This window comes from Cydia splendana, chromosome 17, assembly GCF_910591565.1.
Source record: "Cydia splendana chromosome 17, ilCydSple1.2, whole genome shotgun sequence".
NCBI classification, from domain to species: Eukaryota; Metazoa; Arthropoda; class Insecta; order Lepidoptera; family Tortricidae; genus Cydia; species Cydia splendana.
Window position 1 is genome coordinate 8,948,223 of NC_085976.1, and position 556,973 is coordinate 9,505,195.

General features: G+C 37.5%; 5 protein-coding genes and 1 long non-coding RNA gene across 16 annotated transcripts; 4 read left to right on the top strand and 2 right to left on the bottom strand.

Moving 5' to 3' along the window:
• Positions 1 to 2,196: 2,196 nt before the first annotated feature.
• On the top strand, positions 2,197 to 372,240 carry LOC134798687 (furin-like protease 1). 2 transcript variants are annotated; one of them, XM_063771058.1, is made up of 17 exons: positions 2,197 to 2,410; positions 15,634 to 15,838; positions 311,176 to 311,350; positions 312,261 to 312,409; positions 318,182 to 318,310; positions 322,303 to 322,468; positions 328,752 to 328,924; positions 338,036 to 338,245; positions 341,416 to 341,554; positions 345,517 to 345,632; positions 345,891 to 345,998; positions 346,349 to 346,488; positions 350,844 to 350,962; positions 351,568 to 352,020; positions 354,564 to 354,742; positions 364,168 to 364,267; positions 369,684 to 372,240. In XM_063771058.1, exons 2-17 carry the CDS (start codon positions 15,698 to 15,700, stop codon positions 370,331 to 370,333), a joined length of 3,147 nt encoding a protein of 1,048 aa, XP_063627128.1. In that variant the 5' UTR covers positions 2,197 to 2,410; positions 15,634 to 15,697; the 3' UTR covers positions 370,334 to 372,240. The 2 variants fall into 2 exon arrangements, with proteins under 2 accessions (XP_063627128.1, XP_063627129.1); XM_063771059.1 differs by lacking the exon at positions 351,568 to 352,020 and having other exon boundaries at positions 2,208 to 2,410.
• A 51,785-nt stretch (positions 372,241 to 424,025) lies between these two features.
• LOC134798731 (uncharacterized) lies at positions 424,026 to 460,586 on the top strand. Its single transcript, XM_063771118.1, has 9 exons — positions 424,026 to 424,511; positions 426,592 to 426,776; positions 441,265 to 441,479; positions 446,218 to 446,372; positions 446,722 to 447,010; positions 450,464 to 450,722; positions 456,394 to 456,493; positions 457,815 to 458,016; positions 459,588 to 460,586. Exons 1-9 carry the CDS (start codon positions 424,476 to 424,478, stop codon positions 460,061 to 460,063), a joined length of 1,917 nt encoding a protein of 638 aa, XP_063627188.1. The 5' UTR covers positions 424,026 to 424,475; the 3' UTR covers positions 460,064 to 460,586.
• Positions 460,587 to 464,607: 4,021 nt separating this feature from the next.
• LOC134798749 (uncharacterized) lies at positions 464,608 to 465,709 on the top strand. Its single transcript, XR_010145268.1, has 2 exons — positions 464,608 to 465,214; positions 465,366 to 465,709. It is a non-coding gene; the product is annotated as an uncharacterized LOC134798749 (long non-coding RNA).
• Positions 465,710 to 466,198: 489 nt separating this feature from the next.
• Positions 466,199 to 515,910, bottom strand: LOC134798691 (casein kinase I). 9 transcript variants are annotated; one of them, XM_063771066.1, is made up of 17 exons: positions 515,823 to 515,910; positions 514,844 to 515,142; positions 510,855 to 510,911; positions 509,470 to 509,624; positions 488,353 to 488,463; positions 485,957 to 486,120; positions 484,266 to 484,380; positions 482,099 to 482,218; positions 481,617 to 481,765; positions 479,929 to 480,099; positions 477,588 to 477,662; positions 476,557 to 476,634; positions 475,763 to 475,822; positions 473,931 to 474,056; positions 472,402 to 472,455; positions 468,988 to 469,097; positions 466,303 to 466,443 (listed from the first exon to the last, which is right to left on the bottom strand). In XM_063771066.1, the coding sequence occupies exons 2-17, from the start codon at positions 514,903 to 514,905 to the stop codon at positions 466,386 to 466,388; spliced, it is 1,665 nt and encodes a 554-aa protein (XP_063627136.1). In that variant the 5' UTR covers positions 514,906 to 515,142; positions 515,823 to 515,910; the 3' UTR covers positions 466,303 to 466,385. The 9 variants fall into 9 exon arrangements, with proteins under 9 accessions (XP_063627131.1, XP_063627132.1, XP_063627135.1 ...); XM_063771061.1 differs by lacking the exon at positions 510,855 to 510,911 and having other exon boundaries at positions 466,199 to 466,461; positions 468,973 to 469,097; positions 472,433 to 472,455; XM_063771062.1 differs by lacking the exon at positions 477,588 to 477,662 and having other exon boundaries at positions 466,199 to 466,461; positions 468,973 to 469,097; positions 472,433 to 472,455.
• A 13,909-nt stretch (positions 515,911 to 529,819) lies between these two features.
• On the top strand, positions 529,820 to 539,420 carry LOC134798717 (alpha-tocopherol transfer protein-like). Its single transcript, XM_063771101.1, has 7 exons — positions 529,820 to 529,909; positions 531,198 to 531,357; positions 533,612 to 533,730; positions 534,398 to 534,528; positions 535,370 to 535,480; positions 535,958 to 536,094; positions 539,262 to 539,420. The coding sequence occupies exons 1-7, from the start codon at positions 529,825 to 529,827 to the stop codon at positions 539,389 to 539,391; spliced, it is 873 nt and encodes a 290-aa protein (XP_063627171.1). The 5' UTR covers positions 529,820 to 529,824; the 3' UTR covers positions 539,392 to 539,420.
• Positions 539,421 to 548,475: 9,055 nt separating this feature from the next.
• Positions 548,476 to 552,572, bottom strand: LOC134798679 (myb-like protein U). Of its 2 annotated transcripts, none has more exons than XM_063771049.1 (2): positions 552,469 to 552,572; positions 548,476 to 551,793 (listed from the first exon to the last, which is right to left on the bottom strand). In XM_063771049.1, exons 1-2 carry the CDS (start codon positions 552,560 to 552,562, stop codon positions 548,534 to 548,536), a joined length of 3,354 nt encoding a protein of 1,117 aa, XP_063627119.1. In that variant the 5' UTR covers positions 552,563 to 552,572; the 3' UTR covers positions 548,476 to 548,533. The 2 variants fall into 2 exon arrangements, with proteins under 2 accessions (XP_063627119.1, XP_063627118.1); XM_063771048.1 differs by having other exon boundaries at positions 552,463 to 552,572.
• Between the last annotated feature and the right edge of the window lie 4,401 nt (positions 552,573 to 556,973).

The window sequence follows — 556,973 nt, forward strand, 5'->3', positions numbered from 1 at the left end:
GGTGGCGGCTTGTTCAGAAGATCTCTTTTTCCGAAAGCCATATTGTGTTCTGATTCAAGGAAGTTGATTGTTAGAGTTGAGTATTAATAATCTTTTCCAGCATTTTAGACAGACTGCTGAGAAGAGAAATAGGGCGACAATTCCCGGGGAGGCTCTTGTCACCTCCTTTATGAACGGGAACTACTGCAGCAACTTTCCAGCACTCCGGAAAAGAACCCGATGAAATGCTGAGGTTAAAAATATGTACAAGTGGTTTGACGATATAATTTTTTAGGTTTTTTAAAATACGAGTGTTTAGTTTATCAATGCCGGACGCGCAATCAGGGTTTAAGGACATGATTATTTTTTCTACTTCAGTATCGTCGGTAGGATTTAAGAACATTGATCTAAGAGGGGAGTTTGTTAAGGCTACTTCAGTCGCAAGTGTGGCCTCACTCTTGTTTTTTTTAGAGAGTATAACATTTGCTAGGTTTTTGCCCACTGAGGAGAAGAATTCATTGGTGTGATTTAGGGAGTCAGAAAAATTAGGCTTGATGGTGGCTAGTTCATGGGATGTATGCCTATCCCGATTTAGGTGAGATATGTCTCTAATAATTCTCCAAAGTTTCCTCGGGTGTTTTTTATTATCCAAAAGTTGTTTCCGGTCATAATCATCCTTGGTTTTTCGTAAAATGCTTATATAAAAAATTCTATATCTAGTATAAGTTATTTTAGCTATTTCATAATGGGGGTGTTTCCTGTGATTGATATGTAGTTTGTCCTTAACTCTAGAGCATTTAATCAAGCCTGGAGTCATCCAGGGTTTTATAATAAATTTTGAATTACTAACTGATCTGCATGAAGAATGTTTTGAAATTAGGTTAGACAATATGGAGTAAAAGGCATATGACCCTGATCTGTAATAATAATATTTCATGAAAGTAATATTTCATGATCATATCAGTACGGATATGATGGTCGTTCTTATCTACGTGACAGCGTGATAAAACAGTGTCCGTCACTTTCTATCCCACGGTGTTAAAAAGTGACAGTTATTTTATCACGTGGATAAAGATGGATAAAGCCATCCATAATACGCCGGCAGTATCATATTGGAAACAGATCTAATATATAAATTGGCATGTCAGCTTACTTCGGGACTAATTGTAATTTCAACACAATATAGGCTATATGAAAGTCTGAGATTATCTTTTATATCCAGTACGTACGTAATATCAATACATATGTTATCTAAAAGCCAATACATGATTTGACTTTCACATTGAGTTTGCCCTTCTTCGTCCATTGTACCTTTATCCATTTCAGTCGGGGTAGTAGTTATGTAATTATTTCGCAAACATTGCTTTGTTGATTTTTTACGTCAAAGTATCGATATGATATTATTTCGTAGTTATGTAATTAAATACAAGGACGGCTACTGAAATGTTGTAAGTATGTCTAATTATTATCTCTATCACTCTTGAAATAGGTACTCTAAATGACAAGGATGCAATATTAGCCTATAGATATTACCTCCTATAGATTTAACCAGATCTTTTTCAGATCCTGATAAAAAAGGAACCCCTTGTTACTCCCACTACAACTTTTTTGTCCCAGTCTATTTTCTTCATTAACTGGGTTGACCTTTACGGATAGTCGTTGTTTTTTGTAGCCAGGTAACTAAGTTCCCTGATTGTGATTACTTGATTAGGCTAATTTTAGTAATTTTGGCTCGTTAAGACGTCGGTAGTCGGTACACTCGGTAGTAAATTCTAGAACTGGAGGCTTATTCGAACTTTCAAAATGTTAACTTGATTCCATATGGATTTGCCTTTGATAAATTTGACTCTTAAAACCTGCAGGGGTATTATGGATGGTTTTATTTATGGCGGGATAGTAAGTGACGGACCGGACACCGGTTTATCACGCTGTCACGTAGACGACAAGAACGACCATTATATCCCTACTGACCTGATAAGCAGACCCGATGGCGGGGAAAATTTCGGAACCTGACGAGCAAACAGTTTTGGAACTTCTCTTTCTTGACAAACTTACTTTATCGGTCAAACCTACTAAAATATTGGATTTATTAAACATTTAAACTTAGAACAAGAGGATCAGTGTAATAATTAAGCTTTGGTGCTATTATACAATGTTTTCTCATTGTTACAAAGATTTTTTCTATCCCACAAAAAATAAAAAGTAAACTAGAAAAATATCGGAAATCGCGACTTTTCGAGGTAAATGGCAACACCGCGCCGTCTCGCCGAACCAATCGCGGTGAGCGACCGAGATCACAAGCCAGTCAGCATCACGTGTCGTGCGCGGCGGTCGTGTCGCTCCTGCTCGCAGCCCAATTCACGCGTCGCTTGACAGTTGTGCAAAATAATAAACCACAGTGACAGTGTATAGTGGAAAGCTCTATTTTAACGTGAGGATTTACCCATTTTTAAGGAGGAGGAGTGCGATTTTAGCGAGAGATGCGAGAGGTTAACGCTCTGCGCTCTCACCGACTATTGTCTAAGTGCCACGGAATCTTGGTCCTTCCCATCGAATTCCATAGCCCATCCGCTAGCGAAATCGTAACAAACATTATGTTTACATAGCTACGAAACACAGATAAGATTGGCTTTTAAAAACGTAAACGTCATTTCGGTAAGTGTTGTTTTTACGAGCAGAATTGCACTAAACATAACCGTAAACGCAAAACGTTTGTCTGATCTGATCTACTTTGGGGTTATTTTAAAAGACTGCAATTTTTAACTGGGTTACGAGGGCGTGTTCCGACCACCATTTAATATAATAAATGGTTTATTAAATGAACACTTAAGACACGCGACCTTATCAGGCTGTTATCAATCGTTTATAAATAAACAAGTTTTCTTAATAGTATATTATCTCTAGTTAATTGTATTCTGTGATTTGTTTTACATAATTCTGTTTCACTCACTGTGTTTACTAATAAATGACAGTAAATTTTATAAAATATCGTAATTTAGGTTAGTCTGCAAAATGCATGCATTGTTATTTTATTAGTATTTAGTATTTTTATTAAGAATGCAAAGTTGATGTAAACATGCATGTATCATGAAACCTATCTACTATAATCTTGAGATATAGGTACCTATAGATATAGATATAGTACCTAGGTATACAGTTAGATAGATAATAATTAAGTTCAATGTACCTTCACGGACGTGTTATTGACACTATTGATATTGACGGTTGTATCATAAGAAACCTTGATTTATTTATGAAACAATTACAAAAAAAGTACCTACACAAAGTTGCCATTATTGATAAAAAAAATATTTAAAAAATTACTTTTTTCTTAATATCCGAGTGGACTCGGCAAAATTTAGACCTACATATGTGACGTTCCACGGAAAAAGGTACCTTATGAGGGTTTCTAGTTTCGGAGATATGAAATGTTTTGTAAAGAGGTGAAAAAATGCTCAATTTTTTTTTATTGTGTGATCTGAAACCTTAATGCGTAACGTTTGTTTACCTGTTTTTATTTTTGTTATAAGTTAGTTATAAGCCTAGTAATGTCGTCTCAGAGTTTAGTAGAAAAGGTACCTTATGGAAAAAATATTGAAAATTCCCAAAAAAACTAGTCAATACGGGAAAAGAAGTTTGGTAGAGAACTGTATTAGCATTCTGCAAAACTAATTTGATAATTTCAGTTCTTGTCGGGGGGCCTCGCAAATATTATAACCGTACATCGACCGACATCACAAATCCAAGTAGCCTGCTATTATACCAAAGTTACTCTCGTCAAGTGTTTATTAACTAGAATAATCTTCATTTGGTTTGGTCGCATGCAGTAAATCAGCCATTGGTTTGCTGAAAAATGCCAATACCCGACGCATTACCTTATGGAATATCTGAGGTCATTGAACCTCAATGCCGCTTATCTTCAATAGTAACCGAAATATATTATTGATAAGAAATAGACGATTTATACCATCTTAACCCCAAAATATTATTAGTTTATCCTAACTGTTCCATCATCATCATGCCTCATCATGTAACTTAATCACAAGGTACCTTTTCATTACATACAAATTATTGGTCTTTTTTAAGATTATTATGACGAAGAACTAATTAAATTTGGGGCAGTTTAATGTAAATTAATATTTTCTATTCATAAAAGATAAACTGTAATATGATTGATATTTTGTAGTGATGTATTATTAGATTTATTTCCATAAGGTACCTTTTCGTAAATGTATGGAGCAAATACTGTTATTGTTATGTAAGTTTAAAGTGGCATAAGGGGTTAAATATAGTATTTAGTTGGGGTTTTAGGATTTATTTCATTTGAATGACAGAATTTCTTTCATATGTGCTCAGAAAAATTGATTGTGTGTCACATTAAAAGTAAAAATATTCAATTTTGTGATTTTATATGAAAAAGTCAGAAAATTCATTTTCACCTCTAAATCGGTATTGTTTTTTGCTTAAACTGTCTGTCAGTGTCGTTTTCTAATAGATAAAATTTAAATCTTGAGAGCTCATTGCAATCAATCGTGAAAATGAAATAAAACTTTATTTTCAAGAGATTGGCTAGTATACACATAAATCAGTCGATATCAAAACTTTCTATTTGCATTACAGAACAAGTCGCAATATTTTTTTAATCTCACATATATAAGGTATTATTATTTGTAGTCAACTATGTAACTTACTTCAGGAACATAGTTTTTTAGGCGGCTAAACTTAAAACTTCTCTATCGTAAAGTTGCTAATTTCACAACATTATTTTCAAAAAATCATATCTCTGTAACTACGCAACCTAGAAGGTTGATCTTTTGTGTTATCGATAGCTTATTTATTGTAGATTACTGGGGTATGCATAACTCCATACCCGCCATAAGGTACCTTTGACCGTGGGACGTCACATATTTGTAATGTAAGTGTAAGTAGGTAATCAATTAATTACTTATAATATAATAATTGTCAGCAAAAAAATTAATTTCGTAGGGAGATAAGTAGATAACGTTATATTTTATGGACTGACGATAAATGATTTTTACGTGACATTTCCAACAATAGGCCTGATGACAAATTTTGAAAACCCTTTTAATATCGTCGGTACACTTGTATTAGTTCCGAAAAACACTATATTTCAGTTATACTCATAAGATTTAACATAGATAATTGCATTTTATTATAGCTAGTTTAAACTTCGCGCGAAAACGCCTCGCATGCCATTTGTGACGTCATTATTTAGTTGGTGGTAGGGTGGTAGATATTGTTTACATACTTACAGTTACGAATTTCCCTTGAATCCGAATGATATTGTTAATTCAGCACCATATATTACGATTAGGGATGATAAATACATTACAAAAATTTATCACAATAACTCATTTTACACAAAAACTCTCACACGGTTGCAGTTTAAGATGAATTATTTAGATACATGTACATTTTGAGTGAAAATCACCGAACGCCGGTTTTACTTTTTAATTTTTCATTTTTTCTAGTTACGACAGCCAACATGGCAATGATAGTTCCATTCAGCCAAATAATTAAAAATGTTTGTTGTTGAAATATCGTATTATTTAGCATTTTATTTAAGTAATAACAAATAGATATCTACTTTATATCGTGTAATAATATTTTTTGGACGTAATAAATGTTTAGTGGCGAAATAACATTTTTTTTGCACCTTTCGAACTCTTTGGTGCCCACGTATAGATTTCGGTCAATGAGGTTGTCTATGTTGCTCTAAGAAATATGTTATGGATTGATGACGTCACTGTTTGGAACGTTTCTGATTGGCGTTTCAGTAAAAATGGCCGATTGGAGAATTTTGCACTTTTATTTTATTGAATATATTAATAATCCTTCAGTTTATACTGAGATTGGGCCATTTTTTAGAATCATATTAACATATATGTTTCGTTGAAACCATTATTTCCATGATTCTTTGTTACTTGCAACAGGCCTATTACACCTACCTACTTAGATAAGTACAAAAACTTTTTTTTTTAACGATCGAGCTTCACATATCCTTAAAAATGATTAATAACGAATACTTAGGTGAGTACCTGTGTCAAATAAGGACAATGACATTTCGATGTTAATTACTTACATACTTTTAGGTCCCACCAACCTTCCTATCGCCGCGTGTATTGACAACATAGGTATTAGGTCCCAAAAGAAAACTAAGGTCATAAGCTCAGTCATCTAATCCTATAGCATAGCATAATCTAGCTATAAGGTTCGCGTCGAATGACCATCATTCGATGAATTCGGTCCCTAGGACTATGACAGCTCCTTCAAGTCTCTTTTGGAATTGAAGGAATATTTTTTTCTCAAACATGCAATGAAATATTGATGTTATGTTCCTTATAATAGGCTGCGAAGTATGACGTTTCAGGTGCGGCTAGGACAAAAGGTCGTTAATGGAATTTCATACACATCTTGCAGGCCTAGGCCGGCAAAGTCCTCTTTTTTAATTTTCATTTCACAGATATTTGTGACACAGCATCGTGGCATTCATCCATTAAAAAAAATTCGAGGCAGTATTTGCTTTATGGTTCGTAATGACACTCTGCCACTACGCCTATAAAAAAAAAAACAAAAAACAATGTTTGCTATAATTTGCAGTTTTATTTGTATAAAATCAACATGAACTTAATAAATAATACATTCTATAATTTTAAATTATAAATTTAACTACACAAATAAAAACATTTAAAATATTTGATCTAAACGTTAGCGGTAAAAAGGTCTACTCAAACACGCGTAGTTATATTTTTTAAATTGTTATGGAGGTAAAGTTGAAAAATATTCATTCTGTTTTATGGGATTTATGGTGCGTTGTTGATTTTTTGACTTTAATATGAGTTCCGACGAAATAATGAAATTAATATTAATTGTAATCGTAGGCGTTGGAATTGGCAGCGTAAGCAGAATTGATTTTAATAACTTGCTGCCTCTGCCGCCAAGTCAAAGACGAAGTATGTATATGGTTGCTTATGGCAATTTTATTATTTGAGAAACTAAGAAAAATGGCTTACAGTTTATTAGAAACAGTTTTGTGGCATATTTTAAATGGATGTAACTACAAATTCGTCAACACTGTGGAAATTATACTTATTTACTCCGTGCATAAAGCAACGATGTATGTGAAACATGATATCAACATGAAAGACTATGTAAACTTATGTGACGAAAACGACAGTCAGACGGATACAAGGCGAAAAAATCAAAGATACATGAAAATATACGGGTAGTAAAAATACACGACTCGTGTAAAACATACGCGTGATAATGATATAGGTACGTGTTGGTTATATTTTGGGTGTACTTTACTTTTAGTTTTTTCTATAAATAAAACTTGGGTTTCGTGGATTTTTTATTTTATTTATTTCATTGCATGTTTGAGAAAAGCACTATACATACCTCGGCGGGAAATGGGTTTGCCCGCGCTCAGACCTATTAAATGATACATTTCTATATAAGTCAATGTGCAATACTTCCAAAACTGTCTACAAACATTTTATGTGACAGCTACTTCACATAACCTACTATAAACGCGCAATATTCGTAAATGCATTCTTACAAAAAGATACTGAGAAGGTCGATGAAATTCTTAAAGAGAAAATTATACGAGTGAAAATTTTCATTTTTGTGTTTTTATTCTTACCTTTTACGCAAAGGCGTCTGTAATTTATCCACCTATAAGTATTTACAATTTGATACTTAGAGTATGATCACCCTTCCTGTGGGATGATAATTATAAAATAGTTTAACAAAATATTGAATTTAACTACACTGTACCTACAGGTTTATAACGAGAAAACATCATTAGCTACGTATTTCAATGATACAATTAATTAAATAGGTATAGGTGTTTAAGACTCAAAGCTGGCTACCAGAATTCCAAATAATGCCAGCGGTTTCAAATGTTTCGGTGGCCAGATGTTAATTAACGTTGCGATGTATATTGCTCGCAAATAGTTTGTTTGTGTCTGCGTGTTGGTTATTGTGTAGGCACAAAATACAAACTATGACATCAAGTCGCCGACAAATTGACTTGCTGTTCACTTTGTAACTGTTACCAAGTCATTAGGAAACTAGGCTATTACCTACCAGCGGGCGTTGGTAAACAAATAATCGATAGCGCAGCACTTATTCATTTTATCGCCACATTTACACTAGTTTAGTAATTGTCATTGGAACTAATTTTAAAGCAATTGCCTGCACACTTACAAGTGAAAAGTACTTAGTTGTGTACATTATTGGATATTTGTGATAATAAAGATGATTAGTTAGAAATGATGAGGTCCGTTGTCATATCACTTCACTGACTGTTGACGCCACTTGACAAGCGACAAGATAGTTATTAACGTAAGTCGATAACAGAGGGCCTACCGCCAGCATCGATAAATCGAAAAACGTTATCTGCCTCTTCGTCACTCGAATATGCTAGAGCGATAGAGAGGCAGATAACGATTTTAGATTTTAGGTGGTAGGCTCACTTTTATTATTATAAGCTTTATTTAACTTGCAATGTACCTATGTATGTGTGTAACTATGTTTGTACGGGTCAAATCTTGCAAGTTAAATTTGACCCACTTCCCGGTTTCCGATGAAGCTGAAAATTTGCATGCATATGTAAGTCGGATGACAATGTAATATAGTAGTATACCCTATAATGGACACGGAACCAGTAATGGGACAAAAAAACACAATTCCTCTAAAATAAGTATATAAAAGTAGTTTATAAACACTGGATATATTTTTATCATAAATAAGAGTCCTAGAGCTGATTATGTTTGAATTTTTATAAAATTCGGTTGTTTTTTAAGAAATGTGCGTCAACCCAAAAGTTGTCGTGCCACTGAAAAAAAATATCACTAAAAATTCTTAACAACTTCGCTAAGAGAGGTGAGTTAATTTATTAAATTTTAATTAATTAATACTTGATGAAAACTAGAATGTGTTTTGTTAATTGCATTTACCATGAGATAAGGTATACAACACACTATGTTGTGACTCCACAGATGTAAAAAAATAGTGGTATTTGGCCCAATCCCATTATAGGAGCTGTAAAACTGCATACCTCCTATGATGGGACAATTGACATAATTATGCTTGACATGCCATAATTTCATGTTTTAAACAATACAGAAGTAAAATGTAGTTACGAAATATGTCAACCAGGAAGTATTCTCGGACTTAGGATAAATTAATATCGTTTTTCCAAACTTTTATTTAACTTGCCTTGTTAGTTAGTGTGGGTCAAATCTTGGTAGCTGAATTTGACCCACTTTTCGATTTCCGATTCAGTTGAAATTTTGTGTAAGTACGTAATTAAGTATGCAATTCGGATGATAATGCAATATTATGATAACATGGACTTGATCTGATGATGGAGACAGGAGGTGGCCATGGGAACTTTATCGCAATAAACCCTAACTAATTGTGTTTGGGTATATTCGAATTGTCTCGATGAATCTAATACAATAATAATTGGCTGTGGAAAGAAAAATACATTCAGCGATAAATGCTTATACCAAAAATTTATTTTTTTGCCATAACTTATTCCCCATTTCAATATTTTATACTGATAGAGCAATGTCCATTATAGGGGGCCCATTACTGGATCCACGTCCATTACCGGGGGCCCATTACTGGAGCTTTGGTGTCCATGACTGGAGAAAAAAAGCATAGTTTTAATTTGTTAATTATGTGGAAACTCATTGCAGTATCTTTGATACAACACGCCTAAAGCATGAAAGGCGGATAGGACTTTCATCTTTTAACACGCTAAGCGGAATACCATTTACATGTACAAGGGACATATCATAAATACTCCAAATTTCCTCTTAAATGTCCCATGACTGGTGCTGTTACTATATGATGGTACTGTTGGTGTTGAAGAAAAGTACAGTGAGCGATAGAAACTTGTACCAAAAATGATTTTTTTGCCACATACTTATATGTAGATGCTTATACATACTTCTATTAGTCACTTGCGCTAACAGTTCCATTCATACGAAGCACAAACATCTAAGTTTACGTATTTGCTAGACAGAAAGTAAGTATGTAGGTACATAACATTAGTCACTAAGCTTATGTAAACCCAGCATTAGTAAACATACAATTTGAAATATAAATTTAAGCGACGCGAATAAACTTTTCCTGGGGACTTCCCAACGATATTAACGTTACCTACCTAATGTAAATATGCGATTTGCATTTATTGAAGTCATATAAAAATGTAAAATTTGTAAATATAGGTGAGTACCGATATCTTTCTGTACCACAATGGAAGGGAAAGTAGAAGGAAGCAAGAAAGATGGAGGCTAGGAATTGGCCAAGTAAATGTCCATCGAATCAGAAAACCCACGAAAGAGATAAGAGGAGATAACCTACAGAAGCCAAGGTAAAGGTTTCTTAAAAAGATAACGGTTTTTTCCTTTACGTATAAATAAGATGTCTACATACCTAAACGTATGAGTATGACAGTCTTTTCCGCTCGGCGAGACTAATTGAAATAAAAATAATTATATGATGCAAAAAATGCCGCGCAAAAAGTAGTCCTAACAACTCTTTAGCTGACCAATTGTAGACCTTCTGTCGTTGCAGTAAAGCTTATGACTGTTCAATTAACAGTGTCGTCGATGGTGTCCGTAAAACATTAATAGAAAACACAGTTTATTACCTCTTGGATCCAATGAATCACTATCCACTGTAAAATCTTACTCTTCTAAAAAATATCGATAAATTTAATATTCTGAGGTAATCCCTAGTTAAATCCCTAAAAAATATGTCAATAAATAATCGCTAACGTTTAGTAAGTAATCTCTTTATTTTACTGTGTTGTAGAAACGTACTTTTTAATTACATTGCATTTCACTTGGCGTTGTTTTCTACTGTCACAGTCATGTGACTTGCATGAGCTACATAGTCATTTAAATTATTCACATTATCACCTTACTCCGACGGCGTAAGGTGAAAACGAGTGTACATATTTTATGATTTCTCGACTGAACTTAACTGCACGCGGTACCAGAACTTATCGCAACTTCTTTGCATATATCTAAACGCAAAGTGCAAACTATCTGTGGGGCTCTTTCGAGCCAACATTTTATGTACAAAGTACGAGTATTTAGTTACTTACCCATAAATACTAGTTATAGATAAATTTTGTAGTAGGTAAACCGTTCTTTAAGAGCGAGAAATACAACTAAGTACTAATTTTAGGTATAGGTATGAATTGTAAACCATATTGACGTATTTCTTGGTAATTACCTAGGTATAAAACGAGTCGATGATTTTCCTGTTAACTTGATAAAATTATCGATATCGTTTTTGGAATGCAACAACAACCATTTAGTTGGCAGAGGAGTTGGAACACTTCACTCTAACTCAAAATTTGCACTTTAAAACTTGATGTTTAACACAAAGCCAGTAGGTACTTATGTAATAAAATAACTGGAACGCGCCATCCTCCGCTAATCTTGGCACACAGAAGGCATACAAACTGCTAAACTTCAAGACGAATCGCGCAAAATGATTTGCATATTATTTAGCCAGAAAAAGGCCTTCACAATAGATGCCTTTGAAAACATCTTCACTGTAAAGACTCGAGTCCTTCGAGTCCTCAGCTTTAAGACTTGGTTGTGTAAACTGTGTTTTTCAGACTCATATAGGTAATTAAGTCGAAACTCAAAGTTTGTTTCAACTTGTTAGAGACCCAAGTTTTTTTGTAGAGTCAATTTTAAGAGAACTCTCTTTAAAAAAAATCTAAATGATTTATGTAAAATTCATGGGATAGGTACGTACACCATACAATAATGATTCTTTTCTTTACTGCTACTAGTATTTAGGATAGAACCTAAAAAAAATGTTGACGGGGCCTTATATTCCTAGGCTCGAGACTCTGAGTTTCGCTTAAAAAGACTCAATAGACGACTTGATTCGGGACTTTAATGATTTGGAAATTCTTTTAGCGCAGTTTCGTGAAAACGAGTCGGTTTCTTCAAATTTAGACTCATAAGACTCGAGTTCCTACCAACACTCGTTGTGAGACTTGTGAGTCACCGATGCCTTTGAAAGCACCATCTTCACTGTTAGCTGACGTTTGTTGAACCTTATTCGTATAGATATAAGGCCCACCGGTGGTCAGTTAAGAGTAAGGTTGTGAGTGGCGCATCGATGGATGTGATTAATAGTACTGGAGTTGCCAAGTGGTGTTCGCAGCCCTCTGTGAATACTTGACCCAATTATTTAGACTGTTGTCGATATTGGCAAGCTCGCGAAATATTTGCTGATTTTTCTAGGTCACAGTCGATCGATGGGGAACTTAGATGCATTTTGCATTGGAATTAGGTCAATTAGCGGGACGGGGTCGATAAAAAAATGTGTCGTTTTTTGGAGAACGGAAGTCACTAGTGACGTTTGTTGTACGACGTAATGCCTAATCACAATTGCAATGTTGTTTATAACTACTTTAATCACGGCTTAGTAATGTAATGTTATTATAACCAAATGGTAATAAATCAGCGAAATTATTGACGTTATCGGGATTTAAAGCATCATTTCGTTATTTGACATTTATTGCCACGATATTTAAGAGGTAATATTATGTACATACATTACATGTAAGGGGTCATCCATTAATTACGTCACACGAATTTCTAGGTTTTTTTACCCCTCCCCCCTCCTTGTCACACTTGGTCACATTTGGCAAACCCCTCCCCCCTGGTGTGACGTCACATTTCTTCAACGAAATCGGCAACCATTTATTTAATATTTTATCAAAATATTTTTGACAAAATAAATATTAGTAATTTTATAACCCAAAACTGATTAAGAAATAAAATTAAACGAATAAAAAGGATTATCGTTTGAAAACCTTGTTATTTAAATGATAATTAGCGTATAAAATAATTTAAATACATTTTCGGTTACTGATGAAGTTAAAGTGACGTCACAAAGTTTATGACTCCCCCCTCCCCCTTGTCACAACATGTCACATTTTCTTGACCCCTCCCTCCCCCTAAACGTGTGATGTAATTAATGGATGGCCCCTAATAGTGTTCCGTAGTTTTCATATTAAACACATAAGCATTTGTCAAAATAGGTATGGAGGAGTGCATTATAACACGTCAACATCAATAGTGATAATATAAAAAAGTATGAAGCTAAAAAAGTTTAATTAAAATAATTTGAAACGTTTTGTCAAAACCAGTAGCAAATATTGCCGCTGGTTTCCAAGCTTTTTCGTGGAGGAAAAATACGTTTAATTATCTTAATCTTTAAGACGTGAAATGAAAACGTAGCTTTCCATTATTCAAGTACAAGGCATTTTAAATATAAAAGCTACTCTTGGCAGTAGACATTTTGCCGAGTCGACAAATTAGAGTGTCCAAATTAGGGTATCGCGCGATTTTAAGACATGTTCAGGGGAATCCATCATTATAAAGTTAATAAAATAAATTAAGGATTTTCTTTGAGATGTGAAAACGAGGTAACCTAAACAAGTTATCGTTAAGAAGGCATATCAGATGTTGGGTTTTGTGGTACGGACAACCAAGCCCTTCAACAAAAGCTTAGCTTAATGTTCCTCTTTAACTCCCTAGTGCGGTCCGTTCTCGAGTATGCCTCAGTAGCTTGGAATCCGTTTTACAAAACCTATTCAGATAAAATTGAGATGGTACAAAAAAAGTTCCTACGCTACTTAAACTACAAGATGAGGTCACCCCGTTGTTCTTACGATCAGCTTTTAAGCAGGTACAGCCAGCTGTCTTTGCAGGATAGACGCTCAATAACTGACGCCGTTATGCTTCGTAATATCTGTTCCAACCAAATCAACTGCCCACAACTTTTAGCGAGTATACAGTTCCGTGCCCCCCGTCAACCAACCAGAAGCAAAAACCTTTTTGCTCTTCCCAAAATAAGGACCAATGCTGGAAAGCGAGCTCCGTTATACAGACTATGTAGCCACCACAATACATTTCTAAATGAAATTGATATATTCTCGTACTCCCGCTCACAGTTCAAGTCTGTTGTTACTAAAATTTATCTCTAAATATTTATTATCATTCTTCTGTCATCCTAGTAATGTAAGCTTTACCTTTTAATTCCCTAACTAAGCATATGTGAGTTCAAAACGATGTACTTTTAACGCACTGTCTTTTGTTTTGTTACCAACAGCAAAGAATTATCGCTTTGCGCATCTGAATATATGTACTATGTGTTCTTAGTGAGATATATCCAAGGAAGCATCTGTATCTATGCATGTGTGTTCAATGACTGTTTCTTGTATGATTGTTTCTGTGTTATCTCCGAAATATATAAATATAAAGTCGATTTTACTGGTATCTAGTGTATCTACAAACGGAAGGCATATATTTTAGATGAAGAAAACTTGCATCTTTGCGCTGATTTTGTAATAGCGCCCTTAACAAAGGAATGCCTTTGAATCGTGGAAAGCCGTAAATCTTATTTGTGTTTCCACAGCGCATTAAAACCCGCAGAATTCACATCAATAATGATCGTAAAATCTTAATTGATGGTTTAAAATGCCCTTATTTCTTCGCGTATTGGCACGGATACGCGCAACGCAACCTTAATCGCATGTTAAGCAAGTCGCCACTGTCACCAGAAGTGCTAAGATGGCCGGCTCTTTATCATTTGTCACCATGCCTGACACGTTCTAACTCGTATGTGAGTGCGAAAGTGACGCATGACATGACAGGTGATAACAGCGCGATCATGATACCGTTGCAGGACTTTTAGGGAGTTGTTAGGGAAGGACCAAGATTTTAGTTTCCTTTCACGCTGACGTTTTTGACCGTTCGTTCTTCATCGTTTTGTACGAGCTCTCATCACGTGATAAACGATAAATAATGCAATCGTCATGTTCTTTTAATAGCGTCAGACGCGACGACAGCTTATCTTGCCGTTATCATGCGATAAGCGCGACTGTGTTGTCTGTCACTTACCGAGCATAGGTGAGCATTAGCCTCACGCAAACTAATATTAAGTGGTATCTTGAATTACGCAAATGTATTACCGCTGAAGATATAACTCGTTAATTAGTTCCCTTGTGGCAAACTTTCGTCAATATTCTTAAAGCGATAGAAATGACCCAGCAAACAACAAAGTTTTATACAATTCTCTGATTTGGAGGTCAAAAACGCGAGTGTGAAAAACCACACGTTTGATTCTCAAGTAATAAATAGGTTCCTGTCGATTGTCAATACGCCTGTCAATTAGTACGTCTACCATCAGTTTTGACATTGACATATACGCTCACGTCTACGTAACTTACTTTCTATGCATCTCGCTCGTACTCGCATATTAGTGCAAGCGAGATGTACAGAAAGTAAATTACGTAGACGTGAACGTTATGTCATTGTCAAAACTGGTGGTAGACGTATAGGAGCGGGTAATTCTCACAGCGTTAAAATAGATGTTCGTAACCTATTCTTTCTTCGTTGAAATTTGTTTTAATGAAAAAAAATTAGCGATAAAGGTATACATAAACTTCAGCAAAAACTGCCTAGTTTAACGGAAAGCAGTTTTAATGCTGTGCGTTTTTTCCCGTCGTTTTTGTGAACCGGCGTTTGACCTTTGACCTGAGATTATCGCACATGTTTGATCTCCCCCCTTTCTTTACAGCTTCAAAACCTTCTATAAACTTAAACTCTGTGTGTGCCATGCTGATAAGTACTAGATAAGTGCTATGTGGTGCGTGCTGGTGCTATCTCTGTGGGTGGTGGGCGCGGCGGCGCACTACACCCCGACCTGGGCGGTGCACGTGCCCGGGGGGGTCACCGCCGCCGACGACGTGGCCAGGGACCATGGCTTCGTCAATCTTGGAGAGGTAAGTGCTTTAACAATAACTTTAATAATTTGACCACCAAAGACGTCAACTGACGCGCGCGGCCACGGTCCAATATCAACCTTCGTGCAATACGACGATGACGCGCCGTACAAGATAGACGTGGCGTTCAAAGGATTTAGTTTGTTTTTGTAATTCTGGCTAGATGACTTAAAAAGTCAACTGACTCAAGGATTCTCATGACGATCTTAAGTGGAGGCCTTACCTAGTTATTTTTGAAGTCGAAATACTTTGAGAGCGTTAAAATATTACCCCATAAAATAAGACCGTATGTAAGATTCGACACCACGCAGCCTTAGTAAGCCAGTTATTTAGGTTCTGTGTGATGGCTTTGATTATGACCCTTACAGTATTTTGCCATTTTGGCTACGGAAGTCTAGAAATGTAAATAAGACAATCGACTCAAGAATTTTTGTGATCTAATTTAGGTTTGCGCTGTAGAGCATACGTACGTAGAGGACGCTTAAACTTTTACCAAAAAATAAGGCCATATGTGAGAATCAACACCACGTAGCCATAATAAACCAGGATGGTTGTTCTTTAGTAAGTGTTGGCTTTAAGCCGCTTGAGAGTAAGAAGATCTGAGAAGATTGTCAGAATAAAAACGATGTGCCTAATTACTAATTACGTTCGCTAAACTTTTATTGTATGGGATGTTATATTTTATCTGCTGAAACTCGTTAGTCAGTATAATTCATCATGCGAGAAGATAGTTTGCGTGTGATGTTTCTAAATAAATTACTCAAATGACAAGAGGCCAGGAAACACCGACAGCGGAAGTGAGTTCCACGATCTAGCCGTGCGGCGCCATCATTGACTGACCATATATAAACCTTAATGCTAAGACATAAGGTTCAGTTATGGTCACTGTCAGTGCGTGTACCTTGATGACTCAGAAGTTGGCAACGTGCTTATAGATAGACAATACAGACATTCGATATGTGAGTTACGAGTCATTCATAGCAAGATGGTGGGTGTAGGACTGTAGGTAGAAATCGGTCAAGCGCGAGTTGGATTGCGTAAATGGGTCAAGATCCTGGTCAACTTTTATTATAATGCTGAAGACAGCGGGAAAAACAACAAATAGAAGGAAACGTCAGACTACTTAGGATTGAAAGCTGCTTGCATTATCAGCAACACTGTTAATAATCTCTTAAATTTATGATGTTTTATAATGATATAATATGAGGCAATTACGTCATGTGTTACGACATTGGTGAGGCTTTAGATATGCAAACTCTATCTTTAATTTGTTTCGCTTTAGAATCGGACCTAATCAGCATAGTATTTGCGATATGGAAAAGTGTGGCAATGTCATCATTAATGTCAATTTTCTATGAGAATATGACGCTTATAATGACAGTCTCTCACTTTGTTATGTTCAAGTCGGTGCAAAGTTACCTTAGATGGACTCCACTTGCAAATTTAATGATGAAAAGGTTTAGAATGTACTTAGTGACAATAAATTGTTAAGCTGCTAAATGCACAGGAAGTGTCGCATGTGCAGTGCAGTGAGGTATTTTAACTGATAACATTTATTTTGTGAATTCCTCTATGCTAGGTGCTTGTACATTTGAGGCTTAACCTTTTGTCCTAACTGATGCCACAATGATACCATAAATAACTCCTATCCTTTCTCGTTCATGTCGCGTTAATATAATGTAAGAATATCCAATTTGCCGATGGTCCCGTAAGTTAGGACAATGGCTAAGTCAAGTGGCGCCTCAAAATATTACCTGCGCATAACTGTTACACTTACAGCGTCATGTCATGGATCAGGCCTTACTGCAAATTATAGAATGGAAAGCTTTGTATGATCTGAGTACCTTGTATTAACTGAACTGTAAGTTCGTCTATATCTAGCGAAGACCTACGACACCTACGTTTGCTTCAGAATTGTGCGCTTAATTAGCGCAAATCATTTAGGGCTCACATAAAGCGTGCAGTCTACAGAAAACATGCGTACCCATTCGCGGCGCATTTGCTAGATCTGGGATATTTAAACGAACATGCGGATACCGCACAATGACAAAATGTCATTACCAAAAGAGAGCTGTCCCTCGTCATAATTTGTCACGTACGGGTCGGGTCGCTATCCTCACTAATTCTCCGATCAGTCTTCATGCAATAAAGTAAGACCCACTTTTTAAAACTTGGTCATTGTCACAACCGTGACCTTGACATCGCCAATCAATCGAAGGAAGTTCAATTTGTTTACTTGAAAAGAATATTTCGCCATTTAAAATGAGGAAGGCTTCTGATGGCGGATGCAAACGTTTGGCTGAATTGCCTCAAATTGTTTCCTTTGGTCGTTGCTCAATCGAAGCTAGTCCGTATTGGCTTGGATACTATTTTTTATGCGTTGATGGTGGCAAATAAGTGTACGTTTCTGATGGTAAGCATTTACCGTAGTTTCAAAAGAACGCAAAGTATCCAAGTATTTCCAAGCGTTTTCGAACCTGGAAAAACGCTATACTTGCCGCAAAACTAAGTGGCGAGTCAGATCATAATGCCATCTATTTCACTCTCGGCTGGTCTTAACAAGGGTAAAGGAGATAGCATTATGATCTCAGTCGCCAGTTGGTATTGCGGCAAGTATAGTCGGAGTGTTAATTATGTATGAATATAGTCACATGACTTTTCAAAGCATCCCAAAACATGTTTGTTTTCGTTTGGCGCCATCTTGGCTAGGCCTCTTGTACACTTTGGAGGACTCTGCTTTATCGAGAAAACTTCAATGAATAACTGAGTTTCTAATTCTGTCAAACTGCGTGACAGAATTAGAAATTCCATGTTGCGCTAAAAAACCAAAGTAGCCGACGAAGCCCTGGCAGCTGCTAAGCTTAAATGGGACTGGGCCGGACACATCAGAAAACTACCCAGTGGACACCAAATAGGTTTAGAGCGGCATCACAGCTGACCTCGAAGGAGATGGCGGCATGACCTTGACATTTTTCGGAAAGATTGGTCTAATAGACAAATCGAAACGCGTATGGAAGAGAGGGAGGCCTTTGCCCAGCAGTGGGACACAATAGGCTAACAAATAAATAAATAATATAAATAATGAATAATTCTGGGTGATGATATAGGTACATACTTTAGAAAACATACGTAATAACAATACGTAATACATAGGTACTTACATATATAATAACCATAACTCGGGCACAAATATTAGCCCCGTTATTCAAATATTGGTATAACCCGGGACCTCCTGCTTCGTAGGCACAGGGTCCAACCGGGCTAGGAGGTCGTTAATCACGTCTGTAATTAATGCTCCTGATAAATAACTATAATTCCTGAAATATTTCTTTATTATATAAAATCAAGCTTGACGACCCCTTGTTTGTCTGAGAAGTGACAAGGTATTTCTCAGAATTTGATTGTAAGAAATATAATATGATATATTATTAGTATTACCCAGTATTGTCGAGTAAACAATGATTACCAACACTATTCGCAATTAGGTATATATTATTTGTATTTACTTCAGTAACTTCGGCCACGTATGCCATTACTTATCGGTTTAATTCCCCTGAGTTGTAAACATGGCATTTTATGTGTCAACACGACATTACAGTACATTCGTTTTATGTGTAAGCGCTTCATATAAGTAACCTCCTAATGACTTGCACACACGGGTAAATTTAAACGAGGCAAATCGCCGTTATATTCATGTATACAACATTGCACTCTACTCCGTTGTAATACGGCGAAAAATGCGTACATATTTTTGATTCCATCGGTTTCCTTCGGTAATTCCTACAGCAATTCGTCTGAGGAAAGTTACGATTTGAATTTGTAATGCGGTTTCCAAGGCGAGGTGAGTGAAGTGGCAGAAAATTTAAGGCAAGAATGGGATAGAAAGTCAAAATGGAGAGAATGAGAGAGAGAGGGATGTACACTTGTTGTTCCAAATCTGTCTTTTCAAACCTAAGTATGTATACTTTTTCGATTGGAAATAAGGAAGGGCTAGAAAATATTATTCGTTATGATGAAAGCTCGTCAAAAATTGTTTGGGAAAGTATGTCCTTAATCTATGCCACAGCGCAGCGGCGGCGTAAGCGGGGCTCCCCAAGGATTATTCGGACCATGTGCGCAAACTGCAAATATAATAATTATTGGTGACATTGACCGCTGGGTTTGATATTGTCGCGTTGCGTTGTGGTGTGTGTTAGAACAAATACTATGTTGGTCTGCCGGGTTTAATCTTGGTACTCTCGTAATGTAACGTGAACGTACTTCAATCTAGCCCCACACGGACTGTATAGTCCAAGTCAAAAATAAATAGGGTTTAATTCAAGTTGGAGAAAATACGTGTACGTGTGATGAAAGACAACGCTCGTACCGTACTACAATGGTCTTTGTTGTCGGCTACGGTTGGCTAGCCAAGCGCAGTTCGTTTGCTCTTACGAGTAAAGTATGTCGTCTGAACGTGCGAGTTTTTCTTAGGGACCTAGGGAGTTTTGCTAAAATTATGTACCTTAATACAATTAAAGTACATACAATTGCCATATCAGATTGATCGAATTTACTATAAGAACAAACAGATTATGTCAAGGCTTAAGAGTGCATGTTCAGATATTTTTAAGTGCCATATTGAAGCGGCCAACCGCTAAGGTGCTCGTATACTCGTATGTTATTTAACATACCGGGTTTGTCAAGGCTTTATTGAGTGTTCAGATATTTTTGAGCACCGTGATATTTACTAAACTCGTCCAAAACTCACGTCGCTATTAGGTATATTAATTTAACCAAATGAAGCAAATAAACTGAAATTGCACCGTAAAACTCACCGTAAGCATGTTTCGTTAAAATTTTACAGTAGGTACAATTTTACAACCAAGCCACTAAACTAAACGTACTAAATATACTAAACTAAATTAATATCAGCCGGTGCCAGCAAACGAGGGGACACCAAAATAGTTGTCCATAAGGAGACGACTTTAAATAAATTAATGTAACTGAAATTTCATGCGTATTTCTGTTCCCCTGGTGCCGTGAGGCTAAAAGTGGATGTGTTGTTACTGTTAGGAATAAGGATTAGCATTTTTAAACTATTTAAGACTACAAATAGAAGGAAATCTTGCAAGGCGCGTTGGGGAAAATCGGATAATATGGAACTTGATGGGATTTTGGTTATAAATTCTCTAAGTACCTAAGTTAATTACTAAGACTTACTAGAGATTATTCTTAAGTACGCAGAACCTATATAATAAGCGTAGTGATAGCTGGTAACAATGGTTTAATTTCATGGCAGTGTGGTCGACTTAAAGTAAAGGAAAGTAACAATTTTGAAGGAGACGGTTAATTAAAGTTCATATGAAGGTTATTAATCTTAATTAATAATTTTAGCTGAATTTTACTTTACACATTGCTTTAACTCTACAACACTGCCATAAAATTAAACCAACCGATAACATGGTTCTGCGAATACAGACATTTAAACTGTTTTAGCTTTGGAATGGTTGTATTGATCTGAAATTAGAGTAAGCGTAATTGAAATACTGAAGACAATTCAAAATTTCAAAGCAGATGTTTGGATTTATACCTTTACGGAATCGACCTGAAGCACCTTAGTCACGCTAAAACTCTTATAGGCCTTAAAGCTTATATATTTAACGTGTTAATAAGTCAAATTCGCGTATCATTACATTGAATAGATGTTCATAATTATGGTCCGGAGTGGCTGAATGCCTCATTTTACTTCGTATTCACTGTGCAATGCCGTATTTAAATGCATGTTTTAAATCCCGCTGGCCTAATTAGCAGAAAATCCGCATGTTTATTAACAGCAGCACTCTTTGACCCTTTATGGACCTTATGTCTTGGAAATAGGGTTCACAATTTGTCAGTTAACAGTATGGACGATGGTACGAAACACTCGCTGTAATGAAGATGTCGAGGCTCAGTTGATTAAAAAAAATGTTTGAAGCTTTGCACCTTATGTCGTTGTCATAAGGAGTTGTTTACATGTTTCTGGGATCCATAGCAAACTAGTTAAGAAGGCCAGCGCTGAATGAATCTTTTCCTCAATCTATTTACGGTTGAACCGCGAATTAGTTTACTCAATTGTGCGTAAGATGTCGCTGTTCCGTGCCGAGCTATCTCTACATCGCGTAAGCATTTGTTTTCCGGAGATTGTACGTAAGGATTTGTTTTTTTTTCATGAGCTTTGTCTGGAGAATTTAGAACAAAACCCGTAATTTCTTACTTCTGTTAGACTGAGACACGATTTGTATTTATAACTAGGTAAGTACCTACTGCCGTGATTATCTGCATTTTTAACCGACTTCAATTTCATAGAAGGAGGAGGTTCTGCATTCGGTTGTGGCTATTCTTTTTTTTTTTTTTTTTCTATGTACGTTCACCGATTACTCCGACATCCGTAGTCCGATTTGAGTAATTCTTTTTTTGTTTGAAAGGAGCTACCTCCGAGTTGGTCCCATTTTAATTTGGTTCTGTTCTGATGATGGGATCCATAAGGAATTGAGGGAACTCCTCAATTTTTAAAGGCACATGCATGGTGTTTCGGGCGTTTTCTTAAGCAACTCGAGCATTTTCTCCCGAAAACCACCAATTTGATGAAGTAGACCTGATGATGATGATTATTTTGATGATAATGATGATGATTTCTTTAAATGTAAGCATGTTCAGCGATTACTCCGGCACCTGTGATCCGATTTGAGTAATTATTTTTTTGTTTGGAAGAAGTTACCTCCAAGGTGTTTCCGTATTATTTTTGGTTCTGGTCTGATGATGGAATCCATGAGGAATTGAGGGAACTCCTCAATTTTTAAAGGCACGTGTTAAGTGATTTCGGGGTTTTCTAAAGTAACTCGAGCATTTGCTTCCGAAAACCACCAATTTGATGTACTGCAACTGTAGCCTTACCACGAGTTTGACATTGACATATTCGCTAACGTCTTATGCATCTAACTGTAACTTTTTATGCATCTCGCTCACACTAAGGTTAGTACGAGCGAGATGCATAGGAAGTAAGTTACACACATGCTAGCGAATATATGAATGTCAAACTCGTGGTAAGCTGGTAAGGCTACTGATCGGGAGTTAGGGTTAGGAGTTAAGGGGTCAGGGATTAAGGGGTCGGGGAATGGCGGTTGAAGGGTTGCTGGTTCAGGATCGAGGGGTTCCTGGATCGGGGGTTGATGTGCTGTGAGGTTGAGTGATCGGGGGGCTGAGGGATTGGGTCAGTGGCGGGGCGGGCGGATGGATTTAGTTGACAGGAATTATAATTTCCCAGACGGACTCGAGAAAATTCCTGGTTCTGGGTCGAGGGGTTCCTGGATCAGGGGTTGATGCGCTGTGAGGTTGAGTGATCGGGGCGTTGAGGGATTGGGTCAGTGGAGGGCAGAGGACGGATTTAGTGTAGTAGTGACAGGAATTATAATTTCCCAGACGGACTCGAGAAAATTCCTGATTACATATTTATTAAAGTAATAGGTACACGAATTTAGTGTTAAACATGATCTTGTTTTTCATTCATGCGTCGCGCTCTTAACAATGCGTTAAAACTAAAAATGGAAAAATAAAAACTTTTTACAAAAAAAAGCAAACCGACTTCAAAAAGGATGAAATAAAATATTATCCTTTTTGAAGTCTATGCGTTACCAACTGATATGTTTGAAGTCGGTGCCAAGCCAAGTAGTAACAATACCAGTCAAAAATAATCAGCTTTATTGCTATAAATCCCATTAGAACTGTACTAATAACTATTACAAATGTGTAAGTAATTCTGTCTGCCTCTTTGTCGCCTTTTCATGGCTAAACAACTGAACCGCTTTTGGTGAAATTTGGCAAGAAGGTAAATTTCTTGAATTGTTTTATATTTTGAAATGTAGTCCTCTGGATAAGGGACGGGAAATTACTCAGTCCCAATCTCACACTTGCGTGCTATAGACTGTTCGAGCATTAGTAAGAAATGCTCTTTAAAATATACGACGGAAAAAAAATGCATTGTGCCGACAAACATGGTACAGACTACGCCAAGAAGGTTTGATCGTGTGTTCTGAGGTGTATTCTTAGATACAATCGACGTCAAAGATATGTTTACACTTTTGCACCTTACTCCTTTGTAATAAGGCGAAAAGTGTAAACATATTTTTAACGTCGACTGTACCTACAGAAAGTACGTTCATTGTCGTCGTGTAAGGCAATCCAACGTAGGTATGTACATCCTTATCGAATCGCACCGAAATCATGGTATCAGTTCTGACTTTAAACATATCAGTTGGTAACGCATAGACATCAAAAAGGATAATATTTTATTTCATCCTTTTTGAAGTCGGTTTGCTTTTTTTTGTAAAAAGTTTTTATAGCAATATATAGTGAATAAAAAATCATGATTGTTTTTCAAAATCGTATCGAAGGATCTTAAATAAGAGCTCCGCGAACAGTTTGTGCAGAGCTCTAAAAATAAAATAAGTAGTATTGAATGAATGGAATGTTGACTTGACATGTCTACATTGTCTACTATACGTATGTATGTATGTATGTATGTTTAAATCCAGCTAACCTCATTAGCAGTAAATCCGCGTGTGTACAAAACACTCGCAGTAATGAAGATGTGAGCCAGCCGAGTCGGCGGACGCTAAATGGATATTTCCTCAAATCTGTTACAACGCGGTTTTGCACCATCGTTGATAGATTTAACAAACCGATCTTAAGCCTTACTGCGACGAGTTAAAGACTATCATTGGTCAGTTGAATGTGTTGCTGTTTGTACACTGTCGTAAGGACTTATCTACGATTCAGTGGTTTTGTGTGAACGTGATTATGTTTTGTATGTAAGGATTTAAATACACTATGTCCGGGTCTGTGGATTAAACTAGATCCCGTCAAAGAAAAAAGTTATATTTGCGAATAGTTTTTTGGGTGATTTTGGGCATAAAAATGAAGGGCTGCTATTTAACTGATCACCAGATTTAGTAAAATTTAATACCAAAAAAATCAATTTTACCACCCTAAAATCATGAATGATCACCAAAATTATAACACCATTTTAATGTGAAATGATTACCAATTTTATTACATTTTACTATCCTTTTAAAGGAAATGACACCAAACTAATAATTATTAACCCAAAAATAGTCAATGATTACCAAATTTCAAACCCCATTTTAATGTGAAATGATAACCAAATTTTTACATCTTGCTATCCTATTAAAGAAAATGACACCAAAATAATCATTGTAAACCCAAAAATAGTAAATAACCACCAAATTTTTAAATCTTGCCATCCTATTAAAGCAAATGGCTCCAAAATAATAATTGTAAACGCAAAAATAGTAAATGTTCACAAAAATTGTAACCACATTTTAATTAAAAATGTGCAAACATTTAATATATCGTTATCCTATTAAATTAATTAATCCACTTCGTCACCTTTTTCTAGTAGCATTTCTTTTCTGCAAGGGTCGCAGTTCAAACCTAACCCAACCCACTTTTCTAGTAGCATTTCGTTTCTGTATGGGTCGCAGTTCAAACCTAACCTAACCCACTTTTCTACATAGTAGCATTTCTTTTCTGTAAGGGTCGCAGTTCAAACCTAACCTAACCCACTTTTCTAGTAGCGTTTCGTATCTGTATGGGTAGCAGTTGAAACTTAACCTAACCTACTTTTCTAGTACCATTTCGTTTCTGTAAGGGTCGCAGTGCTAACCTAACCTAACCCACTTAACTGATAGCAGTTTAACTTACTTTTCTAGTAGCATAACGAAATGCTACTAGAAAAGTAGATTAGGTTAGGTAGGTATGCGGTGCGGGCTACGGGGGGTTGAGCGGGAGGGGCTAGTAATTTTGGCATCAGTTTACTTTATTTGGTAATATGTATAAATTTTTTGGTAATCATAGTGGTTTATTTAGGTGAAAATATCGCATTAATTTGGTCTTCAAGATTTGGTGATCATTAATGATTTTTGGTGATCATTCAATATATTTGGTATTTGAATACAATTTGAAGTGCAGTCGTAATTAAAGTGGTGGTACTTTTGTATTTTAGGCCTTATTTTTTTGGTGTTCCGTAATTTTTTTTGGTAAGCATGATTTTTTTATTTAGGGTAAGTACCAAAGTATTTTTTGGTGGTCATTATATTTGTAGCCAAAATGAAGTATGTAGGTACATATTATTTGTAACATATACAGTAAAGCATCACCTTAGCTTTAAGCAGTGGGGAGACACTCATCCTTTCGGGCAAACTCGGCTCCGTTCGGCTCAGCATTGCTCCGAGCAATTATTAGGGTTGGCACCACTTGACGTCCTTTTGCGTGCACGACCACAGATAAGATAATGGCTTGAATTTTGACAATCCTAAATAGTCGAAAGGGATAGTGCCATACATTAGAAAGGGATAGCATGATTCGTCCCTGAATCGCTGTCAAACTTCGGTTTTGTAGGAAGTGTCCTTTCTGTACGGTAGTACTATTATTTATTCTGTGTTATAAGTCATCGGAATCATCGGATCGCATTTAAGTCAATAGTTTCGGAGCAAAGGTTGTGACAGACGGAAGAGGGCGACCGTTGCGAGGAGAATTGGTGCCTTTTTAAGGCTGCCAGAAATAAATGCAACCAGATGGTAAGAGCAGCTAAACGTAAATTCATTCACCACAACATCGCCATGTCTTCACCAGCTGAGACGTGGAAATTTCTCAAATCGATTGGCGTAGTTAAATCTGCTAACAAGTTAACTTCTTCTCTTTTTTCGGCAAACGATCTAAATTCCCACTTTGCAAAACCTTCTTCCTTAGACCCTGTTACGAAAGTTCTTAGTATTGCTGAAATCAGTGCCCTGCCTTGTTTTACTACAAACGCTTTCTCTCTTACCCCAGCCACAGATGAGGAGATTAGAAAAACAATAATGTCTGTGAAATCGAATGCTGTTGGCCATGACGAGTTAAGTAGAACTATGATTACTTCCATTTTAGAATGTATTCTCCCTGTTATTACGCATGTTATTAATTTCTCTATGTCTTCTGGGGTTTTTCCTTCGTTATGGCGCCACGCCTATGTCATTCCTCTGCCTAAAGTTTCCAACCCTAGTGCACTTAAAGATTTTAGACCCATTTCTATTCTCCCCTTTCTTTCAAAAATTTTAGAAGCTATTGTCCATAAACAACTGTCCACTTACATTTATTCCAATCAATTACTTTCTTCATTTCAGTCTGGTTTTCGTCGTGGCCACAGTACTTCCACCGCTTTGCTCAAAGTGGTCGATGACGTGAGGCTCGGCATGGACTCCTCATTGTTGACAGTGTTGGTCCTTATCGATTTCTCTAATGCTTTTAACGCTGTTAACCATGATCTGTTACTGGCCACTCTTAGGCATCTGAATATATCTTCATCTGCGGCTGGTTGGTTCTCTTCGTATCTTCAGGACCGTCGTCAGGCGGTTCGTTCTGATCGTACGTTTTCTGACTGGTGCACTCTCACTTCTGGAGTTCCACAAGGCGGAATTCTCTCACCTCTTCTTTTCTCGATTTTTATTAACCTTATTACTTCTAAAATTAAATGCTCTTACCATCTGTATGCTGATGACTTGCAGCTTTATACCCAAGCGAGTGCTAAGGATCTGGACCAGGCAATCGCTGAAATAAACTTAGACCTTAACCATATCTCCACTTGGTCACATTGCTTTGGTATCACAGTCAACCCAGCTAAATGCCAGGCCATATTACTTGGCAGCACCCGCTTACTCTCTTTGGTAAACACTGTGGAATTGGAGCCAGTTCTCTTTGAAACTGAAGTTATTCCGCTTTCATCGCAAGTGAAGAACCTGGGGCTAACAATTGACAGTGGGCTCACATGGGAACCACAGGTGTCCGACGTTAGTCGTAGAGTAATTAATACGTTAAGAGCACTCTATCGCCATAAACATTTTCTGCCGGTCAGCACAAAAACTCTCCTTGTCCAAGCTCTTGTTCTGCCTGTCCTTGATTATGCTGATGTTTGTTACACTAATCTCACTCAAGATTCTTTAAATAAATTTGACCGGCTACTTAATAGCTGCATTCGGTTCGTGTTTGGACTTCGTAAGTATGACCATATCTCTGCTTTTCGTAGAAAACTTAATTGGCTCCCTATACGAGATCGTAGGTCCCTTCATATTCTGTGTACTCTCTACTCAATCTTGTTTGATCCGTCCGCCCCAGAGTATCTCCGCTCGAAATTTAAATTTGTTACCCCACGTCCAGGCACAGATCTCCGCTCTTCCCGTAGCCTTAAGCTCATTGTCCCCCAACATCGAACGGGTTTCATGTCCAATTCTTTCACTGTCCAGGCTATCAGGCTTTGGAACGGTCTCCCACTCTCTATCAGACAAGCGCAGACCAAATTCACATTCAAGCGCATGCTGCGCAAACATTTCCTTGACAAACTTTCTTCTTCGTCAACTTAATTATTCACACAAGGTATATAATTATGTATATTATGTATGTAAGTCTATTTGTATTAAGTATATGTGTAAGTTTATCAACATAGTTTATATTCATATAGAGTCTTGTTTACAAATTCATTTACTTTAAAGACACTGCACCTACTTAATCTTTCTGGTTTGACCCATTGGTTGACTGGTAGAGAATGCCTTAAGGCATTAAGTCCGCCATTTGTACCTTCATGTATTGTGCAATAAAGATTAAAATAAATAAATAAATAAATAAGGGTAGATAGACATATAAGTGGCAATAATGATCCTAAAAGTGTTATCTTTTTCTCCTTTTAAGGTACGGGACCCTAAAAATAACCTAAACTTGTCAAACAAAATGAATACCTAAATATAAAAAAAAAAAAAATTCTCTATTTTTGAACAAACGCCCTTTTAGCTCGACTAAGCAGTAAGTACTGTGTTCTCAAAATAAACACCAGTATGAACACGTGCAATACGGTCATTATGATGCAGTTCGCTAAAATAACTGAGCTCGAATCTGTAGTTAACCGGTAATATGGATGTTTCTACAGATGTTCAAATTGTGTTCTTTGTTTTTCTATATTAGTGTTAACATGCGTAATCACAATGATGGCAGAATAAAAGATTATGTATGATGCACAGTATTCATATTCACACCAACTGACTGGAGCTACTTATTCTAATTTTAAAGCTTTTATGATTTAGAATACTTATTTAGATATTTATAAAAAGTCGATCGATCTGGCATGTCTCATCGTGTTAAGTTCTAAATGCGACTGCATTGCCACGCTCAATTTTATTGCTGCCTGCTAAAGGTACCGCGATTGTTTGTAAGCTATAAACGCAAATGCATAAATATGTATTCCGCAGTAATGCGGTTGAAATTAGAATTTAATCTTTGGTATCATACTTCTTCTTATTCTTTATCTTACTCGCGAGAATATTAAATATGACTTTAATTTACCTTTTAGTTTTGTAAGATAATTAAAAATAATTTCTCGTACACATTTGAATACTTAGACAATTGATGTGAACCATGCGAATGTGAAGCATTGTGTGGGACAGGACTGCAACTTTCGTCCAACTATGAGGACTATTCCCTTGACAACACCCGCCTAGATAGATTTCTATATTACTGTCTCTGCCTACAACTTTCTGTATGTTCATATTGTCACATTGCCATCTTGAGTGCTATCTATCTATCTGTGCCACAGTTCCCATATTTAGTGCAGAAAGAACTCTCACTTTGCGAAGTAGTTCAATGTTATTGTTATACACATAACAACCTTGAAGCCGGTATGTAACATGTTTTTTTATAATCATGTACGTAATTATGATATACATTGACGTCAAAGTTCATCAAACATCGTAACAGACGCAGAGTTATGACATTGCCAGTCATTACAAATGGCATGCAGAGTTAGTTAGATTGGTCCGGCTGTAAACTTGTAAAAAAGTTATTTAATCACTTAATTGGATAGTCTAGACTCTAGACTGCAGAACCAGATGCACTTACTATTATCAAAACATTCCCCGCTACCTCACGGAAACCATCTGGCGAGTTATTCGCGATTTGGTCGCGTGCGGGTTGTTTGTAAACGACGTGCCTTCACCACCAGGCATGATAGACGTAAAAGCCATTGGAGACTCATTCAAATTTATACTTTATTCTCGCTCAGTAAGGTCCAAATTCAAAGTGATATTCAATTGCTGTTACGCGTGTTAACGACCTGCCTTCTTACCAGGGCATGATTGACGTAACAGTCATTGGAAACCCATTCAAATGTATACTTTATTTCAGCGCTATAAGCTCCAAATTCAAACTGATTATCAATAGGTGTTAGGTTAGGTTAGCGTTGTGGACAACGTCGGTGATGACGTCATATGGTGTTCTTAGCTAGGTATAACCGTCAGTCGTGCCTGGCGGGCAAAACTGTCAATGCTTAGCTTGATTTGCCTGCCAGTAGTGCCAGTTGCGTTGCCTGCCGGATTCTCGCCATATATAATTTTGCCCTCCCGGCACAACTGTCAGGCTAATCTGATGATTATATTATGCGTGTATAACTAGATACCGTAATACGTTAAATATCACAAAATTATGCTAATTAGAGGTCGTCTAGACTAAGCTAACGCTCTACAAACTTTACAATGACAAAAAGTGGAAAGTTCATGATACATTTTTACGTCAAAGTCGGTGTGGTAGCTTATGGCTTCTCTACACGATGGGCCAACGCTGGCCACTCCAAGGGACGCATTTATGCGTTAGAGGGAGCAAGTGATATTGCTATCTCATTCTACCGCATGGCTGCGTTCCTTGGAGTGGCCGGCGTTAGCCCATCGTGTAGAGGAGCCTTTAGATGGACTCTAGAACGAATAACATTACAAGTTAACTACCTACTCAGATATGCTTGTATAGGGAATGGAACCTGCGGGCTCAGCACGGTTCCATTTTTATCGACTATCACTATGCGCGTCCCTTTCGCACTTACATACTTGTTAGAACGTGACAGGCATGGTGACAAGGGATAAAAACGCGACCGTGCTAAGCCGCCTGCAGTGGTAATCTGAGGCTACCTTTCCATTGAGGCGCAGATGAGTGATGTGCGCGAATCAACCAATAGCATTCGTTGTTATCCAGCGAAGCGGAGAAGAGAACCAATGTTATTGGTTGATTCCAGTACGTTTTCTCTCATTACCGCCTCGGTGAAAAGGCAGCCTAATAAGTTTTGCAGGTAAAATTATATCCCATTGTAGTCGAGAGGCCGAAATCGGTCTGGAGAGTATTTATACAGGGTGGCTAAAAAATAACTGCATTCCCGTTGCCAGGGAGGTTTTGGGATTATACTGAGCAACTTTTACTATGGGACGGGACCAACCCCAAAATCGTGAAAAAAAAATGGGTGTTTCATACATTTTGGCTGGTCCATTTTCTATGGGTGGGTCAATTTTTTTTTGCGTTTTCGGAGCTGGACGCTTAGTAAAAGTTGCTCAGTATAATCCCAAAACCTCTCTGGCAACGGGAATGCAGTTATTTTTTAGCCACCATGTATATATTATATGCTAACTACTCAATAAAGTAATAAATCCCATAAACTATGAAACTTTGAAGTTGCATTGCAACCTTAAAACTTGAATCCCGGTGATATTGCACATCGTATGTGCATAGAGAAAGCTACACACTAAGTGCAACATGGCAAGTAATATTCCAGGCTTAAGTTTCGGGCCCGAGGTCCCGACTTCTCACTAACTCATAGAGTTAAGCACTTTATTGTACATAAAATACCTGTAAATGAGGAGACAAAAACTTAATTATCCCTATTAGGAATCTCATCAAGCTCCAATTCGGTTAAACCACGAAAAAGTAATGTAAGGCTATGTGTTTTCGATTTTTTATTATTGGTGCAAATTGATATAAATCGCAATACACCGGGGGATAAAAACCGGCCAAGTGCGAGTCAGACTCGCGCACAAAGGGTTCCGTATCATTACGCAATAAACGGCAAAAAAAAAACACTTTTGTGGAGCCCCACTTAAATATTTATTATATTCTGTTTTTAGTATTTGTTGTTATAGCGGCAACAGAAATACATCATCTGTAAAAAAATCAACAGCCTTAGCTATTACGGTTCATGAGATACAGCCTGGTGACAGACAGACGGACAGCGGAGTCTTAGTAATAGGGTCCCGTTTTTAACCTTTGGATACGGAACCCTAAAACCTAACACTTATCTAGACATAAATTAACACTTAAATTAGCATCAATGGTGAGTCTTGATGTTGGTTAGTAAGAATGGCACAATTATTCGTAATTGCTAGGTTTACAATGATTCATATTGTTCGAATATTGTGACCCTTACTCGGTAACTCGGTTTTTGGCATGCCATAGAGTATTAGCAATTAATGGATTAAAATATTAACAATACGAAATGTGTTCTTACTCATCTATTGAGGTCATAAAGTGGATAGAACAAAACATAATGGGAGTGAGTCAAGCTCATAAGCCATAATTTCGTACCTACCATAGATAACGAATAATGAATAGAATCAGGCCTTACTTTGCGGAAATCCATATCAATTAAAACCAAAATACTACTTTGCTAATCCGCGAAAATATAACGTGCTATAGTCAATCCAAGTAGTAAAAAAATACGCAAGTAAGTATAATGGGTTAGCACTGATTGACTAGCACGTTAAATTTTCGCGGATTAGCAAAGTAGGTAGTATTTTGGTTTTAATAGATAACGAAACAACCACAGGTTGAGGGCCTCAGGTCGGTCATTCAAGTACCTACTCGTTGAATCTTCGATGTATAGTCATTTGATTTGATTACTTATGTCTTTACTCATTTCATGGCCAAAGGTAGATTTCGTAAAGCAAGAACGCTAAGCACGAAAAATTTGGTACATTGACCTACCTTTTTTATCTCTATCGCACACGCATAATTCTTCGTGTTTTTACTGTCCTTACTTTAGCCATAGAGAAATATAGTAAGAATAAAGTGTATGGAGTACATCAGTTTTGGTACCATAAAGACTATTCTTTTCGTAGTCGATATCTAATATCGAGTAGCGGAATTATCAGTAGGAACCGCTACTTGATAGTACTAGATGTCTCGTGAATCGCGACTCACGAAAATTGTATTGAACAACAATTTACAACTAATATTAAAGCAGAAGGAGTTGAAAATAGAGTTCCGGTTAATCCGGTTATAATATAAGCTGAAAATTGTCGTCGGAACATCTATTGTCAAGTATAGCAGTACTGATAATTCCGCTACTCGATGCTAGGTGTCGACTATGAAAATAATAGTCTTTTTGGTACCAAAACTGAGGTATGGAGTGAGCACTCTATGTATTTTTTTTCTCTATGCTTTAGCTGATTGACAAGCTGACGAAAATGTATGTCAAATCACTAATACGCAAAGTTAGTCGTATAATAACATTTGTGTTTAGGATTGTAATTATTTGCACACAAAAGCCGCTTGAACTAAAAATAGTTGTAGGTAGACGCCCGATATTGAAAAAGCAATTGTTCGAGCTTCACAAACAATGAGGTTCGGAATGAAATCCCGTTTTCTTTCGAATTCGCTCGCCAGTCGATCGGAGGGGGCTACAAGTGTTACTATTGGTTGAAAGAGTGCAGCTGAGGTTAGTTCTCGATCGCCAGTGTAACGTGATCTCTAGAACTTTAACAACTATGCGTGGGATAATGTTTTTATGCTGGTTAATCTGAGACTTTGGCTTGTATGTGTTTAGTGAGCGTTAGGAATGACGCCATTGTCGTTGCCGAAAAAAAAGTTTGCCAAAAGTAGGAGAACTGTTCATTCGTTGAAATTTCGATTCGCACGGTAGGTTCTCTGGTTCGCCTCAGTCGATATACGATTGGAATATAGTATCAGTTGTCCACAGGCTTTTGTAGGGGCAGTCGTCTTTGGCTTAAACGTTCCCCCCTCGTTACAGGGAGGGGGTCTGCTTTTGTGAGCTCCGTGGCTTTATCTCCCGAGCACAAACACGAGCCTCAACTAGCCGCGATTGCATTAACAGAGACATGGTGATGGAGACTGCCAATCTCCTTTCAATGGGGTTTTGTAGATGGCGCCGCACAATCAACGATGAGATTAAAGCGCGCTTGATTTAACGCATGCGTCAACGGAATGTAGGAAAAATGACAATGCGCTTACCGCTGCGTTTACCGCGTAAAGTTTACTTTTATTTAAATACCTTAAGGTACAGACTATAGTACAAGAACCACTTTGATACCTGTACCTATGTATTAACTCGTTAAGTTGATATGTTTTATTGTGTCTCCTTTTGTAATCCAATCTTTATTAATTACCTGTCTCCGACATTCCTAAAGGAAACGACAACACAATGAATAATCACTAAAACGCGAAGCTCGGGTAACGATTAAAATTTTCAATTCAATTCATTGTTGAGCGAGTTTCGGTATTTATTATTGAATTTGCTTGTAATATTTGCCGTTCCATAATTGCTTGGGATTGGTTGCTTAAGGAATATTAATGCTTTTAGCGAGCTTTAATCTTAAAATTACGAGAAGAGGGTGACAATCGATCGGCTAAAGACAACCGGGACAAGGGCGCCCATAGATGCAATTGGGTCTAGGCCTAATGGTAAATAATTAATGATTTAATTAAATTATAATTATTGGATGTGGGCATTTACACTTTAAAGAGTTTAAAGTGTACCATTTAGGTACTTTTTCAAAAAACCATCTTCAATTTTTGGGTTATGTCTACTCAGCAATCACGCGGACTATCGATTTAAAAAGGAAAAAAGTGTCCCAAAACAAAACACAGTTTTGTGACGATTTTCACATAGATTTCTTGATCACAAAACTGACACAAAAAAAAATTATGTGCACGATAAATAATATTTAATATTGTCTTCGGTTACCGTGATAGTTACTTATGAAATAAAACTATTGAAACGGATTATATCGCGTATATTGAATACGTACTACATCTCGACGTTTCGAACCCTTTACAGCGTTCGTGGTCAACGGGTGACCGAGGAAAAACTACACAGTGAAAAAACTACCCACTTACAAAATAATGAACCACCATAAACATTAAATTTAAAGGCCAGTTATACATGCAAAATTGGTTCATAAGGCTAGTTCTACATTACTAATACTATTTTCAAGTAAAGATAAAGATACGCGATAAAGCTATGCCGGCTCTAATCCTACACCTCTGACCCTCGGGATGTAGTATGAATTCAATATACGCGATATAATCCGTTTCAATAGTTTTATTTCCAAAGAATATTTACTTACTTACTTTACTTACTCACTTCTACGTATTGCTGCATCCCTGTCGTCAGTCACTGAATTCCGGAAGTTGTGTAAAGCGTTTTTTAACACAAGCCTACTGTGTGACTTAAGTCATAAGAATGTCTCACCAATATTAATGTCTTCCAACTCAATAGAATTTCATAAATTTCATAATCATCCAAACAGGATGTAAACTTTTGGCACCGGGATCAAAAAATATCTTTCCAAGTTCTGAAATTTATGTCAGTAGCAAAAGTGGGGCAAGGTGGTAATAAATATACCTGAGGCGCTGGAGCAGTCGCAAATGATACTTCCCGAGTTACATAGGCATCCTTAAGAGCGTTGCCACACTGTCCAATTCGATATCGGATGCCGGATACGGCCACAAAAATGTAAAATCCTAAAAATGCGTTTTTGCATTTATTTATTCATTGATGAAATCATAATGTTCAAAAGATAACTTTAAACCAAGATAGGATTTGATGGCATAACAGCTTTGCTTTTCTCCAATGATCATCTGACATATATCCGACATATACCGGATCGGACAATGTGAACTGAAAACGCTCAGAAGTATCCATCCATGGCCCTTGTAGCCCTGAGGCCTTTTAAAAGCCGCCCATTTCATTGTGATTCCGAAGATTTTTTCTGACAAATGAAATTTTTGTGATCTGGTTTGTGGTTTGTGGTCGTCTAAAAGATACCTTCAGGAATCATAAATCAACACATTGTTTATTTAACTTGGTCATCGAAATAATACGAGTATTTTTGTCGGCTGAATACTCTTTGCTGGGCTGAAGTAAAGTCATTATCCTGATCTCTAAATGTATTCCCCAGATAAAGTTTTTAAGTCACGCGGCCAAATTGCGAGTTGCAGACCCTCAAAAACGACTGACGGCTGCATACGCCGTAACTTTATCCGTACCAACTTCCGAACCTTCAAATTTGGCAGTCTCGCTTTAAATTGGCAGGACTTTGCATTTTATTGATTAAGTATTGTTTGGAACTCCTCCATTTTGGCACGGCACCAACGCAACGTAAGTGGATTTAAGATATTATGTGGCCTGCATTATCTTAACGTACAAATAGAATAAAGCGCCGAGTGTGAGGTGAAAAGCCGAGTTAATGCAGCGCTCCCGAGCAAATGGAAAGCGTTTACATTTGGGAAATCATTATCGACTGGATGATCGAAAACATTCATTTATTATTGAGTGACATGAAAGAATAAAGCCCAAGATTGTGTATTCGGAAGGGTCTGCTCTCAAATTTATCTCGGGTCTGGTGACCCGGCAAATTGTCGTCTTAACTTGAGGGAACCATTTATTTGCGTTTAGTCCCGATACTAGGCTTGTCTTATATTATGCAAACGAGTTTTCATTCGGGATTTGCGCTGAAATGGAGAGCTTCGGGGGAAAATACTGCGTATAAAGATTTAAATGATGGTGGCCGTGTGTATTTAGGCTTACAGATTAAACTTTACGATTAAAACGAAAAAACCAGATAAATCTGATTCCCATTTATCTGATATCCTCATCTGGATCTGGGCCCCTGGTACATCGTTACTTTTGTGGTAAATGCGAGTTCATAGGCAAAATAAGAAATGCTAAAAGATGATACTTTACAATACGGAATACTTTATAATTCGGCCGTGACAGAAAATTGCCACTTGTCATCAACCTCTTGTCTGTGTACATATTTACATTACGATAAGGATTCGTATCCGAGTTTTTTGTCATCGTTCTGCATTTTTTTCGAGATCGTTTTTTCTGCTCTATACAGCACAAGCACAACCGAGTTTTGTACAAAATGTTTGACCATCACCACATGTAAAAGGTTAAAGTACCAGTATTATATAACAATACGTAGATACTTTACTTTCTACCGTTTCTAGTCAAGTCCAGTTCCAACATCTTGTAAAAATACTTGAGCGTTGATTAATTTTACCCCGCCTTTAATTTACGTGGGGCACTTGAGAATGAAACTGAGTGAAAATGAAATGAGTAAGTATTAAATCAAGCAGGGTGGGTACTTAATAAAAAAAGTTACTTTATCAATATGATCGGGTTCAAATAAATTCTCGCACTTTTCTTAAAATGTCTAGATTATTTGCAAAGGGAATTCGAAATCTACACTGAAGTGTAATAAAAACGTGTACCTACCTATATTGGATTGAACCTATACTAATCCCATTAAGAGGTAAAAAATCGGCTATGGCCTATGAGTTCCAAGGTTACAGCAATCGATTTTGTTAAATATAAGGTAAACGTACTGGTGCTCGACGCGGTCCCAGTACATGTCATCTTGAAACTTAAATCATTGTCAATAGAGGTGACAGCGAGGTGTCATCTATTGGGCATTAGCACGTCGAGCACTAGTACGTTTACCTTAGTGCCTGCGCCAGCGGAGTGGAAACACGAAATGCCATCGCAACGCTATCAAAAAAGAGTCAAGAGAATCAAAACATCATTGTACACTCAAGAATCCTTTTAATAAAAATTAACAACGGCAATTTAAAGAGTCCTTGCAACGAAATAAAAACTCAATTTATAAATTTCCACAAACTCGAAGTTTGTTTGAACAAGTTCAGTAGCTTAATTACATGCTAACCGAGTTTAAGAACAATCGTAGGGACGTAACAAGGGATTTCAATCATGGAACAATGTTATCGTTTCAACAAAGTTGAGGACTCGAAGTGAAAAGATTATCCTGAAACAAAGAGCTGTTAGATATTTACACATTCCTATGATTGTCCCGTTTTCTCTCGCGGTGCCTCTGTTTCGTACTCTGATTTAAGTTAGTTAACTATACGAGCACGCGATATAAAAATGTTTCGAATGACGCTTGAGGGTTTTAAAATACACCTTGATAAAATTGATTATGAGATTATCGGCCTTTTTAGGGTTCCGTATATACCCAAAGGGTGGACGGGAATCCGCTGTCCGTCTGTCCGTCCGTCTGTCTGTCACCAGGCTGTATCTCACGAACCGTGATAGCTAGACAGTTGAAATTTTCACAGATGATGTATTTCTGTTGCCGCTGTAACAACAAATACTAAAAACAAAATATAATAAATATTGAAGTGGGGCTCCCATACAACAAACGTGATTTTTTTGCCGTTTTTTGCGTAATGGTACGGAATCCTTCGCACGCGAGTTCGACTCGCACTTAATCACAGACTACAAATGAGGAAAAATAGTCAGTTTTCCCGACAAGTCGGTACATCTCTGCCACAAATAATTGTTAACTAAGGGTTTAAAGTGAACTCTCTTCGTCCGAGCACCAAAATATCTCGAGTGGAATGGGTGCATCCACCCGGGTTAAACGCTAAAAATGCGTCAAAAATATTTGTGGATGCTAAACTGGGAATCTTCAATTGTGAAAATTAGGCATTGTTCAATATATGCCTCACTGCTACGAGCTACGACGAATATCTAAATTGGAAATATTGGAATTACATAATTTAACCAACAGCGTCAATAAGGTAAATAAGTATGGGGGCGGATTAATATCCACCCCCACACTTTGACCTTATTGACCCTACACCTACGCTGTCTGGATGAGTACAGAAATTGACTGGAAAAGCCTGTGGAACACGAAAAGAAAACATTATTTACTTCATCTGTACATTTCCTTTACCGCAATTTCCACCATATTGTGTCCCATAACTATTCTCCAAGCGAATGCTTGAGAAAATAATTGCTCCGAGCGTGTCTCCGGGCAAACCGACAACTATACAACGCAACTGACCATTCGACGACCTTATTGCTACGCTATTAAGGTCTACGATTGGTTAGTTGTGTGGTATTGTACACACAACTGGGAAGCCGAGTACTTCAGTCAACGCAACTGACCGTTCGTCAACCTTAGACCAACGACTTTAAGGTTTAAAATTAGTCAGTCGTGTCCTGTTAGTACACATGACCGGGAAGTCAAGAACATTGACCACTTGTGAATCTTATGCCCTCCACATAAGGTCTACAATTAATTAGTTACGTACACACGAGTCCCTCAGCTCTAGGCATTCCCAGTTGTCCTATTTCGAAGAGGCAATCTCCGTCGCCGTAGTGTTATTGAGTTTGCGTAGCTCTTTATCGAAAAGGTTAAAGTGTGAACATTCGCTGGGATGGTTGTAGATCTAGATATCTGTGTTAATGTATGGCAGGGCGGGCCTAAAAGGTCTGCGGATAAATGGTTCAAAAACGATCGGAAAAGTCGGCGTCTTACCTGTTGGACATTACAAAAGTTAAAGATTTTGATACATTTTTCATAGAATTTCATCTTAAAACTTGTAAGAAGGGTTTATCATGCTTATGAGCATAAAGTAAGAAAACTAGACTAAAAGTCCATTTATTTTATGATGTCTGCAGAGAAAACTCGTAACCTTAACTCATACCTTACTAAAATGTTTCTGACGCAAAAATAAAGTAACTTTCCTCCGAAATCAAAAGGCGGTTTAGTTTCGAATTGACCCGATTCTATGTACGTATACCAAATCTCGAATGGCGGACCCGTTAGCTCTGCATTGTCATAGTATAAGGTAACATAATGTTTCAAATGATATGTTTATACTTACCCATTATATTACAAATTATTCGATAAAACAAGGGTTTTGTGAAATTCCGTTCAAAAAAAGGAAATGAAACTAGAAATCAAGGTTTACATTGGTTTTTCGCAACATATATTGATAATTAACTAGGTGTTTATTTGTTACCTGCTCTACTCGTGATAGGCGTTGAAACTACCTCTAAATATGTAGATAATGTTATTAGAACTTTAAAAAATTGAATAAAAGTCATCAAAACTTTTGTCATCAAAAAATTTGGCCAAAAGGCTCTCAGATATTTTAATTTATTTTATCGCATTTTAAAATATCTACTTACTTCAAACTCGGAGTAATTAACAATGGAGCCGCCATTAACAGGCGTTCCCCTCTGTCGAAAATAGGCGGCCAATGGTCAACCACATGTCAACCATATGTATGGACTGACGTTTATCTGACATGACGTACCTATACATTTGATGTGCCCCTCCCCCGCAAAAAACGGCAGACTATTTTGTACCGAAAATATTAGACATCTCTCCGTTGGTTATATCCTCTAAGACTTCAAAGTAATAAAAAGTGACTTTGTAAATCTCGTTAAGTAAATTCGCTTTATAGTATTTCTATATAAATTTAAATTAAACTTGTCACTGCGATAAAACAACCAGATTCATTTAAAAATCGTATCTCGAGATAGTGCGTTATCCTTTTATCTGTTTAGTTTTATTATTAACTAGCGACCCGCCCCGGCTTCGCACGGGTTAACACGCAAACCTTCCTCAAGAATCACTCTATCGATAGGTGAAAACCGCATGAAAATCCGTTCAGTAGTTTTTGAGTTTATCGTGAACGCACAAACACACAAACATAGAGACGGGGGCTTTGTTTTATAAGGTAGTGATTCGGTCGATGAAACTAAAGCTTAAACATTTGTCATAAAAACATACCTGGTTATTATTTTCTAAACATAATTAGTATGGATGAAGAGGTAAAGTGGGCAATAAAAAGTTGTTGTTAGGGAGCGCTTAAGGTAGATAATAATGGCGGGCGCGGACATTGGAGTCAAAAAACTTGTACCTGCCGAGTCCTACCGAAGGCCGACAGCCTAATCTATTTTTACTGAGCCGAAATTAGGGTTACCAGACAGAAATTTTAGAAGTCCTTATAATATTTTTATTATATGACGGTAATGATTTAAGAAGTCTCAAAAATAAGCCTGATAAACTAAGTTGGTCATTTGATATATCAAGTATTACACAAACAAAAATCTTTAGGAAGTATTTTTGACAAACAAACCAACGTTCTAGAAACAGTTATAAAAAATCCTGAAGTTTGCTAATCCTAGTACATAGTAGTAGTAATTTTTTTACGTTTCTTACATTCGCCAAACATCGATTATTTGGCCAACATTCACGATGGCGCAAAACAATCTGATTCCGAAATTCTCAGCGTAGAAAAAAAAACGCGTAAGAATAGGTTAAATATGGTTACCGAAGCCTGATGAAAACCTGACATGAACATGACTGAGTTTTGGTAATTTTGTCACTACCGTGGCCGGAATATGCGATAGCACTTTTGAAACCCGTATCTGATAACCCTAGTTCCGGTTTTAATTGTTTGGGCGTCCGTCTGTATTAATGGAATTGCGACCGTAGAGACATGCATGAACATATGGTGATGAATCAATGTGTATTTATGATGCAAATTATTCGGCTTGCTCCCAGTAAATAACTGGTGCACTTTAAACTCAAATATAGTGTCAATGTGATACCGTAAATGAATTCAGCACCTCAGATTTATACGAAAATGATACCAAACACGGCCTAGCTGCTTCACTGATGTAGATATCAAGATAAAATTGAGAGAGAGAAAGTTTATTTAGACTTTCAAGAGCGGATATCTCAAAAACTATTCAAGATATCGAACAACTTGACTAAATAAAACTAGACTGACAAAAAAATATAAGTGGAAAACCGAAAAATTAAACTTTCTTACCCCCTCTACCCCCCAGCACCGGGGCTACGGCCGGACTTTTGATATGTTCACCTCCTAACTAGTCCAAACAAAGTTACGGAGTCAAAAATTGTGTTCCTGGCATTTCCCTCTATACCTTCTTATTGCTTGGCCTAATATGTTTTTAGTATTTGTTGTTATAGCGGCAACATCAGAAATATATCATCTGTGAAAATGTCAACTGTCCAGCCATCACGGTTCTTGAGCTACAGCCTGGTGACGAATAGACAGACAGACGGACGGACGGACGGACAGCAGAGTCTTAGTAATAGTGTCCCGTTTTTACCCTGCGGAACCCTTAAAAGTATAGTGTATATAAATACAGTGTAAACTCTATATAACGACACTGAAGGGACTGCGCATTTTTTGACGTATAAATATTCTAATGTATCTGTTTATAATATACTTAGGACACATTTTGCACAAGAAGAACATTCATTTCATACAAATAACAACGCCTATTAATTTATAACATCTTGTCAAAAGTCTAGTGACCGAGGTAAACTTGTGCAAGTTGATCATACAAAAACAAAAGACAAATTTTCTGAGAATCTCCGGTACGTCAGCCGAAGTAAACACGTGCTAGATAATAAAACAACAAAACAGCAAACAAAAAAACGTACACAGCTGCAGTTTTAATCAATTTCGGCAACTTAGAAAGTACTTCTTAATGATGTATTATGCCATTTATGCCGTATTGTTGTCGTTAAATAGAGTGAGCGTGACGCTATATGGAGTGTATTACTGTATAGAAAACGAGGTAAACCAACCAAAGTCAAGCAATTTCGAAGTTTTAAGGAATTTGTCGTTAACTCGAGTGACATTATAAAGAGGCTACACTGTATTAAGGATAGTCGGTAGTGATGTCGTAGTTTTGTCTAATTAGCTATTTTACACTCTTTAGAAACTTCTTGCGGGGAGTTCCCGCGCAATTTTCTCAGCGAGTAAATATGAAGTTAATTAAGTTTATGAAACGGAAGAGCGTTGGTTCCCTTGCGATGAAACCGGCCAAGAAACGCGAGGGAAACAAGTATCGGCTGGCTACGTAATAAGGTCGGCGAAAATGTTTTTCCTGGTTTGGTCTTCTGAAGTATTCATTTAGTTAAGTATATTGGTTGTTGACTAGGGCATTCACATTATAGAATGTTGCTATATGGTTGTCAATTTTATTTTTAATGTAAATATTTGAAATAAAAAAGAAATAAGATATTATTGACGAGTCATATGTGACTGGAGATATGGTCAAAATCGTAGGGAACTGTTTTATGAGGACAGCAGTACAGTCGCCATCATACACATCGGAGCGGCCAAGGCGCTCACAAACATCTGAACATGCCTCTATTGTCATGGCGCTAGGTGCGTGTTCAGATATTTTTGAGCATCTCGGCCGCTTCGATATATCTGATGGCGACTGTTCAGCACACAACCAGTCGTTTTGTATTATGTGGACATCCATGGGCCATGGCGGCCATAGGAAAGGCCAAGTGTCCAGCAGGCTATGTCAATCGGCTCAAATGATGATGAACTAAAAGTCAGAAACAGAACAATATGTACAGATGTAGTGCATAATTATTTTCCATCGTATTTTCACGGAAACGTACGAACGTGTCTTGCTATTTTAGTCAGTCTCGGTACAAAAAGTACTGAGGTTGACTGAAGTAGCATGACAAATACGAAAGTTTCCGATAAAGCGAGAAGCTTACAATTTTCACTACGCAGATATGAGTAAATAGTTATTTAAAAAGGTAAATTATTTATTTTAAGTTTAGTTTTATTTATTTTTAGATTTAGTTTTTAAGTTTTGTAGGTTAGTTATTTAATTATGTTTTTTTTTTCCTAGTTATGTATATTAAGTTTGTATGCACTAATAAATTATGTTTTATAACACTAATTGAGATCAAAAAAAGGTAAATTACTAAAACATAAAACAGATACTGAAACAATATTTGGTAACGTGTTTTACTTTATTACAGGTACGTTTATTGAATGCTGAATGGATGGATATTCGCTTTCAACTGACGTGGTGAGTTATGGAAATATTAACCAACAATAAGTGTATATACTTGCCATCAATGTTTTAGGTACAAATATAATTTTGAAGTAAATTAATATTTTACGTTATGTATGTAGAACAAATCCGTTGATATTAAATAATCAGCAGCACAAAACACCCGCGTGTATTCATGTCGAAAATTAAATTTGAAATCTCAATTTGACTAGCCAGAATAAAGATTCAATTCTATTCTGTTTCGGAACCAATGAACCAAAAATTAAGTAAAAAATGTTTTTTCGAAACTATAAAGCATGCAGGAAAAAAACCGAAAGCAAAGAGCATTATTTTTACCGTCGCGTCACGCCCGTGACCAGTTTCGCGGTTCTTTCGCATCCAATTTGTTAATCAGATTCAGGCGATACAGGGTTTGAGAAGTTAAAAGTTACCTATATTAATATGGTAATGAATGACAAAATTAATTTGATTATCGTCTGTATTCCTTACTAGCTTTAAGTTAATTATAAGTGAGGTCCCCACATAAATCAGCGTTGCGGCTTACCGTAACATTACACTGAGTCCTTTTTAACGTCCATCTGATCTGTCTTGTTTTTTATTAGGGTTCCGTACCCAAAGGGTAAAACGGGACCCTATTACTAAGACTCCGCTGTCCGTCCGTCCGCCCGTCTGTCCGTCTGTCACCAGGCTGTATCTCGTGATCTGTGATAGCTAGACAGCTGAAATTTTCACAGATGATGTATTTCTGTTGCCGCTATAACCCGGTCCCGTTTTACCCTTTGGGTACGGAACCCTAAAAACAGAATAAAATAAAGACTATTACTAAGACTCCGCTGTCCGTCCGTCCGTCCGTCCGTCTGTCACCAGGCTGTATCTCACGAACCGTGATAGCTAGACAGTTGAAATTTTCACAGATGATGTATTTCTGTTGCCGCTATAACAACAAATACTAAAAACAGAAGAAAATAAAGATTTAAGTGGGGCTCCCATACAACAAACGTGATTTTTGACCGAAGTTAAGCAACGTCGGGCGGGGTCAGTACTTGGATGGGTGACCGTTTTTATAGATAATGGCACGGAACCCTTCATGTGCGAGTCCGACTCGCACTTGGCCGGTTTTTTTACTGGTTTTGTTTGTATTTTCTTTCTTTCTTTCTTTCTTTCGAAATGATTACAAATTCCGCCTGGCTGGTAAAATGCACAGGTAGATAAAAGCCAGTTTATCACAACCATATTATGTTCAGCTGCAGTGCAGTAAAGTTCCAATAATCTACAGTGGCGGCGGGCCCTTAGTAAGTATTTATACGCTCACCGATCGTGAGAGCGCGGTAGGTCCACTTTTATAATAAGTCCATTTCAAACAATCTTCCCTCTCCTTCTAACCTGAAGCCGCGCTACCTGTCTCACTCGTCCTTTTTTGTTTTTTATTTTCATTTGTCTGCTAGCTACGAGTCCGTTCATTGTTGTTTTGAGTAATGAAAATATAATCCGATAATGTTCAAATTTAGTGAATGGGATGAATAGTCGCTGTCGAGTCTAATTGGAATTGCAGGTATTAGTTATAAATGGTTTCTAGCTTTCGATTTTAATCTGGAAATAGATTTTACATCAGATTTCGTGTTCAGTCAATGGAAGCTGATAGCTTTTGAGCAAATCACTTCAATCATGGTTTGTAAAATGTAGAGTTGAATGCATTTTTACTCGTGTTTATTATTTATTTTGAAATAAGTAATTTAGTTTAAAAGTCTGTTTTTAGAATGGAATCAGTCAAACGCTCTTGATTTTTCGCACTCAGACCAACTCCTTTGTTAATTCAAAATACTGTCTGAATTGGTCTCGAATTGGTTCTTGGACACAATTTTGGTAAATTTTATTGTGAGTTTCGGTCTAATATTCTTGATTGGAAAGGAATAAATATTATTTCTATAATTTTAAGTTGGCTGTATTATCTACACTCTCACTCGACCAAACTACAAACGTTCCATATTACTTCCATAGTTGGGAATGATCTCTCCAAATATTCACGTAATTACATACTTACCTACAGTTTTGACACTTTCGATACCAAAAAACTCTTGTAAAAACAAGTAGGTAAGTATATACTTTTTTGATATTAATTACACCAGGAAATATTAATGTAGGTATTCCGCGTTTCGACGATAACTTAATATTTAAGGGGTTAAAACACTTACACCCTAAATTCAAGAAACCACAATGTTGAACGTGAAACTGGTGTTGTAAAAATGACAGCTCATATAAATTCACACACAATAACTTGCCAACTAAGAACCATTATTAAACCACGCTCGGATTAAGCACGGTTGTGACGGATCCCAAGGTCACGATACACTGGCTCCTGTCACGTCCGTGTACTATACTCGCTCGCGCTGCCTCGGAACACGCTTGCAGTTCAAAAGCTTTAATCCAGGAAGTTGGTTACGTTTGTCAGTTACGAAGTTGCGAGACAGCTTGATACAGCATTTCCACTTTTGTCTCAAAAACCTCTCTTAATTACATCACTTTAAAGTTTACTTCACGCTAGCATGGCGGGAAGATACGAGATTTATAAAACAGTGAGAAGTTTGTTCAGGCCCTAACTTCGAAGCCTAAATTATTCACAGCTCGGATTGAAAACGTACGTTTAACTCGGGTTAAAAGTTTTGACGGACTTATGGCTGTATTGGATTGGTATGCAGTTGTTTTGAATAGCAACATGAAGTTTGAATAGAATGCTATTTTAGCTATCTATGCAGTCCGCCCATCATATGGGTAGATTCTGACCACGCTTACTTTGCATAAAATTGTCAGATAGATTGCATACATATCCCTATATATAAGCTCCATACTTGACGTAGAACTTGGCATTAAAACTTTGCGTGGTTCGATTCGGGAAATTCGATTGAATGGGAAAAATTTAATGATCTTTGAAATCCATTTTCTCAAGACTTTTATCGACCGGGATATGGACCGTGATTACCTTTTGTTTTCGAGCTACCGATATTTACTCGTAGACGCAGTAACGCAGTTACATGCATCTTGTTCACGGTTAACTGAAGATAACGGGTGGGTGTCAAAACAATACAAAAGTTACAAAACGTAATAACGGTCCATAATTATCCCGGTCGATATAAGTCTAGTGAAACTAACCGTGAATCCACTTTCTCAGTTTTATCTCTGTATCGCTTGATCGTTTATTAATAGTTACTACATAACGCAGTCCAACTAATATTATTAATAAAAGTTTCTAGATTATATTTATTAGTGCATACAAACTTAATATAATACATTGTACCTAGAAACAAAACATGACTAACCTACAAAACTTAAAAACTAAATCTAAAAATAATAAAACTAATCTTAAAATAAATAATTACAAACTATCCCCCTGCGGAATGGTGCCGTAGATGCTGGCAGCATTTCCTCGCTGTATCGCAATACTTATAGTTCCTAGATTACCTACAACTACATCGAGCATGACAGAAAATCAAATGAAAGTTACCGCAAATTCGCCGGCACACGCCTCGCCTTAAACGAGTAATCCATTATGCTCCCAATGACACGCCGCTTGTCATACACCGGGTATTAAGGCATGTTCATAACGGCGGCATGCGACATTGTCTACCACCTAATGGGTAGTTCAGAAACGTGGAATATTATACCAAATAACAAGCTTATTACTTGGCCAATGTCGCAAGTTCTGTGCAACTGGGGCCGCCGGTACAGACGCTACAGACGGACTGCAACCCGACTGCAACTTGTATGGGAATTGCACGCCGACGTTACGACTGCAATTTGCAGTTCCCATACAAATTGCAGTCAGGTTGCAGTCCGTCTGTATCGGCCCTTATATGTGCGGAGTAGACATGTGCGCCGCGCCGCCGCGCCGCCGCCGCCGACGATTTTTCCACGCCGCCGCCGCCGATAAATTTGACCGGCGTATAATCGGCGTGGGAAATTTTGATACCTAACGTATCTTATTGCATTTTGCGTAGTGAGTAGATTCGCTTATTATTTGCCAGTGAACCAAATTAGCATCATTTTTGTCGTTGCGGTGTTAGCTGTGATAACGATTTAGCGTTAATTTAAACAAGATCTAGTTTCTGGATCACAGGTTATTATTTAATATTTTATCGCACAGCTTTTTTGTAAAACGCATTTTGTTTTAGTCTCTTGATTGTCAATTTAATCAGTGAACTAAAGTCAAGAAAATTGCAAGTATGCATATCCTAGGACATAAAAATGCTATTTTCTTCTTAGAATCTCCAGCCAGCATTCACTACGATTATAATTGCGTATTTTATGATATCTCGTGTGATGCTGGTGACGCGCATAAGGGTCATCATATGATAGATATGGTTTGATTTATTTATCATATAATATAGGTAGTCATTTTATCGTGATTATCGGCTTCTTTACTTAACAATATATATTTCAATCAAAGTTATAAAAGTCAGGTTAAGCAATTACACTTATAGGAACTTAAATCACCAAGGGTCATCATAAGCTACCAGTAAAGAAAACAAAGTAGACCTTAATATTCCATAAAACTCTTTTATGAAAAAAATCTCATAAAAAGTTTTTCAAGCGATTTTACGTTAGAGGGCTCGTCTTTCAAATCTTTGAGTAGTCGCTCGCAGTATGTAGGTCCGAAGACACGCGGGTTTTCCCCTGCAAGTGCCATGCGACACGGGACACTTCAAAGACATTCTGTTGAGCGAATCAACCTGGCGTTTACTTTCGAAAACGATGACATCTTTATTCTAACATACATTTCTGATAATTCAGTTCAGACAAATGTAAAGTAGTTCATCATTCTCTCTCTCTCTCTCTCTTCCTAGCTATCCATCCCACATGGTGGCGGGGTCAGCTTTCCCGCTTAACCTTCTCCACTTCGCCCTGTCCACGATATCGTCCTCGGATAACTTGCACTCACTCATGTCCTTTAGCACTACATCCTTCCATCTTGTTCTGGGTCTGGCCCTAGATCTTCGACCTGGGATGGAAAGTTGTAGCGCCAAATTTCCTAAGTAGTCAGAAGGCCTTCATTTTACGTGATCATACCATCGCAGCCTGCTCTCCTGCATTTTATCGGCAATGTCGCGCACGCCCAGGCTTCCTCGTACGTATCGTTACGGATTATGTCGAGCCTGGTAACGCCGCACATCCACCTCAGCATCTTCATCTCGGCAACTTGGATGGTATGCACGTGTCTTTGAGTCGTTGCCCACGTCTCGCTGCCATACATAAGAACCGGCCTTATTATACTTTTGTATACCAGACCCTTGAGTTTGACCGGCATTCTCCTGTCACACGTAACACCAGTCACTTCTCGCCATTTTAGCCAAGCAGCGGCTATTCGGTGTTGAATGTTGCATTCCACATTCCCAGAATGGTGCATCATACTACCCAGATACTTGTACTGATTGCACATGGTGACTAGTTGCCCATCGATGGAAATTGGGCTATTGTCGCTTGGATCTGGCTCGTTCAGGGACATGAATTGGGTCTTTGCAACACTCAACACTAAAAAAATACTAAAGTAGTTCATCATTATTTCGTAAAAAATATTTTATAATGATTTATGTGTTTTATTTGTATTCCGCTTACAAAGTCATTATAGGTATTGCATAGAATGTAGCGTTTTAAAGTACCTATATATGTATATTATTTTTATGTTAATATTTAAACATACCGTTGGTAACCGTCAGGTTAGTAAGAAATGGTTGCTAAATGCCAAGTGACGTGATGGGATATAATTTTCGACAATAATTTAGAAAACACTCATAATATGTTTTAGATAGCCTAGTAAATACTCAGAAAGCTTTAATGTAGAGTTTCTACGGCCACGTTCTCATGCAGTATCAAAAATTATGCCACGCCGATTTCACGCCGATCACGCCGCCGCCGCCGGTCAAAAAATCATCGGACGCCGCCGCCGATGATTTTGCCATCGGCGCACATCTCTAGTGCGGAGATCGCGAAAGAACGAATTCAAGATACAAAAATACCACACTCCTAATAGCTTCTCAAACATCTTTACAAGCCAACGTTCGAAAATATTTTTCCATTATACGACTTTATTGTCAGTGTCATTACGGCCTGATTCGAACTTTAATATACTTACGTCAAAAATTGCTAAAGATACGATACGGATCGGATTTGTCAGTGTCAAAAGTGACGTTTCTTCAACCAAAAACTTCACTTGACACTGACAGAACAGTATCGTATTGCTGTGACATCTTATTAGCATTGTTCGAAGGCCGTTTAACTCTACTGATTTTGTATAAATATGAATAAGTGCATATTACTGCAATGTGCTGCCGCCAGAGTGCAGCACTACCGACTCAGTAAATTCATAGACTAACTTATACATACTGTGCCTTAAACTGTTTTTTGACAAGTTTTCACAGACAATAAAATATGACATTGATGCATCAAAGCGGTTTGTTAACAAGGGCCTACCGGTAAACGCGAAAATCGAAATTTAGTTATCTGCCTCTTTATCGCTCGAATATGCAAGAGTGATAGAGAGATTAGATAACGAAATTTCGCTTTTCTTGTTTCGCGGTAGGCCATGTGATTGACGTGACGTGTGATGTGTCAATGTGGTTTGTTTACTGTATGTGCCACAAAGGTGCCACCTACGCAGAGCTTTGCCTAATATTCCCTATTGGTACATGTACCTACAATACGTATAACTTCTAATAACTAGTTAGTGCGCCTGCGATACACTGATTAGAATAAAATAAAATTAGTATCATATTTAAAGTTTTCGAATACGCGCCAGGAAGCATAGATACAGTAGCACCGGAGTCTATGAAATATGAGGTAAAGTAATTTACTCCACTCGCTACGACTTCTAACTTAGAATTAATTATGTATGAAACTTAGACTATTTGTTCTTATAAATTTACTGTAGAGTGCAGAAATATTTGAAATGGTGTGTGGGTTAATGTCATCTTTATAATAAAATATAAAAGACTACATTGAGAAGACCTTATTGTTAATCTTACATTGTGCCTTACACGTCTACCTAATTATTACGACATTCTTATAGAAACTGTCACTGTATAGGTAGAAAGGTGTGAAAACAAAAGTAAATACATGTTATTGGCAATGACAGATGGCGATCGAACTTCCGAGTTAGTAGGGGTAAATTCTATACATCCAAGAAAAGGGAATATCGTTTGAGGGTTATCGATGGAGGTTACGTATTTTGCAGTACAAAGGATAAGTAATTACTTGGAACTTGCAATTGTGGTTAATATGCGTCATACATAGGTACTTATTACTTAACGATTTCGATGTCGCAAGTTTTTCAATTAACGAAAGAGAAGGAAAAAATTAAAAATATTAGGTCAACTAAACCCCTCTATTTAAAAAAAAACTAGAGGGGTTTTGTTGACCTTGTCTATATCTTGACCCGGGGGTCTGGCAACTGTACATGAGTGGAGGTTAGAGTAAAAATAAGTACCGTAGAATTTGATTCGTGGAATTTAATTGGTGGATATAGGATCAACGATTTTTAAACTGTAGGTTGGTAAGAAGCTTTAGAAGTATTTGAACGCGGCGAGCTTAAGAATTTAATTAGTTTCATTTATTTGCTTACTTTCCTTTCAAGCGATGCGATTACTCGCGGCTGGGAAAGTGTATCTTTACCTCGTAAACTGGTAAGTTATATTATACATGCTGAAATACATTAGGTTAATTTAATAGATTATCTGCTCCAGGAAGCGCGGTTTAATTTACCGCTCTGGCTCGTAATCTTAGCATGCAGCTGATTTGCATGAAAATTATTCAGCGACTCGCGTTATACGTCGTCAAAAGACTGCAGTTGCAGTCTACCGGTATGACGACGTAATGGAGATATATTTTGCCGTGGCTACAGTGTGCTAGCTAGGCTTCAGGGAGTTGTTTGTTGTCTTAGGCGACGAAAAGTGACAGGCCGTAACGACATTATGTGAAACAACGCTTATAAATCGTATAATTGTAGACTAGGTACCAACCGACTGAAAGTAACATTTGGATTCAAACTGCACCAGATTTACTGCTGCAGTAGGTTCCTTTGTTGAATTATAATTTTGAATTAACCTTAATGCCAGGAATTTAGACATTTGCTGCAGTAATGTTGCACCGCAAACTCCGCAAAGTATTGTAGGTAGGTGGGAACTAAATGTTTTGCAGTAGCATTAACAATGCCATGCAGGGTCGCCATGTACGGCGTACGGCGTACATTAATAAATAAAATAGAATACTGATTAGGGGCTGTCCATAAATTACGTCATCGATTTTTGACCCCCCCCCACCCTAAAATCATCCAAAAATCATGCTTCGAACGTAGCAACAGTAACTCTGCTACAGTCCTCATCTGAATGTTACCTTTATATCACAATAGGCCGAACGATAGTGAAGTGACTTCATGGTTGATAAAACACGAATAGTTGTCTACTTTCACGATCGCTCAGACAACGTCCGTCTCTCTTTGACAAGAAAAAAAACCTTAAATCGAAACACAGACACAGTTTAAATTGGACACAGATTTTTAAAAAGTCGCCCTGCTATACAGGTTAAAAGAAAAAGAGTACCCCTTTATACGGATAAGGGATCAATCAGAAAATAAAGCGTTGTAGCCCTTAACTTTGGGACCTTTGTGTATGTTTACCTACAGGCGAAACGTGAACCTAATTGCTGTGTTTGACCCAAATCTTCCCGGACGGAGTTTGACCTAACGACCTAACTAAGTTGTGGGCAGGTATTTAATGCCACTACTATTTATAAAGAATCTAGATGCGTCAGATTTTCGGTTGAACTTCAAAATGGCGAAATTGGGGTAATTGTTTTTTGTTTGCTAATTAATAGTGTTTAAAGTGAAATATTGATAGGTAGCTTTACTTATTATAATCGAGTCGTTAAGTATGATAACTTAAGTTTAAATTCAGGTTTAGCCTTATGATTAATTTAGTTATATTCGGATTTAGTTGTTAGGTATTGTCATGGTCTAATAAAACATGGTCTTCCATTCCCAGAGTGACACACGATTACGTCACAATAACATTGCCACTTTATTTCAACATAACATGTTACATGGGTACATTATACCTATGGTTAATAAGTTAAAATATTTCTTTATAATTAAAACCAAAATATTACTTTGCTTTTTTAGCAAAGTAATATTTTGGTTTTAATTAGTATGGATTTCCGCAAAGTAACGCCTGATTCTATTCACTATTTCTTTATAATTTTATAATTTTCATTTATATGTATTTTAGCTTAAATTTTACAATAACACGTCATTTTTAATTACTCGTTAGCAATATCTTCCGATTCACGAAAGAAATTTCAGACTTTCGGGTAATTCTGTTTATACTACTGGCAACACAGGATAGCGCTGTGCACATTTGACAATTCGGATCTAGATAACTTCATGCCCTGACCGTCATCCTTGTCGAACGCGTGTTAATTGTTATTTCCTTCTCGCTCAGTGTCAGCAGTCGCAGTGTTTTCCAAACTTTTCACGTCGTAAGCTTGGTAATTAATGTGTAACTGTGAATTAGTTTTTTAAACGTTTGTCTTGTATAGATAAATAAAGTTTAATTTAATACATTAGATTTATTTTATTTTACTATGTTTCTACATAAATAACTTAAAATTAATGCCGTTAAAATAATTTTCACCGTTGGTTAAAATTCTCCCACATTTCAAAGTTTGAGAACCTGTAAACAGCATGATGACGTAGGCGCGTGTCAGTTAGGTCATACGCGAATCTCGGAATGGAGTACCAGGCGGAGTATATTATTATACCATGGGTATTGTTTACTTTTTTATCTGTATGTGTTTGTACCTTACATTAAATAGATATAGTTTTATTGAATAATCTAATATACTTGCCTATATACCTAATCAATTGTCCATTCAGCACATTTCTTCATTGAAAATGATATTGAGCAGAACAAATATATTTTAAAAAACAACGGGAGATAAGCAAGTGTCAATTGCATTCCTAACAATTTTCCGCCTTTTGCAAATAATAAAAATTCAACCTGCAGGTTTATTATTAACAACGTACTGGTTGTTTTTGAGCTGGGATTAAATAAACCGGTGTTTTTTTTAAATTACTTTATCAGTTTCAATCCGAGGTTTCAATGGATATCGGAAAATCGAACGCCTGTTTTAACCTAACTGACTGACCTAGAGTGAAAGAGAAACTAATATCAGCCTGGTGAGGCTGATATTAGTTTCAATCATTTAAGTATTCAAAAGGTTCAAAATTCTTAAAGTAGTCTTGTTTTTGACCATTCTGTCTGCCTTTTATTTGTGTTTTCTATCAAAGAAATAAAAGAACTCAAGTGTCATTGTATGTTTTTCTAACTGTAGATTTTTTAATATTTTACACGGCCGAAATTATAAACTAAATATTCATCTCATACAAAAAGCTCCACTACGTCACATTTGGGGGCAACAAACAAGACGATTGCACACGGATTGCAGAGGTCGCGGTTTCAAGCCCTGCCGGAAGCGTAATTTTTAACATTTTTCCTTTAATATAAAATTTGTTATAAACAAGATAACCATTGGCGTAGCGTGAACTATTCTAGCCGTGAGCGAATTAAGTCGCATCTACGAGGCCCTTTTCTTTCACTTTGCCCGAAGGGGCCTCGCGCGAGGCCCCCCTTGGGGCGCGAGGCCGTGGCGACGGCCCACTTCGCTCACGCCTAGCTACGCCACTGAAGATAACGATTACAATAGGAATGAGAAGTTTTACGACTGTTCGTTTGCTTAGCGGATAGTATAGCAGTTGTATTGTATATTGCAGCATCGGCGATTAATCTCCAGAGACCTGACGCAGCGTCCTAACAACGCTGAATAGATTCACCCAGTTTACGACATTTATTGCCCTATTATCGGCGAACAAAAATGAATACGAACTGTAGGTACACTGAATGTGAATGTAGGTAATAAAATGGCTATTAATGTGAGGGGGCAGCTGATGGAGCCTCACCGGGATGGTAGGAATTAAAAGGCAGGATCCAGGACGAGTGGGTATTTATTAATTTAAATATAAAGGCACCTGTAACAATACAGGTTACGTGTTAACTATGTAATATTTATTTATTTATTATGATGATGTAGTGATCTAGAAACAGCGCAGGGCCACTAAAGGAGCACTATAGTTCTGCACAGCACTTATATAAACGTTTCACTTAGTAAAATAATATTATATTAGGCTTTAAGCCGTATTTTACGAACTTATGAAGTACAGTCGGTTGGAATAAAATGTGATGTTTATTGATCGACGTATTGGATCGAACTGAAAATAAAATCGTCGAATGGAATTTGGAGTAGGATTTGAATTTGAAAAGGGAATTTAGAATTTGTATGGTGCCAGAAATAGTATGAAGGTTGATAGTGTAACGTTTCGTTACACGCACCGTTACAATTAATATATAATTTCTGCCCTCATTTATGTAATAGTATGTCCGCATTTCTAAGATCAAGTGCGCCATAGTCAATCTATGGTGAACTTGATGTTAGAAATCAGACAGGCTATACCTATTTAATTTTAATATTTTATGGGTATTGTTTTAACGCAAATCGATCTTAATGCCGCTTTTCTTTTCGCACGACACATATGTTAGTATATTTTTAATATCTTACTCAAAATTGTATAACCCAATTAGAATATTATACCTTCTCTCAGATTCCATGTTTTTTATAATTTCTTGGTTATTTTATTCATTCAAACTTTATGCTCAACAAGCGTTTGCATCTTGATGTGGCCTCATACAACTCGGGACAGCAACTATGTGTGGCCGAAAACTAGGATACACAATACACACAATGGTATGTACAATGAGAACACAATATACAAAGAAGTTCTGCTGCGGGCTAGTAAGTGCGCTTATAACCAACTATAAATATTACACACTCTTGAGCAATGAAAAAGGGTCACTGAAAAGGTCTTATGCTCGACTAACGACATTCATTGTACTACGTTCTTAATTTATATCTATATTTGTGTTTTCCCTTCGAGCTGTAAGTACCTATCTACATAGTAAGGTATACTTTTTAAATTTGTGTATAAATTTAAATTTACATTTGTACACATCCTTTTACATTTAACTGGTGTTTTTTTACAATAAGACTAGAAACTACTACCTACTAAACAATTCATAAATAGTTTAAAATCAACTTTGGAGAATGTACCAAATTTAGTACACAGGACGTAACAAGGTTAAAGCTGATTTGTTGTATTCTAATTCTAACCCCGATTACACTTGATTTAACACTGTCGCGTAACTAGCAGGTAAGTCAAATATTTGATTCGACTGTCAACATTCCACATTTACATACGCGTTAACATATTAAATAGAGATGCTCCGAATAGTGAATTTGGCTGAATACCGAATATTCGGCCCCTCTCTCGGCCAAATACCGAATATTCGGCGACCAAATATTCGGCATGACATGCGAACATTTTGAATCACAATTATTTTGAAAACTGCTTGCCAACAAAGCACAACGTTTGCTAAGATATATTTTTATGTTGAACAGAATTAATTAATGTAGTTAGAGTCAATCAAATCAGACCCATGATAAAAATAAAATATATTTTATGTATATTGTATGTAAATAAATATATTGTAATCAACAAATGCTCAAAAATGTATCTTCGTATTTAACCACTTTCCAAGAATACATTTTAAATATTAAATATACCTAGTTTTTGGTTATTTTTTTGTGTATTTTTTTTTAGGTAGGTGCAACGGATATTCCGTATTCGGCCGAATAGTAGGCAACATTCGTCCAAATACCAAATATTCGGCAAAGTGGCCGAATAGGCCGAATACCGAATAGTTGTCGAATATTCGTGGCATCTCTAATATTAAACATAGTGTACGTGTAACTACTATAAATGTAACTCTTGATACTGCTACATTGGCAGAAACATAGCGAATCAATGTAGGCAAACTTGGAGGATATTACCAAATAGAGACGCCTTGTCTATAATTTTCTGTACAAAACAGTCTGCCAATGTTTGCGGGGGAGAGGCACGTCAAATGTATACCTACGTAACGTAAAAATAGCCATGTAGATAAACGTCAGTCCTTACAATGTGTATGACCATTGGTCATAGAGTTTCGAGAGAGGGGAACGCCTGTTAATGGCTACTCCGAGGAGCCAAATTCAGATGTAACAACTTTTTACAGTTTGGAACTGGTTTAATTACGACCTTGACGATCGTCTTGATGATTCGCGCGCATCTCAGGGTGGTATTCCAACTGTGCAATGTGCATTGCGTCTCACTCTCTCATTAAGCAAAATGTGAGACGCAAATAGACATTGGACAGATGGAATAGATAGTCTCACGCACATATACCTACAATATTACTTCGTAAGGCCCGTCCTTACGAGCACAAAAAATGGTACTAGTTCAGCGGTGTCACTCACGAATTCGACCCAATCGTGCAGTCAATCGCAACTAGTTGCGACCAATCGCGCGCGTGATGTGAACTCTGCCCAATCGCGTTGTAGCGGTGTCACACCGCTGTACTGGCCCCATTCATGCCCCATTCTTATTGCCCGTAAGGCCAGTCCAGTAGGGCTACCGCCAATACCGAAAATCGTCAATTGCGGGCATTTTTCTCTGTCACTCTAATTACGCCTTCATTGGAGTAAAAGAGTAAGATCCCCGCAATTTACGAATTTCGGTTTTCGCGGTAGCCCCTCTGAGATATACGTCAATGCTCACGCACGACTTTCACTTCGTTTCACATGCACCAATCAGCGTAAACGACCTTCAAGGTCGTATCAAAAAATTTGATCAAAACCGGTTACGGTAATTTGTTAAAATTGTCAGATCAGGGGGCCTACCGCGAACCACCGTTCGATGTGTGGCCTCTTTGTCACACATACGTACGAATTTACAAGTGCGACAGAGAGGCAACACGTCCAACGTGGTTCGCGGTAGGCCCTCAGAATCGGGCTCCTGTTGATGTAAAATACGCGATATTCCCATATTTGAAAATAAAATACTTATTTTCGTGTAGGTATGGTAAAGTGGAAGAGGTTCTTTCCACATGACAGAGTTTCGCGACCTTATGAGGTCGTTGCTTTGTTCACGAAGGCTCTTCATTCTGCACGAGTTTCCGCCATCCTGATGAGCATTTACCTATTCTTCATAGGTAAGTAAGTAAGTTTATTTCAATTTTCTCTATTTTTTTGAGATTCCTTTTTGACTTATTACCGAAGTCTGTCCAGAAAAAATCGCTACTTAGCGGTAAAAACGCCTGTCATCCATCTTCCACACTAAGTTTTGTTGTTAATTTCTGGGTTGGGTTAGTATAATGGATCCTCTACACGATGGGCCAGCGCCAGCCACTCCAAGGGACGCAGCCATGCGGTAGAATGAGATAGCAATATCACTTGCTCCCTCTAACGCATAAATGCGTCCCTTGGAGTAGCCGGCGCTGGCCCATCGTGTAGAGGAGCCATAAAGAATCCAGGCCTATAAAATAGTTTCCTATTGTATTCAGAATATTAATTTTGACAAATCTAAATTACACTCGTCTTGGCAGGTTGTATACTTTGTGGGCGGCTATAGGTTATGCACTAATTCTGACTCACCTCTCCATCTGTCCATCTATCCTGACATCTGATTGGATTAGTCGCTTATCACATCGATATCCATTAGCGATAAGTGACGGGTATCGTTCTGCATCCCAAACTGATTGGGTCCTCTTCAATTAGGAGCTAATGAGAACTGGGCCGAGGCCGGACTGATTAGACTGAACATAGGCTAATATTGAGACCACCTGAATAGTGGGACCAAACTATTGGTACCGTAAAATGGGGTGAGTAGGGTTAAAACTGAAATTCAAACCTCGATAACATTTTATTTTTACATATGAAAACTGAATGGTGTATATAATAAGTGTTCCGGACGTTTGTATTTTAGTTTTTATTTTATTTTGGGTAGTTCCATTTCATAACTTTGACGATAAAGAGGAAACCCACCTCACCCCGTAGTGCCTCGTATTTGGGGTGAGAGGGGTTTTCATACAAAGGTGATTTTGGAAGATTGTTGGATCGATTTTTTTTTATTATGCGTAAAACTATAGCTCCATTTTAAATTGGAATACATTATTTTTGTAGCAGTAGCCTTAAAATCCCTTCTCACCCCCCTCTCAAACCTTCTCTCCCCATTCATAACCCACCTCTCCCCGCGAAACCTACTCACCCTGTTTTACGGTAAATAGGTATCACCATATTGAAGTGCGACGACATCTGTGTCAGCATTCACTGAGCAGTTTAACAAAAAAATATTACTAAAAGCAGATACTAATTAATGTCATTTTAGGGTTCCGTACCCAAAGGGTAAAATCGGGACCCTATTTCTAAGACTCCACTGTCTGTCTGTCTGTCCGTCTGTCTGTCTGTCTGTTTGTCTGTCTGTTTGTTTGTCTGTCTATCACCAGGCTGTATCTCATGAAACGTGATAGCTTACACAGTTGAAGTTTTCAGATGTATTTCTGTTGCCGCTATAACAACAAATACTTAAAACAGAATAAAATAAATATTTAAATGTCAAAAAGTAGCCAAAAACATCTCGCGTGATTTGTGCACAACCCCAAAGCACAAATTGTATGCGCTAAAAACAAACATTACCGCCCCGACTACTTAATTAGCCAATTTTTACTCATTTAAAAGTTCGCTGAAATATCGTCATCGTGTGTGTACTAATTAAACAAATGGAGTAAAAGTTCATACTGAAAGCGTAAAATAAATTAGATTTAGCGAGGAGATTTTTTTATTACGAAATTTAAATTATGTGACGTATGTGGCTTACAAAAAACTTTGGCGAGGGATTTAATTTAACGCGAAGCTTCGTATTTACCTATTTTATTATAAAGCGCCGAATGCCCTTATGTTTTTTGGAGTTTACTCTTTAAGAATCGATTTTCATATACTTATTATAAGCCCGAGATGAAAATTTATGTGGAGTAAAATCAAACGTCTCGTTACGTGACGCGTTATGTTATAACACCAGAGACGTTGTAAGTGCGTTGCCGGCATTTAACATGGGAGTACGCTTCTTTTCTTAAAGCTTTGAAAAGGCAATAATCACTTTTGGTATACAATGTATACAGTTTAAAATGTTGCTGTTTCCAGCAAGTGAAGCTGTATAGATAAATACATAGCGTTTTAACGTTAGGTTAGGTTAGTTTAATTCAACGTTGGGCAACTGTTATAAATTTATAATTATTTAATAAATGCCTTTTCACTTCTCATGCTCAAAAAGTTCACCTTTATGTCGTGCGTAGACGACATAAAATCGCATTTTATGCTCTAGAGCATAAAAGTAAAATTTTCTTCCAAGACTAAGGTAATCGGTCTCAACAGCCAAACAGTTAAAACATATTGCACAATTTTACTGAGCAATAAAATTGTGTAGATGACAAAACTTGTTATATAATTTTATTTTTGCTACAATTTATTAGAAATCCGTATTTTCTGTCATTAAATTTAGTAAATCACATAAAATAGGAGTCGATTATCGTTCAAAAATGCTCCGAAATTTTTGACTTGGAAGAAAATCAAGCGTCTGAAACTCTGATCACATGTTAAAAATAAAAAAAAAAACGAAAAAGTTAGTTGGCGGGAATTGGTTACGTATTATGTTCTTTCGCTTTACGACAATCTCGTGGTGTAAATTGCCGTGAAAAATATAATTTTATTTTCCTCGCAATCGAAGTGAAAAGCAGAGTGTACAACAAGGGCATAAATGTCCATTTTTACCCTCGTCTACTATTTTGGTCTTCGCTTCGCTCAGACCAAAAAATTGCCTCGATTGAAAATGGGTCACTTTATGCCCTTGTTACACAATCTACTATTGTTACCTTGCGTATAAACCTTTTCTAGCGTTTTCCTTGAAAAGGTTTACCGACTTTCATAAAGACGTGCATAATAAATGGATGTGAATTTTGTAACCGTATCAAAATGGGCGCAACTATACCAGTGTGTTTTATTGTAGATTAAGCTGGATTTTAAGCCGTCTGAAGACTCTGAACAAACTTTCAATAGCAGGGAACTTCCACAAAGAGCTGAAAGAATTTGCTTTGCAAACCTGCCGGCGTATTATGGATAGCTTTATCCATCTTTATCCACGTGATAACTGCCACTGTTTAACACCTGTGTGGTTACCATCAGTTTGTCACTGACATAAACGCCGTCGAGAACGTAATTTACTTTCTATACATCTCGCTCGCACTCGCATATTAGTGCAAACGGGATGTATAGAAAGTAAATTACGTTCTCGACGGCGTTTATGTCAGTGACAAACTGATGGTAACCGTACTGGGATAGAAAGTAACGGACACCGTTTTATCACGATGTCACGTAGACAAGAACGACCATCATATCCGTACTGTACAGAATAGAGTCCATAGTATTAGTAGTCGTTGTCGAATAATTAATTCTGTGCATGGCATTATTGGCATTGCATGTCTGCGCTGCGGGGCGTTGAGGCAACAACAAGTACGCAATATTTTAATTATTCTGCCGATATTTTGTTTTGTTGGTACCTATAATTATAAACTTTTCAGCTGAACCAGGCGTGGCTCACTCTGCGATTTCGTCGCGTCGCTACAAGTATATGCGGCCACACCAGTTTTGGTGTCTAGCAGTAGTAGTTGCCGCGCGCCGCTAGGGAACGGACGCCTGCTCGCGCTTGCGCTTATATCTCTCGCAAATCTCGTAATAGACGCGTTTTGTTAGAGAGTGAACCTTCTGTACCTAGCAGACCTTCCGTACTATTATTTATTCTGTGGCTGAACTGTAGTCGTGCATAATAATGTGGTGTATGCATGGTTATACACAATTCTCAGTTTCTGATAAAGACTTGGCACCCGAAAGTTTATATATTATATATTTAACGCGGCCTAGTATTTTGACCCAATGTTAAATGCGATCTCTTTTAAAGGAAGTCAGTTTGTAGCTAGGTACTAAGCAAAGACGTCTGCAAGCGACATTACATTTTTTTTTCTATTTCATTTTACATGCATGTCGTGGAGACAGTACGTCTACCATCAGTTTTGACATTGACATATACGCTCACGTCTACGTAACTTACTTTCTATGCATCTCGCTCGTACTCGCATATTAGTGCAAGCGAGATGTACAGAAACGAGTACGTAATTTACACGTAGAAGTGAGCGTTATGTCAATGTCAAAACTGGTGGTAGACGTACAGGTGACAAGTTATTACTTATGTGAATTTACATATCTGTATGTTTTTGTTCCCAGGTAATCGTCCTTGATTGCACTTCATGTTGACAATGCATGGTAGAAACATTGGTATCCATTAATTATAAAGGATTGAACGTGAGTTATAAAAAAAAACGCCACGTATTTTAAAGAATAAAATGTAAAACATAATTATTATACGTTGCCTTGGAAATCTTGGAATACACAAGCATCTATGTGGCGTACCGTACCTACCTAAACAAAACGTTCCAATCTTGTCCGCAAGGTACAAAAAAACATTACTATTTTTCTTGGTGGTCCGCGGTTATCTAAATGGATCCAGTTGTTATGACTCATTCTGCAAAACAAACATCCATCGTCCGTACTGTTAACTGATAATAACGTATACCTTATTACAAAGACATAAGGCCTATCTATAGTCAGTTGAGAATGTTGCTTTCAATTCGTCCCTCTTTGGTCCAACGCTCAGAATAGCCTGTTTTCTTTAGCCTTTACATTATGGCAGCGTGACATTATTATTAATGTAGAGTGATAAAAAATGTATTTAGTCTTAACCACTTTTTAAAAGCTTCTAATTTCGTCTCTGTTTTGCTGTACCTATAGGGATCGGCCACACCGCTGCTTAATAAAGGTTAACGCAATGTTTTGGCAGTAAAATTTAACTGACAAAAACAACAGACAGACAAGTTACTGCCTAAAAGTAACGCTTCGTTAAGTTCCGGTGTGGTTGATCCTTAAGTCCACCTCTCATACATTATTACAGTGGTTACTCCCATACTTATAGAGAAATAAAAAAAAATCGCAATTTCGGGGTTGGTCCCATAGTAAAAGTTGCTCAGTATGTTTTTTTTTTCATGAACAAACTTATACAAATTGAATTTATAAAAATAAATCAGAAGCGCTGTTTCCTAAGTAGGCTACCCTGTATAATCGTGGTATAATCCCAAAACCTCTCTGGCAACGGGAATGCAGTTATTTTTTAGCCACCCTGTATTTTTTTACGTTTCGCCATACTGCGTTAGGGCTGTCCATAAATTACGTCATATATTTTTGACGATTTTTGACCCCCCCCCCCCCCCTAAAATCATCCAAAAATCATGCTTCGAATGTCCCCGTTTCCTCCTACGTCACGCTACCATCATCCGATGTCCAGACCCCCCCAAATTTGAAACGTCATTTCAAATTTGGGGGGGTCTGGATCTAATTTATGAATAGCCCCTTAAGTCAATAAGTATTTAGGTAAGATTACTTGTGGGATTAATTCCAAAATACGACAAGAAGTTGCGATTTCTTGCATTGATTGATTAAAATTATTTCAAAAGATACGAAACTCCAACCAAGTTGATTGGAGTTTCTACTTAAAGGATGAGGATTTTACTCCACGCAAAGAAATCCCAAGAGCCATTACTTAAAGTAGACGACGTTTGCTTCAATAATTAAAGTGTGGATTTTAACCATTTGAGATTTTAACGAGTAACCGCTAAGAGATCTACTTAACAAATGATGGAAGTTTTAACTTGTTTAATTTCCCTTGTATTTAGGTACAAGTTAGGGAGGCCTTTGCCCAGCAGTGGACACTAAACAAGGCAAACAAAAAAAAATCCCTTGTGTGCCCAAATTAAAAACTAGATAATTATTATTTTGTAAAATATTATGTCTAAAAAATGAGTTTTGGGCTTATTCTACTTATATACTTCTTATAATTTAATAGAGAAGACTTACTCGGGTACTTTCTTAACCTAATTGTAAAAAAAAACTTTAATAAAAAGGAAAAATGTCTATTCAATTTTATAAAAAAGTAAAAATACTTTCCTGTTTGGCTATTTCTCTCGGACTTCCCTACTTATATACCTATACTTAAGTGTAGTATTATTTTGTCGGATAAAATCGCAAACCTCGTAATTTCATTTTGACGACATTAGGGATTTACAACTTAAGCCGACAATACCTAAAGTTGCAAACGTCTTAACCCCGTTAGGAGGAGATACGAGGTTTGCGACTTTAATTTTATAGTAGTTTAAGACAGAGTGCGTGCCTCTTCGCCGTGTTTCCCATCAACCTGGCAATATTTCATCTAGTAGCTCTAGTAACTATTAGTCCAAACAACCCCAAGAAGGTTAAACGAACTAAAATACAACCGCGTTACTGACTTAACCCAATTCGATTCCTTATAAGAAATCTGTAAAGTCTTCAAAGACTCAATTCAAAGGGCGCCTTTGAGGAGTCGAGGGCACTTCGTTAGTGCGCAATACGATCCTTTCCGAGGGTATATTCCATGCACTTGACTATTTAATGCGAAATATGCGCGGCTTTACGGAGTTGATAAATATAGTAATATAAAAAAAAATATAGAACAGTAAGTGTGGATAAACGTGTAAATCGCTTAATGTCTACTACTTGGTCTACTTGTATTACGTGTAGATATGTGCATTTGCATTTTGCAATATCGTATGTTGAACCGAGAGAAGCTAATATGCTAACGTCTATCTTTCAATTGCACATGTGAATACAGATGTGCAAGTTACGGAAAGTTTCCAAAAAGTTCGAAAAGTTCTCGAAAATGTGAAACGAGAATCAGCAAAAGTGCCATGGTCCCATCTCAGCGTGTTGCTCCCATTAGCCAGCGCTGATCTTCTGATAAGACTGTCAGGTAAAAATACACATCTAGTTGTAATGGCTTACCTCGGTTACACTTACAACGCTCGACTGATTTGGGAATACAAAATCTCCCTTCGAGACCCCTTAAAATGCTAAAACCGACTTCGAAGCTATATTTAGAAACTTTTAGCAAATATGAATCGAGTCTCCCATACGCTCAAGAGCAAATAGTGCATTTTGTTTAGAAAATATTTACACACTGTTCAATTGGTCATATAATTCAGATAAATTAAAAAGGATACATATCTATTTAATTGCAGAAATCTTTTGTTTTAATGTTGGGGCCCAACGAACTTAACCTAAACTTAACTTACCTGCATAAATTGTAGACGAAATTTCCTTGGTATCGTTATATATTTATTGACTGGTCTAGATACTATTACAAACAGTCAATTCATTTAGGTGAAAACTTGCTCCATAAAGTGGAAACTTTGAATATTCCCGATCGGACGCATGCGGGGCTTCCTCGGAATATAACTTTCATAGTGGTTTTCATGAAATTCGATATTTCAGAACGTTCATTTTACGATCAATTTTTATGCATGTTTTTCCCTCCTTTGAGGGGAATATCAAGTTTTTTGTTGGACGGAATGTTTTAATTTTGTAAAAGATTTTCTTTTCCAAGTTTTTTATGGCTTAGTTAAGGATGGATTATAATGACGCTATTAAGGATGACTCACGCTAGACCGGGCCGGGGCCGGGGCCGCTTCGTTTTCTATGGAAAGTACTACGTGATCACCGATCGGCCGTCATAGAAAATGACATGTCGGACGCCTCGTCCGGGCACGTCCCGGTCTAGCGCGAGTCATCCTTTACTGAAAGGCCTATTTTTTATTACCTATTTTTTGACCGTATACCTACTTTATGGTGACGACAGAGCTTTTAAGATGAAGCATTAACATCTTACCCGTATTCATAAAACTTTACGGGCCTGATTTACTTAAATTATGTTTTATCCCTTTCTTACAAATACAAGTCAAAATGACAGATAAAGACAAACGCTTATTAGCTAATTGAGGTTTGTAGCGCGTTTATGAATAAGGGTGTTAATGGCTATATTCATAAACGTCTGTCCGTTGATAATCGTTGGTCCCTATCTTTCATATTGACTAAACAACCCTAAAAAGTAGGTACTAAAAACAAACTTTGTGTTGGTTACAAAGAAACCAAATTTAACAAAGTTTTGTTAAGTTTTATGTATAAGCATCTCTCTTGCTTTTAACTGTAAAGGTAAATATTTATTATATTTCGTTTGACTTGTCAAACTGGCCTTAGTCACCTTAGTGTAATTTTGAATACCTAAGCCAAAGTCAAATATGCCGTAAAAAACGTATTGTAGTCTATATACTCTGTATCCTTAGGTCTTTAAATAAAAGCAAATAAAATCTACCCTCAAATGGCTCCTTAAGCCAGTTGAGGGTAGATGAAAACATTACACGATCAAATAATGTAGGTTAAAGTCAGATCGTTCAGTGACTGATCCAGGCGGTTTTGCAATTGATCGGTTAACCAATAAATGTTACAACTACCCGAAAATGTACAAATTGTTTGTTTACTTTTATTTAAATACCTAAAGATACAGACTATAGTTTCCGTGTGAATTTCTTCATGGCATTTGCCCTTGATTAAAACGTAAACTAAAATAATGCGTTAGCCCCCACCTAACGGCGCATCTATGAAATTGTACAAGAAAAATCTTGCGACACAACCACAACTTAAACTGGTATAAGTTTCATAACAGTCTCCGATATTGTTAAAGTTTCAAGTCCTCCAATCACGGATGGAGAACAGTCTAAGTCTAGTTAAACTGCAAGGAGATCGGATAGTATAGTTTACCAATACTTTACCGACAATTGGGCGGGCAAACGAGTTGTGAAATTTTGTTTTTAGTACCTACTTTTTAGGGTTGTTTAGTCAACTAATCAGAAGTTACGTTGGAATAAAGAAACTCACATACATATATACATACAAACATGACCGCTGAAAACAATACACTCTTTTTTTGTGGGCAGTCGTGTAATAAGTTGTTATTTGATTAAGTATCTATAATCTAGATAACAACACTCTGTATTTTGCTTGACGTCATACGTCTGTCATCGGCACAAATGTTTCGCTCTCTGCTTATAACTTATGGATGGCTGTTTCTATATATTTGACAGTTCCTTCAAGTCTCTTTTGTTTGGGCTTGATTATAAAAATAATTGAAGAAATATGTTTTTACCGTATTTTTATTATTGAATGTCACATTTGTAGTCAGGTCAATAAATTAATGTGCTAAGCTTGTGACAACATTTCACAAGAACATTTCATGTGACAATTACTCCATAACTCCATATAACTATGAACTGTCACTATGGATCATCATTTGACGCCAAAGCTATAGATAGTATAGGAACACAAAACATTATACACCTCAAATCCCAAGTTATGCTGCTCCATTACAGCAAAATTCAATTCGGTTCCGCCTCTATCGAGGCCTAAAACAGTAAACACATAATGCTCCCCCATTCCTGTTGTATTTATCGAACTCGTCCCAGTTTCCGAGCGAAAGTGTCACAAAGACAAAACCACACTTACTAAGCCCTCCATTAGCAAATGCGTTTAATTTTTCACGCGAATGACGCGGTAAACAAGGGTTTCGTTCCGAATTCCGGTTGCTTGCCGAGAACAGAACATCTGAGTACTAAGGTAGTAGAAAAAGCGTACTAAATATACATGTAGACCGTGACAGCTAAAGTGACCATACATATCACATCGCTACTCCTTTAATAATAAATACAGGTGTTCCGATTTTGGCTACTTTTACCGCTGACACTATTTGAACACTATTTGAATAGAATAGAATAGACTACTATTCTATTCTATTCAAATAGTAGAATAGTATGTGGTACCAGCTTGGCTTGATATATTTGGTGGTTTGGTATTTGGCTGGTATTTGGGTTTGGTTATTGTACAAATAAAACTGTAAATACTTAATACCAAAGTCATATTAGGTTTCGTTCGACTATCGCTTTTAGGCAAGGATTTTCATCAGCTAGAATTGGATCAAGCTAACACTGCATAGATTTTGCAATGAGAATGTATGGCAGTGCCAGTTTAAACAACACGTTTCTATGAAACTGTGGAATGAACTGTCGCCCGTGGTATTCCCGGACCGTTACGACCTGAAACCTTCAAGAAACGAGCATATTCTAGCTTCCATCTTAACCGGCCGGCAACTTACTTCCACCCCCACGCTAGCTAGTCCCTAGCTCCCTCAAAACATCTCCATCATGCCCGAAGTTACATATATGTATGTCAGTTGCCAGTGTTTCTTTCACAGCATTTGTGCACCATTCCGCCGGGGAAATCCGACACGACAGTGGGACATTCAATAACATGTGTATTAAGGCGTACTTTGAATAGAGCCTTTGACTTGAGCTTGGTTGACTTCAAATATACATCCACATGCTTCGCCTTATTGCGATCGAATAAGGTGCAAAACTACTACTTATACATATATCTGACTTTAACTGTATACAGCTCGCTATTGTAAGTACGATGGTCATACGTCAACTATGGGTAGTGGGTAGTCATCGATTCATCGTAGTCTCCAGTTTATGTACGTCCCACTCCTCTCGCTAGCGAGTATGGATACTCATACAAGTATGGATGGATATTCATTCCCACGCAAGCCCGATACGGATTAGGGACTTTTTTACACATCTTTGATTTTCTTCGCAGGTACAAAATAACAACAAAATAAAAGCTTTAATATTCACTATACTCAGGTATATCGACCGGGATATGAACCGTGATTACCTTTTGTATTGTTGTCTAGTGAAACTAACCGTGAATCATTCAAAACTGTTAGCTTTAATATTGTTGTTTTTAGCATGCCTACATGAAATTTATATACAGTCATATTGATTATAATTTATGTAATTTATATATATCCACGTAAGCAGCTTTCCTGGAAAATACGTTGTGAGCGTCATACATTAAATTCCAATAAGTAGGTATTATTTGCTTATATTTTGATTGAAGGGTCAAGAACGTTCCGGAAAACCGGAGTCTTTTCTGTGGTTATTTTAACACTTTTAATTCGTTGTATCAATTAATCTTAGTTATTAGCCAATCCCCAAGCCAATCACCAAGACGATCGTCAAAGTCGAGAAAATCATAACAATTTTTTGAGTTAGAATCTACCTCCGTGTTTTTTCTAGATATCAGGATACAAAAACTTAAATGTCATGATTGTTGAACATTATCGAATTAAATACAGGAAATATAGGTTCAAATAAACTGTCCCACACACAGACACAGAGTAAACCTACCTACCTAGCGTCTGCAACTATATTGTGTAACTTGAGTTGAGTCATCCTTTACTTTGTCGTTACCTGAAAACTAAACCTAAATAAATAAATAAGGCATAACCGTTATAGTATCGGAGATATCGGTTTATTGCCTTTTACAGTTATATCGATAAAAGTTCAAAAGAGCAGTACGATTCCATTCGCTTACCATGCTCGGTGTGAGTCGCATTTGCACACAAACCAGTATAAAAACACTTGGTAAGTTTTGACGGATCAAAAGTTCACGCTACACTGGCGACGAAGAACGCGACTCATTTACAGGCAATGGGAACAGACGGAGAGTAACAATGTGTGGTATTACTGTGTAAATTGTATCACATTCTTGCTTTAGCCAATAAGATAAAGACATTAAAACTCAGACGAAGTTAACTATGTAGTGGCAAAGTAAATTATTTACTGCCGATTGTAAAATTTTAGGACAAGCTGATATTGTACTTGCACAGTGAATACATATTAAGAATAAGACGTATAACCTATATATTTACTGTATTATTCTAAGTATTTATTTATTATCTGATATTACGTATACTTTCCTACATGAATGTTCGCCACGGTTCTATAATTTTAATTAGGTATTAATCTCATCAATGCCTATTGTTTTATTATTATTATATTCGATATACGTAGCGCAGAATTTAATCATCACCCTACATTATTATTTGTTCTGTGAATCATCTGATTGATTTTGTAACGAATGCTGTTAAATGTTCTAGTAAATAAATAAATCTAGATTTAAGTCTCCAACTATTTATATGAGCGTGTTCCAGCTTACTGTACCTAACTAATAAAATATTAATACATATGTACCATAGCAGAGCTATTGTAAATCAAAACAATTAAAGTAAGGTTGGATACCCATCTAGGTCGCGTGAGAGTATTTTACTCCTTTTATTCAATTTGCATATTAATACATTTGTAAATGAAATTTTACTTCCATCCACTCTCATTGGAATTATTCTTGTTTTTCCGTACTTTTGTTCCAGCGTCGACAGGCTTTAAAATAATTAAGGAGGCTGTTGATGTTTTAGGTTGTACGTAATTGTAGTCCTTAACAAATAAACGACATTTTCGGGTTTTCTTTGGGTATTGCTAGGTTTACATGAATTTAGTGATGAATGTTTATCAGTAGCTACGGTTTAGGCCCAGTTCTACAGATTTCTATCTCTACAGATTTTCAATTTTACAGATTCCCAATTCTACATAATTTGAATTTTACAGAATCTTAATTCTACATATTCACAATTCTACAGATTCCCAATTCTACATATTCGCAATTATACAGACTCCCATTTCCACAAACTCCCAATTCTACAGATTCCCAATCAAACAGATTTCTAGTCCTACACATTCCCAAATCTACAGATGTTTGGTTTAATTAATGGTTTTTATTAAGAGTAGGTAGGTCTTGCTTGTTGAGTGATTAAATAATAGGTAAGTTTTTAAATTTAATTCGCACTCGTTTTATTTGCCGTTATCTACAATTGTCCACAGGCAGAACCGGTTATTAGAATTTCAATATGAAGCTCTTTGCTGTAGCAGAAAAGTAAGCATATGGTCATTTTTAAAGGATGCTAATCTGTAGAGTTTACGAATTTAAGCAAATTTTTGCATCTGACTGCGAAGAAAGCGGCTCTGGTTTATAACAGATAATAAATAAAGAATCTGTGGAATTAGGATACTGTAGAGATGAAAAACTGTGGAATTAAGAATATGTAGATTTGGGAACCTGTATAATTGGTTATCTGTTAAATTGGGAATCTGTAGATTAGAGAATCTGTAGAATTGTGAATCTGTAGACATGGCCCTAAACGTTAGTCACTTTAATTACAGCCGTGTGTGTTTATTTGTTGTAACTTCCTCATCACATCATACCCTGTAGGCACTAATGACGTTATCTAATTATAACTTGGTTATTGCCACTCGCAACTTTGCGGGCAAGTAACTTAATCATTAGAACTAATGACCCGACTAAGCTCGTGTAAACCTGTGGCATTATGTCTAATGCCCAAGGAATCATTACAATAAGCAAAGCAAACAAAAACACAGTTATTTAGGTTACCATTTCCTTTTTAAATTGAAATTCACACCGTAATAAAACAAATCCTGTACGGATATGATGGTCGTTTTTGTCTACGTGACAGCGTGATAAAACGGTGTCCGTCACTTTCTATCCAACGGTGTTAAAAAGTGACAGTTATTTTATTACGTGGATAAAGATGGATAAAGCTATCCATAATACGCCGGATGAATCAAAATTAGAATGTCGTTTTTATCGCGTATTTCGATGATGGATGACGTCATTACGGGATGTTTCCTTTTGCCCCGCGTTTTTACTCTTTGTATCGTAAGCCCCTGACACAGACCTCTATACACTAGATAGAGTATCTGTGGCGGTACGTCGAAGATATCACTTGGGCAATCTGTTGCATTGTCAGCTGCTCAAACCTATTCGGCGTTGTTAAGTGCGCAAAAAAAAGCAAAAAACTGAGTAAGGCCATGCCAAACTGTCAACAAAAAAAACTTAGAAGAATATAATTAGATGCGAAACCATAAAAGTTGTTTAAACATTGTTATTTTAAACCGTTCAAGTAAAACAAGGTCAAATGTGTCCCATGAACAATAACTCTGACAACACTGAAACCCTGAAGAAATAACAATAATTTAGACATTAAATTAAAACATTGCAAGAAATCTTCAATTCAAGTCTCATTTCCACCTAATAGTCAAGGTTATCTGGAAGAGATCGCTCTTTAGCGATAAGACGATGCCTGTTATCTGCCTCTACATTTAATCAATTGTTTTTTCTTTTGTATCTTTTTACTGACGTGTGCCAATAAATAACGAACTACTTGTTCGTCCCCTTGGCTGTGGAGACTTCTGGGTGTTGGTGCGCGGAGGCGAAAACTTTTCTCGGGGAGCTGGGGCGTCGCCTGCAGCAGAGGGGTCTCGACCCCCGCTCCGGATCGTTCCTAGCGCAGAGGTTGTCCATCGCGGTTCAACGCGGTAACGCAGCAAGTGTGATGGGCACCTTTGCGCCGGGGGCGATACGGGGTGGGTTATTTGATTAGTTTTTATAGGTTAGTTTGGGTTTAGTTGTAATTTATAGTTTTAGAGTTTACTGATAGTTTATTTCTTAGTTCTTAAGTGACTATAAAGAGTATTATATCTATCTATAGTCCTAAAAATCCTGCTTAAGGAAAAGACAAAAAGATTACATTTAGGGTGGTATTTTTTCCTAATAATATTTTACTGTGCATGAAGGGTTTACAATCTGGAATTGGTGTCTAGCGTGCGGTGATCTACGTCGCCGAGCCACCTTAGCCGTTTGATCGTCCTTTTTACGATCCAGTAATTTTATGATTGCTGTTCCCATTGTCGGGATAAGTGCTTGTCAGCGACCGCCGTCAAAGTCGCTGCCATTATATCCTTTGTGGCGGATAGAGGTGTCAATATTTTGTTTCTTCAGCGACGAAATCCGGATTTAGAGGTGTCAGTTTCGGTCACACCTTGTTATATTTATCTAAAATTGAAAGATTAGTGACAAATAACACCCCTTATAATCGAGTTGTTGTAGTTGATAGATAAAAGGTAAAAAAACTTTGAGGAACTCGAAACTTCAACACTTTTTTTGATAATCGCGTGCAAGTTTTTGTGTGTGATGTGATTTCATGTGATGGATGGTAGTGACAGAGGTGTAGTTTTTTTAAACACATTTTACAGTAATACAAAAAACATTCAATTTGGGCGTGGATAGCTCTCTCGTCATGCACTATGTCATATATATTATAGGTCTAAGCAATCTTTATTTTGTAATTTATAGTACTTGACGATCATAATATAAATTCGTATAGATTAGTGTAAAATAATTTATATTGTAATTTTGTATTGTTAATAAATAAATCTAAATCTATAGATCCGTAGATCCGTACCTACAATACATTATTTTTTCAAACCTAACGCAGAAACGTGACAAACATCAGTTCACACCATTACATTTTATTCAACAAATCTAGGTCAAAATCCGCCAGGTGCTTTCCCTTTCCATTCCAGTCTGAAAGAGACATCTCCTATTTATGCGGCATTGCGAATATCGTGCCTACGCATATTAATGAGGGACTCTTAATAATATGGTATTATTTTGTTTTCGTACAGACTTCATTGTACAATTATTTAACTACGAAAATACTTAATATTCTGCGGACTCTATTTTTGCCTTAAAGAGAATTTGCCCATCGAGAAATAACTAACATACGAATTCTAGGTTTGATTATTGTTACATACCTATCAGTGGCGGCGCGTCAAACATATCCATAGGCAAGTCGGGGCCACTCGGGGGTAATTTGGCTTACATATTTCCTTTACAACTCTGCTCAAACGTCCAAAAACAGGCAAGCCGCTGGGAATCGGCTTTTATGGACGCGCCGCCACTGATACCTAATACAACACTCACACATAGGTACGCGTTTCCATTTTGGTTTCATCTTAGATGTAGGTATCAAGCGTCAGCGATATGTAGTATGTAGCTAAATTGGACGATGAATAAAAAAATATATAAAATAACCTTATACCTTACATTAAGGTCGTGGTGGTTATCGATATTTTTACCCTTTTTACAATATATAACACACCAAGGTCGGATTCTTACCCGATATCAACTTTCTTTCTAGTCCATAAATCAATGTCCAGAAATATATTTATAAACGGCGAGGCGTGACAAAGCCGAAGCGTGTCAGTTTCATGTGCTATACGTATTAATACTATTAAATTAATTGACTTAAACCTGGCTCAAATGGTAAATATATTATAATGGTAAGTAGGTAATAATCCATGGCTTAAATATATAGATAAATTACTTGTATTAAGGGATGTAATTGGCCTCATGGTCACCACACATTGACATTTCCATACTAATGTAGGATGAATCACTCATTTCCAACCCCGTTATCAATGTTGCAATGAATTGAAAATCTGCCAGCTTATTATGTATGGTTTTATCCACGTGATAAAATAACTGTCACTTTTTAACACTGCGGGATAGAAAGTGACGTACACCGTTTTATCACGCTGTCACGTAGACAAGAACGACCATCATTTCCGTATGGGGTTGGCAACAGTATCTACCGCAGCGCAGGGAATCCTAGCTCCGTCGTCGCTCGTCGGTGTCCAACTTCGCCCAAGTAAAATATTATCAAGTTGTTGAAGGGGTCAAAAGCAGCTCGAAATGGTTCGTGTAATATTAATATTACACACGATTGCTGCGTCGCCAGTTCCTTTTTCTTTGAACTTGGCTACTACCGCGTGTCTAGATTTTAAATAATACTAGTACATATTTTTCCTTGATGGAGGAAGGGGGTGAGGGGTAAAACGGCAAGAAGTGTAAGAAGGAAATTAAACACCGAAGTAAGCAGCGCACGTAGCGTGCTACGTTTTTTTTTGAATTGCGACATTTGTTAGCCCAAGCAAAATGAAGTTTTTAATTTAGGCAGGTACTCCGATATTATTTTAAACAAGCCAATGTATCTATTAATAATAAAATTAATAATACATAGTTTGAAACTCTAAAACAATACCGTGATCTATTATACATACATACTTCTCTCCATTGATATAACTACATTAATATTAATATTTGGTATAATGCTCTATTGTTATGTAGGTTATAGGTATAATGTATAGTTCTTGTGATCCTGTAATATAGGTACTTATGTAAATTTACACAATAAAATGAAATCCAAACCTCATCTAAAATAATCGTAAGCTAAAATTTACAATTTCCAATATCCGCATAAATCATCTCGAATCCAATTCGAAACGTGCAAAATTCATAGCACTCGATAAATTAAGCGCTGTAAAAAATTTGCGAAACTCAAAACGAGCTCCGAAAAGCCGATAGGGAAAACTAGCGCTCCTAACTCACATATCGGAGCAATAACTCACACGAACACCTGTTCTTCGTAACTTCACGTTTGTTCCATTTGCCCCGGTGGTTCCATTCGACCCAAATTGGAAACCCACAAGTGACAACATATTGATGAGTTTTCAAATTGCGGCTTCCGTCTCTTTGTCTCGAAAGCAAAACAAAAAAACCCTTGCAAATTGGATGCGCGCAAAATAGGTCGCTCTACGATCCTATAACGGTTAAATACGTTAAAAGGGTAGGGCAAACCCCTACGGCTGCGAAATAAGCTAAGTAGGCAAAACTTTTCTTATGATGCTGTGGTTTTATGAATCTGTAGCGATCCCTCATCTGTATTTACATAAAGCTAGTCCATTAGGTATTACCGCAACAATGGTCCGTAATGTAATCAGGTCGAATGTATCTAAATATGTAGATTAGACGGCCGAATGGTGCCGTCGGTCGGAAAGGACGAGATTGCTCGTTCACACTCCGTATAAGTCTAGATGAAAGGGCATAATATTGCTCTAGAACTGGCTACAATGGAAGGTAACAAGCTAGTATATTTAATACATTGCTTACATTCGGTTTTGTTTATAGTGCTTATACAAAGGATCATAAAGGGTTGGACGATTACCGGCCTTCACGTTGCGATCGTAAGTGTAGTTTTCAAAATAATATAGGTATTATCTCTCGTGTTACGATAATCGTGTGTTCGTAGGTTAAACCAAATGACGTTTCTTGGTTAGAGTCTGTTCGGAAAGAGAAGAGTCGTGGATATTGGGCCTCATACATTCCACGACTCTTCTCTTTCCGAACAGACTCCATAAGCATTCTATAACTAAGTACGCACGTCATACGTGAGTCTCTAATCTAATATAACTTAAAGCGGAAAAGAACTGCAACTATAACTAATCAGTAATCATCCATTAAAATATTGTTCAGTCATAAGACGATATTGATTCGCTAGTAGAAAATTCATGAGCTAAACTAAACAAATGACATGTTCCATGTACAGTCAGCATCCAATTAACTGATCAGACAACGCGTCAAAAGTATCCGCCGTTCTCTAATTACTTAACAAGAAGAGATAAGTGCGTCTCTATATGTAGAATAATTAGACTGTTTCCAGATACTGTTGAACAAGAAATGAAGAGATATTTATTGGAAAAACTATTCAAGGACCGCTGGTACTTTTGCCGCGTAGTTTCATTCGCTATTATCGATGTTGACTGTACTCGCTATGCTGTTAGGTCGTCTACAACAACAGATGAATTTTCTGAACTTAAAAGTTTGGTCACGTACAAAGAAAATAACTTGGTAATACATAAAGCGAGATGTAAATTAAAAACAAACCACGTATTTCAAATAAGTTTCTCGCAACTTATGTACGGAATATCTTTGGTTATTTGTCGCTAGTTTTTCGGTGAAGAACTTTGTATTATTTCGAAGATATATTTGTTAAAATAAAGATTCGTTGGAATAAAGTAACGGTCACAGCTAGGGCGTCGCCATTTCTCGCGTTGGCGCCTCAGAACAATAGGTAATAGACAGGTAAAATCACCTTCTTCGAAGGCTTGGCAAATTCTAAATGGCACCTATGTTACTCACCAGTTTAGTGTTAAACTTCCAGCCTTCGTAATGTCATTACGGTTGAGATTACCCTGGCAAAGTACCGTTTTACAGCCGCCTAGAATAGACGGTGCGTTAAATTTACTCATTTATGAGCGTCGTAAACAATTCGAAAGAGTTTAAACAACGATTTGTTGCAACCACAAACAGGGACGTTGTTCCAAACGCATACCGAGTCAAGACTGATTAATGATTCAGACGTTTGTCTAGGTATCATCAGACGGCATCAGAAGTCTCTAACTCTCCACCAACAATAATAAAATAAGCAATAAGGTTTGTAGAGCGTTCGGAAACCGTGTGAATGTCCATTAGTCTTGCTACTGTTAGAATAATCTCTGTTCTCAATCAGGAAAGTCTCTAACCTTTATATCGTAGGTAATTGCACTAATCTTACCCCAATATAGTTTCCATGGCTGGCTGGAGAACCCAACCCTCCCTCGCTCTGTACCCAATGCAATAAAATAAACAGGACGGTTTATAGCCCGTGTTCGGAAACCGTGTGCATGTCCATTAGTCTTGCTTCTGTTAGAGAAACGTTTGTGCCCTGTATTTACCTCTGTGAGATATATTGGGAAAATCGGTTTTCAAATGACCAATGCTTATTTCTATAGGTTCTGAATTTGCGGAATATCGGTCAATTTGTACTTAGTTAAGATTGGTGAATCTGAAAATTAATTAATTTCGGAACCAATACTTTGTGTGATTTGTATTTCTTCTTCGTCGAATCCCTGGGGCTGAGAGTCGTTACCATCAGGAGACCTGGCCTTCTTTTCTTTCGGCCCTTTGGGCTAATAGGTAATGTGTATTAGGTTGGTAATACAACTAAGAATGCCTATATAACCTATATATAGGTACCTATACGACATATATTCTACTGTCCATTCATGGACGGTACTGGACAAGATAAATATTAGCTTGCTGCTATATTGCTTCTATATGTAGATAGCTACGTACCTACCTATGGACTAGGTTTGTTATGTTAAATTGTGTAGGGTATTTCAGACATGTATTTTGTACGGTCGAAAGAATTAATTTATGACCCATTTCGTACCTTGTCACAGTGACAATCAATATGAAAGTCGCTAGAGACCTCATACTATTGTCACTGTGACAAGGTACAAAATGGGTCATAAATTAAAACTTTCGACTGTACTACGTTGTTTATACCTATACAGGATGTTGAATCCAACTTTACCAGTAAAGTAATACCAGAAGTTACAACAGATAGCTTTTGTTGTTAGGAACCACAAGGCCTAGGCTAACCCCTTATTCATAAAACTTTTCGGGCCTGATTTAGTTAAGTAAATTATGTTTTGCCCCTTTCTTACAAATACATGAGTCAAAGTGACAGATAAAGACAAACAATTTATAGCTAATTCAGGCCAGTAACGCGTTTATGAATAACGCCATAGGAAACCATAATAAAATAGATAATAATATGTTATGGAAACATATTAGTCGTATGTCTCCAAACTATACATAGAACATAGAGAAACTAATTAGTTTAGTGCATCTCGGTAGCCTATGAACGGTTGACATGCGTCTCATCACGGCCCTGCCTTTTGTCACGCAATAAAAGTGTTGATGGTCGGTTTTCTATGCTAGTACATACATGAAGTCCGTACTACAGCGTGCTACAAGTGCCAATTGCAGCTGCCTTAAGGTGACAGTCCATTTCCAACGACAGCAGCACTACCATTCATTTTACTATGGAAATTGACAATAACACCGACGCGTTCGTAATACTAGTAGTGCAGCTGCGGTCAGAAATGGAATGATACCCTTACTGTTATGGCATTACTGCTACGAGACGCAGGCACTGTATCTGTCAATTTGCTTGATAAAATCAGAGATATATATAACTCCGTATAAGATAAATAAAGTCTAAGAAAAAAACGTGCCTCGGAAATCAAGAAAAAATCACCTTTAAGGTGACAGTCCATTTCCAACGACAACAGCACTACCATTAATTTTACTATGGAAATTGACAATAACACCGACGCGTTCGTACTAGTAGTGCAGCTGCGGTCAGAAATGGAATGTTACCCTAAGGCATCATCTTGTGACCTTTGTTATCAGGCAGCCTACCTAATATTTAATAGGATGTTACAACCTCGCTACGTAAAAAGTCCTTGTATCAGCGAAACTTGAAACGTGCCAATTAAAACTGCTCTGTCGGGTTGCGAACCGTATAAAATGACACCGGGATTATTAATGATGAAGGGCATTCGTGAAGTACCTTGATCTCTGACATTTTGTTTTAACGATTACGTAAAAGTACTTGGGATTATATGCCGTTGATTGGGACTAAATGCGGGCCAAATATAGTCCCAAATCTCTATGTGTGCTGCTAATTATTGCCTGGCTGACGGGATAGAATAACAACAAAAAAGTTGATCCGCCCATGTCCATAAGTCATATATAGATAGGTACTACTATAAAACATTGACGAAAGATATATTAGATTCATATAATGCCAAGCGCACATGCGCACCAACGAATATGTCGATACCCTAGTTCACACTCATACGAGTACTTATTACGCGGAAAATTTGGTTGTAAGACCTTATCTATGTATTTGTGCACTATGGTACTAATTATAACTTAATTTTTGCCGTTATTAGTATGGGTGTGAACGACGGTATCGTACACAAACGCGATTTGCGCACGAACGAACAGGCCCAACTTCTAGTGTCCGTAAGGTCTTTACAAAGTAATATGTCAGTCAATGACAAAAATCAACTCTTGGAGAGCTACCATTGTTGTTGTTGGCTGATATAGAATAGTGTATACTTTATATTATGCGATTATTCTCTCTTCTATTCACTCTTTGTGCGATATATTGTATATTTGATAATAACGAACTAATACATAGATAAAAAACATCATTGCCGCTCCGTTGAGCGCAGCCACAAACAGGATGCGGTTTGTTCGCAAGAACTGACTGCAAATTGAACAAGCGCAGTCTATTGTACCTGTGTTTATTTTATTGGATTAGATTAGCTCGTGACACCACAGGATTGATGATACTTACCTACAGATAATGCAATCGCGGACAATGGGATGTACATTTATCTTCTTCTTCAACACATTTTGTTTAATTATTATCAGAAATTTAACAGCTGCGCTCCTGTCGGTGAAGCAATTTCCAGGTATTTCTTGCCTTGGCAGCCTGATACGACACGACGTTCATTTTCGCCTTTATTTGTCCGTGTATTATGCCCTTCTTGGCTTTCCTCTCTTCCTCTTGTCTCCGAATTTCCCTTCTATGATGGTCTTGATGAATTTCTCGTGTCCGAACATGTTCCCTCTTCTACTTTCATTGGTTCTCAATAACCAACGCTTTTCCTGAACTCTATTTATGACCTCCTGGTTAGTTACTTTTTCCATCCAGTTTATTTTCTCCATACGCCGCCAGCACGACATTTCAAATGCTTCAAGACGTTTCCTATCTCGTTGAAGCATCGTCCACGTTTCGCTTTTTGTTTCGCTATTGGGTTATTGTAGGTCTCCTCATCAGCACGCCATTTTCCTCGGTCTTTCTCTTTAAGTTTCAAGAACTTTGGCTATGTCATCGGCCCATCTCAACGTGATTTGTTGTTATTAGGCATACGACCTTAACACTATCCTATCACTATTTTGCATCAATAAGTGCCAGAGAAATGCCTTATGGCGGTCTTCGCATTGGATCCATATTCACACGCAGCGACGCAGCTCATACAACGGAGCGACGACGTACGAATTCGCATCACTGTGTTATCAGCGGTTATCCGCTTATGACACAAATCACAGTACGTTTCGCGCGCACCCAAAAGCTCAAGCGATCGTATCAATATCAATACCATAACAGATTTTAAAATTTGAATATCTACCGCTCTTGGTTTATCAAGTTTCGTTACGCTAAGGCCTGAAATCTACTTGTGGAACGTGCAGGTACTTGAGTTTAAAAATAAACCTAATCATGTAACTCAAGAGCAAGCCCACGGGAGGAATATCAAATTTAATTTATTTACAACAAAAATAAACCTCGTTTTATTAGGGACGAGATTAACGGACAGGAAAATCTCAAAAAGCTTATATTACAAAAATAGGAGGAGTTATTGGTACTCCCACATGGGCTGTTTAAAATGTCATATAATATCGTACGGCAGGGACAACAAATAATAAAACACTAACTACTAATATCATGCTGTCCTTGTCACACGATCTTATAACATAACATTTTAAAACAGCCAATGTGGCAGCACCATAAATGAGGTCTGTTTTGTGCATTGGGTATAGTCTGTCGATTTGTAATAGGCCCCGATGGCTAATCCTTTTTTATTGTTAAGTAAACCCGCTCGTGCTACCATCTGCATAAAAAATCGTTCGTTCACTTTAACCGGTTATTGAATTACAACTCCTATGGAAATTGCAATAAGATTCAAAATGAACTAATGCTAAATATATTTCTAGGCTGTGTGGTCCCTTCGACTCGCCGGCACTCAGTACTACGGTTACTGAGTGCCGGCGAGTCGAACGCTACAGGACCAGTCTAAAATGTGTCATCGAGATGCGTAACAAAGGCGCGTTATCGGAGAGCGCACCTAAGTACACTGGTTTTTTGAGCGTTGGACTATTTCGCGCTCAGGTGCCAATTAGAATAATTAAGACCCCTTTTTTTAAAAAGGTTATTCATTAACGCGCTCCAAGCCTCAGAATTTGCAATGCAATTATTCGCTTGTTTTAATCTCTCATTTTGACATTGGTATGTATATGCTTGCATTAAAAGGGATACAACATAAAATATCTAATTGAGGCTTGTAAAGTTTCATGAATAATGTATGTGAGCTATGTGTCGTCATTATTACAACAAGTCGAATTTGTCATGTCAAAAGTATCGTTCAGCTGTCATTAACGAGACTAATTACACCGTTCTTTATTACACTTTAATTTGCTGTTAATGGAAACACGCCATCGTCGTAATTGCTGGAATTGTTTTCCCGCTTTTTTGTTCAGCTGGCACCGAAGAGTATTTAATTATCCAACAGGCGAAGTGAGGTTAATGTACGAGTCATTTTAAATATATGTATATAAATAGACGCGATAGGTATGTATATGCAGGTATATTATACAGGCGGCCTAGCCGGTGACGATCGCTTGCGCTTCGCCATCAAATCGCTTTGTGTCTCTCTATCACCCTGCCATATTAGTGTGACAGTGACAGTTGCGTTTCGTTCGCTACGGAGCGTCAGTGATTGGCATGTTGTCTAGCTACGGGGCCCAGGCATACAATGCACCGCCGCCATCCAGGGGCGTATTTACCCTAGGGCCATCCGGGCCATGGCCCGGGGCGCCAACCCCCGGCGGCGGCATGTGCCGCCCCTGGCGGATTGCATTTTTGTTTCTGTTCCTTGACTTCTGGGGCGCGGGCGGCGCAACTGTTAAATGTCATTCTAATTTCGAATATCGCGCCTTATTTGAATCCGTCTCGCACTTGACGATTCTTATGTCAATGTCACTTCATATTCTTGTACTCCGTGACCCATGTATTTTACGAGTCCTTTTTATAGAAAATTAAAGCAATCTTTACTAGATTCCCGTTAATTTTCGTTTAATTTATCAGGTTAAGTGCCCAGTAAAGCCTAGAAAAGAAGGCAGTGCGAAACTCTCAGTGCAAAAAGTGTAAAAATGTGTACATTGATTTGACAGGAAAAAAAACGTGATTTGCAATTGTTTCTTCGTAAAAAGATTGTAAAAAGTGTTTGAAAAATGGCATCAAATAATCAAATGGCATTAATTGAAAAACTAACCGGCCGTGATAATTATGCTACATGGCAATTTGCGGTAAAAACTTACCTTCAACACGAAGAGTTGTGGGATTGTGTTGAACCGGCTGCAGACGCTAAAACAGATACAAAACGAGACACAAAAGCAAAATCAAAGATAATTCTTTTAGTCGATCCTACAAACTACGTACATATTCAAGAGGCCGGCACCGCCAAAGAAGTTTGGGAGAACTTGTCAAAAGTTTTCGACGACTCTGGGCTGACACGCAAAGTTGGCTTACTGCGTGATCTCTGTAATACCGCGTTAACTGAATGTCAAAATGTAGAAGAATATGTGAGCAAAATAATGAATACTGCCCATAAGCTCCGGAACATAGGCTTCAAGGTGGACGATGAATGGCTCGGAACATTGCTACTCTCTGGTCTACCTGAGTCATACCAGCCTATGATCATAGCTATTGAAAGCTCTGGCGTGAAAATAACCTCAGATTCTGTAAAAGCAAAATTATTGCAAGATGTCAGATGTATCGAGACTGATTCTTCACCTTCAGTATTTGTCGCTAGCAAGAAGTTGCACAGAAGCCACAAGAAGCAGTCTAAAGGGCCAAGATGCTATTCCTGTAACAAATATGGCCATAAAAGCCCAGAATGCAAGGAAAAGCCAAAGGATACACAGCGTCATAAGCCAAGTAGTGCATCATATGCTGCAGTGTTTATAGCTACATCAAGTCAAGATGATGTGTGGTATGTAGACTCAGGAGCAGCCTATCATCTTACGAAGCACAGAAATTTGCTACAGAATGTAGTAGCCCCTCCGATAAACAATATTAAGGTTGCTAACAAAGAAGTGTTATCCGTGCATGGTGCAGGGCAAGTAAGTTTAGACACATGTGATGATAAAGGTAAAGAAAACAAGGTGCTCTTTACCAATGTGCTGTATTCTCCTGATCTTGCTAACAATCTCCTGTCAGTAAGTGAGATCGCAAAAACTGGTGGAAAAGTAAGTTTTGATAATGATGGGTGCGCTATTATAAACAATAGAGGTCAGATAGTAGCAACAGGCACTCATGTCAACAACATGTACCGGCTAGATATACCTGGTAAAGGCTATGCATGCATGTCTGATGTTGAAGAACAAGAAGATACTTACTTGTGGCACCAGAGAATGGGACATCTCAACTTTCCGAGTCTAAAGAAGATGACAGAAAATACTGATCATGTAATTTTCTCAGCAAAAACAGAAAATCTGACATGCATAACATGCCAAGAAGGTAAACAGACCCGACTACCTTTTAAAAGTGAAGGCCCCAAAGCTAAAAGTTTACTTGAAGTCGTTCACTCGGACCTATGTGGACCTATGGAAACTCAGTCGCTTGGCGGAGCAAAGTATTTCATTACATTTATTGATGACTTCTCAAAGAAAGTGTATGTGTACTTTCTCAGGAACAAGTCAGATGCACTAGAAAAATTTAAAGAATATAGAAACGAAGTTGAGAACCAGCTCAATGCCAGGATCAAGGTTATTCGTACCGATGGTGGAACCGAATATGTTAACAAGAAATTCTCTGACTACTTAAAAGGTGCAGGTATCATACACCAGACAACCACACCTTATAGCCCCGAAAGCAACGGCTTATCAGAGAGGATGAATAGAAGCCTTGTGGAACGAGCAAGATGTATGCTTCAGAATGCCAAGCTACCAAAGAAATATTGGGCTGATGCAGTACACACTGCTGCTTATGTGATCAACCGCTCTCCAACTAAGTCTCTATCATTCAAAACTCCTCAAGAAATGTGGTCTGGACAAAAGCCGAATGTGAAACACATGCGCATATTTGGCTGTGAAGCTATGGTCCACCTGCCCAAGGAGAAACGTAAGAAATGGGACCCCAAGGCACACAAGATGATCTTCATTGGATATTGTGATCATATTAAGGGCTACCGATTTATAGTACCTGAGACCACTACAGTAATAAAGAGCAGAGATGCTGTATTTCTAGAATCTACTGTGAAAAGAGATTATGTTCCTGTAGAACTATCTTCAAGTGACCCGGCAGAAAATGATAATACCCAGGAGGAAGCAAATGAAAGTGTCAGTGACACAGATGTCACAAGTCTAGACAGCTCATATGATACAGTATGTGAAAACAGGTCTACCTCAGACAGTGATTATGTACCTGACACAACTCTGGATACAACTGCAGTCAATAAGATGGAGCTGAGACCTAGAAAGAATATGGGTACTAAAAAGTCAGAAGAAAATACTTACCTGTGCTATGACGAAGAACCTATGGAAAATGTTCCTGAAACATATAAACAAGCAATTAAATCAACTGCTGCTGAAAAGTGGAGAAAATCTATAAAAGAAGAATTAGATGCTCATGATGAACACAATACCTGGACATTGGTAGAAAAACCCCCAAATGCCAAAGTAATAGGATGCAAATGGGTGTTCCGCATCAAAGAAGAATCAACTGGTCAGCGCTACAAATCACGCCTGTGCGCTAAAGGATTTACACAGACAGCAGGTATTGATTACCAAGAAACCTTCGCACCAACTGTAAGGTATGATTCAATTCGGTTATTACTCTCTCTGGCCGTTCAACAAAATCTCAAGATGGTCCAACTAGATGTCAAGACAGCTTTTCTCTATGGCGAGCTTGAAGAGACCATATACATGGCTCCACCAGAAGGACTTCCTCATGGAGAAAATATGGTATGTAAACTTAACAAATCATTATATGGTTTAAAGCAAGCGCCACGATGTTGGAACAGCAAATTTGATTCGGTGTTGAAAAAGTTTGGCTTTATCAGTAGTAAAGCTGATCAATGTGTTTATATTGGTCAAGTCCATAACAAGAAATGTTACTTATGTCTATATGTTGATGATGGACTATTATTCTCAACTGATGAATTAGCTTTAAAAACAGTAACTGAGGAACTGAATAAAGTATTTCAAATTAAAGTTATGGATAAGCCTAGCAATTTTGTTGGGATGCAAATTGAAAGGTCTAGTGACTATATATTTATTCACCAAACAAAATACATAGAGCAAATGTTGAATAAATTTAATATGCATGATGCTAATCCCAACAGTGTTCCTGTCGATCCTCACATGAAGTTGCAGAGGGGAGAAGAAGAGCCTGAGAGGAATCTGCCATACAGAGAAGCAGTGGGATCTCTCATACACCTGGCAACTGTGAGTCGACCCGATATAACGTTTGCTGTCAACCTGGTGAGTCGATTTCTTAATTGTTACAACCAAACACATTGGAATGCAGTGAAAAGAATTTTTAAATATTTAAAAGAAACAAAAGACTATGGTTTATATTACAAAAACACTAATCAGTCTTCAGAAGTGACTGGTTACAGTGATGCTGACTATGCCAATGACCCAGACTCACGTCGTTCTGTGACCGGTTATGTTTTCCTAAAGAGTGGAGCAGCAATAACTTGGTCTAGTCAAAGACAGCAAACCGTGGCACTATCGACAACCGAGGCCGAATTTATGGCTGCATGCGCAGCTACTAAGGAAGCAATGTGGATCAAACAATTTCTCACCGACATTGGTGAATATCAACAAGACACTTTGTGCCTTCACTTAGATAATCAAAGTGCCATAAGTGTGATTAAAAATGTGAACTTTCATAAAAGATGTAAACATATTGAGGTGAAATACTTCTTTATTAAGGAAAAGTATCAGCAAAAAATCATCTCTTTAGAATTTGTTACAAGTGAAAATCAATATGCTGATATTCTTACCAAAGCTTTGTCAAAAGATAAATTCAATTCTCTTAAATTCAAACTTGGAATGTGTTCACTTGGATCTATATGATTGTTATTTCTTTGAAATTGTTCTTATGTTGTACTTTTGTCAAGCAGCTACATGCTATTGTTATGTTATTTTAAGAGGCTCGAATTCAAAGGGAGTGTTAAATGTCATTCTAATTTCGAATATCGCGCCTTATTTGAATCCGTCTCGCACTTGACGATTCTTATGTCAATGTCACTTCATATTCTTGTACTCCGTGACCCATGTATTTTACGAGTCCTTTTTATAGAAAATTAAAGCAATCTTTACTAGATTCCCGTTAATTTTCGTTTAATTTATCAGCAACGTATTGGCCCGGGGCGCCAAATTTCAAAATACGCCCCTGCCGCCATCGCCATACAATGAACTGAATGAACCGTCCGAAGGTAGCGAAATTTGATATCAACGTACTTGAATATGTACCTATATCTATATCTAGTACTAGTATTCGTTTTTGTTACTAGAAATTGTAATACAAGGTAGGTACTCTAATTTACTCTAATATATAGCAGCTTTACATACAAAACTTCTACTCCCTCTATTATCACTATTAATTACGTAATTGTGTACATATACATGTCATTAACATTATCTGATCAATAATTGCGTGTTTATTATTATTTAACATTACGCCTATTCATGTCAGGGCCACGCTCTAATACAATACATATGTGCCGGTAGCAAAAATAAAATATTATGTCTCATCACTCCATTATTTTCACAGGTGTGAACGCACGAGATCACTGATCTTTAACGCTTAACAATAGTTATCTCAAGCCGAGAGACCAATTCTGTTTCAACAAGTTAATATGGTTTTCAATTTCATTTTGATACCTTTGAGTTCTGTCAAAAGGCATCTCACGCTCATCAATAACTGCGAACGAAATTCATCATGAGACGGCTCCTGAATCTCCGGACTGCATCAATTGCATTTTGTCAGCACCAATCAGTGTGAGTCGCTAACGCTGGTTGGTGCTGACGGTTAAAATCGTATCAAAACATGATGAAAACCGTATCACAACTCTAAAGAAGAATTGGCCTCCGAGTAGAGTATGGATAGATAAATATTGAAATAATATTTAAAAAATGTATATTTTTTCCAGGTAAGCATTGCAACTGACGGACCTCCAGAACTACACGGGTTTTGCCTTCTAGTAAAACCGACACGTGAGTACAATATATGATATTTTTATCTCGTGGATTTTATATTGAAAATAGAATTGATTGGAGTGCTGGGTATGACAGGTTTTTGAATAAAATAATGTATTTTATCAAAGGCTTTACATGAGTTTTTTAGTCTCGCAAGCCAAAATCGGCATAACGGGTTACTATAACTACGAGTAGTGGCTCTGTGAGTTGTAGACCTCGCGTTAAGGGGCCCACAAATTACCAGTTCGCCGGACGATATCAGCCTGTCAGCTAAACGCAAGAGGTGACAGTTCCGAACAACTGACAGGCCGATATCATCCGGCGAACTGGTAATCTGTGGGCTCCTTTAAATTAATAATTAAATTCGATTTTTTGGAATGCGTATATAGTAGACCATTTATTCTCTACATTGATACCTAAAGAAATTAATTTAACTGCCTAGAAGTTAGATTTTATTGACTCTAAAGTAAGGTCTCGCCGAGGTAAGAAATGAAGCCTATCTGAACTTTGTTCTAGCGGTAAATGTTTTCACATTAACTAAGTAAAAGTTAGCTAACCTGGTAATATAGTATCTGTAGTACCTAAATAATAAATAATTTCACAAATTTTCTGTATAATGAAGCATTTTTTTTTGCAAAAAACTAATAACAAGCAATTTTACGTGATAAAGGGGTCAGTGGACACGCATATGGGGTGAGTAGTTACGTCATAGGGGGTGATTAGATACCGCAAAGGAGTGTAAAGACATAGATAATTTTGTGTCAAATAGCTATTTAACAGATATAATACATACCATTTTCCAATAGAGTATCAACACAATAATGACTAAATTTGATGCCTATGACAACTAAAACTTAATATTTCTATTCACCCCTATTCTTGTGTCTATCGACCCCGTTTTAAGGATATGGAGAAAACAGGAAGTTTTTTGTTATTTTTTCTGAATTGGGTAAGTAAAAATTTATATCACAAATGCAAAATTGAAGAACTAACCAAGACTCAAAAAATTATATCAAAATTTAGCTTAGAAAATGTAAAAGTGAAAAAATACTTGGTTCGTTGAGACCATAGACGGAAGGACTTAAGCGACTGGCGCTTAACTCGCTTAAGTCCTTTATGCCAATTTCTGCATTTTGAAAAGACTCCCAAAAACAGGACCGACAAAAACAAAGTTTCTTTTTTGAGCTGTGAGGCGAAGCTGAAGCAAATACGCCGTCAGTAACTTGTAGTGGCAGGAATTTGCGCAGGATGGGTATAGGTGGCACGCTTTCGTTTCAGAGGCCAAGATTCTCTTTGGATCGCTGAGCCAAAATAGTTCAGTTAGATTTTCTAGTTCGTTCCTTATACAATAAAATACCTTGACGTAGTTTCAATAACAAATCGGTTGAAATAAATGGGATACCTAATCAACTTTAACATTAGCTTGAAACTGACGCGGAATCAAAGCGAAATCAAAGGAAAGGTGGAAACAATACCAATCCGATCCACATCGCATTGTCCTCATTCTTTAGAAGCCGGAATGAATAAAAACTCCTTACAAATCTTTCGAGTGAACTTTAACAAACAACATATTAGCTTACTAAAACTCCTATTTGAATGACTGTGTCATTATAAAATCAACCTTATCTAACACCAAATTTGGCTCCCTTTTAAATACAATGGCTAAGTGAGATGTGAGGTTTTCAAAGTAAATGGTGGAAATATAAGAGGATATTTCTAGTGGCAAAGTCTGACGCCGAACTTTTATTGAGATGGAATTTCTTTTCCGATAATATTGGTCGGAGCCTGGGTTTTCCACGGATGTTGGTAAATATTTGTATATATTAAGCCATACTTGGGATACCCTTATATCGACACAGACCATAATGGCCATAGTTAATTATTAAATTCAGTTTAAATTTAATGATAAATAAATAAATAAAATAAAAAGTTATTTATTCAGTTGTAGGATTCAGATATCACAGTCAGTTGTTGGGAATAAAAAAGCTTAATTAGAATTCGGAAGAAATTATAGATAGGTATTTATAAATACAGTTTATTTCACGATAATGATTATGATAGTCACGATGAAAATAAGAATAATACTGAACCTATCTTCCCAGAATTATGTATCGTCATTACATCATTTAAATAAAACAATAGTTGAAAATAAAACAAGACAGTATGTATGTAAATAGCTAAGTAGGTACTTTGCAAATTCGTCTGCGTGGGATATTGATGATGATGATGATTGATTACAAACTATTCGATGACCTTCCTCGAGCCTCCAACTATCTCTATAGTCTCCATACCAATCAGTTTAAGCGAGAAAAGGTAACAGACAGACAGTTACTTTCGCATTTATTTATTACTTAATGCCTTGTGGCATTCTCTACCAGTCAACCATAGGGCGAAACAGAAAAATGTCAAGGTGGGTGCAGTGAGAACCGTTTAGAAGGAAACAAGTATTACAGAATACATAGCTATTCCTTAATTATATCTTTATTTATAATATTAGTGGGGATTAAAGGTCAAAAATAAAGTTCAGAATAATATTTCACCTTCCTTTTACTTTATCATTAAACCTTATTTAAATGTTTATATCAAATATATTTGCATTTACATGAATCTGATAAACATAATAATATTGATAAGAATTTACATCTGAATGACGGTCTTGATTTGCACTACTTAATTATAATTGTTATGATTAACACTTGTTACCCATTAACCTACTTATTCGTGTCGGCTAGGTTATGTACGTGATGTATGTTACGTTCACTGATAAGTAATAATACTTACATCTGTTGGCCCTATGCAGTTTAAAGTGCATAATAAGAACCATTTTTCCCATAATATCCTTAGTAATTTTTTATTTCATTTGCGTTGCATTGTTTTGTGTAAGTACTAATGAATGTGCCTTTTATTAATTATTTAAAATTCACTTGAAACTAATCCCGTAAATAAATAAGCTGAAATTGAACAACAAACGTAATCACTGTTATTTTTCATAAAAGTTTGGCGTTTATGGTGACATTGCCGTACTTTGACCTTGCAAAGTCTGTGCAGAGTTATAGGCCTTGAAAAACATTAAATGCGAGATAGGCTCAGGACCGGGATAAGTGGCGTACTCGAAGCGCGCCTATGCTCAGCACTTCAGCACGGTAGTACTATGTATTAGTTATTCTGTGACCTCAGCCAGTGGGCGATAAAAGGCTGATATGATGATGACTATAATATCAGAAGTAAAACTACGGTCTAATAATTGTGCGTACGACACAGTTCTAGACTCTACAATCCCGTAATTAAGATAAATATACCTACAGTATGTACTACATATAAAGCAGCGAATATTATGATTAGACACCGCAATGCAATTTCATGGAACCCGCGCTGCACGCGCTTTGGTTAAGTATCACATTTTCCGAAGCCCAAATAACGTCACGGTTTTAGGGTTGGCAATGTTGGATAACTAGTTTTATTTTAATTGAATTGGAATAATTATCCACTCTTACATATTAGTGCGATAGAGAGATAGATAGGTAGCTTTTCGTCCTCGTAGTGCAAATGATTGGCAAATAGTTGGAGGCTCGAGGAAGGTCATTGAATGTTTGTATCAATCATCATCATCCCACGCAGACGAATTCGCAGAGTAAGTACCTATTTACATACTGTCTTGTTTTATTTTCAACTATTGTTTTAAATGATGTAATGACGATACATAATTCTTGGAAGATAGGTTCAATATTATTCTTATTTTCATCGTGACGATCATAATCATTTTAGTGAAATAAAAAGTATAAATATCTATACCTATCTAAATTTTCTTCAGAATTCTAATCTAAGCTTTTTTATTCCCAACATACTGCCTGTGATATCTGAATCCTACAACTGAATAAATAACATGTTTATTATAATTATTAAACGATTGGCTTGTCTAGGCACCCAGGGCAAGGTATAGTTCTTAGACTTAAACACTACATAAAACTTCACTAAACCCGTTAGTCCGGTCCTATCAGATACCGGAACTCCAATAAATCCTTTACACGTTCCGCATTCGTACAGCTTCCCTCACAGTCGTTAATACCAAATCGCTTGTGAAAAACATATGGTCGGATTTTATTCAGCATTTGTTTTTACGAAGTACAATCGGTTATAGCAGGCATTATTTTCTTCAGCCAAATATATCGTAATACACCTTTGTTAACCATACCTAAATAAAAATAAGAATGTGTTCCGATATATTTTGTCTATTTGGTCATCACTATCTATTTGATGCTGACTGTTGCTTTGACATAATGACTGAATTTTATTTATGAATAAGGGGTACCTTATTCATAAAACTTTACGTTATAGTATGTTTTATCCCTTTCTTAGAAATACACAAGTCAAAATGACAGAAAAAGAAAAACCATTCATAGCTAAGTCAGGCCTACTGGCCTTTATGAATAACGCCATATGACGTTCTTTTCATAGGAAAAATTGCTGCACTTTGTGTATTTCTCATACTTACTAAAAATTTTAAAGGTTCATAAAGAGTTTGATAATATTCACAATCTTCACCCCAATGCGTAATATTGATATACTTACCAAATTTTATGATACTTGGCACATACATACTTACGTTTGGTTAAAGAACTTGTTGCAACAAGTTTCTTGATAATGCGTGTGACTAACCTACCACAGATATTCCCTGTCAAGCTGACCTCTGGATTATCGTCGTTGTGTTTTATGGATCGATTTAAGTGGATATATATAGGTACATAGCTACTAAACTAAAACACAAAATAAAAATGTTATCATCACTACACCTTATAAATAAAACAAAGTCCCCCGCCGCGTCTGTCTGTTTGTGTGTTTCACTCAAAAATTACGATAAACTCATAAATTACTGAACGGATTTTCATGCGGTTTTCACCTATCAATAGAGTGATTCCTGACGAAGGTTTAGGTGTATAATTTTTTAACCCGTGCGAAGCCGGGACGGGTCGCTAGTTCGTAATAAAAGTGTTGTGTGTAAATCGTTCTCGAATAACATTTATAAAGATGACTAAAAATTCGGTCAGGATCCTTAGAGCGTTTTCACATTGTCCGGTCCGATATCGGATGTAGGATCCTACATGAATGCCCTACATTCATGTAGGATCCTACATCAATGTGAAAACACTCTTATCATATCAAACACAGACAAGAAGTTGAAGCAATTGTGACGTCAAACCCAGGTCTGGCTTCAATTCCAGAGTTTCATAACTTAAATTCTGTCGATCTGTCGCTAGGTATTAATAAAGTCAACTTTGAACTCTAACCCGATCCGAAACAGCCGACTGAACTTACTAGCACTTTGTGAAGTTCCGAATGTGTTTATACTGTTTATTGTTATTGCTGATGCTAACTTAGGCTTGAAATTGACTGAAATCCGACTTTCTGTTTAGAAGCGTTATATAGTTATAAATGTTATATATTATAACTTATAATGCTTCTAAAATTCTAAATAATAGTTAGTTATTCGTTTCGACCCTTATTGCTATATGGGTCGAAAACGTTCGGGGAAATTGGTGCTCCAAGTAATAATTGAGCTATAGACAAATTTTTAGAGTTGTGGCAACCCTATCGCTTGTCCACATGCCATTGTGCGAGGGCGTCAGATCGCAGCGTGTGGTTTGCATCCGGCTGATCACAATGGCCAAAGCGCGATTAGAATCACGATGCGATCTGCCTTTATGACCGGCATTCGTGCTTTAAAAATTTAAACTTGATTCGGTGTTACTAGCAGTGCAACGCGCGCACCAATAAGTTCGAGCAAGATGGTGCGAGTAATGTCAAATCAAGATGTGATTTTCAAATTTCTAATGCATATCCTGGTCGGTTGCCATTGGTCACGCTTATAGACCAGTGTAAATTGATCCCACACAATTGAAATAACACCACTGCAAGTGCTGCAACACATCCGGGACACTGTTCTTTTTGTTATCAATCAAATATAGAAAACATTTTAAAAAATCGGGTCGGAGACAGATTTGATCTTAACCCTTTGAACGCCACCCCTATCGTGCGCGGCGCGTCATCTAACCTTGAAAGGTTAGCAGGAAGGTTGATATGGGGCCAACCAGTTTAACCACTCGCATCAGTTGACGTATTTGGCAAACGGAGTGGTCATTAACAGGCGTTAATGACCACTCCGTTTGCTTCCCCTCTGTCGGAAATAGGCGGCCAATGGTCAACCACATGTCAGCAACATGTATGGACTGAAGTTTATCTGACATGGCTATGTTTACGTTACGTATACATTTGATGTGCCCCTCCCCCGCAAAAAACGGCAGACTATTTTGTACCGAAAATTATAGACATGGCGTCTCCGTTGGTTATATCCTCTAAGTATTTGGCGGTTAATAAACTATAAAATTGTGCAGTATTGCAAACTTTTAAAACAAGAATCGACTTTACAGCAACAATTTTCTGATGGTACCTATAGGTACTTTCGTAAATCGTATTATTTAGGCATTTTAGGCAAAATAATTCAGAATAGGATGTATATGGCTTCTAACGGTTTTTTTTTCAAGGTTTGCACCAACCATTACTGATAAACTGATTGATGAACTAACCATGAAACTTCCCACAGCTAGGTACCTACTTTAAAATCTTAGCGCACTTAATCACGAACAAACGCTTTCAAAGATAGACGAATATGCTAACGTAACGAATAAGATAGAAGATAGAGCTTAGAAAGATAGATATTTTTCAAGCTCTATATATTGATTGAATACCAGGTACTGGGCCGAAATATATGTATTACTTACATTGTTACGAACATAAATCACTAGGTACATCGATTATTTTGGCCAGTAACATTCTGTGAACGCTAAAAAGTTCCAAGAATAAATATTGAACGGACAGGATGCGGCCGATGATGTCTGACACAAATAACGTTCAGAGAATTCGTCAATTTAGCGTAGCCTATTGTAGTATATCAATAACATGAAACGTAATTCACAATCTCACATAATAGACAAGTAGTTATTACCTACAGTACCCTTACCACGAGTCACTGACAGTATCAACACTGAAATTACGCTTACGTCTACGTAACTTACTTTTTAATACAGTTGCTCAAAAAGTGCTACTTTACGTAGCTGTTTAGCGTGCGGAAAGTTGGTTATCTCGAACTAGTGCTTTTTACTTTTCCAATTTTTTTAAATTTATACTTGTTCCAATTCACGACTACTTATTGATGAGTGTTAATATTAGTTTCCTTTAAACGTCGTAATCAGCAGAAAACCCTACTGTTAATGTAAGAATGTGAAAAATATACATATTTCATATTTTAATACTTACCTCTTCATCATTATAACACGTTTATTTTTTAATATTGAATATTGAAAATTCCGTTCTTAATAAGTTGTCTGAATGGAACGGAATAGCTGCCAAACGCCCATAGATATAATATACTTAAAGACGACGTCTAAGCGAGCTGTCACTGTTACCACTTTGGTTTAGTGTACGATTAACAATATTTTACTTATTTTTTCGCAACTGTATTAAAAAATGTCGTTCGATACACGTGCGGAAATGTCATTCTTCACTCGTCCCGAGTCTTGCCACTCGCCTGCGGCTCGTGCCAAGATATCTCGGTACTCGTGAAGTAATGACATACCTTCCGCACTAGCATCGAAATGTACTATTCTATGCATCTCGCTCGTACTGTCATTTTTAGTGCGAGGCGTTTATAAACACCTTTTAAGTTTACGTGTAATAATCCATTAGAGGGAAAATCATTTCTTTACATATAAGATACAAGATACATATACCGGGTGTGGCCTGTAACACGAGCAAATAATTAAAACATAGATTGTACTCCTCAAACGGGGACACTTTTGTTCAACAACTTTTAAAAATTATGAAGTATTTAGACTCGCTATTTTTCATACAAAATAAATATTATCTTCAATGGACGCCATCGCCACGCCATATCATTGTGATTGACGTTGCTTGTCACGCCTTAAACATAACAAAATTCGCAATACATTGCGTCTTAGAATAAACTTTAAAGTGTATAATAATCAAACCACAAGTTATTTTTAAAAGTCGCTGAACAAATGTTGGTCAGTATGAGGAGTACAGCCTACAGTTTAATTTTTTGCTCATATTACAGGCCACACCCGGTATACAGTGGTACTACTAAACGAAATAAAAAACTAGCTTAAGTCTAAAATATTTAGGCTCTTGAGGCATTGTACCAAGGATGCTGGCGGCATTTTCTCGCTGTATCGCAATGCTGATACGTTGTGAGAGGTAGCCGCCAGCTGATCGGTCACCAGTTACGTCCACCAGACGCTGCGCGATTTTTGCGAACAACTTGTGCGCGCTGGGACCCCATGGACCTAGATTTTCAACTCCAAAAGGTACAAAATGGTACTCTCTACCGAGACTCTTATATTTATTATGTTTTAAAATTTCGGCGCTTTCCGCCGCTCCGCCCGTTTTTACATTTGTCCGTTGGAGGTGGGACGGTGCCAGTGTGTCTACGCAGGTAGCATCCCACACATCCCAGCCATTAGAGTATTTAGAGTGATCAAAATAAATGGATGTGTCGCGAAGTCTTAGTTTGAGGTAAACTACTAGTAAAATAAGTGTATAAATATCTGTATATATATTCGCATTAAATGGGAGTACGGGGTAATTGAACGCAGCCACTCGTTTAATTAAGCCAATAGGTTCGCTGAGTCAATAGCTAAAAGTTCAGAGCTGTTTATTCAATTTAACAACCACCTGTAGAATGAATTAAAATACTCGTACTTATTTTATTTGCTGTCTACATACAAACGTAGTTACGCTCTCATTTTAAAACGACTAGCTAGATTGCTCTGAAACTTTGTACTTACAATAGGATAAGGTATATCTAGTCCTGTAATTCATTTATGTAGTTTCAGATACCATAGTTAAAAAAATACAGCGAATTTAAGTTTTTCAGAAAAACTTGTTTTTGCTCTATTTCGTTTGTTTTATAAACTGGAGCTATATAAACTAATTACAGGACTAGATATACCTCATGTCATTGTATGTGCAAAGTTTCATTACAATCCAACACGTAGTTTTAAAATGAGAACGAAACTCCGTTTGTATGGGAAGGTGAAATTCGGCCGAGCTTGCTGGGGACTCTTAAGACTTCAATACAATAGGCTTAAGAGGAACTGGGAATTCAATAAAATACTTGTTTTATTTGCAGTTCATAAAACTTGTTCGTAACTTACAGTATCGGGACTTAAGACTTCAATACAATAGGCTTAAGGGAAACTGACGAAGTGCGTGTACAAATGGCGAGTTCCATGCCTTCATACGCTACGAAAAAAAACAAAACTAGTAACGACTTATAAAAGACTAATAATAATAGCCTATATTACGTCCCACTGCTGGGCACAGGTTTCCTTCGCGAGAGGGTTAGGGCCATAGTCCCCACGCTGGACCAATGTGGGTTGAGGACTAAACATAGGTAGGTACACCTTTGAATTTCTTCGCAGATGTATATGTATGCAGGTTTTCTAACGATGTTTTCCTTCATCGAAAAGCGAGTGGTATTAGTATATCAAGTTTTAAGCTTGCTTAAAATTATTAATAATTAGTTTTACCATAGCTTCCTTTTACAACTTATTTATTATAAAATAAGGATAGCCATGTATGGAGTGAGCCCTCTAAGGTACTTACGGTAACTTACGGTTACTTAAGGTAGGTACTTGTTTCTCTATGATTTTAGCTATAGTTCTAATGATGATGATAACTGCTTCCATATTTTAATACTTAACATTGTCAGTATCATTTAATTTTCAGCGATAAATAAGCGCTACAAAAACAATAAAGAGTTAATCGCTGCTAAAATAATTAATTGGTTTGCACATTTGTGTGGCATTTCGCCAATTTGTTCCATTTATCTTTAATGCCATCGACCCCGGCGGTCCAATTCACGCAAATTAATCATAGCCGATTATGCTATGCGATCGTTTGAAGCACTTGCGTTTGTACCATTTAATGCGGTTGGCAACTCACTAGATAATGCCTCTATTTCAAATTACCTACGAGATTTAAAACATATTAGTCAAAACCTTTGAAAGTATGGAGCGAATGACTAAAAGTATAATTAGTAACTTGGATTAAAACTTCGACTCGATTATCGACCTCGCCATACTCGTACATTGAACTGAACACGTCACCTCATTCTATCTGTACGTCAAATCTACACAGTCACCTGCAATAATATCTTGCACTACGATGCGCGGAAAATATCCGACACAATCTTATTTGTAGACCCAGATGAGCGTGTCATATATTTTTGCTTCGTGGCAGCTAGGAGATATTTTTGCAGCTGCACATTATGTACCTACATAACATATGACCTACAGATATTTTTAACAATCATAGAGAAGTGTGGGCGGGGATAGCGAGACGACTTTGACACCTTCCTTTATCCTCGTAAGACCCATCATATAAAGATTCCAAATTTTTAATTTGAACCTTATTCGATAAGTAAATTAGAACGAATTTTGTTTGTTGTAAAAACCAATGAAACAAAAGAAATGTTACTTTATTTGTGTTCACGAAAGGTTCAAATTAGATTGCATGAATATTGAATATGTACATTGTAATGTACATTTAGTCTCAGGAGGTTAAAACTGGCCGGTAGAAGACCAAATCGGGAGTTATGGGGACCACTGAGATATTCAAATAGGCTGATAGAAAAAGTTTTTGACTGCAGGTATATTTTGATGCGAACTTCTCTTCAGCCGTCAAAATACTCCAAAATCGAACATTCCACAAAACCAATCGCCTTAATACCCGTTAACTTATCGGAACCATAAATTGCGCGCCCAATAATGCCTGAAATGAAAACGATCCTTATTACCATTAGTCCCCCAGTGCAGTCAATACTGACATTACTGGCATAGATTAGGATTTGCATAATGTAGGCTAGAATCCCACATTTGTCATGTCATCGAGCTGAATTGAGCCGTTTAGGTGACTGTTCCTATCGCTTACCGATCATTCGCTTATGGGTGCATTCTCCTCGGATCCTCTATCCCGCAGTTTTGTGGAGCAACACTGTGGGACAAAAGATATGGCGCGCCGCGCGAAACTTGCAATGGAAGACCAACCGCGAGTTTTTACTTTTTGTCTCTATTACTTACTCCGAAAATATAAAAAAATTAAAAATAAAAATTTAAAATTTTAGACTAGAGCTTAAAACGATTTTTCATTGCTGACCGTATGTAATGTTTTTTCTGGTTAATTAATATGTACCTTATGAATTAACCGATCGCGGGATTTTTTAAATTAACGCCTATCAAATGTTTCCTTTGCTTAATTTTCACTCAATATGCTAATCGATCTTTTTGGCGCGTTCCTCATTGTACCAGGCCTGACATTAAAATAATACCTTTGATACGAGTTGAAGGGAGAAATTGCCAATTTTCTATCTGGCTTTTTTTGCGATACCAGCTTGGTTCGTTAATTTCTTTGTATCATACGTTCGCCAAAATGAGGTGTATTAGGGCGCCTAATATCGAGATGCTAACTAGTAAGAAATGGAATTTCATTCAATATTTCTTGCCGCTATTAACACTTAATAGTACATTGTAGGAGAGGACGGAAAACCGCTAAAAGATGGACGAGTCGTTTGAGGGCCGACACGTTAGTGGAGGCCCTCAAATAATACGAGTCCATCTTTAGCGTTTACGGCCGAGGCATTAGGTACATAGTGCTTTTCACGATTACTGCGAGGAAATAAGAAAACATTTGCATAACTATAACTAGCCCGCGATTTCTCTGGTAGCAAATTACTAGCCACTGCCTCTTGAATTTCGGTAGGCGTCAGCGTAAGAATATAATTTTCTTCACTAGAAGAACTCATTTTTATAGCGAGCGTAGATACGTGTTTCTTGTATTTTTTAGTCAAACACAATTTACACTATCTAATTCAGTAAGTATTTTCAGATCCCGCCTTTTTTACTTTTTTTATCACTTTTAAGAGGCGTTTTTCTGTTATTTCTTCAAACCGACTCTAAACTTAGAAGCGATTTGCTAAAAAAAAACACAAACAGCTACAAAAGTGAAAAACGCCTTAAGCGTGAATTGAATGGATAATTGTAAAAAAAAAGAACTGAATGGTTTTGACATTTCTTTTTTTTTTTAACAAGAAATTGGTCCTATAAATAACCTAATTTTATTTTTGAAGGAAAAAGTTGCGCCAAAAAATACCTTTTATTGATTTTTATGTTTTAAATTATCTCATTGCTGTAGCGAACTGTCACCAATGACAGATGATGATAACAATGAAACATTGTTAGTGGTGGTTCAGGTGCTACAGCTATTGCCTACTTTCCAGCTTGGTTTTTGACCATCTATTGCCACATTTCCGAACAGTGGCGTGAAAAGGTCATTAATTGTCTGTTTGATGTTTATTGCTCAGTAACACGAAAATTAGGTACCTATTCGTCTTATTTTAGAAAAATACAAACAAGACATTTAGTTGCCTAATTATGTACAATCAGCATCAAATATATTATAGCTGCAAAAAAGGTCAAATAGTTCGTTACACCATACCTACATATTTGTATGGCTTGACGAACTGTTTGGCCACTTTGGCTGCTACAATATATTGTATAGGTACTGTACCTTGACTATGGGTATATTTCACCTAATTTGCTTTACATACGTTACATGTTACGTTTATGTCACGTTACAGTTCATCTGAGCAGTTATAATCTGCACACGGTTACGGCGCAAAGTCAACTGTTATCAAAACATCTCATCTTCCCGTACACCCGATATTTTGTATCCAGAATATTAAACTTAAACCGAAATATCTGTGTAATGGCACACGAGTCCAGAGGCGAGGGCTACTGTGAACATCGCAATCCAATAATCGTCTATCTCCATCTTTATCGATTGAATGAAGCAAGAGCGAAAGCAATGCAGATAAACGATGCTATCATACTGACCGTGGCATTGACCCATTAGTTTCAATAGAATTCAACTCGGTCGACGTTGTCCATTGAAATAAATTTGGGCTTATTGAAAGAAATATTGCCGCCATATGGTTGCCTGTCAACCCGTTAGTCGATAGATTAGCGCATTTATCTATGTTTATAACCATACATCGGGGTTTTCGGGCCGGGAATGATTTCGTGTATTTATAACTTTGTTTATTGTAAAATCATTACCAAACTATGAATTAAACGTAGGTAGTAAGGTCCAAATGTGCTTAGAAATGTTAAATTAGTATCGTTTTTTACAGTTTTTACCTGTTATTTGGCTAGTGTAAAACATTCTCGGCCCGAAAACCCCGATGTATGTTTATAACAGTTCAGTTTACATTTTGGGATACTGTGTACTTAGGTAAGGTTCTTTGGAAGCAATCAATAATATATTTGACCGATTTGATCATATAAAATACCAATATCTAAAGCTTAGACGCCCTAAAAACGAACATTATATGCGCGCAAATGCCTTATAAAGTGGCGAGACTTGTTTTCTTCCCTCCGAAAAGGACTTATTATGATATTTATGACACATCAATGGACTCGAGATCCCATAAAAAAGTATATATCCCCAGTACGCGCCCTTAAGCCCCCACAAGATTTTGTCACACGTATCAGAAAGTATATGTTATATATATCTTTGCACGTATAATGCCAAATTGAAATGTGCATCGAGTCATGAATAACATATTGGTTGATATTGAATACGTCTCAGTCTATAGAAGGGCTGGCAATAGCAATAAATGTAGCTCTTTATGAAAGACCTGAGCCGTTACGAGATATCGGGAAATGAATCGTATTCGTAACCGTTTCGCAATGTCAAAGAATAGTTTCTTAAGTAAATAAGCTTCTTCGACAAAATGAAATGTCGAGAAAACAATGTAATGTTTGGCCTAGCGAATTGCACATACACATCGAAACAAAGAAAATGGAGACAACCTCTATAGATACCTTAGTTTTGTCATGGTAAATGGTTGATTAGGTAATCTTTGTCTCAGAGAGATCGCCCGAAAATACTTTCACTCAAATTAAGCACTGAATGTCAACTTCTGAAAAATACTTAGGAAAACCAGCCTGCCTGAAATATCACCGAAATAGCCAAAAACGCAAAACCGTTTCTCCGTTACTGGAAAAACAGTTATTTGAAACGGTTAAGTAACAGATATTATGCCATTCCTACTGCAAATGGCGAAACGGTTGGTGTATTGTGTGTGAATGGCGGAGTGAGAGCACCGATAAATCCAGCTCGCTTCACAAAACGCCTTTTATTACCAATTTGTATACTGTACTAGTAGGGTAAGCTCGGGTAGATTGGTGACTCCTGTATTATTTTTACACCAATGTCGTTGCAACATACAACCGAACAAACTGATTTAATAAAACGTTTTCACAGTGGGTCAGAAATCAAGTTGTTCGATAGTACATCTACGGCCAAAATTGTAGTTTTAACGATACCAAAGGTCTTATACTTGCAACCTCAACGTCCGCGAGCGATCTATTACGAACATAGCGTTTATGTGAAAAGGATATTATTTGTTTTATGTTATGACGTAATTCACCAAGTTCACTCTATTGAAACACGAATACCGACTGGAACTGGACTGGAAGTACTACATGTCCTAGCACTGGAGCGATACGACTCCACTGACGCGTTCTTGTGAAAAATATTTCATAGAATTTCGGCGTTAATAATTCCTTTCAAACGAGTACCGACCAACACCGGCCACTTCAGTTATGTTAACAATTTTTACGTAAGGTAAACGTACTATTAGTGCTCGACATGCTAATGCCCTATAGATGACACCTTGCTGTCACCTCTATTGACACTGACTTAAGTTTCAAGATGACATGTACTGGGACCGCGTCGGGCACCAGTACGTTTACCTTATTCGATGATAATTTATTCTTGTAGATATATGTAGACTTTACCCAGCTTGACACAAATAGGTATACATTGCTCATTGCCGTATCTACAGACGATCTCTAGATTAACAAGTTTTATTAGGCATTCGTCATGATATCACGGTCTTCGTAAACGCTTTACGCTTTAACCTAGCCAAGACACAGACAAGACATCCTCCAGACAGTCCAGACTGAGCATAGTAGTTCTACCCCCTCTGCCACAAATACGGTAGTTTTACTCCATTTTCGAGTCGAAAGTGTCTTTGTGTGACGTCCGTGTCTTTGAACGGACCAATCACGGCACGGGACCTCGCTCACCTCGCCCCCCGCACCCCCGTATTTTTGGCAGCATCGGTTTCATGAAATATTTTTTTATTTTTATTTTATAATTGCTCTAAACTCCGTCTAGAGGATTCCTAGTGTATGAGCCAAGATGACAATCGTACGTCGACAACGCCAGACGTATAGAAAAATATATCGGTATGACAGATGCTACGAAAAGTCACCAACAATTTTAGCACTGACATAAACGCTATCGAGAACGTAACTTACTTTCTATGCATCTCGCTCGTACTCGCATATTAGTGCGAGCGAGATGTATAGACGTTAGCGTACATGTCAATTTTGACACAGTCAGTGACGCATGGTACGGGTACTGATACTTCTGGGTATCGTTTATAGCGTGCACACCATCATCATTGGCCTTTGCGTCTATTCCAGACGATTTATGGTGTACTTAGTACCGGAGAGAACGTTTTTGGTGGCTGAATAGACCGGTGCGAGACAGACATGGTCTACCACAGGCTTGACAAGAGAGATTTGCGGAAAACGGTACCTTGTCGTCGTTTTTGCCTCTTGTCAGCGAGTGCGGCGAACGGTCTCATCACAAAACTTACGACCAACCGTCCAAGAATTTTAAAATCTACACTGTCAGATTTAACAAGTCTCCCCAATTCATTATGCTTTTCATTTCAACTTTTCCGTATAAGCTTAATTACGTTCATGATTAAAATGACATGGTCCGCTTAATACTGTCTGCTTAACTAAGCTGAAACGTCACATTGACTGAAGTCCTTTGTGATTAAATTAACTGACTAATTAATAAGAAATGTGAGCCAGCTCCAGTTCCGCTTAATGCAAAAATGACGATTTCGACGTTTCGCTCTTCGCTGTTTCCTCCCTCAATAAACCTTCATGAGACTTTGTGTATCCTTATCCGATTTTATATTTCAGATAAAAGGCAATCCTATTTAAAGTTGTACCCTCAAATAGCATTTTAGATTTAGGATTTTTTATATTTTTTCTACTCAGAATAACGAGCTCTCTCGGTCTTAATACGAGAAAAAGTCCTCCCCAAACATACATTTTCTGTTGTATTGAAAACGTAACGAAATGGACCAAAAAACTTGCGATTTTTTTTTTCCCAATTTACTACCCAATCATCTAGTTTTTGTGCTAATAATACGGACGGGGGAGGGAGAAGTAGAACCGGGAGTTGGAAGGGGTAGACCTCGGGACATTCTCCGAGCAGATCGTTTACTGTCCCAGTAAATGTCATCTTTTAACTTACGTCATCAGCAATAGATGTGACGACAGGGTCTGTCAACACTGTCAACTATTGCGCATTAGCGTGTCGAGCACCGGGACGTTTACCTTTGTTTTACCGTCTTTGAACATTTAATGGTGGTTAGTGTTATTGTTGTACCTATTGCCGTTGTTTCATCTTTGTGATCTAAGAAGATTATCATCACAAATACTGCGGCTGCGGCGGCTTTGATCTCGTGTTCGTTGGGAATATTTAATGGACGTTGAGTTGCCGTTTCCAAAACGACTTGTAAACGGGAAAAGATTTTTATTGGATTTTAGAGATACATATTGTGATCTTTAGAAATTCAATAACTACAAATATTTGATAGGTACAATCTTATTTGTCAAAACGCCTTCAGATTGTCTTTAACGTTGGGAAAATACGCGGCTTAAAGGATGACTCACGTTAGACCGGGCCGTGTCCAAGCCGGAACTTCCGGCGCTGACTTTTCTATGACATGACAGACGATCACGTGATGTTTTTCATAGAAAACGATGCGCCGAAAGCTCCGTCCCGGACACGGACCGATCTAACGTGAGTCATCCTTAATGTTATCATGGAAAAATATTTTGAAATTCCCCATTAAACACAACCCGTGGAATCTTTGTAATCCCAAATAAAATCGTCCACAAGGCTACGATTTACGACTAATGTCCTTTTTGATAAAACTAAAGATTCACTGAAGCAAACTTTCCTATCCCAATCTTCTTATCTTTAGAATTCACAAACAGAGGTCGAATTTAGAAACTTCAAATGCAATACCAATTCAGAGAGGTAACGCAGCCAGCGTTATGGGCTCAATGCCGCAGGCGGAGGTTCTAGAAGGGGTATTCTCTTTATAAATTCTTTTTATTTTCATATATTTTATTAGTATAATTTAGTTTTTATATAATATTATAAGTATTAGTTAAATTTTTAAGTAGGTTTATTTTAATTTTAGTTTAGTTTTTAAATCTTTAATTTATAGTTAGTTTTAATGTTTTTTTTTTATTTATTATTATGCTGTACTTATTTTTTCTTTTTAAAAATAAAATAATAATATGTTTCCTGTAAGTAAAATGAAATGAGGTAGCTTAAGGTTTTAAGGCACTTTCCATACCAATTTGATTTCTATATGTTGCGTCACACTAAGTTAGTATAATGTTATGCGTGTGTGAGCGAGATGCACTAATATTGAAATACTCTTGGTATATTTTAAGTCCCTGAATACATTTTAGTTCTCTATTTAGCAAGATGTCGCATTTATTTTTATCGGTCCATATATAGCTCTACAGACTTAAAAGGAAACTGTTTTCAGAGAAGCAGTCGGGTCAGTACGTGGATTTGAGGGTGTTGTGTAAGTTATTTAGAAAGAAAATAAATACATAGTAAATAATTAGCAAATCGTCTGACCAGAACTGACCAGAGCTCTTCCAAATAATATACATTCTATTGTTTACCCTTCCCAATTTAGGAATTAGGCGTGTTAAACTGAGTTATGAATTATTAGTGGGTAATTATCTTATTTAAAAATTTTACGTATGTACTTACTTACCAATATTCTATACCTTCTTGTATAATGCCATCGGGCTGAGCTATGTTGATATTGGCATAACAAGTCAAGTGGTGGTATAGTAAAAGCATAATTTTAATTTCTTCCAAATATATCAAATCTATTCACCATTTTACGTAGTTTTAAAAATCTATACATCTATAATTTTCATAGAAACAAAAGGTACTCGTAAAGAAGAAATTTATTGGTCGAATTGAAACATGAAATTCTAAGGATTTATGATAGAAAATGAGAATCGATTGTATTCCATCAAGTTCTGGCAAGGACCATCCAAAAATACTCGTTCGAAAACTTGTGATTCACAAAACACTCCCATTGTTCGTTACTCAGAAAGTTTCATAATCATTATCATAGTCTACACTACACGAACTTGATCCTTATTTCGATGACATAAGATCCATCGTAGGTCACAAGGGATTGTTGTTGTTGCTGTTATACTTACTAAATCAATTAGTATTGGAGCAAATTGTGTTTGGAGTTTCCTTGTGATAAAATTAGAAATAAGGAGATCTGCAGGAGAAACATGATCGTTACGTGGACACGTGTCGGAAAAAAATAAATCTAATACGCCACAAAAATAAATTTAACTTTGGGCGATCGACGCAAAAAAGATTGGGAAAATCTGACTAAATAACAAGTAAATCGAGTTACTGTTTATAGACATTTTCATGTATTCTATGGAAATCTTCCGCCATCAATTTCCATCGGATACATGAGGAAAGTAAGGTATCTTAATTCCAAATACACCTCGACTCATTGTGTATTTGGGTAATTAATATCCGTCGGACCAATCTCAGGAGTATCTCCGCTTACCTCACTTTGTTACTGATATTGAGGTCAAGTTACATATTTTCAAAGAATATAAAAAGAAAAAAGATTTTTTAATACCCAACGCATCTGGATTTGGTAGTGAAAAATGGATTATTTTATCCACATACATAAAAAGCAATATTTTCTACTGAAAGATTTATTTTAATGTGAGTAAGCACGATCAAACCGATGTCCTAAAAGTTGCAAGGTCTTATTTAAGCCAGCCAGATAGATGGGAAGACGAGCTGAAAAAAACAGCCGGCCCCAACTGGATTCAAGTAGCCCAATCTAGAGAGGACTGGCTATCTTTGGAGGAGGCCTTCACCTGCAGAGGGGTTCTTGCAGATTAAAATTGTATTAAAATTGTATCAAATAATACCAACATTTAAATAAAAACTAAATTTTAAATCACTAATAACTCTATTACTAACAAAATGAATTACTAACTTATTAGATTTAACTTTTTTTGTTTTTAAATTTTTGTAATCTGCAACGAAATAAAAGGCTTTTTATTTTTTATTTATTTATTTAAGCCAGAGGAAATCCGTTTATGGGTAAATCTTCGTGCGCGTTTTAGCGAGATCCTTTCCATTATGATTATTACTTCAATTTATGGTTTGAACATGGAGTTTATTGCTCGAGAATACGGTATACAATTGAATGTGTATTCGTATTTCGTTTATGATTTTGTATGGTGGAACAGAATGCGAAACGACTCTTGTTTTCTGTTTTGCTGTTGGGTCTATGATGGATACGTTAATGACGGATAATCCATTTCACCCACTGGAGACGTTTTAAAGGAGGACATACTTATATTCCGTATCAGACTATTTTTTTCTAGTGTATGTTCTCGATTCGGTTAGCAAAAAACCATATTAAATATCTTAACAGCAGACGGGTCATTAACAAAGACCTTGAAGGCCTTTACTAAGTAGCATTTACTGGTATTTGGAACAAAAATGCAATGACGCATTATCGCACGCTAACGTCCTCAGATGACTCACGGAAGACCATAGACTACCACTTACAGACTTAACAAAGACCGCAGTCACCACACACTGAAAAAAATATGATCTAACGAGCACACATTAAAGTGATTTCATTAAGATTAACTGCTATTACAATATCAACTAATGTACGTTCAAACGTACGTAAACGTACGTAACTAACGTACGAACAGTAAACTTTACTGCTTGGTTCGATAGGCTCATATGGAAATGTTTAAAGTTTAAAGCATTAAACACGTTAATGCAATTTCAATTGTTTTAAACGATTTGCATTACATTTCTTAGTGCATTTAGGCGCAAGAAGTCACCGCACTGAGTTGGATCCTATTTGCAACGTACTCGTAAACTACAACAAACTATGTTTAACACAAGTACTGATTCTTTTTCATTATTTGTTATTTACCTACTTTTTAAAAATCTTATTATGATTTGTTCATGATATGATAGGAACGTGGCAACACACACAGATCTCACAGTGCATCTCGCGCGCACTAATTAGAATCGTTTCAAGTCGCATAGTAGCAATAACGAATCAAATTAATATTTTGAAACTTCCAATAGGTTGCCAGGTAGTTAATTTAATATACATAGATGACACTATTATGATATGAGCGCTCGCTTTCCCGTAGTAATGTAATATCGGGGCGCTGATGACCGGTGACCGCAAGCTATCGTATACTGGGTGATTTTCGGGTCGTGGCCCTGAATATCAGAAACTAACTACAAAATCGCGAAAAACGTCTAATGGACCGAAGTAGACGTAACGTCCCATACGTTCTAATGGTTTTTTTTTTCATATCGTTCCCACGGGAAACCATGTTCAGTATGACCATCTTAATACATTTTTGATATTCTCACGGCCTCAAAATCTTCCAGTATATGCGCCGTCTAGAGTGTTAGTGGTCTGTACGGAAGACGACTGAGCAAAAACTTCGAGCGCAATCTCTCGTCAGGCCCGAATGGGTAAGTCGTTAACTTATCTGAGATGAGCTGAGACGGTATCTTAAACCCACGGTCCGTTGGTCGAAGATTGTCCATCTCTGTCTGTGTAACTCTTGCTGTACTGTAGTGACAAAGATGGATAGACGAATTTCAAAAAACAAAGATGGATAGACGAATTTCAAAAACTGGACTTCTTAGTAAATCAACTTGACTAAAACCAAATTTGGCTTATTTTTCGTCCATATTCATTTGTTCCCCTTACGCGGTCCGGTGAATGGCTTCCGCGTCAGCACGATTTATTATTTACATTGGCATATTGAGATTTTAATTAAGCCTTTCTTGAGTAATTTGGTTACCCTCATCAAAAGCTGCTCGTGATGGGAGTCGTAAAGAAATTTAGACAATCAATCCGTGTTCATGGAAACACTTCATCATGGATACAAGAGACCAATCAGCGAACGGAAAAGTTTTTAAAGAAAGGTTTTCTTTTTGAGTGACTTTCTAACTCAACAGTGATAAAGTTAAGTCCGAAGAAAGAAGATTGATTAAAGCTGATTTCATCTACTTGTACAACAAAAGTTTTGTATCACAAAAGTTGTTAGCTGAACGTGGTTAAACATTAAACGTAAAAAAATCATTTTTGATACAATTTTTTATCGCTGACTGTACTTTTCTTTCAACCGTTAACTAATACTCATCGAGACACTGTACCTTAACCTTCTACTAACTAATCTACTTTAATCAAACTCAACCAGAATTGATTATAAATTAAGAAAAATAGGTTAATTTGGCCATGTGATCGTCTAGTGAAATTAATACGTTGTGAACCTTAGTACCCATCGTCTTTTATGTGCAGACTGATTAGATTTGGATTTAATATATGTAATTGTAAATATTGCTACTATATTTCCATATTATAACACTATCGTATGAAAAATAAATAATAAATTATATTTTTTAGAATTTATCTCCTACCGACCCCTACCGTGACCAGTTACCGTGAACAGTAGTGTAAGCCCTTGTTGTTTGTAATTATATTTTCCTTTTATATCCATTCGCTAACCTAGCTAGCTAAAGGAAAATATTTATATGTAAATGATGCAAATATTAATACGTACAAACATACTTTATCTACTGTCACGCCTCGGATGAAGACGGGTCTCTAAACTAAATAATACCTATTTTATTTTGTTTTGTTTTTAATAGGTATTCCTAAGCACTATGTAATATTTACTTTTATCTGCGTTTCGGAACCTATTTTCAGACAAGAAGAAACGCCAAGAAACTCATCTGAATATTCTTACTATAAATGTATGGAATACTGAAGCAATCGTCTATAAAACATGATTTAATACCCTTAGTTACCCCGATATAGAAAAGCTCAAATTGTCACTAGTGAACTGCTTCGCCTGTCACTAGCTCCCTATAACAAAATTATTTAGTATGCCCTCAAATAACTTTGTTCCCCTATCTCACCCAATATAATAATGTATTACCTTTAAATCATATCTAATGTACGAGCCTCAGTAACCCATCCATATGCTACTGAAACTAGACTTTAATTTTATTCTGTATTTTAAAACAGTTAAAACACTCTAATGATTTTAACACTGTGTGTAACCAAAATATATGTGAGAGAATAAATAATAATAAAGAAAGAAATAATAAATATCCCTAACACCCAAATAATGACTCTACCCTAACTCTACCCCAATGTCCCTATTCTAATGTGTAAATCTAGAGGCGAACCTCTATCTTTACAGGGAGGAGTGTGTGTGAGAGGGACCCTAATTTAAGCTGTAAACGTTCGGCCGACAAAACCGAGGCATTGCAAACCCTAGTGTCTGTGTGATTGCCTCCCTCCGCAGTGTAGGCCGTAGCCAAGGGTACTGACGAATAAGGCGCCCTATTCCAAATATAAAATGTGAATATATAAATATATATAACAAGACCACGCTTCTTCAATTACCAACAGATTTCAGTGAGTAAAGATTACTCTTAATGATCTACACGTGAGATCCTCACATCCCTCTGTCAGACCTTGAAGAGAACGTAAGAGGTATAATCGTCACCTGTGTAGGTAAAAAGGTTGACGCCAGGCCCCTCTCGCGACCTGGACCTAACACTCTACTGGATTCCCGGAAAAGCCTGCTTATCACCGCTAGGTTAGGCGTTTCCGGTTGATTGACCGTGCAATCAGACACTAATCTGGCTCTAAAACACAAAAAACACCAAAACACACGTAAGTATTTACACTGAACTAACAATTGAACAGTCTGACAAAAAGCAGCATAGTAGCTACGTAAAGTCAAACATCCAATCGTCAAAATAACACCTTTGTTTTCAACCGACGAAAAAAAAAACGGAGGAGGTTCTTAACGTCTACGGGCGAGCCAGAGATCGTGACAATCCGACGGACAAAAATAGATTAACCAGTTCCCAGCTTGGCGTGGGGGTATTTATAACAATAAAAGACATTAACGAAACGCATTTCGACGACCGGTCTGGCCTAGTGGATAGTGACCCTGCCTGCGAAGCCGATGGTCCTGGGTTCGAATCCCAGTAAGGGCATTTATTTGTGTGATGAACACTAATATTTGTTCCTGAGTCATGGGTGTTTTCTATGTATATAAGTATGTATTTATCTATATAAGTATGTATATCGTCGCCTAGCACCCATAGAACAAGCTTTGCTTAGTTTGGGGCTAGGTTGATCTGTGTAAGATGTCCCATAATATTTTTTTTTTTTTTGTTTGACGCATTAGACGCACTTCGATATAAGATCTTTGTTATTTATTTCCTTTAAACTCGAGTACCAATCTTGAGTAGTTTTAGCAAAGAGATGTGATTTCCATAAGACAAGCAAAGTCAAAAGAAACCCCGTGCCCCGGAAACCAAGACAAAGTTACTCTCTAATAGTGGCGCCACTCCCTTGATATTTAACAATTCTAACGCACATCAATGTAAAAAATCATGGATCAAAGCACATGGCGATCCAAAATTATTAAAAATTATTTATGTCTATATGTAAATATATATGTTTTATTGATATTTTTATACATTTTCATCTTTAGTTTCAATACTGCGTCAACAGATGGCAGCATAACCTTCGCGACTACAAAATTCACCGACAGTAATTCTCTATACACATTCCATTCTCTTTGGTTTCAGCGAATCACTTTTTCTGATTAATGGCCCACTACGAAACTTGACTCTGTTAAGTTTTTTGTTTGTTGTTTCGGATTTCTCGTGAGAATGTTTTGTTTTTATTTAAAATTAATTTACTGAATGCATACATTATAGTTACTTACATGTATTTATTTTAATTAACATTTGTACATAATAATTGAGGTTTTAAAGTTTATGAAAAAATTATCGATTGATCAGCTGGGTCAATCATTATTTATGTTAACTAGATCAGCTAGTGCGTCTAGTTACAACACCAACAACCAAACTGATAAAACAATGATGTTGAGTTGTTTTATCAGTTATCACAGAGTTTATATGGCCACCTCCGGTCTCCCTTATCAGATCAGCTCGATGGTGGATGGAGATGGTAGATGTAGAAGATTGCAGTCACCCAATTTACATATACGTATGTGAATTTGCAGCTCAATTTAATATTTTTTGCAAGATTTGATTACAAACATAGGTGCAGACAACGGAATAGGTGGGTTGAAAGTTAAATATACCAAATCTGTTCAGAAATGACGGAGTACTGCGATAACATTACATATACAAATACAAGGACGAATTGATAAGCAAGTCCTTTTTTTGAAGTTGGTTTAAAAATACAACTTGTTGGAACCTGTACCCAGATTGATCTTGTTAGGACTTTACTTGAAAATAAAAGGAGGTATATAATGTATTCGGGTCCTCAGATTCCATTAAAAACTGCTAATCTTACCATTTATTATACCTACGCAAAAGTTGTATAGTTACTTATACGAGTATTTGAAACCTAATCCAAAGTATTTCTTGATTAACAAAGTTATTTCTTAGACCTTAGCCAACTGTTCCTTTAAATAAACATTCTATGGACGCGGAACTTTCTCAAAGGCGTTCCATACAAAAGAAATGGCAATAGAAAGCCCGCAGTTATAGTTCGACCTTTTCACGTTCTTCGTAAAAATAACATTGAAGTTTACCAAAGGGTAATAAATATTCGGTCTTTTTGACCTGGATTCTTTGTCGTCGGTCAAGTGTTTTTGCAAGTTTTATTTAAATTTTATACATGTTCATTTCAGGTTAACAAAGGAATAGAATAAGTAGATGTTCGAAGCAGGGAAACTTTCTTTTCTCTTTCAAAGTAAAGTCCGTAAAGATTGGTGGTTGTAAATGAGGTTACGATCTGAGGTACGAAACGAAACCGGCGGAGCGCAGCGCAGATCACTTTAAGTTTATTAATGTATATTCTCTCTTATTTCAATTACATTCAGGTATAAATTTGAATGCTCTGAGACCGACCTCGCGGCATCGAGGAGCATATTAGAGGATACCGCGGCGGTAGGCGCCGGCATGCCACGGCTTCCCCCGGTATGCGCCGAGGCCTCCCGAGTGCGCCGTGGTAGCGCCGGAACGACGGGGAAAAACTCATGCACACTTAGGGTTACCAGATACAAATTTAGAATTTCCTGACAAATTTTCCTAACATTCATATTTTTGACGACGGGGAGGGGGGGCTAGCCCCCGGGGGCCACCCGATTGAGCCGATAGCCGCGTCAACGCGGCCCATTGTATTAATTTGGTGAGTTAGTAGTTAAGTAATTTAAGTAAATAAAAAGGTACTTTATAAAAAAGTCTATCAATTCAAAAAAATCCTGACGTTTTCCGTCCCCATTCCTGACAAAAGGCCAAAATTCCTGACATGTCAGGAAAATTCCTGTCATCTGGTAACCCTAGGCACACTAGTCACTAATCCCTTTTGATAGAGTACACGCTGCGGTAGGCGGCGGCATGCCGCGGCATCGCCAGGCCTGCGCCGAAGTGCTCCCTGGTGCACCGTGTGTTAATTTAATATTATAATTATATATATGTACATTGTACATATGTCGCAGCGATCAGCGGGCGCAGCACGGTTCCATTTTTATCGCCTGTCACTATGCGCGTCCCTTTCGCACTTACATACTTGTTAGAACGTGATAGGCATGGTGACAAGCGATAAAAACGCGACCGTGCTACGCCGCGTTTAGTTAGCCAACTAATTTAGTCGCCTAGGTCGATAGAAAATCTCTCAACGTTAATAACTTGGCGTATTGACTTGAAAGTCAGCTCTTTGAAAACGACTGGTTCACTCAGCTTAGTGATTTAGGTTTTAAAGATCTTTATTTCTCATAAGAATACATAATATTCACTTACACGAGAATTTCTTATTATTTTTTTTCATGCAAAATACATATTTTTCGGTGAGCGCACACTTAACTTATAACCACTTAATACTGTAGGTAATTACATATTATGACTTAAACAAAAATTTACAATTTAATTAATTGTAAAAACGTTAGAGAAATGAAATAAAATAATAAATTGGTTAAACGTTGCAATATAACCAATTGGCTGCGGCATATACCTATACTACTTTGGTGCGGCCCGTCCTAAAGGCCCCTGTACACAATGGGCCAGCGCCGGCCAGTCCAAGGGACGCAGCCATGCGGTAGAATGAGATAGCAATATCACTTGCTCCCTCTAACGCATAAATGCGTCCCCCAGACTGGCCTACGCTGGCCCATTGTGTACAGGGGCCTTTACACATGTCCGGTGTGGAGTAGTGCTTGTGATATACAAAATAGCTATTTTATACTAATCTGGGTAATATTCATGTTGCAATAAAACTTTTATTCTTAAATAATTTATTGCTAAATTAACAAAAACATTTTACTTTTCTAAGAATCCTCAACATAAAAACAAACGTGCGAATAACTAAAAGATAACATAGATAAAAGTCGTTTACGTGAATGGGGTTGGCAACTGTCAAAGGTTTTCATAGATGCATTTTATACTTTTATAGTATTTAATCAATATCTTAAGTTTTAATCTTGCCAACTCCAACTCGTGTCTTATGCATATTTCACTTCCACCCCTGGAGCTTATAGCTCTAACGACTCCACTATGGCCGGCCGGCTACGGCAAGCCAGAGGCAGAGAATCCTGTCCCACCCACCCTCCTTGCGGGTAACAGAACTCCCCAGGAGCACTCGGGTACGTGAGGTCGCTAATCCATAACAGCTCGCCACAAGCTGCCCTACGTTGACTGATTGCACTGGGAAAACCAGCGGGCGATGGGGTCCTCACATCCCTACGCCACATTATTTAGTTTATTATTGAATATAGGATAGAATATATATTTTTTCTTATATTTTTATTTTGTATTCAAAATATTTATTCATCAAATACAAATACAAAGTCAATCTTAAAATCTACTTAAATAATTTACATGCAATTTCCTAACTTAAAATCTAAACATATTACTAATATACTACACTGTTAAAAATTATGTAATTTTAAATTAAATTATGTAATTTTACATGCAAAAAAATTACATAATCCTGTAAAATTCCCGAAAAATCTGGGAAATTTACGGAAAAATATGACATTTTACGTAATTCTCGTAAATTTTTACGAGAATTACGTAAAATGTCATATTTTTCCGTAAATTTCCCAGATTTTTCGGGAATTTTACAGGATTATGTAATTTTTTTGCATGTAAAATTACATAATTTTTAACAGTGTATCCTACTTACACTATCAGCCCCATTCCGACCCCCACCCAGCCCAAAAGTGCCAAAGATGCTAGCGGCATTACCGCGCTGGATGGCAAGCGATATCTGTTGGACTAGATAGGAGCCTGAACGGGGATCGCCTCCTCTGTCACGTAGACGCCGCCCCAAGTCTCTAATCAACCTCTTGGCCTCCGAACACCACGGCCCCGCAGTTTCCACCGCGACCGGAACAAAATCGTACGCTGGTTCCAGGTTGGCGTATTTTAATCGCTTGAGCCTCGCGGCATTTGCCGCGGCTGCGCCTGCCAGCCGGCTACCGGGAGCAACATGAGTAGGCGCAAAAGTACTCACGCAGGTTGCATCCCAGAGCAAGCAGCGGCCTTTGGCCCACGGAACCAGCGTTAAGCCGTCCGGTTTTGTATTGTATATTTTATTTATATTCATTTTATAATTGTAACTATTTTACTTTTTTTATTGTTACTATCGTATTTTGATAATGTAATTGCTTAAGTCGGCTTCGAACATATGCGTTGTGTAAGTACCTACCTAATATAAGTACTAAGGGCATTTTGCGAGTCAAGAAATTTACATGTTTGTGTCAAATTTAGGTGTACTTGTGACTTTCGTTTGACATATTAGGGTGATCCGATATTGTAACTGTTATTGCTGCACCAGGTGCACCATTGAAATGAAATAGTACATTTGACATATTAGGGCAATTGCTTATTGTAGTTGTTGTTGTTCCACCAAGTGTAGAGAAAGTAAATGCAACGTTTGACATATGAGCGCAATCGGATAGTGTAGCTGTTATTGTTTTACCAAGTCCAGAATCGACAATAAATCTAACGTTTGACATATCAGCGCAATCGGATAGTGTAACTGTTATTGTTATACCAACTACAGATTTGAAAATAAATGTAACGTTTGTCATATTAGGGCAATTGGAAATTGTAATTGTTATTGTTCCACCAGATTGACCATTGTCTTCAAGTTTAACATTTGACATATTAGGACAATTGGATATTGTAAATGTTCTACCTGGTCCATCAGGAAAATTAACATTTGTCATATTAGGGCTATTGGATATTGTAACAGTTCTTAATCCAGGAGGCCCACGAATATTAGTTTGCTGTATATTTGAAATTGACCCTGGCTGTGATGATGCAGTGTTACTGGTTGACTGTTCCCTTGCCCCTCCAATCAATCCAATTCTTCTCCAATGAGAAGGCAATAGAGGCTGAGAATTTGCTCCACCAAGTGCATGCTGTGGCCAATCTCCAATCTGGCTGCAGTCTACAATGGTGGTTGATAATGATAATATAATGATAATATAATAAAGATAATGAGCAGATGGCAGTGTTCTGGAAGATTTTGTCTGGGTATCGATTTTCATTTTCTCAGGACTGCAACGCTCAATGTTAACTGGAGGGTCACGGGAGCCTGGCTGAGGATCTATGTAAAGTGTTTGATGTTGCTGGTGTGAGGCTGACGAGGCGTGGACATCCTCGTGAGACTTGGCTGTTGTGATAGTTCTGGTGTCTCGCATTTTGAATGTCACTATGTCTCTGTTGATAGTGCTGTTAGTCAAATCGATTCCTCTACATGCACCATTGATGCCCAAGCTCTGCGCATCCTGCAAAAAGGTTGAAAAGTGAACACACTAGTATATATAATATAAATAGGTAGTAAATATTTTGTAGAAACACCAATGAATAGTTATTTAAGCTGCTGGTTCAGTAATTATTATGTTGTGAATCTAAAATTTTAATGAGATTTATTTGTAGGTAAGGCAAGTAGTGTCATTAATAATCCTATAAATAAGATAGTGAGTAGTCATACAAATAAAATTTTAAAGTATCTAAGTGTAACTCTTGTTTTATGCAGCGAGAAGTTCACGTTCGACGTTTTATTAATTAAATTCCTACATTTCTAAATAAATTAATGTGCTAAACCTTCAAAAAGTTACTACACTTATTTTTACAATAACAACTGCTATAAAATTGAACTCTCATAGGGACCATTATTCGACGCGAGAGGTACCGTAACTTACAGTAAAGGGCCATAAAGTTTGCACATCGGTATTTAGAAAGAGAATATTGGAGGCAACGAGAATGAAAGAGACAACGCTCTACGAAGCCGAAATTCCGATGTGCAAACTTTATGGCCCTTTACTGTATAAATACTTAATTGTGATTTTCAGATAAAACCTTCTTGATCATGACTGCAAAGTATCATGCAAAGCTATTAGTTTGGCACTCTTGCAGACTACATGGAAGTATGTACCTAGTAGTGTATTCAAAACGTTCGAACTGCGTTTTCGCCATCTTGACATATAATTATAAATAGTAATCGTTTAGGCATTTACTATATCTAGACTGCAATCAGGCAACAAGAGTTAATCTATTAATCATCGTTATTCAGTTACCCTTGAAAATGTCACTATCTATAATCTGCAATCTGCTTATCAGTGGTTAATAGTAGATTGTTAACCAAGGGTTGAAAGGCACCCATTTCTGTCGAGGTAGTTTGGCGCTCGAACGCAGTGAGAGCGCCAATAGTCCGAGACGGAAATGGTGCCTTTCACCCGAGTTAAACACTCTACTTTTCATATCGAATGCGAGGAAACCAAACAAGACAAGGCAATTTCGCAAAATCAGTAATTGAAGTACCCAATATACCTACGGCCATGATTTTTTTCCTTAGGACTTACTTGCAATCGGAGACTTTACATGTGTGAAGATTAATAAACCCTAGCGAAAATCATTCAGATTGCATATTTATGAAAACACACATTTTTTAACTAACTGCAGTAATTTTAAAATGATTTGTTCATTATAGTGTGAAAATCAGCGGGATTGCCTCATACTTTTTAATTTTATACTTTTTCGTTCTAAAAGCCGCCACAGACTACCGGACCGCACCGCGACCTTGGTACGCCGCACCACGCAATAACATAATAAAAGTATTATAAATATTAAATAACAATGTAATTAATAATATAAGAAATTTTTATCTTGTATTTTATTTTATTTTTATGAATATAGTGCTAAATAACTTTAAAAACCAATTTAATATCGTACAAACGTTTAACTGTGGCTGTATAAGATTCTGCCTTTGCTCATTTACGCAAGTGTAAGGTTTAAAAAAATATTTTTGGTGTATTCCTTTTGGTTCGAGTCTTATGAAATCGAGTAAATAGAATTCAACGAAAGAAATTAAGAATAATTTGTTTTTAACAATTTACTTTCATCGTTTTTTATAAAAAAAAAGGATCAACGTGGGATTAGTCAAATTAAACAATTACCAATTGTTACAGGCGAGGAAATAAAGACACTATTTTTCCATTTTGTTTCCACCCAGTTGTTCGTGGGACGGGTACGCAGAGGAGTACACCACTTTTCTGCGCTAGAGCATAAACGTATCACTTTCTGCGCACCTTTTAGAACAACAACGACCCACTTTCAGAGCATGAGATATGAAAAGGATATTTCCGTGATTTGTTTTTGTGTTATTCTCGTACAATTGCATCTTTGTCACCTAATAATGCATTGGATAGGTATTCAAGATAAAGGTATATGTTTAATTATTTGATATATTTATATTTTCATACCACGTAATCCAGTAATTTTGTCGAATTTAGTAACCGGGCTCTTTTGCGTCAAATCCGGTAGTTCTGATTTTTTGCAGACTTATTTATGATGTTGGCCCAATGAATAATCCAAGTTTGTGACCTCGAGCGACGAACGCAACTTAGTCAAAAATCGAAAAAACCGCGAAAATTTGGGTTTTTTTTTAGATTTGGGCGAATATAACCCTAAAGGACTAGTTTTTGATAGTCCGTTCTCCAGACGTTTTTAAAGTAGGTAGACTAAATTTGCTACAATACGAGACTAGAATTGTCTCTGTAGATCTAGTAGTTTAACACTTTAAACTCTCGCGTTTTGTACACATATTTAATTACACAAACGGGTCTACCGCGATATAATTTCATTGTTTTTACCTTTAATTCCGACGGAAGTCTTTCCGTGACCACAGCTGGTGCAACTCAGCTGAAACGTCGGAATTAAAGGTAAAAACAATGAAATTATATCGCGGTAGACCCGTTTGTGAAATTAGATCTAGTAGTTTCCGAGATAAAACCTTTCAAAATTTATAATTTTTTATAATTGTATTCATAAGCTAAGTGCAGTGAGTATGCACTTTTGTCTCAGGCGATGCCGCTTGGCACAATTGTTTCTAAGGTCGAACAAAGCTGATTTGCCCCGGTAGCCAAGAGATCGTACCGTACCTACCCCCCAAAAAAAAGGGGGGAAAGGGTCGGCTCCCTAGGTCCAATCTATGCTATATTTCTTCCTGCTCTTAGCAACTAGGCCAAATTATATATCATTTTCATTTTAGATTTTTCGATTTGATTCGTGGTTTTTTTTTTTGACGAAGTTGCGTTCGTCGCTCAAGGTCCCAAACTTGGATTATTCATTGGGCCAACATCATAAATAAGTCTGCAAACAATCAGAACTGCACACTTACACGTGATGTGTGGACAATCAATTTTCTCGTCAGGCCAGTGGTTGCTAAGCCAGAAAATGTCGTAGACTGACAAAAATGGGTCGTTCTTTGTCCACACCACTAACTAAATATAGTTGGTCAAGCAAAACTTGTCAGTAGAAAAAGGCGGCAAATTTAAAAAATGTAGGCGCGCGAAGGGTTATCGTCCCATAGAAAATTTGATTTTCGCGCCTTTTTCTACTGACAAGATTTGCTTGACCAAGTATATTAGTTAATTAGGCAATTTAAATGAGCAAGTCTTGTTTATTTATATATTTCGGGGATCTCGGAAACGGCTTTATCGATTTCGATGAAATTTGCTATATGGGGGTTTTCGGGGGCGATAAATCGATTTAGCTAGATTTAGATCTTATCTCTGGAAAAACGCGCATTTTTCAGTTTTTATATGTTTTCCGAGCAAAGCTCGGTCTCCCAGATATTACTGAACTAATAGCCAATACACCTATATCGCCATGCGCACTTAGCTCTCCGTCGAAGTAGCCCCTCATATAAACATAAACCTTAAGCAAAATAAATGAACAGCAGTGGACAGTCTTACGCATAAAAACTTAATGGTACACAAAAAACAGGAATTTGTCAATAAAATTAAAACATTTAATGACCCAACTTCCTCTATAAAGTTTAGTAGGTACTAGGTACCTGTAATCGTTATTTGTATTACAAGGGGGCAAAGTTGTTGTTTAACCGCTCGTGCTAATATTGATACCCGAGCAAGGGAAAGTTTTCGAAAAATGGAATCTTGAGCGTTGCGAGGGTTTCAAAACACGAGGGTTAAAAAAAATTCCCCCGAGTGAAACACAATTCATCATTTAAAAGTCAATTCTACCAGAAAATAAGAAAACAACTCAAAATTTGCATTAGATTACTTTGCCTCACATGTGAATTACTGATAGCAAAGTGCAACTTTGCTATCCGTTTTTGAAGTGCAAAGTAAGCCTTTCCGAGCTGGTGTGGTGAAAAGGAAATTAAGACAAATAATGTCTGCATTGCATAAAGAATTGAATATGAATATGAATTGCGGTACTTACTAGGGCTACTTTATCTCCACCCTTCTTCAGCTGGTCAAATAAAAACTGTGGGTACGACGACAAGTGGTCTGGAATCTGGCGTTCCTCCGGCCCGTAAACTATATTATTGTGTATACACACAGCCATTTTCCTTTATTTTCTGTTTTAATTACTTCGGCCAGTGGACAGACGTGAACTAACGTAACCGAGTAAATTCAACTAACTTTCTTTCTTTTCACTTTAAACTTGCTTTTATAGACTGATTTCGATAAAAATATCGATATAGCGGATTAAAGCCGGATAAGTAAGATAGCAACTGTTAACACATATCATACCTGATATTTTATTATGTAAATAAAGGGTGGCCCAGACCAGGCGGCTTAGCACGGTCGCGTTTTTATCCCTTGTCACCATGCCTGTCACGTTCTAACAAGTATGTAAGTGCGAAAGGGACGCGCATAGTGATAGTCGATAAAAATGGAACCGTGCTGAGCCCGCAGGGATGTAACGGATGTGGTATGTATTTTGGACTAATCCATTCAGCCATTTTCAATTTATAGCAGTTCGAATTCAACTGTGGATTGTGAAATGTTTGAACGTTTTCTAATAATTTGTTAGATCACGTATTGAAAATGTTACAGTATGTTATATATTTGTAATCTACTCACAAAGCCCTTTCATTTGGTACCCCACATGGCATGTTTAAAAGAAAATATAAAAACAAGTTTGTACTGGCGAATTTATGACGTCACACCACTTTCGCGCTTGTCATCTCATATATTTGTGTTCAGGGCATTACGCTGAATGCATCGATACCATATTCACCCATATCCGAGACGACATGAATGAGAACTAACCTAAAGCCTGTGTTAACGCTCTACTAATTAATTTCTGATATTTAATTTATACGGTTTCATATAAATAATTTGTATAAAATAAAAAATAAATGTTTTGACATATTTTTTTTAATAAATGCCTAAATTTTTCTTATTTTAATATATACACAAAAAACAAAAAAAAAATCATGAAAAATCCCCTACTATTCCTCGTTACAAAAAGTATGCATATTTATTGAAAAAATATGTACACCTACTTTCGACCACAAGCTCACTGAATAGTATACAACGATGTGAGTTACAGCTAAGAGAATTACGGCATTTGATGATGATGAGATACCCTTTAGCATAGTGAGTCCTTAGAATCCTTATATCATTTTAGGAACGGGAGCCACCTTGATTTTTGGAGCGGTGTGGATGTAAGGGTGGGAGGTGATTTGTCCCATACAATCATAATTTTATGAGAGCACCTGTTTAGGTTTCTGCGATAAGTTTACCAGTCGAAATTGCCCCTGCACCTTATACGATTCTACAACTTTAAGTACCGTGGTACGGCCGATAGTCACCGTTATTTGGCAAAGGTAAATACCATCGAAAGAATGACTGACTATAGAAGAATTCCATTAATAGATACTACAGATAGGTAGCAGCTTTCATGTTTGGCTAATAATAAGGCGTAGTTTCCAAGCTGGGTCAGGTCGGATCCGTCGGATTGGAGACATATTCGTAAATAAATAACCCTACTACTTTTTTGGAATGAATAACTTCCAAACTACTACCCTACGTCAATTCATAGGATTTGTTGCCAAGCAGACTCCTGGGAATTTTTCTCTCTCACTCTAAACGTCTTAATGAGAGTAAAAGAGAAAGATCCCCGCCGAATTTCGGTTTTCGCGGTCGGCCCCCTGGCGCCCACGAGCCGTAGCAAAAAAGCGGGACTCCCTAAGATGAAGATTAGGCACCCGTTTTCATTGCTCTTGACTATAGTGTATTTTAAGTATAGTTAACTCTAACGTTAACTGACCTTTCATACACCTTACTGCAACGAGATGGTGTTAAAAACTACTGGTCAGCTAAAGTACGTAGGTATTTTTGTTGCCTGCTAATACTTTACCTAAGAACGCAGTAGCACCAAAGTAACCGATGTAGCCTTCCGAATCGCTAAACTTAAGTGGCAGTGGGCGGGGCACATTGCCCGTAGAACCTATGGCCATTGGGGCGGAAAGGTTCTCGAGTGGTGACCACGTACATGGTGCATGGACTGACGACCTGGTAAAGGTCGCGGGAGTCCGCTGGATGCGGGTCGCGCAAGACCGGTCATTGTGGCACTCTTTGGGGGACCTATGTCCAGCAGTGGACGTCCTCTGGCTGATATGATGATGATGATTAATACTTTACCAAAGGCGTTGGTTTATTCGAGAACGACGCCATGTTAATGGATGTTACTTGAGTCATTAATTCATTAAATGATACTGTATATGGAGCTAACATTCTTTATCTTTTTGCTGTTACTATAATAACGTTAATGATGATGACATCAGAAGTTCCAAAAACAATGGAAGATAACAGTAAATTAATTAGTCATTATGCCATTAAGCATTACGGTTGAATTAATACCTAGATATTAAAAAACAATAATGTTGAATAGCGGTAGAGATATAGATAAAATTACATAAATGTTATTTTGTTATACTTCATGGTTTATATCTAAATACTCTTAACTCGCTTTCCTCCGCTTTGCGCAATTCTGGGCGTCGTCTCGTGTGAGCCCGTTCACGCTCATATCTGCTTTCACGACATCGAGCCATCGCTTTTTCGGTCTGCCTTGGAGTTTTTTGGTTCGCGCAAAGTGGAGGAAAGCTAGTAGGAAAGCGGACCCTGGCAAAGGCCGGGATAGCGCTAGGTAGAAGAGGAGACTCTTAACTCGCAGGATAATAGAAACGTATTGGGATTTGGAGGATTGATATAATAGAAACGATAGGATAATACAAAATGTATTGTATTTTATAATTGTTGATGTATTTTTATTGCTTGTACAAATTCTATGTTGACTTGTAAAAATGCCGTTGTGGCTTGTGGCCTCGCTGATAAAAGTGTAGAAGTTGAAACACATATCACAGGTTTTTTTTTAAATAGGATTCGTTTTTTTTGTGTCAATACACAAAAAAATTGACCGATGAACGTTGGCCTACAAAATTAGGAAAACTCAAGTTTGAAGCTGAACCAGGCGTGGCTCACTCCGCGATTTTGTCGCTTTGCAACAGATAGCTAATAGCTACAAGTAGGTACATCCGTTCTACATCAATTTTGATGGCTAGCCATAAGCCGCGCGTGGCGCTGTCGCCACCTAGCGGCCATATCTGTCCCGATCGTAACAGACGCGTTTTGTTAGAGAGTGAATCTAAGTACCTAGTATTATTATTTATTCTGTGGCTGAACTTTTAAACACTGTCAATGCCAAATAGTGCCAACAGCCGTTAATCGGATCGGTGCACAATGAGCCAAACAAACACATTGGATTCCGCTGTTTCATATTCCATTCTCATCGATCCTCAACTTTATAGTCCTAGAAATAAAGTCTAATTTCAATTAACACGCGCTTCCCCAAAATTTCCGTTTGTTGACATGGCTTACTGTGAGTCTTATTACAAAGATATTAAAGTTCAATGTTGAATGAAGTGTAAAATATGCCCTTAGGCTTCAATTTATTCCTGGTTGTATGCACAGTTGGCATAAAGCTTATTAAAATTGTCAGAACGGGATGGGTTTTACAATAAAAAGAGTTTTCAATAAAAATGCAGAACGCAAAGTAATTACGAAAATATATAAAAACGACATTATTAGTCAGAAACCAAGGAAAAAATCGTTTCAATTCATTTTAAATATGATAGTAATATGTATATGAAATAATTACAGGAAGCATTTTAAGAAAAATCAATGAAATTATATCGCGGTAGACCCGTTTGTGTAATTAAATATGAGCATTTTAAGAAGTTCTATAAAGGCATGGTTTTTATCATTTAGGATTTGCTGGTCCTTGGATGGAACTGTGGTCCTTGATTTAAAGTAACATTCGTTTTTCTAAAGATACTTAAGGTACAATTCGGATTTTTACTACACCATCATTTATGAAACAGTTTTGCAACGCGACATTAATACCGACTGCATTGCTGCCGCAAATGTCAAAATCCATGTTGCTGCAAGGAATTTAGACACTATCCCCCTTATTCATAAAACTTTACGGGCCTGATTTGGTTAAATTATGTATTATCCCTCTCTTACAAACACATAAGTCAAAATGACAGATAAGGACAAACGATTATTAGCTAATTGAGGGTTGTAGCGCGTTTATGAATAAGGTACGGCAGCAATGCAGACGGCAGTAATGGCGCGCTTCAATCACAATCCAAACGGTACCTTTATGGCTCCTCTTCACGTTGGGCCAACGCCAACGCCAACGAGGGACGCATTTATGCGTTAGAGGGAGCAAGTGATATTGCTATCTCATTCTACCGCATGGCTGCGTCCCTCGTTGGCGTTGGCGTTGGCCCAACGTGAAGAGGAGCCATTACAAGTTTACAGTAAAGTAAAAGTCTCATAGGTTACACTATACAGTCGCCATCAGATATAACGGAGCGGCCGAGGTTATAAATGTAGTAATTCATTCATGTAGTTTTATATAAGTAAAATTACGTAAATTAAAAACTATATGCCATAAATGCGAGTTCCTCAAAGCAACCATAGTTACAGATGTAGTGCATAATTATTTTCCATCGTGTTTTAAGGAGTGTGTTGCTATTTCAGTCAGTCTCGGTACTAGGGAATGCTCCCGGGAATTCCCGGTATCGAAAGTACCGTGAAATCCCGGGAAATTTCAACTTTCCGGGTACCGGTTCTGGTATTGAAAATCCCGGTTCTTCGGTACTTTTCGGTACTGGAAAGTTAGTATAGAAAACCGCATTAAATCAGTTTAAAATTTAGGGCGTAATCTCCGTAGCACCCGTGTAACAGCAACACTCTTAACTGTCCATCAGTGGACCGTATGTCTTTGTAATAAGGTATACGAACTGTCAGGTGGTTTCATACAAGTATTTCATCATTTAACAAAAAATACAACAGTAAATACTCAGTACCGAAAAGGACCGCAGTACCGGGAAATCCCGGTTCTTTCCCAGTACCGGAAATGTCAGTCCCGGTTCTGAGAACAGTACCGGTACTGCATTCCCTACTCGGTACTCTCGGTACTAAAAGTACTGAGGTTGACTGAAGTAGCATGACAAATACGAACGTTTCCGAGAAAATACGATGGAAAACAATTATGCCCTACATCTGTAATTACTTATGTTGTGATTACCTACATACTGAACATAATGAAAGTTTCATAAAAGTATCACACGAGTGTTTTAATCCCTAATTATGTTACATTATTGTAATTGTTGAATTTCATTTTATTTATTATTTAGTATAGGTAGGTATTTTTTATCATATAATTATTTTTGGGTTTTAATTATTTTTATTTATTCAATAATTATAATTTTTACATTTCTATTATCGTATTTTGTTTAAAGTTAATTTGAGCTATTTTAATAGAAGCTTGACGTATAAAAAAACACTTGCCCTATCAAAATTGCCGATATTTTAATTAATATTGTTTTTTATCTTTGTTAATTTCATTTGTAGGAAAGTTTGTATATATTTACCTTTTATTTTATATCATATGTTGCATTTAATTTTTTAATATTATTAATCTTGTTTTTTTTAATTTTTTTTTTTGTTAATAAAATATTCTATACATTACTTATTGTAATTTATAATAACTATTTAAATTATCTTATTTTGTTATTGTTATTGATACATCTTATTTAGTTGTTTTTCGCATCACGGAACAATGGTGTTCCGGGCCTTTGGGAGGCGTGCGCGGAGCCGAAGCCAACACGTACAGACCCTTTTGACACTTTAATGAAATGTAAAGGGGCCCACTGATTAACAGTCCGCCAGACGGTATCAGCCTGTCAGTTAGAACAAAATTTTTACAGTTCCGAACAACTGACAGGCCGATACCGTCCGGCGGACTGTTAATCAGTGGGCCCCTTTAGGGGTACACCGAGCGGATGCTGCCCTTGCCCGTTTCATCCCCCAGGTGTAAGCACCCGCCAGGGTGTAAGGACTGAGAGTTGATGGGAATGGGATCTAAAAAGAACTAGGACCTAGGTTATTGGGTGAAAGCGATGGACTGAGTACTGAGCTATATATGGGATAAAAAAAACCCGGACCGGAATAAAACGGTATGCAATTTTATTTCCGGCAGACGGTGACCCGCCCTGTTAACAGCCACGGCCAACACGTGTCTTATGCATATTTCACTTCCACCCCTGGAGCTTATAGCTCTAACGACTCCACTATGGCCGGCCGGCTAAGGCAAGCCAGAGGCAGAGAATCGTGTCCCACCCACCCTCCTTGCGGGTAACAGAACTCTCCACCCAAGTAGCACAGATAGCTCTATAACTACTCACTTTTAGTTCTATCTAACGCTCTGTGCGTATTAAGACACTTATAAGAGCACACTCGTGGTCCTACTGCTGTATAATAGATCTCAGTGATATTTATATAGCTTAGGGCTGATTAAAAGCTGCATTACGGCTCTGAAAACTACCATTAATACGCAAAGAGTGATATAAAGGTATATTTGCTACGACCCTATACAGCTTTAAGGGTTATCAAATGCTTTAACCGTTATAAGGTCTGTTTAGTGGATAAAATTACGCCATGTGCTGTATAAGGAGGTAATTGTGAACTTTTATTACGTTGACTTATTAAGGGAGCACAAGTGAACTATTATGAAGCTAATAGACGTATAATGGAACAGATGTGGCACATAATACAGCTTATCGCTTAACATGTTTACCGCTAAGCAGCTTTTATTACACTGACTTTTAAGGGAGCACGAGTGAACTAATATGAAGCCAATAGACGTATAATGGAACACACGTGGCGCATAATACAGCTTATCGCTGAACATGTTTACCGCTAAGCAGCTTTTATTACGCTGACTTTTAAGGGAGCACGAGTGAACTAATATGAAGCCAATAGACGTATAAATGGAACACACGGGGCGCATAATACAGCTTATAGCTGAACATGTTTACCGCTAAGCAGCTTTTATTATTCTGACTTTTTGAGGAAGAACGAATGAACTATTATGAAGCCAATAGACGTATAATGGAACACATGGGGCGCATAATACAGCTTATCGCTGAACATGTTTACCGCTAAAGCAGCTTTTATTTCGCTGACTTATTATAAGGGAGAACGAGTGAACTTTTATGAAACCAATAGACGTATAATCGAACACATGTGGCGCATAATACGGCTTAGCGCTGAACATGTTTACCGCTAAGCAGCCTATTATACTACCATTGGGACTGTCTGCATAGCGGCTGTTAAAACGTTCACAAGATGCCTTATAACTGTTTAGAGGTTCACTAGTGTATCGAAATAACGACTTGGACTTTATAGTGGTTCACTTAAGTATCTTTATCAGATATATAACAGTCCCTATGCTGCATATAAGAATTTTAACGGTTCACGTTGCTTTTTAACATTGACCGCCATTTTATTGTATATAACCTACAAAATTGAAATTTCTTTTCCAACTTTTAAGGGTAACAATAAGGTTTTGTGCCTGAGTTCTTAACCTAAATCATTAGTTTAGTACTTCCTATAACGTATTATTAACTTTTTATCTCATAATTCTGTCCAAACCACTGAAATAGTTTTTACACATAGCCTATTTATATCATTAATTTAAATAAATACTGATTATTTTAGTGGCGCACTGAAATTTTCTTAGATAATATATATATATATAATGTCAATAAACTTGCATTCCCAAACATCTTTCTCGCATTAATATATAAAAGATCATGTACAAACATTTAACTAAACACTTTAACAAAATGACTTATGGTGTCGTTTAACGCTCGCTTAACGTTTTTGCTTCAATATAAATATGTTCACCTCTGCGTTCGTCGTCACTATACAAAATATAATAGCTGATTTTTAAGGCAGAGGTGTAAAAGTATGTTATTAATTATCTTTTATTCAGTCCCACGGCAATCTTTCCCGGTATTAGGGCGCACATGTGACATATTAGCTGAATAAAGGGTAACTGGTGGTCTCTTACCCGGTTAATATACACCTCTTATAACTCCTGTTACCTCTTATAATTCCGTTAAATTGCTGCTACAACGCTCTTAAGTAGCTATGTGAACTTAAGGCTGCCTAATTTGTGCCCATCTAAGAGTTATAAAAGCTGAAAAGACGCTTATACGGGTGCGTATCGATGGTTATAAACATTTTTATTATAATATCAGTTGCAATAACGCTTATTTAGTATAATTATTAAATGGTATAACAACACTTAATATATTTTAATATGATATATATTATCATTTTATATAATGATTAATTGATCTAATAACATGTAGCATAACATTCTTGAAGTATAATGCATATTTCCTATACCGAATTTATGATATAAAGTTATTTCATCTAAAGTAGAATTGTTATAACCTTTGTTGATATAATGTAATAGATATATAATTCCACATTTACTATTACACACTACAAAAAACGATACTCTTTCTACGTATAACGAACTGCTATTTACAACTAGGTAGGTAAGGTTAAGAACTGCGACCCCTACACAAAACCAACCGCTACCAGAATACTAGGTTAGGTTAGGTTAAGAGCTGCGATACTGTCGGGGCATGGCTGCTTCGGCAGCTACCTGCACAAGGTTGCCCAGAGGGAACCGACACCGGAGTGTCACCAATGCGGAGCCGACGTAGACTCGGCCCAACACATACTGGCTGAGTGCCCAGTTTTTGGCGAGGAACGGGAGGAGTTGGTCGCCCAGGTAGGGCAAGACCTTTCGCTGCCAGCCGTAGTTCAGGCCATGCTGGGCAGCGAAAGTGCGTGGGAGACTGTGCTCACGTTCAGAGATGGGAGACAAGGAGGCGGCCGAGCGCGAACGGGAAGTCCGGGCCGAGGCTGACCCAATGCGCCGCCGCCGCATAGGCCGCAGACGTGCCGCTCATGAGCGGAACCTGCCGCCCTGATGAGAGCCAGCGGGCGGCGGACATGGGGGCGTCCCCGCCCATGACGCTGGCTCCCGAGATGGTATGCGCAACCTTGTGTTCCGGAAGCGCTTCCACAGGGAAGATCACTAAAAAATAGGGGTATGGATCCTAGTCAGTATAGCCGCTGCGGGGTCGCGGACGCATTGCGCGAGCTTCCCCGTAACCCTGCATCCATAGCGGCGAGAGGACACCATGGGGTTTAGTGGGTAGTGGGGCCTCTTTACAGCCCTGAGTCCCACATAATCGTCCGGGTTTCTCCCAGGCCCGGCGGTATGCGTAGACGCATTCCCCATGTAAAAAAAAAAAAAAGGTTAAGAGCTGCGACCCCTACACAAAACGAACCGCTACCAGAAAAGTAGGTTAGGTTAGGTTAGAATTGCGTCCATTACACAAACAAACCACTACCAGAATACTAGGTTAGGTTAGGTTGGAATTGTGACCCCTATATAAAATAAAAGGAAAAAAAGTTTAGATTAGGTAAAGAAAACCCAATTTACAAAGAAAAATTGATATATATTATATATATATTTTTAAATTAAACATTGAATGTTTTTTTAGATTCAAATTGGAAGCTTCAAGATACTTGTTAGTTAGTATGTACGTGTTTGCTGTAAAAAAAAAGTATCAGGCGTTAAACATTTACATATGTCATCATAAAAATACCTATATTATACCGAAAAATGCTTATATAATAATACTTGTATAATAAATGAACATTATATCACATGCTCGTTATAATAAATGCGTGTTATATCAAAAGATAATTATATAAAATGATATTAAATATTTTAATAATATACCAAATGTATATTATACAAAATGAGTTATTATATTTTCTGAAATTATACTAAATGTTGTTATATCTACAGAAAATATATTAATTATTTTTATATCGATCATTACACACCCCGCTTATACAGCTCTTATGCAGCTTTTATATTCCAGCTTCAAGCGTATTTGTACTTCATTATGCGGCTGCTATACAGCTAATCTGTGCTACTTGGGCAGGAGCACTCGGGTACGTGAGGTCGCTAATCCCCAACAGCTCGCCACAAGCTGCCCTACGTTGACTGATTGCACTGATTGACTGGTAAAACCAGCGGGCGATGGGGTCCTCACATCCCTACGCCACATTATTTAGTTTATTATTGAATATAGGTATTTTTTCATATATTTTTATTTTGTATTGTATATATATATATTTTTTTTTTTTATGTTTTACTTATAAAATTAAAATAAATAAATAAATTAATAAATATTATAGGACATTATTACACAAATTGACTAAGCCCCACGGTAAGCTCAAGAAGGCTTGTGTTGTGGTACTATTTTGTTTCTAGGTATTAAGTTTGTATGCACTAATATTAAATAAAAGTATATCTTCATTATTATTTCTTAAGTCGGCTTCGAACATATGCGTTGTATAAGTACCTACTAGGGCTCCCGGTATCCGTGTTACACGCCGAAACGAATACCCGTGTTCTTAAGACCGGCGGTGCTAAGAACACGGTTTACACGGAACCGCCGGGATCCGGATACGTATCCAAGAACCGTTCCCAAGAAACGTTTCTCAGATACGTATCTCCGTTTACACGGGTACTTAAGACCGGCCCGAACGGATCCGAAACAGTTTGAGCCAATCAATGCTCTAGGTCTGGGTATGCAAGGTAATTTTGACTTCAGATGAACTCGTTTGGAGTACGAATTTTTTAAAATTATTTATAACAGTTTTAACACATGTGTTAATATAACATAGTTAACCAACTATACAATACAGGGTCATTTTTGGACCGTTAGCCATATTGTGCGAGGTGATTAGGTAGGCCATACTGAACAACTTTTTGTATGGGACCAACTCCGAAATCACAAAAAATTTTTTTGGCCGTTTCATACATTTTGGAAGTAGGTGTCCCTATTCTATATAGTCTACTATTTTTAATTTTGAACTTACTCGTCCCTAGTTTAGAACCTTATTTTTTTACTATTATTGCTTGTAGGGGTCATCCATTAATTACGTCACACGAATTTCTAGGTTTTTTGACCCCTCCCCCCCCCCCTTGTCACATTTGGTCACATTTGGCAAACCCCTCCCCCCTAGTGTGACGTCACATTTTTTCTACGAAATCGCCAAATCGAATTAAGTAAGTACCTAAGTATTATTAATATTTTATCAAAATATTTTTGACGATATAAATATTAGTAATTTTATAACCCAATACTGCTTAGGAAAGAAAATTAAAAGAATAAAAACGATTATCGTTTTAAAAACTTGTTATTTAAATGTACAGCGAATAAAATAATTAAAAAAAAAATTCGGTTACTGATGAATAGTGATGAAGTTAAAGTGACGTCACAAAGTTTGTGTCTCCCCCCTCCCCCATGTCACAATATGTCACATTTTCTTGACCCCCTCCCTCCCCCTAAACGTGTAACGTAATTAATGGATGACCCCTTAAGTTAATTTCATTACATATTACATTTCAATCAAAGAAACACGTTTTATATATAATGGTGTAAGTTATATAGTTTCGCGAAGAATAGGTGTGCAGACAAATACTACCTACTACTACTTTGTGGTTATTTGTTATTTTTATCAATTACCTAACTGTTGCGCGAGAACAACAAATCTACCAACGAAGCAAAAAAAGTACAGCGGCATTTGAAACGCAGGATTTCACGCGAGAACCTTAAAAACCCATGCTACCTTGGTTACCTTGCAATTATATGGCTAAATACATTAAGATAGATCTCAAAATTGGTAATCATTCATGTTGACTGGGGTCACTTTCACACTAGTGCTCAGGTAATAAATGCCGGCCAGTGGCGTTCCATTCATTAGAACGTGTTGTTTTCCAATACCCTTTTGTCTCATATCGCCGAAAACAAGTAGCCTCCCAAACCATTATCAGAACTGCCATAGCTAATTATAAGCTTTATGTCGGTGTAATAAGGAGAACCTGTCTACACATATATGAAATTGTAACAAATGCAGCGGCTAAAATTAAAGAAGCAAATGTATCGAAGCAAATGAACACGAAATAAATATGACTTTTAAAATATTGTGTTTAAGTAGGTATGACTCCAGTTCGCCACTTAGTCGGCCAATTCGTAAAATACAGTCTTTCCAAGTTACTTGAATTTAAAATCGTTTTGTTGTTTTGTTGCTAAAAATTGTAAATAATATTTATTAGTACAGTCTTAAAGTTCATTTTATATGATAATAAGATAATGAATTTAAGAATAGTCTTACTTTTCATAAATTCATACTAAATTATATTAAAAGTTGAAAATACATTACTTATTGGCAGATACACATGATTATTTATTAATTTTTACATGGTTTACTATAATAATACTAAGATGTCTGCCTTACGTAACTTAAAAAATAATTAGATTAAAAAATATCAATTTCTTATTGACAGAATATATTCGTGAAAACTCACACATACAATATACAGATTATTAAAAATATAAGAACTGTTTAAAAATATGCTATTGTTAAGAATATTGTATACCTACCTACCACCACCTATTCCAGATCATGCATGGCCAGATTTTAACGTGTACAGTTTTTATACTCTTTATTGCTTTTTTTTTTAAGCACTTTAAATTTATTGCTATCGAGTTATATTAATAAACCATAAAGTATTAGTATTTGAAGTCTTATATAAAATACTATTTTGATAAGTAACATAGGTATACTGTAATTCTAATTTTCTACTCGTATTGCAACATTGCAAGCAAAAACTACCTGGTCAGAAAAGGGGTCCGTTTATTGAATTTCGACTCTATGAACCACGGAATAAGGTTAAATATGACGGAAACTCGTCATGAATCTTTTGTCTACTTATTTGTAGCGCTTAAGTATGCCGCGCCGGTTCGTTCCTTCGCTACTCGTCAAGGACGTGTCCGGAGCCACGGGTAAATAAGATCCGTTTCTTCGAATACCCGTTTATCCGTGGAGACGGATCTTAATTACACGTTTCTTAATTACACGTGCGGAACGGGCCAGAAAACCGTGTACGTGTTATTCGGAAACGGGTATTCGAAACGTGTAAACGAAACACGGACTCGACCGCGAGCCCTAGTACCTACCTAATATAAGTACTAAGGGCATTTTGCGAGTGAAGAAATTTACATGTTTGCGTCAAATTTAGGTGCAATTGTGAGTTTCGTTTGACATATTAGGGTGATCGGACATTGTAGCTGTTATTATTCCACCAGGTGGACCATAGAAATTTAATTGTACATTTGTCATATTAGGGCAATTGCTTATTGTAAACGTTGTTGTTCCAACATGTGTATAGAAATTAAATGCAACGTTTGACATATGACCGGAATCGGATATTGTAAGTGTTGTTATTGTATTAACTCCATTATAGACATTAAATCCAACGTTTGACATTTTAGGGCAATCGGAAATTGTAAGTGTTAATGTGGATGGAAGAGATGGACCAAAGGATTGAACTCCAACATTTGACATATTAGGAGAATCGGTTATTGTAATTGTTGTACCAAGTTTATCAGGAAAATTAACATTTGACATATTAGGACTATTGGATATTGTAACTGTTCTTAATCCAGGAGGCCCACGAATATTAGCTTGCTCTATATTTGAAATTGACCCTGGCTGTGATGATGCAGTGTCACTGGTTGACTGTTCCCTTGCCCTTCCTTCCTGCTGAGAAGGCAATAGAGGCTGAGAATTTGCTCCACCAAGTGCATACTGTGGCCAATATCCAATCTGGCTGCAGTCTACAATGGTGGTTGATAATGATAATATAATGATAATATAATAAAGATAATGAGCAGATGGCAGTGTTCTGGAAGATTTTGTCTGGGTATCGATTTTCATTTTCTCAGGACTGCAACGCTCAATGTTAACTGGAGGGTCACGGGAGCCTGGCTGTGGATCTGTGTAAAGTGATTGATGTTGCTGGTGTGATGCTGACGAGGCGTGGACATCCTCGTGAGACTTGGCTGTTGTGATAGTTTTGGGGTCTCGCATCTTGTCTCTGTTGATTGTGCTATTAGTCAACTCGATTCCTCTACATGCACCATTGATGCCCAAGATCTGCGCATCCTGCAAAAAGGTTGTTGCACACTAGTATATATAATGTTTTAATGTTTATTTGGGCACAAACGGTACATGTTTCTTATAACTAATGTCTATACATATTTCATAAACCAATACAGATAAAAAAATATGTGATCAATATTTTGTAGAAACACCAATGAATAGTTATTTAAGCTGCTGGCTTAGTAATTATTATGTTATTTATAAAACGGTAGTTATTTATAATTTTTTTATCGTTTTGAATAAAGAAGGTATTTCGAGAAAATTTTGTTCATTAAGAATTTCCTAAGTTGTTGAAAAACTAACTTTAAGATAAATTTCTACAAGTAGTACACTTGTTGACATGTTTTAAATACACTATATTTTTTTATGAATATTTAATACCTTTAAAATTATATTTAATGTTACGTACTCGCTTTTTCACGCCGCGCGCGTTTCCCGAAAATGAGGCGCGCAGGGCTGTGTTCAGCGTTGAATAAAAAGTATAAATAATGAAGATACGGTTCTACAAGTACGGAATGTTTTATTGGAAATATCCCCCTCTTTTATAGTATTAATTTTGGTTTCTTAAATATTTATACTTTTTGAGATATTGGGGAAATAAAAAATATCTGCTTTTCCCCCTTTTTTTTGTTTATAATTTTTGATATTTTTTGTGTGCTAATACACGCTTCGAATACATTTTTCTAGGCATCATGAAGAATCTAATGAGGTATCACACGTATTTTTACGATTAGTATCTCTATTTTTCACCGTTTTCAGTTTCTCGAGTATACTACTCGCGCAACGTGGCGAAAGGAACGTACAGTCGACGACAAAGATGTGTTTACACTTCTGCACCTTACTCCTTTGTAATAAGGCGAAAAGTGTAAACATATCTTTGAAGTCGACAGTACCTACATGTATGTAACGTATGCGTGCGATATTTTCTGAATATATGTATGTTTATTGTATTTCCTCGCATATTAGAGAAAAACACTATGTATAGTAATTAGTATGATATACCTAGGTGGAAATAGGCATTATTGGACTCGGTCCTTTTGTCAGGCCGAGGCTTAACAACAATTTACTATCTTATCAATTTTACGATTTAGAATTACTAGTAAGTAGTCAAATTCATGTTGAATTGTGGAAAATGTTACAACAAAAGAACCACATTGCTCGTACAACGAAACATATTTAAAGTTAACAAAAGAGGGCGTTTTGCAAAGATTTGCTAGTTAATTCAGACTTGTTTATAGTTTCTAACAGATTCTCCATCAAAATTTGATCAATAGCTTATATTTGTCTGCGTGTAAGGATGCATTGTGGCAGCGTTGTCGAGATTTACTATTATTAGTAGAATGGTTAATATCTCTTTATTAGCACACCTCAGTAAAAGATACAGCTTAAATAAAACCATTGATTAAAGGTTGACGTACCTATATCTCAGGACTGGCCTTATACGGCAATAAGAACGGGGTATGAATGGGGCCAGCACAGCGGTGTGACACTGCTACAACGCGATTGGTTGATGAGTTCGCATCACCCGCGCGATTGGTCGCAGCTAGTTGCGTTGCGCACGATTGATTCGGATTTGTGAGTGACACCGCTGAACTAGTACCATTTTTAGTGGCCGTAAGGCCCGTCCTGAGATATACGTCAATGATTTTACGTGTTGCAAATACGTTATAAAGCCCACTTTCACACATTAAATAAACATTCACATATAAGAAAATTAAAATATACATTCATTAAAAAATATATGTAACATACCGAAATATAAAACTAAATATAACAGGAACACGTCAGCCACACAGAAAAAATAACTATGTATATTTGTATGTATACTTATGTATAGTTATTTAGTCTCCCTTAGTTTTTATACCCTAAGGGAGAGATAGATAATTTTCTTTAAGTAGTTGTTTTTAAATACAGCAAGAGATTTAGCGCGTCTAATGTCCAGAGGTAAAGTTCTAGAATCGAGAAGCTTGAAAACTTAATGGTACACAAAAAACAGGAATGTTAGTGTTAAGGGTGTTTAAAATCATGTAATTGCAAAGTTAAGGACAGACAAATTGATTGAACAATATCTACTTTTAATTTGTCAATAAAATTAAAACACTTAATGACCCAACTTCCTCTATAAAGTTTTGTAGGTACCTGTAAAGGAAATTAAGTCAAATAATGTCTGCATTGCGGTACTTACTAGGGCTACTTTATCCCCACCCTTCTTCAGCTGGTCAAATAAAAACTGTGGGTACGACAACAAGTGGGCTGGAATCTGGCGTTCCTCCGGCCCGTAAACTATATTATTGTGTATACACACAGCCATTTTCCTTTATTTTCTATTTTATTTACTTCAGCCAGTGGACAGTCGTGAACTAACGTAACCGAGTAAATGCAACTAACTTTCTTTCTTTTCACTTTAAGCTTTTATAGACTGATTTCGATAAAAATATCGATATAGCGGAGTAAAGCCGTATCAGTAAGATAGCAACTGTTAACACATATTATATCTGATATTTTTTTATGTAAATAAAGGGTGGTCCAGACATAGAGGCCGTTTGTAAATATTTGTAGGTAAATTTCTACGTAACTAAGTGACAAAAATTGAATTACATATTCAGTTTTACTTTTATTTACAGTAAATATGCTAAAAAAAATTACAACCCAACATCACCTTGTTTAGCACATTTCAGTATCTTGGAGGGGAATCAACTGAAAAGTGATTTTCTAGATTTAATTGCGATGTCCTTAGAAATCCGCTGCCAGATTCGCTTCCTCGCTGAGATGCTGTTAGCTGGCTTACTCCCAGTCGAGAGAAAAGTGTCTTCTATACTAATAAACATAAACCTTTATCTTGAATACCTACCTATCCAATGCATCTTCAGGTGACAAAGACGCAATTGTACGAGAATAACACAAAAACAAATCGCGGAAATTTCCTTTAACCATAAGGAGATTGCAGATTACCTATTATAGATACCTAGTTACACTATCAATGTTAACTGAATAACGATGATTAATAGATTAAGTCTTGTTTATGCCTGATTGCAGTCTAGACATAGTAAATGCCTTTGATTAAAAAAAACTGTACCTATAAAGGATGACATGAGAGACGACAGTGACATGGAACGCGAGAGAAGGGCTCTGGCTGTTCGTGGCAACATGATAGCCCGTAGGTTTGCCAGGTGTAGCAGGGGAGTGAAATGTACATTATTTAATGCCTATTGTCTCTCCTTCTACACTTGTCAACTGTGGGGAAATCGTACAGCGCCATCCGTGTGCAGTATAATAACATATTCCGGACACTGATGGGGCTGCCGCGTTCCTGCAGTGCCTCGACCATGTTCGCGGAAGCCAGAATCCCTGACTTCTTCGCAGTGGTACGCGCGCGTATAGCTTCTTTTTGGGAGGGAATGCGCCGCTCGCAAAACACCATTCTCATGTCGGTGTATCGCAACATTAGTTGTAATATGTTTAGGCACTGGCTTTCCGTGCACCAAAACGGTAACAAAAAATAGTGTAATACTATTTTAATTGTTCAACTTTTATTTTATTATTTATTTTTATTTGTTATAACAATTACTAAGATACTAATTCTCTATTTTGTTCACAGCTCAAGTGGCTCCCTAGTCCCTATTCGTTATCGTCGTAACTTTCATATTTTGTCCCTATATTCTATTCCTTCCCGCAACCCCCCGATTCTGTAAGATTGTCTGCTTTCTGTCCCATCCTCTTCCAAATTTTACAACAGTTCTTTTACCTTTCAAGCTTTTCGACTCTAGAACTCTTTACCTCTGGACATTAGACGCGCTAAATCTCTTGCTGTATTTAAAAACAACTACTTAAAGAACATTATCTATCTCTCCCTTAGGGTATAAAATCTAAGGGAGACTCAATAACTATACATAAGTATACATACAAATATACATAGTTATTTTTTCTCTGTGGCTGACGTGTTGCCGTTATATTTAGTTACTTATATTTCGGTATGTTTCGTATATTTTTTTATGTATGTATATTTTAATTTTCTTATATGTAAATGTTTATTTACTGTGTGAAAGTAGGCTTCATAACGTATTTGCAACACCATCCACCAAAATCATTGACGTATATCTCAGGACGGGTTTTACGGCCACTAAAAATGGTACTAACTAGTTCAGCGGTGTCACTCACGAATTCGAGCCAATCGTGCAGTCTAACGCAACTAGCTGCGACCAATCGCGCGCGTGATGCGAACTCATCAACCAATCGCGTTGTAGCAGTGTCACACCGCTGTGCTGGCCCCATGCATGCCCCATTCTTATTGCCGTATAAGGCCAATCCTGAGAATCTCATATATCTGATATACGTCAATTCCTAAAATACTTTTTTGATTAAATTATTTGTTTCCGCTACCCAAAGGTTGTCTGGAAGAAATCGTTCTTCGGCGATAAGACCGCCTGTTGTCTAGCTCTACCTTTAATCAATGGTTTTCTTTAAGCTGTATCTTTTACTGAGGTGTGCTAATAAAGAGTTATTAACTATTCTACTAAGCGCCACTTGCATCATTCCACTAACCCGGGGTTAACCAATTAAACCTGGAGTTACCGTGGCTACCAGTACAATTTGACACTGGGTTAACGGTTTAACCGCTTAACCCCGGGTTAGTGGGATGGTGCAAGTGGCCTTTAGAATAGAAAATCTCGACAACGCTGCCACAATGCATCCTTACACGCAGACAAATCTTAGCTATTGATCAAATTTTGATGGAGAATCTGTTAGAATCTATAAACAAGTCTGAATTAACTAGCAAATCTTTGCAAAACGCCCTCTTTTAGCTATTGTCAAAGTGCTTAAAATACACTTGTACGTCTATTAAATTAAATATAATATTATCTCATCGTCATCATACTCATTAAGATAATTCAATATAAGTAATTATGCTTAATTACGCTACTTAATTAAGTCGCCTTTATAACTCGGAGTTATTTCCGTCTAAATATTATATTTCAAGGAGTACAAACAGCAACTCCTAACCGTACATCGGTGGACCTTATTACAAAATGCATAAGGTCCACCAATGAACAATTAACAGTGTTGGCGATGGTACTGTTGATATTAACAGAAGTTTATTTTGTTCCAGGTAAGTGACATTTAAAGAGCTTCCAGTTGACAATCTTCCGGATCCATTATTTAAAGGTCAACTCGATTTAATATCGGTAAGTGCAATTCAATAAGCGATGCTACCTACTATTATTTACGCTCTAAGACCCGGGGTACTGTAGTTGATTGAAATGGACCTAGTGCTTGTGTGTGTACCTAATACCTATAGTGTGGTACGTTTGTTTACCCTTTGAACGACGTGCTTATGTGTGCAGCGCGTCAACGTGAACCTTGTCGGAATGCACGAAGGTTGATACTGGACTGTACTCGCGCGCGTCAGTTGACGGTTCTGGCGATCATAGAGTTAAATCCTGTAGGTATGTGATGTGATGTTTGATTGAGCAAATGTGGAATGGTGATGAGAAACCTTTTTTATGTTATGATATGAGATCCAGCCTGAAATCGAACCGGGTAAAAATCTGTAAAAAATGGAAGAAATGGTTATGGTTTGAAATTTGACGCCCCGGGCCAATAAGTTTCGCCGCCCCTAAAGTCAAGGAGAAAAACAAAAAGCAAACCGCCAGGGGCGGCATACGCCGCCCTTGGCGGATTGGCGCCCCGGGCCATGCTCGGATGGCCCTAGGGTAAATACGCCCCCCTTACCGTAAACAATTACAATAGTTGTTTTATTAAATGTATCAACGACCAATGTCAAATGGAAAAAAAAATACATTTTGTACATTGGAATGGTGGAAAAAAAAATTTAAGGCGAAAAAGACATCTCCTTTTGGAGAATTTTAAATACTTGACGCGTATTCTGATCCGCTACTCTTTACGCTGACTGTACTTGTCCGTTTAAAAATAATTCGATTTGAATATCGAGAAACCCAGATTTACCGATGATCCGTACGATATGACCGTAAGGATAAAATGGAGTGAAAGTGGTCAGTGCGAAGGCGATCCCGTTGAGACTTGAATGTCAGTTGCACGCCCACGCCGGTTCCGCGTGGCCTTGCAAACGGATTTCTCTTGTTCATTGCACAGTTTTACGCTAATAAACAGTAAGTAGTAAACAAAGGACAGTTACCACTAAGAATTTCGTGCATTGATCAGCCTGTTCCTATCTCTATCGCACGCGCATATTAATCACTACGCCTTTTAAAACGAAGTCCCCCGCGTCTGTCTCTTTGTGTGAATGTTCGCGATAAACTCGAAAGCAATCCGTGCGTTGCTCTTAACCAATTGAGCTACGGAAGCCTACCAGTAGACTTCTATAGCTCAATTGGGTTTTCACCTATCAATAGAGTGAATTCTTAAGGAAGATTTAGATGCATAATTTGTGTAACCCGTGTGAAGCCGAGGTGGGTCGCTAGTTAGGTTTATTACTGTCCCGCTAGGACAATGTCATTGACTGCCTGCATCATGGGACGGTCAGCAACACAATTACGCGCGTGCAATAGAGATAGGAACAAGTGGGTCAATGTAAGGAATTCTTCGTGATACGTGTCCTTTTCTTAGCTATACCTACATATTTGCGGCAACTGAACGTCATAATCGCGATAGTAATGCGACGGCGAACGTCACTTATTTTATCAAGTAAATAGACAGGTACAGCGCTCAAGTAAAGGCCGTAGCGGTAATGTCGCAACATTAATGTATCCGTAGTTATTAGTAGCCATCTGCACAGCACCTTAAAGGGGTCCACAGATTACCAGTTCGCCGGACGATATCAGCCTGTTAGTTGTTCGGAACTGTCACCTTTTGCGATTAACTGATAGGCTGATATCGTCCGGCAAACTGGTAATCTGTGGGCACCTTTAAAAGATCATCAGCCGCGTGGTCTTGCATTGCATAACTTTTTACGATGCAAAAATCCCTTAAGCGATTCGAATATGACTGTTGTGTTTCCCTACTGGAATTCTCTGTGTACTTCACCATCGACGAACGTAATTCATTTGGAATTCTAAAGTGTTTATAAAATTTGCATTTCAAAGACCACAACTGTAAGATTTCACCTTGAACCGAGCGCACCCAGGCCTACTCGTAATTTTAAATGGTGCGCTATCAAGGGAAAACAGCCTTTTATAGCATTATATTTTATTGCGGTTTCGGGTATCCTGGAGGTTGTGTTCTCTTACTACTACTCGTCCCAGGAGATGGCTACAGAGGGCCTACCGCTAAAATCTGGAATCGAAATTTCGTTATCTGCCTCTCGATCACTCTTGCGTATTCGAGCGGTAGAGAGGCAAATAACGAAATTATGATTTTTACGGTAGACCTGAGTATCTAGGTCTATTATAGGCTGAGGCCTACCTAATATCAGCAACAGAAGTATCTAAGCGGGTAACGTGCAATTTTTTTATTTTCTTACCCATCATTTAAGCGATTATTCGAATCGTTTCGGATTAAGGCTCGTTATAGGAATAAAGTTGAGTTATTCTAATTGATTACCGAGCGCAGGCGAGTTGGACCATCCAGTAGAAGTTAAACCGTCATCTCGAATGGCCTTCCTATCCTAGTCGATAGTGATCCTGCCTACAAAGCCAGGAGGTCACGATTAGAATCCTGGTAAGCGCATTTATTTGTGTATCTATCACAAATATTTGTTCCTGAGTTATGAATGTTTTCTATTAATTATTCACAATGACGGGACTCAATCGCGTGAAATTAAGTTTTAAATTTAAGGTGACAGTCCATTTCCAACGACAGCTGCACTACTGTTCATTTTACTATGGAAATTGACAATAACACCGACACGTTCAGTACCAGTAGTGCAGCTGCGGTCAGAAATGGAATGTTACCATTACCTCCGACATTTTGACGACGGCGTTGTCTCCGTGGTCTCGGAGGCTTCTTCGTGGTCTTGAATAAAAATTGTGAAAGTTTAAATCAGTGTTTTCTAATTTTTCTATGTATCTATAGTTATTATAGGTAATCATCGTCGTCTATAGTATCCAGATCCACAACACAAAGCTACTTAGGACAAGTTTACCGTGATACTAGGTCGATCTGTGTGAAATTGTCCTATGATATTTCTTTTTATATTATATACCTTGTTTAATTTGTTGAGGCCATACACTTACCGCTACGTACAATAGCGCAGCTTATCGTCGAAGCGTCGCCAAAGCCTCTCGGGACGATCTTTGAGAGCACTCAAGCCCGTGTTACTTTTTTACGGCGGCCATGCTTTATATTTATTAGTGGATTATTGGTGATGTGCAGACGTCGGAAGATAGAGGGCAAAATGTAATGACAGGTAGATAGGGTGTTGCTATATCGATAAACTTAATTATCAATGCTTCTCTCATACGTATAGGTACAGTCAAGTGTAAAAATATGGGTGCATGTAACTTACTCTAAAATGTATATCCCGTAGTTCTTAATTCGCTGACATAAGAGCTATGGGACATATTTTTGAGTATGACGTGGGCACCCATATTTTTACACTTGACCGAATAGTTGAATTTTTTTAAACTGAGCTCTCACAAACGGTCATCTTAAAAAATTTCAACTATACCTACTAGTATTTAGTTCATTTGAATGGCCTGTGTTGTCTTATTCTTATTTATACATAATGTTGCGTTGTTAGTTTTACATGCAATACTTAGCTAAATTTATTAAAAATATATACAATTTGAAATATATAGAGTAAATGTTCTAGTAATCGTGCTTCGTGACCGAATTAAGCTTTACCTGTAATAGTTGTTTTAATTATTCTATTCACCTCTATTTGTTTAAAACACTATTCACTATTTATGGAGCAAATATTAATCAGCGTTTGTCAATGAATATATAAATTATTTGATGTAATATTTCGCAATATCCTATTGATATTATTGGACTAGTGCCTGGGGTTGCCAACCTACTGGTATATGTAGAGCCATTTTTTTTTAGATTTCAGGTTGGAGAATTGGATGGTTGGGTCGGAGAATTGGATGGTTGGGTCGGAGAATTGGATGGTTGGGTCGGAGAATTGGATGGTTGGTTGGATTGGTTTTTAGCGATAAGATCGTTTTTGTTTGCCTCTGCGTGTGTTGCTGTTTTCTTTTATTGGGTGTACAATAAAGAGTATTTGTATTGTATTGGTCCTATAATAAAATATTCTTCGTTTTTTTAGCGAGTAGAATCGATGTCTTAAGGTACAACTGAAGATGTTTATCCGCCCAAATTCGAAAATTGTTTCAAGTTATTTCATACTTGATGTTAATCATGTTTATTACGATTACCTACCTAAAGGTATGTATCAGTAACCTTTTACGCACACACATGTGGTATTGTTTTTAGAGTTCATAATATATTTTGCTTTTATATTTAAGTTATACCTACAATTTAAAAACTTGTCATTCATAAAACATGGGCACCTATATCCACTTAACGAACGTTCTTAGCGCGGCGGAGTAGCCTTTCTTTGCTCTCGCCTCTTTACTCGCAATCAGCTTGGCCCAATGCCATAACTCTGTGCTATTCGATTTTAAACTTTATTTTGAGGGCATAAGGAAGTTTTTGCTGGAGCATTTCCGCTATATATCGTTGCAGATGCTTAGGTGTACTTGGGTAATCCTTGCGTGAATGTCATATGAATTTTGTAGCTGCATAGTACCTATAATATGTAGATTTCGTTACCTAAGTGTTAAATATCGTAGTTATATATTTCTGTAAAATATTAATAGGTGCTGGTTAAATGTTAAAGAAATGCTTCTTGTTTATGTGTTTACTGTATCTAAAATAGCAAAACTAATGAATTGTAACCTAAAGTTCCATACAAATTCAGAACTTTACTATATATGGAGATGAACTTTATTCTATGATTAAATCTTACTGTTCGAAATGCTATATCATAATTACGTAAAAAAACATGTACCTACTTACTAAAAGTACACTTCACGCCTAATATTCTCGCATATGTACAAAATAAATGATAACTCATAATAAAAGTGTTATAACACGAAACAATTTAATTTCAAGGTTCGTTATCTCTGACGGCTCGCTTTAAATAAGGAACAAAGCAAACACCATAATTCTGCCGCGTTCAGCAATAATACCGTAACTGCCTTTAAAAGTGCAATGAAATGTGGACTTTACAGTATTATAATAAGGTGTAGAATCGAATACGTTCAAGTGTAGTTACTGCATATAGGTATGCTAAATTATGCTTAGTACGGAGGTGATATTCCAATCCCTTATCTAGTCTGGGTAATGATAGTGGTAGTAAAGAGGAGTCCTTAGGAGTCCTCAACTCAAACAGAAGCTAAGTCATTATAAGCTTGTGGGCTTTTGTATTTTAAATCTTATGGAGTAAAATTAGTTCAAACTGCTGCTGCTAGCATCAGTGTTTGACATTATATAAGATTACGTGTGTTTGTGAAAACCAGCGCCATTTCTTCCTCCACCGACTTCGCAGCTTGCCAATAAGATGGGAGCGCCATGTGTGGTGACCTAAAACTACGTCCACACTAACAAGTAAGAATGGTGTTGGTCGGTCGAATTATGTTACAGATTGCGCCAGCATACGTTTTAGCTGTCAGTCCTACGAATAGTGTCAATTTATTGTTTTTTATCATTTATTTTAAAGCCGGGCTAGCACCTTTAAGCCATATTTCATAGAACTAAACTAGAGACAGGTGAAATCTTTGGTATCAAAACAATGACATCCTTATTGCAAAGATACATCTTTGGTATGTTAATATAGTCACACCAAACAAAGTCTGCAGCGGATTTGATAGCCCACGCAGTGTAAGTGTTATGTATACGTCATAATTTCATAGAAGTTTGACGTTTAAAATGACACTTTCACTGCGTGGGCTATCAAAATCGCTGCAGACTTTTTACGGTCTGACTTTAGTATTGATGTTAGTACATGCTCCGTTTACTATGTAATCTATGGTCAGAAACTCACACACCAATGAGAACGCCTGAATTCCCAGTGTGGCATCAACCCACTGGACGCTCCGGTGCACACGTCACATGGTGTTATCGTGAAATTACGAGAGCGTTGCATTTACACATTTTCCGTTCGTTTTAATAAATATTAGTTTCTGTCTTTTACACTGAACGATGCATATCCTTTTACAATAATTTCAGAAAGCTTTTTTTATCCAAAAATATTATCGGATTGCTTCAAAACAATTGGTCCCCTTGAATTACAATAATATTTAGTTCGGAAAAGTCATTTTTCGTAGGCAGAGAGAATCATAACCTACTGTCTGAGTGTGAGTCGTTTTTTTTATTTTATTATTGCTGACAAAACTTGTTTGAAAAAACAGTAATAAGATGACTTGCCAGCTATTTTGTGTGACGCACCGCCTAGTAATTTCTAGTATGTACATTATGTATGTATGTGTAGTATTTATGTACCTACAAGTGATCGATCCTACACGACTGCGCCATTTAGTCACTAGGAAAAGCTATTACGGTTCACTCTTAGGCCCACTTGCACCATCCCACTAACCCGTGGTTAAGCGGTTAAACCTAATAATCTAATGTCAAATTGTAGTGGTAATCATGGTAACTCCAGGTTTAACCGGTTATCCCCGGGTTAGTAGAATGGTGCAAGTGGGCCTTAGTTGACAGTAATAGTATGACAGTTGCAATAATAATCGAATAAGATGACCATGCTCTACTCAGTGAAAAAAGAGCTTTAATATTTACATATCAAAATATTAAAAAAAAATTGACGTCAGATTGCCACAAATTGGACTGATATTTTTCCAAAGTGGCGTAGATACGCAGCAGATGCTTTAAAAGGCTCGTTTTATGTAGATGTTTGTATGTCTCTAAACGTAATAAGAAAACGTATTGTTGGTGTGTATGTGCATAATGAGTTGCATTCGATTTCTTAAAGATTTCTGGGATAAGAACTCAATAAAAAAAAAACGTTTTAAAAGCGTTACATATCCCGACGAAATCACAGATGAAATTGTAGTTTAGGTACAAAACGATATATTAATCCGGAAACACGCCGCAATAAGAGATAATTAACCATTTAAATGAATCAGCAACCACGCTAATAGCGACTGTGATTAATTTATCGGTTTTTACTGTAAGTATTGTGGAATTCACATTACTAGGCTTGGTATTGGTATTTTGAATAATCTGGAAAACGCTTAGAAATGAACGTTATATTTCCACACTCTAATGAAATCTGAGAACATCGTAGTTTTTAATTTTAGTATTTATTAAATCAATAAAAAAATATTCATTCAAAGGTTGGAAACCTCCGCCGCTTTATTAGGAACATACAGTTACAAATAGTGTCTGTAGCAATTCAGTTTTCAAGTTTAGTAAAATATGGACAGGGTTTATTATAGTTATATCATATGTACATAAATAGAATATCATTTAGATGTTGGATGTATGTAAGTTTTCCTGATTTTATCTGTACCATAACGTAAACCTTTCGTTTATATCCAAATCTATCCAGTTTCAATTCCGTACCAAAATCCTATTCCGAAAATATTCCCCACAAAACATAACCTAATTCGGTTTGAGTACCCCATGAGCTACAATTCAGTGAATTCCTGAACAAAAAGTATTCTACCTAGAAAGAACCAATGCTGAAATAAATAGCTTTGTTGTAAGGCAAAATGTTCTACAGGAATTATTTGGAAAATATTTTCTCGCTTTCCGGGAATCCACTGTATTGTGTATTGAATCCTCGGTTTTCAGCGCGAATTTAAATAGAAATCAGAGATTTATATTAAGAATTTTCCAAATGATTTAAGGATAACTCACGTTAGACCGGGCCGTGTCCGACCCGGAGCTTCTGGCGCATCGGAAAGCATCACGCGATCGCCTGTCATGTCATAGAAAACTAAGCGCTGGAAGCTCCGGCCCGGACACGGCCCGGTCTAACGTGAGTCATCCTTTATTCAGTAGTTTATCTCTAAATCGTTATAAATAATGTAATTTTTAAACAGGTAAACCACTTCCGACAGGTTTATCTAAAACATTGATTACACACTTACGAAACTGCCAAAACTTTAGCTCTGAGTTTGACGTGATTCTATCTTCAAACACAGCAACAAACAACGAACTAAAAAAATCTAAATATATAAACGTGAAAGACCTGACTGACTGACTGACTGACTTAAATCAACGCACAGCCCAAACCGCTGGGACTAGAAAGCCCAAATTTGGCAACTAGATTCCTTATAAGGTCTAGGGGTCCACTAAGAAAGGATTTTTCAAAATTCATCCCCTAAAGGAGTGAAATGGGGGTCCAAAGTTTGTATGGGGAAACAAGATTAGTTAGACTATTTTATTCCAAATTTCACAGGAGTATTCCTAAAGATAAATGAGTAAACACGTGTTTCAGGTTTTTTGAAAATTGAACCCTTAAGAGGGGGAAAAGTCCCCAATAGGGTTGATATCTCAAAATATCAATATGAGTATCGTTTTCATAGTATTTTGAGACGCTAATAACAAAAATGGCATCAAAATTAAAATTAACGTAGCCGAAGTGAACAATCATCCCCCTGGTGGGGGTGCAATGGGGTTGAAATTTCAAAATATCAATATGGGTATCATTTCCATGGTTTTGTGGGACGCTAATTACAAAAATGGGATCAAAATTAAAATATAACGTAGCCGACGTGAACTATGGCCCCTGGTGGGGAATGCTAATTACGAAGATAGCATAGATGGTTGTAACATACACGCTGATTTACAGCCACACGTGATCCAGACTTTTGAGAATGCAATGCCTTAAAGTAATTTTTTTTAGCTATTAGCTCAGGGAAAATTTCACTAATACCTACAATGGCTGTTGAATTGTTGGATATTGATGGGACCATGTTGGCTCACACCGTAGTACCTATAATTGGAGATGGAGCCTGTCAGGCCGCGTAGCCAAGATGCCAATCGCTTACGCTCCGTAGCGATCGAAACGCAACTGTCACTGTCGCGCTAATATGGAAGAGTGATAGAGAGACATAATGCTTTTCGTTGTCGAAGCGATAGCGATTGTAACCTTGGCTAGGCCGGCTGTATCGCGCCATCTCCTATCTTCTGTATGATACGCAGGTGATGGCCAGGGAGGTGTGCGAGCAAATCGTTAGTCACGTGGTGGCCAACTGGGAGGAGTTTGTTATTATGTCTCATAACAGTAACGGTGATAATTACTCCAGCTCCGTTGAATACTGCCTTGAAATGTCGCACCCGTTTACTTACGGTAGTCTCTGCGAGTTGGTAGCGGTCTCTCAAGTTGCCGTTTAATGTCGTCCGAAAAACTGTCCTTATATTTTTCCCAGAGACTTAACGGGTCACTCGGGTCAGTAAGTTGACAAAAAACTAACATTATTATGAAAAGTTCACGCAGCTTGAAGGGAGAATCGCACAACGCAGCTTCCTCTAAAGTTGAGTCCCAATGTTTATCGTCCTCTAGCAATCCAAGGGAGAACCACTAATGTAGTGTATAAGAAGGTGCTATAGGTACAAAAGGCTACAACTACATAAATAAAAAATATAAATTAAAAGGTGTTAGGTACAAAACGTACATTAGATTATATTAAATAAGTCGAGCTCGATTAATCGATATAATTACAATTCAGGTGTCTTCAAGTCAAGAGTGAATACTGTGAATAAGCTTTTACTGAAATAGTGAGCTACACCTTCGGCCTTGTCATCACTTTCCAGCAGGTGAGACTAAAGCCGCGTATCCATTAGAGGCAGCCTCGGGTCGAGCAGCCTCAACTTGAAGCAAACAGCCTCAGTTTGAGGCTGCTCGCTCTGAGGCAAAGGCTCGAGGCACGTTGTGATCAGCTCGAGGCGAATCAGCTTGATCCGCAACGCAAGTTTAAAGCCAAAACGCGTCGATCGTCTCCATCAAATGCACGGCTCGGACTGAGGCTCCTTTGAGCACGGTAAAAAAACCGACAAAATATGGCTCGGCTCGCGGCCACGAATTTGCTTCGTGTCGCGGCGAGCCTCAGGTTGAGCAAGCGTCTCCACTTGCGCGGCCTCGGGGCGAGGCAGCCGCTCGACCCGAGGCTGCCTCTAATGGATACGCGGCTTAAGGTCAGTCACTGTTCAGTCCGTAAAAAAAAAAAAATTATAAAAACTCTCCTGCGCGTGCGAAGCCGCGGGCAAAAGCTAGTATATCTATACATATAATAAAGCTGAAGACGGTCGAAAGTCTGTACATGGAAGATATTTGAAAAAAAGTTGGCTGGGGATACTTAGAATCGATAACAGAACACGTTCCAAAAGTTTTTAGAATTTTTGTCTGTTTGTCTGTTTATCTGTTTATCTGTTTGTCTGTTTATTTGAACGCGCATCACGTGAAAACGGCTGAACGGATTTTGATGAAAACTTTACTTATCTGTCGAGAAAATCCCCGGCCAGGTTATAGGCTATAAAAATTCAACATCTAAAAGGGGGGATAGCCACAACAGTCGATTGACTTAAGTTTGCCCCTGAATCTAATGGCGCTACTTAGGAAGGAGGGGCAAACTTTTTTCAAATATGTGCTACCACTATTGAGTACCCTGGTAAACTAACAGATGGCGCTGAATTTAGTACGTTGTGACATGAATAAGCTACCGAGGAAAGATTTTGCCAAATTAACTCTAAGTTTAGAACAGGGGGTACGGATATCAACAAAAATAATTGAATAATTATGTTGATTTAATAAATTAATAATACAACAAAATTAAACGACAGTAAATTAATTGCCCCTCATTGCACAGTCTTTTGGGGAACTGAGTAAACATTAATTAATAAAGAAAACTAAAAATGAGTTTACATAGTTACATAGTGGTAAAACACACATAATTATCCACACGCGTATAATTGCATAATTATTTAAAATTATTAATTTTCTCCATCGTGAATTATACCTAATCGTAATTATATCGCACCCATATCAAATCCATATTCATACAAGGTGGGTACTTTGAAAAAAAAAAACATTGACTGCAGCAGCATTACTCTGTTGCAACGTTACTGCTGCAGCACTGTAAATTTTCGTGATAAAATGATGTAACTGATTTCCATACTAAAAGTAAAAATGTACAACTGTCTATCAAATTGCGTTTTTATATCGAAAAATTTTCGCGCTCGTTTCGCTCGCGGTTTCAATACCTTTCTGAGGTATAGCGACTGCAGCAGCATTACTCTGTTGCAACGTTACTGCTGCAACACTGTCAATTTTCGTGATGAAATGATGTCACTGATTTCCATACTAAAAGTAAAAATGTACAACTGTCTATCAAATTGCGTTTTTATATCGAAAAATTTTCGCGCTCGCTTCGCTCGCGTTTTCTATCACTTTCTAAGGTATGGCGACTGCAACAGCATTACTCGATTGCAACGTTACTGCTGCAACACTGTCAATTACGTGATAAAATGATGTGACTGATTTCCATGCTAAAAGTAGAAATGTACAACTGTCTATCAAATTGCGTTTTTATATCGAAAAATTTTCGCGCTCGCTTTGTTCGCGTTTTCAATAACTTTGTAAGGTATGGCGACTGCAGCAGCATTACTCTGTTGCAACGTTACTGCTGCAGTACTGTCAATTTTCGTGATAAAATGATGTGACTGATTTCCATACTAAAGGTAAAAATTTACAACTGTCTATCAAATTGCGTTTTTATATCGAAAAATTTTCGCGCTCGTTTCGCTCGCGGTTTCAATACCTTTCTGAGGTATAGCGACTGCAGCAGCATTACTCTGTTGCAACGTTACTGCTGCAACACTGTCAATTTTCGTGATGAAATGATGTCACTGATTTCCATACTAAAAGTAAAAATGTACAACTGTCTATCAAATTGCGTTTTTATATCGAAAAATTTTCGCGCTCGCTTCGCTCGCGTTTTCTATCACTTTCTAAGGTATGGCGACTGCAACAGCATTACTCGATTGCAACGTTACTGCTGCAACACTGTCAATTTTCGTGATAAAATGATGTGACTGATTTCCATGCTAAAAGTAGAAATGTACAACTGTCTATCAAATTGCGTTTTTATATCGAAAAATTTTCGCGCTCGCTTTGTTCGCGTTTTCAATTACTTTCTAAGGTATGGCTACTGTAGCAGCATTACTCTGTTGCAACGTTACTGCTGCAGCACTGTAAATTTTCGTAATAAAATTATGTGACTGATTTCCATACTAAAAGTAAAAATGTACAACTGTCTATCAAATTGCGTTTTTATATCGAAAAATTTTCGCGCTAGCTTCGCTCGCGTTTTCAATAACTTTGTAAGGTATGGCGACTGCAGCAGCATTACTCTGTTGCAACGTTACTGCTGCAACACTGCCAATTTTCGTGATAAAATGATGTGACTGATTTCCATACTAAAAGTAAAAATTTACAACTGTCTATCAAATTGCGTTTTTATATCGAAAGATTTTCGCGCTCGCTTCGTTCGCGTTTTCAATCACTTTCTAAGGTATAGCGACTGCAGCAGCATTACTCTGTTGCAACGTTACTGCTGCAGTACTGTCAATTTTCGTGATAAAATGATGTGACTGATTTCCATACTAAAGGTAAAAATTTACAACTGTCTATCAAATTGCGTTTTTATATCGAAAAATTTTCGCGCTCGTTTCGCTCGCGGTTTCAATACCTTTCTGAGGTATAGCGACTGCAGCAGCATTACTCTGTTGCAACGTTACTGCTGCAACACTGTCAATTTTCGTGATGAAATGATGTCACTGATTTCCATACTAAAAGTAAAAATGTACAACTGTCTATCAAATTGCGTTTTTATATCGAAAAATTTTCGCGCTAGCTTCGCTCGCGTTTTCAATAACTTTGTAAGGTATGGCGACTGCAGCAGCATTACTCTGTTGCAACGTTACTGCTGCAACACTGCCAATTTTCGTGATAAAATGATGTGACTGATTTCCATACTAAAAGTAAAAATTTACAACTGTCTATCAAATTGCGTTTTTATATCGAAAGATTTTCGCGCTCGCTTCGTTCGCGTTTTCAATCACTTTCTAAGGTATAGCGACTGCAGCAGCATTACTCTGTTGCAACGTTACTGCTGCAGTACTGTCAATTTTCGTGATAAAATGATGTGACTGATTTCCATACTAAAGGTAAAAATTTACAACTGTCTATCAAATTGCGTTTTTATATCGAAAAATTTTCGCGCTCGTTTCGCTCGCGGTTTCAATACCTTTCTGAGGTATAGCGACTGCAGCAGCATTACTCTGTTGCAACGTTACTGCTGCAACACTGTCAATTTTCGTGATGAAATGATGTCACTGATTTCCATACTAAAAGTAAAAATGTACAACTGTCTATCAAATTGCGTTTTTATATCGAAAAATTTTCGCGCTCGCTTCGCTCGCGTTTTCTATCACTTTCTAAGGTATGGCGACTGCAACAGCATTACTCGATTGCAACGTTACTGCTGCAACACTGTCAATTTTCGTGATAAAATGATGTGACTGATTTCCATGCTAAAAGTAGAAATGTACAACTGTCTATCAAATTGCGTTTTTATATCGAAAAATTTTCGCGCTCGCTTTGTTCGCGTTTTCAATTACTTTCTAAGGTATGGCTACTGTAGCAGCATTACTCTGTTGCAACGTTACTGCTGCAGCACTGTCAATTTTCGTAATAAAATTATGTGACTGATTTCCATACTAAAAGTAAAAATGTACAACTGTCTATCAAATTGAAATCAAATGATGTGTGTTCTTTCATGTTTTATGTTTCTTTTTGTACAATAAAGTATTTTACTACTACTACTACTACTACTACAAATTGCGTTTTTATATCGAAAAATTTTCGCGCTAGCTTCGCTCGCGTTTTCAATAACTTTGTAAGGTATGGCGACTGCAGCAGCATTACTCTGTTGCAACGTTACTGCTGCAACACTGCCAATTTTCGTGATAAAATGATGTGACTGATTTCCATACTAAAAGTAAAAATTTACAACTGTCTATCAAATTGCGTTTTTATATCGAAAGATTTTCGCGCTCGCTTCGTTCGCGTTTTCAATCACTTTCTAAGGTATAGCGACTGCAGCAGCATTACTCTGTTGCAACGTTACTGCTGCAACACTGTCAATTTTCGTGATAAAATGATGTGACTGATTTCCATACTAAAAGTAAAAATTTACAACTGTCTATCAAATTGCGTTTTTATATCGAAAGATTTTCGCGCTCGCTTCGTTCGCGTTTTCAATCACTTTCTAAGGTATAGCGACTGCAGCAGCATTACTCTGTTGCAACGTTACTGCTGCAGCACTGTCAATTTTCGTGATAAAATGATGTGACTGATTTCCATACTAAAAGTAAAAATGTACAACTGTCTATCAAATTGCGTTTTTATATCGAAAAATTTTCGCGCTCGCTTCGCTCGCGTTTTTTAACATTACTCTGTTGCAACGTTACTGCTGCAGCACTGTCAATTTTGGCCCTAGGGAGAGGGGGCACCATGGTCTACAAATGCTTAGGGCATCAAAACGGCACTGGTCGTTTGCGGAGTCAAACGATTTGGGACTCGCATTTAATACGCATTACCATGCTTTCCAGAAAAAAATCCAATCATTCGCGAAAGTCTCGCAACGCATTGAGGTTACAAGGGGCACGTGGTCTTCCTCAGGAGTCTGAAGAAGACCACAGTGAGTAGCGCTCTAGCCAGGCAGGCCGCTTCGCTTTCGCTCGCGCGCGTATACCTTACTGTATCGTCCGATATACATCTACTACTCTGTCGTGCGTTTAAATCACGTGTAAAATTTGAATAAGAGCAAAAAAATCTATTGATTTTGGAGTGTAGTTTTATTTAGTGGTACCTAATTGTAAAATATTTTATCTAGACTGCAGTCCTCTAGCATATCCATCTGTCAACTTTACTTCAAGTTCCGCCTCGGAGAGAAATTAGGATTAGTAATTAGCCGCTTACTGACACAGACCGAATTCCACGCGGGCGGAGCCGCGGGCACAGCTAGTATATTATATATCAGAACACAAAAGCTCCGTTAGGCTGGAAACAATACAAACATTACGAAAGAGTGGCGCTATTGTTAAAAACATGTTATACAAAATGTATATAGTTCAATTTGTACATTTTGTACAATGACTATATTGTGACAGAATACCCGCGAATATTAACAAAATTCCTCGAAAATATAAATTAATTAAACGCCACAATAATTTACTAGTTCGCACGTTCGCACGATCCACTGCATAAATAAACAGGTAATTGAGGTGGATCTCAACCATACTAACATTACAAATTCAAAAATAACTTTTTCTGTCTGCTTGTTACTTCTTTACTAAACTACGACGCCCCTTACTAACTCTCTACGTCTCACTAGTAATCTAGTAGTCATTTACTACACCTATTTATTAAACTAAACTACCTACGATGCCATTTTCTATTTCTAACGTAATTTAACATGTAGAATACTCCTGGGGAAGAATTTAGGCTACTTTATTTTAGACAATCCACCCCCTGGCGGAAGAAAAGTGAAACAGATCGATCCTCACGCGATCGTAACCGCGGGTACAGCTGTTACGAGTAAATATAGCTGCTACGAGTATGTAACCGTAGAATAATTATCAAGGTTATTTTCATATCCCGCGAGTTTTAGCATTAGGACTCATTATGTGTACGTAATGCCTGCGTCCTGTGGTAATACGGCTAAATTGCATATCATTACGTGGTACAAATGATAATTATGCGCGAAACATGATTCGAGGATTGCTCGTTTTGTTGAAATCCGACGCATAGATAAAATAATTTAGTAAAGTCGTGTGAATTTCTAGGAACTTACGTTCGAAATATCATTTGATGAGAGCATCCCGAGGAAACCTGAATACTGTATAATGTATAAAACACAAAGGTGTGTTGTGAAGTCTCCAATCCATAATGACCTAGCTTAGAAATCCATAGTTTCTCATAGTTTCATGTCCATACATACCCTCATGTATTAAGAAGTCTGTGCCTAACAGTGGGTCGTAAAAAGCAATCGAATGCAGTTGAATTTATTATTTTGTCGAAGAATGCAGTCAACAAAAGCCATGATTACCACATCTAGATTTTTCCTCACTGTTTCCCTTTGACTCAGTTAGGTAATTTACTCTAATATAGACTATATTTCAATAATACATTATGCAATACTTTATATCTGTACTAGTGATAAACCTCAAAGGCTGTCAAAACCAGTATTTCACCGTCGAAGTTACTCATCAGTCTAATCTTGGATAATTACTTTTACAAATGAAGCCTATAATCCGTACAGAAGAGATAAAGTCTATTACGGTAACTGGAGTTTGACGTGCTATTAAGACAAATATAAAATAAAGAATGTCAATCTCAATGACAAATGAAAACGCGTTACTCCTTAAGGTGACAGTCCATTTCCAACGACAGCAGCACTACCATTCATTTTACTATGGAAATTGACAATAACACCGACGCGTTCGTAATACCAGAAGTGCAGCTGCGGTCAGAAATGGAATGTTACCCTTAAGGTGACATTCGGGCGGCAACTACAGCTTGATTCTGTTGATGTTGGCTTCTTTACGCCCCCTCAAGGATTGAATAATCCATTCATCCCTACGTACGTGGTTCTTCAAGTAAGAAGTTTAGTGTACACTGTACAAGCTTTTGACAAAAATTCCAATAATCCATACCGCTTATCATTAGACGAACCGTACGCCAGAGAGCTCAGAATTCAAACCGCTGCCAGGTTTAAGGTCGTATCCGACCGAAGAATCGGTTTCGGTTTCAGCCAGTTTCGGCCAAAAAATCATGTTTTGGTCTTAGTTTCGGTTTCTTCCAAAAAACGGCCGAACCTTACGAAATGGTACTTCGTACCTACTATGAAACTAAACTATGTGACGAAGACCAAAAGTTGGGGAACAAGTAGGGCAACTATATTAATATGTATAGGTACTGATTTATGTCTACAGAAATGAATTGGTTTATTAGAAAATACAATTCCCCTAATGAAGGCGCCACTGGACGGTGGTCGCTGTCTCAATATGTGTATAAAAGCGGTTTTATGACATTTTTTCAACTGACGATGAAACTGTTTTAAGGACAAAAGCGGAACTGAGAAGTTGCTAATGTAACACCATCTACATCAACGGGAAATTTGTATGGAGCTTGCAATCTAACGCTTCAAAGAATAAAGACAAAGCCGACGTGGTAATTGCAGTCTTGCGTATACCAAAGGACTTGGGACAGCACAATATAACTTGCGAAGAGACGACGTTTCCGATACTTGCCTGGAACTGGAACTAATAGGCTTGTGTGTCACAATCTATTTCATAGAACACTACCCTTGGCTCCGTCCATTATGGTGACTTGATTGAGTTTGCTTGGGATTCTCTTGTTAGGTTGATAACACACAGCATGCGTTTTAATGAGAATTTAACCGTGCTATTAGCCGTTTTAAATGTTTGACAATGGTTATCGTAATGTTTAGTCCTGCACGGATAAACCCTTGTTGGAAGACTAGTTTACTAAGAGAATTCCGAAAAGATTAAACAACGTTGTAAAATACGAGTATAGTATTTATAAAAAAAAAATCACAGATTTCGTGCCTCACATGACTATCGAATCGAGCACATTGGAAATGAATCTACGGAATCCGAAAAAATATTGTCGCTGAGAAAGTCTGGATAAGGAAAAAGTTACAAAATAAAACTACAACGTTGAATGATAATTATTTTATTCTTAGATTAACACAAGTATCCTGGACATAACGCATGTGAATAAACAAATTGCAAAATTTCCACACGCGTATCGAAGTTTGAATAATTGTCGCCGTGGCGCATAAGTATAGGTACATATTTCATTTTTCGATTAATAAGCAGGATATAGTAATGTTCAAAGTACAAGAAAATTATTACACGGCAAATCCGTAGTCAACTCGAGAAGTGTTACCACATCGCCGTTATCGTCACTCGAGTCTTGATCAGCAGCGGCCCATTTGCTGCAAGATATGAAATTTTCTTGACAGCAGTTTGACGCGACGAGAGATGACCATAACAGCGTTTGTCTATGTTGCACCAAACCTGAGTTCCAATAGGTACTACCAGGGTTCAGCATCAGCTATCTTGGGTAATGCTCTACCATGTGATCATCATGACGAATCTGATGTCCAAAACAGCGCGTGCCTATGTTGCACCAAACCTGAGTTCCGCGAGGTACAACCAGGGTTCAGCATCAGCTCTATCTTGGGTACTACTTTCCTAAGTGCTCATCAAGACGAGTCGGATGACCAAAACAGCGTGTGCTTATGTTGTATTAAACCCGAGCTCCACTAGGTACTGCCAGGGTTCAGCATCAGCTGTCTGCTAGCAGCCGCCAGCAACATGCTGAGGTGAGACCATTTCGTGGCACTTTTTCTTTTTTATGTTTCTCTGTATAAGTATTTATTTTGTGTTTGTGCTCACGAATAAAATTATTTCTATTTCTATCTCTATCTCTACCTCTACCCCTACCTCTACCTCTACCTCTATTTCTACCTCAACCTCTACCTCTACCTCTATCTCTATTTCTATTTCCACCACCACAAGAATGCATAGATTGTCGAATAGTGCGTTCTGACTTTTTGACTATTTTAAGGTTAGGCTACAGGGCAAACCCTTAACCCGATGGTCTTTGTTTTAGGCTCAAATTGTAGCTGACTAAATTGTCCAGAGCCGTTTTTCTCAAATTTTTGATATCATTCTTCGTTTCCAAATTATCGAGCACCAAAATCAAAAATTCGGAAAAAATTGAATTTTATTTTCACTATTTCGACCATAACTTTTTAGGGTTCCGTACCCAAAGGGTAAAACGGGACCCTATTACTAAGACTTCGCTGTCCGTCCGTCCGTCCGTCCGTCCGTCTGTCACCAGGCAGTATCTCACGAACCGTGATAGCTAAACAGTTGAAATTTTCACAGATGATGTATTTCTGTTGCGGCTATAACAACAAATACTAAAAACAGAATAAAATAAAGATTTAAATGGGGTTCCCATACAACAAACGTGATTTTTGACCAAAGTTAAGCAACGTCGGGAGTGGTCAGTATTTGGATGGGTGACCGTTTTTTTTTGCTTTTTTTTTTGTTTTTTTTTTTTTGCATTATGGTACGGAACCCTTCGTGCGCGAGTCCGACTCGCACTTGCCCGGTTTTTTTTTCGTTTTTGACTTTCTCGAATAATTATTTTTGCACCTTACAGCTCTCGTGATTATGCGTCTTTTGAGCCTATTTTTAGGGTTCCGTACCCAAAGGGTAAAACGGGACCCTATTACTAAGACTTCGCTGTCCGTCCGTCCGTCCGTCCGTCTGTCACCAGGCTGTATCTCACGAACCGTGATAGCTAGACAGTTGAAATTTTCACAGATGATGTATTTCTGTTGCCGCTATAACAACAAATACTAAAAACAGAATAAAATAAAGATTTAAATGGGGCTCCCATACAACAAACGTGATTTTTCGTCGGGAGTGGTCAGTATTTGGATGGGTGACCGTTTTTTTTTTTGGTTTTTTTTTTGGTTTTTTTTTTGCATTATGGTACGGAACCCTTCGTGCGCGAGTCCGACTCGCACTTGCCCGGTTTTTACTTTTTAACCGACTTCAATTTCATAGAAGGAGGAGGTTCTGTATTCGGTTGTGGCTATTTTTTTTTTTTTTTTTTTTCTAAGTACGTTCACCGATTACTCCAACATCCGTAGTCCGATTTGAGTAATTCTTTTATTGTTTGAAAGGAGCTACCTCCGAGTTAGTCCCATTTTAATTTGGTTCTGTTCTGATGATGGGATCCTTGAGGAATTGAGGGAACTCCTCAATTTTTAAAGGCACATGCATGGTGTTTTGGGCGTTTTCTTAAGCAACTCGAGCATTTTCTCCCGAAAACCACCAATTTGATGAAGTAGACTTGATGATGATGATTATTTTGATGATGATTTCTTTAGACTAAAAACAGAATAAAATAAAGATTTAAATGGGGCTCCCATACAATAAACGTGATTTTTGACCAAAGTTAAGCAACGTCGGGAGTGGTCAGTATTTGGATGGGTGACCGTTTTTTTTTTTGCTTTTTTTTTGTTTTTTTTTTTTTGCATTATGGTACGGAACCCTTCGTGCGCGAGTCCGACTCGCACTTGCCCGGTTTTTTAATATCATATCTTCACAACTTTCCGAGATATAAGGTGATCGCACTTTTTCGTGAAATCGGACCCTATACTGGAGCGAACGAAAAGACATTTCTAATGTCAAAAAACATATAATATCATAAAACGTACCAATGAGTTTTTCAGAACTTATGTACGATTGTACGAAATATCATTGTATATTTACCAGTTGCTTTACGATAGCTGTATACATGGACAAAATCTCAAATCATAAAAACTTTTTACAAAAAAAAAGCAAACCGACTTCAAAAAGGATGAAATAAAATATTATCCTTTTTGAAGTCTATGCGTTACCAACTGATATGTTTGAAGTCGGTGCCAAATTTTGAAGCATACCATGATTTTGGTGCGATTCGATAAGGATGTACCTACGTTGGATTGCCTTACACGACGACAATGAACGTACATTCTGTAGGTACAGTCGACGTTAAAAATATGTTTACACTTTTCGCCTTATTACAAAGGAGTAAGGTGCAAAAGTGTAAACATATGTTTGACGTCGATAGTATCTAAGAACACACGATCAAACCTTCTTGGCGCAGTCTGTACCATGTTTGTCGGCACATTAGTGGAAATCCAATGCATTTTTTTTCCGTCGTATTTTTTAAAGAGCATTTCTTACTAATGCTCGAACAGTCTATAGCACGCAAGTGTGAGATTGGGACTGAGTAATTTCCCGTTCCTTATCCAGAGGACTACATTTCAAAATATAAAACAATTCAAGAAATTTATCTTCTTGCCAAATTTCACCTAAAGCGGTTCAGTTGTTTAGCCATGAAAAGGCGACAAAGAGGCAGACAGAATTACTTACATATTTGTAGTAGTTATTAGTACAGTTCTAATGGGATTTATAGCCATAAATCTGATTATTTTTGACTGGTATTGTTACTACTTGGCTTGGCACCGACTTCAAACATATCAGTTGGTAACGCATAGACTTCAAAAAGGATAATATTTTATTTCATCCTTTTTGAAGTCGGTTTGCTTTTTTTTTGTAAAAAGTTTTTATTTTTCCATTTTTAGTTTTAACGCATTGTTAAGAGCGCGACGCATGAATGAAAAACAAGATCATGCTTAACACTAAATTCGTGTACCTATTTCTTTAATAAATATGTAATCAGGAATTTTCTCGAGTCCGTCTGGGAAATTATAATTCCTGTCACTACTACACTAAATCCATCCTCCGCCCCGCCACTGACCCAATCCCTCAACGCCCCGATCACTCAACCTCACAGCGCATCAACCCCTGATCCAGGAACCCCTCGACCCTGAACCAGAAATTTTCTCGAGTCCGTCTATGAAATTATAATTCCTGTCAACTAAATCCATCCGCCCGCTCCGCCACTGACCCAATCCCTCAGCCCCCCGATCACTCAACCTCACAGCACATCAACCCCTGATCCAGGAACCCCTCGATCCTGAACCAGCAACCATTCAACCGCCATTCCCCGACCCCTTAATCCCTGACCCCTTAACTCCTAACCCTAATCCCCGATCAGTAGCCTTACCAGCTTACCACGAGTTTGACATTGATATATTCGCTAGCATGTTTGTAACTTACTTCCTATGCATCTCGCTCACACTAAGGTGTTTAAAAGTTACATTTAGATGCATAAGACGTTAGCGAATGTGTCAATGTCAAACTCGTGGTAAGGCTACAGTTGCAGTACATCAAATTGGTGGTTTTCGGAAGCAAATGCTCGAGTTACTTTAGAAAACCCCGAAATCACTTAACACGTGCCTTTAAAAATTGAGGAGTTCCCACAATTCCTCATGGATTCCATCATCAGACCAGAACCAAAAATAATACGGAAACACCTTGGAGGTAACTTCTTCCAAACAAAAAAAGAATTACTCAAATCGGATCACAGGTGCCGGAGTAATCGCTGAACATACTTACATTTAAAGAAATCATCATCAAAATAATCATCATCATCAAGTCTACTTCATCAAATTGGTGGTTTTCGGGAGAAAATGCTCGAGTTGCTTAAGAAAACGCCCAAAACACCATGCATGTGCCTTTAAAAATTGAGGAGTTCCCTCAATTCCTCAAGGATCCCATCATCAGAACAGAACCAAATTAAAATGGGACTAACTCGGAGGTAGCTCCTTTCAAACAAAAAAAGAATTACTCAAATCGGACTACGGATGTTGGAGTAATCGGTGAACGTACATAGAAAAAAAAAAAAAAAAAATAGCCACAACCGAATACAGAACCTCCTCCTTCTATGAAATTGAAGTCGGTTAAAAAGTAAAAACCGGGCAAGTGCGAGTCGGACTCGCGCACGAAGGGTTCCGTACCATAATGCAAAAAAAAAAAACAAAAAAAAAGCAAAAAAAAAAACGGTCACCCATCCAAATACTGACCAATCCCGACGAAAAATCACGTTTGTTGTATGGGAGCCCCATTTAAATCTTTATTTTATTCTGTTTTTAGTATTTGTTGTTATAGCGGCAACAGAAATACATCATCTGTGAAAATTTCAACTGTCTAGCTATCACGGTTCGTGAGATACAGCCTGGTGACAGACGGACGGACGGACGGACGGACGGACAGCGAAGTCTTAGTAATAGGGTCCCGTTTTACCCTTTGGGTACGGAACCCTAAAAATGTATCAAAATGTGTCAATTTCACATTTAGGCCCCCTAAATTTCTCCCCTGTTCTCGTTACATTGTTTATGCACAGTCTATACAGTCGTTCGATGAGGGGTGACGGGGAGATTCGCGCGTACCCGAGCTGCATACATCGCTGTCATCGCATTGTTAGTAGATCGGTATACGTCACAGGCCGTCGGACCACTGTTACTTTTTATACTGTGGTTTAGGTATGTGGTAAGTAGGTAGGTAGGTACGTACGACTTGTATTCGCATCCAATGTGCAACCATCCTTACAAAAGTTTGCCCAAGAGCTCCCTTTGTTACTCTACAATTTCTTCTCGTACCCAGCACTCATTTACCGAAAACTCGATGCATTTCCAATGGCCCCCAAAACTTAAAGAGATTCGCGGTCGTCAAAGCTTTGTGAAAGTTGCTAATGAGAAAATTGAGTTTTGATTCAAAGGACAGATCACAGATTTCAGAAGACTGCTTAAGAGGAAAGTGAATGACCGTTTCTCCCGTTCGTAGTTCCCGTTTTCCTCTCTGGATATTATAGAGAAATTTTGTTCACCAGTTGAATAATATTAACCATAGCTATATATGCCCCTTTGTTTAGAGAGACAGGAACATTTCGAATCGCACCAAAATACATCTCGTCCGCACACTTGTCTTCTCCATATTTCTATATGGGCCGAAACCTGGACGCTGAACGCCGATGACAGGCAGAGGATCGACGCTTTCGAAATGTGGTGCTGGCGCCGTATGCTAAGGTTTCCTTGGACAGCCCACCGCCCAAACGCCTCGGTCCTCAAAAAACGGTCGAGGGTAAAAGACCTAGAGGACGAAGTACACGAAGCGTAGTCGTAGCGTAACGGCGTCGTAACGTAAGAGATGCGTAAGGGTATCGTAACGCGCACGTTGAACGAGAGCGCAACGAGCACGAACAAGTTCAAACAAGTCCGCACACGAAGCGTAGTCGTAACGTAAGAGACGCGTAAGGGTATCGTAACGCGCGCGTTGAACGAGAGCGCAACGAGCACGAACAAGTTCAAGCAAGTCCGCACACGAAGCGTAGTCGTAGCGTATGAGATTTCTGTCGTAATTACGAGTCGTAGCTGGCATTAAAAACAAAGCGTAAACTTCGTAAAAAACACTGCATGTTTCTTCGTAAATAATTAACATGGGTATGAAATGTAAAAGTAAAATCGTCGATACATCCGCCGAAGACATCTGACGCCAGTGCCGTCATAATTTCAACTAATGAGATTTCACTTATAAAACTATGACGCTTACGCCCGCAGAATTCTACGCGCCTCGTGCTCGTAACGTTTTTACGATACGCTTACGCGTCTCTTACGTTACGACGCCGTGTGCTGAGGGCCTTACCCTTATTAAAATTACGTCATACGTTTGTAAGGAGAAGCGGTCCTCCACTTTCCTCTTAAAAGCATTATTAATATAATTAACCGATCAAACCCCGCTCTTGTTTAGCCCTTTGTTTGATCCAACGATGTTTGCTAACTTGTTTTCTGAAAGAAATTTTCAAAGGGCCTAATTAAGTAGGCGGACCACTTTATTAATCAAACTTGTGGCTGATTTAATTCCGTAATTTATAAGATATCCAGGAGGCGTATTTTAATTGCAATAACAGGTTATGAATTTGATCTAGATTTGTTATGGATATGATCAGTGTGAATTGTGACGACTAAATTCTAAATTCTGTCAAGTCAACGCCGTAAGAACGAATACAAATAATTTGAAATAACATTATGTTCAGTCTCCTGCAATAATATGTTACACGCGTAGCGTGAGACATGACACGCTCTAATGAGTCGCGAGTAATTTGTGCTTCCTAATGTACGATATAGGCCCCGTGCATGAACTATAGGGGGCAGCATAGGAGCCGTCAGATTTTTGGCGCGAGGCGTAAATGTGTCGTTTATAAACAAAATTTATAAATGCTTCCGATGTAGCCCACAAGATGGCAGAACCTACTATGCACAAGGAAACGTAACGACGAGAACGGTAGATGGTAGCACTTGCTTTGGCAATGTATAATGTGCATATATTTCCGATTCAGGCCACAAGATGGCAGACCCTCCAACGAGCACGGTCCCTATCTATCGCACGTGACTAAACTGGACAGTCGCAGACTTTAATTGTCAAATTTCGTTAATTAACCTAATATGAAATGTGCATGTAAAATTTTATCAACCCCAGTCCCCAAGTAGCTTAACACTCGAAGTCCTTGTTTGCACCGTAAGAATCTAGAGAAAAAAAAAATAGAAATGCCCTAATGGTTCACACTCACAAGTAATATTACGATACGAGTATTGCACGTGACTACTTACAGGCGGAGCGTCCATAGAACTTGATTCCCACCACAGACCACAGCTCGTCTAATCTTCACACATACTCTTACAAGTCTTACACATACACAGACAGGTGACCTTTCCTGGACAAATGACAAAAAAAGGAATGCCAAATAAGAACTGTATCTGTTTGCTTGAGATTTTTTTGAGGCGCTGCTACAGGTGTACATACAGTGATAACTTGATAAGCTTTATTTACTTACAAAAATGTACACTTGATTGGGAAAATTATCGATTATTTGAGTTTATCGATATATGACCACCTTATTACCTATTATTAAAAACCCCCATAATTCCGATGCTTGGCCATAAAAAAGTTGGGGTTCCTCCTATATAAAGAATATTCATAGAACCTAAATACTCACGTCGGAAAATTTGGCTGTGTTGAATAAAACCCGCATGACATATCTACAGCAATTCGGCAACAAACGGTGTCAGATCAAGTTCTTAAGCGTTATCTCGTCTTACACTCCTACTTCTTACCTCCTATTTCTCTGCTACTTGTTACCAATTCAAGCTTAGCCCTAGAGGGCCCTCCGTCAGAGAGCTGTTTTCCACACCTGAGGCACGAAACATTTTATATTGTTAAGACGTCTACTGTAACTTGACCCCTATAACGTGAGGAAATGTGGAATCTCAGGCCAGACTTATACTGGTTTTAGTACTGCCCTTACTATGGTTTACTAACTCGCAGTGCATTTGGTTAGAATTAGAGCTGATTGCTTGGCGCAAGTGGGATGTAGGATGTAAATAGGTATTGCAAGGTGCGAGTGAGATGTGCTTGCGCAGACGTGGTCATAAGCTCACGAGACGATCAAGTGCGCCTGTCAAGCACGTACAATAGACACTCGCTCCTGATCGTTGACTTACTTGACTAATATGTCCCCCAGGTGGGGCAGAGGGCCTCCACAGTGCGCCACAATCTATTTATCTTTGGCTGCATGCTTCGCCTAGGGCCATGATAGCCCGATTCCCGTCATTGATCGTTATGACCCTTAGAGCATTTAGTAACTGGAGACGCCTTGTCTGTCATTTTCTGTACAAAATAGTCTGCCGATTTTTGCGGGGGGGGGGGGGGGGGGGGGGCACGTCAAGTGTGTGGCTATTTTGTACGTAACGTACAAACAGCCATGTCAGTTAAACATCAGTCCATACAAAAGTGTGCACAATTGTGCAAGGTTTTCGGCAGAGGGGTAAGCTCTTAAAGGACTTAAAGGCGACTCAAGTTATTAAATGCTCTAAGTTATGATTATGACCCCAAATAAAGGCAATTTTCAAGCGCACGTGAAGGCGATTGACGTCATTGATTAATACGAAGCTTTTGCCATATGATTATCGCCAAATTCGCCATTCGCCATACTATGGTAGGGCTAATACAAATAATAAATTAATAAAGTTACTCATGGTATGGGTATTGATCGACTCTGTCCCTTTCTCTCAAGAGCCGCTTACATTTTTGACTATGGCGGGAAACGCTTTATATTATTTATCATCAAATAAACTGTTAAAGCTTCGAGCCGTGGAATAAATCACTACAAAGGTTTGTACATCGTCTTTGTAACATGAAAAAGGAAATATGTATTAGGAACAATATTAAATATTCGTCTCTTACATATTATAAATATAGGTAATATGTATATTGATCCATACCAACAAGATTGACCAAATACATAAATGGTACCTTTTGACTAAGAAGAAATATTTCATCCGTGATTATTTAAATACATTGTAAATAAAGAGGATAATGGAGCTTATTATGTTTTAACTAAGAAACTATTAGGTACTACATTTAATTATATATTGGATAAAGATAATCTTTGGTTTCAATCGGATCGTGAAATCTTCAAGCTATTGAAACCAAACTCTATGCCTCCCATTTTCTTATATGTAATAAACAAGTTAATCAGTCAAAATGTAAACTTCTATTAGTGCTTTTTACATCAAAATCTTTACAGAATATACGCAAATTTTCATCATTACCAAGAATATGAAATGAACAAATATTTTTGGCAAATTGAGACACGTAAAATTTCGTCTTGAAATTATATAGGAGCGTACAAACGAGTCCTTAGCACGTGCTAATAAGTACAACGTTGAGCTGAGGCAATTACAAGACATATTCGCTTTGCTTAGCTAGTCTCGCTCAGGTGAAGCAGATGAAATTCGATTAAGACGAAACAGGAGCTGAGTTTTAAATATTTTAGGTAAATATACCCGTCTCGCTAACGGAAGCGGCACCTAAAAGTAGTGTGATAAGGACAAGGCGAAAAATCCTGCGTAAAAATCTCAAAAATCGAGGTTTCGTAGTCCTCTGTTTCCTCCTCCAAAACTTAACCAATTGTAACCAAATTTGGAAATCTAAATGATTATGAAATTATCTGTGTCGGACCGTTTTGCTTTTTTGGCTAATTGATATCAGTTTTGAATGCCACGCCTCTCATTGCGGCATAGTCAATTAGGCCATTTTGGCCATTTTTGAAGGGCTCTAGCGCCTTAAAAAACAAGAATATCAAAAAAAGCAAAACGGTCCGACACAGATATTGACAATATTAATCTGTGTTGAAAAAATCATTGCTCTAGCTTCAAAAACCACGGAGGAAAACGAGGAGTACGTTTGTATGGAGAAATGACCACTCCCGTTGGCTCTTAATAAAGATAACCGTTGGGATTCGAATGTTACTACCCGGATATTTGTGGCAGCTATGTCGCGCCGCGTTACTGCAGCAGTAATTCTAGTGTAGTCTGAACTCGAACGATGCCTTAATTTTGACATCACCTCCTATGCATCGTGTTCGTTGTCGAGCGAATCCAAAGGAGAGCGTTGTCGAATGTGAATAAATGTCAAGCTCGTAAACGATTTCGCTAATAAAAGTGAGATCTAACTGGAAACCAAGTTATTTCAAAGCCCCTTAAACCTCAGCTCTTGTCATGCATAACGTTCTTCCATTACTTAAAATAATTTGTTATGTTTGTTTGCTCCTCAGTGCAACTAAGACCATTTGTAATGCTAGTCGAGTAAAGTCAACAAATTATTTGTCGCGAACAAGGACCACCGGTTAAGGCTGACGTGTGGAAATTAACTAATAGCATTGATGATGATGATGATGCATTCTTGTTATCCCTCATTAGGGACATAGGGCTCGCAGAAGAATCCTCCATTTGTCACGATCTTGAGCGGCTTCTTCCAACTCTTTCCAGCCGAGTCCAGTTGAGCCAGCCTCTTTCTCAACTGATCGCCTCCATGTAGTACAAGACCTCCCCGACCGTCTACTGCCGGCCCCATGCCAGCGGAGACCCTGCTTGGCCAGATGGCTGTCCGGCCTACGGAGTACGTGTCCGATCCAACGCAATTTCCTTTCAAGGATTTACTTCCTATGGGTTTCTGTTCCGTCATCTGCCATAGTCTGACGTTTGAGATGGTTCGTGGCCAGTAGGGCTTCCAAATACCGTACTTCTTTCAATACCGGTTTTAATACCGAAACTGTCTTCATCAATACCGGGATCCCGGGATCCCGGTATTGACTATAAATGGCTTAAAAAATTTGATTTATTTTAAAAGGCTCACTTTTACACCAGATATGTATGTCCTTAGCTTAGGATATTAAACAATAATCGCCATCTGCAATAATTATGTGAACCCTCCAGGTTGGCAATCATTTTATCCGCCTTGTTGACAAGTATTACAGCTAATTTCTTTCTACTTTTTGATAAAATTTTAAGAACTAATTATATTAAGGGGCTACCCGACATTTTTGACAAGTTTTGAATCGAATCTCCTATTTTTTTCTAAAACGAACACTTTTTTCGTAGGTATCTAGTTTGCAGTGAAGAATCTTACAATTACATGTACGAAATCTAAATATTTGGGTTCGTCTTTGACGTCTCGAGAAACGTGTCCAGGGTTTTCATTTTAAACTAACACAAAAGTTATGGCCAGAAAACCAGTTTTTAACCTAAAATTGTTCAACTTTGATGCCAAATATCTCGAAGGCAATGAACTTTGAAGTAAACATAGGATACTAAACTGCAAAACATAACTCAAGACCAAAAAAAGTAAGACAGTGTTGCCACTGCAATAATTTGTTTGTAAAATAGTAAATTCCTTTTGATAAATAATCACGCTAAGATAATTTATTTATTAGCAATTTTACTCCTGCGATTTAAAAAAGTACTTTTATATACTTATTTTTGCATAAATACAAGACGCGCTAGTAAAAAGTGGCAACATTTTCTTACTTTTTTTGGTCTTGAATTACGTTTTGCAGTATATATTGCTTCAAGCTGTTGTTGTTAATATAATAAGCTACAAAAAACATTAGAAAACTAAGGGATTCAGATCGAAGGTTATTCGCGTGGGGTAGCCCCTTAATATATCCTGAACATCAGAATTCATCACCAAATATTTATCTAACGCATATGCACAGATCTTGTTTCAATTAAATGATCTTCTTTAATTAAATTAGCAAGTTGTCTTCTTGATACAGCCGAATTTGACCATTTTAATAGATTTTAAACTTTATAATAGGCACATTTTCCTTGTTTTTTAAAATACCGGGATCCCGGTATTTCATTAAAAAATACCGGTATTGAAAAATCTGTTTAAACAGACGGGATCCCGGTATTTCGGGATCCCGGTATTGGAAGCCCTACGCTCGGCCAGTCATGCCTAACTCCGGTAACTTAAGAAACGATGGTGATATTTTGGTTGTGTCAGTCATGCAACTCAAGTTAACTGAGTTGTGCCTGACGCCATCGGCAAAAAAATTAAGTTACATGAGTAGTCATATGCTTTTCTCAGTAAATTTTATAATGAAGATTTTCAAAATATTCTTTTAGAAGATATATATCTAATGGTTTTTAAGACGATTTAGACTGGTTATCCGTAACTCATGTGTGCGCTGGATTACAATAAATGCTAATGGTTGATTCCCGCACGTCTTCTCCGATTTTCGCTCGTCTCCGCCTCAGGGGAAAGGCAGCCTAAGAACCACTTGTCCAATGTGTGCAAAAGCACCTGGAATATGTTGATTTAGACTAACACTATTTTCACTCATAATTATAAAATAATACGGGTCTTAATCGCGCACACTTACGAAGAAGTGTACGCGATTAGTTTTTAAATTATGAGCACCTGGAATGGAATATTGTTTCTTCTTCGTTCGACTTACCTCGGCAATTGGTAAGAACAAGAAAAGCCGGGCTGTAAATTTGTCATGTTACCAGAATGTTATCAAGTTTGCCGGATCACGAGTTTGACTTTGATTTCATTACGTGATAACGTCAGACAGCATCACTAAGCGGACTAGTTTACGTTATAAACAAACTTATGTTGGTTAATTTCTAAGTACCTATAGTAATCTTGATTAGTAAATCTTAATCTGGTCAGGCATTCTCCAATGTATCTTATATAATATATTACGATTTATTGATGATATAGTTACAGAATCGTAAACTAGGGAACATTTTATTTCATTAAACATTTAATCAATCAATTAATTTAATTCAGACATAAATATCCATAATATTGTTAGTAATTACACATTTACAAGACTTATCAAACTATGATTTATGATTTATTTTATGATTTTTTGACTTTTTTTATGATTTGGCGCTTCATTCATAGATCCGAGAACCTACTCCGATTTTTAGGGTTCCGTACCCAAAGGGTAAAACGGGACCCTATTACTAAGACTCCGCTGTCCGTCCGTCCGTCCGTCTGTCCGTCCGTCCGTCCGTCTGTCACCAGGCTGTATCTCACGAACCGTGATAGCTAGACAGTTGAAATTTTCACAGATGATGTATTTCTGTTGCCGCTATAACAACAAATACTAAAAACAGAATAAAATAAAGATGTAAGTGGGGCTCCCATACAACAAATGTGATTTTTGACCTAAGTTAAGCAACGTCGGGCGGGGTCAGTACTTGGGTGGGTGACCGTTTTTTTCTTTTGCCGTTTTTTGTATTATGGTACGGAACCCTTCGTGCGCGAGTCCGACTCGCACTTGCCCGGTTTTTTGTATTTATATTTCGATGGCGCAAGTATGTGTTGCTGCTAATTTGTAGTTTGAAATAGTCAGTTCTCACTGAAAACTTTATTTCTTTCTTTTGACACAATTTCATTTTTTTTTTATTTTTTTTATTTATTTAACAATATATTTACACGGCATTACAGACAAGCCAATACACCGAGAAATTAGACATTGCAACAGTTCATGTATGTTCATTCATGTATGTACTTTACATTCTTTAATCTAACTTATCCCGGTCACATCCCTATTTATCAAGTTATCAGTACATATTTCTAAAAAATGTTTTCTTGTTTCAGGTAATTCGTGTGCGGTCAAGTTGCGGAAATTGTTCAAACACTTCAATTATCCGTAATACCATGGAGGGGTGTTCAGAACAAGTAAAATTATGATAACATTTTTATTTCAATATTCATACATTGCGCTGATATTACCTAATAATCTACAGAGGCACAGCGTGCATTACGGCCTCGCCACGACATTGCGCGACTGGCTTCGGCTAAGGCGAAAACCATAGGTTGGGGCGAGACACAGCGATCGGACCTTTCGTTCCCACCTATGGTTTTCCCCTTAGCCGAAGCCAGTCGCGCAATATCTTGGCCAGGCCGCGGCCGTTACAGTACACGCTGATACCTAGGACCTGAGGGCCTACCGCGAACTTCGACGTGTTGGCTCCCTGTCACACTTACGTACCTACTAATACACAAGTGCAACAGACAGGCAACACGTCGAACGTGGTTCGCGGTAGGCCCGCTGATACCGACTGCCGATACATTTGGATAAAACGAATGTATGGCGGTCGGCGTCAGCGTCAAGCGTGTGTTCCGTGCCTCTTGGGTGAGGGTGTCAGCGGTGCCACTGAAACTGTCAAGCTCGAACACTTGACGCTCGTGTTTTACTACATTGTATTGCCACTCGTTGGGCTAACTTTCCGTACTTGTATCACAATAGTTGATGATATAAAAAATGGGAAGTTGTGAAAAGTAAACAATACCCGTCTAGCAGCTATATTATACATCACTAATTATAATATATTAGCATTATTAGCAAACATACCCGTCTGGTTAGATGCTTTAAGGTAAACACAATGGCAATAATAACTGTAATATCACAACAGGATTACAGCGCGCCGGCTTAATACGTGCGGCTCAATCAGAACCGCGAGGTAATCGGCTTAGAGCACATTATTATCTGAATATTTTACGGGATTGCGTACGTTAAAAGCTAACAACGGTTAGTTTCATGTAGATTGTAGAGGATGAAACAACAAATAATACACGCTATCCCAAAAATACGTAGAGTTAGACCAAGAAAAGTCTGTAGCAATTATGATAACCCACACAGTGCAAGTGTTATGTATACGTCATAATTTCATAGAAGTTTGACGTTTAAAATAACAGTTGCACTGCGTGAGCTATCAAAATCGCTGCAGACTTTTCTTGGTCTAACTCTAGACAAAACTTTTTACAGACATATTGTTGTTAATTTTAACAAACGTTTGCGTTTGTTTATCAAAGCTAAAGGAGAATACGTTTTGTTTTAGTTTAATGATTGTAGTTTTAGTTTTTAAGCTTTTTTTTAAGAAAGCTTTTAAGTAAAGAAAAAAACCCTAAATTAAATATTCTTCGTCAACGTGTCTTTGTGCCACCCTCTGTGACCATAATCATAGGAGAGTCAGATATCGATTTGACGCTTTATCTTAGTTATATAATATGATAGTGCTATAATAATATCGGTCAGTTTTATGTGTTAGGTAGGTACCAGTTTTATAAACGAATGAATTCTTGTTAAGTCAATAACAGAGTCTAGATTTAAACATGCTCTAATTAAAAAAAGATCTAACACTAGAATCCAAAGCGACAAAATATTTTCTTCCAACTAAAATGAAATATTTGAAAGAAGTGTAAATTTCTCCTTCAGACAGGGGAACTCAAGTAAATTGTACTTAAAAATAAATGTACACCGATGCTGCCTGCAGACATTCCCTTAAATATAAATAGCTACTTAAAGTCCGTTGCCAGCTTGCATTGCTGCAAGCTGCAAGTTTCTGGTAAATTTGTTATGAAATGAGTCGGCAGCGAATTTCGCAATTATTTTGGATGCACATTTTAAAAATAACATTTTATTTAATGAAGAGAAAAACAAACATGAATTATTATAGTATGAAATCCGTAATCTGCATTGCCCGATTGCTAAATCTTAATTTGATAGGTATCTAATAATCAGTGATCGTTAATTTTCTAGCAATTTTGGTGCCGCATAGTAAAAATAATGGATTTTCTTCATTTTTTCTAGGGAGAGGATTGGTTAAGGTTAATATTGCTGTTATTAACCTTAATTATCTATTCCACCTTCAGTAGGGCATACAGATGCTTTTAACCAACAATGCTGCACCAAAATTGCTGGAAAATTAACGATCACTGCTCATAATATGCCTACAGCTTGGCCAAAGCTTGGCCAAAAAATTAATACGTTGACAAATATTTTTTAAGGATAGTTTTCTTACGTTCTCATCTCTGTAACTATAAATCTGCAGACGTAATATACTTCTAATCTTTGATCAAATAGGAGTCAAAGAGCAAAGGCGATTTTCGTACGCCGGATCTTCTCGAGACAGAGGTTTTTCTTTTCTACAGGTGGTTTTGCTGGCATTTATAAACGCTTTAATTGAAAAATAAATAATCTGTTTCTAAAAGACAAAATAATAACGTTGATTAATATCTACATCGACAAATAAATCTGCTTATTACGACAAGTTTAATGCTTTTACGGCGTCTATAATTTTATAAGTCGCCAATGTTCGTCCATCGCCCACATTTTATTGTTTTCCGATACTGCGAAAACTTCAACTGTCGTTAAAATTTATTATAGGTTATTTATAATTTCAGAGGACGCTTTATCATATTTACTGAGGAAGTAAACAATAATTCAACTATATAGGCTGCCTTGTGGGATAGGAGCGATTTGTTCACTTCGCCTTCTTACCTAAGTGGGCACCACTCTATAAGTAGTTCGTTTTTTTTAGCATTAGAAAGAACTTGAAAGAAGGTAAGCGATCTTGACATGTCTTTTAATTGAAAAACGCTTTTTAAAATCAGTAACTATTACTTATGAAAGCAGAAGAATATAAATGATCGTATTAGATTCATAATTGTTACATATTTGCCGTAACTTATTTTTAAAATGTGTTTTTCCATTAAAGGACACATCAAGATTGTTTACCTTATTTCTAATGCTAAAAAAAACGAACTATTGGGCTGTTATTCATATACAGAGGTCGGAAAGGGTGTGCTATTTCACATTATTAGACTAAATATTACCTTTACTTAGTTCTTGCTACTATTATTGGAATAAAATATTTCATAAAATAACTAATTAAAGTTATTAACTATTTTTCTATTCTTTTAGTATTGTAACGACTGAATTATTTTTACAGTAATATTTAGTGTGATGATTAATAGCGTGTGCTGTTATTACCTAAATAATATTATCTAAAATATTGTTGATAAAAAAACCCCTCAACTATACATAATGTAGTGTGCACCATATATGACACGCACACTCTCTCACATGTACCCTATATATACCCTAGCATAAGTATCATATATGTAACCTCGTATGGATGTCAGGTAGATGGCCAGAGGAGTGGAGGGAGTCGGTGTTCATCCCGCTTCATAAGAAAGGATCGACAAAGGAGTGTGGCAACTACCGGACCATTGCACTGATCCCACATGCAAGCAAAATTCTCCTTCACGTAATTAACCAGCGCCTGAAACACTTTCTTGATAGACAGGTTCCTGAAGAGCAAGCGGGATTCGTGAAGGGGAAGGGCACTCGCGAGCAAATGCTTAACATAAGACAGATTATTGAAAAAAGAGTTCAACAATCCAGTTGTTCTCTGTTTCATTGACTACACAAAGGCATTTGACTGCGTTCAGTGGGGGGAACTATGGTCTGTACTGACAGAGACGGGAGCACCGGAGCATCTCATAGGATTAATTCGTAACTTGTATACTGACAACAGAAGCTACATTAGAATTGGATCAGAATGTTCCAAAATGTTCCAGACCAAAAAAGGAGTCCGACAGGGATGCATACTATCACCAATGTTGTTTAACATTTATGGCGAGTATATTGTCCGTAAATCTCTTGAAGGATGGCACAAAGGGTTTGCTGTTGGTGGAAGAGAATTAATAACCTGAGATATGCTGATGACACTGTACTTTTGGCATCTTCAATATCTGACATGCAAGAACTTGTCAACAGACTGGAGGTCGAGAGCGGGAAGTTAGGTCTTGCAATCAACCGAAGCAAAACCAAGCTGATGATTGTGGATCGCGCCGGCCGCCTGTCTGCAGCTCCTACAATCCAGGGTATAGACACTGTTGATGAGTTCGTATATCTGGGGTCAAAGATATGTAATGATGGCAGCTGTGTTCCGGAGATCAAAAGGCGCATAGGAATGGCTAAAGATGCCATGACGCGGCTTCAGAAAATATGGCGTAATCGGGGAATATCCAGAAACACTAAAATAAGACTTGTACGAGCCCTTGTACTTCCAATATTTATGTATGGAGCCGAAACGTGGACAATCGAAAGCAGAGAGAAACAACGGATCGATGCCTTTGAGATGTGGTGTTGGAGGCGTATGCTGAGAATACCATGGACAGCTAAGCGCACGAATCACTCCATACTGTTGGAACTCGACGTGAAAGTGCGATTGTCCACAATCTGTGAACAACGCTTCCTAAGTTACTTTGGCCATATAATGAGAAGGGGAGACGAAAGTTTGGAAAGGTTAATCGTTGTTGGTAATACTGATGGCAAAAGGTCACGGTGCCGTTCACCAGCACGATGGACTGACCAACTCAAAGGCGAGGAACCATCTCAGAAATTCTATGACGTGGTGAGGAAAGCGATGGACCGGAATCGATGGCGAGAGTGTGTTCGTGCCCGAACAAAACCCACCAACCACGATCATCAGTCATGATGGATGCGACCAAGAAGAAGAAGAAGTATCATATATCAGAATAAACCTATACTCCTGAGATAGTGTTCGTCTTTACGTCCCACCTCACATGGCGATCCTGGCAGGGTCGCCGTGTAAGGTGTGGCGCCAATGATACAACTTGTTGGTTGAAAGTATAATTTAATTTTGATAGATGATCCTTAATCTACGGAATATATAGAGATAAATGTGAAGGTGTGTGTAACGTAGGTACGTGGCGCACACTACAATAATATTAGTTTATCCTGATCTGTCACACTGATAATTGTAGCCACAACACACATTTTTTAGTAATAGAGTTAGACCAAAACAAGTCTGCAACGATTTTGATAGCGATACAAGTGTTATTTTAATCGTCAAACTTCTATGAAATTATGATGTATAAATAACACTTGCACTGCGTATGCTGTCAAAATCATTGCAGACTTGTCTTGATCTGACTCTAAATGCATTTCTAATTTAAAAAAAAATATATAATTAAATGAGATGCTAATAGATGACCAATAAAAATATACGATAATAAAATCATTTCAGTGGCCTACATACAGAAAACAGATTAAGTTCTACAAACTAGCAGCATGACAACGTAGATGAGGATTGAGTAGGGTTTTGGAAATCTGTCACCAAAGGGAGGGAAAATAAAGGATCCTTGTATAACTGAGCGATTAATAAAAATGGGTCTTAAACAACATCCCACGGGGGTAAACAAGGGACGAATACGTGTATAAAAAATATATGATTTTTAGGGTTCCGTACCCAAAGGATTAAAACGGGACCCTATTACTAAGACTCCGCTGTCCGTCTGTCTGTCATCAGGCTGTAACTCATGATCCGTGATAGCTAGACAGTTGAAATTTTCACAGATGATATATTTCTGTTGCCTCTATTACAAAAAAATACTAAAAACAAAACAAAATAAATATTTAAGTTGGGCTCCCATACAACAAACGTGATTTTTTTGCCGTTTTTTGCATTATGGTACGGAACCCTTCGTGCGCGAGTCCGACTCGCACTTGTTTATATACAACCGACACAAAATCCAATATTCATTTTTTTATATTCATCTTTTCCTTGAATCCCAACTGCTATGGGTGATGTCCTAACCTTTGCTAGCATTTTTAAAAGTATGGAAATATTGGAAATTTCTTTCACACCATTAAGTAAGCGAGAATATGGTTGATCCTTTTGGCTAAACGTGTCGCAGGACATTTTGTCCCTTCGTGAATTCGGAGCTTTACGGTCAATTTGACTGTACCGGTACCTTAATAAATAAGGGTTTTGGGTCTCTGATGCGCTTAACTCTAAATAATATATTTTTGAGGCAATCTGAAGCAGCTCGACCTTATTACATAGGAATGTAGACCATCAAAATTGTAAGTCAAAGTCTTTAAAGAACTATCATGCTTTACGTAATAGGTATTTTATTTATTTAATCTTTATTGCACTAGGAATATACAAACGTACAAAAGGCGGACGTAATGCTACAAGGCATTCTCTACCAGTCAACCTTCGGGCAAAGCATAATTATGTATCTAGGTATATTTATTTATCACATGCTCTTTGGAGCATGGCCTTTAATAATACTTACTCATTATTCGGTACAAACATGTCTAATAAAGGCTTATCTTTGCATAATTTGATAGCATCGTAAGCCCTTTCATTAATATAACGCGGGTAGGTACGATAGTAGTATCGATTTTCATCAGTAATTACTGATTTACTTGGAAATGTACATCATCTATTTCTGGAGAGATAATGAGCCTTTTCAATATTGTATATTGTTATTGGAAATACTGAGTGTTATTCAACTTCACTATTTACTTAATACCATACCAAACCTTAGCATACTTCATACTGACAACTTTTACATACTATGGGCCTAGCTACGAAGTCATACATATACAGTTAGTGTTCATCCAGAAATCATGTGTCACTTTGTGGAAAAATATCACATAATATGATCACAATATTCACAATGGGGAATGTACAAAATATTAGAAATTCAGGAAAATTTATAAATAGATACTCGTAACTGATAATAATATGTATTAACATCAATTGTACAGAAGATGAACTAACAAAATTGATAAGTTATTGACAGCTCACCGAATCCACCCTTTCCAATCCTACTGAGGATGCAATTGCTTTCTGCAACTGTAGGGTTAAATCCGCTTTAGTGCTTGGGACTAATCGTCTGTACACTTTGAACCTAGCACAGCTTCGAGATTAGTCTGAGCAACTCAAATGCTAATTGCGACCTAGTAGCTAGTTCGATTTAAGTTAGCGGGTCCCCACGGACCTTACCTACCGTTATTTGGTTATATGTATACCTATAAACCCAACTAGCCCGTAAAAGGCACAAGGTTGGAGTTACTTACAAAACAGCGCATTTTTCAATAACTGAACATCAAAATAGAACTCTAATGTTCATAGCTTAAGACTTGCTTTCATATATCCGAGGAACTTGATGAGTAGTTCTTGAAGTTGTAGGATTTTAGGAGCTGGCGAAAGTGATCAAATGTAGACTTTATTCGAACAGTGATAAGAGTAATTTTCAACTAAACTAAATGAGCACGTGGCGAACGATGTGCGAACTGAAGATAGGAATGTGGTTTTAAAGGGGAATTCGGAATGTAACCCGAGATTTAGTAATATTTTATGAACTAAGGATTAGATGTAGAATTTGGACGTGAAATGTGGTTACAGATGGGTAGAATGTGGACGATCACGCTTGATTGAATTTATACGCAAAGATCCTTCTTGGAAACATGGAATGTGTCATTTTTGATACGTATTCAGGCGACCGTGAAACGGAGACAGATATGAAGAGATTTTGTACAGAAGTAAGTCCTGTGAAAATTCTAAATGGCTCTCGCTCTCATCGAGATAAGAACAGTTTTGAACCCATTTAATATGTCTAACTATCTTAAGTTTGCAGCTCTGTTACAAATACTCTTAACTTTTAGACGCAACGCAATATTTCACAACTAAAAATAGCCATTCCATTATTTACCACACCTCCATTTTGAGGGATCTTACCATCATTTTAATGTCTAAGACTTTGTTGTAGTGATATGTTGATGGAGTAGGTTCGAGTGGGATACCCATATATACGAGCTTTGTAAGAGGTTAGGCAAGGCATGCTTTGCAATTTCGAGACTGACATAAATGCTTGATGAGCAATGTGTCAGAAATGCATACTTTGCTTACTTTCAGTCAATTGTAACGTACGGAATTGATATGTTGGGACAAGCAGCGGACAGACAAAGGGTGTTTATAATGCATAAAAGGGTAATTAGGATTATGGCTGGGGTACCCTGGGACACACCTGCCCGTAGCCTATTTCGGAAGTTAAGGATCATGACTGTTCCAGGTCTGTACATATTTGAAGTGGCTAAGGTAGTTCGAAAAACTCTTAATGAATTTAGAATGCGTGGTCCTAACTTCCGAAATGGAAATAATCTCCTCCCTAACCGGCACAGACTAAAAAAGTCTGAACAATGTGTGTGGTACATAGGTCCTAGAATTTATAATCGTTTGCCAAATAATTTGAAGTCAGCAGAATTATCAGACAATATGTTTATTAGAAAGCTAAAGGAATATTTAATAGATAAGGCGTTCTACGCATTCGATGAATTTATGAATACAAACAATGTTATATGTGATTATTGAAATGAGATACTTATTATTGTTAATATAAAAAAATAGACATAAGATTGTCACGAATTAAATAAACACAGCCATCAGCGTATTGTCTTTTTTATTAAGCACATATTCTTACCGTGCAAAAATAAATTAGCACAGTTTTAATACAAATAAAGGATGTCTGTATGCACGAGGTGAAAATATTCTCACAAAACATACATATAATCAATATTATGATACACGAAAGGAGATGTGTCGCTATATTGGTCAAAAAATTAACCTTAGCAAACTTTTAATAAAAACAAAGGTGACATTCTGATGTGAACAGCACATTACTGGATAGCGATGGCGCTGCCGTTGTATCTGTCAATGTCAATTTCCTTGCTAAAATGAGTGACGTTTGCCGCCGTATTATGATGTTTCTTATTTTAACGCCCATGTCAAGGCCGCAGCAGTAATGTCGCAACAGTAAGGGTAACATTCCATTTCTGACCGCAGCTGCACTACTAGTACGAACGCGTTAGTGTTATTGTCAATTTCCATAGTAAAATGAATGGTAGTGCTGCTGTCGTTGGAAATGGACTGTCACCTTAATTCAGCTGCAGTTACCTTCCGAACGTCAACTTAAGAGGAAAGGGGACGGCCCTTTTTCCATACAAACGTAGTTCCCATTTTCCTCTCTGGATATTGACATTATGGGAAAATATTTTAACATAATTTGATGTCCATATATGAACCATAGCTTTGCCCCTACGTTTTGCTTTGTTCGATTTTTGTACTTAATTATTGTAAAAATTAGGAGCGAAAAATAGATTTCATACAAATTTTTAAATGTTTCTCGCTCTTATAATATGTACTTAATTAAAAATCCGGGAAAAAGCAAACGTAGGGGCTATGGTTGGCATAGCTATGGTTGATATACAGCAAATTGTGTCAAAATATTTTCAACAATGTAAATATCTAATAGAGAGGGAAATGAGGACTACGTTTGTATGAAAAGGCGATTCCGCGCGGGTCCTCCACTTTCGTCTTAAACGATGACTGGTATTTTAGTATGCACGAGGTGAAGATACAAAGTATATATGATACTCAGCTGTTGAAAGGAGACGTCTCGAGTAGGGTTTGCACGACGGATCCGAAATGTATGGGAAGATCCGCGGATCCGGATCCAGATCCGGATAATTTCATACATTTCGGATCCGGATTGCAAACCCTAGTCTCGAGGTTTGACATACGATATGCACGAGGTGCTATATTAAGAGCGAACGTTGACCGCTGCCGTTCCGTATCCGTTTATTCGTAATATGACTACTGGAGACAAATTCGACGAGTCGTAATTGCAAGTTGCAACACGAGACATAGGAAACGTAAATAATTTTTTACTCAGTTTTAAAGAATACAATTTTCCAAATAAAAAATATACAAAACAGTCGAATAACCTCCTCCTATTTTTCATTTAGGTTAATATTCACAAAAATATTTTCATTTTCAATGTATACTCAAGGTAAAAAAATAAATTATAACTTTATCTTATTACATGGTTCAGTAGCATTAAACCACCCTTGCGCGAAAAAGAAGAAATGTCGAGGTGTAAGTTTTATGCCGAGGGGAGAATTTTTCATTACCGTCGTGCCCTCGTATTGTGTCGTGCTTTTCCTTTAAAGTGTTGTCAGGTGTCTCTAAATATCTGAAGTAATCGAAATTGCTGGAAAGTTTTGAGCAAATCGTCCGCGATTAAAAAGGGATATTAATTAATGTTTCAAAGTAATTATTGACAGAGCAAACTTTTTACAATGACGGAGCCCAGCATGCAAGTATTAGTGTGCCTATTATATTTATATTAACATTTTGGATTTCAAGGGGGCCTATAAATCCCGGTCTTTTGATAGGCTTGCGTGGGGGTATAGATCCAACACGTAGAGGCCCTTCGGAGAGCTTTAATGTCATGCCATTAACGGTCTTAATTGAATTTGAAAACAAAGGCTATTAACATTATTCTTAAATCACCTTACTGTTCATTGCAAACATTTTATTTTGTATTGCTTGCATTCATTATTACAGGTACAATTTTGGCAGAATACCCTGTTTTCCACACTCTGCTTCTTAAAATAGTTCCCACTTTTGCAATGTTACAAATGTAGCAATATCGATGTAAATAATATTACATTGCGAAGCGACGTGGCATCGGAAAATATTCCTCTAAATCCACTTTTTTACGACTTTTTAAGGAAAAGCATCTGGCAACACTTGTCTCGCATGGCCGTAATATTGTTTCGGTAGCGCCTCGCCAAAATAAATGTTTGTATGGACCCCGCGTGGGGATGCAATTTCACGTTATTGGTTCTCGGGAGATGTACATGGGGCGCGCTTTATTGTTACTATTAATGGCCTTAAGGAAGACAAATGAAAGCGAGCTTATGAAAAAGGGAGTTTCTAAGTTGTATTTCAAGAAAATGGTAGAAACGACTTTTTAAATGTAAGAAAGTTGAGCTACGTTATTAAAAGGAGCGGTTTGATAATTTATATTCAGGTATTGTATTTTTTAACTTTTCATTTCAGATATCGACCTCGGGTAAAAATAATGACAAAACCAGTATCAGAAAACGCATTTAAAATTTGCCGCCAGTTTAGCCATTTTTATGATCCGTTCAGCCGGAAGCCAGCCTTGTTTTAAATATTTCATCAGCCCTTTCCGGTTGGTTCATTTGGGAGATACCCCTATTACGGGCAAGGCATTAATTTTGCAAGCGATGCTATTCGTAACGCTTGCGGGAACCATTTAAGCTAGATCTCCGCAATAAAATACAAAACATTAAAATCTTATTTGCGACGCCTAACTAATGAGTTAGATAAAACTAATGAAATAGAAATATGACTGATTTTGAGAATATTAATAGTAAAAATCGAAATAGAGTACAAGGATTTCGCTACTGCGACAAATGTTCACATTGTAGCTATGGGTGACTCCAGTTAACTTTTTTTTAATCGTCTACATACGTGTTTCTGGGCCACCATGTACTGGTTGTTTAAGCCTTGTCCGTGTCCGTATTCAGGTGTTTGGAACCAACCAATGTTCTAACCCAACCCATGTATATTAACCAGTCTATGTGACCTTCTACCACAAACAGTTCATATAGACTTCCAGGTCAACTTGTACTGGATACAGTATACTACGTTCTGAATAAGGTAGCGGTGCGCTCGCGGGACTAATCGGCGTTGGCAGAAGCTCCATGACTTTTAATAGACCATTAACGGCCTTAATTGAATTTGAAAACAAAGGCTAAATTAGAATGTACTTTAACTTTCCAATTCTTCGTTTAGCCAGGCGTGGCTCACTCCGCGATTTCATCGCGTCGCTACAAGTACGCGGCCACACCAGTTTTGGTGTCTAGCAGTAGTAGTTGCTGCGCACCGCGATGGAACGGACGCCTGCTCGCACTTGCAATACTGGTCATATGTGTCGTAATAGACGCTTTTTGTTAGAGAGTGAACCTTCTGTACCTAGTACTATTATTTATTCTGTGGTTTAACTAGAAAGTCATTGAGGTCTTATATTATGCTTTTATTACCATGGAAATGTTTGTGTTGATAAAAACCATCACCGGCTTGCCAATACCTGAAGCTATTAAGACCGCCGAGGACAGGAACACTTGGAAAAGCATGGTCCATCGCGCAGGAAACTCTTCAAACTACAAACCACCTTCAGCAATGAAGACGCCGACTAAGAAGTTTGTGTTTAGGTGACGGTTTGCATGGCGACTGCATCAATGTAAGGGTACCGTTTGTATTCAGACTACACCAGGATTACTGCTTCATTACTGCCGCAAATATCACAAAACTGGGCAGCAACATCGTTTTTTTGGGACATTTACTGCCGAAATCGGTGTTTCTGTCCTGGCCGCGTAGCCAACATGCCAATCGCTTACGCTCCGTAGCGATCGAAACGCAACTGTTACTGTCGCACTAATATGGAAGACACAAAGCGTTTCGTTGTCGAAGCGATAGCGATTGTAACCTTGCCTAGGCTTTAGGTACTGCTGTGGCTTTGAGGCGGGCGATGCCACTATCGATTTCGTACGTTTTCTAACCATGTCAACGAAAAAAACACGAAAAATGTATTTATTTTCAGTTGTAGATCATTAAAGTCCCCCCGCCGCGTCTGTCTGTTTGTGTGTTTGTGTATGTTCGCGATAAGGTCAAAAACTACTGAACGGATTTTCATGCGGTTTTCATTTATCAATAGAGTGATTCTTGAGGGAGGTGGGTATATCATTTGTTAAGGTTTTGTGTAACCCGTGCGAAGCCGGGACGGGTCGCTAGTAGCAGTATAAGTTTAGTTTTAGATGATAGCCGAGGGACCTGACGGGCAAAATTTTAAACAATTTTATTTGCAGAGTAAGTAATTGAGAGAAAAGGGAAAAATCTCGCGTCTTCCTTCGCAAGTTTCGCGCGGCACGCCATACCTTTGTTTCCTCCTAATTTCATGGCATTCCCTAAGTGGGGGCGTCCCCACTTTGGTTTCCAATATAGTACGGCTACCATAAGTTTTAACATTGACATATTCGCTCACGTCTATACGTAATTTACTTTCTATACATCTCGCTTGCACTAATATGCGAGTCATCGTCTTCCTCGCGTTATCCCGGCATTTTGCCACGGCTCATGGGAGCCTGGGGTCAGCTTGGCAACTAATCCCGAGAATAGGCATAGGCACTAGTTTTTACGAAAGCGACTGCCATCTGACCTTCCAACCCAGAGGGTAAACTAGGCCTTATTGGAATTAGTCCGGTTTCCTCACGATGTTTCCCTTCACCGAAAAGCGACTAGTAAATATTAAATGATATTTCGTACATAAGTTCCGAAAAACTCATTGGTACGAGCCGGGGTTCGAACCCGCAACCTCCGGATTGAAAGTCGCACTATCCGACCGCTATGCCACCAGCGCTTCACTAATATGCGAGTATGAGCGAGATTCATAGAAATACGTGAGCGAATATGTCAATGTCAAAACTGGTCGTCACTGGTCCAGTTCTTCTAGTGGCCTCAAACGTAACGAATGTACCTAAATTTTGCCTCCCATGATTCCTTTACCATGAAATAATGTTATTTTCAGAAAAGCTTTTTCAATGATTGAATTAAAGGCTGCGCTCACATAGAGTGGAAAGGAAAATGCACTAAAGCAGCACTTTGCCGCTTTACCCCGAGTAGTTGAAAGGGATAAAGTATTGTCAAAAGAAAAAAGACGTAGGGACTTCAAGGATTTGAGAACTGGAAAGATTTCTTAGATTCCGACTAACGGCAAAGGCAAGGATTACATGTCAGTAGGTACATATGTAGGTACATTAGTTCGTTCGTACAGAAGTCACTTACTTGCGATTCTGACCATTTTGAGAAAAAATCTAAACTTACGCCAGACTTTGTAAGACTAGGGAATACATTTTATTAAATATTTTGGTTTGTGTTTTTTTCAGTACCTAGTCACGCTACTAGCTTACTATTTATATATAAATTAGAAACTGAAATAAATGTGATATATATACAAAAAGTGACTAAGCCCTCTAGTATCGGAAACCGAATACTTTATATGTGATATTTTTGGGGAAAGACCGATACCTATGTTAAAGTACTAAAATATTTAATTTGATGATGATGATGCATTCCTGTTATCCCTCATTAGGGACATAGGGCTCGCAGAAGAATCCTCCATTTGTCACGATCTTGAGCGGCTTCTTCCAGCTCTTTCCAGCCGAGTCCAGTTGAGCCAGCCTCTTTCTCAACTGATCGCCTCCATGTAGTACAAGGCCTCCCCGACCGCCTACTGCCGGCCGCATGCCAGCGGAGACCCCGCTTGGCCAGATGGCTGTCCGACCTACGGAGTACGTGTCCGATCCAGCGCCATTTCCTTTCGAGGATTTCCCTTCCTATGGGCTTCTGTTCCGTCATCTGCCATAGTCTGACGTTTGAGATGGTGGTTTGATGGTGGATTTAATTTATATTATCTTATTTATTTTGCAAAGGTAACGGTTTAATGAATAAACATTAACATTACAGTATAGGCTGATTTTGTTATGTTTAAACACAACTGAACAATTATTAATGTGGAGCCAACCCCGAAATCGCAAAAAGAAAGCTGCTGTCTCATAAATCTCGGCGAATCATATCAATCATAATATATGTATGCGAAGTAAATATTTTCTTTGAAACAGCAGATTTTTTCGCGATTTCGGGGTTGGCTCCATATTAAAGTTGTACAGTATCTACATATTATTCACCCCTCAGAGTATGGTCAGATATCAGAAAATCGATGTGTATAAAAGTAAACTACGAACTTACACGGTGGCTAAAAAATAACTGCATTCCCGATGCCAGGGAGGTTTTGGGACTATCTGAGCAACTTTTACTATGGGATCAACCACGAAATCGTATGAAACAGTCAAATGTTTTTTCGCGATTTCGAGGTTGGTCCCGTAGTAAAAGTTGCTCAGTATAATCCCAAAACCTCCCTGGCAACGGGAACGTTATTAGTTATTTTTAGCTAACCTGTAGGTATATGCTGGTGTTCTGTGTTCTCCATCGCTGCATTTAATATTTTAATTAGCGCTCAACTTTACTACAGTTGCAAACTTCAACAGCGATATAAACATTCTTCCTTTATCGGTTTTCGTTAAACTGGGAACTTTCTCAATAGTACCGAGCACCGCTCAATTATTAACTTCGTCGTCGCAAACCTAAGACTGCGCATAAAGTTTCAGCTCCGCGGCCTAAGGGTACGCTTATACTAGCGACCCAATTCGAACATATAATATAAGATGTCACACCGATACGATACCGATATGTCAGTGTCAAAAGTGACGTTTTGGCAGTGGGGGGTTTGGCACTTCTGACTTCGGTCGAACTCGGCTCCGTTCGGCTCAGCATTGCTCCGAGCAATTATTAGGGTTGGCATCACTTGACTTACTTTTGCGTGCACGACCACAGATAAAATCACTTGAATTTTTACAACCCTAAATAGCCGAAAGGGATACTGCCATATATTAGAAAGGGATATCATGATTCGACCCTAGAGATGGGTAGGGGTGAGTAAATACTGAGTATTTACTCGGTATTTACTCAAAGCACCCGATAAATACCCGTATTTACTCATTTAGGTGGGTAAAAACGATTGCTTACAAAATATTCAAAAAGTGAAATTTAAGAACAAAATTGTCTTTTATTGAAGTAATCGGTAACGTGTATTAACAATATCTATAAAATAAAAAGCATATAGGATGCTTAATTTAGGAAAAAAAGGTAATTATTAGTGAGAGGCAAATTGTGATAATGCATAATTAACAATTTTGTTTTAAATAAGAAGGTATTTACTTTTAAAATATGGTACTTAAATTCTATCGATGTTCTAGATAACTGCATGTCGCGCAAAAGTGCGTGTTTACGCGGCACTTACGACCTTTTATTAAGGGTTTTTTTAAAGAAAACTCAAAAATGGTTCAACCGGTGATGTTCAAAATATTGTTTTTTGTACTCTATTATACGGCTAATCACCCGATATGTTTTCATATTTTTTCTGAACTTTGGTTCTAAAGTTATAGAGAGATAAACATTATTTTGGCCTTTCAAAACGGTTTTTTTCCAAAAATGTTCAATTTATCCAAAAATATTCTTAGAAACATTCCAGTTATTTTTAAAGACCCATTTAATGATGAGCAACACGTTGGTGGTTTCTGAAAAAAAATTTTGTGACAATTAGTCACATGTATGGAGTGCCGCTCTTAAAAATACATTTCTTACAATTTTGAGTACTTAATCCAGTAGTAGTTAATCCGGCTTACAAAATACACCTATAGTAACAGCACCAGTCATGGGACATTTAAGAGGAAATTTGGAGTATTTATGATATTTCCCTTGTACATGTAAATGGTCTTCCGCTTAGCGTGTTAAAAGATGAAAGTCCTATCGGCCTTTCATGTTTTAGGCGTGTTGTATCAAAGATACTGCAATGAGTTTCCACATAATTAACAAATTAAAACTATGCTTTTTTTCTCCAGTCATGGACACCAAAGCTCCAGTAATGGGCCCCCGGTAATGGACGTGGATCCAGTAATGGGCCCCCTATAATGGACATTGCTCTATCAGTATAAAATATTGAAATGGGGAATAAGTAATGGCAAAAAAATCTATTTTTGGTATAAGCTTTTATCGCTGAATGTATTTTTCTTTCCACAGCCAATTATTATTGTATTAGATTCATCGAGACAATTCTAATATACCCAAACACAATTAGTTAGGGTTTATTGCGATAAAGTTCCCATGGCCACCTCCTGTCTCCATCATCAGATCAAGTCCATGTTATCATAATATTGCATTATCATCCGATTTGCATTCTTAATTACGTACTTACACAAAATTTCAACTGAATCGGAAATCGAAAAGTGGGTCAAATTCAGCTACCAAGATTTGACCCACACTAACAAGGCAAGTTAAATAAAAGTTTGGAAAAACGATATTAATTTATCCTAAGTCCGAGAATACCTCCTGGTTGACATATTTCGTAACTACATTTTACTTCTGTATTGTTTAAAACATGAAATTATGGCATGGCAAGCATCATTATGTCAATTGTCCCATCATAGGAGGTATGCAGTTTTACAGCTCCTATAATGGGATTGGGCCAAATACCACTATTTTTTTACATCTGTGGAGTCACAACATAGTGTGTTGTATACCTTATCTCATGGTAAATGCAATTAACAAAACACATTCTAGTTTTCATCAAGTATTAATTAATTAAAATTTAATAAATTAACTCACCTCTCTTAGCGAAGTTGTTAAGAGTTTTTAGTGATATTTTTTTTCAGTGGCACGACAACTTTTGGGTTGACGCACATTTCTTAAAAAACAACCGAATTTAATAAAAATTCAAACATAATCAGCTCTAGGACTCTTATTTATGATAAAAATATATCCAGTGTTTATAAACTACTTTTATATACTTATTTTAGAGGAATTGTGTTTTTTTGTCCCATTACTGGTTCCGTGTCCATTATAGGGTATACTACTATATATTTCAAATTGATATGCCCCTTTCAGCACTCTAAATAGTTTATACCCACCAATTTGGGTATAAACGAGTAAATACGGGTAGGTATATTAGTAAATACTGAGTATTTACTCGGTATTTACCCGTGAGTATTTACTCACTAGTCTCACTACCCATCTCTATTCGACCCTGAACCGCTGTCAAAATTCGGGTTTGTAGGAAGTGTCCTTTCTGTAAGGTAGTACTATTATTTCTTCTGTGGTTTTGGGTTGAAGAAATGTCACTTTTGACACTGACATCAGTATCGTATTGGTGTGAATCCTAAAAGCATTGTTCGAATTGGGCCGTTAGTCTTTTGTCGTATTCTACGGTTACGAACATTTCCTATAGACTTATGTTATAAAGCGCTTAAGCCGCGTAAAGTCAGGTAAATAGAAGGAAACAAGATACCTAGGGTAATTCGCCAGTAACTGGCCACCTGTTAGTAACTAGCCACCCTAAACTAATAATGAATTCTATTCACCTTTAAACAGAATTCATTTTAGTAGGTATAAGGTGGCTAGTTATTGAAGGCTGGCCAGTTATTGAAACCTTATACTAAAATGAATTCTGATTTATAGGTGAATAGAATTCATTTTTAGTTTAGGGTGGCCAATTATTGGCCGGTGGCCAGTTACTGGCGAATTGCCCTATGTCGCGAGCGAGAAACTTGCGACGGAAGAAGGTCGACGCGCGGGTTTTCTTTCCACTTACACGCCTGAAAAAGTCACTTTACTCAAGATAGTAACACAATTTAGGAGGGGCGAGGGGCAAACAGGAAAAAATCTTACGTAATAAATGAATGGCGCCTTACCTTGAGTAAACTGACTTTTTCAGGCGAGTATTTTATTTTATTTTATTTTAAATATAATAAAAATAATTGTGCCTTTAAGAAGTACATCATGTTGAGGCATTTTCTTTTTAATAGAGCATGTTGTCTTTGCTAAGCACCTTGCCTTCTATACACATTTATATAGATTATTATGCCTATATTGAAAATTTTTACTAGGCTGTCAATTTATTCTACTTCTGAATACGAGTGTAAAATCTCTAGTAAGTGGTATGCGGTGAGTGGTAATAATTTCTCGGTATCTAAGGCTTGAAGGCATGGAAATGCAACTTTGGGAATATATGATACTTGCGGAAACAAAGTTACGAGTTGATATAAGTTTACAGCGAGTTGGGAAGTCCGGATTCGGTTGAAAATATGAATGATAAGTCGCTGGCCCAATATTACAGGGTTCTATGTTTCACTTTTATCGAACTGAAATTTGAAGATTGCCATAGTGACATTAAGTCGACTTTCAACTATCTTGAAAATGTAACATAGAACCCTGTAATATTGGGCCAGCGAAGTGTTTGTCCGAAATATAATTTGTCAGTTTAGTCGTTTTAACTTCAGTACCCTAAAGCCCTAAATAAACTAAGTTATTTTTAGATTCTAATTTGTACTAAAGTGTAGGCAAAGCGTAGGTAGCACCAGAGAAGATCTGCAATAAAATGTTATATGTTACCCGTTTATAATTGAAATCGGTATGGAAACAACAAGGGTCTCTTGGGACCCCCGGATATAAAGGGCAGAACCAACTACCCTCTGAGATTTATTAAAATCCAAATGAGAAAGAACGATCACCTTCAAAATTGGCACATAATATTATAGATATAAAGCGGGATTTTGCTTGAAGAGTTTATTCAAAACCACAACTTAGGGACCATCAATGAAGGATTATATTAAGATTTAGGATTATTTTGAGCAATTAATTTGCGAAATCGGTCATTTTATTAGTAATAAACGGTTTTCGGAATAGCGGTTAATAAACGGAGTATCTATCTATCTAATCATAGGCAATCGGGGTTCGCTTATAAACACTGATAATGAGCTACCTACGTCTAGTCGTTTATAAAGATATTTTAAGGTTCCTTCAGCTTAAATCTACGTCGGGACCAATTTTGACAATATATGTACATGTCTCAATTAAAGTAAACTTCAGTAGGTAGTTACCTACTCTTAACTCTCACGAAGAGAATCTTTTTTTAACTTTTTTTCTGCACAGCGTTGACTTAACTCACGATCTTACCTCTGCAAAATGGCATGTTTTCATTGCTGTTGAGTGTATTTAATCACTATCAGCTAGGCTAATAGGAGCCTTACTTTACACACCACTAACTCTTCACTCACTTCACTTCACATCCACACTTCACTTTAGTTTACTTGGCTGGTGAACTATTTCACCAAACAAAATGACACCAGATATTGATAATTTCCTGTAATTTCCTGTATTTTTCTGGGTCGGCAAGCAACGTCGGTACATATCGTCAATGTTTACTCCTACTCGTTAGATCAGCAACGGTGAATTGTCAATGTCAGCAGCACAATTTGTCAGCGTAGAGAAACATGGGCCTGTACAGTGAGCATCAAAAATAACCTGTCAAACTATGCCTCAAATGGAAGTGCCATTCTGTAAAAGCTAAACAAAAGAGATCTATATGTCTCTATATGTAGAACAATTACGTAAACTGTAGAGATATTTATATCACTATTTGGAAAAGTATTGAGGGTTGCATATACTTTTGGCGCCTTGTTACATTCGCTACTTTTGATTCTGACTGTACGAAAGATGTAAAAGTTGAATTGTACAATAGCTTATTCCAAAGTATATATAAGGCAATTGGAACAATTTGTTTGATTCAACTTTCGGCCACTCCCACCTTTTATGCTGCCGGAGTGCTCCTTACAATCTGAATCTGATTAATTAAATTAAAATGTCGCTCTTTTGAACAAAAACTTTGGGTTCTAATTTCTAATTGACGCTTCAGATTCAGCAATTATGTTGATCGATGTTGATTCAACTCTGTTTCATGCTGCATTGAAAACAAATCATCTTAACGAATGAATAGATTAAATTAATTACTTAAGTAGGTACATCTATAAATATTAGCCCAAAATAAACGGCCTCCTAGCCTAGTCGGTAGTGACCATGCCTACGAAGCTGGAGGTCCTGGGTTAGACTCCCGGTCAGAACATGCGTTTGTGTGTTTATCCTGAAATATTATGTGAAATACATACCTGTCATTACGAAAATAATTAATTTTATATTAATGAGCTTTTATTTCAAATAAAATACATAATTTGATTTAAGTAGATGAAATTCTGGCAATTGGTTCTTATTCAACTACTTCTTTGGTTAGTTAGGTAGTTATCTTTTTTCGTTAACAAAATGGTTATTCGAGACCCGTTTTCATTGATAAAATGGTTATTATGCTATTGCCTTAAAATACTAACGTGAGATCCTTAATATACTTTCATTAAACATTTCGTGTTTTGAATGAAGATTATTTGCCTTTTAATTATTCAATGAAGGGTGTCTGAAGTTTTTGAGTGCACGTTTTGCTTGAGTTATTTTATTTATGAGAGCACTTGGCCGTTGTTATTTTAATTAAAATGTTTTATAAAAAAGATAAATTTCTATTGCGATGTTTGTTGATTTTTGAATCAAGTCTACCGTATAACACACGTAATATTCGCACGTGTGAATCGGACGTAGTGTTCCGTGCCCCTTAGGGTTCCGCCACATATGTCGACGGCAATCAGATAGGAAAAAGCTTTATGTCTGTGCAATAAGAGCGAAAAAGTCGTCGTTCGGCTACTTCGGCTCAGTTTGCATCAGCCGGCGCCTGCCGACGCGTCGACGGCTTTTTCGCTCTTATTGCGCGGACATAAAGCTTTTTCCTACCGGCTTTTGCCGAATGCGCGTCGATATATCTGGAGAGACCCTTAATTGCCTATCTACAGATTAAAGGTGACATTTTTTACATTTGTTATTCTATCTTAAGCAATCATAATTATGTAGGTACTAAAATAATCTGGGACTGTATCGTGCTCAATTTCATAATGATTTCATTGCACCTGATAGGTCCTCAGAAACGAATATAATAATCGTTTATTAAAATCACCCGGATAGTTATACTAAATATAGCGATACAGTTTATTATTTCAAACGGTTTTCCTGTTAATCAAAGGTCGTACCCCCACATTCTTACATTTACCCTTATAGGTATTGGATTCTATTTAATTATAGATACCGCGTAATACTTTGATGTCCTGGACGTTGACAAGGCCGGTAATAAAGATATTTTAGGAATGTCAAAGGCTCTTTACACACTGCTACTTTTTCAACGTTACAGTCGTGATTCAGTTTTGATGCATTAGCGGTTAGCGGTACAGTAAAGGTGACATTCGGATGTCAGCTGCAGCTGCATTACTGTGACGCCATTATAGCCGCGGCGTAAACGCGGCTGCTGCAACTGTCAATTTCCTTGAGTGACGATCGCAGCAGCATTAATGTCACAATTTGAACGTTCATTGCGTCACTCGTTTTTTCTAGACGGTTGTCTGTGACAGCGCTCACGTGAAGGCCGCACCTGTAATGCCGCCATAGTAATTCCAGCTGCATAATTGCCTTCCGAATGTCATGTTAAAGGTGGTGCACGACTGCAGCAACGGCTGTCAACGCTCGTTTGTATCACTTACACTTCGCAGCATTAACACTTCACACTTTGTCAGGCGTGGCTCACTCCGCGATTTCGTCGCGTCGCTACAAGTACATGCGGCCACACCAGTTTTGGTGTCTATTAGCAGTAGTAGTTGCCGCGCACTGTTATGGAACGGACGCCTGCTCGCGCTTGCTTGCGGTCATATCTATCGTAATAGATGCGTTTTGTTAAAGAGTGAACCTTCTGACCTAGTACTATTTATTCTGTGATTCAGCTCGTTTAAGACACTCGCAAGTAAGCGAGCCAAGCGTCATCAGCCCGACACCTGTTCGCCACGGGCACACTATGCACACATGCCAGGCTTATGGTCGTGTTTGCCGCTCCCGTATTGGTTTACACAGCCATGAAACACGTTGTCGCCCTTCCAGCCACTGCTTGTATAGTATGTAATAGAATCGAAGACCAATGATGAAACCGGAACAGGTGACGCAACAGAGAACTGTGTCGCCAAAATGATTTTAAGCTTTTATGGGGCGTAGTTGCCTGAAAATAAATGATATTACATTTTGATAAACACGCAGTGTGGAAAGGCTCTAACAACCTTCTGCGAATAATTGCAAATATTCCGGGATTAGACTTTGTTGTTGTTGACATTTACTTTGTTGTCTTAAGCGGACATCGAAAAGATCCCTGCTGCCCTGATCCCCTGTCGTTCATTTAGCATCAACTGATAGTGACGGCCAAAGTGGCGAAATATATCGGTAAACATCCTTATTTCTAAAAGATAACAAAGGTGCAGTATTCCTTATTTCTAAGATAACAAAGGTGTGTTATGATTAGACATCGTAAATTTTATAGCATGTTTGGTGCAGCGGAGTGGTGTTAACGGAATTGGTATAGATAATTCCAACTGAAATGGTAAATTAAGATTAATATTAACGTAATTAACGCTAATTAATCATTAGGGTTGAAATTGTTTATACCAAATCTGTTAACACCACTCCGCTGCTCCGAAAATGCTATAAAATTTACGATGTCTAGTTATGATATATTTGACCACTTCGGCCGTCACTATTTGATACTGATGACTGCATCTGCCTACTTAGTAAAGTGGTTAGAAGCTACCTAAATCCCTTTAAAACTTTTCTTGGCATGAAAACATTGGTTTTTTTCGTTCTAAATCAATAATTAACCTTAGCTGACCATATTTTCAATTAGCGTAGAGCCATATTATATTTGCGTAGAGGTTTTCTACGCATTTACTACGACACTGCAGGTAGTGCAGGTGGACACTGCAATATCTAACTATCTAGAATACCTTGGTACCCCTATCTATAGTAATAAAGTTCAGGAGCACCATCCTAACGTTACAAATCAGATTTTGATTTGGCATTCTCAAGCCTCAGCCCAGCTTTTTCGCACTTAATATACACTTGAGCGTCTCTCGTGAAGATAAATATCAAATCAAGAGCAGACTTTAAGTGTTGGAATGCGCTCCAGAGCTCGGATGGCCACAACCATAAATCCTGACGGAGCGAATTGCAGGAGTCTTATTACAATCGCTTGTCGAATACGTCATTCACCCTACCACTACCACTACCTTAAGGTGACAGTCCATTTCCAACGACAGCAGCACTACCATTCATTTTACCTACTATGGAAATAGACACGACGACGCGTTCGTACTAGTAGTGCAGCTGCGGTCAGAAATGGAATGTTACCAGAATGTTACCCTTACGCTCTTTCAATCAATCCAACCGCTTCGAATGCACCAACTGCACCATCAGCATTACTGCTACAGTATTGCGGCGCGACATTGCTGCCGCAAATGTCCGGACAGAAACTTTATTTTAAACATTTGCGGTAGCAATGCAGTTGGCAGTAATGTCGAGCTGCAATACTGCTGCAGTAATGCTGCCGCAAATGTCAAATTTAATATAAATTTCATGTTAAACGAACCTTTTTTACTGCAATACTGCAGCTGTATTGCTGTGCGACATTACTGCCGATTACATTGCTACCGCAAATGTCAAAATCGGTGTCGCCGACTTGTGGTATTTGTGGCAGCAATGCATTTGACAATACTGCAACAGTACTGGTGCGTGGCTAAATAGGGTCTATCAGATACATACCCGGGCGCCCTTCTAGACTCGCCCGTGCTCGCTCAGCCAATGTGAATACCTGGGATACACGGCGATAATGGACTCAGAGATACGACGGTGGGTCGAATCAGCTAACGGTCTTGAGGAAATGGCAGTGGACACTTGGACAGCCAGTGAATGGTGCGCGACGACTGAGATATGTTTTCACTTTTGCATGCACCTTGTCCCTTGCAATATCGCGATTAACAACCCAACTAGCAAAATCACGCTAACAACAGTCTCTAGACTACAATTTTGTCGCTCTTATATTGATTTTATATCATCGTATAAGCCCGGGTTTGGGCACAAAGCATAAGCGTATTTATTTTAATAATAATAAATAAATAAATAAATAAAAATGTTATTTATTTAGGTATGAACCCATTACATTACAATAATAATTACATGCTAAATATTATTTATAAATTAAAGCTATAACTTAAAGCTATAACTTAATATCGTTCTAATATCAGTCTAATTGAATGTTGTTTGCATTCACAGTAATCTTTTTCGAAACTATATTAAGCTGCTTTAGGCTAATATCGCTTTTGCGTAAGTATCTTGTAAGCCTACATAGGCTTATATTGGTCGAACGTAAGTATCTTGTAAGCCTACATAGGCTTATATTGGTCGAACGTTAGAATCTTGTAAGCCTAAATAGGCTTATTTTGGTTTGAAACATTCTATTTGTGAAGTATAAATATACGGGTGAATTTAACTGCAACGTGACAAAAACATATTAGTGTAAGTGTTTATCAAACTTTTTATGAATTATGTTTAAATATAATAACGTGCTGTTTATCATCGTCTGTTTATGTTTCAGGGTAAGTATTCACATGGGAAAATATTATTTATTGTAAAGTAGACCCTGTTTTACACTTCAAACTTCATGCGCCTACTCAAATATGGTGTTTGAATATTTTTATAATAATTTTATTTCTTTATTTTGTATTGATAGTCAGCCATTGATGTAGGTGTATTTTTCAAGCGCACTATTAGAGTATTTTAAGCATTCTGAATACAAATGATGTGGCCATGTTGAATGAATAACGGTTCCTTGCTTTACTTATACTAACAATAGTGTTCCCAAAAACGATTTAAGATCAAACCATCTTATATTGATCTTCTCTTTTGTGATATAAGTGTCTTGATCTTATATCACTCTAATATCTTACTAAAGTGCTGCTGTTGATCTTATTATAGCTTTAGTAAGATCAGAAAAGTACGTACTTACAGTGTTCTTATGCTATGTTGATATTAGTCTTACATTCTTACAATAGCATTTAGAAATCTAATATAAAATCAAATGAACTAAGAAAATGAGGATATAAGACCAGGTACTCTCAAGTTCAATGAGACTTCGTAAATGTTGTTGTAAGAGCAAGAGGCTTATAATAGTATTATGCTATGTTGATATTAGTCTTACATTCTTATAATAGCATTTAGAAAGTCTAATATAAGATCAAATGAACTAAGAGAATGTGGATATAAGACCAGGTACTCTCAAGATCAAAGAGACTTCGTAAATGTTGTTGTAAGAGCAAGAGGCTTATAATAGAATTATGCTATGTTGATATTAGTCTTACATTCTTATAATAGCATTTATAAAGTCTAATATAAGATCAAATGAACTTAGAGAATGTGGATATAAGACCACGTACTCTCAAGTTCAATGAGACTTCGTAAATGTTGTTGTAAGAGCAAGAGGCTTATAATAGTATTATGCTATGTTGATATTAGCCTTACATTCTTATAATAGCATTTAGAAAGTCTAATATAAGATCAAATGAACTTAGAGAATGTGGATATAAGACCGAGTACTCTCAAGTTCAATGAGACTTAGTAAATGTTATTGTAAGAGCGAGAGGCTCATAATAGTATTATGCCATGTTGATATTAGTCTTACATTCTTATTGTAATAATTAAAAGCCGGTTTATAGCTGACTGACGTTTATTGTCAAATCATCTGAAATCTCATGTGCCAGTATAGTAACAACCTTTTTACAATCGTAGCATCTCTCCCTCTTAAGTTAGCTACCCGGGAAAATAAAATAAAGTTTTAACTAAACGTTTAAACGATTTACCATAATAGAACACAACTAGAAACATAAACACAACTAATACTATTTACTGACTAACACTACACTTACTTAGCTAGACTTTTGGGCCCGCATCCAAGTGCGCAACGCACGGGCGGAAGCATCGAGCGGTGACGCGGCCGGAGCAATCCGAGCATCCGCCGGTGGCGTCAGGACACCCGCTAGCGGGAAGGTGCTGCGTCAAAGGCTGCTCCCTGGTGCTGCCTGAACTTCACCGTCCGATGCATCCTCAAACGCTTCGTCAGCACCCACACCTTTAATCTACATGCCTTCGCCATTCGATTCCCTGACCCATATCAATCGTATAAGAAACTGGACCAGTTTGCGACTTAACCCTACCTTCCGACCACTTCTCCCCTCTTATGATCACTGTTACGATAGGTATTGGAAAAGAAACGTATTAAGAGCGGTAGGTACGTCCGCGCCTTCGTGCAGAGCTCTTTTCATAGCTTCTTTAATTGTTTTTACCACATTTTTACCAGCACCGTTGCCTTATGGCCTGTATGGTGCTGACGTAACGCGCTTAATACAATTTTCTACAAATAACTTCTTAAACTCATTAGAATGGCGGACCTTTGTCGGTCACGAGCTGCTCAGGAAAGCCAAACCGCGCAAATACGGATCGAAACGCAAGGAAAGTTGTACGAGCGTCCGTGTTTCTCATCCTCACAGCTCGCGGCAGACGGCCACCCAAACAGAACCTAACCATAAATTCTATTTAACACGGAATCCTTCTGCGTTTCCTCTTTGAAACTAACTGGTAACGAATCTTCAACTTATCGAACATAGCTTACAGTCTCCGAGGCCATAGGCGCTGCTATCAACATAATGCGCGTTTAAGTATCTAACAAAACTTGTTTCGCCTCTAAAAAGGCCTGCTTACAAGCGGAATCCCATTTCCAAACTCTGGTTCTTAACAACGCATGCAACGGATGCAACAAAGGGCTTACATTTGGTATAAACTTTCCGTAATAATTCAACATCCCGAGAAAACTTTTAAGTTGCGATACGTCTTTCGGTTCTGGAGTATTGGAAATGGCCTCTAGCTTAGTCGGATCTGGTCGTAAACCATCTTTGTTAATAATGAAACCTAAATAATTTACTTTATCTTATAAGACCTTACAATTTGCTTAATTTTAAGGTCATTCCCATGGTGCGTAAGCGTTCAAGTACAGCGCGCAAGTTTTGCATGTGCGACTGTTTATTAGGCCCGGTCACGCAAATGTCATCCAGGAAAACAACACAATTAGGAATCCCGCGCAGAGTTTCCCCCATAAGCTTTTGGAACTTCTCCGGAATGCACGAAAGCCCATACGGTGTGCGACGGTACACAAAAGTACCCACATTAGTGATGATTGCAGTGTAGGTACGGCTGCAAGTCCTCCGTCAACATACACTGTTCGTAAGCGTGACGTAAATCCAGTTTAATGTACTGCTCCCCCCCGCTAAGATTAGCAAACAGCTCCTCTATGCGAGGTAAAGGATAATAATCACGCTTAAGCTTAGGATTTACCGTCACCTTGTAATCACCACAAATGCGCAATTCTCCATTCTGTTTCACTACCGGTACTATTGGGGTTCCATAGTCAGAATGATCAACGCGGCACAGGGTTCCGTCGCGCTCCAGACGTTCAAGTTCGCGTTCAAACCGTTCGCGCAACGCGAGCGGTACCGGCCTCGCACGAACATAAACAGGGTCGTGGTCTGTGAGCTGTAATTGAATGCTTTTTTTACAAGTACCTAATTTATCCGTGAACACCTCTGGGAACTCACTACACAGCTGGGTCACCAGACTGTCCTCCTTCACTATCTCATTTATAGTTATCTGGTTGACCTTAAGAGCACGTATCCATTCACGACCCAAAAGGGGTCGCCCTCCGTTTGGAATGACATACAATGACAAGTTAGTTGCTCTGATACCGTTTAGCGCAACGTCAACCGATAAGTATCCAAGGGCTCCGATTGGTGACCCAGAGTAGCCGCGAAAGAAAATATCATTAGGATTAATTATTTTATGAGCAAACTTCTGCTTATATAAGTCCTCATTAATAGCAGAAATACGACTACCCGTATCGATCTCACAAACAACATCTTGTCCGTCCACATTCAATGTAATAAAATAAGGTTTGTTACCTTGCGGTGACACTTGAATGTTAAATAAATCCTCATCAGATTCTTCGTCCATGTAATTTTGCCGTCCGAACTGTCGACGAGCCTCATCGCGTCCTTGACCGCACATCACCTTCAAGTGACCGCGCGTGTTGCATTCATCACAGTTGTAATGCATATATTTACACTTGTCCGGCCGGTGCGCCTTCCCGCACCGCCAGCACTGCGCCTGGTTGCCGCGCGCCGTGCCGCCCCGGGCCGCGGCCGCGCCGCCGCCGGCTCCGGGCCCGCGCCTGTCGCGCCGAGCACTCGCGTGATGCAAACCTTCACCAATATCGCCGCCGCCGCCGTCGCCGCCCGAGGTGCTCGCCGGCGCCACCACTGCGCCGCTCACCTCAGCGTGCTTCTCCGCGGCCTCTAGGGCGAGAGCCAGCTCCACCGCTTCTTTATACTGAATATTTTTTTCAGCGAATATCCGAGATCGCATCGCCTCGTTTGCCAGTCCCGACACGAACTGGTCGCGCAGATTCTCCTCGAGCTTGGTGCCGAAACTGCAAGTGCTCGCTAAATGCTTTAAGTTCTGCAAATATTCTGCGAGCGGCTCGCCGACTCGCTGTCGGCGCAGCCTAAAGACGTGCCGCTCGGCGATCTCTGATCGCTGCGGTTCCAGGTGATCAGTTAATAATTTTACCAGCTCTTCAAATGTTTTGGCCTCAGGAAGTGTCGGTGAACACAAATCGCACATAAGAGCATACGTGGCATGCCCGACAACTGTTATCAGCAGAGGCACCTTCAGTTCGGTCTTCACTTCATTTAATACCATGTACTGTTCCACTCTGCGGATATATGCCGGCCACTGTTTAGATGACAAGTCAAACGGTTCCAACTTCCCGAAAGGCATTTTGAAATACTAAATAGCCCGATAAATTAACTGAAAACACAAATAAAATCCGAAATCCTGTCGCCAATGTAATAATTAAAAGCCGGTTTATAGCTGACTGACGTTTATTGTCAAATCATCTGAAATCTCATGTGCCAGTATAGTAACAACCTTTTTACAATCGTAGCACTTATAATAGCATTTAGAAAGTCTATTATAAGATCAAATGAACTTAGAGAATGTGGATATAAGACCAGGTACTCTCAAGTTCAATGAGACTTAGTAAATGTTATTGTAAGAGCGAGAGGCTTATAATGGTATTATAAAATGCTCTTATATACATATATAAGACTAGGTAATAAGATTAAACTTACTAAAGTGCGTATTAGCTTGTCTAAGACTAATATAAGAGCGATGATAAGTTCAAAACAAAAATAAGAGCGCTATAAGCTCACTACTCTTATAAAGTGCGCAATCTGAGACTTTTTTGCTAGTTGGGAATGAAGCAACTTTTAGAAGTTAAAAACCTTTTGAACGTTATTGCGACGGGATACGCTCTACCCATTGCTACAACAACATTTTCAGTGAAGTGTGTTTATGTAAACCCATAGTCAGTGTCACAGCTTACAAACAATACTAGTTGCAAAACTTGGATGTTGCCTTATAAATAAAAATACTGTATATATAATTTTGCCTATGTGACCATATCGCCATACGATTAAATAAGCACTACTAAGTGAAAGGAACCATAATCAATCCAGTTAATAAACTATTCGTATACTTTATTGCTTCGATATAAGGCCTACCAACGGTGAGTTAAGTGTAATACTGTAGAAGAAGCGTCTGGGTGCTGAGATAAGTCGAGAACCTAGCAGCTGTTCACTGAATCATTACGTATTCGATGTATTCGTATTGCTTACAAAGGCTCAGCGATACAAAATGAGATAGCTTTCTTAAGTACCAATTGTTGACTCTAGAGTTCCTGAAGATCCGCTTTTACTATGCTCTATGTAGATATTTCTAGAGCATATTAAAAGTGTGTCCAACAGGTCTAATGGGTCCGCCGGTGACATTAGGATTGCGACATTTGCGACTGCAGCACTGCTACAGCGCGCAGCGTTGCGGCAGGGAGAAATGGGCGATGACATACTCGAGATTAAACCGTTCAATCCGCCAATTAATTTACTAAGAGAAATGACAGTAATATCATATCGCCCACAATAATGCAAAAAGATAAGAAAACACCTATTTTCTTCTGCGCACCGCATACATATTTTTATTTTATTACATACGTATATAATAATGATGTGTATTTCGGCTCTCGAGATTACTAAACTTACACTGGCTTACCAAGGCGAATGTTGAAGCGATGGGAATAAGTCCAGGATACCAAAATTGGGTCACTACTAGACAAGCTGCACAAAGCTGAATAATTAATAGCCCTTCACCAAGAAACGAGCATCATCGCGCTAAGGATTTTATATAGGTAAATTGTCCATTTCAGAACACAAGATAGTAAAAAATAGAACTCTTGTAATTACTTCATTTATATTACCTTTACCACGCTGGTTGTAATACCGTGTAAATGGTCAAGTATAACCGTACAGATGCGGCTTTTTATAAACCTAAATGCGACTTTTCACGTAAGAATAGGCGCACTACTTTTTAAAGGACTCCATCTAGAAAACTCGTCAGATAGCAACGAAACAAAATTATCCCGTATAAGTAAATATATCCTGTATTTATTTTCCAGGTGTCCCAGGACACCCAAATTAGGTCACGACTCCCAAGCTGAACTAAGCTGAATAATAAATAGCCTTCACCAAGTCTTAAATAAATGTTTTTTATCGTTCCGGAGATTATAGGTTTTGTAATCTATTCATTTCATAACATTTTAGTTTAGGGTTTCGAAAAACGGAACTCTTTATAGTTTCGTCGTTTGTTATTATATCGTGATATAGCTATTCACCTCACGGATGGCGTATGCAGCTCAGGGGGCCAAGTTTTGGATTTCGAGCGCTCGATTTCGTGATTTTCCCTTCAATATATCTCCACTACTAGGCATTTAAATTGTGCTAATAGAATTGAAAACGAGTGGTCAATACCACTAGATGCCCAATATCTATTGCTCGTATTTCAAAAATCAATTCGCCGTTTTCCACAGATTCTCGAGTGACGAAATCGAGCGATCGAAATTCAAAAATCGGCCCCATGGGGGCTTAGTGACAATCTTTTATAGAAATCTCCATGCGAACACAGTTTGTCAAAGTATTTCATAAATTCCATAATCAAATCCATCGATAAAACTTGGCAGAAAGCTCATTCTTCATCATGCCCTTTAGCCGTTTTAATCCTCTGCTTTGTGGACCAAATATTAGTAAGTTTCTTAAACGAAATAAAAACAATAACAGTTTTGAATGATTCACTGTTAGTTTTATCGACCCCGGTCGATATAAGTCTAGTGAAATAAAAACATTGCATATACCTGACCTGAGTAAATATGACAGGGATATACCCAGGACACGCAAATTAGGTCACGAAGCTTGGAAAGCTGAACTAAACTGAATAATAAATGGCCCTCACCGAGTCTTAAATGTCCTCATCGTTCCGGATTATACGTTTTATAATCTGTCGGCGGTTTTCTCCGTTTTAAAAACGTATTTTGAGGAAGGATTTAGAAGGATTATGAAATATATTTTGGAGTTTCGCTTCCTAATTAGGAAAATTAGGAAGAGGAAGAAGAAGGACTTTTGTAGAAAAAATAACATTTAGTAGGTAGGTAGGATCTCTGGAAGAGATCGCTTTTTAGCGGTAAGAGCGCCTGTTGTTACCTGGTAATGTTTTTCCGTTAAAATTTATTTGTAGTTTTACATGTATGTAAAATGTATAATTATTGGTGCAATAAGGAATATTTACTTACTTAAAGTACGTGTAAGGAAATCAAGGAGGCGGCGCTGGATAGAGTCAAATAGAGAGAGCTACACCGACAAGAGTCTAACTCTTAAATTTACGACGGCTTAAAGTACCTGCTGAACCTTAAAAGAGGGTACCTATATGATGAATACGAAATTAGAAAGAAGTATGGGCCGGATACTTCTTATTTCGTGTTTCTTACTCAATTTCCATAGCGGTACCTACCTATAAAAACTCTTAAGTATAACCACGTATAACAATGGCCAGTTTAAAACTTGCACCGGTCTTGTCGCTACGACCGATTAAGATTATGTGCTGAATTGCTGATCACTTTAAGTTTTCTCATCTTGCCGTTAAGAGCAGCACGGCTACCACGAGTTGGTATTTGGCATTTACGAGTTTGCGATCGAGTTTACGCAGTCGATAACGTAAAAGTCAAGTGTCAACTCGTGCTGGTACGGCTACAGAGGTTAGTATAGTATGGTCCAGATCAAGACAGTTAACTTATCAGTTATCATACGTAGACCTTATTGACTAAGCAATAAGATCGACAAATGATTCGTTGTGTTGGTTGGTTGTTCAAAATTGTCACGTTTAAAATTAACGTTTCTGGCGATATAAGTACTTATGTACAAGTATATGTTAGATGGCCTGCAAACAGAGAATAACACTAAAGTTTTGTATGAAAACACAGAAAATAACAAAAAAATGTGACAATACTTAGTGATCTTAAGGAAAAAGGCACTAAGTTTTTCTTATTCTGTATAGTATCGCTTTATTGACGGCCAAATAGTAGTTTGTGTTACAAGGGATCAAAATGATATATTTCCGTCAAGGGCGTACATTGAATCCTGAATGAAGCGATGGATTCTAAAGTAGAATCCTGAGCGTAATGAGGGATTCAAGTGTTAACGCCCAAGACGAAATAATTTTGATACCGTGTGACACATGCTGCTGCTTTTCACATCAACTATGAGAAAATTGTTATGTTCCAAAATATGTATTATTTGACCAAAAAAAAATAGTATGCAAGAAAGAAAAAATCGTGTCCTAGAAAGAACAGAAAAGTACAAACTGCCACTTTGATCCCTCCTAGCGGGGAAGAAAAAGCCCTTTTTCGAATAGGTGATGTGAAAAATAAGTTTACTTATCTTTAAGCTGTTTGCTTGAAAATGGCACAAATGCAGTTTAACAACTCCTTCCAAGTTTGATAATAGTCTCAGTTTGAAACTTGCGCTGGACTTCTCGCTATAATAAACAGATTAAGTAGTTGCTTCTACACACAGGAGCAAAGAAAACAGGTCGTTTTAAAAGGAAATTATAATTAAAGCTGCAAAATTGCACGAACAAATTATGAATGATTTCATTCATAAACTGGCCTTGCTTTTGCGGCTAGGTATACTAATATTTAACCAGTTTCCATTGCAATTAGGTGTATGTGCTGATCAATTTAAGTTTCCCCATCTCGACGCACCCTGGGAGGCCAATTCGATCATATATTATACTTTGACATCAAAATGATGTCGTTTAGTTATCATTCGCGCGTGCATGTCGCTCGTACTTGTCCGTACATGTATTGGCAAGAGCGAGACGTAGGTACGGGCGAATAATAACAAAAATAACATCATTTTGATGACAGAATGTATGTTTGAATTGGCCGCCGGGTTGAGAGTTCGGTTGCACCCTCATTAGGTTTGAACAAGAAACTTTCAACTTGTGGAGTTTGTGCGTCCAAGAAAAGTTCAAGTGACTGACGGCGCGATTCAGGAAATGAATTAGAGATTCACTAGATATGAAATAGTAAAGATATGATCTCACAGGTAAAGGTACCTTATGGCGGTTGGCGCTTATTAACGCCAGCCGCCATAAGGTACCTTTTGCCGGAACGTCACATATCTTTACTAATTCATATCTAGTGAATCTCTAATTCGTTTCCCGAATCGCGCCGTGATACTGTGATAAGCATCTTGTGTTAGTAGGTTAATTGTGTAGCTGCAGTTAGCAATAGGTACAATAACCAACCATTTTGTTCAAAAGACTGCTAGGTACATCTTTCCAATAGTTGGGTAAAGGTGACAGGTTACATTTTAAGTTAACTTTAAGGGCCACCCCACACTAGCGTCTTTTGAGCCTCGTCGTCTAGTCAGCGTATAGTAAATGGCGTCGCTGCGCAGTTGCGCCAACGCTGCAACGTTGCGTCGAGCAGCAGCCATTGAGTTGACTAGACGCAATCGCTCGCGTGGCGCTATAGTGTAGGATGACCCATAGAGTTGACTCGACGCCATCGCTCCCGAGACGCTAGTGTGCGGTGACCCATAGAGTTGACGTGACGTCGACGCTCGGGAGACTAGTGTGGGGTGGCTCTAAGAACTATCCCTCACCTACATATAACAATTATTATGGCCTGTCGAGGATATACTAGGCATTAATAGCATATTAATTAAACCACGAAATCCATTAACTATGTAATCTTTACTCTTAGTACACGTACATCTAACCCACGCTTCGTTAATGTAAGAGCGTGTTCGAATCCCGGCGGAGACACCTGATGTAACTACGAAACCGTGGTGCGGCTATCGTCATGTATAAAATCGATAGACTCTACGTACAGGGAATTAGGGAGCTTGAAATTCAACTTAATAGGTAATTTTAACTGTACATATTGTAATTGATTATGTAAACAATGTTTGCTTTGCAGTTATTGATTGACATTTCGGAATCATAATTAAGTAAATATGTACCTACAATACAGACATAACACACCAACTGTACATAGACATAATGTTTTGATAGATATTCTCAAACGATAAGTGCAAACAGAAATGGAAATACCTACATATTCGAATTTAAACTTGTGTGATACACTAACATTGAATAATTTTACGGTTAAAGAGGCCCACTGATTGTGATTGTGTTAATCAGTGGGAGTGGGCCCCTTTAGACTCACTTGTTTTTAGTCACTCGCGCGACATGTTTCGGAACGGATGTTTCAGGGTGTGTAGTGAGTCTAAACCGTAAAATTATTCAATACCTACATATTAAATTATCTTACATTAGTTTAACTAGATATGTTGTAGAAATTAGTTTGACTTAATCCAAAATGAGATCAGTATTCAGTTCGAAAAAAACATTATTCTTATAAAATCGGGTCGATTGTACCGTTTATTTACCGCTAGCATATAAGTAATACCATCAAATGGCGAGACATGCAGTGTACACAAATATACATAATAATATGTAAATCTGTAAGTCTGTAACAGCTAGTGCCCTTTTTTCTCCTGACACCTGTTGTACCCAATACAACGGCTACAACTAAGACGTAATATGAATAGTACGAGTATATTGACAGACACAATAGACACATGCCAGTCGATCAAACTGAAGCCCCAGGGAACAATAGTGATATGAAGGCGCTCCAAAATTGATGGAATATCAGTCCCCCTAGTCAAAGAAGACCTACTACACAGTACATTTATATATTTAATACCTACCTTTATAGTCACGTTTCAGCTTTTGCACTCCAGCTAGACTAAAGAGTTAAGCGAGACTATAGTTTGTGTATCATTCTAATAAAAACCCTCATTCATAAGCTCTGATGCAACCAGGCCACCGAAAAAAATATGAAAATGTGCGGTGTGAGCGGTTCTTTGATATAAAAATACCTTAGTTTGCCATTGATTAAAATACTATCTAAATAATAATATTTCCCTTGGTTGACTGGACTAAAGGGTCCGAGCATTGTCAGAGGTATTTAGTAAGAGGACATAAATCAAGGCAATTTAATTAAATTGACTAGGACAAGATAAGTGGGGTTATGCATCAAGACCGACCGAGCTTTACGGGAAATTCGGCCATTTTGTGGTAACAGTTACGAAATGGCGTTGCTTTGAGGTGTCTTTCGGGGAACTGCAGGAGCATAAAAGTGATAATCGAATGGCAACTGCAGCTACATTGCTGTCAATTTGCTTGATAAATCGAATGACGTTCGTAGCCGCGTTAAGGTGACAGTCCATTTCCAACGACAGCACTACCATTCATTTTACTATGGAAATTGACAATAACACCGACGCGTTCGTACTAGTAGTGCAGCTGCGGTTAGAAATGGAATGTTACCTTTACTGCCGTCATTAGAACGTTCAATCCGTCACTTATGTTTGCTGCTTCTTTAGAGTGACGTTCGGATGTCAACTGCAGTTGCATAACTGTTGCGACGTCGTTGCCGCCGCTGTAACTGTCAATTTTCGTTATCAAATGAGTGACGGAATTAACGTCATAATCTAGGCAGTAATGCGGTGGCTGACGTCACTCACTTTATTAAAAAGATTGACAAATATAGTGGCGGCAACATTAACACTGTAACAGTAATGTAGCTGCAGTTGACATTCGAACGTCACCTTTATATTTCCTGCTACTGCTCATGGTCTAATAAAACATGGTCTTCTATTCCCAGAGTGACACGGGCCTACGTCACAATAACATTGCCACTTTATTTCAACATAACATGTTACATGGGTACATTATAGCTATGGTTAATAAGTTAAAATATTTCTTTATAATTTTATAATTTTCATTTATAATGTATTTTATCTTAATTTTTACAATAACACGTCATTTTTAATTATTCGTTAGCAATATCTTCCGATTCACGACAGAAATTTCAGACGTTCGGGTAATTCTGTTTACATTACTGGCGACACAGGATAGCGCTGTCACATTTGACAATTCGGATCTAGATAACTTCATGCCCTGACCGTCATCCTTGTCGAACGCGTGTTAATTGTTATTTCCTTCTCGCTCAGTGTCAGCAGTCGCAGTGTTTTCCAAACTTTTCACGTCGTAAGCTTGGTAATTAATGTGTAACTGTGAATTGGTTTTTTAAACGTTTGTCTTGTATAGATAAATAAAGTTTAATTTAATACATTAGATTTGTTTTATTTTACTATGTTTCTACATGAATAACTTAAAATTAATGCCGTTAAAATAATTTTCGACGTTGGTTAAAATTCTCCCACATTTTAAAGTTTGAGAACCTGTAAACAGCATGATGACGTAGGCCCGTGTCAGTTAGGTCATACGCGAATCTCGGAATAGAGTACCAGGCGGAGTATATTATTATACCATGCTACTGCTTTGGCGCGGGTAATGTCACTAGAGATGCCCCGAATAGTGGTTTTTGGCTGAATACCGAATATTCGGTCCCTTTCTCGGCCGATGCGCCGAATATTCGGCATGACATGCCAACATTTTGAGTCTCAATTATTATGAAAACTGTTCGCCAATAAAGCACAAACATTTGCTAAGATATATTTTTTGCTGAAGAGAATTAATGAGAGTCAGAGTAAATATTTTGTAATCAATAAATCCTCAAAAAAGGGTCTTCGTATTTAACAACTTTCCAAGAATACCTACATTTCAAATATTAAATGTACATACTTACCTAGTTTTTGGTTATTTTTATTGTGAAATTTTTCTTTTTAGGTAGGTGCTACAGATATTCGGCATTCGGCCGAATAGTAGGCATTATCGGCCGAATACCGAATATTCGGCAAAGTGGCCGAATATACCGTATACCGAATAGTTGCCGAATAGTCGTGGCATCTCTAGATGTCACTGTCAATTTCAGAGAACACCTATAGTGTTTCGTTTTTTTATGTTCATGAATAGCAGGTAAATTTATTATTTATGGAGAGTTCAGTTTCGTAGAACTTTTCCTTTGTAGACAACATATCTCGCATTTCTCTGAAACATGGCATTGTTATAAAACATAATTTAATATGCTTTTTATTACAAGTCTTTTTTTAACCATGAGCTATTCCATTGTTCAGACACAAATAAATATACGAAATGAAATGTCGCAAAATAGTTATTTTCAATACAAGTGCGGAAAAGAGGAAATTCGAAACGAGTGGCGATAAATTAACACACGACCGAAGGAAGTGTTTTAAATCGACACGAGTTGCGAATTACCTATTCGCACGTGTATCGTATAACGTTTTACAGTACATATGGCCCTTTAAACTTTCGACACTCGTGCGGAAAAGTAGGACTATATGTACTGTAAAAGATCATTCAACGTCACAAAATAAGGTTATTTCTGAATCTAACATACCTAATTATTATTGCCTTAATTTCTGAGGGTACAAATTGATAATAATAGATTATTTTTTGTTTCTGACGACCAAGTCACCTAGCAAACCAAACTATTCATTGGACGTAATCTAGTTTGCTTCTCGTTATTTCTTATTCATCTACTTCTAGATGGATTCTTTTCGTTTTCATGTACTTCTACAACTATAAGGTAAACGTATTAGTGCTCGACAGCAGGGCATTGGGCAGCAGCCCACTAAATGACACCTTGTTGTCACCTCTATTGACAATGACTTAAGCTTCAAGATGACATGTACTGGGACTGGGACCGCGTCGAGCACCAGTACCCAGTACGTTTACCTTACTACTTGTAGAACCTATCGCTATATAATATCAAAAAGAATAGATAGTATAGAGGGGTCCTGTCATTGTAAATTTTGTAGTCACTGTAAATTTACTGCCATCTATCGACACACGACTAAAACTCAAAATGAAAACGTATAAAGTTATCAAAAAATGTATATATATGGATAAATGATTTTATTATTTTTATATCATTTTGATCCATGTTCATTCACTAATATCTATGTGTTAAAATTGTTAAATATGAAACGGTGTCGTCACGCCATCTAGCCGAGGATAGGCTAAAGGTGTGTGCGCCATCTATTCGAGAATGACTTTTGCTTCAATTCCGAGGCACGTTTTTTCCTTAGACTTTATTCGTCTTATACGAAGTTAGATATGTCTTTGATAATATGATGCAGGTTATCTTCTCGTTGCCGGATAGATAAGCCTGCGGTGGCAGCTTGATTCCATTTTTATCGCCATTCACTAGTCACTTTCGCATCAAAATCGAAATACGTACGTATGCTGAGGCGAGCCCTTCTCTTGGTAATCAATAGAGCTAGCAGGCGTCGAATAGCGCTTAGATAATCGCTTTAAGTGCCGAGACTTCCGCAGTTACGAAGTAGTCGAACGTTGTTCTGAATTTAAATTTGCTCATGGTTTTACTGTGTTATTAGTGTCTCTTATTTATCAGTTTTTTTATTATACAGTCAGCATCATGGAATAGTTAAATTAAAAGAAAAAAATGAAGAGTCTCTTGATTTATAATTTGTATTATCGTCTGTATCTGCGTGATATAAATTTGTTACGCACCAAGAAAATAGTGACAAGTAAAGTGGCCAAATATATTGTAACACCTTTTTTATTTAATATGATGACGAACGTGTCTCTAACAGTTTATTTGATGCTGACTGTATATGTCTGTAATCCTTCCAAAAACTATCTAGTTTCTAATTACTATTTGTACGTTTCCAAAACCTTACTTGCATTAAAGTGAAAAACGTTCATAAGAAACTTTCCATCTATTTATAAATGACTACTACCAAAGAGAATAAAGTCTATAGAGACGGATTGTCAAAGTAAATTATGTAGCCACTGTAAATTTACTGCCATCTTTCGACAGAACATAAAACTGTTAGAACGCCATTTGACTTTGATCCTTATCCTTTAAGTGATATGTGTTAACTTATTAAAAATTAATATTCACGCCATCTACTCGACTATAGGCCAAAGGTATGGTTCCATGTTTTCGAGCGATGGCGCCACAACCTTCAGCCTATGCTCGAGTAGATGGCGTGAATATTAATATTTAAAAAGTTAACACATATCAGTTAAAGAATAAGGATCTAAGTCAAATGGCGTTCAAACAGGTTTAATCTTCTGTCGAAAGATGGCAGTAAATGAACTGTAGCTACATAATTTACCATGACAGTAACTCTCTTCTTCAAATCCTCTTTGCTACTACTATGCCATAAATTGACGAAAACGGTTTTTTCAGAAGAATTCTAAAATCATTGAAATATCCTTAGCGCTACTTGCACCATTCCACTAACCCGGGGTTAACCGGTTAAACCTGGAGTTACCATGGTTCTTCTTCTTCGTCGAAACCTCATGACTGAGGGTCGTGACCGCCATAAGTCGCTCTAACTTGGATTGCTCTCCAACCTAGCCGATCTTCTGCCTTCCGCGTAGAGCCCTGGAACTTGACACGTGTGACTACCTCAATGGCATCAAACCAGCGTGTGGGTATTCTGCCTCTGCCTCTTCTGCCCTCAACCCGGCCACCGATCATCAACTTCTCTAGACTGTCGGGTTCCCGCCGGGCCAAGTGCCCAAAGAAGCCGAGGATTCTTCTGAGACAGATAGTAGAGAGACGGGTTTTTATGTTGAGCTCGTTCAGAATGGTAATTACCATGGTTACCAGTACAATTTGACACGGGGTTAACGGCTTAACCCCTTAACCCCGGGTTAGTAGGATGGTGCAAGTGGGCCTAAGTGAATCAGGTAAAATAACTCACAAATGACAATCAAAACAAAAGTATTGTGAGCTAACTTCCGCTTCGAGTCAGCGAGTGTCACCTGTATTTGACCCTTGTCATGTTGTAACTAATCGCAACTTGTCTCGGTCTGTGTCCATGGTGACAGATTGTGAAACATATATATGGAACTTCATGTGACATCGAAAGTGTTTGAGTACGTAAGGTGTCAACTATTTTATTTAATCTTCACATTTATTTATTTTATCCCTAGTTTCTGACTGTGACTTTTGTCAATAAACTGTACCTCCCCTCCTCCTCCTTCCATTCTACCCTCGTACTGAAATAATAAGGGCCCAGGACACTATTCCTAGGCTGTCTAACAATAGAATACTTTGTCCTAAAAATCTAATAATCTTCTACTATGTAATAAGGCATTTTTGATAGGTACCTAAATAAATCATTTCTCATTTTCATGCGTGTTTAGTTCAAAATACATACAACGACAAAGATTATGTCCACCATTGATCAATTTATAATCAATTATGGCGGACAAAAAAGCAGTGATAGATAACCCGTAGTAACCCTTCCCGCAGAGCAAGATGATCCCTCGTAAAAAGAAATCCACTAACTATGGAAGCCATTACTGTGATTAATGATCGAGTACGGTTGTGTCGTTCAAAAGAGGGCCCCCTCTTAGGATGGTACGTTATTTGAAATCACAAAGTTAGTAAATAGTCTTGCGACTTGCACCATGAAGTAAATGAAAGGCATATTCAATAGCAGCTAATTTTATTCAATCTACCGCCAGTACATAATATATCTTTAAGAATGCCCACACAACATGTAGAAAATTAACCACAATTTAAAGATTTTTTTTTAATGCAGCAATACCAGCTGAGCCCTTCTCAGATTTGAGAATTTTAGGTAAATATCTCCGTCGCGCTGACGCGGGCGGCTCATAAAATAAGTGCGATAAGGACAACTGCAGCATAGGCGAAAAATCCTGCGTAAAATCTCAGAAATCGAGGTTTCGTTCTCGACATTTTCCTCGTTCAAAATTTAACCTCGTATTATTTAAACGTGCACACAGTCGTAACGAAATGAGAAATAAATTATTTTAAATTATTTGTGTCTGCCCGTTTTGGACGTCTGTTTACGGCACGTTTATTAGGCCGTTTTTAGCGCTGTTTGAAGTAGGTAATTAGTTTTTATAAAAACAATATTACCTATCAAAAAAGCAAAACCTATAGACAGGTACACGTATACTGGTACCTAATATTAAACTCATGTAAAAATATTCATCTAGGGCCAAAATCCAGACACGACTATGTCGAGAACGTTTGTATGGAAAAATAACCATTTAAATATTTCCTCCTAAATGGAACACTCCCTGGATCGGCATTATTAATACTTACTGATTTCTGTACGCCTATTTATTATCTAAACCCATCTCGTTGTTATGTACTGATCTTTGGTGTTACGTAGGTTTTCATTACAAACTAATTTTAAATATTCGGCGCAAAAGAATCTCTCCTTAATTATTTTGGTTCGTCTGAGGCAATTTGCGAAGCCATTTATCAGCAAATTCCTTCATTTACCGAACTAAGTTTGAAATATTTTCGTCTTTTTACGTTCTTCTTTAACGGTAAAAAGGAATAAGGTTTTTCCTGCCACAGACAATTATTGTATGTGTCACTAGTGTTTGTTCGAAAAGAGAAGAGTCGTCGGCTTCCGTGCAACATGTCGGTCAAGCGATATCTTACCGTACAAATCGTTATGACATTTGCGGGGTGAAAACGTGCACACAGTCGCACTTCTCACTCACTACATAAAAAAACAATCTGTACGACACAAATATGTACATGTACATATGTATTTCTATATGCATATAGAAAATGACACACGACAAAGACAAATCTTGCACATCTCTTTATTGTGTACTTACGGATGAGTCACAAGTGTCACAACACGCTAGTTATGTGTATGGACAGTTGATCTTATACCTCGGCAGAGGAGAATGCCGACTCCCTTCCGTGTTGCTCGAAGATTGGGCCCCATATATTCCACGACTCTTCTCTTTCCGCACAGACTCTATCACAATATATAAACAAATACTAGTATTTATAGCGCGAGTATCATTAATCAAAGTTATTATTAGTATCCGGCTTATTTTTTCATATTATTTTATAATGAGAAAACGCTGTCGGGCTTAACGCAAAAAGATAGTCTTAGATTAGTCTGCACGATCATTGCTCTTATATATGCGAGTCATCATAAATATAAACAAAGCATATTTTTTCAAATTCTGTGTAATTATTTAATTTAATTAACAGACGAGATATTCAGCTTTTTATAATTTTTGTTCATTAATACTGTGCAACTCAAATAAATTGCATTCGCAATCAGCTTAAAATATCTATATTGAGTAAAGAAATTCATACAATTAAATTGCACAGAAATAAAATTACAAATAAGTAGTCAAGTTTATTATGACACAAAATATTTAACAAAATATTCATGTTCAAATCCAAATACTTAAAACTTTCGTGTTCAATGAATACCGAGAGTTCTCTAGGAATTACGTTCACTATATCACATTCACATACTCACTTTGTCATCCTATAAAATACACATAAGCGATTCATAGAATGGACTTATAAAATAAGAATACTGGCATTTTTTTTTTCCAAAGAAGTTAACCTATAAGTCAATCTTAAAATCTACTTAATAATCTACATATATCCTAAAATAAATGATCTAACTTAAAATCTAAACACATTACTAAAATCTATCAGCCCCATCCCGACCCCCACCCAGCCCAAAAGAATTCATAGAATTACGTATTAATATACTTATTCATTTTCAAAATATTCCGCGTTAAAACAATTTATTTGATTGCAGGTATGTTCATTGAAACTGATGGATTCTCTCTTCGAAGCGATTGGTGAAAATGGTGAGAATAGTTTTAAATGGATCAATATTGTCACAGGCCTTTGTGTCCAATTTGTCCAGATTCTTTATTTCTTGGATTCTGACGACATTATTGTTTATTCATTACTAGCTTCTGTGACTTCGTCAATAGTCGCAGTTGTTATAAATTAAATTAAATTTAGGTATTTAAGACCAACAAAGGATCAATTTCGTTAGTGACACATTTTAATCTTACAACTACCTAATGTTAGTAATAATAATAATACCTAAGTAATGTTAGTAGTAATGTAACTTCATTTTAAGCAAGTAATAAAAACTTAATTGCACAAAATAGGTAGATAGGTACCTACATAGCAGAGATATCATAAAAATATGAAAGTACAAAGGCGAATTTATCCCTATGGAGGTATCTATTACGCCTAACCTCATTTTCACTCTATTAGGGATCGAATTTGTATGTTGGTTTTTGACATATCGATAAACTGTCAAATGGTTATGTTATTACCTCAATAAACTTAATATACAACGTATCAGCATTGCGATACAGCGAGGAAATGCCGCCAGCATCCTTGGTACAATGCCTCAAGGGCCTATTTTAGATTTAAGCTAGTTATTAATTTCGTTTATATACAACTATGCTAAGTTCAATTATAATCCGAACTAAGTTCGCCCGCGGCAAACTAATTTGTACAACTAAGTTTACTATGACAAGCTTGTACCTACTTGTAAAATGACGACACACTGCTTTGGACATGTAATTAAGTTGAACTTGATCAAAGTTTAGTTGTGATAGAAAGTTTTGTTCTAAGGTAAACTTACCACTTAATTACTGCTTAACACTTTCATTTACCTATTTATAGATCACCAGTAACAAGATTCTATCAATAATAACATATTGATAATATTTTTTTCTTTAGTCATTTAGCTACTACTCATTCATTATATGGCGATTAAGAATTTTAGACAAGCCCAAACTCAGTTAGGTTGCGTTGCTTTATTTAAAAGTTTCTGCTATCTTTACCTAACCTACTACAAGACAATTTTGATGCTTACTAAATGTAATGTAAGTTAAATGTTAAAGAAATGTTTACACGCCGTTTTTTTTAATTTTTCCGTATATTTCTAGTCTAGCGTCTATTCTATAATAATGGCATGTGTAGTTTAATCGCCAAAGTTTCTAATTAACTTGTAATTTACTACCACGTTGCTGATGCTCAGCTAGAATTCACTCGATTGAAGCTCATGTATTTAGCTTCAAAGTCCGCAACTAAAAGTTAGTTGGCAGCCCTCATTATAGTTGATTACCAAGTTTTGGACACCAAAGTTGGCTCCGGACAACACCCGTGACGCGAGAAACGGGTCCGCGGTTTGTACGGTCACTTTACTGTTAGGGGTTTTGTGAAGGATCCGAGCAGTTTATGTAACAGAGTCTAGTAAATGAAGAAGACTGACAACACATGTCCAGGAATTGTGGATATTGAAACCATTCGATAGCTATGCGGAGAGCGAAACGAAAAAGCCGGCTTCCAGATCAAGAATTTACTGACAACTAAAAACAAGTGTAAAAACAATGTAATAAAGTGACAAATAGACAAAAGGTATAAAAAATATAAATACTATATAAAACCTATTTATTAGTCCTCGTCAACACCCATACCAAGCCACGAGAGTCAACAATGTTATTTTAGTTACATATTAGCATATGAAAACTGCCACCCTACTGCTATTTACAAATTGGGCAGACTGGACGTAGTTATTGTCATAAAAGTACATTTAAAGCATAAATATATAATTTTGAATCATTAGATATGGTTTAACGATGTTAAAACTAGATGGAGTCACGAAAAATAGTAAAAAGGCGCGCGAGGAACGCGGTGTTGTATGGAAGTTGTCCGTCTTGAATATTTACTAGTCTCTGACTGCAGGCACGTATTAGCGCTTCGTACAGAAGTCCCACTGTCTAACAAGACCGATGTTTGACAGCTGAAGGCCATGCATCATGTTCTTTTTAGGTCTCTTAGGGTTGTCAACCAGATAAAAGCGGCAGTAAATGGCTCATCATCACTACATGAATGCACGAGGAAGGCGGCTATGAGAGAAGAGTGGCGACGTGTTGTGAAGCTTGCCACCAACACCTGAAGTGATGACCACGACCACTCTGTCAAGAGTGATACCGACGAAGAAGAAGAAGAAGGGTTGTCAAATTATGCGACATCCTACATATTATGCGACTATTAGGTAGAGTCGGACCAAAAAATGTCTGCAGCGGATTTGATAGCCCACGCAGTGCAAGTGTCATTTATATGTCATAATTTCATAGAAGTTTGACGTTTAAAATAACACTTTCACTGCGTGGGCTATCAAATCCGCAGTGCAGACTATTCTCGGTCTGACTCTACCTACATTCAATTAATATTATGCATTGCCTGCTCGTTTGTTTTGTGAATGTTTTGAATTAGGTACTTTAATGACCTGTTAAATATATTAAGAACGGGTCACTCACGCATTTTTAAGTCGAAAAACGCTCAACATAATAACATGACATGTTTTAATATTGTTTTTCCAGTATGTCTTTTTAAGCAACCTTTTTGCTCCGCCATACGTACTTAGCGATATATATTGAAACCGTTCACCGCGTTGCATTCAGACTTTGTTATATCGGTATTGATTAGTCATTTGGCACAAAGCTCCATGTATAGAAACTGAATGAATAAATTAACCGTTTTGTGCGGCATGAGTGTGAATTTTACAGAACAGTCAACAGCGACATATTTGACCAACCATTGTACAACCTTATCACGTTGGAATAAGGATTAAAAAAGTCAATTTACTATGTTGTCGATGGAACATTGATCCCTTAACCCAGTTAAAGGTAATTCCTTTACAATGGATGCTATATCCGATACCTTTATAATGGAGTGATTAAAACACCCACTGGATCCATAAATATGTTTTTGACATCCCTAACCCTTTTTGATGTCATTGTTTTTAAAGCTTTTATTGGCTTTTATCTGTAGGGTCCGATGTTTGTGTAATAAAACATTTTCAGTAAAATTTTACCCGCTTCTCGGTTTGCGCTGTTCAAACTTTGATGACGATCCAATGTTAATATACTATTAAGCTACTTAGGATCGTGTTCTAATTAAAAAAAATCACAGATTTCGTGCCTCACACGACTATCGAGCACATTGGAAATGAATCTACGGAATTCGAAAAAATATTGTAGCTGAGCGACGAGAAAGTCTGGATAAGGAAAAAGTTACAAAATAAAACTACAACGTTGAATGATAATTATTTTATTCTTAGACTTACACAAGTATCCTGGACATAACGCATGTGAACAAACAAATTGCAAAATTTCCACACGCGTATCCAAGTTTGAATAATTGTCGCCGTGGCGCATAAGTATAGGTACATATTTCATTTTTCGATTAATAAGCAGGATATATTAATGTTCAAAGTACAAGAAAATTATTACACGGCAAATCCGTAGTCAACTCGAGAAGTGGTGATCGGCAGCGGCCCATTTGCTGCAAGATATGAAATTTTCTTGACAGCACTCCCTCTCCCTCTCCCTCTCCCTCTCCCTCTCCCTCTCCCTCTCCCTCTCCCTCTCCCTCTCCCTCTCCCTCTCCCTCTCCCTCTCCCTCTCCCTCTCCCTCTCCCTCTCCCTCTCCCTCTCCCTCTCCCTCTCCCTCTCCCTCTCCCTCTCCCTCTCCCTCTCCCTCTCCCTCTCCCTCTCCCTCTCCCTCTCCCTCTCCCTCTCCCTCTCCCTCTCCCTCTCCCTCTCCCTCTCCCTCTCCCTCTCCCTCTCCCTCTCCCTCTCCCTCTCCCTCTCCCTCTCCCTCTCCCTCTCCCTCTCCCTCTCCCTCTCCCTCTCCCTCTCCCTCTCCCTCTCCCTCTCCCTCTCCCTCTCCCTCTCCCTCTCCCTCTCCCTCTCCCTCTCCCTCTCCCTCTCCCTCTCCCTCTCCCTCTCCCTCTCCCTCTCCCTCTCCCTCTCCCTCTCCCTCTCCCTCTCCCTCTCCCTCTCCCTCTCCCTCTCCCTCTCCCTCTCCCTCTCCCTCTCCCTCTCCCTCTCCCTCTCCCTCTCCCTCTCCCTCTCCCTCTCCCTCTCCCTCTCCCTCTCCCTCTCCCTCTCCCTCTCCCTCTCCCTCTCCCTCTCCCTCTCCCTCTCCCTCTCCCTCTCCCTCTCCCTCTCCCTCTCCCTCTCCCTCTCCCTCTCCCTCTCCCTCTCCCTCTCCCTCTCCCTCTCCCTCTCCCTCTCCCTCTCCCTCTCCCTCTCCCTCTCCCTCTCCCTCTCCCTCTCCCTCTCCCTCTCCCTCTCCCTCTCCCTCTCCCTCTCCTTCTATTTCTATTTCCACCACCACAATAATGCATAGATTGTCGAATAGTGCGTTATCTACGCCCGTCTCAAACAGGATAGATAGAGTTAGACCAAGAAAAATCTGCAGCGATTTTGAAAGCCCACGCAGTGCAAGTGTTATTCTGCCGTCATAATCCCGATAATTCACAACAAACACCGATAACGAACTCTGCGAAACATGAAGTCATAAATGTCCTGTGAAAAATGTCGTTCTGACTTTTTGACTATTTTAAGGTTAGGCTACAGGGCAAACCCTTAACCCGATCGTCTTTGTTTTAGGCTCAAATTGTAGCTGACTAAATTGTCCAGAGCCGTTTTTCTCAAATTTTTGATATCATTCTTCGTTTCCAAATTATCGAGCACCAAAATCAAAAATTCGGAAAAAATTGAATTTTATTTTCACTATTTCGACCATAACTTTTTTGTTTTTGACTTTCTCGAATAATTATTTTTGCACCTTACAGCTCTCGTGATTATGCGTCTTTTGAGCCTATTTTTTAATATCATATCTTCACAACTTTCCGAGATATAAGGGGATCGCACTTTTTCGTGAAATCGGACCGTATACTGGAGCGAACGAAAAGACATTTCCAATGTCAAAATATTACCGTTCGAGCATTTCTGATAAGTAACCCTACCTGGGGTTTCAGGGTTTGTCCAATGGCTATGGTCACCCTGTATAAACAATACACTCCCGTTTTTGAGCAGTCGTGTTTAAAGAGTGTACGTATACCTATAAGAGTGTATTTTATAAATTTTCATAAATTTTTAGTACCGTATAGTCCAATTTATAGGCTTCACTGAAAATGAGCGTTGTGCAGACCCTGAGGCTCATTTCATAACTTTACGCTAAATTAGTTTTTTTTTTCTGTTCTAAAACAGATACTTTTATTGTCTTTATGTTATATTCTTCATATCGACGACGAAGTACCATGAACTCCTAACTAAGTATAAACATACTTAGTATAAACTTACTAAATGAATGAAAATGGGTATTACCTACTAAAAATGTTAGTTAGGAGTTCATGGTACTTCGCCGTCGATATTAAGCTTATACTGGTTCATGATATAAGTGCAAGCGGTAAGTTATAAGAACAGCCAAGGGCGAAAACCGACCCGATTTGCAGATCCTCACAAAATTGCAAAGAAACTTGATATATGGAGCAGCCAACAACTTTACCCAAATCAGTGAGGTTTTTTTGGGTATGGAAGCTTGGTTAGCTCGTTACATGCCGATGCGAGGTGTGTAGCTATTTTCTGGCGGAGTATAAATCTTGCAAATGGAAACCGTATTTTCTACTATCCCAGATACAACAATGCCGGTTAAAATGACGAGTCTATTACCTAAACTGTTTGGTTTTCTACTAAAATCACCAATGAATTGACCGATCAAATAGATTTTCTAAAAAACACAGCATATTTATGAAATTACATTGGGTATTAAATGTTACCACGTCGAAAGCCCCTTCGCCCGGGGTAAAACACGAACATGTGACTTTGGCCCGCTTCCAGCGAGACCAATTGACCGCGGAGATACTGACGGAAATATTATTAAACCTCCATGCCATCCGAATTTATCCCTTACCCTTTGTAATAAGGCTTATAATCGCCTGTAGCTAAAGTATAGGTAAGTGATATATTTCATGTCGATCGTATTTGTGCAAGATATCTTAAAGTAATTAAAGTTGTAAAAGATAGGTACATATTGTTAACGATTCTGATCCTTTTGCTATAAGTCTCATAGTCGCTTAAACCTCGTATGGCTGCCGAAACTAAAGTAGTAACCGGTCCTATTTGTTTAGGATTTCTACAGTTGTAATAAGTAAAAGGTTAATATGTACCCTATATAACATATATAACATAGGTTAGGTTAATGGGTAAAAAGTACGCCACGTGTTGTTTTGCTCCATCTTGTGGAGGTGATCTGTGCCTATGCTACTATGCTGTAATATCCATTTGGCGCCATTTATCAATTAATTAGTTTGTTTTAGAACTACGATGGTCAATATTAATCTTGAATCCTGATGGACGTCCCTGTAATTGGTATAAATGTTGTTTCTACCTGTTCGACGCCTTTGCAAAATGAAATCGGCCGACGTTGGCAACCAATCTCCACTAGAAAAAATAAAAACTTTCATGGAGTGAAACCTGTAAATTGAATGATAAGAAACATATTATTGCCCAAGGAAAACTATTGAAGCCTTTGTATATACGTTTGACAGCCATTTCATAGGAAATAGAGTTAGGTAATTAAAAAGTGGGTCGCTAATTACATGTTCACCTTTTTCTTATTAGTAGAGGGTGGTATTCCATCTGTCCACTATCTTTGTCCGACTGGTTAGATCATTTTCCCAAAATCATAATTTACCTGTAGCATAATTTCTATTCGCATTTTTTCCTATTCTTAATTTACACCAGACGCATTAATTCCTAACATGATTTTTCCATTCGCATATTTTCCCATTAGACAATTTAGCCACTCACAAATATTTCTTACGGCGTTTATTCTATAATAAAAAAATCGATTACCCCACCCCACTTTCTTTTCAAAAAACATTTAGTCCACAACTTAGCTAGACTACCACTATTTCTGGGCGGTTTGCCCTTCGGGCATCTGAAGCTACCTAACGAACCTAACCTACCTAACCTATTAATTTAGTGTGACGTCCATGAAAACATTACACTTTAGGGAAAAAAGTGTACCTAAAACTGTAAAACTGTAGAGATATAAGCGAATGACAAAAAAGGGTACGGGTAGAAATTTGGGTGGGAAAAAATGCGAATGGAAAATTTGCTACGCGGAATGAACGATTTTGGGGAAAAGATCTAACCAGTCCTTTGTCCATTTTGTAGCATCTCACATTTTGCTTATAATGAGAGAGACGCAATGACATTGGACAAAGAAATTGGACAGGTGGAATACCACCCATAGGAATTAGATATTAGACACCAATGCAGTACCTATTCGGTAGAAAAACACTGATTGGAAAAGTTGCGCCTAAAATTTAATGTTGAACAGGTTTACCTACAAAATAATATAGGTACTCTTGTACCTAAGTATAAAAACACTGTCGCCAGTATATGAAGCAGTTAAAACGTTCTTACTGCGAGGTTTTAACTGCTTCATTTACTGGCGACAATGTTTTAAGGCAATTCTCGCACAGTGGTTAGCACTATTAATACCGCTACGTGCACGGCGGTAATGCGCTTTGCTGGAATGGAAGTATTCCGCCGAGACCAGCTATAAAATGGATAGTGGCTTTACATTGCTGGATTCATTTGTTAGGTTATCCGAAACAATTTATATAAAATTATACTAAAGGGCAACACAAACGCGTCATTAATCACGAGCGAAATAAAACAATGAATAAACTAGCCATAATGTAAGAAGACATGAACAACATGGTTTTAATTTTACAATTTCAAATGACAAGATCAAAACCTTAATGCTGGCTGTACACACTCGTCGAGAGACCCCGAGACTGGACGAGAACGAGTATGTACATGCTGGTCCCTACTCGTCAGTTCCTTGTCTCGTCTCGCGCTTCTCCGATTGGATCGAGCGGTGTCAAGATTATCAGGGAGATTCTTTCGCCGAGTGTGTACAGCCACATATCATATTACATATTGTTGAATCGACCTCAGCCTACTTCTCTCCTCTATTCTTCTCTTTCCTTCTCTTCTCACTCCATTCATACTTGGCAATGTCGCGGCCCTTCTGGCCCTTTAGGCTGCAGCGACACTAATCCCACTCACATAAGCTGTAACTGGCCCCAGGTGTGGCCAAACAGTCATGTCAAAAAAATCGACTTAGGCCTTTTGTTGTACCTACAGTCGAAAGTTTTAATTTATGACCCATTTTGTACCTTGTCACAGTGACAATAGTATGAGGTCTCTAGCGACTTTCATATTGATTGTCACTGTGACAAGGTACGAAATGGGTCATAAATTAATACTTTCGACCGTGTGTGCGTCTTTAGATGTGAGCGTAAGTTCCATTAAGAGCCACGCAGTTTTAAAATGGTAAACCCCGTAATAAAACATCTCGCCACACAGAAGTGGATGAAAGCTAGTGTTTTACAAAGAAACATAGCTAGTCTTTTAACTTCACCAGTTATAGAAGCTGTTGGCGACCTTCCAAGCCTCGTTCAGGTTACATTCCCTCCTCCGATCAAACATATCGCCTCGGGTCTTATAATAGACCTATATAAGAAATCCCGTGAACTATTTAAAACTGACCGATAAAATAAATTAAGGTAAATGAAGCGTCATACATTTTGACTATTGATATTCAAATAAATTATTAGTCGTTTGTATTTTCTCCAACACATATAGGTGTACTCTGGCAAGCCAATATTGTCCGTAGAAGATGGCGTGAATCTCTAAATTTGTACCTACAGCCAACGCTGTATTCTTATTGTCATTTATCAGGTAATTATAATTACTCGTAAAATATTTGATAGCCAAGGCGCGCCACATTCATGCACAGAGCGCGTAGATCATCACTATCACTATCAGCCGGCGTATTATGGATGGCTTTATCCAACTTTATCCACGTGATAAAATAACTGTCACTTTTTAACACCGTATAATAGAAAGTGACGGACAACGTTTTATCACGTTGTCGCGTAGACAAGAAAGACCATCATATCCGTACTGTACACCTTATAAAACAAAGTCCCCCCGCCGCGTCTGTCTGTTTCTGTGTTTATTCGCGATAAACTCGAAAACTATTGAACGGATTTCCATGCGGTTTTCACCTGTCAATAGAGTGATTCTTGAGGAAGGTATAGGTGTATAATTTGTTAACACGTGCGAAGCTGGGTTGGGTTGCCAGTATTCGATATTATTGACTTGTGCTGAGATGACCAGCTATATAGACATTGTGAATAGGACCAAGCTCATATCGACCGGCTTACACTTTATAGCCTAACTATGCAATGAATATCTAAGTGAAAACTCATTTAGTGACTGAAAATGATTAATCGTAAAAATGGTTGTCTCATAACATAGGTACTAAAACAATTACTAGCCGAGACAAGACTTGAACCAACCAGCCATGGTAACTAAATAGCGGTTTAAGCGTGAAGAGGTAACAGACAGCCAGAGTTTCGCTAAATATTACCTAAATAGTAGGGATTATTATTATTTAAGTATTTATTTATTATAAACTTTATTGCACAATATAACAAATGGCGGACTTAATGCCTAAAGGCATTTTCTACCAGTGAACCATCAGGCATCAGGTATTATTATTCGTTTTAATTGTTGCCCTTGTCAAAACTCCCACAGTTAACGGATAAAGTCGTAAAACAAGCACACGCTGCGCTCCATAAAATAAACGTCTTATATTGGTAACTAACGAACTTTTTATTATGTTTACCGACCTTGATAATAACTACTTAACCCAAAATTTATAACCGATCGTCACCAGTCTATGTGGGTGGTCTTCCTTAGATTATGGAGCATAAGAGTAAGTATATCTACGATATAGGTAAAAATCTTTTCACCACACCAGCTCGGAAAAGCTTACTTTGCACTTCAAAAACGGATAGCAAAGTTGCACTTTGCTATCAATAATTCACATGTGAGGCAAAGTAATCAAATGCAAATTTTGATTTGTTTTCTTATGTTTGCTGGTAGAATTCACTTTTAAATTATGATTTTGGATGACAAATATTTAATAACATTCATTTGAATTTGATTTGGTTTGATTTTGTTTGATATATTTTTTTTTATATATTTGCTTAAGGTTGGTGTGGTGAAAAAATTTGAGTTTCACTCGGGGGCAAATTTTGTTTAACCCTTGTGCTTTGAAACCCTCGCAACGCTCAAGATTTCATTTTTCGAACCACTCGCTACGCTGGTTCAATTTTGGAATATTTCGCTTGCTCGGGTATCAATATTAGCACAAGCGGTTAAACAACTTTGCCCCCGAGTGAAACAAATAACTATTGTTCCCCTCTTCCATGTGTGAGTGAAGTGTTCGAATATTAATAGACATTCCATTTTTGAATTTTTTAATATGTTACGTATGGTTTACAAACTCATTATTTGTTTACACTTATGATTCTATTTAAGCTAAAGTTCGTGGAATAAAAAATTTATACATATGTTAAAGTCAACTTCACTTACCATCATATATCATCCCGTCCCAAAGGGAAAGCGTAAAATTAAAGCATAATATATTAAAGGTAATACGTTTTCTTTCAGTTATATTAAATGATAGTGATTTTAATTTATAATGACATTAATGACATTTTGTAAAACGTGTAAAGAAAATTATTCCTTTGATAGGCATTTGTGTCAGGGTATTTTTGGGCTACTCTATATTACCTACGTGTTCAACTTACCTGAATCCGATGATAATCTTTATTTCGTAACTGTGGTATTGTTATGTATAGGTACGATAGGTACCAGAGGTAAGATAGGTACCACTACCAGTCCATATCATGGGCGTACCCAGCATTTTTTAATGGGTGGGGCAGAAGTAGGGGAGGCTGGGTACGTTGTAACAGGGTTCGGTTAATCTGCCTAAAAAATTCTTAGCTTCTGCTCAGAGACCAGGGTGGGGCAACTGCCCCACCTTGGCCCACCGTGGGTACGCCTATGGTCCATATCGGGATACCAATACGCGTATCGGGATTTTTAATATTTTCTTTGTAACATTTTGCTTGAATCTTCGTTTCGAGAAACAATAGTAACCTCGTACTTAGTATTTGCAGATAACATCGCCAGTTCCGAGAAATCAGTGTACGATAGCATTATGTCATAAGTTCATCCGTAAATACCCGAGTTAGTGTTGGAAATTTCTGTATTCCAAGAACTATGTTTTCGTTGTGCAGGAAATCCCTTTACGTTTCCCACATATGCGCTTGAGAACATTGGCAACACGTGGACAATCAAACTTAAAGATATTCGAATGAAATAAATACCTATAATAAGTTAAAATGCTTCTCCCACAGAACTTTGAAGGTCGGGATCGTTCGTGCGTGTTCACATGTGTTCACACGAGTGGAAGTTATGCGATGTGTGCAAAGTGCGATTGGTAAACAAGCGGAGAGTGAATTTTTACTTGACTACGGCAAAATAGGGGAACAAAAAATAGTGTAATACTATTTCAATTGTTCAACTTTTATTTTATTTTGTTTCTATTTAAGTATTTCTTTGGCTTTGTAACTTTAAAACTGTATTTTGATATGGGTGTACAACTGTACGTGTTGCCTGAAATAAAACTTTATTTATTTTATTTATTTTATTTTAAAATAATTGTTAGAATTTATTTTAAGGGCCCACTGAAATAACTTTTATATATAAATGTATTTTTAAATCCATGGCGACTAGTAATTACATGTAAGGTGTTTTTGGAGAACTGAAATTATTTCCATACATTTTATCAGGTCTAAGTATCGGCCCTTAAGATTAGAGTAAAATAGATGATAGATTTCAATTTTTACGCCAGCTCGCATTTCCTTTGATGTAAATATATACCTTAGCTGAAGACCGTGATGGATGGCGCAAGCGTGTTGTGGAGGGGACAGGGGAGAAGGCTATGCGACCAAGCCTGGTTTAATGCTTTAAATAGCAGAAGGTGACGCAGGTTCCACTCCCGGTTTCCTTTTTTTTTTTTTTTTTTTTTTTTTTTTTTTTTTTTTTAACTCAGATTTCTATGTTAAAAAAAAAAAAAAAAAAAGGAAACCGGGAGTGGAACCTCAGGTGGCATGAGCTTTCTCTGCCAAAAATGTGGGAGGTCGTGCCGCTCACGCATCGGCCTCCACAGTCACCAAACCCGTTGTCTAAACAGCAATGCATAAATCGTCTGCAATAGACGGTAAGGCCTGTGATGTGATATACCGACTTATTAAATCGAAAACTGATAGTAGGTACCTACCTATAGTCTCGTGCATCAGCGACGACGGTCATTATAACTTGATAACCCGCGGGTCATCGACGCGAACAAAGAATCCAGTCCCCAGCTAACATTTACATTAAGTGCAAAAAGATAAGCAATGACGCGAAAACTATGTCTTAACGTCTAGGTATTTCCTATATTTAATTAGAAATATTCTATTTACCTAGAAATAAAGGATGAGTGGAAAAACTCACTGTCCAGATGCCATTTCTTATTCATTGCATGACATGACATTACTTTTTATTAATTAATTAATTTAATCAACCCTAATCACATTTGCAAACGACAGCAGAAAATTATATGGTCTTATGTAAATTGAATTATTCAAAGTTATTTCTCGTCGCATCTCGATATACTTAATCAAATCACTGCCCCGGAATTTCACATTTAGCATTTTTCAAATACACGTGCACATGATTATGTAGCTTAACTCCTAGGCGCCAGGGTTGAAATTCGAGCAATCAGTTTGCGGAATGACAAGGTAAGCCGGGAGTAAGTGACCTGGAAGCTTTTAAATTACGCCGACTGAATATTTTATTTGGCACAGACCGTTTGGATATTTCCGTAGCCCATGTAAGAGCGTTTTCACACTGTTCGATCCGATATCGGATGTAGGATCATACAGGCCGAAAGGACGCCGTCTATTGTACGCTTCCCGCCGACAGTCTGGAGTCGGGCCTCGCCGGAGCGCATTTTCAATGTGTCTATAGGTACATTATGTATGGCAGAAGCGATGGAGTCCGTCTATCTGGAGGTCCGCGTCCGGCTTGCACAAATGTGAAATGCGCTTCCGACTCCGCCCGTTCTTTCGGTGAGAATCTTTATACTTATATCGGTCACACACACTACAACAAACATTACGCGTACACATACGCACACAAAGAAATATTATCGGTCCGACAGCAGACGGGGTCTCCGACATGGCTGAAATTATCGGAAGCGTCTTTCTGATAACGGATGTCGGAAGGCGCCTATGAGAAAAATAGCTGCAGGAGTGTCATATCATATAGCATCAAGTCCGCCTTTTTTTGCGTCACCTATCGTTCTTTAGTAATAATGATTTATTTAATGAATAAATAAATACAGAAAAACACATGTCTTATATTTTACTTCCATCCGCCATTCGATAACGGATCAGACAATGTGAAAACGCTATAAGGCGGTCCTCACATTAGATGCCGATCCGCGCTGCTCGAGTGTGCGAGCGGGACGTCGCGATATACGTGCATACCGCTGTCTCGGTCACACACTCGGATCCGCATCGGTGTGATAACCACGTAATTTCGAGATTCTTTCTCTGTACATTCGGTGATGGGATTAAATTTATAATTGTTCCATTTGGAGCGTCAATCCCTAAAATCTTTCCGAGCGGTGACAGTGATCGTGCCGTCGGAATTGGAACATTCGGCGGATTCTGATCTTATTACAGCGTTTCTTTGTTTTTTAATTTTTATGAATCAATCCTTTTCTAGTTCCTACATTTTTCTTTCAAATGTTTTTTGATCCCGGCATCCCTTTATATTTTATCTAATTTATTTTTACACCCTTACCTACTGTGGTGTTGTTTATAGTTCAGTCATTATAGATTTTGACCTGCATGTGAATAATCAGTTCTTGGATTTTTTTTTCGTAAGTCCCTCGGGGGGGTCACTGGGAGTATAAATTCAAAAAGTAGACTGAATCAGGCTCCTGTGTATATTCGAAAAACGGTTTTTCTTGAATAACTCGGCCATTTTTGATTTTACAGTAAAACCGTGAGGATATATTTTCATTATCTCGTTTATTTTCAACTTTACGGCATAAATGAACAGGACTAAAGTTGTAGAGAATCAAATTTTGAATTTGTCGCTTTTTTCAAATTTAATTTTCAAAATATCGATCCTAGAAGAAAAATTGTGAGGACCAAACTTGTTTGAGGGACCTACGAAAAAAAAAACCAAGAACTGATTATTCACGGGTAGCGTCGGGTTTTTGGATATAATGACTGGACTTAATAAACCCGTGTCAAAATATCTAAAGTTACTTTTAGTTACTAACATCATCCTTATTTCTAAAATTACTGCGAACACTCTGTCTGGCTGTTTTAAATTTGTCTTTATTTTTAAAAACATATAGGCATATTAAGTAAAGGTAAAGAGAAATATAGTTGGTCAAACCAATTTGTCAGTCAGTAAGAATCAGGAAAACTATACTCATCCTCTTCTTTGGATGCAAGTACTTAGTGTAAGACAAAGATAGTATGTTTCTCTCTTTCTATGAATGAAATGAGACAGTCCTTTGACAAACTATAGCTGTCAAAATGTGCGAATATGGAGTCTTTATTATTTACTAGTCTATCTTATGCATTTGAAATACACGCTGCAAAGTTCTGCAACTTTTATTTACTTCATTTCATATAAGTACCATTGAAATGTTTCGTCTGCGTACATCTTGCATCTCCCACATGGCGAAACGTCGGTTTCAATTTGAAGCAATATTTATTGTTGGTAAACTTATTCCAAGTAGCCTTACCATGAGTTTGACACTGACATATTCCCTAACGTCTACGTAACTTACTTTCTATAAACCTCATGAGATGCATAGAAAGAATGTTAAGTGAACATATATTTTATATGTAGATACTTTCCTCTGGAACATGTAGGATGGTATTGTACAGGTACAGGTACACCCAGCAAAACTATCAGCTTAGCACCCCTGCATATAAAAATGTTTGCAGGGGTGCTCAACTACTGGTTTCGCTGACTGTAACATGCGCGACGGTAATTTTTTTATTGGAAAAGTTAAAATCATTATTTTGAGCAGAGTTCGATTCCGCTACTTACTTTGAGGTTTTCAGTAGATTGATTTGTTTAAAAGTTATTATTATTTATTATTTGGAGCCTGTCGTGTCCCACTGCTGGGCAAAGGCCTCCCCCAATTTCTCCACAAATCTCTGTCCAGTGCTATTTCTGGCCGCTCCTTTAAGAAGGAGCCCATAATAATAAATTAATATACATATAAAGGCACTTAATTTTTGACATTAAAGATATTGAATTGAATTTGCTCGTATAAGCATACGTGTAGCTATTGGCACTAGCACCAGAGAAGAAGACACGCACACAACAACAACTAAATGATAGCGTTATTTTGAAATTAGAGAATTTGACTCTGCAGTATTCTTAAACATATTTGTATTAGTGTATTTGTCTATCTTGTTTTTATTAATTCTCTCAATTGCACAAACATTAACTGGAAAAGATCCCAAGTATAAGTTTGCTTTTAAATTGAATTTATTTTATTACTATTTTAATTTCTTACGTACAAGAAAGTGTTTGTATACATTCGTAACATTAAAATGAAATGTTTCGCGTACATTTTAAGATAATGTCATCTTTAACGCCTATGAGCAAACCGTTAGCAGAACTTTTCCCAGCGCTGATTTTGAGCGCTTTACTCGTCTGCTAACGCTAGCAAGCATTTGCCTCAAACCAGTATTTTGCTGAGGTACAAAGAGACCTGTGTCTTAAATGAATTCAATTTCTTATTTCGAAATACCTAGTTGAAATTCCGATTTTTTGAGGCAGTCAGATTTTTATAGATATGTCTAGTAACGCATAGTCAAACTAAAATGAACTAATTGTGTCACTAACAGTAGAATAAATAACTGATTTGCAAGACCGAAGGCGAAGTGATCCCATAAGTGTTCCGTGAACAAAGTTTTATACGGAACACTAAAAACTTACACAATACCTTTTCATGGGTTTGTAATGTGTAAGAAAAAGGCAGTATGATTCTCTCTGTCTATGCTCAACTGACAAGCGACTTCTGCCAAATTAAATATGCCAAAGACAACCACATGGCTTTTGTTTTGGAAGGTGCACGACATGGAAATAGAATATCAATAGGCCTGGTTAAATTGGTGTCTTTTTAAGAGGTGCTAAGCGTATACAAAGCCGTGTCAAAAAGTTCCCCAATTGTGCCCGTTAGTACGCCTGACTTTTAGAATTAATCTGCACGTTAGACAGCGTTATATTTCAAATTCAAATTCTCGGAATAATGAAACTTTGATTACGGCACGCAGTCTTCCTTACGGCTATTTTGAATTTGTGTGAAATGAGTTTTCTTCGCTGTTGGTAAACTGATTAGCGACTTAACGGCCTGTCTTACGACAGTGACTGCGACGTATCAGAGACAGCTGTCACTGTCACTTGTATCTGTTTGCGAATACACGAGTAGGATTGCAAATTAGCACATTAACTGCCACCATCGCACATATGCGTTCACCATCATACGCGCCTGTGGCAGTGAATGCGGAAGTCGTCGCCTTCTTATGGCGTGTAAAATAAAGAAGGATTATGATGGAATATTTTGCCGCTATTGGGTAGACTTTGGTAGCTCCTTTGGTACAATGGTGGGCCGAGAACTCCAATCTCGCCCGAAATACTTACAAATAATATCCAAGCTAAGAGATAAAAATGAGCGAACGTTTTAAGGTATAAATCGCTACAAAATATTTATTTTCGCATGAATCTCGTTCGAAGCAAAATCTTCACGAATCCATTACCGAAAGTCGGAAGATTCTTAAACCTTAATATTACTTAAACGATGGCTTTTAAATAACGGAAACGATGCCACGACCCGCTGAATCGACATTTAATTGAAATACAGTTTCATTTAAATTTCTACATGAATGCTCAAACTGAACTGTTCTTAAGTTGGATTTAGGAAATTCTAGTGGGAAACTTGAGACTTAACTTTGATAATATAGCTAAACTAACTTTTGCTCTGTGAGATCCTTGGTTTAACACTTATGTTTATTATGTTTGTACACACAAACTTAATAAACTGTTTGAAACATACTTCGATAATACAATTTTTCCACGTATTATTTTGGCTCATATCGTATAAAACTATTATGATTTGCTATTTCTTAATATTACTTATTATAACAAATAAAATCCAATCCAATTCAATTAGATTTGCAGATATAACATGGGGTGACTTTGATGAGACTTTCCCACGTTTTAAGTAAAGCGGCTTCTAAATAATTTCAAGTCTGTTATAATAGCCCTTGTGTGTTATTTAGATTAGTTTGTAATTAATTGTTTACCGGACTGTACAATTTTAATACCAAAGTGTGTCTAAGATGCTTCGTAACCATTTAATACTCTCAAATGAAACCTCAATTCTTAAGTCATCTATTTTTACCTTTCGGTAACATATTTATATCTAGCCTCTCCGTAGTCTATGATGCCCTTAGAGCTAAGCTCTTACATTACTATCAGTAGCCCCGATTCCCAAATAACCCTATTTTACCTCCTTTGACCAGCGCGCCATGTAACATAATAATATTGGTACGGACTGATGGCCAAGCATCTTCGATAGCTGATATCATCTTTATCTTTTAGATACCCTTTGAGCTCTATCAAAGTAGCCTCCATTCTCTAGTAACCCCATTTTATTTCCTTTTGGCCAGTGCGCCATGTAACATAATAATCGACTGAGCACGTTAGATAAAATAGCGTCTCCGGGACGTTGTCTAAGCGGCCTCTAGAGGCATACTTGAGTCCACAAAGGTAGCGCGAGTGAATAATTGTAGCTCTTGACTGGAATATACTCATCCGTCTTTTTCTGCAAACGATGCCGCTTTTTGAATTTCAGATTTATGGAACACTTTGCGATACAGAAATTAGGTAGAATGTACGAATATATTTGAACACATTTAGACATATATTTATGAGAAGGGAATAAATAAGTATTGGCTCGGCCTCGTAGTAGGTAGCAAATTATTCTCAAATTTTAGAGGCATGAAAACAATATTAGAGGTAGCGGACGTAATCAAACTCCGTAGGTATTAAGATTTTACGAAAATTGTTAAGATGTTTCTGAGATTTCAATTTAGCCATCTTTAAAGGTTATTTTAAATTGACAATAATTATCTTTTTAAACGCTTAAATCTCGGCCTGAATTTAAACTGAAGATTATTTTGGATTATTAAAAATTTAGGGCAAGTTATTTCGAGCGATTGATTGGCATAAAATACTCGTAATAGGAAACCTCTCTAAAGTAATTAGACTCTATTTAATCCAAAAATTTGGTTATATAAATAGACACAAAAATATCAGATTCCTAGATAAAATAGAATTGGAGATACTAAAGACTACAGACAAATACGTAGGTTGTTCCATAAGTCTTGCAAAAGTGTAACTTCTTGTTAAGCTTTTTCAAAATAATAACCATCACTGTTAATACACTTATGCACGCGTTCAAACCATGTATCAAACATGATCTTCCACCGCTCCTCTGTGACATTGGCGCAGGCTTCATCCCATGCACTCAATAGCTCGTCATCAATCGCAAACCGTCGTCCTTTTAACTGGCTCTTAATCAGCGGGAAGAGACCAAAATCGCACGGTGCAAGGTCGGGGCTATAAGACGGGTGGTCCAGCACAGTAAGCCCCGATTGCTCCAAAAACTCCTGAGTTCTGATCGCTCGATGAGCAGGAGCGTTATCATGGTGGAAGTGCCAACTGCCCAGATGAGGGACCCAGAGAGAACATAACTTTTTAACTTTTAGGTCTTGGTGTAAAATTGAATTAAGTGTTGAGGCACTAATGTGGAGAATCTCCTCAATCTGTCTGCACATAATTCGCCTATTAATAGTTATCAGTTTTCTAACTGCGTCTATGTTTTTTTGGGTCCTGCTTGTAATAGGTCGGCCCGGTCTTTCGTCGTCGTCTAAATTATGGTTGCCTATTTGAATTTCCTTGTACCGCCTGAATACGGTAGAAAGGGAAGGGCACTCTTTACCAAAGGCACCAAACATTTCCTCGTGGCACTCTTGGTAAGATAATCCACATTTGAATTTATAATAGAAAATCACTCTGTACTCGCGATTACCGAGACTAGCCATTTTCATAATTGTTTCGATCTATTTACCGAATATCACTGCTGGCAGTCTCAACAAACACATCATGTAAGAACTTGTAATTACTGGCAGATAACCATACGCTCAGTCATACATGTCAAAGCTTGTTAGATTCCTTCCATTGCAAGACTTATGGAACAGCCTACGTACTAAAATGATTCCATAGGTAAGCGTGTCGTTTCGCTCAATAAATGTCAAAAGCGCCTTACAAATGGCTAAATAGTGCCATACAAATGTCGATGTTTAAACGTCCATATGCGAGTCGGACTCGCCCATGAAGGGTTCCGTATATAGCAACAAGTAACATAATAAAATTTCGGTTTACGATTTATGACGTATTAAAAAAAAACTACTTTCTAGATCTCGTTCAAACTAATTTTCGGTGGAAGTTTGCATGGTAATTAATGTACATCATATATATTTTTTTTGTTATATCATTCTCTTATTTTTGAAGTTACAGGGGGGCACACACATTTTACCACTTTGGAAGTGTCTCTCGCGCAAACTATTCAGTTTAGAAAAAAATGATAGGTATTAGAAACCTCAATATCATTTTTGAAGACCTATCCATAGATATCCCACACGTATGGGATTGATGAAATATAAAATTTGAGTTCAGTTCTAAGTATGGGGAACCCCCACAATTTTTTTTTTCTATTTTTGTGTGAAAATTTTAATGCTGTTCACAGAATACATCTACTTACCAAGCTTCAACAGTATAATTATATACACTCGGGTGCAAAGAAATCGGACCACCCCAGCATTTTCAACAATTTTTCAATTTGTGTAAAAACTGTAACCTCGATCATGATAATTTAAATACCACGTGGTAGATAATTTTCTGCCCTATCAAATGACATCAATATTCAGGGGTGGGGATGGATATTGTGCCAAATATGGGCCTGGAAATCACCCCCCTCCAACTGCCTCATTAGCGCATGCACTAATTGACCACTTATCATTAGGTATAAAAACAGTCATTATCATTGTTTATGCATCATTCGTGATTGGTACGTCTTCCTGAACACTACTCTCATCGCCTGAACCTGGAAAAACTGGAGAAAAATGGATACTACCTCGACTGAAGCCGGCCAAGCAGTTGCCCTATTGCAGGGAGGGCTTAGTCAACGTGCAGTGGCTCGACAACTCAACCTATCGAAGTCATCGTTTCAACGTGTCTTCCAGAGATTCCGCGTAGATCAGACGTTATCCAGAAGACCCGGAACTGGCAGAACTCGCATCACTTCTGAGAGAGATGACCGTTTCATCGTTCTTACCTCGCTACGAAATCGTCGACTGAATGCCGTTCAGCTTCAGCAGAAGCTCCTAGAGACCAGGAATGTGTCTATCAGCCGATGGACAGTTAGAAGACGACTGAAGGAGAAGGAATTGACAGCTCACAGAGCTGCAAATGGCCCAAAACTCACCCCAATACATCGTGGACAACGACGCGTCTTCGCTCGCGAACATGAAGAATGGACCCTTCAGCAATGGAGTTCCGTACTTTTTTCCGACGAGTGCAGGATAACTTTGTCTGGCAATGACGGACGGGTACGAGTCTACCGAAGACCTGGGGAGCGGTTCTCTCAATGCTGCATCGAGGAACGTGTTGCTTATGGTGGGGGGTCAATCATGGTCTGGGCTGGTATTTCTTTGGAAGCGAAGACGGACATTGTGTTCATCACAGGGCCAGGTACCAGACCGAATTCAGGCGGTTTGACTGCACGTCGGTACGTGGAGGAAATCCTGGCTGATCATGTGGTCCCATTTGCGGGTTATATCGGCGATGAGTTCATCCTCATGCAAGATAACGCTCGGCCGCATACAGCCCGGATCACTAAGGAGTACTTGGAGGAGGTCGGCATCAGAGTCATGGAGTGGCCAGCCCGCAGTCCTGACCTAAACCCGATCGAGCACATTTGGGACGAGCTGAAAAGAAGAATCCGGGCCAGAAATCCCGCCCCTGAATCCTTACTGGAGCTAAAGACTGCGATCGAAGAAGAATGGGCGGGCATCCCTCAAGACACTGTAAAAAAATTCATACGATCAATGAAAAACCGAATGACTGCATGTCGTAGGGCTAGAGGAGGCAATATACGGTATTAAAATGCTGAAAATTGTTTTAATTTTTACTTGATATCTTTAGAATCGCAGTTTTCCCATTATGCATAAGTTTCACTCCAGTATGCATTTTTAGGGTGACAAAGTTCTTAGCCCTGAAAGCCTGAAAATATTGGAAGTAAACCTGTGAAAAGCACATCAATTTATAGAGGAAAAGCCAACCTTTCATTAGGTATATAATATGTCACAGTAGCACATACAGTTTTTACAGAAATTGAAAAAATGATAAAAATGCTGGGGTGGTCCGATTTCTTTGCACCCGAGTGTAGTTCATATAGTTTCGGAAAAAAGTTGCTGTGACATACGGACGGACAGACAGACAGACATGACGAATCCATAAGGGTTGCGTTTTGCCATTTGGCTACGGAACCCTAAAAAGTAGAGTGGTGCCTCGTATAGTATATTTTTTGTTGTTTAGAACCCTTCCTAAAACGATGATTATCGGCGCGATTCGGGAAATGAATTAGAGATTCACTAGATATGAAATAGTAAAGATATGTGACGTTCCACGGCAAAAGGTACCTTATGGCGCCGCAATAATATTATTGCGGCGCTATGCGACGTAAGCGCCAGCCGCCATTATTTCATATCTAGTGAATCTCTAATTCATTTTCTCGAATCGTGCCGTATAAATCATATTTTTCAAAAATTTTACTTTGCCATACAAATGTCGAAAAAACACCCTCTTCGAAAATGTACCCTCATATTCGTAAGAAACACTTGAGTATTAACCTACTACTAAAACTGTTTTTTTTTTTTGGATACGACTGAAAATGGTCTGAAACTGTGATTCATAAGCACACTGCGGGGTTTTTGGTGTCGGAATTTACACTAGTCCAAAAATAGACCAAAACTGTAAAAACTTAATACTGTAACATTTCTAAACGCATTTGAAGGCAGGTACATATAACCATATTTACTTTAGCTTAGCTTAGCTGTCCTTTTTCTCAGCTACAAGTTTTTACCAAAGTTGTCTGTCTTCACCTTGACTTTTAGGGTTCCGTACCTCAAAAGGGAAAAAACGGGGCCCTTATAATAGGATCACTCGTGCGTCTGTCTGTTTGTCCGACCATCCCCCCCTCCCCCCTCTTTATCTTCGAAACTACTGGGTCTAGAATTTGAAACAAGTACACAAAATAGTTCTTTACCTATAGGTGACAGGAAAACCTATTAGAAATGTGCAGTCAAGCGTGAGTCGGCCTTAATTACTTAGTTTTTGATCCGACCCCTACGGGTTTTTAAAGACATTTCATTCACGTTCCACATAAAAAATAAATTGTTAAAAATTGGGTGTACGGAACCCTTGGAACGCGAGTCCGACTCGCACTTGACCGGTTTTTAAAGTACAAGTTAGACGGCGCGAGAACTAGCATGCGATTTTCTTAATTGCGAACTAAATTTAATCGATCAATCAAATACCGCAATGTTACAAAAATTTCATGCAAGTTCAGTAAGTTCACGTTCCATTTAATAAATAGTTTTAACGATTAAAATATTACAAGAGGAATGTAAAACTTGTAATAAATAGCATACATACCTATAAATATAAATAAATCTTGAAACGCAGCGTAACCATTTCATCGAACATCGAAATAAGAGATACATACAAATATAGTAGATTCTCGCAAAAATAATCCATGTAGGTGCGGATCGTCCCGAAGTGAGCAATCGTGCCGCATCGCGTGCAAGTGGCGTGCACTTTTAATGATACACTCGACGTGCCGCCTGTATCGACTCTCTTGGTGAAAGTGTTATGCTAAAAGGAGCCTTGACTTTTAAAGAACAGAGTTTAGTTTTAAAAAACTTGTGATTTACAATTTATAAAATTGTTTGACCGCTCAGCTTCTAAAATTATAAGAACTAAACAAATATGTGACGTTTCATGGTAAGGTACCTATGGCGATGGCGGTTGGCGCTTACGTCACGTAGCACCACATTAGTATCGAAACGTCTTTAATAATAGCGTAGCGTAGCCTAAACGGTGCCTTTACCCGTGGACGTCACATATTACAGACTTAGGACCAGTTGCATCAACCACACTTAACAGACTGATCAACATAACTTAACAGAGTAGGTACTATGAAGATTTCCATACAATAAAATTTACCGAACGCTTTAACGGTGACAGACGGTTCTTTTATATGCCTTCTCGTCGTTGACGAAATATAATTTGCACCTGCAGCTTCTCAAGTTTGTAAAGGGAACCAGTGCAAATTATATTTCCTCAAATTTCCGTTTTACCATCACTTCCACCTTTACTTTTTAGCTACCATTAAATGAACGTAAAGTAAGCTAACGTATACTTCATTGTTACTAGATTTTGTTCAGAAAATAGGTACCAGGATAACATGCACCGTCAAAGGTTACTCGTATATAATTATGCAACTCCGTTACCCGCTCGGATAGGTTTCACGTCTACGTGAAGACGCTCTATCGAGATCTAACGTGATCTTTGAACCCATTATATTCAAGTGTTGGTGCGTTTGATTCGTACCTGTAGGTATTCGTGCAAGGAAATCGTTGAAGTTTGAGCATTCATGTACTACTCAGCATCAAAAGTAGCGTTACTCACTATGCGCCAAAAGTATCTACCATTCTCTGATAGCTTAACAAAAATAGATATGTGTCTATATGTAGAACAATCAAATTGTTGCAGATACTTTTGAAGGAAACGAATCGAGATTTATCGCTATTTGGAAAAGTATTTGAAGGTGGCAGATACTTTGGGTGTGTTGTTTCATACGCTACTTTTGATGCGGACTATATACAGTATAGCACTATTTTATAATAAAACAGATTGAATCTCTAACGTTCGATCGGCTAGGTACTAGGAATACATGCACCGTCAAAGGTTACTCGTATAGTACGTTGCTTCTGGAAAAAAATATATGGAAAACTTGGCATAATTAATAGAAGACTTTTTTCAATTGGGATATGTACGTTATGGACCGAAGTTATTTTTCATCAACCCTCCCCAACCCTCCCCCCTCTGCGTCACCCCCCCACACCCCCGCAAAGGGCCCGAAACGCGGTTTTTCTAAATTTTTAAGAAAACCGTTCAAGATATAGAAAAAGTGTGTAGGAACGAAGTGATCCTTAGTAAATTTGCTATTTATCTCTTATACACACTATAGTGCTATCACTTATAGTTTTTGTGAAATCTGTCACCATGTATGCAATTTTTTTAGAATTTACGTTTTTTTTCTTTTGTAAGATAACTTTTCTCAAAATATACTTACGATATCGCCAAATTTTGTTTAATTTAAATAAATAGTTAATATGTTCTTTAAAATGGTGTATTATTTATTATTAAACTCCTTTATTTGAAGATGCTATGCCATTTTGAACATACATCGTCTTCAAACATTTTTAAGCTCACCGAAGATCGTTACTATTAACCACTTGACTGTGAATCGCAAGTTCGCACGGTCGCGTTTTTATAGCTTGCCTCACATAGAAGGTAGCCTATAGAAGTGGTGTGCGCGTGCCTCCGTGAGGGACAAAATATACGCAATTGACAATTGAGTGACAATATTGAAAACACGTTTTAACATTCCTGACAATATACCATAAACAATAATCTACGTTATTCGGTCGGGTTATTGAAATGAAATGAAATGAAAATTTTTATTTGTTGCCCACCATAACCCATACTAAATTTATGATGGGGAACAAACAAAAAGTGAGACTGTGACAAGGACAAGCAATAGTACCGCTTTCTTGCTACTCCTACTGAAAGTTCTATAAGTGTATCTCGTTCGGTCATTTGGCCCCTCCCCCGTTTCCTCTCTATTATTGTACCTCTATGTTGCCTCACCATGCCAGTCACGCTCTAACAAGTATGTAAGTGCGAAAGGGACGCGCATAGTGATAGGCGATAAAAATGGAACCGTGCTGCGCCCGCTGACCGAATTTTATACAACACAAACGAGGGTGAACCCACGATTTTTGACCACCACACACATGAAAAGTTCATCATCTTCTTCGCGTTGTTCCCGGCATTTTGCCACAGCTCATGGGAGCCTGGGGTCCGCTGGCAACTAATCCCATGATTTGACGTAGACACTAGTTTTTACGAAAGCGACTGCCATCTGACCTTCCAACCCAGAGGGGAAACTAGGCCTTACTGGGATTAGTCCGGTTTCCTCACGATGTTTTCCTTCACCGAAAAGCGACAACTAACGCGAGGAAGAAGATGTGTGTGGTGATCAAAAATCGTGGGTTCACCCTCGGTTACGTACCTATAAATTTCGGTCAGGATCCGTTTCATATACAGACAAGTGGTTAATAACGATATTAGCTGACATTGAAAATATTTGAAGGCGATGTATTTTAAAAATGGCATAGGATCGTCAAATGAAGTAGTTTAATGATAAATAACACATACATACATATAATCACGCCTATTTCCCGGAGGAGTAAGCAGAGACCACGGTTTTCCACTTGCTACGATCCTGACATACCTCTTTCGCTTCCTTCATTTTCATTACATTCCTCATACACGCTCGCCGGTTTAGGGTGCTCTTGACCTGGCCTTTCTTCAGGATTTCCCCGATCTGATCAGAGAAAATCCGCCGAGGTCGACCCCTTCCAACTCCCACTTCCACTTCTCCCTTATACACTCTCTTTGTTAGCCTTCTTTCACTCATTCTTTCCACATGTCCATATCATCTCAAAATACCTTTCTCAATTTTAGTCACTACATCAATATTCAGTCCACACTTTTCCCTTATCACACTGTTCCTAATTCTATCTTGCAATCTCACACCACACACACTTCTCAGCGCTCTCATTTCCACTGCATTCACTTGGCTCTGATGCCTCTTCTGCCATACCCAACTTTCGCTACCATACATAAGTGTAGGCACCAACACCCCTCTATGAACAGCCAACCGTGCTTTTTGCGACACCTTCTGGCTGCTCATAAAAGCGTTAAGTGCCCCATTCACACGTTTTCCAGCATTCACTCTCCTTTCAATGTCTTTATCATGCTTACCGTCCCTAGTGAACAAGGTTCCCAGATACACAAACTCTTTCAATAAATAATACCCATTTTAAATAACATATTAACTATTTACTTAAATAAAAAAAACCGGTCAAGTGCGAGTCGAACTCGCGTTCCAATGGTTCCGTACATAAGTCCGACTCGCGCTTGACTGCACATTTCTAATAGGTTTTCCTATTATCTATAGGTAAAGTACTATTTTGTGTATTTTTTCAAAATTTTAGGCCCAGTAGTTTCAGAGATAAAGGGGGGGGGAGGATGGTCGGACAGACAGACAGACTCACGAGTGATCTTATAAGGGTTCCGGTTTTTCCTTTTGAGGTACGGAACCCTAAAAGCGTGAAAGATATCGTAAGTGTTATTTGAGAAAAGTCATTAGAAGAAAAAAAAACACTGAAAATACTAAAAATAGCATCTTCCGTGACGTATTGCGCAAAAACTATAAGTGATAGCAATATACTGTGTATAAGAGATAAATAGAAAATTTAATAAGGATCACTTCGTTCCTACACCCTTTTTCTATATCTTGAACGGATTTCTTAAAAATTGAGAAAAACTATGTTTTGGACCCTTTGTGGGGGTGTGGGGGGGTGACGCAGAGGGGGGAGGGGAGGGGAGGGATGATGAAAAATAACCTCGGTCGACAACGTACATATCCCAATTAAAAAAAGTCTTCTATTAATTATGCCGTAATTTTAGCTAATTTCACTGAACTAGTATATAATTATGCAACTCCGTTACCCGCTCCGAGTTTATTCGAGTGTTGATATTATGTTTGATACACCATTATTATATTCATGCAAGGAAATCTTTGAAGTTAAAGGATGTATCGATGTATTATACCTACAAACGTATTGTACACAGTGAAGTCTTAAATATAAAACTAAATTCAGTCACTTTAAATTGATTGTATTATATCGGAGCGGCAACGGTGCTAAAAATATCTGAACACGCACTCTAATGCCTTGACAATAGAGGCGTGTTCAGATATTTGTGAGCACCCTGGCCGCTCCGATATATCTGATGGCGATTGTAATACAATAAACAATAATAAATGATAATAATAATCTAATTTTCTAGAGCTAATAAAAGTTACAACGCCCAACAATACTCAAGAAAGAACCGACCGAGTCCCCCAGTGTGGGAGCCCCACTTAAATATTTATTTTATTTTGTTTTTAGTATTTGTTGTTATAGCGGCAACAGAAATACATCATCTGTGAAAATTTCAACTGTCTAGCTATCACGGTTCATGAGTTACAGCCTGGTGACAGACAGTCGGACAGCGGAGTCTTAGTACTAGGGCTTTGGGTACGGAACCCTAAAAATGGGGATAATTATATTTCCGCACGCGTAAAGAATCTTGTGAATAAAGTCAGCAAGCGCTACAGGAACGTGATAAATGGGCGATCCGTGGGATAGGCTCTGCTCTCGAACCAGGCTAAAGAATATGAATTAATATTTCAATAATACAAGTCTGTAATTGATCATGAGAACCGGATGAAGACTGATTTGGTGAAATATGTTTAAAATAAATAATATATATGAATGACATCTGAATTTATTATATCAATATCTGGGAGACCGAGTTTTGCTCGGAAAACATATAAAAAAGCGTTTCCCAGAGATAAGACCTAGCTAGATCGATTTATCACCCCCAAAAACCCCCATATTGCAAATTTCATCGAAATCGTTAGAGCCGTTTCCGAGATCCCCGATGACATTTAAGTCGTGAACCGTAATATGTTTTTTGTAACTCCATAAACAACGAGCAATTTAATGTCCCTACTCTTACTAAAATCAGACAAGATTTTTTTTATTTTTTTGTTTATTTTTTGTCATTTATTTTACTTTTATGTATAAATAAACAAGAATTGCTCGTTTAAAGGTATTAAATAGATAGATATTGTTATCATATATGATCCAAGCTTAAGGAATGTCAAACAAATATCAAATAAAGAATAGAGTTATATCAATTGATTGCGTTCTAGGCAGGCATAAACATGTTTTATTACGACGATACTAAAGAGAAATATCAACAATTTCCATCAATATGATTGGTATTATAAGAAAATATCCAACGTCATAGCGTCGTCAAAGCGACTTACACAAAAACCCTTGTTATATTAGATACTGCAAATACCTACTCGTCATCGAAGAATGTTCGCAAATGTTCGCTCTTAGTCAAGTCTCTCGTGAGTATGGTAATTAAACTCTCCAGTTATCGTTCGGAAGCAGCGAACACATTTTGTTTCCCCGGAAACATTATTGAAGTGTACAATACTTCTTTGTTTTATCTCTGGCTCACGCCATCGCCAATACATGTACGAAAAAATCCAAGGAAATGCACGCGCGAATGATAACAAAATTACATAATTTAGATATCATTTTGACAATAAAATCGGCCTCCTGTGTTTTACAACGACTTTTAACAACGACTTGCTTCTTCTGCGTTACGTGTATTGTAGTCCGCGGCTTATGAGTCAGACAAAAAAGTTACTTTTTCATACAAAATGTATTTATCTGACAGGTGTCGAATTTAGGTAGGTATACCTAAAGACCGCGCAACAATTTCATTGTATTTCTTTATTTGTTTTATTTGTTTGTTAAGTTACCTAACTTAATAATATCTATGTTTAATTGAGAGCCTTTTATAGTCATATCAATAAGATCGCATTAGAGAGTGGATCAACAATAGATATGTAATGTAGGTACAGCAATGGTACGTAATTAACATAATTTATTAGCGTATTGTAATCAGTCAGATAAACACATTTTCTAATCCTGCTAGAGACCTAGAAACCTATCTATCGTGTTTAGAAAACTTACATGTTTAACAAATTTGGTATAAATTATAAACCAGTTTCGCACGCTGGCACGTGCCAGTGCACTTGACCCAGTTTATTTTGAGATGTATCGCTTTCCGAGTCGAGAGTTCTTTTGCCAGCACTGCGACTTGCAATTTGGCAGGGACGGTGGTGCAACATGCAAATATGGAATGCTAGTCGAGTACTTTTGCACCTAACTCACACGAGTGGCTGACGCGGCCGCCCGAAATGCTGGATTTAAAAACCAAATACGGGGTGTTTGAGCCACATATCGTATGACTAATTGACTATGCCACAGAGCTGTCAGGTATAAAAGCCTAACCTACTCAACCTCATTAAACTTTGTTACAAAAATATGTCTATGCCTCGACAGAGATGACGCTATATTGATTTTTTTTGACATGGATTCTACCGAGCTGGGCAGCTGGTGCCCTTTGCTCTTTAGCTTTGCTTTGGCTTGAGCATCAAGTGCGCGAGAGGCACACTGAGCTGTCGCTATATTGATGTTTTCAGATTGATATTATATAGACAAAGGTTCCCAAAAAAACCGGGCAAGTGCGAGTCGGACTCGCGCACGAAGGGTTCCGTACCATAATGCAAAAAAAAAAACAAAAAAAAAGCAAAAAAAAAAACGGTCACCCATCCAAATACTGACCACTCCCGACGTTGCTTAACTTTGGTCAAAAATCACGTTTGTTGTATGGGAGCCCCATTTAAATCTTTATTTTATTCTGTTTTTAGTATTTGTTGTTATAGCGGCAACAGAAATACATCATCTGTGAAAATTTCAACTGTCTAGCTATCACGGTTCGTGAGATACAGCCTGGTGACAGACGGACGAACGGACGGACGGACAGCGAAGTCTTAGTAATAGGGTCCCGTTTTACCCTTTGGGTACGGAACCCTAAAAAAGAAAGAATTTCACCATTACATTACTGCCTAAGTAACCACTCAATAAATAATGTATTAATTTGGAATTGCACAAATGCACATTGCACTGATAGTTGGTCCATCTTCACTGAAAAAGTTTTTTTTTAATTTTGTTTTGTTCCCAAAGTTGTGCCACTAAGGTCCACTTGCACCATCCCACTAAACCGGGGTTAAGCAGTTAAATCGTTAACCCAGTGTCAAATTGTACTGGTAACCATGGTAACTCCAGGTTTAACCGGTTAACCCCGGGTTAGTGGAATGGTGCAAGTGGTGCTAAGTATTACTTTTTAACAATTAGGCTTAAGTGACGTAACCATAATGTATGGAAATATTTTATTCGATTTAAATTATGCGATGCGTTTTTTTTTTTATTTAGCAATAAACTTTAAACAACTAAATATTAGGGTAGGTAATGAAGCGGGCGCCGCAACGCGCCATGCAAAGGAGAATTTCCTATATCGAATCTAGATACCGGTAAATATTAGAGCGGAGGCACATTTTACCGAACACATTTCTTATCTCATTTTACCGGCCCGGTGCTTCGTTTACTTCGTGTTTATTCTGTGATAGTGCTAGTAGATAGTAGTTGGTTCAATCATTTATTTAAACAACCGTTTTCGAGTATCTTGAAAACATTTGACCAGTGTTTAAAGGGGCCCACTGATTAACAGTCCGCCGGACGGTATCGGCCTGTCAGTTAGAACAAAATTTTGACAGTTCCGAACAACTGACAGGCCGATACCGTCCGGCGGACTGTTAATCAGTGGGCCCCTTTATGGGTGCATTAACTTGTTCTTGTCACTTGTTGCCATGATTAAGGTCACCTGGGTCACTTTGAAACCCCTTGTTCTATGGTATTTAAAATAACCAAACATCAATTTTAGTGCAGATTGCAGCCCTTTCCATAATAGGTCATCTACTTAGCATGTTATAGTAGAACGTTTAATAACATTTCTTCTAACAAACTAATGCTACTATTGTCGCCTGGCTGACGTGACACAATAACATAAAAAAATGTGATCCACCCTTATAAAGAAAATTTTAAAGGAAAAGTATTTTGAAATTAAAACAATACGATATTTTGAAATGATTATGTTGGTTGTAATAAGGTTCACTTTAACTATTTTGGATTTTTGTATTTAAATAAATGAGAAAGACGTGTGATCTTGTACGGGTTTATTAAGCGACTAAAGGACAGATATAAATAGAAAGAGAAGGCGGGAATATACTTAAACAGGCATGCATAAGGTTCAAATTTAACACAACATACCGCCCACCAAAAGGACACTTACGTCCTTTTCATAACTTCACAATAGCACAATTTAACTTCAATCAAATTGACATTACAAAGTTTCAGTATCAACGGGCAACGCACATAATTTTGATATAGATCGTTTCACTACAGCACTACCAGATTTAACACTGTACACTCTAGTAAAACCGTCTTCAGCAGGATGTTTGTCCATGATGCGGCCCAGTGACCATTTGCCTGGAGGTAAGTTATCAGTTTTGATAAGTACTATGTCCCCTATTTTAAACTCTTTTTCTTTTTTCAGCCATTTAGGTCTTTGTTGCAGTCTGGATAGGTACTCATCTTGCCATCGACGCCAAAAATCTGCCAACAGTTTCTGCGTGAGTTGCCAGCGTGACAAGGTATGTATTTTACATTCTTTATAATCTGCTGCTGGAACAACGATAGGGGCTTCACCTATTAAGAAATGTCCTGGGGTGAGTATTTCAGCGTTTTCAGGGTCTGAGTTATCGATAGGACATAGGGGCCGGGAATTCAGGCAAGCCTCGGTCTCGGAAAGTACGGTCGTCATCTCTTCGAACGTCAAATTTGTTGTCAGAACTCTCTTTAGATGGTATTTTATGGATTTGACGCCGGCTTCCCAAAGGCCACCAAAGTTAGGGCTGTAAGCTGGAATGAAGTGCCACTGTGTGCCTTCGATAGCAAGTGTCTCTACTATTGGTCCGGTAAATTTCAATTTAGCTTCATTCCAGGCTTCTACAAGTTCTTTGTTAGCGCCTACGAAGTTTCTACCCTGGTCGCTCCACAGGTGAGTACATTTTCCTCTTCTAGCGACAAAGCGTTTGAATGCTGCTATGAAAGCTTCTGAGGTAAGGTCTCCAACCAGTTCAATATGAATTGCTTTGACGGCCATGCAGATGAAAATAGCTATGTACGCCTTCACAGTTTTTCCTCCTCGGCCTTTGGACGTCAATATCTGGTATGGCCCTGCAAAGTCTACTCCACTGTGTAGGAATGGTCTCGAAGGAGTGACTCTCGTCTCCGGTAAATCTCCCATGAATTGCGGTTTCGACGTAGCATTTTGTTTTGCACAAGTAAGGCATTTCTGTATGTGTCTTTTGACTAAGGACTTTGCTCGTAATATCCAGTACTTAGAACGTAAGTAGCATAGCATTTCAGCCAAAGTGCCATGAAGCGTTCTTGTATGTGCATCAGCAATTATAAGTGGCACTAAAGAGTTCTTGTTTCCCAGAATGATTGGATGCTTTCTGTCTTCATCTATATTTGCATATCTGAGGCGACCGCCCACCCTGAGGAATTTGTTTTCATCTACGTATGGGGCTAGGGATCTTAGGGAGCTCTTTCTTTTTACTTGTTTATTTGATGTCAAGCGTTCTATTTCTTCTTGATACTCTTCTTGCTGTACCTTTTTTATGCAAATATTCATGGCGTTTTGTAATTCCATTGTAGTAATATCCTTATCAGTATCATCTGGATATGTCTTGTACTTTATGAATCTGAGGCAATAGACAATACTTTTAAGTAGTTCAGTTAGGTTATCAAAATCTCCAAATTGTGTAGTCAATGCCTTTTTTTGTTTTTCCAGGTCTTCAATATTCAGGTAAGTTTGAATTTTCTGTACTTTTATTTCTTCATCTGTTGTGAAATCTTCTTGTGTACTAATATTTATTTCTTTTTCAGATAACCAGCTCGGGCCGTTCCACCACAGATTGCAGTTCTTAAGTGTGGTCAGCTTCATCCCTCTTGAAGCGATATCTGCAGGATTATCTTTAGATTGCACATGGTACCAGTGTTTGTTGTTCAGGTTCTGGACGATTTCTACGACGCGGTTGGCTACAAACGGTTTCCATCTATTAGGTTCTCCACAAAGCCAAGCGATTACTATCGAAGAGTCGGTCCATGCGAACATGTTTGTTGTTGGTATTCTCATCGCTTGTCCAATCTGTTTCATTAGCTTAGACAGGAGTAAAGCGCCACATAATTCTAAGCGTGGGAGGGAGATAGTTTTCAAAGGCGCTATTCTCGTTCGTGCAGCGATGATTTTGGTTGTTATTTTGTTCGTGCTTTCAACTCTTATATATACGACGGCAGCGTATGCGCGCATAGATGCGTCGCTAAATCCGTGTATCTGTATATTTTCTTCTTCCGAGTCTGTTGTGCCAATCCACCTATCCATCTTTATATCTTTGACATTTTCAAAATCATCTCTTATCTGTTTCCATTCTTCTTCGAGCTCAGGGCTGACGCATTCGTCCCACGACACCTTTTCAAGCCATAACCTTTGCATTAGCATCTTCGCCATGACAGTACTCGGTGCGATCCAGCCTAGTGGATCGAATAGCTTTTGTACATCTGATAATATCCCACGTTTAGTTGTAGTCTTTGGCATTGGTGATAGTGACAAGTTGTATTGAAATTGATCTGCACCAAGGTTCCATACAATTCCAAGCGCCTTTATAGTTCCATCAAGGTTCAGTTCCATCTGTGCATTCGCTGATCTTTTATCTTCATCAATAGATTTCATAAATTCCATGTTATTAGAGGACCATTTCATGAGTTGAAATCCGCCTTGTTTCAGAATGCGTGTTACTTCTTTAGCTATTGCAATAGCTTCCTCAGCGGTTGCTGCCCCTGACAGCATATCGTCCATATAAAAGTCTTCTTTTATTGTTTTGATTGCCACTTCGTTGTGGTTGTTTGTTTGTTTATCGAGTTGTTTCTCTTCTTCATCGATAGCAATCTTCTGAAGTGTCTTGACCGCTAAGTATGGAGCTGGAGCGGTACCGAAAGTGACTCGAAGCATACGGTATTCTTTTAACTCTTCAGACTCGTCTTGTCGCCAAAGAATGCGTTGGTAATTTGCGTCCTCTTTTGTTACCAATATTTGGCGGTACATCTTCTGGACATCTGCCACGAAGCAAACTCGCTTCAGTCTCCATCTCATTAAAAGATTTCTTAAGTCATCTTGTAGTTGTGGGCCTATCATCAGTTCATCATTTAATGAGACGTTGTTTGATCCTTTGCAGGAAGCGTCAAATACGATCCGCGTGCGCGTGGTTTCTTTGTCTTCGCGAATTACAGCGTGGTGTGGTAGGTATACTGATTTATCTTCTTTTTCCCTTTCAGGTACTTCTTCTAGATGTCCTTCTTCAAGGTAATCATTAATACCTTTTATGTGTTCTGTTTTCAGGTTAGGCGAACGCTTAAACCTTCTTTCTAGTTGCATGAATCTCTTTGTAGCTATTTCTTTTGTATTGCCATCAAGTACTTTAGGATTCTCAGTCTTAAATGGCAGCTTCACAATATATCTTCCTTCTTGGTTTCGAGTGACTGTTTTTTCATATATTTCTTCACATAGCTGTTCTTCCTTGGTGTATTTTCTTTTAGTGTCTGGATCTATTTCCCATAGAGACTTCAGTGTATCTTCTATATCGACTTGATGGTGCATGACGAGGTAAGAATCTTCTTGTGATGTGCTATCACTCTCTCCAAAAAGAATCCAGCCCAGGTCAGTTCTTTGTGCGCATGGTGTACCTGGTGGACCTTTGACTAGGTCTGCTTGCAGAATTCTAGCGTATACTCGGACCCCTAGCAAGAGATCTATGGGTCCCGAGTTGTTGTAATTAGGATCCGCTAGCTGTAATCCTTGTAGATGAGGCCATGGTTGTTGAACAATATGCTTTTTGGGTAACTTCTTGGTCAGCTGTTTCGACATTACATAAGCTTTAACCGGTAGGATAAATGTTTTATCCCACTGTGATTTTATTTGTAGCTCACAGACGTGGTTGATTTCTGTTTTCATGGGACCCAAGCCCGTGATGCTTCCTCTTACATGTCGTCGGTCAAGCTTTAGTAGTTGAGCTGCTTTCTCGCTTATAAATGATTCTTCGGAACCCTGGTCTATTAGCGCGCGCAGTGGAATGATGTGACCTTGATTGCTTCTTGCTTCCACCACAGCAGTCGCTAGTAGTGCTGATTTCTGTCTAGTATTGAGATGTAACGCGATCACTGTGTTTGCTTGCACTTCTTCTATGTCTTCTACAACATGTAATGATGAAGCCAGTGGTTGTGAGGGACTCGTAGGGGCCACAGGCTCAGTCTGCTTTAGTTGATGTAAAAGGGAGTGATGACGTCGGTGACATATTCTACAGGACACAGGTACTCGACATTTTGATGCTGAATGCCCTGGTACTAGACAGTTGTAACATAAGTTGTTATTCTTGACATATTCGCTTCTCTCCGTAGGTTCCATCTTGGTAAACTCCTTGCAGTGACATAATGTATGACTTTCTTTACACATTACACAATTCCTGTTCTCAAAGGTAGGTGTGGCAACATGGCATGTACTTCGCTCCTTGTTTGACTTCACTTCCTTTGTATTATTCGTCAGTAGTTCCAGCGTACGAAACTTGGCCTCTAAAAACTCCTTAAAATCGTTCCACTTCGGTAAGGGTTCAGAGTCACTCTTATACGCATGCTCTTCCCAGTCTTTATGCGTCTCTGGGTCCAATTTCTGAACAAGCAAAAATATCACAAGTGGATCCCAAGAGTCAACAGAAACATTCAGGTTTTGAATGTTATGTAGACACTCTGACGTTGTATCTAAGAGTACTTTCAGTTGAGCAGCTGATTGTGTGGTCATTTTACGCTGGTTAACCAGTTTCTTTAAATTATTGTTCAAAATTAATCGTTTGTTGCCATACCTTGTTTTCAGGATCAGCCATGCTTGTGAATAATTATCAGACGTAATTTGAATGTGCCTCAGTAACGACGACGCTTCGGCAGTAACACTTGTCTTCAAATAATGTAGCCTTTGTACGTCACTTAACATCTTGTTGTTATGCACGAGTGAAATGAATAAATCCTTGAACGCGGGCCACTCTTCATAACTTCCACTAAAAGTAGGTAACTCGATCCGCGGTAAACGTACAAAGTTGTTTTGTGTTCCTGCCATAGCATAGCTTGAGTTAGCAACAGAAGTTTCCATCAAAGTCTCTTGCACTAAACTTGAAAGTTTATCCGACAAATCTCCTCTGAGTACGTTGTACAAATCTTCGTAAATAAAAAACTCTTCGTTCAAAAAATATGGCAAAACACCCCTTTGCTCCGTAGGTGTAGCCTTGACTAACTCTTGGTGGCTGTTGTTAAACGTAGCCCAGTATTCGTCAATCATTTTAATCCGAGACTCGATGTAACCCTTGGTTAATCTCTCTTTAGGGCATTTCTTTAGGTTAACTTGTGTTTTCCGAAGCACTGTAGCACTATCTTCAAGCAGGGCGAGTAATTGTTTTTGTTTTTCAGTCATTGTTAACGATAAAACACTGCAATTTCACGTACAAGTCTATAAAACGTCGTTATAACTTTTTGCAATAAAACTTGTTAATAATCAAATAAACTCATTAGGTTTGAGGTGCAATTCGTTAGCATCTGGCGGCTCCTTATCTCTGGAATGCGGCTCGCTATTGTTCTCGTTGCCGGGCGGCCGGTGTCCGATGCACTTATTGATCCGGTTCGATTGCGACCATATGTTGGTTGTAATAAGGTTCACTTTAACTATTTTGGATTTTTGTATTTAAATAAATGAGAAAGACGTGTGATCTTGTACGGGTTTATTAAGCGACTAAAGGACAGATATAAATAGAAAGAGAAGGCGGGAATATACTTAAACAGGCATGCATAAGGTTCAAATTTAACACAACAGATTAAACGCTATTATTTGATAATGATGATAAATCCCACTAACGCATGCTATAAGTTCAATACATATGTAGGTATAGATATACTTTAGACATCTAAAATAAATTAAATAAATAAATAAATATTGGGGACATCTTACACAGATCGACCTACACTGAGAGAAAAATCACCACCAGGAATTAATAAACAGTTCTGTACTGGGGGAAAAAATGAAGTTTTAGTAGTAATCATGGAAGTTTCACTATTTCTGTAAAATTTATTTATTTCTACAAACAGCTCAGTAATACTAAATCTAATTTCAGCAAACAGACTTTAGTAAATGGAGCATTAAACAAAGTTCAGTATTTGTTACAATCCATTTTTATTACTACTAAAATTCTCCGATTTTTACTAGTAAAGTTTGTGATTTTTGGAAAAAAGCATCTGTGATTTCAAGTTATGATTTTAGTAAATGTCTCACTTACATAGTTTTGTAATATCTAAAAAACGAGTTCGCGGGAATAACATTACCCCATTTAAAATAACAATTCAGTTGTTACTATAGCGACATTACAAAGTTTACTGGTATTTAGTAGATAGACTTGTTGTGTTTATGTTCATTGTTGTACCAATCACTAAACGAGTTTTGTAATACCAACACAGCTACTTGCTACGTTCATTTGGTTAGAGTTAGTATTGTGTCGGATGTCGGGCGGGCGTGTCTCGTGTCTTCTTTGTTTAAAACATACTTAAGTTAAATAATAAATTTAGGATATATTGTGGGCCATGGACATATTAACCCGCGACCTACTGTGTAGTTGGTGTCTACAGGAATATATTGTTCTGCAACTTCGAGGTAGCTGTTGTTATTCTAGTGATAATGACATCATAGGTAAATCTAAACTGTTTGCAATTCCAACCTCCCTAGCACAGGTGCGCCGCGAGAGCATGTTGCGCGCGTAATAAATACTAGTCTCTTTCTGACTGTATGAATAAGAAAGGAATGGGTAGAATATCTCGACAGGCTTTTATAGTGCCTCTTTAGTACAGAGATATACTACCAAATGCTTTTTTATTCATACAGACAGAAATAGAGACGGGTAGCTACCACGCGCGCGACATGCTCTCGCGGCGCCCGTTTGCTAGGGGCGGAGGAATTGCAAACAGTTTAGTTTTTGCCTGTGACGTCATTATCTCTAGAATAACAACAGCTAGCTTGGAATCGCAGTACAGTTTAGTAAAACCTATGACGTCATCGTCTCCGATATTGCTAAAGCACGCTTAGAATTACAAAACGGTTAGTTTTCACCCATGACGTCATCGCCTCCGATATTGCTAAAGCACCTCTCGGAATAACAAAACCAAATTTCTGAAATTACTCTAGCATACTTCAAATTACAAATATAGAAGTTGTATTTCCTACTAAATGGAAATTGCAAAAGTCAATTTGTTCCTATTAGTTGACTCTCCTTGTCCCCGGATTAAGTTTTATTTTTGTAATTCTAAGTGTGTTTTTGTTAGTTTTTTCTCTCAGTGTAGACCCAAACTAAGCATAGCTTGTACCATTGTACTATGGGTACTAAGCGACGATATAAACATACTTATATATATAGATAAATACATACTTATATGTCTTATATACATAGAAAACAACCATGAATCACGAACAGAATCTGTGTTCATCACACAAATAAAAGCCCTAACCGGGATTCTACTGACACACCAGACCGGTCGTCCTAATAAATCTAAACGCTTTTATTACAAAGAGGAGTTAATTAGTCTAATTACCTAAAGTTCACTATGAATAAAATAGGCACCTAAGAATATCCTTCTTCTCCGTCGAATTACTCTTGGCAAAACACCCCCCCCTGTCTCCCTGACAGATGCTGCTCTGGCACATGTGTTAAGTGGGGTGTTGGTAAGGGTTTTTATCTGATCCGTCCAACGCATTGGGGAACGTCCTCTTGACCTACAGCCATTGACCCGTCCCTGGACAACAAGTCTCTCCATGGCCTGCTCTCCACGTCGCGTCACATGTCCGAAGTATCTGAGGATACGCGCTCTGACCGTAGCTACGAGAGCCTCTCTTTCACCTTGAGTTCTTCAGCCTCTCTTTCACCGTACAAACGTCTCCATAGACCTCTCCTCCTAAGAATAGACATTTTTAATTTATAAAAATGTACTTATTTAGTAAATAACATACATTATTGCACAATTACGAAATTATCATAAGTCTACTTGATCAATGTAAACGGGTATCCAGGGGTGCTAAACATACGGTGCACATGAACGCGGCATTTTCCGTACCAGCTGATAGCATTGGCTTGAGCGTAAGCCGGTTGGTGATACGAATGGAATCTACCGGGTATTAAGCTTTAATTCGCTTTATGTCGCTTGACAATAAGGAACCCATAGGAGACGTGCATTTAATAAAATAACCATTCAATGTCAAATAAGATTTTCCTGCGTGTGGTTAGATAAAATAAACTAAATAATTTAGCCTTTATACGTCCCACTGTTGGGCACAGGCCTCCTCTCAAGCACGAGAGGGTTTAGGCTATAGTCCCCACGCTGGCCCGATGCGGGTTGGGGACTTCACATACACCGTTGAATTTCTTCGCGGATGTACCTATCTATGCAGGTTTCCTCACGATGTTTTCCTTCACCGAAAAGCTAGTGGTAAATATCAAAAGATATTTCGACACTACTACATACTACACTACTGGCTACTGGTGGTTACTAAGTAAATACGAATTTTAAAATCGCTGGCAATATTTTTGATTTAGAAACAGCAATGTGCAAGTTACATAAGAAACTTTGGAAACTTACATAAGAATTTAAAGCAAGTTTTCATTCAGTAAGATTCTTGTGGGAATATTTCAATAAAAAGTATTATTAAGAATATATTATGTATCACATATTAATTAGACAGGCAGATGAAATCTAATAAAGCATTATCCATTAAGATCTTGGCGTGTTTTCATTGTTTGATAAATATAGATTTCTGAGAAAATTTCCTGTAGAAATTTGGAAAGTTCGGAAACTATGCCTTGGTACCTACAATGCTATTCACAAACCATATTTTTTATAACACTAAGGGCCACTTGCACCGTTCACTAACCCGAGGTTAACCGGTTAAACCTGGAGTTACCATGGTTACCAGTATAATTTGACACTGGGTTTAGCCGGTTAACCTCGGGTAAGCGGGATGGTGCAAGTGGCGCTTAATGTTTGTATTCAAAATTGTATTGCTTTTGAATTGTTGATATTAACTAAATTCTATTTTTGTTTCAGGTAAACAATACTTAAAGAAAGCCTTATCTTCCGGATTCATTACAAAAAGGTCAATTCGATATAAGATTATAAATAACATATGTAAGTGCAATTTGGCTGAACAGAGAATTGAGCGAGAGTCGTGTTTTTGAACGAAGACGAGGGTAGGATGTACCCTGCCGAGGTTTATTTATTTATCGCATGGCTTCGTTTACATGTCACTGGATACAAAACTTTATTACTTTAGGCTATACTTAACTTAAAATAAAATTTTCGCCCTACTCAGGTAAGACCCTGCCGAGGTTTTCCGTAAATACTACAGTATGTTGTTATTCAAAAATGAGAGCAGGTACAGGTTTCTAAAGGCAGACATTAATAGATCTAGAAACGATATGGATTAGATGTGTCAGTGTCAAAAGTGACGTTTTTGTTTGATGAAACGTCACATTTGACACTGACATATCGTTTCTAGATCTCTTAATTGACGTATCTTAAAGTTTGAATCGGGCCTAAACATATTTATAACACAATCATATTAGCTTAAACTGGCCATTACTTAAGTTGAAGTCCCTATCTCAACTACAGCTGCATTATTGTTATAACGCGTCGTTGTTGCCACCGTTGTTTTTGTAAATTTCCTTGATACAATGAGGTTCGCCGCCGCATTACTGCCCCGTTTATTCCGTGACATTAAATGTAATTTTAAATCATACCGAATTTGACGTTAGTCGCTCGTTTCAACCGTTATTTTATTTAATATGATTTTAAGACGAGTAGACACCCGTCTTAAAAGCTACGTAATCACCGTACTTGGCTACGTAATCCCTGCAGGATTAAAATAATATTTATTATGAAAATTGTACAGGTATTTATCATTGAAACCATCATTTATTCCTTTTAACCTTTCATCAATAAAGGAAATGATTTGCATTTTTTATTGTACCTACACTTTGTGAAATTATTCCGGCTCGCCACCGGTAGTTGGTAACGAATACAATTTACATACTTACTTTTTCATTTAAAAGGGTTTTCCAGATGCGAAAGTTTTATAAAATTGTTTCAATTTTCGTGTTTAAGTGATAAGTTTAATTTGAGTAGTCATTTGTTGTTTATTAGAACACAAGAATAAAAACTTAAATAATTGTCTAAAATATCTTAAATTGCATAACTATGGCCTGAAACCAGTCACAATATAAAACCTCGTTTAAAATTGCTTAGTTTTAACCTCTGTAATAAGTAGGTACTTATAGTACTTAGCTTTTTATTTACGGGTAACATCCAGGGGTAACCGGGTTAAGTTCTATAAGCTCCACGGGATAAAGTACGCAGTAAATAAGTAAAAAATAACGTTGAAGTTTGATATTATTCACAGTTTAAAATAAGTTGGCTTTATCCACCCTAATGGGAAAACTCACAAAAGCAAATTATGCGAAACACCAGTAAGCTTTTACATACCTAATCCCAATACGTAATATAAGTATATTGAGTATTATTGGGATTATATTGTAAACATGAAATTTTCACAGGTTAACACACTTTTCAGACTTGCTAAGTGTCAACTCATACTCGTCACATAACCGACGGTATTCTGCATAATAGCCGGTCAATACACTTGTCATACTCGCTAAATGCCAACCCATATACCTCACATAACTCACGACTCACGTCAGGCCCCATCCGTCCATTTGTCGCAATCTACACGTTAGCCGAACATAACTGAATTATCATCTCTTCATGCTAATTCGACATATTTTCGTGACAGGTGACCTGAGACGGCGAATGGCCAACATTTGTCTCCCTTTACCTGAGTTAAATACTTTAGTAATTTTTAATGCAATCAAAGTTCGCGTTCTTTGAAACTATCAAATGAAAAAAGTGGATTCTACTAATAAGAAAACATCTATAAAGTTTATGGGTAATATAGTTAAAGAGAACGTTATGATTATGCTTTAGCATTGGCAGAAAACTTTTGACATAATTATGTAATGGCGAGATGTCACAGAAGGATGTTAATTTTGATTTTCATGTTAATTTGAGTACCTACCTATCTACTACAACACGTTAAATATTTCAGTTCCTATGCTAATTTGTAAATAAATTCAGAGAATTAAGTATTTACTTATTTTGCATGGGAGCTCGCTTAAGTAATAAAATAAATATGCTTTCTATGTAGCTATTTTGAGGATTACTTTCGGCCCATTTCGAACTTTACGATACGTCAATTAATTGACCGAAGCGAAGCGAAGGTCTACGTTTTGACTCGGGCATTTTGCTTTCGTATGTCCGGATGTTCTCCTCTACAGGTCGCAATTCTTAACCGATTCTCGTGAAATTTTGTGACCGAATTTTATGACTAAATAAATTTTTTTTGTCAATCCGGTTTTTGGAAATTTTTAAAAATGGCGGAGTCGTGATACCTGTCGCCTAAACAAATAGTCGTATCGATATCATAAGAGTTTTTTCTTTTTGATATATGTTTATAGATTAAATGGCCAAAAATTCAGAAAATTTGTATCGCTGGTTTCGGCGGTATTTAGATATTTAGTTTTTACTTGAGAATGAGTAGCTAAATTTCGTCAGCTTTAGTAAGAACTATCATGGCGCATTTTGCAAACGTTCGCTTTTTTGTTTGCATAGGGAGGTCCCTGGTTCCATCCCCAGTAATTGTATGCTGCTACATAACTTTTTGTATTTTTTTATAGTTAAATTTCGTATCAATTGTTGTTTTTTATTTTATTTTTTTATTTTGAAAAAATGAAAAAAATCGTATTTTTTATTTATCAAGCGCGGGCTAAGCGCATTCGTTTATTTTTTGCAAGAGATGATGGCTTTTTGAGCTTTAAAGAAAATTTGATTCTTGAATATACGGCGCCATACCTTTGTCCTATGCTCGTCTAGATGGCGACACCATTTAATACTTAACAATTTTTCATCATCTCATATCAGTAAAAGAACATGGGTCAAAATCATATGGCGTTCTAAAAATAAAAAAAATCATTTATCCATACATATATACATTTTTTTTTTTTTTTTTTTCATTTTCATTTTAATCCTGTATCGAAAGATGGCAGTAAATTTACTGTGACTACAAAATTTAGTATGACAATAACCCTCTACTACATATAGGGACCGTGCGCGTTGGAGGGTCTGCCATCTTGTGGCCTGAATCGGAAACATGTACATTGCCAAAACAAGTTCTACCATCTACCGTTCTTGTAGGTACGTTTCCTTATGCATAGTAGGTTCTGTCATCTTGTGGGCTACATCGGAATCATAAACTACATATTTACGCTTCGCGCCAAAGATCTGACGGCTCCTGTGCTGCCCCCTATAGTTCATGCACGTCCCCTATACACTTTATTCTCTTTAGATTAGATATTTAAATTCTTACTCGAGAATAAGTAACGAAATTTCGTCAGCTTATCTAAATGCTATCATAGCGCAGTTGGAAAGACGCTTACAAGCAAGGATATGGGATAGGTACCGGGTTCGATCCCCAGTAAATGCAATTTTTTTTATTTATTTTTTGCACTTAAACATCGTATTGCTGATTGATCAAGCGAGCGCGAAGCGCGAGGTAAGCGTATTGGTTTGAGTTTTTGTATGAACATTTTTTTAGCGGTTTTAGTTCAAGGGCATGGCTGTTCCAGGAGTCAATTTCCACTTACGTTTATAGCATGGGCGGTCACCATCCATAAATCGCAAGGGTTAACATTGCCTAGGGTAGTGGTCGACCTTGGGCTCAGGGAACTAGCTGTAGGTTGCTCGTACGTTGCGCTTTCCCGGGCTCAAAGTCTAACTAACAATAATGTTAGTTAGACTTTGAGCCTTTTAATTTGGATCGCCTCGCTTAAATGGCCCATAATTTCCGCAAATCATTTTTTCTTCGAGGCAATTACTCCGTTCTCATTTTTTCCCAGTGGAATTTCTTCGCTTTATTTAATTTTTCGTGTACATTTTTTCATAAACTAAATTTTCCTTTTCTCAATTTATTCCCTTTTCTTTTTAATCCTAGTAGTTAAAATAACCAGTAGGTTTTTTTTCATTAACTTTATATTCTCTATCTCCATATTTTCTCTTTTTTTTAATGCTAGTGGTAAAAATAACCAGGTTTTTTTCAAATAGGTAGGTTAGGGTTATTTTTTTTGATGACCCTAAAAACGAAACTGCTCCCAGAGATAGGTAGGTTAGGGTTATTTTTTTTTTAATGACCCTAAAAACGAAACTGCTCCCAGAGATAGGTAGGTTAGGGTTATTTTTTTTTGATGACCCTAAAAACGAATCTGCTCCCAGAGATAGGTAGGTTAGAGTTATTGGCTGACAGCGTTTGGTTTTTTACTTGTAGTTTTTTAGATTATGTTTTAATTTTAGTGTTTTTGATATTTGTTGTATGTGAAATACCTACAAGTAACAAATATAATTACTACACTATTAACATACAGTAACAAGAAAATATTATCCTAGATATTTAAAAGAACGAAAACTATAAGGAAAAGATTAATTTAAAAATATTAAAAATAGGCGATTGCGGAAGAAAACCATTGGGAAAATATGGGAACGGAGTAATTGCTACCGAGAATGAATGATTTCGGGAAATTATGGGCAACGCAAAATATGAGAACGGAGTAATTGCCTCGAAGAAAAAATGATTTTCGGAAATTATGGGCCACACTCGCGTACGAAGCTTCTTAGTTGCAGTTTACAGGTTAATTCAAAGGTAATGTTGGTTTCCTAACATAAGTAGAGTTAGACCAAGAAAAGTCTGCAGAGATTTTGACACTGGCACAAATAACATTGGAACTGCGTGTGCTGTCAAAATCTCTGCAGACTTTTCTTGGTCTAACTCTATCCACTTTTCTATACAATTAGTATGGCGACGTGTATACTTAAGGGGCATCGACCGTACACTGACATCGGGATGATATTTTTATCATGTTATTTAGTAGTCATCGTGCGTCTCGCTTGCGCCAATACATGTACGGACAAGAACGAGTGAAATGCACGATAACTAAATGACATCAGTTACTTAGATGTCTTTCTGATATCAGTGTAAGTTTGAATTGGCCTGTTAGCCAAAAATTGTTTCGTATGTCCATATGTTCTACTCTACAGGTCGCATATCTAAACCAATTCCCGAATTTTGTAAGCAATTGATAGTTAAGTTTTTATGGTCAAATTAGATTCTCTAAATTCTTCAAAACAACGGAACCATACATTTATTCAGTTTTAAACTCTGCTCGCGAGGTCTACAGCTCACACACTGAGAAAAAAAACTAACAAAAACACACTTAGAATTACAAAAATAAAACTTAATCCGGGGACAAGGAGAGTCAACTAATAGGAAGAAATTGACTTTTGCAATTTCCATTTAGTAGGAAATACAACTTCTATATTTGTAATTTGAAGTATGCTAGAGTAATTTCAGAAATTTGGTTTTGTTATTCCGAGAGGTGCTTTAGCAATATCGGAGGTGATGACGTCATGGGTGAAAACTAACCGTTTTGTAATTCTAAGCGTGCTTTAGCAATATCGGAGACGATGACGTCATAGGTTTTACTAAACTGTACTGCGATTCCAGGCTAGCTGTTGTTATTCTAGAGATAATGACGTCACAGGCAAAAACTAAACTGTTTGCAATTCCTCCGCCCCTAGCAAACGGGCGCCGCGAGAGCATGTCGCGCGCGTGGTAGCTACCCGTCTCTATTTCTGTCTGTATGAATAAAAAAGCGTTTGGTAGTATATCTCTGTACTAAAGAGGCACTATAAAAGCCTGTCGAGATATTCTACCCATTCCTTTCTTATTCATACAGTCAGAAAGAGACTAGTATTTATTACGCGCGCAACATGCTCTCGCGGCGCACCTGTGCTAGGGAGGTTGGAATTGCAAACAGTTTAGATTTACCTATGATGTCATTATCACTAGAATAACAACAGCTAGCTCGAAGTTGCAGAACAATATATTCCTGTAGACACCAACTACACAGTAGGTCGCGGGTTAATATGTCCATGGCCCACAATATATCCTAAATTTATTATTTAACTTAAGTATGTTTTAAACAAAGAAGACACGAGACACGCCCGCCCGACATCCGACACAATACTAACTCTAACCAAATGAACGTAGCAAGTAGTAAATTTTACTAAAATCACTAACATTCGTTTCGCTGTGTTGGTATTACAAAACTCGTTTAGTGATTGGTACAACAATGAACATAAACACAACAAGTCTATCTACTAAATACCAGTAAACTTTGTAATGTCGCTATAGTAACAACTGAATTGTTATTTTAAATGTGGGGTAATGTTATTCCCGCGAACTCGTTTTTTAGATATTACAAAACTATGTAAGTGAGACATTTACTAAAATCATAACTTGAAATCACAGATGCTTTTTTCCAAAAATCACAAACTTTACTAGTAAAAATCGGAGAATTTTAGTAGTAATAAAAATGGATTGTAACAAATACTGAACTTTGTTTAATGCTCCATTTACTAAAGTCTGTTTGCTGAAATTAGATTTTGTATTACTGAGCTGTTTGTAGAAATAAATAAATTTTACAGAAATAGTGAAACTTCCATGATTACTACTAAAACTTCATTTTTTCCCCCAGTACAGAACTGTTTATTAATTCCTGGTGATGATTTTTCTCTCAGTGCAGAGCCACTAGTATAGAAACGATATGGATTAGATGTGTCAGTGTCAAAAGTGACGTTTTTGTTTGAAGAAACGTCACATTTTACACTGACGTATCTAATCAATATCGTTTCTACATCTATTAATTGACGTATCTTAAAGTTTGAATCTTGCAGATTGTGGCTTTTTCAACTATGTACCTACTCATAAAGACATGACATTATTATTATGTCCAATAGAATGGGCCTCATCAATAAAGTTAGTCCCTAAATAAAACAATTAATAGTTAGCTCCTAGTACCTACTTATCTCATATTTACCTTATATCGGAGGAATGATTGCCTTCTTTTGTTTGATTTCTTATTTTCTAAGTAAGTTTTGGCGGTCAGGTTGTCAGTCCTCTAGTATAGGTAGGTAAGTATTTATATTTATGAATAGGTACTCTAAAGAAAAGTTCAATCGGACCGTATATAATTAATAATTACTGTACACTTTATACTGCCACAAATGTAACAGAGTGTGAATGTGAAACATTAAATGTCCTCATACAATTAGCGACCATTTCAAGCACCCAAGCCGTCGAAATATCTAAATATCCAGACATTTTCAACGCAAAGCAACGTCAAAGACCTAGGTCCGCTGGGCGAGACTGCTGGCTGTACGCTTTTGGCATTATTTACGTTGAAAACTATATTTCAATTCGTCTTTGTCGTAGTTTTGTAAACGGCGGCCTTCTTTGAATCTGCAAAACAATTCTGTTTCAGAGGAAAATTCAAATACCATTTTGCCGTATTGAAAAGAATAGAAATTCCTTGTGTATTTTGGCTTGGAAATGTTCTTATTTATCAATGCGCATTCTTATTTACTTAAATGGTTGCAAATATATTCTGGGTTAAGATTTATTTCTATATATTGAACTAGATTTTGCCCGTGTAAAATGCGTTTTTTTTATATCTTATAAGCTTTTATATTTTATATCTTATATTTTATAGCTTAAGTAAATACCGCAAATATGTACCGCAGAACTTCCAGTGCACAAAGGTTCTTGACCCGAGGAATTATTACATTTAACACCTCGGCTGGACGTGGCCCGCTTGTTAGGAGTAATTCCGTGGAACATGCTAAAATCTAGCGGGAATTTACGGCAGCCATATTTCACGGCTACCTTTATGCCAGGTTTACACGGACTTAGTATTTGTCATTAGCAAAAAGGCTGTATTTTTCCTCATAATTGCAAGTGACAAGTAAGTAGTTGTTAGCACATTGGTATTAATGGGGAACGGTACTAGGTTTATTGTAATGATTGTGTGGTAAAATGTGTCACAATTAGTTCCACGAAGTTTGGATCGTGGCTTCAGGGCTAGAGGAAACCTGGTAAGGGCTCATTTTGCTTTACACATCGAATGTTTCACAACAGTTAGCGTTTGAGATCACTTTGTATGTATGAATATAATATGCCGAACTTATTAATACTGATAAAAGTGACACGGGTGTTTTGCATTTCGGGATGTGCCTCTTCCTTTTTGAAAGTATGTACACACACATATTACACAGCACTTCGAAAGGAGCTTGACCCCTAGGGATTATTACATTTAACACCTCGTGACCTCACTGGACGTAGCTCGCTAATCGTTAGAAGTAATTTCGTAGGACACGCCAGAATATAGCGGGAGTGTACGGGCGCCCATATTTCACTGATTCAGGTTTACAAGAGTTTAGTATTTGCTCTTAGCACAACGGTGGACTTTATCGTGTCTTGTGCAACTTCTTGTAAATGATAGTATATAATTGATAATACCTTTAAACGAGCAATTCTTGTTTATTTATCCTATCCTATTAAGAACCTAAGGGCCCGTACCACTGCAATCCGACTGCAACTTGTATAGGAACTGCACGCCGACGAGTCAGCGTGCAGTTCCCATACAAATTGCAGTCGGGTTGCAGTCCGTCTATATCGGCCCTTAGGTTCTTGTCAAACCAGTTTTAGTAATGCGGACAAGTGCATAGTCACAAGTGACAAGTAGTTTATTGTATTAGTACGAAGTCCGTTGCATGGTAACACTCGACGTAAATGTTCACAGCACTCGAGTGCAACATGTATTTAGTATTTACATGTCTGTTGGGATTTGAGTTTAGTAGCTCAGTAAACAGGACGGCGTTATTCACTTGCACTTGCACTTAGTAACAATGTAGTAGGTTTATACCTAATAGTTATAATTGGAAGAAATCTAATCTAATTGACTTATAAATACGGGAGTCAAATTTTGCTACTTATTAATCTTCACTTTTATTTGAACCATGTAAGTGTACAAAGTTCAGGATTAATTTCTAATAGACACGTCAAACTTGCCTTGTGAGAAAGTTTGATCTTTTTACACAGAAAACTTCTAAAAGTCATCGTATTTTAATAAAATTTATAAAATATTAGCGTGCAAAGAAATTATATTAAGTTTATGTCACTTATTAAATTCTTCTTAGTTTTGGATTTCTTATAAGATACAACATAGTATATACGACATCCTGGAATAACATGAAACTTGGCATGGAAATTGAAGTAACATATTATAATAGGTTTACCTGAAATTGGTTAATCAGTTTTGTTGGTCCTAATACGTCACTGCGTTGGTTTTCTCTTTGGCCTAGTCCAAATAGGACGTCTCGGTCTTCCTCTGCCTCTCTGTTTTTCTATTCTGCCTTCAATTATGGACTTATCAGGTGCCCCAACATGTTTTCCCTTCTGTTTTCAATCGTACAGTGTAGTCTAATTTAAATAATAAACTCACTAAAAATGCGAAAAAAAAACAGGTTTCAAGAAGGAACAACTTTTTGGGCTTAACCATATGTATTTAGATTCTAAATTTTAGAAGCAATTCGTTTTATACCAACCGGTATACCCAATTTAGGCAAATTTTACCTAAAAATAAATCCTTTTACATTTAACGTTTCTCAGCATCAAACAAATCTATTAAGTGCCTAAATAACGTCTTCTTTGATCTTAACACACGACGGGGGTTGGAGTGCTAAATTAACACCTCAAATGTTCACGAGTAAATATAGACGCCCAAGTTTACAAACATTATCGTATGAAATCTAATTTATTTTCCATAAACGTTTGTGGTTTGAGCGTTCAATAAAATAACGTTAGAGGCAGACTGTGACTTGAACGGCAGTGATAGGATTTCAATTATAATTTCAATAATTAATATTAATGAGTTAAGTTCGCGGAATATGAAATATTTTTCGGTATTATTTTTTAACACTCGCATTTTGGTGAAAAAACTAACCAAACAGAATTCATCTCTTTTAGAATGGACGCAATAGGATATTCCTAAAATAAATATTACTGTGGAATATACATATATTCCGTAAAGGAGTGTGTAGAGATAGAAGACACAATAGTAAAAAAAATCACTATACCCAACTCCGTAATCAAAAGTCCGTTTACTACTGCCCTACTAAAGTTAAACCTACCGCATTTGCATGAAAATCCCTCGTTTTATCCACCCCTATGTTAAAAACTACAGAAAATATGGAAACGCGCTGAGAGCACACAGCCTCAAGTGAAATGCGCTTTTACCTTAGAAATATAAGTGCCACTACATAGCCTTACGCAAGAAAGCGCTGCTAGGTTTCTGCTACCCTGTATATTTATAGGATTGTTAGTATGCTAGTTTTCTGTAGACTGTAGTAGTGTAATTAAAGATATATGCTTGAGAAAATACACTAAAAAACTAAATAGGCTCAATCCTTAGAAAATGAATATATACTTAAATACCTACGTATAAATAGTTTTATATCTAATTTAAACTAGCATTAGGCGTTCAATTCAAAAGTTACGCAATACAGGCACTATTTTCTTAATTTACACAAGGAAATTAAGCAAACAGTCCTATAAAACCTTTCGTGAACCTTAATTAAACAATTAAACGCCCCCCGACTCTCTAAAGCGATGTACCTAGAACTTTTAAAAACATTTTTAAAACCCGTAGATAAGAGAATAGAGATGTACGTACTAGTGCAGCTTGCAATTACGTATCTAAGCGGTTTTACCCCCATCCACCGCTTACTCTCACAAACTCGTATCTCGGTCACTTTTATTACAGGAAAAGCAACTTTCGGAGCAAGCTTTAGGGTTGACTTTAAATAAAGTCAGAGAGAGATATGAGGATGGTTTTGTGTTGGAATGCGCTAACGGGCATTTTGCGCAAGTGAGATAATGTTGGCATTAAATTCTGGTACAGAATTGTAGATTACTCAAGCTAATGGTGTTTACCTGACTATAGATAGATTATACTTGTCTGTTGATTTTTTTAAAGCGAATATTTTGACCAAAAAAGCTGTATTACTTTAGTTCTAGTTCATACATTTGTTACTAAACGCAAGTAGCAATTGTATGAACTCGCACTAAACACTCAATATGTAAACAGGACTTAAACATGAGTGTTAGGTTGACTTTCGGATGTCAACTGCAGCTGCATTACTGTTGTGGCGTCGTTACCGCCGCTGTATCTATCACTTCCCATGAGTGACCATAAAATGAGTGACTAACTGAACGTCATAATCGCGGCAGTAATGCGGCGGGGAATGTCACTAGTTTTACCAAGGAAACTAACAGACAGCAGTGGCAATAACGATGCCGCAACAGTACCTACTTAAGGGTAACATTCCATTTCTGACCGCAGCTGATGCACTACTAGTACAAACGCGTCGGTGTTATTGTCAATTTCCATAGTAAAATGAATGGTAGTGCTGCTGTCGTTGGAAATGGACTGTCACCTTAATGCAGCTACAATTGACATCCGAACGTCACGTTTACAAAGAGATCAAAATATTGCTACTAGGTGCTTGGTTTCCATTTTGGCCAGTTACAACTAACACAAAATTATGCAATGGCTATCCATTTCAGTAAGAACGGAACGTAAAGATGATATTTTAATGCCACTTTCAATTTGCCAGCCGAGAGCGTGCCAAACACGGTCTTGCCATAGAGCATCCATTTAGATATTGGATTGCCGGCCCAATCGAATTAAGGGAATGCAAACCGAACTGGGCCAGTGATTCCGGTTGCTTTAAGAACAGAGCCCCATTTAAATATGATTATAATGCCCATAGTTGGCCAAAGTCTCCTGCACGAGAGGGTTCGAGCTTCGAAAATAGGCGATAGTCGTCTGAAGCGATATTCCAAAATTAAATAGTACAGAATGTCAATACCTATAGGATCAATTTGTTAAGTTCGATTACCGCTCCCTGATAATCATAAGTATCATAACCCGGTTTGACGGGTGCAATTTGTTCTAACTGTTTACAGTAGTCCCGATCTAATGTGAGTCATCCTTTAGGACATCCTTTAGGATGACTCACATTAGATCGGGCCGTGTCCGGGCCGGAGCTTCCGGCGCTTACTTTTCTATGAAATGACAGGCGATCACGTGATGCTTTCCATAGAAAACGATACGCCGGAAGCTCCGGCCCGGACACGGCCCCGTCTAACGTGAGTCATCCTTAAGTCAATGTCGATAAAATGATGACGTAAGACAGTTTCGTTTTACAATAAAATGAAGTACTTAATTTATTATTCGGCAGATCGCTTTACCTAAATTACAGATTTCGGCAAAGGGTGTTCGGTTTTCACTATTAGACATTACGACGAAGGCAATCGCAATGAAGGTATCTCGTGCGCATCAATGAGTGCGAGCGATCTTAACTAATCATTATTAAAGCTACAAAAGATTGTAATATCTGAATATATGTGACGTTTTGAACCAAAAGGTACTACATTGACGGTTGTCGATAAGGTTGATTTCAAATTGAAGCCATGTGGACACAGCGCCTTATATACCTACGCCCGACAATAAGTAGGTATATCGCTCAAGTAGGTATTCGTTACACTGGTATGTTCAAGAACGAAAACTTGTAACACTTACTTCTCAATTTCAAATGCGGAAATATTTGAAAGACGGGAGATAATATTTCAGTGTGACAATAACTTAGTTTGGTTCCACTTTGGTTCTTAGCGCGAGGGGATATTCACCTACTTTAAAAACCAGCCAAGTGCGAGTCGGACTCGCGCACGAAGGGTTCCGTACCATCACGCAAAAAACGGCAAATAAATCACGTTTGTTGTATGGAAGCCCCACTTAAATATTTATTTTATTCTGTTTTTAGTATTTGTTGTTATAGCGGCAACAAAAATACACGGTTCATGAGATACAGCCTGGTGACAGACAGACAGACAGACGGACAGAGGAGTCTTAGTTATAGGGTCCCGTTTTTACCCTTCTGGTACGGAACCCTAAAAAGGAAGCACTCAATTCGTCGGTATTTTATTTATGTTACAAAGACACGTGTGAGAGAGCAATACGTAGCAATGCCCTCTAGACGTAAAATGTACCTAGTGCAATGGAAAACATATTCATGCGTTGTCTATTAGCACTATAACTCTAACAAGCAGAAGTAGAACTAGAGTTCTAATTGGCAGTACAACCATATGTGTTGTGGAAGAAATATTATAGCTAGAATTTATTGACCTCCTCGACATAGCAGTTAGTAGCAATTATTTTATTGCCTTTGACTAGACGCAGCCAATGTTTGTACAGTCGCCATCAGATACTTCGGAGCGGCCAACGTATTCACAAATATCTGAACAAAGCCTCTACTATCAAGACGTTAAAGTGCATGTTCAGATATTGTTGAGTATCTTGACCGCTTCGATATATCTGACAGTGACTGTAAGTATCGCGTGGCCGATTCTGTTTCGCCAAATTTTTAAGGTCATCAATTAAAAGATCTTACGAGTGCATGCGAATAAGATTACGGTCTGCTTGGCCACGGGCTACTGCCAAAAGCAATTTGTTATCAAGTAGGTGTAGGTACTTTGGTACTATGTACTATCCCCCTTAATCATAACACTTTACGGGCCTGATTTAGTTACATTATGTTTTATCCCTTTCTTACAAATACATAAGTCAAAATGACTGATAAAGTCAAACGATTATTAGCCTTGATTAGCTAATAATCGTTTGACTTTATCGTGACGTTTGTAGCGCGTTTATAAGGGGGTAAATTTACGCCGAACAACACTCAGTCGCGATTCCTTTCCATGTGTTCTACCCGTGTCAAAAATTTCAAGATTGTCAAACTACACAACGGGACTTAATCGCGTCTTTAAGTTTTAAGATTTACCTCCGACGTTTCGAGGACGGCGTTGTCCCCGTGGTCTCGGAGAAGACTGGCTCAAGTTGACATCAACATCTTCTAGCCGCGCGAGTTTTTCGAACTACCCGCACTTGGTCATGTTTATCAGTTTGAACGTTTTGCGCACTAGGGATGTTACTCTGTCGACACACAACACTAACGATATTCGATTTATCGACTGTCGATATTCGTTGCCGCTTACATTTGCTAATAATCGTGAAAGTTTAAATCAGTGTATTTCAAGATTGATATTACAGTACAAAATGCCTCATCAAATTATTTAATTCACTGGCAGCTCTGTGAGCCAAACCCCATGGCTACGCCATTTGCAAAAAAAATCACAGGACAGTATCTATCTAACATACAAAAGATTTTTTGCCCAAGCTGAAATGGAGACTTTCGCTTTTGCTCGGTCAGTTAAATAAAAATAATATTTTCCTATTCATACCTTGCTATCGTGAATTTATTGTTCGGTATGTAAAAATGGACGGACGAATGGAATTCAATATACCTAATAAATGGTTGTACAAACTTCAAACTTCAACATTTCTTCAGCAAATAGGCCACAAGGGCACTTTTACACGTCAACATTGAATTTACATACAAGCAAAAATAATAACAAGACATCAACAATTTTATAAAATACAACTAACAATTCAAACTAACGTATTACAATTACTTAGAGATGTATATGGTCTCTTAAAGTCGAATTACATAAAAAACCTATAATATTAATACAGTGGAACCTGGATAATTGCAATCTCAAGGGACCGGCCATTTTTTGTCAATTAACCAGGTTTTTCATTTAAGCAGGTCGTGTCAATTAACGAGGTTCAAGAAATCGTTGTGTCAATTATAGAGGTTTTCATTAATAGAGGTTGCGTTCTGACAAATTTCTTTTATGGAGGTGCAAATAACCATTGAAAGTAGATTTACACGCTTAAATTCTGGGTTTCTGTTCTATATATTGCTTCTGTCTATACTTGTACTTTTGCACTACATTAATTACTACTTTATTATCTTATTAATCATTTGGGCTTAAAAATTCCCTTGAATTGTAGAAGAAAGTCTTATTAGAATGTAAAAAGCATACTTTGTTTTTGATTAAATCAAAACTATTTCACCTACTACAGGCTGTGATAGATACCCAATAAATAAATTGAATTCTGGATGAAGATATAAATAAAATGATCATTGCTATTAAAATATTGTTTCTGCTATCTACAACTACATTATTTTAATTACAGAGGTAATAAGTAAGACTCGTTTCAATAATAGAGGTAAAAAGAAAAGCAAAAATAACGGATTTTTTTAGCACAGTGTCAATTATAGAGGTCTTAGTTGCGATGTGGTCAATTACAGAGGCAAAATTACGAAAAGCACTAAAATCTAAATTGCAATTATAGAGGTTCCAAACTTTCAATTATAGAGGCCTTTTGGTCTCAAGGGACCGGGACCGGACTTTTGGTTGCAATTATTGAGGTTTTCCATTTATCCAGGTGCCAATTAACCAGGTTTCACTGTATAAAAAATATACAGATACAAAAACACAAAAAAAATCTATAATATTTATGTTACAAATACAAATCAAAAATTTTCCATCCATCCTTCTAAAACTCAACGTATACCATTTTCTATGATCAGAATGTTACTGACAACATTCCTTAAGAATTCCTTAGATAGGATAAAAAAGAACGAAAAAAATCAGGCTCGTTGGAAATTCGGAAGTCCATAAATACTTTCACTCATACAGAAGCGTACATATCAATGTTCAAAATGAGTCAAACAAAAAAGAAATCGATAAAGTATTTTAGCCATTGCTCGCTATACGAATGAGAGCTTCACACAATACAGTAGGTTCACAGTAAGGTAAGGTTTTCTTTTTTAGGGTTCCGTACCCAAAGAGCTATTACTAAGACTCAGCTGTCCGTCTGTCTGTCACTAGGTTGTATCTCATAAACCGTGATAGCTAGGCAGTTGAAATCTTCACAGATGATGTATTTCTGTTGCCGCTATAACAACAAATACCATAAACAGAATATAATAAATATTAAAGTCGGGCTCCCATACAACAAACGTGTTTTTTTTTTGCCGTTTTTTGCGTAATGGTACGGAACCCTTTGGCAGTGAATGTGTTAATATGGGACAACGCTCTTTTCTTGGAGGTTTGAAGGACGTAACGTAATGCCACTAAAACTACAAAAAAATGTTTTTTTTTCTTTTTGTTCGAAGACATATTCTACAATGACTCAATACATGATTTAATTTATTTACATCTATATCGAATTTTGCATTTTTTCTAATAACCTAAACGAATTCTTTATTACTTAATATTTTATATTTATTTTTGTATTCCTCTTCTTCTGTATTTTATATTTAATGATTGTATATGCTTAACCATTTTTAACACTTTTAAAATTAAAAGAACATATGTATGAATTATTGAATGATTTAAAATTGAAATAATAATAATATTAATTTATTTGAGAAAGCTTTCAAAGATTTCAAAGGCCTCATTGAGTACGAACGTACTTGATGAAGTGCCGCCATTCCGCCCACGCTTCGGCGACATATCGTGAAACTTGGAGCAGTATTCGATTTTTAAAAAGAGCAACGTAATCTGTCTAATACCTATTATTATTTTAATAGCCCGTTATAGTTTGGAACTGCTGGACAAAGGCCTCTTCCTTTTGATTTTCACGACTCCCGTTGTTGAGCATTTCTTCGGCCAGTTAACTTATAAAATAATTAAGTAAAATACGTAAATAAAAAAAATAAACGTTCGGATCAATTTGCGGATAAATCCCCACCAGCCCACCACTCAATACACTTATACTCGTAAAGTCTGAGCGGGTGCCGGCTTAAGAGCAATCCCCCTTGTTTACATTTGGTTACGGTGGGGCTATAATTCGGAAATTGAGCGGTTATTAGATTAAAGAATCGATAACTGTTAAGATAATGTTTACTGAGTTTGGTTTTAATACAATTAAATTTGGAGGATAATTTAGTGAATGGTGTTCACATGGAGTGTTAGTTGAAATGTTAGCATTGAAAAGCTATTAAATAAATGACATGGCTAACAAGCAAAAAACGAAACAAAGATTTGGGTACTAACCAAAGAAAGCTTATGAAAGAGTTAGTCACAAATTTAAACCACCATAAATGTTAATTATTGTCAATGACATGCAAAACTCACTACATCGCTGTAACCTGTGTCTATAACCTGCGATGAAACGTCAAAAATAAAGGTAATAAAATAAATCCGCGATAAACCCTATATAATTATATTTTAATATGTGTTTTTCTCTTCTTCTTCTTCCTCGCGTTATCCCGGCATTTTGCCACGGCTCATGGGATCCGCTTGACAACTAATCCCATGATTTGACGTAAGCACTAGTTTTTACGAAAGCGACTGCCATCTGACCTTCCAACCCAGAGGAGAAACTAAGGCCTTATTGGCATTAGCCCGGTTTCCTCACGATGTTTTCCTTCACCGAAAAGCAACTGGTAAATATCAAATGATATTTCGTACATAAGTTCCGAAAAAACTCATTGGTACGAGCCGGGGTTTGAACCCGCGACCTCCGGATTGAAAGTCGCACGCTCTTACCGCTAGGCCACCAGCGCTTCATGTTTTAATATATGTTCACATCACGAAAGTTTTAAATGTTATATTTATTGTTTCTTGTTTTATGTATTTACTACCAGCGCTTCATGTTTTAATATATGTTCACATCAAGAAAGTTTTAAAAGTTATATTTATTGTTTCTTGTTTTATGTATTTACTACCAGCGCTTCATGTTTTAATATATGTTCACATCACGAAAGTTTTAAATGTTATATTTATTGTTTCTTGTTTTATGTATTTACTACCAGCGCTTCATGTTTTAATATGTGTTCACATCACGAAAGTTATAAATGTTATATTTATTGTTTCTTGTTTTATGTATTTACTACCAGCGCTTCATGTTTTAATATGTGTTCACATCACGAAAGTTATAAATGTTATATTTATTGTTTCTTGTTTTATGTATTTACTAGCTATTGCCCGCGACTTCGTCTGTGTGAAATAAGTAATTTGGGGAGCTTATTTTTGCCAAACTTCTTTTTATTGATTCCCCGTATAAACTTCCACCCCCTTTTTCATCCCCTTAAAGGGTGAGTTCTCAGACTATCTCTATACCAAATTTCAACTAAATCGGTTCAGCGGTTTAAGCATGAACAGGTAACACACTTTCACAGACACACTTTCTCATTTATAAATTTCATAATATTAAGTACTTATGGATGTTTTACGCCAAATAAATATTTTTTTCTGTTCTTTATAATATTGAGAATTTCTATTCAAAAATATAATGTTCTTATCCTACTGCTCTAGATGCAATAAGGCAGCGGTAAAAGCCTCTCGTTCTACAATCGCGCACGTTTTCGCTACGTTGCGTTTGCTCTCAACTTATTTCCAATGAATTTTAGTTCGCGCTCGACTTCAGCGCGCCCAAAAGCATCGATCACTGTTACTAGATGGAACACTTTACTTACTTACTTACTTACTGCTGTGGTGCAACGACCCGAAGTGGATCTTAGCCTCCGACACAAAAGACCGCCATGCTACTCTGTCCAAAGCCGTTTCTGTCCAGTCGCCGGTGCCTAGTTCGCTAAGGTCTAGGTTAGGTAGGTAAGGCTAAGGTGGTAAGGTAAGATAACACTTTACGGAATTTTAATTCTTAACTTGATTTGTTATTGGTACAAATCAAGTTAATATTTGACAAGATATTTAATTTTTAACTGACAACCTTATCCCAAAAATTTACCGCCACTGTTTTTTATGCAAGAAAAGAACGAACGAAAGAACGATATAAGCGAGGCTCCTAACAACGCTAGCACAATTTGGCAAAATTTTCACAATTTCTGCACCGTTACTGCTAAAACCCATCTGGGAATATCGAAAGGCTTACTAAAAACAGATAAAGACCCAAAATGGTGGGACGATAATGTAAGGAAATCACTTATAGAGAAAAAACATGCATTTAAAGTCTGGCAGAACACGGGGTTGGACTGTGACAGAGATACATATAACATCCTTAAGAAAAAGGCGAAGAAAATGGTCGCTACCACAAGAGCCAGTGCCCAAAATAACTTTTACAAAAAACTTGAAGATGCTACAACCGGAACCGAGATATTCAAGCTAGCTAAATGCCGTAACAATGCCACTAAAGATATTAAACACAACAAATATATCAAGGATAACTCTGGAAGGCTCTTGACCTCCGACGGGGATATAAATGGTAGATGGCTCGAGTATTATCACCAATTGCTTAACGAAGAATTTCCACATCACAAGCTTACACCACTTTTACCCATCTTGGGACCTGTCCAAGATATATCAATGACGGAAACTAAGATCGCCTTGTCCAAAATGAAGAACAGGAAAGCTACCGGACCCGACGAAATACCAATCGAAGTGTGGAAAAAGACTGGGTTACCAGGGGTACAGTGGCTCACGAAGCTAGTTAACACAATATTTCTTAGCAAACACATACCAGACATGTGGAGATCTAGCAATCTAATACCATTCTACAAGAATAAGGGAGATGTGGCAAACTGTGGTAATTATCGGGGCATTAAACTCACTTCGCATACCTTGAAACTGTATGAAGGTATACTCGTTGACCGACTTAAGAAACTGATTAATATAACACCGAACCAATGCGGATTCAGTAGCGGAGTGAGCACAATAGACGCAATCCATACGGTCAAGATCTTAATCGAGAAATACAAATCCAAGAAACAGGACCTTCACATGGTATTTGTTGATCTTGAGAAGGCCTTCGACCGTGTACCACGAGAACTCATTTGGCAGGCATTAAGAGCGCAAAACATCCCAGAACATTATATAGAGGCTATACAGGACTTGTACCGGGACATAACGACCCGAGTCGTAAGCCCTGCAGGCGTCACGGGTGACTTCGAAGTTAAGGTTGGTGTGCACCAAGGCTCGGCACTAAGCCCCCTACTCTTCAACATAGTCATGGACTATTTAACTAGAGATTTACAGAAACCCGCACCATGGACACTGTTATACGCGGATGACATAGTCTTGATTGCCGAGTCCCTCCAGGACCTACAAGCTGAATTAAATAGGTGGGTAACAGCCTTAGAAACACAGGGACTTAGAATCAGTCGGGAGAAAACCGAATATATGTTCTGCCACTTAACAAATACAGGGCTAAGTACCACTGCACCGCCGTGTATCGAAGGAGTCCCACTCAAGCAGGTGGAGTCGTTTAAATATCTGGGATCTATAGTGTCACCGCAGACTACCGCAGAGAAGGACATCCAGCACCGAATCTCATCAGCCTGGCTTCAGTGGAGATCACTCTCTGGTGTCTTATGTGATCCCCGAATACCTATAAGAACTAAAGGTCAGATCTATAAACAAGCCGTAAGACCAGCGCTGTTATATGGATCAGAATGCTGGGGTTTAAGGAAAGCTGACGAGCAAAAACTTCACACTACTGAGATGAAGATGCTGCGCTGGGCGGGCGGCATCACCAGACTTGACAAAGTACGAAACACCTACATCAGAGGAACATTTAAGGTCGCTAACGTTAGCGACAAATTGGCGGAAGGCCGCCTACGCTGGTATGGCCACGTCATGAGACGTGATGAAAGCCACATGACAAGAGCTGTACTAAACATAAGGGAGGGTAGCCGAGGCCGAGGACGACCCCTCACAACTTGGAGCAGCACCGTTAAAAGAGACATGGAGGCAGCAGGCATAGATAAAAGTATGACAGCTGACCGCATAAAGTGGCGGAATGGTATAAGGAGGGCCGACCCCAACTAGAGATGGGAATAATAATGGCCAGGAAGAAGAAGAAGAAGAAGACTGTTTTTTATGCAAGGGAGTTGGTATCTTCAGAGAAAATTATATTTTTTGGTGAATCTGAAGTTACACACGGGTTCATATGCTTATACCATCAGGTAAGCCGTATACGTATCTGTCACAGACGCTATTAAAAAGTATTGTCTAGATTCCTTTACGATGTTTTCCTTTAGGCACTCAAAAGTTAATAGGGTCTACAACGGTATCTTTGTAAGCAATGCGAGTGAAAATTCCGCGCCAATGGGTCCCGCGAACGTCAAATAACATTATGATTTTTGAACTGAATGCAACTTACGCGAGATTGATTTTTATTATTGGTTGAATATTTTGATGATTTATTGAATCCTATCTCTGCCAGGGTTGACTGACTGAATGCATTCGATACCTCCCTTAAGGGAGGTATGAGAGGCCGTGTCCGCCTTCCCGCGGCGACGGCTGTGGCGGATCGCTCCCCACCGCGTGGGGAAGTCAATCTTCGTCGTTTTGTGGACGATGGAGTGGCTGGTGCGGTCCAGCTCGTCGCTACCGATCGTTACCCAACCCCACGACCCCTAGCCTGGTGATACCGTTTGAGCGTGGCCGCGTGGAAGGCGACCCGCAGCTTAGCTGGCGTGTGTGGCGTGGTGAATCCGATGTGTGTAGTGCTTGCTGCTCCGCTACCGCTGGTGTAGCAGAGATCGCAGCAACTAACCGATTTTAGAGTTCTCTTGAGCTACCCATTAAACGGCATTTCACTAGTAGTTACTACTAGTAAGAAGTAGGGCATGGTGATCTTTTATTTAATTACACAAAAGGGTCTACCGCGATATAATTTCATTATTTTTACCTTAAATTCCGGCAGTAGACCCGTTTGTGTGTAAATATGTGTACAAAACGCGAGAGTTTAAAGTGTTATATGGTGGTCTTTTGCCTTATGAACAAAAAAAATCGCCCGTGTTGTGAGCAAGAATCTTACCTTTACTTTAAAATACGGGATCTAAGTGAGATAATCTACGACTAAACGTGGTGTCGTATAGATTCCATATTGGAATTCTTTTGCGATTTTCCGCCATCCAATTTTCATCGAATACCTGATTATTGAGGAATGCTGTTATTATCCAAAGATAAAACAATAAAATACGTGCCTTTACAGAAATAGCAATTTCGGGAATAACTTTTACCTGGAAAATGGTATATAACGAACAATAATTACATACTCGTCTATCTAACCTAATACCTTTAAACAAGCAATTTCGGGGATCTCGTAAACGGTTCTAACGATTTCGATGAAATTTGCTATATGGGGGTTTTCGGGGGCGATAAATCGATCTAGCTAGGTCTTATCTCTGGGAAAAAGCACATTTTTGAGTTTTTATATGTTTTTCGAGCAAAGCTCGGTCTCCCGATATTATGATGTAACTATTGAATTCTTCGAGCAACACGTAAGGCAGTCGGCATTCGCACACTCTAAAAAAAATTTGGTTGGCCCTATCAATATTTTGATAGTCGTAATCAAGCATCTTGATTCCATACGAGCCTAACAAGGACTTCGACATTTCAAATAAGGTAATTCTGATTGATTTTACTATTGCTATGTAACTGAGCCAACTAAGATCTTGTTCAATATATACATGAAAAAGAATTATGCTAACTAATTGACCCTGGTAAGATCAACTAAGCTTGATATTTATTGAATCAACTTACGTTACATAATTATGTCAACAAGTTAATAATAGATGCAAGGTATACAATTGTTAGGATTAATCAATACCTACTTTATTAGTTCAATCACAGATACACTTATTGTTTTAAGTAATCAGCTTTCTTTGATATATATAAGATCATAATTGTTGTAATTAACTTAACGTCAACTAAGAAGAAACTGCTCTTAGTTGGTCTTCATTTTTTAGAGTGCACTATTTCCCCTCTGCCGAGGTACAAGATCAACTGTGCATGCACACAACTAGCGCGGTGCGTATTTTGACTCGTCCGTACACAATAGAGGTGTGCAAGATTTGTCTTTGACGTGTGTCATTTTCTATGTATTTGTGTCGTCATTACAGATTGGATTTTGTATGTAGTGTGTGAAAAGTGCGACTGTTTGCACATTTCCCCCCGCAAAAAATGGCAGAACGATTTGTACGGTAAGATACTATAATAAGATATCGTTTGATCTCCTCCCTTCCGAGTCTTCCGACGGAAGCCGGTGTTGCACGAAGATTGAATTACTTTACTTAGGTACTTTACATTTACAAAATATGCTTTACGGTACAAAGTTGGCTTAGATGGACTTTAGAATAGTATTACTTACATTTTAAGTATTAATATGAGGAAATACATTAAACTTAATTATGTACGTAGTGTACAAACAATTCGGATAAACAAAACAAACATTTAACTCGGGACACGTTAGTGTAGGGTGGCTCTAAGAGTTAAAACTATTTTATTTTCGATAACTACATACGGCTCAAGAAAACACCTTAAATGGAGCGTATAATACGTCATCCTACGAGAAATACATTCAGCCGCACAGATTATTCACAAATCCCAAAGTTGTCGAAAAAAGTAGGAACGCCGGAAAGTTCCGGCGAAGTTAGTTCACGTAACGATCTGCACGCGGTCGGTTGCCTAGCAACGCGCGGGCGGGGTCAGTGGGTTGCCAGGTTACAGTTTATAAAAATAATGGAAAATGATCCTTTTGGTTTTTTTTGTATAGGTAATGTAAATAGCAATACTTTTACAGTTCTGATTAATTTGGAATGTTTTCGATTTCACTACACCTTATAAAACAAAGTCCCCCGCCGTGTCTGTCTCGTGTGTGTCGTTTCTTCAAACAAAAACGTCACTTGACACTGACACATCTAATGAGCATTTCTCAAAAAGTTTGTACAGTTCGATCACCACTTAGATTTCTATAAAAATTGGTACCTATGCTGGTAAAGTACATGAAGCTGAACAACTTCCACCATATTTCCCAAAATGTCCCAGAAATGTGTAAGGAAATCTGGTAACAAAAAAGGAATGTTTCATAGAAACTTTCTGGGACATTTTGGGAAAAACCGTGGAAGTTGTTCAGCTTCATTTGGCTTCATGTACTTTACCAGTATAGGTACCAATTTTTATAGAAATCTAAGAGATGATCGAAATGTACAAACTTTTTGAGAAATGCTCTAATCCATATCGTTATTAATTGACGTATCTTAAAGTTCGAATCGGGCAGTAGCTATCACGGTTCATGAGATACAGCCTGGTGACAGACAGACACACATACAAAGGGACAGACGGACAGTGGAGTCTCAGTAATAGGGTCCCGTTTTTACCCTTTGGGTACGGAGCCCTAAAAACTATTAAACAGATTTTCATGCGGTTTTTATCTATCAATAGAGTGATTCTTGAGGAAGGGTTAGATGTGTAATTTGTTAAGGTCTTGTGTAACCCATCCGAAGTCGGGGCGAGTCGCAAGTTGAAATATGTGACTGAAAACGACGCATGCACATTGCACCTGATAACAGTGATAACACAAGCAAGTACCCAAGATTCCAATCCATAGACTTATAATATATAGAGACGGTGTCTCAGCGAGCTGTCACTGTTGCCACTTTTGTTTAGTGTACGATTAACAATGAGGCCCACCTTGCTGTAGCCATGTCGATAAAGTCATATCGATAAACTATCGACATTTCTTGCAATTTTAATTTTACTTCAAAGGTTTAACGGTACCTAAAATGAACAAAAACGCTTTTATTCTTTATTGTGGTTATAAGATCACAATTTTATAGTCACGCCCCAGCAGGGAACCAAGGGAAAGTTCAGATATTTAATTAAAATACATAAATACCTCCTAAAGTAGGTGTTCCGTAATAATTGAATTATATTATTATATTATAATATATTCATTATCCATTAGCATTTCAATTATGTTCATGTTTAAGGAAGATATTGAAGCTTCAATTAATCGCTATTTCGTTCCGCTGTGTAGCGTTTATCGATATATAACATGATTAAAATCGACTTTTCACATCCCTAAAAGAGCACACATATACGCTTTTACGCACACATACACAGCCTGGGCGCATCAAGAAAGGCAACACTTGATTTGAAGTCCATCTTGTCAACAGTATGGTTGTCCTTTTTTGACAAACGGCATTTTTAAAAGAGCGAGGAGAGAGAAATGATACTAGTTGCTGCGCCGTGAAAGAGAACAGAAAACGTTGGGCCCTTGTTCCAATCAAGCAAAAGAATATAAATATACAGATGTATATATAGCATATTTTAATTACCTGCCAGCGAGCGATTGACCGCAGTATAGTTATTAGGTGTTCGCAGTACTGATCGAATTAGAAGCACGGAACTGCGCTCCAGGTGTCAAGACCTTAAGTGGGACTGGGCGGAACATGTCTGCCGCATGCACCCTGAAAGGTGGGCCAAAATGGTTACCGAGTGGGACCCACGGAACACCATCGATGGCGCAGGCAGGCAGATCGAAAAGGAGATGGCGGGACGACTTGGACGCATTTTATCCGGATTGGCGGGAACGTACAAACGACAGGGTTGAGTGGAAGAAAGGAGTGGAGGCCTTTGCCCAGCAGTGGGACACTAAACTATAGGCTAAAAAAAAAGATAATTGCCTTCCAATCACGGGCCGCTGGCATATAGCTGCCTCTCGACCTTCTGTGCGGCGCCCTCATGCTAAAAAAGTCGGGCGGGCGTCCGTCCTTGTATTTCAGACGAGAATATTTTCGTTCATACTTTTTAGAACGCATTTTTTAGTAGTCGGGTTATAATTTTTAATTTTTTTTAATCGCTAGGTCATAATTGCAAGCGCTTAGATCACAGAGCCTCAGTCATAATCATTTCATTTAGGGAAGTAATATCTGGGAGCCCGAGCTTTGCTCGGAAAACATATAAAAACTCAAAAATGGCGCGTTTTCCCATAGATCGATAGATCGATTTATTGCCCCCGAAAACCCTCTTATAGCAAATTTCATCAAAATCGTTAGAGTCGTTTCCGAAATCCATAATATATATAAATAAACAAGAATTGCTCATTTAAAGGTATTAGATATTTTCCCATATAAAAGTTTTCCTTTTCTTAATAAATGGCAACCCATTCCTACCTGCGCTCCGGGATGTATCCTTGCACCATAACAGTAAATATTCACCCCTGTCGATACAACATACCATGTTACCCTGACTCTTAAGCCGTTGCATTACAGCCTAGTTTCCTTAAGCTAAGTGTAACTTTTCCCCTGTCAAGATTTGAATAGGTCCTCCGGAAAATGGAGCATTATACCCTTAGAATGAAGAAAGTAAAGGAAGTTTTTGTTACGGAAAATTCAATCACTGAGCTTAAGACAGTAGGTATGTCGTTCATATAATTTTATTAGAAATACCAAAAATATTGGGATAGGTAACCGATTCGTAAAAAATATGTGTGTAGAATAAAACATTTTTTTTTTCGTAACGATACTACTATAAACATACACAGCCAAATCTGCAGATTTCTCGTAGATTATAATATTTAGACTTGATAAATTTCGGAGACCGGCCCATCTTTAATCCATCTTTGAAAGTCTCATCTCGCCCGCGCAAGTTGCACCTAAATAAAGTTGGCCCTAAATAGGTATTTTTAAAGTTAGAGAAGTTTAGTTCAGACCACGCCTACGGCTATGAGCCTGCTACGCGCCGCTACACTCGTAGCACGTAACTCGTCTACGTAGGCAGATTACGAGGCGATAACCAATGCTACAAAACAACTCTCTTGTGTAACATTCGCGATTTATCTTAATATTTGGCTTGTCTGCGGTTTAGGAGGGGGAAGGAGTGTAATTATGTAATTAAGTTTATCTAAAATCTTGGGATAGCATAAGTACCTGGGCTCTTGTATTTCAAGGGGATAAAGTTGTGTAGATACTAGTAATAGTATAAAGTTTTGTTGATAAAAACCAAATCTGGAATAAAGAAATTGGCATAGGCATTACATCACATTTTTTTAAACGAATCCACTTCAAGTAATTAATTTCATTCTATCTTTCTTTATCTTATAAACTTTTAATTCATTATTACTGTTGCTTTTCTTCAATTCGTCTGAAAGCCTCCAAAGTAAATATACATTTCTTTCAAAATACACTTTGCTTTCAAAAATCCTTTGAAATACATAACGGCTGTGAATAAATAAAGGTTACACTAAAACGTACCGTAATTTCAAAACAAAGTCATAAAAAACGAAAACGGCAATGTTCTCGAAATACGAACGTGCTCTAGAGTAACGACCACAGATATATATCTAACTGGAAATCGCATGTCCCGCGATTCGTATTAACACTAATACGAATCGGGGAGGCGTGTAAAGATTTTATAAACGTATGATTTAACGTATCGTAGTTCTCAATACGCAAATATGTTTAAAAATAAATTTCTTGTCGCTGCAGTCCCTTCAGTATTTAACTTACACGCTTGACAAAATACTTATTATTTCTCGTATTTACACAACCCGCTAGAATCGCTAGATTAACCTGATTCTTGTGTTAAAATATATTTTTCACCTCAGCAGCTCGAACAAGGGTACTTTGCTCACTGGGTGTCTCTCACTCAGTGAGCAAAATGCGATTTTGCTCACTGAGTGAGACAAAATGACATTCAAATGACCTTTATAGTCAAATGTCATTTCAACATGCGGGGTCTAATACAATTTCGATATACTTGGGTTCTATTATCTCTGTCCCTCTAGGTATGTTCTCACTGCTTAGGGTGAAAAATTTTGTGTACTACACGAGATCAAAGTTATTTACATCTCGTGCGCTTTTGAATCCCTTACTACGCTTAAGATTCTAAATTAGATTCACTCGCTACGCTCGTGAATCTATTATAGAATCTTTCGCTTGCACGGGACTCAAAATAAGCACTCGAAGAAATGTCAAACTTTGATCTCTTGTTGTACAAATAACTATTATCTACACACATATCATAATGATGCTTCCAAAAACCGCAAATTACGGCCAGCATAAACTGTTTTGTTTTCGCAATGGCAGTTGCAGTTCCTGAACGCATCATAGAGTGCTTAAATTACATCATCATCATCTCATCATATCATCATCATCTCTTAGTTGTCATAGCGGGCCCCAGACTCCCATGAGCGGCAAAATTCCGGGATAACGCGAGCAAGAAGACCTTATAAAACAAAGACCCCGGCGTCTGGCTGTTTCTGTGTTTTTATGTATGTTCGCGATAAACTCAAAAACTACTTAACGTATTTTCATGCGGGTTTCACCTATCAATAGAGTGATTCTTGAGGAAGGTTTAGATGTACAATTTGTTAACCCGTGCGAAGCCGGAGCGTGTCGCTAGTGTGTAGATAAAGCAGTTTATGTAACAGTCACATAATGACTTCGTTCTAAATTTCAATCGATCAAAAATTAATTTAGGTGTCAAAATGAAATACTCACGTCGTCTATACAATGTTTTACTATAAATATCTCTCTAACTCTAAGATTACAATTTAAAACACATAAATATGTGATGTGCTATGTAAAACATATTTGGCAAGCGTAAGTGAGTTAAGATGACCTATTAAAAGTATATCTGTGGAAACGATCTTCGCATAAAAGCGAATGCTATATCTCGCCGCCAACTGTGGGTGTGTCTTATGTTATTTGCGTAAGGTCTATTATCGATTGACGATGCTATTCGAATTGACGAAGATAGACGTATACTAGACAGATTGACATGGTAAAATTACACCCAAGGTAACCAGTTTTATATGACCCTAATATAAACGGAATAACATGAAATGACTTACTGATTTCGAAACAATGATATTTTGAAGTAGGTACTATGTATTACTCTATGCTCGAGGGATAAAAAAATATTAGGCAAAAACAAAATTACATTTCCTTTTTTTATTTCCTGAATACCCATTATATTATTCAACGAGATTTCATTTCATCCATTACAGTCTAATGGAGGAGATTAGATTACGAAGCCTTTCGAACGAAAAATATGTAATTCTATCAAGTCTATTTGCTACTTAGTGCTTTCGAGAATTTCAAAGCCCTTTTTAGGGTTCCGTACCCAAAGGGTAAAAACGGGACCCTATTACTAAGACTCCGCTGTCCGTCCGTCCGTCCGTCCGTCCGTCCGTCCGTCCGTCTGTCTGTCACCAGGCTATCTCATGAACTGTGATAGCTAGGCAGTTGAAATTTTCACAGATGATGTATTTCTGTTGCCGCTATAACAACAAATACTAAAAAGTACGGAACCCTCGGTGGGCGAGTCCGACTCGCACTTGTCCGGTTTTTTATTATATAGGAGGCAAACGAGCATAGGAAATGCCCGAGTTGTCCATATGAGCGATGGTAAGAGCCACCGCACACTAGCGTCTCCCGAGCGCCGGCGTCTAATCAACCCTATGGCTGCTGCTCGACGCAACGTTGATGCAACTGCGCAGCGACGCCATTTTTATAGCGCTGACTAGACGCCGACGCTCAAAAGACGCTAGTGTTGGGTGGCCCTAAGCCATTACCGTCGCTCGTATGGACAACTACATTAAGAACACTCTTTTCTGGAAGGTCGTACCTATCGGATCCTGGATGTGAACCTCGGTAAGGGCATTTATTTGTGTGAATGTCATTTTTTTTTTCATGTAAGTACATCGTCACACCCAATTCATACCTGCAAAGGCGACTAAAGTCATAACCTTTTTTTTGACCGTAGTCGGGTAAAGATTTCCTCTATTAGCCATAGAACAAACAGGGGTCCAAGTAAGTATGGAGGATTGACCGCCTTAATTATTACTCTCCCCATGTCTAGACTGCTCGCCCTGCGGCTACCTACTCAGTAAACTGCTTTGTGCCCTTAACTTTGGTGTAACTAGGCTTTTATCAGTTTTCACTAAGATATACGTGGATTGATAATACTAATACTAGTTGCTCTGTGAGCTGTAGACCTCTACCTCCCATAGGTCCGCCATTTGGAAAAAATCCATAAAATCAATAGACGAAAATTCTATATAGGGGACCTTCGCTTTCGCTACGTCAAATATTGCACTTATTTACACTTCATTCTCATATTAAAAATTTAATAGGTACTAGGTATACTTACATAGTTTACATTATGTGCTTTACGAACAAAACGTATGAATAACTGTAAAGGGGCCCACTGATTAACAGTCCGCCGGACGGTATCGGCCTGTCAGTTGTTCGGAACTGTCAAAATTTTGTTCTAACTGACAGGCCGATACCGGCGGACTGTTAATCAGTGGGCCCCTTAATTTTTCTACTACAAATATACTAAGTATGCAAATACTGTAAAAATTACATATAACACTTCCCGTTCTCGTTTAAAATCTAACATAATACGCATACTTAAAGTTTACTTTAAGCTCTGTCTAATACGTATGTACCTTTAAATTAAATAGCAAACATAATTAGGTACAAAATATAACTTAAAATTACAACAAATTATGTGTCCCTATTTAAAAAAAACCTACACCCCTAAAAGGGATTTCCAAAACCGTTGCTCTACTATCGGTAAAAGAACCACCCGAAGCAAAATTTCAGACTGTGTCAGTGAAGCGTAAATCTAAAGAATTTTCCAGCATGTCTCCATACGGGTATAGGGTCAAGAGATAGGTTGCACGTGAAAGGCTCGGTTGCAAATCCCTATTTTCGCTCGAGTTTATACAGAGGCAGAGTAGAGAAGACTTGTGTCTTGGTAATCGGCTGTGTCTTAAGACTTTTCGGTTGGGGGTTGATTGCTGGGTCATGCGCCGCGGGCGCAAGGAACCGTGCTCAATGGCAGGGTGTTATTGCTCTGACTTGACTAGCTTTTACCTCGAAAGAAGCAAGTGCGTTCTCGATACAATAGTCGAGATACGAGTATATTATACGACTGTTGGAAACCTCATTGCGGTGATAAGTTAACACATGCATTACAGATGTAGTGCATATTTCCTTCGTATTTTCACGGAAACGTACGAACGTGTCTTGCTATTACAGTCTCGATACAAAAAGTACTGAGCTTGATAGAAGTAGCATGACAAATACGAACGTTTCCGAGATAATACGATGAAAAACAATTATTCACTACATCTGTAACATGTCTCGCTTGTGTATGTGTGTAAACGAGTTACGATTAACATATAAAAGAAATTATGAGTTCTGATTAGTTCCGATTACAATGCTATCTTAAAATTACTGTCGGAACTCCTACTTGGCATTGTCTAGGTATGTAGGCTATATTTATCTTTTGTGATCTTCTCCGTATATGTTATTTGGCCTGTATCAGTTTTTTTTCCTATAAAGATTTTTATACCCCTATTAATTCCTACTTATTAAAAATACTGTTCATTTTCAAAATATTACACACTCGTTCTCTTATGTTCCTGACTTTCTGGCATATATTTAGTATACGGACATAACTCAATAAAATACTTTTTAGACTAGCGAATAATTTTGGTAGGTGAAAGGGACTTACTTAATTTCCGTCGGTAATGGGTTGTACTTTGCCGCAAGATGCTTTCTTTCACTCAAGAGCTACCGTCAAAATATGAAATATAATCCAAACATGAGTTCCGTTGCGATCCGAGGAACTCGTTCCAAAATACCAAACACATCCACTCTAATTACTTTTAGCTTGTTATGAAATTCAAATTACTCGAAATTGCGAAAATAAAGTTATATGAGTCCTTACTTATGCGTCCAAAGTTAAAACGGCCGTTTTTGTTTTGAGTTCCTAGATCGACGAATCCAGCAACATAAATAAAAACTAGTTTGATGTATTCAAAAGGTACTTAAATACTCAATACAGTACGTAGCGGCCCCCTTTTTTAGATACCTGTCGTTAAATTTAAATAATCACGATTATTTAGCAGTGGCGCTAGTGTGCACGTTGATGAGCTCTTAAAAACAATGAAATTATATCGCGGTAGACCCGTTCGTTTGTTTACACATTAAAATACGAGTATGTGTACAAAACGCGAGAGTTCAAAGTGTTATATAATATATTGCAAGTCAAACCAGTTTCTATTTTCCTACTGTCATAGCGATTAGTTACTATGTAATGTATATGTATGAAACACATAGTTTTATCAGAAATTAGGTACCTGTTATTTACAGGTCTTTCCGATTTATGATAAAATATTGTTCAATAATATTAAACATAAGTTCATTTTTAACACACAGTTTGTATAGAAAAGTAGGTCTTAAGCTGGCCACATTATTCATTTAATTTGAATGTGACAACACTTGGAAAACGTCTGTCATCCCATAGCAATTTGACCATCATGTAATTTTAATTTTAGTTGAAACGAACAATATAAGTTTCTTATCTTTTAAAAGCTGTTTTATTATACATACAGCTTTTGTGGTCCTTCGTGATTAAAATGTGAAGGAGTGCGGCCGGTCTGGAGACCGTACAAATGCAAGATGCAATTTGCCCTATAGTGCAGATTGGCATTTGTTTATATGGAGGCCGGTGTAATCCAAATTCTATTTAAAAGCTTTTGTGGTTTAAAAGTGTATCTAAAAGTGCCATCAGATAAACAATATTGTGGTGCAATTGTGAAAAGTGAATCTATTTGTCCATCCGTTCGCTTTGTTAATTGATTACGCTTCGTTGTGGTGAGCTGCGTTTCATCATGCCACCTGAGGACGAGTTAAAAAGGTTGCGGCTTGCCCGCGGCCTGCTGAAAGGTACTGTAACGAGAATGGAGTTATTTACCAATGATAGTGAAAGGCTAACATCCGCGTCTTGGGAAATGCTAGAGACTCGGAAAGAAAAGTTGATAAATACGTTTAGAGAGTATGAAACACTTCAAGTGGATATTCTAGCGATTGACGAGAATGACAATGAAAACGTTGAAGTTGTAGAGTCTCGCTACTATTCGGTATTGTCAAAGTTAACGGCTCAAATCAATAGCTTAAAACCATCTGAGGGTCAGGCTTCAAGCAGCAACGGTGTTTCAAGCACTAACGGTCCTAAAAATAATTCAAAGTTGCCGTGTATTGACATTCCAATTTTCAATGGCAAAGACTTCACAAAATATACTCCATTTATGGATTTGTTCAAAGCCGTTGTTGACAAGAATGCCTCACTCTCAGATGTTCAAAAATTGTTTTATTTAAGGAAATTTTTAGCAGATGAAGCATTGTCAGTTATTGTTAATCTGCCTCTGGTCAATGACTCATACAAAGAGGCACTTGATTTGTTACAAAAGCGTTTTGATAACAAGGCTAGGCTAATATCAAGCCATATAAATGTAATACTAGATATGCCCGCTATGCAAAAGGGCACAGCAGCCTCTATAAGGACATTTATATCAGGTGTGCAACAGCAATTGTATGCCTTAAAGAATTTACAGCAACCAGTTGATCAATGGGATATGCTCTTGTTATCTATATTAACCAAAAAATTAGATGCATATACCAATAGAGCCTATATGCTCGATAGGAATTCAGATGCCTTGCCAACTGTTGCTGTATTAATTGAATTTCTTGAAAAGCGTGCAATTGCATTGGAAGACAGTAGCACTGGCAATGCCCCTGAATTTAAAGAATATAAAAAGTTTACATCAAGCTCACCAAAGGTGACCAATGTTGCCACAATCACAACCAATAGTTGTTTATACTGTGATCAATCAAGTCATGCTATATATGCTTGCCCTAAATTTAAGATGGCTCCTATAGAAGACCGTCTCAGCTTTGTAAGCAGCAAAAAACTATGTACCAATTGTTTGAGAAAGCATGAAGGTAAGTGCAAGTTTAACTTTTCATGCCTGACATGTAAACAGAAGCACAATACTTTGTTACACAAAGATGCAAGTGATGTTATAGTTAACAATCATCTGCAAACATCCGCTGATGATGTTTTGCTCCCCACTGTAAAGGTTAAACTATATAATAAAAGGGGCCAAGAAATAGTTATCAGAGCGCTACTGGATTGTGGGGCAATGGGCTCCCTCATATCTACATCTCTGGCAGAAAGGTTAAATTTGAAACCAATATCTGAAGATTCAAACTTGATAGGAGTTTGTAAAAATAACAAAAAGTTGAATAAATATGTCAATGTTAGCTTATACTCTCTAGTGAACAATGTTGAAGTGCAAGTCAAATGCCATGTTGTCAATACTGTCACACCTGATTTACCTCTTGAACCAATTGATTTAACAAAAATGAAAATACCGGACAATATTGTTTTGGCTGATGATGAGTTCCATATCCCAGGTGAAATATTATTGCTTTTGGGAGCTGAGGTTTTATTCAAAACCATATTAGATGGCAAAATTGAAATTCCATGTGGGCCAGTATTGATAAATACATTATTTGGATATATTGTAGGTGGTGGTATGCCCGATCAATGTAGTCAAGGAAATCAAGGTCAGCACTTAATCAATAATTTTGCTATATGTAGTGACCATAAATTAGAGGATGTAATGCAACAATTCTGGCTTTCAGAAAGTATTCCTGAGCAAAAACACAATTTAAGCAATGAGTCTCAAAAGGCTGAAAAATATTTTCAAGAGACAACCACTTTGGTTGATAGTCAGTTTCAAGTGAACTTGCCCATTGCTGAGGACTTGGATAAGTTACAAATTGGGGATTCTTTCTCAGTGGCTTTGCAAAGATTTCTAACACTAGAGAGAAAATTTAAAAGGTCTCCAGCCTATTATGATAAATATAAAGAATTTATAGAAGAGTATCTTTCTCTGGGGCATGCCAAAATTGTCGATATTGGTGAATATGATATTCAAAATGGCCCTGTGTACTTTTTAAGTCACCATGCCGTTATAAATTTGGAAAGTTTGACAACTAAGCTCCGGGTTGTATTTAATGGAAGTATGAAATCTAAGTCTGGAGTGTCTTTAAATGATGTCCTTTTAAATGGACCTATGGTCCAGAGTGAACTATTTGACATTCTGCTTCTATGGAGAACCTATATATACACACTTAGCTGTGACGTTACAAAAATGTTTAGGGCCATTCGTATGAATCCTGAGCAAGCTTCTCTTCAAAACATATTGTGGCGTGATACTCCTAGCGAACCCATTAAATGTTTGCAGCTTCAGACAGTTACCTATGGTTTGAAGCCCTCAAATTATTTAGCGACTAGGTGCCTTATTGAGTTAGGTCAAAGGTATAAGGAAAAATATCCATTGGCTGCTGAAGCAATGTTCAAAAGCACCTATGTTGATGATGTTATTACAGGTTCTGATGAACAAGGTCAATTGATTGAGCTGAAGGATCAGCTTATAGATATGTTAAAAAAAGGGGGATTTATACTCCACAAATGGTGTTCTAACCTCCCACAAGTTCTTGATGGAATTCCCAGTGAGCATAAATGTTTAGAAAAGCTAGACATAAATCAAAATAATATTGTCAAAACCTTAGGTTTGAAATGCGACGTTCTGAATGATGAGCTTACATTCAAATGTCCTGCATCGGATGAGACTGAGATTAACACTAAAAGAAAGGTGTTGAGTTATATTGGCCAGATGTTTGACCCTTTGGGCTTGATAGGTCCCATAATAGTAGTTGCTAAATTATTGATGCAAAGACTATGGTCAATTAAAAATTTAAATTGGGACACTATATTACCCCAAGAAGAGCTTAGAAAGTGGAATGCCTTTATAGACAATCTGAAGGGCATGGGAACTCTTGCTATACCTAGATGTGTAAACACTTCCAATAAACTTTATGCCCAATTAATTGGATATGCAGATGCATCTATGAAGGCATTTGGCTGCTGTATATATTTAAGAATTATAAATTCAGATGAAACAGTAGACACAAATCTACTCTGTTCGAAATCAAAAATATCACCGTTAAATAAAAGTGTTACTATACCTAAACTAGAATTAAATAGCGCGCTGTTGCTAGCAAAACTAGCACATAGGGTATATAACATCTTAAAATCTAGATTTGACTTGAAAGTATTATTGCACAGTGACTCCCAGATAACCTTAGCATGGATCAAGGGTAGTAGTGGCCCTGCCAAATCAAATACATATGTTGCAAATAGAATTTCACAAATTCAAGCCCTAACCAAGGACTTTCAGTGGCTCTATGTCACTACATCTAACAACCCTGCAGACCTTCTTTCTAGGGGGTGTGATCCACAGAAGCTTATGGTCAACAAGCTTTGGTGGCATGGACCTAGTGATTTGTCCAGGGCTGATTATGAGCATGTGCCTTCAGAAATTAAACTTCCTATTTCTGACATACACAGTGGTGATGTAAGTGTGAACATAATTATCACTCAACCTGCTGATGACCCTCATAACAGCATATTAGATATTATAAATAAGTACTCTGACTTTAACAAACTCCAAAGAGTTGTTGCATATATTTTGAGATTCTGCCATAACTGTAGAATACAGAATAATAATGAAAAAATATTAAGCTCTATTATGCCCAAAGAGCTCAATGATGCTCTAACGGCCATCATATCATGCATTCAAAATAAGTATTTTGCTTCAGAGGTCAATGCACTTAAAAATGGTCTACCCATTAAATCTGGCATAGCCGGTTTGCATCCCTTTCTAGATAAAAATGATGTTATGAGAGTGGGAGGCAGGTTACAAAATGCAGAGGACATTCCATATAGTCAAATTCATCCTGTTATATTACCCAAACACTGTCACTTGACCACTATAGTCATTCAGAATGAGCATTTGCGACTTAAGCATGCAGGGGCAAGGGCAGTGCTAGGCTCACTTTCAGAGAGGTTCTGGATAATTAGTGGCATATGTCAAGTTAAAAATATTGTGACCAAATGCATTACTTGTGCTAAAATGAAATTCAAGGCTGCTCAACAATTGATGGGTTCGTTGCCAAAGGAGAGGTTAGATGCAGTTAGGCCTTTTCATATAGTTGGCGTAGACTTCTGTGGCCCATTTAATGTTAAAGTAGCACGGATTAGGAACCCAATAATTACCAAAGGATACATTGCTGTCTTTGTTTGTTTTGTGACCAAGGCCCTACATTTGGAGTTGGTCAGCGACCTCACCACAGAGGCATTTTTGGCATGCCTCAAAAGATTCATTTCCAGGCGGGGTATGCCTACTAAGATTTTTTGTGACAATGCGAAGACCTTTAAAGGTGCTTCCAACGAATTAAAAAGGCTTCATGAACTATTCACATCCCAGTCTCACATAGATGCTGTGGAGAACTATTGTCTACCAAACTACATTCAATTTAAGTTTATTCCAAGTTATGCTCCAGAGTTTGGTGGTTTATGGGAGGCTGGAGTGAAGAGCTTTAAACACCATTTTAAACGAATTGTTGGTAATATTGCTTTGACATTTGAAGGCTTGTATACAGTGATGACTGAAATTGAGGCGATTTTAAATTCTAGGCCATTATTGCCTTTGAATTCTGACATTTCAAGCTATGAATATTTGACGCCTGGACACTTTATTATAGGTAAATCTATGACAAGCTACCCTGAAATAGATTTGTCGAATAAATGTATTGATCGATTAAGGTTTTGGAATATGTTAACAAAAATAAAACAAGATTTCTGGCGGATCTGGTCAAGGGACTACCTTACACAGCTTCAAAATCGCCCTAAATGGCAGCATGCTCAGCCCAATTTAAAAGTAGGCGACCTTGTAATTGTTAGAACAGATAACAATATTAAACCTTTAAACTGGCCTATGGCGAGAGTCATTAAGATAATCCCTGGACCTGATGGCAGGGTCAGAGTTGTAGAGGTGAAGATGAATAATAAAATATACACTAGATCACTTCAAAAAATCTGTCCATTGCCTATTTAAGCTTGTCTTGTATAAGCTGTTTTTACTTATGTTTATGTGGCTTAATATCCGATCCCAAGACTCAGACTCTGTCGTAGGGCTAGACATAGGTAATTAATTATTTTAAGAGCTAAACGAGCAGTTAGCAATTAATGTTTTATTGTTATAATGTAAAAGAAGGTTTACATTTTTCTGTTATATTCTTATAGTTTAATGTATTTAATTTACGCTTTTACATGCTTGTGAGTGTACTTTGCCCTGGCCAACTATGTTCAATAATATTAAACATAAGTTCATTTTTAACACACAGTTTGTATAGAAAAGTAGGTCTTAAGCTGGCCACATTATTCATTTAATTTGAATGTGACAACACTTGGAAAACGTCTGTCATCCCATAGCAATTTGACCATCATGTAATTTTAATTTTAGTTGAAACGAACAATATAAGTTTCTTATCTTTTAAAAGCTGTTTTATTATACAAATATATTATTTTAAAAACAGTCAACATCCATTTTCGAGTTCACTCGAATGCTGGTTAGCTTGAAGCAAACGCTTGCTAAGCATCTGGAAAACTCCTACTCTTCTGTAACGAAGGAACTGTGCTGTTGCTTTTACAGAGATAGGTCCTTTTTGAATCAGGGGGAAATTCGACCCACGATGCTGCTCGAGTGAATTGGACGATTTCATATTCGTATGTGCGTTTTATAAATTGGTCACGGGTGGTTGAGTAGGGAAGTTAAGAAGGGTCATGTGTTGTTTTTATTTTAATGAGGGGTTTGAAATATTTTCCTCAATATGTCTGAATATTAAATTACAACATAAAATATTATTATTTTTACGGTTTAACTCACGTATTTATAGTCACTCGCGCGACATTAGGGTTGCCAGATGGTCGGGATTTGGCGGGATTCTCCCGATTTTTAGCATGTGTTCCCGATTCCCGACAAAGTGAAAACTGTCCCGAAAAACGACTTCACGTTATAAAACAATAATTTCAAGTTATACGATACGATAAAAACGTCTATGGGCAGAGCAGCTGACGTAGTACCAATAATGTAAAATATCGTTATTTTTAATACAATTACTTTAATTTGAATGTTTTTTTTCCCGACTTAAGTCCCAAAATCCCGAAATTTTTTTATTTTTCCCGATAATAGCTCCTTTCGATCTGGCAACCCTACGCGACATGTTTCGGAGAGCCTAAGAGGTCTCCATTTTTAAGTACTAAGCCCCACTTGCACCATCCCACTAACCCGGGGTTAAGCGGTTAAACCGTTAACCCAGTGTCAAATTGTACTGGTAACCATGGTAACTCCAGGTTTAACCGGTTAATCCCGGGTTAGTGAATGGTGCAAGTTGTTCGGAGCTGTCAAATTTTGCTTTTAACTGACAGGCCGATATCGTCAGGCGGACTGATAATCAGTGGGCCCCTTAAGGATACAACTTTAGAAATCAGAAATCTACCAACGTTGAACTTGTATAATTGAATGCAAAACAATGTAAATTTTTTCAATGGCTTATGGTTTTTGTGGCTTAAACGATTTTTACGAAAACAAAAAAGCGCGATGATGAACGAACCAGAGAGCGGTCATTTTTGACGTGTTCCGAATCGAATTTCTAACTCACGTATGGAAGCTATTCGTGCAGTCAGTCCGGATTGATATATTTTTCTGGGTTTGATCGCTTATAGTTATAGCGGATGCTGAGGTGTAAATAAGTACTTATTATTGTTAGATTTATATAATAGAATGAAACCCAAAAAAAGTACTTAATAGCAATGATAAGCTTAAAAAGGAACTTTGCTCATTAGAAGCTGACTACAATAATGTAAATTCAGAGCGGGCCCGGCTTCAGGAGACGGTTGACAGGTTCACTGAGTGTAGTGCTGCGTATGAGCAGGCCCTGAAGGACATCAACTCATTGGAGAGAGCACTGCACGACGCCCACGAACAAATCTATGAGCTACAGGAGGCCCAACACAATGCAGCAGTGGCACACTCTCAGAGCTTGTTCGAAGAACTGGTCCGGCCCGACTCTCAGTTGGTTGCCGCACCAATTGAAAACCTTGTGGCCCCTACAGATTTAGCCTATGATACTACCACACCAAGGTTAGTAAATTGCAGCGGGAACAAACTAAAGAAATATATTAAATTAAATAGACTAATAAAAAAAAACCAAAACTTGTCAAAAATAAATAAATTGTTTTTTAAAAAATTGAGATTTTGTAAAATTAATGTTAATTTAGTGGATAAGTTAGATTTATATTCTGCCCAGTTAGAAAATAGTCAATTGCAATATGAAACCGACACACAGACTTTAAAATTAAAAATTCAGAGTTTGGAGGATTCCATAGAATCCTTAGAAAAAATAAATGAGAGTTCTAAAAAGGTGATTAATGAATATTCTTTGGCCATGGATGATTTAATATCCCAGATTAAGCTTAATTCAGAACGGTTTGAGTCACTGACCAATGCCCAGTCATGTACTTGTAAGCAAGTGACTGAACATTCGTCAACCAGTTTACTCGACCTAAGCATGTGTGACGGTTTACCACAACAGCATGTAAATGATAATAGCTCCTTCCACACTACACAACAAAGCACACCTAAACCTAATGTTATTATGTATTCTGATGAAATTGGAAGCAATATGAGCTCATTTTTAAGCTTTTACCTAAAGGGACTTAGTACAATCAGCAATTGTCTGCCTCACAGTAGCTTTGAAAATATCTTAAAACAAATTTTAAATGACAGTAATATTAATTCTAAGACAACACTGCTTATTCTTATGGGGAATAGGGGTAATGTGAACAAAAATAATTTAATTAAATACTTTGAACAGTTAAACTCGCTTGCAGTGCATGAAATTATTTTTTTCACATTCCCCTATTGTGAGCAAATGTCAGAGGCAGAAAATACCACTAGACATAAGTTAAATATATCTCTATATAATCTTTGTACATATAGTAGTAAGTTTAGCATAATTGACACTAACAATTTTGTTAGTAAATACCATATGCCTATGGTGTTTTTGACTAAAGGCAAGTGTTGCCTTTCAAATTATTACAAAAGACAAATAGCTTTATCGCTATCATATTTACTTGACATGTCTGCCAAGAATTTGGCAGACAATTCTGCTCCTATTGAGCAGCCCAGTATGAACATGGAATTGGTTCCAGTCATAACCAATGATTTAATAGATTTAAACTAGGTGTTAAGACAAAAGATTCTGTCTCTGGCAATTTAGTTTTAAATAAATATAATGAAAAATACTGCAAACATGGAAAGTATATCCACCTGGTGCATCAAAATATTCAATGTATTAGAGGAAAAAATTTACAGATAGAACTATTTTTGAATGATTTTAATATTGATATTTTATGTGTTACTGAACATTGGTTAAATAATAATGAATTAATGCCCCAATTTAATAATCACCAGGCGGGAAGTTCGTTCACCAGACTTAGTTCCATACATGGTGGGTCATTAATTATATTAAATAGTCAGTTAAAATTTAAGGAACGTAAGGACATTGTATCCATGTCTGTTGAACGGACTATAGAACTAAGTGCAGTAGAATTAGAGCAATTTATTGTTGTCTGTGTGTATAGGCCGCCATTAAGTAATTTTGTATTATTTGAAAACATAATGGAATCTGCCCTACTTAAAATATCATCTTCTAGTAAGAAATTGCTTATATGCGGCGACTTTAATGTAAATATTATGGAAAATTCAACAATGTCTTGTAGATTATTGAATCTTTTTAAATCTTGTAATCTCAACCACATGTTTATGGAGCCCACTAGAGTGACTGCTACTAGTGCAACCTGTATAGATAATATTTTCACAGATATTTTTCCTATTGCTAAAAAAGTTATCAGCAATTTAGAATCAGACCACTTAGGTCAATTAATGGTATTTGAGGCATTAAGGAAAAATACCATGAGAAAACAAATAACTTTTGTACCAGTAACCTCGGACCGCGTGGAAAGAATGAAGCTAAGTTTAGTTCAGGCGCTACCCTTTTTGTCTTCCGATATGAGTTCTAATAGTATGTATAATTCATTCTTTCACACTTTTATGGATCATTATAATGCGATATTCACCTCAAAATCGGTCGTAGTTAGTGGTGCATCAGTTTTTAGTGAGTGGGCTACTGCGGACTTACATCAAAGAAGACGTGAACTGTATGCCTTATATGAGGAACGGCGGTTTAATCAGAGTGATGAATTTAAAGAACATGTGAAGGAGTATTCGAAGAAGTTTAAAGTAGATTGTCATATAGCTAAGCGAAATTATCTAAGTCAGAAAATAAAAAGTAGTTCCGACATTGTTAAAGCAACCTGGAAAGTTATAAATGTGGAGACTGGTCGCTCTAAACACACAATTAAAGAGCTTAAACTAAACATCGATAACAAAATTATAGATTCCAAATAGCTACAGAATTTGAAAAATTTTTCACCGAGGTACCAGTATCCACAACTAAGGATTTAAATTCATCACCCTCATCTGCTGTTACATTATTAAAACATAACGCTCCAGAGTGTTGTGGAGACCTTCATTTTGAACATGTTTGTACCTCAGATGTAATAAAGGCGTTTAAATCAATTAATGTCAAAAAAACTAATGACCTCTGGGGAGTCTCTGTCCATGCTGTCAAATCCTTAGTAGAAATTGTAGCGCCTGACTTGGTAATTATATTTAACAACAGTGTTGATTGCGGCGAGTTTCCAGATCTAATGAAATATAGTAAAGTAATTCCTTTATTTAAATCTGGTAGCAGCTCTGACCCCACTAACTTTAGACCGATATCTGTGCTACCAACATTTAGCAAGATTTTTGAAAAATTAGTTCTTTCTCAATTAGTACGACATTTTAACGTTAATAATTTGATGCATAATAAGCAGTTTGGTTTTACACGGGGTCGCTCAACAACCGATGCCGGTGTTGAGCTAATTAGGCATATTTTCGATGCCTGGGAGGAGTCACGAGATGCTTTAGGTGTCTTCTGTGATTTATCTAAGGCCTTCGACTGTGTTTGTCATGAAACATTAATCAGGAAACTTCATTATTACGGAGTTAGAGGATCGGCACTGAATTTACTTAAGTCCTACTTAAATGGTAGAATACAAAGGGTCGATGTGAATGGACAGCGATCACCTGGGTCATTGGTCTCTATGGGTGTACCACAGGGGTCAATATTGGGGCCTTTCCTGTTCCTTATCTACATAAATGACTTGCCATTCCTTGTTAAGACCCACCATGATATAGTATTGTTTGCAGACGACACCTCACTTATTTTCAAAGTCAAACGACAGCAACAAGCTTACAATGATGTAAACAATGCCATTTCAAAAGTAGTAAATTGGTTCAATGTTAATAATTTATTGTTAAATGAGAAAAAGACTAAATGTATTAAGTTTGTCACTAGTAGTAACGTAAGGCATGTGCAAACAAGTGTCATTGTGAAGGATGAGGAATTGGAATTAGTTGATAGTACAGTTTTTCTTGGTATAACTTTAGATTCTAAACTCCAGTGGGGTCCCCATATTGCTACTCTTTCGAATAGACTGAGCTCTGCAGCTTTTGCAGTGAGCAAAATCCGTCAGTTAACTGACGTGAAAACAGCTCGATTAGTATACTTTAGTTACTTCCATAGCATTATGGCATATGGTATTTTACTGTGGGGCGGTGCTTTAGAGATAAATACCATTTTTGTTCTGCAGAAGAGGGCTATTCGAGCAATATACAAAATGAACCATAGAGACTCACTTAGAGATAAATTTAAGGAAATTGACATAATGACAGTGCACTGTCAATACATTTATGAGAATATTCTGTATGTACATAAAAATATTGTAAATTTTAGGAAAAATTGTGAAATTCATAATATTAATACTAGAAATAAACATAAGCTCGCAGTGCCCTTCACTCGGCTCCATAAAATTAAAAAATCATTCATGGGTAATTGTCTAAGATTTTATAATAAACTTCCAAACCATATTACTGAATTATCTATTAATAAATTTAAGAATTATGTAAAGCGTAAACTTATTTCTAAAGCTTATTATACCACACAAGACTACATGAATGATATTACAACGTGGGATTAATTGTTATTCGAAATGATTATTTATTTATTAGGTATATTTGATTATTGATGAGGAAATGGATATTCCGATGTAATACTATCTACTTCTTTTGTTACTTATGCTTTTTTTTTGACATTTAGATTTTATTCTAGAAATTCTAGACTAGTATTTTTTTATACAATCTTTTTAATGTTTGACGATCCTTTTGTGAAATTCTTAGTGTTAAATTTGATATGTATAATAATCCAATTTTATTATGGAATAATATTAACATCAATAAATTGCTCTGATAATTAGATTAAGATTAATTACGATTCATAAGAGCTTGTTGCTAGGCCTACATGAATAAAGTATATTTTGATTGATTGATTGATTGATTGATTGAATAAACACTATTTGAAGGGCTCTACCGGCTTTATAACCATAAACGGCATAAACGTTTTCTTAATCTCCATTTATTGCCCAAAACTGCCTTGTTGTCGTTACTTTTACGGATTCGTAATTATTGCCGTAAAACGTAAAATATTTAAAGCAATTTTATTTATGCATCTAATATCTAATGCGCCCTTATCAAAATCACAATTTCTTGGCTGTCTTCATTATTTATTGAAATATACGTGTAATTACTACGGAGCTCTCGGAAGACATACTCGTACTTTTATCGTACACATAAACATAAACATCGCCATTGCTTACCGAGTTAATAGCTTAACGGCCCGATTCGAACTTTAAGATACGTCAATTAATAGATCTGGAAACGATATGGATTAGATGTCAGTGTCAAATGTGACCTTTCTTGAAACAGAAACGTCACTTTTGACACTGACACATCTAATCCATATTTATTTTTAAACATTTATTTACATACAATATATATACAGTGGTACTACTAAACGAAATATATATATATAAATATATATATCCATATCGTTTCTAGATCTATTAATTGATGTATCTTAAAGTTCGAATCAGGCAGTAAGTTGCAGTGGGTTCAGGCAGCAGAGTTTTTGAAAAATCGTAGCACTTTTTAGATCATAATTCGGTTGCCAAAAATATTAATCTTGAGGCCTTTCTCTAGTAACTTAATCGATTCAAAACCTGATTAAACAATTTTCTCTCGATGGGAAAAACACCCTCAATAACAATTATATGCGCAATCCCGGGCACGCACAGCCTGCCGCTCAGTGCTCAGCTAGCTGCGTTCGGAGGATCTGTACTCACTGCATATTAAATAAAAGAAAATATCATGAACTGTCCCTCACTGAGAAATTACAAATATGGATGACACTCTCAAGGTCACGTTATACCGATACCCGAGAACTAGACTCTCCTTACCTAATTAATTACACAAAAACGGATCTACAGCGAACGCGATAAAATTTCATAGTTTTTACCTCAAATTTCAATACAATATCGCAACAATACAATGAAATGATATCGCGGTAGACCCGTTTGTGTAATTAAATATGTGTACAAAACGCGAGAGTTTAAATTGTTAGATTCTCCTTTACTCGCGTAACCAGTAAGAACAGAGTCGGTTATGGCAACGTATGGTCGCCGCGCGCCAGTATTAATAAAATCATATCGACATACTTTATTATCACTGTGGGTGTTCTCAGTTATAAACGAGGTTTTTAAATTTAACGCTCACTAAAACACATACCTTTACTTATTCGTTTACGGTATATTGTAGTATGTTATTTAAGTTAGCAATGTATATAATAAGAAATATTAAAATTAAGTTTCTGAAATTAACTTAGGTACTTATTTTAGCTGCCATCTTTGAGGTGATGTTTGCGTTTTTGCATTTGAAGCTTTTTTCTCACAACTCTAATTTTATTTTTACTGAACTATATTAGGTCTATGTATTTGCGTATGCCAGCATAATGATGGATATTGGAATTATACTTTATTTACCCTTTCTATCTCCCTCTTTGTCGGTCTAAACCGCTCGTAATCAATGAATAATCGTTTTTTTTGCTAAATAATAAAAACATAAAAAATGCGTATCATTTTAAATTTTGACACCCTTATCCATACAATTTAATGTACATCTACATACATTAGTCAAAATGTCTTATCATTTTCATAAGACATGACAAATAAACATCTAGGTCTGTTTAAACCACGAGTGAAGAAACAGCATTTGAACCACAGTTACTTACCAACCAACATTATTGTTATACCGGGTGTGGCCTGTACCACGAGCAATTAATTAAACTGTAGGCTGTACCCCTCAAACTGACCAATATTTGTTCAGCAACTTTTTAAAATAACTAGGTAGTGTTTTGATTTTTAGTACACTTAAAATATTATTCTAAGACGCAATATATTGTGAATTTTGTTATGTTTAAAGTGTGACAAGCAACGTCCATTACAATGATGTTAGCGTACATTGAAGGCACTATTTATTTTGTAAGAAAAATAGGAAGTCTGAAGGATTCATAATATTTAAAAATTGTTAGCCAAAAGGTTTATCGTTTGAGGAGTAATATATGTTTTAATTATTTTCTCGTGTTACGGGCCACACCCGGTATAAAATAAGTGAGTTGTAAATAACAATTCTTGATAAGGTTTATGACCAAATAATAACATTTCCAATATAACATTCCCGCACACCAAATTCAAGTTATTAGTAGAAGTTTTAATAGAAACAGATCGCAATATTGCTTTTATGTACAAAAGCCGATGATGAAATTGATGAACTTCATCCATTTCTAGTTTCGATATGCGGTCTTTCCAATTACCACGGGCCGGTGCGTCTCGCGGTCCAATAGTTGGAAGCTCCATTCCCCCATTGCTTACTCGAACACGGCAACTTCGAATTCTTTTACCTACCAATATAGCAAGACCCTAAGTTTCATCACAACTGTACGTGATCATACAAAGCTCTTATACTGGTCATTTCGACCGATCAAATCGCTCGAGCTGTGTAAGCGATTCTAATGACAGCTCTGTTAATTATTTCCTAGTGTTATTGGAAATACATCCGCTAGTCTACATTTGAATATGATAATAGGGTAATAGGTAGGTGAAGCTAATATTCCCTGTACTGATTATTATTAATAAGTACGGATTCCGGATTATAATGTAGGTATGTATGTGAATTTCAGTGTGGCGTACAAACTGTAATAGGTGAATGTTGTCAGAAAGTGACGTATTGACACAATATGACAAAATGACTTCTAAGAAGTCTCACTAGAGCTCAAAAACCGGACAAGTGCGAGTCGGACTCGCCCACCGAGGGTTCCGTACTTTTTAGTATTTGTTGTTATAGCGGCAACAGAAATACATCATCTGTGAAAATTTCAACTGCCTAGCTATCACGGTTCATGAGATACAGCCTGGTGACAGACGGACGGACGGACGGACGGACAGACGGACGGACGGACGGACGGACAGCGGAGTCTTAGTAATAGGGTCCCGTTTTTACCCTTTGGGTACGGAACCCTAAAAATGACCCCACTTCCACCAAAATTGTGCTGTGAGCGACTCAACTGTAGGTAGGTACAGTCACCTGCAATAATATGTTACTTTTCGAAGGCCGCAAAAATATGTGACACGCTCTTATCCACGAATAATATAGCGTCAGATATTTTTGCAGCCTTCGTTGTGTAACATATTATTGCAGGTGATTGTACTACTTATAGCGCACACCTTGACAATACTTACGTATTTCTAAATAACGTTATTTACGTACGTTACGTCTAGACTGCAGTATCAAACCAAACCAAACTAGTGAAAAACTCGATCGTGGAAACCCTCATTCTAATTTGTACTGTATTCAAATAAATTCGTGGAATCACGAGCACATTAATAGGAATAACATCACTAACGTCACGATACAGCGCATGGAAACGCTTCTACGTAGATAATGAAATTCCTTTCCAGGGACCTATTTATTGCCTACACCTTGGTATTGCTTACTTAGCCAGACGTGGCTCACTTCGCAATATAAGTTACATAGTCTAATAAAACATGGTCTTCCATTCCTAGAGTGACACGGGGCTACGTCACAACAACATGGCCGCTATATATAGCGCTATCGCATATTATCATATAGCGCTGTCGCATGATGACGTAAGCCCGTGTCAGTTAGGTGACCTAGAAAAGACGGGAATGGAGTACCAGGCGGAGTATATTATTATACCATGTATAAGTTATATATTAAGCTCTAGACTAGAGGTCCTACTTGTAAAACCTCGCGCACGGTCGCGTTCTAAATTAACAATATTATTATTGAGCGTTTATGACTTAAATAATAAATCTAAACAATTATTATTAGGAAAGTTATGTTTATGAAATATTTTAATTTGTGTTATTTCAAGCCTTTTAGAGATTGCATGTACTTGAAAAATTCAGCCCATACCGCCATGGCCCGGGTAGACGAGGGGTCTAGGCATCTGCCGCGAATGCCGAGGACGCTGGTTCGATTCCAGCCCTAGGCACTGGAGACCTTTGCTCTTTTACTTTTTCGTATCATCTTCCTCGCGTTGTCCTGGCATTTTGCGACGGCTCATGGGAGCCTGGGGTCCGCTTGACAACTAATCCTAAGAATTGGCGTAGTAGTAGTTGGCGTTATTTTTCGTATATGACATGTATTTCAGTTTCTGCCTAATTATCTGTGTATTCATTTCAAACAACTCATAAAAAATAATTAAAAAAAAAAGACGACTAGATATTGCATCGAAAACGCAATAATTGATACTCTGACTCGACACACGTCAATGACCCTTTTCTGCCCGCACTGCGCTCCACTCGTCGCAACATGAATATTCCTTTAATTAACGTACATTTTCAATACCTATACTCCAATATTCACCTTTATATTAACAAGTGCAAGCAATTAAAAGGTAGGCAGTTAATTTATTGCTCTAATTGGAAAGGCATTAAATGGAAATTTTACTCGTTTCGGTAATTATTAACATACATACATACATATAATCACACCTATTTCCCGGAGGGGTAGGGAGAGACCACGGATTTCCACTTGCTACGATCCTGACACCTTCTGATGACCTCATAAATACACGCTCGCCGGTTAAGGGTGCTCTTGACCTGGCCTTTCTTCAGGATTTCCCCGATCTGATCAGAGAAAGTCCCCCGAGGTCTACCCAACTTCCAACTCCAACTCCCACTTCTACTTCTCCCTTATACACTCTCTTTGTTACTTAGCCTTCTTTCACTCATTCTTTCCACGTGTCCAAACCATCTCAACGTACCTTTCTCAATTTATTAAGTACATACTACAATTACGTATATTTGCTTGCTCTAAGAATACTTTATGAGTTATGAGACCGTTCACCTGACATGTCAAAAGAGACATAAATTATTTAACTTGCGACATTTCATTGTGTTAATAATCATTAGTGATTGCAATCCGGATTATTCGAAGTTCAAAAATCCGGATTTCGGAGCGTTTGAAAATCCGTTTTAAAATTCGGATTTTGAAAAGAAAAAACCGGTTTTGCGGATTTTTTCCCACCAGTACTAATTTGCTCAAAATTAATGCTAATGCGAAATAAAAAGCGGTGCACATGAAGCGGCAACGCGGGAGAGTTATTGCCAGCCGGGCATTGCGCGTCGCGCATTCGCTCGCACCTGTATGCTTACCCCGCGTCCGCTTTTTTTATTGGCGTAGCAGCCCAAGTAACAAAATTTGGTACTATAAAAGTCCTGAGAACGTTTTGGAGCGTGCTAATTAGTGTTCATGATTACTATAATGGTGTTGTAAACGTTTACAAAACCCCAGATAGGCCCTAGTTTTATCACTGATTTATTCTATAAACATTACATAAAGGCTCTCACGGTGATAAATCAGCTCTAATTATGGTTGAAATGTAAAAGTGACGAGAAACGCTCTTTAGTACTAAAATAGTGCTGTCTGCAACGTTTATGTCGTAATTTGGAATTATAAAAGTAACCAATGAAACATGTTTATAGTGCTATTTTGCACCGTAAACGATTCCAGTGATCTTTTTTATCATACTTGCGTCGTGGGTGCCTAAAATATTAAATAAGTTCATTCGCCATTGTTTCTTAAAGTGACATTTGTATTTAGGTAATAAAAAGGATGTACTAAAAAGCATTTGTGGACCGTTACTATGCCGGTACATTGTACATGCGAAAATAATTGTATCGATAGAATCATTATGCTGCTTTCAAATTTGACAATGCGCTCTCATAATTTTCATGTTTTAATTAAATTAAAATTAATAAAATAAGGACTTGTTCCAACTGTGGCTGCTATACACATAGGCTTCAGCCGTGCCGCTAATGTGCTATTATGGCAGAAAACAGCAGCCATTTTTTAAGTTACGATTTAAGTTATTTAGCAACGTACCAGGTAACTTTTATGGTACTATATAGCACTATAGAAAAACTTTCATGACTTTTAGAGAACTCTTCTAGCCTTATAGCGATGTTAAGAGAGCTTTTAAAAAGCTAAAACGTTACGTAATGGTCGTGCAAAGTCCTTTTATAGTGCAGATTGATCCTCTAATAGTGTTTACGATACTGCTACAATACTAGTACTATAAAAGTTACTTTGACGCATTATTAGATTTATTAGTGCAAAATAGGTACAAAAAAGCATCAGTAAAGTCGTCTATAGTATTAAATAGTACCATAATCGCTTTTTGCATATCTATTACAGTGCAGCACTTTAAAGATTCTTTTGTATGATCCTATAAGCGTTCTAAGAGCTAAATTATAGTACTTAAAAGGTCTTTAATCTTATAGAAACAAAACGCTTTGTTAAAAACCTTTATAGTACAAGCAGTCACAATGGTTACAATTATAGGCCTTCTATATCACTGTTTGGTGATAAAATGCCTTAGTTTATAGGTTCTATAAACCTTTTGTTACTTGGGAGTGTACGTATGTATTTTGTTTTTATTGTTTTTTAAAGATTTTGTTATTGGCGTAGCAGTGTACGCATTTTGTTTTTTATTTTTAATAAAAACAACTTAATTTGATTGTTTGTTTCACTTTGCCTTTATGCCACATATTCCTTTCTTAAAATCCGGATTGAATCCGAACTTCGGATTTCGGTCAAACCAAAATCCGAAAATCCGGATTTGAAAAATGTTCACGGATTTGCAATCGCTAATAATCATTGTCTTAAAACTCGTAGGGCTATTTCGAGCCATGTTACATTATTAGCTTCTTCACCATGCTCGGAAAAATCCGAAGGGTCTTTTTCTGTGTATTTTAACCATATATAAGTATAAACTCAAATGTTTTATAAAGTTCGCTCCATTTACCCTACAACAGCATTGGGGCAAATGGGGCCTATGGAGCCTAATATGACAATACTAAACCGAATAGTTAGATTTTTTTGACAAGGACACTGCGTTCGTATATAATGCAATGCAGTATACACTATGAGTTATGTCAAAACCAGTTCAGATTAAGATTGATTACAATTCTAATGCCACCTTTAAGTAAGAATTATAGTTCCAATTATACGATTGGAACCATTAAGATCAAAAGCTCTATTACGCCTGATTTACATTAAGATTGCCGAGTCACACCTTCAATCACTAAATTGGCTTGATCTTGATGGCCGAAGCGCGAATTACAGAAATGAAAGACGTTGCCACGCGATGTCACGAACACTGTTAGCGTAAATTACTTTTTCATTTCCCTGTTTCATGACCACTGAGTTTATGTTCCATTTTAGGTTAGTGCTGCGTTTACATGAGATTTAATACTAAAGAAGAGACGCTTTCCAAATAGATTTTCCTATATTCACCCGCCTGTTGCTATCTCTATTGCACGTGCATATTGCTGTCAAGCTCGCACAGTGACATTGACAGGCATCATGGGCGGTAGAGCAATCTATACATATAATAAAGCTGAAGACGGTCGAAAGTCTGTACATGGAAGATATTTGAAAAAAAGTTGGCTGGGGATACTTAGAATCGATAACAGAACACGTTCCAAAAGTTTTTAGAATTTTTGTCTGTTTGTCTGTTTATCTGTTTATCTGTTTGTCTGTTTATTTGAACGCGCATCACGTGAAAACGGCTGAACGGATTTTGATGAAAACTTTACTAATCCGTCGAGAAAATCCCCGGCCAGGTTATAGGCTATAAAAATTCAACCCCTAAAAGGGGGGGTAGCAACAACACTCGATTGACTTAAGTTTGCCCCTGAATCGTATGGCGCTACTTAGGAAGGAGAGGCAAACTTTTTTCAAATATGTGCACCCTGGTAAACTAACAGATGGCGCTGAATTTAAAACGATGTGACATAAATAAGTCACCGAGGAAGGATTTTGCCAAATTAACTCTAAGTTTAGAAGACCCCTTTTCTAAAATTTCAATCAATCGTATGGATATCAAGTCAACAAATTAATTGAATAATTGTGTTGATTTAATAATACAACAAAATTAAACGACAGTAAATTAATTGCCCCTCATTGCACAAATGCACAGTGCCATCTTTTGGGGAGCTGAGTAAACATTAAGTAACCAAGAAAACTAAAAATGGGTTTACACAGTTACGAAGTGGTAAAAAAACACACATATCAAGACGCGTATAATTGCATAAAATTATTTATTTTCTCCGTGGTGAATTATACCTAATCGTAATTATATCGCATCCAGGATATCAAATCCATATTCATACGTATCGCCTCCTTAAGCACTTAATAATGGCCACGAAGGTGGGTACTTTGTAAAAAAAACATTGACCTCTGTCATTTGCAGTGCCGGATTAACCCTTTTAAGCAAAATAAGCACTTGCTTAGGGCACCATATATGTCTAGGGGGCACCAAAAATTATAGAAAAATTTTCGCGCTCGCTTCGCTCGCGTATTCAATAACATTCTAAGATGTTAATGATAAAGGTGACATTCGGGTGGCGCCTGCAGCAGCATTAGGTACTCTGTTGCAACGTTACTGCTGCAGCACTGTCAATTTTCGTGATAAAATTATTTGACTGATTTCTACACTAAAAGTAAAAATATACAACTGTCTATCAAATTGCGTTTTTTTATATCGAAAAATTGTCGCGCTCGCTTCCCTTGCGTTTTCAATAACTTTCTAAGTTATGATAAAGGTGACATTCGGGTGGCGCTGGCAGCAGCATTAGGTACCTACTCTGTTGCAACGTTACTGCTGCGGCACTGTCAATTTTCGTGATAAAATGATGTGACTGATTTGCATACTAAAAGTAAAAATTTACAACTGTCTATCAAAATGCGTTTTTTATATCGAATAATTTTCGCGCTCGCTTCGCTCGCGTTTTCAATAACTTTCTAACATATGATAAAGGTGACATTCAATTTTCGTGATATAATGATGTGACTGATTTCCATACTAAAAGTAAAAATGTACAACTGTCTGTCGAATTGCGTTTTTTTATATCGAAAAATTGTCGCGCTCGCTTCGCTCGCGTTTTCAATAACTTTCTAAGATATGATACAGGTGACATTCGGGTGGCGACGGCAGCAGCATTAGGTACTCTGTTGCAACGTTACTGCTGCAGCACTGTCAATTTTCGTGATAAAATGATGTGACTGATTTCCATACTAAAAGTAAAAATGTACAACTGTCTATCGAATTGCGTTTTTTTATATCGAAAAATTGTCCCGCTCGCTTCGCTCGCGTTTTCAATAACTTTCTAAGATATGATAAAGGTGACATTCGGGTGGGGACTGCAGCAGCATTACTCTGTTGCAACGTTACTGCTGCAGCACTGTCAATTTTCGTGATAAAATGATGTTACTGATTTCCATACTAAAAGTAAAAATGTACAACTGTCTATCAAAATGCGTTTTTTATATCGAAAAATTTTCGCGCTCGCTTCGCTCGCGTTTTCAATTACTTTCTAACATATGATAAAGGTGACATTCAATTTTCGTGATATAATGATGTTACTGATTTCCATACTAAAACTAAAAATGTACAACTGTCTATCGAATTGCGTTTTTTTATATCGAAAAATTGTCGCGCTCGCTTCGCTCGCGTTTTCAATAACTTTCTAAGATATGATAAAGGTGACATTCGGGTGGGGACTGCAGCAGTATTACTCTGTTGCAACGTTACTGCTGCAGCACTGTCAATTTTCGTGATAAAATGATGTTACTGATTTCCATACTAAAAGTAAAAATGTACAACTGTCTATCAAATTGCGTTTTTATATCGAAAAAATTTCGCGCTCGCTTCGCTCGCGTTTAATTAATATTCTAAGATATTATAAAGGTGACATTCGGGTGGCGACTGCAGCACCATTACACTGTTGCAACGTTACTGCTGCAGCACTGTCAATTTTCGTAATAAACTAATTTCCATTCTCAGCTGTAATGCGACAATGAACGTCACTCAACTTACCAAAAAAATTCAATGTAATCTCGACGACCCTAGGGAGAGTGGGCACCATGGTCTAGAAATGCTTAGGGCATCAAAATATCTTAATCCGGCACTGGTCGTTTGCGGAGTCAAACGATTTGGGACTCGCATTTAATATGCATTACCATGCCTTCCAGAAAAAAATCCAATCATTCGCGAAAGTCTCGCAACGCATTGAGGTTACAAGGGGCACGTGGTCTTCCTCAGGAGTGTGAAGAAGATCACGTTGAGTGGCGCTCTAGCCAGGCAGGCCGCTTCGCTTTCGCTCGCGCGCGTATACCTTACTGTATCGTCCGATATACATCTACTACTCTGTCGTTTAAATCACGTGTAAAATTTGAATAAGGGCGAACAAAACTATTGATTTTGGAGTGTAGTTTTATTTAGTGGTACCTAATTGTAAAATATTTTATCTGGACTGCAGTCCTCTAGCATATCCATCTGTCAACTTTATTTCAAGTTCCGCCTCCAGGGGAGAGGGAGAGAAATTAGGATTAGAAATTAGCCGCTTACTGACACAGACCAAATTCCACGCGGGCGGAGCCGCGGGCACAGCTAGTATAATTATACGCGTGCAATAGAGATAGCGCAACAGGCGGGTCAATGTACGAAAATGAACGTGGAAAGCGTCTGTTATTTAGTTAGTTTATTTTGCCGTAACCTGTATGTAAATTAAATATAGCTGGTCAAGCAAATCTTATCAGTAAAAAAACGCGCGAAATTCAAATTTTCTATGGGAAGATATCCCTTCGCGCCTGCATTTTTCAAATTTGCGGCCTTTTTCTACTGACAAGATCTGCTTGACCAAGTATAGATACAGATGTCTGTTATGGCATTTACAATGACAAAGTGTGCAAAAATATGACGTTTATAAGCGTTTCTTTTATGTTTTGCCATTTTTATTTATTGTGACCTTTTTTGCCACTTTTGTGTTATTTCTACTCATGAATCACGAGCTCTTTCGATCCTAATGGGATAAAAAATGTCCCAGGGTTCTTTTCCTATTGTGTTACCATTTCCCCATACACGTAACAAAAAGGAAAGTTTGAAAAATGTATGGAAATTTTAGGACACTTTTTTTCTCCTATAAGGATCAAAAGGGCTCGCGATCCTGACTAGAAATAACACAAAAGTGGCAAAAAAGATCACAATATACGTATAAAATGGCAAAAAATAAAAGAAACGCTCTTAAATATTGAGACTCTCTCACTTTATTTTATCCAATTCGGTGCACAGTTAGCTTAGACGCTATATGCATATATAATGATGCAATAATAGTAAATTGTGCATAAATTTACAACCCAGTGAATTCTAGTAGTATGAACATAGTTAGCTACATCAACTATTAATGTATTCATCGCAAAGATCTGCATACGTCAACCTAATAGTTGCAAAGATCTGCATTAAAAGACGAATAATCTAATGATATCCCGGCATCATAAAGTCATTTAATGTGCCAATTACAATTATAAGCTTACAGTAGTACCAAAGCGCCTCTAATGCTAACAACAGTATTTAACAAATACATTTAATGTGACATATTGATAAATTCTTAGGACATTCTTGATACTTCAATCTAAAAATAATTGCTGGTTGAGAAATACTATCTTTAATCAGTCTTGTAGGTACTTATAAACCAGCTCAAGTTCTAAAGATACACACTAAACTCGTGTAAAGCTAGCATTATGTGCCAGTGTTGTTTTAATTCTGCTCGGATCGACCAAGTTCTACCGTTTTACTCATTGTTCTGCAACACAGCGAAGATTAGCTTGCACCGAAATGTTTTTGTTAGGTACTGTATTTATCTCCGGTTGTTTTTAGGGTTCCGTACCCAAAGGGTAAAAACGGGACCCTATTACTAAGACTGCACTGTCCATCTGTCCGTCTGTCTGTCACCAGGCTGTATCTCATGAACCGTGATAGTGAGATCGTGAAATTTTCACAGATGATATATTTCTGTTGCCGCTATAACAACAAATACTAAAAAGTACGGAACCCTCGGTGGGCGAGTCCGACTTGCACTTGGCCGGTTTTTTTAACTTTAGTTAGAGTTAGACCAAGAAAAGTCTGCAGCGATTTTGATAACCCACGCAGTGCAAGTGTTATTTTAAACGTCAACCTTCTATGAAATTATGACGTATAAATAACACTTGCACTGCGTGGGCTATCAAAATCGCTGCAGACTTTTCTTGGTCTAACTCTACCTATTGTACTGTTTTTTCTATTGCCATAGATCTTACGTGAAACAAATGTACAACATTTTAATTCCGGCCTATTTGGTCAATTTAACCCACAGCCCTAAGGGGGAGGCCTATGTTCAGCAGTGGACGTCTTATGGCTGAGATGATGATGAGATGATGAACCCACAGCCCAAAAATCAGGTTGCATAATCCTAACGGCTCGATTCGGAAAATGAATTAGATTTCTACTAGACTTCAACAAGTTACGATATGGATAATTTAAAGATATTTGTAAGATAGATATGTCAAATTTGACGTTTCCGCAATTCTGGAGGTCCTCTTGAACGATTTCGACAAGTTATGACTTAGATATCCAAGTCACATCTAGTCGATATCTAATGTAGATCTAGTTGATCTCTACATCGTCTCTAGATCTTGTGATTATCTCGAAATCAGAATAGGCCTGTATGTATCCTAAAGAGAAGGGAACTAGAGGGACAGTTTTCGTATTTCGCTGGGTCCGTCTACGCGTAGCCTGTGTTAATCTAAGCCCCTTTTCCTGAGCTACTACGTTTGTACATAACGATCTACTTTTCAAAAACTGTGAATAAAAGTCTTTCATTTTGTTACAGATCTTCGACAACCACTACCACTTCCACCACCACTCGGTGGCCAAACGATCGCCGTCGCCGTCGCACGACCACCACGGCCGCCTCGAAGGAGACACGAGGGTGCGCTGGGCGCGACAGCAGAAAGCATTGTCGCGGAAGAAGCGGGACTTTATAGTCTTCAACACCTCTTCCACAGGTAATTTTTAGGGTTCCGTACCCAAAGGGTAAAACGGGACCCTATTACTAAGACTCCGCTGTCCGTCCGTCCGTCCGTCTGTCACCAGGCTGTATCTCACGAACCGAACCGAACGAGATGATATATTTCTGTTGCCGCTATAACAACAAATACTAAAAAGTACGGAACCCGCGGTGGGCGAGTCCGACTTGCACTTGTCCGGTTTCTTTATCGTAAGACGAAAGAAGATTGCTGCGGAAATGCCTGTTCTAAAGGTACCGTTCACATTTAGACTACAATAAGTGTTCCGTGAACAAAGTTTTGCCCGGAACACTAAAAATCCGGACAGCGGCATCGAATTTGACATTTGCGGCACAATGCAGTCGGAAGTAATGTCGCGCTGCAATAAGGCGGCAGTCATTCTGAATACGAACGATACCTTTAGAATCTCCATCATCGCATTATGACCTTCCTTGCGTTATACTCGCGCGGGGAAAAGCGGCCGCGACCTTGAATCGAGGGAGACGGCCCGATTCCAACTTTAAGATACGTCAAATGTTAGGTCTAGATACGATATGGATTAGATATGTCACTTTCAAAAGTCACGTTTATGTTTGAAGAAACGTCACTTTTGACACTGACGTATCTAATCCATATCGTATCTAGACCTAATATTTGACGTATCTTAATGTTCGAATCGGGCCGAGAGTAATCGTAGCAGTTCTATTTGAAATTGACAGCTTTTTCATTCAGTTCACAAAATTGACTAAATGTTCTAGAGATATGCATTAGCTAAATATCTATTTAAGCAACACTAGTTCAGAACTTTTCAAGTATTTGTTAACTTAACGCCTGTCCCGTCTGATCACCGTCATAAGTTCTGATGTCTATATTATTATTTTATATCCTCTAACAAAATATTTTTTTACAGTCGGGACGTACGTCCCATCGCCGTCAGCGGCGACGAAGAGAGAAGCAGGGAACAAAAGAGAGATACCAGCGAGAGTGAAGGGTCGGCCGAGAGCCGCCGACTCCAAGTTTCAACTCAACGACCCCAAGTGGCCACACATGTGGTATCTAGTAAGTATTGCATTTTATTTTCGATCCAAACGTAGGTACCTGAACCCGTAGACAACATGCCAATCGCTAACGTCACGTAGCGAACGAAACGCAACTGTCACTGTCACACTAATATGGAAGAGTGATAGAGAGACACAAAGCGATTCGATGGCGAAGCGCAAGCCATCGTCACCTTGGTTAGGCCGCTTGTTTATGTCATCGAAATCACCGTGCCCTGACATAAATTAATTCTGTTTCTTTTATTACTAGTCACGATCCGCATAAAATCGATGCGGAGCTTATGCGGATGCGGATGTCGAACAAGTCGGTACAGGAACGTCATAGCGGCGGCGTAAGTGCTAGGTAATTTCGTCATTACCTATAACGAAATCGTCTAGATCCAGAAAAGTCGGCCAAGTTACTGTTCATTAAATATAACGCACCTATATTCTTGCTCAAAAACTAAACGTTTCGTTTTTTTTTAATAAAAATTACTAAAAATGTAATATTTAACGTTTTTTAAGTACCTAATTTTGACATCCGCATCCGCGGATGTCAAAAAATCTGCATCCGCAACATCCCTGGTCACGATTAGCAAAACTGACAACTAATAGTAATATTGGTTGACATCAACAAATGATTCTATGTATGTATACCTATCTTAGTGTCAAAAACAAAAAATACTAGGTAGTATGGATTTTCAACATCGTGTCTATAGACAATTAAATGTAGCATATTTAATAACTTCATAATATATTATTTTATCGCTACCACTAATAATAGAGGCATTCCACTAACATGTAGGTACGTACGTTACAAGCAATACATATCGCCAGCTGGTAGTAATCGCCCCTATTTACGACATAACCTCGTTAACGTTCGTTCGGTACATGCTGTAAAAAGAAAAAAGAAAACCTCAAATTCGAATTCCTGAAATGGCCCTGCTAAAAATATATTTCGCAATTTTGGCAAAACGAAATGATAACCCGTACGGTGCGTTGCGGCGAAAAATCCGCGGGCTGATTGATTGTTTGATATCCACGTTTTGATGTACAATCAGCACAAATGTACCTACATTTTTAACCTTATCCCATTGAAATAAAGTTTAATTTATGTAAAATGTGTGGCGACCAAACATGCCGCAATCAGAATGAAATGTGGTGGTTTGCAGAGTGTGGGGTTGCAGAATTATGTGTTTTAATCCTGAACAACAGTGTTTTTGTGACTTGTGGTTTTGTAAATTTCAAATAGAATAATGTTAATGTGTAATGTAGAAAAACACAAAACACGGTTTATGCAAACATGAATTATTTATTGTGACATATCTTTACACAGTAATTTGTCATATTTACTTTGGCATGTAGTATAAGATGACATAAACGAGGATGACACAAAAAACAGACATCTTCATAAACAATTCATAAGGAATATTTATGTCACTAAGCGCCACTTGCCCCGTTCCACTAACCCGGGGTTAGCGGATTAAACCTGGAGTTGTCATGGTTACCAATACAATTTGACATTGGGTTAACAGTTTTATCACCTAACCCCGGGTTAGTGGAATGGTGCAAGTGGCACTAAATGTCAAGAATATTTTCTTACTACGTGCTAGATATGAGCGCCGCGCCGGCGCGCCGCCGCCGCCGACAAAATTTACGCGCCGCCGCCGCCGACGCTGCGCTATCGGCGTGGCATCGGCGTGACCTTGTTAGATACTACTACTTTCAGAATCAGATAATATCATATTTTATCTAGTATAGATCTTTAACGGCCAGTCTGAATAGCTTATAGCTTGTAGACATTCAAAAGGTATTTTAGGTCCATATAATTATTTTCTGTTTGGTAACCGCGCTAGTGTTAGGGCAACGAAATGACTAATTTTTCCAGCTGGCTAGCTCATCCGTCATTCACCGCGAATTTAACCATTGCAAGTATGGTAGAATGTCTTTAAAAGGTGTAAAAGGGGGTTAATTTCAGATATTAAGCGTTTTCACGCCCAAAGGTCCGGCCGTTGGCTTTGCACGAAAGGCATCGGAAACGGAATCGGGTCTCATTTAAGCTTGGTCATTGTTCAAATTTCAAGCTTTGCTCTCTCGCAGCCCAATCTTTGGCCTCGCATCGCTCGCATAGAAGTAAGCCGCTATCTGAAACTCCAAGTTTTCGGCCCTGTTTGGAGCCTAACTTTCGGCCTCGCCAAGAATGAATGCTTGGTCATTGGTTCTTCTCCGATCTTAGCTCCACTGCAGCACGGCCTTTGGCCTCGCACGAATGCACCTGCAGGAAAGCAGGCTTTAACACTATGGCCTCGGTCTTTATCGGCCTTCGGACTTGCTTACACTGGACCAATTCCAAGCTCTGCTCTCTTGCAGCTTGGCCTTCGGCCTCGCACAGAAGCGCGCCGTAATCGGCACTCCGCGCATTCGGCCGTCAGCCAAGCTCACACTTGGCGTTCGATTCTAAGCTGTATGCTTACCTGCAGCTCAGCCTCTGGCCTCGCATGGGAAGGCGTCGGAATCAGGTATTCGGTATTAGGTGGAGCTCGGCCTTGAGCCTCACTTTTTGACATAAACCGGTTTGTTGGGTCGATATTGGTTAATAACGGAGCTGGATTTTCCTCACTTCGGCTCTTTGGACTGTCGACCAGACGTTTTCCCTGATACAGTAAATCCGCTACTTTTTACTTAGCACAAAAGATAAGAGCCTCGCAAAGATCTTCCGGCCAGGGTCTCGCCAAGATTAAGACCGCCTCTGATGCCGCTCGATACCGTTTATACTATATAAAACTTTTTTCATACCTTTATTCAATAAAGGGTATAGCATTAGCCAATGAAGGAGAAGTGGCCCCTGTGATGAATATCGGATTTTTATAATGTAATTTGTTGGCTATCTTATAATATAGAAACACCTTAACTTTCAACCCCTTATATTGAAGCTAAACGCTTTCGTTGACATTTCATTTTTTTTAAGTATGTTGCACCAATTATATTGAATTCATTTTTCGCATGGTAGTAGCTAATACTATTTGCAGTTTATGTGATTTTTTCCATAGGTGTACCTTTACAAATACTCTTGAAAAGAGCTGTCAAATAAATCTCTGACCTTTTAATCATTATTTTTTCAGGGACTTAAATATTTAAAAAAATCTGAGTTATACTCCTACTCATTCTTTGTAGTTATGATTTGGTTTGATTGCTCTACTTTATATAGTTCAGGAGAAAAACGACTTTGAAAAATGTGTCCATAAAATGACATTTTTGACATTATCTCGGTGACGATTCAAGATAGGGGGCTGAAAATTAAGGTGTTTCTATATTATAAGATAGCCAACAAATGACATTATAAAAATCCGATATTCGTCACAGGGGCCACTTCTCCTTCCTTAGCCTGCTAGACCCTTTTGCTTGAAATTGTAAAATGCACTTATTTTATAACTTTCTTACAGCAAAAACATGTAATTTCGGTAAAATTTTGGTTTGAATTCTTTTTTCATTAATCAAAGGTGTTTCAAGGCCACGCCGCCGATTCGCCGCCGCCGCCGACCGATTTTGACCGGCGCGCCGCCGCCGGCTACATGCCTATCGGCGCTCATATCTACTACGTGCTCCACTTTTATAGACAATCCTTTATGAAATAATGTTTCTTTTTCCAAAAAAAATATTCTGATGACTATACCTATTTTGTTGCCTGTAAGATCGTTAAAGACGTGGAATAAACAATTAGTTATTGAGGATGAAGAAAAAAGTATGAATACTATAAATTCCTACAAACGCAACGTAAGTATATAAAAACACATAAAATTACATAAAAATCGGTATTCTTTGTTAACTCCGAAGTATAATGTCTAACGAACTCAGTTTAAAAACCAGCAATAAGAGCCAAGTTTGCGGCTCCGTCAATATTATGAGAAGAACATAAGAAGAATATTTAACCTCATTCTCAAGTCGTTAAAGAAACACATTGAGTTACTTTCGGCTTCGACTCGTAGTACTTTTAATATTTGTTTTGATTCTCCAGTGAAATCAAAACGAATCCTTAAGTCAATTATGTTGTCCCGTCAACCCATTTGTTCCTTTTCTGTCTGCTTGTAAAGTGCTCGCTGGGTTTAAGGCCTTTGACGTAATTTTTATTTCTAAGAGGCTTTTAAAAGTGAATTTAAATGGTAATGTAGGCTACGAGTCACTGAAAAGTAAGGAAAGTAAAGAATGAATAATAAAATTGTGTAATAAAAAATGTAAAAAAATATCTCAGCGTTTCTTTGAAAGCTACTTTAAAAGAAAAGCTGATGTGTTAAGGCAAAATTAATTAATTTTCCTTGATAGAAAAATCGCAATCATAACAAAAGTGTACAGTGTACCATTTCATTAATATTAGATTAAGAGCCCAGGCTTCATCTCACTGAGATAATTGAATGTTAACAGCCCGTTGGTACTGTACATTAAATATTTTCTAAAAAGTTAGATACGTTCCAAACTCGGCTATTATTTAACTTACTCTCTGTTTAATTTATGTGATATTTGTCACATAAATTAAACGCCGAGTTGTGGAAAATATGTGTGTTAGATATATGTTGTTTGTGTTGTTTAATTATGTACGTGTCATCGCGGCTTGGGTGGCCTGTTATAAATAGTTCCTCTACAGGCCAATATTGTAACTTATACCTACCTACAATAGATTTTTAAATACATATCTATTATTTTATTATTGTAGTAGTATTTTGTGACCTAGAATAATAATATAATACCTACAGAATAATACCTACCTGCTAGGTAAGTACAAAATTGTCACAAACAAAATCAAATGTTTGACAGCGGGAGGTCAAGAATCATACTGATGGGGTGGTTCACGTTTGTATGGGAAAAATTCAAATCAAACTCAAGCTAGAAGAAGCGGCACCTCCTCATTTTGTTACACTTGTTATGTTGACAAAATACCCCAAATTTTGTAATCTTATCTCAACTACAAGGGGGTGCTCAAACACTTTGAAAATTTTCAAAGTTGTATGAAATCCAAACAAATTAATTTGCCAATTTGCCATCCAAAAAAAGTTATTATTTTTTAGATTTTTATGTAAGTAGTAGTTTTCAGATTATTTGAAAGTGTGATTTAAAAGTTATTAAGTAAAAATAAAATTTTATTTCTATTTTTTATGATTTTTTTAGGTGAAATTCAAAAAATCTTACTTTTGAAAAATTATAAAAATTAGCAATAAAAATGTTTTTCTACTTCAAAACTTATAAATCACATGTGAAAATAGTGTGAAACCAGATACTTAAATAAAATTCTGAATAATAAATACTTTTTTTTTTGGATTTCATACAACTTTGAAAAATTTCAAAGTGGTTGAGCACCCCCTTGTAGTTGAGATAAAATTACGAAACTTGGTGTATTTTATCAGCATAATAAGTGTAACAAAATAAGGGGGTGCCCCGTAGGAAAATAAAAAAACTGTTTTTTGAACCACCCTAAATTACTGATTATGGCGGTCAGCAAAATATAATCAGCGCGTGTCGATAACTACCCCTATCGATGTCTATAGCCCTCTCTAGATTAAACCTACGTTGTTTTTCTTGTTCGCTAGACTGTTACTGCTCGGAGCAATCATAAAGCGAGCGTGTGTGAAAACTCAATGATATATACCTACCTTGTACAATACAATACTCTTTATTTCACAGTATTGCACACCTCACATAGTACTGCCCCTGTCGATTGTGTTTTACTACCATTACCTCAAAAACGCGTCCAAGCAAGTTTCTAAAGTCATAAAAATAATAACATTGTAATTTGTGTGTTTAGAACCGAGGCGGCGGTCTCGACATGAACGTGATTCCGGCGTGGCGGGAAGGAATCACGGGCCGTGGCGTCGTGGTCACCATCCTGGACGACGGGCTGGAGACCGACCATCCGGACTTAATCAACAATTATGTAAGTACCCGTACGCTATCCAACTGTCTTCTCAACTACCCCGGTCCATTTTCGTATGTTACGCGTTACGCAACCAAGATTTCCTTTGACCACCACAATACCTTTTTCCAGCAAAATTTCCCTTTAATTACGAGTATCAATTGCAAGAGTGTTTATCATGTCTGAGAACATGTCCTAGTAAAAGACAGCGCCTTTACTTCTCTTAGGGTTCCGTACCCAAAGGGTAAAAACGGGAGCCTATTACTAAAACTCCGCTGTTCGTCTCTCTGTCTGTCTGTCACCAGACTGTATCTCATGAACCGTGATAGCTAGGCAGTTTAATTTTTCACAGATGATGTATTTCTGTTGCCGCTATAACACCAAATACTAAAAACAGAATAAAATTAATAATTAAGTGGCGCTCCTATACAACAAATGTGATTTTTTTTGCCTTTTTTTGCGTAATGGTACGGAACCCTTAGTGCGCGAGTCCGGCACGCACGTACCCGGTTTTCCATTCCAGTAGTACATTTCAAGTACTTTTAAAACCCTGCTGTAATTGGACAGGGTTCGAGTTCTGATCGTTGTTTTCCACAATCAAAATGTCAGAAACGGGGCAAAAAGATTAAGAATGCTGTTGAATGAATGAATGAATGAAATGAATTAAATATATTCCAACCATGTATCGTTAATGAGCCGAGGTTTCATCTGGAGATGTCAAATGTAGTCATTACCATTTTCCATAAATTGTAAGAGTGTTTCGAGCGCGAAATAAGAAATTCATTTCCACATCACACGATCCGCCATTATTATGCATTATGTGTATCCCGCCTTATCCCTTTTCCTAAATGGGTCATTCTACTTTACTTTAGTCCTTTTTCTTTTGCGGAAAATAATGATATGCATTGAACTGGTGACAAAAGTTGTGTTTAGAAATAGAACTTTATCACACAGATTAATAATTACTATCGTTATAATCTGATGATGCAGTGGATGATAATATTTTTACCGGAGCAGTTCCAACAAGCATATTTTGTTACTCGAAAAAAGTAAACAAAATACCTTTTGCTCAATGTGCGATGCGCGCAGTGAGGCAAAATTGTTTATGACTTTTTTTTAAACCTGGGTGCGTAGCCAACATGCCAATCGTTTACGATCCGGTAGCGAACGAAACGTAACTGTCACTGTCGCACTATAATATATGTGGAAGGGTTTCGTTATCGTAGCGTAAACGATTGGCACCTTGGCTAGGCACCCTGGTCTTTTCTGGTGATACAGCGTTTGGTCTACATTTTGAGCACCATTTTACGACAAACGAAAGTGGGACGCATGGTTCTAACCGACATTTGCAGACAAAGCGAGATTCAAATTGCACAATTCATCTCGCTCGCTTTTAATCCCTTCGGAAAAACGTGATATTTGGATTGCGGCGTGTTGGGCGTGTTATTCCCATTCGTTGGCCAAATTATAGCATTTCAGATGCAAGCTTGAAGCTGTTTATTAGTCTTTTATTAACAAAACCGCAAAGCAAAAATTACTAAAAGAGATTTAAGTCCTATTTAGACGAAACGCGAACTCGCATACGATTTTAGTTACATTGTGGACTGTTGGTTACGTCCAATTCAACCGTCCGATCAAAAACCGCAATGTAAAGTTCCCTTTAAAGTTTAAAGAGCTCTTATTTTCTTTTGAGAAATAATGTATTGCATGATAATACCTTCTGATCTCGGTAACTGAGATATGACTAGGAACGCTTATCTCTAAAATGGGATTTTCTGAATAGTGAAAATATCCGGAACAAGCTTAGATTGTTATCAGAAACGTTACAAGCTCAGTAGTCGGATCCCTAGGTCTTTATTTTAAATGGTTTTAAGTCGACTTCGAACTTCACGAGCATGTCGAAAACTTGCTTGCAAACCGGGAAGCGATAGGAATTGTGGCCTGAAACAGCTTTGCGTTGAAAGTGTGGGATTTAAGTGCAGGCCGAGATTTGTCTTTTTGGTCCCCGTGTTAGTTCAATCGAGGAGGATGGAAAACCATCCATTAGAACCGTATGTGAAATAAAAGGACAGCATTTATATCGGTTAGTCTTTTAATAAAAGTAAAAGGACACGTTAACGATTGTGAGCCATCAATTTTTTCTATTTTTAAGATCTGTCAACTTATCAATCTTATACCTTTAAACGAGCAATTCTTGTATATATATTTAATTACAGTGAAACCTGGTTAATTGGCACCTGGATAAATGGAAAACCTCAATAATTGCAACCAAAAGTCCGGTCCCGGTCCCTTGAGACCAAAAGGCCTCTATAATTGAAATTTTGGAACCTCTATAATTGCAATTTATATTTTAGGGCTTTTCGTAATTTTGCCTCTGTAATTGACCACGTCGCAACTAAGACCTCTATAATTTACACTGTGCTAAAAAATCCGTTATTTTTGCTCATCTTTTTACCTCTATTATTGAAACGAGTCTTACTTATTACCTCTGTAATTGAAATAATGTAGTTGTAGACAGCAGAAACAATATTTTAATAGCAATGATCATTTTATTTATATCTTCATCCAGAATTCCATTTATTTATTGGGCATCTATCACAGCCTGTAGTAGTAGGTGAAATAGATTTGATTAAATCAAAAACAAAGTATGCTTTTTACATTCTAATAAAACTTTCTTCTACAATTCAAGGGAATTTTTTAAACCCAAATGATTAATAAGAAAATAAAGTAGTAATTAATGTAGTGGATAAGTGCAAGTATAGACAGAAGCTATATATAGACCAGAAACCCAGAACGTAAGCGTGTAAATCTACTTTCAATGGTTATTTGCACCTCCATAAAAGAAATTTGTCAGAACGCAACCTCTATTAATGAAAACCTCTATAATTGACACAACGATTTTTTGAACCTCGTTAATTGACACAACCTGCTTAAATGAAAAACCTGGTTAATTGACAAAAAATGGCCGGTCCCTTGAGATTGCAATTATCCAGGTTCCACTGTACATATACATTTCGGAAACGGCTCTTAACGATTCCGATGAAATTTGCTATATGGGGGTTTTCGGGGGCGAAAAATGGATCTAGCTAAGTCTTATCTCTGGGAAAACGCGCATTTTTGAGTTTGTATATATATTATGTTTTCCGAGCAAAGTTCGGTCTCCCAGATATTTTATTTTACGTCAAAAGTATCACTTCCTGGCATGAAATATATTTTACTGAGAGGTTTCAAAATGTACTCCTAACGCGGTGTCAGGAATCTGACCGTGGAAGCGCCGGAACTTGACACCCTTCGGCCAAAACTTCTCTTTGGCAATTAAATGGCACTAGATAATATTCTGAGATCCTGTTTAGATAATCCTTTAATAATCCGTAACGTTATTATGGTTTTAATTATGGAATTATTATTTATATGTATAATATTTTTAATGTGTTTTATGAATTATTATTTTAAATACCTTACCTGGATTAAATGATTTTTCTGGTATTTATATCCAACCTAAGATTAATTATGGAATTACCAGAATGTAGTTATTGGAGGTCCTTTGAGGAAAATACCTCACGTTTTATTTGTGAAAAAAGTGCGTGTCAGAAAATCCTAATTGACAATCTACTGGCGCGGATTATACGATTCTCATTTTATTCGGCATTCAGCAGTCTAGACATAGTAAAACATTGGCGCCAACACGTATCAAAACAAAATAAAACATAAAAAAACACGAGAGCATTGACAAGAGGACACTTTGTCGATAATACCCATCCACAGTAACCGTTTTATATTGCTTTCGACTGTATTCAATATAAAATAGTACTTATATGCGTTGTTTTGATTTGAGGTAAACATTTAATCGTATGTAAGCCGTTTACGTTCATAAACATATTGACGTAAATAAAGCTAAAGATCTTAAACAGGTTTATTTAATTCAGGGGTTGTATTTTAACTTTTCAAGGAACAAAGACCCTTTTAGGACGAAGTTGTAATTTCCAATATTTCACGAAATATTTTTTTCCCAGGACCGGATGGCATCATACGACGTGAACTCGCACGACCCGGACCCGCAGCCGCGGTACGACATGATCGACTCAAACCGCCACGGGACGCGGTGCGCGGGCGAGGTGGCCGCCACCGCCAACAATTCGCTCTGCGCGGTTGGCGTCGCGTTTGGCGCTAGCGTTGGAGGTATGAATGTGTGTGTGTTGTCGTCCTATGGTACCCCATTGGTACAGAGGGCCTTCATGAGACGTCGCCATCCGCTCCTGTCCTGTGCCTTCCGCTCCGCGTCCCTTCAACTCAGTCCAGCTGCCCGCAGCTTGGCGTCGACAGTACGCTGCCACGTGTACGCACACACATGTATGTGTGTTCACACTTAATTACCACCCGCAACCGCAATACATAATGAGACCAACCGCCACGGCACGCGGTACGCGGGCGAGGCGAGGTTCGGTGCTAGCGTTGGAAGAATGTGTGCTGACGATTGCCGTACCATCGTCCTCACTGTTAACTGTCATTCGTAAACCTTATTGCAAAGTGGTTTGTCGACGTTATTGCATTTGACAATATTTCTGGTAAAGTGCGCAGAACTCGCTCTACGCGGTTGGTGATACGTGACGTGGTGATAGGTGCTACCGCAGCAACGAAGGCGAACGCCGATAAGGTGGTCGCCACCGCCAATTCGACAAGATAAAAGCATTATTAAACCTCCCTGGCGAACACTTTATATGTAGGTAAACGCGTATACTATATATGTATATCAATTTACCATAAATGATGCCCGGTATTTAATAAATTTCGACACTTAATTTAATATTTTTAACCAAAAATAAATCAATCGCCTGTCATTTTATCGGAGAAAGGTCGTAAATTTACTTTATCAAAGGCAACAATATTAACCCACAAAATTAAGCTTGCATAAATAACGCGTAAACTCGAGAGCAGTATCTCTTTTAATGGGCATTTCCATACAAATTGACCCATTTTGATTGCTATTCAGAGTAACTAGTTGATACTTTGATGTTGGGTTGGTTTTCATCAAAGATATATGTAACTCCGTATAAGATAAATAAAGTCTAAGAAAAAAACGTGCCTCGGAAATCAAGAAAAAGTCATTCTCGAATAGATGGCGCCATACCTTTGCCCTATTCTCGGCTAGATGGCGTTGACGACACCGTTTGATATTTAACAATTTTAACATATATCATCAGTGAACGAATATGGGTAAGTATTGAACAATAAAAATTAAAAATCATTTATCCGTATACATATTTTGATTAATTTATACATTTTCAATTTTATTTTAAGTTTTAATCGTGTGTCGATAGATGGCAGTAAATGTACCGTGACTACAAAATTTACTATGGCAATAGCCCTCTATACTATCTATTCTCTTTGGTTTTCATAATTTTACTTAGCCTACCTACCTACTTAATCTGACTTGAATGTAGGTGTCTATTAGATCCTTACTTTTTAAACCCACCAAACTCAATATCAATGTATGTTTTCGTGTTCCACTAAATTAACATTAATTATTACTACATTACGATAACTTTATTTCCAAAACCCTGACAGTTACGTAATGTAATGTGAGCAGGTAAATATTTAGGACTAATCTAAGTATAGGGAGCGTGCATGAACTATAGGGGGCAGCATAGGAGCTGTCAGATTTTTGGCGCGAGGCGTAAATGTGACGTTTATGCTTCCGATGGAGCCCACAAGATGGCAGAACCTACTATGCACAAGGAAATGACTACGAGAATGGTAGATGGTTGCACTTGTTTTGGCAATGTACATGTGCACATATTTTTCCGATTCAGGCCACAAGATGGCAGACCCTCCAACGCGCACGGTCCCTATAGGTATTGCACCGTTTTTACGCACACGACTACACATCATGAGTCAAAATTAAAGTGTCAGCATCCTTTTAAATTTTTCCACACATTTTTTACTTGTTGGTTTCATTCATCCTATTCCCATCCCACTCGCCCGTCCCATTCGACAACGCCCATTCCAAATTACATTCAATCCGGAACCTCAAAATAAATCCGCTAAAGAAATAGACTGGTTCTTAAAGATAGTAAAGAGGAAAGAGTAGCTTTAGCTACTAGGTAGATAAGTAGAGCGCTCAGCTTAGAGCATTTAATAACCGGAGTCGCCTTTAAGAGCTTACCCCTCTGCCGAAAACCTTGCACAATTGTGCAAACTTTTGTATGGACTGACATGGCTATTTGTACAGTCAACTGTAGCCAATTTATTCAAAAATATGTCCCATAGTTCTTAATTCGCTGACATAAGAGCCATGAGACATATTTTTGAGATGATTTGTGCACCCATATTTTTACATTTGACTGTACGTTACGTAGAAATCATGTAGAAATAGCAATTCATTTGACGTCCCCTCCCCCGCAAAAATCAGCAGACTGTTTTGTGCAGAAAATGACAGGCAAGGCGTCTCCAGTTACTGCTCTAAGGCGCTCAGTCAGAGGAGCGCACGTTTGAAGTACGTGTAGATTTTACTTATGTAGGGAATGATTGATAGAGAGCGCTCAAGTGGAGCTATTGCTATTGGGAGTGAAGGCAATTCACGTAAATAAATGTACATTTTAGGAAGTAGGTCACTAAATATTGTTTGGAAAAAATATTTTGCAGTTAACGCTTCATATTTTTACTATCTGTGAGAATGATGAGTTTTTAAATAATTACAAAAGTAACATAAAATGAATGTCTATAAACGACTTTGGTGAATAATACAGATCTAAAATATATGAATTTTAATTAAAACTATATAGCGACCCGACCCGGCGTCGCACGGGTAAATCTAAACAAATTATACACCTAAACCTTCCTCAAGAATCACTCTATTGATAGGTGAAAACCGGATGAAAATCCGTTCAGTAGTTATTGAGTTTATCGCGAACATACAAACACATAAACAGACTGCCGCGGCGGGAGACTTTGCGTTATAAGATGTAGTGATGATATAAAACCAGTTATTATCATAGGACGTAAGTACAGCGAACCACCTTCCACTCGATCGAACAGGCCTCCAAACCGTACCAAAGTCGCGGTCCGCTATAATCGTCTGTTATTGCTTCGCGACCACCTAATCCCCCTCCTGTGATATGCCGTTGGCAGACTAAAAGGCAGACAAATGTACGACAGCAGAGGCTTACAGGCCAATTCTAACGTGCGCCTGACATCAGACCGATATTTGAATGATATTGGATTCCAATCAGTCTGCAAAGCATATCATTTGCGCGTTCATTTCGCTCTGACTTGTCCCCGCGACGCCCATGCCGCCCACGCGGATGACAGCTAACTGATATGATTCCAATATAATTCAAATATCGGTTTAATATTAGGTGCAAGTTCGAAATGGCCTGTTAGTTATAGGTTTATGTTTGTTATACTTCGGATAGGAAACCAAAAAATGCAGCTCCGTAAAAATACTTGTTTTCTCTTTTTTATTTAACTATAAACATATTTATAACAGCGGAGTTTAAATAGTTGTATGAATATACCTACGAAAGCACCAAATATCCAAATACCGAGAGGTGAGAGAGAAATTTCAAATAAAATTTCGTGAGTAACTTGTTTAATATATAGAGTTTCAGAGTATTTTATTAGTTTCCAAACTAAAAACATTTTCAACGCAAATCAATTTGAAATCCCAAATTGGACTACGGAGCCCAATTCAGATTTTACAACATGTTACGGCCATAGACAAGACATCCTCCAGACTGTGCATAGTAGCTCTACTCCCTCTGCCACGCATACGGTAGTTTTACTCCATTTTCGAGTCGAAAGTGTCTTTGTGTGACGTCCGTGTCTTTGAACGGACCAATCACGGCACGGGACCTCGCTCACCTCGTCCCCCGCACCCCCGTATTTTTGACAGCATCGGTTTCATGAAATAATTGCTCTAAACTCCGTCTAGAGGATTCCTAGTCTATGGTTACGGCTTTGATCTTATTTTGACACGACTTTGAAGCGAAAGTAAGTGAAAGTCATGCGTGAAATGCGCCATTCACCAAGAGTCCAAGACATGGTCAAAGTCGTATTAAAACCAATTCAAAGACATAACAATAACACATTCGGCGCGAAATGAATTAGAGATTCACTAGATATGAAATAGTAACGATATGTGACGTTCCACGGCAAAAGGTACCTTATGGCGCCGCAACAATATTATTGCGGCGCTATGCGACGTAAGCGCCAACCGCCATAAGGTACCTTTTGCCGTGGAACGTCACATATCGTTACTATTTCATATCTAGTGAATCTCTAATTCATTTCCCGAATCGCGCCGATTGTTAAATTAAGCGACCTCACATAAGCAAGTTAATAGAACACTACACCTACAAGTAAAGTTTAATAAAACCATACGAAGCATAAATTGGGGGTGGCTTTCGACCCAGACTGCACCAAGTTGCCAGATGGTCGCGGGTTGCTATTGGTTGCGCGAGCGTGGGCGCGTTAAGCTCCTCAGATGTGACCTTGAGAACCCAATTGGTGATTTTTTTTTTCATTTTCTTCTTAATTAAAAATGTGTATTTAGGTAGTATAATATGCTTGCCAAAAAAATTGGGGCATAGTTACTTGATAATAAATGAAAGATTTGATATTTTTTCTGTACCACTTGGATAGTCGGCGCGATTCGGGAAATGAATTAGAGATTGACTAGATATGAATAGTAACGATATGTGACGTTCCACGGCAAAAGGTACCTTATGGCGGCTGGCGCTTACGTCGCATAGCGCCGCAATAATATTGTTGCGGCGCCATAAGGCACCTTTTGCCGTGGAACGTCACATATCGTTACTATTCATATCTAGTCAATCTCTAATTCATTTCCCGAATCGCGCCGATTGTTAAAATTAAGCGACCTCACATAAGCAAGTTAATAGAACACTACACCTACAAGTAAAGTTTAATAAAACCATACGAAGCATAAATTGGGGGTGGCTTTCGAGCCAGACTGCACCAAGTTGCCAGATGGTCGCGGGTTGCTATTGGTTGCGCGAGCGTGGGCGCGTTAAGCTCCTCAGATGTGACCTTGAGAACCCAATTGGTGATTTTTTTTTTCATTTTCTCCTTAATTAAAAATGTGTATTTAGGTAGTATAATATGCTTGCCAAAAAAATTGGGGCTTAGTTACTTGATAATAAATGAAAGATTTGATATTTTTTCTGTACCACTTGGATAGTTGGTGGCACTTTCCTATATTTCGTGATAAGTTAAATTTCTCCGTTGCTCACAGCCTCCAGGGTAAGAGGGACCGGGGAAAACCTGGTGACCGCTAGGCCTATCTAATACCAAAAAAATGTCACAGTAACTACTAATTCCAAACTGGGTGGGAAGCTATTTATTTACGGTTTATTGGAATTAATTGTTGCGAAAACGTATTAATAAAGAGCAATACATATAATACCTACTTCCACTGGTTCACCGCAGCCATTGACTCGCTTGTGTTAGTTAAACGACTGGAATGGCGCCCTGGTGGCAAACTTTCCCGCCGTCCCGACCGAAACCTAATGCCATCCTTGCGAATGGCTAAAATTTTCAATTCAATTACTAGTTTGAAGGCGATGCAATTTTGTCACATACTGGGTATCGCCGAATTAGACGCGGTATTTGTCCCCAAAAGTTGGTGCTAGATTTATGTTTCAAGTTTGAAACTAGAACAGTTTAAGTTTAAAACTACTGACTTCTTAAGATTTTACTACGTACAGTGTAGCAAAATTGTTTCGACTCTATTTGAAGAGCGTTAAGGTTCAATAACGAAAAGCCTACCTTTCGTAAATGTACAATGGTGCTACGGAGTGCTACAAGTTGCGGCATGCTACGAATTTTTCGCATTTATCGTAGCACGTGCTATCGTAGCAACTAGTCCGCTTTAACGCGTTCGGCAGTGGTCAACGGGAGTGGTCATTTCTCCATACAAACGTACTCCTCGTTTTCCTCCGTGGTTTTTGAAGCTAGAGCAATGATTTTTTTAACACAGATTAATATTGTCAATATCTGTGTCGGACCGTTTTGCTTTTTTTGATATTTTTGTTTTTTAAGGCGCTAGAGCCCTTCAAAAATGGCCAAAATGGCCTAATTTACTATGCCGCAATGAGAGGCGTGGCATTCAAAACTGATATAAATTAGCCAAAAAAGCAAAACGGTCCGACACAGATAATTTCATAATCATTTAGATTTCCAAATTTGGTTACGATTGGTTAAGTTTTGGAGGAGGAAACAGAGGAGTACGAAACCTCGATTTTTGAGATTTTTACGCAGGATTTTTCGCCTTGTCCTTATCGCACTACTTTTAGGTGCCGCTTCCGTTAGCGAGACGGGTATATTTACCTAAAATATTTAAAACTCAGCTCCTGTTTCGTCTTAAATCACAACTGTAGTGACTGTACATAGTCGTTCCTTTACTCTGTACCGAATATTGCATGAGTTCTTGAACTTTTTACAGGTGTGAGGATGCTAGACGGTGACGTGACGGACGCGGTAGAAGCGCGGTCGCTCAGCCTCAACCCACAGCACGTGGACATCTACAGCGCATCATGGGGCCCTGACGACGATGGGAAGACAGTCGACGGGCCTGGAGAACTGGCCCATCGGGCGTTCCTCGAGGGAGTCACTAAGGTGAGACAACATATGTTTACATGTGTATATGTATAGATGTCTACAGAGACATCTTCAGTGCGTCCTGGAGCCCCGACGATGACCGCAAAACAATCGACGAGCCCGGAGGCGAATTTACAAAAGCTATACTATTTCAGTCACGACTCCGATTATAATAGGTGAGCTTTTGTTTATGCATATTACTTGACAATATCTATACCGTTTCGGTAAAAAGTAGTCACTGAAATGGATTAGCTTTTTGCATACATATTTTCAAATATTATTCACGCCAAAACCTAGTCGAGTTTAGTAAGTTCAGTCACATTTGAATGTGATATCTAAATTTTAATAATACTCATTTACTCAAATGGTTTAGATTTTGTCGCGATATATTTAAACATTAATGCTCTCACAATACCTAGTCGAGCGGAGTCTCGCCGTCATTATTCAATATTATTCATCGAGTATTATTTGTACGACACTAAAGTTCACTGAATATTGATTACTACAATTATTTTTTTACTAAATTACCTTTCACCTAGTATTCATGTAAATTGCCAAAAAAGTAGTTTAGGTTAGTTTGATCTGCAACCTCCAAGAAAACGAAATGTTGCTGGAAAAGTGGGTTAGGTTAGGTTAGAACTGCGACCCCCAAGAAAACGAACTGTTACCAACAATTTGGGTTAGGTTAAGTTAGAACTGCGACCCTCGAGAAAATGAACTGTTGCCAGAAAAGTAGCTTAGGTTAGTAGGTTAGAACTGCAACCCCCAGGAAAATGAATTGTTGCCAGAAAAGTCGTTCTATGTAAAAAAAAGTCGGTTCGCTGTTTGGTCGCAGTTCACCTAACACGCTCCTCCTCGCTTCGCTCGTCGTCGCGCCTATCTTGACTCAGTGAACTCTGTCAAATGACTAGACGATATCGTATTAATAAATATGTAGCAAATTGAATGATTTGACCAAAGAAATGTACTCCAAACGTTGTACACCTAATAATAATCTACTTAACAATAATTCTATAAAGTCAAACGTCGTCATGAAGAAAATTTGGCGAATGTTGGTTGCCAAAGTAAATCATTTGCGAAAAGTTGTCTGGCAAGTGAAATTCGAACAATAAAACTTCGGAGAAAAGGCAGAACACCGTAGTAAATCTTGGTCCTTAAATAAATCATCTACTTCGTTATGTGTACCAATGTATTATAAAATACAGTCGACTTATAATTGTATTACGATTTCACACTAAACATGTCCTAATAAGAAATCTCAACTGATATAGTTCTTAAATGAAAAAAAAAATTAGGCATTTTTAAGTAATTAGCACGAACGGTAATTAATACAATACAATCGGAGTCATTACTAAAATATTATTCAAGTTTTAGATCGCAACAAACTAGCATTTGTAGCAACAATATCCATATTAATTTAGCCAACAAAGTCTATACGATTTCAGTAAATTTCTGTACTGTAATGGATTAGGGTTTGGTCAAGTTTTGTCCAAACAAAAGCTAATCCAGTTCAGTTCGCATCTGGACCTTATCAGTATAGGCTTTGTAAATTCGCAGCCCGGAGGGCTGGTGCATCGGGCGATCCTTGAGAGAGTCACTAAGCGCCACTTGCACCATCCCACTAACCCGGGGTTAAGCGGTTAAACCGTTAACCCAGTGTCAAATTGTACTGGTAACCATGGTCACTCCAGGTTTAACCGGTTAACCCCGGGTTAGTGAATGGTGCATGTGGCCCTAAGGGACACAACAACATAATTATAGTTTTTGTTGACAACTGTCACACATTTAAAGTAAAGTGACGCAGATCACCCCTGCCCTGTGTTATATATACCCTTTGTTTAATTAAAAATAATATTAATCAGTGCATCCTAGGACCCTGATGAGGATGTCAAGATGATGGATAATGGACAAACACGAGGTTTGTTTATAATAGCCAAGAGCATAAACATGAACATTATGAACAACATCAATCATATCTGTGTTTCTAAATTACAAAGTCGTGTTGAATGCAACTCAGATGATTAAAATCGATACAGTCCTAAATGTTTGTCAGGTAAAATGATCATTGGAAACGTCATGAAGCTTATTAACGGCAATATATCATTTATGAGCCGTTATACAATCATTGTAACCTACAACATAATTATGTTTTATATAAACAATTGCTACAATCCTAACGTCACTCAACAGTAATTGAATTCCCAAATAAATAATCATTCCGCCTATTGTCCGCAAATTTGAATAAAACCCATTCAGTGCAGTACCAACAAACTGAAAACTGTCATCGTCAGCGACTAGTGTGACAGCGATTTGTACTCAACCAGCACAGAGAATGTTATATCACAGTACTCTGACAACAAATACTACTTATTGCCGCGATCGCACACAGTACAAAGCTTAGCGACTTGCAGCAGATTTAAATCTGTCCTCTGATTACACATGGTTGTCATCCAGTGCTCAAATACGGGGTCACAGACGAAATACAAAACGATTTGTGGGCACATAGGATGCGGCCTCGTGCGACCGCGCCCCACCGCTCTTTGTTTTACTAACAAGCTGCGTTTGCTGTTTTGTTTTTCGTTTGAAATGTTACGCGTTTTTATTGCTTTGGTGCCCCTAAACTGTAAATACCTATACGATGCCTGCAGGATATATATCCTGCTATATAGGGGTGAATCATTTTACGAGAAACTTTGATAAGAATAAGAATAAGAATAAGAATAAGAAATGTTTATTAGCACAAATAATAATTAATAACACAAGATGAAATAACACAAAACTAAGATTCAATTACATAAATATTTGTGCCAAAAGGTCCCCACTCAGCTTTTTGTCACGTTGTGTATCCTAGGACACACAACGTGACGCTGATTTTCAGTGAGGCCTGGTAAAAGACTAAAACGAGGACTGATACGAGTTAGTTAAAATTTTCATGATTAACATTATTAATAATTACACTTTTTATAAATATTTGTATTACGGTTCATTAATTTAATTGTAAATTTTGCATTGAAAGTCAACTCTCGTGCCAAGAAAATTGAAACCAGGACTTATCCCAATGCGACTTTTATGTCACCTGATTAAAGTCCAGCTATAACCTAAAGTATTTCGTGTTGTTTTCATGGCTGAGATGATGATGATGATGATGATGTGTTGTTTTCACTGGAAATTGGTGAACATTTCTAAATAATATAGTTCATAATTTGTGTCTCTCTTCACACTATTAAAGTCCAACTACTGCTGACAGGCAAATTTCGCAATGACAATGAGCTTTTGTTGACCCAGTAATGTATTTAGTCACACGGGCATTGACGGTCGCTCGCAGTCGTCTCGTTCCGCTTTGTTCGGCTAATTCTGTTTACCCGATCATTATCGTCGCTTGATGTTGATTGGCGGGTTAACTTTATCAATCGAGCAAGCGACGAGAATTACAGACATTCTTACATTCAACCTGAAACATAAGTAACATAACATGTTATCTTTTTTTTTGTTATCTGTCGAGCTTTTGTTGACCCAGTAATGTATTGAGTCACACGGGCATTGACGGTCGCTCGCAGTCGTCTCGTTCCGCTTTGTTCGGCTAATTCTGTTTACCCGATCATTATCCTCGCTTGATGTTGATTGGCGGGTTAACTTTATCGAACGAGCGAGCGGCAAGCGAATTGCATTCATTCTTACATTCAGCTTGAAACATACTGCCGTATTCGAACTTCAAGATATTCACAAGAGACGACACGTACTAGATCCATTCTAGATACGTTATAGTTTAGTATCAACTAGTTCTCTTTTGCAGCGCAATTCGGGCAACCAATGTCACTTTTACGTAAAAGATATCTAATAGATGTCTATTTCAAAATCCGAATCGGGCCCATAGCATGTTTTCTGTAGGTACGGTAGAGTTGACAAACATCTTTACAAACAAACCTTCCAAAAATATATTGAATGAAGGCTAAGGTCGTCCTTATTTTCAGTGTCTTACAGGCGTATAAATAATTTATGAAACGTTCGCTTGTCAAGATGTTTGTGACCTCGACTGTACATTTCGAGGTTTAGGTTTTGACAAATAGTTTGTTGATAATAACTTTAGTAGAGTTAGACCAAGAAAAGTCTGCATCAATTTTGATAGCACACGCAGTGTAAGTGTTATTTTAAACGTTCACTCCTATGAAAGTATGACGTGTATAAATAACACTTACACTGCCTATGCTATCAACATCGCTACTTATCTTGGTCTAACTCTACCTACCTTTTTTTCTGATCTTTAAGAAAATCTGTAAGATTATTATAATAAGGCCGAGTCAAATGAACTTAATTTACTCTTTTGTGAAGCGTGCATTTATTTTGCTCTGTCTTGTCCGTACATGTATGAGGATGAGCGCCGAGACGCCCGCGCGATAGACAGCTAACTGATATGATTTCAATATACCATTCCAATATCGGTTTGATGTTAGGTGCACGTTCGAATTGGCCATAGGGCGATCTGTGTAAAATTGTCCTATACAAATACAAATAATTTATTGACAGAAGTATTGTACAGTGGCTGCTCTTAAAGACTAAGAATTGTTAGTAGAGACAAGTGGATTACAAATGCCTGAACTAAGATTCCCTTTTTTAATTAATTACTTCATTACTAACTATAGGTAGGTACCTAATGTATATTTATTTATCTAATAACAAATCAGTCACGTTGTTCACCCGGTTCTCGAGCTAGTTCTAATTGAAATGGTATTTACGTCAGTCCTAACAAATTCCGACGGATCTAAATTATGTTTCCTTATTTAGCGAGTTTCAATTAAAGCTGCGTTACGACGGTGACGTATTCCGAAACGAAAATACAATATTAAGTATACTATAAATACATTTAATTAAAGAAATAAATTTTCTTACTGGATTCTTCTTAAGGGAGGAGGCCTTTGCCCAGCAGTGGCACTCTAGGCTCATATAAATAAAAATTAATATAAATAAACTGTTACCTGTACATTGGTGGACCTTATGCCTTTCGTAATAAGGTCCACCGATGTACAGTTAGGAGTGTTGCTGTTTGTACCTTATCGGATACAGGCCCAGCGTTCTTATCAACTGAGCTACCTGCGGCGACGAATTTTTCAATCACCTTTCATTAGGTAGGTAGAACGTAGAACATCTACCGAAATACTTGTCTGAAAGAAGGACTTTGCCAAAAATGTATTAGAATTATAGTATTAGTCCACGACTTAGTCCGAGATGAAGTTAAACTTTATCCTGTATCCTATTTTTCAAATGTCATCCAAATCCGTCCAGCCATTTTTTTTTTCAATAAAATCAATTTATTTATGATAATTTAGAAGTTATCATAAATAAATTGGTATCCTCTACACGTCGAGTGCAGACATTTAAGTAAGTACCTAATACATTTTTTATCATTTTGATAATCAAATGCGCACGGGGAATAAGACCCAAGAGGCATTATACATTTGTTTATGCGATAGTGTAAGCAAGCGCTTAAATCGCAACTAATGTATCCCAATCCAATACATATTACATACATGTATCACTAACGCATAGAGAATACGCCTACGCGTACGAATACCCACATACGCGTACCCACAACTTCGAAGCAGGCATATTCAAGTAACCCACCGTTAAAATATATCTTCCAAAAAGTTGAACGATAAAAAACTTCATAATTCCCGTTAGCGCACAACTTACCTCAAGTTCCCTTTCATGTTATTAATAAAGAATTAGTCCTTGAAAAGCGAACAAAAGTCCTTTCAGCCAGCCTGGCAAGCGTTTTTATGTTTCGCATTTTTCAGTTCACGCAGCCATAGGTTTTAATGAAAAGTTACAACGGTTCGCTACGGGGTCATATTACGATCGCTTAGAGAGCACAGGACGCCAGTTCACACTTACGTTTTAGATCTAAATACACGCATGCGAAATGCACTCAACGGTTTTCAGTTCCTCGCCTTTTAGAGCGGGGCCACACTGGCGATTTGCGAGCGAGTTGAAAGCGAGGCCAGCGCGCAACGTGTTCGCCTAGGGCGCTCAACGCGTTCGCCGCGAGCGCGCAACGATAGGTATCGCCGCGAGCACGCAACGACTTCGCTCCCATTCCAACATGACAGTACGCAGCGAAATCGCTGCGCGCTAGCGGCGAGATCGTTGCGCGCTCGCGGCGAACTCGTTGCGCGCTCCCCTCGCTTAAGGTCCAATGTGCATTACAATGTTTCAAGAAACTTTGTTTCAATCTACCTAATTAGTAGACCCTTTTATAACCCCAATAAAGTAGCATTCCGTTTGTTTCATTGCTTTCTCGCTAACAAAACTACCAATTAGTAAATTATTATAAAGTCTATAGAAGGATCGAGGTTCAAATTAAGAAAAGGAAAATGCTGTATGTTGGGTGAGCTAGGCTAGACGTAACAAAGTCAAAGTAACACTGGTCACTGTGTGCACGTATATTGGCAGGCTTCGGAACACTGCAACAATTTGTCACCATACCACCCCGATTCCATATTTGTCCTTATTCAACTTAGTTAAAGTGCATTTTCCCGTGGCAGAAGTTGTGTAACTAAGTTAGTTTGAAGGGCGCACAGTCGAGTCGGGAGTGTAATTTCTGTAATGACGCAATTATTTTCTCCTGTTTGCCGCGACACGGTATGGTCAAGTGCTCTTGGATGTAAAATTTACATAGGGTGAAGTCGGGCGAGTATGTTGTTCACTTTACACCTTAATGACACTTCATTTACTGGCTAAATAACTATGTATAATATTTCACCTTTCGCGTTTTGAACACATATTAACTATAGACGGGTCTATCGCGGTCTATTTATTTTATTACCTTTATATACCGGCGTTTCGACACAGGTTTCACTGGTAGTGGTCGCGGCTAACTGATGTCCCAGCAAAATGTCAAAACAGAGATTTGTGTAACTACAGCGAACAGGGTTTTCGTCGGGTAGTTGCACAAATCTCTGCTTTGTCTCTGTTCTTTCGCCTATAAATGTGAGCTAAGCGATATTACAAATCCCCCTGGATACGAAGCAATAAACCCAAAGCTGCGAACTTTTCCATCTTTTTTTAATTTTCAAATTATGTATTTTATTTCTAGATGCTTGTTTGGGGCATGATACGTAAAGACCGAAAAGGGCCATTAATTACGCTAAACAAACCTCTTAACAAACCTGTGATTTTACACAAATACAAATATACTCGTATCCCATTCAGTCGCGTCACTTAGAAAGAAATATAGGTAACTACTTAGCCAAACACACCCGGTACCTATGTGCTTTAGTAACTACATACATATAATAAAATGTGTAATAACACAGTCTTATGAACTGTGTAGCTGTTTTAAACCTTTAGTTAGCAAGATTTAAAACAGTGTGTTTTACTTTAGGTGCAGTTTTATAAATTGCTTACCTATTAATTAATTGCATGTACAGATGTCAATCACAATGAAAAAATCAACGATGATCAACTCTGGTCAACCAGTCTGGTCTGGTGTGGTGGTAGTCTGGTCGCTTACCTATTATTGAACATAAAATTTATAAACGAGACTATTTTCTGGTATTAAACTGGCTTTTTCTTATAAAAGCATATTTTTTTATCACAAACTACCCAAGTTCACCCTAATCTTGTTTCCTTCTTCAACTCTTAAACGTCTCGTTCCTTGTTTACACCGAAACCTCGTTTAAGCTCTCCTCGCCGTACTTTTTCCTGATTATCTTCGCTGGCTCGAGGCCTAGCTTTATTGCAAGGAAACTTAATTTTACTTAACGTCTGATAGCTGCGGGGGACGAATTCTTGCAAGCGTCGCAACTCACTGCCCGATTCGAACTTTAAGATACGTCAATTAATAGATCTAGAAACGATATGGATTAGATGTGTTAGTGTCAAAAGTGACGTTTTTGTTTGAAGAAACGTCACATTTGACACTGCCCGCTATCGCTTTACAAGAGCTAAATCACCGTACAGTGTCTTGTACTAACCGTACAATTTCAATCGTTTTACCCTGCTACTACGACCTTGACACTGGCGAAATAGCCCCAATGGGCTGAAGCCATAATTTTAGAAGAATGAATGAGATCTGTTAACTGACGTATCTTAAAGTTCGAATCGGGCCGTCACTCTTCAAATTATGCGTATAATTTTATATTTGTGTAAATTTGAAAAATGTCGCGTAAGCGTAACTCGCGGGAATATTTAACGTATATTTTCTTTCGTTTATCGCCAGTAATGCTTCGTGTTTTTTTCTTGGTAATCTGTTTTTTGCTGCTGAAGCGAACTCTTATATTTATTACTTAGGTATTATCAATTTTGTTTATGTTCATATTGTAGAAAGAGCAACGGTTTTATTAGAATCAATGCCTCTGTACTCTGTGTGCTTACTGTGATAGTTAATTTATTCTCGGGATCGTTACGAAATGCGGGCCTTGTTTGATCGATTTTTTATTAAAAGGTTAATTACAGCCTTGCTATCGATTGAGCCAATAGCTAGGGACACTGCTTGATTACAAAGCATGAGGTCGCCACGTTTTTATTCTCGAATTAAAGAACACTGTGAAATTGTGCACGTTTCCGTGGAATAATGGTAAAACCATTTTTTTTTAAATATAAAACGCTGTTAAACCAGATTTCAAACCGTTACATGGTTAGTAATCACCTTAGCCTCCGAGTACTTGAAACTACAGAGACTCATGTATTATTTGAATTAACTTAATATGTTTATTCATGTCTAATGGTCCGTACAGTCACCTGCATTAATATGTAGCACATCGAAGGCCTCAATAATATCTGACACGATCTTATTTGTAGAGCCATAAGAGCGTGTCACATATTTTTGCGGCCTTCAAAGAGTAGCATATTATTGCAGGTGACTGTACCTACTATTTATTGCACACCTCAATAAAAGGAAACGGAGAATACAGCAATTAGCCATAATGTACTTTTTATTCAGTGTCTAATACCTATCTCGGCTTTTCTCAGTTAGATAAAAGAGTGCATCCTACAGAGTTCTGAGCTGTAAAGAGAGACTTGAGTCTTCTTTTTTTGAACTTGTTATTTCTTCGACCTGACAAAAGTATTTTGCATTTGATCTTGTTATTTCTTTGACCCGACATTGTATACTAAAGCAATCATGTTCCGCAGGGTCGCAGCGGGAAAGGATCCATCTTCGTGTGGGCCTCCGGCAACGGCGGACGCGAGCATGACAACTGCAACTGCGATGGATACACCAACTCCATTTGGACTCTTTCCATCTCTTCCGCGACAGAGCGAGGGGAGGTGCCGTGGTACTCAGAGATGTGCAGCTCTACGCTTGCTGCCACGTATAGCAGTGGCGCGCTAAATGAGAAACAGGTGAGTAATATTCGACTATTATCAATCTTTCTCCTCAATATCGACATCCTATGCATCCTCTTCTTCAACTGCGATAGCTGGGCCATTTATTTTAAAGTTGTCCCCTACACTTGTTTTTTCAAAATTGGGATTTTTTATGTTATTCCTACTCAGAATCACGAGCTCTTTCTATCCTAATAGAAGAAAAAAAGTTGGGACACTTTTTTTCTCCTATTAGGATCAAAAAGAGCTCATGATTCTGAGTAGAAATAACATCAAAAATCCCAATTTTGAAAAAAAAGCGTAGGGGACAACTTTAAATAAAATGGCCCAGCTACATCTTCTGAAACACACAGCTTCCCCTCTTGAAGTTAAATAAAACTGCTGTTGTCTGATTGTGTAACATAATAGTTGCATTTAACGGTACACTTTGATATACCTCGAATTTACCTACTTCTAGCTTTGAGATCTGTTTGTCTTTTTCTTCACCGTTAGCGTATTTTTTATTTACTTCTTTTTTAGTTCATCTAGATATTAAAACTTTTAGTATCTTGATTATCATCTGCTTAAGTATCGTGGCATTAACCCTTGTTACTCAGTTCCTAATTTTCTAAAAGAATGTTCTCGACATATTTGCAAAACAAAGACACCCAGACACCTAAAGACTAGTTTTGTTGATAGAGCTAATTCAATTACTTAAATGGGATTAAAACTGCAACTTCGTTACGAATATCGTATAACTAGAAGCTCAATGCAAACGAAACGAGAGAAATAACTGTTCCAACCAGCTCAATAAACAACGTCCATTAAAGCAAAAATGTCCGCATAAAAACTATCGCAGCCAAAGATAACAAACGGAACAAAGTAGGTTGCTTTATAAATGAAATTCAGAGTAACACGACACAAAAATGTATCTGCTTGATGAATGGACGGGCGAGGTAATGAAATTGAGTTCGTGTCATTATAATATGACCCGAGCTGTATTCAGAACCAAGAATGTTTGATACCAATTAATTATACACATCAGCGCAGGAATGAAGTGAAAATGTTTACTGAGTGCAATTGGATCAGAAAGGTCTAGGATTGGTTTTGCGCAATAGACTTATATGAATTGCTGTAGAGTGATAATGATAAGGTTGTAATACTTATAGCCTGCCTCTCGAAATTATTTCAAAATACCAAATGCTAAGGAAATATAAGGCCCGGGTGCGTCTGCGAAAACTTTTCGGTGTCACTATATCCGGGTATACTTAGTGTCAATGGGTTTAGACGCAATTAAAGAGAACGGTGATTAGAGTTAGCGAAATAACCATGACTTTAATTCTATTGAGATTCAGTGCCTTTGACTTGATTTGAGCCATAAATTACACGATTTTTAGGGTTCCGTACCCAAAGGGTAAAAACGGGACCCTATTAATAAGACTCCGCTGTCCGTCTGTCTGTCTGTCTGTCCGTCTGTCTGTCACCAGGCTGTATCTTATGAACCGTGATAGCTAGGCAGTTGAAATTTTCACAGATGATGTATTTCTGTTGCCGCTATAACAACAAATACTAAAAACAGAATAAAATAAATATTTAAGGCTCCCATACAACAAACGTGATTTTTTTGCCGTTTTTTGCGTAATGGTACGGAACCCTTCGTGCGCGGCCGGTTTTATTTCTTAATACGCTAGGCGCACCTAAAAGCCGAAAACTCTCATTGCAGTTTTAGTGCACGTGCACCTCGAATACCGGATAGCCGTATACGTGCAGGTTTTTTTCTGTTAGTCCGTCTGTAACAAACGGCCGGGGGATGCAATCAGTGGAGCGCTGCCCGCACAAAAGATACAGGTTTCGTTCCAATTGCTCAGGGAGCGAGTGGCCGACTCGAGCGAAACAGTAGTAATGTATGATTCACATAGACGCCGATGGGTTCTGGGTGCTGAAAGAACTTGAAACTTACAGGCCGTTGTTATTTGCCTGTTAGGTATATACCTATATAGTTGTTAATCGATTTCACTCGACGGCAACACGCAGATGCCAGTGGCTGGCATCGTCAAGTGTCATATCGACTCCGTTAGCGATCCATTAGTAATCGATTGCCGTCCGTCGCGACGGCTCCGAGCGTCGGAGGGCCTACCGCGAACCACGTTCGACGTGTTGCCTCCCTGTCAGACTTACGTACGAATTTATAAGTGTGACAGAGAGGCAACATGTTGAACGTAGTTAGCGAGGCCTTCTGGTCCCGTCGTCGTCGTCTCCGGGGTCGACTCCGGATCCGGTCATTGTGAATCGGACATAACCAACCTAATAGACTTCCCAGGCATTTTAACTATGGGTAGAGGTAGGAAACTAGAGCGTTCGGGTGTTTTCGGCTCCGTTCGGCTCAGCATTGCTCCGACCAATTATTACGGTTGGCACAACTTGACGTCCCTTTGCGTGTACGACCACTAATAAGATAATAACCTGGATTTTGACAACCCTAAATAGTCGAAAGGGATAGTACCATACATAAGAAAGGGACAGTATGATTCTTCCCTGAATCGCTGTCAAACTTCGGTTTTGTAGGAAGTTTCTTTTCTGTACGATAGTACTATAACGAGACAAGTTACTCACCTCTTTTTGACTAGTAAGTAGGCGGAAGTTCTGATCGGAGGCTTCTTCAAACTAGCCGCACTGCCCTCGTCTCGTAAGTCGATAGGCAATGGGAATAGCCGTAGCGAGACTAGCGAGCGACTACTCAACATGTCAATCCAATTACAGGAGTTTAAACTCTATCTCTTTGGAAGTGGGATTTTCAACTCACCTGTTCGGGAAGTTTACGTTTCATGCGTTCATCGCTGGTTGAAAAATTCGTTTTTCTACTCTACATAATAGGGTATTTGACTTCTAGTCAAATCAGTTTCTTTTTTCGAACTGTCAAAACGATTTTGCTACTATGGAATTTATATGAAACTGTGACGTCACGTAATCTTCTGGTGCTTTATTTCTTGCATGGTGTAAAATAATTTATTTTAAATACAGTCAAATACCCTATTAGCCATTTACAATAGTAACTAATTTAAATTGCTCAAAATAGACTAAGTTGCAGTTTCATAATAAGAAAAAACTTCCTCAGGCGAGATTGAAGCGAGTATTCATCTGAGCCACCGAAGCATACCCGAAGCTCATGTAAAATACTACAATAATAATAATGTAATTTTTGTCTAAAGGTGGTGACAACAGACCTGCACCACTCGTGTACCGCCGGCCACACGGGCACGTCCGCGTCCGCGCCGCTCGCGGCCGGCATCTGCGCGCTCGCGCTGCAAGCCAACCGCGAGCTGACGTGGAGGGACATGCAGCATATCGGTAAGATAACAGGATTATAATTCAGCCTATATACGTCCCACTGCTGGGCCTCCTTACATGCGCAAGAGGCTTTGGGTTATAGTCCCCACGCTAGCCCAATGAGGATTGGAGACTTCACACACACGACCTTTTGAATTTCTTCGCGGATGTATGCAGGTTTCCTCAGGATGTTTTCCTTCACTAAAAGCTAGTGGTAAATATCAAATGATATTCCATACATAAGTTCCGAAAAACTCATTGGTACGAGCCAGGATTTGAACCCGCGACCTCCGGATTGAAAGTCGGACGTCATATCCACTCGGCCACCACCGCTCTTGCATAAATAACAGGATTATTTGACGACAAACCTGTATCATGTAATTCATGTACCGCGGGTCACCCTGGCCCCTCACGGCCAGTAGCCCTCCAAACCAACCGCGAGCTGATTTGGAGGGATATCGGTAAGAATCCAGGACAATTTGAAGTAAGCTCTATCACCACTAGCACCACCTAGCTCAATAGACTCATCTATGAAGGGGGTAACAACGCACACACACGCACACGTGATTCAAGTATACTCTTCCGACCAGTTTTGGCTACGGCGACTGCTTCTGCTCTGTTGTTGAAGACGTTTATGTGCTCGCATAGCCGATCTTATTCACTATTAGCGTTATTCATAAACGCCTCGCCTGAATTAGCTATGAATCGTTTGTCTTTATCTGTCATTTTGACTTATGTATTTGTAAGATAGGGATAAAACATAGTTTAACAAAATCAGGCCCGTAAAGTTTTAAGATTAAGGCGGTAAGACCATAAAACATAATAGCACTATTTAAGTAAGCGGGACATGCCAAACGTGGACATGAAATGATATGAAAACAGATTAATGCTTATCACAGGTTGCATAAACACCCTTGAAAAAAGATCTTTTGCCATCCCTCAAGTAGGGCTCGACGTCGACTGTATTCATCACATTTAAATCTGAATCCAGCGGATCCTTAATTACTTTGGACACGTGGCCAGACGGGAGCCGGACAACTTTGAAAAGCGCATTATGGTTGGCATGGTGGATGGAAGACGGGGTAGTGGACATCCACCAACCCGCTGGGTGGACACTGTAAAAAAGGCCTGCCAGGCGCCTATTATTAGGAAAGCGGAAAATCGTGCAGAATGGAGAGCACAAAATAACGACCTCATGTGGTCGCGACCCTCAGTCATGAGGAATCGAGGAATAAGAGAGAAATCTGAATCAGCTGAACTGAGAGACCTTAACCAAGTTCTAGCTACTTAAAAACTGAAATAAATGTCATATATGAGAGAAAAAGTGACCAAGGCCTCCAGTGCCCAAGGCTGGAATATAAATATTTTCATTGAAAATAATTTAATTTGTGCCCTCTAGTGTTGTGTTGTGCATTTACAAAAGGTGTTGCATTTATCACTTGTGCTTTCGCCAAACCTGTACCTAAAGGCAACCGGTGGCTTTTGTAAAATTATAAGTTACCTTTATAGTCATAGATAATATTTAATTACCGAGTTTCAACATTTAATAAAACGCTGCACTCTTAACTCACAAGGAAACTAATTCATTATTTATTTAACCTACACAACGTGTAATCTGGAATCGTGTTTCAAAGTAAACCTACTACAAAGTACGTCTAGCTTCAGCTATCTCAAGTAACGTGTAACGAAAGACGTTTCAAGTGAATTATTAATTTTCCAAGAATTTCATAAACTGCACTAGTTCAAGATTTACATGGTCGCTGATATAGAGGAAAATAAAGTTAGTTTGCACACCTTTCAGCAACTTTCCCCATACGTTTTCTAAGTTTAGAAAAATTGCAAGAATAAGGAGGAAAAACTGGGCCCTATTTAGTCGAGAAGTTTTTTACGTGCACGGTGTGAGTTTAGCCTATAAGTTTTTAATTTATTTACCTAGTTAACTTGTAAAATATGAAGGTACTGAAAGAATGAATACTCAAACTCAAACCCTGCTTAAGGTGACAGGTCTTAGGAGTTGAAAAAAATTAAAAGTTGAATTATTTTTTGTGCCGTCACTTCGTTTCAGTGATCTTGATAGTTCAATTTGATAAAAAAAACGTTTTGTATATTTACTTACTGTAGGTAAACCGTTTAGAATTGAGTCACAGTTTTATTATTACCAAATTATCATTAACCTACCTCGTCTAAAAAGCGAAGAAATACTGACGTAAAGTACATTTAAACGAACACTGTAATTAGTATACAGCCGCACCTGTCAATTCCTAATAACTGCAAGAAGTGCTAAAGTTACCTAAGCAACCTAGTTTAATAACGTTCTGCTAACAACTATAAACTATAAAGCTTATTCAGGTGAATGTAACAACGCGAGGTTCAAAGTTCGACGTGGCTGTTACCGCAAAAAGCGATTAGCTGCCGAAATTGAGACGTGTCTATTGACGTAGATATTAGGTTCCTTACTTATGATAAATCGTACGCTTGTATAGTCTGACCTCATTTTCCAAATCGGGCTGCGATGAAATCTGATGCTTCAGGGTCACGCGCAAACTTTAAAAATCTTGGTGGATACTATAATCAATTCAAATTATATTTAAGGTCGAGACTAAGGGCCATGGATACTATATACCTACACCTAATAAATTAAAATTATATTGACGGTCGAAACTAAGCGCCACTTGCACCATCCCACTAACCCGGAGTTTACCGGTTAAATGGTTAACCCAGTGTCAAATTGTACTGGTAACTATGGTAACTCCAGGTTTAACCGGTTAACCCCGGGTTCGTGGGATGGTGCAAGTGGCCCGAAGTAGATAAGGGCTAGAGCAATAATAAAAGTACAGAAACATATTGGCAGAGTTATCTTTTCCGGAACATTTGTCCGTTAATTCTTGAGACGTTTATAACATATGGCGCTGAAAGCTCGGCTGTCCATGCACGTGTGTAAGTATTTAATTAAAAGTAAGAAATAATTGCTAACGAAATTCAACATACCTAGAGCCGCTTGTTTGCCACCGAAGTAGTATTAAACAAAACCTAACTACATTTTTCCTAAACCTCTGTTTGGTATACCTAAAGTTGCTGAAACTGATCGTCTGACATGTTAGGAATGTTAGGTATTCCTACAACAGTAAAAAAAATTGAAGTATCAATTTTAGTAACATAGAATGTAAAAATATAACCTGAGAGAATTCTGCCGAAATTCATTAATATTGCAGCAGAATATTTCACGTGTATTTTGTAACACCGAGAGAGTAGAAAATATCTAAAAATGGACGATAGTTACCCGAAAAATTTGAATTACGACACTCTGTGGACCAAGTTAGTGCGCTCGGTCGAACCACAGTATAAAAACTAATGGGTCTAATGACAGTATTTTATTTTACACAGCCAATCAATTATTAATAAACCTTTATTTCGGTGCCCTCTGTATATATCTATTATAATATAAATAAATGATTTCATACATATCTACTGTAGTCGTTTGACTACAGTAAAGTTCAGACATTCAATTTAATATGCTAGGTATTTTCATGTGTATTGTAGGTTGTTATCTATTTTAAGTAAATTTTGTAGGTTATTCGGTTCATTCGGGTTGTTTATTTGCTAGGCCGTCTAGACTTTATTATAAATTATAATAATTAATTATATAATATTTTGCATTAATATTAGTACAAACTTTTGTAATCGATTGTGGGATTAAAGTGTTTGTAGGTATTAAGAAAAATAAATGAATATAACATAAAAATAATGATTTAAAGCCTAGTGAAAATGAAATGTTATTTGTTTTTACTTTTAGAAGTAGGTGCAAATGATTTTATGTTAGATTGAATTTTGGGTGTGTTTTAAAAGATTGTTTTAGAAATTCAAACGTAAGAATAGAGACATAGATATATATTCTTTTTTGGGCGGTGGTGTAAACATTTTGAAATCTTATAGTTATATGTATGTGACCTTATTTTATTAAACCTATTAATATTTCCCCCCAGTGGTCCGGACGGCGCGTCCAGAGCGCCTGAGCGCCGGTGGCGAGTGGCGAGTCAACGGAGTTGGTAGAAACGTGTCTCACTCGTTCGGCTACGGGCTGTTGGACGCTGCGGGCATGGTATCTATACTTTTAGTAAAACACTATTTTCGTAGTCTATTATAACATTTATGACTATTAAAAGAAATTTTAGTAAATATTTCAGCGCATTTTGTTGTTATTAAACGTTGCGATATCACACTCGCATTTCAAATAAAATTTATGAAAAATTTTAAACTGGAGGTTAAAGATTTTTGACATTTCGATGTTCTGGAAGATAAGAGATCAACTTACGAACATGTTTAAAGAGTGTTTAACAAAAAAAAACGTTTAATTCAGGTCAGAATGGCGCGAAGCTGGAAAACCGTGCCGCCGCAGCGGACGTGTGAGCTCGTCGCACCAAAACCGCAACGAGCGGTGCCGCCCCGCTCCAGTGTGACGTTACAGGTATGTTCTTAGCATGTTATTCGTAAACGTTTGAAACTATCCGTTTATCCCAGCGGTCGGCAACAGGCGGCCCGCGAACCCTTCACTTACGGCCCGCGAGCCTTCCTGGCTATTATTGACAAACGACAATGTCTCAAAGTGCGACCCGCGTCAACTTCGTTAACTACTATGTGGCCCTTTGGCTGCTAAAAGGTTGCTTACCGCTGGTCTATCCGTTCCGTTAATCTGTCATTTTGATTTATTTTTTAGTAACAAAAGGTTGAATTAACTAATTAAAGTAGTAAAAAAATCAACTGGACTTAGACCCACCTCAAAACCACATTACTTTAATATAAGCCATCATCCCACAGTTGGACGTGAACGCGTGTCCGGGAGTCAACTACTTGGAGCACGTGCAGGCGAAGGTTTCACTCTCCGCGGCCAGGAGGGGGGACCTGAAGATCACTCTTACGTCACCAGCTGGGACTGAGGTCACGTTACTTGCACCGAGGTAAAATATTTTATTTTTATTTTTAGGCAAGCGTCTGCTCCTGACGGCCGTGGCTTTGTCTAAGCAGAATTCGTCAAACTGTTCATTCTCCCCTTTACCTCCCTTTAGCTCTTTCTTACTAACGTTTAAGCTCTGCTGAACTCCTTTGGTGATAACTTCCAGAACAAAAGGTATGGGATATGAAAGACTACAGGATATCAATATGCTACTTTAAGTTGCGAATATTTCTGTTATAGAAGCTTGCTTTTTGTTGAAGGAAAACGTGAGGAAATGTCATTATAGAATTGATCTCTTCATGATATGATTAGATTTGACTTTTTCATGAAGTGGCCAACCGATCATTTTATGAAATGATTGCAACATCATAAAATTATCAAGGCACGACATGTCCAAACATTTTATGCAGTAGTGGGACGTATAGAGTAATATGGAATGAGCATGTGTTAAACCGTCTAAATGTAGGTAGCTACATTTTCTCAATTAAATACTCGCGAATAATACCCAAATGTACAAGGCTAGATGGTTATTTACGATCCAAATCCCTGCATTGCGTCATTCTATTTATCAAGCAAATATCCTCGATCAAACTGTTTATTCAACAGAAATCCAATTAAAACATATCGGCAATTTCTAAATGCTTTTATTTATGCGAACCACTTTTGTCTCAGATCAGATCTTTGTTGTTGTTTACTTAAATACAATCGATGTACTTCGCCCACGCCTAGCTACGCCACTGATGGCTTATAATAAATACATTTCTTCAGAACGCTTGCTCAACTAATTATTTCTCTATTTGCGTCTGAAATTATCCTTATCAAACATAGCTTTGTCCAGACTTCAAAGTCCCCACAACTCGTGAAATGTACAAACTATAATTCCCCTAAGTCCTAAAAGCCTGGAGCCATGCCCAAATGTGTAATTAGTCTTTGAAGATGTGTAACTGTCAGAACGTGAACAAAGGTTTATGTAGTTGTGCGGGAAGTTCGCAAACTAAATGCGCCTAATTAGCCCAAAGTCTCAAACCTATAATTACTGCCATTAAAGACGAGGAAATATTACCGATTTTCAATCTTCGTAAAAAGTGCGGTTCCACGACTATTTTACCTGACTGCCAAAGGATAGTTATGTTTTTGGGCATTTGTATCTTTAGTATCGCCTGTAGCCTTTCCATTAGATTCATCTTAGTAGTGGGAGTCTTTCTTCAAACAAAAACGTCACTTTTGACACTGACAGGTCCGATCCATATCGTATCGAGATGTAATTTTTGTTGTTTATTAAAATTCGAATCAGACCGATAGGCTGTATTAAAATTTATTGCGAAGCCTATACGGATCTTACTCAAATATCTGTCCCTGTAACTAGGGCGCGGGATTCACAAAGCTAATCGTGGACCTTACACAGTTTTATATTTGTTTTTACCTCGATTCTGTTACAAAGAAACTCAATTACCTACAAATGTTGTCTTATATTGAGACGATCCAAACTCTAAGGGCCGAAACGCGAGTTACACAATGCGATGACTTACCGCGAAAATTTAGCGCGCTTAGATTGTGTAATAAATGATATGATCTGTCAGTGTCAAAATTGACGTTTCTGGTTGAAAAAATGTCACTTTTGACACTGACATATCAAATCCATAGAAAATCCAGATCAAATTCATAACCGGTTATTACAATCAGAATACGCCTGTCCTTAATTCTTTTTGTATGATTGAGTATCAAAGTTTTTCCGTCTATTACCGTAACACGTCGCATCGGCCTCGTTACGGCATCGTATCTTGTAATGCGTTCTCAGCCTAATTTGGGGTCAGAAAGAAGCAAAACAAAAGGCAGGCATCGATGTTAACATTGTTTCTGTCTTCGAAACTTTGTCAATGAGGCACGCCCTTGAGTCTTAAACTTGTAGTGAGAGAAAGAGAGGTCGACAGAGAAATCTCTCGCCAAACGGATAACGGCGGATCGAAATTCAATTAGAGTTTACTGGACATTGTATTTAAAGCAACTTTGTTTTAGAAAGATTATTAGAAACTTTGATAGCGCGATATAGAAATTGAATATACATTTCAAAGAGGTAACTAGCGCCATCCCATTTAAAACGATTATCATCTATTGATAAGTACCGTTATTTCTTTCTTTCTATCAGTTTACGCCGTCTTTAATATTCAAAAATTATTTTAGTTCATTTGTCTCGTTCCCTTAGACATTTGTGGTTATTAGAAATAGGTACATAATACCAAAGACATATGTAACTTCGTATAAGACGAATAAAGTCTAAGGAAAAAACGTGCCTCGGAATTCAAGTAAAAGTCATTCTCGAATAGGTGGCGCACACACCTTTAGCCTATCCTCGGCTAGATGGCGTAACGACACCGTTTCATATTTAACACATAGATATCAGTGAATGAACATGGATCAAAATGATATAAAAATTATAAAATCATTTATCCATATATATACATTTTTTGATAACTTTATACGTTTTCATTTTGAGTTTTAGTCGTGTGTTGATAGATGGCAGTAAATTTACAGTGACTACAAAATTTACAATGACAGGACCCCTCTATACTATCTATTCTTTTTGATAATACGAAACTTATTTTAAACTAACAAAGGCAAGCTAAGTTATATTAATAAAGGGTATAAAACTCCAACAGGAATGTTAGTCTAGTACTTATTACCCATATAAATTGCTTAACTTAGCTGCTGCACTACAAGTTTAGAGGAAGTTGAGACAGCCGTATTTATAGGTTATAAAGCTTAGGCAAAGCCCGAAGTTAGTTTTGTAACAGTGGTAATTATATTAAACTACTCGCATCTCCAACGCTCATCCATTAGCTACTTATCCCAAGCCGGTGGAGGGTAGGTATACTAGATATAGTCCATTCTGTTCTTTATTCTTTATTCAGGCAAACACTGAGTATAAGTTTACAGCTATAGCCAAGACACTTATACTGTTAATACATATGACACAGAGGTGAGGTATGATGATACAGTCTAGTCAGTATCATAAAATTACAAATTAGTACACTTGTATTACACACATTATACACCTTTCGAACTATCTCTAGAATTAAACATACATATTATGTATTACTAAGTTACATAGAGATTTAAAAAAAAATTGATAATTATTAAGTAACATAGGTAGAGTTTAAAAAAATCCTGATACTACGTTGTAGGGACGGCCACTTGTCTGCGAATATCAGGCCTATTCGGATTTCGAGATAATCACAAGATCTTGAGACGATTTAGAGATCAACCAGATCTACATTAGATATCGACTAGATGTGACTTGGATATCTAAGTCATAACTTGTCGAAATCGTTCAAGAGGACCTCCAGAATCGCGGAAACGTCAATTTTGACATATCTTTCTTACAAATATCTTTAAATTATCCATGTCGTAACTTGTTGAAGTCTAGTAGAAATCTAATTCATTTTCCGAATCGAGCCGTATGTCTGCGTTTTGGACTGTAGCTATGAATTTATTTAGTAATTCTATTGCTCGGTACGTGGGTGCGTTTGAACCGTTCTGACGCGTGTTTAACCAGTGGGTCTTAACCGGCGATCCGAGGATCATTCGTAGTCCCTAGGAGTACCTGAAGCGTTCGACAACCTTTTGTTGATTTTATTCATAGATAAATGTAAATTTCCAAACTGTTGGTGGTCTCTGGCCAAAAATCTTTTTTGTCGAGTTACTGAAAGACTAAGAACCACTATGTTAGACTATCATTTCCTTGTTATGAAATGAAAACTTGAGAGCTGTGAGCTCCCGCCGGCCATTCGGCTGCTAATTTTCTAGGCCTTGTCATCCTAAACCCGTTAATGTTCATGTTAAATGTGATAGGCACTTACTTTATTCTAATTTAGGACATTATTATTTGTCTGTGTTATCCTTTCATCTTATTGCGAGTTCTTTTACCTCCTGGTACGACGTCTACATTTTCCGTAATTTAATCTACATACATTTTACTTGGCCTTCCTTCCCTTTTCACACCATCCTTCAATTTTTATCGAATTTCAAATTAGATCAAACGCCAATCGAAAAGTAAAAACGTATCTGGATGACAGGTACCTATAGCAAAACTGGATCATATTTAAATATTACGTATTGGAGCAGTCTGTCTGTGCCGAGCGGGCTGTCCCGTACAAACGAATTTTATTTCGTACCTATTGATTATTTTAGCGTATAAGGTCGATTTCTAAGAGTGACTGCGAATGTTCTTGTTTATTTTTCGTTTGGCGTTTTCTACAAATGATTTTCACTTGACTAGGCCTCTAGAAGAAATGGCTTGTTATGCCTCTGTGTGATCTACAATCCAGATTCCATGTACTAATTGTATAATTTTTCCTCCAGGGCTCACGACTCGTCCCGCGCTGGGTTCACATCATGGCCGTTCATGTCGGTTCACATGTGGGGCGAGAACCCCATCGGTGTCTGGCAGCTCGAGGTGTCCAACGAGGGACGATATATGGGTAAGCAGAACTTTTCACTAACAATCCGTTTTGTACTTGGGACACGCAGAATTCTGAAGTAATTTGTCTGAGAGTATATTTTCGAAATTGCAAATATCTTTTTCCGCTAACGAAAGACAAGTTTGGATTAGATTAGGGAAATTAGCAGAAAAAATACCGTCGACATATTGTCCATTGAATATCTGAACGAAATCATCTGTGTGTGTGTGTACACTGTGCACGTCACATCTTGTAATATATATCTCGATATGATAGAGTATCACTCATAAATCATAGGTGTCATTGGTTTAATTTAAATATTTCATTCTCATCAGCTTTAGCGAATCCACAAATCTAGAACGACGCTTAGGTACCGTAGATTTGTAAGCAAATCAATAATTTGGATATTATACTTATTCTGTAAATAATTAAACTGTTTATTGCACACATAATAATATAGTTTACAAACAAAACTCTTAATCTATTATTATGTAAAGTCCCTCAGCGAAATATGGTTTTCTGGATATCGAGATTAGTGATGCTTTCAGACAAATTATTTCTGAATTATGTAGTAGTTTCTTACACACATGTGATTAACGTGGTCATGTAACATTTATGAACCCCAGGCAGAGCGACGTTACAAGACTGGTCATTAATTTTATACGGCACGACTCAGCCCGCAACCAAAAACGACCCCATACCCTTCCGGAACCCTCTAGTGCGCAAAAAGAGCAACGCCACTCGACCCGTCGTGGTCCAAACGAAGAAAAACAGAGGGAAACCTGTCCCTGTACTTCCTACTTATACGGTCGGAGTAGTAAAAGGGAAGAGGAAAAAGAATAAGAACTCAAAGAACTCTAATAGGAACTCGCAGAAGTCTAAACAGATTCGACCAGCGACGCAGTCAACTGACAGTTCCACAGCGCGAGCAGCGACGTCTTCGGCGCCAGATTTGAGTTTAAACCTGCAAGGGGATTTAGGTGATCCGCTGGCGGACGCCAGAGGGCGCAAGATGACGAGTCTGTTCGAGCACAATCCGAAAATCCAGCTGATTTATCCGGCGTCGCTGCAAGCTAACGGTACACAGCATGTCGCGATTCGTTTTGCCGTTTTATTTTCTGACGCTAGTTTGAGCCTGGCAGTGTGTTGTGATTGCGAGAAGAGCGCGGGTGGGTTATATTCTAGCACGAACCAGCGTTCTTCGTACCAGTAGTGTCCATTCCTTATTATCCTATCTGGATATAAACATTATAGAAATTATTTTTACGCAGTTCGATGTATAACCACAGCTATGCCCATCGTTAGATTTTTCCGATTTTTTAATTATTTGGTTTAAGACGTAGGAGCTTTTAAAAAAATTGGAATTCGCTTTTCTTCCTTATAATAATCAAAAAATCTAAACAAAGTCGAGGGGATCCTAAACGAGGGGTAATAGCTATGGTTAATGCACAATAAATTGTGTAAAAATATTTTCCATAATGTAACTATCTTGGCAGGATAATAGGAACTAAGTTTTATTCGTCGTCCACTATCCCCTTACCGTTGGTTTGTCTGCATACACACGCCCGCGCTCGCCTAGTTGTTCAAAAGACCCGCGCCGTGCGCGCCAATCACATTTGTTCCGGCGCTCTTTGCATGTCGGGTTTGTATTGTTTAAACTTTATTTTGTAGCCAATGTTGATTTCCATACTTCGTTTCAGTGATTTTTAGATGTTATTTAAATTATAATGCATTAAGCTACTTTGTTTTAATGTGTCTTATTTGCATAAAAGTCTTGTTTTGCATCGTTTTTTAGTTCGTAGTTCATGTTAATGTATTTAAGTTGTATAGTTGTAGTTGTAGCACTAATTTAGAGCATAGCTGTGTATCTGCAAAGCATTGCTTTTACCATAGCTTCCTTAAATTTGTATTACCTAGGTTACATTTCAAAAACTACCTTTTTTATATTAGAATAATTTACTAAATTCAGAATTATTCAATGTATATGTAACATTTTCTGAAGAAACAAGTTTTCGTCTCTTCTCTAACAACCATATTTGTTACAGAAAGAGGCCAACGGCGAATTTGTATCTTTATAAAACGGCCCTGGAAGCCTTATGTTGCCTTTCGATAATATTTTTGCATGTCGTAAGACATCCTTCGTTCACTTTGTTTCCTACTCAATAGAAAGTAAACATTGCTACGGAAATTGAATTTCCTAAGCAAGCACTCTCACTTGTCTTCACAATGGCCCACAAACATTGTGACTACTGATTGTGGTTGCGCTGGATAAAATATCGAATCCTGTTCTAAAACTCTAGTACATAAAGCTCATGTTTAAATTTGTTATTAGAATGTTGGTCCCACAAAGTATCTGTATGAGTCTGGAATCATTATTTCATTTCTATATTGTGACAGTACGTAAGTATATTAATAAATTATAAATTGAAATAAATGTCATATACTTAAGAGAAGTGGCTAACGTCCTGTCCATTCGACAGATTTTTTTAGTGTATCATCTATTTCAGTTTATAATTGGCATACTTACGTAATGAGAACTGCTTGTGTCCCGAATCCTAAAGAAACTCTTGACAGCGCAATTCAGATTATTTACTACACAGAACAGCTCCATCTATCGCTACACCCAAAAACTTGAATCACTTCCAAATTGAACTGAGTCACTGTCTGAAATCCTAGTGAGAATTGTCTTTGGATGTAGGCTAAATTTATCATTTAGCAATATTATCCTGATAAAGAAAATAAAATAAAGTACAGTGAAACCTGGATAAGTGAGACTTCAAGGGACGAGCAGATCTGTCTCACTTAAAGAGGTATTCCACTTACCCAGGCTCTCAGTTAGCCAGGTACAAATAAATTTCTGTCTCATTTACAGAGGGTTCCATTAATAGAGGTGAGAATACAGTATATTTCAGATATAGAGGTGGTTAATAATGTATTTTGTAATTCTCTTTAAAAATAAATAAGGTAAAATAATCCTTGTCCCTAAATAATTTTTAAGTCTGTTTAAATATTTATTTGAATTTATTTTAAATGATTCTCCAAAGGATAGATATTTTAAAATTAAATACAATTTGATACGGACTTCTGCATTGCGTCTTAGAAATGTAATAAATGAAAATTTGTTTAACTATTCGTGTTACTTATCAAGATTTCAGCTTTCGTTTCGATAATTTTAACTGCAGAAATTAACCAAATCAAACTTGAAGTCATTTAGACACAATTAAGCATATGCGGAATTTGAGGATAGACTGAGAGTTAAAAGAATACGGATATTGATCAATAAAGTCCAAGTTAGAGATGTCATAGATTGACGTTATCTCAGATATAGAGGTCAATTCCTTATAATTCTAAAAAACAATTAGGAAAATGTAATCTTATAAATATAGTCTCAGTAAAAGAGGTAAAATACACTCTCTGTCTCAATTATAGAGGTAAATGTGACTATAAAATCACAACAACGAATCCCAGTTATAGAGGTTCGTTTTATCTCACTAACAGAGGTAATTCAGTGCTAAAGTGTCGGGACCGCACCATGAGTCCCAGCTATAGAGGTTTCTCACTTATCCAGGTCCCACTTAACCAGGTTTCACTGTATTATTCAAATGTATTACCTACTCCACAGCGGGCCCGCTCTCCCAATGGGAGCTGATCTTCTACGGCACAGAGACGCCGGCCCAAGAAGACGATGTGTCCCTGGACGCGCAGAAGGCCGGGACCTGGAACGCAAGGGACCCTGAGCCAGTGGACGAGGTCCGGCAGAACGATATAGAGTTCCCGCCGGCGTGGCATGACTCGCATTCGGTAAGATTTTTCTAACTGTAAGATGAAATAAATGTCATATACGAAAGAAAAAGTAACTAAAGCATCAAGTGCCCAGGGCTGGAATAGAACTACTAAGACTATAAATACAACTACCCACAACACAAGCCTACTTGAGCTTACCGTGGGGCTTAATCAATTTAGTGTAAAAATATCCTATAATATTTATTTATTTTATTTAACTAGCGACCCGCCCCGGTTCCGCACAGGTTACACAAAACCTTAACAAATTATACACCTTCCTCAAAAATTACTCTATTGATAATGATTTAATGAATATCCGTTCAGTAGTTTTTGAGTTTATCGCGAACATAATACATACATACATATAGACAGACGGGGCGGGGGACTTTGTTTTATAAGCTGTAGTGATATACAACCGCTTCCCAGATTCCGATAAATTTAAATAAGTACCTAAGACTACGGAAAATTACGATCAATTGGGAAAAAATTGTCTTCTGTTTACTTTACCCTTATATTAAATGGTTGAAATTACCAAAATGCATACCGTACCGTAATTTTTTTTACAGTTGCTAGTAATGAACTATAGATACAATACACAACCGCTTCCATTCTCCACGTGAAAAATCCATTTTTCTGTACAAACTGTTATTCGGACACCGTTCAATTAATAAAAAACATGGTAATATGTGTAGGTATGTAATCTCAATTAGAGAATGCAGTGCGCACTTCACTTTAAAAATAAAACAGAATTTCGAAATTCCAATATTTCCGACATCACTTTCACGATGCAAGTATTCCGTTCGTCCTTAGTTTAAAATTCCCGGGCAAGAACATATTGGTCCAATCAACGACGTTCCAGCGCTCTAAATTCGAGTTCAAAAAGAACCTTCAATTTCTGCTAGCTTTGTCCTCTATTTGGGGTCCGTAGAGATGTTACGGAATGTGCATGGGAATATTCTAGGCTCAAGGGAATATTTGGGAATGTTTAAGTTCCGCCTCGTGTTGCAATCACCAAAAAGGTTGCCATTGATGGCAAAGTAAATGAACTAAAATGCAATTTTACTGTGACCACTGCTGGAAAATAAAGTAGGTTAATAATCGTACAACAAATGAAAATCACAATTCTAAATTTAGTTATAAAATTATATTAAGAAGACATCTGACATTTTGTCAGTTATGTTATCATAATTTTGGGCGAGGATCTGGCAGGCCCAGTCGGTGATGCGATGGCAAGATGACCTGAAGGGCTAAGATGGTCGGCTCTTTATCATTTGTCACCATGCCTATCACGTTCTAACAAATATGTAAGTGCGAAAGTGACGCATGGCATGACAAGTGATAAAAATGCGACCATGATACCGCTTATGGACGCATATCGCAACTGCTGGCCGGAAATTGCTCAAAACCGAGACGGATGAAAATCGAGGGGGGAGGCCTTTGCCCAGCAGTGGGACGCCATATAGGCTAGTAATAATAATAATAATTTTCCCTAGTTTGTGACATATTCCCGGGAACAGGTAAATATTCCCGGCATAATTCCCGCACAACACGAGATAGGTAAATAATTACAGCCTCTAGTAATTTGTTCCGAAAGGTCAACAATATTTCTTTCAGGCCAATCGGAACTGCTGTAATTTACACGGAATGTGTTTCGACAATTGCTAGCATCGCTGCGAAGGTGTCAGTTCAACGGGGATGCTCGTTTTTTTAGGGTTCCGTACCCAAAGGGTAAAAACGAGACCCTATTACAAAGACTCCGCTGTCCGTCTGTCCGTCCATCTGTTCTGTACCATCTGTAGACAGTTGAAATTTTCACAGATGATGTATTTCTGTTGCCGCTATAACAACAAATACTAAAAACAAAATAAAATAAATATTTAAGTGGGGCTCCCATACAACGAACGTGATTTTTGCCGTTTTTGCGAAATGGTCCGGAACCCATCGTGCGCGAGACCGACTCGCACTTGGCCGACCTTGGCCTTTTTGATACTTGGAGCTGAACAGACTGGAAAACTATAGGTAGGTACTGTAGGGACATACCTACTGAATTCTCACTGTTTGTACCTCTCGCGTTCAATGATGGTTCCTATAACAGTTACTTTAAGAGTTTGGTTGGGCTTCATTTAAAAAAAAAACATATTACCTACATTATAATGTAGTTAACTTAAAAAACTACAAACATTTTACGGCACAGCTGCTCCATATAAAACTGAACTGTCATGGACGCGAGCGGTATAACAAAACCAATATGTATTCAGTCAAACATCGGTATTTTCAGTTATTCTATGTACATAGGTACATGTATTTACCGTTTCTCTTCGTATCTGGCAATTTTCTGGACAGGAAGTGGTATTTTCTCTTGTTATTAAGTAGAACATACACGCTTAAGTACATTAAACTCGTCTGTTTATTACAACAGAGTTGAGTGCAGAGACACAAACCCAAAGACACATTTTTAGGTAGACCGTACAAATGCACTTACTTCGCGCACATTGTGTTGGTTCTCTTTAAACAATTGAGTCAATAAACTCCTTACAGATCATGGATGTAAGTAAAAAGAGGTAGATATGGTACCAGGCGCACGATCGTGAGCCATCAAATATAGGTTCCGGAACCTATATTTAGTTAGTCGTATGGGTGACGCCAACCTGTCAAGTTGTCAAAATCGTTGGATCAAATTTTAGTTTTGTCAGCTATGAACGTCACACGTCTACATAAATAAAAGGTCATTGTTACAGATAAAAATGCCCCTGATGTGACACATCTCCAAAAAATATTTAAATTTCAGCGAATAATTATTACATCATGGTTTTTGGTAAAGGTATTAATAAAATTAACATGAAGCTCTATACAGATGTGATATGTGATAGAGCCGGACCAAGAAAAGTCTGCAGCGGATTTGATAGCCCACGCAGTGCAAGTGTCATTTATACGTCATAATTTCATAGAAGTTTGACGTTTAAAATAACACGTGCACTGCGTGGGCTATCAAATCCGCTGCAGAATTTTCATGGACTGACTCTACATAATTTATGGGAAGACGTTAGTGGTGTCCGACTGTCCGTATCATGCTATTATTTTGACACTTGGCGCTTGACGTTTACTCCTATTTTCAGGGTCCTGATCTTAACATTATGTCATGCGTATGCCACATAGCTTAAGAATTAGAAAAAGAAGATCCTACAATCGTGATAATTACGGTACCATGCTCATGCTGTTCTATTAACATACATGTCTGTGACAGACGCAAACACTCAGCATTAATGCTCTTAGACGTGGGAAAAATATCTTGGATTACTTTCCGTGACACTTATGTATTACAGAGGATCTCGTGATACACATCACTCAAGGACCAAAGGAAGGAGAATTATTGTAGGCGTGTAAATAAAACACACGGCACTTTCTCACTAGATAGAGTATTTTTGAAGCCCCTCGAAAGGTATCTTCTTAATAAAGCTTTCCAAAAAATCGCGGTGTAGTTGCGAGTGTTGCGGCTACGAGCACAGAATAAATAATAGTACTAAACGGATGTACCTGTAGTAAAGCGATGAAATCGCGGATTGAGCCACGCCTGCGTTTAAAATTAGATACAAAAGCTTCTGTATCGTCTTCGTGACATAATTTGTTTGCATATAAGTGCTCGACGCAATTAGCCATCTCTCCTTATAGTACCTTCGCCCACACTGTTAACTGTCCGTTGTAAACCTACCGTTGTAGTTTTACCGATGTAAACCTTATTAGAAAACCGCATAAGGTCCACCGATGGACAGTCCATTTCCAACGACAGCTGCACTACTGTTGCGACGTTACTGTCATTATTCATTGTCTTGTCATTCATTTTATTTTACCATGGAAATTGGCAATAACATCGATGTGTCGGAGCAGTAGTGCAGCTGCGGTGGAGTGGTGGAGTGGAATGGAATGTTACCTTGTGTTGCTGTTTGTACTGAGAAACGAAGTTTTAAGAAATACTGACAGTGAGTGAGTTTTCGTTGTCTTAAGTCTTAGTACTACGGTCGAGTTCACACAATCCAACGTTCCAAAATATATTTACAAACTTCTAAGACACTGACAATAAAGTCGTGTAAAGATGCATATTTTTGGAACGTTGGCGCGTAAAGATGTCTGTAAACTCGACAGCATAAGGAAGTACCATATTCACAATCTACGGGCAGTGGCGGATTTCCCCTAAGGCACAGAGGCCCGGGCCTAGGGCGGCAAGACATTATGGGGCGACAGCAAGGAGGCAGTCTATATGTTGGTGCTGAGACAGGGGCGGCTAGTTTACTACAAGGCCTGGGGCCTAGGGCGGCCAAGACTGCAAATCCGCCACTGTCTACGGGACGTAATCATTGAAAGGAACCCTTGTCACATGAGATGTTTGTTCTATACAATACACGGGTGAAATCACCCTTCATATACAAAATCTTGGTCGAGTGATTCGATTTAAAAACCTCCTTCAAGCATATATCCACGACGATGTTATGAATATACCCTCTGTACATTACGAAGGTCACTTTAATAACGAAAAAGAAAACACAAAACACTTATTTAAATGAAAAGTTGGGATTATTCAGAGAATTGAATATTAAAAAGAGTTTCTTGAGCATCCCCAAGTAATAATTTGTAAATACCTATTAGTACCTAGTAATCACTCACCTAGCAAGTACTCACGTAATAGCAATCACTTAATTGTACGTAATAGGTAGGTACCTAGGTTGAAATGCAATACAGAAATTTAAGTACAAAGACGATCTATTCAACCGATTCAACAATTTATTTTTGCTATCAACTTTTAGGTAAGCTATACTTATAATTATACTCATTATCATTCGAAATATTAATCTAGAGTGGAAAAGAGTGGAAGTGGGCACTATACTTATTTCAACTTGCCGGGTTTTACCTTACCTCATTGTAAAGATGTCAAGTCGCTGTAATATTTTTTCAGTACATATGGTGCTAATTTACCCCCAAGTGCGGTAACTAGCACCATACTGTATAACGTAGTACAATACACGTGCGAATAGGTCGGTCGTGTTGTAATTTATCGCCACTCGTTGCAAATTTCCTACTTTTCGCACTTGCATCGTAATGTACTATTAAAACTGGTTCACTACAGGACGCGGATCTTGGAATTTGGACATAACTTCGATGGAAGCAAACGATATGGTATGGCGATGTCATAACTAAAACGCGTAATAACTATGTAACGATTTTGTTGTAATACGTTAATATGCTGAATATTATGATACTGTTTTGTTAATACCGCAAAATTGGTCTTAATCAGTGTGTTAAAGTTGAGATAATTAGCAAATTAGCGACTCTCATTGTTGTTGTTAATATTTACCTACTTATATCAAGTAAAACTTTCATTATCTGTATTAATATCACTTGTTTGATTTATATCAGACAAGTAAAACTCAATGTTACTAAAGATGTTGGCGCTGGCCACAGAATAAATAATATTTAGTACTAACATACATAAAATTATTATATAAAATATTAATTTAAAAAATAGGCATATATTTATTTATGATACTTAAAACCGAGAAAAACCGAGGAAAAGGTGGATGGACTGTGTGAGAGATGATATGAAACGAACGCAAGTGAATGGTGAGATGAAGGGCGACAGAGAGGTGTGGAAGAGAAAGACATGCTGCGCCGACCCCAAGTGAATGGGAAAAGGGCAAGAGAATGATGATGATATTTATTTATGATACTTACTTACGTTGTACTTATTTCTTAATTTATTTGTATTTTCTGTAGGTACAGCAATACAAATCGAAATCAAAACAATCATAGCCTATCGAACGAAATCGTTTTAATTAAATGGGAGCCAATAATATTTTCGATCGACCTCAATATTTATATTAGCACGAATAGCAGATATTTATTTATTAACAGTTTGACGGTTTATTGCATAAATGAAAACTGTAGAGTTAAGTACCGAAGGCAGGCTTAATGCCAGAAGGTATTCCCTTATAGTCAAAATTAAATACCTACTTATGTACAGAAAGGTCACAATTAATATGTTGTTTTAATCAATAATATGTTAAAGGCTTCGTCACACAGGCGCGTTTTCCGGGCGGGGCGTGAGCGGGGCGCGCCGCTTTTGCATATAAAACGTACACGCCCCGCCCGGAAAACGCGCATGTGAGACGGATCCTAGCTTAAAGCTTAGTCTATCGCGGATCTTACCGCGATCGCGCTTCCACGACTGAATCAGGTTTGGCATTAGAACTAGCAGGCGTATTCGAATTTTAGTTATTCCATCTGTTTCCGATATGATACTGATCTGTCAGTGTCAACAGTGACGCCTTTGGTTGAAGTTTGACATTGTCAGATCAGTATCATATCGGAAACATATCGAATAACTAAAATTAGAATACGCCTGTTGGAGGCCAGTTCAAACTTATATTGTGACATAATAATTATATCTAAATGTGACGTCCTACGGTCAAAGGTACCTTATGGCGGGTATGGAGTTATGCATACCCCAGTAATCTACAATAAATAAGCTATCGATAACATAAAAGATCAACCTTCTAGGTTGCGTAGTTACAGAGATATGATTTTTTGAAAATAATGTTGTGAAATGAGCAACTTTACGATAGAGAAGTTTTAAGTTTAGCCGCCTAAAAAACTATGTTCCTGAAGTAAGTTACATAGTTGACTACAAATAATAATACCTTATATATCTGAGATTAAAAAAATATTGCGACTTGTTCTGTAATGCAAATAGAAACTTTTGATATCGACTGATTTATGTGTATACTAACCAATCTCTTGAAAATAAAGTTTTATTTCATTTTCACGAGTGATTGCAATGAGCTCGCAAGATTTCAATTTTATCTATTAGAAAACGACACTGACAGACAGTTTAAGCAAAAAACAATACCGATTTAGAGGTGAAAATGTATTTTCTGACTTTTTCATATAAAATCACAAAATTGAATATTTTTACTTTTAATGTGACACACAATCAATTTTTCTGAGCACATATGAAAGAAATTCTGTCATTCAAATGAAATAAATCCTAAAACCCCAACTAAATACTATATTTAACCCCTTATGCCACTTTAAACTTACATAACAATAACAGTATTTGCTCCATACATTTACGAAAAGGTACCTTATGGAAATAAATCTAATAATACATCACTACAAAATATCAATCATATTACAGTTTATCTTTTATGAATAGAAAATATTAATTTACATTAAACTGCCCCAAATTTAATTAGTTCTTCGTCATAATAATCTTAAAAAAGACCAATAATTTGTATGTAATGAAAAGGTACCTTGTGGTCAAGTTACATGATGAGGCATGATGATGATGGAACAGTTAGGATAAACTAATAATATTTTGGTAATGGTATAAATCGTCTATTTCTTATCAATAATATATTTCGGTTGCTATTGAAGATGAGCGGCATTGAGGTTCAATGACCTCAGATATTCCATAAGGTAATGCGTCGGGTATTGGCATTTTTCAGCAAACCAATGGCTGATTTACTGCATGCGACCAAACCAAATGAAGATCATTCTAGTTAAGAAAGACTTGACGAGAGTAACTTTGGTATAATAGCAGTCTACTTGGATTTGTGATGTCGGTCAATGTACGGTTATAATATTTGCGAGGCGCCCCAACCAGAACTGAAATTATCAAATTAGTTTTGCAGAATGCTAATACAGTTCTCTACCAAACTTCTTTTCCCGTATTGACTAGTTTTTTTGGGAATTTTCAATCTTTTTTCCATAAGGTACCTTTTCTACTAAACTCTGAGACGACATTACTAGGCTTATAACTAACTTATAACAAAAATAAAAACAGGTAAACAAACGTTACGCATTAAGGTTTCAGATCACACAATAAAAAAAAATTTAGCATTTTTTCACCTCTTTACAAAACATTTAATATCTCCGAAACTAGAAACCCTCATAAGGTACCTTTTCCCGTGGAACGTCACAAATGATGTCAATCGCCCGTGCATCTCGCTCGCACCAATACATGTACGGACAGACGGACAAGACCGAGCTAAATGAACGCGCTACTGACATAATTTAGATATAAATAAAAAAAATAAAAAAAAATATTCTATGCTTAATAGCGTCGTTCACTGACGTTTCTGCTTGTTAAAAATTAAATTATAATTTAGATATCATTTTGATTTCACAATGTAAGTTTGAATTGCACCTAGATTAAAACAACATTAGACTTGCGGCGCGATTCGGGAAATGAATTAGAGATGCATTAGACATAAAATAGTAAAGAAATGTGACGTTCCACGGCAAAAGGTACCACTGCCCCAGCTGAATTTGGAGCGGCGTTAATAATAGCGTAAGCGCCAACCGCCATAAGGTACCTTTTGCCGTGGAACGTCACATATCTTTACTATTTCATGTCTAATGAATCTCTTATTCATTTGCCGAATCGCGCCGTTACTGATAAATTTGTATGTCCAAATGCCACTCCAGCACAACCTATAAGCTGCAATTACGCAGTCGTTACGGATTTCACGGTACAACCATAACGCTCGTCCGTGATGGGCGTGCCTTAGTCAACCAGCTCGTTTCGTGAATAGAAACCTGACTGGAACGCAGGCAATGCAACCGCTGCACTAATGAATCGCACGTTGGGTCGCCTGCGGTCAGACTGCGGTGCGTTCGAAACGAAATTCATTTTAAATATAGCCTAATGAGACGGTGCGGCAAAATCGATAATAAACAGAAATGTTTGTTTGGTGAGATTTAATAAATTTTACGTATGTTAACTGCATAGCTTATTTTAAGGGTTTCCTACCTAAAGGGTAAAAACGGGACCCTATTACTAAGACTCCACTGTCCGTCTGTGTATCACCAGGCTGTATCTCATGAACCGTGATAGACAGTTGAAATTTTCACAGATGATGTATTTCTCTTGCCGCTATAACAACAAATACTAAAAAGTACGGAACCCCCGGTGGGCGAGTCCGACTCGCACTTGTCTGTTTTTTTTTTAATTACAGTTCAATATTATCTAACTAACTTATGATTTTACGTTTTTCAATGATAATATTAATATAGTTACTTACACATAATAGAAAAATAATATCCATATTACGGATGCCTAATGCCTAATGACATTCTCTACCAGTCAACCATGTTATGTACTTACCTACAACATTATGTTAGTTATAGTTTCGTCTTAACTCCGCTAAAAACCAGTGCCTTACTTTGCCGTAGCATAACGCCAATAGGTGCATAATTTACTGTTTACTTATCTTTTTAAATGTATAAACTGTTCGTATATTTTTCCCATCAGTCATCGAAATCGTTCTACATATATTTTTTTCTATAATTAATCAATAAAAGATCAATTTTAATTGACTTTAACGGCTCGCTATCGGCCAAGTGCGGCTACAGAAAATTCAGGGATTAACAGTTACTTGCTGTCTGTGCAGATCCGCGAGGAAGCACCCTCAGACGCGCGCGCCGACGGCGCGGACGCGCTGCGCTCAGGATGCTCTGCGCGAGCGCCGCCCCCCTCGCACCGCTGCCTAGGTTTGTGTCTCCTCCTGTTACTGTTACTGGCCGACGCCTGCTTACTTGCGCCGAGACATCGGCTCGAGCCGACAGGCAGACAGCCTAAACCTAGACTAAGAAGCGACTGTGCACTAACTGCTAGCCTAAGACTAGACCTAGACTTACAATCAAGACCGCCCCGGGCCCCCTGCTTAATACAACACCCGACCCCGGTTATGGTGACTTAGCGTGCTCATGGCTCTTGTGATTTTAGTTAAATTTACTAAGTTAATTTAATTATAGGTCGGGGTTTACAGTTACTTGCTTGGTTCAGAATAGGCTAAGGAAGCACTGCCGTAGCATACGACAATGACAGATCACAAATGCTCGGATCAAGGAAAGCTTTCATGCTCTTATACTCTGTATCTTTAGGTATTTAAATAAAAGTAAACAAAATCTACCCTCAAATGGCTCCGCAAGCCAGTTGAGGGTAGATGAAAACATTACATTATCATATAATGTAGGTTAAAGTCAGGTCGTTCAGTGACTGATCCAAGCGGTTTTTTATTTAGTTGGTTAACCAATAAATGTTGTAACTACCCGAAAATTTACAAATTGTTTGTTTAGTTTTATTTAAATACCTAAAGATACAGACTATATGTAGGTGCCAAACATATGCAGCAAAATTGTTTAGTATCGTGTAAACTAAGAATATTTTCACTAAAAACAGTGGTGACTTTGACATTTGATATTGCACCGTTAAATGGTTTCAGGCACACGATGTGAGATTTTCATTTTTTTATTGTATATAGTTATACCTAATATCTGTGTGCGTAATAGGTAATCCTTTTTTCCGAGCGTTGCAGATCAGTCTTATTGGCTAGTCAATGGGTTATATTATAGATATCAAGCGGGTTAGGAAATTAAATGGTTAAAATCAAGGACTGATCCTTTAGACTTAATTAATTCTTGAATCAAATAAGTAACTGATAATCCTTTTGCACGTCCATTTTAGAATAATTGTGAGCTTACTCTGAGAGACGCGATCAGATTTTAAAAATATGATACTAATTTGATTTCATTTGATATTTCAATTTGATACCAATTTCATTTCAATTTCTATATTCAAATTAGGATCAGATTATTAAAGTCTGGATATGCCTTTGGATTATAAAAAAATGTTTGAGAGAGTTTTCTAAATGGACTTAGCCTCAAAATCCAGGCGATAGTGTGTATTTAAAGATAAGTACAAGCTGTTAAATAATAACTATGATTTACTTAATGTTTTACTGTAAACTTATATAATTTTCATGAAATATTGTAAATATCATCCTATTACCAAGGTGATAAATATCATTAGCTAATTTGTTATAAATATTATCATCGTACTTAATACAACTTTTCTTTATATTAGATAAATTGCAGGTTTACCTTGAGTTACCTGCCAACAGTTTATTATTCTGTTGGCCAAATACAAGTCATTTACACCAAGTTATTAAGCTATCTACGTTATGTTTAATCTGATCTATTTGCTATAAGTATATCGTTGAGGCTTACAAGAAAAAAGTCTATTAATTAGAAAAAAGTCTATTACCTACTCTATATTTATATAGCCTTAAAAATATACTTATAGCAAATATTTGCTTACCTCAAGAGTTACATTCAAGTTTATGTTTTGCGAAACAGTGTAAACATCATTTAGTCATGTTAATGTTTGTATAAAATAAAATTCATCCCAATATTTATAAAGGTTCATACATTAATTGCGTCGATTTGACATTGTCAAGAGTCTTGAACTTAGTAATGAACAAGTGCAATTACGTAAAAGTAATATAATATACGATTGTGTAATACGTCCATGTTAATCGTATCAAACCATCATGAAATCATGTATTATAAAATTGTATCTATATGCGTATCGAATTTGGTCGTTCATGTGAATTTTCATTCAATTGTTGTCTTGCGTTATCAAATAATTTAATGTCTACATGTATTACTTGAAATGAAATGCAAGATGGCCAAGAAAAGACAAGATGTAATCATTATTTGATTAAAATACGTATTTTAAATTCTATCTAAACATTGAAGTGTAAAAATTTAAAAAATAATAAAATGGTCTTGAACCAGACCTAAATAAAATAGTACTTAACTTATTGCAACAATTTTACTAAGTAGTTCTATTTTTTTATTGGTTATCAGTATTTACAAATTTAAGTATCCAATTTGAAGATGTGGACATTATTTTAATTCCTACCACAACTCATACCTCTAGTGCCAATAAAAAAAAAACATTTTAATTACTTCAGATAAATAAATTTATTTAACTTACGAATATTATCTGATTTAGGACATTTAGGCTATAAGTTATTTTGAATTCGGGATGTGTAAAATCCCAATCAATGGTGATACCAAATTGTAGCGCATTTATATTTATGGACGATCTAAATTAAATTTCCGCCACTCAGGCCGTAAAAAAGCATTACCGCTACGCGAAAAAAAATCCAAGCCAGAAAAGACTTAACATATTGAACCTACACATGATGAGCGGCAAGGAAGAACAAATAATTACAAGGAGGGCATTTGTTATTTTACTGACATAAAAGTTTGTAACTTGCAGTCGTTATCGAGAATATCGAAGCGTACAATGTGCTCACAAATATCTGTTTTACAAACAAAACAAAGGGCCGTAGCCACTCGCACCTAAGATGAGTCGTTATCGTCAAAGTCAATCAAAAGTAAACGTTTAATAGGATCTTTGTCATGTGATCATGTCCATGCAGTATTTAAGATTCGATAGGCGTTTTCTACTATTGTCACTTGATTAGGCCCTCTGTTGTCAAGACATAAGAGTGTGTAGGATATTTTTCAGCAACCTGTATGTATATACTTGCCAGTGATTCAATTGCCAAATATGTTTTTGATCTATGCATTTACGGCCTGCACAAACAATTATAAATTCGTCATATTTTGCATCCAGTCCGACGATGCTGATACACGGCTCCAGAATGTCGTTTTTTCAATATTTATGTCCATTGCAGGCGTTGGATTTTTCAATTCGCCAATATTGTAGTTTCATTAGTCGTTCGACATACATACATATCTGTTTACAATAAGTTGATGTTAAATTAAAGTGTTAAATAATAATGCCTTTAAACGTAGAGCCAAGCAATGATATTATAGGTAATAAATACAATAAATAAAGGGCCATAATATGGTCCTTTAAACATTTTACAGTATATACATATTATGTACTGTAAAACGTTGTAAGATACACGTGCGAATAGGTAATTCGCAACTCGTGTCGTTTTAAAACACTCCCTTTGGTCGTGTTTTAATGTATCGCCACTCGTTTCGAATTTCCTCTTTTCCGCACTTGTATCGTAAATAACTATTTTTACACACGGGCCAGAAACAAATCGTATAAAAAACTAACAATCTTCTCAACTTTTTAAGACTTTAATCCGTAGGTTAATTAGAACCAATATTAATAGACCTACATGGGGTAGCGTATTTATTCCCAAACATTCGCGAATAAATATAATCAAAGGCTTTTAGGGAAGCTTTAAGGCAATTTTGTACAAAGAATTTAATTTCCTACCCATTTTGTACATTGTCACAGTGACAATAGTATGAGTTATCTCTCTACTTTCATATTGATTGTCACTGTGACAAGATACCGAAATAGGAATATAGCAGGCCAGCCTTGTGCTTGTGAAAACAGCTGGCAATTTTGTATTTCCTGACCTTTGCAAGTAATGCACTATTACGTATAATATCATTGTTGTTAAGTAGATCCAATCAAGTTAACGTAATTGTAATAAAATATAATTGCATATTGTGGTTGTGATCATAGCGGAGATTGCCAATCCATCTAGGTGTAATCTAATTTTAGCATAACATAATTATGTACAGTACATTATAAGTATGTGTCAAGTTAAACAATTTGGAGACTTGTACAAATTTGCTCACATGTAAATTGAAATAGTTGTTATAAAAATGACTGAAAAGATCATCATTTCTCATCGACTGGTAGTTAAATTAATGTTTAATGTAATTCTGTAAAAGTAATTCTTGTAAACAATAGCTTCAGTAAATTAATTATAGGTTAAAAACTTAAAAGGTACCCTGAGTTTGTGTAGTTTTATACTTACTCGTATTTAAAACCTGGTATTCCATTATGTAATATTTCATTTCACAAAAAATGTGTTTACTATTAAACCGTGGTTATTCATAATTTGTGAAAAAGTCATAGCTTACGGTAGATAAAGGTAATAAAATAACGGAATCATAGATTTTTTTTTATGAAATACATTTTCATAGAATATAAATATTTTGAGAAGCGAAATTCTATAAAACAAATTTTCACATAATCCTTGCGGTATTTGTTAAGTTTTTAAGCTATACAAGTAATGGCCATGTTAAAGAGTGTAGGTAAGTTCGAGTAAGTAGCTAGGCGCGAGCAGATTTCGCTCTTCGAGGATCACTTTTGTAACACTCACTGTATCAAATGTAAAATTGTTCATCTACATCGTTAAGTAGCTACCGTACGATGTATTTAAATGTAAATGTTGATGCATAATATGTATATATTGGTCATATGTGAACGAAAATAATAATAAAAACAATCTTTTATTACAAAACGTAACACAGATTTTCATTTCAGACGAGTCTTGTCTCTGATCGTATTTTTTAAAGCAGTTAGTCGCATTTAGTTCCATGTTAATTTAGTTTGAACATAACACAAGTAGATCGTAAGAAACACTGTTACTATGATTTATTGTAAACACACTTGTATTGTTTATGTTTATGTTGCATGTTTTGCTTCGCTTCTACCGCTTGTTGCAACACGCTTTTTAATTCACTGATAAAATGCACGTAACATACCTACTTGAGTCTCGTAAAACTAACAAGACACTACTCAATAACAATAACCAGTCGTCAAATTATCTGTACTACCGCTCAATTACTTTATAAAAAGTAACTAAATTTAGCCATAAATAAAATGAAGTAAAAAAAATGGCTCAAAATCAATCTTCGGCAAATTTGGGACTAAAAAAAGTATGTGTATTGAACCGTAAATATCTGTGTCCACTTAATTTATCGCTTGATGTTTATTTGTTCTCACTGTCCACCTACACAGCTCACTGAAATTCAAGAGATTACCTCTGATTTCATTTAATTTTGTGCACGTCTTTTCGAGCATGGTCACTATAACAACGTGTTTTGTTTTGAGACAATTTTAATAATTCAATCAAAATTATTTGAGATCAGTGACAAGATTCTATAACCTATCCTAGTTTCCTCGATTCTATCTCCGACTGAAGGATCGCTAGTGTGGAGCATCTGCATCATCATTCGAGCAACATGACTGCATGGAGGCTGGAGGTGCTGGGTGGTGGCGGACTCTGGTTCTTTGACCTATGTAATTAAACGGCTCTGTTCTCTCTTCCACTAGAATGCGCGAAGGGTTTGCACTTGTACGAGGGGCGGTGCTTCGCGCGCTGTCCGCCCGGGACGTACGCCAGCGAGTTACTGCAGGAGCGGAGCTCAAGACGACGTAACCTCACTTATTTCGAGACGCCCCAGCTCAGGAAAAGACAAGGCACTGACGCTCCTAATGCTCTGGAAGCTGCCGATATGGAAGCTCTTGATACAACCGCCAAGTCTCCTTTAGTCTGCCTGCCGTGTCACTACACTTGTGCGACGTGCTCGGGCCCGCACAATAGCCAATGCCTGTCGTGTTTAGATGACGCTCGTCTTTTCAATATGTCGGATGTGGAGCCGCGACTCTATTGTTACCCCAATACTGTCCTACCGCAAATCGATAATGCGAACTGGCACTACAGGCTAAACATAGCACTATCTCTGGCCCTGTTCATTATTTGCTTCATATCGCTATACTTTTTGACTGTCTGTATTATTAAAAAATGCGGCGCATATTGTTGTGGTAGTCACTATTCATCTAACTTGGTTAACTCCAATATTGCTTATAATAAACTCGCCGTGGACGAGACTCAGCAAAATGAAGCTGAGATAGAAGATGAAATTCTACAAGCCATAAAATATACCAGTGACAGTGATTCTGAGGATAATTTGAATTTATAGCGTCTAGCGATATTCCGCTCCGAGTATTATGAATTAGTCGAACAACTGAGTTGTAGCGAGTAGCAAGAAATGAGAGCGCTTTCACAGACTAGCGTGTTTCGAGTAAAAATGCAAATGTGCGCAATTAAGTATATTGGCGTGTGTCTTCATGTGTTGAGTATTATAATAGTCACTTTTTTATTTTCTTTAGATACATGACTATGACCTGAAACACCGCTCGATAACGCATTTGGCCCATTTTAGAGCGATTTTGGTCGGAAGCTTTTTTCCTTGGCTAAGGAATTTTAGTTACCTACGCGCATAAAATACTCTAGTCTGTAAGCGCTCTAAGAGAATAAGAAACGAGTGCAGGGCAAAAATGTGATATTCCCGAAATAAATGTCACAAGTTAAATGTAAGTATACATCGTCGACTGTAAAAATGACAAAAAATTAGACCGTACAAAATGTTAGTGTAATTATTCGTCCAAAGAGATTTTTAAAACTTCTTTCCTTTATTTGGTTCAAATACTACGAAATTCCACTGAGATTTACGAATGAAGCTCGTACGTGACTTGACGCATGGTACGCGGTTTTAGTAAAGCTGCAGGTATAAAGTAGGTACCTATATATATTTATGACTATCCTTTTTCACTGGGATTTTAGACCCCGAGCCAAGTACCTACATACTTATTACGTGAAAGAATAACTCTTTCTGGTAAAGTGGTAATTTGATAAATTGTCAATTGGGGGAAAATGAGTATTGTTTTTCTTTCTCAATCTACCAAAGGAGCGGAAGCTGACATTCACGAGGCATGGTGTATCTCCCTTAACAATTTTACCAGTTATAGACTGACTGGAACTTGGTATTAAAAGTCCGTTGCTGGCTCGCGGTCCATTAGGTCGACTACTTTGGAACCTTTAAGGATTACTCACTACTTTGCTAAGATTATCTGACGTTAACGTTAACTTTTATTTCTAAGTAGCTTTAGAATTCATTTTCTGGACCCTGGTCGAGTTACTAGAAACTTATTCCATCTTAGTGTACTTTACGCAAAGAGTTTTAAATCTTCTTATAGTTAGGGTAAGTAAAAATCAGGGTCGTTTTCTTTTATATTTTCATTCCTTGGTCTTAAGAGGTGATCACAGTTATTTTTGTTGGATGCTGCATATTAATAGTTTTCTTAGTGTATTTGTATTTAGGTAAGTAGGTAATAAATTTAGGTGTAACTTGAAACACTTTTGTAGTGAACAATTTTGCACATGTCAAATGAAACAAAGCTATTGAATGATTACTTTTAAACTACACCGTGGGCAACAATAACACTCAAACTTTATCCACGTACTAGAGTCTGTGCGGATGTATGAGGCCCAATACATTCCACGACTCTTCTCTTTCCGAACAGACTCTATACGATGTTCCAAGTAAGTATGGCATTCATTAATCAGCATAATATGTAGGTGCAATCGTTTTGCTTTTTTTTAATGAACGTCATTTATAAAATCCTACTTCAAACAGTCATACAATTTGGCAACTGGTATTAATTGGTATTCGATGGGTAATGAATATAATGATGATACTGTACCTATAGAAAGTTCATGACATGTAGGTACCTAAACTTTTGTTTAAGGCCTCTCAAGTCACTTACTCTTTTCGCGTATGTTTATTTTTTATCTTAGCGTCTAAAATTTGTCTGTTTATTAGGTCCCACGGTGTAGTTACAGTAGAAAGTAGGTGATTTGAGATTCCGGCTGTGATCCGCTCTTCAATAAATGCGACCAAACGTAGCAATAATTCGTAAAGCATAATACATATTACTTAAACTTAAGGTAAATTTGCTCAAGTTGCCATTTTATGTGTAGCTGTAGAGTAAGCTTGATTGATGTAAATATGTGCTACATATGTAAATAAAGGAGTTCCTATTTTTAGAGCTTGTTATTTATTTAGTTTCGTTTTCCAGTAATTCAGTAAAGAGCTGGTGGTAAGTACTTAGCTTATATTATTTATATAGGGTGCTACTTTATTAGTTGCAGATATTTTAACAGATGAGACTTTACTTTAAAACAATTAACTTTAAAAATAGAAATTTAGATTTTTTTTTTTTTTTTGTTGTATTAATTTACCGAACAAATAATTAAATTTCATTATGGTTCGGCGAGAAAACTGCAAAAGGTTATTAGGATGAAGTGGCCAGACAGTTAGGTGTTAGGTAAACAGTTGGTAAACAAAAGTTCACACAGGGTGTTTTTACGTAAATTTGTTTTTCACTTTTCTTATAATGTTTCATACTTAAATATACTCCAGGAACCGAGTACTATCAGCTGTGTAAATATCTGCAACTAATAAAGTAGCACCTTATAGAATAAGGTGTCGTTTATACTCGTAGGTATCCGGAGTTACATTTATTTACTTAGCACCGTTGTTTTTCAATAATATTTTCACAATGCTAAATCACCAAACGCAACAATTAAACTTTACTTTTTCGAACTAGATCAAATTTCGACAAATCGCTCTTGGATTCACAAGTTTTATTATTTACGTATTTCCTGACCGTTTACCGTATCTTGGCCGTTATCTGGATTAAACACCTTTGTACAGAAAGCTAGCCTTATTTATCGGCCATCTTGTGTCGTGCCACAAAATGGACACGCTCTGAGAGTGTACCGGCGACGGTAACGACCGCCACACATTTTTTGTTTTATTTAATAATGACTCCTCTACACTATCGGCGATGATGCCGATGATAAACGATGACTGGCGGGCACGATAGTGTAGAGGGCATACTCCTCCTCACCTGTGGCCATCACTGTATAATTATACGTCGTCGGAAGAGTGCTGACCTGCAGCGAGTGTGGCAGCACATTTGCTGCAAAGATTGGCTACGTCAGTCACCTGAGAGCGCACCAGCGATGCTCTCAGCGGTAAAAAAGCAATCGCTGTAGCCGAAAACGGCCCGGAGATGATGATGGATCATCGCCTGCGACCAGTGAGTTGTCGGTTTTTTGGGCACCCACTAAAGGGAAACGCCGGGTGGTTGCGTTGTACAGGCGATCGTGTGGATGCTTGCACGATGATCTTGCCAATGATACTATCAACGATCATCGCCGATAGTGTAGAGGAGGCAAACATTCATGGTGGTGGGCCTCAAGTCCTCAACTCAACGCCGAGCGTGCACGCCCGGAGCGTGCATTCCGTGGCCCTGGTAAGGCGAGTATGATTAAACCGGAGCCCTCTATTATTGGGTACCTAAGGTGCGCGAGCGATCGATGAAGCTAATGTATCGGCTGATAGAAGCCGAGAGGATATATGGTTTATGGAAGTGGCTGGCAAGGGAACTTATCTAGTTCGTTGAGCTTATGTTACATAAAAAAATAAGAACTTTTGTTATCATTTTAGAATCAACTATGCTAAGAGTAAAATTATGAAATTATAGTAGTATACCCTATAATGGACACGGAACCAGTAATGGGACAAAAAACCACAATTCCTCTAAAATAAGTATAAGTATAAAAGTAGTTTATAAACACTGGATATATTTTTATCATAAATAAGAGTGCTAGAGCTGATTATGTTTGAATTTTTATTAAATTCGGTTATTTTTTAAGAAATGTGCGTCAACCCAAAAGTTGTCGTGCCACTGAAAAAAAATATCACTAAAAATTCTTAACAACTTCGCTAAGAGAGGTGAGTTAATTAATTAAATTTTAATTAATTAATACTTGATGAAAACTAGAATGTGTTTTGTTAATTGCATTTACCATGAGATAAGGTATACAACACACTATGTTGTGACTCCACAGATGTAAAAAAATAGTGGTATTTGGCCCAATCCCATTATAGGAGCTGTAAAACTGCATACCTCCTATGATGGGACAATTGACATAATGATGCTTGCCATGCCATAATTTCATGTTTTAAACAATACAGAAGTAAAATGTAGTTACGAAATATGTCAACCAGGAGGTATTCTCGGACTTAGGATAAATTAATATCGTTTTTCCAAACTTTTATTTAACTTGCCTTGTTAGTTAGTGTGGGTCAAATCTGGGTAGCTGAATTTGACCCACTTTTCGATTTCCGATTCAGTTGAAATTTTGTGTAAGTACGTAATTAAGTATGCAAATCGGATGATAATGCAATATTATGATAACATGGACTTGATCTGATGATGGAGACAGGAGGTGGCCATGGGAACTTTATCGCAATAAACCCTAACTAATTGTGTTTGGGTATATTAGAATTGTCTCGATAAATCTAATACAATAATAATTGGCTGTGGAAAGAAAAATACATTCAGCGATAAAAGCTTATACCAAAAATTGTTTTTTTTGCCATAACTTATTCCCCATTTCAATATTTTATACTGATAGAGCAATGTCCATTATAGGGGGCCCATTACTGGATCCACGTCCATTACCGGGGGCCCATTACTGGAGCTTTGGTGTCCATGACTGGAGAAAAAAAGCATAGTTTTAATTTGTTAATTATGTGGAAACTCATTGCAGTATCTTTGATACAACACGCCTAAAACATGAAAGGCGGATAGGACTTTCATCTTTTAACACGCTAAGCGGAAGACCATTTACATGTACAAGGGAAATATCATAAATACTCCAAATTTCCTCTTAAATGTCCCATGACTGGTGCTGTTACTATATATCATATATTTCAATAATAATCATAGAATTTTATGATTTCGTTTTAAACATTATTGAAATCTAAGCTAGTACCTAAAACTAGTGATTTAGGTTCGGATTTCATATATACCCATTGGATAAGGAGATCCATTAATTGGCTTTATTTGTAAACAGGTAAAGTTAGGTTAGGGGGTCAAATATAATTGCAGCACATCCTTATTTCCAAGGTAACAAGGGTAATAATAATATTTTTATGTGTTTTTGTATTTTACTTTTATATTCATGTTATAAAGAACCTAACTTATGAAGAAAAATAAATACAGAATATAACCATAGAAATAAGGATGTATTTGTCCCCTTTGGCCGCCAGTATATATTTGATGATGATCATCATCAAATATTATCATAAAATCGGGGCACGAACACTAAAGTCATGGTAAGTATTAGTTTTTTTACCTTAAAAGGCTCGACATTAGACATATATTGAACCTGTTTACAGTGATACAGAATTTCCAACAAGCAAATGCATCAATACGTCAATAAACTTTAATAATAAACATCAATTATTATTCGTGCCCCGAGTTAACACAGGTCATCATTACTACATACTAAAACCACACAAATGTATTAATTCAAACGTTTAAGGTACTAAATATAAATACCTAAATACCTAACTAAATCCAGAATAAGTATAACAATTATGGCGTCACCTTAAGTAAGTATATTTTCTGTTAAAAGTTGTTTAAACGACCCAAATAATTTACAAAAAGTCCGCGGAACTTTTAAAACAAACTCTTCCAGTATCTTTACATCTCACCGCTGCGCCCCCGCGCCCGTGTCACCCCAGAAACTCGAGATTTCGCCAAAAAATCCGAATAATTAGGTACCTACGTGGGGGAGACGAAATTAAGCTCAACAATATATTGTAGGCGCACGGGGGCGGGCGCCGTCATAAAAACGAACGGAAGCGACGACGGTGTTCGACATGGCGCATTATTCAATATTATAGTAAGCTCCGCTTTTTGATTGGCTTCACTTACTTATATTATATGTCTAGCATATTTGGCACATTACTCGCACAGGCTTTGTACAAATGACCCCGCAAGAGCCCATCAGCGTGCTTACTAGCGCCACTGGTAAATAATTGTGATTATTTAAATTTAACGATAGATATTTAAAAAAGGGGGCAGTTAATACAGTACGTATTTTGTATTTAAGTACCTTTTGAATACATTATAATAGTTTTTACGTTGCTGGATTCGATAATCTATGCGTCCAAAGTTAAAACGGCCGTTTTTGTTTTGAGTTTACAGATCGACGAATCCAGCAACATAAAAACTAGTTTGATGTATTCAAAAGGTACTTAAATACAAAATACAGTACATGGTGGCCCTTTTTAGGGTTCCGTACCCAAAGGGTAAAACGGGACCCTATTACTAAGACTTCGCTGTCCGTCCGTCCGTCCGTCCGTCCGTCTGTCACCAGGCTGTATCTCACGAACCGTGATAGCTAGACAGTTGAAATTTTCACAGATGATGTATTTCTGTTGCCGCTATAACAACAAATACTAAAAACAGAATAAAATAAAGATTTAAATGGGGCTCCCATACAACAAACGTGATTTTTGACCAAAGTTAAGCAACGTCGGGAGTGGTCAGTACTTGGATGGGTGACCGTTCTTTTTTTGCTTTTTTTTTGTTTTTTTTGTATGGTACGGAACCCTTCGTGCGCGAGTCCGACTCGCACTTGCCCGATTTTTTAAATATCTATCGTTTTTAAATAATTACATTTATTTAGCAGTGGCGCTATTGAGCACGTTGATGGACTCTTAAGCGAATAGTATTGCTGACTTTCAATCGTATTGAATATCATTTTACCGTTGGAATATACATATAACCTACCCGTCATGCTCACAATACAATCAGGCACTTTATATTTATTCGTTCAAAGATTTGAAATGTAACTAGGTAGTACCTTGTAGGTACTTGCCGCTAGGAAATAAATGTATTTACTAGAGGCATGTATAAGAGTAAAAGTAAAAGTAAAGAGGTATTTCTAGGCAATTTTCCTTGCACACGAAAATAATTTCATTAGTGCCTCCTACCTATAGAATATATTCAGCGGACAAAGCCGCCATAATTGAGTAAACAAGGTCCCAGAAAAAATGACACAAATAAGTTAGGAAAGCACACTATATTTACCTTACGGCGCGGCAAACTTATATTGCGGTCGCAAAAAGATTTCTGTCAAAAGAATGGTGCGAACGTAGTTTGTGTCCATTTCTGTGGCTTTTTCATCGACTGCATAGTTAAGTTGGTGTTATTAATGTGACTAGAATTTTATTCTAGTCATGTCATTGTCAGTGTAATACAACATTTCATCAAGAAATGGAAGAGTGTTCTCGGATACATAACAATATTAGAGTCGATATTTCACTACTTATAAAATACCTATATGTATATAGCCAAATATAGCTAAAGCGCATGTATCAGTCAGAAAGTTCGATAATGGACATTTTCATTAGAATCACACTTTAGGTAAGTATATTTAGGTAAGTACAATTTAGGTAAGTATATGTGACGTCCCACGGTCAAAGGTACCTTATGGCGGGTATGGAGTTATGCATACCCCAGTAATCTACAATAAATAAGCTATCGATAACACAAAAGATCAACCTTCTAGGTTGCGTAGTTACAGAGATATGATTTTTTGAAAATAATGTTGTGAAATTAGCAACTTTACGATAGAGAAGTTTTAAGTTTAGCCGCCTAAAAAACTATGTTCCTGAAGTAAGTTACATAGTTGACTACAAATAATAATACCTTATATATGTGAGATTAAAAAAATATTGCGACTTGTTCTGTAATGCAAATAGAAACTTTTGATATCGACTGATTTATGTGTATACTAGCCAATCTCTTGAAAATAAAGTTTTATTTCATTTTCACGATTGATTGCAATGAGCTCTCAAGATTTAAATTTTATCTATTAGAAAACGACACTGACAGACAGTTTAAGCAAAAAACAATACCGATTTAGAGGTGAAAATGTATTTTCTGACTTTTTCATATAAAATCACAAAATTGAATATTTTTACTTTTAATGTGACACACAATCAATTTTTCTGAGCACATATGAAAGAAATTCTGTCATTCAAATGAAATAAATCCTAAAACCCCAACTAAATACTATATTTAACCCCTTATGCCACTTTAAACTTACATAACAATAACAGTATTTGCTCCATACATTTACGAAAAGGTACCTTATGGAAATAAATCTAATAATACATCACTACAAAATATCAATCATATTACAGTTTATCTTTTATGAATAGAAAATATTAATTTACATTAAACTGCCCCAAATTTAATTAGTTCTTCGTCATAATAATCTTAAAAAAGACCAATAATTTGTATGTAATGAAAAGGTACCTTGTGATTAAGTTACATGATGAGGCATGATGATGATGGAACAGTTAGGATAAACTAATAATATTTTGGGGTTAAGATGGTATAAATCGTCTAATTCTTATCAATAATATATTTCGGTTGCTATTGAAGATAAGCGGCATTGAGGTTCAATGACCTCAGATATTCCATAAGGTAATGCGTCGGGTATTGGCATTTTTCAGCAAACCAATGGCTGATTTACTGCATGCGACCAAACCAAATGAAGATTATTCTAGTTAAGAAAGACTTGACGAGAGTAACTTTGGTATAATAGCAGGCTACTTGGATTTGTGATGTCGGTCTATGTACGGTTATAATATTTGCGAGGCGCCCCAACCAGAACTGAAATTATCAAATTAGTTTTGCAGAATGCTAATACAGTTCTCTACCAAACTTCTTTTCCCGTATTGACTAGTTTTTTTGGGAATTTTCAATCTTTTTTCCATAAGGTACCTTTTCTACTAAACTCTGAGACGACATTACTAGGCTTATAACTAACTTATAACAAAAATAAAAACAGGTAAACAAACGTTACGCATTAAGGTTTCAGATCACACAATAAAAAAAAATTGAGCATTTTTTCACCTCTTTACAAAACATTTCATATCTCCGAAACTAGAAACCCTCATAAGGTACCTTTTCCCGTGGAACGTCACATATTTAGGTAAGTAAGTATATTTTAAAATTTAGGTTCTTATTTTACAAGCAGAAAATACCTATCGTTATAATATAAGTAGGTACTCAATCACTCAATTTCTTCTTCTTTTTCGTCCTGCCCTTAAGTAGGTATCCCACGTTATGTAGGGTCGGCACAACATGTCTCTTCCATTCTCTTCTATCTTTCTATCAAATTTACAATTCAAATATCACAGATATGTCAATCGTCGATGAGTCTCACATGTCGGAAGATACGGAAATAAATATTAGCTCACAGAACCTTCCCAATGCTTCAACCACAAACGATTCAGAGATTTGTGAGTTAAAAGCCCAAGTTAGTGCCTTGACACTGCAATTAGCAAACGCCCATGAAAAAATCGACCGGCTAAATGCAGATATTGCTGGACTTAACAAAAAGCTTTTCGAACATCAGAAAAAAGGGATCATTTACAAAAAACTACTCACCGAAGCGGGGCCTATAAAGAAACTAACCCCCTTAAAAAAAGAGCGACTAGTTATAACGCGAAATAGTGAAGAGGTCATTGACAGTGATGATGACACACCGCAGTATCTTTCACCCGCTCGTTCCTCACTTAAGGAACAAGAAAACCACTATGATCAGCCATACAATGATATTCCCATAGTATTGGAACCGAAATCGTCAAACACTTATAGCGACACAATAATTAGCGATCATACTACAGAAAATGTAACGGATGACAAAGAAATCACATGCAACGCTCCTGAAGTATGTGACAGAAAATTATGTATTATTAGTAGTAACAACACTAACAAGCTACTTCAAACTGCGCTCGCTTTTTTTGAAAGCTATAAAATTTGTCACTACATCAATACAAGCGCTGGGATATACCAGCTACTAAACGACGTTGAATTAAAAGCACAAGACTTTTCAATGGAAGACTACGTAGTAATACTGATTGGTGAAGCTGATTTTCAAAACACTATGGACTACCACAAAATTGTTAGATTTCTAAGATCAAAGCTTGAAAAAATTAATCATACGAATATAATTATATGCTCACCGAATTTCCGACTGCATAACTCGGGAATATTCAACAAACGAATTGAATTATTCAATAATATACTGGGTAGGGATATCTGTAGGTATGGATACGCTTACTTGTTGGATAGCAATAAAAATCTAGATTACACATATAAAATGTTTAATAGGCGATCAGGTATGATAAATAATACTGCCATGAAAGTTATATTTAGGGACTTAAAGGCAAAAATGTTAGCAATAGATTGCTATAATCACAAGGAATATCATAACAGTTCCCATTTAACTGAGGAAGATGAATTACACGGTCAAAAATTAAGGATACCACTTCTGCAATCGAAATATGTATCTAATAGTACTCAAACTGATAACAGTTTTTTTCGAGCCTAAACATTTCGATTCTGAGGAACTCAACTGTAAATTTAACACCCTTGTAATATTACATCAAAACATTGCAGGTCTATTAGCCAAAAAAGATTTGCTTGAATTAACTTTAAAAGATTTGTATGCCTACAACGGTACATATGTAGATGTAATATGCTTGTCTGAGACATTCGTTCGAACAGGAGACGAAGCAAATATTAACATTGAGGGTTTTGAATTAGCAGCTTATTTCTCAAGGTCAAAAAGAAGAGGAGGAACTTGCATCTTGTGTAGAAATCATTTGGAAACGAAGCCTCTTAACTTTCTTAATGAATTAAAAACCGAATTTTGCTTTGAAGTTTGTGGAGTAGAAATTAAACATCTCAATTGTATCGTAATTTGTATTTATAGGATTCCGAATTGTAGTTATATTTTGTTTTTAAGTAGATTGGACGCTCTGTTAAAAATTGTTATAGCAAAAACAAGAAAACAAATAATCATAGCGGGCGATTTTAATATTGATTTTCTGAAGCCGTCTCACCAATTAGATGAATTTAACAACATCATCCAAAATTACAATTTTAAAGCCCATATCAATTTACCTACAAGACAAAATGCCTGCATTGATCAGATATTATCAAATGTTCCGGACGCAGTAGGTGAAGTGCTTCCATTAGATCTGTCTGATCATAACACAGGGCAAATACTTCGAATACTGAAGCCTGGAAAATATATTCCCTCCCCATATGAATATCACTTCAGCACTCATTCCTTTCATCACTCAACTAAAGGGCATATATTAACTTGACCATGGTAAACAAATCAAAAAAGTTGCCTCTAAATACAACAACACATATACATAAGAAAAGACTACTGAATAACAACTGTTGTTATTGTTACATTATAAATGAAAATGATTTAGTAGGTAGGTAACGTGTATTTTTAAATTGGCGTATCTGCGTTACTCTGTATAATCTGCGGTAGTAGCCTAATGGAAATGGCACCATTAATAAAGATTTTTCTATGAAAACTTAACGACTAATGTATTCTTTGCAAGAAAAATAATTATCTGTTGACATTCGTATTTAGCAGTAAAATGTAAGGCTCTTTACCATAAATCCTTTATTCGTCGAAGAGCGGTATGAGAAAATGTGCGATTTAAATTTTCTTTCTTTCATACGGTAAGCGGAAAGGTTTAAGTATTTGAATTTGCATTACAAATAAAGAGAAAATCTCGTGTTTACTTTCCATATGTAGCCCGACGAGCTACCAATGTAAGATCAGAATAAGTTTCATAAAATATAACACTTTAAACTCTCGCGTTTTGTACACATATTTAATTACACAAACGGGTCTACCGCGATATAATTTCATTGTTTTTACCTTTAATTCCGACGTTTCAGCTGAGTTGCACCAGCTGTGGTCACGGAAAGACTGACGTCCCAACAAATGTCAACGGAGATATTAATAAAACACCACTAAACTACCCGAAATTAGTTTATAAAAATGTTCGGGGTAGACAAAGAAATTGCAGCTACCCGTTAAAGTTTAATGTTTATTGTCCACGGCACGACACGCAACACTCACAGTATCCGTACACTGGTCCGGAGATATATCCGCTGGTTTCAACATTTGAATCACTGGTCCCCAAGTAGACGATAATTTGTACCCGTCCTCACGATTGAAATTTTTAGGGTGTTTTTTAATTTCAATCGCCTCTCTCACGATCCGCGGATAATAGTGTCGCTCGTTGGAGAGGACTTTGGGTTTATGTAGCTCAATCCAGTGATTCGTTCCTGTTGTCAGCAAGTGCTCAGCTATTGCGGATTTGTTTACATGGCAATTTTTAACAGCTGCTATGTGTTCCTTCACCCTCTCTTGAACGCTGCGCTTAGTTTGGCCAATGTACGCACTTCCACAACTGCATTCTATCTTGTAGACACCCGGATTCTGGTACGGAATGACATCCTTTGGGCTGCGTAAAAGACTTGCTACTTTAGATAACGGCGTGTATACAGTCTTAATGGAGAATTTCTTCAGTACTGATCCAACTTTGTCCGTTATCCCTTTCACATACGGCAAAAAGGCTGGTTGCCTACTAACCTCCGGATGTCTTTCTTTTTTCCTAGTCGTGCGTGGGATTTTCTGCAAGTACCCATTTTTCTTTAGCACTTCCTGAACATGGTGCAACTCAGCTGAAACGTCGGAATTAAAGGTAAAAACAATGAAATTATATCGCGGTAGACCCGTTTGTGTAATTAAATAAGTTTTATAAAAGTATATATTTGAAATACAAATGCATAATTGCATTTACTGTACTGCACAATATTTTTTGCCCACCTGCCTGGCTCTGTTTCATCACTGACAGTGTTAACCCTTACAACTTCGTATTATTAGATTGTCGTTTTTGTTTTAAGTATGATGATTGTGACGTTTATACAATAAAAGTGCAATGCGAACTACCTGCAAGTCGACATTCTGTTGTCAACTGTCATGGCGTACAGGCGGGTCGCGGAGCACACCTGACTGACCAACTGAGTTTTATTTATCACCTTGTAATACAACAGAACCTAGACGTCACAATGGCGACGAGGATAAAGAACGTAAGAAAAAACAAAAAAAATCGATGTAGTTGCTAAATAACCGACAAAAAGTTATCAGTTTGAAATTATTTTTTCAATATAAGGGAGGGAGAGGAATGACCCAAATAGCACAGGTATGATGGACCCATTGTGGACTTAATATATAGCTCTGAGCACATAAACATCTTTATAAGGTACACTTCTGGTATTTAAACTATATTTTGATCGAGAAAAGAACTATTTTTACGCTAATATTATTACTATAGGGCACATTTCAACGTCTTATTCAGTTTAAATACTATTTAATGCTTTTACCTTTCCAAAAAACGGGTCGGTGAACAGAAATTAAGCCAAATACAGTAAAATAAGTTATTATAAAATAGAAATAAAACTTTTATAGCGACTGTGTATTTAAGGAAGCGTGTAAAACTATAATTAAGTTATACGTATAATAAATAAACTGTCGCGCATATTGCTGTGTAGTGCTGAATATGTCTGTTCACCGGTAATTTACTACAGGTAACTAAGTATACCAACGTGGTGCTGTCTGCGTTAACGGTTGTTGAAACAATATCTGGGTGCGCTGTAGTTTATTATTAGCTCACAAATGTATCAAATTAACGACAAATGCTTAATAATAGTTCACATAATAGGGTTAACACTTTTAACCAGAAGTTATCTACCTAAATAAATAATAAGTGTACGCTTTATTTAGCGTCAGACTCAATAAAAATCAACAGATCATCTGCTATACAATATGGTGCTACTTAGCTTACGTGTGCTAGTTAGATATGCATTTAAATTATTTAACCAAATCAGCATAATATTATCTGGGTCTTGTTTCTATAATGCAAAAGGAAAAATAAGTAAACAAATTGATACTGTCGGTGAAATTTGTCGTAAAGCTTAAGCTTAATACGAATATTCTCCAAAAATGGAAAACTTTTATGGTTGTAAATGTTGTTGTGTTAATATTGCACTCACCCTCCTGGGGCCCAGCTATACAAGGAAAAAGTCTGAAATTTGCTATTGAAATTTGAATCTATAGTGTAGGATTCAGGGTTGATTTTGTTTTGTTTAAAATGGAACGAAGCAAAACAGATGCAACTCTGCTTCAATTAAACATTAGGTTGTGTCACTAAGGAGCAAAATGTCATGGTTACGGCGACGGCGAACATTGAATCCTGAACGAAGCGAGGTATTAAAATGGAATACTGAGCGTAGTGAGGGATTCAAGTGTTAACGCCCAAAGTGAAAATAATTTTGCTACCATGTGACCCATACTGCTTTTCACATCACATAATATATGTATAAGGAAATAAAAAATAAAAATAAGTTAGATTAAAGAACCTAAAGTCTTAAGAGTTTAAACCTAAAGAGTCTTAAGAGTTTAAAGAGTTAAAGAGTGAAAAGAGTCTGAAAAGTCTAAAGAGTTAAAAGAGTAGAGTCTAAAGAGTCTAAAGAGTCTAAAGAGTCTAAAGAGTCTAAAGAGTCTAAAGAGTCTAAATAGTCTAAAGAGTCTAAAGAGTCTAAATAGTCTAAAGAGTCTAAAGAATCTAAATAGTCTAAAGAGTCTAAAGCGTTTAAAGAGTCTAAATAGTCTAAAGAGTCTAAAGAGTCTAAGGAGTAAATAGTCTAAAGAGCCTAAAGAGACTAAATAGTCTAAATAGTCTAGAGTCTAAAGAGTCTAAAGAGTCTAAATAGTCTAAAGAGTCTAAAGAGTCTAAAGAGTCTAAAGAGTCTAAAGAGTCTAAAGAGTCTAAATAGTCTAAAGAGTCTAAAGCGTTTAAAGAGTCTAAATAGTCTAAAAAGTCTAAAGAGTCTAAAGAGTCTCAAGAGATTAAAGAGTAAAGAGTCTAAATAGTCTAAAAAGTAAAGTGTCTAAATAGTCTTAATAGTCTAAATAGTCTAAAGAGTCTTAAGGAGACTACAGAATCTAAGTTAGAGTCTAAAGATTGTAAGAGTTTAAATAGTCTAAAGAAGTCTAAAGGGTCTAAGAGTCTTGAGAGTCTGAAGAATCTAGAGGCGTGCATGTGTGCAGTAAACAGATTTTGTTGAAAATAATTATAATAAAAAAACCATTTTCCGAATAAATGTAAAAAATTCTTCCACCGAACTTAGAAAGTACCTACTACAGCTGGTAGGACCGTGGGCCTTGGGAAGGTATGGCTATGCTTAATAATTCTGCTGCGCCAGCAATGATTGCGCGGTGATCGATTACATTTGGAAACTCATGAAATGCTTACCTTGTCCTCCTTAAATAAGTTCTTTATTTAATTATTTAAACGAGTTTTCAAATGCAAGTACCGCGGTTATGGTGGTGGGGCGGGGTTGCTGATGCCGACTATGGTGTATTTAAAATAACTAACTAGACATTGACACAACCTTGCCTATAAATATGAAAACTAGAAAAGTCGAGTTTCATAGGCTGAAAAGACAATGGTATTAATGTATAGTTTATGCAAGATACGAGTTCCGTATAAATAAATACCTACAATTGGAGTGAAGACTCCGTGAGTGGAACCTAAGTCCGAATAAGGAAATACCATTGGAGTGAAAACTCCGCGAGTGCTGCATGGGATATCGGCCCATGTAGTGCAAATGATAAGTTCTTCAGAATTAAAAATAAATATAGCTCAGGAAAAATTCCATAAAATTGAAATTGTTAGTAATATGTGACTATAATTAACGTTAAGGAGTGAAACTCAGGTTATTGTCACAAAGACTCGTTGAACTTTAATGTATGTCTTGGGGTCCAATCCTATGTATATGTGTCTACCTGTTCTGTTTGTTACACGTTAGGTTACTTCGATAACTCCGTACAGAAACTCGGTAGTTAGAAGGTACTTACCTAACGCACATGTTCCGTGCTTACTTACGGATAGTATTACAATAATGTCTTAATTGTCCGCTTTAGAATGTGCCTGAGTGTCGTGTGCCTGCTATCTGCGAGCACTCTTCCAAGTACGCACGTTTCAGAAGCTAGCGTAATGGGCATTTTTAAAGTTGCTGTCGACAAATTATAAGAATACTTTTCGCAAAAACAGAGTTTGTACGAACGATTCGTGTTTCGACTGATGCAACAAGAATTGTACTTTGGAAATTTCTAATCTAATCTATTCCTAATGATTCTAAATGTGATTTCAATGCGGAAAATTGAGCCTCCGCCGATCTAAAGGAAAATATTGAATCTAGGGGTTTCAGTTACAATAAACAAGTGATTATGGGAACAAATTTGATAAAATGTTAGGAGGCAACTGAAAGAGTTTTTGGGCAAACATAACAAACAGGTAGACAGGATTGCGATAATGGCGCCGCCTTCCCCCTAAAAGATAAAATGTGCCGGCATGTGATAAATGTGCCTACAAAGGCCAATTCAAAATGCAAAGCTGCACTAGGACTAAATGAGTACCGATAAAAGTCGACGGGCCGACTAAATTAAAGTCCAAAAATAAATAAATTACCTAAAGCCAATCAACTAATTTTAGTGCCAAAAGAACACAAGAGTAATTCTATAAATTTACAATCAGGTCAAAGGTCAATTTAAGGTAAATAAATAGACGCTGGGTCCGTCACAATGCCACACATTGTGTAGGTATCTAAAGTAAATGCTGAAAAAAATACAAAGTACCAATCAGTGACGATGCGTGAAACCTTGCACTCCCACTGCGCTACTTTATATATGACTTGTTCCTAATAGTGAAAACATACACATACGAACATAGTAACCAAATCCGTAAAATGGACGGCCAAGCGATGGCGTCAATATCGGACAGTTACCCAGATAGAGATGAGTTTTAATTAAGTGTAATAAAAAGGCACGTTAGTGGGAAATTTATACTGTGTACGTATAAAAACGTAAGGACCAGACGTGATCTTGATTGCACCAAATTGCAGTTTGCCTAGTTGAGGTTGAAACTAACAAAATCAAACAAACCTTGTAAATTGAGGTTGCAGATCGAGCCTCTATATTTGCAAGAGTACATATATAATATATTATCAAAGAGTTATTTACTTAAGTCGTTGTTTAATTATCGTACAGGTACTAAGTACCAAGTATGAACTAAAACCCAAAATGGCGTAGGGTTTTATTAAAGCAACGGAATAATAATAAAGTAAATCTTCGAACAATGTAGTCGGTGAAACCGTGTTCATGGTAATGAAATTCCATTGGTTCCTTGTAAAATATACATAATTAGAGTTAAACAATATATGCCACCATCAAAATGAACATACACAGGTGCTAGTTTTGCTCTATAATAAATCTGTAAGTAATTGAACCTAAGGGAAGCAAAATGTCTATAAAAAAATTTATTAATGTGACTGTAACTGTAAAATTAAGGCTGTGTATATTGTAGTCAAGGGCTATTGTAGACTATAGTCAAGGCTAAAATCAACTTCCAATTGTAAGCAGGGATTAAAGTTGTTTTCATAACATAAATAATATCATTCATTGTATAAGTAACATTAAGTTGCTAGATTAACAGTACAGTCGATATACCATACTTGAATATAATTGAGGTCAATACTGTATTCAGCAAGTATTATAATTAAAAAACGGTAATAAAATAATGTATCTAATGCAATTTATAATAATAACGGTCAAATATGTAGGTACCTACATCATTTTACCCGAGTAATAGAAATCTATTTGTATAGATCATGGTTTGCGTAAATAACATACCAGTACACAAGTAAAACTAAATAGGTTGTGATATCTGGTATGACTTTTTACCTTACTTAACATTGGACCATTTACGTATATTATAAATTGCATTATATCTATATATTATACTATATTACCTATCAAACAGCCAAGTAAAACTGAGGAAATCAGTTGTTGCCAATAAATAATGTACATGTACGAGATGTTATTGGAAAGCGACCTGTATGTTACAATTTTATTGGAAATTAACGAAATAGGTATTAATTGTGTGAAACGTGTATATAGCTTGAACGCTAATGAAAATACCTAGAAAAGTGTAAGCATCCAAAGAAAATATGTATCAATTAAGGTTAAACTGGTAAGATATTTAAACCTCGAGTTATTATCAATTTGAATAAAAGAAAGCAGACTCGAAATTCAGAACTGAAAAAAGAAGAAGGAGAGAGATTGATATTGTAAAAGTAAAACCATAATTGTATTAAAACACTTTATTACGCTAAACAAGTACATAACAATAAGAGAATAGAATAAATGTGTACAAAGGCGAACTCATCCCTTTAAAGGATCTCTTCCAGCTGACCGCTAAGCAACTGAGAGAGATACTAGGAATAGTGTAAATATTCCAAGGTTATATTGTTAAAAAATGTTTATTGTTGAACTGTTGAGAAATGAATATATCCACACCTCGCCGAGTTTCTTCCGCCGGTTCTTCTCGGGTCTGAGGTTAACGCTGTTTTCCGAACCGGTGGTAGTATGTCGGAATTAGAATCTAAACTAACCTAGCAGTTATAAGATAAACAGATGTGAGATGACTGAACTATTGTTGCATGGCTAACGCATAAAATAAAATAAATAAATCATTATAAAAAGGAAGAGATGTGACGTTTATACAATAAAAGTGCAATGCGAACTACCTGCAAGTCGACATTCTGTTGTCAACTGTCATGGCGTACAGGCGGGTCGCGGAGCACACCTGACTGACCAACTGAGTTTTATTTATCACCTTGTAATACAACAGAACCTAGACGTCACAATGATGATGGCAGTTATGTTGCCGCTACGGACTAAAGGGGCCCACTGATTAACAGTCCGCCGGACGGTATCGGCCTGTCAGTTAGAACAAAATTTTGACAGTTCCGAACAACTGACAGGCCGATACCGTCCGGCGGACTGTTAATCAGTGGGCCCCTTAAAGGGTTAATCCGCCGTACACTGCTGGCCCAACAAGTAAATATGTAAGGATGCTATAAAAGTAAGTAGGTACTGTCCTTTCCTTACTTATCGACCCGGAAATGTACGCAAAATTATCAGTGTCAGGCGTCAATTGACAGGTAGGCCTTCTAACCAGTCGACAACAAATAGATGGCAAAAAAGGCAATTACCAATTACATTGCAACTTTGTTTTTATTACTATAGGAATACAATGATTTATAACTCAAGATAGGTTATAGGGGTTCCAAAAGTGAAGCGCTTACCTTGTGACAAATTGTACAATTGCCTGTACTCGCGGCTGAGCAAGCGAGAAATGTGCACGTGCTGATGAGCTCCCGCACATCGAAAGAGAAAGAGACAAGCTTATGTTTAACAACGAGTATGACAAATAGGGACGGAATGCGAAAATTAATCAAAAATTACAGATTTCTTCGTAGGTATAGAAATAAATATGGAAGTATTTTTTGTGCTCCTCAAGTATGAGCATAACTTATCTATAGTTATATAATAGCATTGTAGGACTACGGATGATACTGACTTTCTCAACAGGGACGTTAAACTATGTGTCCTTCTGAATCTGAAACAGAACTTTTTATGCAAAAACCAACCTAAATCACTGGAGATAAAGTAAATACAGCTGTTAGGAGCCAGACATGACTGCGTTAAGAAATAGTTGACTCGCAAGTATCACGTATATATACCAACAGCTCGTAACGCCGACCGTCCACAGAAGGCGTAGCTATAAAAACCTTATCGCTAGCGTTTTATAGGCTGTTCGAGGTTTGTATCTTCATATGGGTCACACATACGCAGAAAAACAAAAGTCTTCCTTTACTGAAAATGGTGGATAATGGAGTCTAATTTTTGGTTGTTATTTATACAGCGTGTATTTTTAATACAATCGCAAAAAGATATAGCCGTAGGTTTTAGTGCTAAGCATAAAAAGCTTTAACTAACAGAGTGCAATTAATTTAAGATTTTTTTTCGAGCGGCAAATATATTGGAGTGCGGAAAAAGAAGAGTCGTGGAATGTATGGGAACTAAATAAATACATTTCACGATTCTTCTCTTTCCGCACAGACTCTACTTTGTCATCACTTGTGTCAATGTGACGTCGCATCAGTAACTGTGTGAGTGTAACATTTTTAATAAAAACAAAACTAGTTTTCACCAACCTGGGACTTTGCGAAAACTAGTTTTGAACGAAAAATCCCAGTTCAAACTAGTTTTTACCGACGCATTACAGAAAACTAGTTTTCACTGAGACGATTTGAAAACTAATTTTAACTAAGGAAGACGCATTTTCCCCAAAAACTGGTTTTACGGTGACATGTCTTTCTTTTACCTTTGCCATCCAATGTTATCACATTATTATCCTCTTTATTTTCCATTAAAGCCCCTAGAAGAAACAAGTAAATTATGTTCCTATTTAAACTATAAAGCTCCATAAATTGAGTACAAGATTTCTCAGAAAGAATACAAGACGAAAGACGAATGCTTGCTCGAAGCGCACGTAATGGAAAACTCATCACTTTATGATGGAAAGCAAATACAATGAGTCTTGAACGCTTTTCATTCTTTACCTTTCATAGGAACGTTCAACAACAATGGATAGAAGAATCGCTTCGCTTGTTCAGGTTGAGAGTACATTATACAGGGTGAAATTTAAATCACTGGCCATATTCATTCCAGGCACCAGGTTACACTTAAGGAATCTATTTAGCGAAAAAAAAAGAGTACATTTTTTTTTAATTTTCATTTTTCAATTTTTAAATACTTTCTACGAGTCGTGGTCACCCTATTACCACAAATGTAAACAAACCTAATAGTAGGTTTTAACAACAACATCAGCAAAACCCTTACTTGACCTTCACTAAACCTTATAATCGTTGCAATAGGGTCCACCCAGTTAGTGTTGGCGATGGTAGGCAGGTTTATCAATTTCGAGGGTAGTCTAAACCATTCCGCGCTAGCGGTAAACATAACGGTTAGCATAAATGATTAGTCACTCGTCACTCGCCAACCTTTAAAATAATAATCGCGCGCGTACTAAGGTTTAAAAAAATGTTTTCGAACCGGGAATATTAGGAAATGGTACGGTGTTATTTATTAAGTGGTGAGTGTTTACGTGGTGCACAAAGATTATACGAAATGGAATCCGTTCCACGCCTTCGCAGACAAGGATTGAATCCAAGAGTACCATCTCGTGGGACTTTCGTTAATTGCGCCGACTTTTAATCAAATGTAAGTACATAAGATGATTCAATTTTTTAAATACGCCTGAATGCAAAGATTCCTGACCTAGTTTTTACTCATTGTTTTTAAGCCACGGGCGTTTTGTTAATAATCATTAGTCAGAAATAATATTTTAGATTAAAAATGGGTTGCCTTTGCATTTTGACGGCTCTAAGCCCGTTAAAGTATGAAGGAAAAATTAGCAACTTATGTAGGTAAGCGTCTTATCTCGCTGCAATAGGGTTCATAATTGGTGACGCGATTGCAAACAGCGGGAGGGGCGGGGTGTCAATGACCTTAACTGATAAGAGAGAAGCGGGTGTAGTGGGTAGTTGTCGGTTCACCATAACGTACGAGGTTTTTAGGACAACTTGATGATGAGTTATTTCGAAAAAAATGTACTGAGCGGTATTAAAAGAAAAAACACGTGTTTAATATTTTTTCGAGTTCTTTCGGGTGTTTCAATTTGGCCAGTGAATTAAATTTCACCCTGTATAGAGTATGGGTATTTCACACTGTTGTTTAACAAAAGGGTAATGTTATTACTGCCCGCCATCTTGGGATAATAGTTTATAGGCACAAACTTGCTTCCCATCCTAAAGATCAAATGGGATCAGACTACGCCTCAAAAGTGTAGATACGTTTTTGTAATACTTAACAATAAGAGATATTTCTCTATATATTATTTAGAACAATTCGACTGAAACAGATACTTCTGAAGGCGTACTGTAGAGATATATCTATATTTAGGAGAATATTCCAGAGTAGCATATCATATAAATACTTCCGGCGCCTTTTTTCATGACTTTCATCCGCTACTATTTATGATTACTGTACTACCAAGCTACGGTTTGCGGTGTAAATTTGGCGCATATTTAATACATTGCTGGTACAGACTTTGTTTAACATTATCACTAGTCAAAAACACCCGCCATCCAAAACACACAAAAAGCACAAAAGCCGCTCACAAAAGAGGCATTTATATTTTTCGTCGTAAAATCGAACTACATATTATATTAACCCTCGATTTCAAAACGCGCGACTCACCGCTCAGCTACCGATGCTTGCTTATTACTATATATAACTATATCCGTAATAGTCTCCTCAGAAGTGTTGAAATGACAATAAAATTCTCCCGAACCCCAATATGAAATAGGGTAAGTATAAGAATGGGTAGCATTTGCGCTGGTGGTCATTGAAGGGGCCATAAGGGTCGGACCCTTACATGGGACCCCAAATAACGTCCGAAACGTGACTGCAGGCCTGTCAATAATAATGATCAATACTCGATATCGAGGGTCATTACAGAACACTATTATAGAGCAGTGCGTTTAATGGGTGATCGTTAATAACCAATCATTTTTGTAGCGGAAAATAATAACGGTTGTCATGTTTCCATTCATCAAAAATATCGCCCGGATTTTCAGGACAAATGGAACGGGAGGCTTATTCGAATATATAGTTATAAAAGCGGGCGAGATACCCACAATATATTAAGATAAGACTGCACTTTCCTTGCCAACTGCCATACGTGATGCTCGGATGGCAACTGGAGCTGCATTGCTGTTACGACATTACCTACTGCTGCGGCTTTGAGGGGGTCGCTGTATCTGTCAATTAGTGACGGACACACCAAGAGATGAATCTTGTCTTTGATCAAATGGCAATTGTAAGACCATATTAAATGCCTTTTTCCCAAACAAGGGCATCATTGTCTACCCGGGGCACTTCTTAAATTAGGACTGTTGACTTCCTTTTACAGGAAAACAGGGGGCCTACCGCGAACCACGTTGGACGTGTTGCTTCTCTCTCTGTCGCACTTGTAAATTTGTACGTAAGTATGACAGGGAGGCAACACGTCGAACGTGGTTCGCGGAATGCCCTCAGGGACGTAATTCCAAACGCTTGTCTACTCGTATCAAGCGGGTAGGGTTAATACAGGTAAGTGTGGCTGCGGGTAAGTGTGGCGGCCTTCACATTGGGGCCTTTTATAGCCCCAATTGTTATAGTTCTTTAAGTGCTTATTGCGAGTTCATACACTTGCCACTAAACGTAAGTAGCAAGTAGCAAATATTATTACCTCGTATTTAAGGTTTTTTTCCATTACAGATTTATTTTTTGAACCGACTCGCTGGCAGGAGTCGGCCATACTGGCTATAGGAATGACAGTCGGTCAAAATGGGCAACTTTACGATGACTGCCGATCGGATCGCACTTTTATCGCACTAGACCCGAATTTACGATCGCTGCGAGTTGCTCTCGCAACCTCGTACCTCTGAAATGAGGACGCTTCAGGGTCGTACTATACAAAATAACACTTTAAACTCTTGCGTTTTGTACACATATTTAAGGATGACTCACGCTAGACCGGGCCGTGCCCGGGTCGGGGCGTCCGACATGTCATTTTCTATGACGGCTGATCGGTGATCACGTGATGTTTTCCATAGAAAACGAAGCGCCGCCGGCCCAGTCTAGCGTGAGTCATCCTTTAATTATTACACAAACGGGTCTACTTTCATTATTTTTACCTTAAATTCCGACGTTTCAGCTGAATTGCACCAGCTGTGGTGTGTGGTAACGAAAACGAATTTAAGGTAAAAATAATAATGAAAGTATATCGCGGTATACCCGTTTGTGTAATTAAATATGCGTGCTATACAAGTTGTGTTCTGTTTTTCCATCATCACCATCTGCCTGAGCCATTTCCCATCATCTGGGGTCGGCTCTCCTTGACCATTTTCTCCATTTCGGGCAATTTTGAGCTATATCTTGGGTTCAGATCTGCTTTTTTCTGGTCTGTGGACCGCCTTCTAGTGGAGAACTTCCCGACGCTTCGTCGTTATTACGTCTACTCGTACTTACCTACCTCCCATGTGGTCTCCTCTCCAGAACGCCTGAGGATGTGTCCTATACCAGAGTAAACGTTTTTCTTGGACTGTTGTGTTCTGTTTCCAAAAATAAATAACAATACCTATAGAGCCTAATTTGTGTCAAAACCCATCTCGACGTACTTAGGAATGTTGTACGAAATTGTGATGGGTGACACAAATTCACCGCGATATGCCGAGGAAAGCCGAATTATATTCTAGTATTATATATATATAGGTACCTAAGCATAAAATAAAATACTATATGTAGATCACTATAGTTAAAACCTACCACCACATCCATTGACCACCGGGTAGGTAGGTATATAAAACATGTTTCATAATTAAACAGCTAGCAGCTTTCTGTAAAATAACATTTTGCTAATTTGGATTACGAGTATGATCCTATTCTTCATCTACTTACTAATCTACATCCCTCCGGTACATCCGATCCTATTTTGCCGCCCACCAGCCAAATAATTACCTACATTAAATCTCTAGGTACTCCGAATCCCTCCTACTATTAGAGATTCCGTAAGTACATATTCAAGTAACAGACATAATTAAGTAGGCAAACCATGCACAAAAGACTTGGAATTAATTGTGCTCTCAGAGTCCTGGCTCAATTTCTACTTATAACCTTAAATTAATTATGCGGAGTACAATGCATAGGTATAATGCTTCAGGTAATTAGGCAACAACATACCGAATTAATTCGAAATAGAGTTTACTAACACAGACGAATCCTACGGAGCGGAGCTAAAGATTTAGCAATGTTTCGTTATTAAACACTCGGGGGCCCATAATGATGATAGGCAGCTCGTACGTAACATATTTTCGGGATGACAGATGCTACGAAATGTCACGAGACTGTTAAGGTGACAGTCCATTTCCAACGACAGCAGCACTACCATTCATTTTACTATGGAAATTGACAATAGAGTCAAACCGTCAAAAGTCTGCAGCGATTTTGATAGCCCACGCAGTGCAAGTGTCATTTTAAACGTCAAACTTCTATGAAATTATGACGTATAAATAACACTTACACTGCGTGGGCTATCAAATCCGCTGCAGACTTTTCTTGGTGCGACTCTAACACCGACGCGTTCGTCTACTTGTTGTAGTGCTACTATGTTGTAGTGCAGCTGCGGTCAGAAATGGAATGTTACCCTAAGTGATAAATATTGTTAGATATTTTAATCAACCGAAAGATTTTCCGAAAAAAGTCCCGAAGGTTCCGAATCCGAATTTTCCGAAAGTTTATAAAATTGGAAAAGCGCTGAAAATGTTTAACGCAAGTTATGCAAGGAGCTAAGATGGGGTGAAAAGGGAATGCATCAGTAAATCCGAGAACTGGGTCGTTGTCGCAAATCGGCTCCCTGTCGATTCGAAGTCTAGTGCCAGCGATCGTATTTTTGTGGATCGTAACGACAGGCAATACGTGAGCGGCGTAGGAGAGTTAGTAGGTGCTGGTGATTTTACAGGCAAATTCCGGTGGACTTTAGACAGGAAACGGGAATTTTAACAGTTGACCCCTTCCTTAGACTGTTTCCAGCAACTTTGATAATAGAGTTTTAGACCAAGATGAGTCTGCAACGATTTTGATAGCACACGCAATGCAATGCAATACGTCATTATTTCATAACATTTATTACAAAAACAAATTACAAATATTAAAGAAGCAGTACTTACAAAAAAATGCTGAAAAAAAATTGACAATGTGTGGCAATATCAAATTAAGAAACTAAATTATATAAAAATTTATAATTTTAATTGGTTTTACCATTAATGTCATAAACACAATTTTGTTACAGTTTGGGAACAAATTTTTAACTAGAGACAGGTAAAACTTACGCTGGCGCCATCTATGAAAACCTTTGTTAGTTGCTTAATAGTTGCCAACACCAACTTCAACGGTTGAAGCTGTTATGTGTGTCTTGTCTGGCAGTGTAGGTACCTATCTATAAAACCAAATAAAACTAATCCTGTATTTCAAAGATTTCGTTGGGAGAATTTCTAAAACGCAAGTTTGCAAACATGTTGAGTTAGGTACTACCACATGAAAACCCAAATAGTTTAAACATTTCTGAGGAAGTGAATTCTTATCGTTTAATATCCGCGTCACTCCTCTACGTGGAATCTTATTTCCTCGGCTTTCTTTACATTTCCTTGCTTCGAGGAAAGCCGCTTTGCTAGGTGATGTTTTAGGGAAAAGATTTTAAGAATATTTTCAGCTGGTGTTTGCTATTAGTTGTACTTAAAGCTGTGAATTCGGAGGATATATATGTCGCGCGTCTCGTGTTGTCACTTCAGATGTACCTTATCGTGTGATTTGTTTTCCATGTTTGAGCGGTTAAGACGTAGGTACACTGTACAAGTCACTGCAATCATATCTTGTACAACGAAGCGTGTCAAAATGTCTGACACAATTATATTCGTAAAGCCATATGAGCTTTTAATATGGTACTTTTGCAAGATTCCTTATTTCAGATAGTAATGCAGGTGACTGTACAGCTCAGACGTCGTATTTCACTTAATTGTTCGGCAGCGCTCGTTCGGCTCACGAGTCTCGCGACTACTCCGAGCAGACATTAAGACAGTCATGGGATTTATGCACTAGAAAAGGACAACAAACATAAAGTTCCCTTTTTTGTTTTTCGTAAATAACTCGTAAACGGTGGTCCATACCAAAAATATTCTTATACAATATGTAATTAACATAAAATTTTCTACAAAAAATATTCTGTATACTTTTTCGCAAGGATCAATATTTAATGAAGGCATACTCCAAACTCAAGTAGCGCTTTAGTGCCAATTTGTTCTGAAGGAAAAATTGTACTTTTCCAGGTTTCCATTACCTATATTTATCAGAGTCTTAAGAAATTCATCCCAACGCTATCTAAGTTTTAAACTGTTTACCGACGCAACTGCAGCGGACTTCTGTTTACATTGCAGTGAAAATACCAGACGTTTAAGTAGACCACGCAAATGCAACTGCGAGTGGGTGCTAAAGAAGCCTGCAGAGCAATTTGGGCACATTTCAATATTTTTTATCGAAATCCACTTCTGTTTTCGTTGGTTGTTTTAGGAATTAATTGAAAATACTTTTTATATTCGTACTTTTATTTTCTTGTGTAAAGTTGTTAATATTCCTGTCTTTAAATTAAATTATCTTAATAAGTACTTACTTTCTAAGCCATCGAAACCATTTTTCTACCTTATGTTAGGTCTATAGTCATTGTCGTCACTAATGAGATGACTATCGAACTTATATTGTTTGTCAAAATTCTTATCTGCGTGACATTGACATATTATGTCATGTAGACTCTTCGTTTTACGACAAATTGCAGCACATGCATCGTCTATTTAAAACATGTCTGTATGTGCAAACTTCGAACGCAGTGATATAACTAGTTCTCTAGCTCATATGTTCAATTCGCGTAGGTAGGATAGGACTTCGTTAGTACAGAACAACTTTTAATCTAGTTAGGAAACAAGGAGGAGTGTCACGACTTTTGAATGCAGTCCTGTTTAATAGTCTCCTGTGACTTAACAAAAGTAAATAAATGGAACCACGAGGACGACCTAGGCATTGTAATAAAATAAAAAAAAAGCCCTTAATAAAGGGCCTTTTTTTTTTGTTTACAAAATAATAATAATAATGTATGAATACATAGTAAATTTTTTGCATAAAAATTTGAAAATAAAACTAAAACTTACAATTCGTGTTTTAATAATGAATCCCTAGTGGGTATATAGGCCTCCTGGCCTTGTAAGGTATAGTAGGTTGAGTAGCATTAAGCATGCACTTTTAGTCTCAGGCGATGCCGCTTGGCATGATTGTTCCTTAGGTCAAACAAAGCTGATTTGCCCCGGTAGCCACGAGATCGTACCGTGAATACCGAAAGAATATGGAAAGGGGGGTGTAAGGGCCGGCTCCCCAGGTCCAACCTATGCTATATTTCTTCCTGTTCTTAGCAACTAGGGCAAGTTATATATCATTTTCGTATAATTTAGAAACGAGGAATTCATTTTTGAAATAATTATTATACCTTTCCATACAAAAAAATGTTTTTTGTACAAAAAATTAAAAAGGTAAGTATTTTTTGTGACAATTTTGGATGTTACAATCACAATGTGGCGATTTACACTAAATAAAAAATTGGACGATGTAGCGCATGTGAAGGGTACACGGAAAGAACATGTCAAGTCCATTTTTTTGAAAAATGAGATTTTAATCTCAAAATGTAGAGCTCTCAATGAACTATTAGTAACAACTTCGGTTACCTGTGTAATCATAAACATAACTCCTTTTTTTCTTACTTTAAAAACACCTATACACGAAATTAATATGGTTAATTATGTACATCGTTCCTTTCAAACTGCGATAACTCAAAATGTTGTCAGAGTGACTAGACATGTTCTTTCCGTGTACCCTTCATGTATTCTTTATTCTGGAAAATATCACTTTAAAGTAGGCATTCATACATTTTTTCGTAATAAAAATATAGTTTATAGCGCGTGGCGGTGACGATTTCCATACAAATGGAACTATGACCAAAGTCAAAGATTTAAAATGTTTACTAAAACACTGAATTTGTCATTTTAAAAGTTTAAATATAATGTACCTAACAGTAAATTGAATCCTTGCGTCAAATATCAACTGAACTGGAACTTAACAGTGATGTGGCGACTAGGTATATTCAAAGAGAAATTGAAATAGAGAGTTACTGTCATGGTAAATTATGTAGCTACAGTACATATTCTGCCATCTTTCGGCAGACGATTAAAACTGTTAGAACGCCATTTAACTTTGATCATTATTCTTTCACTGATATGTGTAAACTTGTTAAATATTAATATTAACGCCATCTAATCGAGAATAGGCTGAAGGTTATGGTGCCATCGCTCGAAAAGATTGCACCATACCTTTGGCCTACAGTCGAGTAGATGGCGTTAATATTAATATTTAATAAGTTAACACATATCAGTGAAAGAATAAGGATCAAAGTCAAATGTGGCGTTCTAACAGTTTTACTTTCTGTCGAAAGATGGCAGTAAATTTACAGTGGCTACATAATTTACTTTGACAATCCGTCTCTATGCACTCTATTCTCTTTGGTATATTCCTACTCAATAAATGGTGTAGAATACAAATTAGTTGCGGTGCTCAAATCGTAGCATTTTACAAGTAAAATTTATACTCATTACTCGTAATAATGCAGTGTCTATGTAGTGTGTGTTAATGTAACGGCGTGTGAAAATATGAAAAACAAAAATATATATACAAAGGAGTAAAACTAGCCCGCTAACAGTCCTTAATTACTATAATAAGATAAAATTTCCACCTAGGTATTTAAATCCCAATTACCGAGGGTACACCGTACATTTTCCAAGTTTACCGACTGACAAATGACGGTAGTCTTGAATTAAGATGTATTTGAAGTACTGAACAAGTGATTCGGAGCTAATAAAGCACTGGCAATTAACCGAAACAAGATAGGGCTACCTATTTAGAGCTTTGGTCGAGTTTACCTAAGCCACGAAAATTGCTGTACGATAAATTAGGCTTAAACAATTTATGATTCAAATAGTGGGCGGTTTGCGTATACTGAAACGCTACTTTAGTAGTACATCCCCGTAATCTAAAACTAAGTTGGTTTTAATTCTAAGCGGTAAAACTGGCATAGCAGTGATGCCAGTTTTACCGCTTAGAATTGATCCTTTGCGTTATTTAATAGGCATATAAATTTGTCTGGATAGTTGTGCCAGCCAGGCGGACAAATCAATGCATTAGGGAATTAGGCATAGTTGCTAAAGAAGAATACATATTATAAACATAATGCTTTTTTTACTTACATGTGCAGTGAAGGCGAAGGAAAACATCGTGAGGAAACCGGACTAATCCCGATAAGGCTTAGTTTCCCCTCTGGGTTGGAAGGTCAGATGGCAGTCGCTTTCGTAAAAACTAATGTCTACGCCAATTCTTGGGATTAGTTGCCAAGCAAACCCCAGGCTCTCACGAGCCTTGGCAAAAATACCGGGATAACGCGAGGAAGAAGTGCAGTGAAAAAGAAGATAATAAACTTAGTACAATAAAGTGACGGCAATAGAGAGGACTTTCTCCAGGCGGGTGTTCTGCTGAGAGTTGGTTAGGACAACTGACATTCGGAACTCCGTAAACGCGATGTAGGGAAAGTGTGAAACTTCATACAACGTTACACTCTTTGTATATAAGTAGCGGCTCGATTCGGGAAATGAATTAGAGCTTCACTAGATATGAAATAGTAAAGTTATATTATCTTTACTACATATATCGTAACTAGTTAATCTCTGATTCATTTCCCGAATCACGCCGTAGCTCTACTTACGCCGTCTGTTAGATCTTGTAGCACTACGTTGACAATGACAGAGGAGACGCCATAAACTAAAAACATATATTTTCCCAGTTTTTTTGCCCGGAGAACAATCGCCGTGCGTGAGATCTTCTCTTTAGGACGTGGTCGCACACTTGCCCGGTACGGTAATGCCCTATAACTAATAACGGGGGATAGAGGGACAAATATTATCCCTAAAAGGCCGCAACACGGATTAAATACTACTATAGCAATACGGCACTTAAAACAGTGTTTTAGGCACCGTAAGAGCGTTTTCACGTTTTACTGAGGGAAGTAGTGTCATAAGGTGCAAATTTTGGTATCGGATTAATTCACTTAGCACAGATGTAATATACGTAAAGCTAAGCTATTTGAGCCCGGTAGACATCCGCCACCCCCTGGCAGGTAGGCAGGGGGGCAGTCAAAGTAATTTGTAATGGATCAACTCCTTTTTAACCACGTTAGAGGATGAATTTTTAAAAACGCTGAAATTACTTTTCTTGTATTCTAGTAATATGCACATATAAAAAGTTTCAAGCCCCACACTCGAAAATTTTTTTGATCTCCATACAATTTTTCAACCCCTATTTCGCCACCTTAGGGGATGAATTTTCAAAAACGCTGAAATTAGTTTTCTTGTATTTTAATAGTATATCTTTTAACGAAGTTTGAAATTCCTAGCTTAAAATAAAACATGAACCCCATACAAACTTTCATCCCCTTTTTAACCCCCTTAGGGGTTGAATTTTTCAAAATCTCTTCTTATCTCTTGTACACATTATAAATGTAACCTGGTGTGCAAATTTCAACTTTCTAGCATTTCTAGTTTCGGCTGATAATAGCAATAGTTGAATAAAAAAATAGCACGCCGGTTTTGATTTATTCGTCAATATTTTTATTTTTTTCTATTTAACTGTACATCAAAGGTCTCAAAAATGAATTCCTCATGCCCGCTTTATCTGGAATTGATACCAAACTCGAGGTGGTAGGTAAATAGAAGCCGATATGCGGCGTGTAACTTTGGATGCCCCCCTGCCTACCCACCAGGGGGTGGCGGATGGCTACCGGGCTGGATTGGTTTAGCTTTACGTATACTACATCTGTGCCAAGTGAATTCATCCGATACCAAAATTTGCACGTCCCATACATTTGGTGACACTACTTCCGTCACTATTTCCGATCAGATGTAGGAGGTATACACAAGGCAACAAGACATTTTCATGGATAAGCAAAGGCCTAGATTGGAACTTTAAAATACGATTTTTTTTAGCTAGTCTATTATGGTGTCCCACTGCTGGGCAAAGGTCTCTCCCCTTGTCTTCCACGACTCTCGACATAGCACTTGCTCTGGCCAGTTGTTGAGAAAGGTGTCTAGGTCGTCCCGCCATCTCCGTCTGGGCCTGCCGCGTCCGCGCCCTTCTTCTGGCATCCACTTGGTAGCTACACTAGCCCATCTGTCTGGATGCATGCGGCAGACGTAACGGGTCGTTCAAAGTCGAATGCAGAAAAAATATCAGGAACAAATGAAGATTACATTTTTATAGTTCAGCAGCAGCGACAGGGAGTTGATTCACAGCCGGAGTTATCGAGACTATCGAGAGTGGTGTATCTGCGATGGCAGAATAATTTAGTCCGTGCCCTCAGTGTGGACAATGCCGTCCCTTTTTCATTAGGCCTCACCTAACGGCCCGGTATTATGACTATGGGTATTTGCACGCTCTTGTTTAAATATTGAGTTAGTTTCGTATCTGTTCTACTGAATATTTTTATACAGTACTTCACTCCGCTTTGTATCAAAAAGTCTAGAGTTTAGACCAAGACAAGTCTGCAACAATTTTGATAGCACACGCAGTGCAAGTGTTATTTATACATAGGTACGTCATAATTTAATGAGACATAACGCACTGACATTGGACAAAGAAATTGGATAGGTGGAATACCACTAGGGAATGCAATCTCGCACCAAGATTGGCGATTCGAGATCTCGCACGAAAAATCTGAATCGAGATTGGGTGTTTCGAGATCTCGACCGTCACACACTTTCGAGATCGAGATTAATCTCGACGAGATCGAGATTTGACACAGTAATTAAAATACTTGTTTAGTTAGAGTACGTCATGATATATTTTGAAGATAAAAACAACAATTATTAATCAACATTTAATAAAAAACAACTTCTATTTAAAAAAAACAAGAAATATATATATGTAGCTCTAATTTGCACGTAAGTATGAAAAAGTGGTAATAATTATTTTTAATTATACTTACATAATTGTAAGCAGAGGCAGTAACATGCTCAGTTGATATTTCTGACAAGCACTCGGCAACTTACAAAAAAATGGGTACGGTCCGCTAAGATCGCCCGATTCTTCCGCACAGAGCGCGCCACAGTGCTTTTATCGTCAGCTAAAGTCCGCAGCAAACAATAGCACTGCCTGAACAACATGAATCTAAGGTCAAAACGATTACTCAAAACAAAGTAATTCACACGGATCAATCTTTCAATCTCGTTCGAGATCTCGAAAACATTAATCGAGATCTCGACCGAGATTGCTAAAATCGAGATTTCCTTTCAACGAGATTGAATCTCGTAAATTCGTGGGATATCTCGCGAGATCTCGAAATTGAGAGATCGAGATTGCATTCCCTAAATACCACTCTAAGTAGCGCCGTAAGATTCAGATGCAAACTTAACTCAATCGAGTGTAGTGGTTTCTCCACAGGTTAGTAAAGATTGTATTAAAATCCGTTCAGCCGTTTTCATGTGATGCGCGGTTAAATAAACAGACAAACCAAAAATTCTAAAAACTGTTCGAACGTGTTCTGTTATCGATTCTAAGTATCACCAGCCAACTTTTTTTCGAATATCTTCCATGTACAGACTTTCGACCCTTTTCAGCTTTATTATAATATATGTATGTATAGATAGATTTATTTAAAAGATATTTGGAGTATTTTTGATATTGCTTTTAAACGCTTCTCACTGCACCCACCATGATATTTTTCTGTTTGTCCCTATGATTGACTGGTGGAGAATGCCATGAGGCAATAAGTCCGCCATTTGTACTTTTTTTATGTGCAATAAAGTTAAAAATAATTAAATATTTCAGTGATACTTAAAAAACTATCAATGTAAACGTAAAGTCTTATTCTAAGAAACCATTTTGAAAAGTGTTTCTGTTACTGCCGCTGTCTGCTCCCTGTCTGCATTCCCCTTTGTTGTCGTCGTGCTCGGTGCCATGAATCTCTGCGGCAGGTTTTAAACGCCGGACACCTAACCCGAGAATATTCATGTTTAAGTTGTAAAAAAAAATTAATATATATTTGGGTACAGCGCTGCGAGGTTTAACAGTCTGAGGGTCTATTCCAAACTTTGAAATCAAAAGTTCGATTGGAAATTAGAATAAAGGGTAGGACGTAGGACAATCCGGGTCCGGGCCGAGTCGTCCGACATTGCGATTTCTATGATTATCTTTTGACGTAGTGAAAATGAGTCGGACGCCTCGGTCTGGACCCGGACCTTGGCAATAGTAGACCTTATATTATATGTATTTGTACGTTAGGTACTTATTTTAGTCCGCAGGGCGCCTGTTCACGAGAAAGTGAAAAAGTTATATTGATATTGTTATACTGCGCGGTTAATTAAAAAAAATTGCAGAAAAGACTCGTCTAATTGCAAAAAATTCAACCCTTTCACGAAACTAGCACAAGAGCTCTAAGCATCGTTTTGGTAGCTCAATTTGATTAGCATATAGATATCAATGTACCTATCTAGGTATACTTAGATGATATTTAATTAGGTGTGCTACGGCAACTACCTAAGCTTCTTCCACCGTGTCGTCTGGACGACAAAGACTGCAAAGTTTCTCGCCATAAAGCTTTGGCATCTGGCCTTGTGTTCCAATCGCTAACAGACATTAAACTGCAGTTTTCTTCATTAATCAGGGGCCTTACTAAAGTGGCGGATTTGGCCTAAGGCCCAGTAGGCCCGAGCCTAGAGCGGCAAGATATTAGGGGCGGCAGCAAGGCGGCAGTCTATAGTTGGGTGCTGAGAAAAACTACAGGGCCTGGGGCCTAGGGCGGCGGCCAACACTGCCTAGCTTAGATGATAACCGTTGATAGAAAAACGCCAATCAAAATTTAAATAATGTATGGAAATAGTAACGTGACTTCGTATCACCTGTCATCCCGATATAATTTTTTTTCGTTTGTCGTTTGTCGATGTAAGATTGTCACGGAAGAAAGAATGAGCGCGCCGCGCTTTGTGAAGATTGTCATCTTGGCTTGGGCCTCTACTATGGAGTGTAGAAGTAAAGTACCTCTACCTTCCATAGCCTCTACTCTACGCTCAATCTGACGAAAAGATGTGTGCGCACCCGTGGCGCATTCACTACATTCGGACGCAACAGCCGGCGTATTATGGATGGTTTTATCCACGTGATAAATTAAAATCGGTTTTCGTAGGATAGCGGTGCCGTCATATAGCGGCCGTCTCCATACTAAATAATACGGCTTAATATGGGGGTCATACAGAAATTTGGTACAAAAAGCGTTCACATCGCATAAAAAAATACTTTGTGTGCCTACCGCTCAATTCATTTTTTGTCAAGTATGTATTTATGCAAACCTATGTTTTTGTCATTGCTGTAGTATTATGTAGTTGATAATAAGATAGAAAAAAATTTTTTTTCTTTCCAAAATCTCCTCCTGTGGTCAGTTATGAGGAACTTTATTTTTCATCGATCAAGCATTAAAAATATTAAAGAATTAGAATTGAGCTTTTTTTCATATTTATGAGCTATAGAAAATAACTAATAATCTAGTATACGTATAATTAAAAAATAAACTGAACTTCTACTATGAAAAAAAGTTAATATATTACTTTACGAGTCTTTTCTGTGGACGTAAGCTCAATTGACCTAGAAGCCAAACGAGTGATCGCATCCTTAACTTTTTTTCACCTGGCAACTCCTGATTCCCTGTCAATAATACCAAACGATTGATGGACGCGTACGCGCAATTTATAATCAAAAATATATATTATTGTTTCATAAACTGTGTATGTAAAAGTTCAGTGCGTCTTTCCTGTTCTGCAATTGAACTGGTAAGTAATGTATTTATTAATTATTGGCTTATTGGCTGCTACATCTAATTGGGAGCAAAAGTCACAGACAGCGTTGGTTTAATAGTGGCGTGATATTTTAGCGGGTAAATTCAAAATTCATACGTGTGCATCTCTTCGGTGGACATATTTTCTGTGGTCAAGGTGTCCACAGGAAAGAAAAATGTCCTCAGAAAAGACTTTCTTTGGTAAATTTTATTTTGTTTTCTGCTGTTTTCATTGTTTGATTCTTGTTTTATGGCATGTAACGCATGTTAATGTATTGTTATAGTGTAAATAACATTATTTGCGGTATTTGACACATTATGACTGACGTATATAGAGATGTAACTAACGCAAATCGATTGTCACAGCAAGCGATTACGATTGGATGGCACGTAGACTGAGGTATCGAATTGTGACGTATAATGAATTTTTATTTGAGATTTGAATAAAGCTAGAATTATATGGTTTTCCCGCAAGCTACCGGTCGGTCGGTGTATTTAATACACCGACCGAGTAGGTCGCACCCATTGTCAAAATTGAAACTAACTGGGGATCTATTTTAAAGTTTATTTATGTTATTTCTGTGTCAAATTTGTTGTCTGTTAAGTGACGATAAATATATCCATATTTACAGTTAATTATCCACCTTTTCCTTATTTTTATTAAAAGAAAAATGAAAAATTCATATCGAGGTTTGATAAAAACAATTAAAGATTTCACGCCTAGGCAACAACGACAGATGCGTAAAGTGTGGAGGGAGAAAGCAGTTAAAGCAAGACAAACAAAAAAGAATATGAAAATCGCTCTTAACTTCATGCAAAACGAAACACCACCAGCGAGTCCTTCGTTCTCGCGTGTTAATGCTGGCAAAATGGTACGCTTACGGAACAAAAGAAAATTAAAACGCGAACGTGACAACCTGAAAGCTGAAGTAAAATCCTTAAGAACTACAATCGCTAAATATCGGATGCGTCTTTGTAGAACATCAAAAAGACTGACTTCAGCATTGTCCAAAGTACCTAAGGATAGACGACCCCGAGAAAAAAGGTTAGTAAATAAGAAAACTGAAAAAGCTATTCATGATTTTCTTTTACAAGACGAACAGAGTAGATCAACCTCTGGAAAAAAAGAAACAATAACTCGAAAAAAAGTAAAAAAGCAGATTCGTTTGCTAAACGATTCCCTTTTGAACCTGCATAAAGCTTTTGTCAACAAAACAGGTATTGATATCGCCTATGAAACCTTCCGCAAGCATAGACCATTTTGGGTTTTGTTTCCCAAATATACTTCTCGAAATACTTGCTTATGCGCCTTACATACCAATAGCGACTTTATGGTAAGAGCGCTTTATAATGCTAAAATAATACCGTTTAAATCTGCCACCGAGCTCGTAAGATCGGTGTGCTGTAATGGGTCATTGAATATTAATTGTTTGCAGGAGAAATGCCCAAATTGTAAGGACAAATCAATCCCCTGTAACGATTTTAACGATAACGATACCATTTTATACGAAAGGTGGGTAACCAAAAACGTCGTAGTAGTTATAAAGGGTCAATCTAAAACATGTAGGAAAACTATGAAAGAAACAGTATCTACTACAAAAAAGGCACTTACTGAGTCTTTGAGTTCAAATTTGCCTACTTTTATGAAGCATGTAGGTAACATGCTCCATCAAATGAAAAGTATTCAAAATTTGAAACAAAAACTATGCCCTGATCATGGACTCCTTCATATAGATTTCTCCGAAAACTATAATTGTAAATATAGTAGTGAGGTACAAGCGGCACATTTCGGAGGATCTAAAGGCCAAATATCGTTACATACGTCTGTATACTATAGTACTAACGAAGATCCACCTATAAATTTCTTAAAAACCACATCATTTTGTACTGCTACAGATAATCTAAACCATGATCCTGTCATGGTATGTGCTCATTTGGAACCGTTACTAAAACGAATCAGAGAGTTTTCTCCTAATTTAAAACACCTTCACATTCTTAGCGACGGTCCTCTGACGCAGTACAGAAACAAAACTATGTTTCACCTTATCGCAGTATTTTTAAGTAAAATCTTTGACATCGAAACACTTACGTGGCACTACAGCGAAAAAGGTCACGGGAAAGGCGCTCCGGACGGTGTCGGCGGCTGTATTAGAAGAATTTGTGACAACTCTGTCGCAAGAGGCAATGATGTAGCAGACTTACAAGCCTTGATGTCATGCTTAGATGAAAATTGCAAAGGAATCGAAACTTTTCCTATCGACGAAGGAATTGTTACTCAAGTAAAACAAATTGCGGATTCTAGCATAACGCGGCCATTTAAAGGTACGCTTGACATTCACCAGCTGACATGGAGTAAGAAAGAGCCCGAAATTCTACATGCAAGACGTCTAAGTTGCTTAGTATGTGCGACTCATAGAATATGTCCCCACTACGAAATAGGACAAGTTCAAATTCAGTCTAAGATGCCTAACTCACCTAAATCGCCTGAATCTCCAGATATTGATATTGAAGCCTTTTTTGAGGTGCCTGACTTTTTGAACATACCTGACGAGTCACCGCGTCGCAGCCATAATACATCATCCGCATCGACGGAACCCAACTCGCCGGGATTTTCTGGACGAATAACACCGGATGTCTTAACCGAAACTAGAAACACGAGGCCAGCAAAACACCCAGGATTATTATTTAACTCTGATACTGATTCTGATATATCACCAGGTCGCTCAATATATACGTTGCGTAATAATAGAAAACGGTCTGCTGCAACTATCAACTCGCACGAGTCAGACTCAATAGTTAATGAAGACTTGTCAAAGAGGGCTCGACGCAAAACATTTTTCTTCGATACTGATACTGACTCCGATAGTTAGTTTTACAATTGAGATAAGTCGAGTTTGCTCCTGTAATGCGTAAAAAACCTATTCCTAGCTTTTCAGTTCCTACTAAGGTAATTAACGTAATTAAATGTCTATTTTGTTTACAAATAATTATTTTGATTTGTTTACTATTGTGTTCTTTTTAATTAAACATTTTTATTAAATGTGTGCAATGTTGATTACGTAAATTTAAGGAAAAATATATTAAATCAATGTTACGTAAGTAATACTTTATTCCGTATTACTTAAATATATTCCATTAGTACTTTAAATGAAAGAACTGTTGATTTGATCTCTTATACTATTAAGTACCTACATGACCACAGAAGGTGATCTGTTTAATTATAAAAAAAAGATTGTTAAGGGTAGGTAAATACTTTAAGCTTTGATCTCACGAATTTACCACACATATTTATATGCTAAATAATCGTGTTTGTTATCTTCTGTGGACAATTTGATCTCATCTGTTAACGTTCACAGAAGTATATGTCACTCATGTGTACATTTTGGAATATTGTTTTTGTTTTTTATACAACGTATTTGTAGTAAGTGTACTATCATAAGCATAATCATGACTATAATAAGCAGTACACTATCATTTATTTCACGAGACGCAACTTACCCAATTATAATTAGTTTACTTTGTGCTATCTTCTGTGGATAAGTAAAACTTTTCTGTGGTATATCCACAGAAGGAGATGTATCTTCTGAGGACAATGTGAAAATTTTTGATTTTTTTATCAAACAAGAATTGTACGATTAAGAAACTTAATTCAATAATCCTGATTACGCTAAAGAGTGTTAAAAACTCAAACCTCGCGAGTTAGAACTTAACCTACCATACATAATGATTGTTTTTGTTATCTTCTGTGTACAATTTGGATATCTTCTGTAGCATCGTCTTCAGAAGAGATGCCATTTCTGTGGACATTTAAAAAAAAAATATTTCGCTTTAATCGGGGGGCACGGCATTGCCCCCGCCAAGTCGAGCGCGAAGCAAACACTGCCGTACCATCCTTTACTGGAACCATTTCGCCGCATTTTCAGGTCCCTATTTGAGAACCTCTGGATAAGACCAGAACGCAGAAATTTTCGTCATCCAGTAAGCTATAATCACATACTTAAAATCCAAAATTTAAAGTCTGTAGGTCATTTAGTTCCGAAGTTAAGCGAAAGCAAAGTTTCGCATTTATGACACACACTCACTCACTTATGATCATCAGAATAGAACTAGTACTTCCCATAAACTCATAGAGCTGAAATTTGGTACAGAGTTAGGGTTTAATGGCCACATAAAGGGAAAACTATAAAAACTAGGATAATCGAAGATCTGGAGTACCTGGTGACCCTGATTAGAAAACACAAGAGCCCAACCAAACTATTGGAGATCGACATACCGCCTTTACAAAAAATATTCAACTTGGTGGGCCGCTTCATTTGATGTCTAAAATCGAAGGTCTGAAGTATCTGATGAAGAACCCTCAGCTGGTCTCAGCTGTATTAAGGCTCCGTCAGACATAGGCGTTTTGCTTGGTGCAACATATTATGTACACACTGTTTTGGTCATCCGACACGCCTTGATGAGCCTTTGGGAGAGTAGTACCCAAGATGGAGCTGATGCTGAACCCTGGCTGTACCTAGTGGAACTCAGGTTTGGTGCAACATACGCCCACGCTATTTTGGTCATCCGTCACATCTTGATGAGCACTTGGGAGAGCAGTACCCAAGATAGAGCGGATGCTGAACCCTGGCTCTACCTAGTGGAACTCAGGTTTGGTGCAACATAGGCCCACGCTATTTTGGTCATCCGTTACATCTTGATGAGCACTTGGGAACGCAGTACCCAAGATAGAGCTGATGCTGAACCCTGGCTGTACCTACTGGAACTCAGGTTTGGTGCAACATAGGCCCACGCTATTTTGTTCATCCGTCACATCTTGATGAGCACTTGGGAGAGCAGTACCTGAAATAGAGCTGATGCTGAACGCTAGCTGTACCTAGTGGAACTCAGGTTTGGTGCAACATAGGCCAACGCTATTTTGGTCATCCGTCACATCTTGATGAGCACTTGGGAGAGCAGTACCCAAGATAGAGCTAATGCTGAACCCTGGCTGTACCTACTGGAACTTAGGTTTGGTGTAACATAGGCCAACGCTAGTTTGGTCATCCATCACATCTTGATGAGCACTTGGGAGAGCAGTACCTGAAATAGAGCTGATGCTGAACCCTGGCTGTACCTAGTGGAACTTAGGTTTGGTGCAACATAGCCCCACGCTATATGACCGCCTAGTGGAACTCTGCAACAGGCACACGACGACAAGTCGGTTAACCAAAACAAAGTGTGCCTATGTTGCACCAAACCTGAGTTCCACTAGGTACAGCCAGGGTTCAGCATCAGCTCTATCTTGGGTACTGCTCTCCCAAGTGCTCATCAAGATGTAACGGATGACCAAAATAGCGTGGGCTTATGTTGTACCAAACCTGAGTTCCACTAGGTACAGCCAGGGTTCAGCATCAGCTCTGTCTAAGGTACTGCTCTCCCAAGTGCTCATTAAGATGTGACGGATGACCAAAATAGCGTGGGCTTATGTTGCACCAAACCTGAGTTTAACTAGGTACAACCAGGGTTCAGCATCAGCTCAGATCTATGTATACTAAAACCTTTACCAGAATGTAACAAACACTTTTCTGAAAACCGCATCAAAATCGGTTCAGCCAAACGCGAGATAATCGGGAACAAACATACATACGGGTCAAACTGAGAACCTTTATTTTAAGGCGGTTAAAAATACATCAACTTTGACATTTTTGGCAGTAATGCAGTGGGCAGCTATACTGCAGCAGGATTGCAGCATGCACTACTGCCGACTGAATTACTGAGGTAAATATCAAAAATTCGGTCAGCATCATCGTATTTGACATTTGCTGCAGTAATGCAGTCGGCAGTATTGTCGCAATATACCGCTGCAGGCTACAAAACGCTCGTGAAACTATTCAACGTCCATGATCATGCTTTCCAACGTCCAACGTTCAGTAATCGAGTGACCGCTCGCTGTACATCATTCGATACCTCCCATTTAGGGAGGTATGAGAGGCCGTGCCCGCCTTTCGGCTGCGACGGCTGTGGCGGGTCGCTCCCCACCGCGTGGGGAGGTCAGTCGTCATCGTTTTGGGGATGACAGTGTTGCTGGTGACCGCTCGCAACACGCGCTGTGTTGTGTGTGACTGCGCGGGCGTGATCAAAGCGGGTCGCGCGCGCAGCGCGCCGGCGGGCCTTTGCGTCCAAGCGCAGATCGCGAGCGCCACGCGCTAGCGTCACGCTCGCATCGTGCCCCGCTCACGCCGCGCTTTGAAAACGCTCATGTGTGACGGAGCCTTTAGAGATATGGTAATAAAAAACTTCTCCTAAAAAGAAAAAAAATGTGTCAAATAAGAAAATCTAATAAAATAAATCAATATGCCCACGTTTCTACAAAAAGAAGTGAAATCCCACCAAAAACATTCTGTAAAAAACTAGCCAAGTCTCGATGGAGCTGCTTGTTTATCTCTAAAAAGTAATGAAATCTAGACAAAGTCGTGCCAAGTCTAAGGTTCCTTACTGCGATTTCTTTATTATTATAGTTAATGTTGTGTGACTTGGCCGTTGAAGGGTACACAAGGGTACAAAACCAGGTGCTCCATGACACCAAACATACAGTATAAAAAATTATTTCCAGTACAGACGGACTTCTAATCATTGATAGAAGTCCGTCTGTACGTCTATTTTATGTTAGATCGATGGTCGATTTGACGCTTCAAAAAGAAGTGTTTGTTTCAGGCTCGCCTATACATAAGTATTATTGAAATACGCAGCTTTATCAAGCCTACAATTGACTGGTTATTGAATCAACGTTTTCCAAGTGGCAATTTCCCATCGTCAATGGGTAGCGGTTCTGGCGACAGATTGGTGCAATGGTGTCATGGAGCACCTGGTTTTGTACCCTTGTGTACCCTTCAACGGCCAAGTCACACAACATTAACTATAATAATAAAGAAATCGCAGTAAGGAACCTTAGACTTGGCACGACTTTGTCTAGATTTCATTACTTTTTAGAGATAAACAAGCAGCTCCATCGAGACTTGGCTAGTTTTTTACAGAATGTTTTTGGTGGGATTACTACTATTATCTGGAACATATTGACATTATATTGTTTGACCCAATACTTAGTAGTATAAGTTGTATAGCTACCGGTGATACGTCGTTCCCTACTAAGTATATGCTTAAAACTGTTATCTCCTGTAGACAAGTTAGTCTCCACTGTGGACGTAGAAAAACATAAAACCACTAGTTTTAACCCTAAATTTAAAGACTGATCTGTGTCTTTATTTTTAAAACGCTGTTTTTGACGTCAGAAAAATATAATATTGATTTGATTTTGATCTGAAGACTTTTTATTTTTTTTATTTTCAAATTCCTTATTTCTGTATGACCCTGGATGTCGTAGTATTTGTATGGAGGCTGCTATATGACGGCACCGCTATCCTAGGAAACCAGAGCATTATTGTTACTTTTTAACACTGCGGGATAGAAAGTGACGGACACCGTTTTATCACGCAGTCATGTAGACAAGAACGACCACCATCATATCATGTCTAGTGATATAACTTAAACGCAACTGGCCATTGTTTTACACGTATTAAGATAGCATTCGGCAAGACGGTGCCGCGAGCCGGCTGCCGCGACCGACCGCCGCCGCCGAACGCGACTGCTGGGCGGCATCGCCGTAAAACAAATACGGTGTGTCATACAAATCCCTATAAAGCAGTGCGGCGACTGCCGGGCAGCGACTGCCAGGTCGCGGCAGCCTCTTGCCGACGCTTACCTTTACAGCAATCCCGTCCGGCAGTCGGCAGTCCGGCAACGTTGCCCCACATCACCCAATGTCGCTGGCTATATACAGTGGCTACACGTGTTGCCAAGCATTTGTTCCCAAAACAATATCTGGTTTAATACGGTCCGGACGAGGCCAAGGCTCGTTAAGCGATGGGACGGCAGCTAGACAATGGGGCAAGTTATGAAAATTAAAATAGTTCGGCATTTGAGGATTCCGCCTCATTTCAACTTTCACGTGCATTCCGAGAATTTTCGGTTTCACGTTGGAATTTCATTTTAGAATGTGAAAGAATTTACGTTGAACACGGCAGACGGCATGTTTAAATTTTGTGCCAAAAAATCTTGTTTTCAGAAGAATATTCTATTTTAGATTTTCCTAAAGAGGTAGAGTCCTCTAATCTGATGGCAGTAAATTGAAGCAACCGAAAATCAGATTAATCAAATTTTATTATAAAATGGAAATAAGAAAATAATATCTAAATTGTAAGATATAGAAAAGGTAAAAACTTGTTAAAATTTTCTATTGTGCCGGAAACCCTGATTATAAATCGGTAAATACTTAAATAAATAAAAGTTTACAAAGTCAAATTCTTGTACTCGTTTAAGTACGTTGTTAAAGAAATGCCCAGTTCAACCAATAACTCTCCAAAGTTCTCAGAATTTCAAGTAATAAGTTCCTATGTAAAGTTGAAAACATGGGAACTTGGAGCCAAGTTACAGATTACATAGGATTATGCAGATATACTGCAGATAACGATCACACAAAACATGATCCCGAGCGCCGAAGGACGGCAAATGTAAAATGTGGATGGCGGGCGCTGGCGGTGCTGCTTCATTATCATATATTTATTATCAGACGAGGGACGACCACTGCTGGACATAGGCCTCCTCCAATAATCTCGACAACGACCGTTAGTACAGTCAGCAGCAGAAGTTGCTAAGCGGGCCAGGTGTTCAAAATGATCTTGACGCGACTTTATTGTTACGAGAATAAGAGCGCGTCAAGGTAATTTTGAACACCTCGCCCGCTTAGCAAGTTCTGCTGCTGACTGTACGCTCCCCTCGTCCTGGATGAACCAGCGCTTCCCTGCGATATTAACTGAGGCGGTAGACATTAAAGTCTAACTCAATCAATTTATCATATTTTGTCCACCTCCTAGTGCCCTCCGGTTTGCTATCGCTACTCGAAACTTTTCTGACGCAACAGCTTCAGAACTAACCATGTTTAACTTGCCTCAGTAATATTTAATCTGTGGTCAGGTGTATGTAGTTCTAGACCAGCCCAATTATTTAACTCTGCAGGTACATGCCGCTGACAAGACTTTGCAAAGAAATAAAACTGCCAGGAGACTTAAGAGAAGTTAGGAGAGAGTACACTGACTGACATATTTTTAGTTCAATAATTTTTTGATGCAGTTGTGTGAGATAATTTGTTCATAACGTGACGTTGCAATAGAAACACTGGACCGGGCGACCGACACAAAAAAACCATAAAGGAAGTGTCAGTTCGACTCTGACTAATAGAGTTAGACCAAGAAAAGTCTGCAGCGGATTTGATAGCCCACGCAGTGCACGTGTTATTTTAAACGTCAAACTTCTATGCAATTATGACGTATAAATTCACACACACAACACACTACACTGCATGGGCTATCAAATCCGCTGCAGACTTTTCTAAGTGTCTCGGACGACCACAGGCCGGGCTCTTTCTTTGCCCAAAGATATACATAAGGTATTTAAGTCTGGCCTGGGCAATGCCGCCAGCATCCTGAGCACCACTCCAGTGTTTGGAGAGGTGTTTTATATTGAGTTATTATAGTGTATTAAGTGTAAATTTAAAATATTTACTAAATTTCATAAATGGCATAAAATAACAGCGTCTCATATTAAACTAGTTCTTCTGTATTTGAACCTGTCTGTGCTCTATGAATTTATCGTCATACTCGTAGCAAAATGTTTATAAGTTTTTTTTTTCAAATGAAATCGACTCTCTCATCGTTTCTCTGAAATATCCTAACTCAATTAAACTTTGCGATATGAGAACCAATATCTACAAGATCTCTTGACGGGGAAAAATCGGGAAATCCAATTAAATATCTGTTGAATGCAGGGCATTTTTACTGGGAGGATTTTTGGGGTTTTAGCTTGATTAGGCCAGTTTTGAGTTTGAAAAGTTTTTAACGAATAACAGTTTAGCTTAGTAAAGTTGAAACACTTTAAACTAAGGGTATTTTTTTTTCGCTCCAACCCTTGTTCACGCAAACTAATTTTCGTGATTTGAATATGTAAAACGGATCTCTCACAAAAACCACTACTTCATCAAAATTCGATAGAAGATTCCCGTAAGACTCAAAAATAATACAGAATTTTTTCCAGTTACTTTTACTAACTTTTAAAATTAACTAGGTATCCACACAAAGTTATCGGCCTTCTTCATGAATTATCATTTCTACAAGAAAAATGTAGCACAACATTTTACAGGGATTGCGGATATAATTATTATTTTTATAAATTTTTAACTAAAAAAGAAATCGATGGGTTCGATTCGATCAAAAAAACATTGTGCATTTTTAGAAGCAATTGTCATTTCAATAACTTTCACTATAGAGCGAAAGTCGTTTAATATTTTTTTTAAACTCTGCTGGCTGAACCCACTGCACTTCAAGGAAACTATTCTGACTGGCTATACTCAGTACGCTGAAATATTTCACCGGTATTGCCATGAATGGCTCATAAATCGCGATATCAGTCCTCGGCTTCCTTAAGTTATGAATATAGAGGCTCGTCCCGCAGTGCAGTGCAATAAAGCGTGCCATACCATATGCATGTTATAGATCTCTCATGAGCTTATGTCTCAGGCATTGTGGTATAGCCAATGCATGTGTAGGGTAGACCGAGGCGATTCGGATCACTGGGGAAATCGGATCAAAATAAGCATTTCTGTAAAATTTGAAAGATCACGGTTAGTTACAGCCAGTCAATCAGCGTCCCGCGTTCGCTCTGTTCCTAACGCATGTCGCCACAGTTACTGCCATTGGAAAAGACTCACGCGTCGGTCACGGTGACACTTCCCGCTGAGTCGCTCGTACAGGTGTATTGTGATTTTACCGCCGATGTAAAAAACGTGCAAATACAGTCCGTGATAAAAGTAAGCGCAAAAGGCTAAAGGTTTGTAATTGATGTTACTTATTGTTAATGGCGCATAGTGTTTCCTGATTTGATTTTGTTTTTATTGTATTTAAAGGTATATTTCCGTTACGCGAAAATAATTCAAACATATGATATGGGGTTATTCGGATCATCTGATTGGGGGCGATTAGGATCACATTATAAAACAAGGTTTTTGGACGTTTTTTTTTGGCTTATTTTATGTTCGCATGTTTTAGATTGTGCGTACGTATAAAAAGAAGAGGTATCAGGGGGAATGGTCGGGAAAAAATATGACTACAGCTGCTAATAAGGTTTTAACGAAACCGCTGTCCCTACGTAGAGTATTTTGTTACCAACAACTAATTTTCTCATATGGGGTGAATCGGATATGTGTGATTTTTCATGTTTTGGTTTGCAAAAGTTTACAGTTTTTGTTTATTTTCATTTAAGTTATTCGATTTTGTTGCTAAATGGCCATTAGCATGTTTTGGATTTATTGTTAAAATATATAGTAGCATATAGGAGTGATATTATGTACGCTTTCTGTAGGTGGCGTGATAAAAAATTGAACTAGAAAGGAGGAATAAAAATAATGCTCAAATGCAACATTAAAGATAGGTACCAATGATAGTTGATCTCAATTATTTGACTTTTGTGATTCTTAACCATATGATTAACATTGTTAACCATTATTAATTAAAATCTTATGACAGATTTTTTTTGATCCGTTTTACCCCTTAAAATGGGGCGAATCGGATTTTTTAAGAGGTTTTGTATTTTATTTTTCATAAATCATATTTAAGTTTGATTTTATGTCTGAACCTTGGATTCTGTTCATTAATAAATAATTTATCCAACTGAATATTAATAAAAACGGTATCACCTTAAAAATTGTATTTATTGACCGTCAAACAAAAAATGACCCGATTCGCCTCGGTCTACCCTATTAGGGTCCCTTACGATGTTACGTCTAGGCGTTATATTATTTTATTTATTATTAAATTGTTGATTTGTATTTTAAACATGACATTTTGTTCATTTGTAATATTTTTATCTTTATTTGACATTTTAATGACAGTTACAAATTATTTACGTTGACATCGACTTTAATGTTAATTTGGTTTATATCCAATTGTTTCACATGTTTTTCATTGTACATGACGATCCTTATTGGGAGAAACAATTAATCATATTATTTTTTATTTTAAATTTATAATGTAATTTTTGACGATCATGATGAGAAGATAAACATAATTTTGACGAATGTAGCAAATTTATAGTGTTATTTTCATCTTGAAATAAAGAAATCTAATCTATGAACAAGCTATTATATACAGAGTGTCTAAAAAATAACTGCATTCCCGTTGCCAGGGAGGTTTTGGGATTATACTGAGCAACTTTTACTATGTGACCAACCCCGAAATCGCGAAAAAATATTTGGCTGTTTCATACATTTTGGCTGGTCCATTTTCTATGGGAGGGTAAATTATTTTTTCGCGATTTCGGGGTTGGTCACATAGTAAAAGTTGCTCAGTATAATCCCAAAACCTCCCTGGCAACAGGAATGTAGTTATTTTTTAGCCACCGTGTATGCCTATTAGAGATCTCTTTCTTGAGCTTATGTGGTATGGCCAAACGAGTCATATTATGTATGTTGGAAATCTGTTAAGTCTAGCAGGCTTTATGGTATGAAAAAGCGATTAAATGGATGCTAAAGATTTCTCAAGTCCTGCAAGCGCTGTGGTATGGACAAACGATATAGAGACATAGATTTCAAAGATAGCTCTCTTGAGTTTACGCTTAGAGCAGCATTTCATCTTCAGCTTCTAAATCATCTAATGAGCATAAACTCGATGCAACTTCACTCTCGTGGCGTTTTTAAGTCAATCATAACATGGCTTAGGTACACACCGAGAAAATAATCTTGGTTGATATTTTGGTACCTACTAAACCTCCGTGTAAAATTCAAAATTATTATCGTTCATAAAAGCTCTATGTTTGCAACCCCTGTGGTGGCGATTCGTAATATACGGAGCAAGCAGTCGCAAACCACAGGTGCCACGTTATTAAATCATTTTACGATTTTTGCTGCGTCTTTATTTACTGAAGGTATCTTAAGCGTGAAATTTCTAAAAATGTTATTTATGACTTAGTGTATATGACAGGGACCGGTTTTGGTTAAGATGAAAATGAATAGTGACAATATTGGATAGTTTGGATACCTACCTAACCTAAAGGTAAACTTATAGCCGGTTGCACCAACCACAATATAGGTAATAAGCGGACTTCATAGCAGTGAACTATGAAACGTACAGTATTAGTATAAAATTTAGCAGACGCTTACAGTGACAGACAAATTAGTGCAACCGATCTTTAAACCGACAAAACACAATATTCGGAAAAGGAGTTGAAACTAACCTGTTTCTTGGACAGGGGGCCGATTTTTTAATTACAATCGCTCGATTTCGTCACTCGAAAATCAGTGGAAAACGTCGAAATGCTAATTTTTGAAATACGAGCGATCGAAATTGGGAATCTAGTGGTATTGACCACTCGATTTCAATTCTATTAGTAGAATTTAAATGCCTAGTAGTGGAGATATCATTTAACGAAATACACGAAATCAAGTGGTCGAATTTCAAAAATCGGCCCCCAGAAACGACAACAATAATACTTAATATAATAAAAACACTTTAAAGACAAGGGAAAAAATAAGGCTGCCATTATTTTGCTTGCCTGATTAGATTGAAAAAAGTTATCGTGATTTCAATGGCAGTTTTTATGGATGCAAAAAAATCAATTAGGTATCTCTTAACGTCAAATAGAATGTCGTCTTTTTTGCCGATATTTCAACTTCTAGGTACATTTTAATTAGGAACCGAATCTAGAGTGTCTACCTATGGATATTTATTGCATCGGTTCAAACAAATTCCCCAACATTCATCTCATTTAGTACGTACTAAATTGATGGTTAGTATTCTTCTTAGGCCCGACAGCTGTTAATCTTCTTAAGTATCCAAATCTTATTCCGTAACTCGATATCAGTTCTTCTATGACCAGGCATGGTGGATATTCCTTTGTTAAGTTGAACTATGTACTCCTAATACAGTTAGAGCCACCCCACACTAGCGTCTTTTGAGCGTTGGCCTCTAGTCAGAGAAAATGGCGTCGCTGCGCAGTTCTTTGCGCCATGTAGCGTTGTGCAGCAGTCATAGAGTTGACTAGACGCCCCAACCCCTTAGAGAAGAAGAGGTCTGTGCGCCGTCGGAGATCGGAGGTGCGGCATCTTCCTGTGGCTGTAAAGTCCAATCGCAGCACGGCAGTTCTATTCCTGCCACAAAGATCGCAGGTGAAACGCGAATCTGTTGATGGTTCCTGTGAAGCCCGAAGTCTTTTCTGCTTTATATATCATCGAGCCAGACTTCGTCATGCTTCGCTATGTCGTCATGTAAAAGGTTACGCCATTCCGCTCTTTTAAGGGCTTCCATTTCCCAGGTGTTCGGGTCGATGCCAAAGAACTGTTGTCCTGTTGCAGTTTTTTGAAGTGAAAACTTCTTTAGCGGCGTTGAGCACTTTTTGTGATGGGGAAAAAATGTTAAACTCGCGAGAGCGTAAGACGTAAGACGTGACGTCACGTGTGACGGACACTTACAGAGCCATTGAGTTTTTCTTTTTTGATTTAAATGCCATCTAGTGAGTTTCCCTCAAACTGGTACTAATATAACTCTAGTACTCACAGTGATGTGCTTAGGGGTTTCAAGTAATGCGACGAAATAACGCTAGATGGCGTTAACCTCAATTATACATAGTATTACTGCAGACATTTTGCACTAGTCATTGAGTTTTCACTTCTACCGGCACTCCCGGAGTGCAACCCGTTGTTTTTTTTTATGTGAACCGCGTTTGCACAGCAATCCGTGACATAGCATTTTTTTTGCGATTTTGCTAAACCGATGCAACATTGCATCGTCTTAGCAAAAATAAACAAAAAATACTTACTAATTTAGCTTGTCTAGAACTTCATACAAATTTAGCTTGTCTAAGGGATCATCTTTGGGGATATACCTAATTTAGACAGTTGCCTTCCCTATTGTATCGTCTGGGGATCTCATCTCATCAAACATACTTATTCGTCCTAATGTAACCTGATTCAGGGGTCGGCAAACCATGCGGCTCTTTCGAGGTTCAATTGCGGGCCTCCTTGTTCACAGAAATAGCCATTTAGACAAACTAAATATTCATGGCTCTTTGATTGTCCAGAAACATGATTTATTTTCTTTTTTTTATTGGGGCTTTACAGCTCTTAGACATAAGTTTGGCCTGACCAGAAAAACCCAGTGACCTGCGTGATCCATTTAGGGTAGGTACCTTATAGAGTCAATTCAAATTGCCCATGCTGCCCATTATACTGGTCACTGAGTGATACGAGTCCTAAATAAAGCTCTAAGACGAGGAATAGCAGCCTCGGCTTAAAATTCAAGCATTCCGCCTCTGAGATACGATCGGCTGATTTACATTAAGAAGCGATATTTTTGTTTCTGCCACTCGTAATCTGGCCGGGCATTATGCAAACTGTTTACCCGTGACTTGGATCTAAACAATGTTTACGGACAAACAGACGAGGAATATTTGTGGACCTTTGTGCATATCGAGTGCATTTTGCGACGATTCAGCGAGGTTTTTGCTCGAGCAAAAAGCTCCTGGGTTATTTTAAAGAGCAATGTTTTATTTAAACATGTAGGTTTGCATGCTAAATCAATTCTGCCCGGAACATGCTGCAAACAAAATAAAACAAAACAATGTTTTTGTCGGCGATTTTTTCGATGTGCCATTCTATCATGTTAAAGGTGAAAGGTGACGTTCGGAGTTCAACTGCAGTTTCACGAAAATGAGTGACGGAATGAACATCATAATCGCGGCATTAATGCGGCGGTGAATGTCACTCACTTTATCAAGGAAATTGAAAGATACAGAGGCGGCAAACACGACGCCGCAACAGTAAGTACCTATACTAATCTGGTAGAGTTAGACCAAGAAAAGTCTGCAGAGATTTTGATAGCCCACGCAGTGCAAGTGTAGTTTTAAATGTCAAACTTCTATGAAATTATGACGTATAAATAACACTTGCTCTGCGTGGGCTATCAAAATCGTTGCAGACTTTTCTTGGTCTAATTCTAGTATCTACCAAGTACATTCGGCATCGGCAATGAATGGGTAAGTGTGTTTTTAAAAGGTTTTTTTTGCCGAAATTTACTTAAGTATTTATCACCGAAAAACTAGTGGTTTCCGTACCTACTATCGTCCTATCCTATTTCAGTTAAAAAAACAACGATACGAGATACGACCCAGAATTTGATCTCTCGATATCATCAATAATCGCACGCGATCCGCGATCTACCCATTTCTTGGTATTTAAAAGATTTGTAACTTTTCACAAACGTTTATTTGAAGGAAAACCAGTATCGGAAACGTAATCTACAGTTGGAGTCCACTGGGATATACGAATTATTTAAGGATTTCCGGATCGGGCTCGCGCCACGGATCACTCTGAATTTAGTTTGTTCGCCCAACCGTATTATTACGTCCCCAATGAGGAATAGCAACAATTTAAATTCAGGGGTATAAACATTTATTATTAAGGTAGGTAGGTATCCGGTTACTCCTTCAATGTATTGGATTATTTAATATAAGTATCTAGATAAAATTAAATATGCTTAAGTTTTTCAGATCTTTGAGTAATATTCAATAAGAGTTTGATTATCTATTGATACTTTTTAGGCAGTTAGATTATGATTATTTTAGATACAACAAAAAAATAATATTTTAAACTTTCGCGTTTTGAACACATATTAACTCACATTTATAGACGGGTCTAACGCGAATTTTATTCAATTACCTTTATTTACCGACGTTTCGACACAGGTTTCACTGGTCGTGGTCGCGGCTGACTGATGTCCCAGCAAAATGTCAAAACAGAGGTTTGTGCAACTACCCGACGAAAAGTGTATGGAAAAGTTTCGGGTAGACATCACTTTTTCAAACCACCTACTACACATAATGTTAATTATTGTCAATAGTCCGACACGCAACACTCACAATATCCACGCACACGTCCGAAGATAGATCTTTTGGCTTTGGCTTTGGCATTTAATTTTGGCTTTGGCTTTAGTTGTGCGAGAAGCAATTGAAATCAAGAAACACCCCAGAAATTTTAATAGGGAGGATGGATTCAACTTATCGCCAACTTGGGAACCAGTGATACAGAAGTTAAAGCCAAAGGATCTATCTTCGGACGAGTGCGTGGATATTGTGAGTGTCGCGTGTCGGACTATTGACAATAATTAACATTATGTGTAGTGGGTGGTTTGAAAAAGTGATGTCTACCCCAAACTTTTCCATACACTTTTCGTCGGGTAGTTGCACAAATCTCTGTTTTGACATTTTGCTGGGACATCAGTCAGCCGCGACCACGACCAGTGAAACCTGTGTCGAAACGTCGGTAAATAAAGGTAATTGAATAAAATTCGCGTTAGACCCATCTATAAATGTGAGTTAATATGTGTTCAAAACGCGAAAGTTTAAAATATTATATTTTTGTTGTATCTAAAATAATCATAATCTAACTGCCTAAAAAGTCAGCCGCGACCACGACCAGTGAAACCTGTGTCGAAACGTCGGTAAATAAAGGTAATTGAATACAACAAAAATAGTTTAACAGACAAGTAGTTATGTTAAGGGCCGGCTCTACCTACATAGGTACATTACTTAATATGTGTGAGCCCGCTCGTCGTGCAAAAATGTGAACTATTATATATCGCCTGGCCCTGGCGAGACTATTACCTACACCAACCAGAGTACATTTCCAAACGTAATGTATCTTTATATATGTAGTGCACTAAATCTGTCTTGTATTGATCTCGCTGCTGTATTTTTTATTAGCTTAAGATTTAATAAACTATCCGGTTTAAATCATAACCAAATCATAACATTCATAACTAAACTGAAGTATGCATAGAATGAAACGCGGCGTGTAATATTCTCATTACTCAACAGATGGCGCGCAAATCAACCCTATTTCATCAGCAATAGACCAATCAGAAACCGTTAAGTGTCCTGTCGCGTGACGTCATTAATTCCACGTTGGAAGTTGTTCCCCCAAATGTCATTCTCAGTTTTGTGTATAAAATAATGTTTGTGATGCAAAATGCAATAATGTTGTCAAATAAAGCTTTACGCCGCGATAATTGCGTTACATGAGTCAAATAACCATGATCTAAACATAAATTCCGTTTAATTATGATGACCTTAAAGTGCGATTACATTGATAAAAATGACTGAAGTTAACGATGATTTCACCGGATTAATGGAATATTTCGCGACAGATGATCAAGAATTGAACAAAGTGGATGTTAAAAGTGTTAATATGGATGACTTTCAGCACAATAATTACATTGTAAGTTATAGGTTAAGCTTATTTTTATCTACGAGACGGCGTATGTTGCAATCTGCGAAGTTGATAACATATCAAGAGTAGGTTGGATACGGCAATGAGACAATTTTAGCGAATGATACGGGCAAGCGCGAGCGATCTAGAGGCGCGGTGAAGTAATAGTGATCGTCTAGCGCACCTCGCTTGACGGCTTTCGTGGCTACACTTTTACCGTTATACTTACATTCATTTCATTCGGGCCTCGGTCGCGACCCGCTCGACTGCTCAAACCCAACTCACCCCAAGTTATCTAATTAGCGTAATTAACAATCATCTAATTACTAATAGGGTTTTCCTCGATTTTGTTATTGTTCATGTTAGTTGCTCAGTGCGTGTGAGTCCACGGCGCGAACCGGCGTTTTTACGTAAACAACTAGTTGCCAGCTAGGCACCATGTGGTTATCACTGCCATATGCCATCTAAATAACCAGCAGCGCACATAATTTTCCTGTTGCTACAACAAATTATGGATACGAGTGAATGTTGTGTGTTCTTATGATAGTCCTTTCACAGTGATAGGACCATTTTTGGGACTTTTTTCTGTTATAAGTGACCGATGTTATAGTTTTGATGTTGTAATATTGTGAAGTGTTCAAAATGGATAAGAAACTGGACCTATTGTCCTTGTTAGAGGTAACATATAGTTTGATATCTTAAACTAATCTCCAGAATCAACTTGTTATCCACTATTTTTACTTTTTGTTTTTGTAGGTAGCTACTTAGGTATAAAAAGGCAAGCTTTAAACTAGATATCTTTTATTATGTTAAGATAAGATATAAACGGGGAAGCCAACAAACACATGTAGATAGCAATTAGTTACATATTTGTAACCTCTCCGCCACATTTACACCTTTCTCTTCAGACTTTCAGAAGTCTAGAAAACGAAAGTGGTCATAAAAACTTGCTACAATCTCTGAAAGGTTTCTGTTTGCAATTACACTCGCACACAATTAAATGTATTTTTATATAAAGAAGAATCATTCTAAAATACTTTTATGGAACTTTTATAAAACCAGTAAAGTTTTTTTTTTTTTCAAATCTTCCATTTAACTGACAGTAAAAATATAGAAAGTTAATATTCAGTTAAGTACTGCCAGTTTTGGGTTAACTTTAACTGCATGCATATAGAATAGGTATGTTTGTTCAATTAAAATAAAGTTTGTTTGATTCTTTTTAAAAGTAAAAAAATGTTTCCTCTAAGTAAAATGAGCTAACATAAGGTTTTAAGTCACTTTCCCTCCAGGGCCCATTTTTTCCACACTAAATTTTAAATTATACCCAACATGCATTTTTGTGACTGACTACTTAGCATGTCAATGGCATGTCTCACAACATTTCTTCTATTAAACTGTTGTCCCCAAGCTGACTTGGCAGAATAACAATCATAAAAAGTTGAATAAACAGGAAAATGTATTCAGTAAACTGGTTTTCCTCGAATTGGTTTAACTCTGATTCCTAGAAAATCCCAGCATTTCGTAACAGCTAAATGTTATCTAAATATAAACATTTAGAGTGGAATACCCGAGGGTCAGATAATTATTATTCATATTTAACACACTTATCTTCCAAGAACTACTTAACAAATGAGCAAAAAACATTCTGCTATCAATATGCTTTGTCCTCATATTTCAAAAAGCCAGAATTGTCCTTATGTAACTATCCTTTCCTTTATGGAAAGGGATAAATGGAAAGAGTTAGGGGAGGCCTTTGCCTACAAAAGGCATACAGATATAAATTTAGATTAGATATATATATATGTTAACAACAAAATGAAATGTACTACAGAATACTTATCTGAAATAAAGGCTATTTCATTTCATTCAACTATCCTTTCTATATACTAACTAGCCTTTCCTGTATTATCCAAACAAAATATACACACTCCATAAATAAATACATTTATTTACCTGTATCCCACGGATTCCCCAGTCCCAGGAAAACATTACCAGCTGGTTCAAAATACCAGCTGATTTCATAACTGACCTAATTGTTATAGTTGATAAACTCTAACCTGGACTGAATTTAAATCCTAAGTCAAGCTATTTAAGGTTCATTTTGCTTAAGCAAACATGTAAAGACTTAGGTCCTTAGTAAATAGAAGTTAAGATGAATCACGCACGCCATTATGTTTTTTGCTACCCATGTTTTTTAAGTTCACTCAACAAGTCTTTGCCCTTTGTTGAGCAAACATACTACCAAGATTCTTAAATGTTTTAAAGTGCCGTTCTGTAAGCAGATTTGGAAACCGTGAGGCTACTATGGGAGTAAAAAGAAATATGAGTATTAGGAATAAAAAGTCCAAAATTATAATGTTTATAATGCAAATACAATGTATTTTGTATTTGCAGGGCCTAATGGGTTATCATTATGGTATGATTATATGAACTTAAAATTAACTATTCTCAAAATACTAACAAGACATAATATACTTCACTGTGCTAGTTTATCAGAATCTGTAACCAAATCTTAACTCTTAACTTTGATTCATCGTAAGATTCCAAGTCAAGTTATAACAACCATAAAGCTAGAGATCCTAATTTTATACTTAAACCATTAGGAAACCCGTGCATTGGTTTTTACAACAAATATTAACATTTATGTGTATAAAATGTTCAGTTAATTCATTTGTGAATGCCCTTTTCAACCAGGATGCTTTTGTAGGTAATAGACGCCTATCACACCAATTTTCTAATTAGAGTATGTACTTTCCAGTCTGACTCGTGGCAGAGTCCGGATGATCTCCTGGAGAACATCTTCTCTCTGGAGCAGGGGTCCCTCAACTTCCTTGAGGAATCCTTGCCGGACTTCAACTTGGACCCTGACAGTGTGCCCCAGTCCTCTGAAGCTGTTAGCAGCTCATGTTCAGATAGTGGGCTTTCCAGTGATCCTGCTGAGTTGTGAGTACTAGTTTATGTTTTATTTTGAAACTTTAATAAACACAAACATCAAAAAGATGTTTATGGGCAAACGGATTATAAATTTGATCCACGTTTATGAATAACGGCTTAAGAATTTTGAATCATCAACTAAATACATTTTTTATTAATTAGGGTAATTCTCCAGTAATTAGCCACCGGCCAATAACTGGCCACCCTAAACTAAAAATGAATTTTATTCACCTATAAACAGAATTCATTTTAGTATAAGGTTTCAATAACTGGCCACAGCCTTCAATAACTAGCCACCTTATGCTAAAATGAATTCTGTTTATAGGTAAATAGAATTCATTTTTAGCTTAGGGTGGCCAGTTACTGGCGAATTATACCCTACTGTGTAGAATAAACCTATTTTTAAAGTCCATGCACAACTACAATTATTTTTAACCCAGATCCAAATCCGAGTCTAGATGCGTAAAAACATTGATGGAGCTATTCGCATTTTAAGATTGGTTTAATAGTTTATTTAAAATATAAATTAAATAGGCTCTTAATTTAAAACTAAAATCACTGCGACCATCAACCGAAAATGTATTACTGATAAGAATGATTTCACCACGAGAAATCTCGACATAACACCATCTTCTAACTAAACTGTTAACTGACCTTTCCTAAACCTTGATGCAACGTTATAAGGTCTACTAGTGATCAGTTACTTGTGTTGTTGTTTGTGACTATGAGAGTAAGGCATCATGAGTCATGGCAAACGGAACACTGTTAGATAGCATTTTAGCATGCGTAATGGGACATTCCTATTGAAATACCGGAACTCGAGATGTTTTGAGCAGGGACCGAATACCGTAATCCACCTATTTCGTACAGTCACCTGCAATAGTACGTTACTCTTCGAAGGCTGCAAAAATATGTGACACGCTTTTATGGCTCTACAAATAAGATCGTATCAGATATTTTTGCGGCCTTTGTTGTGTAACATATTATTGCAGGTGACTGTACAAATGGAACATTATTTACGGCCGCCTTATTCATTTATTTAAACTTAAATGCACTATACAAGTATAAAGTACGGATTTATTTCACAAACATTCGGTAGTTGCTAGTGAAACTGATTATGAAATGAAACGGGTGATCCTGGGTTTAAATCCCAGTAAGGGCATTTTCGTGATAAGAGTGTATAGGTATTTGATATTTTCAATTGTTATTTTCTTTATATTTATCTTTGTCTAGTCAACACATAACACAATAACGTCAATAACAAATCTTATTGAGCTTACTATTACATCTATTATTGATATGTTATTGAGCTTACCTACTGTTACTGTGTGTGTGGCAAACTGGCAAATCGACTCGCAACGAGAACCACTCTTTCATCATCTTTGTCTGTGACGCATGCGGGGCGCCCTTTCTACAGGGCTGGAGGCCAATCCAACTTAATGTTTCATCTTAATCTATTATTGATATGTTATTGAGCCTATACTGTTACTGTGGGTGCTTTATTGATTTTGCCACGTTGAAACTTGCAGCGTGGCAGATCCAACGTGGCAAATCGACCCGCAACGAGAACCACTCTTTCATCATCTTTGTCTGTGACGCGTGCGGGGCGCCCTTTCTACAGGGCTGGAGGCCAATGCAACTTAATCTATTATTGATATGTTATTGAGCCTATACTGTTACTGTGGGTGCTTTATTGATTTTGCCACGTTGAAACTTGCAGCGTGGCAGATCCAACGTGGCAAATCGACCCGCAACGAGAACCACTCTTTCGTCATCTTTGTCCGTGACGCATGCGAGGCGCCCCTTCTACAGGGCTGGAGGCCAATGCAACTTAATGGTTCATCTTAATATATTATTGATATGTTATTGAGCTTACTGTTACTGTGGGTGCTTTATTGATGTTGCCACGTTGAAACTTGCAGCGTGGCAGATCCAACGCGGCAAATCGACTCGCAACAACCACTATTTCGTCATCTTTGTCTGTGACGCATGCGGGGCACCCTTTCTGCAGGGCTGGAGGCCAATGCAACTTAATGTTCATCTTAATCTATCATTAATATGTTATTGAGCTTACTGTTACTGTTGGTGCTTTATTGATTTTGCCACGTTGAAACTTGATTTTGGAGTTGGTCGCTTAGTAATTTTTTGCAGTATCACTTATTCACTGTTAACCGAGCGCCACAAGCGCATTACCTTGATTTAACGAACTAGTTTACACAAAAAAACTGATCTGCGAATGCCTTAAACAGGGTGTGATTGAAATGGCAACGAAAAATATGGTTTACTTGACATTGAAACTTGGTGAATGAAAAATAGTGATTTCATAGATATTTTAAATAAAATATATACTGCTTAAGTGTACAAGTTTTTGATAGGACCATGCTTATGATTATGGACTTAATGAAGTTAAATTGGAACCCCAGTTTACACATTGCTACATCTGTGCAACTTTTTTTTCGAATGACTTGGATTAATAATGTAAAACTTTTTTCTATTTAGTAAGTTGTTAAATGTGAGAGAGTTGTGGATTGTGGACAATGTGGACTTATAGACAGATATGTAAATAGTAAACAACATGTGACAGTAGATCGCAGACATAAAGGATTGTTTGTGCCAATAAAACACTTAATTGGCTTTGTAGCTAAAGCGTTTTATTATTCCAAAGAACAGGAGCAGCAATAGGTATAAGTACACTAGCTGACGAAGACGGGCAGCGGCGAGGGAGGCTATTTATTACATATGAAAAGGTTTAGTAGCTTGGGCAGTTCGCTGTAGTTTTACTTCTTAAGCATACAATCATAAATATACTTACTGTAGTGTTAGTAGTGAAGTTACTACAATTCACCATAACTTTCAATCTTCTTTTTGGTGTTGTCCCAATAGGGGGGTATAATACTGTATTAAAAATAAATTATTTTACACCATGCATGAAATAAAGCACCAGATAATTATTAGAAAAACACAGACAGGAGTTATTTTTAAACACAAGTTCTATTTAATAAATCGGATAGAAATATAAAAAATAGGTGAGTTGACCGTGACGTCACGATGTAATGTTTCATATAAATTCCATATTAGCAAATCGTTTTGACAGTTCTAAAAAAGAAACTGATTTGACTAATAGGAAAATACCCAATTGTTTCTTCCCTTGATTTAAATATTTTGTCTTATAGTACTGGCAAAAAGAATATATAGTATAGAGGGGTCCTGTTATTGTAAATTTTGTAGTCACTGTAAATTTACTGCCATCTATCGGCACACGACTAAAACTCAAAATGAAAACACATAAAGTTACCAAAAAATGTATATATATGGATAAATGATTTTATTATTTTTATTTCAATTTGATCCATCTTCATTCACTGATATCTATGTGTTAAAATTGTTAAATATGACATGGTGTCGTCACGCCATCTAGCCGAGGATAGGCTAAAGGTGTGTGCGCCATCTATCCGAGAATGACTTTTACTTGAATTCCAAGGCACGTTTTTTCCTTAGACTTTATTCGTCTTATACGAAGTTACATATGTCTTTGGTACTGGTAAGCTCAAATAACACACACCTGAACGAAGATATCCGCCTTAGCTTCGGACCATAGTCAGGACTATCCTCGTAAGGCCCGATGTGCATTACAATGTACACTGTCTTTCAATCTAATTCGATTCTTTCAAAAACTGGATAAAGTAGCATTTCGTTTGTTTCACTGTTTTCTAAAACAAACGAAAGTCTGCAGAAAGTAGATATTATCCACTACACAACAAAGTTCACATTAAAATAGAGAAACTTTATATGGTGGGCCTTACGAGGCTATAGTTGGGTGGTTTTACGGTAATTGTCACAGTGATCTAACCGTTAAACGGGCAAATATATACACATATTTCGGGTTCTTTGCATTCACTGGTTCCATCATTCTTCTTTCCTTCTTTCTCGTCAACGTTCTTCTTTCCTTCTTTCACGTCGTTCTTCTTTCCTTCTTTCACGTTGTTCTTCTTTCCTTCTCTCACATCAACGTCCACTTCCACGTTATCCTTCTCGATTATGTCACATATGAGAAGTCGTATCAGTCTATCAATAATTACATCGTTGGTTAGCTTGGGGGTGTTTGGTAGTTGGGTAGGCGCGCAGGGCGTGGTGCAAGGACGTGTCTTGATGATTGCTGGTATGATGAACTGACCTGGGGTGGAGGACTGCAGACGTCCATTTTGCTGGCCGTAGCCGTATCTACCGGGACGTTGGGTGTACACCTGAAAGAATCAGACCAAACACAGACTTAACCTAATAATAACAACACGTACATTGTCCACAGTATGTGACTGTAAACTGATAGTTCGTAAAACCTATTACAAATACGAAATACGCAACTTTTGTACGGTGTGTAATATAGTTTTGTATACGTGACAGCGTCCAATGTCAGTGTCCGTCTCTTTCAATCTAGAATGAACCCGTCCATCATAGCCGAAATTCGCCCACTAGACGAAATTTTCTATCAAATTTTGCCGTCACTTAACGAAACAAAAAACAAACACCGTTTGAACACAATTGTATACCTATAATAAATAAGGTAATTGAAAGTATTATTTTGAAAGCAATACCTCAGATATGAGTAAAAGCGATGCCAATAACTGCACTTTGTGTGACACCATTTTGATATCGGTTTGACCTAATAAAGGCCTTTCACCGCTTTATATACCTACGCGAATGATTTCAAAATGAAAGTCAGATAATACTACGGGTTTTGTAACAAGGTAGGTACCTATAGGTTAGGTAGGTATTGTTTTGAGCACGTAGTGTTTTTTTCTGGGAGAGATAGGAATGTACCAGCAACAGATAATGTTTGAGCAACCCTACGCAAGGCATTCCAATGCCCAGTTCTCTGTCAGTATAACCTAATTGCTATTTAAATAATAAAAATCTACTATGTATTGTTAACATAAAAATCTAATTGTAAAATAAAAGTTGTCTTTGTTGTAAGGTTGTTAGTTGTATGAGCATTATAAGCACCTGACGTAGTTTTAGCCTGCATTAAAATATTGATAATTTAGTGTTTACATCATGCTAAGGCCTGAAGTACATGAAGTCTACAACCTGTATTAGTCAAGCGTGGAAAATATAGCCTTAATCTGGAAGAGGGCTTACACCCGGCAATGAAGATGAATATAAATAATTAAAAGTGTAAAGTATAGGTAAATAGATTGTAAAACCTGTAACTCTTATCGAATATATTAATTACGATTTGTTAATAAGGAAATGACAATAACTCGTTTAGATCGTAATCAGTAATGTAGTGATTTACTTAAATAACTCATTAAATTATTCGTGTCATTACCTAATAACCCCACTACATTGTTAGGTATTCAACATTTAAATTACGGATTCTTACCTTATAACAAACAATTCTGGCATTGAACTCAACTAAGTAACTAATTCTTCCATAAAATAACTAACATACATAACTAACGGTTGAAAGATTTTTTTTATTGTTTGTTTGGTCACATAAAACCCCACCTAATCCTACCTATTCTTATTAGAATTTTCTATTGAAAGCAACAAACACCTGTATTAAATACAACATCATTATTAAATATAATTATAATAGGCACAGTACGAAACTATCCGGATGATAAATATCTAGTGTCGGAGGCCAAGATCCACTTTGGGTCGCTGAGCCAGCGAAGTAAGTAATACGTATGCTAGTTTTAAGGTATTTATGTGTGGGCCATTAGTTGCCTGAAATAAAGATATTCATTAATTATTCATTCATTTAGACAGTGTAGGCTATGCATGCAGCACGGTGCCCGCTTGCTGTGTTGACACGTGCGTGCGCATGCCGGGTTGTAGTAGCGTTTGGAATTTTAATCAGCAACTTATGCCAGTACAAGCAATCGGATATAGTCGGTGCTCTGTGGATTTTTTTTCGTAAATCAACCATTTGCAAATCTGACTGTCTTACTTAGCCCAATTTCCTTGGCTAAAATTCCCGATGGCTTGATCACGTACACTGGAAAACAGAACCGCGTTGTCATAGGTATCTTGTGTGCATGCATTGGCTTAAACCGCAGGTAAAAGTGGCTTTAACTCACCGGGAGTTACAGGGGGTTGGAAACCAACAAGACTTGTTTCGAAATCACCAAATTTTGTTTGTACTATGTGCCTAGTAATCTACATATGTCATTCACCCGTGAAACATGCGGACGTCAACATTCTAATCAGGAGCCTAAACTAGGACATGACCATGCATTACAGCAGCAATGACGTTTGCCGCTTCTAAATACTATCTGTCATACGAGTTTTAAACTTGTTACCATTCTATAAAGTCGCTTTTCATTTGACCTTTTAGCGGATACATAAGAAACGTCAATACATATTAACAATTACGACATATAATTTTAAACCGTGTTAGAATGTAATAAAGTTGGTTTTGATTTGAAAAACTTAAGCTTTTGGTGGATGCAATGTAACCAAAGTACAGTTGTAAAGAATGTGTCAATGAAAATAGTCAGCACGAATCATCTTTTTGTTTGTTTTTATGAAAATTTCATATTACAATTTACATTGCATGTATAGGTTTTCCTTTTATGAACTATAAAGTTTAAGGAAAACATGTAACATATTCCAACTGCCATTGTAGAAATAAATAAAACGAATGTGACCAGCTTTATAACGCGAATGAATAGGGTGCAAAATTTAGGACTGAGAATTTTGAGACGTCTATCATAAATACCATAGTTATGCCCAAAGTCCAACTTGGCAGAAGACATCTTACAGTCCAGTATATGGGGAATTAAAATTGTGCCAATAATCTGTTAATAGTGGTCACAAAAATGTACTTAATGACACAGACTCTTGCGAGCGCTGCCGCGAGTACATTTAGTAGTCTAAAAAGCTAAAGTAGGTCTATTAAAGAGTATGTACTTATTCCCAGATACAATACGATTTTACGATACGATTTTAATACAAAAGCAAGATTGAGTAATAAATTGGCCAATGCAATATTTCAGTATCCGGGATGGGGTCCCTTTGATTCCCATAAAGCTTTAAGTCATAATGTATTGTTTGTCATATTATCGTTAGTCATAAAACTGAAACCGTTAACTTTTCAGGATTTTCATAAGGTTATTCTGTAGATAGGTTAGGTTAGGTTTGTGTTATGGCAATCCTGAAAAGTTACGCGTTTCTGAGAAAAACCAATTATGACTAACGAAAATTCGGACAAACAATACATTATGACTTAAAACTATTTGGGAAACAATAGAGACCCATCTGGGATATACTGGTAAAAACAGCTAGCAGAGTAAGGTTGTACATTGCGTCATTACTTTGTAAACATCTACTGTAGTTACAAAAAAACAGACTATTTGCATGAACAACAATTGTTGTAATTACCTTTTATCTTCAAGTTAGTAACACATGGAAATCGTTTTTCTTTTACCCATAAATAAACAATTTTTTATATCATTCGAATAAATCTAAAATTTCGAATTTAAAAACAATAATTCTTACAAATATCGCGGGCAAGATTAGTTACGTTTGTTAATTATGTAATATAATACACTTAGATATTACTTAGGTATGTACCTTTATTTTTGGGGATATTGTGTCGTTCTTAGAGAAAAAGAAGTAATGTACGGCTAGGTTCTTAACTGACATTGGAAAACATACACATTTTCTTCTACTGTACCACATCTCTTTTTCTTATCCTGTTAAACCGGTTAATGTACATATGTTACGTTTGATAGTTCTTTATAATTTAGATTTAGAATAACTTTTATCTTTCATTCTTGTTCATTGATTGTGATGGATTTCATCATTTTTAAGCGGCCCTATGGTTCCTTTTCCTGACACTTAAGTACATAATGTGTGTCTCGAGTGCATTGAGTGCAAGTTTTCTATGCAGCCACTATCACTATCAGGCCTAGTGATAGCGGGGTCACCACGTGTTCATTTGCGCACGTCTTTCATTTTGTACCTATATAAACATTGGGAAATCAAACAATCTGCTACATAGTATTAACCACGTGTACGATACGCGGCCTTTTCATAAGTATATAATGTAACCGTTTATTAGATATCTACTTATAGATATATACAACCTACGCTCGTAGGTAATATGCTCTTAAACTTCATTGTCGCCATGCCATGACATTCAAATTGTACTTGACGCAGACGAATTGGTAAAAAACGCAAGTGAAAGATTTATTTAAGCGTACTAGTATAAATATTTTTTGTGTATAGGATCTAAAGTCTACATTTAAATAACTCGACTCTCCATTACTACACATTTTTGACGAATGAATTGGTTAATAATACGAAATGTATCAGTATAGTTAATAAAGCTGTGACATTACCCCTGCCTGACTAGTTTGTTTCCGCCGATAATGTTACAAATATGATAATATGTAGTATACATAGGTACTTAAGACTGTATTTGAAAACAATGCCGTCAATCAATAAGTAAAATTTTAAAATGTCATTGAATGTACGTCTTAATTTAGGTCATCTGCATAACAGGTGGTAGGATACAATTATATACATAAGGACTGTATCGTTTATTATGGGTACAACTTTACTTAGCCGTTTTTTCAGGTATTATATTTTTATTGAAAAATTACACATATAGTTTAATTAGTGCGTTAATAATAAGTAACATTTCGTCCTGGGAGATCACGTAAAGCATATGGTTTGGACAATATTTACCTAATCCTCCCGAGTAACTACAACGATTTTGGACAAATACTACAAGAAAATTTGCGGTTTGCGAACAAGACGAGATATTACAGAAAAAAAATCGTACTATGTAAACAGCAATTACATATGATTCGTAAAGCGAAACATCTGGGCATAGTCTAATCATTTCTTTTAGTTGGAAAAAAAGTTTTGGATCTGTGCATGGTTTTTTTTTTTGTAATCTTATTTATTTTATAAGCCATACATCTGTGCATGGTTGCCTTTTAGAGAATATGGCATGTTACATACGACAACCCCGACTTTGGTATACAATATAACCATCATGGAGCGTTTTTATCGACCTGTTCTAGCCATGGTTCAACGCCATGAATGTCCATTAGGCTTTGGATTTCGGTAGATTCTTTTTAGCTGTTTCCCTCATTTCGATTGGGTCAGAAATTGACGGGAATCCAAAATGTTGCATAAAAAGTCGTTTTCAGGTAAAGATAAAAATTCACCACATTTATTCTGTGGATGTTCAATTGAGCAATCTTGAAAAGGACACTTAGATGGCATATTTTGGCAGCATATTAACCTTTTGTTTCTTTAAATCGTACCAAGGAATCGGTGCAATAGTCTCAAATTAAGCTCAATAGGCTTGTCCAAATTATATTTGCTAGACGGTATTAAAATCATCATAAAGTCCCTAAAATAAAATAAATGTAAAACCTTCTTATATTAGATATGGCTAAAAATACCCCCAGATTATACCTTAAGAACATAGTAATACAAAATAATACACACGTCAAGTTAGACCAGGTTTTATCTGTACCCATAATAAACGATACAGTCCTTAATCGTATGATCCTTACATTACTGACTAGCGATAATTCGTCAACTTTTTGTCTGATAATATTTTTGTTGGCCAATTATTTTCTCTGTCGCAAAGTACTTGCTCTTTCCATCTCGTTGTCCTTTGCCTCATGGTTAAAGAAATCCGTGAGGCCGCCATACCTGTTTTATGCTCGTAAAACCGAAACTTATTCCAACTTTTCAAATCTGCTTACTTCCATTTTGGTAACTCCAAGAGACGTTATTTGTGAAGTCGTCGAGTCTCATAACCTTCAAAGGGCTTATTTGGAAAAGTTTTTCTAACTTTTGCTCTGAGTTTTCTTTGATTGGTGACTATCAATATACATATGTATTTACAATAATTCAACAAGTTTTTAAGTTTATGACTATATTATTAACATATTTCAAAGGTTTTGAAGTAGTGGATACTTGTATCTAAGTACTTAATACGTCTAACTTACAGTTTTGTGACGAAACATGTCGTGCGTTGATTGTGAGTCAGGAAGCCGAAAAAAAACTACTAAATTCGTAAGTTTTTTCTTTTGGCTTTGCCGTATGCAGCTAAAAACTAAAGGGGCCCACTGATTAACAGTCCGCCGGACGGTATCGGCTTGTCAGTTAGACCAAAATTTTGACAGTTCCGAACAACTGACAGGCCGATACCGTCCGGCGGACTGTTAATCAGTGGGCCCCTTAAGAGAAAATAGTCCAGTCCATCCCACTAGGATTCTTTTTGACGACAGGAATCTGTAGTACGCCAATTTCTGTTATAATTGTATTTACAAATGAATAATAACTTACTTACTACCCAATGCTTTCTACACCACGGTAATTGCGCAAAGCGATGATAAGCATTATCCAAGGTGAACAATAAATATTAATACCTAATATATTGGCACAGTTAGGTCCAATTGCGGTGAATGATATTCCTATGTAGAATGCCAGATGCAATTGCATTCTCCTGCCCCGAAGTGCGTCCTCCGTGCCGTAATGCACAATAGAATACCGGACCTTGAGTGCCTTACAGATTGTTGGACGCATCCAACTAATACGGGGTCTAGAGAAACGGTAAATCATTAATCAAACCATACTAAGAATTGTAAATGGTGTTTTGATTAATGGGTCATTATACAGATTTAGTTTTCGTATTTTTGTTTTCTGTACCCTATTAAAGTAAAAAAAATTGGAGGAGAAAACAATTTTGATATTCCCTAAAACTACTTTGGGACCGGTTTTGGGCGATGTAAGCCAGACATTAGATTCCAATATTCAGGCACCTACAGGAGGTAGATATTATTTAAATAAGTTTTTGAATAGTTTGAGAATACAAAAATAATTGAACAAAGCTGGAACATTCTTCTAATGACTTGGGAGTTTATACGTTTACGTTGCTTTACAAGTTTACATACAATGTACAATCGTCAGTTGCAGTCCCTTCGGCCACGTACGCAACCGGAGCTTCGTTACCTACGTACCTACTTACAAGACCGAAAAAGTTATCGATCGCAACTGGTTACGAAGCTACTGTTGCGTATGCGGCCGAAGGGGTTGCAGTTTGTTACAGTGAAACCTGGTTAATTGCAATCTCAAGGGACCGGCAATTTTTGTGTTGTTGTGTATTTGTAATCGATATTCTTCCTTTCCTTTCGTAACGTAGGTAAGGATGTTTTAAGTAGTATTTTTAACCCCTCTCGACAAACCTTCTCATGGTTATAGTCCTGTTACAAACATATTTTATTGCGGAGGCTTTCAAAGGTTTTTCCGGCGTTTAAGATGCTTGTCGTCTCTTTAATGTCTTTTGGACTTGATTTAGAGTGCTTTAAAAACATCATTGACCGCCTGAGGTCCGCGAGGTATCGAGAAATGCGGTGTTAGATAATTTATTCCGAGAACCGGCGTAACCACGTGTCTGCGGTGCGTAGTTTTAATGTCAATAGCTCCATCTGGGGGCTCCGCCGTGCCCTCGCCAAGTAGAACTCAAAACAAGTTTAGCTGACGCCACATTCGAACTTTAAAAAGCACATCTTGATTCTCTCTGTCACTCATCCATATGAAAAGATTAGACAATAGCCAAGCCTATAAGCGCTGGATTTCAATGGAGATTTAGAGTGCGCGCAAGACAACTACGAAAAATGTAAAATCAAGTTAAGATTTTTAAGTTCAAACGCGTCTCCCGAACTCCGAGCTTACCACGACTCTCGGCCTGAAGTATGGTTAACAAGATAACGTTTTATCTTTGCCTATTTTAACGAGGTTTCATATCAGTTGCATTGAAATGCAGCTACGCATTGAAAGGAATATTCCAATAACGTAAAACATTTATGATTTTATTCGATTGAGTACTTAAAGACTGTATCGTTAATTCTAGGGACAACTTTACTTAGCCGTTTTTTTTGGTATTATATTTTTATTTCAAAATTACACATGTGCTTAATTAGTGCTTTAATAAGGAACACATTTCGTCCCGGGACCTCGACGTAAAGCATATGGTTTGGACAAAATTTACCCAATCCTCTCGAGTAACAATTACGACTGCGGACAAATACTACAAGAAAATTTGCGGTTTGCGAACAAGACAATATCACACAAAAAAAAACGTACTATATAAACAGCAATTACACATGATTCGTATAGCTAAACATCTGGACATAGTCTCAGCATTTCTTTTCGTAAAAAAAAGTTTAGGATCTGTGCATGGTGGCCTTTTAGAGAATATGGCATGCTACTTACGACAACTATGACTTTGACATCTAATATAACTATCATGGAGTGTTTCTATTGACCTGCTCTAGCGATGGATCAACGCCATGAATGTTCGTTAGGCTTTGGTTTTAAGCTTAGTCTTCTAGCTGTCTCCGTCATTACTCATTACGCTTGCATCAGAAATTGAAGGGATTCCAAAACATGGGGTGAAAAATCGTTTTTATGTAAAAATAAAAATTCACCACATTTATTCCACAGTTGCTTAATTGAACAGTCATAAAGAGGACACTTAGATAACATGTTTTGGCAACCTATTAACCTGTTGTTACTTTAAATCATACCAAAGAGTCAGTGAAATAGTATCAAATTCAGCTCGATAGGCTTGTCCGGATTGTATTTGCTATACAGTATTAAAAGCATCATAAAGTCCCTAAAATAAAAATAAATTCAAACTTTCTTAAGTCAGATATAGCTTAAAAATACCCTCAGATCAAACTCTTAGAACATAGTAATACAAAATAATACACATGCCAACAGTTAGACCAGGTTTAATCTGTCCCTATACTTAACAATACGGTCTTTAATTCGTTCGGGTTATGCTAGATTAACGAGACGATTGCAATGTACCTAGTACCTACCTAACCTACCATGATACGTGACTTCGATAAGTAGGTTATTTAGAACCCTGTTAAAAAGCGTACAAAAAATAATAATATAATACAGAGTTCTCGGCTTAATCCTAAAGCTAACTCTGACCTTAAGCTAAGATTTGGCGCAACTGCCTTGTTAGAAATGTTATTCTATTACATACCTATATTCTAGTTTTTGTGAAAGCGTCTGCTGCCATCTGACCATACGATCCAGAGACACACAGCTTAAACTAAATGAGTTCACCTATTTAACATACATTTAATACCACTCAAGCACAATTACTTTATAGCTTAGTCAAGGACGTCAAGAAACAATTATTTCCGAGAGTTCTCCTTATTTGGCTCAGAGCGGAACCCCATTGAGACGCCCGCGAAGGCAATCCGCTTTTTGTCTTTCAACTTGTCAACTTTCTTTGAATGCTATTGTTGCGCTTTGTGAACCCCCTGTAGACTGTAGATAGGTACTCTAAAGTGAGTTTGACTTTTAAAGCTAAAGCCGCGACGAGTACAATACTTAATTGTGTAACGAAATAAAAGGAAATAATCGCGTATTTAAGTTTTAAGATTTACCTCCGACGTTTCGAGGACGGCGTTGTCCCCGTCCCGTGGTCTCGGAGAAGACTGGCTCAAGTTTAAATCAGTGTATTCGTTATGTATTAGGTACCTACTTATATTGATTGATACTCTAGATTTGTTTACAGAGAGTAATATAATTATTTAATTTAGGACAAGTGTCACAATCACAATTGCTTACTTATCTTAACATCCGAATGTAATACTACTACATAGACATTTGTGGTAATAAAGTAATGCATGTGATAGGACACATGTACCTACTCGTATTACTTACCAAAATTGTGACAACAGTTACTGATTTTGTAAACGAGAATTTAAAATAGACTTACTCAATGTACAAACACTATCAAGTTCGTAGGTCATGCTCATTAGGTGCTCAATTATCTACATTTAACGTTTACGTAATATTTTCTCCTTACGTAAACTTCGCCGATATCTTAGTGTTACTACGCTTTAAACTTGTCTTATCTCGTTAGTATTTTATTGTAACCCCAGCCTTGTTTATACACATATTTTTTTGGTTTTAGACCAATGAAGGTTGTGATTATGTCTAGACGACCCTTTGCCTTATTTATTTATATTCTTTTATCTACCTAATATCTTAGGTAGTTTTCTTACAAATTATGTAGTTATTTTCATAGACTCAAAAGAAATCGTTATTTTTTACACCACTTTATTCCACATTTTGTTATGTTTACTTTTAAGGGAATTGAATAGTATTAAGATACCTCAACTGTACCTACATAGTATCATCACGCTCCGCGATTGTTACGCCATTTAGGGTCCTAGCTAAATTGGTTGTTCCATACTTACGCTATAGAATTTCCAATTTAGCGAGAACCCTAAATGGCATAACAATCCCGTGTGGTGACTGTACATGATATAAGATGGTAACAAGAATAAACAGTATGTGCGGAAAGAGAAGAGTCGTGGAAGATTTTTAAATAGGACTTGTTTAAGTTCTAATCGTCTCACACTGAGCATCTTCCCATGCAATGAACTATAATATAGTCATCCTTTATTCAAGTATTAAAATGACCCTTTCTTTCCAGCGACTTCGAACAGCAGCTTTCCCCGTTCCTGATCCAGAACTCCTGCGACGAGGACCTGACCTGCGCGGGCCTGGAGCCGACCAGCCCCGGCGCTGCCCAGGACGTGGTCATCCAGGACTGCAGCGAAGCCTCCAACTCCAACGATGCCTTCGACGTGCTCAACTTCGAGCAAAACGTCGTGCCCGGCTTCATTAATAAAAATACATTCCAAAATGGTGAGTCCAGAGCTAAATGGTATAGCTGAACGTTTAAACAGGTGGCGGAGATTGTGAAATACTTAAATTTCAATACGTAATTCGGTATAATGTTGCATAAAATTTTAATTTGTGCAATCAACATTAGTTTCATTTGTTATTAATTGTCTTGTTCGTGTTTGATCTCATTCGGTTACAACATAACGAATGAGCGAGAAAAAATTACAATGTGTCACTCCTTAGTTGGTCTTAAATAAATGAAATTTAATTTAATAACACTTAAATCAAGGTACCTAGGTTTGAGTCACTACTTACCTTTTTGTAAAAAAAAGTAGAAGACGTTAAATAACAAATACATATTATACATGAAGAGCATCCAAGGGGAAAATGAGCAGTATTGAGACTGTAAAACCATTACTTCTTCGGTATTTCAATAAGAACTAAATTTAAATAGGTGGCAGGCATTGTGAAATTCTCTAATTTCAAGGCGCAACAGCATATGTTTGCCTGATTCTATTTGATCAGACAGACCTTTAAATGGATAGGTTAATTATTTAATGCATTTAAGGCCTAGGTTTTAGAAGTTTATTGTGATATAGACCATTTATAATCAATTCATTCATGGACCGTCACCATATATGTATAGACTTCTCAATATCGCTAAGGAAATAATTCATTAACCGGAAAATAATACGTCAAGCAGAACGGAGGTCATGCCCAAAGTACTTCTACATTATATATATTGTCTTGACAACAATTATACATATTTTCCTCTTTGAACAAAAATGACACAGCCGTATGCGTATGCGGTACTTTACGTATAAGCTTCATATATGATACTGTGTCGTTTGGAGGTTGCCCATTCCTTTTCTTTATGGTTAATGTGGCTAATTCCGTCATAGGGTCTATTCCGTCCACTAGCGTTTTTCTCGAACAACGAACAAAATTGATAATTTCATCGACAAAGCAGCGATTGCTTTTAGTTTCAGTAATCAAAAGCAAATGGTTTTTTTCCTACGATTGAAAAGCAAAGAAATATTCGCTCGTGGACGGAATAGACCCTATGACGGAATTAGCCACATTGACCTTACCCTTATTTTTACATTTAAGTTTTATTTTGTAAACTCTATATAAAACGTAACAGACTTGATATAATGATATAATAATAAACAAACACCAAGCCAAGATTTACGTTAAATGGTTTCTTAAAAGAGAAAATTAAAATGTAGATCCAGTGACTCTGTGAAAACACTAGTTAGATGATTCAGAGTTGTGCAAATCTAATTAGTTTAGCGTCACTAATCTGATTTGAAGACGACGCTAACCATTGCCACGTCTTTGATAAACCAGCGTTCAGATTTAAATAGTTTACTTTTCGTCTCCTGTTTCTGTTGTTAGCAAAATATTTGATTCGTTTCAGTGCTGTTTTTGAATGCAAATGTTTTACGTATTTATACCGTTTTAGATTACGTAACATTCAATAAATGATATTAAAATAATGAATTACATATATATGTTTATATGTAACTGATCACAAATAATCAATACATATATAATTGATTATTTCTAAAGTTCTAAAGCTAAAGGCATCGGCCGCTATTTTTTTGAAAGAAGAAGAAACTAAACAAGAGTAATTTATTCTACAACAGGTTATACTACTATATGTGATAAGGGGTCATCCATTAATTACGTCACACGTTTAGGGGGAGGGAGGGGGTCAAGAAAATGTGACATATTGTGACATGGGGGAGGGGGGAGACACAAACTTTGTGACGTCACTTTAACTTCATCAGTAACCGAATTTTTTTTTTTAATTATTTCATTCGCTGTACATTTAAATAACAAGTTTTTAAAACGATAATCGTTTTTATTCTTTTAATTTTCTTTCCTAAGCAGTTTTGGGTTATAAAATTACTAATATTTATATCGTCAAAAATATTTTGATAAAATATTAATAATACTTAGGTACTTACTTAATTCGATTTGGCGATTTCGTAGAAAAAATGTGACGTCACACTAGGGGGGAGGGGTTTGCCAAATGTGACCAAATGTGACAAGGGGGGGGAGGGGTCAAAAAACCTAGAAATTCGTGTGACGTAATTAATGGATGACCCCTAACTAGGTATAATAACTTCTGCAGTGGCAGCACGGTCGCATTTTTATCGCCTGTCACCATGCTTGTCACGTTCTAACAAGTATGTAAGTTCGAAAGTGACGGGCATAGTGACAGGCGATAAAAATGGAACCATGCTGCCACCGCTAATGTCGAGACCATTTTCGACGCCGAAAAAAAATTATTTTCAATGAACACTGGATTCAATTCAAATAACTTATAGAAAAACCGTTCCATTCAATTTTTAAAACATTTTTCGTGGAACAGGGTTATATTTGATTTACATCTCAGAAATACGAGTAGATAAAAATTACTTTTAATTAAAGTATTAACATCTATAATTTCTGTACAACATATAACCTTGAATATATGTACAATAGGTATTGAATTTATGATTCATATAAACCACTTGATTAAACATAGTCTCCTATGTTATTCTGTTTGTGTTAATTCGGATGATGATAAGATGATAATGTATTGCGGTATCATGATAACAGTACCTTAACAGACACAAACTATCGTCAAGGAAGCCTAGTTAAGAGTGTTAAAATATTGATAACGATGAAACTACGCCATTAAGGAAATAAATAATAGGATAATTCAATAACACGATCAACACGTGGTTTTTTACCTATCCGATGTATTTGACTAGAGTTGGGTGAGATATTTTCTTTATATGTAATGTATAACGGAAACGTGACCAATATAAAGCAAAAAGAAAAATGTATGGCTAAATAGGCACAATAAAATATTAAGTAAGTGGTATGGTACGTCTTTTTATAAATATGTCAAAGGAAACCATTCTAAGATGATTAATTGCGTTTTATCGTATATTTCCGTTAATTTTTTTGTTGTAAGAATTGTTGAACACTTCTAAAACAAATAAAACAAGCATTTTAATATGTCAATCATTAATCAATATTTGAGCTAATTACAATCCGTCAATCCTTATATTATGTACTAGCTGTGCCCGCGGCTCCGCCCGCGTGGAATTCGGTCTGTGTCAGTAAGCACCTAATTTCTAATCCTAATTTCTCTCCCTCTCCCCTGGAGGCGGAACTTGAAGTAAAGTTGACAGATGGATATGCTAGAGGACTGTAGTCCAGATAAAATATTTTACAATTAGGTACCACTAAATAAAACTACACTCCAAAATCAATAGCTTTTTTCGCCCTTATTCAAATTTTACACGTGATTTAAACGACGGAGTAGTAGATGTATATCGGACGATACAGTAAGGTATACGTGTGCGAGCGAAAACGAAGCTGCCTGCCTGGCTAGAGCGCCACTCACCGTGGTCTTCTTCAGACTCCTGAGGAATATCACGTGCCCCTTGTAACCTCAATGCGTTGCGAGACTTTCGCGAATGATTCGATTTTTTTCGGGAAGGCATGGTAATGCGTATAAAATGCGAGTCCCAAATCGTTTCACTCCGCAAACGACCAGTGCCGGATTACGATATTTTGATGCCCTAAGCATTTCTAGACAATCTAGACCATGGTGCCCCCTCTCCCTAGGGTTATCGGTACTCAATAGTGGTAGCACATATTTGAAAAAAGTTTGCCCCTCCTTCCTAAGTAGCGCCATAAGATTCAGGGGCAAACTTAAGTCAATCGAGTGTTGTGGCTACCCCCCCTTTTAGGGGTTGAATTTTTATAGCCTATAACCTGGCCGGGAATTTTCTCGACAGATTAGTAAAGTTTTCATCAAAATCCGTTCAGCCGTTTTCACGTGATGCGCGTTCAAATAAACAGACAAACAGATAAACAGATAAACAGACAAACAGACAAAAATTCTAAAAACTTTTGGAACGTGTTCTGTTATCGATTCTAAGTATCCCCAGCCAACTTTTTTTCAAATATCTTCCATGTACAGACTTTCGACCGTCTTCAGCTTTATTATATGTATAGATACGTAATATAAGGATTGACGGATTGTAATTACAATCCTTATATTAAGTACCTATACATAATATATTATGTATGTATACATAATATAATGATTGACGGATTTTAATTAGCTCAAATATTGATTAAAGATTGACATTAAAAATTTAAAATGCTTGTTTTATATGTTTGTTTTATTTGTTTTAGAAGTGTTCAACAAAAAACTTAACGGTTATACCTATACGATAAAATCGCAATTAATCATCTTAGAATGGTTTCCTTCACAAAAAAGTTACTGTTATATCTCGAACTGTAGTTAAATACGCCGAGCAACGTTCACCTTTCGCTCACGATTTAACTATAGGGTGGCAAAGCGGGGAATTCGACCGAGAGGCCCCAATGGCCCCAAGGGATGAATTTACCACGGAGTTGGTGTAGCCGTAGCCGGACTAAGATCTAAAATCCAGTTTAACATGGCAACGTGTAGAGTGTCATATTTTCATAGAACGTTGACGATTTTTTTTACTTTTACACTTTGTCATTGTCAAAGTCAGGGCTATCTTTGTCCGTATCTACAGTTAGGGCTCATTAAGACGGCGCGCGAACTCGCATGCGATTTTAGTTACATTGCGGACCATTAAGGTTACATCAATTCAGCCGATCGATCAAATAACGCAATGTAATAAAACTCGTGCGAGTTCTCGCACCGTCTAAATGAGCCATTACGCAAGTACCGTTAAACAAAAAAACCCATGTTCAGAAAAAGGCGGGAGGAAGCGGCGCCTCTCGCAGACGCCCCAGGCCGTGGTGCAGCCCAAGGTGCAGAAGCCTTCAATCAAGATCGCAGCCAATGTGAAGCCACAACTGGTGGTCAAGTCGCAACCGCAGAAGCCTTTAAAAGTTGCCAATATACAGGTAAATTTATATACACGAACAATGAAAATGGGTCTTTTCTATATCCTAGCTAAATCTGCCCTGCATTTTTTTAGCGTAGAACTTGAAATTTGTATTTACTCTATACACATAAAAGATTTAACCTGATATTAGGTTGAGCTGAAATTTAGCACACTTAAGCAAGTGAGGTGGCAAAGAAGGTTTGATAATGATTATAATGAAGACCGAAGGACGCCAAGGAACTCTGTAATAAAACAATGCAGTATCTTCGATCAAACAAAAGTATTGTCGGCGATATATTCACGCAAATGTCAATTAACAATAAAATTAACCATAGACACTCTCACAGACTTTCTCTATTCATCCTTAGGTCATCAACCCGCCACCAAAAGTATACTGCAAACCCGTTGAATCCGTCGCCCCCCAACGTAAAGTCATCCGCGTGGCCCCCATGGCCGGCAACCCCCGCTCCATACTCCTCCCCGTCACCATCAAAGACATGAAGGACCTCAAGTCCATCAAGATCATCAATGCTGCAGATTTGAAGAACGCCTCCAATATCAAGTTGGCAGCGGCAAATCTTCTGTCTCAGAGCAAACGACAGGACTTCAAGGTGGAATCTAGGAATGACTATGAATATGAGAATAATAATAACTGCGGTAAGTGTATTCATAAATATTCCCTTTTATTCATAAATCATTGTTGAAATTAAAATAGGTTTAATAATTAGACGTTTATGAATAGAAAGGCATACTTTTATCAAACTCTTGAGCAGCGTTCCGGTTCCATTTCCAGTCGTTTTTTTTTTCAAACTCAATCTACTAAAGTACACACGGGGTGAGTAAATTTAACGGTTATTAGATAACAGTTTAAAATTTATGTGTTCCTGTTCAGGAACTCATTCGAGCAAAGAAAATCATAATTCAAACCTAAATTTAAAACTTCAAGGTTCTTTTTTAACTGGTAAATTCAGACCCCCTGGGTGTTGACAAAATCAAAGCTACACTTGTTTCATACAGTTACGATAATCTATTTGCAAAAAAAATGGATCATGTTGCGTTCCGGCGCTCAGCTAGGAGTCTACAAAACCGTTATAATTTTAAAGTGAAATTACTGTAACGAAAGTTGTATATGATTATGATAATTCTTATAGCATAGAACCTTGGTTGCGCGGAGTGCACTGACCCCGTTTTCGATTATTGGTGGCAATTGTCTTGACTTAGACGCGCGACATGTTTCAAATCGCTTTGATTTCATTGACTTAACAGTTTAATAGACGTTATGACTTTTAAAGATGATGTTCTTGATTGTAGTCGTTGCTTTTATTAATCAGAAACATCTACAACCACGAGGCGTGTGATTTATAATAAGTAAACCTGAAATTAGTACAAGGTGGAACTGTAACCATTTGTCACCAAAACATTAGGAAATCCTCCTAAATAAAACTTTCACTTTTTGCGCTTTCGGTATTTTTATACAGGTACCTACATTAAATTTATAAATGGAAGCACGACTCTGGAACTTAACTAACGTTATACATAATCAGATTATTCCTTAAACAATGTAACTCAATCAATGAATAAATACTCGTAGCTACCTATTTCAAATAAAATTTTAGATTTGACATGACGAAAAAAACTTACAAATCCTACTGAGTCATGCTAAATCACCTCAATTCTACTGTACACAAAATAAACGAATTAGTACAGTTACAAGATTATTATAAGGCACTTCTCACATAGCACCCGTTAAGTATGAGATCACGAATGTTTGAAGTGATGAACTTGGGAAAAAATGACAGATCGCCGATATTTCCTGCGTAAGGTCAATGCCACCTGCTATACGTGTCTTTGACTGTTTGTGTGTGTGCGTGACAAGAATACGTTTTAGGAAATGCTTGGTTGTGCTAAAGTGGTGTAGATGTTTTTTGGGCGTGGTACCTTAACCCATAGAACAGGTTTGGTTACGAATATTTTGCGTTTGTTATTTTATTTCTGCTTTCGTAAGTTTAAAAAATACTTAGTTTAACGTGCCGGCAACGAAATTTAAATAGAAATCTGATTACGCGGGGGGATTCAAAAAGAAATTAGAAACGCTATGATACCATGGAATTACAGGTATCCTGTTATTTTTTACTTTTAGGCAACCTCTTTATTAGTTTATCTGCATATTCAGTATTAAAAAATCTGGCATCTTCGTCCATAAAAAAAAAAAGTACTAATTTTCCTTTTTTTTTAGTTTATCGCTAGTACAGCCAATTTATAGGAGATTTTTAAGAATCAAAGAATGTGAAGTAATTGCAAAAGACATACTCTTGATTACGCAATACGCAACTCTTTAATTCAAGCACAAGATTCTGCGCAGCATTCTTGGGAAACTGCATGGTCTGAGGCCCAAAATCATCTTAAAATTAGGTATTTTATTTAATTGCGTTTTTCTTAAAAAGATTCTTCTGATTTTTATTGAACAATGTTTGATAGGCCTTATTTTGTATTTTCATATTTATTTTTGTGGTATGTTTCCATTATTTTTTCTGAATTGAACAAATAAATGTGTGAAGACCTAAAATTACTACCTTTAACATTGAAAGGACATCCTAGCCTGAAAATTAAAATTTACAAGCATATTATTAAATACTAATTCATTCTTAAAAACCCAAGTTTTAATTTAAGTACCAATTTTTATGACTTCTTGACCAAAAATTTTGAGAAAATCGTTCCTGAATGATCACAAAAACTTGCCTGAATTTACTGATATTAAGACATCACCTACCCTACTGTCATTGTTTATCGATAACATAAAAAAGTAATTAATTTATTTATGTCTTTACTTATGCAATTTATTGCCAAAAAGTGATAGTATCATGAGTATCATGACCAATAATCAAAACGTATCATTATGTGTTTAGCCGATATCAATTCTAAAGACTTTTTGATGTACCCTCGTAATATATGTAAACCTATGTCTTGCCTGTAAATAACAAAATAACTGTTTGCCCAACAATATTTGAAAAGCCTCGAAGCACAACCATTAAAAAAAATCACTCCCGCTTTAGAATTGAGGCCATTTCTTACTTTCTGGCTTAACTAAGTCGTTTTAAGAAACCTTCATTTTTTTTAACCCTCTGCAACTGTGGTGAATTTTTTAGAGAGATTCTACTGATGTGGTGTCTATCAGACGTCATTTTCGATAATTCATTAAAAATAAACTAATGGCAATATGGTAACGATTGTTTTATATAACAATCAATCCATTTATAATTTATTAAATTCAATTGTAAAATACGTTTAAAATAAAATACATAAGAAATATATAATAAATTTTAATGAGATCACAGTTTCTTACAATTTGTACTTAGGCTAACAAAAAAATTAAAAAAAAACTTAACAATCAACAACTTCAAGTAACTTCATTAATTTTCCTTCTTCTGAACATTATACTTTAAAAAAAAAATAGAGAAAATCTAAAGACAGAATAAGGCACTAATCAGTCCTGAAGTTGGTACTTATTTTAAAGGATTTTCGTCGATCAACCATGTAAAATATAATTATTTATGTGGTAAGATCTCTCTGACACTATGGAAACATTACTATTTTTGTGAGGTGACGTCTGATAGACACCATACTTACTATGAACCATCTATGAAAAAGTACATATTTTTATGAGGTGAGGTCAGTCAGACCCAGGACTTATTGCTGTGCTCACGTCCGTGGGACACCCGCAGCTCATATCTCCCGATGCATGCACCACATTGCCGCTCGGGCATCACTGTCCGATGCCGCGAGTCGTTTGAAGAAGGTAATGAGCGAGACAGAACTATATCGCGCCGCACGCCGACATAGCAACAAAAAAAATATTTGGTGGTGTCTGATAGACGACTGATGTGCGACTTGTGCGAGTCGCAGAGGGTTTTCCAATCTGTCGCTACACCGATATACTTTCCCCCTTATTCATAAACGCGCCACAAACCTCAATTAGCTAATAATCGTTTGTCTTTATCTGTCATTTTGACTTATGTAGGTACTTGTAAGAAAGGGATAAAACATAATTTAACTAAATCAGGCCCCTAAAGTTTTATGAATACGGGGTTAACCTTTATCCTTTTCCCCCAGATGACTCCGGCACCGAGCACAGCGAGGACGACGACGACCACGCCCCCCAGAACAATGGCGGCGGCTACCCGCGCCTGCTCCTCACCCCCGAGGAGCGCCGCCTCCTCGCCAAGGAGGGCATCACCCTCCCCACCAGCTACCCCCTCACCAAACACGAGGAGAGGGAGCTGAAGAGGATCAGGAGGAAGATCAGGAATAAGATCTCCGCACAGGACTCGAGGAAGCGCAAGAAGGAGTACGTCGACGGGCTCGAAGACAGGTTTGTGTTGTTTTATTAACACACTATTTACCCCCGAGGAGCGCCGCCTCCTCGCCAAGGAGGGCATCACCCTCCCCACCAGCTACCCCCTCACCAAACACGAGGAGAGGGAGCTGAAGAGGATCAGGAGGAAGATCAGGAATAAGATCTCCGCACAGGACTCGAGGAAGCGCAAGAAGGAGTACGTCGACGGGCTCGAAAACAGGTTTGTGTTGTTTTATTAACACACTATTTACCCCCGAGGAGCGCCGCCTCCTCGCCAAGGAGGGCATCACCCTCCCCACCAGCTACCCCCTCACCAAACACGAGGAGAGGGAGCTGAAGAGGATCAGGAGGAAGATCAGGAATAAGATCTCCGCACAGGACTCGAGGAAGCGCAAGAAGGAGTACGTCGACGGGCTCGAAGACAGGTTTGTGTTGTTTTATTAACACACTATTTACCCCCGAGGAGCGCCGCCTCCTCGCCAAGGAGGGCATCACCCTCCCAACCAGCTAACCCCTCACCAAACACGAGGAGAGGGAGCTCAAGAGGATCAGGAGGAAGATCAGGAATAAGATCTCCGCACAGGTCTCGAGGAAGCGCAAGAAGGAGTACGTTGACGGGCTCGAAGACAGGTTTGTGTTGTTTTATTAACACACTATTTACCCCCGACGGGCCTGCTCCTCACCCCCGAGGAGCGCCGCCTCCTCGCCAAGGAGGGCATCACCCTCCCCAACAGCTACCCCCTCACCAAACACGAGGAGAGGGAGTACGTTGACGGGCTCGAAGACAGGTTTGTGTTGTTTTATTAACACACTATTTACCCCCGACGGGCCTGCTCCTCACCCCCGAGGAGCGCCGCCTCCTCGCCAAGGAGGGCATCACCCTCCCCACCAGCTACCCCCTCACCAAACACGAGGAGAGGGAGTACGTTGACGGGCTCGAAGACAGGTTTGTGTTGTTTTATTACCCGACTGCGCGACGCAAAGGAGGGTAATGTGTTTATTAACACACTATTTACCCCCGACGGAACGGACGACGTTTAGGACAAGAGGCTGTTTCAATAAAACACTATAATACAGGCAACCACCAGTATAGTATACCAGAAAATTATTAGAGAAGCGTAGAGAACAGTTATTTAATAAATCGGATAGAACTAAAATAAAAAGTGCGAGTCGGACTCGCGCGCGAAGGGTTCCGTACCATTACGCAAAAAACAACAAAACAAAATCACGTTTGTTGTATGGGAGCCCCACTTAAATATATATTTTATTCTGTTTTTAGTATTTGTTGTTATAGCGGCAACAGAAATACATCATGTGTGATGTAAATACATTATACATATACATACATTTCAACTGCTAGACTATCACGGTTCTTGATATACACCCTGGTGACACAGACGGACGGACAGACGGACTGACGGACAGTGGAGTCTTAGTAATAGGGTCCCGTTTTTACCCTTTGGATACGTAACCCTAAAAAGTACGTGACTTGACCGTGACGTGACGTTGTGTTGTTTTCATAATGGCTAATCGTTTTGAAAGTTGGAAAAAGAAACAGTTTTGACTAGCACGAGAATACCATATTTTAGGCGTACTCGTTCTGTACCATCGTAAAATTCCCTACACTCCCTGTCATTCTCCAAATCGACATATTTAACCTAGCGTAGCACCGCTCTCGACTGTACCACTTTAATTTAAGAGCAAACCCAATTCAGTTGGACGAGTGCTCAACAATTAATCCGACTTTCACTACATGACATTTCACGACGTATGTGTAACAAGCCAGTCGTGAAACAAACCTGTATGTGTACTTTGCAGTTGCATAATACAAATACTCTTTTTTGTATGCTGAATATAAATGATCGTTTTAACAGCCCATTGTGAATCATGAATGGAAAGGTTTCACTAAATTTTGGTTAGTCTCGGATAAGTCGTTTCCTTACTGTGCACGTAGTGGCTTTAAATGCGAGTAGCATTCAATATACTCAATATTATACCTACACGATTACCAGCAGTCGTTTTATATCAAGCGTGCCGAGAGATAAGTTTGGGGTTATAAAACATTTTGATGTTATAAGAAATAGTACATTGTAGGAGAGGACGGAAAACCGCTAAAATATGGACGAGTCGTTTGAGGGCCGACACGTTGGTGGAGGCCCTCAAATAATACGAGTCCATCTTTAGCGTTTCCGGTCGAGGCATTACATAGTGCTTTTCACGACTACTGCGAGGAAATAAGAAAACATTTTCATAACTATAAGTACTAGCCCGCGATTTCCCTGGTAGCAAATTACTAGCCCGCGATTTCCCTGGTAGCAAATTACTAGCCACTGCCTGTGCTGTCTCTTGAATTTCGGTAGGCGTCAGCGTAAGAATATAATTTTCTTCACTAGAAGAACTCATTTTTATAGCGAGCGTAGATACGTGTTTCTTGTATTTTTTAGTTAAACACAATTTACACTATCTAATTCAGTAAGTATTTTCAGATCCCGCCTTTTTTACTTTTTTTATCACTTTTAAGAGGCGTTTTTCTGTTATTTGCTTTAAACCGACTCTAAACTTAGAAGCGTTTTTGCTAAAAAAAAAACACAAACAGCTACAAAAGTAAAAAACGCCTTAAGCGTGAACTGAATCGTGTATAATTGGTAAAAAAAAATTAACCGAATGGTTTTGACATATCTTTTTTTTTTAACAAGAAATTGGTCCTATAAATAACCTAATTTTATTTTTGAAGGCAAAAGTTGCGCCAAAAAAGACCTTTTATTGATTTTTATGTTTTAAATGATACTCATTGCTGTAGCGAACCGTCACCAATGACAGATGATGATAACAATGAAACATTGTAGTAGTGGTGATTCAGATGCTACAGCTATTTCCTACTTTCAGCTTGGTTTTAGACCACCTTTTGCCACATTTCCGAACAGTGGCGTGAAAACTTAATTGTTTCACAATTGGTTTGATATGTGTTGTCTTATTTTGCTGTTCTTTATTCGTACTTTTAGCAACACAATAACATTACATTTATGTTTTTCCGTCTTTAAACTCATGGGTAAATCCAACATGTTTAGAAAACATATTCACTCAGATTTATAGACGGGTCTATAGCGAATTTATTTTATTATCACCTTTATTTACCGACGCTTCGACACAGGTTTCACTGGTCGTGGTCGCGGCTAACTGATGTCCCAGCAAAATGACAAATGTTAAATGTATGTGTTCAAAACACGAAAGTTTACGTTTAGAATAGTTTGCAGTTATGTACCTATTACACCTATCTACTAGGTTTATAGATACTTAGATACCCGACGCCTGCTACGTCACGTCACGTCGGGGGCTATCGTAAATAAGGTGGAATTATGTTTTGGATTTCATGGGCCTATAAATCCCGGTCTTTTGATAGGCTGGCGTGGGGATACAGATCCAACACGTAGAGTCCCTTTGGAAAGCTTTAATGTCATGTAGAACGCCTGCTGGAACCCGTTCACAGGCGCAACAATAGACACCCATGAACCGGTCTCAGCAGGCATTGTATGTTAGAAAAAATTTACAGTATACCGGTCTATGGATTGAAGTTTGCGTGGACAATGAGATTGGGTTATTGCAAAGACGTCCGGACACCTGCCATAACAATGTTTTCACAAGTTATCGAGGCAGGCGGTGACTTGCCGCCCACTAGATGTTTTATTATTACCATGTTTATGCTTAGTTTAGAAAAGTTGATCAAATGTAACACCCCCTTTAACCGTTGCTATAGACACTACGAAGTGGCGGTCTTGTGTACGGATCCCGATTCCCGGGATCAAATATCCGGTCACAAATATTTGCGTGTTGATCGTTTCCGGCTCATGGCTGTTCTATTTACCTGAGTACATGTTTATCTACATAAATATATCTAGAGGCTCTACAAGCTGTTATCATGTTTGTAGGATGTAGGCCATATTGAACCACCAACTTAGGCCCACTTGTACCATTCCACTAACCTGGGGTTAAGCGGTTAAACCTGGCGTTACCATGGTTACCAGTACAATTTGACACTAGGTTAACGGTTTAGCCGCTTAATCCCGGGTTAGTGGAATGGTGCAAGTGGGCCTTAGCTGAATAAAGCTCCTTAGATATAGGTTAACTGGAAGAGATCCCTCTTAGGGATAACTTCGCCTTTGTACTACACATTTATGTTTTATCTGATGTAACCATTATTCCTTTCTTTGATTTCGTACAAATAAGTGTTTACTTACTTACTTAAAGTATGTTAGTTTTATATTTTTTAGTAAGTAGGTAATGCATCTATTTATTTACAGGTACTTACATAAAATATACTAAATCACAAAAGCATCAACAATTTTTACATTGTAAACATTTACAATAAAAACTATATAATAACCACGACTTCCCGTTATCTACATAACGGAAAGTCGTGGTTACTGAGCAATAAAAAAATACATAAAAATAGAGATAAATGAATTGATGATTTTGTCGATAAACAACAATTACTTCCAAGAAACCTTTAATACAACCAGATATTGCAACTGAAGTTGACATATTTGAGTAGTTGGTTTGTTCTGATGGGACTTTTTATTGAACAATATCATCTCTACAGAAACAGTACCACACAGCACAGCACAGAATAAATAATAGTACTAGGCAAGTACTAGGTACAGAAGTTTCACTCTCTAACAAAACGCGTCTATTACGGGGGATACAAGCGCAAGCGCGAGCAGGCGTCCGTTCCGTAGCGGTGCGCGGCGACTGCTACTGTTAGACACCAAAATTGGTGTGGGCCGCATATGCCGCATGTACTTGCCTCAAAGGGATAAGTTCGCCTTTGTACTTCTTACTAATTGTATGTTATTTTTGATATGTCTTTTTGTACAATAAAGAGTTTACTACTACTACTACTACTACTTGTAGCGACGCGACGAAATCGAGGAGTGAGCCACGCCTGGTTCTAGTGACACTATAATCTAATCAAATGAGCGACACTGCGTTCCGCGCGCTGACCTTTTTATTTTATCTCATTCAGTGGATGTTACGTAAACTTACGGTGAAGTTAATGCAATATTATTCACTTTTTAAACAAGTTTTAAAATTGAATAATTTTACGGTTTAGACTCACTTGTTTTTACTCGCGCGACATGTTTCGGAGAGCCTAGGTCTCCTTTCTCAAGCACTAACAGTGCGAGCAGCGTTCACGACGGCCGTGTATCGCTTGTAAGGCTCTCCGAAACATGTCGCGCGAGTGCCTAAAAAAACAAGTGAGTGTAAACCGTAAAATTATTCAATGTTAGTATGTCTCACAACAGTTTAAATTCGAAGTTTTAAAATGATATTGTAAAATATTAAGCATACATTGGGCGATCGGATAATTTTGATCAATACAATTCAATTCAAAATATATATTCAAATAGGTCTAGCAACAAGCACTTTTGAATAGCCTTACAAAATACCTATATCATCGGCTCATCGCTAATTATCAAAGCAATTTGTTTTAAATTAGGTACTAATCAAATTATTGATTATAATTAAAATCAATAACATTGTGGCTTTAATTTTAATTTCTTATAATTGAGTTAATATTGTTGCCAATCTTGCCAACGTCATTTATTATAAAGATTCATTGTCTAATTACAAACTCAGGTCTAAACTACTATTCAGGTCGAAATACTATAAATGCATTGTGTTGTTGCAGGGTTAAGCAGTGCACAGCCGAGAACCAAACCCTGATCCGAAGGATAAAAATCCTGCAGTCGCAGAACCAGTCGCTGTCCGCACAGCTGAAGAGGTTACAGGTATGGTATAAATTATATTATCTTTTCGGGTTCCCTATTTAGATGGTTCAATAAAGTTGCTTGCAATATTCGATACATTACTAACTACAGAGTACAATGAATTCAGTCGATCGGCCCCATAGATATCTAATCGGCCCAAAGCCACAATGTAACGAAAATCTCATGCATGTTCTTGAACCATCTCAATGGGGCTTTAAGTATTAAAAAAAATGTCCTTAGGTTAAAACAATGTCTGTTTTTCATTTTCATGTTTCATGCTTTAATTAAACATAGGCCGAGAAGGTTGGCCGTACTAAAAAATGCACATATGTATGTCATGGCAATTATGCTAAGGAAAAACTGTGTTGTTTTTCTGGTATACAAATTGTTTCTGCGTTTTTCTCAGGTTTCCGTCTTCTGCCTTATTATCCAATGTAAAGAACGTCTAAAGACGGCGCGAGTTGTTATCAGTAGTGCCAATAAATATTATTTAAGTTGGAGTTCCCCTTCTTGCAACAAATAGTATGTATTTTTAAGTGTTCAGTAAAAAAAGAAAAATGCGACGTTGTCAGCATGTTGCTCTCATCAGATAGATATGTAAACGCACTGAGGCGAGAAGTGGCATTTGTCCTTGAGATTTAATAAGATTGTTGTCGACGATATTCTAGCATGTTTACTACGCTGTTATGTAATGTATGATGTTAGAGGTCGATGCAGAATCAAGCTATCATTACATTGATTACCTACCAATAATAAAGATAACAAGTTGTGACATTTGGGTGACACTACGCTACATTTTTTTGTGGTAGTGGCAGTTGTAATTTCTTCGCAAATATGCTTATTTGACGTACGTTCGTGAATTTACTTTTTAATGCGGTAGGTGTAATTTTAAAGCACAGATCTCCAAATAATGACCTGCAGGCCGAATCCTACCCGTGCGCTTTTACTTTTGGCTTTTGGTCCTGGTCGCCAAAAAGAAACGGGAAATCGGGAAAAGGAATCTGGTCAAAAAGTTTGGTTGGAGATCTCTGAATTATAAAAAAAACAACGGGTTGCACTCCGGGAGTGCCGGCAGAAGTGAAAATTCAATGACATTGTAACAGTTTTTCGATTAGGCCACGTTCTTACGAATTTTCAATCTGTCGAATGTGTCGGTCGCGTGACCTGTCGCGAGTTTAACATTTTTTCCCCATCACAAAAAGTGCACAGCGCCGCTAAAGAAGTTTTCACTTCAAAAATAAAAACAATGTTTATAAGGGTCCGATATGAGGTTTTATAGGGCGATGTATTGTCAAAAAGATTAGTAGATCGGTCGTTTACTAACATATCGTTTTGGTCGTAGAACGTGCTGACGGGCGCGACGACAGCCGGCGGCAAGGCGCAGCCCGCCACGTGCCTGCTGGTGCTGCTGCTGTCCGTGGCGCTGGTGGCGCTGCCGTCCCTGCGCGACGACGTGCGCGCGCCGCACCACGCGCAGCCACAGCCCGCCGCCGCCGGCCCGCAGGTCCCCGCGCAACGAGCGAGGGCGTTGCTGCAGCACACTAGTGAGTACAACATATATGAGACAACCTATATGAGTCGCGACGATGTGCTTTTCACCACACCGATCGCAGCAGACAGCAGCCGTGCCCACGGTATCCGCGCAACGAGCGGGTGCGCGTTGCTGCAGCATACCAGTGAGTACAACATATATGAGACAACAGTGCTATCCGCAGCACTGGTCGCGACGATGTGCTTGTCACCGCACCAATCGCAGCAGCCCGCGGTACCCGTGCAGCGAGCGAGGGCGTTGCTGCAGCATACTAGTCAGTACACTAAACGATTTCAGTACAACCTGATGCCATAGAGAAATATAGTAAGACAAGAGTGGTCACTCCATACATCAGTTTTGGTACCAAAAATATTAGTATTTTCATAGTCGACATCTAGCATCGAGTAGCGGAATTATCAGTACTTTAAGTAGTAGTAGTAGTACTGTCAAGTGACAATAGATGTAGCACCGACCGGAAAGTCTTATGTTGTTGAGATTAAAGTTTCCAGTCAGTGCTACATCTATTGTCACTTGACAGTACTACTACTGCTACTTAAAGTACTGATAATTCCGCTACTATGCGATACTATATATACGATACTAGATGTCGACTATGAAAATACTAATATTTTTGGTACCAAAACTGATGTATGAAGTGAGCACTCTTGTCTTACTATATTTCTCTATGCTGATGCCCGCTGTACACTCACAGACCTCAAGAACGGGTGTACACATACTGCTCCCTTCTCCGGTTGGTTTGCTTCTTTACCGAAACTCGAGGAGCTCTCTACATGTGTGTACAGCCGGCATGAGAGTTATCAGTTCTGACAGCCCTCGCATTGAACACACACTTCGATAAGAGACGCTTATTGTGCAATTGAAGATGATTGAAAATCGTAACGACACTAACTCTCTTGAATTCTCTGATAATTATGAATAGTCAAAGCCAATCAAAAAGCGAATAAAAAATAATGTGTTAAAATGACCACGTAACTTTTACGATTTTACTAATCTATTGGCTTTTACGATAAACGATTGTCACCTTAACTGCGCTCGGTGTACCTACTATTATGATTGTCGTGATATTTAAAAAGTTAGCAATAAAAATTATGCAACTTTCAGGGATTATTCAATGTTCGAAAGTAGCCGTAACGCTTTACTTCACTTGCATAATATAAACTGAACTTTCTTAATTTCTTTTGGACCAATTGCATTATGCAATTATTACGTAATTGTTAAGATATCCATTAGTGTTTTTATTCAGATAATTCTTGAGAAACTTTGCAATTAAGGACTGGTTTCACGCCAATGCGTAACTTTCATGAAATTAGTTAACTGAAAAACCGAATTTTTTACATTTCTGAACAAATGTCTAAATATATTCAGTCATTTATTGCTTGAAGTTAATGGGAAAATTAAAAGCACTAAAATAGGACTTAAAATTTAAATCATACAAAATTGTTCATTATGCCGCTAAACTATCAGTTTTCTTGTTTATCCATTGGGCTATCAGTAGATATGCTATAGCCCGTTGCCTTCTCAAAATTCCATTGCCAACTGACTTAAAAGTCCATTTATTTCCAGAAATGGTGCTGGACGAAGCCGTGATCGACGACGGCGAGTTCAACATGGAAGAGCTGATCACCTTCAACCGTCACTCCGACCACGACTACCAGATCACCAAGGCCGAGATCCCCATCCTCCCCGGCGGCTACCACGACCTGCCCATCGACGAGGACTGGCCCCCCAACCTCAAGAAACGCATGAAAACCATACACTTCGACTACGACGACGGACATGACTACCTCCCCCCTATCGTCAAGCAGGAAAACTACGAAAACGCATACAAAATAGATGCAAGAATCGACGAAATAGAAGACAACGCGTTCTTCACTAACACCCTCATGTCTACAGGAAGGAAACTAGGCGAGCTGATCGATCTCTTCCCGCCCATACCGGTCAAGAACGAAGACATACTGGTCGAAGAGGTGTCCGATTATGATACGAGAAATATCACAGAGGTCAAAAGCTTCATCGTGAATGGTGTGAACGGTATTTAGTTTAGTATACCATATAAGTTCCTACGCTTTATATTTAAATCTTATATGGTATTTCCGTTGCATAATTATTTCTAACTTTATATTTTGTTACAATATATTTTCTCTATTTTTACTATGATTTTATTTCGATGAAATTATTCCTTGCGTTAGTGAGATCGTATGATTTTATTTAGGCTAAGTATTATCTCCAGATGAAGTATGATATTACGTAGATGAATTGAAAGAGTTATTTATTTAAGACTTCAAATTAATATAATGATTATAATCTTAGATCGTATTAGATATATTTTTACTTTGTTACGCAATTTTAATTTAAGGCATTTTGTGTTAAATTGGTGCAATTATGTGTTAATCGGCGAGTAGTGTTAGCTAGGCTAGAGTAAGTTACAATCTGTTCAGATTCACTTTTAGGTGTAGTTCCGTTATATTATATTATCTACTACTTACACGATTGTTTAAAGTTTATTTGTCTTATTGATTGGAATGTGGAAGTTAGTCGAAATAAACTGTACGAGTAACTTTATTGTACTTTTCATTTAGTGACCCTCGCCCTCAAAACTGCATCAACGCTGTAAAAGTTTGGACACAGTTTTAATGGTATCAGAATATAAATGCACGTATACACTGTATGTGTACCTGCTGTGACTGATGTGAAAGCGGCAGTTATTGATTGTAAAAGAGGTGTAAACGCGTCCTAAGAAAACGAGCTCCAGCTATTCAGGCCTTTATAAACGCGACTCGCGGCCCGATTCGAACTTTAAGATACGTCAATTAATAGATCTAGAAACGATATGGATTTGATGTGAGTGTCAAGTGACGTTTTTGTTTAAGAAACGTCAGTGTCATCATATCTAATCCATATCGTTTCTAGATCTATTAACTGACGCATCTTAAAGTTCGAATCGGGCAGTCAGTTTCCGTATAATGTACGGAGCCGCGTAAATTATGGCTGTACGTACAGCGCCACTTACATTAGCAGACAAATTCCAAGCACGAAATTGTCTAACTAAATTCTCTTGTAATACAATCAACAATCTTTGTTTATTATTATAAGCTTTCTGCACATTTTTTTGCTGAATTTGAAATGTCTGTGGTAATGAAGAGCCTGCAATTAAAACGAATAAAACAAGTATCTTATAATAAGCTTTATTTAATTATGAGTTAACAAATATTTTCGTATTTTTGAACAGGTTGTGACCTTAACTGAATACAAGTCAAATTGCGTATGCAAATTTTTACCATACATCTTACAGAAAAATAAACACTGAGAACTGTTTCTATGAATATTAATATTTATTTTATACTTACAATAAGAATTCAATTCAGTTTCAAAAGCATCATGTATTATAATACATAAAGTTATAACTATAGCTTAAAAATCTTCATCGTGCGTCCGCAGACCGATCGAACATGACTTACTTTAGGTAAGCGAACTTCAAATTATAATTTAAATTAACTACACTCCAGCCTACCAGGCGGGCGCCTTCCGACCACGTACAAATACATTTTTGGTGCAACTTTCACATATCCAATTGTTCGGATTTACATAATGCAACTATGCGATGTGGGAAATAAAAGGTGCTTTATAACATTGTGGTTATTTTGTAAAGTTTTAACGCAAACTGACGATGGCTCAGCGCGTTTGCTCACGTTATTTACACTTGGTCTTTCTCAGCACCCAGTTGACAATGATTGAAGCGGTAAATGACCCGAACACAAAACGCATTGTATAAAATATCATGAGCAGCAAGTAGGTACCAGTAAATTATCCTAACGTATATCGCCATCGACAGCATTCGCGTTACGAACACTCGAATAAATGTATTATTGCGTAGACGCGCAAATTTATTTGTTCGCGGGTTACAAAACACTTTACATTTTAATACCCAATCTAATTTGATTATACTATCTAGCAAATAGAAAGTAACAATTAGGTACAACTATGGTATTTACGATCATGTTTAGACATACATGGTTTAATTTACACTCCATTATAATATTGCCTTGTACAATACGAGTTAACGAACATTTAACGAGGAAAATACTTCATTTTGTTCACAATAATTCATCAAAAAAACATGAATGAAGAACTAAAAAAAATCCCTTTTACATTTATAAATTTCGACAATAATCGCATTAAATATCTACACTTTTTCTAAAAATATGAAATCGACACAACAAGATGTTTTTAATGTTAAATCACTTCAAATATACTTAGCCAAAAATGAATAACTTCTAATGCGGGAATACACATTTGTGATGACTACATCTGTGACTAATCCATTACTCGTACAGACGGCAATGAGGCTGCCCCAGGTTAGTCCAAAGCCGACATATTGCCGTCCACAAACCCTTACTCATACGCTCACGCGTTGCCGATAATACTTGCCGCGCCCTGACCAAGCAAAAATATACAAATGTATTTCCTCCTAAGCTGTACAATTTTTTCACCGACAACGCAGCGGCCGCGGCGAGCATACTATACACCATTAAGTAGAATTTAGCCATAGAATTTTTCACACGCATAGGGAAGACTCGAAAACCATAACGACCAACGAAATGTAACGTATTTTGGAAACTTTAACAATAACATAAAAAGTGATGACCAAATCGAGACCAAATGGTTGGTGTAGCGTCTCGCGCGGCCGCGGCACTCGGCGCCTACTCCCGTTCCCGACTACTCAGTCTATTCGCATCCCGACTCCGCCTCTACGTAAGTAAGTCACCATCCCTGGCGTGCGCCGTGCCTCGCTATGTAAGCAAGAAGTGCTATTGGAATGACCGCGCTCCGAGGAGCGTCGCCGACTATCCTAATCAAAATGATATACAGTCATAAGAACTATTATGAAAAGAAAGCTCGCAAACGTGAATTGACTCTTGCCCGTAGCCGCGTTTGTACACGAAGGTGAAATGTTTGTCAGTCTTGTGGGGATCGGCTCGCTCGGCCCCGGGTCGGGCACGCCCGCGAACAACCTATACACGCTGTAATGAACCTTTACATAAATTATTGCACGTTAAATAGCGATGCCATCGAAAACGACCGATTACTTCCATACTGAATAGCTTTTGACACTTTCTTACTTATTGCATGAAATTACGTCATATATTAAAACTATAATTAAAGAATACGAGCATAAATAATGATAGGAAAGTATGTGGCCTCTATAGGAACGGAGCCGATTTAAATAATATGATAACCATACTTGTTTCGCACGTGAACTTAGTTTACAAAATGACTAAATAAAATTCTAACCTAGAATGCTTCAGTGTATGCGTCGCGCGCTCGCTCGAGCCTCGAGTCACAACCTGTATGGAATAAAGCCACAAGGAACGTTCAACGCACAAACCGAACGACATAACGTAAGTCATATGTTATGGTAATGCTTTACTAAGTAACACAATCCAATACACAGCGTAAGTAATGAAAACGGGACGTCGATTGCGTCAAGCGACACTAGTCTGTTACATCTACGATGATGGAGGCTGGAATGGACCAACGCGGACCTAAGGTATATAAATGAGGTACTTATAGTAAATCTCACGTCTCAAGAGGGGCGGCTGCCCATCACCGATAAGCGAGAAGCGTTTTTTTCTTTCACAGCTCTGAGCTTAGCCACCAAAAACGCTTTATGCTAATTTATTACACTCGAAGCGACTTGGAGCGTTTCATCAGGGCCCTTGTAAACAACGAGCGATTAATGAATAATATCTTCTCTATTCATACAAGATCTACTATTGTACGTTTCTTGGGAGAAAGAATACTGGAGCTAGTCGCTATATCGCCAACGAGTCAGCCGCCAGAAAGGGAAAGATTGAAAATATGAAACATAATTCGCTACGGACGGGAACACAAAACTGAACTGCGACCACACCCCGCCGTCACGGCCCTGCGATGAACTCTTATCAATTATCATCTAATGATGACGGTACGCTACGGTCGCGATCTGAGTATCGATTCGAATAACAATGATTCCACTTTTGTTGACAAACACTATAATATAATAAAGATTTCAATAGTAATGACAACAGAGATTTAAAGTCGCTTCAAAATGAACGGCGATCGTGTATGTGTTTCTGAGCGACGATAACCTTATTAAATTTACATAAAATTCTTTATATAAGTATTTTACATGTGATTTTAATCGTAAAAGTAGAAGCTAGGTTGTGGCGATGAGCACAGTTATGACTATTATTCCCGACGCTTGAAATAGTATCTCAATGATTCCGAAAGGGATTGTGGTCCCAACAACAGAAATACGGCGAGGCCACGACGTCGCGCGTCGGCGGCTACGTTGAGTCAGTTACCAATGTTAAAATCCTTCACACTGACAACCTAAGCCCTATTGCAAACACATAAGGCCCACCTAAAGTCAGTAAGAGTTGTTGCTGTACGTGTAGAAGTGATATGTCACGATCGGACATCACTGTCACTCATGGCGACTCGCTCTTAGCCGCCGCCGCGCGAAATCGTGACCGGTTAATTGTTAATCCAGTATAAATACGGACATGCAAATAATGTTAAACACAATAACGAATTAGATGTAAATTTCACTACATTGGAATACTATTCCAAATTTTGCACTCCATACGTTGAAGTATATTCTTAAACGTATAGAGTTGATCAAAATGTTCTGCTATTAAGCCATTAAACGTTTTACAATACGAGCTACCATCTTGATAAAATTATATATCTAAACTTTCTTATGTATCAGTTTGTATTTCAAGAAACCACCACATTATCAGTCATCACATTTCTCAATACAGGCGCGCACATATACCACGCTTACAAACCAATTTAATATTTGCATATAAATATTTGAAATAGGTCGTAATGCCAATTATGTGTATGTACTCATAAATGTTATTTCAAAGTATCAATGTCTGTTTTTCTCTGTGTTTAATATAAGATAGTTTTGATATCATATTTATCAAGGTAGCCCTGATTGTAAAACGTATGAATCGAGAAGCTCGTCCCTCAACCCTTACAGCATGAAGTTCCCAATTTATTAAGTACAAATTTGACCAAACTTGAAGAGTTTATTCGAAACCAATCATCTTCAAATAAAATCCATATTTTATTTTAACTCAGGTCTCAATCATTCAACCACTGATGTCATAAACTGACACTCGACAGCTTGAAAATATCGTCAGGTGACAAGCAAAACTCACTAATTACTACCACAAGTTAATAGCCATAGTGAACCATACTAATACCTAAGTAATAAGGTTGATTTTTGTTTAATATTTTTTTAGTAATTAGTGAGTTTTGCTTGTCACCTGACGATATAATATTAAATGACAGGGTAAAAAAAATCCCGCGTTCTACATTGACTTTACCTCTCGTATATTCCAGCTTTGGAATAAAATTTCTACCAGGTTTTTTGACCAATAGTAGTATGAGGCTCTTCAAGAAGAAAGACTTACAGATTTTTTAGAACTGGCACAGAAGAATAAATTGGAACACTTGCTGCAGGGCAGAGGGGATACTAGTCTTCGACAGGCCAATCATTAAGGCCTCGATTTATGATTTCTCTATCTCTGAATTTGTTCAATAGTTATTTACTGGTAAAATACGAGTTTATAAAGATGGTGTTCACTGTTCACACATTCTCCGATATATTATGTCTAAAGGATCGACGGGACGTTCTGAGAAGTACTTAGAACCACCACCAAAATACCACTTCACCGTCTGGTGAAAGCGTTATTTTTATTGCTCGGTTTTTCTATTGACTTTGTACAGGGTGCCTGTAGATTTCATGTAAAATCAGCTTGAAATACGCTTTAGTTAATGACGAATAATATAATACAGTAACTTATTTTTTCACGATTTTAGGAACGCGCAATGAATTGATTCTCGCGGTCATTAAATTGTGAAATGAAAGATACTTCAAATTGACAAATCGCTGTAAAACGTTATAATAATATTGTTCATCATTAGCAAAGCCTAAAACACTTCACTAGAGTCCGTCTAAGTTAATTGCACCGATTTGAATATAACAAAGTGAGTGAGTATCATTATAAACATCATATTTTCACAGAAATTTGACAGTAATTATGACATGACCACACTTTTTCATTGCTCATGCCATTGCGAGTTAGCTTGCGAGTTTTTCATCAACCAATAAATACAAAGTTTCAGAGATAGAAAAATCACATGCCGTACACCCTAATCGAGCGGGTTGGGGCGATATCCTCGCTAGAAGCGCGAGAGGCCGGCGAAGGGTTTCGCGAACCCGCGAACGGTTCGCGCATGCGGGCGTGTGTGCGGGCACGTGTGTGGCGTGTGTGTGTGTGTGTGACGGTGCGTGTGTGTGTGCGCGCGTCACTTGCCCGCGCGGGCGGCGCACTTCTTCTTTTTGCGTTTGAAGAAGCAGCAGCACCTGGAATAGACGGATTGCCTGTATGAAGATTTACGGAGTCTGCCGTCAACTAAATTATACATTGGGCGAGTTATACTTTTTAATTAACCTTAAAAGGGTGGTATTCCATCTGTCCAAAGTCATTGCGTCTCACTCTCTCATTAGGCAAAATGCGAGACAAAATACACATTGGACAAGTGGAATACCACCCTATAGCAATTTTTTCCTTTAATACCGTTAGGTAACTAAAAATTGGTAACCAGCTTCGAAACGGGAAAGAAATACCAATTCGTAACTGGCTTCAAATTGGGACTTTTCCATTACCGATTTGTAACCACGCTTGGTAACCGGCTTCGAAACGGGAAAAATAAATCCCAGGTTGTAACTGGTTACAAAATGGGACTTTTGAATTACCGATTCGTAACCACGGTTGGTAACCAGCTTCCAAACGGGAAAAAATATCCCGCGTTGTAACTGGTTACAAAATGGGACTTTTGAAGTGACCATCTAACTTTCTAAGTGGTGACAATTGGCATTCACAGATTTTTGATAAAATGTACAGTCAGCGAGAAATTATCATTAAAACTTAAAATGAACGTATGCAATGACAATGACAATAAGTCTGAAGTGCTTTCGTATGTACACCGTTCTAGCCTCGAATTGGTACAATAAACTCCGATCAGTGAGTGACTCTGTCCCAATACGTAACCGGCTACAAACAGGTAATTTTGGATTCCCATTTTGTAGCCAGTTACAAAACTTATTTACCAAACGGTACCACTCTGGCCCAATTCGTAACTGGCTACATACAGGGAATTTTAGATTCCTGTTTTATAGCTAGTTACCAAATTTAGTTACCAAACGGTAACACGCTGGCCCAATATGTAACCGGCTACAAACTGGGAATCTTGATTCCCATTCTGTAGCTGGTTACGAAATTTTGGTTACCAAACGGTACTAAAGGAATTTTTTTAAGAATTAAGGATTGAAATAACGACACATGACAGTGCCCTAAAAAATAAGACATTTTGAGACTTGCAGTATTTTTGTTTTGTACGAAAAATTTGATCTCTATCAGTCAAAAAAAAACATTATGCCTTACGAGGATAACACACTGAGCACATTACAGTGATCTTATTCTTATGCTAGCAATATCGGATTGCTGTTACACTCACACGAATAAAGATGGGACTTTAAAATTGTGCCGAGGCTTATCAAGTATACTTTGACACGTGATATACATTGGCAATTGAACTTTGAACAAAACTGATATACTACGATTATTTAAGGTGCAAAATTATACGACGATATATGACGATGAAACTATTAAAAGCGAGTTTTGATATCAAAAAGTGATTTATAATAAATAATACATAAGAAATCAGTTATTTGTACATTAAAAGCACTAAGAAACTTTTCTAATATTAAAATATATATATTATAGCTATTTATTTACTTATAAAATAGATAGACTTTTTAAGACAAATAATGATACATTCACGTATTAATGTGCAAAAAAGTAGTTTTGAATCGGTGACTCCATTATAAAAAAATATCTTGAGTGGAAAATAACACAAGCATCATATTAAAAGGGGATTAATAAAAATTGGATGTCATAAATTCAGATCTGCGGTTCTAATAATGCGATAACGTAATGTTTAAATTAAAAATAAAACAAACGTGGCCAAAAATGTAACCCTTCACTTTTTTATGAAAATAGATCATCTAGACTTATATATTTTGATGTTGTGATAAGAATTCAATCAATCAATCAATCAAAAATATACTTTATTCATGTAGGCCTAGCAACAAGCTCTTATGAACACACACACTAATATCGATTTTGCATGCAATCATGATTCAGTAAATAGATTGTGTAACAATATGAATTCGTTACAGGTTTGGCCACAACTAAGGATAAATTAAATCATGCAAAGTACAATAGTCAGTTCCAGGTAGCGTCCTAAGATATTGTTTGCAGAGAACAAAGTTATGCCGACAAGTTGTTTCAAACTTTTAAAGCTATTTCAATGTTAGTTCGTGCTTTACAAATTATTTTAATCCATCAGATTGTCTACCGTAAAACAAATATAAAATAAAGTCAATATTTGAAACATGTCCCCGTATGATGTTTATAATGTTGACTATATGAATATTATTACAAATTAGAAAATCCAATATGTAAGATTGTATTATAGGATTCCAGTAATAGTGAGCAAAGCTCGATAAAATTTGATAATATGAAGTTTATTTTCTACGACTCCATATAGAAAGAATTATCAATCGATATAGTCTGTAATTCCACAGAAAACTGTCGAACTTATATTATCAGTTGCCGGCGTGGTCTTTAAAAATGACTCAAGGCAATCTATTGCCTAGGGTTAAGTATTAGATCTGCCTCTTCCCCGGACACTTACTGCTATCTAACAGCGACAGGGAAATAACCTTTCTGTCCCTCAGCAGAAAGTGTTCGGTGCTAGGATGTAACGCTGCCCGCTCGTCAGTCAGTCAGTCCTTACACAATAAAAAATAAATAAAAAGGTTTCGTACAGTTGGAACACTGACTTGGTGTCGTCCTGGAGGTCTTGGTCGTGCTGGGGCGCCGTGATGGGGGTGTTGGAGTGCCCCGCCGTGGGGTCGTCCGCGCCCAGCTCGCCGTTCGTCGACGACACCACCTGCACACCGACGGGTTAGAGCGACCCGGTACCCACCACACACGGTCGTACCATCACGCTCCGCGATTGTTGCGCCATTTAAGGCTGATTTAGACGGTGCGAGAACTCGCATGCGAGTTTCATTACATTGCTGCGGTATTTGATTGGTCGGCTGACTTGGATGTAACCAATAGTCCTCATGTAACCAAAATCGCATACGAGTTCGCGTGCCGTCTAAATCAGCCCATACTATAGAATTTCCAATGGCATAACAATCCCATGTGGTGACTGTACAAGAAGTGATTATCAACCGATTTCCAAAAGGGATAATTCATAATTTATCCGGGTTCTTGAATCATTATTTAAACGATTATTCCGCATCAATTTTATAGAGACATTTTTGTGGGAGTGGAATTAGGTCTTGGTGAAGTTTTTGGTTATCTTATCTATTAGATGTAGGGGAGGTAAAAGACCATTGGGCACTCGGGAGGCTCGGGCACCCCCTTGTAAATCGCCCCTACACAACCTTTTCGGAAATGTAAAAGTCATCAAAATCTACAAGACCGTCAAAATGTAATCACGAAAGTGGGGATTAAACCGTTCGAATAATGACTCAAAAATTCGAAACTCGTATTCTGTTGAAAAGATGACTATTTTATGATTTTCGATCTGATAAGTACCGTGAAGAATCAATACAAACTCCTCAAACACACTTGCTCCTTTTGGAATTAAGATTGAAATCATGCCGAAAATATTATTGATCGAGATATTGACCAAATTAATTAACTAACGTAATCAGGTGAATATTCGCATTAAAACCATTAATAATTCTCAGAGAACTTCCTAACAAAAGAGATGACAAATCAACCTGTGAAAAAAATATTCAAGCACAGCATTAAACTACGGTACATGCAAATACTAATGAGAGATTTTCACTAGATGGCAGCACCGTGACGAGAGGTCTTTTTGACAGCTGCTGTCAAAATCCACCAATAAAAAAAATTGTTAAACATGATTGGTAGATTATGACAGCTAGACCTCTCGCCACGGTGCTGTCATCTAGTGAAAAACTCGATCGCGGAAACCCTCATTGTCATCACTTAATAAATGTGTCTTGTATATCACAATTCAAGCACCCAAATATTCACCCGATTAGTCGAAGAAAGTGCAGAAACAATCCTTGAGTAAGCCCTATTTGTGCACTTTCCGTGTGGATTATTCTCCTAAGGACTGGGGAACCCGACTCACAGATTGCTATTATTCATTTTATCCACTCTAAAGCGATGTAAACAGGACACATTGAATGTGGCCTGCTTTCATTGTCTTAGAGTTTAACTATATCGTAGAAACCCTTTACCTCCATGAGAGATTTAAAAGCATATAGGTATTAATGTTTTTTGGTAACAGTAGTTTTTTTTTCACAAAGTATTTTTTTATTTATATATCACACACGCTATCAAATTTATAGGACAGTGGCGGTTAAAGGGTTACATAACAATGCTTTCCTTTTATTAATATTAATAATTATTTATAAATAAATATATTTTTTTTTGTAACATTGAGCACCGATAAAAACACGAAACAAATTTGTAACTAATTGCAAATGCATGCGTTTGTATAAGATCTTTATTATCAATTTTGTATAGTTTAATAATAGTAAAGCATTATTAAAATCATTAACGTGATTATTATAGTCCAACTTATAATTATTAGTAAGTTAAGCCATTTGTTTGTCCATATAATGCTAGATGATATAAATGTGTTGGACAAAAAAAAATGTATTTCAATATTAAAAAAAAAACATTAATTGAAGCAGTATTACAAGTAAAGGTGTCATTCGGTATAGTATTTATAGAATATTATTAATATAATAGATTAATATTTAAATAAGATTTTTTAAAAGTCAAAATTTCGATTCGTATAAAAGCATTAAAGAAAAACAACATCTAGAAGCGAACAATGACTAACAACAACATTGCAGCATACAAAGCAGAAAAACAAGACCGACTATAGCCTCTAAACATTCTACGAGTAAGAAGTCCTACGTCATGTATTGCACATCTCTATGACGCAGAAGGCCTTTTAAAAAATAATTTAAAAAAAAAAGATAAAGAAGAAGAAATTTGGTAATTCGCCAGTAACTGGCCACCAAATGAATTCTATTCACCTATAAATAGAATTCATTTTAGTATAAGGTTTCAATAACTGGCCAGCCTTCAATAACTGGCCGCCTTATTCTAAAATGAATTCTGTTTATAGGTGAATAGAATTCATTTTTAGTTTAGGGCGGCCAGTAACTAAAACCGGCCAGTTACTGGCGAATGGTAGTAACCATTAACAATTAGTGGTATAGTGGTAAACTGGAAATCATTCGATTTTTTTTAAATTAGAAATAATCAACTTAGTAGCCTTTTATCATGGCAGATTTTTAAACAACTTTATTTCTGAATTTGGTTGTTTTATTAGACTTCTTATTCAGACATAACATAAATAAAACTTTATGAATGAATATTGGCTGTGCTTCAGGTTTTTGACAATAGCACAATGCACACTCGACTTTATTCACATCGAAGACAAGCATTAAAATGTACAGCCTAATGGCAAATAAAGGATTTGCAACATTTAGGGTTTTTCGGCTTAACGCTACTTATTGAATATGTATTTTTTTAACTTTGCTAACTCTTTTACCACTGTTGGAATAACACAGTTTACGGCTTGGCCACGACATTGCACGACTGGCGACGGCGGCGGCGGCAACCATAGGTTGGAGCGAGACACGGGGATCGGATCATTCGTTCCCATCTATAGTTGCCGCCGCCTTCGCCAGTTGCGCAATGTCGTGGCCGAGCCGTTAAACAGAGGCATTTGAATGGTTTACATTTGATTCTATCAGTGTTTTTCAAATGTATTTTTTTAATTGTTAATGTAAAATATTTAACAATAGCACGGTTAAGTTGTTTCTCTGTGCTATAGTTCGTTTATTTTAGCATTAGAAAGAAGCGATCATGACAAGTCTTTTAATAGAAAAACGCTTTTTAAAAATCTGTAACTATTACTTATGAAAGCAGAAGAATATAAATGATTGTATTAGATTCATAATTCTTACATATTTGCCGTGACTTATTTATAAAACGTGTTTTTCAATAAAAAGACACATCAAGATCGTTTACCTTATTGCTAATGCTAAAATAAACGAACTATATAAGAGAGAGATTAAGATAATTTTGCTACAAGAGTGCGGTTTTACGATGTCTTCGATGCAATAATTCGAATGTAAAGCAACATGCAGACATTCACACGAGGCTTGTCGCAAAATTAAACTAACCGTGGACACGGATCCGGGGAATTTCACATACCGAAAATGCTTATTCTTCAACAGCTAAAAAATAAATACACCAATATACATTCACAATGTACACAACGTTGCTTTCATCACGGGTAAAGCATGCATCAAATAAAAACTATTTAACTACATACATGATAAAATTACAAAGAGGTCTTTATATTTTACTGTTTTATATCTACTCATAAAGAAGCTTATTATTTATAAATAAATTTATTTTGTTCAACCCAATCTTTAAAGTAATACATTGACACAAATCGCTGTTGATTGATACTACCGTCTGTCTACTCATGAAATCAGGGAGCCTATTGCATAATAAAATACAAGCAAATAGTATTGGTGATTTTGTATGTAAAATTATATTAACTTGTATTTTATTATGCAATAGGCCCCTGATCTCATCACTCTTATTATTAGTTTGTATTTTATTATGCAATCATCGGTCCGGGCCGTGTTGCATAATAAACTACAACTAATATTACAAGCGGAACACCTTTTCTAATTTCACTTATTAGTAAAGGAGTTCCGCTTGTAATATTAGTTGTAGTTTATTATGCAACACGGCCCACTAGATCAGAAGAAAATTTTGCGTTTGTTGTATATAATCGTATTTTACGTCGATACATATTTTCATAATCCATCTGGTACTCAATAATTTTGAGAAATAATAATGCACCTTTGGCGCTTTGGCGCTAAAGTGTGTCGCTACTAAGTATTTAGAAAGAACTGGTAATTAAGGGACGGTATTAAAACAATGATTTGTGTCACCTCTATTATTCTTTGGTGGGCTGTGTGTGCAGAGTTCGGCGTAGGCGATGAATCTAATGCTAGGCTCTGATTTAAGTAAAATACATATAAACCTCTAGTCTTCCTCGGACCACGAGAGTATTGTCCCGCTCTTTAATAACGACATGTTTATATTATAAATCTGTGGGGTTCTGTAGACTGCAACGCAACGAAAATAGCAAAATAATATGAAAGTGGGCCTGTAACAGGGGTGAATAACAAAATGGTAGTGAAACTGTTAGGCTAAGTTCATTTTCAACAATATTGAAGTAGGTTTTTTTTCTTCAATTGAGCAGTTTTTGTCCATTTTACGCAGTGATATTAAAACTAGTTTTAAAATTACAAAAATAAAGCCATAGTAAGTAGTTATATTATTAGTTATTTTATAAATAGGGTAATGATTTATCAAGATTTTTATCGATTGCAATACGCACTCATTGAATATTTTTGACTAACATCATTATCACTATTCCTTACTATTTATAACATTTATTTATAACATCATTATCAATATACTTTTTAGCCTTCATCACTGTTACCTAGGCCACACCCGGTTGATCCGGTATTTAAAATATGTATATCAGCAGAATTTTTCTCAAACAAATCTCGTTACCTAATCGTCTCGAAGTGAAAACCAGAAGCTCGTTGCGTTGCGTCAAGTCGTTTTAACTGCATGTGATTCGTAATGTGTCGTGACGTGTATGTGGTGTATTCGTGCCGGTTACCTGCACGGAGCCGTGACGGTCGGCGGGGGTGAGGTGTCCGGCGGTGAGCGGGGTGGCCTTGCCGCTGTGCGGCCAGTTGCCGCCAGAGTTGGTGGCGCCGCCCAAGCCCGCCTCCTTCGCCGTACCCTGCACACACAATTAATGTATATCCCGGAGCGTCTCAGCCACGCAACGCCGCTTGGCGCGGACGCTGACCGCCACACATTTGTAATATTTGTATACACTGTATGGTGGTGGGCGTCAGCAACTCAGCATCCAGTGTACACGCCCGGAGCGTGAGTTTCGTGGCCGAAGCGTAAGGGAAGGCAATTCATAGATTTGACTGAATTTAATCTAGCGATAAGCGGCCTTGACGCCCCGCTGCCCACTTGAGTCCAGTCCACAGCCTCAGGCTTTGGTCTCCAGTGGCATATGTTGCGTACAACTCTACAAAAATGTTGCAACTTACAACTGCGTCATACTATTCATCTCATCACGACACACTAATTGAGTTATTTTCTCAATGGAAGTAACTAATCCTTTTTTTAACCCCATTCCCCCAATAACGATGACACAAAACACTAATAAAAACTTGAAAATGGAAAAAATATCCAAGCTAGGTATATTATTTATATTAAGACAGAAACCGGGGATACTCAAAGACTAGCTAATAATACCATTACACGTACTACTTACAAAATGGTTCAAAAGGATACATAAGTATACGTGATAATTTATATCATGAAACGAAAAATTACTGTCGAATTTGAAAGAATTGTATGTTCCAAATATCAAACATATAACATATATACAAACTGTTGTTCAATACAACATTTTGAAGTCACTACAAGTGGAAATATTTTATAAGAAAAGAAAACAGGGGTGAATGGAAAATTTCCCAAAACGCAGCTAAAACTCAAGCCCAAAACAGGTACCTAAAAGTAGAACGGATACCGTTTTGGCAGAAGCATTATCGAAATCCACACAAGAACACTTTAGGGTTAGGGACTAGCAAACCTAGAAGCACCAAGCACAAACACTAAATTAATCATAATCCTAATGATTGTTTCACCTGAGATGTTTCAAAACACAGTTTACGAGTACAAGCCCAAACAGTATATATTAAATAAATTTGAATTCTTATTTTTTTTTTCGTTTATGTTAGTAACGGTTTTACACACTTTTAAGTTCAAGTTCAATAGTTTAGCACATAGTAGTGCTCTGATGCTTCCAGGTCGTCTGGCCTATACGCCAGTATAGGCCTATAACTATAAGGTCCAAAAGTAGTTGGAAAATATACGAATAACATATTGCTCCTGCATGTGGAAGGTAGATATGATTAAACGACGATTCGAATATCCTGAGTGTTTTTGACTGTAAATCGTGTTTTTTGACTTTAGGTTAACCTTTGATTTTAGCACTCTACTGTACAGTTTTAGTGAACAATCCTTTGCCATTGTATTTTCTAGAAAACTTCCTATTTGTCATGCTATTTCAGTCAACTCAACCCCAGTACTTTTTGTACTGAGACTGACTGAAATACGAGTAGCATGACACGTTCGTACGTTTCCGTGAAAATAAGATTATTCACTACCTACAGATGTAGTGCATAATTATTTCCATCGTATTTTCACGGAAACGTACAAACGTGTCTTGCTATTCCAATCAGTCTCGGTACAAAAATTACTGAGGTTGACTGAAGTAGCATGACAAATACGAACGTTTCCGAGAAAATACTATGGAACAATTATGGTGCACATCTGTACATGTTTAACTCTATTCGTTTCAAATGACATGATAGCAAGATGACGGGAGCACGGCATTGGCAGGGGCGTTAACAACAAGCCGCAAACCTGGATAAGGGCCGCTTCATCGTCCTCCACCAGACCAATCATATAATCACACAAATCATCCTGGGTGACAGAAAACCAGAGTCAGTAACGTCAAAAACCCGACAATCTAACGGCCTAAACTATCAAAGAAACAGGAAGGTTTTGGGGAAAATACGTATTCGGTTCGGTCAAAATAAACATTAGGCCAAATGATTTTCGGCCAACTAAAGGACTATTATTATCTACGCTTATTAAGGTATTGTATGGTGGACCTAGTTAGTATGACTGGGGTACGTAGAAAATTACAAAAATTATGTAAAAACATTAAGAACAAATTTAAGAAGGCCAAGCGGCACTATTCCAGCAGAAAAAAATCGTTCGAGGTTTGGGGGGATAACCAACGCACAGAACCAGTTTAAAAGTTAAATAAAACATGTCATACTGGTTTATTTAAGTTCCGTTCCTGATGTTTTATTGACATGCGCAGATAGGTATATCTTATTCTTATAAGAATAACCGGTTAAAGATACGGTTCAGATACGAACCTGATAAGCAAACTTATTAGAGTAACATATTTCATATTTTTAAAACAATAGATGTTTTTAGGTAGGTACTTAAGCGTATTCGCATGTTGAATATTCGCAATATTCATTTTGTTTCTTTTTATTTTCTTAAAAGTGTTGACCAACTCGTTAAGAATTCCCTTGTAACGTTTCTAAAGGAATAGCTCCGCTTGAAGACCTAATTAGAGTCAGAGTAGTAGGTAGTATATAAAACATGTACCAGAACTAGTAAAGTAAAAAGTGATATCTAACCTTGTGGAAGGGCTGGTGCGCCCGGTTCGGCGACACCACGATCTCGTGCCCGGTCTGGATGGACCCCACGGGCGTCGACTGAAATTGCAATTGGAAAACTTTCTAAATGTCGATCAATATATATATATTTAGAATACTCAATCTTATACATTGTTACAATACAATTTTAGTATACGATATGCTAGTGTTACTTTATGTTATAGTCCAGAAATACGTCTATCACTTATAATTTATAGTACTCTAACAAAAACAGTTGCTAATGTCCAAAAGCTTGTGGCCCGCAGCTATTTACAATACATGTTACAAATTTACAATTAATACTAAATAATTTGCTAATTGTGGAGAAACAATGTACAAGTGCTTGACCTAGTTTTGAGGTGCTTTCAAATCAAGTGCTTACTTTAAAACAAATCGCAATGAATGGTTTTTATTTCAAAAACTTTTGAAGCCAAAATTTGAGCCCCGAATGGGATGGCCCGAAAGATTCCTGACATAGCCAAAGTGGCAAATATCTGTACCGTCTCGTAGAGCTATTTACAGTAATTTAAACCCCACACTTGAATCGACAGCACTATTGGTATGCTACAAAATAAACTAGTAACAAAGCTATTTGAACGTGCTAGACGTGCTAAAACAAGGAAGGAAGCAGATCGTCAAATAACTTAATTCAACCGCGCAATGGAACGACGCCACACTTGTGGTTGGACATGAGATTTTTTATTTGTCTTTGGACGATAACTTTTTATTGTCCTTGAAAATCCTTGAGAGTAAGGATCTTGGAAATTTGTTCAGGATTAACCCTCCATATTTTCTATTTATTATAGAAAAACAGAAAGTTATCATATCCAACCACAGGTGAACAGTAATTAAATTCTCAAACAAGTCATAGTGAACGTTTGTTATACGTTAAATTGTGCTACCAGGGGTTTAGTTACCACCATCAAGAAACTCCTCAGTTTAAAATTCCATTTATTGACAGTTTTATCTTAGCACGTCCAGCTACTAAAGTAAAGAGTGCCTTCACCACTAACCTTGTCCGACTTAGTTCTAACGACATTGGAGGGTGGCGCGTTACGCAATATGCGCATCACGTGAATGTTGGAGGGCTGATGGGGACGGCAAAAGCAAAACATGCGGCATGCAACAGCACAAACATATTGTTATAAGGCTGCGCGCAAGAAAAACCCAGCCTAAGGCTCGAAACCGGTTAAAATACCGGTAAAAGTTGGTTTCACTTCCAATTTAAAACGCGACAAGTTTAAGAACTGTTATTAGCCAAAATCAACCGGTTAATTTGATCCTGAAACGGTTTTCAGGGTCATATTAACCGGTTATTAATACCTAGAAACGGGGCGCAACACGCTCAATATAATTTTTATTGTTTTAACAGATTCCAATCGAATATGTAATTATAGATAACCGTTTTGAATAGACGAAACTTATTTATTTAATCGTATAGCTAAATTATGACGTTATTCGAGTCGCCTAAAATGCTAGTAATAAAGAAACACACAGCCATAACCATTACGGAGTCACTTCAAAACCGCAATGAAAAGATTTGGCCAGAAACGGTTTACGGTTTGAAATGTAACCGGTTCCCGAGTCTTGCTGCTTTTTATTTACAGTCCCCAGAACATTAATTGAACACGCGTAAATGGCGTGGGATTGCCATCACCATTGCAGTGCTAAGCGAAGATAGAGACATGCGCTTGTGTGGCGCTGTCGGCAGTGAGTGCTGACGCCGACATCAAACAAAAATTGCACTAAGGTACACACAAAATAAACTGTAGGTACACCTCAAGTAAAAAAAAAAACAAATGCTACACAGAAACACAGGCAATAAGGATGATATGTTTTATTTTTTTTAACAAAGATAATAAATATGCAATTTTTAACAATAGGAGTTAGCGTAATATTAATTTTAACAATAACGAAATTGGAAACTTTTAGTTTATTTATTCCAAGTGTCATTTTATGTAAACAAATACATATAAGTGGTAGCATTGTCCACGACTAGCATACCATTACTGGTGAGAATAGGATGTCAATGTTACATTAAGGCGGGGAATATTAACATTGTATCGACACATATCAAATTTGTCTAGAATCTCATTTCAAGTTTCTAATTCTGTTACCATTTTTCGTGAATATACAAGTTGGTATGCATCGACACAATTGTTCAGATGTACCAAGCAGATGTGCAAATACACGAAATTCATAGAATTTACCTATTTTAAGTGCATTTAAATAAGGCTCTGAGTCAATTGTAAATCTGGCGTGCAGTACAAAATAAAATAAAATAAAACTACACAAAAATACTGCTTTGTTTTAGCCTCAAAATGCAATCTAAATATTATTTAATCGTTTAGCAACACTATGATATACATATATTTTGGAGAATTCTCTCCAATTATTGACTTAGTCCTGGAATTTTAACTAATACCTAGTTATCACAGTTCAGTGACTCACATAAAATAATGTGACTGTTAGGCGACTTTTAGCAGCATTACATTGATAGTTAGTTCTAGATGGGAATATTTTTATATGGTAGATCTAATTTTCAAGGAAACTGGGATAGCAGTTTTTTCCCCTCTAGACGCTACCATCCATATTTAAGCGACTAAATAAAACTAGCAGCCAAACAAAACATCATTGGGGCACATACGTTATATATAATGCGTTATTTACCAAAATATTAGTTATTCAGAAATATTTTATTTTCTAAATCTGTAAACTTTTATTGATTATATTTTTGGTTTGTTGACAAAAGAACAAACTTTTGGTAAATAACACATAACGAGACAGAGCATCCGCTTATTCCCAAAACACCACATTATGAAACAGGTCAGTATAGTTAATTATAAGTAGGTGCTAAGAGACGGGGCTAATTTTGCAGAGTATTTTAGGAACTGACGGTAAGGGTCTCTTTAGTAAGTTTAGTAGTTTAGTTGGCAGGTTAGGGTCTGTGGCCAAGTTTTGGAACCGCTTACTATTGAATTATGGAAAATAAGGAAAAATCTTCAAGATTTGCTAGCTAAGCAGATTGTTTTCCATGGTGTTTTGGGAAGTATTGGCGAATCTTTGCAAAGTTTGCAGGCTAAGCTCTAGAGCAGTTTACCACGATATATGGGAAGTAGAAGCGTTCTGTATTTTCGGATATGCAGTGAGTGTTTTGGAAATTAGCGTTTACAGGCTAAGCTCCGAAGCAGTATACCGCGATATTCGGTAAGCAGGGTTGTTCAGGGAAGCTAAACAGTGGTGTTTCGGGAAGTAGTAGAGAATCTTTGCAGAAACATTAGCAAGTTTTGAAGCATTTTGTCAGTATGTTTATGTATGTTTCAGGGTTTGGTGTTAAGCGGTGCTGCTGTTTACCATGGTCTTGCCGGTCCAGTCGAACTCGCCGTCGTCCTGGTAGCCGCGCCGCTCGAACAGGTCGCGGAACATGCGGCGCAGCTGGTCGTAGTCCGGCGTCTCGAAGAAGTCCAGCCGCCGCACGTAGCGCAGGTACGTCGCCAGCTCCTCGGGGTGGCCCTCGCATAACACCTGGAAGATACCAACGGTAAACGGTTAGTTTTTACATATCTTTAATTACCATCACTCTGTAACTTGAATTTGAAACCACTTCCCGATGTTAGATTGACTTGAAATTGTTATTTCGATGACAATGCAATAATAATTATGCTAATATGGAGCTGATCTGATGATGCGATCAGAAGGTGGCCAAAGGAAATAATCGATGATTGGGAAACACAAAAACATTGAATTCGGGCTTATTAGAAAGGCCCCGAAAAGTACTTGATAGACATGACATATCAATCGATTACGCTAAATGATATCCAATCCTCGACACGTTTAAGGGCTTTTTTTTAACGTTGGGAAATGCGTTTACGCATGCCACCTGGTCCAAGACGTTCAAGGGCTTGATTTTCGGAAGGAAACGGACACATTGACATCGTTGCATTATCCGTATGTCTGTAGTTGAGCTCAGTGACCGATAGTACAGACAACTGTACTTTGTCTTGAGCAAAGAATATCAATGTATCACGCCAAGGCACAACGGTTAAAATCATGTAATTTATTTTACTGTATATCCCAATATACGGTTCAGGGTTTGATAATCGGGGAACTCTTACTGTTTCGCAGTGTCCGTCTGTAAGTAGCTTAGCTGAGTGACCCTTAGTACTAGAAATCAATATTTTGGCTTGAATAAACCTATCTATCGATCACGCTAAGAGTGATAAAATAGAATCATGACATTTTATTAATTAATTCCACTGCAATAATTTATAGTACAATATCATTCATCGGGTGAAAGAGCCTGTAGCACTAAAATCTGTTGACATTAATTCCATACAAAGTGACCTGTTTAGTTGCTCTATAGTGTAGGTAATATGAGATATAAGTCATATAAGAAATCCAGACATCGTTAATACTATTCCTCGACAACTGATGACGTCAGCATATTTTATCGATATCTAGGATATTTTCGAAGCATCTAAAACTGATAAGCGATCACGTCTTTATAGCACATGATAAAGATAAGTAAAGTGGGTTGACCTTAACGGTGATACTTATCATTGTTGTAACTTGTATAATCGTTAGCTAAGTTAATGATGCGTGAAGATTTATTTAATCTATGGTTTTGTGAGGCTGAAACGGTATTAATTTTACTAAATTTAATTAATCAGAGACCGTGACCGGTTTTGAAAAACCGGTAAACTTTATTAAATTAAAACCGGTAAAGACTGGTACTACTTAACAAAAAATAAACCGGTAATTAAAAGAAAGAAACATAATTAAGCCGGTTAACGATAAAAACATTACCATACTTGATGAAGACTTATTGGAATCATCTGCCACTTACTTTATGAATTTGTATAAATGTTAGTTCTACTAAGTTACGCTCGCAGTGTCAGAAGTCAGTAACATATCTTTCCCGGTATGTAGCAAAAAGGCTTCGTAAGCATGACAATATTAAGTCGTGATTATAGATGAATCGGTTAACAAACAGGGCCATGTCATGTGAATAAGTTACCAAATATTTACAATAAGGTACGTACCTCAATAGGCGTCGCACGCTTGGTGTCACCAATTTTTTGGTATCTTTCTTTGAGTGTATCAGCTTTTAAACCTTGCCAGGGTAAGGAACCACGTAAAAAATACATAAACATATGCCCGAGAGCCTCTAGGTCGTCGCGTCTAGATTGTTCTGAAAAATGCAAACACAATAATTAGTCATATATATAATAAGGTCTGATTTTGAATCAATGAAAGGAAAGTGGACAAATGAAGACATTAACAAGTTAATGAAATCCTTATTTTTCAAACACCTTATTGGCAATAGCAAGTCAACATTGTTTTCGAAATGTACCTACAACAATTCTATTACACCTAGTTCAATTTATATGAGCAAATAAATAGCCGCAAACGTGCAACAGAAATTAAACGACGTTCTCTCACACTTAAATTAGTATGGTAGCGTCAACTTGCGGTGACACTGACAACGAGCAGTCTTCATTTAGTAAGTAATTTGTGGTCTTACCTTTTCCTAAATGTGTATTTATTGACATGTATCTTGCGGTCCCGGTGAGTGACTTATGCTCCCGATATGGGATATGTTTGTTTGTCTCTAAATCTATATACTCTTTGGCCAAACCAAAATCTGAAACAAGGCACATAGTTAGTCATCAAAGTACGTTACCACATAGTCTACGGAACAAGGCATTGCCGGCGTAAACGAAGTCGTTAAAGTACTACAATGCAGGTGTCTTTCAAATGTTATTTGAAAATCTATGACCAAGGTCTCGAATTATATTACAACTTTACGACGTTGCGCGGTCTTTGTTTTTTTTTAATGCTTGGTGTTACACTGTCAAATTATTGAGCAAACCCATGGAATATTATCATACCAAGAATCCTATTATTTTTAGATACATTAACAGTAGTATTTAAGCGACACTGATGGAATTCTCCATAATGGGTCGTATACGAATGCAAATAGGTTGGGGTAATAGATTTCAACCGCAGCCTCGCTGTCAGTCGGCAGATTATGTTTCTGCTCCCAGGAGTTAAGATTCCTATCGCAAGCACGGGCGAGTCTAATGCTAAGCAAAACCAGTATATTGCGCTCTCCAATAGGGAATATTACGCAAAACTCTGCGTAGAGGGTGTCACTAGGTTAATCACATGGCCTACCGTGAAACACGACGATGGAAAGTTCGGTTTCTGCCTCTCTATCACTCTTGCCTATTCGATCGATAGAGAGGCAGATAAAGAAATTTCGATTTTCGCGTTTCGCGATAGGCCACCTGTAAACAAACCGCCTCGCCTTGATGCATCAATGTAATAGTGAAAACTTGTCAAAAAACTGTTTAAGGCCTAGTATGTATAAGTTACTCTATGGTTTACTAAACAAATTAGTCCTGCACTCTGGCGGCAGAACGTTGCAGTAATACTCCCTATTACGTATAACTGTTAAGAATTTTTAGGGTTCCGTTGTCGAAGTCCACAATGAACAGTTTAACAATAAACACTCTTAATAATAGGAAGCTTTTATGCCATATCATGTTTTCCATGCTGACAAAATCGTACAATAAATCCTTGGAAAGGAGAAAAATAGGATACCTAAGAAGGTACACCTAATTATACGTAGCTTATCCACGTTTTTTAACTACATTATAAGGTATGGGATGTCGATGGATAAGACTAAAAAAAAATTAAACAAGTCTTCGTCCAAACTATCCAGAGAGACACAGGCTTTAGATTTTTCCCTCTGCACAATTTTCCCGACTTTATCTAACCATCTAAGTTTCCCTAATAATTCCCTGACTTTGCAAAAAGAGGACACTATTACAGATCTCTAGGTCATGTTATGATGTTCGCCCTAGTTCGCGTCGCACGCGCCCGCATAACCGCTAAGACGGTACGATTGTATGACTTGTATCTCGTTACCTAATGATATGTATGACTCTAATGCGTACGATAAATAAACTAGCGTTTGCAGTTGCGGTCGAGACACCGAAAAGGTATTGATGCGTAAGATAGGGATATCGACGTTATCGTTTTACGTGTTTCAATGACTTCGGTAGTACACTGTCACTGTGTATTCTTGTCTTCCGTTGCTTGGCAATGCATTCGCTGATAATAAGTAGTTCATCTTATTAGCTATACCGGGTGGCTAAAAAATAACTACATTCCCGTTGCCAGGGAGGTTTTGGGATTATACTGAGCAACTTTTACTATGGGACCAACTCCGAAATCGCGAAAAAAAAATTGGCTAAATAGGTACATTCATACATTTTGGCTGGTCCATTTTCTATGGAAGGGTACATTTTTGATCGCGATTTCGGGGTTGGTCCCATAGTAAAAGTTGCTCAGTATAATCCCAAAGCCTCCCTGGCAACAGGAATGCAGGTATTTTTTAGCCACCATATTATTTACTGATGACGAAAACATGGTTAAAAAAATGAGCAACCAATTGTATTTTTTTATCATTTCGGTATAAGTATTTATAAATATTTGCTTTATCCTTAGATTAACTTTATAAAATTAATCACGATTAATCACCTAAATTGTTCTAGCTAGAAAATATAGATAAAAACTATGAGATATCGATAATCTTACTATTTTTATCTCGATTTACTAAGTGTAACCGGATAAACAGGATATACACCTCAAGGAAATGTATAAAACAATTTTTAAAGACTTACCAATGATGTGGATGATTTTTTCTCTTTTAGTTGCTGTTCTACCTATTAAAAAATTCTCCGGCTTCACGTCTCGGTATATTAGATGTCTCGTGTGAACATACTCGATACGATGTAGCTGAAAACCATACATGTCATATTTAAGAAACAGAAACTGCTGGTGATAATAACATGAAGTGAACAATTAAAAAAAATTGCTTCGAGTAGTTGAAACACCGATAAGGGCCTGTTTACATATTGAGTGGTGTTTAGTGCGTGTTAGTACAGTCGAAAGTTTTCATTTATGACCAATTTACGTACCTTGTCTCAGTGACAATCAATATGAAAGTCGCTAGAGACCTCCTACTATTGTCACTGTGACAAGGTACAAAATGGGTGGATCGCGGGGGGGCGTCGTGGTAGAATGTTTGTGATCCCAGGACGCCTCCCCAAACGGCATATTGGAAGGTGAGAGTCCCCGTAATGGGCCCACCTCAGGGCCAGGGGAACGATGCGTAACAGCATTCCCACATCGACAATAAAAAGGTACAAAATGGGACACAAATTAAAAAAATTCGACCCTGCACTTAACACTGATTAATGTGGTACAGGTTCTAAAGCTCCAAATGTTAGGTCAACCTCAGCAAGTCTATGAGACGCAGTTATGCGTTAGCCAGCAAGCGAACGATCGATCTTGTTCCACCGCATAGCTGCATCCTATAGACTCGCTGAGTGTGGTCCAACATGAATTCAGGGAAAATTTAACTGGCGTCTTTCAACGGCTTTTGACAAATGAACTATTATAATATGAACATCCAAAGTGGAATCATATTTGGTGGACAATTAAACAATTAAAATATGTGCCAGACGATTTGGGATTTCGACTTTCAAATGTAAACAAATCAGACTATATGAACGCTTTTCAAGACCATTTTGCACAAACACTGTAACTCCGTACGTTTATTCCGGTTCATTTGTCTTTGGCCCAACGAGCCACATTAAGTGATTAGTGAGTAACGTATCCAATTAGTCAGTAGTGTGCAAGTTAACTGCAAGATCAGTATTTGCATAATTGTACGTTGTAACACATTGCGCTGACTGCGATGAACCGTCTCGTAGTGCGCTAGAGAAAGTGTTCTAGACTGCACTATCTAGAGTAAGTATGCTTTTTCGCGCACAATTGCTTTCACAGCAGTGATTTTTAATATTGTAAAAGCTCTGAATTATAGTGCAAAGTCGGTCATAGAGCCCAATTATATGAAAATTAGTTTTTTTCTGCGTCAAATTAGTAAAAAAGACTAAAGTTAGGATGTATCTAAATCCTCAAAGAAAATAAAGAAAATAGTACACAACTAACAATACAATACAATTGAAAGGAATAACTATTACTCGCTTGACAATGAGAAAGTATCATACACTAACCGTGAGTTGAAAAAACATCCTTTGGGACCATCGTCTATGTCTTTAAGGGCCTCCGTGTAGTACAAGTACTGCGGTTCATATAAAGCCGAAGCAAGGCCCAAACGTAGATCATAAGTTAGGTATCAAACTGACCTGCTGCATCGCAATCAATAACATCAACAAAGTCTAGTGTTTTTGCCCCACAGACCGAAGTAGAATTGGGAATTTGTGGGATGAATTGGGGCGTAGAATTGGGGGGATGCCTTCTGCTGTTGAAGCTATAGGTGGCAAAGATAGGGGTATTCACAACTCACCAGCTGCATAGCGATCATTAACACAGTCTTTAGAGAGAACCGCCGGCCGCACAGATCGAAGAGATCCTCCAGCGACGGCCCGAGGAGCTCCATCACCAGCGCGTTGTATTTGCCGCACGGCCCGAAGTAGTACACCTCCGGGATGCCTTCCGCTGTCGAGGGGGCTTGAGGGGCCAAGGAATAGGAGGGGAGGGGAGGAAAATAAACCATCAGTACAGTACCTTACATATGAGCAATTCTCTCGCTTACACCGCTTTGACATGAGAATACTGTTGTTGACACAACACCGCCGGTGAATTTAAATTTGCAGGTCTGCGAGAGCATTGCTTCAATGGATACACAATATAAATAAAAGTAATGGCGTGCCTTGAATTGCGTCTACAATAAGTCTTTCAGTTTTATAGCGAGTTTTTCCTTTCATTATTTGTAAGATCTCTTTTGTTGGATAGGGCTTTTAAAGAATAATGAAAGGAATGGCTCGTTTGTACAGAAAGACTACATTTGCAAGTCAGCATGCCAGTTGAAAAAATGGCGGCACGTTACAACAGCCTTGTGCACGGTTAGATGCCCTCGCGACCAAGTGCCCAAAAGTCGTCCGGTGTTGTGTCAGATAACGACTTCTATCACAGACAACTAAACTAATAGAGCGATGGATATTTTGAGCTGTTGAAATTACAGTATCAGACAAAAAAGCAACCAGTCACAATCATAACATTGTTCTGAAAAGAAAAAAGCTCCATTACAAATGAAATAGCTGCAAACGCATAGACAGAAGACAAAGAAGTCATCATCTGCCAACTTCCCGCCAGATCGCGATTCGCGAGCGATTATTATCTATTGACGTTATTTCCACTATGTCGGTCGGTGGGGTGGCGTCGGTATGTCGTTACCGTGTTCTGTATATTTGCTGCTGCTTAAATGTGACCAGTTGCCTCGTAACACCAGTAGCGTTGTTAGATCATTCCGCCAATGTCGCTAATGGCTCTTTTACTGCTTGCGAAAATGCAAGTAACCAGATTTTTTAGCCTGATCTAATCATATACCAAGATTGCCAAGCGCCGAAAGAAAATTGACGCCACTTATGAACTAACAGTAACACTGGCATTAAGACGGTTTGAATTATTGTTTAAGGTTCGCTCATTTATTAATTACATTGTCTGTGTCTATCTACGAGTCTCGCTCGCACTTACTAGCTGCATAGCGATCATTAACACGGTCTTGAGCCTGAACCGCCGGCCGCAGTGCACGAACAGGTCCTCTAGCGAGGGCCCTAACAACTCCAGCACCATGGCGTTGTAGCGGCCGCCGCATGTGCCCAGGTAATACACTTTTGGTATACCCTCTGGTCAAATGGTAACGTTATGCGTCGTATAAAAAAGGACGTTAGGATGATTGATGTCCGCATATCATGCGGATCCGCACGCCGCTCCGGTGTGTGAGCGAGTTATATACAAGTTAATAGCAATGTCCCACTCGCACATCGGAACGCACCCAATGTGAAACCGCCTAACGCCATTAAAGATATATTCCGAATAACACAAACCTCTTTAGTCAATTTGAATTAGATAAGAGATTTGTAACCTTATCCGAAAATACCTGAAGTTTCAAACCCCTTAAGCTCTCTTTGAGGTAGGTAGATAAGAGATTTGTGACTTAGCTCATGGCATTAGAAACATAATTAATAGGCCAGTTTTCTAAAGATTAAAATATTCACCTCATCTTAGTGCTTTCTTGTTTGCAAATTTAATAACTTTAATAAGTCTGGATCCCCTCAGCTACATCATTCAATTAAATCTAATACATAAAGTAGCATAAGTATTTCATTTCAATCATCTAGATACCCTACATCTGCAATATCATTGGTCAAACAAGATAAATTATGAAGATTGAATAACTTTTTGATGAATTTGACATGTCATGAGTGTCATGACAAACAATTTTATCGTTTACCACAATTGAGTCACAACTCGAAGCCCAATAATGTTAAAAAAAAGTTCAGTTTCCCTAATTTTTAACTGTGGGTCATTTGAGGCATGTTATCATAAATTTATATTTTTCTACCAATCGTAAATTCCTTCAGAAGTGAGTTTGTAACTAGTTTATACGTGTTGTTTTTAGACAAAAGCTACCAATTTGTCGGTTACGCGTGTTACCATAGCACGACCGTCTTTTAAAAATACTCATCGACCACAGACAAAGCGGTGTCTTTTGCGTAAAAGCGAAACTAAAGGGCCAACAAAGCTTCCGACCAAGGTGTGTCCTATCCGGTTCCCAATTGTGTTTTGCCATCAAATTTTACATTTTAACCTTGGACCGTCGCCGTCGAAAGCTTGGTTGGTCACCATCTGGCAACCCCAATATTCATAAATTTTATATCAGTATGTATGTGAACTCACCATGTGTACCGAGTAGCTTGTAAAATCGGTACTCTAGATGGAGTTGCGGAGCCTTGGATTTCATAGGCTCCATCTTAATCGCTACATGTTCATTGTTGTACAGATTTTTCCCTGTAACAAATAATTGCAACGTGAAACAAAGACAACAATTAAGAAAAATTACCTCTAAGACACACAATACTCGAGCAATATTCTTAATAATAGCTTTTTTTAAGTAAATTACCAGTCAGCTCTAAAAATAATACAGTTTAGGAAGTTTAACCGTTCCCTAAAATATAGTTGATGCAATGAAACCGTCAATTGCGTTTGATACATCCACATTTTTTTAATAATTTATTTTGATATTGCCTACCAAGTACGTACACGCAACATTCGATATTGGGGTCGGATTGTCAGAAAAGTACTTGCTGATATCTGACCTGACATATCGGGTAAGGTCAAACCTTCATGAAGAAATACGCTGTTTAGCTCTTGCTAATTGCTCATACTTCAAATAATCCGGAAATATGTAACGCGGCGCCAGTGTCGACATCAAAATGTTACTTGCAGGTTTACAATGCAAAAGATCAAGAATCGAGAGTTCAAGATCAACAGAAATGCGACCGTTGAGGCTAGTGATCCAAAGGACTCGGGCCCTGTTAGCTCTTTTTTTAGGGCTCGCCTCATTTCTTGACGCCTAAAAGGCTAAAAGACTATCTTACTAATGAAATAAAAATGGCTTTTAGCCTTTTAGGCGTCAAGAAATGAGGCGAGCCCTAAAAAAAGGCTCACAGGGCTTGAGTCTTTTGGATCACTAGTTGAGGCCGCATAGGTCGTGAGGAAACATTAACAATATTTGTGGAACGTAGCTAACTTTTACGCATATATTCTAATATTACTTTTTAATATTTGCCCTTGAAGAGTTCATAAACAATAAACTTGGTAATTAAATTACAATAACGATCTTAATCAACTTCAAACTTTTCGCAGACATTAATTCATAATAAAACCATCAAACTGTGACTGACATGGAAAACAATTGATAAGTCTGCCCATTATTGTCATGAATATGATTCGGTTCAAACTTGACAAAGTCAACATTCAATCAATCATAGTGAAACCCCATAAAGGTAAGTCCACACCAAGGGTGGCATTCCAATCTGTTGTCGTGTGTAGACGTAGAAGAGTTGCTATTGCTTGTTCGGGCAAACCAGTAGAGTATTACTCTTGTTATTGTTACGGATTTCAAGGTCACGTGACACAGATTCATTTGAGAACACGACCACACTGCACTCACGCGACTTAATGGCCTCTACAAACGTCACCGATAATCGCATGCGATTTGCAATACATTGCGGCATTTGATTGATCGATCGAGTTGCTCCTACTTAGCCAGCAATCATTTAAAATCGCAGGCTATTTGTTGTAGACGCAATAAGAGAAATATCTGATGAGAATAATGTGTTCTCATGTTCCTCCCAAGCCTTTAACAAGGCAAACACCTTGGAACTTGACTGCACGCAGCTTTAAAAGGCATTTTGCCCCGAACGATCCGACTGTTTTATCCCATCCAAAAGCTTCAAGGGTCTATGATCGTGACATACTGTCAAAACCCTAACATTTCTGACTTCTGGCAACACTACATAAAATCACTCCAGTGTAGACGTATCCTATCATAATTGATGGGAACTTTAAACACTTTCATTCCACAAACGAACTAGTTATTTACGTCGCCGTGCCGTCTTGAATGCAATCAATATTAACCTGTAATTGCCTGTTATGCTACTATTCAGACTTCTATTGTTTCTAGACTAGGTCGACTATACGTAAACAGAAGCCGCAAAGGCTAACCGAGTACCTATAGAAATAAGGTTAAATAATTTCTGAGAATTTGAACATGCAATCGGTTTCTGTAGTCAACAATAACTATAAGTCCGTATAGTTTAGACATGTCCTGACTGGGTGCCCCTAATACGCCTAACATTAATTGCCATAATATGAATTCGCATAACAGATTTGGCATAACATAATTGTGCATAACATTGAACAGGTATAATAATTAAAAAGCATAATATTTATTGTGCATAACAATGAATTCGCATAATTGAAATATGCATAACATTATTAACTATAACTTTAATTGTAAGAATTAGATGGATCAGGGCAAAGCCAACTCGGTTAGGTTAGGTCCAGTTCGATGTTAGGTATTTTTTTCTAACAGCCCAATAAATTTTCACATTCTATGCCTGCAGCGAAACCATAAAATCGAAATTTCGTTATCTGCCACTCTATCGCTCGAAAATGCAAGAGTAAGATAACGAAATTCCGATTACCTCCTCAGATCTAATTATAAAAATAAAACAATATACACAATCAAAATTACATTTATTTGTCAGTACCTGAATTGGTAAATAGAACTGCTTTTTGGGTACGTAACATTTCTTTTCTTCCTTTTATTTATATACCATTGAATAATTATGCAAAGTACCATTATGCTTGTTACATTTATCCCAAGTAATTGTTATGATAATTTACGTTATGCGCATTGACATTATACGTACTTAGTTATGCGGAATAATGTTATGCGATTTCAAAGTTATGCGTAATATACGTTATGCCAATTTGAATTAGGAGTATTAAGTTATGCGAATTAATGTATACCCGTCCTGACTACTGTCCGTCCATCCGCGGCTAGATTTACTCGTACAAGTGTTTTGAAAATTTATTCAGCTGTTTGCTGTAGATGGCATGGGTCGTGTTTTCGCTGACAGACTAATTAATGATTGGATCTACTGGAAAGATGTCACGTTTTTAATAGCGAAATGTCAGTTTTGTATGATTCAACAGACCACAAATACAAATATAGGTCAGTGGGGACAAATCAGAAACTATACCTTAACAGGATATAAATAGATAGTTTCTTCCCCATAGTATGGGGCCCATACTTTACATACTAGAACCAGAGAAGGTCGTTTTAAATATTTAAAATGGTGGACTACAGCATTGCGCTTCAGGGTTCGCATAGAATAACTTATTTTTTACAACCTACACACTATACATTTTCGATTTCTGGTCGCGGTCTTTCAAAAATCTTTGTCCCAAAAAGCAACACTGTTGAGTACAAATCAGGACTTAATATCTCTATACATATAGTTTCTAATCGATTTTGGATGGTTCAACCTGTATAACCGGTAAGCAGAGCAGTACAGGCCATTAGAACAGTGATTCGAGTAAATGACTTAGTTCTGCGACCGTCCTAAGTAGGTAATACGCCGACGTAAGCCATGATACTTAGTTTTGTATTGCAACTGCTACGCGAGTCGCACGCTTATTAAAACTAGGAGCAGCATTGAACAAAAAAACTGATTATGTTTTTGATATGTATGCAATGAATCTCGCACGTAAGCGAGAGACAATGAAACTGTATGTAGTGTGAAATAAATTTCATTTTAAGATCTGTTTTTTAGAGTTTGAATACCGCTCAAGTGTTCGAGAGACCCCGAGATTCGTAACAACTGCACTTATGTGACGACACGACCACACCACAAATCACCTACACTACCTACTTGACGAAGCATTCTATTCGTGGTCACCATTCATTGGCGCGCGTTTTAGGAGTGAATTTGGACTGTTTTAGTAGGTACTAGAGACCGGCCCCGGTTTCGCACGGGTTAACAAATTATACATCTAAACCTTCCTCAACAATCACTCCATTGATAGGTGAAAACCGCATGAAAATCCGTTCAGTAGTTTATGACTTTATCGCGAACATACAAACAGACAGACGCGGCGGGAGACTTTGTTTTATAAGATGTAGTGATTTTCGAGAAAGAAACAATCGAAAACGGGACCTCAATATCGCAGTAATTGGTTTCACATTCAGAATCAAAGACTCGCCGGCTTCCATTTGCCCTTAGCGATAGTAATTACACCCTAGCACGGTAGCACGTGCGTAACTTAATGTTATTTTCAGTGACGCGCACTCTGATCCAATTCAGCGCACGCAGCCCCGTAATCCGCGGCACCTGCCAAACGAAACCTTACTGCTTTGCAACTAGGCACATGTTCAGGTCACATTGAATTATTGACATCCTACTAATATTGTAAATGTGAAAGTTTGAGAGGATGTTTTAGTCTTTCACTTAACAAGTGAACAGATTTAGAAGCAGGGTTTATAAAGGATTATGATACATAAATGTTTAAAGGGAATTCCCCGTTATAGATAAATGTTTTAATTTAAATATGTACTAACAAAATAAATTTGTTTGACGACCGGTCTGGCCTAGTGGATAGTGATCCTGCCTGCGAAGCCGATGGTCCTGGGTTCGAATCCCAGTAAGGGCATTTATTTGTGTGATGAACACAAATATTTGTTCCTGAGTCATGGGTGTTTTCTATGTATATACGTATGTATTTATCGTCGCCTAGCACCCATAGTACGAGCTTTGCTTAGTTTGGGGCTAGGTTGATCTGTGTAAGATGTCCCCTAATATGTATTTAAATATAGAAAATGTCAATATACTATAGTGATAACTTTACGATAATTATCACGATAATCAACAAGGAGTACAATTATCTTGAAAATCATGATACTCATGACATGATAATTTTGAATCCTGTTTAGAAGCATTCCACAAACAGTATCGCTTTCGATAGTAGTTATTTTACTTTTTTACTTCAAATGCTAGGAATCCATTGGTTGCAATGGTTAAGATTCAAAACTCGGTTTTCTGGCATACTGAGAAAAATCAAAACAGCATCATTTTGCTTTCAGATTATCTCCAGAATTTTAGAGATATTTCCGTAACTCCCTGAGGGATTTAAATTGGGGGTGACTGTATGGTAGTACGATTAACGAGTACTACGCGGAAAAAAGATTTTTGAGTAATAAAATGGCAGACACATTGACATAGTTTTATATTAATAATGCTAATTCACGGTTTATAGTCTTCCAGAGCAGACGAAAGATTTAATTGGGTTAATATTCGTTCAGATTGCTCTGTTACCCATCTGGCATCGTTAAAAGCAGCCGATTTACTTTTCTGATATTTACTGGCAAAATTAGGTAACGAAAAGTATTGAGGTGTCTTAATGTAGTAAATAAAGGTAGTGGACCCCGCAGTAATTCCTCAGCCAGAAAAAACTTTACAGTACGATAAAGTATCAATAAATAAAAAGTATTGTATAAATTTCCAAAGAATAATAATAATAAAATTAAAGTAAATACCTAAAGTCTTAAATCGTTAATATCTTTTTACGGGAAAATGCTCCGTTCAAACTTTCTTCACCAGACATATCCATGTAACGTATTGCAACAATATATTAAATATCAAAAAAATATCCCAGCAGAAATACCAGTATTAATAAAATAAAATTTTTTGGCGTGTCTTGGACCGGAAAATTGCTCAGTCTAATTTTTTCACTGGAATGCCATTTTATTGCCGTTTTATACCTACAAAATGAAAATCTAAAAATTTTCCACTCTCAGTTTTTAATAGTTCTATAATACATTACATTTCAATACGCATTTTTTTGGATTTTTTTACCCACTGCGCCAAATTATATTCTAAGATCATATAAGAAGAAAAAAATGACAGAGCAATTTTCCGATGAAAATGAGCGTCAAAAAAAGGAAGTATCATAAAAAAATATTCTCATGTTTGACAAAACTTTTAGATTTTTTTCTAGTATCACATACTGATACAAATAACTTATTTTGTAAAATAATTTTGGACTGAGGAATTACTCGGTTCAATATATAATCAGATTTGTGTTTTTACCTAACTTAGGAGTGTTTTTTTTTTGGATATTTATAATGTTAGTCTCGGCTCATACTATACAATAACCAAGCAAAATTTCATCGACTGAGGAATTAATGCATGGGTCTCCATACAACATCTTGCTTCGTTTACTCCACTATCTATAGACTTTGCTACACGGTGCTAAATTTGTCACTTTCTTCTATGCTCTTGAAGGGACAGTCATATAAATTAAAAATATTTACCCCCTACCCAAAGAAACGGATAAACCGACCAAACCATGAAACCAGCGCTAATAAAAGCGCAAATAAAAAAAAACGCATCCTAATCGATTTACGAGGGCTACGGTACCGCAGACAGACACACACACACACAGCGATCAAACTTAAAACACCCCTCTTTTCGCGTTGGGGGTTAAAAAGAACTCTAAGTGCAATGATAGGTCAAATCAAAATGGGCCCCAAAAGGAAGCATCATGATTTGGATTTTGAAATGGTAACGCACGGGACCAACACTCAGATGTGGTGATTTTGATAAAATGATGATTTGTAAATATTGAAACCGAGATAAACATGGTTTTTAAGTTCAGTTAATATTGTGATTAAATTTGTTAGTTTAACTCAATTTATCTTTACCTAAGAATCAATCTTGGAATTCGATCTTGGCCCAATTTCACATCAGACTTGAAATTTGGCACGTTGTGCACACTTCCGGTTAGAAACGATGACAAAGCAACATTGTGGCACAGTTAGCAAACTTTGTTTTAACTCTTTAAGAGGATAGCGGACGACCGCTTCTACATCAAACGTAGTCCCGATTTTCCTCCCATGATACTAATATTATGGAAATTATGTTTACACAACTTATTATACACGATGATTTTTAATCGGTGATCAGGAGTAGAAAAATATTAATATCTAGCCCAAATTAAACTTATTAGGCTAGGTCTCACGCAATTATCTCATTGTTTAATTAATTAAAAGTTAAAACATAATTAAAACTAATAACCACTAAATACATGGTTATCCTACATGATGTAACTACGATACGTCAAGTGCCATCGATATGGCGGGAAATTTGACGGATCTATGACTTTGTTTAATGCATATGACAATGACAAGTTGTTACTCATAAATTATCAATTGCCATTAAGTTTGTAAAGAGGTTATAACTCATAGATACCGATTAGTAGAGTGACAAGGATTTTAGGATAAAATTGATCTCAAAATTAAAATTATGAAAAAAAAAACAAGTTTGTTTCCATGTAATTACGACTTCACCGTGGTCTACATCAATTACTTACTGAGTTAGAAAAAAATGTTCCTGATCACCGATTAAAAATCATCGTGTATATTAATCATAGAAGGATGTTTTTATTTTAGGAGCAAAAAACTGATTACATTTATACAAATTTTTGAAATCTCGCAACACTTAGATACGGTAATAATAAATTATAAACGAAAAAAATCAAACGATGGGGCATAGCTGTGGTTAATATACAATGTACATCATTGTGATTGTATTACGTATTATATGAATTTAGATACATCCTTACGTTTTTGCCATACAATTTAAAAAATCAAATAAAAGTCACACCAGAACGAAGATATTAGAGTTAAATTTGGACCATAGTTGGGAGCTTTATACTAGTGTCCGACCGAAGGTTCGGTTTCGGTTTCGGTTTCGGCCAGTTTCGGCCAAAAAATCATGTTTCGGCCGTAGTTTCGGTTTCGGCCAAAAAACGGCCGAACCTTTCGGCCGGGCCGAAACTTACGAAATCGTACTTCGTACTATGTAACTAAACATGTGACAAAGATCTAAAGTTGGGGAACAAGTAGGATAACAATATTAATATACTGATTTATGTATACATAAATTAATTGGTTTATTAGAAAACACAATTCAAGGCCCTAATCAAGGCGCCCGCCACTGGACGGTCGACGCAGTCTTAATGTGTATAAATAGTGGAGTGGCCAAGTTGAAGAAAAGCAACTTTCGTAGGACTAAAAAGGTTTATACCGACAAGTGGTATTGTTGGAATCAGCATGGTCTACTGATTATCAAAATGCATGAGGCTTTGTGAGTAGATTACAAATATATAAGTTATATAATATAACATAGTCTAACAGGTTCACCACCTGGTCTAACAAATTATTAGAAAACTTAAAAAAAATTGTCAATCCAGAGTTGAATTTGAACTGCTCTAAATTGAAAATAGCTGATCCATTCAGTAGTCCAAATTGTATACAAAATGACTGTGAATATTTTCTATAGGTACTATTTCTAAAAATAATTAACCAAATATATCCAAAAATAAGAAAAGTACTTCAAATTGAATAACAATATAAATGTCTGTTACAGTACTACTAAATACTATTTTTTTTACTGAAAACATACCATGTGGGGTCTGAAAAGAAAGGGCTTTGTCAGTAGATTACTGTTTATGTTAGTAAATATATTTAAACGCCCAAATAGTGAAAATAATATAGTATGTTATATATTTTGTAATTTACTCATAAATCGGTTTCATTTAATACATCACATGGTATATTTTCAGTGAAAGAAATAGTATTTTAGAAGTTTCCCATAACAGAAAATGATACTGTTATTCAAATTGATGTACCTACTTCTCTTATTTTTTAATATTTCTGGCTAATTATTTTTGAACATTATATAGAGGATATTCACAAACACTTGGTATGTATTTTAGAATAATCCATTCAGTAGTTTTCAATGTAGAGCAGTTCAAAATCAACTCTGCATTGTGTAATTTTAGGACGTTTTCTTCTAATTTGTTAGACCAAATAGTGAAAATGTTACATATTTGTAATCTATTCACAAAGCTTGGTATGTTTAAAAGAAAAAAGTTAAAAACTTAGTACTGCCGACTTTATAACGTCATAAAAACTCATTCTACCACTTTAAGAAGCGACAACATGCATTTTGATAATCAGTAGACCATGCTGATTCCAACAAAACCGCTTGTCGGTATAAACCTTTTCGGTCCTACAAAAATCGTATTATGGTAGTTTCTACGAATTGGCCTCACCTCTAAAAAGCGGTTTTATGACATATTTTCAACGATTTTAACAATCTACAAAAGGGTCGGTTTCGGTTTCGGCCGAAACTGGGGCCAATGCCGAACCTTCAGTTTCGGTTTCGGTTTCGGCAAAAAAACATGTTTCGGTCGGACACTACTTTATACCCCTTATTTATAAACACACTACAAACCTCAATTAGCTAATACTCGTTTGTCCTTATCTGTCATTTTGACTTATGTATTTGTAAGAAAGGGATAAAACATAATTTAATTAAATCAGTGCCGTAAAGTTTTATGAATAAGGGGGTTAAGACTATATTGGGGAGGTTTTACGGTGAGCGACGTAGGTGTGTATGACGGTCTTCTCTGTAATAAATTTTATATGCCGGTCTTCCTCATTGTCCTTACACTACTTAAAATTCGGATCCACAAGGGTATAAAATGTAACGTGACGTAGAAAATCGCGTGACTTAGCTCAACATGTCTGGCAACATCACACTACATGTTCTATGGCTTCGCAATGCGTGGCCTTAAACCTAGTGCACACTACCTTCACCTAGGCACAGTCAGCATTCCTAACAGCTTAATAAAAAAAGTTACGTCTAGTTAAGTTAGGACAATTAAATTTCAATTTTTCCGTAATTTTTTTTTGTAGTTTTACATGTATGTAAAATGTATAATTATTGGTGCAATAAAGAATATTTACTTACTTACTTACAATTATGACTGTGTAATACATTTATGATAGCGAACTGTAGAGATTTATCCCTATTTGGAATAGTATTCCAGGGTGATAGATACTTTTGGCGCGTCGTTTCATTCCCTACTACCTATATTGGTGCTGTCTGTATAATCTACTGCAGCATTTCCCAAACTATGGGTCGCGACCCATTGGTGGGTCGCGAGCGAATATTGAGTGGGCCCTGAAAATACTAGGAAATCTGCGGGTTACCAAGTGTTGGGCCACAAAAATGGCAGTTTTTGTTAGGTGGGTCCGAGCCCAGTCAACTTTGGGAAACCCTGATCTAGTATCTGACTGAGATCTAATGGAGTAAGAAAGTAATATACCCAGGTCGGGATGAATTTCTCAATCTAGTAAAAATCTCATTCTTGCATCAATTGAATGACTACAAGCGAGCCGTGAGTAGGTTTTATTATATAAACAAAACAATAGCGCGAGTTTGTCTGGATGCTTTTTATAGTCGAGTCGAGTGCTGTGATGGGCATTATTCGAATACACGTTTATCAACTAAATGTACAATTGATTTATTCGATATTTCGTTTATAAAAATGACAGTTTATAAAAAATGTAAATGCTTGATTTATTGATGAAAATACTAAAATCACTATATGTATGCCTTTAACATTTGAGGAGATCCCTCGATTCCTCATGGATCCCATCATCCGAACTGTGTTTTGAAAAAAACGGAACCAATCTGTATGTATACTTACAATAAAAAAAGGGGTTTTCAAAATCGGTCCCGAAATGACGACGATATGGCGTAACAAACATACAACCGAATTGAGAACCTCCTCCTTTTGAGATTTTGACGATTTTCCTCCTTTTGTCGGTTAATTATAAGACACCCCTTGCTGATTATAACAACCCAAGATGTTTTCTTTCTCCTACCGCGCTTGGCACATCAAACGGCTGTTCGTTTCGACTTTCAGATGCCTGCAGTTTTGCGTGTATGTTTATTCCCAAAAGTAAGCTATTATTGTATAGACAGTTTAGACTTTTCCAGTGAATTTGGCGCTTGTAAATATTAACTTTCAGACAAGTTTCACAGAAACTATTTTGGACAAGTCAATATTATAGTATCATTAGGGCTAGCGAAGGCCACGTAAATTAATTCCCGATTAACAAAGCTCCATCAAGGTATCCGCTACAGAGAGCCTATTGCGAAAATCGAAACTTCTTTACATGCCTCTCTATCGCTCTTCAATATTCAAACGATAGAGGGAAGTAGACAAATGAACGAAGACAATAAAATAGTTTGCGGCAGGCCCTCAGAATAACGTGATCTAAGGTCAGAACATTAACGATTTTTCACGGTTATTGGGAAATTAGGCGCCGCGGAGTGATAAAGGTCAAGAACGATTGTCTTGCCTTTTCTTTGATTAACTACACTGCTAATGCTTTTTGTTGAATCGATAATAGGGTATTATATTGTATTTAAAATAAATTATTTTACACCTTGCATGAAATAACGCACCAGATAATAAAACTCTATTTAATAAATCGGATAGAAACATAAAAAGTAGGTGATTTGACCGTGACGTCCGTGACGTCACGATGTAATGTTTCATATAAATTCCATATTAGCAAATCGTTTTACAGTTCTAAAACAGTAACTGATTTGACTAGTAGGAAAATACCCTATTGTCTATCTTCGTCTTACAGGTATTGCTAAAAAGAGACTTATTGGAAAATCGTCTCAGCAGGTACGGTAGAAATTATTAATTCATGACCAATGACCTTTTATTTATGTAGACGTGTGACGTTCATAGTTGACAAAACTAAAATTTGATCCAACGATTTTGACAACTTGACAGGTTGGCGTCACCCATACGACTAACTAAATATAGGTTCCGGAACCTATATTTAATGGCTCACAATCGTGCGCCTGGTACCATATCTACCTCAATTTACTTACATCTATGTTCATGACCCATTTCGTACTTTGTCACAGTGACAATCAATATGAAAGTCGCTAGAGACCTCATACTATTGTTACTGTGACAAGGTACAAAATGGGTCATAAATTAAAACTTTCGACTAATGAACTTTCATTAAAACATTGCTTAAAATCAAAACTTAGAACGTAATCTCACATTTCTTCCTTATTTTAGAACCATCGCTGTTGTATCACGAATATTTTAGTAAAGAGCTGATCCTCAATCCAAAATAGGTAACAGTCGAAAGTTTTAATTTATGACCCATTTTGTACCTTGTCACAGTGACAATAGTATGAGGTCTCTAGCGACTTTCATATTGATTGTCACTGTGACAAGGTACGAAATGGGTCATAAATTAATACTTTCGACCGTATCTACTGAGACGATTTTCCAATAAGTATATTAGTAGACACAGCTCTCAATCAATCTCCTGAAACAAACAACCTAAAACAAAATCATAAAAGGCAAGGACATAAATCAAAAAGGCGTCGCGGGATAAGCAAAGTTGTTTTTTTTTTTGCCACGAAAAAGAACTTTTTAACCAAGCTCAAGCTTTGACTCGACGCAAAAAAGTCGAAAAACTCGGAAACAGCTAAGCTAAAAGTTAATTTCTATTAAAACTTGTTGACAAATCAAAATATCGACACCTGTTTGTGCCTGCTTGTTCGCCGAACGGAACCTAGTTCTGCTAATGTCGACAAATTATAAAAATCCAGTTAGCAATTTCCGATAGACGGAAACGTGATAGGTAATTAAAAGTTGGCGACATTGGCAGCGGAATATTTTGCCTGTTGAAAACAAGCGACGAATAATAATAAGGACTGATCAATTTCTGATTTTGACAAACTTGCGTTTCTCTGGAATGAAGGTCTATTTTGTATGGCGCTTTAACCTCTGCTTATGCTATAACGCCGCCCATGAACAAGGTGAAAAAGTTTCGATAGGTGGCGTTTTCAAAGCTACCTAAAAATATATCTGGGACTCGTTCAGAAGAGACCTTTGTTCGAAACAATATTTGTCGTAAAGTAAAAGAAACGTTACCCCGTGTAGCGATTAGCAGTGTTTATTATTTCCTCATCTCTACTGAAAACTAAACGATGAAGCCTAAGTTAGGAACCAATCTGTTCAATGACCGAAGCAAATTTCCATTCACGATAGTTCATAACGCGTGATGAATTAATATGCACTCGATGAGTGTACTTCCTGGGTGATAAGCTGCATATGTAAAGTAGGTGTATTTTGTAGCATGCAGGTGAAAATGCATTACGTTGAGAATGCGTTACATACTTAAATACCGACCAATATTATGTCGGGCTAGGCCGTCTATTTAGGGTTATACACAACCTTTCAAATAACTATATAACGAAACGAATCAACGATGAACTATATATGTAGGTACCTTGAGTACCCCGACTTCCGTAAGTAGGTGAGGATTTTTAAGGTATAAGCACGTTAATCGGTTGTACTTTTTCGTGCGTGATTAATATTTAATGCCAAATACAACTTGAAAGACACCAACAAACTCGGTCCTTATTGTCTACGGAACGCTAAAAACGAGTCGGAATCCCAAATCCCAGTGCTGAGTACGGGATGAACGAATGCGATCCATCAGACGTGTTAGGGAATGCACGAAAACGTATGCACTCCCATGGTATGGTTATCATCAATTCAGTTACGAAGTGGCGCAAAAATAAATCGAAACTTTTACTGCACATTCCGCATTAATACGAAATCTACTTGGCTTAAAAGTGCCCAGCTAGTGAGCTTAACACTTTTCGAAGCAGACAAGCATTCACAAATCATTTATGGTGTGCTTTGTATAATTTGGCCTCGAAGATTATGCCTAGTCGAAGGTCAGACGTGTATTGGTCTGCGTCTGCCGTAAAGCTGCGTACGGATTGCGCGTACATTGGCACGCGTAGTCGGTTACGCGTGTCCTGGAACACCATGTCCGTACTTGCAGCTACGCGTACACTCTAGCGAGCCGCCATAGTTGGTTTTTGGTAACGCGTAGTCGGGATACGCGTGGACTGCGTATCCCGACTACGCGTAACCACAGGAACGCACTGTCCGTACGCAGCTTAACGAAGTGGATGGCAAGCGATGTGAATATAAACCCTTGCCCGAGCGTATCAGCTGCAGCTGAAACCATAGGAGCACCCGCTCTTAGGAAATCATTAGGAGCTTGGGACGGGACAAGATTATGTCGCCGGCGAAGCTTGTATTTTCACTTTTCAAGCTCGAAAAGTTTGTCTTTATGCTCAAGTCTAGCTCCTAAAAAAATCTGATCGGTCCAGATCTTCCTCCTCAGATAAAAACACCTCATTGCTTTTAGATTGAATCCGAAAATATTATACCATTAATATACGAATACTGTGTCGGTAGCAACCGTCTGCAATCGTAGCAGTATTATTGTTATCATTTACTTGTATGTAAATTATTTTACAGTATTTTATGGGATGACAGCTGCTGGCGTCATATTTAACGTTAATTATATCGTAGAATTTGCGTGCTGCAAACAACTCTCGGTCAAGCGTTATATTTAAGGGAACATTTTAATTATTGCCTAGCTGCACAGAGCCAGCCACGTGCATCCCTGACAGTGACATAACGGCCATGAGATGAACCAGGCTGCAGGGACCGATTGATATGAATGGACGAAAAATACACTAATGCCTTATTGATTAGACTGGGAAAAGATTCAAAATACCCCTATTCAACAAAGCTTATTGGCGACTAAGAATTATTATTTCATCTTCAGGACAGAAGAGCATATAAGATTATTCACGAAGAAACGAAAGATTGAAATAACCTTCAGCTTTTAATCGTGGGAAAAATAAGTAATGTTTCTAATAAAATGTAGCGAATTCACAAATTACGGGGAAAGGGGACGACCGGTTCTAAATACAAACGTAGGCCCCGTAAACGTAGAAAATATTTTTAATTTTTTATGCAATTTGTATACCTATATTAATCATAGCTATGCTCCGACGATAACATAGTCCTGGCAATGGCCTTTTGGAAATTCCCTTTTATTTCCGTCTCTTATATTTTTATATAGAGAGGTGAATGGGTAGTAGGTACCCATCGGGATTAGCTCCCACTGAGCTTGCAGCGTGTTTAGTTAAATATCGTAGAATGTTTAGTGGAATCTAAAAGTAGACATCAAAATGTTACGTCACTTTTATGCGGCAAACAGCATTAGGTCGGTGTAAAGTTACCATCTACTCGACGCGGCACGGGTTAGGCGGTTATCACACTGATGCGCCAATATGACGGTCTAGCATGAGTTGAGTTTTCTCGCGCGACTCCATACAGTCCATACATCTAGCGCGACTTCAAATATGGACCCGAGCGCGAGAACGCAACTTATGATAGATAGACCGCATGATAACCGCCTAATTGGGGCTCGGCTCTATCTATACAAGAGCAAAGTGACTACCTAATACTTTTAATTAGATAGCTAAAGTATATTGGTCATTGGTTTACCGTTATAGTATAGATGACAGATGACTTCCTAAGCTTTCATTTTCCTAGAGAAAACAAAGCACTATTATTTTAATTAAGAAGCTAGACGTAAAAAATGTTAGATCTTTGAAAACCCATCACTAGCTCGACCGCTCGGTAAGAAATAATATATTCTGCACACATATATCAGCGCCTTTAGATAAGTAGATACAGGTACTTCCCAACACGCAAAGGGAGCAATAATCTTTACGTTCCTGGGCTGACTCCAACAATTCGGCGGGCATAATTAAACGAAATAAACACCAAATTACTCAGTTGTAAGCATTGTTTGTTTATTTTAGAGTTATGACTAGTAACTAGCTAACAAGTTTTATTTCAAGCCGTATTTCCGTGTGTTCATATAAAATTGAGACAGCTTCATTGTTTTACTGAACACACGCCTCGGGCATGAACCAATATGAAAGAAATCTCAGATAACGCATAATTTGATCCTTTAAATGTTGTTTTACATTTTTGTAATCGATATCTGCCCCAACAGCTTAATTGAACAATTTAAATTTAAGCGTCAAAATGGTAGCCGCCATGTTGATGACGTCACCCGATAAACACATCATTGGTTGTGGATTGTGGTTGTGTTGAATTCATGAGTTCAACGTATCGTTGTAGCTTTAGGTAAAAAACAACATAGTCAATATTAGTCATAGTATAAAAATAAAAACAATTTAAAAGTTTAATGATTACTTATGTAATGTAATGTTAGTCAACTTTGTCGTACACTATCCATTTTATTACACACAAAGTAAAATAACCTATTATAATTGTTGTGGTTCTTCATACCAAGTACAATGTATGTTTTATATGTCAACCTAATGCGTTTATATCGTAATAAAGACCAAATACACCGTGTTTTTATTGAATTCCGTTAACTTCGGGGTATGGTTAAGTACGTTTAAGAAAACTAAATGGCATAGCTAATTTCGAAAAAAAAATTTTTTTTTGCTTTTTTTTTCAGAAAAATTAATATTAAAAAGTAATTAAATGTAGCATATAGCGTTGTTGTAACACGGGCATTACATTTAACTAAACCAAACAATTGAAATCTGTGACATATCAATGTCAATTCGAACATCGATCGACCGAGATTTTACTTAAGTTTAGTAGCAAATGTATGAACTCATTCTAAACACTAATCAATATGTAAACCGGCCTTAAGGCAAGTGTACAAGCTTGTAGAGGCCTTATAGGAAAAAAATAAAATATTGATTATCTTCGAAATGGAGTTAATTAGAATATCGGTGTCTTTGGGAAAGTTACTTGATTTAAGCTCAAATATGCACCCTTGAAATTAACGGAAATCAAAAAAAACACGGTGTATAATACAATCGAACCAAATAAATATGACCAAATATAATCATTAACTAGAGGTATAAAATAAAATATAAGTAAGTATTAAAACAGACTGCGTTACGAAATGTAAACAAACATAATTGTTTGTCATATCACACGTCACATTTCAATTAGAAAGTAGGAGCGTGTGAAGAAGGCAGAAAAATTAATGCAACAAATTGTATTCAAACGAGGTTTTTAAAGAATAAACCGGTCAAGTGCGAACCAATTTTGTGATATTATTTTTATTCTATAAAATACAATGTTACAATAACTAGCGACCCACCCCGGCTTCGCACGGGTTAACAAACTATACGCCTAAACCTTCCTCGAGAATCACTCTATTGATAGGTGAAAAACGCATGAAAATCCATTCAGTAGTTTTTGAGTTTATCGTGAACATACAAACACACAAACAGACAGACGCGGCGGGGGACTTTGTTTTATAAACTGTAGTGATTGTAGTTACTGGTTAAAACATTATTTGGCATTGATGTGACCTAGGTCTTAACATGGCTTCCGAATATTGTAAGGAATCTTTCTAGTTGATTTTAGCTATAGTAGAAGAGCCGGCCGCAAATTTTCTAACCGACTTGATACCACGATGAAATGCACAATGGTTTCCCATAAAAGTGATGCTAAGACCGAATTCGATAGTCTGCCACGGCGGAACTTGCCGAAAGTACGAAAAAGAAGGCCACTTCCGGTGCGAAAAAAGGGGGCTGATTTAACCCATCTGATACCGAAATAATAGTTATGGCAGCAGTTAGAAATTTACATGTAGAGACAGAAAAGCGAAGTCTGCCAGTATTTTTTTTGCCGGAAGTGCTTGGCAGACGCTCTCAAAGGTGGCCACCAGGACCCCTAATTTAACCCATCTGATACCACCATGAAACCAATTCCAGTCGGTAGGCATGAACCCTCATGTCAGGAATATATAAGTCTGCCAAGGCTTTTCCTGCCGAAACACCTTGGCAGACGAGATTATGTGAGCAAGGTAACCATCGGTTACCCTACACTAACCCATCTGATACCACCATGAAACCAATTCCAGTCGGTAGGTATGAACCCCCATTTTAGGAATATATAAGTCTGCCAAGGTTTTTCCTGCCGAAACACCTTGGCAGACGAGATTATAAGCAAGATGACCATCGGTTACCGTACACTAACCCATCTGATACCACGATGAAACCAATTCCAGTCGGTAGGTATGAACTCTCAGTTCAGGAATATATAAGTCTGCCAGGGCTTTTCTTGCCGAAACACCTTGGCAGACGAGATTATGTTAGCAAGGTGTACATCAGGTACCCTACATCAACCCATCTGACACCAATTCCAGTCAGTAGGTATGAACCCGCATTTCAGGAATATATAAGTCTGCCAAGGCTAGGTCTTACCCATCTGATACCTTGTTTGACAAGTCCAGTCTGCCAAGTCAAGTCTGCCAAGGCCTTGGCAGACTTATATATTCCTGAAATGCGTGTTCATACCTACTGACTGGAATTGGTTTCATGTAACTGATGTACATCTTGCTAACATAATCTCGTCTGCCAAGGTGTTTCGGCAGGAAAGGCCTTGGCAGCCTTATATATTCCTGAAATGAGGGTTCATACCTACCGACTGGAATTGGTTTCATGGTGGTATCAGATGGGTTGATGTAGGGTAACTGATGTACACCTTGCTAACATAATCTCGTCTGCCAAGGTGTTTCGGCAGGAAAAGCCCTGGCAGACTTATATATTCCTGAAATGAGGGTTCACCTACCGACTGGAATTGGTTTCATCGTGGTGTCAGATGGGTTGATGTAGGGTAACTGATGTACACCTTGCTAACATAATCTCGTCTGCCAAGGTGTTTCGGCAGGAAAAGCCCTGGCAGACTTATATATTCCTGAACTGAGGGTTCATACCTACCGAGTGCAATTGGTTTCATCGTGGTATCAGATGGGTTAGTGTACGGTAACCGATGGTCATCTTGCTTATAATCTCGTCTGCCAAGGTGTTTCGGCAGGAAAAACCTTGGCAGACTTATATATTCCTAAAATGGGGGTTCATACCTACCGACTGGAATTGGTTTCATGGTGGTATCAGATGGGTTAGTGTAGGGTAACCGATGGTTACCTTGCTCACATAATCTCGTCTGCCAAGGTGTTTCGGCAGGAAAAGCCTTGGCAGACTTATATATTCCTGACATGAGGGTTCATACCTACCGACTGGAATTGGTTTCATGGTGGTATCAGATGGGTTAAATTAGGGGTCCTGGTGGCCACCTTTGAGAGCGTCTGCCAAGCACTTCCGGCAAAAAAAATACTGGCAGACTTCGCTTTTCTGTCTCTACATGTAAATTTCTAACTGCTGCCATAACTATTATTTCGGTATCAGATGGGTTAAATCAGCCCCCTTTTTTCGCACCGGAAGTGGCCTTCTTTTTCGTACTTTCGGCAAGTTCCGCCGTGGCAGACTATCGAATTCGGTCTTAGCATCACTTTTATGGGAAACCATTGTGCATTTCATCGTGGTATCAAGTCGGTTAGAAAATTTGCGGCCGGCTCTTCTACTACTAGATTCAGGGCACGCTTAAGGAGCTTAACTAAACAATTGACAGATTAGGTATGACATTTTAATGTCAATGGAGGGCACATTTTATTAGATTAATATGTCACCTTTAAATGTGTTGATTATATTAAAGAATTTTAAGACATGAGGGGCTTTTTTGTTGTTATTTTGTCCCGTTAGGGGGGAGGACTGTGAATTTATAGAATGTTTCATAGTAGATCTTCCTATTCATCAACGTCAGGGGTCGACAAACCGCGGCTCGCGAGCCGCATGTGGCTCTTTAGGGGTACGATTGCGGCTCTTCACGCGACTAAAATAATAACATCTTCTGTTCTTTTAAAACACTAAAACACCCTTTGCGACTCTTGGACATTCCTAAAACTGGCGATTTCAAGGTGATACTTTACCAAGGAGCCCTGAAGTCAAAGAATGGCTTTCGTTGTTTTATCAGTTTCTGTCGCTACATACTCTTCATCATAGGACCAGTGGTATCACAGCATTCAATTATCGCCGAAGTGGGCCAACTTTAACTTCCAACAGTTCCAAGATGCGTTTATAGGCAGAAAAACACAGAGACAAGTTAAATTAATACATATAAAATCTTGTATAAATAAGATGCCAAAACTTCCGTGAGACACGGACATATTAAATATATTAAGAACAGCGTTTATGTCGAGCGTTTTTCGACTTAAAATACGTGAGTGATCCGTTCTTAATATATTTAATAAAAATAAGATGCGTTATTATTTGTATCGTAAAATCATTCAGGCCTTTTCTTACGTTATTTAAGTAAGCCGCTGAACGCAGGTAGGCATTTAAATTAGAATCGTCTGACGAAGATGACTCACCGGCGGTCCGACCGGCATTTACATCGATAACGTATACCGACGACGGTTAGCTGTTGATATTCTATACGTGTGATCGAAGGCGCTCATAATACTAGGAAGGTGTCTGGACCATTCTGGTCATCAGGGTATTAGTATTAGCGCGCGAAAAAATTGTAACTAATTTAAGTATCAAAAAAATGTAAGATCTTATTTTTACCAACGTCATATAGGTTGACATAAAAGCTCTTTTTATGATTCGTTTTCTTTTGTACAAAAGATTTATTTATAGTTTTATTTATAATGGTGTCTACTACCACTGTAGTGTGTATGTGAGTCTTCACATAAACGAAATAAACCTATTAATCTCTATTCAAAATTATTCACAAATATTCAGTTATTTGTCGCCGATGCCAATGTGCATGGGATCAAATTGGTATGATAATGAAGTATAAAACAGCGTAATGAGGAACGGACTGGCATTCAATCACTAAAAATATCGTTAATTTGTTGTATCATTAATGCACAGTTGCCACCTGCGCGCGAACAGTTTGCGGTTAAGTGGCCAATGCACTTATGTTATGACTCATTTTAACCGAAACCTAGATCTCATTTCGCCTTTTTGCAGGGAAACTATGTATTGTGCGAATAAGGAAACCAACTCGCAGGGGTATCTAGCCACTGATAACTCGGTCATCGTGTCACCCCTATGTGATGCATTGGACCTGAAAGTAGCTTACTCGAGGATTTTGCGACATAACCTGTAGCAGTAAGCAAGAGTTCCACCAATATAATCCAAGTGCGCCCACCGCCACAATAGCTTAGATCCTGGACCCCTTATAGGTTTGCAAGCTGAGACTGGATTAGGTGAACGAAGTAGTATCAAGGGCAACTGCCGCATTGTTACCAGAAACCACACAAAACATGGAGTTCGCCCGATGAGCTCCAGTAAGCTAATACACTTTTGCCTCGTCTCTCGGAACGTCTTCTGAACTCATGAGGCGTATCTAAGCCTCAGGGTTAAGATCACACTCACCCTGTCGAACCTATCCGAAGTTCCCGCAGCCGATCTATTTGCCGACGCGAAGTTGGGCCCGACTATCAACACGCTCGACAATGAGGTGACGGAGTGCCGCGACGGATGCACGGCGTTGCACCTACGCTAACCTTGGCTTACCACGTAACAGGCGGAAGTCACCCGATGAGCTCCAGTGAGCTACATCTTTTGCCTCGTCACCTAAACCTGGATAAGAGCACACTCACCCAGTGAACCTATCTGGAGTTCCCGCAGCTGATCTTCTTGCCGACACGGAAGTTGGGCCCAACCATCAAAACGCCAGATAACAATCGCCTGGTGAGCTCCAGTGAGCTAAATCTTTTGCTTCGCCTGCCCATCAAGCGTATCAAAGCCTCAAGAGGACACTCACCCAGTCGGAGCTCCCCGAAGTTCCCGCAGCCGATCTTCTTCCCGACGCGGAAGTTGGGCCCGACCATCAACACGCCCGACGACGAGGTGACGGAGTGCCGCGACGGATGCATCGCGCTGCTGCCCACGCCGCGCCCGCCCACCGCGCCGGTAGCGCTGCAACGTGAAAAATGCTTTAACACTATGAGTTAAGATGCTGTGCATGGCAACTCTAATGCAAGGACTGGTTTCCTTGATTCAAGATTCCGGCTGTACACACTCGTCGAGAGACCCCAAGACAGGCCGAGTCGTTCTGTGTACATACTGCTCCCTTTTCGTCTCCCTCTTACTCGTCTCGTCTCGCCCTTCTCCGATTGGGTCGGAGCGTTGCCGACACTCTCGGCGAGAGGCTCTCGACGAGTGTGTACAGACAGCCGACATGGCCTGAGTGGACGCTCGAAGCGGAGCGTTCGGCGGGGCGTGCAGCGTGGCGTCGGGCTCAAGTGATTTGAGCAGCGTGCACTAAGGCCGCTCGTATATGTTTGTAACATACACGCCGCACGCCGCCCCGCTGCACGCCCAACTCGAGCGTCCACTCAGGCCTTACGCTAAGAGAAGGACGGCATATTTCATGAGGTTTAGCTGTCAAACATTATGACATGTATTGATAACAGTAGGACTTCTGTACAAAGTAGTTACTGTTGTCTTTTTCTAACGACCAATCCAGCACATATATTATAATGCATGCAGATACACACAATTAAAACACAACATATAAAAGTTTTCAAAAATATAAAACTCAAAATTAGTGATAAGTAAATCAAAATCAAATACTTAGAACAAAGCTCAAACATTATAAATCATATCTATGCGAAATCACAACATGCAAAATATCAATAAAGAATAAACAGCAACCCGATCTTTAGTAGAACTTATCCTGTTGCGATAAGGTTTATTTTACAAATAAATAATTAACTATTAATGCCAACTAATTTTAATAAATAATGAACAATTTGTTAGATAACATGCTCAGGATTCATAGTTGTCAAAGTGCCGGATTAACCAATAAGCAAACTAAGCACTCGGGGAACCATGTCGAGGGGGTACCAAGATATAAAGAATCAACCAAATTTGATGGGTGAGTTGGGGGGAGAAGGGTACAGAAATGCCCCCTTATTCCTAAATCTTACCAACCTCTTACAACCCTCTGTTAAACTTTGTCTCTTTCTAACAAATAGATAAGTCAAAATGAAAGGGACAAACGGTGATCAATGTTTTGTAAGAATTAACAAATATTTATGAATAATGTCATTAATATTACTGGAAGTAGAGGCTTATCTGTCACCTCAGAGTTTGTTTTTAATATGTATGGCCATGAAATGGGCTCCAAGGGTGGCACACGCTTACCCAAAAGAAGATTGTTCACTATTTACTGTTGAAGAGTCACAACTAGTCTCGCAGTTCCTAATAGAGATAGAATATAGTATAGTATAAGCATATATTAAATACATATAATATATTTGTCATAATAAAAAACAAGTTGGTTTTAAGATACATTACAAGGAAAATCTAAAAATGGCTGACAGCAGAAATAAAATTGTTGAAAGGTATTTATAGAAAAATTAAACTTATAAATATTAAATTCTGTAAATAAATATATAAACAAGGTAAGGCACTAGTGGTAAGCCTTTTGTTTCTCTTAATTTAGGCTGTAAATAAAATAATTAGTAAACTCTTACATAGCTGCTGTTTTTGGAATTTTTGATCAAGAAATAATGTTACATAGAAGATTGTGTGACTGACTGATTAATTGATTAGTATGAATAATTTTGAAGTAATCATTAGTAGCCAAAAATATTCATGCCACAAGTGGTAAGGATAATAGCACCAATAATAAGTATGGACCAAATGATAAACATCAATTATTATTATTTCAAAGAAACTGAAGATTAAATAAGCCCTCTCGCGCATGAGAGGAGGCCTGGCCCAGCAGTGGGACGTATATAGGCAGAACTATAAGTAACATTGATTAGGTAAAGACTTACCTGGAACATTTCTGAATAGAATAGTAAACATTTCTTTGTATGGGAACCACAGACTGGCACAGACAATGCATCTAATTTTGGACACTCACTTGTTATTTTTAGGTTAGTTTTAAATGAACCTGGCTGTGTTGACATTCCATGTTGTGTAAAATAACGACCTATATTCAATTCTAAATATGTAGCTGCTTGCAGTAATGCCTTTTAACTTTACTCTCTCAATTGATAATAAAATAGTGAAAGATATCACAGTACACACACACACACGCAGTGGTAGGTAGGTGCCTAATATACCTACTAACCATGTTTAGTTTTATTATAATCCTATCAAAACGTACAAGTAACTTTGATTTCTTATTAAAATATTATTTTAATACACACTTCTTGTCAAGGATAGCCTAAAGTTAATCTATTTTATAGATCATTCTGAACTATCTTTATCTCTCTACTCTGCTTAATTTGTTGCTGACTGTACTATGACTGAAATATCCAATTAATATGCATTTATATGGTATTTAAAAAGTAATTAGCCACATAGTAGGGGAAGAGACCTATGTAATTAACATAGTTAACAGCACAGAGTTTCTAACCTATTTGAATCTACTTTTTCACCAATAATCTGATTTGAGTAAGCTTAATATCTGATATTTATGATATTCAACATTTATCTACTAAGTACATACATTTACTTGTGATAACAAAACAACCTAAAATACTTTGATAACACACTCACCTGTTTAAAGCAATCCAAAACATAACCATATTGCCTAATTTATGCAAATAACACTAATGAGGTTTAAGTGACTGAGTTTAAACCACAGCAGCCTATGTCATACACAAGCAACAGGAATAATACTTTTTTAATATTTATTGCAACCATATTGTGAACATATTACTCACTGTAAATCTACAAACTATGGTCAGTGTTGCCATAGCCAGGCTCAATGTTATTGTATAAAAAAATAAAAATAAGTATTTTATTAGGGGGCAATATTTCTTAAAATATAATGCATGCTGTGCCATGACTGTTATCCACTAGTAGTGAATCATACTAGGCAACCGTTATTGGCATTGAGACAAAAAGTGAAAGTAATGCACTACAAACTACCAAAAGCATGGAGCGAAACTATCTAGCCTTGCAGGGTGATACAAGATGCACATTATTTTAGTTTAAAGTTATTATAAAGCATTTTTTGTAGTCTGTTATTGGTATTGCCAGCAAACTGAATTGGTCACACATAGTAGGATGATTAATTACACTGGTCAGCGGTGTCATAATTTATGTTCATTAGGTTTTTATTTGAATCTATGGGTTTTAAATGTTTTTTACAACTGAAGCAGTTCACATCAGTTGAAATATATTTGTTATGAAAAAGTATTGTTTGAGTCATGCTAGAAAAGAAAATCAATAAGTGTAAGAACTATAAACTTACTATTTTCTATTCATTCTTGTATTTTAAACACATCCTCAAGAATGTTTTTAAATACATTATTGATAGTAAAGCATTTATCACTGCATGATAACTTGTCAATTTGGCATACAATAACAGACTAGATTTCACACTTTTTTTATTAAAAATTTAAGTGTTGAGGTAAAAAATTTCAGACAATATTTAAAAAAGTATGTACTCTAAAAGAACCTAAAATCATCATGATGTACTTAAAGGCAGATTTGTCTATAAATAGTGTATGAATGAGTAGAAACATGAATAAATGTATTGGATATGAATTGTAAGTATAACATGATAACCAGTGTTTTTATTAACTTAGCCTTATCAAGTTGGTATGATATAAGATGTTTACCGTCTTTAGAAACAATAATAATGCACAGACTATATTTATTTACTTTCAATCATTATATTTCAAGTACATACTATTATCACTATTGGTATAGATTTAAGTATGGGAAGTGGTCAATTTTAGACTTTTTTAATATAATTTTATTGATTAAGGATTTAATTTTAGTCACTTAAACACAATAATATTTTGAAGATTTTCTACTGAGCTTCAGCTGAAAAATAATATTAACTAAACCAGCTCAAAAGATTCATGTGTGATTTAACATTGAGAATAAGTTTGAGGCTATTGTCCTAAGAGTAATCATTATCTAATGTAGGTGAAAGTTCCCAAACAATACACTCACACTGTAACTAACAGAACAGAGTGTTTTGAACATTGAAGCCAGTTTCGGTAACCCAATTAAGGAGACACAACACACCTGTCTAGACCAGTAATTAATCATAACCTCAAGAACTTGTTTGTGCTACTAGTTTTTCCTTTGTCATTTCAGATGAGTTCTTGGTTGGTTACAAATAGGAATTTTCTAATGAAATAGAGTTGCAGTATTGACTTGTTAACTCATAGACAATATATACTTTAGGTGATTCAGAGTGAGTAAATAAGTGAGTTATTAAACTCTATTAATACACTTCAATAAATAAATATGATAAAGATAGCAGGCCATGAAGTAATGCAATTGCTTGATATGTGAGAGGAGATATCAACTTACGACCAGGATCAGTACCTTAGTAACTATAAATATTTTTTGAATAATTTTCATGTATAAAACAAGTACTCTCTCTCTTACTGCAAGTCTCTTACTTAACAAGTCTATCACTACCTATACCTGTACCATGAGTCACTGACACTGTCAACACTGACATATATGCTAACATCTAAGTAATTTACTTTCTATACATCTCACTCACACTAATATGCCAGTAGGAGCAAGATGCATAGAAAGTAAATTACTAGTTCACACTAGCGTTTATGTCAGTGGCCAAACTGGTGATAGATGTTTTTACCATAGTATCTATAATATCTATATCACATGTCATCTTGGTACTTGTATGTTCATGTTATAGATTGTGTTGAAACAACAGCTAACATAAGACCAAACCACGGTACAGAAATAATGGAACATGCCAAAATTGTGACTGATGTTACATGCAGCATTGGGGCTATTCATAAATTACGTCATTTCAAATTAGGGGGGGGGGGTCTGGACATCGGATGACGGTAGCATGAAGTAGGAGGAAATGGGGTCATTTGAAGCATGATTTTTGGATGATTATAGGGGGGGGGGGGGTCCAAAATCGTCAAAAATCGATGACGTAATTTATGGACAGCCCCATTACAGAGGAGCAAGTTAGTCCATAATGATGAATAATTCTACTAGTATATGATATATGAGAAGCCAGACCACACAACCAATGTCTGTTTACGAAGGAATGTATGCATGCCAGGCCTATCCTCAGTACTATCCTACTTGAGCCCGGGGTTTGTTCAACTACCTAATGTTGAACCATGTATTCAGTGTTATAAGCAGGTAATAATCAAAAGAAGGGTCCTTACGTGGAAGTTCTTTTATCGTCACTCTGACGTTCCTTCTCCTTGTTGCCTTCGCGTTTGTTCATAATACTAGATGTGTGCCAGCCCGGCCCCACACTGCTCACTCCCGGTGCACGGCTTCAGAAGCCGAGCAGCCCATGTCACCACACCCGTAGGGGCGTGCAGTCTCTCCCCATGCCACACTCAAACACCAACAACACTTCTATTATCAAAACTTTTCAACAATATTTCCGTTTTTAGCAGTTCTACACTTCGACTAATAACACTTTTATACAATTTATCTCAAAATCATTGTTGTTACACTGCAATCACCAATTTTCTTTTGATGTTTCGGCGACCGTTTATAGCAACGCGTGGAACCTAAACAAAATTCATAACGAGTTAGCACTTTGAAGAGTTATTAGTTAAAGCTAATCTTTATACCATTAGGGAACTAGAGAATAGACGACGAGGCGTGCCAATGTTATGCTCAATCAAGAGTAACAACAAGCTATGTGGGTGGTTGTTCGCACTTTTACCAACACCTCGACCTGCTTCTCTGGAATATCCGCTATTTACGATCTATACACCACACCACAAAACTGTTAGTCGATAATGAAGATAAAATAAATGAATGGAAAATGTAACAATTGACAGTTCCTATTATGTGGGAACTCAACCTTAGTAATAAATCGTCGGTCGGCTTGAAAGCAGTTTCGAATATACTGCAAGGTTTCTCGGTTATGGAAGTCACGGCACTCGCACAATAAGAGCTACAAAAGACTGAATCACAGGACTCGTGTTTTTAGTTTGCTTTTCGAAAGATTAGTCACAACGTCGCCGAAACATCAAGTGGACATTTGTCCTGATAAAAAAGTTTAGGTTTTGTAATGGCCACCAATGTTACACTAAATATTTTAATAATATAAATTACACAGGTCGTGTTACTAAAAGTTTTATCTAAAGAGTGGAATGATTTTTTACGTTTTATTAGATGAATTACCTAACTATGATAAAATTTCTTATTTTAGAAAATATGAAAACTCAAAGAATTATCACTGTAAAATCGCCATTCGGCGCATGCGCAAACTTGAACAGGATAATGTTGCCGGCTAAAAAAATATTTTGTTAATAACTAATTTTCTTTTACCCATATATACATAAGTAATTACTAATTGTTTAATTACGTCTTGGTTTTGATATCTTTCAATATAATCATTCAATCTAAAATGATATAACCTTGTATTGAAAAACGAGAACTAGTTTGGATTTTTGTGTACTGGTCACACTAAATGCTTTAACGATGCGTTCTATGCATATGCGTTCACAAAATTAAGAAAAAGTCTATATTGTTTGTGATTATAAAATGTTATATAATATTTTATTTATTATTTTATTTTTCACTATGAGATTTCATAATATAATAATATGTTTTAAATTTTGAACGTATTAAAATTTTACATATTTCTGTATTTACAATTTTAACAAGAAGTAGGAATGTTCAATGTTAACATACCTTTAAAAACAAATGAGCACCTCGCGTGTTATTAACTAATTCTGCTATTTAATTCCGTCAGGCACCTTTCAAAGTTATAGGAATTGTATTGTACGCACATCGATCAGAAATAGTGATTATCATTTAAGCATGGAAGATCTCTATTATAGATATTTACTTTCAATTCACAATCACGGGTATAAGTCCTTGCGAACCGCCATCTCGCACAAATATGGACCCTAAAACTGGGGAAGTACGTTCAATTTACATCATAGAAGGTATAGTAATGTAGGACCTCCCGAGGAGGCACGGTGTTGGCTATGAGGCACCTGCGTACCTTAACCTGCCTGCTTAGTGAATACATAATTTCCTTCCTTTCCATCCTTGCATACATCATTATAAAAAGTCAGCAACAGTCTCATGACACAAATGTAGTTACAAGCGTCCATAGGCGGCGGAGTCTGCTTACCATCAGACGGGCCGTAGGCATATGAAACAAAACAGGACAATGCGTCGTGGGTAGTGGGTGTTACTTGCTTTATTTAAGATAAGTATCGTCAACCAACTAACAAAATATAGGTCAGAAGGGGGACACCGTTGAGCGCATACCCATAGCACCCTATAGTTTTCGCATGAGAACATTCGAATGGCGGGCACAAGGGTTGCATACAGCTATTGTGCATAAGTTAGCACATGTCGTGCAAATAGCCTCGGTATTCGTCCCGGCTCTTAAACTTGTTATTTTTAGGGGTGTTGCAATTGTTTAATTTCATCATACCTACTGTATGCCTACTGTGATCTTAAAAAATCATATATTTAGCATAGGTACCTACTTATGCTGGTTATTCGATGCGTGGTAAAACAATAAATCCCTACTCAAAACGCAATGAAATCCTTAGGTTTAAAAAGTTAAAAATGGTCTAATTATGTTTCGCTAGGTATATTGTACCTAGTACCTTGCAGATCGCATAGGGTCATTGCATCAGTTTACCGTCCAGTGCCTGTTTTCGTCCACTTAGTTGCTACAGAATTGCGTATAATTTGAATATATGCCTATACATATATTCAAGAAATCCGTATAGTTTGAATATATACCTGTATATTCAAATGATACGCAATTCTTTGTAGCAAAAACTACGCCAAGTGGACGGAAACAAGCACTGGACAGCAAACTGACGCAATGACCCTAATTGATTAATGATTATATTATAATTAATGATGCATTATAAAGATTTCATTACCTTTAAACGATTAGGTAATATAGGTAGGTACTTTAGTAAATGAGTTAGTAATAGTAAGGATGCATGCATTCTTGAAACTTGTTGGATGACGCCGGCAATGTGGTGGTAATTTTATTCTCAAACTTATACCTACTCGACTCTTTGTCATCTCGGCTTTCACTTCCTTCTTTTGCGGTTATAGTTGTTTTTGAGGCTTAGTACAGATCTTGCAGCAAATGGATGGCATGAGATTTAAGTAGTATCCTAACCTAACCGCCTTAACTATGACACGGTCCGTGAGTGTGAATTGCGGTGAGATCTCATATTTGGCTGTGCTACTATAGTTTGCTATTCGGTTTTGTTAACATAGTTAGGTACTAAAACGTATTTTTTCGCCTTCGAGGTAGTATATACAGCTTTAGATTATGTATCAACAAACAGGATCAACAATCAAAATCACTTTACCCATTATGCCAGTTTATTATTTCGGTTCTCATTGACCTAGAAAAAACTACGTACAGTTGTATGCGATAGTACCGTTAAAATACGAGTATGACCATGTTTAAATGTTTGAGACTGCATGGAATACCGGTTTGGCATTTGAAAATTTGAAATGTAAAATTTCAATACTTCATTTTATATTGCTCCCAGTGCATCGTTCTGGGATATCGTGGCATGTATAGGTGGAAATGGAATAGGCGATTAACTATCCCTAGATTCCCTAGTTACTAATATTAAAAATACTCAGTCTGTCGATTACATCTCTATTCTTAAACCGCTGAACCGATTTAGATGAAATTTGGTACTTATAGAGATCGTTTGAAGCCCGAGGAAGGACATATTAGGATAGTAGAGTCCACCGACGACGTTGAGTTTTCAGGTTTTCACGCGAAGTGCTTCTTCAAGTATCGCGTTCCCATACTTATCTTGTCACTGCCAATTCGATGCAAACTTATAGGTAGAATCTTCTTTAATTTTAGTATTGTGTCTATTGGGATATAGGTAAAACTCGGCGTAGAAAATGTAAGCCCTGATCCTGATGCCTGTGAGCTCAGGCAGGGGAGGCTGTCCAGCTGTGGACGTCTTTCGAATGACATATACATAATGACGATGATGAATCACACCTACACTCTAGCTCGTGCGTAACAGACCAGTTTATAGCTAGGTTTTGTTTTTTACAGAAATTGCTTGACCTATTGTAGGTAGGACTTTGAACCGGAGACGAGATATGCCGTTTGGGTTCTTTTAGTACAGAATGCAGATCCTTTCGCAGCACCCATCATATTGACAACATTTTAAGTTATTTCTTGTTAATATCATCAGCGATTGTTTGTCAAAATTTGCCGCCCCTAAAATAGTTTGCCGCCCTTAGACCCGGGCCTACTGGGCCTTAGGGCAAATCCGCCACTGACAACTAAAGTTACTAAGAGCTTGAGTATCTTATTTTAATTATTTAGATTGAGTCTTTATAAATAAGAATAATTCAACTGAATTTTAAAGTCTAAGCTTAATAGAGTGTGCGGAAAGAGAAGAGTCGTGGAATGTATGGGGCTCAATACATCATTCCACGACTCTAACAGACTTGTCGGAGTCATAACGACTCAAAGTCAAGTCGAGTCCATTTTTGAGTTTTTGTGGCGACCGTTACCTTAGGTACCTACTTAAAAATGGTCTTAACTTCTCAACTCCAAATTCCTATATTCATTTCGTTATTAAGTAATGCATTAATCTAAAACCTGACGCGATATTACAAAAACCCGATAGCAACATCGACAAAGTCATTTATTTGTAAGCGTTAGATTCGTAATACGCTAAACGCGCTGATATTGAAATCAATCTGATATCTTTTCCAAGTTGAAATATGACTTACAAAACCTGTCTGGCCGATTGTACCGACTCTTGCGCTGTATCGTTGGAAGTTGGAAGTTGTTAGTCAGTATTACAGCACTCGGCAGCACCACTAGTCGCGTCCTCCCACGCACTTAACCTTGTAAACATCCGTTGCCGTCGATTCGATAGTGTTTTGTTGACAAAGTTCTGTTGTTTTGTTCATTCAGTGTTTAGTGTTTTGTTTTGAAGAAGGCAAAGTGAACAGCATCCCTGGTAAGAGATTGTTAAAAGTTATACAAAAATCAAGGGCATATCTTAAACTTTTAAGCTAAGATACCTGTCTAACATACGGTCAGTATGACCTAGACCTGCATTTTCGACAAATGTCAGTAAATATTAAATTTTTGTGTAATAAAGATAACATTTAGTGTAATAAAGATGCAAAAGAGGTGGAGGCATGAGCAGATGGATAATTAATTGCAATGTTAACTAAGCATGTTTGTAGGTAAGTACCTAGGTACACTAAGCAGGTATACTGTTGCCATCAGATTCAGATATATCGGAGCGGCCAAGGTGCTCAAAAATATATATGAAGCATTTTTTTCTTCTTAGACGTTTCACTTATCGAAATGGTTTTCGAAATAGAACATAAAAAAAAAATTACAATCCTAATTGTAGACCTACGGTTAATCTGGACTGTCAAATGTTGAGGAACCTATTCCTATTCGAACCTTCAAAATCCAACTAGATTTGATAACGAGTTAGTTTAATCCGTTTAATCGCAATGCATGCACGTATTTAATATTGGCACGCGTGAGATGCACAATATCAAATCAATTGCAGATTTATGAAGTCCGAATAGGCGTCTAGGGAACATATTCGATTAGTCAAATTCCGAGATGTGACTCGGCTACCGTAAAGTAAAAGTATATGTAACCCAAGTATGATACCAATTGGTATCGTCTTGGGTCGTCCCATTCGTTTTTCGTCAAGTTCTTAAATTAGTCCCATTCTGCTATCGTCACTCATTCTACATTGAAATCCACCGACGATTGTGACGAATGTAGAATGAGTGACGAAAGCAGAATAGGACTAATTTAAGAACTTAACGAAAAACGAATGGGACGACCCAAGACGATACCAAATTATAACGTCACGGCCTACCGTTTTATTAGTCAAAAAGGATCTTTCCATCAAGAGTATTTTTTTCATACAGATTACAGACTATAGAGCCGGCATGAAATAAAACAATACTGACACAAATACATGCAGTAATGCTTCAGTTCCTCTGATCACAGCATTGTTTGTTATATAATACATCTGCTATGTGCTTATATGGGCGAGTAGCCATTAGGCCCATTAGCTTCGTACTTACGTGCAAGTATAGTATAGACAGACTATTATGGACGGCTATAAACATTTCCTAGGTACCTAAGTCTTACATACTTGATGGCTGTAACCTTGTAAATACATAGTTAATGCGGTTATCACACTAATGTGGATCCGCACGTTGGCTTGAGCGAGACAGTGCTATGTACGTTTGTAGCGGTGTTCCGCTCGCACAACGGAGCGCCGTGCCGCCATCCGCATCCAATGTGAAGACCACTTTAAATCCGACCTATTGCAAATCGAACGACAACACGCGTCGACTAGAATTTAGGGAATACCCCTAGCCTAGCGGCGCGATTCGGGAAATGAATTAGAGATTCACTAGATATGAAATAGTAAAGATATGTGACGTTCCACGGCAAAAGAGGTACCTTATGGTAGCAGGAGATCTAAGGTCCACCACCTTGCATTTTGGAGACAAAGCAAACCGCTTGGAACAGGTGTTCCTGGGGGTGATCTGAGCTGATTAAGCCCGGTTGCCAAGAGGTTCCCCCCAGCAGGTGGGCAGGGGAGGGGGGGTAAAAGTGCCTCCGGCGCGCCTCACTCTAAGCTTTATATCTGCATACATCTCGCAACTATATCAAGTTTGGTGTCTTTTTCGTGTAATTCGAGGATGAAGAATTCAGTTCTGTGACTAAATTTTCACTCACCCATACAAATAAATCAAGAAATTCAAATATTTTTCGTAAATCCTCTAAAAAAATTAAACTATGAGGATTTGCTCTAGAAAAAAATACCTGTGAATAGCCCAGTTATCCTACTATACAGAATAGTAAACTTGTCAAACATTTTTTTTCATAACTCTGTTAAAAAAAATGTTTATTGTCGCGCGGCGTACCTGCTTTGTAAGAGCGGTATGCAGCGTTTAGGATTTTTAAGTATGTTTAGATGATTTCTGATAAGTTGTTATTCTTCTGGTTGTAGACTACATTAATAAATTACTTCTGGAAGTGATAAATATACAAATATAAATTAAATATATAAATAAAGATGTTGGGAAAACTTTCGCCAACAGAGTTAAGTATTATAAATGTGATAAAATTAACATTATTATTTGCATGTCTTTTCCATATCTCGGTACCATGGGGGCCCGGATCTTTGGGAGGCGTACGTGGGGACGAAGCTAACAGCGCAGAGGCCCTTTAAGGCACGTTAATCTAAAAGCAAGGGATACATGTGGTGGATACTATCCCCGAACGCACAATATGATACATCCGGAGATGGTCCCCGCCAGGTGCAAAGACTATTACAGTGCAGCACTTTTGTGCTGCGATGGGAACTAAGGTCATGGGCTATAGATTTAAAAATTGGATGGACTGGATAATGGGCTATGGGAGAGACTAGCGGACACCTGCCGTGACAATCAGTCTCAAAATTGTAAATGACAGGTGGTGACTCGCCAACTCATTGAGTGGGCCCCGCAATGGCCGCACGCACAGTGCGACAACAGGGCAACACTTTGGAGTGGCTGTGAGGTTGTCGAGAGGTGAGTCTGCGGTAGCCAGATCCCGGTAATCCGTTCAGCAGGCCGCCGGCGTTATGACATTTTACACTTCCAACCTGGAGCATAGGTCCCGCTCTTCCGACTCCATTCTGGCCGGCCAATCAAGGCAAGCACAGAGGCGAGGGCCAGATGACAGGGCCCTCTGGAATAGGGGTCCGCGGTGTCGTCACTCACCGTCAGCTCGCCACAAGCTGCCCCCGCGGGACATTATTATTATTATTGTGGTGTTGTGGGCCTTTGAGTGTCGCATTGACCAGCATTGATCTATTGTGATGGCCCTTTAAGTTCATTACTAATACCCGTTGCATCCAGAAAGTTCCAGATTCTTTGGGCCGTAATGTTTTGTACCTCATAGGGTTGCACTACGTGTCGCCCTAGGTAGGTACTTCTTTTTGACATTAGTAGTCCACAAGAACAGAGAATGTGCGTTGCAGTCTCCTCTGACTCCTGACAGAACCTGCATGTCGCATCTTGTTTCTTGCCAATTTGAAACACATATGTTTGTTTAACTTGCAGTGTCCAGTCAGTATTCTGGTCACCGCGCAGGTTTTGTGCCTTTTGAGTCTTAAAAGCTCCTTAGCAGTTTTGCTGTTGAACCCTTTGATCAGAGCTTTCGAGTGTTCTTGTCCTTTAACGAACTTCCACCAATCGATTGCTCTCGTTTTTTCTAAGTTGCTGAGCAGAGAATATGCATCTCGTTTTGTGCTTCCACAGAAGGGTTCTGGGCCGACCAGGGGTGTGTCTGCGCCCTTTCTAGCAAGTTCGTCCGCTTCTTCGTTTCCGTTAATGTCAGAGTGCCCTGGTACCCATCTAAGTGTAACTTTGTTGGAGTAAACTAGTGCATTTAGGTTTGTTTTACAGTTCTGGACTAGTTTTGAGTTTGACTCAAGGGATTCTAGTGCCAGCGGAGCAGCCTGGCTGTCTGAGTTGATGTAGATAAGCTGGTGTCTTAGGTTTCTATCCAGGTTGATCTCCGCACATTTGTTGACGGCGAAGACTTCTGCCTGGAAGATTGAGGCCAATGTGCCCATGCTGACGCTAGCTCTGAGCTTAGATCTCTCACCATAGATCCCACATCCTACATCATTGCCTTTCTTGGAAGCATCTGTATACCAGATGTGGCTTCCCTCTTCGACGTACATTTGGTTGTTGATCCATTTGTCTCTAGGAGGTATTTCTACTGTGTACAGTTTGGTGAGATGACATTCGGTGTGAGCGTCATCAGTGGGCATGCTAAGGGCTCTATTCGCAAAAACCCAGGCCTTTAGATTGGTTAATGCCTAAGAGCGCCATTTTGGCCTGTTTAGCGTGCATATTCTGTAGACGCATTGCTTGGCCTCCTTTTGCACCTGCAAGTGGAGTGGTATGATGTCCAGCAGTGCATCCAGGGCCGCTCCCGGTGTCGAGGAATAGGCGCCTGTTACTGTTAAACAAGCCGTGCGTTGCAGGCTGTTTAGAGTGTCTATTGCTGTCTTTTGGCTGGTTTTGTTACACCAGACTGCGGAGGCTTAGGTGACAATTGGCCTCACTACCGCTGTGTATAAATAACCACATAGCAATTTGGATCTTAAGGCCAATCTTTCTCCTGCCATTCGACAGCATGACCACATGGCCATTTTCACTTTTTGTATAATGTTTCTCAGGTGAGGGTTCCAAGTTAACTTTTGGTCAAAGGTGACCCCTTGATACTTGACCTCCGCCGAGAACGGTATTATTTGTCCATTAAGTCTTGGTTTTGTGAGTTTATCGAGCTTCCGTTTCCTTGTGAATGGTTAAATGGCTATTACAGTCTTGCTCGGATTAATGGACAAGTCATTTTCTCTACAGCATTTGAATATTGTGTTTAGAGCTCCTTGCATTAGGTTGGATATTGTGTTGAGGCAAGGGCCTTTGACGATGACTACAAGGTCGTCGGCATATCCTTGTGTATCAAAGTCTTGGCCTGACATGATTGCAAGAAGTTGGTCCACTGCTAGGGTCCATAATAGTGGGGATAAAACGCCTCCTTGTAGGCACCCTTTAGTGGTATAAAATTCATGCTCTATATATAGTATTGATGGTCAGAGTGGCTACTCTGTTTGAGAGCATGCTATGTACCCATCTGGTGGTTTCGTCTACTCCCTTTGTTTTCATACCATTGAGTATGGTCTCTGTGGGCGTATTGTCGAAAGCACCTTTAACATCAAGGAACGCACATAGAGCGGTTTGCTTTTCCTCTAGGGTTTTCTGCACCTTGTCAACCTGGTTGAAAATTATTTCGGCGACACGGCGGTTTTTGGCGCACGGCGCGATTTGGTCTATGTTTGGGGACAGATTATAGCCCCTCAGCAACAGCCACCATGCCCTGCTGACTGGGGCTGGTCCAAACAACAAGGTTATTGGGAGCCCATATGGACAAGCCTATCTGCGGCGGCTGCTGCTTGTTTAGAGCTTATTCGTTGCCGCTGCAAAACAAAATGCGCAGGGAGGTGCAACTGCGTTAAAAAAAACCTAAAATGCACAGTCCCATGGGCATGTAATGGCAATTACGAACAATATAATATCTTATTTTAACCCGCATTTTTTGTCAAACATCTCCTATGTTAATTTTATCACATTTATAATACTTAACTCTATTAGCGAAAGTTTTCCCAACATCTTTATTTATATATTTAATTTATATTTGTATATATATCGCGTCCAGAAGTAATTTATTAATGTAATCTACCACCAGAAGAATAACAACTTATCAGAAATCATCTAAACATACTTAAAAATCCTAAACGTTGCATACCACTCTTACAATGCAAGTACGCCGCGCGACACAAATCATTTTTTTTAACAGAGTTATGAAAAAAAATGTTTGACAAGTTTACTATTCTGTATAGTAGGAGAACTGGGCTATTCACAGGTATTTTTTTTCTAGAGCAAATCCTCATAGTATACATTTTGTAGAGGATTTTCGAAAAAAAAATCTAAAGATTTTTTTTTTAATTTTGAATTTTTCGAATTTTTTGTATGGGTGAGTGAAAATTTAGCCACAGAAATGAATTCTTCATCCTCGAATTATACGAAAATGACACCAAACTTGATATATAGTTGCGAGATGTATGCAGATATAAAGCTTAGAGTGAGGCGCGCCGGAGGCATTTTTACCCCCCCCTCCCCTGTCCACCTACTGGGGGGAACCTCTTGGCAACCGGGCTTAATCAGCTCAGGTCACCCCCAGGAACACCTGTTCCAAGCGGTTTGCTTTGTCTCCAAAATGCAAGGTCCCCTTAGAAAACGGGACCTTAGATCTCCTACTATGGCGGCTGGCGCTTACGCTATTATTAACGCCGCTCCAATATCAGCCGGGACAATGGTACCTTTTGTCGTGGAACGTCACATATCTTTACTATTTCATATCTAGTGAATCTCTAATTCATTTCCCGAATCCAAATAGCCTCCAAAAACCTGAACCTAAACCAAATTTCCTTAGTCGGTACCAGGGATGTTGCGAATATTCGCATCCGCGGATCACCCGCATTATTTTCAACATCCGCATCTGCATCCGCATCCGCATAAAATCGATGCGGATGTCGACCAAGTCGGTAACAGGAACGTATTAGCAGCGGCGCCGGCGGCGTAAGTTGTGCTAGGTGATTTCGTCATTAAATATAACGAAATTGTCTAGATCCCGCGCGAGAAGTCGGCCAAGTTCATCATCATCATCATCATCATTCAGCCTATATACGTCCCACTGCTGGGCACAGGCCTCCTCTCACTCGCAAGAGGGCTTGGGCTATAGTCCCCACGCTGGCCCAATGCGGATTGGGGACTTCACATACACCTTTGAATTTCTTCGCGGATGTATGCAGGTTTCCTCACAATGTTTTCCTTCACCGAAAAGCAAATGGTAAATATCAAATGATACAAGTCCAGGCCAAGTTACTGTGGGGTCATCCATTAAATACGATCACACGTTTAGGGGGAGGGAGGGGATCAAGAAAATGTGACATGTTGTGACAAGGGGGAGGGGGGAGTCATAAACTTTGTGACGTCACTTTAACTTCATCATTAACCGAAAATTTATTTAATTTTTTTTATTCGCTATAGGTACAGTTAAATAACAAGTTTTTGAAACGATAATCGTTTTTATTCGTTTAATTATATTTCTTAATCAGTTTTGGGTTATAAAATTACTAATATTTCTTTTGTCAAAAATATTTTGATAAAATATTAAATAAATATTTGCCGATTTCGTTGAAGAAATGTGACGTCACACCAGGGGGGAGGGGTTTGCCAAATGTGACCAAGTGTGACAAGGAGGGGGGGAGGGGTAAAAAAAACTAGAAATTCGTGTGACGTAATTAATGGATGACCCCTGTTTATTAAATAAAACGCACCTATAACTTGCTCAAATACTAAACGTTTCATTTTTTTTTAATAAAAAATGTAATATTTGACGTTTTTTAAGTACCAAATCTTGACATCCGCATCCGCGGATGCGAGGCTTTAAATATCCGCATCCGCATCCGCGGATGTCAAAAAATCTGCATCCGCAACATCCCTGGTCGGTACCTACCATAATTATGTGTTATGTTATGATTTTGGCACCCCAAAAACGTGTTTTCGCCAGTGGATTTTTCCGATACTTACTGATTTCAATGTTATTTGCGTTTAGTTTCCTCAAGTTTTTTTTTTTGAGTCTGTGCGGAAAGAAAAGAATCGTGGAATGTAAGGGAGCCCATACATTCTACGACTCTTCTCTTTCCGCTTAAATAAGAGTTAGAGTTAGATCAAGAAAAGTCTGCAGCGATTTTGATAGCCCACGCAGTGCAAGCGTTATTTTAAACGTCTATGATTATGTTATGATGAAAATTATGACGTATAAATAACACTTGCACTGCGTGGGCTATCTAAATCGCTGCAGACTTTTCTTGATCTAACTCTAGCGCCTCAGTTGACCGCATTGCCTTGCAAGTAGTTGTAGTCCCTTGCACTCACAATCTATTAAAATCTTGTATGCTAAAAATATCAAAGGTGACTCTGTTGACCATACAATCAGGTTTTTCCCTTCTAGGCCGTACTTCCGTAGTAGTTCATAACTATTTGTTTTTGTTTTTTGGTTCACCATTTGAAGTAATTTGTTTTTACATACTTAGCTATATTTTTGGCACAGGCACACGACACCTATGACGCAAATGTAAAATGATGTTGTTAAGCCGATTTTCATCAATTTGTTATATTTGTTACAAATCTCGTATAATTTGCACTATATACTTTTATTAGGTATACCTTGGTTGGGTAGGTAGGTTGTAAATCGTCCTGATTTACAAGGGGGTGCCCGAGCGTCCTGACTGCCCAATGGTCCCCTACCTCCCCTACAGGTTTTAAACGTTTACTGAGCTATGATTCCGTAAGTTTCAAAATTGCGAAAATTGTTCAGAGTTTTTCAAATATGTTTTTAATTTTAATAACAAAACTTCCGTGAGACACAGATTTATTAAATATATTAAGAACGGGTCACTCACGTATTTTAAGTCGAAAAACGCTCGACATGTTTCACTCCGTACCGAGGAGTGTCATCAGGAGCTTGGGAGCTTGCGTTTACGGTGACGGACCGGCCCGCAGTCTGCTTAGTAACGTTTTTAATTTATCTAGGTAACTTTACAGAATTTACAATCTCCCTACCTAAGAAAAACCTAACAATTTAATCGACCTTTACGAGTAAGTAGTGTTTGTAAATATTAGACACCGTTTTAAGTGTCATGTCACAAAGCCAATGGAACATGAAACACGTAAACCTAACACGTTAGGTATTGCCTCATTGGTATTGTGTAGGGCAGCGGTTCTCAATCTTTTTTTTTGACGGAACCCTTTTGGAAAGCAAAATACTTGATGGAACCCTACAATAAAACAATAGTTTTTAGAAGTGTGTTTTTTGCATAGTAAAATTTTTCGAGGCAACTAAAGCATAGTGTTCTAAATTCTTGCGGAACCCCTGCAGGGGTGTCGCGGAACCCTAGGGTTCGGCGGAACACACTTAGAGAATGGCTGGTGTAGGGGACACGCGTTTTTTAGTAGCAAAGTTAAGTTCGTTACGAAGTCCAGGGGCCTCCCATGATGTCCTTATTGCGATTCTGTTTAAGACCTAAACATAATTGCAATAAGGACATCATGGTAAGGCTCCAGAATACATATAGTTCGTTTTTTTAGCATTAGAAATAAGGTAAACAATCTTGATGTGTCTTTTAATTGAAAAACACATTTTAAAAATAAGTTACGGCATATATGTAACAATTATGAATCTAATACCTTAATAATCTTTTATATTCTTCTGCAGTAATAGTTACTGATTTTTAAAAAGCGTTTTTCAATTATAAGACATGCCAAGATCGCTTACCTTCTTTCAAGTTCTTTCTAATGCTAAAAAAAACGAACTTATAGCTCTACCTATTTGAATGTTTGGTACCAACCTACCTACTTAATGTTATCTACTTGACCGGTTTTTTATACCCATGGCTGGACTTAAACGTTTCTTGTGCCAACTATGTAAATGTGGACGGACAATTATGTGTTGTAATAGTGGTTTATGTCCACCGTCTGATAAAAAAATCTAACCATAATTCGAGATAACGTCAACACTGTGCTCATAAAGTTCGTTAGGTGTTTCGTTGGCATTTTGCGTAATAAATAATCAATTTCATGGGCCTACGAGATTATACTGTCATATTAATATTTAGTAATACTTATTAATATTGAAATCACGTAAAATTTATGTTAAAATGCGACTATAAAACTAACTTATAGAAAATTACAGATTTGACATACCTACATAGGTAGTGAAATTAATTAAACTACAAGTTTTAAAGCCCAGAGACTTGCAAAACGAGTGCTTGTGAAATCGATTTGATGACCTTTTCAATTAAGTGTAATACTTATACAAAAAATCTAAACTGAATAGTCTGTGAGTGCAAAGCAGAAGGAAAACACAAGTTTCGGCTTCAAGCTCCATCTAAAATTCAAAGGTAAACCGACATCACAAAACAGTTTGAAATATCATTACCTAAAATCATTAACGACCCATCTAGTGATAGCGCATCTCCTAATAAAATATTAAAATTAAAATAGGTAGGTAAATGTTTGATTTGCTGATGAAAATATAAAAATCGCGACTTTTATGAGTTGACAGAGTTTGTAGGTACGTAACAAACATTAAAGGCTTCGTCACACAGGCGCGTTTTCCGGGCGGAGCGTGAGCGTTTTACATATAAAACAAGTTTTACAAATACGCCCGGAAAACGCGCCTGTGTGACGGAACCTTTAAAATGTTGCGTTTCACTCGGTAGCAAAATTTGTTTGACCCTCGTGCCTTGAAACCCTTGCATTCGGCTAACAACAAATGTTGCCCCCTGATAATACAAATAACTATTGTCTACTTAGGAGTGTTGAGTCAACCTAAATCTTAGACTAACGTGAGACGAACTCTACACAACTTTCTTTCTTTAAAGTTGGAAGAACAATTTACGATACTATATGAGTAATATGAGTGACAGTAGAGTAGGCATGGTGTAATAAGTTAAACGTTTTGTTTCCAGTAACAATGGGGGAGCCGAAGGACCTTGACAAGCTACTGATAGAGCTAAAAGAATGGGTCGCCGCACAGCCTCACGTGCCTAAGGATATGGGTGAGTCAATTCCATCGATGTATTTTTGCGAAAAGCGGAAAAATTCACTAACTCGGACTAAACTCGGGGGAAATTTTGACTCCAATCTTGAAGGGATGAAGATATATTGTAATTAGAAAGGCGTGCGTGTCACCATATGGTTTCGTAAGCACAATGTGCATAAATAATATAATATCTACCTACTCTTATCATCGCTAGCCATCAATGCAGGTGTATCGTTTATCATTTATCATACAATGCGTTTAATCAACACATCAAAATACGAAACTACATACATATATTGATTCAATATTTTATATTTGTAGATAAGAACACTGAGAACTTTTTTAACCTACAATTTTCAAGGCACAGCTAATAGGTCAAGTAGATTGCGATTGATTAGTATGTATATTAAATGAATCATAATAGACATAGCACGAAGTCTGTGACTGTGAATAAAGAGCCACTGTTCTCTTGGTTGCACCCAAGAGAACAGTGGCTCTTTATTCATTGTTTTTTCGACTAATTTAATCAGTCGTCGATTGTTAGTCATGTAGTAGATAATAGAACATTAAATCGGTGCATCAGACGTAGCGTAGGCAAGAAATACAGATTTACGGCCTAAGCCGACAATGCCTCGTGCTCATGACTAGGTAGAATATCTGTTGAGCATTTAGTCCGAGGTCCCAAAAATACATAATTTGCGCAGCCAATGATTTATGAAACCGACCGTTGCTTTATTTTTACCTAGAGTCATATTTAGGAACTAGGGGACATGCTGGGATTAGCCTGGATTCCTCACGGTTTTTTCTTCGAAAAAAATTTTTCGTAAGTAAATGTTACTTACCTAAGTACCTATTACTTATCAAATATTTCATAGAGATCGGCAAAAACTCCTTCGCACGAGTATTTCATTACTAAGAAGAAATATCTCGCCTACTCTACTTTCATTTGGTTTCAATGTTTGTGCCTTAGCGTTGTTTTTGGGGCACCGCATGTATTGTTATAAGTATGCCTTAGTACATCTCATCTACATGTAGTTACATTCAATAAGTGAGAGCGAGAGAGTGAAACCTGGAATTGTCGAGGTATCGGAAACACTGAAACACTATTGTGTACTGTACTCGACACGGCACTTATGATATTCCAAACGTTATCGTTCGCAAACGAGTCTGAGGCTAAGGCGTACAAATAGTGGAGCCTATTTAGCACTGTGAAATCAAGATACAATTTTATATTTTTTTAGACATGTCCAGCAATAAAAAGTAATAAAAACGTATCGGTAATGTCGTTCCTAACAATGTTTCAGATGACAAGCTGCTCCGCCGTTTCCTGCACAGCTGTTACTACGACATGGAAAAGGCCCAGAAGGCCATCGAAAGCTTCACGAGTCTTCGGGCGTCGACGCCGGAGCTCTTTGTGAAACGGGACCCAATGTCGCCGCAAGTGCAGAATGCCCTAAAAATTGTGTAAGTCAATGTTGTTAATGTTAAACCCCATTTAGATTTATCAAGAACTAGCATGTGATTTTCTGATTTTCGTTACATTGCGGTATTTGGTCGATCGACTGAATTCATTGTCCTCTGTCTGTAGTTAGCAATGTATCGAATGAAATAGCATGAAAGTTCCCGCGTCATGTAAATGGGGCTTTATAGACCACGTGACGGAGCCGATAACCAAAAGAATTTAATCCACTGGTCCTGACATTAAGTCATTAAAATTGTTATAATTGATTGACTGGCGTCTGACATCAAGTAATAGCCTTAATAGAGTCATTAGGCGATGCCTATATTGCATGGTCTTGGTAATGAGTTTGTGTAACTGCAAACTGTAGGTTGAGTAATTTCGACGATGCCATTGTTGAGTTGGGTTAGTAGATTGTCTTGGTTCTTAGTTATTACCCTCTAATCAATATATATAATAAGTTTTTGGCAAAAATTTCATTTTTGGTACAAGCTTTTATCGCTGACTGTACTTTTCTTCCCACAGGCAACTATAATACTCATCGAGACAATTCTAAAAACCCCAAACACAATAAGGTTTCGTTGTTTTATCACATAGTTCCTATGGCCACCTCCGGTCTCCATCATCAGATCAGCTCGATGACACCATAATATTGCATTGTCACCCGACTTACGTATATATGCAAAATTTCAGCTCAATCAGAAACCGGGAAGTGGATCAAATTTAACTTGCAAGATTTGATTACAGACAACGGTCAGGTGAAAGTAAATAAAAGCTTGTAATAAAATAAATAAGTTTTTGGCAAAAATTTCATTTTTGGTACAAGCTTTTATCGCTGACTGTACTTTTCTTTCCACAGGCAACTAATGCTCATCGAGAAAATACCTAAATATATGTTAAAGTTTATCCTTTCATTACAACAACCACACAATTCTCATGTCAGCTCCCTGAGCGAAGCCGGGTACCTCAGCTAGTTCTCTATAAACATATCGAGGGATGGGCGGTCACACCCAATGTCGAGATATTTTGTCACTTAAATAAGAACTCTACGTATCGTCACATATATAGTTCTAATTTCAATAACCCTTATCGAGTCGGGCACGACTTATCGGGTTTGACCGCCGATCCCTCGATATTGAAAAGGTATAAAGCCCTTTTAAAATATTAAGACAATCCACAGAGACAAAACATCTACTTATCTAGATTAATTGCTTCTCACGGTCCTTATTCCTTTGTTTTTCCTTCCGTCTTGCAGTTTTCCATATTTATGGCAATTAAATAATCTTCACGTTTCATGTGACTCTTACAATGTTAATACCTATTATATTGGAGTTGACAAAGTTACGCGGAGTTCAAAGGTCACCTTTGTTTTCTTTATTGTATCTCAAGGTTTTTTCAAGTCATTTCCTGATGTGTTTTCCTCTTGTTGGCATCCCATCGGCATCTGTTATTAAACGTTTAGGATAATGCAATAGTCGCAATACCTACGCTTACAACTCTGACATTAGACTACAACATTCAAAACAAACATATATCTAGGTACTTATGATTGTGTTAATTGCAATTAAGTTATAAAGTATAAGATGTTTTAAAGTGTCATTCTATGGAACTTGCTAATTAACTATGTAAACAAACCGCCATATTGAAATAGTCTCTGAATGATGAATTTACTAGTGACTTTTGTTTACACAGTTAACAGGTTCCATCGAATGACACACCGCTAAACATATTATGAGATGCTCTCGCACTTGACAAAAGGAAACCTTAAAAGGTCTAATTTTTACTCTGACATGAAAAAAAATGTTTCGGGCCTATTATTATCATTAAGTCACAGTGCAGCTCAGGAGGATACCTATATCCAGCCTGCGACTGCGAAAGTGGAAATATGCATGACTCATTTCAGTATTCAGCGTGGAAAACCCAGATTCAATGAATTAACAATTTTTTTGGGTCTAGTGAGTGTATTAGTGACCTGAAATTGGCTCAAGTCCAGAACACTCTAAATGCCGACACCATAATTTGTACCACGCCACGTGGCGTAAACAGCGGATAAAAAGTAAAAGACGTTTCTTGTCGCTGTAAGCGATCTCTTCTAATCTAAACAACCTCTCCCGGTTCTTAAATTACGTATACCTCCAGTAAGCTGCAGAGATCCGGACCTTCCTGCATAGAAACTTGTTTGCAGCTATACTGTACCTATAAGACGCAACTTGTGTTTTTATACTGAACTAGACTAAATTTGCGTTTTTATCATTTCAGGAACCTAGGCCAGGTAAAGGCACCAGGCAACCGCAACCTTTTCATCTGGCAACTAAACGACCCTGGCCTCGAGAACTACGACTATCTGCAGGATGCCCGAATGTTCTTCCTTAGCACAGGTAATTTTCACTGAGGTGCGCGGCTGCAGCTCAATATCAATCTTCGTGCATTCCGAGTAATTCCGACTAGGGTTACGAGATCCAAATTTGGAATTTCCTGACAAAATTCCTGGTTTGCGAATATTTTTCCTGACGCTCACATCGGTGACAGGGGGCTAGCCGTAAGCGATATATGTATATGTATACTTATTGATACACTGATTAAAATTGATTTATTTTGGATTTATATGTAAGTAAATTTGAATAACGTACCTTTTTAGGTACATAATAAAAAGTCTGTTAATTCACAAAAATTCCTGACATTTTTGTATTCCGGCCGCATTCCTGACAAACGGCCAAAATTCCTGACATGTCAGGAAAATTCCTGACGTCTGGTGACCCTCGCCTAAATCCCTCGATTTATTTTGGGCCTTTTGGTAGCTCTAATTACCAACCATCCCCTTATTACCTAGGTGATAGAATTCAAAGTATCAAGCGGTTTTCAGAATTGAGCCACGAGCTCAATGGTTCAAAAGGAAGAATCTTGAGCGTTGAGGAAGTTTCAAGCGTGCTGTCTAGCGAAACATTGTTTTTTCAGTGAACCACAAATTACATTTATATCCTATCTAACTAATCGTTACGAGTAATTAAGTAGGTACTTCATTAATTAATTTATTATTTTTTACAGACGCCTGGCTGCTTGAGGAAGAGAATCTAGAAGAGCATGACATCGCCATCTTGGATGTTAAAGATATCACACTGAAGATCTTGACTAAGATAAACCTGTCTCTTGCGAAAAAACTGTCTAAATATCAGGAGGTAACTTTGAAACATTATAACGTATCCGAATAACTCAGAATGTCGGGTTATTACGAAAATCACCCCTAATTCCATTATATCTGTAGGTAGTCTATTTTCGGAATTAAGTACTCGATATTCTGAAGTTTGGAGTTAACAGTTCTGAAGTATTTGGAATTACCCGAATACACCTTATTATAATAATGATTACCGATGACCCTTGGCCTCCGGCCTCAGACACAAGACAGCGCCATTTCTCAGTCCAGGGGGGCGATTTTTGAATTTCGATCGCTCGATTTCGTCACTCGAAAATCGGTGGAAAACGGCGTAATGCTAATTTTTAAAATACGAGCGATAGAAATTTGGAATCGAGTGGTAATTGACCACTCGTTTTCAATTCTATTAGTAGAATTTAAAAATTCCTAGTAGTGGAGATATTATTGACCGAAATACACGAAATCGAGCGGTCGAAATTCAAAAATCGGCCCCCTGTGCGAGTTCTCGCCAATTGTTGACTCGGACGAAGTACATTCACCACACGGGATTGTTATTATACAATTTAGGGTTCTTGCTAAATTGGATTGGATTTTTATTTATGATTTATGTGTAAGTATTGAACAACCAATTTAGCTAGGACCCTACATGGCGTAACAATTTAACAATCGCGGAGCGTGATGGTACAATCATAAAGTATGTCAATAATTGTGTTATTTTTCGTTAAGCTTAGAATAAATTTAAAAGTGGAAAAATTACTGTCTTGGGTGAGTGGTTTTTTCCACTTTTAAATTTATTCTAAGCTTAATAGCATCGTTTGCAGACGTTTTTGCTTGTTAAAAATTAAAATTATTTTTCGTTATTCCAGGAAGCAATGCCGATCCGGCTAAAGCAGGTCCACGTGGTCAATGCGCCACCCTTCATCGACAAAGTGTTCTCAATCATGAAGCAATTCATGAACAGGGATATGAGCGAAATGGTAAGCATCGAGTTATCGCACGTTATTAAAATCAGAGGGCCTACGGCGAACACGACTTGTTGCCTCCCTGTCACACTTACTCGTACCAGCTAGTACGAATTTACAAGTGCGACAGAGAGGCAACACGTCGAACGTGGTTCACGGTAGGCCGTCTGCATCTACTCGTATATGTTACGTGTAGATATGTTACGTTCGTGTACGAGTATAAAGGGAGCATGCGTGGACTGTAGAGGGCAGCACCTGCTGGCGTGAAGCCAATGTCCAGTTTAATTTTGCGATTTAGGCCACAAGGGTGGCAAACCTATCAACAAGTAATGGAGAGTGCTAAAACTGTAGGAGAGCACCAAACTCGCTGAAAGCACACGAAGAAAAAAAACATAATAAATCTGTGGAAGATAAGTCAGTCGCCAAAACCAGCTCAAATCTTTAGTATTAACTAATTATACCGTTCCTGACTAGAAATCTTGTTAATTTCAGATCCACTTCCACGTGCCCAAGTCAGATACTCTATTCAAGTACTTCAGCCGCGACGAACTGCCGAAAGATTTCGGCGGTAACCTGGAATCCTTGGAGTACTACAACAATAGGCTGCATAACGTCCTGCTAAAACATAGGTTAGTACTTAGTACCATTACCTACGCATAATAACAACCGTAAGTGGGTCATTCCCTGACCTGACCCTTAATCTGTTAGAAATAATTAAAGAACCAACGCGAACAACATTAAACTCTGCCACTTGTATCGATCTAGTTTTTACTAACAATAGTTTGTACGATACTTTAATCAAAGACTACGGGCTATCTGATCACAAAAGCATCATTTGTAAATTTAAGTATCAGTCGTACAAGGACATAAACAGACTTAATAAACCTTATATAACTCATAAAAGAATCCATAATCTGAAAAACCAAACAGCCTTTAAAAATGAACTCGCAAAAATCAACTGGAGCCAAGTACTTACCTTTAATAATATAAACGATAACTACAATAATATTCTAGCCGATATTTTAAGGAAAATATTAAACGAAAAAATTCCTATCACACGCCTGACTGTGAAAAGGAAACCAAAAAAACCTGGCTTACCCAAGGTCTCAAAATATCTTGTAAAAATAAAAGATTACTAAAAATACATGCTTTTACATCTAATAGCTACGTCCTTACAACACATTATAAACTATATACAAACATCTTGAAAAAAAACAGTACTAAAATCAAAAAGATTAAACTACATAAATGAAATGCAAAAATCAACAAATAAAACGGCTACAATGTGGAAAATTATAAATAATCTAAAAAATTATGTGAAGGTGAAGAAAAACCTAAAAATTACAATCGCGTCACAGAATATTACAACAGAAAATCCTCACCATATAGCAAATACCTTTAATAATTTCTTTGCTTCAGTTTACCATAGTCAAGACCCTCACGATAACACTCCTGAAAGTCCTGAAGTCGCCCCACGCGGTCGTCCAGTTCGTACTCCAGTTACTACTTCTATGTTCTTGTATCCAGTGTCAGAGCTTGAGGTTTTTAAACTTATTCGCGGACTTAAAAATACACATAGCACAGGAATTGACGATATTCCTTCAACATTAGTTAGATTATGTGCCACTGAACTTGCAACACCACTGTGTATGCTAATTAATCAGTCTTTTAATGAAGGAGTGTTCCCACAGCAACTTAAGGTATCAATAATAAAACCTATACATAAAAAAGGTAGTACACTGGACACTATAATAACTATCGGCCCATAGCACTGTTACCCACCCTTTCTAAAATATTCGAAAAATGTATGTGTAACCGAGTCTACAAATTTCTGGATAAATATGAGGTACTGGACGACAAACAATATGGCTTTAGAAAAAATCGGTCAACTGCCCTTGCCCTAACCAACTACACACAGGAGATCATGGAAACCGTAAATGACAAACGCCTGGCCGTGGGATTACTCTTAGATCTTACAAAAGCATATGATAAAGTTTCACACGAGATATTGCTAAATAAGCTATACGGGTCAGGAATTAGAGGCATAGCTTATAACTGGTTTAAATCTTACCTGGAAAAGCGAACGCAGCTTGTTCAGATAGAGTACCTAAATCCATCTAGCCATCAATTAGAATCGGTTCGGTCTGAAATTACATAAATGAAAGGCTCAATCCCACAGGGTAGTGTTTTGGGCTGTCTTTTATTTCTGTTATATATAAATGACCTACCGAAAGAAATTGATGCCAAATGCACTTTATTCGCAGATGACGTCTCCCTCCTTTTTAATTTTGACAGAATCGAAAATTACAACGTAAAGCTAGCAGATACCTTAAATCATATTAATCAGTGGATGCGCGACCATAATCTCACAATAAACTCAAATAAAACCAAATTAATTCAATTTTATCCGTATCAAAGAACGCCATTACAACTAAAACTATCACTTAACGAAACAGACATTGAAGAAGTAGAACATTTCAAACTCTTAGGTATTACACTTGATAACCATATTAATTTTAAAACTCATATACTATGCACTAAAACCAAAATATCCCAGTTTCTGTTTGGACTTTTTATGCTTCGCAAAACTACAAACTTAGCAACAGCTCTAACCGCCTACTATGCCTTCGCTAATTCATGGTTACGATATGGGATCTTAACATGGGGTAATAGTACAGATGCACACGACTTATTCGTGATGCAAAAAAAATTCCGCTTAGCAGTTTTAGTTGCAGATGGAGCTTGGCACAGCTTACACAGTCACCAAAAATGAGACGCTAATAAAGTGGAATCTCTTGGGAATTTGCGAATATGTATGGCCAGGGGAATGACATTTTTGAAGAATGGACCCAAGGGACATCCGACAAGTTATTTTATTGGTTACTTACAGAATTCTCGAGTCAAACTGGCCGCGAATCCAACATGCCAATCGCTTACGCTCCGTAGGGATCGAAACGCAACTGTCACTGTCGCACTTATTTGGAAGTGACAGAGAGACACAAAGCGTTTCGTTGTCGTAGCGATAGCGATTGTCACTGGGTAGGCCGGCTGATTTGCACAGTCTGTGCTATGAAAATTGCAGAGTTAGCTTGGTCTAACTCTAGCGTTTCTTAGATTTGATTTGCAATGTTTTACAGTTATAGGTACCTATTTCCCTATTTTCCTCGCGTTGGTGGGGTAAAAAAAAACCGTTGTGTTTCACTGAGACTGTAAGCAAAGTTTGTTTATCCCACGTGCTTTCAAACCCTCGCAACTCTAAAGACTCCACTTTTCGAACCACTCGCTACACTCGTGGTTCAATATTAGAATCCTTCGCTTTCTCGAGTGTCAATAATAACACGAGAGGTTAAACAACAATGCTCCCTTCTTCTTCTTTGCTTGCTCTTTCGTTAGTATTTTCCTATACTATCCCTTTTATTTTTCATCACATCACAATGCAATGTCCATGTAGGTACTGCATATACCTATAAATAAAATAAAATAATCATTTAATTCAGGCATGGCCCTTATAAGTGTTAGTAACAGAGCTTAAATACTAATGTTAGAGTACAATTTTCATTAATGATTAACCTACCATGCAAAACAGTATATATACCTACTTAGATCTAGGATAATACAATACCGGGTGAGCCATACACTTTGATGAAATAAAACAAATTTTCTCCTTTTTTTAAATTTAAAATTTTGACTAGAATCACGAGTTGTATGTGAATATTAAAACATTAATAATACATATATGCACTGCGCGATAGTTTTTTTTGTAAATTTGAATAACACTTGTCTGTTCTCATTACAGGGAAATTTTGAGCAAGGACGACCTTTGGAGAGCGCCCGAGAAGAAATCCAAGAAATCTAAAGGTTCTAAGAAAGAATTAGTCGCCGACGTCCCAGAAGTGGATTCATTCCGGTCTCTTGCCATAGACTAAAAAGACAAAACATAGAGTCTGTATCCGTCTAACTCTAAGCTAACCCTGAGGCCCTACGACGAAAAACAAATATCGAAATTTCTTTCTGGCTCTCTATCGCTCGAATATGCAAGAGCAATAGAGATAGATAACGAAAATTTTCGTTTTTCATGGTAGGCCCTCTGCACCAACGTTGGCAGAACCAAGTGTGGAGTACCTATCGACATGTCTTCGTAGAAATTTGACATTCATGGTGACTTTCCATCCTTAGGTATTCATTGCAAATGGAGTAAGCTTGGTCCGACTGTACGACTCTCTGCGCATTTTACAAGTTAGCAAAAATACGACTGATATATACTTAGTTGTCGATTGCTCATCTCAGACCCTAATTGTGTAAGTGATTATTATAATCTGACAAACTAATTTGTAAGTAGAAAAAGGCGAGAAATTCAAATTTTGTAGGTTAAGTCGAACTTGTGTGCCTAAATTTTTTTTATTTGCCGCCTTTTTCTATTGAGAAAGTCTAATTTGCCGGAGTATATTTGTAGACTATAATGTCAATATATTGATGTTGTTATGTTATGTTAAGCAACTAATATATATGTGTAAGACACATGGACTACTGTAAATGTAGTTTAAAATGTTTAGATTTTTCTCGATTTTACCTTGAACTTTAACCATCGTAATTTTGCGACAGACAAGACAATTCTGAACAAATTGAAATTAAAAAAATGTTGGTTCTTGCTTGACTTCATATATAAGTATTAATCTTAATTTTTTAAAACTTATAGTCAAGTGTAAAAATATGGACGCATACAACTTACTCAAAAATATGTCCCATAGTTCTTAATTCGCTGACATAAGAGCTATGGGACATATTTTTGAGTATGATGAGTGCACCTATTTTTTTTACACTTGACTGTAAGTACTTTCTCGTCGTAGTCTTTGATTTTATAGAAATATATGTGGGTTCAATTTCGCAACGTGTTTCTGTGCGTTTGTTTCTAAATACATATAATGTATATTTTGTAGGCTAATTAGCCTTTATATTTGTGATCTATTTAACATTTTGGGGGTTGTATTAGTTGTATAACAACATATAAGTTGTGTGTCACACGCCAAACTTTTGCAAGATAGTATTACATATTTATTACTTGTGAAGTTCTGAATTGTGAGCTGCAACATAGGGTCTGTTGCAACTTGCACCAAATTAACGGTGACAGACGGTCCCCGTTAAATTGTTTGCTATATTTAATTTTCAATGAAATTTCATAGTTCACTGCCGATTGACGTTAAACAGTCCGTTAATTATGGTTGGTGCAACTGCTAAGGTACCTATAGACCCTATAGTTACACGCTGAAAACTACAGGTTGGCCCAAAATATACAATTTATTTTTAGGAATATTTTTCGTACTACGCACTCATCTTTTACAGAACGTCATTAAAAATGAAAACTACAATCATTTAAACTGAAAATCGTAATTAGATTCCAAAAAAAGTAAGACAATGTTGCCACTTTTTACTAGCGCGTCTTGTATTTATGTAAAAATAAGTAAATAAAAGTAGGTACTTTTTTAAATCGTAGGAGTAAAATTACCAATAAATAAATTATCTTAGCGTGTTTATTTATAAAAAGGAATTTACTATTTTACAAACAAGTTATTGCTGTGGCAACATTGTCTTACTTTTTTTGGAATCTAATTACGATTTTCAGATAGCCGTCAGCGGCAATATGTAATAGTCAGATGACCACTTAAGTTGTGTATGATGTTCCATAGGTTAATATTACTTTAGTTACCTACTTCAAATTTGTTGTTCAATTTATATAAGTTTAGTATTGTAACTAATTAACAGTGATCGTACATTTTCCAGCATTTTTGGTGCAGCAGAGTGGTGTTAACGGAATTGGTATAGATAATTTCAACTGAAATGGTAAATTAAGGTTAATATTAACGTAATTAACGCTAATTAATCATTAGGGTTGAAATTATTTATAACAATTCCGTTAACACCACTCCGCTGCACGAAATCGATTCGCGTGGTGTTAACGGAATTGGTATAGATAATTTCAACTGATATGGTAAATTAAGGTTAATATCAACGTAATAAAAGCTAATTATCATTAGGGTTGAAATTGGGGTCCCTTTGTTTCCCATAAAGTTTTAAGTCATAATGTAGGTATTGTTTGTCATATTATCGTTAGTCATAAAACTGAAACCATTAACTTTTCAGGATTTTCGTAAGGTTATTCTATAGATAGGTTAGGTTAGGTTTGTTTTATGGCAATCCTGAAAAGTTACGCGTTTCTGAGAAAAAGCAATTATGACTAACGAAAATTCGGACAAACAATACATTATGACTTAAAACTATTTGGGAAACAATAGAGACCCAAAAGCTAATTAATCATTAGGGTTGAAATTATTTATACCAATTCCGTTAACAATACTTCGTGCACCAAAAATGCTGGAAAATGTACGATCACTGCTAATTAAACAAGTCACAATCACAATTTTATTAGGTACCTAATCTTATTATCCCTATTATAGGATTAGTATTTTTACTTTTTCTTGTATATTTATTTGATATAGGTATTGAAAAAATGTATTATTGAGTTTTTGTAAATGAAACTTATTTGACTTGATATACTAGTATTGACAAAAGATACATATTATTGAGTTTACATATTATATTTTAAATCTTTTCACATTACCAATAGGCAAACATATATTATACCACATCATGTTTATAATAATTCAATCATAGATCAATAAGTGATTCCATATTTTTTTCAAGTAGGTATACCCGCTTATTATTGTAGTTTCAGTCACACTATGTGTTCGTAAATAACTTAATTCGGTAATTCCGAAAATTACTTTGAAATTCATCATGCCACTGTCAATGTTCGGAATCACCCCACATTCAGATGTGATTTGGTATTGTCATCATCATCATCATCATCATCATATCAGCCAGAGGACGTCCACTGCTGGACATAGGCCTCCCCCAAAGAGTGCCACAATGACCGGTCCTGCGCCACCCGTATAGGTATTGTAGGTATCTCTGTAACTGCATACACCTGATAGGAATGTGATATTTGTTTCTATATTTCTGACAAGGTATGCGGTATGGCCCATATTTTTTAAGTACCTTGCTTATTTTTGGTACCTGACGTCTCTTGTATTAAAAGTTAGGACCGTTAGCAAGGCTCGGAACCGGTTTTTTCTGCATACAAAAAATACCGGTATTATTACGTTCTTTTTCGTTCTTTGGTTTATTATTTCATTTTTAATGAGACAATCTAATAATACGAAGTTGTTACCTAAATACACGATTCAGTCCTACGTAAAGACCATGAAATAATTAAAAATATTGGGCTAATTTGGGATTTAAAAAAAAACCGGTTCCGAGCCTTGACCGTTAGGAGATTAACGGGTTTATTTGATTAATATCTAATTACCTACTCTCGCGTAGGTAGTTACAGATGTAGTGCATAATCCTTTACCATCGTATTTTCACGGAAACGTACGTACGCGTCATGCTATTTCAGTCAGTTTCAGTACAAAAAGCACTGAGGTTGACTGAAGTGGCATGACAAATAGGTACAAAAGCAACACTCATAATTGTACATCGGTGGACCTTATTACATAAGACATAAGGTCCACGGTCCACCGATGTACAGTTAACAGTGTGTGCGATGGTACGAACGTTTCCGAGAAAATAAGATGTTAAGGAATAGAATAGAATAGAATATGTTTATTGCTCACATATTGATCTTACTCTACAAGTACAATAAGGTTACAACATGTTACCCTACAAGGGCATTGCAAATACACGTGCATATAAAATATGTATACACATAAGAAAGGTACACTATAATTTATCTATTTATCTATTTCTACGCCTATTAAATATAACATAATTATTATTTTATCATCTTTGAATTATACTTATTTTCATTGAAAAACTCTTGCAGGGAGTAAAAACTGTGGTCTATTAGGTAGGTTTTTAGCTTAGTAACAAATTTTGTGTATGTTTGCTCGTTAGTTATTTCTTTTGGAAGGTAATTATAAATTCTTAGTCATTACGTGAGGGCTCTTGTTACTAATTTGTAAGTTACTTGATGGTATGGCTATTTTATCTTTATTTCTTATATTTATGGTTTGTATATATAAACTTGGATTCTTGCGGACAAATTTACTGGCTTCTAGAATATATAGACACGGTAAAGTTAAAATTTTTAAGTTTTTAAAGTGAGGTCTACAGGTTTCAAGGTTTTTAATATTTGTAAGAATTCTTATGCACCTTTTTTGCAGTATGAATATGAATAGTTGTAGTATGTCTGTGCTATTGCCCCACAAAATGATTCCATATTGGAGGCAGGTTCGGGTAAATGCATAATATGCAGCAACGGCCGTTTTAAAATCTGTGCCTTTTTTAATATTTCTAAGGACATAGGTAAATCGAGAAAGTTTTGTACTAATTTTGTCAATATGAGATTTCCAATTGATATTTTCGTCGATATTTATACCAAGAAGACTGCAATTACTAATTTGTTGGAAAGTATTATTCAGGTATGTGTAATTTATATCTATTGGGGATCTTTGATGGGGTCTAAACTGTATAAGGTTGGTTTTTTTTAAATTTAATAGTAAATTATGGTCATCAAACCACTTAACAATTACGTTTAGGATACTGTTAATTTTTTGGTTTACTTCCTCATTATTTTGACTTGAGAATACTATGGAAATATCATCGGCATATAAAAAACATTTGATATTGATGGAGTTTATTATCTTTGGCAGGTCGTTAATGTAAATCAAGGATTATGCACTACATTTGTAATTCTGTATAGTTGTATACTATACTAAGGTACAGGTAATAAATTATTTGTTTTCTATGGTCTCTTTTTAGGTGCCTATAATATTGAATAAAATGTATACAAAACCACGTGAGTCGATTTATTTACGGACCTACTAATAGTAGAACACACTAGTATTCTATTGCATTAAGTATACCAACGATTAATTAATTGAATAAGGTGTGGAAGGTATGCCCCCGAGTTACAGCTAAATAAGATGGCGCTGTATGTTGCCATGTTTTGTGGTCACTAAATAAATATTATGCGTAAATTTCTGACAACGGATTACTTCGATAATTGTTGTTTAGATTATAAATGAAAACACAAATTTGAATCAACAACATAATATATTTGCAGTGTTTAAATGCACGGAACACCACTTATCTTTGGTACAAATAATTAAAATTAAATGAAAAACTAAATCTTTAGCCACAATTAACCACTTAAAACGAAATACCTAATAAAAATATGTTGTTTTATTTGGAAACATGTGCGATGAATATACAGGGATGGTTATTTTTGAATAATTTATTTGTAAGTATGGAGGATGTAGTGCATAATTGTTTTCCATCGTATTTTCTCGGAAACATTCGTATTTATCATGCTACTTCAGTCAACGTCAATACTAAACATTTTGCACCGAGACTGACTAGAAATAGCAAGACACGTTCGTACATTTCCGTGAAAATACGATGGAAAATAATTATGAACCATATCTGTATATGTTATAATTGTTATAAATTGGGATGCAAACCAACATTTTCAAAATAAGTAAGTACCTACATTTAAAAAATTGTTTATTTTTCATACTTACAAAATAATTCCATTTGAATATATGCAGCCTTAACTTAGGCAGACACAACAAAAACAAGGTTAGGTAATAACAGGGACCGACAAGACTAATGGCCCTGAGTGAGTTATACAGAAGATGAAATTCTAGAAACAATAATTATGTTAGAATTATACAAAATCTTTGACACAATTATTAAAATTAATAAAAATGTGGCTTTCCATCACAGAAATCCTTATGCTTCAAGTGCAGTAAGGACGCGGATGTTTCCATCTGAAATTTCAACAGAAATTCTGATTTAGAAACGTCCTAATGACAGATAAAGCATAAGGACCCTTCTCTGATGTAAAGCCACAAATTGTTGATACAAAAGAAGACACTTGAACTTTTAAACCACCAAACACTAGTGGCATGGCAGTGATATCAATAGGAAGATCAATTTTTTTAACCCCTGGAGCGCCCCAGAATTACCGTAGTATGGAACTCCTATACTAGTTACCAGCACACGTGTCTGTGTAGGGCGCTCCACGGGTAGGTTGAAACACATCAAATGCGCATGCAGCAGCTAATGTACGATTTCCACCGCCCGACCGGCTGCGGACCGCATTTCACATTTGTACGGCCGCAAGCCGGTCGGCTGCCCGCGGAGGCGGACGGCTCCGGACGGACTCCACCGGATCTGCCATACACAATGTATAAGCACATTGTGAAATGCGCGCCGGCGCGGCCCGACCACAGGCGTGTGCACGCGCTGATATGGTTCAGCTTTTAATCGGTAATGTCATAAAATTATAATCAAAGAGTACCCCTTACTAAATACATTAGGGGTCATCCATTAATTACGTCACACGTTTAGGGGGAGGGAGGGGGTCAAGAAAATGTGACATGTTGTGACATGGGGGAGGGGGAGTCACAAACATTGTGATGTCACTTTGACTTCATCAGTAACCGAAAATTAATTTATATTTTATTATTCGCTGTACAGTTAAATAATGAGATTTTGGATGTAACTTTCGTTGTGTTATAAAATTACTAATATCAAAGACATATCTAACTTCGTATAAGACGAATAAAGTCTAAGGAAAAAACGTGCCTCGGAATTGAAGCAAAAGTCATTCTCGAATAGATGGCGCACACACCTTTAGCCTATCCTCGGCTAGATGGCGTGACGACACCGTTTCATATTTAACAATTTTAACACATAGATATTAGTTGAATGAACATGGATCAAAATGATATAAAAATAATAAAATCATTTATCCATATATATACATTTTTTGATAACTTTATACGTTTTCATTTTGAGTTTTAGTCGTGTGTCGATAGATGGCAGTAAATTTACTGTGACTACAAAATTTACAATGACAGGACCCCTCTATACTATCTATTCTTTTTGCTAATAGTTAGGGAGGCGAATAGGGGAATTTTCGGCAATACTCGAGCGTGGCAGTTTAAGATATGAGAGATACCTTAGACCTAATAGAACAACCTTGTAAAGTATTTAGCTCTATATGTAGTGACGCGCGCCTAGGATAGACGATCAGATTAGTAAAAAAAAATGGATAGTCTGAAATACTCGAGCGCCTCAGATTAAGATATTGGGGGTTGATTTTAGTGTTTAAAGACTAAATTTAACTAATCTGACGATAAGTCCTTGACGCCGCCGAGTTATAGGGTCGCGAACTTGTAAAAAAAAACGTTAATCCGGCATTCTCGAGCGCGATTTTTTTATTTTTTATTTTGAAGAATATAATCTAAAACTTACTAAAAATACAAAATCTGCCGGTTTCCGCATGACCGGAAGTGTGGAGGAGCCATTTCGTCTTCCTAAGAACGCGTTGCGGCATATAAGTCGCGAACGATACATTTTACAAAAAAAAAGTTTAAATAAACAAAAAAGGTAATTTTATTGTCATTCTTAAATTCCCCGTTTTATCAAGGAGAAAGAAAGGAAAAAAAAGAAACCAAAAAACCTTTTTCGGTCAGATTAAGAGAACCCACCAACATTTTTGTCAGATTAAAAAAATATGCTTTCAGGATACCGAGATAAACCTCCCCTATGAAAATCTGACGCGCTCGAGTATTTCAAAAAAACTTTTTTTTTTGCATTTTCAAAAATTCATCATAACTTATCGTCACGCCGAAATCGTCAGTTTTTTTAAAGGAAGCTTCCTTGGGGCCTACTTAACACCCCTTCCGAAAATCTGACGCGCTCGAGTAAATTTTTTTTTTTTTGCATTTTTGACTACTTTATATGCCTACCCCCACCACGCAAACCGGCAGATTAGTATACCGTTGTTATCAGAGGCACTCGGGGCATACGTAGTATGAATATCTGACGCGCTCGAGAATGCCCAAGTAACTGTTTTTTTTAACATTTTTGAAAAACCGTACACGCCAAACCCACCGCTAAAATGGTTTTTGCCATACGAGCTTTTCTTTTCGAAATTATTTTATCTTTCGATTTTGATAGGTCTCGACGGCGCCGTTGAATTACGCCATTTAGCTACCTCGCCTCCCTAACTATAATATTTATATATCAAAAATATTTTTTATTAAAAAAATAATGCCGAGTTAATATTGTCGATTTCGTTGAAAACAAAATTGCCTAAAATGTGACGTCACACCAGGGGGGGAGGGGTTTGCAAAATGTGACCAAGTGTGACAAGAAGGGGGGAGGGGTAAAAAAACCTAGAAATTCGTGTGACGTAATTAATGGGTGACCCCTTAACGAAACGAAAAAACACGTTCAGTTCAAGTACTTACAAAAAATAAAATTGCATCCGCAGGATCTATCTACATTTTATACGTACAAATTTTTTTTAGTTAAACGTGGCGCTCCATGTCTAAAGGGTCCTTTTGCACATGGAACATACTCGTATGTTGTGCTGATGATATCCCTTAAGGCAAGGCACGCCACAAATACACTCTTATTTCACCAGATTCTAATTCCTTCACATTTCAATTCTTAAACACCAGGATCTAAGTTTACTAATGAAACTAGACTGTTGTATTTTATTTGAGAAAATTAGTATGACTCAAGAATCTGATAAAATAACAATGATATTTGGAATCAAACATACAAAAAAATGTCATAAGCTCATAAGATGACCATAACTTACTATGTAAGTTTGGGAAAAAATTCAAACATAAGTATAGGTAATGTTATTAATATTATAAAGTACTATTTACAATAATGCAATCTGCGAGGTCCGTTTGGCTTAGAGTACCCGTAAAAATAAAGCTCATTAAAAGTAAAGTAAATAACCCTTTAATGGGCGAAGGGACAAATTATATACCTAAGTAAAATTATATAGCAACATGTGCCATTTCTAGTAACTTCTAACACGAAATACTTACTATTACTCATCAAACTTTGATGGCACATCGAGAATTTCACATAAAATGTATAAATAACTATGAGTTGTTAACTGGTCAAAGAGCAAATAAAAAACAAATCATCTTGACTATATTCTAGTTAGCCACTTAAAATCTAGCAACAGCTGAACACCATCTACAATTTGACAGTTGAATCAGAGTCATAGCCCTGATCTTGGTTGTGATCGTCTGCGGCATTCTTAGACTCGTTATATTTTCTCACTTTATTAACATCCATTTTGTCAGCATCATCTTTTGTAACTCTTTTTCTGTAATCTTCAAAAGTTATTTTCTTGGCCTTATCTTGGCCTCCATTTTCGTGATGAGGTATTCTTTTGTGGTTCTTATCTAATTTCCTAATACTGGCTGTAGATGTCGTTTTTTTCAACGGAGTACGATTCTTTGTGTCGCTGGCAGCAGACATTCCAGAGTTCTTACTTTCGTTGGGTAAAGGTATCGTAAATATTTTGAAAGATTCCTGGTATGTAAATATAGGCAAGATCGGTGGCGAATACCCGGTGTTAGGAGGCAATTTATCGGGAATTTTCACATTACTGGAATCCGTGGTTATGTTAGAATACCCGGTGTCAGGAGGCAATTTATCGGGAATTTTCACATTACTGGAATCCGTGGTTATGTTGGTTTTCTTAGACAAAGGGCCAGGCTTTGAATGTTTGGGTTTTACTAGATCTATTGGTACATCAGCTTTACGCTTAAGATCTTTTGGTGGGTCGTCGTTCTGGTTTTTCATTAGTTCTGGAGACATCATTGCATTATTTAGTTCGGCTAGCATCTTCTGTTTATCATCGACGATTGGCGTTACTACGGGTATGTTAATTTTTTTGATCGGATCACCATCAGCCGTGTTACCAATGAAAGAATCTTTGTTGAGCTGAGGGCTTGGAGGTCTAGGAACAGGTAATGAAGGCCGATAAACGGGGGGTAGAGGTGGGTTATAGAATCGCCATTGGTTCAAACCCATTTCCATTCCTCGTGAATAAGTAGAAGGTAGTCCGTTGGGCATAATCAACCTTTGTGGCGCAGGCCTGACTTGTGTGAAATTCTGATGATTATTAGGGGGCGTCGGTGGTGGAGGTGGTGGTGGAAACGGCGGTGGGTAATGAAATCGTGTTGGTCTCGGTCCAGTCGGAATTGGTTGATATTGAAATCTGTTGTTAACCACCGTTTGAATAGGTTGTCTTTGATTTGGGGGAGGATAGTGTTGTGGTTGTGGTATAGGCGGTCTTCTAAGTATTATAGCGTTATGGCCAGAAAATTTGGAAGGAATTTGGGAGGTTGGTGGCATATTCGTCTTCTGATTAGGGTTCGCTTGATTGTTAATCATTCCGTTCATTGACAGATTAGCCACAAACGTGGTGTTACCAGTAGGTGTAGATGGTTTAACTGTGGTATTTAACATGTCAGCTCCTTTGGTCTTGTTTATATTGGGCACATTCGGATCGGAAAATGCGCGTTTGTTCATGACTGAAACATTGTATTCCAAATTACTAAGTGATGCACGCGAATCATTGCTTCTTTTTTTTAATTCAGTGATTTTCAATGTTTTTATATTAGACGTGTGTTGGTTGCACATCAAAGGACTATTTTTATTTATATTCGCCTCTGATACGGCAGGTTCATTTGGCCTTAAAGTGGGTGTACGTTTGGAGTTGGTTAAATCCGATTGATTTGTAGAGGAAATCTGTTTTTTAGTAGTATTATTAACCTTAGCTGAAGTTTCTTTTGGAGCTGATTTAGACGTAGCAGCTCTAATTGTAATGGTAGTACAGGGTATGACGGGAGAGTTAGGACCAGCCTGTTCTCTGCTTGCATCTTTAACGACAACTTTGTCGACTTGTTTCGTTACGTTAGAGTCTTCTTGTTTACTACTCGTACTTTTAGTTGGCTCTTTGGCTTTATCGGAAATCACGGAACACTCAATATTGCTACGTTTTAAAAGAACATTAGTAGCAATTTCATTAACTTTAGCGTGCGGATTCTTTGAATTTTGTTGCAGCACTATATTAGCTGCGGTTTTATTTTCAGGTTTAGTTTTCTTAAGTTTAAGTGCGTTTTCATTAACATTATTACTCAATATTTTTAAACTACATCGTTTTTCGCTACTCACTTTGTTATTATCTAATTTGACTTTAACGTCCTTGTCCGTGTTTTGGCTTATTCCTGCCTTAATACTCTTAGTTTCAGAATTGTTGTGTGAACTTTTGGGTGTATGATTATTTGTAAGCGGTATGACACAGGTCCCCAGGTTATTCAAAGTAGCACCAACTTTTTTCATATATTTATTACATTCAAACACTTCGTCCTTAGACTTTTCTTCTTTGGGGTTACATCGGTTTCTAATTAAAGCTTTTTCACCATTCTCTGGATTTTTTTCTTTACATTTAACAACAGATTTTGTGTTCGTTTTAATTTCTTTATCTGCAATAGTTTCACTTTTTTCCTTAGTTTTATTTTTATCACTGTCAAGACTTTTGGGTACAATATATGCTTTTTGTATGTCACTTTCATTCTTATCATTAGATTTATTTTCCACATATGTACTTTGCTTTATAGGCCAATTTTCCATAGCATTTGCCATATTTCCTCTAGAGTTATCATCAGAACTTATAGTCTTTTTTGTATACAGTAACTTCTTTCCTGAACCACTGTGATATTTTTCATTAATTTCGGCACATTTCTTTTCATTACTTATAAACTTTTCCATATCCAATGCTTTTTCTACAACGCTATTATGTTGTTTATTACATTTATTATCAGAAGTGATATTTTTCGAGGTGATTGGCTTTTCTGCATAGTTTTGATTTTTATCCTTGGGTTTGGTTTCAACAGAGCTACATTTAGCATTAATCAAGGCATTTTCTGTATCTACAATTTGTCTGAAAATTGTATCTGTTATTTTCAATCCCACGAGTCCTGTGTTTCTTTTAAAATCAACTCTACTCAAATCTTTACAGTTGAGAGCCATTCGTTTCCTCTTTTCTTTGCTGTTCTTTAGTTTCTCATAGAAAGAATCACTCTGACGTTTCTTCTTTCCTTCCTTAATCGACTTTTCACCGACGTTTTCTGTCGTATGAGTAATATTGACAATGCCTTCTGCATTAACATTATTCGATTTAGTTTCGCTATTAGTATTACATTTATTTTCTACTTCTACGCCACTTTTATCAGACTTATTCTCACATTTCTCTTGCTCCTTGGTATAGTACGTGGGATGTTGTTTGCAGTCAACTATTCTGATGCTCAATGGCTTACACTTGTTGAGCTGTTTAACGTTTCTAGATATATCAAAGAATGTTACCGGCAGTACAAAGTTCTTCTTCCCGTAGGCTGAAGTGTACGTTTCCTCTTCGTCGGAACTGACGTTGATTATTTGATCTAAAAGTATTCATACATTTTAATCGATAATTTTTTGAAACCAATCTAAACATTTTAAATGTGTATCGTGTCAGATAAAGTTAATTTAGACGAGCCTTTTCTAAAGTTCATTTAGATGCATATTAACGAATATCCTCAATAACTAATTGTGATATAGAGATAGAGTATGTAACTGAACGAAAAGCAATTACTCAAACCCGTTAATGTTTAGGTCATACTAAGCAACTTTTACTATGGGACCAACCCCGAAATCGCGAAAAAAAAAATTGACTCTCCCATAGGCAATTTCAACATCAGACCAGCAAAATAATATATGAAACATCCAATTTTGTTTCCGCGTTTTCGGGGTTGGTCCCATAGTAAAAGTTGCTCAATATGACCTAAACATTAACGGGTTTGAAATTGCTTTTCGTTCAGTTACTTCAATATCAACGTTAAGAATGCAGTAAAATCATTATTGTTTCTTAGAAAGTATGCATTCGGTCACTGTGAACTTAGCTTTCTACTTAGGAACGAATTGATTGATTACGAGCGTGGCTATTACATTTCAGCAGATAAATTCGAATTAGGTAAGTACCAAAGGGATATTCCATACAAACATTTATCAGTGGCCAGCTTTCGTGGCCATCATATAACTTCAAATTAAGACAAATATATTAAGACAGAAACAATTACCTTCATCCAAAATTTCTGTTTTGATGTCCTCAATATTCAACAATGTGATCGGGTCATCTAAGTATTCGTCATCGGCATCAGCGTTGGTGGACATGTTCGTAAAATCTGAAACAATAAGGTACTTTGGTAAGTTAATAAATATTTACGACTAGAACAATACGACATAAAATTAAAATAAAACCGGACGAAAAAAGTTCGGCGTCACGCGGGTTTATTTCGTCCGTAAAATGATACGTAAGTATAATTATTAAGAAAGGGTTATAACGTAATTAGAAGTATTTTATAAAGGTAAAGTTGCGGATAACAGTGAAACATTATTGCAGTTACCCATTAGCAACGAAATTATAACTATTAATATATTTTACGAAAAAAACTTACATGCTTTTTTTTGTACATTTTGAACAAGTTTTACGGCCATGTAAAGATAGTTCCAGTAATCCAAAAAGGTTCCTTGTAAGGTAAGTTATAATTGTTATAAAGTGGCGCAAACAGAACCACATGGTTTTTTATAGGTATTAGTCAGTCCTCGTTTATAATAGGTACGAGTAACTAATAAAAAGTTAAGATAGCTATCAAAGCTTGAACATGCCAAAATTTGGGCACAAATTTAGCTTAAGGTTCCGTCACACAGGCGCGTTTTCCGGGCGCGGCGCGTGAGCGTTTATATGTAAAAACGGCGCGCCCCGCTCACGCCCTGCCCGGAAAACGCACCTGTGTGACGAAACCTTTAATACGGACCAGCATCCGACCGCGTGCACATTTCGGATTCCTGCGAAGACACACGCGTGGACACGAATAGCACGCCTAACATGGTTCGCGGTAGGCCTTCTGTTACTGATGCCGATACTTTTGCCTCTATTATCGTACACTTGACGGACGGATAGTTACGAGGTCCGACGGAGTTGGGAATAGAATGCTCGAAACAGGTAAAGCGGATAGTAGAGGGATGTCTGGAGATGGTAGGGGTAGGGATTACTGGTGATTAACCCCCTTATTCATAAACGCTTACTAAAGTTGACAAGCCGATAATAATCGTTTGTCCCTTTCCGACGTATTGGTATGATGGAAAAGGGCAAAAGATTAATATCGGCTTATCAACTTTAGTAAACGTTTACGAATAAGGGGGTAGGTAAGTCTTTACGCAGAACTGGATCATTAAGTCCAATAGGGACAGTACATAAACAATGGGGCTGTAAAGATAAGAACAGAGACGGGATTACTTTATCTATTGGAAAGTTAAAAAGACGGGATTCATAAGAATTGCAAAGAACTTGGGAGCATGTTGTTTTTAAAGTATCCTTATTCTGTGGAATCTATGTGACGTGGTTAAATGACTGTGGGTGGTACCGTCGTGCCTCGTGGTGGTATTTTAAGTGCGTTAGTATTTTTAAGAATTACAATTAAACTTTATAGTCAAAATCCCATTAGTACGTATAAGCCACGCGTCCTACGCGATTTGTGCTAGCGTTTCTAGAAATAATGGTGTGGTCATGTTTATAAGATGTCCTTTATAACGGACAAAATCCATTTAAGGGTTAAATTTTTTTTTGTTACTTGGTTGGAATTAGTAATACGTAGTATACCCTTCTAGGGTCCATTATATAACCTATGTAACATACTGGTATGCAAATAAAGATCTTATCTTATCTTAAAATACATGTGGCACTAGAAGTTTTAAAATATTCATTTTTTTGACTCAAGATTCATGTTTTAACCAGATACATGGAAGTTGGTTGCCATATATTTTCAATTTGATTGCCCTTGACCACCAACATGAAGAGGTGCTTGCAAACTCACCAACAAACCGGAGACCGGAGGAACTGGAGAAGTTCATAGACACAATTCAACCGAAGCCATGATGCACAGCAGTAAGGAAGAGGAGCTTTATCAAGAATTCTAATTTTATTTCTTATGTACAGTCACACTCCGGGACTGTTGAGCCATTTAGTGCCACTTGCACCATCCTAACCCATGGACCGGTTCAATGGTACTGGTAACCATGGTGAGTCCAGGTTTAACCGGTTAAGTAAATTGTGCAAGTGGCCGTTTGGGTTCTAGTTAAATTGGACATTCCATAGCATAAGTATTGAACAACCAATTTAGCTAGGACCCTAAATGGCTCACATTCCGGGATCATTGAGCCATTTAGTGCCACTTGCACCATCCTAACCCAGAGTTAACCGGTTTAATGGTACTGCTAACCATAGTAACTCAAGGTTTAACTGGTTAAGTGAATTGTGCAAGTGGTTGTTAGGGTTCTAGCTGAATTGGACATTTCATAGCATAAGTATGAACAACCAATTTAGCTAGGACCCTAAATGGCTCACAATCGCAGAGTGTGATGATAGTACTAATAATTACCTTGAATGAATTACTTGTTAAATATATTAAGAACGGGTCACTCACATATTTTAAGTCGAAAAACTTCCCGTTCTTAATATATTTAATATGTCTGTGTCTCACCGAAGTTTTGTTAATAAATTACATACTTGCACATTGTGACTGTGACTAAAGTTTGCATAAATTGGATTTTCTACCTTTATAAACAAAGTTGACACTTGAAACTCACCCTACTATAGCCTACTAATAATTTCTATATATATATCACTAAAGAGACCACTGAGTAAAATAACAAATACATTTGATGAATTTGTACAGCTCTCAATCACAAACTAAAAATATCAAAGATACCATAGTATTTTCTATTGTATCAATAATGATTTCAAAGTTTTATATTTTAGTTATAATTGCATTGTTTACCTACTTAATATTCATTAAGTAATGATCAGTTATTGTAACTGTTTCCTTATCAGTACTATTATTTTATACAATGACTGGGTTGGACTGTAGCAAAGGAGGGGCTGGGACTTAGATTTTTTTTTTTACAAAGTGGTGTCATTATGACACTATCTTTAAATGATTGTAATTTGTAGATCACATCAAAAAATAAGCATCTTTTATCTGAAAAACTTTTCTCTAAAAACAAAAATGGCTGAGTTGTTGGATTTTTTATAATGTATATTTTAATATTTGAAGCCACTGGCAGCGAGCGAGCAAAGCGAGCGAGCAAGACCTTCCTGGGCAGAGCCGACTTGGATATTTGGATAAGTCTTCGAGGTTATTTATTTTTTTCAACAACCCAAAAAACGTAATTACACAGCAACTTTTGGGTCAAATATCCCAAATTAAAATTTCGAATGACTGAACTAGTGCACACACATTAAAAACGAGGGAATTCATAACATGCAATTTAAGGGATCACAGTTTACAAGCCCCTCTGTCGCTTTTAACTCTTGCTTTGGTGCAACAAGCATAATTATTTGTAAGTACAAAACTTTACAATAACAATAACTGAATACACAACTCCTTAACACATTTTTTTCATCAAAGATTAGAAGGCACACCCATAGCACACCCACTACTCAAGAAGACAGATCTACATGCTAAGCTTTAGTTAGACTATGTACTTAAAACCTACGTTAATTCAAGCACATATTTTAGTAGTTTACAAACAATTTTTCTTTAGATAATTATAGAAAAACAACGCTCACCCTTCGAAAGTTTCGAAACCGCTGATCCAAGTATAAAAGCACAATATCTCCAATAAGATATACTTCTTTAGCAACAATATCTTCATATATTAGAACAATTCACATTTTTAAAATTAAAATGCTTATTTCTCATGCCAAAACAACAAACAATTACACATTCTTCGACATCTTGAAATAGCATTTTTCGATTCTGGCGGTGTTTTAAAATTTTCGAATCTGACATCTGTCATTATTGAATTATGTAGCCTAGCAACATTATCTTTGAGGGCTCTATAAACTCCTACTATCTAAAATATGACCGCAAAAAACAAAAAATTATTTTTCATTTTCTGCCTCTCTATCGCTCTTGCATCACATGTTCGACCTATAGAGATGCAGACAGAAATTTCGACAGGCTCTGAAGGTTTGTTTTTCTCCATTATGGCGGTTATCACACTGGATGCGATTCGCACGTCGCTCCGAATTTTGAGCGAGATAACGTATTATAGCGACATCCCGCTCGCACAATGAAGTCGCGCTAAGAAGAGTCGTGGTATGTAAAGGCCTGTCCAGACGAGAACTATTAGAGCGCTCAAATATCACCATAAATTTCAAATTGGTGAAGCACCACCTGATTTGATCGGACAATTTAATCAGATTGGCGGAAAATTGTTCTCGTCTGGACAGGCCTTACATGGGAGCCCATACATTCTACGACTCTTCTCTTCCCGCACAGACTCTAGATATATGGAGTCGCGCGCGAGAGCGCAAGTCATATGCTAGCTGATCAAATGGAATAATCAAATTTCCAAGTTGATCATAAATTAAATTGATGTCATTCTTGTGACTTTAACGATTGCGCGAAAAATTGTCCCGTCTGGGTCTAACAGCGAGGCGTAGACAAGAGACAGAGGGCCTACCGCGAACCACGTTCGACGTGTTGGCTCCCTGTCACACTTACGTACGAATGTACAA

Coding starts and splice junctions, on each gene's coding strand:
- LOC134798687 (XM_063771058.1), top strand. CDS start 15,698: ATGTGGTGCGTGCTGGTGCTATCTCTGTGGGTGGTGGGCGCGGCGGCG. Junction 311,351..312,260: donor CTTCAACACCTCTTCCACAG/GTAATTTTTAGG, acceptor ATTTTTTTACAG/TCGGGACGTACGTCCCATCG. Junction 312,410..318,181: donor GGCCACACATGTGGTATCTA/GTAAGTATTGCA, acceptor TTGTGTGTTTAG/AACCGAGGCGGCGGTCTCGA.
- LOC134798731 (XM_063771118.1), top strand. CDS start 424,476: ATGGATAAGAAACTGGACCTATTGTCCTTGTTAGAG. Junction 441,480..446,217: donor TAAAAATACATTCCAAAATG/GTGAGTCCAGAG, acceptor ACCCATGTTCAG/AAAAAGGCGGGAGGAAGCGG. Junction 447,011..450,463: donor TGAGAATAATAATAACTGCG/GTAAGTGTATTC, acceptor CTTTTCCCCCAG/ATGACTCCGGCACCGAGCAC.
- LOC134798691 (XM_063771061.1), bottom strand. CDS start 514,905: ATGAACAAACGCGAAGGCAACAAGGAGAAGGAACGTCAGAGTGACGAT. Junction 482,219..484,265: donor AAAAATCATCCACATCATTG/GTAAGTCTTTAA, acceptor GCCTTGTTTCAG/ATTTTGGTTTGGCCAAAGAG. Junction 469,098..472,432: donor TTGAAGAATAAGCATTTTCG/GTATGTGAAATT, acceptor GTCGGTGTGCAG/GTGGTGTCGTCGACGAACGG.
- LOC134798717 (XM_063771101.1), top strand. CDS start 529,825: ATGGGGGAGCCGAAGGACCTTGACAAGCTACTGATAGAGCTAAAAGAA. Junction 529,910..531,197: donor TCACGTGCCTAAGGATATGG/GTGAGTCAATTC, acceptor ACAATGTTTCAG/ATGACAAGCTGCTCCGCCGT. Junction 533,731..534,397: donor AATGTTCTTCCTTAGCACAG/GTAATTTTCACT, acceptor TATTTTTTACAG/ACGCCTGGCTGCTTGAGGAA.
- LOC134798679 (XM_063771048.1), bottom strand. CDS start 552,562: ATGTCCACCAACGCTGATGCCGATGACGAATACTTAGATGACCCGATC. Junction 551,794..552,462: donor AATTTTGGATGAAGGTAATT/GTTTCTGTCTTA, acceptor GAATACTTTTAG/ATCAAATAATCAACGTCAGT.